Source organism: Peromyscus californicus, unplaced genomic scaffold, assembly GCF_007827085.1.
Source record: "Peromyscus californicus insignis strain IS unplaced genomic scaffold, ASM782708v3 Scaffold_5__1_contigs__length_169319896, whole genome shotgun sequence".
Classification (NCBI taxonomy): domain Eukaryota; kingdom Metazoa; phylum Chordata; class Mammalia; order Rodentia; family Cricetidae; genus Peromyscus; species Peromyscus californicus.
This window is the reverse complement of record NW_026294573.1, coordinates 131,577,526-132,144,566: the sequence shown is the minus strand read 5'-3', so window position 1 is coordinate 132,144,566 and position 567,041 is coordinate 131,577,526. Positions and strand designations below refer to the sequence as shown.

Genomic DNA, 567,041 nt, shown 5'->3' with positions numbered 1-567,041 from the left:
TTCTAATTACTTGGGTGGCTCCTGATCACACAGGGAGCAACAAGTGAAAAGGAAAGACGCAGCTGAAAAGTAAGCCATGCTTAGCCAGGTGTGGTAACTCACACCCGTAATTCTGGCCCTTTGGAAACCGAGGCAGGAGAATCACCTTGACCTAAGGCCAAAGAAAAGAAAAATGGGCAAGGTGTCTCCACAGGCTGATATGAGTGAGCAGTCAACTTTGCTAATGTGGAGGTGGACCTGTCTCAAGTAGGCGATCATAGCCCACCCATATTGAGCCTTACGCATTTAAAACGGTATCACTGTGTCTGCCCCACTACAGAAGGGACCGAAGTTGAGAGATGAGGATGGTGGGCAGTCACATGCCTCTGAGAGATAAAGTCTGCCCCTCCAAAGACCAAACTCCTAGCAAACCACGAATCCACTGCTGGGCCCTGCTAAGGGGGCCTTTCCCTATTAACCACCCCCTCATCCCTTTGCAACCACAAACTTAACATTAATACTCATACAGCCAGTCTGAGACCAGAACAAGCAAGGTGGATGTGTCCCCTGGACAACCCTAACCACCAGGGATGTGTCCTACCCCTCCTCAGAGGTCTATTGACTGCCTGGGCACTAGCTCTACCTCTACCCATGACACACGCCCATCAGTGCAGCAAATCCAATATGGAGCAGATGTCGTTGGAGAGGGCTCCCAGCTGTAGTGCTGCCCCCTGAGCAATAGATGTCTCACAGGTGAACAGCAGTGACGGATTTTCCTCCGGGGAATTCTTGGCTGCCTTGACTAGGGCTGAGTAATTGACCCTAATGGGAATGTGCCCCGTTGTTTTCATTCATGTTAATTAACTCAGAACAATGGTCTTTTGAGAAGGTCCTGGAGTCATCATGTAATTAAGCAGCCTTCCTTGACTGCTAGCTCCAAATATACTGCTTGAAACATTTTCTTACTGTTTAGGGGTTTGAACATTATTTTTAAATCAAACTAAGACAACTCAATGGGTCTTCATTGAATAAATCAAATGAGGGATTTTGTTTTTTGAACTTGAATAGCAACAAAGGAGTTTATTTTTGTGTCGTTTCTAATTGCTGTCACTGTGTACCAAACGTACTGGGTTATATGATAACGCATCCCACACTAACTGGGTATTTTAGGGACCATTTCTTTCAGTCTGGCTTCTCCGTGAAGTTTTTGGTTGGGGACGTAGTCAGTTTCTTGAGTTGATTACCTCAAACGCTTAGGTCTGCCTCTTCAGAAGGTAGACTTCACTCACTTATTCTGATGGTGAGTTGAGCCAGCTAATAGCAATGAAAAGACTAAGAACAGAAAACAAAAGCATCTCACAGAAAATAGAATTTAAAAAGTCAATGGAGTTACAACTGTGAGCAAATGCAGTTCCAGCAGCTTCACAATAGAGACTTTAGAGACGGGCAAACCTACACTGTCCACCGACTCCTCAGTGTATAGTGCGGGTCAAGGAGTTTCATGTCTGAGGCTTAATGTCTTCCCCTATAATATTATGCAGTAATTATGTCATCAAATATTAGAAGACTTAAACGATAGTGTATGTATGCTGGATTATATTTGGTAAAGTTTTCCCTTAAGCCTGTTGAAAGCAAAAGAAAGACAATTATATAAATTGTATTGATGATACAGATTTTATTAATGATTCTCAAAAGCGTAGTTCCTTGACTATCAACATCGCCTGGGAACTTGTTTAGAATGAGTACTCTCAAAATATATAAATAGAAATAAACGTGTTCTCTTCTAATCAGAAACTCTAGAGATAGACAGAGCAATCTGTGTTGTTTGAGAAGCTCTATTTTGACTCTTCTCAGTTTATAATAAAGCCATGGGTGAAGTTCAGTAGCAAGGTGGCTGAGAAACCACACAGCTACTCATTAGAGGCAAGCATCAGAATGCAGAGTGCCCTTGCTGAGGATTACAGACCACAGGGTTGCTTTGCTGTGGGAGACTCGAGACACATGGCAGTGGAGCCTTCCCTCTCTGGGGTGGAATTGGCAGACAGTGCTACATCAGCTTCTCTGCTCATACTTCTTTTCAGTACCTGAGATAAATATCCGCTCATTCAGTAGAGGCTTTTTGTTTTATTTTAGTATAAAAAAGACATTTGGAACTCTGGAAAAATACAGTTCACAGTAGACTGGCATCCATGATACGATATTAATGGGTCTTTGGGTTATCCTAGAACTTGAATCTGGCAGTTGCAGGGAGCAGAGCTGTCAAAGTAGACAGATGCATGGGACCTCAATGTTCCTACAGTAGGTGTGGTAAGTATTGTGACCTCAACTTAGTCAAAATCCAGGGTGTGTTCTGGAGAACTGTGAGGAACAGCATCACATAGCAGAACCACAAATACTGTCCTAAACCCCCTTTTGATTTAGGAGTCCAGTGTTGGCATGATAGCTTGACATGCTTTTAGAATTGCTTGTGGCATGGTGGCGGGGGGGGGGGGGGGGGGGGGGGGGGGGGGGGGGGGGGGGATAACTGCATTGAACTTTTACAAACTCTACCCAAAGTTTATGGGATTAAACAAAAAACTACGAACAGATGCTAGGGTCTATGCAAAAATTTTGTAAATGATACTGGATATCATATATATTATTAGCATAGAAAAGTTTTGTTGGTATATGAACATCCAGAATTATTTTAAAAGAAAAAGGACCTCCCTTCCTTATTCCTTATAGTGGAATATAAAGTATGAGAATTTCACATAACAAGAGTAGAGATTTCAATATTCAGGAAATATATGGTGTCCCTCTTGCATTTTTTTAGAGAGAGCCTGAAGCTCTCTAGTAATGAGTTATACTAATCTTCAACTTCTGATCCTCCTGCCTCTACCTGCCCTGAGTGCTGAAATCACAGGTGTAGTACCTAGCAGGGTCTACAGGGTCCTGGGAGTCGAACCCAGGGCCTCAAGCATGTCAGGCAAGCAAGACACTAACTGAGCAACATTCCCAGCCCTCCAAGGTAAGAATTGAAGCAAACAGTTTTCACCTTGTTGATTTGTTTGCTTAAAGGAGCTTAAACCAAACAACAGTATTTATTGAGCTACTCAGTCTTAGCCTCTAACACAGTTATAGGGAGACAGCTTTCTAGTTTTGCATATGATATGCCCTCCAAGAAAACACTGTACACTGTCCTTCACTGTAACCTTGTCTGGATTCTTGAGATAAACTGGATGTGTGTGTGTTAATGCTATGCAAAGTCTTTCCAGAGATTTGTAGTTCGTTCTGGATTTCCTTTTAGCATGGTGCTTTGGGTTGAAAGCTCGTTCTGTTGGCACCCCATTTCTGACTTTTACAACTTGCTTGCGTGTTACGTATCCCTCCCGGCTTTCTCGTGTGTTCTGCTTGACAACTGTACATCCTTGTCAGTTATCCTCAAGTGCTAATAAAACACAGAGTAAGACTTTAATGGAGCATGCGATTCTTCACATTCTTCAAAAACTTTCCCCCTCTGTAGTGCATGACTGTGATCCTAGGCCTCAGGGGCTGAGTTCAAGGCTATCCTGGGCTACACACAAATCAAGATCCAGGTCAGAGTAGGCTTTTGAGACTATCTCAAAAAGCATAACCAATTGGGACATGGTGGCTCACATCTATTATTCCGACACTCAAGAGGCAGAGGTAAAATAGTAGCCGTAAATTTGAGGCTAGCCTGGTCTTCGTAAGGAATTCTAGCTACGTAGTGAAATTTTACAAAAAGAAAACTTCACCTTGAGCTTGTTTCCAGCATAGTCAGATGGTGTATTTATAGTTCTTTGTTTGTTTGTTTGTTTTGTTTTTTGAGATAGAGTTTCTCTGTGTAAGAGTCCTGGATGTCCTGGAACTCACTTTGTAGACCAGGCTGGCCTCAAACTCACTGAGATCCACCTGCCTCTGCCTCCCTGCTGAGATAAAAGGAGTGCATCACCACAGCCCAGTATGTCTCAGTTTTAAAATGGAAAATCTTTCTGTTTGCTAGACTGCCCTTGGGCAACCTGTACATGCTAGTGATGACATAAATCTGACCTCTTCCTCCCACTGTTCACAAGCTCATGTCACAAGTTGGCAAGGGGCCATCTAGAGCCAGATCTTAGAATAGGACCCTTGAGCCTAGCAAAGCAGTGACTGTCACTTTCCAATCTCAAAGGTTTCTTTTGACTCACTGCATGTCAGACGCCAGAAGAGAGCATCTCCTGGGACTGAGTTACTGACTACTGTTCATGGCCATGTGGGTGCAGGAATTGAGAGTGAGCCCTGGAAGGACACCAGTGCCCTTAACTGCTGAGCCATCTCTCCAGCCTCCTGGCTACTAACTTTCTAATAATGGGTAGCAAATTGGGCATCCATATTCAGAAAGAAATAAAACCAGCCATTCATTTATCAAGATTTAAACTCTAAAAGAAAGGGCTTGTTCATAAAGGAGCTCTGGGAAGCTGGTCTCATGGCATTCTGCAATTTCAGCACAGACTCCACCAAATTTTGTCAAACCCTGTGGGAGGTGAAGGCCTCAGAATAATAAAATAAAATAATCCAGAATTTGGTTGAGAGACACAGGCCTGTCATCCCAGCATTTGAGGGTTAGAGGTGGTAGTATCAGGACTTCAAAGTCATCCTTGGCTGCAACGAGTTGGAAGCTAGCCTGGACACACGAGATCCTATAGCAAAACAAGAACAAAACCCAAAATAAATAATTTAAATAGTTAGTCAGGAAAGTGTTTTGGGGAGTGGGTCTTGGTGGCTCAAAAAATTTCTATCTAGGAAGGATGGGTTTGGTAAATTTGGCATCAGGAAAATGAGATCACAAAAATGAGAAAAAAAATTAAAACTTTTTTTTTTGGACTAAAAAAGTTATGTGTGTATTTACGCCATGTGTGTGCAGGGGCCCTCAGAGGCCAGATGAGAGTTTCGTTGCACAGGCTGGAGCAGGAGGGAGTGTTGAGGGACTTCTGGGGAGGGCCTTGTGACCCTCTCGCCCCTTCTCCAAGAGGAGATATAAACAGTCCTATTTTCTTAGACCTACCTATCTCTCTGTGGTCCCGGTTTCTTTGTTTTTGTGAGACTGGGGACCAGATCAGTAAAAATACAGCAGAAGCAGGGCCGGGAGCGGGCTGGGAGCGGGGCGGTGGTGGTATTGTTTAACGGGTACAGAGCTGCCATTTTGCAAGATGAAACAGCTATAGGGATGACTGCTTAATGTAATCAAACTATTTAATTAAAAATAGTTTTAAGGGGCTGGAGAGATGGCTCAGGGGTTAAGAGCACTGACTGTTCTTCCAGAGGTCCTGAGTTCAATTCCCAGCAACCACATGGTGGCTCTCAACCATCTGTAATGAGAATATGTATATATAATAAATAGCTAAATCTTTAAAAAAAATAGTTTTAAGATCCGGGCGATGGTTGCGCATGCCTTTAATCCCAACACTCAGGAGGCAGAGGTAGGCAGATCTCTGTGAGTTCAAGGCCAGCCTGGGCTACAGAGTGAGTTCCAGGACAGGCACCAAAACTACACAGAGAAACCCTGTCTCAAAAAACCAAAACCAAAACCAAACAAAATAAAACCAAACCAAATAGTGTAAAAAGGGCAGGGTGTGGCCGCTCACGCCTTTAATCCCAGCACTTGGGAGGCAGAGACAGGTAGATCTCCGTGATTTCAAGGAGGCCTGGTTTACGGAGTGAGTTCCACACAGCCAGGGCTGGCTATGTAAAGACCCTGTCTCAAAACACAAGAAACAAAAACAGAACATAGAAGAAGAGTGTGCGGAGCTCAAAGCAGGTGGATAAAGAGCCCCCAAACGAAGGATCTGGGGCCAGATCTTGGGGACCAGGGTGCATGATGGTTAGGAGTGAAGAATAAACATTCCAAATGGAGTCAGAAGTGACTGCTAACTATGGTTCACTGGACACAAAGGACAAAGCTGCAAGTCTGCTTGAGTATAGGAGTGGGAACTCTAAGTTGTATCTCAAACCATGTGAATAAACAGAATTGTTTTGGGGAGGCGGGAGAGTGTGATGGCTGAAGCCTAATGCAATCCCAGCACTCAGAAGGCAGAGGCAGGAGGATTGCCTGGGCTATCCAGTTAGTTCCAGGTCAGCCAGTAGTACATACGCAGATTATCTCAAGACCACACACACACACACACACACACACACACACACACACACACACCCCAAACAAACCCAACAACAATAAAAACAAACATCAAGTAATGGAGTTATTTCCTTTATAAAACTACTTTATATTGTAAATTGCGTCTAGCCCCGCCCCTTTTTGAGAAAGAGGGTCTCACTAAGTAACCCTGCACCACATTGACCATTTTGTTTGTTAGTTTGGTTGGTTTTGTTTTGCTTTTGTTTTTTTGAAACAGGGTATCTCTGTTGCCCTGGCTGTCCTGGAAATCACCATGTAGACTAGACTAGGCCTTGAACTCACAGAGATCCACCTGCCTCTACCTCCCGAGTGCTGGGATTAAAGGTGTGTGCCAGGGGCTGGAGAGAGCCGGGCGGTGGTGGCGCACGCCTTTAATCCCAGCACTCGGGAGGCAGAGCCAAGCGGATCTCTGTGAGTTCGAGGCGCAAAGCTACACAGAGAAACCCTGTCGCGAAAAAAAAAAAAAAAAAAAGGCGTGTGCCACCACCGGAAGTTGGTAGCTTTTTAAAATTGTATTTATTTACTTCGGGTACATGTGTGCTATGGCACATGTGTGGAAGTCAGTTGACAACATGTGGAAACCAGCTCTTTCTCTCTACCTAGTGGGTCCCAGTAATTGAGTTTAGGTTTCAGCACGTATCTTTACCTGCCAAGCAATCCCACAGGTCAGTGTTTTGATATTCATTTATTGAGATGGGGGGGGGGGGGTTTAGTGTGGCCAGGCCTCCAGCTCACTGTTGAGCTGAGGCTAGCCTTGCACTCCTTAACCTCCTGCCTCACCTCTTTGTTCTGTAATTACAGGTGTGTACACACCTTTTTTAATAGTTTATTTTTATCATTTTAAATTTTGTGTATGTGTGTAGGGGTATGTGTATGCTTGTGATGCAGTGCCCAAGAAGAGGGCCTTGGATCCCCTGGAGCTGGAGTAACACATGGTAACATGATGTGGATGCTGGGAATCAAACTCCGGTCCTTGGCAAGTACAGAAAGAGCTCTTAATGGCCGAGCCATTCCTTTAGCTGTGTGTGTGTGTGTGTGTGTGTGTGTGTGTGTGTGTGTGTGTGCACCTTAAGACTGTTTCTGCTTTTTAAAAAGTAAGACCTGTGTAAACGGTAGGAGTGGACAAAGCAGCTGAATTCCGGGGTCCTAAACAGGGTGCCTAGCTGGATGCCTGTGCTGAGTGGGGTCGGCAGCTTGTCTCCTCCTTCCTAGCTCCTCCTGCCCTGGGGTCCTTCCTGCACTGGCTGCATTCCGGGGGGCTGGGCACTCCCTGGGAAGGAACCTCACTTCTCAGAGTATTTACACCAACCCCTCTCCAAGTGGCTAGCTGTCGGTTTTCATTTCTGCTTTGTCCTTCTTAGAGAACTGCTGACCACCGATGACATAGTACCTGGAATCGATTACCTAAGAGCCACGGAGGTGAAGAGAAAGACTCTTCTGAGGTGGCCCTGGGCTCTTAGCTGAGTGGGATCGTAAACACGCCCATAAAAGGTTTCATTCAATAACCATCTTTGCCAAAGCAAACGGGTCGCAGTCGCCCGCCCACACACCTTATCCAGGACTTGTCATCAGGGCTGTGCGTAGTCAGTCTCCATGTTTGAAGTGGTTCCTTTATTGAAAATCTGCACTCCTCAGGACATAAAACACCCCGGGAAAGGCTATTCATTTGACTATTGTACACATTCATGTATTTATGTCTAATGCTGCCATCAGCATCCCCTGAGTTTAGTGTTAACTCAATTAATAATTGGTTGATAAATGGCTAAGAAGCCGATAGACTGAAATGGGTTTACCCTCTATAATAGAGTTTGTATTTTTCTCATTCCCAACAGATTCAAATTATCCATGTTATGCAGAGCACTTTATATTTACTTAAGAGTGCATAGAGATTTTTTTCCAACTACCTTCTTAGGAACTAAACATCTTATCATTTTCATTACCCCACCCGATAGATAGAAGACTCACACTGTACCTCAGGCTGTCCTAGAACTCATTCTGAGCCAAGACTGACCTTGAATTGATCCTCGTGCCTTGCCTCTGAAGTTCTGCGGATTACAAGTGTGTGCAACTACAACTGGCTGAGTTTCTTTTTTATTGTTTTGAGGCAGGGTCTCACTATGCAATCCTGGCTGGCCTGGAACTTGAACTCATTGTGATTCCCCTGTATCAGCCTCCTGAGTGTTGGGATTAAAGGTGAGTGCCACCATGCCTGCCTGGCTAAGTCTCTTAAAGTAGAGCTTCAAGCCGGGCGGTGGTGGCGCACGCCTTTAATCCCAGCACTCGGGAGGCAGAGCCAGGCGGATCTCTGTGAGTTCGAGGCCAGCCTGGGCTACCAAGTGAGTCCCAGGAAAGGCGCAAAGCTACACAGAGAAACCCTGTCTCGAAAAACCAAAAAAAAAAAAAAAAAAAAAAAAAAAAAAGTAGAGCTTCACCAAACTGTGGGCTCCTCACAAGAAAGGTCAACTGCAGTCTATGTTGGAGAGGATGCGGAGCAAGGGGAACACTCCTCCACTGTTGGTGGGAATGCAAACTTGTACAACCACTTTGGAAATCAGTATGGCAGTTTCTCAGAAAATTGGGAATCGATCTACCTCAAGACCCAGCCATACCACTCTTGGGCATATACCCAAGGAATGCTCAATCATACCACAGAGATACACGTTCAACTATGTTCATAGCAGCACTATTCGTAATAACCAGAACCTGGAAACAACCTAGACGCCCGTCAACTGAAGAATGGATTAAGAAAATGTGGTACATATACACAATAGAGTACTACTCAGCAGAGAAAAACAATGACAGCATGAAATTTGCAGGCAAATGGATGCCTCTTCTCCTCCCTCTGTCCTCTCAAATGATCATATAACATATAATTTGAACTGTCCCAGTCATCTGTGACACACATAGCTGGGCCTGGGTGATTGGCAGGATCAGTTTTGCTGGGGAAAATTTAGGATTTAGGTGGGAATAGTAATTCACAAGACAACTCAGAGAACGGAGGTGTTAGGGCCACTGTTTACTGAGATTTGACTCATTATTTCTGTGTTTCATTCCAGGGAGGATCTGATACCCTCTTCTGGCCACTGAGGGCACTGCATCCAGGTATGCAAGCACACACACACACACACACACACACACACACACACACACACACACACAAATTAAAAATAAAATTCAACTTTTTTAAAGATGAGTGTAGTGGTAAATTTCTTTAATCCCAGCACTTGGGAGGCAGAGGCAGGTGGATCTCTGTGAGCTTGAGGCCAGCCTGCTCTACAGAGTGAGTTCCAGGACTTCCAGGGCTACTTATTGAGACCCTGACCCCCAAACTCCCAAAATACAAGTAAGTAAATAAGTAAAGGTATGGCCCCATGCCACACCCTGTGTCTCCATTGAAATGATAAGGCAGTAGGAAGCTGAGGGGAATGAGAACCTCAAGAAAGGTAGGTGTTTTTGTCTGTTTTTCCTTGTCCCTAGCAGTCTCCAAGCAGACAATTGAGACAGAATTGCAGACTGGGGTGTCTCATTTTGGGGGTGCAGGACAATACATCATGGCTCCCAGGGAATGGCTATGTTAGGAGCTGGCAGTCGACAGCCAGAATACCCTCTCAGAGGCACGTTCCAGGAGCCAGCAGCCATCTTGGGCTCACTTCTCAGTTTTCTGGTCTCCAGTGGGATTCATCTACTGTCCGTCTCAAGAGTGTCCTTCACCTCAAGCTTCAGCCCACAAGTAGAAGCAGCTGCATGACCCTCTCCCACGCTCGATGAGAGCCATGCAAGACTTCTGTCTAAGGGACAGCAAAAGGTCACCATAGAGGAGCCCCCTAGGGACGAAGGGGCCATTTGGAACATTTCAGGCATCACCAGAGCTCTAAGTCAGAGGACATTTAATTGGCCTTGTAGTTTCTGATCGATCCTCGAATTCAACACACTTTAGAGCACACAAGCCTTTGAGTCCGAGGACAGCCTGGAGGGGGACAGATGCCAACGGACCAGCTGTGCTTCTTGGAGGTGAAAGGAACAGCTCTCTCCCTGGTTGGTTGCTTTTTCCCCCTCCCTGGGTGTTTTTGAGACAGTTCTCCAGCCCCCTTTGCTTTCGAGAGGATTCAGTGGGTTTCTGAGGTGTGTCTAGAAGTTCATATGTAACCCAGGCTAGCTTGGAACTTTTTCGGATCCTCTTGTCTTAGTCTCCTGAGCGCTGGCTGGAATTAAAGGTGTGTGTCTCCATATCTGGTTGTAGTTCTTTTTTATTTTATTTCATAATTTTTATTTGCATTCTTTTAAAGTCAGAATTGTAAAAGTTCTCCATGTTTGGGGTGACCATTTTCTGTGAATTTTCCCTCCTCATTTCTCCCCCCATCCATTGGATTGTTTATGTTGCCCAGGCTGGCCTGGAACTTGTAAACTCAGTTCATCTTCTCCCCCCAGCCTAACAAATAGAGAAGATTAGAGACACGACATGTTGGTAGGTGGTTCTTCGTTAGTATTCTCCCCATAAAATCCCTTTGATGTGTCCATTACATTTCATGTACAGTATGACTGCGATTTAAAATCAACTGCCTGCTAGTCACGTTGGAAGCTTCCAGTTTTCAATGTTACAAACAGCTGTGTTAAACACCCATGTAGGAAACATTTGCCTACAGCCTGATGGCTTTTCATTCCAGTACATTCATTCCCTGATCATAAATGTAACTAGCACAAGTCAGAATGAAAGATGTGAGCCCAGCAGCGTGTAGATGGAGCCCCGGTGCTCAGCTCAGTGTCTCCATATCTGGTTCTAGTTCTTTTTTATTTTATTTCATAATTTTTATTTGCATTCTTTTAAAGCCAGAATTGTAAAAGTTCTCCACGTTTGGGGTGACCATTTTCTGTGAATTTTCCCTCCTCATTTCTCCCCCCATCCATTGGATTGTTTATGTTGCCAGAGTCAATGGTGACTGTTTCCTACTTTCCCTTCCCAATTCTCTCCTGCTCCCCTGAAGATTATGGATAGCCTCCTGAGTCAAGTGGGTGCTGATTCTTTAAAAAAAAAAAAAAAAAAAGCTGCACTTTGAGTGTTTTCTGCGGTAGGAAACGTTAGCCCACAAGAGCTGGTGAGACGAGGGAGGCAGAAAGGTCCCAGAGGGACTCATGGAGTTATGCATGGGTGCTGCTCCCAGGTGATACCCAGGCCAAACCACTCCACACCCCACGAATGGTGTGGCTAGAGATTTGCCCCAGACAGTGAAGGCAGGTGACACTCTTCCAAATCTCCCTTTTGCTTCCTTCTTTTACTTACTTGAGAATGGTAGCTCCCCACTTCTGGTGAGCTTGGGGTGTAGACCTCACCACGTCACCTGCAGCTCACTGGGCAGCTCAATCCCAGAGGCTCTGCTCCTTCCCTCTGTTTACAGGCATCAGGAACCACCCAGGCTTGCTCTGAACCATAGCCCACCCGCCCCCCACCCCCCATCCCCCTCCCCACCCCCCACTCCTGTGCCACTCAGTAGGCAGTCCAGCTCTGTCCAACCTCTGTAAGCACTGAGGATACAGGTAGGGATTGGCCCTTTGAGGACCTGTCGACATGCCTGGACAGTGAACTGGAATGTTTGGGTGGGGCTTGTTTCCCAGGAATGAGGGCAGCCATCAGAGTGGAGCTCCTGGGAACAAGTGTGGCAGGATTGCCCCATCGGCCTGAGTTACTGGAGCACGGTGATGCGGACACTTACCGGCAGCGTTTTGACATGGGTTCTAGTTTTCCTTTTCCCTTTCGCTCTTTCCTTTTGCCTCCTAAGATAGGACCACTGTCCTTGGCTGGCCTGCAACTAGCAGTTGCCTCAGCCTCTGAGTTTATAGGCATGGGCCACCACATTGGCTTGGTGATGGTTTTTGTTACCACTTTCCCTAAACCTAATTCTCTGGTAGCTATCCTTCACCACTGCGTGAGCTTCTTGAATGCAAAAACTTGCTCTTGATCATATGTCCCTGCTATGGAGTACATGGCTGTATGTTTATAGATAAAATATATAACGTGGGGTTGGAGACATGGCTTAGCCATTAAGAGTGCACACTGCCCTTGCACAGGACCTGAATTTTGTCCCAAGCTAGGCTTGGTGGCTACAGAGGAACAGTGTGACTAGAGCACGTGTCCAGCCCTGGGTTCCATCCCTAGTCTGGACATTGAGTGACATGTGTACATGGATAATTATGCTCACAAGCAGCCCGTTTGAACCTTGCTTTTTGTTGGCTTTTCGTGGTACTGTTGATCAAACCTAGGACCTGGAGCACGTTGGTGCTTGAAAGCTGAACTATGATCTTCATCCCCCACTTCCCAGCAACTTATTTGAAAACAGAGTAAAAAAAAATTCTGTTGTTCTGGGACTATAACTCAGTGGTAGAATGTTGGTCCTACATGAGTGGAAAAAAATTAAAGTATTACAAAATTTGCACTGAAGGGATGGCTCCAGGGTGGTTACAAGCACTCCTTGCTCTGGCAGAGGACCTGGATTTGGTTCCCAGCATCCACATGCTGCTCACAATGGTCTGTAACTCTAGTTCCAGGGGCTCCAGAATACTTTCAGATCTCCTCAGCACTAGCTATGCACATATGCAGACTTATATGTAGGTAAACACGCATTTCCAAAAAATAAAAATAAATCTTAAAAAAAAAAAAACATGCCCAGCCGGGTGGTGGTGGCGCACGCCTTTAATCCCAGCACTTGGGAGGCAGAGGCAGGCGGATCTCTGTGAGTTCGAGGCCAGCCTGGTCTCCAAAGCGAGTTCCAGGAAAGGCACAAAGCGACACAGAGAAACCCTGTCTCGAAAAAAACCAAAAAAAAAAAAAAAAAAAAAAAAAAAAAACCACGCCCAAATCTATTCATACTTATTAGTTCAAGCTATACGTAAGGATAAAACCATCTACACACTTCTGAGTTATATCGGTATTTATTTCTTTTTATTATTGCTATTATTTGGGGCACAGGGTCTCATGCAGCTCAGGCTGGCCTCAACTTCTCCCTCTATCAGAGGAGGATGGCCTTGAACTTCTGATCTTCTTCTGTCCCCTGAGTGCTGGGATTATAGACATATGTTACCACTCCCAGTTTACAGGGTTCTGGAGTTCAAACCCAAGGGTCCTGGAATGCTAGGCAAGTAAGTACTCTACCACTAAGCTCCACTCCCAGCCCATATTTATTTCTACTGTTCAGACTGACTCACCTCTCTTAGTCTAGTTATCATGCTCCCACATTGCTGGGGCTGGGGATGGAGCTCAGTGTGGAGCCTTTCCCGAGCATCTGGGAGGCCCTTTCTATGATTTACTGTGCACTGTTTTCACCATATTTAGTTAGTTTTTTCAGATAGGGTCTTGTAGTTGGAGGTTTTCCTGTGTCCTGCCCAGTCTGCAGCTTCCCAGACCCAAATAAACACACAGAGGCTTATATTAATTATGAACTGTATGGCCATTAGCTCAGGCTTATTACTGACTAGCTCTTACTAAGCCATAATTCTTATCTATGCATAGCCACGAGGCTTGGTACCTTTTCTCAGTTCTGCCTTGTTATCTTACTTCCTCTGTGTCTGGCTGGTGACTCCTGACTCAGCCTTCCTCTTCCCAGAATTCTCCTTGTCTGCTTGCCCTGCCTATACTTCCTGCCTGGCTACTGGTCAATCAGCGTTTTATTTATCAACCAAATCAGAGCAACACATATTCACAGCATACAGAATGATATCCCACAGCAGGGTCTCTCTATATAATCCTGGCTCTCCTAGAACTATATAAACCAGGCTGGCCTTGAATGCACAACAAATCTGCATGCCTCTGAACTGCAAGTGCTAGGGTTAAAGGTGTTTCCACTATGCCTGGCTTTACCATATTCAAATTCCAAGTGATATTTTTCTCGTTTATTTTCCCTTTTATTTTAGACATTTCCCTTGTCCCTTCTTTAAAATCACAACTAACTTCAGCCTTACTGATTAATTCATTTCTCTAGGCCAAACACATAGGAATAATTTACTTAAACAGAAAACAAAAAAGAATTTTCTATGGAAAAGCAGTTGATTTCTTGATTTCTTTCCTTCCTTCTCTTTCTTTCTTTCTTTCTTTCTTTCTTTCTTTCTTTCTTTCTTTCTTTCTTTCTCTCTCTCTTTCTTCCTTCCTTCCTTCCTTCCTTCCTTTCTTCTTTCTTTCTTTCTTTCTTTCTTTCTTTCTTTCTTTCTTTCATTCATTCATTCATTCTTTCGATAGAATCCCAAGGTCCTTACTGTCCTGGCTGGCCTAGAGCTTACTATGTAACCCAGGCTGGTCTCTCACTTTGCAATCCTTATCTATCAGCCTCTGCTGTGCTGATAAAGACGTGAGCCACCTTTCCCTGGCTTAGAGATTTGATGGTACAAAACAGTTTGGTAGAGATGCTAATTTTGTTTTGTTTTGTTCTTTGAGACAGGGTTTCTCTGTGTAACTGCCCTGGAACTCACTGTGTAGACCAGGCTGGCCTCAAACTCACTGAGATCTACCTGCCTCTGCTTCCCTGAGTGCTGGGATTAAAGGCCTGCCCCACCAGCGCCTGGTGCAATGCTAATTTTTAAATTTTGATTTGGGGCCTAAATTCTGAAAGGACATGCTACTTTAACTTGTTTTTTAAAAATAACTTATTTAATTTTTTTTATTCCATGTGCATTAGGGTGTTGGATCCCCTGGAACTGGAGTCATAGACAGTTGTGAGCTGCTATGTGGGTGCTGGGAATTGAACCCCAGTCCTCTGGAAGAGAAGATAGTTTACCTAACTGATGAGTCAGTTCTTCAGCCCCTAACCTTTTTTTTTTTTTTTTTTTAAATAAAAGAAAGAGCCGGGCGATGGTGGCACATGCCTTTAATCTCAGCACTTGGGATGCAGAGGCAGGCAGATCTTTGTTAGTTCAAGGCCAGCCTGGGCTACAGAGCGAGATCCAGGACAGGCACTAAAACTACACAGAGAAACCCTGTTTCAAAAAACAAACAAAAAAAAAAAAAAAGAAAAGAAAGAAAAAGGAAAGAAAGAAAGAAAAAGAAAGACATTAATACTTTAACTTTCTAGTTTTCTGAACAGACCCTGGGTACTGACTGAGAACTTGCACTAGCTCCTGCAAAAGGCTTCTTACTAGAAATTGATTTGTTGCTTTTCAAAATGCCTCTTAGGATCAAAATTCCCACTCCATTCATATTGGAAAAAGAAGTGATATGAGTAATGGCATCATCAGAATGTCTGTGTACGGCACACACACACAGCTTTATGCAGTCATCATATTGAACTGCCTCATCTTCAGAGAATGACCTTGAAGTGTCATTGCGTTAGAAAACACGGACTGGTAGGAGCATCCATTATGTCCTAAAACAAATGCTGCAGCAGACTCCCCAGGGGCCAAGAGGATTTTACTGGTCCTTGGGCACAGGAATCCATTTGTTGACGCATAAGCTGAGTGTGATGAGCTGTAAAATGAAGCCGATTTCTGTTCCCAGCCAAACTCGGAGAAAGACTGGCTTCCTACCTCTCTCGAGGAACAATACCTGCCGTTTTTCAAATACTGTCACACATATGTTCTGTTCACTTGATGAAACCACAGAGAACCATATAAGCTGGAGGCAAATTAGATGGTCAAAGCTGAAGCCACTCCCAAAGTGACAGAGATACAGTTGACATTAAGTCCTATCTATGTTGACAGAGGAGATAAGATATTCTCACAAGTCTCCTGAGCTAGGGAAGATAAGGCTGAAGTTAGTGTAGGTGTAGAGGTACTATATGCAGAAGTTCTAAGAAAGGCTAGGTCTCTTGCATAACCTTAGCCAGCAGTATCAGAGACCCTGGGAGTGAGGCCCGGGGATTCAGATAAACCTCAAAGAGTTGGAGCCCTGAACACCAGCTACCTGGCTAGTACGGTAGCCACTAACTAAATGGCGTCATCCCGTTCAGAAATGTGGCTAGTCATAATTTAGATGAGCTGAAAATGTAAAATATATACCCCATTTCCAAGCTTTAGTGTAGGAAAAGGAAGCACACTAGCTCATGCTCATTACTCATTTTATTTAGGTTGCATATTACAATGATAATATTTTTGATAGGTCATTTGTGATTATATAGATATACTATTTAAGTTCACTTTACTTGATAACAATAATAAGAAGTAATAATTATTAAAATATTAAATATGGCCGGGCAGTGGTGGCGCACGCCTTTAATCCCAGCACTCGGGAGGCAGAGCCAGGCGGATCTCTGTGAGTTCGAGGCCAGCCTGGACTACCAAGTGAGTTCCAGGAAAGGCGCAAAGCTACACAGAGAAACCCTGTCTTGAAAAACCAAAAAAAAAAATATTAAATATATTAAAATATATGATGATGATGATGATTGTGCTGGGGATTCAACCCAGGGTCTTATGCATGCTAGGCAAGTATTCTACTGCTTAGCTACGCCTCCAGCCTAAGCTTTAATTTTAAAATGTGACTATTAGAGGCTAGAGAGCTAACTCAATGGTTAAGAGCACTTGCTACTCTATGCAGAGGACACAGGTTCAGTTTCCAGCATCCATATGGTGGCTCACAACTGTCTGTGACTCCAGTTTCAGGGACACCAACACCCCCTTCTAGCCTCCACAGACAGGCACTGCTCACACATAGTGCATCTGCATATATAGGAGCAAGTACTCATATCGATAAAATAAAACTTTAAAAAATAAAGTATGACTATAAGCCAGGCATGATGGTACTCATTTGTAATCCTATAATGTTGGAAGTAGAGACAGGAAAATCACAAGACCAAGATTCAGGGTCAATCTGAGCTACAGGAGACTCTATCTCAAGAAACAAGCAACGGGTGGTGGTGACGCACACCTTTAATCCCAGCACTCAGGAGGCTGAGGCAGGAGGATTTCTGTGAGTTTGAGGCCAGCCTGGTCTACAGAGTGAGATCCAGGACAGGCACCAAAGCAACACAGAAAAACCCTGTCTCAAAGAAAAACAAACAAACAAAAAACCAAAAAAAGAAACAAACAAACAATAAAAATTACCATTAGAATTTATTTACTTATATTAGACAAGGTTTCAGCTACTCCAGGCTGGCCTTGAACAACTTGCTATGTAGTCAAGGATCATTTTCAATCCCTGCTCTTTCTGCCCCCACTTCCTGGTTGCTGGGGTTATAGGCATACATCAGCATGTCCCAGCTTTATTCATTTTGAGACAGGATCTCACTGTGTAGCACTGGCTGGCCTAGAACTTGTTATGTAGACCAAGCTGGCCTCAAAGAGATACACCTGCCTGTGCCTAGCTTTGAATTTTTTAGGCAGTTCCGTTGGAGAAGACTGGTCTAGAATATCCAATATGGAAATAGTCTCTCGATGTTGGAGAACTTCATTCTGGGGTATAAACAAATAGGGGACTATTAGAATATGTTTATTTATTTGATTGGAAGGCTCAGCTGGCCTTCAACAACTTGCTGTTATGTGTTTTGTTTATCACAGACAGTCCTCCTCATCCTCATCACCTATCTTTATATAAGAGAAAATTAAGCCGGGCGGCAGTGGTGCACGCCTTCAATCCCAGCACTCGGGAGGCAGAGCCGGGCGGATCTCTGTGAGTTCAAGGCCAGCCTGGTCTACAGAGCAAGAGCCAGCACAGGCACCAAAGCTACACAGAGAAACCCTGTCTCAAAAAACACAAACAAACAAAACAGAGAAAATTGACCCTGATTCATATTATGAAGTAAAACAGTTTTGGTAAGAGAAGCAGCCGTCAAGGAGAGAGTGTGCCACCCTCACAGGATGACCTTGGCCTCACCTCACTGAATGCAGTGGACGTTGAACAGGAAGATAAAGAAAAGACAATTTTACAAACATCGAGGGACTCTGTCTTGAAATAAAATTGCCTCCTTAGTTTGTCCTTGCCCAGCTTAGCACCAGTGCCTTATTGATCAGAATTAGGAAGTTAATAAGGTTTGGGCTAATTAATCAGATGGGTAGGGACTGGAACTGCAAGGCTTAATCAAGCCATCAAAGCTCTCAAGCCATGAAGAAGGTAATTAAAGGGAAGGATGCCTGTTATATAGTATCGGGAGCCTGGGAGAGGTCCGAGAACATAGAGAACCTCCATTTTCCTTCCTGTACTTTCCTTGTATAAATCAGCCTCAATGACCACAGAGCATCGCTCAGCTTCCTATCAGAGAATTAGGCTGAATGAATTAATAAATCACTGCATTGGATCATTTACCTGCCCTAGACTAACTGTCAATGAAACTGTACTTGTGGATAACAAATACAGTCCTTGCCAGGTGCCGCAGAAATGAGTTCCTTAGGATAACCTGCAGCTGTTGTTAAGGGCTACAGCAATTTTGACATACATGCAATAAATAATTCAGTAGTTGGTCACTCAGTGGGGTCTCAGCATCCTGCTTCCAGACTCATGCTGCACGCTGTGACTTCACAAACAGTGGGTATTTATTCAGATATGTCGTAATATAAGGCAAATGTGGTGCTGGTGTGCCCACATACCGCCTCTTCTCGAGGGACTTCATTGTACCCTCTGACACTCATGGGGGAAAGGGATGGGGACAGTGTGAAGGGGAAGGAGCTTGGAGTCCAAGCAGAGGCTAGCGTGTTATATGTGAAGTAGGTAGCTGGGACTTGAGAGACACACTTACAGAGGGGTGTGGCCATTGGGACTGTTCTGATCTTACAGTAATAGCCATCAACAAGAAAGCGTGCTACGGTGGGGGCTGTCCATAGGACCCTAAGGAAACAGTCCACTGATTCCAGGGGCCAAACACAGAATCCTTGTTCTGAACATTCCAGTGTTGGGGGGGTAGCAGAATCCAGGTAGCAGGGGTGGTGGTGGAGGATGCCTTTCTTTTTTGTTTCCCCTTTCTTTTTTTTTCTGTTTGTTTGATTTTTTTTTTTTTTGTTTTGTTTTTTGAGACAGGGTTTCTCTGTGTAGCACTGTCTGGCCTTGAACTCAGAGATCCTTCTGCCTTTGCCTCCTGAGTGCTGGGATAAAAGGTATAAGCCACCACTACCTGGCTATCTCCCTGTTTCTTTAAAGTCTTTCCTTTCTCCTTCCATCTCTTCTAGCGCAGTGTCTGTGTGAACCCATGAAATGATTAAACATCAGAATTCTCATCTTTTTCTGTTTCAATAACTCTGTGATTGCCTGAGTACCTTTAGAATTTACCAAATCTTACTAAATTGAGAATTGGGAATTATTTGTCAATTTAAGAATCTTTTTTTTTTTTTTTTTGGTTTTTCGAGACAAGGCTTCTCTGTGTAGCTTTGCACCTTTCCTGGATCTCGCCCTAGACCAGGCTGGCCTCGAATTTACAAAGATCTGCCTGCCTTTGCCTCCCGAGTGCTGGGATTAAAGGCGTGCACCACCACCACCCGGCAAAAGATTCATTTTCTTCTTCTTGTCCACTGGCCAATCTGATAGAGGCAGTTCCTCAATTGAGGTTTCCTTTTCCCAGGGGACTCTCGTTTGCGTCAACTTGACCATAACTAACCAGCCCAGGGACTATCTTGTCCAGATCCATAGCCTTAAACATTATTAATAATTATTAAATGAAAAAAAGAAATAATTACAGAGAAACCCTATCTCAAAAAAATTAAAAAATAAATAAATAAAAGAAAAAAAAGGAAAGGATGTGACTGCTCCTAGGTATGGTGGAGAAGGTTTATTGTAGATAAAAGGAAGAGCATAGCCAGAGGCAGAGATATCTGGGAGAGTCCAGAGTGGATAAGACCCTGAGCCTTGTGGAGATGGGGGAGGGGAAGGAAGAGGGGAGAGAGAGGAATCAGGTGGGTGGGTAAGCAAAATATCTAGATTATATAGGGAAGAGCTTATGGGGGAAGGACAGCCCAGCTCTTGGGCTGGAGAGTTCATGGTAGAGGGCGAGGTGTGCTAATCATACTCTGTACTGAGTAGGGACTGAGGCATCCCTCTTACTCCCGAGCGCTGGGATTAAATGCGTGTTCCAGGGCCACCAGACTTCTGCTTCAGATTTCAAGAGAGGGTTTTATTAGGAACTGCCCAGTTTCCAGGTTCCTTCCCCCTTCAATGACTCCGTGTCAACAAATATCATCACTAAAGGCCAATGTGACATATCACCACCAATGCGACATGTGTTCACCATCACATAGACACATGCTCTGATTCCATTATAAAGTACACACCATCATGGCCTGCTCTCTCTCTCCTTTCCCTGCCGAGGTGGCCTTTCACATCCATCCTCCCCAGTAAATCTCTTGTGTGAGGTATGTTGTGCGGTATGCTCTTTGCTGCATTTCTTGGCCCTCCGATTGCTACGAAACCCTAACAGGTTTCCTAAGTTGCCCCCAGCCTGCCTTGAACTCTGTAGCCTAGGCTGGTGATCCTTCTTGCTGCACCACCCGGAAGGGATGGCCTTACAGGACTGTACTGCCAGGTCCAACTTGTATTTAAATATTTCATTTTAGGGGTTTGGGGATTTAGCTCAGTGGTAGAGTGCTTGCCTAGCAAGCACAAGGCCCTGGGTTCGGTCCTCAGCTCTGGGGGGAAAAAAAATTCATTCTAGATCTTCCAGCTCCATCAATGAGCACCACCATCCTCTCCACTGTGTAGAGCCTGGGACACCTGGGACTCTACCCTCTCCTCCTTCTAAGCCAGTCAGCCTCCAAGAGCAGTCAGTCATCTGACCTCTCTGTCTCCCTGAATCGCTCTTTCAATTGTCAAGTCTTTCTTACTCTGCTATTAATTCCGTGGTGTGAGCTGTCACTTCTAGCTGGTTCTCTTGCTTCTAGTTTTGTGTCCTTTCATCCAGTCGTTCCTCTGCTAGCTGGCTAAGGGTCCCTCTTAAAAAGCAAATCCTGGGGCTGGAGAGGTGGCTTAGTGGTCAAGAGCACTGACTGCCCCTTCTGACTTCAATTCCCACCAACCACATGGTGGCTCCCAACCGTCTATAATGGGATCTTTTGCCCTCTTCTGTCAGGCAGGCATACATGCAAATAGAATAATCACATACATAAATAAATAAATCTTTTAAAAAAGCAAATCCTGTCTGGGTGTGATGGTACATGCCTTTATTTAATCACGGCACGCAGGAGGCAGAGGTGGGCAGATCTCTGAGTCTGGGGGCAGCCTGGTCTACAGTTCCAGGATAGCCAAAACAGCAGAGAGCTCCTGTTTTACATCAGCAACAACAAAATCGTAAATCTTGCTGGATCTGCAGCCCTGAAATCCCAAATAGCCTTCCTAGTGAGACCCCATCTCAAGAAACAAAGTAAAGCTGGCTGTAGTTGGCGCATACCTTCAAACCCAGGGCAGATGCATCTCTGTGAGTTTGAGCCCAGCCTGGTCTACATATTATTGAGTTCTAGGCCAGCCAGAGTTACACAGTGAGACCCTGTCTTAAAGGAAAACAAAAAACCACCCTTCCCAAAAAACTAAACAAAACCAGGTGCCATGAATACCAGAATCCCTTGCCTGGGAATGTTCCCGTTTGATAGGTTGTTGTTGTCTTGTTTTTTGTTTTTGTTTTTTTTTTTTGAGACAAAGTCTCATCCATAGCCCAAAGCAGCCTCACACTTGCCTTCCAGCCTCAGTCTCTGTGGTGCTGGGATCACCAGCCTGGCCTGCTCCACCACGCCTGTCTCCAACAAAGTTTCTTGAGTAGGAGGAATGAGACGACTGAAGCTGCCCAAAGCATGGATCTGAGCAGCAGGGTGCTCACAACTAGGACATCCACATGTTGACCCCAAAGATGGGAGGAGGGAGACCACCGGCCCAAATCACCACAGCCAAATTATTAGTTAAAGCAAGTGGGTTTTTTTGTTTTTGTTTGTTTGTTTGTTTTTAATTGTATAGATAGGCTGTCTCCCCCTAAGGCAGGGTTTGAAATGTTAGCATCAGATGTGAGGAAGACGAGGCTTTTATAAATCAGGGATAGGGAGTTTCCAAATGGATTTGACAGGCAAAAAAGGCTGGTTTACCAGGAGCAGAACATAAACATAACAAGTTAGTCTCTCCTGAAACAAAGACATGGTTACGAGGTGGGCAAAACAAAGTGATCATAACACGTCATCATATAACCTTTTGAAAAAAAGATGGTTATAAATAATTTTTTGAATCAAAGACATGATTGCCATTCCTGGAACAGGTGGTACAGAACCAGGAATAGTTAAGATTACCGGAGGGGTATGGCCCAATCCTTGAAAAACATGTTTAATCATAAACAGGAACAAACCTAGTTTGTCTTTCCTATAAGATGGCTTTTATGCTTTTGATGGAGACAGGCTGGTTTCTCACACACAAGACTTTCGAATAGATTCGGTTTATTCACATAAACATTCTTTATAATTTCATGCTGATATAAAAGTTAAGCAGACATCTCACCAAGCATAAAACAGCTATTTGGGTAGAAATGCAGCTGCAGGGTTCCATGGGGGGAATCTTCCCCACTGAGGATGCTTCTGAAGCTTGCAAGCTCGACCTACCTCCCCATGAAATCCTTTAGCTGTTCCAGACTCAGAGGAGGTCCCTATGTGAACCCAGTGACGGTGATGCAAGTCACCGAAGCCAGGGTCAAGCACAGAGTCTCAAATCCTCTTGCGGATGGGTATCAACAAGGGCTAAAGAAGCCCTGTCTTGAGAGCCCAGCGGTGCAGTCCTAGAGACCATTCCCAAAGTTCTGATTTGTGTATCATTTCATTGAGCGATAGCCTTGTGCTATCAGTTTTTACAGTGGGCCTTGTGGTTAGTTCATTAGCATATCAAGGCCTGTTCTGGGCTAGCCTCTCTCTGAGCTGCTGCATGGCCTGGGTGAGGTTTGCTTCTGAGCCCTAGCTCTTCCTGCTCTCTATCAAATTCATGGTCTCTTTTTTTCTTTAACTGTTGTTATATGCGTGTGTGTGTGTGTGTGTGTGTGTGTGTGTGTGTGTGTGTGTAGTTATACATTCCTAAATGCGTCCTGCTCAGTCTGCATCATGTTACTTGTATGTATGTTTCCAGGGCTGACCTTTTGGTACTGGATAACCAACTGATGTGCTTGCTCTTCCCTGAGGAAGACTATTTCTCTCTCTCTCAGCATCCTTAGGTGCCTGTAGTTCTTTGTGTAGGGTTGAGGCCTTGTGAAATTTCTCCTGTTCCCACTGACATGTCTATGGTCCTGTTCAGCTCATATTTAGGCAGTTGTGTTGATGAAACTTTCCAGGTGTAGCTTCTGACATTTCCTAGGAGACCCTCCTCCATCCTGACTCTTACAAAACACTTTGTGTGTGTGTGTGTGTGTGTGTGTGTGTGTGTGTGTGTGTGTGTGTGTGTGTGTGAGAGAGAGAGAGAGAGAGAGAGAGAGAGAAGGGCCTCCTGTAGTCCAGGCTGTACTTGAATTCACTATGTAGCCAAGGCTGAGCTTGAACTCTTCATCCTCCTTCCTGCACTTCCCAAATGCTGGGATTACAAGTATAAGTAACTGTGCCTTCTTTCCATGAAAATCTTTATCAGTTGATGAGAAGTTTTGATGATGGAGCTTCGGTGACTAGGAAAATTCATCCATATGTTATTTCCTTACAGCTTGAGTACAAAGACCCATTCCTCTTAAGCTTTAATTATCAGAAAATTGATCAGGTGTCAAAGAGTGGCAGATGAATTGCACCAGAGATCCAAATGTGTAAGAGGCTGACTGGCTTCTGTACGGCAAACGGCGCCTCCATGTTTGGCTCAGGGTTCATAAACACGGGTTCTGTTGGCTTTTGTGTTTTATAGATTTAACTTATTTTTATTTTGTTTTCATTGATGTTTTGCCTGCATGTATGTCTCTGTGAGGATGTTAGAAGCCCTGGAACTGGAGACAAGTGTGAGCTGCCATTGCATGATGGGAACTGAGCCCAGGTCCTCTGGAGGAGCAGCCAGTGCTCTTAACTACTGAGCCATCTCTCCAGCCCCAATTGGGCTGGCTTTTTAATAGTTGTCATGTTCCTCAGGATGGGATGGCAACAGATCGGCAGCCCAGGACTAGGGATATAGCGGGCATGCCTTTGCTTGGTGTGTTCAATTCGCAATGCTGAAGTAAGGGTAAAGACAGAGGGGGAAATAGAGTAGACATCACAGGTGGACAGGGTGGCTGAGGTGGGGGTCTGAATGGGGGTTGGTATGGGAACAGGAGGGATAGGTGGGGGGAGGATGGAGGGAGAGAGTACTGGGAGAGACAACTGGAATCAGGGACACCTCTGGGATGTCCTAGAGCAATGGAAACTCCCAGCAATCTACGAAGGTGACCCTAGCTAAGACTCCTAGCAATCAGAGATACAGAGCCTGGACCGACCATCTCCTGTAACCAGGCAAGACTTCCAGTGGAGGGGTTGGAACCCCAACCCAGCCACAAAACCTCTGACCTACAATTCGCTCTGCCTACAAGATATGCTGGGACAAAGGTGACGTAGAAATTATGGGAGTGGCCAACCAATGATTGGTCCAGCTTGAGACTAATTATGAGAGGCAGCCCACCCCTGACACTGCCTGAAGGGCCAGGACCCAGGACCCAAAGGCTGGATAGCTCAGAAACCTAGAATAGAACCAAACAGGACTGGAAAAAAAAAGTCAATGAAATAATTCCCAATGATATTCTTCTATACTCATAGATCAGTGCCTAGCCCAACTATAGTCAGAGAGCCTTCACCCAGCAACTGGTGTAAACAGATGCAGAGACCCACAACCAAACATTAGGGGGACCTTGGAGTGGGATTATGGGAGTGAGAGGGGCCAAGGACACCACAAGAAAACCCACAGACTCAACTAACCTGGGCTTATAAGGAGCTCACAGAGACTGAACTGACAACCAGGAGCCTGCATGGGACTGACGTAGGCACACACACACACACACACACACACACACACACACACACACACACACACACATATATATATATATATATATATATATATATATATATATATATATTACAGCTGTGTAGCTTGGGCTTCTTGTGGGACTCCTAACAGTGGGAACAGGAGCTGTCTCTGACTCTTTTTATAGGCTTTTGGGACCCTACTCCTCATACTGGGTCACCTCACCCAGCCTTAATAGGAGAGAAGGTGTCTATCAAGTCTGCAACTTGATATGCCATGGCTGGCTGATACACGTGGGAGGCTTGCCCTTTTCTGAAGAGAAAGGAGAAGTGGATGGGGGGGGGATGGGGACATGTCCAAGGACTAGGAGGAGAGGAGGAAGGGAGGGAAACTGTGATCAGGCTGGGAAATAATTAATTAACTAACTTGAAAAAGGCTAAAAAAAGAATAAAGACAGAAAAGCCCAAGGATATATGAAAAACAAACAAATAAAAAACCAAAAACCCTTATGGAAACCTACTGCCTTGTATGCTAATTAAAATACAATTTTAAAAAAGGAAGTTTGAGCACAGGAACCCTGCATGGACGGACAATGCTTCCCCAAGAAAAGATGCGTTATTAAATGAATATCTCAGTGTCAGACCAGTTGTCGGTCAAGGCAGCCCTGGAGGCCTCTCCAAAACAACATAGGCTGTTGCCAACGGTCTCACTTGCCACCATAAATAAATTGAAGGTGGCTGGCATCAGCGTCCTGGATAACAAAAATCTCTTTTTTAAAATAACAATCACTATTTGTGTGTTTCTGAACATGCACATGTCCATGAATGCTACACATGCATGTAGAGTTGGGGGACAACTTTGGGGAGGCAGTTCTATCCTTCTACCAACCATGTAGACTGAGGATCAAAGTCAGGCTATCATTGTCTCTCCAAGCTATCTTGTCTCCCCAAGAATCTTTCATTTGGCCTCTCCCTAAAGGAAGAACCATCTTGCTTATGAGAATGTCACCATGGCCACTTGTGAGTACTAGCTTAAGATGAGTGAGGGCAGGGTGTGTGGCCTCAGAAGGGAAAGAGAACGGAGATGGCTGGGAGCATGAATTAAAAAGCATTACCTACCTTTAATCCCAACAGAGGCAGGCGGACCTCTGTGAGTTTGAGGCCAGCCTGGTTTATATTGCAAGTTCCAGGCCAGCCAGGCACACATAGTGAAACCATGTCTTACCAAACCAAACCAAACCACAACAAAAAAACTAAGTGTAATGGCTTGAGGATTGCTTCTCCTTTGAGGCCAACCTGGGCTACTCAGTGAGTTCTAGGTCAGCCTAGGCTACAAAATTAGATACTGTCTCAAACAAACCAAAGAAACGGCAAACAATAAGAGCAACAGTGTTGATAGCTTACCCTCTCTAACCCCAACACTTGGGAGGTGGAGACAAGAGAATCAAGAGATCGAGGTCGGGGCTGGTGAGATGGCTCAGTGGTTAAGAGCACTGGCTGTTCTTCCAGAGGACCTGGGTTCAATTCCCAGCACCCATATGGCAGTTCCTAACTGTCTGTAACTCCAGTTCCAGGGGATCTGACATATTCAGACAGACATACATGCAAGCAAAACACCAATGCACACAAAATAAGAATAAATAAATCATTTTAAAAAAAGATGCTGCCTTAAAAAAAAAGAGATTGAGGTCAGTGCTCGATTCTGTAGCACATAGTCTAAAATTGGAACGATAGAAAGAAGATTAGCATGGCCCTTGCACAAGGATGACAGGTACATTCGTGACGTGTGTCATATTTTAAAGTTACCATAACAGGGCGCCTGTACTAGGCTTTTTCTTTTGGGCCACCAACCAACTCCCATGACATGGAGCCTTCTTATTAGTTGTGGATATTTAACCTAGCTTAGGCTCGTTTCTAGCTAGTTTTTTTTTTTTTTTTTTTTTTTTTTTTTTTTTTTTTTTTGGTTTTTCGAGACAGGGTTTCTCTGTGTAGCTTTGCGCCTTTTCCTGGAACTCACTTGGTAGCCCAGGCTGGCCTCGAACTCACAGAGATCCGCCTGGCTCTGCCTCCCGAGTGCTGGGATTAAAGGCGTGCGCCACCACCGCCCGGCTAGTTTTTTTTTTTTTTTTAACTTAAATCTCTTTACCTTTTGCCTTGGGGCTTTTTACTTTTCTTTTCCTTCTATATCTCTTACTTTCACTGCTTCTCATCCTGGCTGACTGGCGGCTGCCTGGCTTTCTGCCCTGGGTGTGTCCCTCTCTTTCTCCTCAGTCTCCTCTTTCTTCTTTTTTTTCTCCTTCTTCTCTTGAGCCTAGATTTCTCCTCCTACTTTGTATACGGAAGTTTCTCTGGTCCTGCTTTGCTCAGCGGCTGCTCTGTCCCAAGTAAACACACAGAGGCTTATATTAATTACAAACTAAATTATTAACTAGTTCTTACAACTTAACTCAACCCATTTCTATGAATCTATATGTTGCCATGTGGCTGTGGCGTTACTGGTCTGCTGGCATCTTGTTGCTCCTTGAGCGATGGTCTGGCATCTCTCCTCCCGCCTGTCTCTTTCCTGTGTCTCTGCTTGGATTTCCCACCTGCCTCTAAGCTGCCTTCCTATAGGCCAAAGCAGCTTATTTATTAACCAATGGGAACAACATATATTCACATCCCACAGCACTACTTATTCGCTCTGCCTGCCAGCCCCGCCTACCTTTCTCTTGCCTAACTATTGACTGTTCAGCTGTTTATTAGACCAATCGGCTGCCTTAGGCAGGCAAGGTGAAACAAATGCAACACATCTTTACATAGTTAAACACACATCCTTACATTGTTAAACAAATGTAGCATAAACAAATGTAACACACCTTTATACCATTAAATACTCCACAGCATAAACAAATGTAACACATCTTTGCCTATTTAAAATAATATTCCACAACAGGCCCCCAAAACTTAATAGGCCCCCAGACCTTAGTACAACTGACTCCATGATAGAAATATCATTTAGGTTGTAAAACTCAGCACACAGACAGCACCACCTGCCAAAAGTAAAACGAAGATTTAATCCATCAAAGTTCATAGTTCTGGGAAAGTCTCTAAATGTGCTAACCTTGCTTTCTGGCTTTTGTAGTTTGCTTTTGGCTAACTGTTCTTGTTAACTGAAGTATGTCAACCCAGATCATGGATTTTGTGCTTAAAAGCTCACCCTGAGAAAAGCTCAGAGCTACATTGTGCTCCCGAACACCCAGTGCAGTTGCCTGCTGGCTAACAAAGACTTTCTGTTGGCACAAACCCACGTCTGATCAGTCTTCTCTGGTGGATAACCTACATTACACTTGGTCAAAAAAGGGCTATTAGTGGTGGAAACTATAAAGGCCATGTGGACACCTTGGCATCTCCGCTCAAGAGTTGGCCACCCCTAAAGAGGAAGAACAGTCATCTTTCCTGCACCTTGGCTACCTTCCTAGACAGAACCTTCTGCTTCCATGTAGACAAAATAGGTTTGGAATGACAGTCTGTATAGTCCTACCTCTAAAACAGAGGCCCTGCTTCCAACAGCACTATTTATAGTAACTAAACTTATTACTGCTAACTCTTGTACATCAGGAAACATGAAGCTTAGGAATTCTTCATAAAATGCAGCCTAATGAAATTAAATTCCACAACTATTAAAAAAAAAAGAAAGAAAGAAAAGAGTTCAAAATCGTCCTTGGCTACTCAGCTACGCAGCTACATAGCAAGACAGACAGACAGACAGACAGACAGACAGACAGGAGATAGCTTGCCCTTCCCTGGGAACTGCCTTCAATGGTCACAAGTTAGCACTTTCAGCACAGTTGAAAGAACTGCAGGCAACTCCTAACAACCCTGCCCTGGCTTCCCTGAAATTCACATCTTGAAGCCTAGGTACAAAGATCAAAGGCAGGTCGTTAAATTGGAAACAGTGCTGCATTCTTTTACAAATGCAGAAACCTAGACCTTATAGACATGGGGATTGAGCAACCTGCTCAAGGGCATGCAACCACTCGCCACTGAAAGCCCCAGAACCTTCAAAACACAAGTACTTATTCCTGTAGATCAGCGGTTCTCACCTTCCTAACGCAGCCACCCTTTAACACAGTTCCTCTGCTGTGGGGACCCCGACCATACAATTACTTTTGTTGTGACGTCTTAACTGTGACGAATCGTAATGTAAACATCTGTGTATTCTGATGGTCTTAGGCAACCCCTGTGAAAGGGTCATTAGACCCCAAAGGGGTCGTGACCCACAGGTTAAGAACCACTGTTGTAGAGTGCCAGTTAGGTGCGAAGCACTCTACTGTGGTCCCGGACCAGGGATGTGCAGGAGAGCTGGATCCTGGGCCATCTGCTACTGCCAGAAACAACAGGAAGTGGACCAGGGATGTGCAGGAGAGCTGGATCCTGGGCCATCTGCTACTGCCAGAAACAACAGGAAGTGGAGGAGAAGTTCACTGACACTTCTTTTTCTCTTCTCTCTCTCTCTCTCTCTCTCTCTCTCTCTCTCTCTCTCTCTCTCTCTCTCTCTCTCTCTGTCTCTCTCTCTCTCTCATTTTGGACTGCTTTGTAGTAGCATATGCATGTAATACTAGCACTGATTCGGAAGGCTAAAGGCATAAGGATCCCATCAGTTCAAGGCCAGCTTGGTCTACAGTGTGAGTTCTAGACCACCAAAGCTACATAGTGAGATCTGTCATTAAAAATAAAAAAGCACACGCCATGCTCTGTTGTTTGTTCACATCCATGAGAGGCTTGCCCCTTTCAGAAGAGAAACAGAGGAGGAGTGAATTGGAGGGTAAAGGGGGAGGGAATGGAAGGAGAGGTGGGAGGGAAAACAGGTCCGGATGTAAAATAAATGAATAAAATTAATTAATTAAAAAGAGAAAGAAGAAAAGAAAAAGAATATCTGATCATAAGTGGGGCTTAATCACAGCACTAAGGCCAAGGCAGGCAGATCTCTCTAGGTTTGAAGCCAGCCTGGTCTACACAGTAAACTCCATGCCAGCCAAGGCTACATAGCAAGACTTTGTCTTCATTTTTTTTTTCTGAGTTTGAAAACTATTGTCCTATGCCAGATGTGGTGGCCCACACCCTTAACCCCAGTACTTGGTAGGCAGAGGCAGCCTACTCTACAAAGTGAGTTCCAGGACAGCCAAGGCTGTTACACAGAGAAACCTTGGGGGTGGGGGTGGGGGAAGAGAAAAAGAAGAAAACAATTATTGTACTGCTAATCAACTATCCCCACTCTAGAAAGGCCGAGAAATTAAAGAGAATTATTAAATACAATAGAGAACAGCCCTACTTTCCGAATGGACCCATGACTAAATTTTGGATGGACTGGTATGAGTGAGAAAACTTGTTTTTTTTTTTTGAGACGAGGTTTCTCTGTGTAACCCTATTGAACTGAAAGAGATCTGCCTGTCTCTGACTCACAAGTGCTGGGACTAAAGGTGTGCACTACCAGGCCCAGCAAGAAAAACGTTTTTTTTTTTTGGTTTTTCAAGACAGGGTTTCTCTGTGTAGCTTTGCGCCTTTCCTGGATCTCGCGCTGTAGACCAGGCTGGCCTCGAACTCACAGAGATCCGCCTGCCTCTGCCTCCCGAGTGCTGGGATTAAAGGCGTGCGCCACCACCGCCCGGCAAGAAAAACGTTTTTAAAAGGTATTCCTCCCTGTGATTGGAGATAAGGCTTGTGACAGGCAATATGGCTCCAAGTCAGATGTCTCTATTTCCTGCTTCCTGTTTAAGGGCACATACAGATTTGCAAAAATACCAAGAGGGCATTACTGAAAGCAAATTAATAGTACAGATTAGAGGTACACACTGTCAGGATGGACAGCCAGCCACACCACTGACACCTGATTATTCTGTAGGCTTTCTTGAATGGGGCTCTAGAGCGGGAGGAGTTGGGTTAATAAGAGATAGCGCAGGTGGTTCTGCGTTTTGATTGATTGGACTGTATAATCATTTTTCTGCTGTGCATGTTCCTTCCCATAATACTTATGATTATTTAACACATCTAATTAAAGCATAAGTGGGCAAATAGAGGATTCTTCCTCCAAGCTTACTTGAGGACATAGCTTCTCTTGTTTATATACTCCAGACCAGTTCAGACCTGATTGGTCTGTCTCTGCTCTACCCTTGGACTAAGGTGTATTGAGAATACATTTGAATAGAAACATCCAAGTATGATGGTCTTTAAAGGGAGGGGGAACTTACCCATTGTTCAGAGACGGGTGTGTGTACAGGGAGCCGGGTGTTTTGTTCAGGGAAAGAAGTGTGTGTAGAGCACCTGCAGGTGCAGGAAATGAGTTGCTAAGTACCTTATTAGAATTTGGAGTGGGTGTATGCCTAACACAAACCCCAGTCCCAGCCTACTAAACTGTTACCTCCGTTTTCTTGCCTTACCATAGAGTGCATAAGCAAAATTAAGGAACTGTGTACAAATTAAGAAGCTGCTTGGGGAACTGGCAAGATGGCTCAGTGGCTAAGAGCTTTGGATGCTGTTGCAGAGGACCCGGGTTCAATTCCCAGCACCTACATGGTGGTTCATAACCACCTGCAATTCCAGTTCCAGGGAGCCCTCTTATGACCTCCACAGGCACCAGACACACATATGGCAAACAGATATACACGCAAACAAAATATTCATACACAAAAAAATAAATAAAAATAGACCCCTGCCCCAGGCCATGCAGCTGGGGCCAGTGGAACTCAAAGGATCGCAGCCCAGTCTTTCTAGCCCAGGCTTTCTAGCCCAGGCTCGTGATAGCTCTCCAGCCATGACCCTCTACGTCTAAGCCTCTGAGCGGGACAAGGAGATCCACAGGAGCGCCTGAGGTGGGCCTCCCCAGACTCCGGGGAGAAAATGGTTCGTGTCCTGTGGACAGAGGCATATCTGAAGAGGCCAAAGAGATGAAGAGACAGAGGACATGAGGAGCCGGCTGAGGTGGGTGGCTCCATTGCCACTCAGGGCCGTGGTGATGTCTGGGCCTGGGCTGCTGCTGAAGACCATGTCTGGGTTCATGGCTCTGATGCAGCCACGGTCTCTGTTGATGTCTGTAGCTCCCGAGAGCACCAACGGCAGAGAGGATAGGGCTGTACAGAGTTGGCCCCGCCCCTCACTGGCTGTTATCTTTCACGGCAAGGCACAGTCTGAAAACCAGTATTTTACACAATGTGGAGTAACTTAGAGCAGGGCACAGCTTGATCTCAACAGAGGTGCTAGAGGATGGCGTGTGTAGCTCGGTGGGAGAGTACTTGCCCAGCGTGTGGGGAAGTCATGGTGCTTCATCTCCCGTCTAAGGATAGAGGGAAAATGTCAGAGAAGTATAAAATGATGCTTTGGGGCTGGGGTGTAGCTCAGTAGATAAGGAGCTTGCCTCGCATGTCAGAAGTCCTAGGTTCAGTCCTTAGTACCACATGACCTACGTGTGGTGGTGCACACCTGTAATGTGGGAAGAACAGATGTTCGCAGTCATCTTTGGTTTCATGTTGTAGATCAGTCCGGACTACAGGAGCCAATCTCTTCAAAGACAGGAAGAAAGAAAAAAGAAGAAGGAGAAAGAAAATGAAAGGAGGCTTTGTCATCAGTGATTGCTTCAGCGGCAGGATATTAAAACTGGAAAGACAGAGAAGATCAGCACGGCCTCTTTGCAAGGACGGCACGTGAATTCATCAAGAGTTAGCTATTTTTTTTTTTTTTTTTTTTTTTTTTGGTTTTTTCGAGACAGGGTTTCTCTGTGTAGCTTTGCGCCTTTACCTGGAACTCACTTGGTAGCCCAGGCTGGCCTCGAACTCACAGAGATCCGCCTGGCTCTGCCTCCCGAGTGCTGGGATTAAAGGCGTGCGCCACCACCGCCCGGCTGAGTTAGCTATTTTTATTCCCATGGTTGAAGAGGGGAGATCTTGAGAGGTCCTAAAATTGCATCTAGTGTTTTGAATTTTATAATAAAAAATACCATTGAAAGGTTTACAACATGCCCCCATGGTCGGGCGTGTTCGCATATGCCCAACAGACACTTCCACCTAGCCAGTTCCAGGTCAGGATAGCCATTTCCGGGTCAGGGCATCTCGCGTGACCAAGATCCGTGACGTTCCATTGGCTACGTAGGCGCGCAACGTGGCCATGTGATCTACGCGCTTGCGTGTAGTAGTGACGCTGATCTGTCCACGCCCAGCCTTTAAAATCCAGCGCCATGTTCCAGGTTCCTTCTTCTTCTTCTTCTTCCTCCTTCTTCTCCACACACGTGTTTCCTGCAGGCCTGTTCACTCTCTGTCCCTTTACCTTTAATAAAACTCTTGTTAGTGGATTCTGTCGTGTTTCGCGGCATTTCCTTGCAGGGTAAGAACACAACGCAGCTGAAAAACTAACAACCATAACAATAAAAAGCTTATCATCATTGACGTTTGGCTATCATTGCTTATTCCCGTTTTAGTTGACTTTGCCTTTTTCTAAAAATAATAACAAAGAAGCCAGAAGATCTAAGTTAGTGTATTCAAGGCAAACCCTAGTTTCTCTGTGCTGTGTAGAACAATGGACCTGGACTTTTGTTGTGTTTTGTTGCCTTTTTGTTTGCTTGTTTGTTTGTTTTCAAGACAGGGTTTCTTATGTAACAGCACCAGCTGTCCTGGAACTTGCTCTGTAGATCAGGCTGGCCTCCAACTCAGAGATCCACCTGCCTCTGCCTCCTAAGTGCTGGATTAAAGGCCTGTGCCACCACTGTCTGGCCAAGAAATACATGTATATTTAAAAGATGCAGTCAGAGATTAGAATATTTTTACTTTTTTTTTTTTTTTGAAACATATTGACATATAGCCCAGGCTAGCCTCAGAATTCATTATGTAGCTGAGGCTGTCCTTGAGTTCCTGATTGTCCTGCTTCTGCCTCCCAAGTACTGAGATTGTAGCTGTGTGCCACTCGGGCTCAAATAGATTGGAGTTTTGAAACCCGAGCCAAAGAATGTCAGGAGCTATGAAAAGCTGGAAAGGGCAAAGTCTTCTCTCTGAGAGTCCCACCAGGACTGCTTCCCTGCCTTGTTTTCAGGGTTCTGGATTCAAGAACCATACAAGCATGGGTGTCCCTTACTTGAAGTCATTTGGTTTTAAGAGTTGGAAAGGGTAGCACTAGGAAGTGACCGTTGGCACCATCCTGCGTAGAACAAGGCAGGTGAATCTCAGGGTTTGGAAGATCTCGTTAACAGGATTTATTTACCTTGTTACTGATGAAGTGACATGTCAGCACTGTCCAGTGACTCCTGTATCTTGCCACCAGTGGTACATGATAATCTTAATGTCCTTCCCCACTTTGTTTTTTATTCCTGGACCACAGAACTGAGTAGGATACACACAAGGAATACCCACGGTGACTCATTAGCAAGACAATACCTCAATTTAGTATCCCAATGTCAGAAAGCACAAAGCTAATGAAGGGTGATTTTTGGCCCCAAATGATGCCAGGAAGGTAATTAATTACCACTGAGATTTTGGGGTAGGTGAAGGCTCACATGTTCTCTCTTGAGGTGTTACTTCTCTGTATTAGTAGAGTGATATGTAGGTTTAGAATATCTTTTTAGGACAGTAAAATAGTCTTTCTCCAACAGCTACTAGCCATATGTTTCTTCATATTCTTTTTGACTTACGAAAAAAAAAAAACATCAGTAGCTAGGCATGTTACTCAGTTAGTAGAATGCTTTCCCAGCATGCACAAAGCCCAGAGTTCAATCCGTAACAACACGTAAATTGGGCATGGTGGTGCACACCTGTAATCTCAGCACTGGGGAAACAGAGGCAGAAGGATCAGAAGCTCTAGGACACCTTCTGCTTCATCTTGAGTTCAAGGTCAGGCTGGGCTGTGTAAGACCCTGTCTGTAAAATAAAAGGAAATGCAGGGAATGTATATTATGTACATAAATGTATATTATGTACGTGTGTGTGGGTTTCTCACAGGTGAGATGCCCCATATCACCACACATCCATTATAGTGTATAGATGCTTGTTTTTACTCTTTACTCTTTGGGTGGGCCTATAGCGAGAAATGCACTGGAGTCTGCCTAAAGGGTAAAGGAATTTATTAGGAAAGAAAACTCACTAAACAGGATAGGGGAATTGTCTGAGGGTCCTGAAAGCTGAGGTCCTGTCCTTCACTGCTTTGGCCACCTGAGTCAGTCTGCACCATCCAAGCCCATGAGGAAGAGAAGAGACCAGCATACCTGGTCTCAAGTCTTAAGGGTGGCCCTAAGGCCACACCCCAGGGGCAGATACTTCAAGGTTATAGGTAGAGCAGATACCCACTACATCTCTAGGGGCTGTGCTTCAAGGTCATAGGTAGACAGATATCCACTACATCAGTGCCGTGGGGTGTCTTTCTGTACTCTGTGAATATATGTTGTTCCCACTGGTTAATAAATAAACTGCTTTGGCCTATGGCAAGGCAGCTTAGAGGCAGGCAGGAAATCCAAGCAGAGATACAGGAAAGAGACAGGCGGGAGGAGGAGACACCAACTCACTGCCCAAGGAGCAACAAGATGCCAGCAGACCAGTAATGCCATGGACATGTGGAAACGTATAGATTAATAGAAATGGGTTAATTTAAGATGAAAGAACTGGTTAGCAAGAAGTCTGTGCTATAGACTATACAGTTTGTAAATAATATAAGCCTCTGTGTGTTTACTTGGGACCCAGTGGCTGCAGGACCAGGTGGGACACAGGACACTTCCATCTACAGAGGCCTGCCACCCAGCTCCCAAGTAAATCACACAGAATCTTATTCTTTCCTATGAATGCCTGGCCTTAGCTTGCCTTGTTTCTAGCCAGCTTTTCTTTTCTCTTTCTTTCTTTCTTTCTTTCTTTCTTTCTTTCTTTCTTTCTTCTTCTTCCTTCCTTCCTTCCTTCCTTTCTTTCTTTCTTTCTTCTTCTTGGTTTTCTGAGACAAGATTTCTCTATATAACATCCTATCTATCCTAGAACTCATTTTTTTGTAGACCAGGCTGGCCTTGAACTCACAGAGATGCACCTGCCTCTGCCTCCTGAGTGCTGGGATTAAAGGCATGCACTGCCACCACCCAGCTAGCCAACTTCTCTTACATCATCCCATCTATCTTCTGCCTCTAGGCTTTTATCTGTCTCTATTCTATATATCTCTCTACTTCTTACTCCGGGGCTGGCTGTGTAGCTGGGTGGCTGGCCCCTGGTATCCTCCCTCCTTCTCCTTCTTTCTCCTTGATATTCTCTTCCCAGATTTCTCCTTCTATATATCTTCTCTACCTGCCAGTCCCACCTACCCTCTCTCCTGCCCTACTATTGGCCATTTAGCTCTTTATTAGACCAATCAGGTGTTTTAGACAGGCAAAGTATCACAGAGTTAGACCAATGCAATATAACTGAATGCAACACATCTTTGCATCATTAAACAAATGTTCCATAGCATAAATGAATGCAACACATCTTCAACTAATATTCCATAACAATAATAGCTAAAAATAAAGGAAGTCAAATAATAGATGGGTGGTGGCAGCACAGGCCTTTAATCCCAGCACTCGGGAGGCAGAAGCAAGCAGCTTTGTAAGTTGGAGGCCAGCCTGGTCTATAAAGTGAGTTCCAGGACAGTTAGGACTGTTACACAGAGAAACTCTGTCTTGAAAAAATGTGGGGGGAAGAAAGAGACAGACAACCAAGAGTCTCCGGGCAGAGCAGCAGGAATGCTCATCCAAGGTGGATGGTGGGTAGTAACCACTGCAGTGGTTTTGAAAACCAGCAGTTTCTAACCAAGTTCAACTTTCACCTGCCCAGCCGTGCTCTTCCTAGGTTTATTCCCAAATGAGTAAGCTAATTTACACTCACAGAAAGATTTAGGCCCGAGTGTTCGTAGCAGCTGTCTTCACAGTTGTCTGAAACTAGAATCAGCACAAACCTCCACTCTCAAAAGAGAAGTGGCAGGATTTCCGTATGTTATAGTGCCTTGGGGCAACAAGCAATCTGAGAGAGAATGTGGGGCTGGAGAGACAGTGAAGTGGTTAAGAGAACTGGCTCCTTTTTCAGAGGACCCAGGTTCAATTCCTAGCACCCACGTGGCAACTAACAACTGCAACTCCAGTCCCAAGGACTCTGATGCCCTCTTCTGGACTCTGTGGGTATTGCAAGTCATACATTTAGGTAAACACTCATACATATAAACATAAATACAAAGAAAAGAGAGAGAAAAAATGCTATAAAACTTAATGTAAAATGGTTGGGTAGTAGGCATTGGTGGCACACGCCTTTAATCCCAACACTTGGGAGGCAGAGCCAGGCATATCTCTGTGAGTTCGAGGCCAGCCTGGTCTACAAAGCGAGATCCAGGAAAGGTGCAAAGCTACACAGAGAAACTCTGTCTCGAAAAACCATTAAAAAAATGGTTGGGTAGTGATGGCACATGTCTTTAATCCCAGCACTGGGAGGCAGAGGCAGGCAGATCTCTGAGTTTGAGGCCAGCCTGCTCTACAGAGTGTGCTCCAGAACAGCCAGGGCTGCATAGAGAAGCCCTGTCTCAAAAACAAAATGAAACAAAAAGAATAAACATAAAAATGCTAGAAGAAGCCAGTTGTAAAAGAATATATACATGTAAGAGTCTACATGGGCCAGCAGGATGGCTCCTTGTGTAAAGATGCTTCTTTCTAAGCCTGATGACCAAAGTTCCATCATGGATCCCACATGGTGGAGAGAAAGAACTAAGTCAGAAAAGTTGTCTTCTGACTCCCCCTACACATACACTGTGTCACTACAACCCACCCCTACTAAATAATAATAAAAAAGTAGTAGCAGTAATAATAATAAAGAATATATGTAAGTCTAGTTGATGGCACATGCCTGTAATACTATCACTTGGGAAATACGTATAAATATGTGTGTGTGTGTGTGTGTGTGTGTACATATATACATATATTTCCTGAATATATACAATTGTATGTATATAGTATATATATAACACAAAGTATATATACTATATGATTTCATTCACATAAAGTTCAAGAAAGGTACATTAAATCCATATAGTTCATAATACACCTATGCATAATTGTACATTAAACTATTTTTCCCTGGCACATAAGCATGTACATTCTATCAATTATCTAGGTCTTACACATATCTCAACATAATAATACATACAAATCAATTATATCAATAAATAATTCATTCACTATGGATATATCTGTTATTAAGCACACATAATTTTAGTCAAATAATTTCTCTTCCGTATGATTATCCTGTTCCCCGTTTGATCTGTTCATCTGCCATAGTCTGTGAAACCAACAACCTGCCCACTCACGCTCCTTTTCTCACTCCACTTTAACTTGGGGGTTACTAGCCCGGATCTTTACCTGGCATCTTACTTAGGGGCCATTAAGTGCATTACTGTCCATACGTTCCCCTTAAATAATACATTTTGATTGACTGGTCTCTCCCCTCTCTCTTTCTCTCTTGCTTTTTTCAAGACAGGGTTTCTCTGTGTTAACAGGTCTGGCTGTCCAGGAACTTGCTCTCTAGACTAGGCTGGCCTGGAACTCAGAGAGATCCACCTGCCTCTGCCTCCCAAGTGCTGGGATCAAAGGTGTGCGCCACCACCGCCTGGTGGTATTTTTTAACCTTTAGGATGCTGGGAGTCCACGTGTCAGTCAAGGTGCTGTGTGGGTAAACACACCGGCTGCCACACCTCAAAACCTGAGTACTATCCTGAAACCTACGGCCGAGAACAGAACCAACTTCCACACGTCCCCTCACTGTGACAAGTGGGTACACACTGTGCCTGTATACACACGTTCACTGAACTAACCTAAGCTTTGTAAACCTTGCTGTAAGTGAATTGTATGTTCTTAAGAGAAGCCGGTTATGTTGACTTAGTTATAGGATACATGGCATTGGGCTGGAGGGATGGCTCTGTGGTTAAGAAGTGTTGATTTGGAGAGGATCTAGGTTCAGTTTCCAGCACCCACATAGGGTGGCTCACAACCGCCATTAAGTCTGCTTCCAGAGGACTCAATGCCCTTGTCTGGCCTCCAAAAGCACTGCATGCACACAGTGCACATACATACACTCAGGCCCACACACATACACAAAATAAAAATCAGAGAATAGGGCCTGGAGGGATGGCTCAGCAACTAAAAGCACTGGCTCCTTTCCCCAGAGAATCCAGATTCAGCTCTAGTGCTCACAGGGCAGCCCACCACTGTCTGTAACTCCAGTTCCAAGTGATCCAAGGCTCTCATCTGCCCAGGGCACCAGGCACATATGTGGTGCACAGACATACATGCAGGCAAAACACCCATTCACATAAGACATATGTTTTTTTTTAAAAAAAAGGGTTTTAAAAACAAAAAAGTTTGCCGGGCGGTGGTGGCGCACGCCTTTAATCCCAGCACTTGGAAGGCAGAGGCAGGTGGATCTCTGTGAGTTCGAGGCCAGCCTGGGTTACCAAGTGAGTTCCAGGAAAGGCGCAAAGCTGCACAGAGAAACCCTGTCTTGAAAAACAAACAAACAAACAAGCAAAAAAGTTAATCTTTAAAGATAAATAAAATATTTAAAATGTTTGTGACATAGTGATATATTGGCTTTATTTATTTGTGTGTGTGTGTGTGTGTGTGTGTGTGTGTGTGTGTGTATGTGTGTTTCACATGTGTTCAAGTCATGGAGAATGTGTGAGGTCAGAGAACAACTTCAAGCGTCATTTTTGTCATCCCCCCCCCCCCCCCCCCCCCCCCCCCCCCCCCCCCCCCCCCCCCCCCCCCCCCCCCCGCTTGGGTCCTGGGGACTACGCCCAGGCTGTCAGTCTTGGCAGCAGATGCATTCACTCACCGGCCATCTCAATGCCCTCCCTCTGCTTTGTGTTTTGAGACAAGGACTTGCCATGCAGCCCAGTCTAACTTCAAACACAGAGTGAGGGCCTGTCTCCAAAATAAAATAAAAATGAACGAATAAATAAACTGCAATCTGATGTTGGTAATGTGTGTGTGTTAAAAATGTTCCTGTTCCTTTTCCAATAAATTAATTGACAAAAAGCCAATGGGCTCTTGAATTGCGTAGACTATACTTTTTTAGTTGGTTTTGATTTACTTTTTGTCTTTCAGTGCTAAATACACCATCAGGTGCGTCGGTAAGATGAACGATGTGGTTGCTCGTTCTGAAGGGAAGGGTTTCCCCTCTGGGATTTAAGCTTATTAACCTTGGTCTAATTGTGGTCTTGAGCTGTCACTCATTTATTATTTATCCTCATACCCTCTAACCTGGTTCTCTATCCATTTTAACCCAACAAGACAGCACTAAAAGCTCCCTTCAGCCACGTCACAGGCAGCATCTTCTATTTAGCAGAGTCTGGAGGTCTGCTCCTTGGAAACAGTGGGTGGGGAGCTGGGCTACAGCGGCATGGGGAGTGCCTGTCCAGCATGTGCAAGGCCCTGCACTCTATCTCAAGCTCCGCAACACAGAACAAGGGGTTGGACATTACCGAATCAGGAGCAGAATTCTCTAGATAAACTAACCTCTGTTTAGGCTTCATTTCCCCCTCTTTCCCATCACTTCTTTCTTTCATATTCTGTCTCAAAGTATCACAGGTTGCCTGGAACAATATGTAGCTGAGAATTATCTTGAACTCCTGGTCCTTTTGCCCGTACATACCTCCCAGGGATTACATGTAAGGACCATCATATCTGGCTTCTGGGGTGCTGGGCATCGAGCCCAAGACTTTTTTTTTAAAGTTAGGCAAGCACTCTAGTTACTAACTGTACCTCCTCCCTAGTCCCTGGAATCATCTTTTCTTTCTTTCTCTTCTTTCTTTCTCTTCTTTCTTTCTCTTCTTTCTTTCTTTCTTCTTTCTTTTTCTTTCTTTCTTTCTTTCTTTCTTTCTTTCTTTCTTTCTTTCTTTCTTTCTTTCTTTCTTTTTTTTTCTTCAATCCTTCTGCTTTAGACTCCTGAGTGCTGGATTACAGGATTGTGTCACCATGCTTGGCTCAGTTTTTGTAATCTTTAAGGAATTGAAGATTATAAAGCTTTTGGGAGAAGATTACAGGGGTGCAATCTCAGGCAGCTCTCAGCAAAGGCCCCGGGACCCTCAGAATGTGTCGCCTTGCCTGGACATCAGGGTGAAGCCCTCATCACTGGCACTGTTTCAATACAGAAATCAATTGAATGCCAATAAAGTAATAGAAACTGGGTGTGGCGGTGCCTGCTGTGATTCAGGTGGACGGAAGAAGGTCAGGAAGGAGTTCAAGGTCAGCCTGGGATGCATGAGACCCTGGCTCAGCTGGTTATGGTGCTTATGGTCAAGGCTGATGACCTGACTTAGATTTCCAGATATGGTATGATATGTGTGATAGAAGGAGAGAACTGGCAACCTCAAGTTGTCCTCTGAATCCCAGGGGTATACTGAAGCATAGGTGAGCCCACCTATACTCACACCCACACAAAATAAATAAATGTAAAAAAACCCCAAAACTGCCAAGGGGCGGTGGTGTCGCACGTCTTTAATCCCAGCACTTGGGAGGCAGGGACTGGCGGATCTCTGAGTTGGAGGTCAGCCTGGTCTACAGAGTTCCAGGAACCATTTATTTAGTTTTGGGGCAGGGTTTCAATGGCCCCAATTAGCTGCAAGATGTTCTGCTTTCACACAGGGTCTCCAGCACATATTAACTCTTTACCAGATCACTTATAATACAAAGTAATGTAGATGATATGCAAATACCTTTGGACTCTGCCCAACACAGCAATGAATAAGTGCTGGGGGATTAAACTCATTTTTTTACCTTACCTATGAGCTCTGCCACGAACTACAATCCTCAGCCCCAACAAAACAAATTTTATTTTTATTTAATTATTATATTTATTTGTTTATTTATTTCAAGACAGGGGTTTTGTGTGTAACAGCTCTGGCTGTCCTGGAACTAGCTCTGTAGACCAGGCTCAAATTCACAGACATCCGCCTGCCTTTGCTTCCAGGAGTGCTGGGATTAAAGGTGTGCGCCACTACCCGCCCACTGAGGAAGGTATTCTATGATATGCAAATACTATATTATTTAGGGGAATAAAAGTTGGGCATTGTGGCACACACCTTGAATCCCAGGCAGATTCAAGGGCTACATAGAGACACCCAGTCTCAAAACAAAACAAAACTAACAAAAACAAAACAAAACAACTCAAACCAACCAACCCTGCCTGTCCTGTACAGACTTCATGTGGATGGCAGTATTTTCTACCTGAGCTCCATTGCACCTTTGGAGGGAACAGCCGCTGGGACACGGAGCCACCTGATTGAAGAATAGTCTGTCCAGGTCAAAGGTAAAGGTGAATGGTGCTGGAGGCCACTTTTGTGCTAAAGTCTGCCTTCCTCCATCCTGTTGTTCCCGCTCAGCCCCCCCCCTAAAAAAAACAAAAACAAAATCAAAACCTGCCCCCCACAGGACTGGGCCTGCCACAGGGACTCTTCTGTCTTTGCTGAAGACGGTGGCGTCCTGGCCAGTCGAAACACAATCTCTTCACCTGTCCTTCCTTGCACACTTGGAAGGAAGGTTTCTTCTGGATCTCATTCAACCTCACCTTTGTTCTCTCTGTTTTCAAAATCAGCAGACTATGAGGAGCCAGACACAGAAGAGATAAAGGAGAACCGGCTCCCTAGACTCACCCCAGGAGAAGAGACCCTAGGCTGCTGAGTGAACTGCAGTCCTTTATTTTACAGCCAAGGTGCCACAGGCCTTTAATCCCAGCACTCAGGGGAAGGGAAAGGTGTTCTCTGTGAGTTCAAGCCCATGGAGCAAGTAACAGGCCAGCCTGGAACGCATAGTGAGACCCTGTCTCGAACAGAAACAACTCCCACCTCGCCCATCTTTCAAAGCACACACCTCTGTTAAGATTCAAACCCGGGACAATGGCAGTGGTGCCTATTCAACCTATCAAAGCAGATCTCGCTCCCAGGTTCTCCCGGCACCCCTCAGTTCCTACCTGTCACTGGGTATGGCACCCCGCCCTCCACCCTCACTCTCCTGCCCAGGGGCTGGGCTGCCCTCCCCCAGAGGCTCTTCCCTGTGTAATCCAGACGTTTTGGTCACCCTCCCCTCTTGTACTTTGGCCTTCTGGCTGCTGCACCTGGTTCTCCCTCTTCTCTCTCCCTTCCCTTCCCTCTCTTCCTTCCCCTCCTTCTCTCCCACATGGCCCAGCTCCCCCTCGTCATGCTCTCCCATGTATCTACAATAAACCTTCTCCTCCATCATATCTAGGAGCAGTCATGTCCTTCCCTTTCTATTTTTTTTTCATTCACCCTCCCCTCCCCTGGTGACTCCCAGAACCCATCTTTTGAATATTGAATTTCTATCATGGTCCCAGGTTATTATTATTATTATTATCTTACCACCTGTTGTTCCCCCATCCTTGGAGTTTTATTCAGCCTGAGGTAGATCCTGAATTTGATTTTTCAGCCAGATTCTAGGCTGCTACTGTGAGGACCCTCCAGAGCCACTGCGGGTCTAGTCCTGTGGTGTCTTGGTAAAGTTAGTTAACCTGCGGGGTGAAGGGTGACAGATAAAATAACAAACTGTCACATCGGGTCAATTAAGCCGAACTCCACAGTTAAGTACAGTGATGAGGTTTTTGTGCAATTCTAGCATGGAGAGGCTGAGGCAGGAGGTGTGGGTTAAGTGGCGGCGCTCGTGGCTGGCTGTGTTGGCCGTGCCGACGAGGAGAGTGCTGGATGTATCGGTGACAGAAGAGTCACGAGCCATGATTACCTTTCTAGAGCTTTATTGGGAGAGAGAGAGAGAGGGAGAGAGAGAGAGAGAGAGAGAGAGAGAGAGAGAGAGAGAGAGAGAGAGAGCACGCGGAGGGGGGAGAATACGGAAGGAGAGAGTGCACAAAAAGAGAGCACAGAGAGGGCACGCCCGCTTTTTAGGCTGGGACCCTGTTGCAGGCTGGTGACATAATTAAGGACATAATCATTACGGGAGGATTGGGAGTTTTGATGCCGGCTTGGACTACGTGGCGAGACCCTGTCTTAAACAAATAAGCATACACGCTGTCAGTGTGCTTAGGGAGTGTTCAGGAAAGACTGGCGCCTCCAGCCTCCTGACACAGTCCAGGGAGTCTCTAAGTCTGCTTTTCTTTCTTTCTTTCTTTCTTTCTTTCTTTCTTTCTTTCTTTTGATTTTTTCTTCTTTTTTTCATGATACAAATGATAAATTATATTTATACAGTAAATAAGTATCAACAGTCAACACAAATCCAGACCCAACCACCAGCCCTGGGACTGAGAAACAGCTGGATGACTTCCCTAGGGTGTCCGTCAGGAGGGCATGGTGGCATGTGCGCAGCACACACGGCCGTGGCCAGTGCCTTCAGGATCAGTGCAGTGGGCAACAGGGATGTGCGCTGGGTGGCTGTGGGAGGAGGGACTCGGTGACTACTGGGGCGGGGCCTCAGTCGGAAGGGCCCTCATCTTCTGCAGCACAATCACTGGCCTCGGTTTTTTTTCGAGACAGGGTTTCTCTGTTTAGCCATTGCTGTCCTGGAACTCACTCTGTAGACCAGCCTGACCTCAAACTCAGAGACCCACCTACCTCTGCCTCTGAAGTGCTGAGATCAAAGGTGTGCGCCACCACTGATCAACATTTTTTCCCCAATTTTAAAAAAAGTTTTTTTAGAATATAGTAATTACACATAATAATGGGTATAGCATTTTTTTAACCTTTATTCTTTATTTTATGTGTGTGAGTGTTTTACCTTCGTGTGTCTGTGCACCACATGCATGCAGTGCCTGAGGAGGCCAGAAGAGGGTGCCAGACCCCCTGGGATTGGAGTTACAGATAGTTGTGAGCCACCGTGTATGTGTGTGTGTGTGTGTGTGTGTGTGTGTGTGTGTGTGTGTGTGTGTAATAAAACACACTGAGAATAAAACCAGTCTCTAAAAGAGCCACTGAGTCATTGCTCCAGCCCCAGGTCTGCTTTTCTTAAGCAATGAAATTAACAATAAATCAACTTTTCAGTGCCAGGAACTTAACTCATTTTCTTACCTCACCGTGAGCTCTGCCATGGAGCTACATTCCTCAGCCCCAACAAAAGAATTTTCCTGTAGAAAAAGGCATTCCAGTTCTGCACAAATGCTCTCTGCAAACACTCGGAAGAGATCTTGCCCATCCCAGGATAGTACCCTGTGAGCTCCCTGGATTCCTCACAGACTGGAAAACTAACCTCTGGCTCGAGGCTGAGAACTTGGGCCTGAGGCTGATCAATCAGGCATCACTGTGCAGGCTCCTGAGAACAACTCACTGGGGAGGGACTAAAAGGGATCCAACCCAGTGAGGCTGGACTCCTCTGCAGGTGTGATGAGTTAATTAAACCTTATTACCTTTCAGCTGCTTGGCTTCCTTCCGGCCAGGGACAAAATATTAATTTAGTCTGGCCACACACAATCCTGTGTGTGCATGCATGTACATGCATGTGCACATATACACAAAGTAATTTTTGTGAAAAACAATAGAGGTAATGGTTAGAAGTGGTTATCATTTGTGGAATCCTGCAGTCTCAGTTGATGGTGATGACACTTTCTTGGACCTCTGCTTTTTGAAATATAAATGTCAAGAGAACTTAAAGTAGCTTGGCAGTGTGGGACACAGCTGTAACCCCAGCACTTGGGAGGTAGAGGCAGGAGGATGGCTGCAAGTTTGAGGTTGGTCTATATAGTGAGCTCTAGTCAGACAGGGCTACACAGAGAGAATTTTTTTTGTCTCAAAAGAACAAGAAAATAAAACACACAGAGAGAATTTGAAAGGACCAAGTAGATGCCATAACAGGCTGCTCAGTCTTCTCTCAGAGATCAGGCCTCAATTTCAGTTTCCTGAGACTTGAGCAAGCAGTTTCTGGGAGGGCCATGAACAAAAGACTGCTCAAAGTTTAGCCAGATGTTTACTTTCTGGGGCCCCTCACCAACTTAGAGTTATGTGCAGTACGTGCTTGACCAGCCAGCCCCCATGGTGGCTCAAGGACAAAGCCTGGGACTTGTGCTGGACTGCCCCCAAAGTAATAAATTGTAACCACCAACCAGTAAACTCAAAGGTTACATACCCTCACCCAATTAAAAGAGAACAGAGATAAAGATAAACCAATCCGAGTTGCACCCGTGCAAAACTCCCCCAACCCCCCTGAAGGGCTTGTGGATTTTGCCTTTAAAAAGCTAGCCACACAAAGAAAAAGCAAGTTCCTCCTGGCCTCACGACTACGAGTGAGTGCTTTGGATCGAGCTTCCCTGTCTGCGGCTTGTAAACAGAAATAAACCATGCTAATTGCATTCTGAACCTAAGGTCTGTGGTGGTTTGTCTTTGGGGGTCCCAATCTGGGCATAACAAATTCATATAATTGCGCTCTCATTTAGAGATAAACAGATCTGTGAGCAACACTGTAGTTGAAGGCCCAGCTGGTATGTAAGGGGAAACAGGAATATTAATGAAGCTGTTAATTGTGAAATGAAGGATACAAACCTCACCTAAAGAAAAACTGGCAAAAAAGAAAGACAAATGCTCACTTAGGACTGCATCTTTAGGAAGAAAAGTCAAGTTCATAACAGAGAAAAATAAATATTGGCGATTTTACCTGTTGGAGATTGAGAGCATAAACTGAGCTCAAGCACTGGCTCATCACCCTACCCCTCAGGCTGAGGAATCCCCCTGCCTCAACCCTTCCTCTCATTCCACTGCAGCTAGAGGAATGTGCCACTTATTCTGGTCCTGGGTTGTCGTGTGTGTGTGTGTGTGTGTGTGTGTGTGTGTGTGTGTGTGTGTGCCTTTCTGCTTTTCTTTTTTGAAACACTTCACACAGCCTAGGTTGGCCTCGAACTCACTCCGCACCTGAGGCCGGTTTTGAGTTGCCATGCCCAGTGTCTGGTTGCTTTTAATACTTTATAGTAGGTCTTCATGACAATATAGTGAATGACACACACAAAAGAAAATGTGTATGCAAATTGGACTTGTAAGAACTAAGCAATGAGACACTACTCTAACTCTTGGTCTGTAAACCCAGCCCCAGGTGTGCTAAGAAAAGGTGGACCCTTGTCAGCTCAAAGCAGCTCCAGCACAGTGGGACTCTGTCTCAAAAGCAAGCAAGCAAGCAAGCAAGCAAGCAAGCAAGCAAGCAAGCGAAGAACAAACCAAAGGAAATCAGACTTTAAAAAATCCATTAAAAACAGAGGTCCTGCAAGGTGGTGTAGCCAGGTGGGAGAGTGTGTTTAGCACTTGCGAGCCCTAGTGTCCAACCACAGGACCCCCCAAAATACATAGACTGAGGCAGAAACCCCAACTCTGCAAAGCTGTTCCACCCTCTCAGAAACTCAGGAGCTGCTTTGTGCTTGAGGCTGGAGAAAGGAATCTAAGAGGCAGCTTTGACGGTGGGGCAGGAAAAGAGCTGGAGCTCTGCCTGCGCGCAGGTGTGGGAGAAATAAAGATCAAGGGGGCGTGATCAGGCCAAGCTGAAGCAGGGGGATTAAGAGTTTAAGGTCAGCTTCAGCAACAGAGTGAGTTTCAGGACGGCCAGGTCTCAAAAACCAAACATGAAAGGAAGGTAGAGAGTGGGTAAGGAGGAAAGGAAGCAAAGAGGGCCATTGATCAGGATTCTGGGAAGCTGTGGCTCCAGGAAATGGTGTTAAGAGCAGCAGTGGTGACTGAGAACTTGCCCAAATACGGGTGTTAAAAGATAGCCCGAGGTAGCACCTTGAATGCCTAAGGTCTTGGATTCCACCTGCAGAGCACATGGACAGAGAGGAGAGACAGGAGGAAGGGAAGCAGGAGAGGATGACAGAGGGAGGGAGGGAGGAAGGGAGGGAGGGAGAGAGAGAGGGAGGGAGGGAGGGAGGGGAGAAGGGCGGGAGGGAGAGAGTAATTGAGAATCATGGTCACTGAATCTTGAGCTTCTGCCAGCTTTCCCCAGGCATTCTCTGTGGACTAATAAAAATGTTTATTTTATAATTACTGTACTAAGCTGCATCAGTTTAAGAATAAAATCGGATGTTGGGTTTTGACATTCAATAGACTCTGTCAGTTAATCATTCCTTTAGAGGAGAAATTACTGCCCACAAATACCTCTCTTTTCCTTTGAGGCCCAATTAATCCATTCATCGACTATCATGTCATGAAAAAGGAAAAAGGTCAGATGAGTTTTCGGGGCGTGTATAGAACCACTTAGTTAATAACCCACAGACCAGGCATCTTGGTTGTTGATTTAGGAAAGGCCAGACCAACACCTGAAGAACTAACAAACCTAATTAGTTGCTGTTAAAATACCGGTAGTTTCCTCGAAAAGATTAGACTAGCTGAATGTAGACTAGTTGATTGGAGGGTCTGGTTTGGAAAACCTCAGGGGCTTTTCAGAGGTCTAGGTCTAATTGTACTTGCCTGAAGGTGCTGCTGGGACCCTGGCCGACAGGCTCTCTGTGGGGATCTACTCAGTTTAACGTGAAACACCCTGCCCACCTCCGAAACAAAGAAAACCATCCACTTCTAACAGCTCCACCCCTCTGAGCTATTGTCTGCTTGCAAATTTATTTTCTCAGCTTTGTTCTCAAGACAGAACCAGGTGACTAAGAAGTTTTTGTGAAGTAAATTTGCAGATAACTCTACAATAAAAGAAGAAAAATTTGTTTTGTTTTTTTTAAGTTTGCTTAACCCTGGGTAGCTTGGAACCTCCACTCCTGTTTTTCTTTCTCCTGGGATCACAGCAAAGAAAGGTCACCGTACCTGGAAAAAAGGAGCTGTTAAAACATTTTAAATTTAATATCCCTAGCCATTCAATAGAAGACTAATCAAGGGGAAAAGGCAGAAACATTACGGAGTTGGTAATGCTAGGTTTCTATCCTAACAGGTAGAGATGGGAATTACTGCTGTCTTTTATCTGTAGAGATAAAACTGGCCCGAAGTCCCACACAAGGGCAGCATTGGGACAGGCTGGCAGGTCTTTCTTACTCTATGGCCGGCCGAGCGAAGGAGCGCACATGGCTGCTGTGTTGTTAGCTACAGAGCCAGGAGGAGGCGGGAGGTCCTTAATTAGTAGAGAAGTGCGCATGTCTCCGGACAGTGAGATTCCGTTTGCTTTGGTTTATTCCTCTGTAGTCCTGAAGGCTTGTACTTGCAAATGTAAACCAGGCCTGACCATGAACTTGCTGCAGTTCAGGCGTGTGTTGCCCCTTCCACGTTGGTGCAGTGCTGGAATCGGACCCTGAGGCTACATACTGCTAAATAAAACACTTCAGCCCTGGAGTTGAGTCCAACCAAACCCAAGGAACTCTTTTTCCTTTCCTCTTTTCTTTTCTTTTTCTTTTCTTTTTCTTTTCTTTTCTTTTCTTTTCTTCTTTCTCTTTTCTTTTCTTTTTCTTTTCTTTTCTTTTTCTTTTCCTTCTTCTTTCCTTCCTTCCTTCTTCTCTCCTTCTCTCTCTCTCTCTCTCTCTCTCTCTCTCTCTCTCTCCTCATCTCATCCTCTCTCTCCCTCCCTCCCTCCCTCCTCCCTCCCTCCCTCCCTTCCTTTCTTTCTTTTAAACTTCTTGGCTATGACTGGGGTGTGTCAGAAATAGTACTGCCACTCACAATTTATCATTTTGATTTTTTGTATTAAGCGGTGTTAGGATTGGGGACAGCGGATGCTTCAGGTGGCTTGACAGGCACATCTCAAAGACGTTTGGTTGAACCTGCTTTGTGGACCTAAGGCTGGCCTCAAACTCACAGAGATCTGCAAGGTGTGTGCCCAACCACCACCTGGCCCCTTTCATTCTCTTAATGCGCGGTCTGACTTTGGACTAGCTGCTCAACCAGTCAGTTTCAGTCTCCTCCACAGAGCAGAGACAGCAGCCGTCAGACAGCAAACCTCGACTGAGGGAAATGATGAGTGGGTTGAAGAGACTGAGGCAAAATATTCAGCATTATGTGCTGCTGCTATTGTGCTGAACAGAGGCTGTGTGTTACTACTGTGACGTATATCTTATATATGAAGGTTACATCCAAATACTAAAGAACTCATGTGACCCTAGAGGCATTTTCCCAATAGAGATAAAACGTCAGCCTTGAGAGAGGAAACTGCCCAAGGTCCCAGGCCATGGCAGCCCTGGGGCGGGCTGCCAGGTCTATCTGGCTCCGTGGCTGGGCATGTGCTTGCTGTGGGATGTCACCACTGACCTGGTCCTCAACCTTTTTCTCTGTTATACCTTAGCAAATCCCCCCCACCCCAGACACTGTAAGCATCTCCACTGTGTAGCCTGACCACGAACTCTCTTCTTTCTGCCATAGCTTCCGGAGTAGATTGGATTGTCTGCAAATGTCCAAGTGTCCAGCCACTGCTGCTCATTTCTGTGTACACCCCCTGCCACTGATGACTCTGTACTTACCTTCGAGTTTTTTCTGAAATTTGGACCTAGTATTTCCAAATGCAACCTCTTCACACACACACACACACACACACACACACACACACACACACACACACACACACGAGATGTAATTTTTCTGTGTAGACTAATCCAGCCTTGAACTCCTGAAGGTCCAGCCTCTACTTCCCAAGTGCACCACCATATATGGTTCTCTATCTTAAATTGAACCCCTTCCTGGTTAACTGCCCCCACCTAATTACGCTGTTACTTAATGGCTTCACCAGAGACTCGGGAGAGACCCAGTATCTGGACCCTGAACACCCCTCTCCCCCTCTATTTGTTTTTTTGAGGCAGGGTTTCTTTGTGTAGCCCTGGCTGTCCTAGAACTTGCTCTGCAGACCAGGCTGGCCTCGAACTCACAGAGATCTTCCTACCTCTGCTTCCCTAGTGCTGGAATTAAAGGCGTGTGCCACCACTGCACTGCCCAGCAGGGCCCCCCTTTTCAAAAACAGTTTATCCCCCATATATATTGGTCATCCGGTTCCCCGCACCCAACTATACACGATCTGTCCCTTCCATCTGATGTTCATTACTAAAGTAGGGTTTCCTGAGCATTTTTCCAAAATGCATTTGGTGAGGTTCACCCCACCTCATGTGTGCTAGGCAGGAGCTGTGCCCCAGCTCTATGGTAAGATAGCTTTCTGGAACTCCACACTGCTTTCAGAATAGAATTTGTCTGCTCAGCCTTGCACATTTAAAACTCTGCAGTGAGACTCCTAACACGCCTCATCTTCTATGCCAAGTAGTCTACGCAGATGAGTCCTTTGATTCCTGGTTTCCGGGTTGGAGTTGGGCTCCTCCAACCCTGTGTGTGTGTGTGTGCATGTGTGTATGTGAGCGCACGTGTGTGCGTTCAAGAGATATAAGCCTATTAATATATGCATCTGTCTTTTCTCTAGCTAGTGGATATATCATAAAACCATGACTAAGACTCCAGCCATGATCATACACATTATTTGATGGCTCTAGGACAGACTGTACACTGTTTTAAAGAAGGTACGTTTGCAGGCGAGGGATGGTAGAGTGCCTATGTAGATACATAAACAAGACCCTGACACTCCTTACTCCCAACAGCCAACATCTTAAAAAGAAGACACATTTGGGGCTGGGCAGTGTGGCGCATGCCTTTAATCCCAGCACTCAGGAAACAGAGGCAGGAGGATCTCTGTGAGTTTGAGGCCAGCCTGCTCTACAGAGTGAGTTCCAGGGCAGCCAAAGCTGTTTGGTTTTTTCGAGATGGGGTTTCTCTGTAACCTGCGATTCCTTTGATCATAAGAGCAATAACTGACTTAAGCTAGAATTTATTATAAGAACACAGTCAAGTCTTTTTGACACTGAAGACCCTAAACCAGAGTCAAGGACTTGAATACAGTCAGATGTATTGACAGGTTCCAGATCCATAAAGTGAAAACATTAAGAAACTCTCATGTGTGGTGGTGCACACCTTTAAGCCCAGTGCTTGGGAGACAGAGGCAGGCAAATCTCTATGAGTTGGAGTTCAAGGCCAGCCTGGTCTACGAAGCAAATTCCAGGACAGCCAGGCCTACACAGAAAAATCCTGTCATGAAAAACAAACAAACAAACAAAAAACAAACAAACAAAAACCTAGAAAAACAAACAAAAAAAATAACAAAGAAAGAAAGAAAAAAATTGAATGTGCCCAGGTGGCACACACCTTTAATCCCAGAACTTGGAAGGCAAAAGCATGCAGATTTCTAGGAGTTCAAGTCCATCCTGGTCTACAAAGCGAGTTCCAGGACAGGCAAGGCTACACAAAGAAACCTTATCTTGAAAAACCAAAAAATAAAATAAAAGAAAAAAAAGGAAATCACATGTGTGCTCATATACACAGGTTTTTTTTTTCTTGTCATCATGAAAAGTCTAAATTTCTTCCATTTTACAACCAGATCTAGGTTTCAGTTTTTTTAAGAGCAAACAATTTTTTTTTTCCAACAAAGGGCCCTTACTCAACACCGCCCCTGACATCAGAGAGGAGGAGGGAAGCCCGTAAGAGACCTGAGCCAGCCCCACAGCCCAGTAAAAGTATACTAGTATAACTGCTGCCTGCTTGACCAATTATGTTTCAGATAACCTAACTGTTCCTGACATCCCCCAGCTGTGCTCAAAAGGAGTCTGCACGCTCTTCTCAGGGTCGGCACCATTTTGTACAGGTGAACGACCTCGAATATGCTGGCAAATAAACAAATAAATGTTCTTTGCCTTTCATACTATTTGAGTCTGGGGTCTTCCTTCAGCATTTTCTTGGACCACTAAAATCATCCCCTCAGCAATATATTCTAACAACTATTAACATAGAATGTGTGCTAGATCATATTAGTAATCTAGAGAGGGTTTCTTTTTCTCCGTGTTTTTTGAATTTCTCTGTGTAGCCCTGGCTGTCCTGAAACTTGCCTTGTAGACTGGCCTTGAATTCAGAGATCCATCTGCCTCTGTCTCCCGAGTGCTGGGATTAAAGGTGTGCACCACCAGCACCCAGCCTACCCCAGCACATCTTAAGGAGGAAAAGATTCTGATCGCCACCTCCACCCGGGTTCCCAAAGGGACTAATCAGCCATGACTTCTTGGTCTCAGGTCCCAAACTTTCACTATAAGCAAGATTCTAGAAATCACTTTCACAAGAAAGTGGACCATTTGACAAACAGTTTAATTAAAGAGTTCATAGCTTATTAGAATGGTTTTTTTAAAGTTAAATTTTATTATGTTTTAAAGATTTATCTTTGCTAGTTTTGTTTAAGTATATGTGTATGCAATGTATGTGCAAATGCCCTTAGAGACCAGAAGAGGGCGTTGGCTCCCTTGAAGCTGGCAGTATGTGTGGTTGTGAGCTGCCAGAAGGGGGCACTTGAAACTGACTTCTGGTCCTCTGGAAGAGCAGCAAGATCCCTAACCATTGCGCTATCTGTCCAGCCATCAAGGATTCTAAAATGTCATTGACCCAAAATGCCTAATGTGATTTGTTTTTGTTTGTTTGTTTTGGTGTTTCTAGTTCTGTTTTGCAGTCCTGGGCGCCAAACCTGGAACCTCTAAGTAATCTATGCATACATATATGAATTTAATGAAATAAATGAGTATGTGGCCACATATTGCACAGAAAATGCCAACCAATCCCTTATTGGTCATTGTTATTATTTTGAGACAGGTCCTGCTATGTAGCCCAGGCTGGTCCAGAACTCATGATTCTCCAGCTTCTACCTTCTGGATCCTGGGACTGCAAGAGTATCCTGCCACACTTGGCTTTTCTTTACAAAGAGCAATGGGGATTGTGTCCATCTTCATACCACAGAAAATTTACAAATACATTGTTCTGCTTCCTAGAAAAATACTGACAAAGTATTAACAAACAGAAAAAAAAGGTTCAAGAGAATGTATGAAAAGGTATAGGTGATGGTTACGATAAACGGCCCTGGTGGCAGCACTGGTTACTGGTGGAAAAGTCACAGGACCACAGCCACGACTACCAGAGTTACAAAGAGCTTTATTAGAAAGGAGGAGGGGATAGGAGGGGGGAGAGCCAGGCCTGGAGAGAAAGAAAGACGGCAGGAGCAGAGCAGAGCAGGGAGCAGAGAGGGAGCTGAGAGAGAGCAGAGAGAGAGGGTGGGGGTCCACGTCTGGATTTTTAAGGCATAGATTGCATGACCACTTAGTCATCAGTGCCTTCTGATGACTAAGATGCAAGACCCTGAGCTGCACATGTGCAGGATCCTAACAATAGGTATGTATGTATGTATGTATATATATGTATGAAAGAATATTAAGAGCTGATCACTTTGGCACATCCTTGTCTCCCTGCACTTGGAGGTTGAGGCAAGATTGTCTTAAATTTTTTTTAAAGATTTATTTATTTATTTATTTATTTATTTATTTATTCATTCATTCATTCATTCATTCATTCATTCATTTATATAGGTACTTTGTCAGCATGTACATCTGCATACCAGAGGAGGGCATCAGGCAGTTGTGAGTTGCCATGTGGGTGCTGGGAATTGAACTCAGGACCTTTGGAACAGCAGAGTGCTCATAACCACTGAGCCATCTCCCCAGTACCGATTGCCTCAAATTTAATGCTAGCCCATTCTACATAGTGAGTATCAGGCCAGCCAGGGCTACATAACAAGATCATCTGTGTCAAGAAGCCAAAAAGGGCCATCAAGAGGGCTCAGAGGGCTGTAGTGCTCACACTGAGACACATGATCCAAGTTTCATCTCTGGTACCCACATGATGGTAGGAGAAAACTGAGTCCTGTAGGTTGTCCATTGACCTTCACATGCATGCTAACACACATAGCCATGAAATAAAATAAGTAAAATAAGTATAAAAGAAAACAAAGAAAAAGAACACTCCGTCTTAGTTAGGGTTTCTATTGCAACGAAACACCATGACCAAAAAAAAAGCAAGTCGGGGTGTTGGTTAAGCGGCGGCCATGCCAACCGAGGAGAGTGCTGGATGTATTGGTGATGGAAGAGTCACGAGCCATGGTTACCTTTCTAGAGCTTTATTGGGAGAGAAAGGGAGGGAGGGAGGGAGGGAGGGAGAGAGAGAGAGAGAGAGAGAGAGAGAGCCTGTGGGGAGGAGGGAGAATATGGAAGGAAAGACAATACGGAAAGAGAGAGCACAGAGAGAGCATGCCCGCTTTTTAGGCTGGGATGCCAGTGACGGATGCAAGGACATAATCCTTACATCCCAGACTTTCGCTTATTATAAAAAAAGCAGGTAGATGGGAATAGGGGCGTCGATTCTCTCAAAAGCTGCTTCCAGCTGACTATTGGACGTCGGTTGGCTCTTGGGGGAATGGGGAAACGGAGTCTTCCAAGGTAGACAGGTGTTGTGGGATGCTGTCTGCCATCCGTTGTTCTGAAGACATGTATTGTAGATGTATCCAACCTTCCCATCAAACAATAAACACAGAACCAATGCAAAGAAGAAAGCCAAGAGGTCAGAGCTAAGAGCCAAAACCTTACCCTTCCTCCTGCAGTGGTCCTACCTCTCCGAACCAGAGCTACCCCTGTGTTAAAGTCTTTATATAGAGTTCCTGTCCTGCCTTCTCATTGGTTGTAAACCCAACCACATGACCGCCTCCTCACAGCCTGTCTGTATAGGCCTCCAGGTTTTCCATGATTGGTATTAAGATTAAAGGCATGTGTATCCAATAATGGCTGTATCCCTGAACACACAGAGACTTACCCAGCTCTGCCTACTAAGTGCTGGAATTACAAGCGTACGCTACCACTGCCCTGCTTTCCTATGGCTTGCTAATAGCTCTGACCCCCGGGCAACTTTATTTATTAACATACAAATAACATTTTAATACAAATAAAATATCACCATATTTCCCCTTTTCTATTTTAATAAAAAGGAAAAAAAGAAAAAAGCTTATAACTAATATAAGAAAAACTATATACAAAAGGATAATAACTATATACAATATATACAAGTAATAAATACCTAAACAATGTCTAGTCCATTTGTATTTGACAAATTCAGAGAAAATAATTTCATTATCTATCCTATTTTGGTAAGTCCAAAATGTATCCTAATTAATCTTCAACTATAACTAACTAACCTTCAACTATAACTAACTAATCTTCAACTCCCTCAGAGACCCAAGAAGGAAATAATATTAACTAACAAAAATAAAAACAGGAAGTGCACATAAGCAACCTCCAAAAAATTTGTGAGTTGACAGAAACAGACAGCTGTCTGGACAGTCACCTGAGGTTTCTCCGAAGTGCTGGGGCATCATCTTCAGCCTATAGGCCCAGCAATGTATCCCTCTTGGCTGTGGCTGGGAACCTTCTGTTTGACAAGATGCTGGTGACACATACACACACACACACAAAAAAAAACTTAGAGAGAAAAGAATCATTATTATTTTATGTTGGTAGATCGGCCTGTCCAAATGGATTTTGAAACATGTTAAGCTTTATCAGAGACAGATTATTTTAAAGCACCTGTTTCCTTTACTAGTTTGGCATCCAGGAGACAGGTGATCAATTATTAAAAGCATCTTACATGGGGAGGAAAGGCTTTATTTGGCTTACGCTTCACCATTGCTATTTGTCACAGAAGGGAATCAACAGGAACTCAAACAGGGCAGGATCCTGGAAGCAGGAGCTGATCCAGAGGCCATGGAGGGATGCTGCTTACTGGTTTGCTTCCCATGGCTTGCTCAGCCTGCTTTCTTATAGAAACTGGGACCACCGGCCCAGAGGTGACACCACCCACAATAGACTGGGTCCTCCCTCATTGATTACTAGATTACTAACTAAGAAAATGCCTTACAGCCGGATCTCATGGAGGCATTTTCTCAACTGAGGATCCCTCCTTTCAGATAACTCTAGTTTGTGTGTCAAGTTGACATAAGACTAGCCAGTACCACCCCACCTCCATATTAGTTATTTACCTACTCCTGGGATAAAACACCATGGCCAAAGCAGCTTGCAGAAGGGAGGGGTGGTCTGGGGTTTAGGGTTCCACTGTAGCAGGCAGGCACTGTGAGTGGAGCAGCAAGCTGAGAGCTCATGTCTTACACCCACAGGCAGTAAACAGAGAGAGCAGATTGGGAGGTGAGAGTCTTTGAATTTTCAAAGTCAGTCCCAGATCTAATCTACTTCCTCCAACAAGGCCACACCACATAGTGCTGTCAGCTGGGGGCCAAGTATTCGAATGCCTGAGAATAAGGGGGACATCTCTTTTAAACTACCACACATACACAACACACCCAAGCCAGAATAGGGCTATGATACAACTCTCTTGGCAGGGTGCTTGCCTAGGATATATGAACTCTTGTCCTTGTTTCTCTCATTTTGTATAGTTCATAAAGTCCTGTATGTTTATATTAAATGCAAGTAGAAGTGAGGCCTGGAGAAACAAAGACTAATGGAGAGGGGGAGGGGTGGGAACAGGAAAGGGGGAGGGGCGGGAACAGGAAAGGGGAGGGGCGGTGACAGGAAAGGGGAGGGGCAGGAACCGGAAAGGGGAGGGGCAGGAAAGGGGAGGGCAGGAACAGGAAAGGGGAGGGGCAGGAACAGGAAAGGAGCATAGGAAATAGTGGAATGCACTCAAGCTACAGTGGATACTTGTAAGAAAAAGGCTTTTATTTTTTATTTTTATTTTTATTTTTTTGGTTTTTTTCGAGATAGGGCTTCTCTATGTAGTTTTGCGCCTTTCCTGGAACTCCCTCTGTAGTCCAGGCTGGCCTCGAACTCACAGAGATCCATCTGCCTCTGCCTCCCAAGTGCTGGGATTAAAGGAGTGCACCACCACTGCCCGGCGAAAAAGGTTTTTTTTTTTCTTTTCTGGAGCTGAGGACTGAACCCAGGGCCTTGTGCTTGTTAGGCAAGCGCTCTACCACTGAGCTAAATCCCCAACCCCGAAAAAGGTTTTTAATATTATTTTATTTTTGAATTTATGTAAGTGTATGTGTCTGTGTGTGTATATATACCACATGTGTGTGGGTATCCAAGGAAGCCAGAAGAGGGTATTGGATTTCCTGGAGATGGAGTTATAGGTGAGTGTGAGCTGCCTGATATGTGTGCTGGGAAACACACTAGGCTTCTCTGGAAGAGCAGCGAGTACTCTTAACCACTGAATAGTCTCTCCACCCCAAGATGACAAGAGGATGACTTAGTTCTTTAAATAACGTTATTTCCAGTTACATCCATGTTCCCGGAAATGACATGACTTTTTTCTTTTTTATGTGCATACCTGCTGCGTTTTCTCCATCCATCCACTGTGATGGATTCCCAGGCTAGTTCCATATCTTACCTGTTGTGAATGGTGCTACAATAAACACAGATGTGTTAAGTGTCTGTGATAGCTGATTCAAACAAACTGGAGGTGAAGGTTGCTCCCTGTTCCTCTGCTTGGGACAGCCCCTCCAGTGGTAAAAAAGGACTCCATATAACTTCTTTGGGAGTTTTCTCTTTAGGTACCCCATAACAGAGTCCTTTGGGTAAATGCCAAGGAGTGGTGGAGCTGTGTCCTGTGGTTGGCTGTTTCCAGCTTTTTGAGAAGCTTCCAGATGGCTCTCCACAGAGGTTGGAGCAGTTTACATTTCCACCAGCAAGGGTAAGGGTCGCTTTTGTCCACACCTGACTAGTATGTGTTATGCCATGATATATCATACCTGGAGAGCCAGAGGAAACTTTGGGGAGTTGGATCTTTTCTTTAATCTTTGGTTTTGAGGACTGAACCCAAGTCCTTAGGGTTGACCAGAAAGCCCGTTTAGTCACTGACTATTCTACTGGCCCTGTTGTTTTCTTTATGACTGACACTCTGTAGAAACTGATTCTCATAGTAGGTTTGATTTGTATTCATCTGATGGCTAGTGAGGTTGAGCATTCCCCCCATAGTTATTGATTACAAATAATTTATCTTTGCCAACTGTCTGTTTATTTCACTAGTCCTAAAGTGGTAACTTTCATGTGACATATATTTATCACAAGAATGATTGTTTAAAACAGCTATACTGTTTTTCCTGGTGATGGAAAGAACGGACTGACCAGTGATGGTCTCAAACTTGCTTGAGATGGCTGCAAGGTATCCTGTGGTAATCAAAGGTTAGAGGATCTGGTGTTTTGGCCCACACCTTTAATTCCAGCAGTTGGGAGGTGGAAGTAAGAGGATCTCTGTGAGTTCAAGGCCAGCCTGATCTATGAAGCAAGTTTCAGGCCAGTCAGAGCTATGAAGTGAGACCTTATTTAAAAAAAAAGTCAGAGGGAGCCAAGCATGGTGGCACATACCTGTAATTCCAGTACTTGGGAGGCAGAAGGATTCATATTTTAGGCCAGCCTGAACTGCACAGTGAGATCCAGGTCTAACCCAGACCAGGGTTAGAGTGCTTATCTAACATGCCCAACACTGAGTTACAGTGAGGGAGGAAGAAACGAACAGGATGGAAGGTGATTTCATGATTTGATGGTGCGTTTTGTGTTGTCTCTTCTGAGGGCTCTGAATTTTGATGGAGATGTCTTCTTTTGTGTGCTTAACCTCTTCTCGAGAGAGAATGAAGAATGACATTCCTTTCTCCTGGGCACTCTCAAGCTGACTTTGGAGAGGTGTAAGTGCTCATTCTGATCTGAGATAGAAAACTGATCCACCCTCCATTCTTTACTTAAATAGAGACCCTTGCAGAGGGGTGGGCACTGGAAATGTGAGCTTTGGGGGATTTCTCTCTCTCTCTCTCTCTCGCTTTTTTTTTTTTTTTTTTTGGTTTTTTGATACAGGGTTTCTCTGTGTAGTTTTGGTCCCTGTCCTGGAACTCACTCTGTAGCTCAGGCTGGCCTCGAACTCACAGAGATCTGCCTGCCTCTGCCTACCGAGTGCTGGGATTAAAGACGTGCAACCACCACCGCCCGGGAAGCTTTGGGGAATTTCATTTACTCCTTGAATAGGTTTTAAAGGTACCCCTAAACATTGCCCTACCCTTGTTTTGTTTTATGTATTGTTAGTGTGTGTATGATGGGGGCGGGGATGCCACAGCATTTCTGTCAGGACAACTCTGCGGAGCTGGGTGTCCCCACCTTTGTGTGGGTTCTGAGGGCTGGTTCAGGTCCTGACACTCGTGCTGGCAAGCCCCCTTTCTCACTGAGTCATTTTACTGCCTCTGCTTCTTGAATCTTAAAAAGCAGAACGCATCCTCTGTTTTTCTAAACTAAACCATCATTCCACAATATTCCTTTAGGTTGAGAATTTGCAACTAAAACCGAGATTCATTTGAGGGAAGAAAGTGGGAGTCCCACTCACAAGTAAATGCAAACTAGACCGTGGCACTTTCTGATTCTAGTCAGGGCTGAGCTCTTAGCGACAGCTTGGTATCACCTGCTGTCCAGCTCACTCTATCATGATCTCTGTGGGTTGTCAAGCTGAAATGGTAAATGACCCTTCAGCCTTTGCTGAGAAACATCTACTCAATTAATGGCCCATAAAATGATGTGAGTAAAAGACAAGACCGCAATTTCTCCTTCCAGAGGAGAAAGAAGATACCGTCTAACTTATTTTAAAAGGCTTTAGGAGATGTGAAGCGGCCTCGCAGATGCCACAGTGAAAACTAGGAGCCAAAAGGAGCAGAACTGTGTGTATGCCAGGAAGAGCATCAACCTCTAACTCCTCTCCACGTGTGAGCGTGCCTCCCTCATGTCCTTCTGTGAGGGAGCATTCATTTAATTACAGCCAGTGTTGATATAGAGCGAGGGACTGCTACCCCAGCCCCTGGAAGGCTGAGGTAAAAAACATGAGCAGTAGTTCAAGGCTAGCCTGGGGTACAGAGCATGATAAAAATCTCGTGGCAGAGCTGGGCGGTGGTGGATCATACCTTTTATCTCAGCACTCAGGAGGCAGAGGCAGGCGGATCTCTGTGAGTTTGAGGCTAGCCTGGTCTACAGAGCGAGATCCAGGACAGGCACCAAAGCTACACAGAAAAACAACAAAACAAAACAAGACAAATCTCGTGGCAGGGAGAATGTGCTGCACCTTCAGCACCTGGACTGGATGAGAACGGCGTTCTAGAGGGGGTACTTATTCCTGACATCAGAGTCTTTGTAGACATTTTCAATAATTGAGGGTGCTGGGTCACAGCTAACAGGCAGACCAGAGGGTGCCAGGGACTCCAGTGGTGGTAGCTGTGGATCCAGCAGAGAAAGGTATGTTGGGCAGCTAGTCCCCGCCAGGGGGCCCTGCTCTCCTCTCCCTTTGTCTCCCATACCTCAGCAGCCAGGACTAGGCACAGGCTTGAACCCAAGAGCCTTCTTCCTGCTTGTGACATCTACCTTCCTCTCTCCCCCAGATATACCTAGGCTCTTACCTATAACCCCAGCACTGAAGCAGGAGGGCTGCTGAGAGTTCAAGGCTGGGCTGGGCTACAATGTGAGGCCCTTTTCGGAAAGAAAAAAAAAGTAAATTTCAATAACCTATACCCCATGAAATTGTCAATTTTATCAATACCTGAAAAGGTTCTTTTATTCTGATTATTTGTTTGTTTTTGAGAGAGTGTCTTATGTAGCCTAGGCTAGTCTTTAACTAGATTTGTAGTTGAGGCTGACCCTGAACATACAGTTCCGCCTGCTTTCAATTTCCGAGTTCTGGGCTTTTCAGTGTGTGCCACCCTGGCCAAGGAAGCTCTTAATTAAGGCCTTTGTAATAATATCAACAAGGTTAGTGAGAATAGTTCTTGCCTCAGTTGGCCAGACCAGTTTCTTTTTTTTTTTTTCCAGACCAGTTTCTTGAAGCATGAGAGGACAAACTCCGTACCCTAGAATATGGCTTTGGCATGGAGCTCAGCTCCTCAGGAGAGCGTCGCTCTCTGCTGGGCACCAGACACAAATATCTCCATTCCAGATCCCCATGGCTGCATCAATTCTCTTCTGGTTCCTCTCTGTGGCTCCATGATGATTGGCATCAGATGCCACAGTGGCACATAGTTGCTGCAGATGCCCAGGTCTGAAGAGTTTAAGCATGCTGGTTTTGGAAGTCCTCACCTGATCTCAGGAGGATTATCTGCTTCCATTCTATAGTTGCTTCCCTCCCACTGGAATCCATCCATAGCATGGGCTAAGAGTGGGAGCACCACTCAGCTTTTAGACAGAGCCTGGCACCTTCCAGTTTGAAATGCATCAGAAAACCCTTCCATAGCTAGAAGGATGAACTTTGGGATCTGTTCAGTCATCATTGCCTCATCCATCCATCAATCCATCCATCCACCCACTCATCTACCCATCCATCCTGTAAGGATTATGTCCTTAATTACGTCACTAGCCTGCGATGGTGTCCCAGCCTAAAAAGCAGGTATGCCCTCTATGCGTTCTCTTCTCTTTCCGCTCTCTTTCCTTCCATCTGTCCTCTCTCTCCCTCTCTCCCTCTCTCTCCCAATAAAGCTCTAAAAAGGTAACTATGGCTCGTGATTCTTCTGTGGCCAGCCACAAGCGCCAGTGCATAACCAACACATCCATCCATTCATCCATATTGGGGAACTTATTAAGGCAACTCCATGTAGTTAAAAAGGAGGTTTATTTTGGGGTAACTTATAGCCAGTAAAGGGGTTGGTTACAGGATCTGGGAGAGGTGGAGTGCAGTTCAGCGGTGTTCTCTGGAGAACTCTGCTCAGTCTACCATCCAGTATCTAGGATCATAAGGAACCAAGAGACCTGGCACATCCGGATTTCCATTCTTAAGGGCTCCTGTCTTGGCCCCGCCCCAGGGGCATGTCATAGGTAGGCATGACAGTTACAGAAAGCCTCACTGGGGCAGTACTTCCAGGTCAAAGCTGAAACAACTACCTGTTGGTTGAAATATTAAGGCGGAGCCGGGCAGTGGTGGCACACGCCTTTAATCCCAGCACTCGGGAGGCAGAGGCACATGAATCTCTGTGAGTTCGAGGCCAGCCTGGGCTACAGAGAGAGTTCCATGAAAGGTGCAAAGCTACACAGAGAATCCTGTCTCGAAAAACCAAAAAAAAAAAAAAAAAAAAAAAATTAAGGCAACTCCACGTAGTTAAAAGGGAGGTTTATTTTGTGGGGTAACTTACAAGTGAAGGGATAGGTTACAGGATCTGGGAAAGGTGAAGTGCAGCCCAGCTGTGTTCTCTGGAGAACTCTGCTCGGTCTACCTCCAGCGTCCAGGGTCCAGGAACCAAGAGAACCCGCACATCCGGATCTCCGGTCTTCAGCACTTCTGTCTCGGCCTCGCCTCGTAGGTGTGACAGTTACCAGAAGCCTCAATGGCGGTAGTACTTCCAGGACAAAGCTGGAACTACAACTCCCCACTACACATCCATCCATCCATCCATCCATCCATCCATCCATCATCTATCCATCCATTCATTCATTCCTCTTTCTCTTTTTTCCCCCATTCAGTCTTCCTTTCCCCTTTCTAGTAGCCCAACACTGTCAAAGCTACACATTTGTTCACATTATTTTCTGGCGCAGTCTCCCCATTAGAATAAAGCCTTTAGTTCGTCCTTTATGCAATTTTCTTTTCTTGTGGTTAAAGGCGTGTGCCAACACTGCCCGGCTGTTCATGCCATTTTCATGGTTGTTTATTGCATGCTCTGTGCTCTGTGCAGGATCAATTTTTGACATTTGTGTGGATCAGTGAAGCAAATGCCTGAGAGCCCTGTGCATTTTTGCAGGGGGAGAGAGTAAAAATAAATACGACTCAAAGGTAAATGACAAAGTTTGTAAAAGGTGACCTGGCACTGTGAAATGAGGAAGCAGTAACTAGCAGATGCTTCCTAGGTCAGGCCTGAATGGCTTATATCCAAGCCAGCTGGCTTCTCTACACTAACTCCTAAGCTCTCTCTCTGCCTCAGGGCCTTTGCAATTCTTGCTCCTGGGCATACGCACAGTTTCCTTTTCTTTTAGTTCTCCACCGAGTGCCTTGGCATCTGAGATCTCCCTCACTTAGCTAAAATGCTTACCTTGGGTGCATCCTCAGTCCTCATCACGCTACTCTTCCTAATGCTTGGTTGGACCCTTGTGCCACACTTGTCTTGGTTTATTCTGTCTCATCTCTGGCTCTCTCTCCACTGGCACACAAGCACTACGAGATCAGGGCTTTTGTACAGTATTTTAAAAATGAATTTGTGTGTGTTTTCTCTCCTCCCACGGCGGGTTCCTGGTTCGGAACTCGGTCAGGTCAAACCCAGGTCATCACGCAGCAAGCGCTCTTGCTGCTGAGCCACCTCACCAGCCCTTTCCTACAGCGTCTTTGCTTTCTCACTGCCCACACCTAGTATTTATGTTTCTGCTTTTGATTTGCTGCTGCTGCTGCTGCTGAAGGGGAAGGTGGAACTGATGAGATTCATAGAAGTCCTCATCCAGGAGCTTCCGATTATTGAATATTTCCTTTGGGCACAGACCCGGGGCATTCTTGGTCTACTGCTCCAAGTGGGTGTTATGTTAATCAGGGCCCTGATTCTGCGCTGACAGTAAAGTGGACTTTGGAAAGCTTCCTCCAGATGGTACTGGTTCTCTCTCTCTCTCTCTCTCTCTCTCTCTCTCTCTCTCTCTCTCTCTCTCTCTCGTGTGTGTTTCTGAGACAGGGTTTCTCTGTGTAGCTCTGACCGCCCTAGAACTCCCACTGTAGACCAGGCTGGCTTTGAACTCAGAGATTCGTCTCTGCCTGCTGAGTGCTGGGATTAAAGGTGTGTGCCACCACTTCCTGGCAAATGGTACGGCTTTTTATGTGCCTCAGATCTTCATCAGCAATACTTGGTTGTACCTAGTTCAAGAACATAGCCATTTTGAAAGACAAGCAGCTGACTTCTGACTTTCCACATCCCCAGCCCCTTTCCTGTGCCCACGTAGGCACTTGGTTCTATTTAAAGAATCACAGAGGCAACTATTGTATTTATGGAAAAGAGTGTCACGGGGCCTCTTAGAGGTAAGAACAGCCCACCTAGTGGGTCCCTAAGACCCTTCTGTTGGAATTCCTGGCTACTCCCCCAGCTACATGACCACACATGCGCTGTCCAGTAGTCAAGCAAGAGGCTTAGTCATCCCAGGGCCTTACGTCCTACATAATCTGTGAGCTGCGTGGTCACGTAATCTACGCACATGTGTGGTGTAGCTACATAAGCCCATATGTGCATGTGCAGGGGAATCCATAAAAACCCGGTCACAGACTCTTCCCCCTTCTTCCTCTCTCTCCATGCCCAATCTTCCATAAGCCTAAGCATATTCCCCTCTGTTCCTTCTCTTAATAAAGTCTTATAGTGGTTTTTGTTATGCCTTGTGGCTTTTCTCGCACAGTAAATAGGGCCGCTTAATGAATAACACAGCGCTGCACAATGATAACTAACACCTTCCCTTCTCTGTGGTCACTACACTGGCCATCTAGGGCCTTTTCTGCTCACATACCTACCACGTTACTGACCGGCTAGCACGCAGGGTTCTGCTCCTCTGCGGAGGTGGGAGGACAGCAGGGTGGGGGTTTGACCTCCTCCTGAGGGTTATCGGGTCTGACCTAACACTACACAACATCTATTTGGACTTCGTTTTCATTTCACCAAAGAGGTGGGGTTTTCCAGAGTGACACAAAATCGTTAGCCTCCTAGTTGGATTGGAAAATGGATCTCTCTCCCTGCAGCTCCGGTGCTCAGCCACTTCATCACCCTGCTGTCTTGGGTCATTTCAATTAGAGAGTAGACTGCCTAGCACATCCTCAGGAACATGGTGGCTGGAGGAAGGACAGGGAGAGGTGAAAGGGTTGTTTTACCTGCTCGCCATATCTGTTTCTTTGGTGGAATGCCCCCGTGTAAGGTAAGCCAGGCTGCTCAGAGACCCGTTCTGTGCTATGGACTCTAACCTTCTGTGACAGTCAAATACCAGTGTTGTGCTGGGCATTTGGAAATCCTCCTGTGTAGACTCTAGGATGCCCTTACACTGTCCCAATGCCTTGAGACTCAAGGGATAGCCCTTGCTTGTGAGCTAAACACACACGGGGTGTGGGGGGTGGGGGGGGACAGACACTAAATCTTAGTAGTTCATGTGACTAAGGATTCAGATCTTCTGCTCTGGCTGAACTTTCCAAGTCTACTCCCACATTTTTCCTTCTCTCTCTCTCTCTCTCTCTCTCTCTCTCTCTCTCTCTCTCTCTCTCTGGAAAAGGGTCTCACTCTGTCACCCGGGGTCTTGAATGCACAGGTGTCTTCCGGCTTTACCTTTTCTACTATAACAGGGATTCTGTGTGTGCTCCCCCACACCCAGCCATGGCTTCTGCTACAATAGCTCCTGTGTCCTCTTCTTCCTCCTCCTTTCTGTCCTCCATCTGTTCCTTTTTGAAGAAAAATTGAGGACTTATTTTATTTTTAATTATGTGTATGTATCTGTGGATGGGTATGTGCTGTAGGTACCTGAGGACTACAGAAAGTGTCTGATCCCCTTGATCTGGGATTACAGGGGGTGGTAAACTGCCTGATGTCAGTGCTGGGACCTTTGCAGGCACATCAAATGCTTTTAAAAGCTGAGCCATCTGTCTGCCCCTCTACCTTCATTTGAGGTAACAGATGAGCCTCCTCACAAGCCCTTTTCCAGTTCCTGGGACCCTTTGTATACTGGCCAAGTGATCTCCTATGGGAGGTATAATCCAGTTTCCTTCTTAGGAGACTCAGGTATGAATAGCCTGAGCTATGCCTGGAACTCACTATGTAGCTCAGGTTGGCCTTGGAACTGACAGAGATCCTCCTGCCTCTGCCTCCCAAGTGCTGGGACTGCAGATATGAGCCATATATCCTGCCTCCTTCTTTTCCTGATTTACTGAAACAGAATGACAAACAATTGTGTACATTTGTTTGCATTCAACTGGATTGGGGGGGTGCTGGGGGTCAAGGCCAGAGCCTTTGAGTGCCAAGCACATAGCCTACTGCTGAACTCGGCCATGCTGTCTTGATGAAGGCATACAGTTGCCCTGACAGTTATGATCGAAAGGCTCAACATAGCAGCAGCTTCTTTTGTTCTTCACAGTGAGAATGTTATCAGAAATTTAGAGGAGTCTTGGTGGAGTTGCTGCATGTTATCAGCAAAGTTGGGGTCTTTGTCTTGGCTTCTTGATCTTGCTAATAAGAAAATTTACAAATGGACTGAAAAGAAAGCTTGAGGATACTTTCATTGGAGTTTAAAAGAAACCCCTTAGTGGAGGTGAGCTGTAAGCCTCAGCAGCTGCTCAGAGGAGGAGAAGGAGACAGGAAAGAAAAAGCCATCTTGTTGAGCTAAGTCAGCATGGAGGTCAGGCACATGGTCGACAGTCATGTTGCGGGGAAGGGACTTTGAAGAGTGAAAAAGGCCCAAACACCAAATGAGACATATCTCATGCTCTGGCCAGCATCCGGAAGAAAGAGACAGAGAAAAAAAAGGAAAACTTGTGCCCTTCTCAGTCAGGGTTTAGAGAGGCAGCAGACTCAACAGCCTCATGGTAGGCCTCGAGCACTTGCGCTAGCTGCAGGAATTCTGGGGAGAAGTCCATTCTCCTCCCCCCACCCCAGAGCTGAGGACCGAACCCAGGGCTTTGCACTTGCTAGGCAAGCACTCTACCACTAAGCTAAATCCCCAACCCCGAGAAGTCCATTCTTATTAAACAGATGACAGACCCATTTTCCCGAGGGGTAGTCCTTTAGGCAGGTGACTGACAGGCACAACTGGAGTGTTAGGTCTCCATCCAGGCCAGAGATTCCATTCTTTGGACCAGAAAGAAACACAACAGGTGTCATTAACGAGTCTTCACCGGTCCTCTAACAGGAACACTGAAGAAACACGTTCCTCGCCACGTTTTCAGTATATGACCCAGCGCTGTCTTCTATGACAGTGAAAATGAGCCAAGAAGGCTGGGGTGCAGTTCAGTCTGGCCAGCACAAAGCCTTGAACTTGCTCCCTAGCATCACATAAACCCATACTCATAGAGGCGGGAGCTCAAGATCACCTTTGGCTACATGTCAAGTTCAAGGCCAGCATGGACCACATGAACTCCTGCCTCAAAAATAAGAAGAAGCAAAAAGAGGAGGAGGAGGAGGAGGAGGAGGAGGAGGAGGAGGAGAGAGAGAGAGACAGAGAGACAGAGACAGAGAGAGAGAAAGGAATCCAGAATGCGGTAGCTGGAGGTGAGTCCTATTGATCTGGCAAGATTCACAAGAGTCATTGAGATCAGGCCAGTTTAACAGAAGGAACAGATTCTATATTGTTTAACCCACTTTGGTGGTTGGAATGGATGGGAATGGCCTCCATAGGCTTGGTCACCAGGGAGTGGCACTATTTGAAATAATTAGGTGTTGTTGGAGGAAGTGTGTCACTGGGGGTGGGCTTTGAGGTTTCAGAAGCCCAAGCTAAGCCCAGAGTCTTTTTCTCCCCCCTGCTGCTTGGGGATCCAGATGTAGAACTCTCAGTTCCTTCTCCAGCACATGTCTGCATGTGTGCCCCATGCTCTCCAACATGCTAATCATGGACTAAACCTCCGAAACTGTAAGCAAGCTCCAGTTAATGCTTTCCTTTATAAGAGTTGCCGTGGTCATGGTGCCTCCTCACAGCAACAGAACACTGACTAAGACACCCACTGAAAATAGCAAGGGTCTTACACAGTTTTCAGAACATAATGATGGTTACTGGTTTGTACCCCACAGATCCTCCATCAAAGTTTATGACTGAGAGCTGGGTGTGGTCGTCCATGCCTGTCATCCCAGCACTCGGTGAAGGCAGAAGAATCAGGAGTTCAAGATCAGTCTCGGATGCATGAGACACTGCCCTAAATAAAACAAAACAATAAAAACAGCTGGTTTGGGGGTTTTATTTATTTATTTTTTGTTCTTGTTTTCTTCCTAGACAGGGTCTCATTATGTAGCTTTGGCTGGCTTGGAACTCACTATGGCAGAACTCAGAGAGATCCCCCTGCCTCTGCCTCCCGAGGGCTTTGTGGAGAGGCCTTTTTCTCTCTGTATGTTTTGCTGTGCATGTATCTCCTCAGCCCTAATAGAAGCCTTTCTGGACTGACATTCTGTCTGCTCCTGTTCCTGTGTCTGAGAGGTCTCCTGCTGTGGTCACTCACTTTTCTTGCCTTGTAATTCTTTTCTTTTTGTTTGAGACAGGGTTTCTTGTGTAGCCCTGGCTGTCCTGGGACTCGCTCTGTAGACCAGGCTGGCCTCGAACTCACAGAGATCCACCTGCTGCTGCCTCCTGAGTGCTGGGATTAAAGGTGTGCGCCACCACCGCCTGGCGCCTTTTAATTCTTTAATTGGCAGAGAAAACAAACCCCATGAAGACCCCTAGATGGTAGCAAATGGAAAGGCGCAGGGTGTGCGTGCCTAGGAATAAAACATAGACTGTAGGGTTTGCCACCATCTGTAGCCTCACTGCCAGAGTCTTAGAATACAGGACCTGCGGGGAATGTTGTTACCAACAGTGGTCTGCACATACATAGAACAAAGGTGAGGGATGACTGAGATAAGTTACTTTGTTAAACAAACTGAGACCCAGTGTGGTTATCCCAAAACAAGAGGGGTTGAGATGGGAGAATCAGGAGCTGGTAGCCAGTCTTGGGTACCAGTGAGCTCACAGTCAGACTGCTGAAAGCCTGTCTCAAAAAAAAAAAAAAAAAAAAAAAAAAAAATCAAAACAAACCAGGCAAACAGAAAACATCTCCGAAAGAAATACGCAGACAAGGATGTATGTCAATTGGTGGAGCGCTTACCTTGCAGTCATGGAGCCCTGGGTTCGATTGCTAACACTGTTGGATGCTCAGCCATAAATGGGATCACAACCCCCCCAGCCCCAAAGGCTCAGGAACATTGAGGAAGAGGGGGCGGAAGGAACGTAAGAGCCAGATGGTCAGGAAGAGTGCTGCGAGACACCGTCTTGTGGACAGTGGACAGGATGTGGCCGTCGACACATGAACTCACAGCACCTGTGCTTAGCTGCCCAAGATCAGCCTGTCAGCACTACAGCGTGGATGGGCAAGTGGGACATGAACCCTCCCTCACCCCTGGCTGAGGAGTTATTGGCAGTTACTAGCGGCTGGAGGAGGGGGAGGGGGGGAAGAGGAGGAGGAGGAGGAGGAGGAGCAGTCCTTTTCTTCAGGGTTGTAGCCGCTGGTTGTAGCCATCACTGTCCATGATGAAGTAAATAAAACCCACAGCCATGTGTATGCAAGCAACCCTAAGTAAACTCCATGGATTGTATAAAAGGACAAGAAGGCAGCGGGGCAGGTGTTGGGAGATAGGGTTTGTGTGTGAGAACGACCAAACTCTATTATATATATATGTATGACACTGTCAAAGGATAAACAGCATTAAAAAGTAAATAAGTGAAAAGAAGGAATAAAAGAAAAGAAGGAGTAATGGTAAAGAAGTCAGTGGACTCGGAAGAGAGATGCCCAACAGTGGCTTGAAATTACAAGGAAGCTGACCTGAAGTCAGATGTGGTGGCTTATGCCTGTAACCTCAGTACTGCTGTTGGTGTGTGTGTGTGTGTGTGTGTGTGTGTGTGTGTGTGTGTGTGTGTGTATGTGTACACAATGTTACTGTGGCAAAGGGTCTGACTCTGGAGTGTTTGATTGCCTGGATGTGGTGGGTGGAGATTAGGGACTAGAGCGGACACAGCTGGCTGCTGTGGAGTCTTGAGTCCACCAGATTTGGGGTGCAGGTTGCATGTTACTGTGGCTAAAACTGGGGGACTTCTGGAGTCAGTCCTGGGGGGCAGGCTAGGAGGGGACAAACTGAAGTCACCTGACACCTTGTCTGTGAGCACTGTCCCTGAACATGGACTTCTGTCACGTCTCAGAGTCCTCCTTGGCGATATCACTAAGTGAAGGAATCGGCCCCTGAGCGACCTTCAACTGACGCCATTTTCTCTCTGTGGGTATATGTGGAAGAGCACTCTCGAAGGGAGGTGGTGTGAAAAGATGGGAAGGCTTGGGAAGGTGGGTGGGGGTGATTGTGGCAGGCACATTGCCTTGAGTTCAAGTCACCTTGGACTCCACAGGACAGCTTCAGCTATGGAGTAAGAGACCCTGTCCTAAACAAACACTGTTCCTTCCCCACCGGAAAGGCCGATTTCTACTTATTACAAGGAAGGGGGTCCTTAGAGACCAGGTGTTTTGCAAATGTGGCATGTTCTCATGACATAGTGAGCCCTCTGCTGGTGTGTTTTAGCCAATGCTAGAGAGTAGAATTAATTGATTTTGCTTAGGCACTGTAGAATAATCTAGAATTTACATTGAAAGGATGTCCAAGGCTCCTCCAAGTTTAGGCATCCATAACTTTAAGATGAGAGAATCTTTTTTTTTTCTTTTTTGGTTTTTCGAGACAGGGTTTCTCTGTGTAGCTTTGCACCTGTCCTGGATCTCGCTCTGTAGACCAGGCTGGCCTCAAACTCACAAAGATCCGCCTGCCTCTGCCTCCCAAGTGCTGGGATTAAAGGCGTGCACCACCACCGCCCGGCTAAGATGAGAGAATCTTAAGAGTTGAGAGCTAAAGGTAAATGCAGGCTCAGGCTGAATGTACATCCAAGCTGCTTGACGCCATGGTGCAAGCTCGCTCGCCTAAGGCCTTGGCCCTTACCTTTCCAGCCGCTCTGGCCCCTGCACTTCTCACACTATTGTCTGAAAGCCCCCCTTCTCAGGACAGAGTCTAGTTCTCTCAGCTGATGGTTGGTTTTAGTCTCATTAGATGCCCCCAAAGTGTAGCTAGATAGTCTTGCCCATCCCCCGAGTCCCCTTGTCCATCCCCCGAATCCCCATCGCCCTTGGCTCTCACTTGGTATATGTGTGTATTCTAGTTTGCTTCTCTGTTATGGTGGGACTGAAAGGAACTTGGGGTTTTGGCTTACAGGTCATCACAGGAAGCCAGGGCAGGAGCTCAAGGCAGAGACCTGAGGCCGGAACTGAAGCAGGGACCATAGAGGACCACTGCTTAGTGACTAGCTTCCCGTGGCTTGCCCAGCCTGCCTTCTCATACAACCCAGGGCCACTTGTATAGGGCCCAGTGGGCTGCCTCCCACATCAGTCATTGATCAAGAAAGTGCCCCCCAAATTCTTCAACTGATGGTCCTTCTCCCAGGTGACTCTAGTTTGTGTCAATTTGGCAACCTCCCCTCAGACATCCTAACCAGCACTTCTGCAGTAGATGAGCAGCTCAAGGGAATGCAAAAGAAAGAAAATAAAGGTTGCTTATTATTGTAACTATTTAGCTTGGGGTGAAGGAGGTCCATCCAAAGTAACGCTTATTAATTATTGGATTGTCTCTAAAAGTGGTCACTATTAATGTCTTTAGTCAATTTGTCAATTTTTTTTTTTTCCGAGACAGGGTTTCTCTGTGTAGTTTTGGTGCCTGTCCTGGATCTCGCTCTGTAGACTAAGCTGGCCTCGAACTCACAGAGATCTGTCTGGCTCTGCCTCCCGAGTGCTGGGATTAAAGGCATGCGCCATCACCACCCGGCAATTTGTCAATATTTTAATCAAAGACTTGAATGAGCATAAATGAAGTTTGTTTCTTAGAGTTGTGGGTTACCTGAAATTGAAGGAGGTTACAAGTATATGACACTATATAAAAGGTCATATCACCTAGCCAGACCAAGTCAAGTTCAGGGATCAGTGAACAGCTGGTTCTAGAGTGGGCAGATGTGTGTGAAAAAGCCTCCCAGATTGGTTCATTCTGGATAATTTGAAACAGGCTGATCTCATTGAGACAGAATACACACAGGCAGAAGACTGAAAATGAGAGGCCAACCTGGGCTACATAAAACAAAACAAAGCAACCAGGTGTACAGTAAGCTTCATGCGTAATTTTACAGCAGAACCGCGGGAAGTAGAGGCAGGTGAAGCGGGCTGTGACGAACAGGTTTTCACCGAATTCAAATCTAATGCCGTATCATTGCAACATGCAGTTGATAGAAAGTTATGGAAATATATAGTGTTTATTGGTTTTGAGACATGTCTTGCTATGCAACCTAAGATAATCTTGAACTCACTATGTGGCTCAGGTTGGCCTCAGATATATGACAATCCTCCTGCTTCATCTACTGAGTTCTGAGGCCACAAGAACGAACCACCAACTCTTCTGGGTCTTAACATTTGTTATGGAGTCTTTCAAATTGAGTCGGTATTGTTTATAGCACATCATAACTCAGGTCCTGAATTTTCTCTTCTTTTTTTCAAGACAGGGTTTCTCTGTGTAACAGCCTTGGCTGTCCTGGAACTCGGTTTGCAGACCAGGCTGGCCTCAAACTCACAGAGATCCACCTGCCTCTGCTTCCCAAGTGCTGGGATTAAAGGCGTGCGCTGCTAATCAGCTCTTTTCTTCTCTTGTTTTTTTTTTTTACATTTATTTATTTATTTAGAGAGTGTGTGTGTGTGTGTGTGTGTGTGTGTGTGTGTGTGTGTGTGTACCTGAACATGTTTGGAGGTTAGAGGACCACAACTCATGAGAGTTGGTTGTCTCCCTCCATCACGTGGGCTGTGGGTTCCAAGGACAGAACTCAGGTCTGGTTGCTGGCTTGGCAGCAAGTGCCCTCATCCTCTGAGCTATCCTACCCTCACTGACCCTTTTGCTTTTAGAGACAGAGCATCACGTGATTGGCCTTGCACGTGCTGTGCAGCACAGCTGGCTTTGAACTTCTGGAGTCCTTCCAGCCTCTGCTGTCCACGCCCTGAGGTTGGTATGCCCCACCATGCCTGGCCAGAAGCTGCATTTTTTGTTGTTGTTGTTTTGGTTTTTCGAGACAGGGTTTCTCTGTGTAGCTTTGGTGCCTTTCCTGAAACTCACTCTGTAGCCCAGGCTGGCCTCGAACTCCCGAGTGCTGGGATTAAAGGTGTGGGCCACCACAGCCTGGCCAGAAGCTACATTTTCACTGAAGATCATTGATCTATATTCAGCTTTTGGAAAATTTATAGTTGAAAAAATCGATCTGAATAACCAAGTTGTTTAAAATACACTTGAAATAGTTCTCATAACTTGAATGAGCATTTGTTTTCCCATAGTTTAAATTATGTACATTTAAAAATCCAATAAAATATGTAGCCAGAGTCTTTAGTTGCCAGGAGTTGTTTAGGATTCTACAGTGACGGAGCTGTCAATAATTCCAAGTTAAAGACAGGGAAGTCAACTGCTCTGCTCTGTACACTGTAGTTAGATTTTTCTGCTTTGCCCTGTACACTTTAGTTAGATTTACCTAGAGCATTTCGTTCATTCATAGGTAGCAGGGGACAAAGACAGAGGATGTGATTGTCAACCTACATTGTCAACTTGATTGAATTTAGAATCACCATTTAGTCTAGATGGGTGTGGTGGCTCTCACTTGTAATCTCAGCCCCATGAGGCCAAAGGATTGCCAGGTGTTGCAAAAAGGAGTTCTAGGCCAACCTCGGCTACATAGTGATTTCTAGGCCTGGGATATACAGAGCAAGACCCTGTTTCAAAAATCAAAAGCAACCAGAGTCACCACGGAACACACCTCTGGGTTTGTCTATGAAGATGTTCCTAGAAAGGTCTATCTGCGGAAGGCAGACCACCCTGAGTGTGGGTAACACATCCTCTGAGGTGGAGTCTGAGGATTAGTGAACTGCAGCTGAGAACCAGTTCTCACCAGCCTTTCTCTTGGGTGGATGTGATGTGACCCACTGCCTCACTGTTCCAGCCACAATGGCATTCCCCCATGATGGATGTACCCTCAAACTGTAATCTCTGCATTTGGGAACGGAGGCAGGTGGAGCTTGGTGAATTTGAGGCCAACCTGGTCTACATAAGGACTTCCAGGCCAGCCAGGAGGTACACAGTGAGATCCTATCTCCAAATAAACCAACCAACAAACACCAGTGATCCCAAATGAATCCTTGCTCCCTTAAATCGCTTATGCGGGCTATTTCGCGAGTGCAAGGAGCCAAGCCATTAATATGCTGAGCGTGTGTCCCAGGCTGTAAAGCAGGGGGCAGGGTTTTTGGTTCCTGAAAATTGATAAGTTGGCCTCTGGAGGAGGAGTGAGGTTCATCTTCAAGTGAAGGATTAGGACCAACATGTTGAAGTTCCATATTAGGAGCTTTGGAGAAGTCTTCTGGGTTGTTTTGTGAGGTGATGAGCTGGTGACTCTTTGTCTCAAATGATGATGATGATGATGATAATTCCAGGGCAAGACTAGCCTTTGTGTTTGGTCAATAATAATACATTTTGATTCCATTTAGGATTCTTGTTTTTATGTAGGGGGCAAATAAAATTCACAAGCCAGAAGGGAACCTTAGTGTTCCCCTAGACCACACTTGCTGCTTTCTAGAGAAAACGTGGATCTTAAGGTTAGGTGGTGGCTCAAGGTCGCTCAAGGAAGCCCTTAGAGAGGAGCACCGAGGGGGAGCACTTCCCCTTCGCAGTCAGCTGTCTCTTCTCCAGGGAGAACGGCATTGTTGGAAGGGGCATCACAGGCGCTGCTGGTGATGTTTGCGTTCCCCGTAGAACGAACACACCAGAGTCGAGAGCGTTCCTATCATCCTTGCACTTGGGAGGTAGAGACAGAAAGATGGCGACTTTCAGACCAGACTTAGCTAAACAGCAAATTCTATGCTCTCCTAGGTTACGTGAGACCCACAGCGCACATCTGGGTAAACGCAGTTCACAGAAAAGTCAAAGCTGGGATCCCTCAGTTGAAACTGGCGTGTGGGCGCCACCTACAGGACTCTCCGAGGAGAAACACAGCGCTTTCCTTTCCCACGTGCTTTTCATATTCACCATTCTGATGCCATCGGGAAATGTACTATTTCTTTAAATCCCAAAGTGGGTGATAGCTACTTGTTTTTGTAAAGGAAAGCCCTAGGCGGGACAGAGAGGACACCATGCTTCCAGGAGAGCATGTCAGGACCAACTTAACAAACGTTCCACTTTCTGTCTCTAAAGATCCATTGAACAAGCTTTTGACTCTTTTAGATCATGTTCTAGCCTGCTATCTATTGCTGTGATAAACACTGTGACCAAGGGGCTAGAAAGAGGACTCAGCAGTTAAGAGCGCTGGCTGCTCTTCCAGAAGGCCAGAGTTTGATTCCCAGCACACACGGCAGCTCACAACTGTCTGTAACTTCAGTTCCAGGGGATCTTCAGTTCTTTCCTGGAATCACTGGGCACCAGTCTACATGAAGGTGGTGTACACTTGCAAGCAAAACACCGGTACATATAAAATAAAATAAAGCAACCACAATAATAAAAACTACCGTGACCAAGAGTAAATTGGGGAGGAAAGTTTATCTGGCTTCCAGAGTACAGTGCATCACTGAGGGAAAGCCGAGGCAGGAGCTCAGGGCAGAAGGGAGGAGAAAAGGAAACAGAGCCTACAGAGGGGTGCTGCTCTCTGGCTTGCTCCCCATGGCTTGCTCAGCCTGCTTTCTTGTACCACCCAGGACCACCAGGCCAGGGATGGCGCCACTTATAATGGCTGTGCTCTCCTGCATTAACCATCAATTAAGAAAATTCCCCACAGACATGCTCACAAGCAATCCCAGGCGGGCAAGCCCCCAGTTAAGGTTCCCTCATCCCAGATAGCTGTAGCTGTGACAAGATGACAGAAAACTAATCGGCACCAATCATAAATAGTTTCCCCTTTTGAAACGCTGTTTTTCCATGACTCAGTAGGCAGAGGCAGGGGGATTGTCGCTAGTTTGATGCCAACCTGCTGATCTACATATAAAACGGATGACAGAAAAGAAGAAAGAATGGAACGCAACACTGTCTTTCAGAAAAATGAAATTTCTAGGATGTACGGAGTACTTCATTTGAGAGTGACATAACGGGGTGCATAATGAGAACAGCGCAGGTTGCCCTCCTTCCCTCCCTCCCTCCCTCCTTCCCTCCCGCCCCTACAGGCAGGGGTCTCGCTCTGTAGCCCAGGTTGGCCAAAACTCGGGTTAGCCACCTCGTTATGCTTCAGGATCATTACAAACGATGGCTCCGATTTGCCCACGCAGCCTCACTCATCGTCCACTTCAAAAGGAAACATCCTTGACTTTATTTTGGTTTTCGCAGGCCTTGCCACTCTTTCATACACTTCCTGGAAACCCTGTTGGCTATCATTTTAAGTCTGCGTCCGGAAATTGGACGGCTTCTCTGTTCTGGCTATCGGCACCGGAGCGCCCTCTGCTGGAAATGTCTAGATATAGTGACCACAAATTGATTTCCAGAGCTGGACGCTGAAGACAGCGACTCAGCCAGTTGGGAGACTGAGGCAGAAGCACCGCTTAAGCCTAGGATTTCGATGACAGTTCGGGCAACAAAGTGAGATTCCCGAGGGAGGAAAACAAGCCTCCCGGAATTGGCACTTTTTTCCTCTTGAGCAGGAAAGATGGCTCCTTTCCATCAAAAGATAAGCATTCCCACTTCCTGCTTGCGACCCCCCCCCCCCCCCCCCTCGCGTGGAGACGGAGTTCCCCCGTGAAGCTGGCGTTTCTGGTCGAGGGTGGCTCTGTGCCGGAAAGTCAGGCTCGTTCTGTCCTGCGGCTGAGAGCGTCCTGTAGGCGGCGGAGTGACCTGGTTCAGGCAGAAGCGATGTCTGGAGACTCACACCCTCATTCCCAAAAAGGTGGAATCGTCAAGAGTAGGGCGGGAGTTCAGGATCCTCGACTCCCGGTCTCTGCAGAAGGGGAGCGAGCAGGAAGGAGCTATGAGGCAGACAGAAACGTGGGGGAGGAAGAGTGAAGGTCACTCGGGGTCACCAGGCTGTGGAAACATGAGCTCAGGGCATCGGACTCGCTGGTTAGCCAGGGCTTGACCCCACACCCTGCTTTGGCGGAACAGTAAAGCGGAGGGCCAACTCACCGGTCACCTTTCAGCTGGTGGAAAGGCAGAGATGAGGTTTGCCAGGGATTCCAGTCACTGCTCAGAACTGGCCTCACGTATAGACCGATGGGGAAAGAGGAGAGAAACAGAAAGAAAAGACCGGTGTTGTAGCCGGGCAAACACCAGTGAAACCGAAGATGCATTCACAGAGGTGTTCGTGTTGTTCTGAGATAAGGTCTCGTTGGCCCTGGCAGGCCTCACACTTCTGAGTTCTGGGGTTACAGGTGCGTGTAATCCCACCTGGGTTATGCGGTGCTGGGATTCTAGACCCCAGAATCGGGTGTACTGGGCAAGTAGGCAAGCACTCTATCAACGGAACTGCAGCCCCAGCTCTCTCCTCCTTTCTTTTGAAACAGGGTCTCAAGCAGTCCTAAGCAAGCCTTGAGCTCCTGATCCCCTGCCTTCACCTCAGGAGGGATTATAAGCACGTCTGACTTCTCCAGTCTTTTACAGGGCAGCATCTTATGTCATGCCGAATATGCTGAACAGCACTCTTGCAGTAAAGATGAATGTCCTAGGATTATTCCTTTTAACTTTGCCTCCTTTTTTGGGCTGAAGTCATGTGACTAAACCATAGTTCACTAGAAACTTTGAGTGTGGGCTGTGTTTGGTAGATAAGAAGCATGTGGGCCCAAAACACACCAGTGGAGGAATGTTATGGCACAGTGAAAAGTCACGGGGCATTTCCCCGAGTGTATTTTCTTCCATGGCAAACTTTCCGAGCTGGCTGAGGATACTGTTTTCAGCAATGGATTTTCCTCTGTCCAGGTTGATAAATGATCATTTACAAGTTCTTAATGCTCAGCTGTGACCCACCCACCCACCCCAAAGGATGTAGAGTCTTTCTGACCTTGAGGAGAAAATTAAATTATTTGAATGAAAATGTAGAAGCTTGAAAAAAATGTCTAATCTTCCAATGTAGTGGAAAGCTGTGACTGCACTCTGCTGTGTGGCCTCCTTTGCAGACCTCATCGGTAGATAAGTTCCCTCCAGCCTTTGAAGTGGTGGTTCTCAACCTTCCTGATGCTGTGACCCTTTAATACATTTCCTCATGTTGTGGTGACCCCTAACCATAAAAATATGTTTTTGTTACTACTTCATAACTGTAATTTTGCTAGTATGAATCATAATGTAATTCTGTTTTGGAGATAGAGGTTTGACAAAGGGGTTGAATCCCAGAGGTTGAGAACCGCTGCTTCGGAGGAAGAATCATCTTGTGTTAACTCAGATCACTTGTCCAGGCCATGTTCTCAAAAATAACCAGTAACAATTTGTTCTTCTTTAGAAGTGGAGGGGGGGCACAAGCCTGTAATCCCAGCCCATTGGGGCGGCTGAGGAAGGGGATATTGGGTTTGAGATAAGCCTGGTTATTTAGTGAGACTCTGCTAGAAAAACAAAAGGGCAAAACAAACAAAACAAAGAGTGGTGGAAAAATGTGATCAGCATCTCGCCTCAGTTTACATGTGTGTTCATGATGATTAAATCGTTTACAGGGCTGTCCCTCCTCGTCCTCGTCCCCCTCCTCCAGGCAGGGTCTTACTCTAGTCCAGGCTCATCATCTGGAAATCACCGTGCACCTCAGGCTCGCCTACAAATCTCAGAATTCTCCACTTTCAGGGTTCCAGGCATGCACGGGCCACCACATCTGGAAAACCACTTGCTGCTCCTCCCAGGACCAGGGTTCAATTCCTGGCACTCACGTCAGATGGCTCATGACCACCTGCAACTCCAGCTCTGGGGGTCCGATGACACCTCCGCTTCCGCTGCCACCCACACACATGTGCGAGCACCCGCCGCCAGGGACCCCCGTCACATAATTAAAAATAAAATAAACGTTGAATATATATTCAATAAATGACAAACGACCAATGTAAAACTTATTTTCTACGTGCATGAAAGAGGATTAGCAAGATTAACATTCAGAGTGTTCATAAATCACTATGAGAACTTACTTGTTTTTATTTTGTGTTTATTTATTTATTTTCATGTCTGTGGGTATGCACATGCCATGGCACTCCTGTGGAGGCCAGAGGGCAACGTTCAGGAATCAGCTTTTTCTTTCCACCATGTGCATCCTGGGGAATCGATTTCAGGTTGTCAGTCTCAGTGGCAAGCGCCTTTACCCCCTGAGATGTTCAGCCAGGTCAGGTAGACAGATGAAGAAAAAACATGAGTGAACTTTGACCAAAAAGAAATGTAATTAGAGTGGGTGTAGTGGCGGCTCACATCTGTAATCTCAGCACTCTGGAAGCTGAGGCAGGAGGATCACTGGTTCTAGGACACCCTGGGACACACACACACACACACACACCCTGAGAATGTCTGCTGCCAGTGACAATGTGAAAACATGAGCTGTCATCCACTGTCCTTGGCAGAAAAATCAAAGCTCTAACACATTAGTGAAGAGAATATTCACTTCTGGGGGAGGGGGGGTTTGTATGGCAGGCCAGGGTTGGGGGTGCGGCTCAGTGGTATAGTACTTGCTGACATGCTTGAGGCCCCGGGTTTATCTCAGCATCCAGGAATGAAAAAACATTACACAAAATATATGCACAGGTCTTTCCACATAATAAATCCACTTTCCAGGGGTTTTCTTCTTCCTCCTCTACCCTTCCTTATTTAAGAAAAAAAATATTTATTTGTTTCTGTACTGACTCATTTTTATTTATTTAATGTGTATGGGTGTTTTGTCTGTATTTATTTGTTTCTGTACTGACTCATTTTTATTTATTTAATGTGTATGGGTGTTTTGTCTGTATTTATGCGCATACCTGGTACCCACCAAGGCCAGAAGAGGCTGTCTATCCTCTGTGGCTGGAGTTACAGCCAGTAAGTTGCAGATGGTTGCGAGTCACCGTATGGTGCCAGAACCTGAGTCCCCTGAAGAGCACCCAGTGTCTCTAACCTCTGAGCCATCTCTCCAGCTCCTTGGATTGCCTGCTCTAGGTTGGCCTTAACAGTTTCATGGGGTCAGCGCCTTCTATTGGGCACCAGTGGCCGCCTAATCCAAATAAGGGCAAAGGGACATAAAACATATCTCTTGGTCACATTATACAAAGGCAAGATGGGAGCCATCACTGGAGCTATCTTGGAAAATTTCACCTTTATTTTTTTTGTAACTGCAAAAAAAGGGTAACTGATAGGCATAAGTTAATTCATTTTTTTTTTTTTTAAGAAGTGGGAAAGGGTTTTGGTATGGTGCCCAGGCTAGCTCCGATTTCCTGGACTTAGTTTTTCTGATTCAGTCTCCTAAGCAGCTGGACCTACAGACTGATCCAATTTTTGCCCTCCCCCACCAAACCAAACCAAACCAAACCAAACCAAACCAAACCAAACCAAACCAAACCAAAAACATAACAAAAAAACAAAAAAGGTTGAGAAGATAAATCAGCCAGTAAACTGCTTACTGTACAGCATGGGGACCTGAGTGTGATCCCTAGAGCCCGTGTCAAGAAGCCGAGGGTGGTGGTATGCACCGGTAATCCCATGATGGAAAAGCAGGGAGACGGGAACATGAATTGCTAAACGGTCTTATTAATAAAAAACCTGGAGCCAGAAACTGGGGTAAAAAGTCAGCCTGAGAGATCAGAGGAGTAGGAAAAGCCACAGACAACCTCACCTCACCGATACCTCAATCTCCAAAGAGACCTACTTCCTGTATACCCATGCCTACAAGCCTTTCTGTTCTGCCATCTCATTTCCTCTCTCTGCCCAGCTACATCACTTCCTGTCTGTCTGTATAGACCTCCAGACCTCTATGGTTAGTGCTGGGATTAAAGGCATGTGCTGCCATTGCCTGACTTCTGTGATGTTTAATGCAGTGGCTGACTTTTTCCTCCGATCCTCAGATAAACTTTATTGGGGGACACAATATTTGGGGACACAATACATCACCACAGGAGAGAGACAGCGAGATCTCTGGACTCAATGGCCATCCAGTCTAGCCTCATTCCCATGGTTGAGTCTGACCTCCACATACGCAAACACACACACAAGGACATCCACCTCCCCACACCCACACGTGCACAGGAATGCTTAAATAGGTTCCATTCCTCTACCCTTCCTCCTTCTCCAACGACAGCCAGAATACCAAGAAGCCTAATTCTTTGAGGAAAGGAGTGGGGGACCATCTTACACATCACATTTGGGGGCACCTTCCCACATCGTGGAAGGGAAAGCATCTGTGTGTGACTTCCATGTCCTGGGTGAGTTTCCTGTCCTTTATGTGTTCAAATCTGTGGGTACTGGTGTAGAAATGGGCATGGGTGGACTGCTAGATACAAGGAAGGGCACTCAGTTAATTTGGGTGTGGGGTAATCAATCAATATATGACTGATATGCCAGGTATGGTGACGCGTGTCTTTAATTCCAGTGTCTTGGAGGCAGAGGCAGGTGGATCCCTGTGAGTCTGAGGCCAACCCAGTCTACATGAGTGTTCCAGGCCAGTCAGGGCTCCGTAGTGAGACTGTCTTAATAACAACAACAACAACCCCCCTAAACTTAACCTAAACAAAACCCCCCAAACCTCCACCCCAATCAAGAAATATATGGTTAATATATGCACGTCCCAAATATTGCATGGGCTGTATTTCTACTAAGTAACCAGTTTTGTTTACCAGAGCTCCAGCTTTAACTAGATGTCTTGTAGAATTCATGGTGAATTTGGAAGTGGTAATTTGGGGGTTTCTGCAGAGAAGCCTATCCCCTATTGCTACCTACCTGCAATGCTCCCTCTGCCCGGCAGTGAAGGGCAGAGCCTCTGGCTACAGTGGAGGAGATTCTATTTTCAGTGGCGGCATTTGTACAGTGTGGTAATAGAACAGTGTGAGCAACGATCAGGAAGGAATGTTTCCCAACACGTGGGGCTGACGGAGCCAGCTGGAGGGGGTGGAAACCCGGCCTTAGTTCCTGAACTTGTTGAGAACTCAGGTTGACCTTGGACAAGGGATAAACCCCTTTGTGGTCAGGCTTCTTGTCTGAATCATACTAACCTAATAAAAGTTGTCAGAGGGATCCACAGGAAGCCAATACAGTTCTGTTGCTCTCACAAAGGACTGCATTGAGGACATGTATTACTGTGGTTACTAACTTTTAAATGAGGCCTTTCTATGTAGCCCAGGCTACCCTTGAATTCATGGTGGTCCTCTGTATTAGCCAGCCTCCCAGGTGCTGAGGTTACAAGCATGAACAGATACACTTGTCTAGAAAGTGTTTAAAGCTGGTGTTAGCTCCCTGTCACTTTGAGGTATGTTAAAACATTGAGCTCCTTTCCCACAAGTTCTCAGTGATGAGCTCATGTTGCTTTAGAGCAAAATATGAAGGAAAGGAATTTTAAAAATTTATTATTTTATATGTACAGGAGTTTTCTCTGTATGCATGTCTGGGCACCAAGTTTATGCAATACCCACAGAACCCAGAAGAAGGTGCCAGATCTCCTGGAACTGGCGTTGCAGATGATTGTGAGCCTCCATGTAGGTGCTGGGATGTGAATCTGGGTCCTCTGGAGGAGTAGTCAGTGCTCGTAACCTCTGAGCCACCTCTTCAGCCCTGACATTGCTTTCAAAAGCCCTTGTCCTGTGTTAAGGTTCAGGTATCAGCACAATTGCAGATATCTCTGAGTTAAAATGCTAAGTGTGTCCTGAGGGTGCTGCCTTTCTTCCTTTCTTATTTGTCTGTCATAACCCTTCAGTGAAACTCAGTCATTAGATGCATAAAGACCTCTAGAAGGTGACATTCTTGGGCTGGGAATGTAGCTCAAGATGATAGAGTGCTTGCCTACTGTGCTCAAAGCCCTGGGTTTAATCCCCAGAACTGGGTAAACCCTGGGGCTGGCACCCCAAACTTGTGGGATGTGTTGGCATCTTGAGAGGTCAAGGTGTAAGGATCAGAAATTCAATATAGCTGAGGTCATCCTCAGCTATATAGCCAGCTGAAAGCTAGCCTGGGCTACATGAGAGCCTATCTCAAAAAAAAAAAAAGTACATTCTTTCCCATCTCTGTGCTAAAATGCAGAGCCAGTAGCTAAAATTAAGACCAGTGTCTTCATGCCTGTTGCCAAATAGCTAAATAGAGACCTACCAATGACAAAAAGCTTTTTCCAGTGTTTATCGGTTGCTAGGTAGAAAAGGATCCTGCGGAACTGCAATCTGGCATCTATCTTCACTGTTGGGAGGAAGGTAGATTTTTGCAATTATGAGGAAATTTTTTTATATTATTCTCATAAACATACATGGAACAATCAATTATAAAAATTGTTTGTGTTTTCTGATATAATTTAACTTACAGCAAACTCCTGTTAACTAGGAAATTGTTACCTAGAATCTTCAAATTTGTTCCTGTCTTAGTTAGGGTTTCTATTGCTGTGAAGAGACACCATGACCATGGCAACTCTTTTTTTTTCTTTTTTTTTTTTTGGTTTTTCGAGACAGGGTTTCTCTGTGTAGCTTTGCGCCTTTCCTGGAACTCACTTGGTAGTCCAGGCTGGCCTCGAACTCACAGAGATCCGCCTGGCTCTGCCTCCCGAGTGCTGGGATTAAAGGCGTGCGCCACCACCGCCCGGCAACCATGGCAACTCTTATAAAGGAAAACATTTAATTGAGGTGGTGGGTTATAGTTTCAGAAGTGTAGTCAATTATCATCAAGGTAGGACATGGTGGCATGCCGGCCAACATGGTGCTGGAGAGGTAGCTGAGAGTTCTACATCTTGATCAGAAGGCAACAGAAAGTGCTCTGAGATACTGGGCATGGCTTGAGCATATATGAGATCTCAAAGCCCACCTCCACAGTGGCATATGTCCTTCAGCAGGCCATACCTACTCCAGCAAGGCCACTCCTCCTAATAGTGATACTCCCTATGAGCTTATGGGGGCCAATTACATTCAAACTACTGTAGTTCCCAACTCCAAGCTTACTTTTTTAGCACTTAGTGTGTTAGCAAATACTCAAATATTTGCTGAATATTTTTTTAGTAAATATATTCTATGGTTGTTTAAATGAGAACGGCTCGCACAGGTTCATATATTTGAAGGCTTGGTCCCTAGTTTAACCAGTCTTTCTCTGTCTGCCTGTCAGCTCCCAAATAACCACATGAAGACTTCTTATTAAGTATGAACCCTCAGACTTAGCTTAGGCTTGTTCCTAAGTAGTTCTTATAACTTAAACCAACCCATATTTTTTAATCTATGTTCTTTTACGTGGCTCACTTACCTTTACTCTGTACTGCCCATTCTGCTTCCTCTGCACCTGGCTGGCAACTCCTCCTTTCTTCTTCCCTGAGACATCTTTGTCTCTGTCATCTCTAACCTCTTCCTGTCTTCCTATTGACTGTTCAACACTTTATTAAAACAATTACAGTGACACATCTTCACACAGTATAAAGGAGCATTCCTCAACACCCTAGTTATTGGAACTGTTTGGGAAGGATTAGTAGGTGTGGCCTTGTTGGAGGAGATGTGCTACTGGGGTGGACTTTGAGGTTTCAAAAGCCCATGCCAAGTCCAGTCTCTTTCTCTGCCTCCAACTTGAGAATAAAATGTAAGCTCTCAGCTACTTCTCTGGCACCAGGCCAGCCTGCTTACTATCATGCTCCTTCCATGATGGCCATGAACTCACCTTCTGAACTGTAAGCAAGTCCCCAGTTAAATACTGTCTTTTTTGTTTTGTTTTTCAAGACAGGGTTTTTCTGTGTAGCTTTGTGCCTTTCCTGGATCTCGCTCTGTAGACCAGGCTGGCCTTGAACTCACAAAGATTCGCCTGCCTCTACTTCCCAAGTGCTGGGATTAAAGGCATGAGCCACCACTGCCTGGCTAAATACTGTCTCTTATAAGTTGCCTTGGTCATGGTGTCTCTTCACAGCAAATGAAAAGTAACTCAGACAAAAGCGCTCTTAAAAAATTGATGAATTAATTTTGAGTATGCCTGTGAATGGGGCATGTGTGTTGAGGTCAGAAGATACTTAGGAGTAGCTTCTCTCCTTTCACCATATAGGCTCCAGGGATCAAACTCAGGTGCCAGACTTGGCAGCAAGTGCCCTCGCCTGCTAAGCCAATTCTTTTTAATACTTTTTTGTTTTATGAGTAAGACTGTTTTGCTGGCATATGAGTATGTGCACTCTGTGCATGCAGTGCCCACAGGGACCAGAAGAGGGCATTGGATGCTCCTGGAACTGGTGTGACAGACAGTTATGCTAGGAACTGAATCTGCATCTTCTGCAAGAGCAGCAAGTGCTCTTAACTACTGAGCTGTCTCTCCAGTCCCCATCTTGAAGTCTTGACCCTTGTGACTTAACCCTCTATACACTACAATATCTTTTTGTTTTTGAGACCGGATTTATCTGCATAGCTTTGGCACCTGTCCTGGAACACCCTCTGTAAACCAGGCTGGCCTTGAACTCACAAAGATCTGCCTGCCTCTGCCTCCAGAGTGCTGGGATTAAAGGCGTGTGCCACCACCGCCCAGCACACTATAATATCTTTTTCTTTTTGGTTTTTCGAGACGCTGTAATACCTTAACAATAATCTTGCTCATGTAGTTGGCAAGATTTTGTCATTTTGTCTGTTGCTGGAGAGAGTGTGACAATGTGAGGAGAGGTCATACACTGCTGTAAATCGTTTATGTGAATTTGCATCAATCTTGGCTAATTTCTGCTCAGATATTGGCAAGGGCCTGGCCTTGGCTAGGATTACTTGATGTCACTCAATATGGCTTCTCATCTCCAGCTAGCTGCCTGACTTGTGGGTTGTTGTTGTTGGGTTTTTTGTTTTGTTTTGTTTTTGAGACATGGTTTCTTTGTGTTATAGCCCTGGCTGTCCTAGAATTCACTCTGTAGACCAGGCTGTCCTTGAAATCACAGAGATCCACCTGTCTCTGCTTCCTGAGTGCTGGGATTAAAGCTGTGTGCCACCACTGCTGGGCTGTGGGTTGTTCTTTTGATAGAGCAAAGACCTAGGACACAGCACAGAAGCATAAAAGGAATTTTTGAGACAAGACCTCACTGTGTGGCCCAGGATGGCTTCCAAATGTTAATCTTATGTCATTCTCTTTAATGCTGGGATTAGAAGTATGTGCTACCATGCCTAGCTACATTAGGTATTTTATTTTTATTTTTTGAAATAAATTTTTAAAAACAATTCAAAGGATGTTTTGAGGTGGCTATGCATTCAGCTGTTTCTTATTTTTGTGTTTTCTATTTCTGGAGTATTAATCAATAGCATTGAAAATGGAGAATGCACACTGAGCTTTTTCTTTGGGATTAGAGCTGGAGCTTGGCAAAACCCTGTAATCAAAAGGTATATTTAGGGCTAGAGCAGTGGTTCTCAACCTTTGTAATGCTGTGACCCTTCCTGCTGACAAATTTCTAAATTGCTGTGATCTTTGAATATGGTTCCTTGTGTTGAGGTGATCCACAACCATAAAATTATTTAGTTGTTACTTCATAACTGTAATTTTACTACTGTTACAAATCATAATGTAACATCTGATATGTAGATACCTGATATGGGACTCCTAGAGGAGTTTTGACTCACAGGTTGAGAACCTCTGGATGAGAGGGATGACTCAGTGGTTAAGAGCACCTGCTACTCTTGTTGGAGGAGCTTGGTTCAGTTCTCACATGGCAGCTACAACTCCTCCTCCTGCTCCTCCTCCTCCTCTTCCTCCTCTTCTTCTTCCTGCTTTCCCTTTCCTTCCCTCCTCCTCTTCTTCTTGAGACAGGGTTCATTCTTTAGTCTCAAATTCATGGCTATTTTCCTTTCTCAGCCTCCTGAATGCTTGGATTTAAAATTTTTTTTACATGTATGAGCCATCATACTGAATCAATTGTTATGTTTAATGGTCATATTAAATTATATTCATCCATCTATATATACACACATGTGCATATGTGTGTGAGCATATATAATTGTCCCTCAGTGTACTCAGGGAATTGCTTCCATGACCCTCCTGCAGATGTTGAAAATTAGAAATGTTTAAGTCTCATGTGCTATGGTGTAGCAACGCATATGACCTATGTACATCCTCCTGAAGACTTTGAACCTTCCCTGGAATACTTAAATTGCCCAGTGCAATGGAAACACTATGACAATAGTTGTACTGTATTGTTTAGGATGTAATGACGTGAAAAACTCTGTGTATGCTCAGATCACACAAACTGTTATCAGATGCTTTCAATCAACAGTGGAAGCTGAGGATATAGAGCACAATCTCTCTTTCCCCTCTCTCTCTCTGCATGTGTGCTGTGTGTCCAGTTAGTGTCTTAGAACTCAGATGGATCTCATGAGATTCGGATGCTCGTGGGAGGTTGAAGGAAGGAGCTGGGGTTTGGAAGGGGCCTTGGGGGAGGATAGGATTTCAGTAGGTAACAGGGAATGGAATATTTCACAGGATAGAATAAGAGACATGAGGTGAGGATGTGGGAACAGGCAACAACCGTACAGAAGTAAGAGATGAACAACAACAGCAACAACATAGGCTTCAGAAAGGCTTTGTAGCCAATTTGCTGTTTTGTTTTCATTCGTGTATACCAGTGTTTTACAATTGTCAGTAAGAATAGCATAGCTAGAGTTTGCAGCAATGTGTTATCAATAATTATAGTACGCACAACTCTTGAAGGTGTTCTGCAGCCAGGTTTAGTGGTGCAGGCCTGTAATCCCAGACTTTAGGAGGCTGAGACAGGAGGATCATCAGTTTAGCCAAGATAGGCTGTGTAATGAGACTCTGTCTCAGGAGAAGTTTGGGACTGGGCTGTAGCTCAGTCGGTGGAATGCTTGTTTAACATGCACAAAGCTCTGGGTTTTATTCCCAGTGTACATCTGTCCCCTCAACACTCAGGAGGTGGAAGGGAGAGGATCAGAAGTTCAAGACCATCCTCAGCTATGTAGTGAGTAGAGTTCATAGCTCACTTGGATTATTTTGAGACTCTGCCTCAAAAATAAAACTGTTCTGCATAATCAAAGATTTTAAATATGGCCGGGCGGTGGTGGCGCACGCCTTTAATCCCAGCACTCGGGAGGCAGAGCCAGGCGGATCTCTGTGAGTTCGAGGCCAGCCTGGGCTACCAAGTGAGTTCCAGGAAAAGGCGCAAAGCTACACAGAGAAACCCTGTCTCGAAAAACCAAAAAAAAAAAAAAAAAAAAAAAAAAAAAAAAAAAAAAAAAAAAGAAAGGGGGTTTGATTGTTGATTTAGAATTACCCCAAGACTTTTATATAGAGTCAACATTTTGAGGCTGACCTTCAGTGACAGATACCTTCCGAGCCAGGCCTGATAAAGTGTTCCCATAGTCCTAGCAACCCAGCTGCCACACGGGCACTCTTTGTTAGCAGTGAGTGTACTTTACCACTGAGACATCCCTCCAGCTCCAGATCTCTTAAAAATTGTATGTGTTATTTCCTCCACTTTCAAGCGTGCACAGTACCATGGCAGTATGCATGCCCTCACTCGGCTGCAGCCCTTACCACTAGCCATTTATTTAAATTTGCAGCTCATCTCGGAAAAAAAAAACCAGAGAGGCTTAAAAACTGCTTACCAGATCCTCAAGAAGGAAAAGCCAGACAGTAATTCGAAGCCAGCCTGCAGCATCCCTTGGATCAAGAACGTGTTCTATAAAAGGAATTCATTTCTTGGCTCTCCATGCCAACACATTAACGCTGGCCATTATGAAATTGATCTCAGATCTGGCAGGTTCAGCATGTGCTCAGAGACCAGACCATGGCCTCTGCTCCTCCATATCATTAAGATAATGGGGCTGTTGTCCTATGTTCAGTGGCTGTGGACTTGTCCTGAGCTTTTGAAGCTTGTGAACGAGGGTCTCTGGATGGTACTTGGACCAAAGGAGAATGTCTCTTTCACATTTTGTGTGTGTGTGTGTGTGTGTGTGTGTGTGTGTGTGTGTGTGTGTGTGTGAGAGAGAGAGAGAGAGAGAGAGAGAGAGAGAGAGAGAGAGACAGAGGAGATGGGGCATGGAATCCAAGCCTCCAGTATTCTAGACAAATGCTCTCTCATTGAGCTATGTCTCCAGTCATCTTTCCCACTTCTCCTCACTCCCCATATTTATCCATAGTTTATTATCTTTATATTTTGGTTAAGTAAATGAAAACTTATCCTTTAGGTATTGTTTGTTCATAGTTCATTCAATAAACAAGTGTATAACATAGCGTTATGTTCTTTTCTTTTTTTTTTTTTTTTTTTTGGTTTTTCGAGACAGGGTTTCTCTGTGTAGCTTTGCGCCTTTCCTGGGACTCACTTGGTAGTCCAGGCTGGCCTCGAACTCACAGAGATCCACCTGGCTCTGCCTCCCGAGTGCTGAGATTAAAGGCGTGTGCCACTACCACCCGGCATGTCATTTTCAATATATGTTATGTCTATACCTAAAGGGAATGGAAGTCAATAGAGGACTCTTCAGACTTTAACTCTGTGCAAATACATAGAAAAATTTATTTATGCAATTAGGCAGTTAATTGTGTTGAAAATACAAATTCAAAAAATAAAAATAAAATATAATGTATCATTTAATCTAGAAACTTCTTTTTTGTGTATGTATGTGTGTGTTGTGTGCACACATGTGTGCATATGTGTTTGCATATGTGTGGGTACACGTGTGTGTACATGAATGTGGAGGCTGAGACTGATTGCTCTTTGCTTTATATAATGAGGTAGGATCTCTTGCTTAATCTGGAGCTTGATGTTCTGTTAGTCTGGCTAGCTAGCTTGCTCCAGGAGTTCTCTGACTTCATTTCCCTGTGCTGGGATTACAGGAGGGCAATGGTGCTGTGTGGTTTGAATAAGAATGGCCCCCACAGACTCTGTTTGAATGCTATGGAGTGGCATAAGGATGTGTAGCCTTGCTGGAATAGGTGTGGCCTTGTTGGAGAAGTGTGTTGCTGGGGATGTGCTTTGGGGAATTAAATGCTCAAGTCAGGCCCAGTGTCTCAGTTCACTTCCTGTTGCCTGCTGATGTAGAACTCTTTGCTCCTTCTCCAGCATCCATGTCTGCCTGCACACTCTCATGCTCACCACCACAATGATAATGGACTAAACCTCTGAAACTGTAAGCTGCCACCCCAATGAAATGTTTTCCTTTATAAGAGCTGCATGGTCATGGTGTCTCTTCACAGCAATAGAAACCCTAACTGAGACAGGTGCCCACCAGCTGGCTGTTAAAGAGATTCTGGGGATCCAAACAACTGTGTAGTTATTCCCTGGAAGAATTCCCGGCCCCTCTGCCCGTTGGCGAGGGTGCTGTGCAGCAGCTGGTTGCGATCATGGAGGAGAAGGGCTTGTCTGTTTTCCTGTTGCTACTGCAGCAGTTTCGAGCATCCTTGTAGGCTCCGCTTTGCTTCACAAAAGCTAAACATCGCCATGCATTATGGAAAATGATGAGGCGTTACAGATTATCTGCATTACTGGAATTAATCATTGTGTGAGAACGGAGTGAAGACGGCCTTCTCTCTGCGGTCTCCACCATGTTGAGAGGCTGGAAAGAAATACATCAAAGAGCACTGATCCGACCAAAGGCCAGAGACAGCTTGAGATCCGCCATGACCTGACATGAAACTGGCATGTTAGTCAGGGTTCTCCAGAGCAGCAGAACTTATAGAATGACTTTTGTGTGTGTGTGTGTGTGGTGGTGGTGGGGGTTTAGAGACAGGGTTTCTCTGGCTGTAGTGTGCATGCACATACACATATACAAAACAAAAACAAATAATAAATCTTAAAAACCAAAGGAAGGCAGTTTATTCGGGCTCAAAGTTTTGTATGTTTCACTGCATAATCAGTTGGCTCTGTCGCCTTTGGGCCTGTGTTGAGTGGCACATGCTAGCGGAGAAGACGGCAGTGAAAGCCTTCTCACTTCATGGCTGATATGAGAAAGAGCAGCATCCCACCATCTTCCTTGGGAACACCCACAGTGCTCTAACTTCCTCCCAGGAGACTCTACCTCTTAAAAGTTTTAGGTGAACCAATGGTGCTTCAGCTGGGGACCGTGCCCTTAACACAAGGGGCTCTGGGGACATTTCAGAACCACACTGTACCAAGCTCCTGGTACTTCCAGGTCCTACCCCCGAGCTCTGCAGACACACAGTGGGAAACTGACTCAGGTGTCAGTCTTCCAAGTGTCTGAAGATGCCAGTCACATCTGCCTTCTCAAAAGCCATACATCTCTAAGTCTTTACTCGAGAGACCCTCGTGTGACACAGACAAGGGAGGCTGTGAGTGACCGTGGCTCCTCAGACACACAGTGGACACTCCACGGAGGCTCAGCATCTATTCTTCTGCCTAATCTCTCACCCAGGAAGGAGGAATGGGGGAAAACAGCAACAACTCCCCCTCCCCGCCGCCACCATGTCCCTTACACAGATTTAAAGGCTAGCTGTCTGGACGTCTATTACAGAATTGAAACAGGACAAAGAGTTTAAATGCTCTCCCCTGCTCTGGATCCCACAACCCTCCCATGCATTAACACCATTTGTTTAAGAGAGACGTGGATTTGGAGAACAGAGTAATTCATGCTCAGAGCTTTAAAAAGCCTTTTCAAAAGCTTGCCCTGTTCAATGTGGTTAATGTCAGAGAGACTATTTCTGACTTTATGGTCATGTAATTTAGAAATAATATTTGTGGAAGCACCCGTTGCAGCACGTGGTGGTTCACTGACTCCTTCTTTCCTTACCTTCCTCCTTGCCTGACCTTTCACCCCTCACCTCTTTCTTCCTCTTCCTAGTTCAGTGGAATATTGTTTGAGTTGCTGTATGATTTTATCCACATCAAAGCTCAAACAGAACTGGTAGATAGTGGCTTTCAATTTGACTCCTTTGCATCGGTATACTTTGTGTGGTTTTGGTCTTTTGAAACAAGGATTTTTAAAAAATTAATTTAATTTTATTTGATGTCCATTGTTTTGTTTGCATTCATGTCTGTGTGAGGGTGTTGGATCCCCGGGAACTGTAGTTACAGATAGTTGTGAGCGGCCCTGTGGGTGCTGGGAATTGAACCTGGGTCCTCTGGAAGAGCCACAAGTGCTCTTAACCACTGAGTCATCTCTCTAGCCCTACATGACTTCAAAGTGGTAATCCTAGGACCCCTGCCTCTGGAGCGCTAGGATTTGAGGTTAGTGTTACGCTGACCTTCATATACTTAAGGACAAAAATATTTCACAGCCAGGCGGCGGTGGCGCACGCCTTTAATCCCAGCACTCGGGAGGCAGAGGCAGGTGGATCTTTGTGAGTTCGAGACCAGCCTGGTCTACAGAGCGAGATCCAGGAAAGGCGCAAAGCTACACAGAGAAACCCTGTCTTAAAAAACCAAAAAAAAAAAAAAAAAATTCACATGAAGCTGATCCTCTGTGAGTGTTGCTTTCTAGTTTTTGCACACATTGGACATCTGGAATCCTAAATATAGTTTTCTTAATTAAAAACTTCCCAACCATGAGACAAGGATAGCTCTCTTGTCTCTCCTAAGGTAGAAGGGTGTGTCTTAACTTTCCTTTCCTTTCTTTTTTTTTGGGGGGGGGGGTTGGGGTGAGGTCCAAGACAATGTTTCTCTGTGTAGCCCTGGCTCTCCTGGAACTCTGTAGATTAGGCTGGCCTCAAACTCAGACATCTGCCTGCCTCTTCCTCCCGAGTACTGGGATATAAAAGTGCGCATCATTACCACCTGGTTTCCTTTCTGTTCTGTTTTCTTTCTCTGTCTCTGTCTCTTTGTCTCTCTTTCTCTCTCTGTGTGGTGTTGGGATTGAATAGAGAACACTGCACTTATTCAGCAAGCTCTTTACCACTGAGTGACACCTACAGCTTTCTGGAAGATTCCACAATCCTTCTAGTGACACTTTCTCTTTAGGGATGGCACTATGAATTATTGAAAGGCATATGATGACAACCATATGGAGAAAGTGCATCAAATGCTTACATCCCATTTTGGCTACCTCTTTCCTTGTTGGTAGTGACCTGGCTCCCCAGTCTCCAGTGTTACCGTTGGCAGGGGGCTGTTTAGATAATGGAGAAGAGGTGGCCTTGGGCTAGACACAATGGCCAGCCCCAAAGACCATTCTTCTAGGAAAACTTTCCTGTCTATGACTCAATTTCCTCTTCAGCCACAGAACACCCTTTGTTCTGTTGACACTCTGTCATCTGGCTGCTTTGTGAGCGAATTTATGTAACTCTGGACACCCTGTTTCCATCCGAGTTTCCAGCCCCTGATGACAGATTTTGTATAAAGAGCACAGAAGCTTGTGTTCCACACTGGATCACAACACTCTGAACTTTCATGTTTCCTCTGGAGACTCTGTCAACGTCTCAGAGCACACCCCCACCCGTAAGGAATTTGCCATTATGGTTGATTCATGATATCCCTGGGAAATTGGTTCAAGGATCTTCTGCGGATGCCAAAAGCCATGGATTGGCTAGTCTCTTATGTAAAATGATGTACTATCTGCATCTGACCTATGTACATTGTTCTCCCATATACTTTCCCTCCCTTGAGACAGGATATTTCTCTGTAGCTCAGGTTGGCCATTCTCCTGCCTGGGCTCCTTAAGTGCTGAGATGAAAACATGTGCCACCAGGCCCAGCTCTCTTCTGAATTTAGTTCAATTTTTTTGTTTAAAGACTGATTCTAACTATGAAGCCTTGGGTGGCCTTGAACTTGATCTGTAGACCTGACTGGCCTCAAACTCCAAGAGATCCATCTGCCTGTCTCTGTCTCTCAAATGCTGGGATTATCCATCTGCCTGTCTCTGTCTCTCAAATGCTGGGATTATCCATCTGCCTGTCTCTGTCTCTCAAATGCTGGGATTAAAGGCTTGCACTACTGCACCTGGCCAGACGCATGACTTTTGTCTTTGTGACCCATTTATTTTAACCAGGGCCAGCTGTGTGAACACTGGATTGGAAGTGTCCATTGGAGCCCAGTGGAGTCATCAGTAGGCACAGAGCTGAAGACAATGATTTCTTCTCACTCTGAATCTATCCGTAGCAAACAGTTTAGCAGTGAGGGTTAGGTCCCATGATCTTCCTCCACTGTGCCTTGCTATTGACAAGCTTATTCCAGTGCAGACCCAGGGTAGGCGTCCAGGACTGCTATGAGTCAGTGATGGCAATGGCTGCGTGGTTTTGCCTTTCTATTGCTTCTTAGTCCCCTTTTCTACTATGAACACATACTCACAGGTAATAAAAGAGTTTTAAAAGATTTTCCAGGTATCCTGAAGCTTTGCCAGAGCACACCAATGTATTAATGATTTGTGTGAACTAGAAACACATAGTTTACAGAAAACCTGGAGGACAAGTCTAAATTGTCTAAATGGAACATAAACTGTTTAGAGAGCATAACCGTGTGCTTGGCAGTTCTAGGACTCTGGAGCTGGACATGGTTCTGATTGGAGAGGTCATGGAGGGTACCGGAAGCCAAGATGATGCTGTTGCAGTTAGTCACAGACCACATCTCTAAAACGCAACATCGCAGGGAAATAGCCAGTGCCAGACACAAAAAGCAACATCTCAGTATTAATTTGAAACAAGGAGTACTGAACATTGTGTACTCCTTGATTGATGTGGGGTTACATCCCAATAGCACTACTTTAAGTAAAACAAAACAAAAAAAAGACAAATAAACAAAAATGGATTTAATACTCCCATCATCATAAGTTAAATCTTTCTCAGTTGGGACCTTTTGTGTGTTTGTGTCAATCTTGGTGCTGGGGCTTGAACACGGGGTCTTGTGCCAGTCAAGCATGCACTTGACGCCTGCACCCAAACCAGGTTTTTTTTTGTTTGTTTGTTTTTGTCTTTGTTTTTTTGCTATGGTGTTGGTGATAGACTCCAGTGTTGTGGAATAGAATATGTGTTTAACTATGTAAAGATGTGCTACTTTTGTTTATGTTGCAGAATAATTGTTTAACTATGTAAAGATGTGCTGCATTTGTTAAACTATGTAAAGATGTATTGCTGTTTCACCTTGCCTGCCTAAGGCACCTGATTGGTCTAATTAAAAAGCTGTATGGCCAATAGCTAGACTGAGGGGGGATAGGCGGGTCTGGCAGGCAGAGAGAAAAGGGGAGTCAGCCAGTTTCTCAGTGTAACAGCCCTGGTTGTCCTAGAACTTGCTCTGTAGAACATGCTGGCCTCGAACTCACAGAGATAGGCCTGTCTCTGTCTCCCGAGTGCTGGAATTAAAGGCATGCGCCACCATGCCCAGCTAGGCCTGAACTTTTGATTGCATTGCCTCAGCTCCTGTGTGCTGGAATTAAAGATGTGCATCACAGTGTTCATCTAACACATAAACTGTTTATCTCTAGAAGTTTCTATTTAATATTTTTGGATCAAGATTGATTGAGGTAGTCAGAAATTAAATTATGCCTTTAATTCCAGCATTCAGGAGGCAAAAGCAGGTGGATCTCTGAGTTCAAGGCCAGCCTGGGTCTCCAGAGTGAGTTCCAGGTTAGCCAGGGTTACATGATGAGATCTGTCTCGGAAAACAGACAGACAGACAGATAAAGATTAATGGAGAGTTACTGAAATCTTAGAAAGTAAAACTACAGGTAAGGGGCCAGTTTCTCAGTGTAACAGCCCTGGTTGTCCTAGAACTTGCTCTGTAGAACATGCTGGCTTCGAACTCACAGAGATCGTCCTGCCTCTGTCCCGAGTGCTGGGATTAAAGGTATGCGCTTTTAATGTTAGTTAAAACTAAAACAAAATAGCTTCCATATAATGTCTAATAACATCATCTGTTTAAAATGCTACCCCCCCAAGTATGCATCTTATACCTCTCTAAATCTCTCAGTTGAAGCCATTTCTTTCACAAATTTTTTTTGGGGGAGACATACCAGTGAATAATAAAATGGTCCTGCTCTTCCCCATGATGCTGGGTTGGCACCACCTGCTCTCCTGTATCTCTGCTTAGATGGTGTCCTAGGTTTTTATATTTTGGTGGTGGTGTTATGGCAGAAGAGTGACCAAAACCAGCTTTGAGGAGCAAAGGGTTCATTTGGCTTGCAGATTACAGACTGTCATCAAGTGAAACGAACGTCGGAACTCAAGAAAGGAACCCAAGGGCAAGAACCGAAGCAGAGAGCACAGAGAAACATTGCTCAGTGGCCTGCCTCTCCTAGCTTGCTCTGCTACCTTTCTTATATGGCTCAGTCCCACCTGCCTAGGGATGGCACTATCCACAGTGGGCTGAACCCCCTTACATCAATCAGCAATCAAGAAAATGCCCCCCAGACATGTCCATAAGCTAATCTGATGGTGGCAATTCCTCAGTTGAGGTTTGCCAGGAGTGTCGACTTGACATCCGGGATCGGGTATCACAGACAGCGTTGTGATAGATGGAGGGATCGAATCAGTTCTGCTCTGGACTTTACTCTCCAGCACCCGAGGAAAGGGAGTGGTAATTCACTTTGGCAACAGGGATCCCTTTTATTTTCAATCAACTTCTACCACAGAGTAACTACTACTTCTACCGTTGTCCTTGTATAGTCTTCTGAAATGCCCTGTGTTAGTTCAAGGTGCCCTAACAAAGGACCACAGGCTAGATATCTCTAAGTTCAAGACCAGGGTCCTGCAGGGTTTGGTTTCTGAGGAAGATCTGCTTCTTAATTTATAGAATATTGGAGGGAAAGAAAGGGAGAGAGACATGAGGGAAGAAAGAGAATGCTCTGGTGGTTTTTTGAGCAAGGGTGCTGCCATAGTTAGCTTTAATTGTTAATTTGGCACAACCTACCTTCACTTGAGAAAGAGTCTCAGCTGGAGTGCTCAGACTGGCCAGTGGACATGTCTATGGGAACTGTCTTGTTAATTGATGGAGGAGGCCCAGTGCCCTGTGAGCAATCCTGTTTCCCTGGGCTGTATAGGAACTAGCTGAGCGAGCCCCTTCCTCCTAGTGAGCCAGCAAGCACAGTTCCTTCATGGTTTCGGCTTTACTTCCCACCCTGGTTCCCCTCAGTGTTGGACTGTAATACGTGAAAAACAAAAACAAAAACAAAAACATTTCCTCTCCAAGTTTCTTTTGATCAGTGGGCTTTGTTTTTGTTTGTTTTTGAGACAGAATTTCTCTGAGAGAAATCTTGTCTTGAAAAACCAAACCAAACCAAAAACCCTAACCAACCAACAAAACAAAGAAACAAACAAACAAAAAACCCAACAACAAACCCAAAAAAATCAATCAAACAAAAGAGAGTGACATCTGTGATTTTGGTGTAGCATGAATTATGTCTTAGGAACATTACTAACATATACACTGTAAAATAAAACATATTCTGCCAGGGAGTAGTGGTGCACGCCTTTAATCCCAGCACTGGGAGGCAGAGGCAGGCGGATCTCTGTGAGTTTGAGGCTAGCCTGGGCTACAGAGTGAGTTCCAGGAAAGGCTCCAAAGCTACACAAAGAAATCCTGTCTCGAAAAAAATCAAACCAAACCAAACCAAACCAAATCAAACAAAACAAAACAAACAAAGAAACAAAAAAACCAGAACAAAAACCATATTCCACTCAAAACTGACATTCTATTTCAGGAGTAAACCCATGACAGAGGTTCTTGAACCTCCCCAGTTATCACATGATGACGTTTAACATTATTTCAAAGTATTTATGTGCAGAAGTTGAAAAAGTAAATTACGCTTTACTGTTAAATAGCTGTAATTAAGACATGTGCACTGGGCTGGTGGGATGGTTCGTCACCTTGACCAGCCTTTGCCACCAAGCCCTGGTAGCCTGAGTAGTTTGATACCTTGGACCCACACGGTGGAAAGAGAACCTGCTTCTGTACATTGCTCTCTGACCTCCATATGCATGCTTTGGCACGTGAGGTAACCACCTCCCCCACAAATAAATGGAATGAAAACACCTTTGAAAACAACGCAATAGGACGAGTGCACCGTGGGTTCTGCATTGGAATAGACTGCACACTGGCGCCCTCGTTCCCAGTTCTGTGCTCATTTTTATGTAGCTTTGCTTTTTATAAAAGGAACTGCCAACAACCTAGGTGTGCAGAGACATGGCACTTTCAGAGAGGAATGCAGCTATTAATGTTGAAACTGTGAACTGTTTCGAGTTAGCAGTTTCTCTGGTGTCTGACAGGTAGCAAGTGTCTAGGAATTTTAAAGTCTGTTGAGAGTCGACTGTGGTGCCTTGAAAAGATTATTCATTTTTGGAATTTGAGACAGGACCCCACGATTGAGCCCAGGCTGGCCTCTAAAGCTCAGTCACCCAAATTCCAGGCACGAGCACTGTACTCAGCTTGTAGTACTTCCTGATAGCTCTAAGAAAAATCAATCATATATAAAAAGAATGTAACGAAAAAGGAAGATAAGGTATAGGGGCGGGGATAAGATGGGCAGGAGTGAAGGCTGAAGGAACTGATTCACTGGAGAGAACTGGGTATGGTGATACGTGTGCAATCCTAGCACTTGAGAGGCTCAGGAGTTCAAGGTCAACCTTGACCCCAGACAGTGTTTGAAGTTAGCCTGGGCTACATGAGGCTGTGCCTCAAAATAAGAAAAAAAGAAAAAAATTATTATTATTATTTTTAAAAGAAGACTGCAATCAAGGAGTGATCATTTAAGACAAGTGAAAAAGCAAGATGTTTAAAACTTAGAATGTCTTCCAAGATTTGCAGTAAAAACATATGAAAATCTAGAACCACTGAAATAAAAAGGGAAGCCCAAATGTGAGACTATAAAAGGTTTAAAATAAAGTGAGGGAGTCGAGAATGAAACAAGTTCATTTTAAAAAGTGTCAAAATGAAGAAGAAACTTAAATATGTTTTCAAAAGAGCAAAAGAATGCAGGTGGCACAGACCTAGTGTTTGGCTTTTGGGAGGAAGAGGCTGGAGGGTCAAGGTCATCTTTAGCTACAGAGTAAGTCTGAGGTCAGCCTGGGCTACATGAGACTCTGTCTCACAAACAAAGACAAACAAATCACCCTCCACAAAATTTGACACATTAATAATCCAAGTATAACTGCTTTGTGACTACTTCTTTCTTTCTTTAAAAAAAAAATTTTCTTTTCTGTTTTTTGAGACAGGGTTTCTCTGTGCAGCTTTGGAGCCTGTTTTGGAACTCACTTTGTAGACCAGACTGGCCTTGGATTCACAGGGATCCACATGCCTCTGCCTCCCAAGTGCTGGGATTAAAGGAGTGCACCACCACCACCAGCAGACAAAAAGACATATTACTTGTTTTATGTATGAGTGCTCTATCTGCATGTACGACTCTTGCCGGAAGAGGGCATCAGATCCCACTATAGACGGTAGTGAGCCACCATGTGGTTGCTGGGAATCGAACTCAGGACCTCTGGAAGAGCCGACAGTGCTCTTAATCATTGAGCCATCTCTCCAACCCTTGTGACAATTTCTTGATGTGTAGAGAGGGTAACAATCATGAGTTTTCAGTGACACGCAAATATATAATTACAGAAATAAAACAAAAATATTTTTAACTGATGTATAGTAAAATGTCTTTTAGGCCTTTGAGGCAGCCTTGCCACCAACCCTGACAACCCAAGTTCAGTTTCTAAAACTCAAAGGGTAGAAGGAGAGAACTGACTTGAACAAGTTGTCCTCTGACCTCCACAGACATGTGCACACATATGTAAATAAGTAAATACAAAAATTATTTTATTAGATTATTCATGTGGTTTTCTTTTTTAGAATACTTAAAATTATTAATTTTTTATGTGTATACAGTTGATTTGTCTGCAAGCATAACTGTACCACATGCACAGGGGGTGCCCACAGTGGCCAGAAGTGTTGGATCCCCCGGAACTGGAGTTAGAGATGATTATGAACAGTCACGTGGGTGCTGGGAATTGAACCCAGGTCCTCCGCAAGAGTAGCCAGTGCTCTTAACTGCTAAGCCATCTCTCCAGCCTCCCTCTCTTCTAAAGACAAGGTCTCACTGTGTAGCTCTGAATGCACTAGAACTTGATCTGTAGACCAATCTGTCCTCAAACTCACAGAGATCCACCTGCTTCTGCCTCCTGGGTGCTGGGATTAAAGGTGTGCACCATCATGCCTGGCAGGAACACTTTTTAATATGTAATTGGTAAATGTGAGATTTTTGTTAAAGCTGTGATACTTACAAAATCATGAATGGGTTATTTTGATAACTGTGTACGTTGTTTCTGTTTTATGATAGGATTACAGAAGACGCCAGCACCTACAAGCAGTGACATTCAAGGTCTGGGTAAGCCTTTATAGTTCTCTATATTGGGCAAAAGGACGATATTATTAGATCTCACCAAGAAGAGAGCTTTCTTTTGGGCCACAAGGCTGCTTAGCAGGTGAGGGCACTTGCTGCCAAGCCTAAAGACCTGAGTTTAATCCTCAAGATACACATGACAGAGGGAGAGAACAGACTCTTGCCAGTTGTCCTGACTTCTACATGCACACTGTGTCAACATGTGCACCCACACATATACCAATCCAATCCACAATAAATAAAATGAAAAAATTTAAAGGTTAAATTAAATTATTAAAATACTCTTTGTGGTAGTTTGAATGTAAATGCCCCCAAAAGCTCATAGGGAGTGGCACTATTAGGAGGTGTGGCTTTACTACAGGAAGTGTGTCACTGTGGGGGCAGGCTTTGAGGTTTTCTATGCTGAAGATATCACCCAGTGTCACAGACCACTTCCTGTTGCCTTCTGATCAAGATGTAGTCAGCACCATATCTGCCTGCATGCCGCCATGCTCCCCACCGTGATGACAATGGACTAAACCTTGAAACTGTAAGTGAGCCACCTCAGTTAAATGTTTTCCTTTGTAAGAGTTGCCATGGTCATGGTATCTCTTCACAGCAATAGAAACCCTAACTAAGACAGTCTTATTAAATACTCAGAAAGCTTCTCAGCTGCTTTTTGCTAGACTAATTTAAAATATGAATTTAAGAGCTAAAAGACAAAACATCTAAAAACTTATCCAGTGTGTGAAGACAACTTTCTCACAGCTACTGGACTTTGACTCATATGAAATATATATTATATATTTTTAAATGAAATTTATATTATATATTTTATATAATTTTAAATGAAATTTACACTATATATTTTATAATTATAAAATTATTTCTTCAAAACACTACGATTGTCCATAAAAAATTGACATTAGATTTAGAGTCTCTATGCTCATTAGATGTTGGACTAAATCTTTATGTTTGAAATAGAAAATATGTTTATAATGTGTGTAATACAGTGTAGCATGTCTACTATAGATATTCTACAAAATGGTGCTGTGCAAGTGAGTCTGGCAGATGCAACACGATGGAAAAGTTATTAGAAGTTCTGTTAATTTTTTTTGATAGTTTATGATATGTGTGAGCCAGTGCACATAATTCCTTACATGAAAAAAATGTCCTTGTTGCCAAACAGCACTAGGTAAAAAGATGTGGAAACAAAAAGCATTTGACTTTCACACTCCAGAAGTTATATTTTCAATTAATATACATTGTTTGCATCAGCAAACTATATCCATAATCTGTGTGGACTATAGACAAAATCATATGAGGTTTGCATTAAATTTAGGCATGAACTAAACTTGTGAAGGTTTTATGCTTAATTGTTATTTGAAAAATAATATCAGAATTATTATTTTGAAAGGGTCTCATTTACTTGATTTTTCTTTTCCCTTTCCCAAGCAAAAGAGTTTGAAAAACAAACAAACCAACCCAAACAGATGATTTAGTAGACACTGGAACTGGGGCTGGTGGTGAATACCTGTAGTACCAGCACTCAGGAGGCAGAGGCAGGAGGATGGCTGGTAGCTTCCAGGCTAAATTGGTCCACACAGAGAGTTATAAGATAGCTAGGACTACATACTGAGACTCTGCCTCAAAACTATGACACTAAAAACAACCAATAAACCAACCAAACAAACCAATAAATAAACAAGAAAATACCACTATAGCATGAATATAAAATCACATTACGGCAACCTGAGGATTATATTAAAAGATCTGGATAAGTTGCAAAAATTTTATAAAGCTAAAAGAGGATTGATTATAGGGAATAAATTTTGTAAGAAAAGATTTACATACAGTTGTGTTGGTCATAGTTAAAATGTTTATAGGGTTTTCTAATGCTTTATACTTAAACTGATGGACTTTTGCATTAGTTAAGTGTTGTTGCTGTGATAAAATACCATGGCCAATACCAACTTGTGGAAGAAAAAGTTTATTTTGGTTCATGGCTCCTGAGGAAGAGTCCACAGTGGTAGGTGAGGCAAGACAGCAGACGGCAGACAGCCAAAACTGAATGCTTAGAGATGGTATCTCAATTGAAAACAGAAAGCAGAAAAAGAGAATTGAAAGTAGGGAGAGGCTACGCACTTTAAAAGCTGGCCTCTGTGACATACTTCCTCCAGCAAGGCTCCTCCTCCTGCGGAAAGTCGGTGTTTCCCAGATCCCCACCATCCCCCCAGCTCCCCACCATCCCTCCAGCTCCCCACCATCCCCCAGCTCCCCACCATCCCCCCCAGCTCCCCACCATCCCTCCAGCTCTCACCTTCTTTTTGTCCCCTTCTTCCAAGATGTTTCCTGAGCCTGGAATACAGATGCCCTTTGATGTCTGGGTGCTCAATAATTATCTATTCTCAGTACTTTGATCAGCTGTGAGTCTCTGTAGACATGGCTGACTTGTGCAAAAAGGAGCTTCTTTGACCGACCGTGACCACAGCACTACTCTATGGACACAAACAGTTATTCCGAAGGCAGATTGATGGGCACATCTTGTTCATTTAGGAAAACAACAGCAATAGCTTCCTTAGTAGGGCCTAAGACCTCCCTGGCCGTGGACTTACCGCTTGTTTTACAGTCCCAGATGTGAATCTGCCCCACCCCCATGAATGTGCACCAAACTCAACCAGGAAGTGGTTGGCTAGTCTCCCACAGACTTGCCATTGTGGCACCAGTTGGCTGATCTTGTCCAGCTGGTCAGTTTTCTTGCACTAGTGTCCACAGCTGAGCAATACCATGGCTGACAATTCTCTAGCAGCCTGTGTAGCATTTTCTGAGTGTATGAAGATTAGCACCAGGGAGAAAGCTTTCACAGGTTCCAGTGAGATTCCATGCCCTGCAATCAAGGCATTCGACATCTTCAGCAATAGGGTCTTACCATCTAGATCTGGTAGGGGACCAATATCAGTGCCAACTTCATATACTGTTTTGAGGATTTCAAATACCACCCCAAACAACAGTTTTTGCATGGGATTTTGGTTTATTAACCTACAGTTTCTGGAAGAGGCTTTCCCCACACATATGTACCTCTCTGTTCAGGCTCTAGTTTATTTTATTGTTGATCAGCTTATCAAGTATTGGATTTCCTTAGGTGTTTTTTCATACATTGTTAGTTTTGGTTTACCCGCCGCCCCAAATCTCCTTTCCCCTATGTTCCTGACTTACTTTCCCATTCAAAGCTTTCTTCTCTCAGTAACTTCCCCTACTTTCACATCATGTGCGTTCTGTTATTCTTCCCTTCCTAGCTGCCCTATCATGGGCCTCTCTTTAGTTTACTAGGACCGACCTATAAACATTCACTCCCACATAAATCCACGTATGTGAGAACATGTGCTGTTTGTTTTTCTGAGCCCAAGTTACTACACTTATTATGATATTTTCCAGATCCTTCCATTTTTATAAATTTTTTTTTTTTTTTTTTTTTTTTTTTTTTTTTTTTTTTGGTTTTTCGAGACAGGGTTTCTCTGTGTAGCTTTGCGCCTTTCCTGGAACTCGCTTTGGAGACCAGGCTGGCCTCGAACTCACAGAGATCCGCCTGGCTCTGCCTCCCGAGTGCTGGGATTAAAGGCGTGCGCCACCACCGCCCGGCTTTATAAATTTTTATTTCTGTATGTTTGAATAAAACTCCATTGGAATATGTACCACACTTCATTATCAGTTCATCAGTTGACAGATGACTAGACTCGTTCTACCCTGGCCATTGTGAATAAAGTAACAATAAACGCGGATGCACAAGCGTACCTGTGGTAAGACAGGTCGGCCTTTGGTGCATGTGCAGGAGCGACACAGCTGGGCCGTGTAGAAGTTTTGTATTTAGATGTTGAGAACCCTCTGCACCGATTTCCACAGTGGCCGCACCAGTTTGCACTCTAACAACAGTGGGAAGGGTTCTCTTTGTGCCACAGCCTTGCCAGCATTTGTAATCACTTCTTTTTTTTTTTTTTTGGAGCTGAGGATCGAACCCAGGGCCTTGTGCTTGCTAGGCAAGCGCTTTACCACTGAGCTAAATCCCCAACCCCCCACTTCTTTTCTTGATGATAATCATTGTGACTTGGGTAAAATGGAGTCTCAGTGTTGTCCTGATTTTCATTTGCCTCTGTTTTTTTTTTATTATTACTGTTCCATTGATAATACTTTAAAACTCTTTATTGGACATTTGTGTTTCTTCTTTTGAGAACCCTAGGTTCTTAGCCCCGCCCACCTTTTTTGGATCAAGTTGTTTCCGTGTTTGCATTTTTCAGTTCTTTGTGTATTCTGGACTTGGACCTTTTTGTCAAGTGTATAGTTGGCAGAGATTTTCTCCTGTTTTACATGCTGTCTCTTCATGTGATTAGCGGTTTCCTTGCTTTACAGAAGCATTTTAACTTCATAAAGTCTCATCTGTCAGCTGTTACCCTTATTTCCTGAGCGATTGGGGTCCTGAACAGAAGTCTCTGATCTTTCTGATATCTCAAACTGTTCTCTCTACTTCCCTTACGTAGTAGCAAAGGTTGATTAAGATCTTTGATTCACTTGGGGTTAATATTTGTTCAGGGTAAGAGATAAGAGTCTATGTTTATTCTTCCGTGTGTAGACACTCACTTTCCCTGGACCATTTGTTGAAGCGGCTGTCTTTTCTCCAGTGCATACTTTTGGTTTCTTTGTCAGGTTACTGTGGTTGTGGGGCTTGTCTCTGGGCCCTCTCTTCTAGCCGTTTGGTCTATGAGTCCATTTTTGTGTCAGCACCAGGCTGTTTTTATTACAACGGCTCCTTAGGAAGACTTGAAATCAGTATGGTGAGACCTCTGTTCAGACTTGCTTTGGCTGTCCTGGATCTTTTCTGCTTCCCTATGAACACTGAGATTATTTTTCTAATTCTGGGAAGAATGGTTTTGGAATCTTGTTGGGGATTAAATTGAATAAGTAGATTGCCTTGGGTAGGACAGCCATCTAGAAATATTAATTCTTAAAATGAGACATTCTTCTGGTTTGATTAAACTGTAAGTTCATTTTTCTCCACCAATTTCTGTTTCCTAATTTCTTCCTCCTCCTCCTTCTCCTTGTCATCGTGTTCTTCTTCTCCTTCTCCTTCTCCTTCTCCTTCTCCTTCTCCTTCTCCTTCTCCTTCTCCTTCTCCTTCTCCTTCTCCTTCTCCTTCTCCTTCTCCTTCTCCTTCTCCTTCTCCTTCTCCTTCTCCTTCTCCTTCTCCTTCTCCTTCTTCTTCTTCTTCTTCTTCTTCTTCTTCTTCTTCTTCTTCTTCCTCCTTTCTATTTTTTTGAGACAGGGTCTCACTATTTAGCCTTGGCAGGCCTAGAACTTGCCATGTGGACCAGGGTGGCTTGGAACTCATGTAGATCTACCTGCCTCTGCCTCCCAAGTACTAGAGTTAAAGACATGTGTCATCATGCTGGGCCTCAATATCTTTTGAAATACAGGAAACCTAAGGTGATGAGTTCATGCACTTGCTACCTGAAGAGGTTGAAAGAAGTCAGCTAAGCGCATAGGAGGGAAGTGATTAATAATAACACTTAGGGCTTGATTCAGTTATAAATCAAGCCCCTTGGCCCCATATTTCAGCAACTCATGGAAAACAGAAAGTTATTTATGTGTTGTCCCCCCTTGGATTATCGTGAACCCTGTGGCCGGGAATTCAGGCTCTATCCCTCTCACGTCTCCGATAGAGGCTGCTTTTATTCCTGGTAACTTGTCCTTGTACAAGATGTTGGTTCAGTCCTAGCCTTTCCGTTTTCATTACATCTAGTAAGAAGGAGGAAACAGTGAAGAACTCGGAGGATGGTACTTCTGCTTTATGTCATCAGTCAGAACTTCCTGACATGGTCACATCTAGTCTAATCAAAGTGGGCTTGGGAAATACAGTCTTGGTTCTGTGAATCGTTCTCTTCAACTGAAACTTGGATAGCTAGTGCTATGAGAGGGGCAGGGGCTTGTGGACCTTTTTACCGTAGCAAGCATCACTCATTTATTTATTTCTTCAGCTTCCTACCACGGGCCAGGCAACTTGTTAAACGTCGGTCACACAAACTGCATACACTATATACATTTCCCAGAAGAATTTAAAGTCTGGAAACTTCTTCTAATTTTTTTGAAGTCTCTTAAATGTTTTTTTCCCAGCTATTCAGTTCCTTTTTGGTGGACATTTGGGTTGTTTCCAAACCTTTGCTATTACAAACCATCCTGAATGACTAATCTTGTATATTGTTCGGTGTTTACCTAGCTACAGGGTGGATTCCTGGAAGTAAGATCACAGGGTTCACAGTAAACTCATCTGTCATTTATCCCCATCAGACTGCAGAAGAGGGAGCCAGCCACCCCAGCCTCACCATGTCAGTGAACTGGAAAGCTTTGGGATTTTGCCTATTTTTGAAATTATATCTCAGTGCATTTTAATGTCCACTTCTGCTATTATGAATTGAGATAACCATCCTTTTCACATATTACCGAGTAAATGGCTCTTTACTGACAATTTTTTCCCCTAAGTTTTAAAGAGATTATTTTATTTATTTTATTTTTATGTGTATGGGTGTATGAGTACACACACAAACATACACACACACACACACACACACACACACACACACACACACACACTATATGAATATACCACACGTATGCAATACCCACAGAGGTCAGAAGAGGGCATCAGATTCCCTGGCACTGGAGTTACAGGTGGTTGTGAGACACCTTGTGGTTGATAGGAGCTCAACCTAGGTCTTTTGCAAGAGGATCAAGCACTCTTAACCACTGAGCCATCCATCTCTCTAGCCCTGGGTTTTTTTTGGTTTTTTGAGACAGGGTTTCTCTGTGTAGCTTTGTGCCTTTCCTGGAACTCGCTTTGTAGACCAGGCTGGCCTCGAACTCACAGAGATCCGCCTGCCTCTGCCTCCCAAGTGCTGGGATTAAAGGCGTGCGCCACCACCGCCCCGGGATTTTTTTGTAGTTTGCTTGTTTTGAGACGTTTCTTGTAGCCCAGACTGACCTCAAACTCTAGATACAATTGACGTTGGCTTTGAACCCTTGACCTACTTGTCTCACTTCTCATATACTGGGATTACAGGTTTATGCCATCATACTCATTTTTGCTTATAGTTTAAAAACTTTTTTCTTTTAAATGCTTCCCTTGATTTATTTTTATAGTTTTTGTTAATGGTTATTTTATTTTTATGTATATGTATGCGTGTGTGTCTGTTTATGACACTTGCAGAAGTTAGATGAGGATGTCAGATCCTCTGAAGCTGTAGTTATAGGTTGTTGTAAGCTGCTTGGTGTGGATTCTGGTGATTCACCTTAGGTCTGCTGGAAGAGCAGCAAGCACTCTTAACCACTGAGCCTCTCATCTCAATTTCTTACTCATTCTTTTTTTTTTTTTTTTGGTCATGGGTTCATGCCCAGGCTGTGCTTGAACTCCTGGGATCATGTGATCCTCCTGCCTCAACCTCCTGTAGTGTTGGGACTACAGGCATATGGGACTTTGCTTAACTTTTCTAAAATGTTAAGCACTTTTTGGGTCTGTAAGGTATTGGTGAAATTATTAAGGCCACTCCACGTAGTTAAAAGGGAGGTTTATTTTGTAGGGTAACTTACAAGTGAAGGGATAGGTTACAGGGTCTGGGAAAGACGCAGCGTAGTCTGGCTGTGTTCTCTGGAGAACTCTGCTCGGTCTACCTCCAGCGTCCAGGGTCCAGGAATCAAGAGAGCCGGCACATCCGAATCTTGGGTCTTCAGGGTCCTCTCTCAGCCCCGCCTTGTAGGCGTGACCGTTACCGAAGCCTCAATGGGGGTTGGAACTTCCAGATTAAAGCTGGAATGGCTATCCACTACAGTGAGGTGCCTTAGTAAAGGCACTTGCCTTGCCTCCAAATCTGATGACTTGAGTTCAGTCCTCAGAACCTACAAGGTGGAAGGAGGGAACCAGCTTCTGAAACTTGTCCTCTGACCTCCTCATGCACACCGTGGCAGCACAAGCCAACATACACACACACACACACACACACACACACACAGTAATAAATAAACGTCATTAAAAAAAGTTAAGAACTTTTTGTATATATATATTTTTGAGACAGGGTTTCTCTGTGTAGCTTTGAGCCTTTCCTGGAACTCACTCTGTAGCCCAGGCTGACCTCGAACTCACAGAGATCTACCTGGCTCTGTCTCCCGAGTGCTGGGACTAAAGGCGTGCGCCACCACCACCCGGCTGCTTTTTGCATATTATAATATATGTTCTTTTTGTTTGTTTGTTTTTTGTTTTAGTTTTGTTTTTCAATACAAGGTTTCTCTGTGTGGCTTGTCCTGGAACTGGCTTTGTAGACTAGGCTGGCCTTGAACTCACAGAGATCCACCTGCTTCTGCCTCCCAGAAGCTGGGATTAAAGATGCGCACCACCACCGCCCTGTGTAATATATGTCCTTAACGTTTTCTCACAGGTCACCATTGCTATCTTGATTTTTTTCTTATTGCCTTTCAGTGGGTAACAATAGCATAGCAACTGAAAGTAAAATGTCCTATTGTTCTGTGTCTCTGTAACTTTTTATTTTGCAGATTCTCTACTGCACAGGTTTATATTCATGTTTAAGTATAGTCATTTCCAATTACTGGTAACATCTCTTGAGTTATGTTTGTTTTGTTTTTAGGTGTGGTGGTGGTGTATGTGTGTATGTGTAGTAAGTGTGCATGTGTGTGTGTATGGTCACATGTGTATGGGTGCATGTGTGTGTGCCAGTCCATGTGTGTGTATGTGCAGACACTTGCATCCGACACTGGTCTTTCTGGATCACTCTCTACCTCATTCACTGAGGCAGGGTCTCTCATTTGAACTCAGAGCTCACTGATTAGCTATTTATGTAGACAGCTTGCTCCAGGGACCCCCTGTCACCTCCTTCTTCAGTGGTGGGATTACACGTGGAGGGTCATACCTGCTCAGCATCAGCACAGGTCCTGGGATCATAACTCCATCCTCACATTTGCATGGTAAGAGCTTTACCAGATGAGCTGCCTCTCCAGCCTTGCGTCCTGCCTTTTTCAGTTAAGATGGAGACCATTTACTTGGAGGTCGTGTACTAAGGACTTAATTGTTGCTGCACAGCAGTTTCCCAAGATGAGTCTGCTCAGTGTCTGGGGTCCACTCCCTTCCACACATTCCAGAATCACTAGAAATTGTTTGCAGGCAGGAACCGAGTTCTCTCCAGTATTTGGAAGACCAGGTCAGTGCTGCAGCCAACGGCAACTGTTTGGAGTTTTGAGGCTAGTAAACTCTGGCTTTAATGTTTGTCCTCAGTCACTACTTACAAGTTGAGCGGTTAGAAGAACATGACCCCTCCTGTCTCATTCCAGTGTGCTGGCGCCTCGGACGTGTGCGCACAGCGACCTCTCTCCCTTCTCTTTCTCCACTCCGCTAAGCCATGATGTTTATAATGAACATCACACTTACAGCTGTTAACAGGGTAGAGATAATTTACTAAATGTTTGAATCTCTTTACTATAATTTTTCTCCTGGGGCTTGTGGGGACTAGATGTCTCTTGCCTTCTTCTGACTCCTTGAGTCTTGCTTGCTTCAAATATTTATTGTTATTTTTACTTTTGTGTGTATGAATGTATGTGCACATATGTTCTTGAGTGAACTTGTCCACGTGTACATGTACGTGTAGAAATCAAAGACTGACATCATGTATCTTCTATTGTTCTCTACCTTATTATTTGAAAATTATTTAATTTTATGTATATGAATGTTTTGTCTGCATGTATGTATGTATACCGTGTATGGCTGTGATGGTCAGAAGAGGGCAACAGATCCTCTAGAACTGGAGTTCAGATGGTTGTGAGCCATCATGTGGATGCTGAGATGTTGTGTGATATTTTGTTTGTGTTCTGACAGATAAAGCTTGCCTGGAGATCAGAGGGCAGAGCTAGCCACTAGTTAACCATAGAAGCCAGGTGGTGGTGACTCACACCTTTATTCTCAGCGCTTGGGAGGTGGAGAGAGGAAGTAATAAGGCAGGGCAGAGACAGGATCTTGGCTGTTTTGGTTGGAGGATCTGGAGAGGTAAGAAGTCACTGGTGGCTGCTCCTCTGCTTCTCATCTTTCCCCATATCCGACTCCTGATTTTTGTTGATAAGACTAATTAGGTTCATACTTCACTGGGAAATGAATCTACATCTTCTGTAAGAGCAACAAGTGCTCTAAACCACTGAACTCTTCAACCCTCTGTATTATTATTATTATTTTACCTTATTGTTTTGAGAAAGGGTTTCTCACTGAACTCGGAGCTTGCTGTTTTGGTTAGACTGGGTGGCCGTTGGGATCCTAGGGTCCTTTTGTTTCTCCTTTCTCAGTGCTGGGGTTATAGGCACAAGTTGCTGTGCTCAGCTTTTATGAGGGCCTGGGGATCTGAACTTAGGTTCTCATGCTTACACAGCGGGGACCTTACCCACTCAGCCATCTCCTTAGCTCTTCAAATTCTTTGACAAGTGTAAGGTGGTTGGATTCATAATTCTGAATAAATAGAAGCATGATTTCATGTTTTTTCTTAAAGCATAAACTATTTTTGATGTGACATTAATACCTTGAGCATCTAAATAGTCTGCAGAAAATAACTGATCTTATTTTTCCTTTTCTTTTTTTTTAAAGTAACAGCTAAAATGATTCCAACATTTTGAGTGCATGTCTTAATTAGTTTTTATTATCAACCTGATACAACCTAGAGTCACTTTAGAGAAGGAGCCTCAGTTTGAAGAATTGCCTTTATCAGATTGGTCAATGACTGGGTCTGTGAGAGATTTTCTTGATTGGTGATTAATTCGGAGAGCCTACTGTGGGTGGCATCATCCCTAGACAGGAGGGCCTGGGCTGTATAAGAAAGTAAGCTGAGTATGAGCCAGAGAAAGGCAGAGAGAGAGAGAGAGAGAGAGAGAGAGAGAGAGAGAGAGAGAGAGATTCCTTCATGGTTTCTACTTCAGTTCTTGCTTGAGTTCCTGCCCTGACTTCCTGACTTCCCTCGATGATGGACTGTGACTGGAAGTATAAACTGGAAGAAGCCCATTCCTCCCCCAAGATACTTTTGGTCAGGGTGTTTTACACGGCATCAGAATGAAACTAAGAAGAGTGAGTTTCTCATGCTCACTTTTCCTACTTGTTGAAAAGAAGATAACATAATCAAAATATGATAGTTATTTACATGTGATATACAAATATAATAGTTATTTGTATAGTCTATGGTGGTTTTATATTACTATGTCCATCACTATATAAAATACAGTTGTTATTTAAAGATGACAGTATAGGCTACATTTCTTTTCCTTGTGTAGACTTTTCATCTAATCTCAGGATTACAAAGAATTTCTAAAACACTGGGACTTAGGTCCACACAGCACATGTTTATCCCAAATGCTTTTGTGTCTACATTGTTTGTTGGACTTCAGTCAGTTATTTCTTTGGCAGCTTGATTAACAGAATTTGTCAAAAATTTTAAGATTTTATATACTCTTTTCTTTTCAGAGCATGTAAATCTTCTAGTGTGTGTGTGTGTGTGTGTGTGTGTGTGTGTGTGTGTGTGTGTATGACAGAGCTTCCCTGTGTAGCCCTGGCTGTCCTAGAAATTGCTCTGTAGACCAGGCTGGCCTCAAACTCAGAGATCTACCTGCCTCTGCCTCCCAAGTGCTGGGATTAACGGTGTGTGCCATCACCACCTGGCCTAATCTGTGTTTGTAAAAATTACATTTTGTGTGTGTGTGTGTGTGTGTGTGTGTGTGTGTGTGTGTGTGTGTACCCATGCACTGCAGTGCACATGTAGAGGTCAGAGGACAACTTGCCAGACTTGGTTCTTGCCAGGGTCCCAAGGATTGAACTAAGATTGCCAGGCTTGGTGGGAGGCATCTTTATCTAAGCTATGTCTCCACCTCAAAAATTTAAAACTAGATAATTTGTCTTTGTAGCCAGGTGTGGTGGTGCACACTTTTAATCCCAGTACCCAGGAGGCAGAAGCAGCCAGATCTTTGTGAGTTCGAGGCCAGCCTGGTCTACAGAGTGAGTTCCAGAACAGCCAGGGCAACACAGAGAAAAACAAAACAAAAACAAAACTAAACTAAACAAAACAACAACAACAACGAAAAGAATTTGTCTTGATGAAGAACTTGCACTCTGCTTTCTCTTAACTTGCCTTTCTGTTTGCGGTGCTGTGACAACACTATTGTTGTCCCCAAAGTCCGATGTCCCCAAAGACCACCAAGAGACTGATCTGAGTGCAGAAGCAAAGAGTCTTTAATTCTTGAGTTTAAACCTGGGCCCCTCTGTGGTGGTATTGTGTTCCCCAAAATATTGTGCACACTAATAAACTTATCTGGGGTCAGAGAACAGGACAGTCACAATATTAAACATAGAGGATAGGCAGTGGTAGCACATGCCTTTAATCCTTGTGTTCCAGAGGCAGAAATCCACGAGTTCAAGAATACAGCCAAGCATGGTGACTCACGCCTTTAATCCCAGAAAGTGAGCCTTTAATCCCAGGGAGTGAGGCAGAAAGCAGAAAGATAATATAAAGTGTGAGGACCAGAAACTAGAAGCATTTAGCTGGTTAAGCTTTTAGGCTTCTAGCAGCAGTTCAGCTGAGATTCATTCTGGATGAGGAGTCAAAGGCTTCCAGTCTGAGGAAACAAGACCAGGTGAGGAACTGGTGAGGTGAGGTAGCTGTGGCTTGTTCTGATTCTCTGATCTTCCAGCATTCACCCCAATAACGGGCCTCAGGTTTGATTTTATTAATAAGACCTTTTAAGATTCTTGCAACACTCTTCATCCATCCATCACAGTGGTGGAGTGAGAGGGACACCGAGCAGTAACAGGATGGGATTTTTATAGTGGTTAGGGTCAGGGTCTAGGGGAATTCCAACTCTATATGGTTACAGGCTCAGGATTGGTGCTTACTTCAGGTTAGAGGCGCTTGGTTTGAAATGACTGGAGAGTTGCAACTGCAAGAAAATTGCCATATCCTCCAGCAGTTTATGTCATTGCATCTATGTAATCAGCAGACCATTTCCTCTGATAGTTAGACATCCCATTTTTATCTGCAGGAAACTCATTCCCTCCGACAGTGATGGTATACAATCTATAACAGCAGAAAACATCCCACAGGACATATCTGGTGCTCTGTTTCTTATGCCAGTTATGTTATAGCATATCCTTTAGGTTATGGCGGGAAATGTCTGGAACTCGTTTTGTGTAACTCCTAATTGTCTGGGTCTAGGGGCAGAGGGACAGCACATCCTCTAGTGGATTTTTTAGAGTAATTTGTCCAAGGGCCTGCTGCCCCTTGTCTGAACCTTCTCTAAGATGGCGGCAAACCTGCTCTGGTGATTGGATGGCCGAACACCCTGGCTGTCATGATAGAACTCTCATCCAGTGACTGATGGAAGCAGATGCAGAGATCCATGGCCAAGCCCCAGGTGGAGCTCCAGGAGTCCAATCGATGAGAGAGAGAGAGGAGGGATTATATGAACAAGAGATATCGAGACCATGATTGGAAAAAGCACAGGGACAAATAGCCAAACTAGTGAAAACACATGAACTATGAACCAATAGCTGAGGAGCCCCCATGGAACTGGATCAGGCCCTCTGGATAAGTGAGACAGTTGATCAGCTTGAACTGTTTAGGAGGTCCCCAAGCAGTGGGACCAAGACCTGTCCTTCGTGCATGAGCTGGCTTTTTGGAACCTGGGGCCTATGCTGAGACACTTTGCTCAGCCTTGGTGCAGGGAGGAGGGGACTGGACCTGCCTCAACTGAATCTACCAGTCTGAGCTGACTCCCCAGGGGAGACCTTGCCTTAAAGGAGATGGGAATGGGGGGTGGATTGCGGGGGAAGGCTAGGGGGTGGGAGGAGGGAGGACAGGGGAATCCATGGCGGATATGTAAAATGACTGGCAAATCTTATGTAAAATAAAAAATAAAAATAAAAAGCCTCTTTGCTTCTGCATTCCGATCGGTCTCTTGGTGGTCTTTGGGGACATCGGGCTTTGGGTGCAACATTAGTGTGTGTGTAGATCTGCAGCTCTCCCATCTATTCCCAGCCGCAGGTATCCAGGAACCATGTCATACCTGCACCTAAGAATCTGCAGAGTTTCAGCCGGGCGGTGGTGGCCCACGCCTTTAATCCCAGCACTCGGGAGGCAGAGGCAGGTGGATCTCTGTGAGTTCGAGGCCAGCCTGGGCTACCAAGTGAGTTCCAAGAAAGGTGCAAAGCTACACAGAGAAACCTTGTCTTGAAAAACCAAAAAAAAAAAAAAATTATCTGCAGAGTTTCTTCCAAATTTTGCTTTTCACTATTTCAGCTGTGTCTTGGGAGATGGTTACAGCCATAATCACTATCCTGGCAAATGAAGACAGCAGAGGGTAAAAGCACTTGCTACCAAGCCTAATGACCTGAGTTCGTGCCCTAAGCCCCGTATAGTGTAAGCATTTAACAGACTCCAGCAAGTTGTCCTCTGACCTCCATGTGTGTGACATGGTGTGAGTGGGTACACTCACTTGTGCACCCCCATGCCCACATCAACAGACTTAAAAAAAAGTGAAGACTTCTCTTAATTTGCTTACAGTGCTCTTTAATTAAAACGAAGAACAAACGACACTCATTAATGCTGTTGAAAGACTTTGCTTTTAATATGGTCAGGCCTGCTTGTCAGTTTGTAGCTATGGTTTTATTTTTACTGATGCTGTGCAAACTGTGACTGTGGTTTTTATAATCTGAATGGAATGCACTTTTCCATTGATGTGTTTGCCCGAGGCATTCCCTTCCTTGTTCTGACCAGCATTGCAACAGCATCCTATTTTTACCCTGGAGGATTGGAGTAAGAGTAGATGAAGAATGGAAAAACAGGTCTCCTTTGTGAGGCTGCCTAGCAGTTATCGGAGTGGATAATTTCTGGAGCTGGACAGGGCCAAAGGGTATGCTTACCCTTTCAGAGATGGCGGAGAGCTGCTTTTTCTTTCTTTTGTGGCTTGGTTGTTAATGTGGGGTCTTGACAGTCACTCCTCACCAGACTCAAAGGCAGATCTTCACAGCTGCATGGACCCTCCACCTGCCACAGAAAGTGCTTTGGGGACAGTATGTGACGTGGCTGCTCATTGTGCAGTGTCCCCAGGCTCTGGATTTTCCCTGATAATGAGTGTTAACTGAGATTCTCTGGGGTCCAGTTAGGCAACCCACTCGGCCTTTGTCTCCCTCACATCTCTTCTGAGCACACTTCGAGAGAACGTGCATGCGGAATGAAGCACGCTTTCATCTCTTTCATCTCCCCTGCCCTCACGCTGGACAAATTTAAAGCATCTTTTTTTTTTTTTTCATGTTTTCCCTGACTCATTTAAAAATAAAGTGTGAGTTTCTTCCAGACGTTTCCTTTCCTCTACTCTGATCCTTTAGGACTTCTAATAAACTAATTTCCATGTTCTACTCCTGGCGGCTACGGCATCAGTTTGATCCAAGTCCCTTAGTCAGCACTGAGTGGTTGAAAGTCCCAGGGGCTCTTCAATCTCCCTGCTATTCTGCAGGAGCTTCGACAAGAGGATCTGTTACTGTAGATTAAGGAGAGTCTACAGCAACCAAATCTGCTTGCCCGCTTTTATCTCCCATTTTATGTGCCTCCTGGCTTGGGAAGAGCTCATCTTGCCTCCCCGGAGACCTCCAGGCTAGTCCCCAGTAGTCCAGGCTTTGAGCTGTGGTGTCCCATGCAGAGCTCCCCAGGCTCTTCTTTGTGCCCAAAAATCCACTTCCAAAAGTTAAAGTCTTTCTTCTCATCACATCCAATTTCCCTGGTGTCTTTCTTTCTTTCTTTCTTTGTTTCTTTCTTTCTTCCTCTCTTTCTCTCTTTCTCTCTCTCTCTCTCTCTTTCTTTCTTTCTTTCTTTCTTTCTTTCTTTCTTTCTTTCTTTCTTTCTTTCTTTCTTTCTTTCTTTTTCTCTTCCCTTTCTTTCCTTCTTTCTTTCTCTCTTTCTTTCTTTCTGCACCACCATTGCCCCAACAATCTTTCTTACAGTCAGGAAAGATTATAGGTCAAAGGTTTTGTGGTTGGGTTGATGTCCCAGTCCTGCTGCATTGCCTGGTTAGAGAAGATGGTCAGTTTGGCTCCATATCCCCCATTAATAGGAGACAGCACTAGGTTTCTACATCACCCTTCAAATGCCCCCCAGTTCCAGTTGTCTCTCCCAGTACTCTCTAGCTCCTTCTCCCTTGCCCTCCAGATTCCTCTTTTAACCATTCCCACCTGTCCCCAGTCTACCTGGAAAATCTATTCTATTTTCCAGGGAGACCCACAATTCTCTCCTTGAGTCCTCCTGTTACTTAGCCTCTCTTGGTCTGTGGATATTAGCATGATTGACCTTTACAGCTAATATCTACTTATGAGTGAGTAATTACCTTATTTATCTTTCTGGGTCTGTGTTACTTCACTCAGGATGATTTTTTTTCTAGTTCCATTCATCCTTCTGCAAATTTCATAATACCATTGTTTTTAACAGTTGAGTAATACTCCACTGTGTAAATGTACCACATTTTCTTTATCCATTCTTTAGTTGAGGGTCATCTAGGTTGTTTTCAGTTTCTGGATATTATGAATAAAGCTATTGTGAACATAGTTGAGCAAGTGTCCTTGTGGTATAGTTGAATGTCCCTTGGGTATATACCACTCCACCAGGGCCAGCTCTGCCTCACTGCCCAGGTGAGGTTGGGGCCCTGTTCTGAGAAAGAGACTCTTTCTTTTGGCCTCAGTTTCCGAGGTTTTGGTCCATGGTCATTTGGATTCACTGCTTTTTAGACTGAATGGGCAAAATCACCTTATCGGGAAGCACATGAAGCATCAAAGGTGCTTCATGATAACCAGGGAGCAGAGTGAACGACAAGAAGAGTTCAAGGACAAGACATACCCTTCTTCAAAGACAGGCTCCAGTGACCTACCTCCATAACCTCCAATCATGCCACCAAATGCATCCATCAATCAATTTGTCAATTGATTAGGTTAGAGCCTTCAAGTTCCAAACACCTCTCAATCAATAGATCCACCAGTTGGGGGGACCAAGGCTTCAACAGTGTATCCTGGAAACACTCTTCTGGGAATATTGAGGGACAGCTGTATATTAAAGAATTCTTATAAAAGGAACTGGGGGGCTGGGTGATGGTGGCCAGAGTGAGCCTGCTGTGCCGACCTGCTGAACCCAGTGTGATCGGAACCTGGAACCCACACTAACACCCAGATGTGGTAGCCTGCATCTGTGATCACATACTCCTTTGGGGAGAAGGAGGTAGAGACGAGAGAACTGCCCAGAAGCTCACTGCTCAGCTAGCCTGGGGTCCACAGTGCAGCAAGAGGAACAAGAAGAGACCCCCTGCCTCAGCGCGGTGGAAGGTGCGGACTGACTTCAGAACTTGTTTTCTGACTGTCACATGTGCACTATGGCATGCGTGTGTCTGCACGCTCCCACCTCTCTCTCTCTCTCTCTCCAGAAAATAAAAAAAATTTTAAATTAGAAAAAATTTTTTAAGGGACTCAGTGGTAGAGCACTTGCTTAGTATGTGCAAGACCTTGGGCAACCCACACCCCCCACTACAGATGATTTCTAGCCGTGAGAATCCAAAGAAAGAGACTTCTTATTTGAGCCTTTAAGCAGAAAGTGAAGTTTTAGGAAGAGCTTTGAGAAGAGTCGGCTTTAGGAATAAATGTGGGACATACTTTACATAAAGCTATGGAAACAGAATGGACTATTTTACCCAAAATAGAACAGCTATATTTAGAAGCTTTTAGTCTAGCTTGACCTTGACATTTAAGTCAACACAGTCATTTTCTTAGGCTGGTTATAAACCCTCACGTTCTCCCTTTTGTCTAAACCACTCCATAGGCTTAACTGCTCTGCCACAGCAGAATGAAAATTGGATATAAATAGTGTATTTTCTATACTAGAATTTTAAAGCATGCATCTTTGGTCAACAACTCTTTGAGTGTGAGTTAGTAGTAATTACTGTATACATTAGTTACTTTTCTCATTGCTGCGAAAAACGCCTGACAGAAGCAATTTAAGGAAGGAGGTTTGCTTGGGCTCTTGGCTGGAGGGATACAGTCCATCATGATGGGGTTACCATGGCAGTGTGGACATGAGGCAGTGGCTGGAGGGATATGGTCCATCATGATGAGGTTACTATGGCAGTGTGGACATGAGGCAGTGGCTGGAGAGATACAGTCCATCATGATGGGGTTACCATGGCAGTGTGGACATGAGGCATATAGTTCTGTTTCACACATTTCCAGGATGCTGAGAGAGGTGAATGTTGGTTCTCAGCTTGCTTTCTTCATTTTTCATTTTTAACTTTTTTTAAAACTTATTTTATGTGTGTGGGTGTTTTGCCTGCATATATGTCTATGAACAATTTGTGTGCCTGGTGCTTATGGAGGCCAGAAGAGGGTGTTGGAGCTGGAGGGACAGACGGTTGTGAACCTGGATCTTCTGGAACAGCAGCAGCCAGCGCTCTTCGTCACTGATGTGTCTGCAGTACCACCCATTCTCCCTCTTTCCTTTAGTCCAGGCCCTCAACCCATATGATGGGGCCACTCATGCCAGGGTGGGTCTTCCCTCTAATTTAAGCTTCTCTGGAAACACCAGAGGCGTGCCCTTTGGGTGATGCACTGAGTGTCACGATGAAGATCATTCCCCACACTATGCTATGTGCATCTAGCCCCAAGATTCCATGAGCAAAGGACCATCATTGCTTCTTTCCCGAGCTTGGAAGATTTGTAATGTAAAGTCATTCTGCCACTTAATATCAAACTCACAGTTGCAAAATGGCCTCTAAATTATTTAAAGTCGGATGATTAAAATGGTCCCCATTCTTTCCAATTTCTTCCTAAATATAAATCTGATACTTCCTACAAGAATGAATAAATAGAGCAGAAGAGAACGTACCTTGGTGGTAGGAGCACTTACCCAGCATGCTTCAGGCCCTGGGTGCAATCTTTAGTACTGAAAACAAAAGTTCTCACGTAGGGCAAAGTCTAACGTTAATTCTCTCCCATCTGTAAGTAGAGGTCCATATTCTTTTTTTTTTAGATTTATTTATTTTATATATATGGTGTTCTATCTGCGTGCCAGAAGAGGGTATCAGATTCCATTATAGATGGCTGTAAGCCACTATGTGGTTGCTGGGAATTGAACTCAGGACCTCTGGAAGAGCTGCCAATGCTCTTAACTGCTAAGCCATCTCTCCAGTCCCCGAGTTCCATATTCTGAAGGGAGAACTGTGCCTGAACTTGACTTATGTTGTGGATTTTGTCCAGTTTTTTCTTGGCAAGAAAAACTGTACAAGCTCCAAACATTGTCTAAGAATATGCAATGCAGTTTATAAATTAAAACTTGATTTTTAGATCATTAGAATTTCAGAAACAAGCCAATTAAGCCAAAGAAGGAAATGGTAAATGGTTCAGGTTATATGATTTTTTTTAGATAAGATCTCACTGTATAACCTTAGCTGACTTGGAAGTCTGTATAGAATAAGCTGACCTCAAACTCACAGAGATCTGTTTGCCTCGGTCTCCTGGGTACTGGCAAGAAGGTCTTTTCAATGCATGCTTGTTTTATGAGAAGTCCCCCTCTAGGCAGGGAGCCCTTGTGTTTTCGAGATCCATCACCTAGAGCCCTCTTAGGAAAGGCTGCTGGTTGGAAGAACTGCAGTAGGATCCAAAATGGTGGTATGGTCATGTGTTTTGCTCACCACTAGATGTTCTGACTTTTTCTGGGAGGAAGCTGGAGACTGACGTTAATGCTACCTAGTAAGCGGGACATAGTGGTCTATGCCTGTAAACTCAGCACTTAGGAAGGCAGAGTTAGGAGGGTCCCAAGTTCAAGGCCAATCTGGGCTACATAATAATGGCTCCATTTCAGGAACTGAAAGACAAAACAGCAGTGTAACTAAGCAAAGCCTGTTATTCTCTGTTATTTTACTCTTTTTTGGGGGGCCGCCACCCAGCTCTCAAATAAATCACACATGAAGGCTTATTCTTAATTGTGAATGCCCAGCCTTAGCTTGGCTTATTTCTTGCCAGCTTTCCTTAATTTTAAATTATTCTGTCTACCTTTTGCTTCTGGGTTTTTCCAGTTTTCTTACTTCTGTAAATCTTACTCTTACTCTGTGGCTTGCTGTATAGCTGGGTGGCTGGTCCCTGGAGTCCTCCTCCTCCCAGACTTCTTATATTTATGTTCTCTGCCTGCCAGTCCCACCTATCCTTTCTCCTGCTTTGCTATTGGCTGTTCAGTTCTTTATTAGGCCATCAGGTGTTTTCCACAGGCACAGTATCACAGCTTCACAGAGTTAAACAAATACAACATAAACAAAAGTAACACACCTTAAAATAATATTCTACAATGAAAGCCTCTGTCATTTGTTCGACACAAGAAGATCAATTAAAAGCAGGCATTTCTTTGTTCTTGGTTTAGCCTTATTGTTGGATGTATTAATGCCATTAATTTTTAAGAAGATATTTTCTAGGACTAGTAAAAACAGTTATCTAAGCTCCAGATCTTTCTTTCTAGAACTATGTATTTATATTTTTTTGAGTGAAGAAGCCGGGCATGGTGACGTATGATTATAATCCCTAGCACTAGGAAGGCTGAGGCAGGAGAATTCCTGTGAGTTTGAGGCTGGCTTGGATTGTATAGGGAGTACCAAGTCAACCAGAGCTACTTGAAAAGACCCCTGATAAACAAAAATCCAAGCAAACAAGGGAAGAAGCAGGCACGGAGCATGGGGCAAAGGGTTTGTGTCCTTTTACTTCTCCCTGGAGTACTTTTCAGACTGTGCCCCAGGTCTAGTCCACGTTAGGTCTTCTATGAGCCGACTCTCACAATGGCTCTTTTTGGTTTGGAAATCCCAGTTTTCTCTGGGGGTGGAATCTGACTTAAGCTGCCAAGTAAAGGAAGGGCAGCAGATCTCTCTGAGCAAGTGCGGGATTTCTGCTTGTTAACAGATGCATACATCCCCAGGCGTCTCTCTGCATCTCTCAGCTCAGTCAAGCTTGGCTTGGACGTTAGCAGCTCCAGTGTCCACAGAGGGAATGGGGTGTGACAACTCATTTATTATTTACATCCTGTTATTTGATGATGACCAGCCTTGCTGTTCCTAAACAGGGCATGTTGATTACTGTGCATTGTTCCCTGCATTTCCATGGGGTTGTTGTTGTTGGAAGAATTGTCTTATATGGTGTTTGTGATTCAGGACCTCAGGAAGCCACGATTGATTTCAGTTCTCTTTTACAAGACTGGCTCTCAGGGGATAAGGTCAGGTTTCCCCTTTCCTCAGGATGACTAGTAAGTTCTCAGCTCATGGGAGAGGCTGGCTGGAATAGCCATGCTCTAGGGGATGGGCTTCATCACATATTTGTTTTAGAAGGCTCTGGCAGTCTCTTGCTCCCCATTTAGGAAGATATGCAAGGAGGCTTGGGTATGTAAGAAGGACACCACACCTGGAGACTTGTTTTGTCTTAACCAATGGGCATTTCTAAGATTAAAGCGAAGTTGGGAGTATTCAGAGTGAGGTCGCCAGTTCTGCAGTGGGCAGATCTCCTTTTGGATCTCTCTCTACACCTTTCGTGCTGTGTGAATTAGTCACCTCTCACTCTCAGCTCCATCCTTTGTAAAAGGATTGAGTCAACTTGGGGTGACTGTTCAGGAACCTGTCATCTCAGCCTTCAGGAGGCTGAACCAGGAAGAGTATGCATGAGAGGTAGGCCAGGGTTCCAAAGTAAGTCACATGGAGGGGGTGTGCTTGTGGTCCAAGCACTTAAGAAGGAGATACAGGAAAATCAAAGTCATCCCTCGCTACACAGTGAGGTAGAGACCAGCCTGGCCTATGTGAGAGCCTGTCTCATGATAATAAAAGCCCAAACGGACAAGCAAACAAATAAATAAAAACAAAAGAAGGAAGAAGAGGAGCAGGAAGAGGAAGGGGAGGAAGAGGAACAAAAGAGGAGGAGGAGGAGGAGCAGGAGGAGAAGCACGAGGAAGAGCAGAAAGAGGAGGAGCAAAAGGAGGAGGAGGAGCAGGAGGAGGAGGAGCAGGAGGAGGAGGAGCAAAAGGAGGAGGAGGAGCAGGAGGAGGAGGAGGAGCAGAGGGAGGAGCAGCAGGAGAGGAGCAGGAGGAGCAGAGGGAGGAGGAGGAGCAGGAAGTGTCTACCTGGTCATGAAGAGGACTGACGTGTGTGAAGCCTGTACTGATGATCTGACAAGTGGGAGAGATGCGTCCTGCTTACTTTGAGCGGTAGTTCATTAAAGACAAGAAAGATTCCCGTGGCTGATAAGTAAAATCCATGCCAAACAAACAACTGAATTCTGGACCCCAAAGGATATTTTATCAATCTGATAGTCTTTTTGGCAAGAGCTAGTCCGAGAAGTGATGACCTACCTAAAACATACAGGCCTCCTGCCCTCCAAAAATCAGGGACCAGATACAGAACTGAGAAACACAAAATACACCTCCCAGCTATGATGATGACTAACATTCACAGAGCATCTATGCCGTCCAGATCCTATTCTGTATGTACTGTGCATGTGGTAACTCATTGGATGCCTTCAACAGTGTTACAACATTGGTACTAGAAATAAACCCAACTTGAAAAATGAGGCAGAGAGCGTTAATGAATTGCCCAAGGCCACACAGCTATAAATGGCGGCACTGAGATTCAGAGCAGGCAGTTTGGAAACACGGTCCTCCTTTTCTCTTTAATCACTAAGTGACACTGTAGTGACACCAGGAACATTTTTCCTTCTTGGTGGGACCCGTGTTGGCACTGGGGCAGCTTCCTCTTAATGAACAATGCTGTAGATGGCACAGTGCTCTCCCCTAGAGTGTTAGAGCAGTGCTAAGTGGTTTGTCCCAGAACCCTGATTCCTAACCACTCTGTTTTGACCCACAAATGAAGCAGAACTTCTGGACTGGAGCAGAGACATAGTTGGTAATCACAGGATCACAGCTATGTGTTTCAGATGGCCAGGGCGTCATTCTTATGAATAAATACTAGGAAATAGTAGTCTTCAGGTGTCCCATCTGCTCTGAAGGGATCATTAGTGTGCACTACCTGGATGGTGTCACTTTCTAGCTTCATGGTTCATTATTTTATGCCCTGGTTATTGAACTGATGGTCAGTTCACCCCTGAAATGTGACTCTTTCCTGTTATCTAGGGAGGAAGCATGTGCTCTGGCAATGGCAAGTCAGAAGATAGGCTGGACAGAGAAATCCCAGTTGTCCCTGGGCCTTGCTTTGTGAATGTAGATTTAGAATCTCCAACAGGAGGGTCTGGTGGTTCTGAGGTAGGTCCTGAGAAAGAACTCTAAAGGCTGTGCTACAGACAGGGAAGCTAAGTGTTGGGCAGAGAGGCCTCAAGCTGCAGGTGAGACATCGTTGACTAGCCAGTTGCCCAGTGTTTTGATCTTTCTAGAAACCACCTTCCATTTTTAGATGGAAAGAGAATCACAAAATGTCCAAAAGGGCCTGACAAATGTTGTCTAGGAAGGACTGTTAGAATACACAGGTGTCCTGCCAGAGAAACTGGTACCTCTTCCACTGCCTAGAGGGTGGGGAGCGAGAGGCCCTCACAGGACTTTCTGCTGCAGCCTGATCCAGACATCAGAAGTGGTTAATGCTGTGTTGGGCTCTCCACACTGAGAAGCCAGACTGGACTATGGGATGCTGAAGCAGGAAAGAACCACATCTTCATAAGGCGCTTGCTGCCAGGAGACATCTGAAAATGTGGCAATGGCTCATCTTACCTCCCAACACTCACCAAGTGCCTCGTTTTTTTAGACAGAGCCTCATCTACATGTGGGTCTGGGGGTTGGTGATTTTTTTTTGCTTCCTTGATGCTTGCTTGTTTTTTGTTTTGATTTGTTGAAGCTAGCTTTCCATACACTGCTGTTTTAGGAAACAAACAAACAAAAAACAAAAAGAATCCAGGGAATGTATGCTGAATGCCCACTGAGAAGAGATTTGTTTCAGATCCCAGGCCTTGAACCAGCTTGAACTTAGGGTTTGGTAGAGTGTGTTCTATTGAGCAGTGCTTTTTAAGAATGGTCTAGGGTCCGGAGCTTGACCCCGTGGATAAGTGGGTAAGTTCATCCTGGGTACTGGGGAGATGATTCCAGCATCAAGAGACCCTAAGTCCCATGGAGTGATGTAAAGAGTCCATTACCCATACTTGTGTACACAGCACAAGGAGGAAGACTGCTCTTTGGTAATGGACTAGCAAGTCTTGGTCAGCCCTCAAGATTCTTGGCATCAAATATGCTTGAGAAATGGCCTGGACAAAGAGCACTCAGGCCTATATACTCTTTGTATATACCAAAAGAGTGTGCAGAGACCCTTAGGGCCCATGGGTGACTGTCTCCCAATCTCTTTCCTAACTCCTTCTGCTTGCTCTGCCTTTGTCCTTTCCAGGCCTGGAGGGAATGGTGGTAACTAGAAAACACTTTGTTTTTCATTTAAAGCCAGGATCTCATGTAGCCCAGGCTGGCTTCTAACTTGCTATGCAGCTGAGGATGAGTGTGATCGGCTGACCCTCCAACCACAACACCCAGCTTCTGGAACACTTTTCAAGGGAACACAAAGCTTTGGGGGCAATTTCTCTTCTTCATAGGCAAGCCATTCTCATGACAAATCTTGGAGTGTTGGGCATAATTTTAGTAAGAGGGATTGAGTAGATTCTTTAAGGTCCTGACTGATGAGACCTTTCGTTCTTCAGGCTGACCATCTGCATGGCTCCTCTGTAGGGCTGTGGCAGCAGTTTCTTAGGGTTTAGGGCTCATAACACCAAAGCGGACATGTGTGACTTCCTACTTCGTTCGCACTTGTAGGCTCCTCCAACCATTTCCTGTGGGACCGCAGGCTCAGATCTGTTTCTCTTTTGATTTATCCAGCTTGAAATTTATTTCTAAGTATGAGCACAGATGCCAAATTTAGTTAAGTGCCTTCCTGAAAGACACGTTTCCCCCCTCATAAACCACCAGTACTCAGTGCGATGACAATATCAAGTGTACTAGCCGCTTTTTTCTTGTTGTGAGCTAATGTGATGAGTGGTGACCTAAGGGTTTATTTTAGCTCAGGGTTTGAGGGGACACAGTCCATCATGGCGGGGAAGTCATGGCCACCCAAGTGTGAGGCAGCTGGTGACGCAGCATCTGCTGTCAGGAAGCAGAGAGACGAAGGCTGGTGTTCTGCCCTCCTTTTGGTTTTTCTATCCACAATTCCAGGGTGGTGCAGCCTGTGCTCATGGCAGGTCCTCCCTCTTCAGGTTAAATGTCTCTGGAAATGCTGCCCCCCGACACACTCAGAGGCATGTTTCTTGGGTGTGTCTGGATCTCATCAAGTTAACTATGAAGATTAGCCATTACTTTCAAGTTCTATTTTAAGCCCAGAAGCTCTTCTTGAGTAAAACTCAGTTCTTGTGTCTGGGGAGTCTCCTGAAAGCAGCCCTGAGTGGCAGGAAGGAAAGAGAGATGTGTAATGGAGCCACCACCCCCACCTTCCTCACCCTCCTGTGTTGAATGGCCAAATTATTATAGTCTTGGTTGTTCCCAAGTGACTTCGAAGAAACCAAGCAAACTAGAAATTTTGAAGAGAGTTTCTGGTCACAGGCTTCCTGTTCCAATATATCAAACAAGGCAACCACATACAGAATGAAAGAAGCCATAGGTAGCAGAACTCTATAATCTGACTCCATCTCTTTCTGTTAAGCTTAAGATTGGGGTCAATAGGGTTGGGGATTTAGCTCAGTGGTAGAGTGCTTGCCTAGCAAGCACAAGGCTCTGGGTTTGATCCTCAGCTCAAAAAAAAAAATGGGGTCAATAAAGGCAGACTTGATGTCATGGTTCTGATATGAAATTCTCATAAAAGGCTCATATACTGGAGGATTGGTTCCCAGCCTGTGAGGTGGTTGAATCGTGACAACTCTGACTTAAGCAATTCTTATTTGATGGCAGTATCTACAGGTGACAGAAGATAGGTAGCATTGGGGGCTGTGCTACAGAAAGGTATATCTTGTCCTAAGGGTCTTCTCTCTCCCCCTTTCTCCTCCTGTCCTCCATCTTTCTCTCTGCTCTTTACTGTTCTCCACGAGGTAAGCCATGCTTCCCCTCACATACTCCTCACCATAATGTCTGCCACACATGAGCTATCAGAGAAACAGTAAAGGAAACATTTCATCCTGAGTGTTTCTTATGGGAAACATTCAGCTAATTGAGCCATTTAAATTCTGTCTATAAATTATGACCCTTTATGTGTGTGATGAAACAATAACACGATCCTGTAGGCTATTAGAGTCATTTCTAGTTCGAGTATGGTAATTGACCATGACTAAACAGAGGGTTCCAGGAACAGGCCTGTTTAGCTTTCAGTAGGGAAGCCCTGGCACCTGATGTAAGAGATCAGATTTGCTACAGAACAGCTGATGTCTGGAAACAAGGCTGAAATGAGAGAACAGGGAGAAAGTGCTTAGAGGGAGCTAGGACAATGTAGATCAATTCTTTGGATCCAGAATAAGCTCCAAAAAATAGTTAGGTACAGAAAGCACCACATATTTTTCTTTACTTTATCAGCAGAGGGAACTACAGTCTAATAATCGGTAGCACTTAGGGTGAGTCTCTCTGCTGGGGATAAATGACCACAGGCTTGAGTGGACAGTGACAGAGGGAATAGTGATCAATCAGTCTGCCCACTGCCACGTAAGTGCTGTCTCTGTGTGGCTGCAGGGACACGTGGACTCTTCTTAGGTGTCCCCTGGTCTCACATGTTCTTTACAGATCGTCTGGAGACATGGCAGTTGTCTAGCTGAAGTGGGGTGCTCAAGAGCTCAAGTCAAGATACCACTCAGCCAGAGGGAGGGGAGTAGAAAGTGACGGCCACAAGGATTGGTTTTTAAAAAATAATTAATTTTTATGTGTACAATTGTTTTGCCTGCATGTATGTTCCATGTGCATGCAGTGCTTATGGAGACGTGTCAGGTCCTCTGAGACCAGACCTATAGATGACTGTAACCCACCATATGGGTTTTGGGAATCAAATCTAGGTCCTTTGGAGTGAGCCACCGCTCCAGTCTCCAGATTTTTTTTTCTTTTGGAGACAAAGTCTTGCTAAGTGACCCCCAAGCTAGCCTTGAGATTTCAACCCTCCTGTCTCAGCCTTCCAACTGCTTGGATTACAGACACATGCACTGTGCCTGGCTAAGGCCGTGGAACTTTGGACCACAGCACATATACCACATCTATAAAGTGAGATGGTACTTTCATAGGGACAGCCAGGAGCCATCAAGTAGGTCTGGCATGGCACCGTAGCCAGCACAGCATTGGTACTGTCAGTCAGCAGGGCCTTCTCAGTCTGTTGTCCTTTTTAATCGGCCTCCTTAGGCCTCAGTGACACCCATACTTGTCTACTTCTTTGTGCTTCTCTGGTTCTGACTTCTAGTCTTTTTTCTTAACTTTCTTCCTCTCAGATCTTAATGTTCTCAGTGCCCCATCTTTAGCCTATATCTCTTCTCAGTTTGGAATCCGCCCTACTTACTTATCCTTTCTCATGTCGTCTTTGTAGGGTTAATTACTATAATCTACATGCTTAGTCCAAACCTCCTGAGCATCTTATACCCTGTAGCTTATGGGGTATGTGCACTTAGATGTTCTAATGGCATTTCAAACTCAACCCTTATAAAACGAGAACAGCCAGTACGTTTCTCCTCTCATGTTTTGATTAAACTTTATTCACTCAAGTTTTAAATCAGGAGTCCCCTTGTGTTGGCCTAACTAGGCTAGCCACATCTACCTTGTCAGCTTGCTTTCTATTTCCCTGGCCCCTACCTCATCACATGTGGGTATTTCCACCTTACTTGCCTCTGCACTCACAGTAGTCTACCCATCGCGGACGAAGCTATTTCTGGTAAGAAAGGCAGAAAGTCATGGGACCTCGGAACTGACAGTACACAAGTCATGAGACCCCTTGTGTCCTGTTCTCTGCCACCAGGACAGTGCAGTCCTCTGCCCCATCTCTCCAAACTCCCAGCAGGGAGTCTACTGGTTTACTTGGCTCGCCATGACCCTGTGCCTTTGCAGCGCCCTCCCTGCTCTGGAAAGGAAGGCTAACGGGTGTCTGGTTCTGCGGTAGCAAACTGTATAGAACGTACCGCATGGGTTCAAGCCATTAACGCAGACATTTTCTTGACAAGACAAGTTTCCCTACATCAGGGATCTTGTTCCACTTGGTCCCCTGAAATCTGCTACAGTAGAAAAGACACGATGCGATGCGTGGTGAACTTGGTGGAAACGAACCGAAATACTTTACATATAATGGTTCTCGGCCCCAGTCGGTGACTTTTTAAGACACGCGCTTCCTTGGGGGGCTTCGGTGAGGGTCGTCTTCCCTCCGAGCAGGTGAAGGGCAGCGGGGTGGCTCGTTGCCCACGGGCTGGGCTGGGTGGCTGCCCGCGCGCCTGCGCCCTCTGCCGCTCCAGTCCCGGTGCGTCTCTGTGCGCGTGTGTCTGTCTGGAGAGAAGAGGCTTGGGTGACAGGCCAGGGGTTGGGGGAAGAGTTAGGCAGCCCGAGTCGCAGTCTCACTCCCCGATTTCTCGGCGGCAGGACCGAGACCGCCTCCGCAGGAGGCTGGCCCATCTGCAAGGCACCTCCGCTGTCCTACTGCGGCCGCTCCTCTCCCAACCCGGCAGACTGGTCGTCACCCTCGCTAGTGAGTTGTGAAGGCTGGTGAACCCGGCAGAGCGGCGAGCGGACCCGGCGGCTCTGTCCTCCCACGGGCTGCGTGTGTGTGAGTGCGTGCGCGCGCAGGGGGTGTCCCTGGGATTCCGCATCTGTTCCCTGAGCTCCGGGCGGGGATCCGGGTGTTCATCCCATCCGAGTCTGCGCCGCGATGCGGCTGCTCCCCCAGGCAGGGGCTCCGATGCCGGGATTCCCCAGCTCGGCGCGCAGCCACGGGTGGAGTTCCCCGGGAAGGTGCAAGGGTGAGCGGGCGGAGCCCAAGACCCGGCTTGCGAGCCACTGGCAGGCCGGGAATCTGAGGGTGAGCCCCGTCCGGAACAGTCCAGGGAGATGCGGTGGTTGCCACCCCTCGGCCAGCTTCTCCGCCTTTCTCTCCTACCCCTTTTCCCCCGTAGCAGCACCACGAAAGCTCAGAATGAAACCCAACGCAGCGGAGCCCCAGTCCCTCCCACCTGGTGCACATCGCGGCGCGGCGAGAGTGGTGTAGGGTTCTCCAGGATTAGGGATGGGGCTTACACCGGGGCACACCGATGTTGGTGCTTGCTGAATTCAAGCCGAGTGCTGGATTGCACAACAGTTTCACCCTGTACTCTCTGGTGTGTGTGTGTGTGTGTGTGTGTGTGTGTGTGTGTGTGTGTGCATGTGTGTGTGCGCAGGCGCGCACACACCCCAGAGCCCACGTTCTCGGGGTGCGCTCGGTAAATTGCACACCGCCCCGCCAGCCCGCCGGTGCTGAGCCGCTTCGGTGGGCTCCTCGTGCACGCTGTGCCAGCGTCTCTTTGTTTGGTTGTGGCTTCACCCAGCCATCTGCAAAGCAAATTGATTTTCGGTTTCGCTCAACCTTGCGCTCTGGGACTTAACGTGGGCCACAGCCTTGAATGCCCTCGTTACTTGTAATTGAATAGTTCTTTCCGGCAAGGGGCTATTTTTAGTGCAAAGAATAACCAGACAAGCATGCTGACCTTTTTTTTTTTCTTTTCTCCGGCTGCCTTTGGCTTTGAATAAGTAGGTGTCTAATGGAACAGGCGAATTCACATCTAATCGCACACACGTGCCAGCGTACAAGTGTGCAAACACATTTCTACACGTAGTTTTCTGTCTATCGCTTAAAAATGCATTTTAAAAATTGAGACCGGGAAGGCACTGTGTGTTTGTAAAAGAAGAAAAAAAAACTTTCCTTTGTTCTTTTGGGAATCTTCTATTTTGAGTCATAGAGTAGGAGTAACAAAAGGCTGCAATTAGTTCACTTGAATAAAAGACACTGCCTCTGAGTCAGAGCTGCTAGGTTGATAATTATTAACATATAAAAGCAAACGCACTGTTTAAGGCAAAAGGGGCGGGGCGGGGGCAGGCCCGCAGCAGACAATGAGGGAGAGTCTCGGCGGACCGCCTGCTGCTCATTGTTCCGGGACTTGAGGCTACAGCCTCTGCGGGCTCTTCCTGCCGCGTTCAGCTAGTGCCTGGCACCTCGGCCCCTCCAGGGACCACCGGGTTACCTAGCTCTAGCCCCCGGCGCCGGGACGCCAGCCCCAACTACAGCCATCCTTCCCTGACGATCCATTCTCTGCTTTGCAGGTTGGCAGCTTCACCCCGGAGTGTGTCACAAGCCCTGCGGTGGGCACCGAACACCCCGGGGAGTACCAAGTAGGATGCCGTTCGGACAGTCGCGCTAAGTGACACCACACTGGGCACAGAGCGCTCTAGCTCCTGGCCACCGTCTGAGAGGCGGCGGCGGAGGGGGATGAGCACCGGACGCGCAAAGCGCCTACCGCGAGCTATCCCCGGGAGGTGGACGCCGAACAGGGCTCCTCGCAGGACCGTGCGGATCTTTACCTCCCCTGGCACGAGGTGGAGAAACCTCCCCGCTGCGCCTCCGGTCAGGATGCTCTGGGCATCTCCCTGCTGCTGAGATGTTCAGTTACGCGGTTCTGACGTCCGCAGCCCGGGTCTCAGGTGGGCACAACTGAGTGTGGGCCCGGTTTCGGCCCCTCGTGCAGGTGGATGAAAAGTGCCGGAGACCTTGTATGGGATCAGCGATCAGATTTTAAGAGCCATGGACGAAGGGGCTGTGCAGTCCCGGGCCCAAGAGCAGCTGGAGGCACCTGCCGAGGTAGGAGCTGTCCAAGAGAAGTGCGAGTCAGAGACCTTCAGGTCTAAGAGTTTACCAGCCCTGCACAGCGCCTCCTGCCGGCCGAATCTCAGTGCTGGGAATGCAGATGGCGAACTGGCCTCGGGCTGCACTGAATCTTCGGGTCACCAGGAGATGCATGGAGGAGGGAACCTGATCGTCCCTAGTCCCTCTGCCCCATCCACTTCGGCAGGGACTACAGCGGAAGTCGTGGACTGTAACCACAGGATGGACCCCAGCAAAACTATGTCAGTGTCTTCTACTCTGGCCACACTCCAGGAGAGAAGGTGTCTCTATGTGGTCCTTACGGATTCTCGCTGCTTCCTAGTGTGCATGTGTTTTCTGACCTTCATCCAGGCGTTAATGGTCTCTGGGTACCTGAGCAGTGTCATCACGACCATTGAAAGGCGCTATAGCCTGAAGAGTTCCGAGTCCGGGCTGCTGGTCAGCTGCTTTGACATAGGGAACCTGGTAGTGGTGGTGTTCGTCAGCTACTTCGGCGGCCGTGGGCGAAGGCCTCTATGGCTGGCGGTGGGTGGACTTCTTATCGCTGTCGGGGCTGCGCTCTTCGCCTTACCTCACTTCATCTCACCTCCCTACCAAATCCAAGAGTTGAACACGTCGGTCTCCAACGATGGCCTTTGTCAGAATGGCAACTCCACGGCCACCTTGGAGCCTCTTCCCTGCCCCAAGGACTCGGGAGGAAATAATCACTGGGTGTATGTAGCTTTATTCGTTTGTGCACAGGTTCTCATTGGAATGGGCTCCACACCGATTTACACCCTGGGACCAACCTATTTAGATGACAACGTCAAGAAAGACAACGCATCCTTGTACCTAGGTAAGACTTGCAATTCTCTGGGGTGTACTTGGCTCACAGAGACATTCCTTATGTTCCCCAAATACAAAGGAACATGATCTTTCATATTTTCAGATGTAGTAAGTATTGTGGTTCACTCCTTTTAAGTTCTATTTTTGGTGTGACATGTTTTGCAGTTTAGGGTAAAGAGTACTTTGAACTAGTTTTCAGACACGCTTCACATCTGTCTTTTCCCACCCAATACAAACTGTCAACAATAGGACAGGATAGGCCCCCTTTCTCCTGCTGTCCACCTTTGGGAAATCTCTAATTCATCAACTTTGTCTTCTGAGAGCTGTCCTTCCTAGAAGAGACCAGAAAGGAAAAGCGCTCACCAGCAGTTGTGAGTTACTGCTTTCCTCCGCCAGCCGCCAGCCACTTCTCTTTCTCACCTCCCACAGCAGATAATGGGGTAGCCAGACCACATCTACTGTACCACTCCCATCCCTGGATCACGCCACCTGCATCTCACCCAAACACCAGCAAAGCCCGAAAAACAGCAGATGAGTGAGTTATGTCTGTCCATGAAGAGGCAGCACCCCAGGCTAGCAGATTTACTGGAATTGGTAAGAGTTCGGTACTGTCTTCCAGAGAACACAGGCTCTGCGGTTTGGTTCCTTGGCTTGTGTTTGAGAGCATCAGTGGACAGAGGTGTTTGGGCTAAGTTCAGAGTGCCCATGAGAGGCCAGGCAGGTAGGGACATGGCTAATTGATTTCCTAGAATCAGGTTTGATGGTTGTGAGCAGCTCTCTGTAGTAACTGCGCCTTTAAGAGTGCACTGAAAGATGAACTTGAACCCCTGGAAAGGATCAGTGTCACACTAGCTGAGTGCTCTGTTTTTCCCGTTTCTCTACTGGATTCCACCTAAAACACCTAAAGGCTGTATGTGTGTATGTGGAGAGCTGTGTGTAGGCCACAGGACAACCTTGGGTGCTGTGTCTTGGGTCTTTTTTTTTTTTTTTTTTTTTTTTTTGAGACTAGGTTCCCTGGCCTAGAACCCCCCAAGTGGCTAGGCTAGCTGGCCAGCATAAACATTCTTATTTTATAAAAATATTGAACAGTAAATCATCAAACTCTAGGCATATTTAGTAACTTTCTAGTTATGTGCTGATAGGACTTTTGATGTGTGAATAAGGTTTTCAAAGAGAGTGGAAAAGACAGTCAATGTAGGAGGGCTATACTTTGTCTTCAGTCTACCCACTGTCCTTGGAGGGCCTCTGAGTTGTCTCCAGTAACTGTCCCAATGCAGCGTTTATAACTTAATTTTGTTATTAAGTGTAAGCACAGATGTTATTAAATGTAAGTACAGTAACTAGTCTCCTGTGCACAGAGGAGACTAGTTACTGTACCATTGTGTCTTCTAACATGTAATGTGGAAAGTTTAAACAACAGTGTAATACATGTCAATATACCGCTCACCAGATTTAATAATTGCCCTTTTTTATCAGCTGAGTATGGTGGCCCACACCTGTAATTCCAGCACTTGGGAGGTGGAGGTGACAGGATTGTTGGGTCACCCTGGGCTACACGGTGAGTACTAGGCCAACCAGGGTTACCCAGTGAGATACTGTCTCATACAACAGCAAACATTCATTTTGTCGTGTTTATCTGCACCCCACCCCATGTGTGTATGTTTGGATGTGGAGAGCTAAGCTATTTGGAAGTCACTGTAGGCCTGTAGGCACTACTAAGCCTCAGCCTGCCTCTTCTAGAAAAAAGGGTATTCTAGGATGGAGTGTAGCTCAAAGGTAGAGTACTTGTCTCATGGAAGATGTCATGGATTTGCTCTTCAGCACTACCAATACATAAAGAAACAAACAGAAACAAATAAATGTATTTTTCCCATATAGGCAGATGCACGTACATGCTAAGAAAGTTAAGAACTGTTACCTAATATCATCAAACACCTTTCCAAATTCAAATTTCAATTGCCACCCAAATTCCTTTATCATTTCTAATGTTAAAACTAGGATTTCCCCAAAGCTCACTTATTAGTATAATTACATTTGGCTATTTGCCGCTGTAGCTTTCAGAATGCAGAGAAACCTTTTTTTGTGTGTTTGACACAGACTTTTTGGGGGGACAAGGCTAGTTGACATGTAGAATGTTCACATTCTCGTCTTGTCTGATCATTTCCCTGTGGTGACTGTAAACGCAGACAAACCACTGGATGTGAGAGTGCTTTGTATTACAACATCTGGCTGTTCACTGGTGATGTTTAGCTTAAACGCTTGATTGAGTGGATGATTAGCAAATGTTTTTACTGGAGAGATTGTTTCTTCTTTTTGAAAACAATATGTAATTTTCAGAGTGATGTCTTGTATCCCTGTGATTATCCCAGTGTCTTTCCATATTTCTACACTTTACTTCCATTTACGTGGGGAATTCGTATCCCTTCTATCCTGCTATAGGTACACCCTGCAGTGGACACAGACTTTCTCCATCGGAATCACAGGCCTCGTGTAAAGGGAAAATGTCTCTGGTCCGAACGCTGAGAGTGGATATTTCCAAAGAAAATAGCAATTGCACATTAAATACATATTCATACATAGCCTGGGCTGGGTGCTGTGCTGAGGGTGGGGCCTAGGGCTTTGAGCATGCTCCATGAGTGCTCTACCACTGAGCTCTATGCTCTTTTGAGGAGACCAAACGAATCACAATTTTTGAGGAGTTTTCAGGACAGGTGTGAAGTAACACATACTTTTTTTTTCTTTTTCAGAAAAGGCGCTGACAGGATTGGTTTTGTTTTTCATTTTTTATTTGTTTGTTTGTTTTTTGGAGTAATTGTAAATTGATGACCGCCTTAGGGTGCATTCTTAAGGAAACCCAAGATAATTTTGCTTTACATGAAATGAATTTTAGTAATCAAAAGAAGATTTTTTTGGGGGGAGGGGCATTGGGGGGAGCGGACAGAGGCTCACAGTGTAGTCCAGGCTGGCCAGGATTCATTATGTAGTCCAGGCTGGCTTTAAATCTGCAGTCCCTCTGCCTCAGCCCCTTAAGTGCTAGGATTACAGGCGCATACTGACACATCTGGTCCCAAACCCTCAGAAATAGGCTTTATAAGCTTCTTCTGTAAAAATTAAGATCAGAAGACTTCTGTTTTCCCAGAATGCAAGCCGTGTTAACCGGTCAGAAGGTGGGATTCCTTTTCTAGTGAGTAACAATGGTAAAACACAGTGTGTAATTTCCTCACAAAGGCTCTTCTGTATCACCCATCTCCCTCTTCTCCTCTTTGGCCTTCTTAGTCAGTCTTTCCACCAAACGGCAACAACAAACCCAATGCCAGGTAGCCTGTTAGGAGTTGTGGGCAGGAACAAATATCTGAAGTAACATTAGAACTATTCAAGGTGGATATAACTGTGTATCTTCATCCTGGCAAGACTCTGTTAGCATTCTGGTAGTTTTAAGTGCAGCAGAAGAAGTGAGGACATATCTTCGATAATAGGGCTTCTATCTGTTAACCTCCCTGACTCTGCTGTGAAGAGAGAGCCTTGGTGTTGGCTTTGAGTAAAGAGAAAGCTTTGTCAGTATTAGTAATAAGTTCGGTGGCAACTAGACCATGATTTGTAAGTATATCTCAGAGAGGGGTATATGTGTGTGTGATCCTTTGTTGGTTAAAAAAAATAATAATTACCAACCACAGGGAAGGGAGTAAAAGCAGATGACCAATGGATATAAGAAAGAATGAATTTCTAGAACAAAGATTCACTGGTGGGGCTGACAAGGTGGCTCAGTGGTTAAAGACACTTGCTGCCAAGTCTGATGACCTGGGTTTGATCCCTGGGATGCATGTTGTAGAAGGAGAAGTTGCTCCTGCAAATTCTCACCTGACTTCCACACACATGTTATGTCACATGCACAAAAGAAACGAAGTGCAGTAAAGCCCCTTTAAACGCTACTGGTCCACTTGGATGGCATTCACGACAAATGGTCATCGGAATGGCCTGGCCGACTGTCACAGACACCAGCTTCGCTGTATCCCTGGTCCTGCCATTTAATCATCAGTCCTGACTCACACCTCAGGAAGGAATGCAGTTGGTCAGAACAAAAGACAAAATAGGAGGCAGTGGACCATATTCTCTCCTGCTGACTGCTCTGAGACACTTTCACAAACCCTTCACTTCTTCCATCTTCTCTTTTCAATGGGGATTATGACAGTTTCCCGCCTGTAGTATTTTGAAGATCAAGTGGGATTTCATGTGTGTAAGTATTCTGTAAATAATATGGGTGGCACTTCATTGTCAAATCAGAATCCAAGCTCATCCTAGACCATGGGCAGGAAGGGAGGGAGTGATGGTTTAGTACTGTATGCATCTTCTTTTTTTCATAATCTGAAGAAGGAAAGAAATAGTGTCCAAGAAGTCAAAGGATTGTATAGGAAATCACTCCCTCAAAACAGGACACAGGAAAAGTCTTGCTCAGCATTTCAATAATGCTATTTCCTAATTACATTTTATGAGGACTCAAGGTCCTGCCATCAGAAGATTCTGCATGACTATCTTTCTTTAATGTACATCATCAAGTGCATTTACGGCTTGTGCAAACACAATAAAGCTCTTTTTAAGTGTGAGGGGTGTGTGGCCCGGCTTTCCCACTCTGCATCTTTGTTCCTATGGATACACTGGAGCAAATGGGTGTTCCAATAGCGACAGAATTCAACAGACGTGCCCCTCAACGCCAGGCAGCTTGCCGCAACCTGGGAACCAGGAAGGAGCCTGGCCGATAGTTTACTTCCTGGGTGTGTCCGCATTCCCAACAAGCACGAGGAGGCACATTAATGTCCCTGTCTGTCTTGAAGAGGGGCAGGAGAAGCCATGGGTGGGGAAGGCAAGAAGGGGTGTATCAGAGTAGGAATGTACTTTCCCTGGAGACTTTTGAGTCATTTTAAAATTCTGCTTTAAATTTGTGTGTCCGCTTTACAATGCGCTCATCTTTTTAAGCTGTCTAAAATCCTTCTGGAAGTAGGCTGTGTATAAATCTTGAGTAAATAAAAAAAAAAAATCTCCACTGAAAATGAACGAGAGAGAGAATGAATAGTAGGGAATTTCAGGAAACAAATTCAGGCTCTTGGAGAAAAATCCACTGGAACAGCATGGGACACTCAGGGACAGGTGACAGGCAGGAGCCCCTCGGGAGGGTCCGAAAGAGCTCCCCACATACTTGGGACAGCTAACCTGTATTAGATCATGTGTGTCTTCTGTATGTCTAGCAGGAGCTGGATGTCTTGTCTGCTGTGCTGGCATGTTGTGTGTTGTTGGTTTGGGCCTCTAAGGCAAGTTATCAGTCCAACGAGGCTGAGAAGTCAATGACTTCAGGGTCCATTTGAACACCATACGTGTCTGATCTTAGTGGAGGAGTCAGCAGGTTGGGTGCATGCTGATTTTTTTAGCCCACCTGCTGGTGAAGAGAGCAGTCTCTTTAGATTCTCTATTTCTGCTAGGCACTTGAAGTTGGTCTGTTTGAGCACGTAGGAGCAACAGCCCAAAGATCCATGACTCGGTTGGGAAGTTTCGTTTAGAGCTTGGGGTTGGAGTCACCACAGTAAAACTCACCACTGTTTGGAGTTCTTTGATATCCAGAAGAACAGCTCTGTTTCTTCCCATGGTCCCAAAAGCAATATGTCAGTTTGACACATTTGCTGTGTTTTGGAGACTTCTCAGAATGACATAGTTGTGTGATAGCATGGCAACAGAGGGTTTATTTAGAGAAGCAACCTTGAACAAATGGTGTCCTTCTTTACATTTTTTAATTTTTGAGATTACATCCTTTGCTTCTGTAATTACATCCTTTCTCCTTTCCCTCCCCCACCACCCAAACTCTCCCATGTACCATCCCCTTGCTCTTTCAAATTCATGGAATTTTAAAATTGTTGTTACATATGTGTGTGTGTTCCTAAATACATAAATACAACCTGCCCAGTCCATATAATGTTACTTGTATTTCAGAACTGAGCCAAGTAGCACTTCCTCTCCGCTCCTCACCAGAGGCTCTGTGCACAGTTGCATTTCCCTCTGTGGGTGGGACCCTTGGGGTGAGCAGCCAGGCAGGCTGTGCAGCTGCACGGGGGGGGGGGGGGGTGGTGGTGGGGTGGGGGGGGAATACCAACACACCCATAACTCATTTCGGCTTTTATTTGTTTTAAGTTTTTGGAGACAAGGTTTTCTGTGGCTAAGGCTGGTCTCAAACTCCTGATCCTTCTGCTGCTGCTGTAAGTGCTGGGTTACAGATATAATCTGTCTGTCTGGGTCGCTTCTTTCTTTCTTGATAATCTAGAAACAATAACAATGCACTGAGAGTGTGGAGCTGACACACTGAGGTCTGTATTACACGAGGTTTTGAGCAATGAGGGACAAAGACCACTCATAAAGAAAGGGGAATGTGTTGTCCCCATGCATACATTCTTGTCAGCACAATAGGATTGAAGCCAAGATGTGACTTAGGGTTCCTACTATTCAGTCCCATTTGTAAAAAAAAAATGTAAAAAAAAAATATCCAATGGTCAAAGAAACCAAGCTCCTGAAAGATTAAAATAACAGTGTGGTGTTTCCTCAACACCATCCAACAACCCCACTTCTGGTATATATTTAAGACAAAAAAAATTGAAAGCAAGGTTTTGAAATACTTGCACATTCTTGTTTACAGCAGCCGTATTCACAGTAGTCTAGAGTTGGAAATCAGCTAGGGAGATGCTAAACAAAATGTGGTACCTACAGACAATGGAATAGCCTTCAACCATCAAAAAGGAGGGAATCCAGATACCTAGCACAACATAGACAGCTTCAAAGTCTTTATGATGAGTGAAATCAGTCAGTCACACAAAGCTCCAAACTGCTTGATTCCATTTATATACTGTGTAAACACTAGTTACTTCCTAGAAACAACAATCAGTGGTTGCTAGGGGCTAAGAAGAAAGGCAACTGGGGAATTAGTTGTTCATGGCCAGAAAGTTTCAGTTTTGCAAGGTGAAACCATTCTGGAGATTGATTGCACAATGATGTTGAATATACACTTGATACTAGTGATTGTGTGCTTAAAAGCACTTAAGACAACTAAACATGATTTAGGTATTACATCACAGTGGCTTTGCATCTGATGTATGGATTATAAACCCTCATGTCTTTTCAAAAGTCATTAGTACCTTTTTTTTTTTTTTTCGAGACAGGCTTTCTCTGTGTAGCTTTGGCGCCTTTCCTGGATCTCACTCTGTAGCCCAGGCTGGCCTCGAACTCACAGAGATCTGCCTGCCTCTCCCTCCCGAGTGCTGGGATTAGAGGCATGTGCCACCGCTGCCCGGCCCATTAGTACTGTTTAAGTAGAAATTCTGAAAAGCCCCAGTCCTGGGATGGTGGACTCATCTCCCAGCCCATGCATCCTCCTCGTCCATGTTGGTTAAAGCACGTCTCTATTTCAGCTCTGAGATTTTTTTAAGTGTGTAAAAGTTTTGCATTCCTTCTGGGCATAATTTTAAGAAGAATGAGTAGGGTTTGTAAAAAGGAGGAAAAGTGGATTTTAGAGCAGATGTATTTTAGGGGAAGTATTCTGGGAGGAAACGTGTGGCAACATGAGGGACCTAGGGTTGTTCCAAAGGGTCTTTCTGGGACGGTGGAGACTGGCGTCAGGAGGTGCTGCTGTGGCCCTTACTCCTGCAGTAGTCTGTGCCGGGAGCCTGTGTTTTCAGTTTCCCACTGCCAGAAAAAAGCAGTCAGGGGATTCCACTGCTGCCCCATCCTTCTGGAAAACCACAGGCCGTTTTGGAACTGCCAGGCATTGCCGGTTCTGAAGCTCTGATCCTACGGAAACTACAGAGGTTTTATCTCATTCCAGATCAGTGGTTCTCAATCAGGGTGTGACTTCACCCAATCTCCAGGGGACATGTGTATAGGTGGTGTTTTTCTCTTTTTGGGGGCCACTACGCAGCTCCCAAATAATGACATGGAAACTTCTTATTCTTTGTTACAAATGTCCAGCCTCTGCTTAGGCCTGTTTCTAGCCAGCTTTTCTAACTTAAATTATCCTGTTTTTTTAAAAATCTGTGTTTTGCCTTGCGACTTTACCTTTCTTCCCTTCTTTCTGTATGTCTTACTGTACTGCTTCCTCTGTGGGTGGCTGGTGGCTTAGTGTCTGGTCCCTGGCGTTCCTTTCTCCTCTCCTTCTTGAGCCTACATTTTTCCTCCTATTTATTCTCTCTTCCTGCCAGCCCCGCCTACCCTTTCTCCTGCCTAGCTATTGGCCGTTTAGCTCTCTATTAGACCAATCAGGTACCTTAGATAGACAAGGTGAAACAAATGCAACGCATCACATAATGAAACACACATCCTTACATCATTAAACAAATGCAGCATAATCAAAAGTAACGCACCTTTACACAGTTAAAGTAATATTCTGGAGAATAAGCAAATGCAACACATCTTTGCCTAGTTAAAATAATATTCCACAACATATGTGGAAATGTTGGGAGTCACTTTTGATTGTCACAACATGGAGGAGGCCCACTGGCATTTAGTGTTTAGGTCACAGATGCTGCTAAATATTCTACAATGCCTAGAAGGGACTTACTTCAGTGGATTAGCCAACAGAGAATTGTCAATAGTGAATTTTTTTTTGTTTTTGTTTTTAAATTTTCAGGTTACCTATGATTTCCTGAGTTCCTAGGAACTCTGTGTCACAGTCGTAAAAATCTCTAGGTCATAGGCTCAGAAAAGGATGAACTTGTTGAATGGAAGAACAAGAAAGTGTGTAAACAGGAAGGTCTTCTAGCAAGGGAGAGTGGAAGCAGAAATTATTTGCATTATTCACTGCTGCATGTAGGTTCTATACTGTATTGTGCTAGTAAGAGACAGTGTGAAATAGTGGATTATTTTTAAAGATCTATCTGTCTACCTACCTATCTATCCATCCATCCATCCATCATCTATCTATCTATTTATCTATCTATCATCTATCTATCCATGTATGTATGTATGTATGTATGTATGTATGTATGTATGTATCTATCTATCTATCTATCTATCTATCTATCTATCTATTTAGTTTTTTGAGACAGGATTTCTCTGTGTAACAGTCCTAGATGTCCTGGAACTCACTTTGTAGACCAGGCTGGCCTCTGTCTCCTAAGTGCTGGGATTAAAGGCATGCACCACTGCCTAGTTTAAAGATTTATTTTATTATTATTTTATTTATTCTTTGAGAATTTCATATAACATATTTTAGCACATTCTTTTTCATCTTCTAGCTCCTTCCATATCTTCCTCTTCTCCCTCTCTACATAACTTCATGTTCTTTTTTTTTTTCTAAAAACAAAACAAAAAGAAAAACTCAACTAAAAACTATGGAGATTGTTTGGGGTTGGCCAACTATTCCTGAGCATGGGTCCTGCCCTGGAGTGTGGTATAAGTATTCAGTGTCACTAAATTGAATAAAAACAACCTGATTTTTTCCCTTTTCCTTCCAGCAGCTACCATTTGTGAATAGTTTATTTTGCTGGGAATGGGACTTCATGCCCATTTTCTTCCTCTGTGCTGGGATTTTTGTCTGGCTGGAGTTTGTGCCGGTCTTGTCGAGTGCTGTCACAGTCTGTGTGAGCTCATATGTGCATCTGTCATGTTGTTTCCGGATAATACTGTGTCATTAAAATTGTCCACTACTTCTGGTTCTTATAACCTTTGTGCCCCCTCTTTCACACGGATCCCTGCGCATTGACGGGAGGGGTGTGAGAAAGACATCCCAGTTAGGGTTGAGCGCTACAAAGTCTCTCACTCTCTGTACGTTGTTCAGTTGTGGATCTCTGGGTTAATTACAGTCAACTTCAAGAAGCTTCTCTGATGAGGGTTGAGTTGAAGCTTCTCTGCAGAAGCTCTATAGGTATAGTAAGTAATACGTCATCAGAAGCCATTCTATTGTGAGGCTCATTTAGCAGAATAATAGTACCAGGTTTTTCCTCTAGAAACCATGGAATACCTAGTCTTAGACCCTTGGCTTCATTGACAATACTAGGTATGGGCTCCATCTCAAGGAGTGACCATCAAATCTAAAAAAGAAAGTCACTGGTTACTCCTCTAATGTTTGGGCCACTATTGTACTGGTGGGCATATCTTGCAGGCACGTAGTTACTATAGCTTGCGGGGTTCACAGCTTGATAAGTGCTTTTTTCTCTGGTGGTGTCTGTACCACCTTTCAGCATTATGAATGCTAGCTAGTAGGGGGTGAAACTTCCAGGTGAGCCCCAGCTTTCTCCATGTTCTATGCCACGAGTATGTAGTGTCTTCATCAGTAGGGTCTTACTGTGAAGTTGTAGCATTGGGAATAGCATTGGGATAGCCTGTAGTGTTTGGGGGTGGTGGTCTATGGGAGGGACCCCTTTGGCCAATGATGCAAAAAGATGTAACCTACTCCTGGTACTAGGGGTTTTCTTTGATAACATATGGTGTTAATTGAGGTATTACACTCCCCCCCCCCCCCCCCCGTTATATGTGACTTCATTTAAATTCATTTTATATATGTATGCATTTTAGGAAGCTTCCATAATAGTGTATTTCCATATGGCTTTTAAAAAGGTCTTTAGCATTAGTTAGCCTTCTCCATATTCCCACCACTGCCCTGTCCTCCCACCCCAGCCCTTTAATTCTGTTTCAGTTTCCCATTTATCCCTTTATAACACTATATTCTACTTCTTCTTCCTTGGAAGATCCCCTCCTTCCCCCTGGTCCCTTACTATTACTTAATTAACCTCTGTGGGTATTCTGAATGAGACACACATATCTAAAGCACAAAACCTTTAAAAAGTTAAAAGATTTCTTCTTCTTATCTTCTTCTCATTGTTGTTGTTATTATTATTATTATTATTATTATTATTATTATCTTGTTATTATTTGAGGTATGGTCTCATTTTGTATCCCTGGCTGGCCTTGAATCTGATATGTAGACCAGGTTGGCCTCCAACAAGGACGTTGTGAACTACCTGATATGAGTGCTGGAATTGAACTCAAGTCCTCTGCAAAAGCAGTGAGCTCTTAACTGCTGAGCCATCTCTCCAGTCCCTGTAGTGGATTATAGTTAGTGGATGCAAAAATATTGAGGTGTTCATCATTTCTATGGTGGCTTTAGACTTTCTGGACCATATTCCTGGAGTAGGGAATACTGTAATCTTGATGTGTGTGTGTGTGTGTGTGTGTGTGTGTGTGTGTGTCTAATAAAGAAAGTGGGGAATCATTCTCCATCTCCAAGCTCTCTTTTAGAGATAGTGACTTCAATTAAAGAAACTATCCAGGCAAAATTATAAAGCAACTAATCAGCATTCTAGAGAGCTCACCCCCCAAATAATTGGACTCTCAGAGGAGATGTAGGATTTAATGAGGGGTAAGAGACCCACTTTCTCTTAAAAATAACTGAATACTTAGTTTATTATGAAACAAAGCAAAAACAGCAACAACAACAAAAACCAAGCAAAATGAACACCACCAAAAAATAACTTGGATGTAGTCTCAAATGGGGAAGCCGACCAAGGGCTGTTTTCAGAGCAAGCACTTCTGGAGTTTAAAACATGCCATCATTGTGCATACGTTACCATTAAGTTTTGACCATAGAAGAGCTCTGGCCAACAGCTACCCAACCCATAGCCCATTTAATAGTCAAAGAAATCAAGGTCAGTAATGTGTTCAAAGTCACCCAAATATATCAAACTCTGGACTCAAAGGCTTCATGCAAAGCTGCAGAGGCTGTAACCACTGACCTCAGAGAGAGGAAACAGTTTAATAACTTCAGGTGATTCACTTTTCACACTTGCAAAGGAGGAAGCCAGAATAATGTCCTTTGATTCATATTGCCCCTTAAATGCAGCCTCAAGTCTGAAGGACTCCGAGGCAGCCTGCGTTTCCTTGAGTCTTCTTAAGCCTGTCCCTTGAGGACTTTCTTCACCCTTGGCGACTTGAGCCGCACCACACACAGTTGCCGAGTGACAGCTGTCCTCTGGGAACCAGACATTCCTTTTGGTTCTTTTTCCAGCAGCTGTGTATCACCTGATGGCAAATTCAGACTATTTCCCCTCCTGGGAGTTGTGATTTCTTGTGAAACCGTCACCCTGCAAAAACACGAATCTCTGTTACTAAATATAACTTAGAAAGGCAGGTGCATGTTATTCTCTCTGAAAAGTAAAGAGCACGCTTGTGTAGTTAATATTTACAGCAGGATGAAGTTAAATAATCTGCAAGTGATTGAAATAGAATTGTACTGTCCCTGGCATCCTTGCATGTGAGAATATTTAGCTACAGTGCGTTGATGATGATAACAGCAGGTTTTGGTCTTATTAGGTATTTTCTAATGTTTTCAGACTTGAATTTTGGTGACAGTCAGAGATGTTTTAAGATGCCTCTGTTTGAGTAAGAAAAGGGGAGGAGTTTGAATGGACAAGATCGTGTGGAGTGAATCCCAGACCTTGAACGCGCTGGCTGTTAACCAACTTACAATCTCTTTTGTATAGCGACAGACCATCAGTCTCCATATGGAAAGTGTCTTTGTATTATTAGGCAAAAGATATTTGCCTAGAAATATGATTATACCTCATATGTTTAATTTCTTGTGCATTTGAATTGCATTTTAATGGCTTCCCTTATATGATGGAGGACCACAGCGGGTGTTAGATAGATGTGAAACTTTCAGAGAGAAGTCTGAGAAGTTACCTATGGGAAAGACTGAAAAAAGGAAAAGGGAAAAAAATCAAAAGAAAAAGAAGAATCAGAATAATTGTTCTGAAATTTGTTTTCTCTCTCTAGTTTTTTTTTTTCCATTTTGTGAAGCATTCAAAGAGAACTGATTTTGATTTCTTTAATTAGAACTGGTAAAGGGCCGTGGTAACTGAATGCAAGGTACAGTAGTGACAGGGCTGTGGTAACTGAATGTAAGGTACGGCAGTGACAGGGCCGTGGTAACTGAATGTAAGGTACGGCAGTGACAGGGCCGGGGCGGTAGCTCGGTAGGTAAAGTATCTTGCAAGCATGAGCACAATCTCAGAGCCTTGCTTAAAAAACAAAACAAAACAAAAAGCAGCACCTGGTGATGAATGCGCGTAATCCCGACACCACTGAGGCAGAGACACGGCGGAATCCCTGCTGCCTGTGGGCCAGCTACCTTAACTTAATTGGTGCATTCCAGGCCAATGAGAGACATGAGAAATAACACCTGAGGTGAGTCTCTGGCGTACTCGTGCATACACATGCACGTGAACACCCACGACAACACTTTCATGAATCACTGGCCTCAGGGTTCTTGGCGTGGGATGTTCTTTGCTGGTAGCCTTAGAGTGAGAGTTGCCAGAGAGAGGCCCTCAGGACCCTCACAAGAATTCTGGTGGGACACACACACACACACACACACACACACACACACACACACACACACACGTGCGTACACAACACCTTGGAAATGGTTTATTCAGGACTTGACCTTCATTGATCATTCAGTTCAGTAGCAACAGTCAGCTATAGAGAGGTGACTGGCTTGTAATTTGACAGAAACTCAACTGTATTCAGTGCCACGAGTGACCAAATCACGTAACCTTTTCGGGAGTTTGGTTTCCCTTTCTGCCAAGTGAGTTGTCTTGATGCCTTCTAATCTAATCTGTGGTTTTGTAGAGTCTGAGTCGGGCTTGGAACAATGGGCAGTACTGTGTGCTGCTTCTAAAATTAACTCCGAGATGAGTTCCTGATCCCTGAGAAATTTACAATCTAGTCTGATGATGTCTTTGGCACCATTAACTGGATGAGTGAGATGATTGTCAGCTGTGTGGACTCCAGCAAGTCACGTGATATATTGGGTTTTGGTGTGGGCCTTTGTAAATGGGTAGAACTGAAGTCGAGGAAGAACTCTCTATTTCTCCCACACCTCCCGTGCTGTAGATCCCGGTGAAGCAGGAGTAAGGCAGTTGTCGCTTGTGATTGCTGCTGAACTTGGCTGCTGGGCTTTGAAGTAACCCCAGCTCTGTCCTGGCCAGGGATTTAACTGGGGATGGATGCCACAGTCTCTCTGGCCCATTAATACATGGATGGTAGCCTGCCCTTGTATGTTTACGTGTGTGAAGCTTTTAAGACAAGGCTAGACTTGGCAAGGGAGTCAACAGGCAAAGAAAAGAAAACCAGAGCCAGCAAGACGGCTCTGCTGGTGAGGTTGCTTGGCGCCAAGCCTGATGGCCTGAGTTCCATCTCTGGAACCCAGGTAGTGGAAGAAGAGCAGGACTTTCTGCAAGTTGTCCTCTGATCTCCACACACATATCCGAATTTCCCTTACACACACACACACACACACACACACACACACACACACACACACTTTACAAAGGACTGAACAAGAAACTTACTTCTGTTTGGGAGGACAGTGGTGGGAGGACAGTGGTGTGAGCTTGCGTTGTAGCTGGCAGGGAACGACTGGTTTCTTTGAACTGGTTGCTTGCCTCACAGTGTGTGCATCAGTGTTGACTGCACTTGTTTGGGTTACTGTGTTCCGGACTGACACCGGGTCAGAAGGGATCAGGCCTGTGGTTTCTGTCCCTCAGGGTGTTTTCTGCAGGGCAGCTGCCCTTCTGCAGGCATCCATCACACAACCCCCAGCAATGTCTGGAATCTGCTACCCCGTGTCTGGGTGATTGCTGATATCTTCTCTATAAAGACAAAGCTTTTGGGTTGTAAATAGCCTCCCAGTGAGAGATGCCCTTGCTATGGGCTTTTGATAATTACATGCGAGCTTTGGCTATAATCAAGTTTAATTGCTAAGGAGCACAGGGAGGCGTCCCTAAAACCCAAACCTCACAGGCTCTCCTCATCCCTTTTCTATTTTATATACATTGGACTCTCTCTGATTGGGTCTCCAGTCAGTGTTTGTGGTTCCTGGGATGGGCCTTTGACCGCACGGGTCGTCCACTGGATGATGCATTGACTCATGAGCTTTGTTGTAAGTGGTAAGGTGGGGCGGACAGTCCAAAGCAGCAGATTAGGGTCCTGGAGCCAGGCATGAGCCTTGTTTCACTGCCTTTACACAGGCACGTGTCTGTGTGTGTAAGCATGTGAGTGTCGGTGAGCGTCAGCGTTGAGGGCACAAAGGCAAAAAACTAGAGGGGCAATGGCTCCAGAACACTTTCTGGGTTGCTTCAAGCCGTCTTTCTCCAGGGTGAATTTATAGCCGACTGATACTGTCAAAGCCTCTCCTGCCTCCTTCTCTGTCTGTGTTACTGAGTTTACCACGTCTTGCTATTCCATTCAGAGTCTACATGGGCAAATCAGGAGAATCGAGGCCAGATTGCTTGATTTTCCGACTGAAGTCCTCTCCTAAGATAGAGCGAAAGTGTGGAGAATGCTGTCTGAGATGGGGCTCCCCAGTGGTCCAGGTGATCTGTGCTGGGAAAACTCCTGACCATCTGATTCCTAGTGATGGTTACACTTCCTTTTGTCTTGTCTCATCCAGAACAGCTCTGGCCTGTCCACATCTGACCACAGAGACACCTTTTGGCTGTCTCCGAGGCTGTCTTCTACTTCCTACCCCAGATTTTCCACCAATACGCTCTGCACAAGCGCTTCTCACCGTCTGCTCATTGCCCAGGGCTTCAGTTCTTGTGCTCAGCTTGGTCCCTCTGGACTCTGGCAGACGGTTTCCTCAGCTCTAATTAGTGACCTTTCCGGGCTGCTGACTTTAGTCTCTATTATTACCATTGCCTACAGCTTGGCCAGCACCACTGGTGGGGCCTCTTCAAGTTCTTTAACCTCTCTGGGTCTCTGGCTCTGGCACACCCTTGCCTGGTATGTAGTTTAGACAGGAAAAGCACACACACAGGTATGGGCAGCTGTAATCCTCAGTTTGGGTTGTCTTGTGCCAGTGGCTGGTGAACTCACTGGATCAGGCAGAGCAGGTGTAAATGAGGTTTGTGAGCCAAGGCCTGACTCCCTCTGAGTAAGTACCCACACTGTCCTGCACTGGCCTTGTCCTGTCAACTTATGGATGTTGTTTCTTTTCTTCTGGAGGCAGGGAAGAAGAGTCAGGCTCACTCATTATGCTGCAAAGACAAAACCCAAACCCAGATGCAAGACTGCACTGCATTCCCCTGTACCCAGCCTGGTCAGTGGCTGTATCTCAGTACATGGAAGATAACATAAGAATAATAATAATTAACTTGGCATTATACTGGTAATGGTAATTACACTGTCATCTTGTAAGTGGCCCTAGGGACTCAGGGCTTTTAAATATTCTGCCCAGACTGGTTTTAAATGACTCAGGTGAGTCTACGTCTTTTTTATATTTTGCTTGGCAAATTTGTCTACATTTGGCTTAGATTGCTTGTCTTTCTTCATGTTTTAAATTTCACATGTAAGTTCTGGGCATGATGGTCCATTCCTTTACTTCTAGCCCTCAGGAAACTGAGACAGGACCATGAATTCAAGGCCAGCCCAGGGTACATAATGAGGCACTATCTCAGAAAACCAAAAACAAGCAAAAATTTCTATACCAAACAACACTGTCATATTTGCTTTGGTGGCACATGTTTTAGGTTAAAGAAAGAGATTCAAATATTCCTTTTCTCTTTAGTATTGATATACTTACAGACACTTTTAAATAATGAATTGTCAATTCACCTGAATTTTTAAAAATACAAGATGATTAGCACATTTTCTTTAAACATTTGATTTTAGAGTATACTGGCTCATTTTCGGGCTTAAAGCCATATTTGCCTGGTTTTGAGAAAAACCAGACGGTGGATGGGAGTGATGGTGCACACCTGTAAGCTTTTAATTGCAGCACTCGGGAGGCAGAGGCAGAGGCAGAGGCAGAAGGATTTCTGTAAGTTCCAGGCCAGCCTGGTCTACAGAGAAAGTTCCAGGACAGCTGGAGCTACACAGGAGACCCCTGTCTCCAAAAACAAAAAAACAAACATAGAAAAATCGATAGATGAAAAAATAGAAACTTAAAATACATAGTATTTTCAGATAGAAAGGTGAACTTCTTATAAATTAAATAATAACTTAAACATAAATAACTATATGGACTATGAATTAGGTTCCTTGCTTTGGTGTGGATTCCTTTAGCTAAGGCAATCCACACTCATACTTTCTGTATGACTTCCAGGAATGTCTCCAATGTGTATGTTCAATCTCAGGGTTTATTTCTTACCAATCACAAAATCTGGCCAACAAATGACCCTTTCATGTTTGAGTTTCCTCCTTTTCTTCATCTTCTGGGATATTAATTTGAGGGCTATTAATCCTCTAATCAAAACCACAGAGCAATCTTACAGCTGAATCTATGGGCTCCCGCGGGGATCTCCAGTGCCTCCTCGGACATTATTGGTGGGTTTATACCCTTTGCTTTAATTCACTCCTACTGATTTAGAGTCTTGAGTGCTCTAATGTGAGTTAATCTGAATTAATGTTTCGGAGTGTGCCCTAGGAGGCCACTGCCAATGGCGCTCTCAGGTGACTGTGTCTGCTAATGTTGCTACTAAATAAAAAACCCATTTCCCCCTAGAAGTTTTATTGCCGACTTTATCACCCCATTTGCTATGATCTTTTGTCTCTAATGCGCTGTCCTTTTGTTGGGAATTTTCATTAGATATATACTCTTTAGCATCGATATCATTGAAAAGTTCCCTCGTTTCTTTAAAACGCATTAATTTGCAGTGTGCTGAGAGGCTTAGCAATGGCTTTCTCTTGTGCTTTCCTACAACTTGTACTTGCTGTTGGGACTCGATAGGATTGCTCCACATGCAGAGCAGTCGTGTCAAAGGCATGTTTCAGAACATGTCAAACAGTTCACAGTGTATCACTGCTCCTTAATGGATGCATTTCCAATCTTTTTTTTTTTTTTTTTTTTTTTTTTGGTTTTTCGAGACAGGGTTTCTCTGTGTAGCTTTGCGCCTTTCCTGGGACTCACTTGGTAGCCCAGGCTGGCCTCGAACTCACAGAGATCCGCCTGGCTCTGCCTCCCAAGTGCTGGGATTAAAGGCATGCGCCACCACCGCCCGGCTGCATTTCCAATCTTATTATGGGTAAAATAAGAAATAAAATATTTTTTGAGACAGGGTCTTGCCTGCTTTAGGAAGCAGGCAGGCAGGCTGGCTTGATGTCTCAGTTACTTTTCTGTTGCTGTGAGAAGATACCGTGACCAAGGCAATGGATAGAATAAAGAGTTTGATGGAGCTCAGGGCTCCAGATGGTGGGTCCATTTCACAGCCGGGCAGGGAGCATGGCAGCAGGCAGGGTACTGGTGTAACAACTGAGTGCCCACATCCTTATCTGGAAGTAGGACACACACACACACACACACACACACACACACACACACACACACACACACAGCACTAATTAGGAAGACAGTGGGCTTTTAAAATCCCAAAGTCCAGCCCCAGTGACATACCTCCTCCAACAAGGCCACACTTCCTAATTCTTCCCAAACAGCTCCAACATCCAGGCTGACCTCAAATTCTCTATGTAGCCGAGTATGACCTTGAATTTCTGATTCTCCTGCCTCTGCCACTGAGTGCTGGGATTAGAAATATGGACTAACATACTAATTTATGTGGTGCTGATATCCAATCTGGTCATATGTTAGGCAAGCACATGACTAGTTGAGCAACATCATCAACAGTAGGATGATTCTTTTTTTTTTAATTTAAGCATAATTCTTTATTGATACTTTGGAAATTTCACATCATGCACCCCAATCCTGCTCACTTCCCAGTCCCTCCACATCTGCCCCTCACCCCTGCAGTGTGCCCCCCAATTAATTAAAAACAAAAGAAAACCAATAAACCTACCTCGCTCCTCCCATCTCTCCAACACCTCTTCATTCACCCTAGTGGCATCAGGAGCTGTGGTGTGTCATGCACCCTTTTGTCCAATCAGCTCCACTCAAAAAATGTTCATTTCAGTGAGTTGTTGGTCTGGCTCAAGGCCTCTGGTTTCTGGCACACCACCATCACTGGGCCCTTATCAAAAGTCCTCTTGGATATCCTGTTGTTGCCTTGAGTCATGGAGATCCTACGGCTATCATTCTGCATGACCAGTTCCTTCAAGCACTCCAGCAGGTCAAAGATGGGGCAGCTGTTAGGGTGGGTCAACCCAAGGCCCAGGATGTGGGTCTGGGTGTAGTTAAACTGCTCAGTTCAGGCCAGTGGGATCACCTCCTCAGATGAGCAGCAGAGCCAGCTCTCCCTCTCCCACGACTGTGGTGAGGGTTAGGGCTTTCTCTCCCATGACTGTGGTGTGGGATGGGGCCATCTCTCCCAAGTGCTGGGTCGGCTCCCCCATGGGGGCATGCTAGCTCTCTTGCTACAGTGACCAGTGAGAGGCAGGGCCAGCTACCCTGGAGCCAGTGAGGGACAGGGCTGGCTCAGCATGGTCCTTGGATTTCAACACGCATGGTTCTCATGAACCCCAGCGGTAACACGAGCCATGGATATCAGCCCAGACCCTGGCTGCTGGAGGGCCACAGACTGTGGGGCATTTACCCACCAACCCCACAGTTCCCCAGAGTTTTCTTGAGTTGGAGCAGCAGGAATTATTAGATAGAAAAATTTAGATTGTGGAGATAAACAGATAGAAAATAAAGGTTGTCCGTGAGAGGGCCTGGAACCTATTCCAAGGAGACCTGACTGTCTCTGCCCCAGGGTATTTATAGAGATGCCAAGGGGTGGAGCAAAAGACTTCCTCCCCCAGCACAGCCAAGTGCAGATCATCTCAGACACTTGCATTCAGGCCCGTGGTTCTAATCATCCTTTCTGTGCAGACCTGCTGGGTAAAGCCATGAGGAACCTGAAAACAGGCTCCTACAACGGACCCAGACATGGCCCATGGCAGCAGCCTGGGCCTGGTCCCATGTGTCTGCACAGGCCACACAGATTGGCATGACCCTCATGGTAGCAAGGGCCTCGAACACCAACATGGTTACAGGTGGTGGCCCAGACGCCTGGCATCAGCATTGCCTTCAGTGGTACCAGGAATCACAGACATCAACACAGACCTTGGCTGCTGTAGGGCCATGAACCCAGACATGGCTCTCGGCAGCAGCCCTGACCTAGACGACACCAAGGCTCCAGTAGCAGTATGGCCCTTGGACACCAACGTGGCCACAGGATGCAGCCTAGACCCTAGGCATCTGTGTAGCCTTTGGTGGCATCATGGGCCATGGAACATCACAGACCCTGATTGTGACAGGACTAGGGACCTAGACATGGTCCCATGCAGCAGCCTGGGCTCGGATGTCACCATGGTCCCAGGCAGTGCAGCCCACCCAGATCAGCACAGCCCCCACAGCAGAGTGGCCCTTGGATACCTACATGGCCCCAGGTGGCAGCCCAGGTCCCTGGCATCAGCATGGCCTTTGATGGTATCAGGAGCCATGGGCATCAACTCAGACCTATCTTGGCTGCTGTAGGGCCACAGATCCAGACATGGCCCTTCGACTCAGTTTAGGCTCAGATGTCACCATGGTGCCGGGTGATAGCACAGGCCATCCAGATTAGCATAGCTCCAGTGGAAGCATGGCCCTCGTAGACTAACATGGACTCAGGTGTTTGACCAGACCCTGGTCATCCTCATGGCCTTCAGTGGTTACTGAAGCCTTGGACATCAACACAGACCCTGGCGCCCAATATTAAGGCAACTCCACATAGTTAAAAGGGAGCTTTATTTTGTGGGGTAACTTACAAGTAAAGGGATAGGTTACAGGGTCTTGGAAAGGTGAAGTGCAGTCTAGCGGTGTTCTCTGGAGAACTCTGCTCGGTCTACCTCCAGCGTCCAGGATCCAGAAACCAAGAGAGCCGGCCCATCCGAATCTCGGGTCTTCAGGGGTCCTCTCTCGGTCCGCCTTGTAGGCTTGACAGTTACTGAAGCCTCAATGGGGGTAGTACTTCCAGGTCAAAGCTGGAACAGCTACCTACTACAGACCCTGGCTGTTGAAGACCCAGATATGGCTATAGGCAGCAACCCTGGTTCCCAGTGGCAAGCAGACCACCAACATCAACTCATACCTCACAGCCCTTACTTCTTCAGAACTGCCTCTTACCACAGCACACGGACCATTCTGCCTCCCTTTCTTTCTGATTTCACCACCATATACTTGTTCATCATATTGACACACAACAGCCTAGCACCTTGTGGTGCCTGGTAGGCATGTAGGTGTTTCAGGCAGGCTGGACCATAAGGTCCCAGGCTGTCCCATGGGTGTCTTTCACTTGCCTGAGCTGCATGGTATCGGGGGCCTGTGGATGCTTCAGGCAACCTGGACCATGAGGACCCATAGAAGGATTCTTAAATGTGTGTGAACATCATAATTACTTGAGAAATATCCTTCAAAAATGTAGACTTTTGCCCCTTGTCCCTGCCAAACTCTAATTTAGTAGGGATACACTCCCACTGAAAATATAATGTGTCCTTTACGAGAGCTTCCCAGATGATGAAAACCACCACCCTACAAGACAAAGTCAGAAAAAACTCCCTTCAAAGGAATGCATATGGCTTTGTCTCTAAGTCTGCTTTCACCTGTCACAGAGGTTTACATGGCAGCTTCCGAGAATGCCTGACGCTCACGTGACGAGGAGCCCTGGGTCTCCCACTACTGCTACGGACCAGGCTTTAAGTCCCCAGCAGCTGCTGCATGATGGGAAGCCACTGTGCACTATTTGGATGATGGGAAGGCACTTTAGTTCTGGTGCAGGCCTTGGGAGTTTTTGGCTTTTAATGCTGCTACAGTGATCATTGTGAGCTGGTCTGGGAATCAAAGGACATTATGATTAATAATCAAAGGATATTTCTCAAGTAATTATGATGTTCACACACATTTAAGAATCCTTCTATGGGTCCTCATGGTCCAGGTTGCCTGAAGCATCCACAGGCCCCTGATACTATGCAGCTCAGGTAAGTGAAAGACACCCATGGGACAGCCTGGGACCTTATGGTCCAGCCTGCCTGAAACACCATTAAAGTTCTCTCTGTCTCTCTGTCTCTGTCTCTCTGTCTCTGTGTGTGTGTGGGGGGGTGGGGGCATGTGCTCATTTGTGGGCATGTGGAATCCAGAGGAGGATGCTGGGCACCCTGTTCTACCACTCCCTGCCGTATTTCCTTGAGGCGTTGTCTCTCATGGAAACTACAGCTGGGTTGGCGGCCAGCACATCCCACTGGCCCCCCATCTCTGCCCACCACCATGTTGGGGTTAAAGGTGCAGAAGTGGTCATGCCTGGTTTTTAAGCAGGAGCTGGGGATTTGAACTCGGATCCCCATGCCTGCACAGTGCACTCTGACTCATCTCCCCAGCCCCCACTGCTGAGCTTGGTGTTTACGGGGCCCGACATTCAAGGAAAGCAGGTGTGCAGCTGCGCTTCTGCCTTCTTTCTAGTTTTAATTTATTTTGCAAATATTTAGTAAAACCGAGTGGTTTAAGGTATGATAACAGCAAAAGCTTTTCCCTTGGGACCTCGGGGCTTAGGAAAGCCCCAATGTGAGCACCCTGGGGACAGGGAACCAGGAGTGCTTCATCTTGTCCCTTCCTCCTGGGGCTTCTAGGAAGCTGGAAGCAGTACATTGGTAAATAGAGACCAGCTCCTGGGACTTTCCCATGAGAGGTTTTTTTTTTTTCTTTTTCGTTTCCTTTTTTTTTTGGTGAGTGTGCTTCTGTGTGTATTTCAGCAAACCTCTCTTGTTTCAAGTTGTATTTTAAAAGAAAAATTGGTTGCTAGCAGTCTAGTAGTGGGAAGGTGTGGCTAGACACCAGTCATCTTCTGAAACTCAACTTGTGCTTTAGGGGACAATGGTCTGCGCAGGCGTTGCGGTCCCATTTTTTCCATGTGAGACGGGGAACGCACTGATGTGCTAACGAGGACTGTGGGAGGCACCTCTCCCGCGGCAATGTGAAAACCCAGTCATCATCAGACTTAGGATCCTCGAGAGGATTCTGAGCAATGGTTCTCAGGACTCTCCGGCACTCACAGGCACCTCCTCCTATTTGGGTGGTGCTGGAGCTGGAAGTGAGGGACCTCCGTATGATGGGCAAGCACTCTACCACCGAGCTACACAACAAGCCCCTCAAGTCACCTTTTACGCCAAAGGCTGCCTCAAAGGGCGACCAAAGCTTGAGTGACAGCTGGTGAGAAGCAGTCAACGCCTGCCTTTTGACATTATATATTTATTTCTCTCTATGTGTGTCTATTTACTCATGTACGTATGCTGCAGGTTTGTGTGTGTACACATGTGTGTGCATTCATGTGTAGGTCAGAGGTCAACTTCAGGTGTCATTCTCAGGAGCTGTCTACTTTGTTTTTTTTTTTTTTTTTTTTTTTTTTTTTTTGGTTTTTCGAGACAGGGTTTCTCTGTGTAGCTTTGCGCCTTTCCTGGGACTCACTTGGTAGCCCAGGCTGGCCTCGAACTCACAGAGATCCGCCTGGCTCTACCTCCCAAGTGCTGGGATTAAAGGCGTGCGCCACCACCGCCCGGCTCTACTTTGTTTTTTGAGATAGGGTTTCTCACGGAGTCTATGGACTTGCCAATTAAGGCTGGCTGGCCAATGAGTCCCAGAGACCAACATGCCCTCAACTTCCAATGCTGGGATTATAGTCATGTGCCATCACAGCTGTTTATTATTATTATTATTTTTTATTTTTTGGTTTTTCAAGATAAGATTTCTCTGTGTAGTTTTGGTGCCTGTCCTGGATCTCACTCTGTAGACCAGGCTGGCCTCGAACTCACAGAGATCCGCCTGGCTCTGCCTTCCAAGTGCTGGGATTAAAGGCGTGCGCCACCGCCGCCTGGCTTATTATTATCATTTTATGTGGGTGCTGGGGATCAATCAGATCCTTGCACTCGTGTGGTAAGCACTTGGCCAACTGAGCTGCGTTCCCAGCCCGCTGGCTACATTTAGTCTATGCAGCTCCAGGCGACTAAGGACTTAGGACCTGTAACTCGGGTCTGGAAGTGTGGTCTCCCGTAGTGGATGTGTGTTTGAGTGAGGCGAGGACCTTAGGCTGAGGGCTCTGGCAGGGGCTCACTCTCCAGCTGTGGGTAATGTTTCACTTGTACTGTAGCTTGGCCACCTTGCTCCTCCTTGAGGTTGAGAGAAGCCTCTTGCCCAGAGTACCAATAACCATGAAACAAGTAACTTTCTTTCTCTGGTTTTTCTTTTCCTTTTTTGACACTGAACCACCTGTTCCTTGAGAAAGTCATTTACAGACACGAAGAGAGAACATCAGGGGACACATTCATAAATTACAAGCAAGTCCACTACTTGTTGATTTTTAAGGTATGGGTCATAGGGCCTAATGAAAATGCCTTGCTTCTTGGCCTTGGTTGTATCGTGTACTTTCTTGGGAATGCTATTGTCTAAACTCAGAGATCCAGAGTACCACAAAAGGCACATGGAAACCTGGGCAATGTTAACACCCATCTGGTATGTGACCTGCTTCCACAAGGAAGATGCTAGTGTGTCTTCTGACCACCATCCCCCTCCTCCCCCATCTCCCACCTTCCAATATTCCTTCATGGCAAGGTCCCCCTCAAACTGCTCACTCCCGATTCTTCCTCTTCAGCTAAGTGTGAGAACACAGCCTGCAATCCCAGCACTTGGGGAGCTGAGACAGGAGGATCAATATCATGAGGAAGCCTGAGCTGAATAGTGGGACCTCATCATGAGTGTGTGTGTGTGTGTGTGTGTGTGTGTGTGTGTACCTCCTACACACACACACAAACACAGATTGCCGTATTACCCCATCTTAGCTGATTTCTTGTCACTTGTCACTTGATAAGAAGTCACTTAAGAAAGAAGGGTTGCTTTTGAAAAGATGATGGCAGCCATCAACACCCACCTTGGAGCTCCCAGGAGTCTGAGAGACTCATGGAGGCCCTGAAGGGAAACATCACAGCAGAAAAAGGGTCTGCAGAGCCCACAATAGCTCTGGAACAACTAAGAAGAAAAAAAAAGGCAAGCCTTATGGGAAGATGCTTTTGAGAAGTGGACTCACAAAACTGGAAGGAAAGACGGAATAGAAGGACACACATGGAGAATGACCAATCTGTGCCCTTGGTCACCGCGACTCAGTCAGCAGGCTGCAAGTACAAAGGTCATGCCTGATGAGCCCGGGGCTGCCAGCACCAACAACAGAGAGATGAGATGTATGGAGGCCTGTGGCTCCCTCAGAAACTGGTCATTACTGAATAGGGCCGGCCCCAGGCCCTAGGCCAGCTGACCCCCAACATGGAGCTGCCAAGGTTACAATCTGTGCTGTTTGCCCTGCTGGGAGCAGGAGATCTTGGGGTAGTGGTGCTGCCCGAAGCCTATGAGCTCAACATCGTGCCTTGCCTGGTGAGCCCCAGGGTGGCTGGCACTGGGGACAGGGTGGTGTGCAGCAGCCTGGAGCTCCCTCAGAAATGTGTCATTACTGAATAGGGCCAGTCATAGCCCAGCGGCTGGTTGGCCCCCAACATGGAGCAGCTTGAGCTGCAGCCCATATTGCCTGCCCACCTGCAGGCTACAAGCACACAGATGGAGCCTGGGGGCCTTGGGGAGGCAGTTACTGAGGGCGAGGAGGTGTGCAGGAGCCAGGAGCTCACACAGAACCTACCCCTGATGCCCTGCCTAGTCTTTATATCACTTTGACTCTGGGCAACAGCAGAATACCCAAGTTGAGTCTCGGTAATGGTCCAGTATATATGGTCCTTCAGAAAATAGAAACCTTGAACCAGACCAATGACTCACTGCAATGAATATTTTGCTGTTTAGGCAAAAACATATACTGTGTGACACACTGCAGTTTCCGATGCCACTACAACAAAGGAACATGTGATGGAGAAGTGGGGAAGATGGAGGAACAGAGTGGTTGAGTGCGCGGTGGACAGAGGCAGAACTCATACTCCGTAGTGGAGACCATGTGGATGTCCATGGTCCATGCCGTTGCCAGAAACCATGTGGAAGTCCATGATCTTTGCCCCACTGACTGTAAAGGGGAAGAGAGCTACTTTTTGCCATGGTATCGATAACTGCAGGCCCACAATTGAGAAAGAGGGGCATAGGAGACTCTGTGAGTACCCTCCCCCCCAAAAGTAACAGTCTAGACAGAAAGGCATCAAAGAGAACTCTTCAAAACTGTGATAAGGATGCTGAAGTGTAGTTTTCCACAAATGACGGCTTCTGGCAGGGGTGGGGTGGAGAAGGACTCAGTTTTCTTTAGGGGGCTGGCCACCCGGAGTTTGACTGTGCTCCAGTGAGTATATGGGCAATGCAAATTGAACTTTGCCCCCTCTTTTTCTTCTTTTTTGGTGGGCGCAGGAGGTCCCAAGTTTGGAGAGGCAGACCTAGAAGGACAGGGAGGTGGGTGTGATCAGTGTGTATTATGTGAAACTCCTGAATAATCAATACAAATATTTTGTAAAATAAAAAAGAAGAAAGGGGCTGGGTGGTGGTGGCACATGCCTTTAATCCTAGCACTTGGAAGGCAGAGCCAGGTAGATCTCTGTGAGTTCGAGGCCAGCCTGGTCTACAGAGAGAGATCCAGGACAGGCACCAAAACTACACAGAGAAACCCTGTCTAAAAAAACCGAAGAAGAAGAAGAAGAAGAAGAAGAAGAAGAAGAAGAAGAAGAAGAAGAAGAAGAAGAAGAAGAAGAAGAAGAAGAAGAAGAAGAAGTTTATTTTGCCTCACAGTTTGAGGGTGGACTCTGTCCTGGTGGAGAAGGCATGACAACAGGACTGTGAGGTGCCTGGTCACCTGGTGTCCATAATCAGGGAGCAGAAAGAGACGGAGCTGGTCCTCAGCTTGCTTTCTCCTTCCTATTTAGTTCAGGACCTCAGCCATAGGATGGTGCCAGCCACATTCATGATGAGTCTTCCTTTGTCTGGTAATCCTTTTTAGACACTCTCACAAAGTCCCAGAGGTTTGTTTCATGTTTTGGAAAAGCTGGAGGGAGAAGATGAAGAAGGGTCTAAGTCCCACTACCCTTTCTTTGAAATTAGAGATTGCCTGAGGAGAAAAGGTACAGAGGGTGGAGGACCATGCAGTGCAGAGGGTGGAGGACCATGCAGTGCAGAGGGTGGAGGACCATGCAGTGCAGAGGGTGGAGGACCATGCAGTGCAGAGGGTGGAGGACCATGCAGTGCAGAGGGTGGAGGACCATGCAATGCAGAGGGTGGAGGACCATACAGTGCAGAGGGTGGAGGACCATACAGTGCAGAGGGTGGGTGACCATGCAGTGCAGAGGGTGGAGGACCATGCAGTGCAGAGGGTGGAGGACCATACAGTGCAGAGGGTGGAGGACTGTGCCATGCAGAGGGTGGAGGATTGTGCCATGCAGAGGGTGGAGGACCATGCCATGCAGGGCTGCTCCATAGCTGGTGGCCAGGCCTGCTGCTGGAGGCTATGGAACCTCCAAGAGGGAAGGAGCCTTGTAGCCCAGGATGGCAGTTGTTGCTCCTGAGGTCCACCTAGATTGAGGAGTGGGACCAGGCCAGAAAAGGAGAGGGTCATGTGATGGGAAGGGGGAGAAGGGCTGAGAAGCAGGACTTATTGGGCATGTTTGACCCTGTACTCCTGTCAGGATGTTGAATGCCCTAGAAGGCATTTTGATTCGTACGCAATATTCATGACATTTATTTGGTGTCGTCCATTAAAAAATAAATAAATAAAAAATGTCGTCCATTGCCAACTTGCAGTTGATGGGAAATGAAAATAAGTAAATGTGACCATACATTATTCTCCTGAGTGTTTCTCTATATTAAAACTAACCAAGTTTTCTATATTATCATTGGGAATATAACCAAATGATTGGCTTGTGATGAGAAGGAATTTTTTTTTTGTTATGGCAGATGGTAAACTGGCCCTCGAGTGTTTGGTGGTAGCTGATAAGCTGATTAATTCTCAGTGGGACATTGTGTCCTAATTAAAGCATTATTTCTATTGGCGGGGAAAGCAATGTGTTGCTATACATGATAATCCTAGGAATAACGAAACTAGAAATTTGCTCATTTCTCCGTCAGATGCTCTGAGTAGCAGAAGGGATTGCTCACAAACAACGAAATTTTAGAGTTCTGTGGCTGCTTTATCCTGAAGATGTCTTAGGACAGGAGCTCTGACATCAGCAAACATCGGGGTCCCTGGGGTTTCCGACAGCAGCTCTAGGGTGGGGCCTGAGAAGCTGCATTCCCAGTGAGAGAGCAAGAGGCACAGAGGCCAGAGCATGACAACAGCATCCAGTCTTTATAGTCAGCAATGACAGAGTAAGTCCTGTTACTGAGAGTGTTTAAGTAGCTGGGATACAGTGACACACGGCCAGGGCTCCTGTCCCCAGGAACCGACTTTAGTGCAGTTGGCAGATGGTAAAAATGTGTGTGTGAGGTTATGGAGAACCTAGTCAAAAGGCTGAATTTTAAAGGGGTTTTCTAGGAAATGGGGTTTGTTTTATTCTGCCTTTTTTCTTATATGCACTAAAACTCACAAAATGAGACTAGGCACACCATGCCATGTTCTGCAGGGATGCGGGTTATGACGGAAAGAAAAACAAGGGGACACTTTGCCGTAGAGCATTGGCCAGGGAAGGCCTCATGGGGGAAGTGAGCCTCTTGACAAGCAAGGGCTTGGTCTGAGAGCCTAAGAGGCATTGGGTGTGTTCAAACTCAGCAGAAAGGAGTCTAGTCTTGAAGCAGTAAATGGCAGGAGCGGGGACAGAGAAGGCAACAGAAGAATCAGACTTATCCTTGAAAACAGTCTCTAACCAAAAAGTTCATCAACTGCTGGTTTCATCAATGTTAAGCCTCAAACCCTGGCACAAATGGCTGAGGTGCCTATTTAACATATCAAAGCTGCCCTGGCTACCAGATTCTCCCAGCATCCCTCAGTCTCTACTTGTTAATAGGTTATGGCTGGCATATCCCGCCCTATACACTAAACTTTTCCAGACCAGGGACTGGGCTGCCCTTCTCCAAGAGGCTCTTCCCTGTATAATCCAGACATTTTGGTTTCCCTCCTCTTTTGTACCTTTGCTCTCCTGGCTGCTGCACCTGGCCCCCTCTCTCCCCTCAACTTCCCCCTCTCCCCACAAGGCCCAGCTCAGTCTGGTCATGTTTATTCTGGGATCTCCCAGATGTCTCTGCCTCTGGCTATGCTTGCCCATGTATCTATAATAAACTCCACGATCACCCTCCAAAAGAGGAAGGGAATGGGGAAAAAGAAAGTCTGCCATACCCACAGAGGAAAGAGATAAATGTCACAGCCGTGAGCAACTGCTTATATTCAAGTCAGAGATGGATGCTTGTCCTCAGTTCACTTTCTCCTTCTTTAGTTCAGGACCTCAGCCATAGGATGGTGCCAGCCACATTCATGATGAGTCTTCCCCTGTCTGGTAATCCTTTTTAGACACTCTCACAAAGTCCCAGAGGTTTGTTTCATGTTTTGGAAAAGCTGGAGGGAGAAGATGAAGAAGGGTCTAAGTCCCACTACCCTTTCTTTGAAATTAGAGGTTGCCTGAGGAGGCAAGGTGCAGAGGGTGGAGGACCATGCCATGCAGAGGGTGGGGGACCATGCAGTGCAGGGGGTGGAGGACCATGCAGTGCAGAGGGTGGAGGACCATGCCGTGCAGTGGGTGGGGGACCATGCCGTGCAGAGGTTGGAGGACCATGCTGTGCAAAGGTTGGAGGACCATGCAGTGCAGAGGGTGGGGGACCATACAGTGCAGAGATTGGGGGACCATGCAGTGCAGAGGGTGGGAGATCATGCAGTGCAGAGATTGGGGGACCATGCAGTGCAGAAGGTGGGGGACCATGCAGTGCAGAGATTGGGGGACCATGCAGTGCAGAGGGACCTAGGAGCAGTCATGTCCTCTCCTTTCCTTTTAATTTCTTTCCTCTTCTCATCCAACCTCCTGTTTTTATTCATCCCTTTGTATTAAGTCTATTAAAAATTGCTGTCATAAAATACTCAAAGCTGGATAATTTATAAAGATGACAATTTTTCAATTTAACTGACAGTTTTAGCAGCTGAAAGTCCATGCAGCATGGCTCAGACTCTGGCAAAGGCCACCTTGGCTTGTCACCCCATGGTGGATAGAGTCACTCGGAGTGCATGTGAGGAAGAGATCTCATGGTGAGCCAGAAGACCAGAAGGAGACTGCAGTCCCACAAGAGCCGTGTGAATCCCTTCTGAGGACAATGTCTCACATGACTTAAAAACGTTCCACTTCTACCTCAAAACTGTCCCAACACTTTGTTTGTTTATTTTGTTTTTTTGAGACAGGGTTTCTCTGAGTAACAGCTCTGGCTGTCCTGGAACTCACTTTGTAGATGAGGCTGGCTTCAAACCCATGAAAAGCCAACTGCCTCTGCCTCCTAAATGCCGGCATTAAAGATGTGTGCATGAAGAGCCAACTGCCTCTGCCTCCTAAGTGCTGGGATTAAAGACGTGTGCCATCCAGCTCCAACACTTTTTAAAATAAGATTTAGTTATCTATGTATTTTATGTATATGAGTGCTCTATCTGTATATACACCTGTATGCTGGAAGAGGGCATTGGATCCCATTGTAGATGGTTGTGAGCCACCATGTGGGTGCTGGGAACTGAACTCAGGACCTCTGTAAGAGCAGCCAGTGCTCTTAACTGCTGAGCCATCTCTCCAACTCCCAACACTTCTTAAGATCACCACACTGGGGACCTGACTTCCATTACAGGGAACTGTGGTGACATCCCGTGTCTAAACCACAGCATCTTTGATGACTAAGATACAAAATTACATGACCATGAAACTTTTAGTCCCACAACCACCTCAGAGGCTGGTGCTCTTGGAAACCCACTTGGGAAATCTTGATCTAGTTGGATGTGCCTTTTAAGGGACTCGGGTGACAGAGATGAATAACAAGGACCTGGGTTTGTAGGACTAGGTTTTGGGCTGTGCTCTGATGTCTTGCTAATATGTACCTGAGGCTCACATACTCCCTGCTCCTTGGGGGCCCTCAGGGAACTATGAACAATGACTACTGACCACCCCCCCCCAAATCTCTTTGTGGCTTTGAGTAAGCTAGGCTAGAGAGGAAATCCTGGAAGAGACACATAAAAACGAACTCATCAGATGCTTCCATGGAGATTATCTGTAGCTTGCAAATGAATTCTTTCCAGACAAGTAATTAAAATAAAATCTGTCTGGGGGTATGGAACTCTAAATCATAAGAATGTTGGTGAAGAAGATGAGAAATGTATAAAGACTAAGTTCTGTGGTAATGTACTATGTGGGAAAAACGTAACATTGTCAGAAGCTCATGGCTGACTTGAATATAAGCAGTCGCTCACGGCTGTGACATTTATCTCTTTCCTCTGTGGGTATGGCGGACTTTCTTTTTCCCCATTCCCTTTCTCTTTTGGGGGGTGGTCGTGGTGGGCTTACGGTATCATGCAGCCAAGGCTGGCCTCAAGCTTATTGTGTAGCTAAGGATAACCTGGAACACCCGATCTTTCTGCTTCCACCTCACCTGTGCTGGGGTCATACCTGGTGATATCTGAGGAATTTTTTAGAAGCATAAAAACAATATAAAATAAAAAAGTAAAACTCTTGGATTAACATCCAAGTTGGTTAGTGCTTTACCAGCTGGAGTTACTTTAAATGGGTATTTTCTGGCCTCATCTGCTTCAACTCCAGGGGCTGGGTGGGAAAGACGCAGGGGTATTTGTTAATGATTTAAACTGAAAGCAGCTGTATTTGAGTCTGCACCTTGGGATGTTGTCAATAGAATCTCATTCAAAGTGTGGTCGGGACCGGAGGGGGCCAGGGGCAGCCTACACAGGCGACCTGAATCAGTATGGCTCTCAGGCCTGAGTTCTTCCTGTCATTTTGATTAGCTTGAGAAGTGTCGGCAAGTTAAGTAAAAACCACCCAAGAGGGTTCTCTAAACAGGAAAGATCTGACCAGAACAAGGCCGGCACCACTGCAGAGGGGAGAAAGGAGAAAGGCTGGCACACTGGCATTCCCTCTCTCCTTGTTCACCATGGCGCACCTGCCCTGTCCTTCCCACTACCCTGGCTGGAGACATCTGTGAGCAAGAGCGCATCGAGCTGATCAGAGAGTGCTGGGTTCAGTGACAACCCGTCTCAAAAAGTAAGGCGAATGGCCAGGCGGTGGTGCACACCTCTAATTCCAGCACTCGGGAGACACGGGCAGGTGGGTCTCTGTGAGTTCAAGGCCAGCCTGGTCTACACAGTGAGTTCTAGGACAGCCAGGGCTACACAGAGAAACCCTGTCTTGAAAAAGAAAAGAAAAAAAGGTGAAGAATGATAAGGAAGATGCTCAAAGTGAGCTTCATTCCTCCACAAGCACACACACACACACACACACACACACACACACACATACACACATACACACAAACACACACATAAACACACACACACACACACACACACACACACACACACACACACACACACACATACACACACACACACTCTGGACCCTGAGGAACAATATCTGGACCTATCCTCTGGCCTCCACAAGTACACACACATATACATGGACAAAAACAAGATTTAGGATGGAGGTGGAAAAAATATTGGGCAGTCTGTGTGTGTGTGTTTGTGTGTTACTCTAGTTAAAGAACATAAAGAAAAAACAAAAAGATAATAGAGATGGGTCATGTGATCTCTCGGTCCCATCACTTACAGTTTTCCATTTTCTTTCTTCTAAATGTCTCTCTCACACCCGTCCACCATCCCAGCTTAGCTCTGATCACACCACCTCACACCCGGGCTGCTGGACTCTCCTGCCCTTTGTTTTCCTTTCTATACATACATATTTTTAATTTTCTTAGAAATTAAAATAAATTGCATCATCACGCTTTCCCTTTCCTCCCCTCCCCCACACCTTCCATGTATCTTCTCCTAGCCCATTTTCTTCCTCTCAGATCCATGGGTTCTTGTTCTTTGTTATTATTGCATATATGTGTAAACGCATGGACACATAACTATGTAGCCTGCTGAGTCCATTTAGTGTTGCTTCCATGTGTTTGATTTCAGGGCTGTCCCACTTGATACTAGATAATGCATTAGGGGGCTCATCCTTGGGGAGTACCAAGTCTCCCTCTTTCAGCAGGTGTTATTTGCCTGGAGTTCTTTGTCTAGGGGCGAAGTTCCCTATTCAACATTAGCTATTTGTGCTGTCATTGTTCAGGTCCTGTTTGGGCAGCCATATTGTTGAAGTATCATGGGTAAAACTTATCATTTCTAGGAGACACAATCTCACAACAGACTTCCTGGTCTTCTGGCTCTTTCAGTCTTCCGCCCCCTCTTCCGAGGTGTCTCTGGAGCCTGAGATGCAAGAGTTATGTTCCGGGTGTATCCATTGGTTCTGGGGATTGATTCCATAGTCCGTTCTATATTTTGACCAGTTGTGGTGTTTTGTAAAAGTCTTCATCTGTTGCAAAGAGTGACAGCTACACTTACTTGTGGGTATAAGGATAAGTATTAAGAATGCAGTGAGGCGGGGCTGGAGAGATGGCTTAGAGGTTAAGAGCACTGCCTGTTCTTCCAGAGGTCCTGAATCCCAAGCAACCACATGGTGGCTCACAACCATCTATAATGAGATCTGGTGCCCTCTTCTGGCATGCAGGCATGCATGCAGATAGAAGAACACTGTATACATAAATAAATAAATAAATAAATAAATAAATAAATAAATAAATAAATAAATACTGCAACGAGGAAGTATTCGGCTTTAGTAAAGTGGTGGTAGAAAGTTCTCCTCTAAGACCCATGACCTCACCAGCCCTGGGTACTTGGGTATCTTTCCAGTACCAGGCATGATTTCCTTCTGTTGAGTGAGCCTTGAGTTCAATTAGACAGCTGTTGATTACCACCAGGCTATAAATGCCACTATCGCACCTTTAGGGATATCTTGCCATGCTGGTCATTGTTGTGGTTCACAGGCATCACAGCTGGGTAGGACTATTGGTTGCTTCCCTCCTTGGCAGCTTGGGTAGTGCCTTCTAGTACCTTCTGGTGCTCTGAAAGCTAGTCCTCAGCAGGGATAGACTTTCAGGTCAGACCTGTCTCTGATAGTCCAAGTCACATGTCTGAAGTATATGATATCTTTAACAATACTTACCGTCAACCTCTGGGAGGCAACCCAGGCAGTAGCAGTAGCCTATATTGTTTTGGGAATCTCTTTGAGTCCCCGATACATAACTCAAAAGGGTTTTCTTCATGCTTAGTACTGAGGTTTTTGTTAGATAGTCAGTGGTTCTTGTGGATAGCATTGTTGACCCGAATGGCATAACCTCATTTACACACACACACACACACACACACACACACACACACACACACGCCCACACATGTATAATGATCTCCTGTGGCCTTTTCAAACACCCGTAGTGTGATTATTTTCCTTCTTCCCCCCTCCCTTCAGTATTGCCCTCCTTCCCTTCTTCCTAGGGAACCCTTCATCTCACCGGCAGCCTGCTGTTCTTGATTTCCTTTTAATAATTACAACTTGAAACCAGACAAGTATTCTTAAAATCTCATTTTGGACTTTTTTTTCTTAAACCTTTTCTGGGCACTCTTTGGGCACTGTGGGTAAAATTCAGTTTCCTGCTTTGCTTTGAAGGCTCCCACATTCTCTCTGCACTATCCCAAGCAGTCCTCTCTCTATTTTCTGTCTTTTCCTACTGTATTTTTGTACAACTGTCTTTGCTTTCCTAACACTTTGTGTCCAAATCTTACTCATCTTTCAAGATCTTGCTTAGGAGTGTGCTTGTTGAAATCTTCATAGTTTTTCTTCCTTGGCAAATTGCAGAAGCGTTGATCTGTTTCAGTCAGCCATTAGGCTCATGAAAGCTTGTGATTTTTCTGGCAGCTAAATGATACTATTCCATGCCTTTTAATATTTTGTATGCCTGCCTCCTTCCCTTAACTAAATCACAGTGTTTCTGGTGCGGCTTTTCTTTACTGACACCCAAATGCCTTGTGGATGGAGACAGACCATCAATGGGATGTTTGATAAAAATAGCCTAACCAAACTTCCTCTATTCTGTTTTAAAAAATGTGAAAATCTTTCTTTAGATACTTTTCTCCTTGATTTTATTTTTGACTTCTCTATGTTGTTGTTTATCCTGACAATCTGGACTTTTTTTAATAGCCAGATCAATGATCAATATTTGCATGAATATCCCCCCAAAGCAAGCCTTTGGAAATTCACTTATTAGAGAAGGTCATCAAAGTGTTGAGTGCTGGATTTTTTTTTTTTTTTTTTTTTAGTCAGGGTTTCTTTGTGGAGCCCTGGCTATCCTGAAACTCACTCTGTAGACCAGCCTGGCTTGGAACTCACAGAGATCCACCTGCTTCTACCTCCTGAGTGCTGGGATTAGAGGCGTGCACCACCACTGCCCAGCTTGAGTGTTGGATTTTTTAAAGTGTAGTAAACTCCAGTTAGGAAGTTTTCAGTGACAGGGCTTCTGTGTTAATGACCTGTTAATGTCCTGCTAGGCATGAGCTCCTGTGGGAAGCTGCTGTTTCTTATGTCACCCATGTCCCTAACAGTCTGGGTACAAGGTGAGTGCTTACCACTTGTCAGATGAGGATGAGCAGAGTGGCAGTGTAGGCATGAAAAGAGACAGACACTTCAGCGCAGCTGTTTAATGTATTGAATATGTAGCCTGAGTGAAATATTTTTTGTTCTAAGTAAGCAAAGCACAATAAATAGCACCTGTAATTTAACAACTCAGTATTTCCGAAATCTGTCATCTCTGACTCAACTCATGCATGTGTTGAACTTCTGGAGTTTACACATGGGAAACTGCTCCGGTTCTGGTTTTATGGGGGTTTCATGCTTTCGTTTTTTGTCTCTGTTCCTGTGACAGATCATGCTCCACTGGCTATGGGTGTGTCCTTGTCACACTTCACTTCTGCTTCCTTCACGTTTACCTTGAAACACTCAAGACTGGCCCTTTCTGGGAGACGGCTGGTGACAGAGTCCGGGCAAGTGGGGAGGGGGAAAGCACCGGATGTGATCAGAGAACCTTGGTGTTCGGACGGGAGGAGCTGATACAGGAAGCTGCCTTTGATGGTCAGGGGAACAGGGAAGGCCCAGCCTTTCTTCCCTCTTATGAGATGTAGGGGAAGTTGGCAGGGAACACTGTTGTATAGTGGCAGACTTGTGAACAGCTTTCTGATCTCTTCAGATACACTGAAGTCATACCTGGTCTCAGCCTTTGTTCCTCATGGTTCCGTTCATACAGTTGCTGGCTCAGCCTTTCTGAGTTACAGGCTCAAGTAGGACATCCTCAGAATGTCAAGGGGCTTCCTTCTCCAATCCTGAAGGCCTGCTGATCTTTACCCTCAGCATTCCTGACTCATTCCGTAATGACATCAAAGAGATCTTATGTACCTTTCCACTTCTAGACTGATTCTCCCAGGATTTGGGGGGTGAGTGAGGTGTGTTGCTTGTCTAACACCACTTCTTACACATCCGGTTTTGAGCAATCTGGGTCGAAACTGTTCACAGAACGCAAAATGAATGGGCAGAAGAGAAGCCAGCCATATGCAGATGTATTAATTACCTTTTCTGCTGCTATGGCAAGCACCTGACAAGAGGGATTTGTTTCAGCTCATGACTTGAAGGTCTAGTCCATCATGGTGGGTACGGCATAGTGGCGGAATTGCTTGAGGGTTCAGAAGGAGCTGGAGGCTGCTTGCTCATATCTGGGTAGATCAGGAAGTAGAGATTGGACAGGAATTGGGGCTAGGCTAGAAGTCTCAAGGCCTACTCCCAGTTAGGGGGTGGGGTATCTCCACAAACATCAGGGCCATCAGAGTGTTGATCCCCATGAGGCAAGAAAGAAATCTGGTTCAACACTCAGTAGCTGGTATTGGTTCAAACTTCCAGAGTCTGACCCTGGGCAGTTTATTTTAGGCATATTTAAGCACAGCACAATTTTGGGAAAAAAGTTTTCTGGTGATAATGAACTCAATCCTGTGTGTACAACCAAGCTGAAGACATGATTACACTGAAACTCATTTCAAAGGACACGTGACTTCTTCTGTAAAGATGGGGTCTATTGGCTGAGAAACAATGTTCAAGATAAGGGCTGAGGACAGTGGTTCTCAACCTGTGGGTCATGACCCCTTGAGTTGAACAACATTTTTACAGCAGTCGCATATCAGATATCCTGCATTGCAGATGTTTACATTTTGATTCATAACGGTAGGAAAACTATACTTATGAAGTGGTAATGACAATAATTTTTTGGTTGAGGGTCATAGAAACATGTGGAACTGTATTAAAGGGTTGCAGCATTAGGAAGGTTGAGAACCATCGGTCTAGGAAGAATGACTGAGATAAATGTAAGAGTCTGGAGGAGCCAGATGCAGTCTGGCCCTACAGATAGCACAGAGGTCACCAGGCTATTAACCGTATCCATTCCCAGCCTTCTGGGTAGAAAACAGGTTACATATCTCTTCCATTGAAGAGACAACACTGTGGGTCTAACACTCCTGGTTCTCCAGTGTTTATCTGTGCACACAAGTAACCCCCTTCTCCAGCAAGGCTTTATCTTCTAAAGCCTCTACAACCTTCCAAACGCTGAAGTGGCTGGGTCCAAGTTCAAACATGTGATCATATTTCACATCCAAATTCATAGCATAGGTATACTCCATAGACAGGCTGAGGGTGATTGTGCTGTGTGGTGACTGAGATGTGGCCAAGAAAGGCCTCTTTGATGAAAGGGCCTGTGTATTGTGCGTTAGGCCTTGACCCATTTCTCCTGTAGCAGAATAATTGCGTTTCTTTGAGATGAATATCTGCACAAAGTTCTAAAGTCTATCAAGTATGTGCAAGTAAATAAACATTTTGGGGCTTAGAGAGGAAACATTTGGGTGCATCAACACTGGGTGGAGAATCCCTAAAGACAGGAGTACATAGTCTACAATCCTCTCAAACTATCTGCTCTCAAATCCTGACTTAGCATCTAGCATCTCAGGATCATACCTTGAGACACTTGCTACAGCCAAGACATTCATTCTTGTGGGGAGATAAGCTTAGATTATACTAAAGCTATGAATTTGGTTGAAGTACTTCCCTTGTTTTACAGTTAAGATATATAGTGGGAGAGCATCTTACTTATAGAATAAAATGCTCAGATATGATGTTGTTATAGTATCTGATTCATTATTAGAACTAAATTAATATCATGGTGTGATAATCAGTTTATATCAAGATAATTAGGAAGAATTATTCACAAGAGATACAAGGTGTTATTATCACATCATTCAGTCTCACATGTTATAATAGTTGGGTCTCTTCTAGTCATGTTTATGACAAACACCAGGAGATAAAATCCAGGCTGGTAGGTTTCAAGCTGAGCTGGCATGGTGTCTTAGTTTCTTTTCCTGCCATCATGGTAAAATACTCTGACAAAAGCAACTTAAGGGAGAAAGGGTTTATTTTGATAAACAGTGCAAGGGTACAGTCCATCATGGCTGGGAACTCAAAGTGTCAAGAACCTGAAGCACCTTATCATATCTACAACCAGGAAGTAGAGAGAGATGATCGCATGCTGCTGCTCAGTTCTCTTTCTCCATTTATAGTCCAGATCCAAGCCCAGGCACTGGTGTTACTCACAGTGGGTGGGTTTTCCCATCTATCATAGCTTCTTTGTAGGGACTCTGACCTGCCATACGCTGCCCACTCTCAGCTGCTCTCTAACACTGTGGTGCAAGACTCACAGCCCTCTCAATCTTGCATCTTTCATGCCTGGAAAACCAGTACCACTGGATAACTGCCAAGTTCTGCTGCCAGATTGACATGTAGCCTGGACCCCTTGGACCACAGCTGTGTGCTGACTGGGGAAACACTTCTGCAGGTAGCTACCTTTGAAGAGCTGAGAACCTCTTCTGTATCAGTTTAGGCTCTCTCCCTTTGAATGAGTTTGGGTCTTCAGTGGTTCTGATCTTTAACAATTATAGCTGCTTTCTCAGCATCAGCCTGAATTCTCTCCTGTCTTGAAATTTCCTCTGCCAAACAAGTTAGTCCACTATCTTTAAATTCGACTTCATTTAGGTCCTCAGGACATGGGCAAAATGAAGCCAGACTCTTGGACAAAATATCACATAAATGATCCCAAGCCAAGTTCCTGATGGAGTTTTTGTTTTCCTCTGAATTCTCATGAACTTGGCCTCCATTGTCTACATTTCTTTCAGCATTCTTGTCTTCCAAGCTCCCACCAGGATGGCTCATTAAATTGTTACACTTGTAAAAGGGGGAAAATTGAACTCCAGGACACATTTTGTTCTAAGGTTTTAGGCTAAAGGACTGTAGACATGACTTCATGTTATGTAGCTTAAGCAGTCTTGTTAATTATGGTGGTGTATAAGCACATGTACATATTGAAGGCCATCTGTGGTTTCTCTCAAGGTCAGTGGCTGAGTACAACTCAGTCAAAAGGGTCATGGTTAGGGTCTTCAATGCCTTCCCAAGGCCTTGTGCTGAAGGTCACCAGCCTATGGCATTGTTGGGAGATGGTGGACCTTTTAGGAGGTAGAACTGAGTGGAGGAAGTTAGGTCGTTGTAGGTGTGCCCTTTAGGAGCCACTCCACCTCCTCCTCCTTTCTCTTCTTTCTCCTCTCCTACTGCTTACGAGCTGCCATAAGATTGATCGGCTTGCTTCCCACCCACTCCTCACCATCATATTTTGCTTCACTACAGCCTCAAAAGCAATGGAGCCAACTAACCATAAACTGAGACCTCTGAAGTTGTGAGGCAAGATAACTCTGTTCTCTTTCAGCCACTGATGGACACTTAGGCTGAATCCATGTCTTGTCTCATGAATGATGCTGCAATGAGCATGCTAATTCACCTGTCATAGTGATCTTAAATCCTTTGGATATATAGCCAGTATTGTGATTACTAAGTGTGGTGGTCTGAAATAAAATGGCCCCCAAGGGGAGTGGCACTATTAGGAGATGTGGATTTGTTGGAGTAGGTATAGCCTTGTTCGAGGAAGTGTGTCACTGTGGAGGTGGACTCTGAGATTTCATATATGCTCAAGCCATGTTCAGTGAGACAGTTCACTTCCTGTTACCTTTGGATCAAGACGTAGAATTCTCCCAGCACCGTGTCTGCCTGCATGCCACCCTACTCTCAGCCACCATGCTCCCTGCCATGAAGATAATGGACTAAACCTCTCAACTGTAAGCCACCACCTCAATGAAATGTTTTCCTTTGTAAGAGTTGCCGTGGCCGGGCGGTGGTGGCTCAGCCGGGCGGTGGTGGCTCACGCCTTTAATCCCAGCACTCGGGAGGCAGAGGCAGGTGGATCTCTGTGAGTTTGAGGCCAGCCTGGACTGCCAAGTGAGTTCCAGGAAAGGAGCAAAGCTACACAGAGAAACCCTGTCTTGAAAAACCAAAAAAAAAAAAAAAAAAAAAAAAAAAAGAGTTGCCGTGGACATGGTGTCTCTTCACAGCAGTAGAAACCCTAAGACACCAAGTCGTATAGTTATTCTGTTTGGGTTTGCTCAGGAATCTATGCACTGTTTTTCATAATAGCTATATTAATTTCAATTCTTACCAACGTTCACAAGGACTCCCTCTTCTCCACAAGCCTTGTGGGTATTTTTTCCTGCTGTTGTGTGTGTCTGTGTACTTGATAGCTTATGAAAAGGTCATTTGATTTAAACAAAATTTTGTTGCATTTATTTAACTATTTGTGTACATTTTTATGTATTGTAAGTGTATAAGTGTATATGTCAGAGGACAGCCTGAGGGAGCCGGGTGTCTCCCCTGTGTGGGGCTGGGGAATTGAATTCAGGTCACCAGGCTTGACTAAGTGCCTTTAGCTGTTGAGCCCTCCCATTGGCCCACTTTCTTAATTTTTTGTTTTCTTATGTTTATTTATGTGGTGGATCTATGCACATGTGTTGGTATGTGAGTTTGTGTATGTCACCATGCATGCACGTGGAGGTCAGAGGACAGCTTGTGGAGTCAGTTCTTGACTTCCATCATGTGAATTTTGGGTATTAAACTCAGGTCGTTGGGCATGGCAGTATCTTGAACCATCTTGTTGTCCCAAGGCTATCTTTCGGGAATATGAATAATTGGTTGTTTCCAGAATTCCTTTCTGGTGAGTACATTACTAAAACTCCTTTCATTGAGCTGTGATGACACGTGGCAGTTATAAAGAGTTGTTGCAGACATTAGTTAAATATTGTTTTTAAGCACCAAAGCCCGCCATGTACAGTGTGACACGGGCTCTCACTGTGTAGCCCTGGCTGTCCTGGAACTCACTATGTAGACCAGGCTGGCCTCGAATCCACAGAGATCTGCCAGTCCCTGCCTCCCACCATGCCCAGCTTAGAATGATTTTTTTAAGTCCTCATAGTGCATTCTGTCCCCTTTGGTCCCGTATTTGTCATTGATGAGATTTTTTCTATAGTATTATAGCTGGAGGAAATTGTCTGGTTTGTGGAGTTAATAAAATAGGGATTGTCTGTGTGCTGAGAATGGATTAAAATGGGTAGAGGGTCTACCTTGGACAACGATGTCACTTGATTCAGGACATTCTTGGTGCTTCTCCCAAAGAGCAAATTCCGGTGCTCACAGTTGACATTTTTACATGCTAGCTCCTTAGGTACTTTTAGAACTGTTAAATTCCCATTTTGAACTGTTAAATATTACATGACAGCTCTGTTCGCTCTAGCCAGTTCTCAGAATTAATGCTTTGTCAAGTGAGACTATTCTAGAAGTGTCCCTGAGAGCTTGATAAAGCATATGAGTAAACTGGAAAATGTAACATCACAAGTTCACGGGAACACCCTAAAATGACTTTGCCGTGAAGATTTTATCTGCTTCTGTGGTAATTCAGGATTTTCTGTATAAAAACCAATGGCTTAGTGTTGAGATTCCTTGTGTGTTATTTGCCCATTGTACAGACTGCTGTCTTCCTATTGGGAGAACACTAATGGGATGTTGACTGTTTTTTATGATTTGACTTTGATATTTGTTGGGTTTAAGGTTTTATCTCACTCATGGATTTATTCATATCACACAGAAGGTTACATGGTGAAGTGTGAATGCTTTGACTTAGACAGACACTGGGTTATATGCATGCCTTATTAATCTTGGGAGTTGGGTACATATTCCTTAGCATTTCAAAGGTCAGATTTCTTTACAAAGTAATAACCAATTCAACTCCCCTTTTAAGTACTATGGCAGGATTGGCTGTTGCGTTTATATACGTGTGTGTGTGTGTGTGTGTGTGTGTGTGTGTGTGTGTGTGTGTGCGTGTGTCTGTGTGTGTGTTTATAGAGGGCCAGCATGATGGCTCATGGGGGAAAATGATTGATCCCCAGGACTCACATGGTGAAAGAAAGAACTGGCTCTTAAAGCTGTCTTCTGTCTTCCATACATTCATGTTGGTACGTGTGTAACTACACACACACACACACACACACACACACACACACACACACACACTGAATAAATAAATGTGATATAAAAACATTTATAAAAATAAAAGAAATAGAAACCTCAGTGAAGGCACTTACTAAGTGTTCACTGTTGCCCTGCCTTTCCCTCTGTCTTTCAGTCTGCCTTTGGTCATTATGAGAGCCAGTATTTGGCAATGACCACAAGGCACCTTCTGCTGTCAGCTGGCCAATATGTCAGTTGTTTTTCTTGTTGCTCTGAGAAAAATAAGGAAGTCACAGTTTATTTTGGGTCACAATTTGAGGGTTTGAGGTCACCATGGTGGGAAAGGCTTGGGTGAGACTCTGAAGTGGCTGGTCATGTTGCACCTGTAGTTAAGAAGCCGAGAGATGGGGGCTGGAGAGATGGTTCAACAGTTAGAGCATTGGCTCCTCTTCCAGAGGACCAGGGTTCAATTTCCAGCACCCACATGGTGGCTCACAACCGTCTGTAACTCCAGTTCCAGAGGATCCGACACAGACATACATGCAGGCAAGACACCAATGCACATAAAATAAAAATAAATCTTAGAAAAAAAAAAGAAGCAGAGAGAGCTGCCGGTGCTCAGCCCACAGTATCCTCTTCTCTTCGTTATTAAGTCTGGGATCCCATTCCTTGGGATAACACCACCCTCATTTAGCCTGAGACTTCCCTTCTCATTTAAACCCCTCTGGAAACGTTCCCAGAGATGTCTCTCCCAGGAGATTTCAAATCCTATCAAACTGATAATAAAGATTAACTATTCCAAGTCAACCAGAGGAGCTAGAAATATGGCTCAGTGGTTAAGACCACTGACTGCTCTTCCAGATGACCCAGGTTCAATTCCTAGCACCCACATGGCTGCTCAGGATCAAGTTCCAGGGTATCTGATGCCCTCTTCTGGCCTCAGCTAGCCCTGTGCACATGGTTACACAGATATCCACACAGGCAAAATACCCCATACACAAAATAATACAATTAAAAGGAAAAGGAAAATCTAAAGGGAACCCAAATATGCCAAAATATATTATTTTTAACTGTGAAATTTGATCGCTGGTCCTCAAATGTTCATCATGGCTATCTCTTAATGCAAAATTCATTTAGTCACCTATAAGAGCCCTACCCCACCCCCACCCCCACCACCTGCCACTTTAACAGTTCTAAAAAATATTTTAAAGCCCCAAATCCAAAGTCTTTTCTGAGACCAAAGGCAACTTATTAGCCATGAACCCTTGTTTTAGTTTTAGCCATTACGGTGACAGTAGGTTGGTGTGTGTGTGTGTGTGTGTGTGTGTGTGTGTGTGTGTGTGTGTGTGTAACTAAATCTAGGCAAGTATATTACCAGTGAGCTAAATCATTAAGTCCCAAAAAAACAAACAAACATCAACATCAAAAAAAACCAGGTCCTGTACTTCTAATATACATTGGTACGGAACAAACATTCTCAGTAAAACAGGATGCATGAGAGGATAGCAAAGACTGGACCAAAGCAATATCAAAACCCAGCAGGCAAAATACCAAATCCTCTAACTCCATCTCCATCATCTGGGACTGTGGCATCACATGAGCTCCAATAGACTTGGGTAACCCTGTTTCTCCTATTCTACTGCTTACAGCACACTGAGCCTCTCTGTTGAGTTGGTTCCAATCTGTGCCTGCAGTTCCCTCAGTGACTAGCCTATGGTCCTGGCATGTCCAACATCCCATGGTTTCCACTGCAATTTAGGTTCCCCCTTCACAGCTTTATGCAATGACTGCTAGGGCTTCCCTGCAGGGAATCCAACCCTGCTGCACATTGCCTGACTTCAACAGCTTTCTGGAACCCAGTGTAAATCTCCATGACATTGTAACTCTTGACTTTGTATGTCGTAAAATTACACGGACGACAGAGTCCTACTGCCAGCTAGGTCCGCTGCCTTCCACCACGGCTGTGTGCGTTACGTTCAAACAGGGAACCCCTCCCGTGGCATTCCCAGTCTGGGTTCTCTCATCTTTTTTTTTTCCTGAAAATTTGCATTTTCAGAAATTGCAGCTTGAGCTGGGTGGTGGTGGCAGCAGCACATGCCTTTAATCCCGACCCTCTGGAGGCAGAGGCAGGTGGATCTCTGAGTTTAAGTCCAGTCTGGTCTACAGAGTGAGTTCGAGGACAGCCAGGGCTGTTGCACAGAGAAACCCTGCTCTTGAAAAAGCAGGGAGAGATTGAGAGAGAGACAGAGAGAGAGAGAGAGACAGAGACAGAGACAGAGACAGAGAGAGACAGAGAGGCAGAGAGACAGCGAGAGACAGAGAGGCAGAGAGACAGCGAGAGACACAGAGACAGAGAGACAGTGAGAGACACAGAGACAGAGACAGACAGAGAGAGACAGAGAGGTTGCAGCCTTCATTGGATGGGGTCTTGCTCTCAGGCCATCTTTCCTATTGTCTCAGTGAAGAGCAGATTCCTCTTAACAGCGCTGATTTCTTTAACAGTTACAGCTGCTTTGGCACATCTGCCTTGTCTACCTCTTTAAGCTTGCTGGCACCCCTTTCCCTGACAAGCCGCACATTTTCATCTCTTCTTCCTCTGAATTCTCTTACTAACTTCAGTAATGCTGTGAACAATAATCATGCCACAGCCCAGATACTGTGATGTTTGGACATCTCTCCTGCCAAACCACTTAGAGCATTGCTTTTGACTTCAGCTTCACTCAGATTTGCAGAGCACAAGAACACGGCCACCACTCTCTTTGCCGGAACGTAGCGTGAGTGGCTTCCAGCTCAGCTCAGAAGAGTCCCTGTCGCCTTCTGAAGCCTCAGAGCTGGTCTTCCTCTGTCTGAGTTTCTCCAGACTTCCACACGCCCACCAGAATAGGCAGTGAAACTCTGTTCACAGCATTCTAGGGCTTTTCTAGCCCCAAATTTCAAAAGCTCTGCCAGAATACTCCCACAAACGGGCTCTGAAGACGCAGGAAATCCAGAGTCAGGCCGGTTACAGAGGTAGCCTCACTCCTCAGGAACAGTAGTTGCTTGTCTTGTTGCTGGGACAAAACACCCGACCAAAACTACTTAAGAGAGTTTATTTGGCTCCATAATGACAAGGAGAGCTTAGAAGGAGTGTGAGGTCACACTGTGTTCACAGTGGGGGAGCAGATAAGGTGGGCTCCTCCACTGTGCTTAGCTTAGTCACTCTTTCTTTTTCATTTTATTCAGTATGGGACCCCAGTCCATGAGATGACACCCCCAACATTAGGGATAGGCCTCACCATTACAATAACCAGGAAAAGCCACAAACTGTACCCTGTGGGAGACTAATTAGAATTGAGACAAACAAGTACTGGATGCTCCGAGACATAAAGGATAGCTTACATCACTATATAGTGCTTGACAAGATTTCTGTTACTTCACTCCTGTTCAATCAGAAGTTCCCCTACACCCCATCCTTTACTTCTTAAAAACTCTGCCATAACTAAGCTCAATGCTCTCCCTGATCCAACTGCTGTGTCAGAACAGACAGAGAGCCCAACTTTGAGTTTGCAATAAAGGTTCTTTGCTTTTGCATATGAACTCGGACTCCAGATGATCTCTGGGGGGGCTCATGACTTGGGCATAACATTACCTCTCTAGAAATGTCCTCATAGACATGCACAGCAGTGTGTCTCCTAGGTGATTTCAAATCCAGTTGACAGTGAGGATTAACCATTGCATCATACTTTTTGCATCGATGTGATGTAGTGAGGTGTAATTTGGCTGGTAGGCAGTGGCACTCGCCTTTAATTCCAGCACTCGGGGAGGCAGAGCCAGGCAGATCTCTGTGAGCTTGAGGCCAGCCTGGTCTACAGAGTAAGTTCCAGGACAGGCTCCAAAACTACAGAGAAACCCTGTCTCAAAAAGTAAAAACAAAAACAAAAAAAATTTTTTTTCACTATATAGTAGGGTCTATCAGCTTTAAGGATAGAATTTGTGTGTGTTTTGATGTTTACAGTTAACATGTAGTTAACATTACCATTAGAATACAGGAAGCTTCTATCACGCCCGGAGTTTGCTTGAGTCATCTGCAACGTCTTTCCTCTACTGCCCCTGACAACCACTTGAGAGACTCTCTATCACTAGTTGCTTCAACATATGTGTTAATTCCTCCTGGGTAGCTTAAGGTGGAATTGCCAGCTTTTAGATGGCAAGTGTGTATTTATCTTTAATAAATTCACCATGCTTTCCCCCCATGTGGCTGTACCGCTTTGTATCCAGCAGCAACATGTGAAAGTTTCAGGGTATAGTCAATCATTTTAATTTTAGTCATTAAGGTGACAGTAGGTGTGTGTGTGTGTGTGTGTGTGTGTGTGTGTGTGTGTGTGTGTGTGTGTAACCAAACCAAAACATGTATATTATACTGAGCTAAATCCTTAACCCACAAGTTGTAAGAACTGTATTATATGTATCATGGGTATAAATCTTTTGCCAAACATATGTTTTACATATATTTTCTCCTAAACCATGGCCCAGTGTTTAAAAAAATGATTTTGGCACTGGAGTTAAGAGTTCAGCAGTTAAGAGTATGTAATCCTTTTGCAGAGGATTCAAAATTAACAATAAATCTTAAAAATAATTAAAAGAGGTTTTAAAAAAGAGTTTTAAATTCACGCAAAGTTGGGAGAAGGACACAGAGATCTCCCACATTCCAAATACAGCTCTCTCCCCATCACCACCTTCCACCAGAGTGGAAGATTTGTTATAATGGATGAGCCCATGTAGTATATCCTTAGCACTGTGAAGTGCAACCGGAAGATACCAGCAGTTGTCTGTCCATATTCCGGCGTCAGCTGTCTGTCACAGAAACCCCCTGGAACGAGGTTCATTAGAATGAGAGAGCCTCAAAGGCCATGATTGGACCTCAAAGGTAGGAGGAGAGCAGTAGACAGAAACAACAGTGTATGGAGATCGAAGCAAGATGGGCTCTTAAAGAAAAGGAGTGTCTTCCCTTTAAAGCCTGGGGGAGGAGCTTCATTAAGAATGATAATGAGGGGATGGAGAGGTTGCTCAGTGGTCAAGATCACTGGCCATTCTTCCAGAGGACCTAGACTCGATTTTCAGCACTAATATGACAGTTTGCAACCATCTATAATCCCAGTTCCAGGGGATCCAGGCTTTCTTTTGGCCCCTACAGGCATACATATGGGATGCAGACATACACGCACATGAAAAACTTTTAAACATAAAATAAGATTAAAAAACTTAATGAAGAGTGAGAATGAGAAGAATGAGAATGTTGGGGTGTCGGGGAGAGAAACTGAGGTAGATACCCTGCAATGAGAGAGATGAGAGCTGGGCTAGGCCACAGGAGCCTCTTCAATGAGCAGCCTTCATTTCTGGACCAAATCCCCAAGAGGTCTCCCCTGAAGAATTTCAGATGGATCTCCAAAACACAGGGAAATGTAGTTTGTTTGTTTTTTTTTAATTTTATTCATAGTTTAGTTATTTTTATTTTTTTCTATAACCTTTTAGGGATGTTGGAAAGTTTCTTTAACTCAGCATAATATATGTGACAAGGAGCATAGGGTAGCCAGGTACCATAAATTGAGATGTTGTAGGAGCCCACAGAGGTTTCCTAGTGAGACCTGATCTTGCTTTACCCAGCAGGGCTGCGTATGGGGATGGACTGACCAAGCTGTTACCAGGTACTTGAAAGGGTCTGCACTTGGCTGTGCTAGGGGGAGGTCTTTTGCTCCACCTCTTGGCATTCCTTTAGAAATCCCTTTAGAAGATACAGAAAGGGCCAGTGGATAATGATCTAGGCCCTCCCGAGGCTATCCTGTGTTTCTGTCTATTTTTACTCTATATTTCTATCTAAATCTCTTATCCCTCACTCCTCGGGAGTACTCTGGGTAAAAAGGTGGGGGCAGGTCCCCCACAACTTGTTAAGTCACAGCATAGACTGCTTGTTGTCTCTCTGTCCCAGAGAGGGCTGCAAGGAGGCATGGCATGATGCAGGCCGTGGGAGCATGCCCAGAGCTATAGGGCCATGTTTTAACAATCATCCAGTGTACACAGTTTATAATAATGTTCCCCTGATGACGTTCATTTCGATGTGTGTTGGGCGTTTGTGTGTGTGTGTGTGTGTGTGTGTGTGTGTGTGTGTGTGTGTTGTAGAGAGCCCAGAGGTTGATCATCGGTCTCTTCTTCAACTGCTTCTCCAATTTACATTTTTGAGATAGGCTCTCTCAGGGAACCCAAGATTCACCAGCTGACTAGTCTGGCTGGCCAACAAGTTCCAAGGATCCCCCTGTCCCTGCCTCCCCAGTGCTGAGATTACAAGCACATTTCACCATACTTGATTTTTTTGTGTGTGGGTCCTGGGGATCTGAACTCAGATCCTCATACTTGAATGGTAAACACTTTACAGACTGAACCAACTCCCCAGGCTCAGCTGACATACATTTTATGAGTGTAATAATAGATCACACATTCTTTTTTAGGAAAAAGCACGGCATTTTTTTATTAAGAAAATTTTTATTCATTTCACATACCAACCACAGATCCCCCTCTCTTCCCTCCTTCCACCCCCCCCCCCCAACTTCCCCCCCATTCCCTCCTCCAACAAGGTTAGGTCTCCCATGGGGAGTCAGTAGAGCCTGGTCCCTTCAGTTGAGGCAGGTCCAAACCCTTCCCCCTGCCTCAGGGCTGAAGCGCGGCTCTTTTTATCATGCACAATGTTAAAGAGTGTTGCATTAACATTTCCTGGTGAGACACAGGCAAAGTCCCGGTCACCCTAGATGGGCACAAACAACAGAACAAAATAAAATCTCCCCAAATTTCTTGGTGAGTTTTTTTGGGTTTCTCACATATCATGAGTGAGAGATTACTTACAGGAACACGGTGACCCCCAGTTATATCACTGTTCCACCCCTCTAGAGACTGTGATTGCGTGAAAACCGCCTCCTGCAATCCAGCTTTTAATCAACCTTTTACCTGCATTTCCCAGGATCGCTTGTAGTGGGGTGGGGGGGAGTAATAGCTAGAATTCTAGGCAGGGTCTTCTAACTCTCCCTTGGGAGAGTCTATAGCTCTATTACCATTATTAAAGACCTGGCTACTACTATGGTAGCCCTGTCCAGTTGCCATGGCAACAGGAGCAAAGTCCAAGAACGGCATCTTGTTACAACCAGAACAAAAAGCTCCACACAAAGCATCAGTATGTTGTGTAACTACTGGTTGATTAATGATTAGGGAAGAAGGTGTTTTGAATAATTGGAAATTCTGGTTATTAGAAAATCAGCTATGGAATTTCCACATTCATAGACTTTGGTAATGATGAAATAACCCTGTAGATGCTATCATTTATTGTCATCATTCTTTGGTGGCTCTGAGAGCACTCTAAAGTCTTTTACAGGCCTAGACTATAACCGTGAAGTTAGGGATGATAATAGAAGTCATAATAATAACAATTATTGTTACAATTGACATTGACTGAACCCCTAGCGAATGTTCAGGTCTTTCTCTGCATTATCTCATTTTCTTCTCTCAGTAACCCTTGGAAGTGTGAAAAATGGTCTTGTCTTTTAAATGTAAGGTTAGCCCAACTAACTCGTTTCTCCCCAGCCTTTCCCTTTGCACCAATTAGCCAATAACATTAGATTGTGAAGTCAGCCTTCCACCAACGGGACGAGACCCAGTTCACCACCAACATCAAGAATAAACGATGGGCACTATGTTGACCAAGAGGCATTGCTAGCCCAGTGTGAGTTCTAGCATACCTTTTTTTTTTTAAAAAAAAACAAAAAGAATCTCCTTGCCAGGCCTCTGATGCTTTGTTCGTGTGTTCCTTTGTGTGACACAGAACTTACTCTTTGTTTCTGTTGGAAATGACACGTGCATAAGGAGAAGAGAAGCCGGGAATATGGCGCCGGCTTATAAAGGCTGGGTCACGCATGCGTACACAGGCTCATGTGGTTACTCCATGCATGCGTGTAGATCACATGGTTGTGCTGCATGCTTTGCGCAACCATGCAAAGCCACGGGGACCTGGTCACCCGAGGCGTTTTGACCGGGAAATGGCTATTTTGACCTGGAACTGGCTATTTTGACCCGGAACTGGCTAGGCGGAAGTGTCTAGGTCCACCGGGCATGCCCAACTGTGGGATCATGTTGTGAATCTATCAATGATCTCTTATTAATAGACAAAGAGGGACATCAGTGAGATTAATTTTTCTGGGGTCACAGAGCTAGTCCCCCAACGAGACCTACATGGTCATCTTAGACATACATGAAGGTCTGACACAGTAGTGTGAGTTCTCATGAGTCACTTGAATATTGGGTTGAGTGGTCATTGACCTAGAATACTAAACACTATTTTAATCACAGTTTTTTTTGAGACATGTATCCCAGGCTGGCTGTGAATTGACTGTGTGTTCAAGGATGAACTTGGGGATTGAACTCAGAGCTTTGCACATGATAGGCAAGCATTTGTTCTATCAACTAAGCTATCTCCTTACCTTTTTTTTTTTTAATTTAAAAACAAAATCCCAGGAATTATTTTGGTCATTTGCTGCATTTCCTTTACTGTATCACTAGGAAATTCTTAAAAAACTATGTGTATTAGCCTAAGTAAATCCATATTTAAAAATTATCTTTCTTATTATTAGATAACTAACAAAGTGAAGTTTTCACAAAAGAAAATGCTTTAAATTGGAATAATTAAAGCACTGTTCACATATGTTGTTCTGAAGATTAATTGAGAAGATACATTTGAAGTCATTAGTGTAGTATCTTCTAGTAATAAGAGTCCAGCATTATCTTATAGAATTATATTGCCATCCTTTCAATAACTGTGGACTTTGACTAAGGACAGTCTGTAGCAACATTTGCATATGTTATCACTCCACTTGTGCCTTGGTGTTACCATGGAGATGGTGCTTCCTCAAGTGCCTGAGGAGATGGCTGTGTCACTCTGTGCCTGTTTACCTGGAAGGTGCTTCCTGGCAGTGACTTAATCTTCCCAAGAGATAAATTAAACAGCTGGTGTGTGCTGCTGAGCTTTCCCTGTACTTACTGGAGAAAATGTCATGCAGCATACTTTCAATGTGTTTTTCAGATAATGTGTCTTTTCCTGCCATCCCGTGGCAGCCAATTAGTGATAAAACTGGAGATGGAAATCTCAATGAGCTTCCTTTTCATCGAGGATGCTCTTATGATTTCTTCCGCTCACAGTTCCAAAAAATATTTACAAAGTTTCAGCTCGTATTTTCTTGAGTTGTAGTTGGTCAATGATAAGTATGCTACTTATCATTAAGTTCTCATCACGTTTTTGTAGTTTTTGTAGTTCCAAGGCACACAATTCTAAATGGAACATGGGCAGGCTTTGGCCAAGTTCTAAAGCTGTACCACCTACTAAATGCTATCTTCTCAACATCCCCAGGACTTGGCACCCCATGCTGGCTATGGATATGAGGTTGGCCTTGAACTTCTGATCTTGTAGCCCCTACGTCCTGAGTGCTGGGATTTCAGGCGCACACCACCCTACCCAGTTTATGCGGTGCTGGGGGGTGGAACCCAGGACTTCCGTGTGCTAGGCAAGCACTCTAGCAACTGAACCACATCCTCAGATAGGGGCTGATCTTTTAAATCTCTAAATTGGGAAAAATAGCTTCTTTCCATAAAATTGTTAGTGTTGGATGGCATAAATGATGTGTGTAGTACAGTTTCTGAAGACAATAATTAAATAATAGTTATGTTATCATGTTACTCCTACATGAATTATAGTTCTACTAAAATATTGCTTGAACTTTATACCCTTATAAATTGAATGTTTGAGACATTGCTGTCCCTGTAAATTTGACTTGACAAATGAAATTTCTTTTTCTATAAATTGTCTTTCATTTTTACCTTTATAACTTCTTTTGGAGGCAGGGTACTATGCAGCCTAGGCTGGCCATGTATTCTGTGTAGCTGCCCTTCCTGAGTGTAGGGATTACAGATGTACACCATCATGCCTGGCCACACAAATCAATTTTTATTCTACATGAGCTTGCCTGTTAAAAATATAACATGTAAGCTAGGTATGGGGGGGCACAAGCCTTTAACCCCAGTATTCTGGAGGCTGAGGCAAGTGGATCTCTGTGAGTTTAAGGCCAGTCTGATTTACATTGAAATTTAGGCTTGCCAGGGCTATATGTAGTAAGACTTTGTCTAAAAATATTTTTTAAATAGCAAAGTGGCTTTTTGAGAAATGCATGTAATGGAAGTTCACTCAAACCTCTGTGAGTTATAACTACAACTTACAACTCTATTGGCAGCAAAATTTAAAAGACACAGTGTGGAAGCACAGCTAATATCTAGAATACAGCAAACATCAATGACCGTCATTCTTCTTTATAAAGGGCTGCATGTGCTTTCTATAAATGGTCTGACAGTAACTATTTTAGGCTTTGTAGGCTACCCCATATCTGTCACAACTACCAATTCTGCTGTTGTGGTAGGAAAACGGGACCCCAGTAGGCAAATGAATTTGTATCGCTGCCTTCCAATCCAACGCTCTTTACTGAATCTGTCTGGTAGTTTGCCAACCCTGATTCAGTGCGATAGCTTGGCCTCTGAGAAGGCACTGTGACTCTTAGGTAGACAGGGAAACTTGGAGGATTGCTTTCCAAGTGCTGTCTGCTCATTTCCCAGGGGTTTGCTCATGCCACGGTGTGTCAGGGGCCTCTGTAGGAGGCTGCCGGTAGAGGGACAGGTTAAGCAAGGCCACCAAGCGGACCGGCTTCATGTGCACAGAAGCAATTCGTGGCTGAAAGAATAAAATGTTAATTCCAAAAAAATGCTTTTGCTTTTCTTAATTGAAAAAAGTGAAAAAATGAAAAATAATAAAAGACACCCCCTGCCCCCCAAATCCCATTACGGTTGTTCTACCTATGAGTGAGAATTCCTGGAAAGAAGCTGTCTGTATAGGCTGATCAGCCAATTAGAACTGCAGTGATGTGGAGAGGTTGGGATGGTGCAAGTCCAGAGCCTAAATACAATTGATCCTGGGCCATCTCCCACCCTGTGTTGGACATAATATCCTGTTAAACATTCTGACCAAGAGATTTTATAAAAAACCTTTTGGAATGTATTAACTTAACAGAATCCCACTAATCAAAGGGTTAGAGTTCGATCAGACAGCATCTGAGGCCAACAGCAGAGATTTCTGCGTCTTGCTATCAACCCCCTTACCTGGTGTATACAGCAGTATATTTGAAAGTGTCTTGATTCATGGATTTCTTTGTTCTGTTACCGTAAACCAATGAAACTGCTTCCATGTTGGAACACGGAACCTGGGGTAACCTAGATCCATGATCACTTACTTACATTTGGCTTCGGAATAACCCGTCTCTTAATCCCTCTGAAGTGAGAGCTGTGTTTTTGCGTTGACATACCCTAGCTATTAAATTTGAACAAATGAGTGTATTCCATCTAGTTTCAAAATTATTTTACATACCAGAAAATTCATCCCACCCTGTGTACATAATTCAGTGATTTTTGTGTGGGGGGAGGGGTGTGAATTTATAAAATTGTGCAATCTTTGCCAGAATCTACTTTTAGAACACTCATTTTAGTCCCTCTAAAGTAAAATTGACATAAAGTAGGGAGGACTCAATAGTTGAGAGCATTGGCTGCTCTTCCAGAGGACCCATGTTTCATACCTAGCACCCACATGGTGGCTCACAACTCTCTATAACTCTAGTTCCAGGAAATCTGATGCCCTTTTCTGGTCTCCTCAGGCACTGTACCCATGTGGTGTACAGACATACTTACTGGTAAAACACCCACACATAGAATAAAATGAAAGAAAAGAGGAAAAAAAGTTTTAAAAATTGACATAGAATGAGCTGTATGTAAATTCATATACAGTTTGGAAGGATTTGGCACTCTCCCAACTCACTGGAATTGTCTGTGAACACATCCAGCATCATGAAAAGCTTCCTTATGTATCTTTGTAACACAGTCCCCAGGCAACAGCAGATTTGCCTTTATTACTAGGGACTGGTTTGCATTATCTAGAATTTCCTAAGGTAAATCACGTAGCTTGTGTTTTTCAAATGTCTTTCTTTCACTTACTTTGGAATTCATCCAGGTTTTAGTGTATATCATTAATTCATTCCTTGTGTTGAAAACCAGCATTGTGGTGTAAAAAAATATGCAATTTTCCTGCTCCCTTTGAGGTAGATAACTTGGCTGTTTCTAGTTTTAGAATCTACTACAGATCAAGTGTGACTATTCTGCCTTTGTATGTGCATACGCTTTCATTTCTTGTGTGAAAACACCTACATTATCATATCATACATTAGGTGTGTGTTTAGTTCATTGGGACTTGGCCAAAATGTTTTCCAAAACAACTGTATTATTTTATATTCCAACCAGCAGTATGTGAGAGTTCTAGTTCCTTTACTACCTTGGGAATTAACCATCTGAAAGGTATTTGGTAGTATTTAATTATAGTTTTAATGTGTTGTACTGTTTGAACAAGAAATGTCCCCTATAGGCTTATGTAGGAACACTTGGTCGAGGAATATTAGTGATCTCTGGGGAAGTTCAGAGGGTGGAGGCTTTTAGAGGAAGTGTCACACAGGGCTTTGAGGGTTTACAGCCTCACCCCACTTCCACTTCATTCTCTCCGCTTTGTTCTTGTGGTTGAAGACGTGAGCTCTGAGCTTCCTGCTCGGCCCTAACATCACCGTGCCTCCCCTGGGATGGACTTTCTCTTTGGGACCCTAAGTGGGTCCTTCCATAATTGCCTTAGTTATGGTATTTTATTGCAGCAACAGAAAAGTGAATAACACTCGTGTGTTTTCCTGACTGAAGATTCTGAAGTTTCGCGGGCTGATTTGCCACCCACGCGTCTTCTTTGGTCCAGTGTCTGTTCAAATATATCTTCCCCAGTTGCTAGCTTCTTCTAGACATAGGACATTGTAGGCTTCACAATTAGCTCTATGATCTGTCTTGGTGTTATGTGTGGAGATCTACTGGTTCAGCATGGCTTCTTGAGAATATTGTGCCTTTCCCAGGGTATTGTGTTTGTGCCTTGGTCAAAAGCCAGTTGTATACGTGTTTATGTTCATCTGTCCCTAGGTTTCATTTTCCATTTCCTTGCTTAATCTGTCTGGGTGTGGGTCAGTGTCACACTGGTACAAGGGTGACAGCTAGAAGTCTTGGCATTACGTTGTCTATGTTCTCCACCCGAATTGTTGGACATTCTTTGTCCTTTGTATTTGATACAAATTTTAGAATGAGTTTGTCAGTTTTTGCAAAAGCCCTGTTGGAATTTTGACTGGAATCACATTGCATGCATATACCAATTTGGGGAGATTTGATAGCTTAACAAGCTTAACAACATTGAACGTCCCAAGCCATGAATAAGGTGTGCCTCTTTTCTACTTTATTGAATCTTTAAATTCTCTCAAAAGTGTTTTTACATATTTAACAAAAAGCGTTGCACATTTTGTCTGATTTATCTCTACATTATATATGTTTATATTTACATATTTCTGAAGTTTAAATTTTTATTTATTATTATTATTGTGAGTGTTTATATATGATGTGTGTGTGTTGGTGTGGGTACATGGATGCAGTGTGTGCATGTGGAGGTCAGAGGAGTTGTTTCTCTCCTTCCACCTTGGTTTTGAGCAGGATTTCGCTGGTTTCTGCCTTGCTGTGTAATTCAGGTCAGGTCAGGTCACAAGGTTCCAGGCTTCTGCCTCTGTTTCTCACCTCACTGTAGAGTGCTGGGATTACAAAAGCATGCTACTGCATCTGACCTTTTTATGTGGGTTCCAGGGATTGAACTCAGGTCATCAGGCTTGTGTAGAATGCAGTTTTACCCATGGAACCATCTCAATGTCCCCTCCATGTATGTGTATATACATGTAACATATATATGATACATATGCACCAATATACCTTGTACCTTTATATTTTTGATGCCTTTGCAAATAGTATTGTTTTGAGCTCCTGATCATTGTGTATATATAGAAATACAGTTGATTTTAATATTCATCTTTCATCTTTCACACTTTCAAACTTGCTTATTAGCTCTATAAACTTTTATTAAACATACAGTTTTTTTAAATTTAAACTTAGGTTTTTGACAAAAATACGATCACACTGTCAATGTATTTTATATTCTTTGTTTTCCCTGAAACTTTAGAGACAAGTATATTCTCAAGGCACAAAACTTTCATAAATATTAAAATTAATGGCCATACTACGTCTTTATACTTAGTCTTTCTGGCACTACTGCTATCTCTATTTTCCTTCTGTGTGGAATGCACCGATACATGTTGTCTCTGGGCATGGATCTCAGTTGGGAGAGTGCTTGTCTAGCATGTATGAAACCCTGGCTTCAATCCCCAGCTCTGCAGGAAGCAGGCAGGAGGATTAGGACTGCAAAGCTATCTTCAACTCTCCAATGAGTTGAAAGCCAGCTTGGAATGCGTGAGATATGTCTCCAAAACACAATATATATATATATGCCTATGTGTAGAAATATATTAAAAGCTTGACTGTGCAAATCTGCCCCAGTAACCTGTAAGAATGGCCAGTCTACTGATGTTTTTAAGCTGCCTCAATACTGCCTCAGTATTCCACTCTTTGCTGGCTACCGACAAGCTTCACACTTTATTGTTCACATTTTCTATTTCTTTGGTAACTTGTGAAGGTCCATGCTTTTCACTGGTGTTTTGATTAGCTTCGTGTATTTTCTGTTCGAATTATTGCAGGAATTATTCTTAACTTTTTATAAAACTTGAGGCCGGGTGATGGTGGCACACGCCTTTAATCCCAGCACTTGGGAGGCAGAGCCAGGCGGATCTCTGTGAGTTCGAGGTCAGCCTGGTCTACAGAGTGAGTTCCAGGAAAGGCATAAAGCTACACAGAGAAACCCTGTCTCAAAAAACCAAAAAACAAACAAACAAAAAAAAACTTGAATTATTTCCTTCTTCCTTCCTTCCTTTTTTCTTAACTAACAAAAGAAAACTGTAAGTATTTTGAAAGGATAAAATGGGCTAATATTTCTTGAGCTTCCTGACAGCTGAAGTCTGTCCTGAGGCACTGATAGTGCACACTCACACATGGCCATCATGACACTTTGAAGTTACAGCACATCCAACAGCCTCCTTCTAGGCCCCAGATATTAATTAAGGGCAGATGGATTCTTCTGTATACACTTATACATTCTCTCTGAGGGGACAAGTTATACCCTAAATAATTTTCAGACTTCTTTGAGACTGTTTCTGTAAGGTGGTTCTCAGTATGAATCAGTGGTTGCTGCTAGGAGGAAAGGCAAGGAATCTATTTAAGGCCTTTGCCTCTCTCCTTCATGGCCCAAGATGCTCCCTTGATGCCTCGGCAAGTGATAGACTGAGCCCTGACTGCTGTGGCAGCCAGTCTTCTGCTGTCAGGTCTATGTCAAAGTAATTGAATCTTTTAAAAGAAAAAAAAAATCACTTCTCAAAATAACTGAGACTAAAGGGCCCTTATCCCTGTGCTGGTGAGTGGAAGGAATGAGAGGAGGGATATTTTCTTTAAGTCTGGTGCTCTGGTACAATGAAGGATGTTGGCAGTCTTCCAAGAACTTGCTTGCAACTGGAGTGAGAGTTGGTATCCCTGCCGCGGTACTTCAGTGAAGTGGGGGCTGCTTTTCATGTCTCTTATCTTCAGTAGCCGTGTCACCAAGGGAGTACAAGAGGTGGCCTCCCGTCACTGGGTCCCATGCTGGCTTCACTAGGCACAGAGGACTGCAGGCATGTACGTAGAACACAAGCCTGCAGACATGTGCGAGAACACAAGGTTCCAGGCGCAAGCTCAGATTCCGAGTCTGGACCTAAGTCACCTTTACAGCTAATCCACTGTCTGAACTGGCTCTTGAGGTTAGAGATGGGGCTGCCGAGAATGTACCTCCTGGTCCAGTGGGAACAGAGGGAGCTGTACACAAAGAGCAATGAAAAACTGGAGGCAGGGAGCAATTTAAAAGCAGAAGCTGATAAATAAAATATCAGGTTCAGACAATGCTGCAGCAATCCAGTCCCATTACAAGAAGGCTGTGAGACCCCAAGAAAACCCCAACAAGGGAAGGGAGTGAACCGTAGGGGAACATGGTAAAGGCAAAAGTGAGGCCTCTGTGGCTGTAGCCTTCAGTGACCAACCGGTAAGTCACAGACTTAGGCGTGGGAGGAGGGATAAAAGGCTCACGAGGATAGACAGGGTTCCCCCGGGAGCCAGTACATGACTGTTCAGATTCCGTTCTAAGGTTGAGGCTTCAGTTGCTTTAGTGTGTTCACTCAAGGTACACAGCTCCTGTCTTCATCTTGTCTCTGTTCAACAAATCTTTATCGGTTTACCGTCAGCGCTCCTCAGCCATTGATAAGGAGGCAGTAAAGACTGGTTCTTGGTCCCACAGAACTGATGCTACCACGAGAGAGGTTAGCACGTGCATACCGCATGTGGTGGTATGAGTACTGATGGAAACTCCAACAGTCAGGACAAGACGGGGTGATGGCAGTTGTTGGACTATAGATCATGGGGAGCCATGGCTGCTCTGGGAAGTAGTGTCTGAGCAGAGTTCTGGAAGAAGTCTGGAACTGGGCCACATGGACACAGAGGAATCATGTGGAGAGAAGAGCATCTGGCTGGCCTGATTTGTCACCTGCTACCAGTGAATCATGCAGGACAAGGTCCAATGGAGAACAGGCCGTGAAGACTGAATGGACCAGCAGGGAGTGGATGCCAAGAGAAAATGGGATGGCTTTGACCAGAAGAAGAGGATGTAGAGATTCAAGTAGCAGAAAGAAAAGATGTCCACCCTACTGGAGGGTAGTGGTTCTTTCAATGAATTCTGCCCATAAACAAGCAGAATACATGGGGAGGGGAACTTGAGTACCCAAGACCTGGGCACAGCAGGAATGAGGTGGACAGAGAGATCTCTGGCAGCCACATGGTACTCTGGATTTTCAGAATTCCACTGAATGCATCGGAAGGAGAGACACAGCAAAACAGGAAACAGACATGGAGACACCCTGGACTATGCCTGCCTACCGATCCTAGGTGTTGGCTTCTGCCCTCCATTGCCCAGAGGAAGTGACTTACCCCTTCACAGTCAAATGGGACCGGTTTTTCCACAGGACACTGCCTTTTGGGAGAAGTTAGCACTGCCACCAGCCGGCCTGACTGTCCTCAGGGAAGCAGAGCAGGCAGCTTGTGCTCATACAGTTGCCTGTGCACTGAGGTCTACGGGTGGGACCAGGGTATAGGCCGGTAGTGCTCACTCTCCTCCATCTTGCATTTGAGATTTTGAAATGTTTCCATGTTTTAGCATCTATTGTTAACGCATTCTTTAAGACTGATAAGAGATGTTCTAATGTATGGACTTATCACCGTTGTTAGTCCATTTACTACCAGATCTTTTAGTTGTTTCCAGCTTTAGCTACTACAAATAAAGTACTACGGATACTCGTAGCTTCTTAAACACACTTCTAGACATCTGTGCCTTTGCCCAGATGGCTCTGCCCACATCCAGAGAGGGTTATGCCAGAAGTCATCTTTCCCACAAAACCTCCACCCTTCTCCCTTGACTAATTACAACAGATCCTTCCTTCCCTTCACTCTGCAACATATTGTTGATGTCCCATCTAGTTATTGCCTCTTGAATCATAGTTTTATGCGTTCTTCACTGGGGGACCCTTTGTCAGTCATATTGACCTTTGCAATGGCCCTGACTTGCTCCAGTGCCTTGTCACAGAGTGGATGAAGGAGTGACTTCCTTAGCACCTAGGGTATGAAGCCAGAAAGGCAGTAACTCTGTATGTAGGCTGTCATGATACTGGAATCTTCGTTGACTGTGCTAGGGCTACTCAGTTTCCCACACCCTATGAGGCTATGGCTGGCCTGCCAACTGCTGTAAAGAATTCTGGGATCACTTCCTGTGATTCAGGACTGGACATAGAGGCTGGTTGAAGAATCCACCGGGGATAATAAAATTAAAAAAGGTATGCCATAGAGTTGGAATCAACTCACCAGAACAACCATGTCTGTGACCCTCTCCAATGCAGCATGGTTAGGCTTTTGTGATGAAGAAGGAACATTTCTAAATTCTTCTTGAAATGGGGGTGGCAGCTTGATAGGGACTAAGGAAATGCAGGAGGGTGTGGCCTCAGGTGACTTTACTTCCTCCCTCTAGTCTCCACTGAGGTCGCTGGGGCCACTTGGGAGCAGATGAACCAGTGTCCTGGCTGTCTAGTGCAGTGGTTCCTCTTCAGAGACCTTGGGTTTACAAATTACCTGTCCCCCTACTGGGGTGATATGAGAGAGAATCATCACCCCAGTTAACCAGGTATGCCATGTGTGAAGTCAACTGCTGAGACATTGCTCTGCGTCCCCCAGAGGAGATTTTAAGACAACATAACATCCAGGCTTTGCCATGGTGATATTGCTTTAATCCAAATTTACAGTGAACAGGAAGATGAGCAGAAAGATTGTGAAAAACTTAATTTGACCAAGAAAGAAGCATGAGCTGATTTAAAGTTGGCAGGTAGCTGAGGACAAAATAAAGATAATTGCTAAAAAAGATTTGCACAATTAACGAGAAACCTTGCCTTATTTTTCCCTGGGACAGTAGGAAAAGTACCTGGGGGTGGGGAGAAGACCTCACTTGTGGAAACCTCCAGAATGTAACAACATATACTCATTTGGAAAAGCTTCATATAGGAAGAAAGTGCTTAAAAGCAGAGGCCTAAATAGGTAGAGTAGTTGTGTCCCAACACGACCACCTACAGCAATGTTTTCTCAGGTCCAGCCGCCCAGACACTCAAAGGCTATTGCAGTTATGGTGAAGAGGGGCCAGGTTACATCTTGTGTTCGTTGTAGAATTTGCTGTCATCACCAGCATAGTTTTTGGTTTGAAGTAATTGAGAATGCAAATGTTATAGGGTTATGGGAACTGGCACCAAGGTTTCAGAAAGGCACTGAAGTTAGGAAATGTGTGACAGGGTCAGATTTCCTGTGGTCAAGGAGGCCCTGAAGGGCATTGCACAACATTGTGAAGATGAAGCCTGAGTTGCAACGGAGATCCTATGATGTTGAAGATGCCAGGACAGTGGGCCATCTCCCAAGGAAAGCTAAAGTTCTTAAATGTTGCCAGCCTACGAGAGAGCCCACATGTGCTCTAGGCAACAGGGATTGTAGGGACTGCTACCTGAGACTCTTAAACTCAGATGATTCCACTGTGGACCTCAGATGTTAGACACAGAGCTAGAGGATGCTGTTGGAACTGTAGGACTGTGGGACTTTTAAAGTTAGGCTGGATGCATTTTGCACTATGAGATGGCCATGAGTCTAGGGAAACAGGGGTGGAATGATATGATTTGAATGTAAAATGACCCCCACAGACTTGTGTGTTTAAACATTTGCTCTCCAGCTACTGATGCTACTTTGAGAAGTTTCTGAAACGGGAGATGGAGCCTACCCAGAGGAAATGGGTTACAAGAGGGTGATAATGAATGACTGTCTCTCAGTACCCTTTTGGATCTGAGTTCTCTTTGCTTCCTGATCTATGTGTGTAGTCATAGTTACACATTTTCACTGCTACAAACGTCTTTGTGATAGACTGTACCCACTCAACCCACAAACCAAGTTCAATCCTTCTTGTCTGTCAGGCATTTGATCGTGACAGCTCACGAAACGTAATGAAGGCAAAAAGTAAAAGAGGAGAGATTGCAATCAAGGCTAAATCTATACAGGAGAGAGTAAAATATGGAATGGTTGGTAAGTGAGCTTCAGAGAAGCAGTTCATATGATATGATGTAAAAAAGCATAAATGATCCAGGACATCCAAGACTACTCAGAGAATCCCTGTCTCGAAAAAACAACAACAAAAAAAAAAAACACCAAAAAACAAAACAAACAAAAAAGCAGAAATGAAAATAAGTTAGGGTGAAAAATAATTTAAGAAGAAGACAAAACTGGAAAGTCTGAAGGTAAAGGAACATGGGGACACAGACAAGTGACAGAAACATGGGCAAGAAGCAGGCAGTGGGACAATTAGGGAGTTTTTGTTGAGTCCAGCTTCCTCTTGTCCTTACTCAACCAACTCTAAAGTCCAAGATGGAGGCTGGTTGAGAGCTTGGCAGCTGAGGGTGACCTTTTCAGCCCTTCCCAGCACCACTGGTTTCTTCCTATGGAGGGTTTTGAATATAGTTGGGAGCTGGAGGTCATGATTTTGTTTGTTGGGGTTTCAGTCTGTGCTCCACACATATGATAAAGCTTCAAATAGGCATCTACCATCTTCAAAGGAACAACTGTAACTACACATTTGTGAATCAAAAGAGTACCCATGAGGGATTATTAAATGAAATGTGGTACAACTGTATGATGACACCAGTTAGCTATATCAATGTTATTGACAGGACATGTGAGATATTTATTTGAAAAAAATGAATAGTAGGCACAATATAAATCTGATTTTAAAATGTAAAAGCATATGAATAGTGCAAAGTATGTGTTTTTAATCCCTTTAAGGCTTTAGGGTCCCTTATCTGAATTATTAGGACCAAATATGTTTTGGATTTTGGATCAGTTTGGATTTAGGAATTTTAGGTTAAGAATACTCAATCTATATAACTATTACTGTTACTTTCTGGGTGGTAGAGCTTGTGGGTGATTTCTAGAGAATCTGTATTTTGTCCTCTTGGGATTTTCTCTGAATGAACTCATGATAATACAATACAATACAATACAATACAATACAATACAATACAATACAATACAATACAATACAGTACAATACAATACAATATAATACAATATGGCATGGACGAACCCCTCTGATTTATTTGAACAGAATAACAACTGAGCTGAAGAGAAGACCCAATGGTTCAGGGCATTTGTTCTTGTAGAAGACCCAGGTCTGGTCCCTTGCACCCACGTAATGGCTCACAACCATCTGTAACTCTAGTTCCAGGGCATCTAAAAACCTCTTCTAACTTCTGCAGGCACCAGGCACAGAGATCTGCCTGTCTTTGCCCACATCCACGCTGTAGTGACAGATGCTTGCCACTCTGTCTGGTTTTCACATAGGTGCTGGAGACCTAAACTGAGTTCCTCATGCCCGTGCGATAGGCAGTTTATCAAGTGAACCATCTACCCAGTTGCACAAGTAATATTTAATGCCGGGTGTTGTGGCTCACGTGTATCATCTCAGCAATCAGGTGACTGAAGCAAGATGGGTGTCCTGAATGAGACCAGCCTGGGCTACAGGTCTTGTCTTCCCCACCCCAAATTAACATTTAACAATATTAGAAAGTACATAGGTAAAGAATACAACTTTGTATATCTTAGCTGTGTTGCTCAAATCTTAAACTGTTCTTACAATAAAAAAAACCTGGTACCAGATATTGGGGCAAATGTTGAAAGATCAGAGAGACAAAGGAACAAGCCACCTCTTACCTCTAGGACTCCTCAGCCTGAAAAGGCCTCAGTTCCTGTCTCCTCATGCCTTATATACCTTTCTCCACCCAGCCATCACTTCCTTCCCAGTGCTGGGATTAAAGGCGTGTGATTCCCAAGTACTAGGATTAAAGGTGTGTGCCACCACTGCCTGGCTCTGTTTCTCTCCTAGACTGAGTCAGTCTTATGTAGTCCAGGGTGGCTTTGAACTCACAGAGATCCAGATGGATCTCTGCCTCCAGGGTGCTAGGATTAAAGGCATGTGCCACCACTGCCTGGCTTCTATGTTTAGTCTAGTGGCTTACTCTGTACTCTGACCTTCAGGCAAATTTTATTAGGGTTCACAATATATCACCACAGATATGCATTATGTGCAAGTGTTTGATGTACGGAATTATACTATCATGGGTAGAGATTAAATAACTTGCCATTGTGTAGATGTGGGGTTTGGGGCTAAACTGAGGCAGTTTGGCTCTGTCTTTGCTCATAGTTTCTCCTTTTATTATTTTTTGGATTGTTTTTTTTGAGACAGGGTTTCTCTGTGTAACAACCCTGGCTGTCCTGAAACTCATTCTGCAGACCAGGCTGGCCTTGAACTCACAGGGATCTACCTGACTCTGCCTCCTAAGTGCTGGGATTAAAGGTGTGCGCCATCACCACACCCAGCTCCTCATTGTCTCTTTACTATAGTTGCTACAGTGCTTCATCTGTCAGTCATTCTGTTTTAAGTTAGGGGGAAATTCAGAAAAGCATGGTTCATGTTTCCTTCTTTAAGATGTATTTGAATAAATTAAGAAAACAGATGATGAATTGTGTGTAGCACCTGACTGTATGATTGTATGAAATACTACGCATATGACAATGCTGTGCACACCTTGTTTATAAAGAAAAGTACATACAGTAGGGATAAGTACATAAAGCCTTTTACTGATAGGTCTGCTTGTTGAAGTGTGGGAGCTACTGGAACAGACAGTATGTAGTCTACAGGGACTCTTTGGGAAGAGGGGTCCTCACAGAGGACTTGGGCCTGAAAGAGTGCATAGAATACAGATTGGTAGAACAGCCCAGGGAGGGTGTGGATCATCCAAGGAACAATGATGTGTCAGCAACTCTGGGAGTATCACCTCCAAATTTAGGCATCAGATCTTATGACTTTAAGACTGGAGTTATACAAATGTTAAGGTACAAGATTTTTCTGATTGTATTTAAGGCCTACTCCACAAAGGGAAACACATGCCAAATACTGTAAACCTGGCCAGGAAACCATGGGTGGGAAGTTCATAGTCCCAGGGGTGACCCTACAGCTACTATTCTACTATATGGGTACAGTATCAAACTGTCCTCTAAATTCCCCTCTCTCTACTCATAGATTACTGAGAGTATCAGATCCCACCAGAGAAGTTTCTCTGGGCAATGGGCAGCGGCTACTACAGAAACCAATGCAGAGAGCGTCAGTGGAGTGCTCAGGCACAAACCGAATGTGTACATCACCCTCCCCTGAAGACCCAGGGACCACTGTAGAAGAGGGTCGGAAAGCTGTAAGAGCCAGAGGTTGGAGCCAGATTGTGTCTTCTGGGTCTGACAGGACCACTGCACTCAGGGATTCACAGCAGCTGTGGCTGCTTGCACAAGACCCACACAAGATCAAGCCTATCAACATTCCAGCTTAGAACCCAGGGAAATGGTTCAGGAGGCCCAATTCTTTTTTTTTTTAAATAAAGACAGGGTTTCTCTGTGTAACAGCCCTGGCTGTCCTGGAACTCATTTTGTAGACCAGCCTGGCCTTGAACTCAGAGATCCACCTGCCTCTGCCTCCAGAGTGCTGGGATTAAAGGTATGTGCCACAACCCTGACCCTACAAGGCCCAACTCTTAACTGAGGAACTATTGACAGTTGATTGCTCCTGGGTGAGACAGAGTCAGTTTCTTTAAGGGGTAGTGAATGACCTTACACTCAGGAATATGTGAGCAGTACAAATGGCCCTCAATATGTTATTTTTTTAAAAAAATGACAGGAAGTCAGGGGGTAGGGAGGTGGGAAGTGTTTCTGTGAGGAGTCAGGGAGAGTGGTGGCGGTGAGTATGATCAAATTACATTGTATGAAATTCTCAAAGAATTAATAAAAATACGTTTAAAAGAAAAGATTAGAGTGATAGCCGGAGGCCAGAGTCTGTTCCACCTTGGGACTCCAGAGGGAGCACTTCCGATGTGTCTGTGAACATCAGTGGGGAGGGTGTGGAGGTTTTGGGTGGGAGGGTGAGTGGTGTAAGTTTGCTTCAACAGTTTGTTTCCTTGACAGCCAGTTAGTCAATGAATAAGTGAACTCACTGAACAGGAATGACTAGCGGCTTCTCCAAGAATAACTGATTTGCTAAATGGAGCTGAATTAAGAGAATGTGTATATATTGAGGAAAGGACAAGGTGTAATTCAGTGGTAGGGTGCTTGCGCAACATGTGGAAGGCCTTAGGTTGGGTATTCATCATGGCAAGCAAGCAAACAAAACAGGCCTGAAGAAACGTGTGTGTGTGTGTGTGTGTGTGTGTGTGTGTGTGTGTGTGTGTGAGAGAGAGAGAGAGAGAGAGAGAGAGAGAGAGAGAGAGAGAGAGAGAGAGAGAGAGACAAACACCTTGGTAATTTCTCAGTCTACAGCCTCCACTGCACTCAGGGATTCACAGCAGCTGTGGCTGCTTGCACAAGACCCACACAAGATCAAGCCTATCAACATTCCAGCTTAGATGCTTGGGCTTCATATGCTTGCTATATAATAAAAGCAAATGTTTCTTATTGCATTATTGAATTTTAAAAGCTTTATAAAGCAGCTGAGGTTTTTCTGGTGTCGTCTGACAGATTCTCCATCTACTGGATAATTGTGTGGACTTGCTGTACATGATCCTCTTCTTCTTGTGTCCATGCTATTGTGCTCAGTGGCAAACAGCAGGGCAGCCATTCCCCTTCCAGGTCTGTGTGTGCAAGATGGCCTCTTTCATGCCAGAAGAACTGTTTGGGGAAGATGACTTGTGTCCTACTTTGGCCTCAAAGTCTTAGGTTCTAAGTGGGTCTGACTTGCTCAGAGATGTAAACATTAATTTTACCTTCCTGTGCATACAGGAATACTTGTATCTTGAAAAAGTGCTTTATATTTTTGAGTGACAGTGGAGGCTGTAGACTGAGAAATTACCAAGGTGTTTGTCAAAATCCCAACTTTGTATACGAAGAACACGCTTCTGGAAGGGTGCTGTTTATTTGAGGCTTGCTTCTGTTCTCTATTTCCAGATGGACAATGGAAGCACCATTAATGGAAGTCTTGTTGTTATGTGGATGATTCTGTGAAATGAGCGCTGTGATTTATATTTGTAATGGTGTGAAAGGTGAGAGAATGTATTAAACTACTGTCTTGGTCTTGTCTGTGATTTTATGTAAGAGTGACAAGGTCAAAGTTTCTTCAGGCATGAATAATGAAGTAGAGTGAAGCCATCCTGATCATTTTCTGGTAAAGACATGCTGTTTAAAGGCTGTATATTTAAACATCTCTATTTGGTGGTTACAAATGGTCAACAATGCTAGAAATGAGAAATGCCTAACTCCAGTATTGGTTATTCGTGCCTTGAGTGCAGCAGAGACTTGAAGAAAGTGTCTATGGATTTGTCTCCAAGCATGGAGTTCCAGTAGGGGAAATGGGGGAGGAGTGCATTGAGTGTCTTCAATGACTTCAAGGAATTCCATATCCCACCTCCAGATTTCCAACTTGGCATTTTAGAATTTTAAATTATAGAAGTGGAAATAGAAATATGGAAAAATGAAGCAGAGGCAGGAATAGGGAGGAGCAGGCACCTGTAGCTCCATAACCTGGAGGCTAATGCGGCACGAGGAGCCCAAATTTAGGGCTAGCCTGGGGTAGCTCCCTGTCTCAAAAAAACCAGAAAAATAATGCTAATAATGTTTTTCCCCTACAAATCCATTTGACAGCAAAAGTGTTTTGAATCCAGTGACTGCCTTTCTGACCTGTGTACATTGGGACATCCTCACCAAGCTCTTTAGACAGGTTTTAACAAACTATTTTCTGGTCAATCTGTGGCTGATGCCTTCCACTTATACTTCATGAAGGATGCCATTTATGGATATTTATTCTTTTTAAAGTGAGGTTCCTCAATTAGCAATGAACCAAAGGCATTCTAAAATCTTATTTGATTCTAAAATTAACAAAAATGCTAGTAGGCGGTGGACACTTGAGCAGTGTCTGCTAGTTCAACTGAATCCAGTCTTCAGGACAACCCTGCCCTCCAGATTCATCATCTCGCTAGAATCTTCCAGCTGTGACAAATGACACCCTCTGTTTATCTCCTTGGAGAATCTTTCCTTCCTTCAATGTCTCTTTGTTAGCCAATGATGGCCTTATTAACCAGCCCAGGTCTTTACTCTCAAAAATGGAATTTAAATCTTTCTTACCCAAGACCCTGGAGGCAACCCTGATGAAAATGATTAAGTCATAAAAAAAGCACACGAAGCTAGAGGGGGACTAGGTGGGAAGAGGAGGGGGATCGGTATGAAGGGAACAGGAGGAGGTAAGGGGTGTGAATATGATAAAAATACATTGTATGTATGGAAACGTCACAATGAAACCCGTTATCATACCCAATCAAAAATATGCTAATAAAAAGAAATTTGAATTTAGTAGTTCTAGGGAGTGGCCTGGATACTCATATTAGAAGTCAGAACAGAAGCAACCACAAAACTTGCTAAGTCACTCTGATGCTGTAAGAAGGCCACAGGGGACAGTGCAATAAAGGGTCAAGTTTGAAGCCCTGTGTCAGCATGAACATTTCAGAAGATGGCCACAGAACGTAGCTGTGACATATTTGGTGTGACAATAAGGTCAGAGAACTTTAGCTCTTGTGTAACGCTGTCTGTCTGTTGTCTTTCCCTTCTGTCTCCTCAGCCATCATGTACGTCATGGGAGCACTTGGCCCTGCAGTAGGATATTTACTAGGTGGCCTACTCATTGGTTTTTATGTCGATCCCAGAAATCCTGTTCTCCTTGATCAGAACGACCCTCGTTTCATCGGAAACTGGTGAGTGGTTTCTACATTTTGCATTTCACTTACCAAGATGGTCTACTTTGCAGTTACAATTTCCCCAGTGGTGAGGGGAAAATGTAGCCAGGCATTACCTGTATTAGATGGTAGATAGGGTAATCTCCTCCACAGTGGCCATTTCCTTACCCCCAGAGCTTATGAATATGGGACCTTCTGTGGTGAGGGGACTTTGCAGAGAGGATCAAATTGAGGATTTTGAGAAGGGGGAGTGTCTTAGACGAGGAGAGGAGGGAGATAGATTCAGAGATCTGCTGATTTCAGCTGAGGTCATGGCAGGACACTCTAAAGATGGAGGAAGGGCTGGGAACGAAAGAATGCAGGCTGCGGGCGGTGTTTCTAGAAGCTAGAAAGGAAAGATGGGCTCCTCTCTAGCTAGGACTTTCAGATGGGATGTGCAGATGCCTGAGGCCCAGAATTAGGAGCTAAGTTGATGTGTTGTTGGAGCTGATGAACTTGTGTTATACGAGTCACTCCGTGTGTATAATAACTTGTTATAGCAGCAACAGAAAACTAACACAGAGGCGTTTGGGGTCACTGTGTCTAAGCAGAGTTCAGGAAGAGGGCTTCTGTGCCCCTGAGGGGACTTTCCTGAAAGGTTGCTTTAACCCTATCTTCCATTATCTTTTCTGTGCTTTAGAGAAAAAAAAATACTTTCTGTCCTACTTAGGTTTCTATTGCTGTGGTAAAACACCGACCCAAACTAACTTGTGGGAACAAAGTGTTTATGTCAGTTTACAGAGTACGGTCCATGATTGGGGGGAGCTAAGGAAGAAACGTAAGATGGGAGCTTGAAGCAGAAATCCCAGGGGAATGCTGCTTGCTGACATGCTCTTCATGGCTTGCTCAGCTGTGGGTCCTTACATACCTCAGGGCCACCTGCCCAGGGAGGAACCACCCACAGTGGGCTGGGTCCTCTCATATCACGTCATTAATGGAGAAAATGCCCACAGATTTGCCCACACCAGTCCGATGGAGGGAATTTCCCAGTTGAGATTCCTTCCTTCCTGGTGAGCCTAGCTGGTGTGACATTGACAAAAACTTAGAAGCACATGTCCCCTCTGGCTCAGATCTCCAGCCCTCCTTTTCCATTGCTCCACTCTGGGCAGATCTTTTCTCTTTGGACATAATCTGCTTCCCCAGCATGCTGTACATTTCATTGTTCTCTCACTTGCTAGACTTTAAGGGTCCTGCCACAGCAGTGATGCTCAGAACTCCGAGGAATTCCAACAGTAGGTGGGATAGTATTTATCTGCTTGCCAGGCTAGTGTTTAGTTCTTCACAGTCCTCAGTTGGCACAAAACAAGCTATGTCTTCATGACAGCAAAGCCACTAACTGAAAATATTGGTGTCCTGAGTTCATGTTGCTGGATCAGCAGCAGGTATATACTGATAGATTTCCATTTTATGGTAAGACAGTATTTTAGTATTAGAAATTACACGTGCCACACAATTACTTTTTGAAGAGGGGTTTGGAATGCTTTATTTTATTTTATTATAGGATAAGAGGCCCATAACTCTGTGGTTGGTGGGAAATATGCTTAACACAAACTTCTAAGCAGTTAACATGTTGTTTGACAGTTCTGATTTTTATCGTGACCCTCACTGAAGTTAGACAGGCTAACACCCACATGAACTTGGCCTGTAAAGTGAGTCATACACAAAGGAGTGCCCTTGTCAGTGACAGGGGAATAACATAGGGTTTTGAGTTCTTGACTGATAGTGAAAATTTTGATCTCAGCTGTTTTCCTTGCAGTTCTGGAATGAGTCAGACGAGAAATTGTTGTTCATCATTAGAAAACAGATTCCTAAAATGTGCTTATGAATGCCCAGTGCATTCCCTGTGACCTACTTAGATATCCTGAGATGAGTGTGGGAGGAAGGGAACGCAGGGAGGGGAAGACAAGCACCAATGGAAGGGCAAGGGGTAGGAAGGACGGCAGAAACTTTCACCTGACTAAGGACAGGCACTCACTCAAACGGTGGCTGAGTGGCTCGATGTGGAGCACGGACCGTAAAGTCATGCTCCTCCAGTGTGCTCCTCGTAGCTGTGTGGACTTGGGGAAATGACTTCCCTGTGCCTTGGCTGTAGGCCTGTGGCGAGGAATGAGGAGACTGTGACGAGCTCTCAGCTTGTCCTGTTTTACCTCTCCAGTATGTCCTAGCTTTCAGTCGTCTTTGTGCAGTTCAATAGGGGTTCAACGAAGGCTCTTGCACATGGCGAGCAAGTGCTCCATCTCTGTGATACATGTCCAGCCTTCCTGTTTAGCTTTTTATTTATTTAAATTATTTAGTTTAGCTCACCAAGTTGCTCAGGCTGGCCTTGAACTCACTTGTAGCCAAGGCTGGCCTTGACCTTGCAGTCCTCCTGCCTCAGCCTCCTGAGTAGTCGGGATTATGGACCACTTGACCAAGGCATTTGAATTTTACCCATAGTTAGATAATTTTGTCTCTCCCCTTGATGACTTAATCTTAATTCTATAAATGATTGTGAGTTTAGAACTATCTGAGTCTGTTTACAGAGGAATTTGAATTTTTTTTTCTGTTCAGTAGTGTTGCTGGTGATAGGTTTCTCATTGAGTGCAAGCCCTAGCAGCAAAGAAGAGTTCTCGTTAAATGGAGGCTGAAAGAGTGAAGGGTGAAATGGTGCTCACATTCGTCAGACATTTAATGTGTGTCAAGCACTGTACCAAGAGCTTTACACACACACTCACTTAAGCCTTTTAACAATCAAATGCAGCCTTTAACATCGTGCCCATTTTACAGGTTGGGAAATTAATACTTCGGGAATTGAATTACTTGCATAAAACCTCTGTGTGGCATTATGGGTTAAGGAACTGATGGGTGGGGCTATTTGTCAGTCTACTGCCCATCTTATGACTGGTTCATGAAAGAGATTTAGATACCTGGGCCTTTCAGTGTTAACAGTTATTGGGGTGGCTTTTTCTAACACATCGATGCACATTCTCCTGTCATGGCTTCTCTCAGAGTCCTCTTCAGCAGTGGCTCGGTAGCTGTCATTATCTTATGTTTCATACGGTTAGTTCTTGAAGCTATTGAGGAATATGAGCTGGTTTGCTTCGCTTTGGATTGTCCCCACACTGTCCCGTTTTTATTTGCTTGCTGTAATTCTTCCCTTCTTCTGGGCTGTTAGGGTGTATCTCGAGGGTTGGAAAAATAGCTCAGTGGGTAAGGGTGCTTGCTTTGCGAGTCTGGTTACGCAACTTCATGCCCCAGAACCCATATAAAGGCTGAGGGAGAGAACCGATTCCACAAAGTTGTCCTCTGACCTCCACACATGGAATGTGGCAAATGCGTTCATTACCCCCATATCAAAACATACTTATATTAAATAAACATCTTAAAGTCTAACAAAGAGTGTACCTTGAATGATGGCATGAAATTCTACATCATCATGGGCTAGGTCAAGGTTGAAAATCTAGTCTGAGTGCAGATCTATGTTAAACACAAAACCAAAGTAGCTACTGCACGTTAGCTGCTGATTTGGAGTGGGTGTTTCATTAGGTCTGTTATAAGCATTCTCTTCTTTAAATTTGAGGATTCTCAGAAGCATTTTTTCACCCCCTTTCCAGATGAGAAATTCAATTAGGAAAAGTGAAATCATTCCCCAAGATCTCACAGTTAGTAAGTGGTGGAGACAGGATCCAAACCCAGATGTGTCTAAACCACAGCTCATGAATCTCCTGATTCCACTGCCTGCCCTCTCAAGGAGGGAGGATGTGGGGCTTAGATAGCAAAGCAGCTTGGAGACTCTTAATTCCAGAGGGTAATGGAGGATGATTGCTGAGGGCCCGTACGCATCCAGGTTCTGAAGGAGCCATGCTGATCTATCTATGTTCCCCAAGACTGATACCTGCCACCCATCTTAAATCTATTTCTTCCAATGTATGTATTGGGCAAAATTTTTGAATACCTACCCTGTCCCAAGCACTAGATTGGTGACAATACACCCCTAGGAAGCTTTCTGGAACATAAACTGCAAAATAAGATTCACAGTCAGCTGTCTACCTTCTTATACTTCTTGGAGTTTGTTTCTTAAATCTTTGGCTTACAGTAGTTATAAGTTCTTCATGACAAAGATCAACTCCGAGTGTCTTGATGTCCATCATTTTTGTTAAATACTGTGAGGCCTGGATAAGTGAGGGTGAGCAATACATTCTTAAGTACTTGCAAAAATATTTAAGCCTCATCAGCAATCAGAAATCCACTGGACATAAAGTTAGGGTATAGCTTTGATCTCTATCACAAAATAACAGACCAATAAAATACATTTGACCAGAGCTGCTTGCTTTCTTTTAAGCATATTCTTCCTTAAAGCATGTGAGGCAGTCTATTGTTTTTCTAATAAATTTATGGTAGCCAGGTATGGGGGTGGCTCATGCCTGTCATCCTGGCATTGGGAGGGAGAGGAAGGAAGGTCAGATAGGCAAGGTCACCCTGAAATAATAATCAATTGAGGCCAGTTTGGGCTACATGAGACTCAGGCTCAAAAAAACAAAATAAAACAAAAACTGTTATGAAATGTACACTATAGCAGAACTAACCATGTTAGCAGAACTAATCCAGATTCAGATTTCTTGAATGGCATTCTAATCAAGTTGCTGAATATAATCATCACTATAATCTTAGTATAATTATGAATTTTTCCATTCATGACACAAGAAGGCAAATTACCTTTATTTTTTCAGTTTGTTCAATTTTCTTCTGCCTTATACTTGATGAAGGTAAAATGATTTCTTTGCAGTTTGATTATGACAAATCTATTTTTATGATTTGTTCTTACTCCCAAACTGAAGCCATAAATACTACTCACATTTCCCAATTTTTTAGGTGGAGTGGATTCCTCCTTTGTGCCATTGCAATGTTTCTTGTGATATTCCCAATGTTTACTTTTCCAAAAAAGCTTCCACCTCGACACAAGAAAAAGAAAAAGAAAAAATTTTCTGCTGATGTCGCTAGTGACGATGACGTCATCAAGGAGAAATCAAACACAAGTGAACAAGTGAACAAAAAAGTGTCTTCAATGGGCTTTGGAAAGAATGTCAGAGGTAAAGTATGTCTCTTCAATAAATACATGCATGGTATTTAGGCCAGTACTCTGCCAAGCGTGGGTCCAAAGAGGTATGTATGGCTCAGTGGTAGAGGGCAGTGCTGGGGCCTTGAGTTGGATGCTCAACAGGTCTCTGAAAGAGGAACTGTGTGGCCATACACCAGTGTCCCTCACAGATGTTTGCTGATAGCTGAGCAGACTTGAGAGAAATGATGCACAAGCCACTTTAGAAATGTGAGAGAATGGCCTCTTTGAGAGGAGGTGGGGGACAGTGACACAGAGTGGCAGTCAAAAAGAGGGACAAATGAGAACCAAGCAAAATGGCATATATGTATAAAAAAAAGCTACAATGAAACCCATTACTTTGTAAGCTAATTTTAAAAAGGAAACTTAAGGGAATAATCTTATCTGTTGAATTTGACAATAGTAATATAAGTTAGGCTTATATTTTTCAAAGCTTTAAAGAATGGATAGGCTGAAGACCAGAGTTCTGTTTCTGGATCCCATGGTGGAAGAAGAGAAGCACTCCCAAGGAATGTCCTCTGACTTCAACACACATGTGGTGACACAAGCCTGACATTCATGCACATACATCTCACACACTTATACACACTAGTAGTGAAAAAACAAAAACGAAACTCTAAAACAAACAAACAAATTTCTAAAAATTCATTTGAGTGTGTTCTGCAAAGTTACTAGTAGATAACAGATTAAATAATATAAGGAATGTCCCACCCTGCAGGAAGTTTGAGAATCATTGCTTTAGGTCATGAAGATACCCATATCTAGATGTAGCATTTGTTGCAATTACTGATGCCTGATTTCTAACACTGTGATTGCGTTGTGTAAAGGATGGTTTGTTTTAGGGGAGCAGTATGATATTATGGGGAGATCCTTATGTAAGTATGAAAATCCACTAGAAGAAAATATTATTCCTTAGTAGCTGCATCAATTCTCCCTGTGTGGCTGTCCTGAAGAAGGGTGTCTGTGGGATGGACTACCCTGTTTTTTCATTTTTATTTCTCTTAAAAATAATGAGTTTAGCACACTTTTAATCTCAGCACTTGGGAGGCTAGGGCAGGGCTAGGGTCAGATTTCTGTGAGGCAGAGACAGAGGCAGACAGATTTCTCTGAATTTGAGGCTAGTATGGTGTACATAGGGAGTTCCAGGCCAACCAGAGCTAAATGGTGTAACCCTGTCTCAAAAATGAAATGCTGATGGTAGAAATAATATAATAATAATAGTAGTCATTAAAGATAGATTAAACATTCTAAAATCTAAGTAACTTAAATTGCTTCTAAGTAGGCAATCTTTGACCTATTAAGGTCAAATAAGTCCTCTTGTTTTAGGGACCTGAAGTGACTCCCACTCGTTATTTCCAGTCTCATTTCCTGAATTCCCTGAGTTAATTTTTATAGAAACTGTAGAGCATGATGCTTACCAAACACTTGTGATAAAATAGCTGTGGCATTTTGACTATGCGTACAGTGAGACAGAGGGAGGAGATGAAATGACTAATATGTCATAGAGCTGTCATTACAGCCCAAGAAGGATGATAGATGGAACATTGCTAAAGACCACTTGTTAAAAGCTAGTGTCAGTATTTTGAAAACACTATTTCTTTTCATTTAAGTTGTAGATATGGTCTCCTTCCTCCTCATGACTTTGTGACAATGTGTTCTTTTGTAACTGCTAGAATGACTCCTGTTACTGCAGTAATACAGAGGAATTTTCTGGATGCTCATGTGGTCTGAGCTCTTCCCATGTGGATCAGCCCATCATTTTCACAGCTGTATTATGGACCACTGTGATGATGATGATGATGATGATGATGATGATGGTGGTGGTGGTAATGATGATGGTGTATGTGTGTGTGTGTGTGTGTGTGTGTGTGTGTGTGTGTGTGTGTGTGTGTCTCACCTTTATGGGTACAGGTAACTTTGGTGTCCAGAAGAGGGCACTGGTCTCCTGGAGTTCAAGTTACAAGTGATTGTGAGAGTTCAAGTTACAAGTGATTGTGAGATGCCTGATGGGGGTGCTGGGAACTGAACTTGGGATCTCTACAAGATAAGTACACACTCTTAACCACTGAGCTGCCCCCAGTTGGTTTTACAACTGAATTGAGATGAAGACAGTGTTAAATAGTTTAAGATATACAAATATATTTAGGATTTTAATTTGGGGGAATACAAAGTAGACTCAAGGGAGGAGACGAAGGCATGGTTAGAGGTATTTATACTTTGTAAATTAGGACTTCACAGTGAAATATATTAATAGAACAGTAGAGGGGGTATTGACATCAAGTCTCTACAACTGCTGATGTTCTTTCTAAAGATCTATTCATTATAGTTTATGTGTATGAATGTTTGCCTACATGCATGTCTGCACATCACTGCATGCCTGGTGCCTACAGAGGCCAGAAGAGGGCACCAGATCCCCTGGGGCCGAAATAATAGGTTATTGTGAGCTGCTGTGTGGGTCCTGGGAAGCAAACCCAGGTCCTCTGCAGGAGCAGAAAGTGCTCTTAATGACTGAGCCTTTTCTCCAGTCTCCACGGCTCTTTCCAGATACTTCAGCTGCCCTTTCTTTTCATGGATTTCTGCCATGTTCTTTGCCCAGTGCTTCTCACAACGTCCAGTGCTTTTTCCAAGGTGTTCTACCTTCATTCAAAATGAGAAGAATCCATTCCGGAATTTTAGACTTACTTATGGAAATTTACATGCTACTTCTTTAGTTTCTTGTACTGCAAGGGATTGTGGGTTTCTGACTTTCCACATAGGTGTGAATCACCTGGTATATATATATATATATATATATATATATATATATATACACATATGAAGGGATGAACAAGAGGAGTCTGAACATGTATAGTTTGTTCATGAAATCAATTTCCAGCTGATTTTCTTGCCCCTGTAATTCTGGCAAATTCTCCTTTTCACTTCCTTCGTGGATTGTGATGAATGATCCTACTTTGGTGTAAATCTAGATGGGACACACGGCTAATTCATTACTTGTGCTAAATGGATTCTCCAGCTGGTTGTAGATTGGAAGTTCAAGATGGAGTCTCAGGTAGCCTATGCTGGCCTTATACTAATTAGATAGTTAAAACTGGCCTTGGACTGCTCATCCTCTTGCCTCAACCTTTGAGTGTTCAGATTCTGGGCACATACTACCACACCCAACATAGTTTATCTTACTAAACAGAAATACTGTTTGAATGGGATATACTGAAAATCTCCTGCTAAAAACGTTTTCAACCATACTGTTGATATTGGAATACTATTCAATTAGGGAACTTAAATCAATTAATTTATTTGTACACATTAATATTCCTTAGAGTATTTGTGACAAAGCAACTGTTGGAAGTGACATTCTAACATTTAATCCAGATTTCAGAAGGACAAAGGAAACCTCTGGGTATGAACTCAGGCTTGGCATGATTTACATTACAGAGCCAAGGTGAAGGTCTTGCATTACAGAATGGTTTAGATTTCATTCTGAGTCAAATCTGTGTTTGAGTCCCATACTCTCTTTCCTTTTGTTTTCTGGAGCAGGGTTTCTTTTTGTCTTTATTTTTTGTTTCCGTCAAAACCAGCTCCTTTAAAGAGGAGATAGATAGCTTAGCTATCAATTTGTACTCTCTTAAAAAGAAAACAATGTGTGCTTTACAGAATGGTACCTTTTTTGTTTTTGTATTTGTAGACAGGGTCTTGCTGAGTCACCCAAGCGGGCTTTGAACCACTGGGTTCAAGTGACCCTCTTGCTTGAGCCTCCCAGGTACCTGGGACTCCAAGGGCATGCCACCACGCCTGCAGCACGGTGCCCTTTTAGAAGCTCTCTTGCTGAGGATGCTAGAAGAAAATCCACTGTACTTTCTACTTCCTGCTTCCCCGTTTTGATACAGATATTGGGAAAATCTGACTCATGTTTCTAGAGTCTTATAAATTATGTAGAATGAGGCTGTTGGAAAAGACCACAAAGAGGAAAGTCAAAACTTCAGTGTGTCTGCATTGCCTTTCCACAAAGAGATTAACATTGATTCCATCAAAATCTTAACAAAAATAAACACTTAAAATATTTAAGTGGATAAATTTTCCTGTGGTTGGAGGCCTAGAATTTTAAAGCCTTCCCCATTTAGCCCAACATTGTTCTGTATAGGAAAAAAAATGGTGGCAATTTATTTTCCTTTATGTCACTTTTAGTCTGAATTGTTTGGCTTTGTTAATTTAATATAAAATAGAAGTTCTTTTAGCTAGAATTTTGTCTGTGTTAGTGTGCAATATGTTTGTAAACATAACCAAACAGCCAAGTTATTTTGAGGTGATGAGCTGATTTTAAAAGAATCATTGAAAGTTACAGATTATTACTGTTATTATTATTAATAATTTCAGTCATTAGAGGATAATGTTAGGGTCTGGAGAGATGCCTCATTCAGTAAAGTGCCTGCTTCATGAGCATGAGGACCTGAGTTGGATCCCCAGAATCTGTACAGTTCAAGTGTGGCAGTGCACACTCAGAACCCTCGTGCTGAGGGTGTGGGGTGGGGTTGGGATGAGGCCAGGCAGGTCCCATAGAAGGCTTCAGACTTGGTTGTGGCCTCTGTGAAATGAGTGTGCTGTGTTCTGCAGAGGTCTCTGTGGGAGACTGGAGAAGCACAAAGGGGGTACATTGTGAACCACCAGAAGGCTAGGATGAGCCCCAGAAGTGGGATGTCTACCTAGCATACACAGGCTCTGGATTTCATCCCCAGCACCACAAAAGAACCATAAAGAGAGGACAGACTGACTGAGGGCAGGAGACTGAGCATTTCATGGAAGAATCAGGAAGGCCCAGAGCAGGTCACCTGAACCCTGTGGAGGTGGGAGCAACCCAGGTGGAGAGTGCAGAGGACAGGCGTGCTTGGAAATGCCGAACAGGTTTCTTGTACTTGGCACATTGAGCTTCTGTGGTAGACACCTGGGTGGTAAGGCTTGGGAGGGGTGTGTGTGTGTGTGTGTGTGTGTGTGTATGTGTTGCTGAGAATGGAACCCAGGGCCTTGAATATGTTAAGCAAGCATTCTACTACTGAGCTACCTTCTCAGCCCTGAAAACACAATTCCATCCTACGACCCCAGACTAGAACGAGCCCTCGATTATCGGTGGCTTTATGAAGCAGAGTTAAAAACAAACACGGAAAGTGTGAGAGTAGCCCTGGGCTTATTTAGTCTGAATCACTTGTTGCTAATGATGAACTTGGTGACCGTGTGAAGGTTCCCTCATATTTTACTGTCTCCTTACCATCTAAATAGCCAGGGCTTTTGGGAACTACACAAGGTCATTTAAATTATGTGTTGATGTATTATAAGAAATGATAGAGATCCATTTTGATGAGTCCGAATGTTTTCAGACCTTAAAATAAATGCTAAGTCGACCAATAATTCATTCATTAAATATTTATGGAGTTCCACTTGGTGGAATTAACTCAGCAATGTATGTGGTGGGGGAGGGGTGAATCTTGCCTTGGGGTTAGCTTTCTCACTGGGGAGACAGCCAAGTAAAGATACAAGGAAGTTCCACTTATCCCTGAATCTATGATCTCAACAAACCACAGACCAGAAATAACAAAAAATTCCATCTGCCCTGAGCTTGTGGGGACTTTTCTTGTCACAGTTCATCAACAAAGCAAAACAGCCTATTAACATGGCCTTTATGTTGTGAAGAGTGTTATCAGGAATGCAGACATGACTGAAAGTCTGTACAAGGGTGTCAAAATGTATGTGCAAACACTGTGCCTTTTTACGTAAGAGTCTTGAGTGCTCCTGGAGCCCATCCTCCACAGTTACCAAAGGATACTTGCGCATCACGGGTTAGTGCTAAGAGCTGAACCTATCAAGGAGGGTGGGAGCTCAGAGCAGTAAAAGAGAGGTTGGAGAATTTTTTAAAAGCAGACTAAGGAAGGCCTCACTGAGGAACACACTGAAGCAAATGAGGGGCTGTGGGGAGCAGCATTCCTAGAACAGGAACAACAGCTGCTAAGGCCCCAGGGTCAGCATGCACCTGGACCAGCAATGAGCCTGATGTGGTTGAAGCGTGATTTGTAAATGAAAGGAGATAGGATGGAAGAGGTAGCCACGGATTAGATATGCGAAGTTCTCTGGGGCAGGTGGCTTTCTCATGTGTGTGACAGGAGAGGACAGAAGCTGCTAGCTAAGGAGTTACCTTTACCAGGTTCCTCTAAGGAGTTACCTTCACCAGGTTCCTCTAAGGAGTTATTTTCACCAGGTTCCTCTAAGGAGTTACCTTCACCAGGTTCCTCAGCAGCTGAGCGAAAAGCATCTAAGCAGCAGGGGAGAGGCAGGGGCCAATGGACCAGGCTGTCTTTTCCTTGTGTTCTGGGCAAACCTCACCTGGGCTCTGTCCACAGCTTTCTCCTTGGGCCCCCTCCTTCCATCCCATTCTTTTACCTACCTGGCCTCACACACACTTTTACAAGAACCCTCTGCACACTTAAACAAGTGAATCGTTGAAGGAGAGAAAGGAAGGTCATTTCTGTAGGATGTGACAGCCGACATGGGACTACATGTGGTAGTTATTCTTCTCATTGCTGTGACCCAATACCTGACAAGGAGCAACTTGAAGGAAAAAAAGGGCTTAATTTTGACTCATAGTTGGAGGGCTGCCATCTGTTACGGTGGGAAAAGCAGGGCAGCAGGAGCGTGGGGCAGCTGGTCACATGACCTCTGTAGTCAGGAAGCAGAGAGATGAATGCAGAATCAGACTGTACTGACCTTTGCTTCCCCCGCCCCAGCCCCTCCCTGTTTCTGTCTCTGTCTCTCTCTCCCCAGCCCATGGCATGGTCCTTCCCTTGTTGGGGAATATTATTGTAAGGTGTGTTACTTTTGTTTATGTTGCTTTTGTTTAACTCTGTGAAGCTGTGTTACTGTGCCTGTGTAAAACACCTGATGGTCTAAAAAAGAGCTGAATGGCCAATAGTGAGGCAGGAGAGAGAAATAGGCAGGGCTGGCAGGCAGAGAGCAGAAAAAGGAGAAATCTGGGAGAAGAGAGAAGTAGCCAGAGAAGGAGGAGGACCCAGGGTCCAGTCACCCAGCTATGTAGCAAGCCACGGAGTAAGAAACAAAGAAAGGTGTACAGGAATAGAAAAGGAAAAGCCCAGAGGCAAAAGATAGATGGGATAATTTAAAGTTAAGAAAAGCTGGCTAGAAACAAGCCTAGCTAAAGCCGGGCATTTATAATTAAGAATAAGCCTTTGAGTGTGATTTATATGGGAGCTGGGTGGTAGGCCCCCAAAAGAGCAAAAACAAACACCACCACTCCCTTATTCAGGATGGGTCTTCTCAGATCAGTTAAACCTCTGCGGAAAGAGAATCGAAGACAAGCTTTAGGTGTGTCTTCTAGGTTAAGGCTAAATCAATTGTGCTGATAGTGACAGCTGACCGCTATAGATAGGCAGGGAGATGTATTAAGGTCTCAAGCTCAGATAACAGGCACAAGAATTAGTGGAGGGAGGCAGGAAGGCAAAATCGAATTGGAGTTTCCAGATGCTACCCAGCTGTACTGTGTGTGGCCTTTGCTATGTGTTGCAAAGAAAGTAGAGTGTTAGAATGTCAAGCCAAGGTTTCAGTTGTGATGCTCTTATGTGTGAGCTTCACTGGGCTGCACAATAGTTTTAGGTTCTGCACCTTTAACTGAAGGTCACTACTGGGTTCCCAATACTTGCCCAAGGATGATTCCTCAGTGCCCTTTTCATAAGCCCTTCTTCAGCACCACAGCACTCAAATTTAGCCTCCGTTAGCATCCCCAGGAAAGCTCCAGGATTTTGATTTAGGAGATCTGGACCTTAACATCTTAAACAACCATTCAGGTCTCGCTGATGCTGAGGGCTGAGGGACTACACAAAGACCCACTGCTTCCTACTGTACAATAATGGAAAAGCTTTGTTTTCCACAAAGAAATCAGAGTGTTGTTGTTGATGTTGATGATGATGATGATGATGATGATGATGATGATGGTGTTGATGGAGAACTTTTTACCTGGCTGACCAGGAGACTCACACTTATGGCCATGTTTAATTCCCTTCCCCACTTTTCATGCTCTGCTCTCAGTTTTCTTCATTTCTAATTCTTTCCTTCATTTCTAATTTACCTTCATTTCCTTGAACCTTTGTTTTCTTGTGGCAGGCCACCCCTTTTTTATTTGCATGTGTAGATGATGAGCTGAAAGGCAGGTGGCAAGAGACCCGGTAAAATGTCCCTAGGAATGAGAACTCTACAGTTTATACCCGGTGCAAACTGACGATGGAGTTACTCACTGGAAGAGTCTCCATTCAGAAAGATGGATGACAATGCTCATTAGTGCTAAATCTAAGCAAGCAAGGGCATGACAGGCCTGTTGGTTCTTACTGATGCCTTTTGGGCCTGGCATTTCCATTTCTGTCCACTTGTCTGTAGTTGAGTGGCTCAGGGATCCTACAGCTAGGCTGGAAGATGATTTCAATGGAAAGCATGAGATGCTGTGCACAGTACCTTGTGGGAGTTCAGGATTTAGAATACTTTTATGGGGTCTTATTTGGGGGATCCCAAGGGATCATTGGTTTCAAGGATAGTGTGTAGGAAGTGGGGATGATACTTAACTCCTACTGCAAGGTAACTCTGACTGTGATACTGGCTGGCGTCTCCACCAGTTTTTTGACTCATCAGTGGATTTAAAAGTATATTAATGATGAGTGAATTTGAAATAAGGGGAAAGTATCATACATCTGGTACTTGTCAAAGAGGGAACCAGGAGATTTAATGATGAGATAGTCAACAAAGCTGCTCTAAAGTGACTTTAATGTACAGAGATACCCAATGATGGCATAGAGGCCAATGCCATGGAACACGTGGGCTGTCACACCTTGCAGAGCCCTTAGGCATGGAAGGCAGTGGGTTTGGCCAGAAGGCAGAAACAGGAGTGAGGCCAGAAGCTGGATCAGAGCTGTTATTGAGATTTCTTTGGGAAAGTGAAATTTTAAAAAAGATATGGAAAGAATAAAATTGATGGGTTGTATTTACTTTTAGAAAAACGTGATAGAGAAATGTTGACCGGGAGGCTGAATGTCAGCAGGAAGAAACAAACATACAAGCAGATCATAGGGAACAAATTTTTATGCCACAACAAAACAAGCAAACAAACAAAACCACCAGAATGTGAAGGGAAGGTTAAAATATCCTGGAACTTGCATCAAGTAATTAGCATTCATACTCATGAATTCGAATCTTGAAGAAAATGTAAATTAAATTTTGGATTGTCTAGTGATTCTGACTAGCATATCAAAATCCCAGGACTGCTGCTTGAAGAGGCAATTGCTCAGTTACTTACAGCTGAAGCCTACAAAGACCCCTCCCCATTTATGTGCTGTATAAACAAAATACTGTATTCATGAATACTGTATTCTCTTAATAGCATTTTAACTATTTGTTAATGGACTTTTTAATTGTAATCTTATCTAAATCTGCTAGGGATTTTTATGCCTTTCTTCCAACTTTTTAAAATTAATCTTGTAGGTTAGTTTAGGAAGTGTTGGGTTTCATTAGCTTTAAAGATCTGTCATTCAGATGATAATGAACCCATCCGTCTTAGTTCTCAGTACTTTCCATGTGTCTGTACCACAGACCCCCTTCACCTTACCACTCATGCGCTCTGAACTGACCTATTCTCTATAAGGAAATGGTGCACCCATGGCATCCATTTCATTTTCTCATACACAAATATTACTTTTAGTATATATTGCTGTTGTGATGTAATAAAGAATACTAATGAATAAATACATTCTAAGGATGTTTTAGTGCTTCCAGTAGGCACATAGTAAAAACGACTGCGGCTTCAGTAGGAGTAGTGACTGTGAGAGATCCTTAGTGCAACACATGCTCATAGTTCTCGACAAAAGGATCTATTTCTCATTAAAATAAACTCTCAGTAAGTACCTCTCCTTTCCCCTTGAAAAGATGGCTGTACCTTTTTTCTTTGCCGAATATGACTGTCATTTGAAGTTTGGTGCTTTCAACATTAGTCAGAGAGATGCTTCAGACCATGGTCTTACTTAAAACACTCATATGTGCTGGAGCATGCTTGCCTACTGGTTGGGTCATGACGAGCATGCCAATATCTGTTGGCTACAAGGCTTCAGAGAAGAACCAGTGCTGGGACTGATCAGAACCAGCTGTGGTCTCACCTGCATTAGGACTGATCAGAACCAGCTGTGGTCCCACCTGCCCTAGGACTGACCAGAACCAGCTGTGGTCCCACCTGCCCTGGGACTGATCAGAACCAGCTGTGGTCCCACCTGCCCTGGGACTGATCAGAACCAGCTGTGGTCCCACCTGCCCTGGGACTGATCAGAACCAGCTGTGGTCCCACCTGCCCTGGGACTGATCAGAACCAGCTGTGGTCCCACCTGCCCTGGGACTGATCAGAACCAGCTGTGGTCCCACCTGCATTAGGACTGATCAGAACCAGCTGTGGTCCCACCTGCCCTGGGACTGATCAGTCTCTCATAAATAATGTCCCTTATCAATTTCCATAAGAAACCCCTCATACCACAGATCTCAGATTTCCTAAAACTTTGACTAAAGATTTGCAAGGCCATTGAGGAGAACCTCAGCTGATTCATTGCAGCACATCCTTTTTGTGGGTAGAATGAAATTGATCTATTTGTCTAGATTTGTGTGATGTCGGGGCCACCGGAACTACTATTGGCATCTGTCTGGAAGGAGCAAAGGACCCGCCAACACCATTAATATGTCTTTTACAGCTGTTTTCTTTTTTCTCTTCTTTCTTTCTTTCTTTTTTTTTTTCCCCCCCGAGACAGGGTTTCTCTTTGTAGCTTTGTGCCTTTCCTGGAACTCGCTTTGTAGACCAGGCTGGCCTTGAACTCACAGAGATCCACCTGGCTCTGCCTCCGAGGTGCTGGGATTAAAGGCGTGGGCCACCACTGCCCGGCCCTTTCTTTCTTTTTAAAACAGAAAACAAAAAACAAAAACAAAAACAAAAAACCAGAGTCTCACTATATAGCCCTGACTGACCTGGAACTCAATTTGTAGATCAGGCTGACCTCAGATTCACAGAGACCCACCCATCTCTATCCCCTGAATGCTAGGATTCAAGGCATAGACCACCAGGCATGGCCACAAGTGTTTATTAAGTATTGTCCACTTCATATTACATTCGCTTGAGTTTTGCATTGCATTTTTCTTCCGACGTTACTTCTATGTAACAGAAGGCATCTCCTGATTTTAGTGTTGGCTTCTTCTTAACACTGAATTTGGCTTGGTGGTACACACCTTTCTCTACCTGCTGGGTTGTCTTGTCAGCCCTGAACTTGAAAATTTTCTTAGTATCAAATGATGAAATGCCAGATCATCATTATCATTCCTCAGTACTCTCTCTCTCATGGTCTTCATGGCATCTTTGATTGTACAATAACACATTATACATGACACTAAGAAATGGATCTAAAATACATTCTGTAGCATTAAAAATGAATTAGATACTGGGCTGCAAATCCATAGATTGAGCAATTTCTTGTCCAATTTACTTATTAAGCTATGCTTTTGAAAATAGTTTTGCGTATATATAAAGGCTGCAGGAAGGTACACAGAGTCCTGGTTACTTGGTGCCCCGTATTGAGTCTCTAATAATTGCCATTCCCTGGAAGTCAAAGACATGCTTGACCACTCCTCATACTCCCCTGTGTTTTTCCTAAGTTCAAGGACACTGCCCTGCACGCCCACTGGGCATCCAACAAAACTCAGAAATATGCAGTGAGCTGTTTCCACTGTCGAAGACAGGCCTGTCTTCCTAAAGATGCCCTTTATGTTCAAGGTCCAATCCAGAATCACATGTATTTAGTTTTGGGGTCTCCTCCAGTCTTGGGCAGATCCTCATCTTCCTGATCTTGACCTTTTCTCAAAAGCATAGGTAAAAGTTATCTTCATAGACTATTCCTTAGTTGATGCTGTCTTCTGATTTATGTACTTTTTAAGGCTTAGCACAAAGATGATACTATGTTCAGTACACCCTAACTAGGTAGATTGTATTAATTTGCCCAATAATCTGGTAGGTTAACCATTTGATCCCTGGATGAGTTTGCATTTTCTAGGTTTACTTCATCCAAAAGTTAATTAGTCAAGTGCAATAAAATCAATAAATAATGTACAAGTGCCTTATAGGGGAATATTTTGAGGTTACATAAGATCAATGAACTCCCGTTCTTCACTGCCATTTTGCTTTGTGACGTCACCATGACCACCAAATCAATATGGAAGTACTGTTTCTAGAGGTTACATGGGGTTGGTTCTGTCACAGTGTGTTCACCAGCTCATCTGTACCTGACTTCATTTTATGTTTAAACACCTGGCTGCTGTTGATTCATTAACTTGGAAGTCATGTCAAATGCCTGTAATGCATGCCTGGTGTGAGCATCTCCGATGTGTGTATTTTTCTCCCAAGCTCATTCATTACAGTCACCTGTAGCTAGTGGCACCACAGGAAACCCCCTGGGGGTTTCTTATTTCACCCTTTATGCTTTGGAGGAAAAGTCTTGCTGTATAGACAAGGTTGGCCCTCAACTAGTGGTTCTTGGATCTTTGCCTCCTAAGTATCGGGATTACAGACGTGTGCCACCATGCCTGATATTAGGAACCTTTTCAAACAAGCAAAATCGCCAACAAACAACATAATGAGAAAACTGCAACAAACTATTGTGACAAAGACCCACTTTTACCATGTCAGAGCTGCAAGAAGAAGGCAGAATATGTTTTCCACCTTTGACAGGAGGGGAGAGCATGGATGACTCAAGTTCTTGCTGCTCTGAGTGGTCGTGAGAGTGCTTCAAATATTAATTTTAGGCTTACAGATACATTTCAGCAAGTAGCTAAATTGGCCAGTACAAAATCTACAAATGATGAGGATTGGATGAATATTGTTTCTGTTTGATTTCCCAATACTTCTTTTAGCCTCCATCAAGCTCAAACTTGGGGGAATCGCCCATTGGAGTGATTTTTCACTCTCTTCTTCAATGAGATTTTCTGAGCTCATTTTGTATCTTCTGTCTTCCAATACTGAAGTCAGACATTTTTCTGTTCCTTTCAGTAGAAAATGACTTTTAGCCAGGCGGTGGTGGTGCACGCCTTTAATTCCAGCACTCGGGAGGCAGAGCCAGGCGGTTCTCTGTGAGTTTGAGGCCAGCCTGGGCTACCAAGTGAGTTCCAGGAAAGGTGCAAAGCTACACAGAGAAACCCTGTCTCGAAAAAAACCAAAAAAAAAAAAAAAAGGAAAAAGAAAAAAAGAAAATGACTTTTAGAAACTAAGAACTGTGCTGGATAGGCTCATTCCTACTGGGGTATCATTATGTCAAAGTTCTGTTTTCGACAATGCTAGGAAATAACATGTATACACCCAAACACATGCATACACTTGTATATATGTATGCATCTATCTGCTACCTGTCAGCCAACCTATCATATCTTTATCTATCTGTTATATATCACCTGCCAGTCAATTTGTTCTATTGTATCTATCTGTCATCCATCTAGAATATCCATATCTATCTATCTATCCATCATCATCATCATCATCCAATGTATCTCTCATTTTCCTATGTATTTGTTCATCTAATTGGTTCATATGAGTACCTTCAGTTCTAATCTAGTACCTATCTGGTCCTTCTTTCCATACTTCTGACTCCTTTTCTGGCAGTTAGTGATCTGATTTCCATCACTCTTCAGTGTAATTATTAGCTAAGTCCCTACATATAAAAAATACACAGTGGCACCAGCCCAAAATTTAGCTCTAAATTTCTTTGGCTTCTTCGGGGCATTTGGGCAGAAAACTAAGCCCCAGTCAGCGGATATGGAGGGTGAAAGATTTATTGGAAGTCTTATCTTGGTTGATTTTTTTAAATAACAACCAACTTTGGTTTTATTTACTTATTTAATAACTTTTTTAATGAGATGAGAGAACATTCATATACTTTTTTTCTTAGCCTTGATGCTAAAAGACCATTTTACCAAACCAAATGTCTCTAAAAGAAAAACTGATGTAGGGGCTGGAGAGAGGGCTCAGTGGGTCTCGAGCATCTACAGCTCTTGCAGAGGACCAAGCCTAAGGTTCCCAGCATCTGTGCTGACAAATGCCTGTAACTCCAGCTCCGAGGGATCCTGATACCTCTGGTTTCCAAGGGCATTTGTACTCATGTGTGTGTACCTATACATAGATATGCACACATATACATAATTAAGAATATATTGTAAAAAGAAAAACCAATTTGAGATGTTGACTATGACTTCAAATATTCATGTGATACAAATATTATCATCTTGTGTTTTAGATTTTTCCTCTTTTCCCAGATGTTTTAGATTCAATACTTTGCCTTTTAATATGCTAGCTAAACTTAATTAAATCTTTGAATGTTGAGAATCTCAACTTATCTACTTTGAAATTTTGGATATGACATTTTAATTTAACATTCACAGGAAAAAATTATGAAATGGTTTGGTTGTTTTTCTCTGGTGTGTTTATCCACATTAAAGGTCAAGTCTGCATATTAGCTTTCCCCTTAAAGTCTTAAAGCTCACAAGGTTAAAGAAGACCTAGAACATTACATTTAATTACATTTTGAAGTGATATGAGCAAATACTCTCTATTTCCTAAGTTTTAGATTCTGGTAAGTGGGAGGCTATGAATCATAGTGTCAATAAAAGTTGGCTAATTATAACGAAATGACTTTACTATGTTGTAACATAAAACATAGATGTTTTCCAAGATGAACTTTTCCATGGAGTCACAACAATTATGCAAATGTGCATCCATCCGTTCTATAAAAATGAAAAATACAGAAGTTGATAGGATACAGAATTTCCATTTATTCCCCTCTCAACCTTTGTCTTAGTTGCACAACTTAAGCCCTTAAGAATTTGGTATTAGTGTATTAAGAACTCATCATTTCATCTCCTATGAATGCATTGTTTTGGCTTGTTTTATTTTTACTCAAATATGACGGTATACACATATTTATGTGTGTTTCTATAGCTTGCTTTACTTGTCAATATAACACTTTTTATAATTCTTTTGTGCTAGCACATACAGCTGTTTCATTTTTAACGACCATCTCATATTCAATTATATGGCTGTATCATAATTAGATTAAGCATTGCCCATTGATGGCCATTTAGCCATCCCACATTTTATATTATAAATGATGCTGTATCTGTAGCACATTCTGTTAAGTAAATAGTTAGACCTAAGGATGAGATCTTTCTCCCTGAGATGCTGCCCAGTGGGTACTGAGCCTTATCTCTGGGATAGCATCATCATCTTAGGATATCATGGCTTTTGTTCTTCAATCTAAAGTACCTGGGAGTGCCTGACCCAATGTTCTCATCCCTTTAGCTAGGATTATTTCTTGTTTCATAAACAAGGCTGAAAGATCAGATGTACAACATCGTCTACCTGTTGCTCTGCTTTGGGCATCTGCAGTGTGGGACCAAAGACAGGCCAACTCTGAAATGCATCTTAGACTTAAGAGATGGCTCAGCTTTAGGAGTACCTGCTGTTTTCCTTAGGACCCAAGTTCAGTTCCCAGCTCTCATTTGGGGTGACTCACAATCACCAGGAACTCCAGGTGCAGGGGATCTATTACCCTTTTCTAGCACCCGCATATCTTTTTGCATACACGAACTCTCTTACATACACACACACACACACACACACACACACACACACACACACACACACACACACAAAGTAAATAATAAATTGAATTTTAAAAAAGAGAAGTACATCTTTTCAGGATAGTCTTAGCTGGGTGAACTGGAAATTATGATGTAGGATTAGACCACAGGTCATTTTCATATTAAAGAATCTTTAGGATCTTAACAGAAAATGTATTTTAATTAATGAAAAATGCAAACAATTTCATTGGCTGGATGCTCTTTATGAAGACACTTGTGTCTGGGTATGATTTTAGCTGCTATTTCCTTCATTTTCCTGGTTGAGAATTAAGGGACCAGAAGAACAGGAGTGGTTTCAGGTGTCTTCAGAAGTGGGCTCTGCTGGCGCACGCCTTTAATCCCAGCACTCAGGAGGCAGAGGCAGGCGGATTTCTGAGTTCAAGCCCAGCCTGTTCTTCAGAGTGAATTCAGGACAGCCAGGGCTACACAGAGAAACCCTGTCTCAAAAAAAAATACAGAAAACAAAGGGAAAAAGAAGCATCATCAGAGCTTTTCATCTGTTGCCCAAGGACTATTTTCAGTTCATAAGAAAAAAAAAAAAGTTCAGTTTTCTTTTGTTTTCCATCCATTGTTTATAACATGCATGTATCATTTCTGTCATTTTGTAGACCTACCAAGAGCAGCTGTCAGGATCTTAAGCAACATGACATTCCTTTTTGTGAGTCTGTCGTACACAGCTGAGAGTGCCATTGTCACCGCTTTCATTACCTTCATCCCCAAGTTCATCGAGTCACAGTTTGGTATCCCAGCTTCCAATGCCAGCATCTACACTGGTAAGGCACTGCCACAGGGCTAACACGGTCACTGTGTCCACAGACTGCAATGGAGTGAGTGGGGAGGAAGGCCAGGCTCACACCGAGTGCTCACCAAGTGCACTGCCAGCTCCAGCTGCCCCCGAGGTGGCGAGGAAGGCCAGGGATGTGCTTTCTGAGATTCCGATTCTATTCGTGTGATATTTTCAAAACTGTGTTTTGACAAGGTAGAATATTGCGTAGTTATGCTTTTTGTGGAGTCCAGTTGAAAAAATAAAATAAGCAACGAGATTCACATTTAGATTAATGTTGATCTTGTGGATTAACACGGACCTTAAAATGTTAAGTGAAGTTGATGTTGTAAAATCCAGCTTAGTTCCATGGTATCAGGATTTTCTATTCATAAACCTGAGTAGATTTCAATAGAATTACTGGAGATGCATGACATGTAAAGAGATGTTTCATGTACTTTATTTTAGATGTTTTATGTCTAATCGAGCCGACTTTTGGAAAGTCTTTGGTATGTGTTCTTGTAGGACTTGGCACTCAAACCTTATTTGGTAATGCGGGAAAACTAATTCTCAGCTATTAGGGGAATTACAGTGTTATGTAATATTCTAAATAATTCCTTAGTGATATTCATCAATTGACCAATGACTCTATCTGCAGAAAGCTTAATTTTTCAGCAAAGTATAATTAAATATTTTTGAATAACAGTAGATTTTCACATAGCTTGGTTTCCTACCATATCCTGTTTCTACATTTAAACCCAGTAAGCTTGAACTACCTAAAGATGAAGAGAAAAAAATATCACTGTAAAAGAGAAGCTGATTTGAAATATCTGTCTGCTTGTCTGGTAAGCACTCTGCTTCACCTTGTATATAGAAAGGCATAAAAATTGGTTGTGTCCATGGTTGTAAATTGTTTAATACATAATATACAGCTGTGGTCTGCTGTAATTTGTGAGTTAAAATGTGTTTTGCTCTCTCTTGCTTTCAAAACTGCTTTTCTGGGTCGATGTGACATCCAGAGATCATGTTTCAGCTTGGCTAACAGGAAATGGAAGCCCCTCGTTCTTAGTTTAACTCTTACATCGGCCTTCGCTGATGGGCAGGGAACCCAGAGCACCTGGGACAAGATTCAAAGTGAAGAGACTTTCACATTCCCTAAGCTAAGTTTCAGTATGAAAAGGTGTGATTAGGAAGAAGGTTCTAGAAAATCTGGGGCTTGCTGTGTTAAAGGAAGTGCTACAGGGTTCTCCCTGCACCCCTTCTTTTTCAACCTCCTTCCCTATCTCAGCACGCACCGTAAGACCCCCAGAGGGACATACAGACCATGTTTTTCTCCAGGCTTATTTGACTATGAAACTCAACCTTTATTTACTCATCATGATAGGGTATCATTGTTATTTATTTGTGTGTATATGTGTATGTGTGAGACATTGTCTCAGTATTTTACTTCATTTATTCTGAAACTGATCTCATTGTGCAGCTTAGGATAGCCCGGAACTCATGATCCCACTGCCTCAGCCTCTATGTACGGAGATTATCTATGTGAGCCGTCATGTCTCACAGAAACCTATCTTTCCAATGAACAGTTTTCCTGTGGTAAAATGCAGCAATTCAATCATGTGTGTCCCTATTCCAGCCACACTATAAAGTCCGGAGCTGTCTAGGTCATCCCAAGGCCCTCCACATGTACAGTTTTCACTTCAGCGCTCCAGGGCAGATTGCAGGTGAAGTGAATTAGATGTGGACTGATGAGGCCATCTCTTTAGTCCAGGTAGAGAAGAGACTAGCTAGACAATTCTTTGAGGAAAACTGGAGGAAGTTCAGTAGGATCTGGAGGGTTGGGTGTGGAGCAGTTCGTGGGAAGGTTAAACAGAGGAGCCAGGCAGGCAGATACGGGGTGATCTCTGGCATTGGGGCCTGGACGTTTTCTCAGGCAGCATCAGCACTACTTAACTTCACAGGACTCCTGTGTCCTGGTGGAGATGATGACTTCAGTCCCTGATGAGGATGTCAGCACAACACTGCACTCAGTCTGTACCAATCCTGTGTGGCTATCCAGCCAGTCTGAGCCTCAGGCCCACTTTCTATGTACTCAGTCTCTTTGCTAACCCAATTAGAGCACATGGTTTGAATAAAATATTATGAAGTTGATATTTTGGTGAGAAGAGTCATGAAGTATCAGTTGGACAGTGTGACCTTGAGTCCTGTCATTACTGGTCTCTGGCTGTGTGGCCTTGGGCAGACCTCCCATCGGATCAGAAAGATCTCTCTTGTATCGAGAATATTAAGTGAAGTACTGAAGCTCTGCGCAGCTAGGTAACTTCAAACAGGTTCACAAACATCAGTAGAATGTTTATAGTATAGGAAAGCAAATGACCACTTGCTGACTGCCTCTTACACTTCAAGGTCTGAGATGGAAAATAGGCAACAATGATTACGAAATCTTTGTTGACATCTATTGATTTTTTCCCCTTGTAAAAGAATTTAGCATAAAAAGTAATGGGTTCTGTTGTGGCATTTTCATATATATATATATATATATATATATGTCGTCATGCTTGGTTCTGATTTGCCGTTCTCCCCCACTACTATCCCCAAGCGCTTCCCCATCCTCCTGGGTCCTCCTTTTGCTGGTGACTTTCCTCTTAATACTCTCCTCGTTTCCTGGTCCTGACTTGAGAGTTCTTCCTTCTCTCTTGAAAAGTTTCTGCACCCTGATAAGCCTCTCCACTGATGCAGCAATTCAAATCAGACCAAATCAATCCAAATTACAAAAAGCCCCGGTTTAATGGGTAAAGTGTTCCCAGGTGATTCTCCAGCCCCCTAGAGAGGACACAGGGATGAGGGGCCGAAACACCACATGTCTGTTTTCTGAGGTGCAGTTTAAATACCTTGTGGGAGTGGTCTTGAGCATCTTTGGGGGAGGAGCCATGTTTGGCAGGACTTTCTGAGTGAGGGGCAGGGTCTGGACAGAGAGGTGGGCCTTCCACCAGAACATTCCAAACTCTTTGGGTATATGGATGCCAGGGTGCCAGGGCCTGAGGTGGAGCTTCCACCAGAAGATCTCTCATGTTCTCCCTTCTCATTTCATGACTTAGACATGACACTATTGCTTACAAAGTATGAGACACTAAGCATTTTCATATGAATGGCATCATTTAGTCCACGTAATTAAAGCCTATTCTGTAGGTATCGTTAATTATGCCCATTTTTCCAAAGGAGGAGACAACATCTGGGAGGTTTAACTAACCCCCTTCAAGGCAAATAAATGCTGGAGTGTTTCTTGGAGACTATAGTTATCATTCCATTGTCTTAACTGAAGCAGTATGAGAGGCACATGTTATTGTCGTTGAGCTCATCCAGTTTTTCACTATTCTGACGTGTTCTGTTGGTGTTCCGCTTCTGTCCCATTCTGCAGGAGCCCTGGCTGCTGAACTGGTCAGTGGCATTTGTTTTGTGACCTTTCTGTGTCATCTTTGCCTGGGACTCTGCCCTTTAGGTGTACAGAGTGACAGAAAGTTAGACAAAAATGTATGTTACACAGAGCCTTGCAGAATTGTTTTGTCTGTTCAGTCTAGAATAATCAAATCCTCTTCTGTGGGAAGAGGCTTAGGTTAGGATGTGTGTGTGTGTGTTTTTTTCCTTAGCTATGCATCTTAGTTACTGAATTGCAGTTTTGTGGCTGAAATGTAAGGGAGTGTCCCAGAGGTAAGAGCATGGCTTTTGACAATTGTCACATCTTAGAGGCAGGGTCAGTGTGAACCTGGTTTGACTTGTATCCTTCTGTGTGCAATTGCAGTTTTTCTAAAACCAAACCAGTTCTTCCATACTATAAAGATAGTTAAAAATTCAGTTTTGCAGTAGTTTTATAAACATTGGCAGAGAATAGATATTCGTTTTAACGCTGTTGTTACGTTTTAAAGACAAATAGAGTGTATATGGCTCCAGAATCCTTCCCGTTTCCAAGGTTAGGCGATGGCGTCGAGCTCCTTGCTGGTCCCACGCAGGAACCCCTGCATGCAACAAGAGAAGGAAGAGACAGTATTCACAAAACAGCTTTCTGTAGCAGCTGCTGGAGTCTGCGCACTGAGAACACTTTAGTCTGTCTTGAAAAGAATATGGGCTGTCAGAAACCATAAAGGACAGTTTTAGGCTCTCCATCTTTTGAGTAGAGAGATGTTCATGACATCAAGATGTATTTGTTTATCTTTAGTGCTCAAGAAAAAAATTTAATTTAAATTTTGTTATTATTCGTGTGTGTGTGTGTGTGTGTGTGTGTGTGTGTGTGTGTGTGTGTGACTATGGATGTGTGCATATCACAATTTGTGTGTGGAAGTTATCAACGTTTTGGAGTTGGTTCTTTCCTTCCATCTTTATGTGAGTTTTGGGGCCTTGAACTCAGGCCGATCCTGAGTTAGGCTTGCTTACCAAGCGCTTCTACCCACTGGGTCAACTCACTGGCTTCAGGAGGGTTTTTGTAAAAGGTCGTAGTGGAAAATACTAAGATACTCATTCTCTTCACTGTCTCAGGAGTCAGGTAATTGAGGAAATGTTTGGATGCTTACCACATGGCAGGTCATGGGACAGGCCATGTGGCAGACACTTAGCTGGTGCACAAAGGATGGCAGTTAAACAGGTATTGTTTGCTAGACCTGACTCAGCAGACCCGAGAGGTGTGCAGACATGGTCATGTTGACTGGAGGGAAGGATGGGGACAGTGGTAAGGAATGTGCCCCTGGCAGCCCCTCCTGCTGCACAATAAAAGACTGTTTCCACTTTCTCACATTAAGCACCATTGACATCTGCATGGAACATCTGGCAACCACAGAGTCCAAAGTGGTATCTTGACTGAAGTATCCTATATTTTTAAAATACTCATTGAATTCCGAAATATTTTAAATTTCTATATTTTGTTGGTCCCCCAGGGCCCTTCTGTACAATAAACTTCAACAACAGAGCTCTTCAGGGATCTTAGGAAGTCCGGGCTCATTTTTTACTAGTATAAAGCGTTGTCAAACTAGTATAAATTGTGTGAAAATTCATCAGACCCGTGACCATACAGCCAGCCTGTGGGAGGCAGTGTTGCGTTTCACTGGCCAGGTAGCAAACAGAAACAGTAAAGGAACAGGGTCCCAATGTCCCCTTGAAGGGCACACTCCCCTGCTCTGCCTTCCTTCTACTGGGGCTCCATATCTTTAAAGTTCTGTCACCTCTCACTATCACCACAGATTGGGAACCATGTCTTCAATATGTGAATATCTGGACAATATTCAAGACACAAACCACAGCAGACATGCTGACCTGCCTGGACTAGGAGCCCATTCCCACCGAGTCTATTTTATAGAAAACAATAGCATGAGCTGGGATGAACTCTATAATTTTTTTCTTTTAAAATTTTAGGTGAAATAATTTTCCTAAAGCCACCAGATAAACAATTTGTGTACTATATGGCATTTACTCACACATTTCTCAGAAAGTTATATTGCTAACTTACAGGGTAATTTATTAACTGATTCATCACTCTGGCCTTGATGGTAACATCACTACCCATACGCTGTGGCTGTGACTAGCTGTCCTTTGCTGTGGGTGTTCCCATGCCATCCAGAGACCCCATCTGGATCCTGTTAAACACTCCCATTGTAAAAAAGTGGGTTTCACTCCCCGGGATTTCTGTAATGATACGTAAGATCATCTTATTCTCACATATTTGGTATATAATATATGCTCAGCAAAACTATTTTTCTTCTAGTTCTATTCTGCCATTTTTATTATATTTAAATTTCCTTTAGAAGGCATCATTGGATTTTCTAATTTCAAACAATGGTACTAGTTTTTGACACAAGGTCTCACTATGTAGGCTTGGATAGCTTGGTACTTCTATGGTCCAAGCTAGTGTCACACTGAGGGCAATCCTCTTGCCTCAACTTCCTGAGTACCATAGTATCTGGCCTTTGTAGACTTTTTAAAAATCTTACCCCAGCCCAGTAGGAAGATGCACATGCAAGTTAAGCTGGAAAAGGAAGTGCTTTAATCTTTGTACACATGCCAGGGAGTGATTTCAGTCCTTTGCCTAAAGATGACTGAAATCTTTCTTAAAAAGATTTTTAAATTTTTTTTTTATGTTTATGGGTGTTTTGGATGCTTGTATGACTATGCACCATGTGAACCTGGTGTCCATGGAGGTCAGAAGAGGCATCTCATCCCCTGAAACTGGAGTTACAAAAGATTATGAACCACCGAGTGAGTGCTGGGAACTGAACCCAGGTTCTCTGGAAGAGCAGCTGGTGCTCTTAACTGCGAGTCAGCTCTCCAGCTTTTATTTGTTTTTAGATCTTGGTCTTCAGAGTGGAACAGCAGACACTATCAATGGTGGGAGACAGCAAGGAATTTGTGGAGGGATGCTCATGCTTACGGTGAATCATGCTTCTCTCTGTGTGTCTCTCTGATTGCTCTCTGTTAGGTCATCAGGGCAGCATCCTGGGTGGCCAGAGTATCAAATTACCAATTTAGTGTGTGTGTGTGTGTGTGTGTGTGTGTGTGTGGACACTCCTTTCTCTTTATTACTAAATGTTGGAGTCAAAGCTTACACTCCTTGCAAATTCATGCAGTGACCAGGAAATTAAAATACCATGGCTGTGGAAGCCCATGGCTTTCCGTGTTTGATGTGTTCTGATCAGGCTGTAGCTGCTCCTCTTTCTATGTCTCCAGCTGTCTAACCACTGGGCACCAAGCATTCCTTCTGCAACCCCAGTGCCCTTCACAGTCTCTGGCGTGACAAAGATGGCATTTGTCTTGTGTATTTCAAGCCTAAATCTGGGGTCTGTTAGGTGACTTCAAGGAATCTTGGTCCCCTTTAAAGAAAGTGGTATTTGGAAACCATCATCTATCTGGACAGGAAGTCTGCTCCTTGCTACAAGGTTGTTATTATTTCTATTTATTTTATATATACATACATACATATATATATGTATATATATACATATATATATATATATATATAAAAGCAAAGAGAAAACAGCTGGGGATGTGGCTCAGATTCGAGAGTGCTTTCTCTGGATTTGATCCCCAGTATTGTATAAACTGGGCGTGGTGGCCCATGCTTGTCATACTGTGCCTTAGATTTCACAATGACAGCACAGGAATCAGAAGTTTAAGGTCAGCGTGGGATATACGAAACCCTATCTCTAAACAACAGCAGAAAAGAAGAGACGGAATCATGATATTTGCCTGTCTACTTTGAGGTTATTGATGGTTATTCATTGACTTCTTTGATACCCATGATGGTTAATGCTGTCAACTCAAAGGATCCAGAATCAGGCAGGAGATAAACCTCTGGGCAGACTTGTGAGGGGTTCTTGAAATTAGAGTCATTGGGGGAGGAGGGCCCACCGTAATTAACTTGGGCCGCACCATTCCTTGTTTCTAGTTTTGAAAGATGACATTCTTTTCATGTTTTAAATTGCAGAAAATATTGAATGATTTAAAAATTCAAGCCATGCAATGAAGTCCATTCTGAGATGCTTCAGGTCCATCCTGGTTCCCTTCAATTCTTTCCTCCCTCAGAAGCGGTTTTTACTGGGTTAGCCTTCTTTTGTTTCTGCTTGAATACACAGATTTACCTATATATTATTAATAAACATACATAAATGTACTACAATACATACATCATTTTTATTTACTTTTAATTTTCAAAAAAATTTTTGAGACAGGGTTTCTCTGTGTAGCTCTGGCTGTCCTGGAACCTGCTTTGTAGACCAGGCTGATACTGAACTCACAGAAATCCACCTGCCTCTGCCTCCCAAGTGCTGGAATTAAAGGTGTGTGCCACCAACACCAGGCTACTTTTTAATTTTTGAGATTATAATATAATTACATTATTTCCCCTTTTCTTTTCCTCACTCCAAAAGCTCTCCCCTCCTCCCCTCCTTGCTCTCTTTCAAATTCATGGCCTATTTATTCACTAATTGTTGTTATAAGCATATATATATTTATATACACTCCTAAATATAAACTGTTCAGTCTGTACAATATTACGCATATGTATGTTTTTAGGCCTGACCATTTGTTAGTGAATAATTGACAGGTGTACTCTTCCCTGGGAAAGACTGCTCCTTCCACTCTCAGCATTCCTCAGCTGCCCATAGCTCTTTGTGACCTTTTGAGCTTTCCCTGTCCACTTTGGCATGCCTACTGGTGTCATCCTGGTTCAGTTTAGGTTTAGGCAGCCATGCTAGTGAGACTTTATGGGCACAGCTTAGGACATTACTAGGAGGTACAATCTCACAGCAAACTCCCCAGGTCTTTCTGCCTCTTCTTCCACAATGTTGCCCGAAGTCCAGGAGTTGTTTTGTAGATGTTTCAGTTGGGATTGTGCTCCACAACTCTGCATTTTGATTGGTTGTGGTTTTATGTAGTGGTATCTATTGCAAAGAGGAGTTTCCTTTATGAGACGGAGGACTACACTTATCTGGGGTTATAAGAACAACTATTTAGAATGTAGTTAGGAATTATGTTGTTTTAGTGATGTGGTAGATGTAGGGTCTCCTCTAAGACCCATTACTTCAGTAGCTCTGGGTAGTTGGCTAGGTTTCCGGTACCAGGGATGGTTTCCTTCTTGTGATGCAAGCCTAGAATCCAAGCAGAGAGTTGTTGGTTACTGCCGAAGTATGCATGCCACCCTTGCACCTTGGAGTTGTGCCATGCTGGTCCTTGGTGTGGATCATAGGGGTCATAGCTGTGTGGGACTGTTGGTTGCTTCCCTCCTTTGGAAGCTTGAACATGCATCATTTTTTGATATTTATATTAGCATATGAAGTACTGGGTTTCACTAGGACATTTTCATACATTCATTATTTTACTTTGTTTACACCCTGTCCACATTCCCCTTTCCCATCCCCTCTGTCCCCATCTTTATGGTCCCCCCAAATGTCCTCCCCTTCCAATTCTCTGTTTTTCCTCTTTCCCTTCCCTTAGGGTCTCTTTCCCTCTTCTCATGGTCCACTTTCTGTTTTTATCAAGCACACACAGAAGAGTAAAGTGAGAGAGGAGGTAGAGGATAGAGTGTAACACCCCAGTTAGAGGCAAGTAAAAAAGGAATCAGGAGCTCAGTTAAACATTCATAGCCTACAAAGTGCCAGCCTTCCAGCCCGTTCCACCATCTCTCATTTCCTCAGAAGTGATTGCTGCTAACACATAAAAGTCACATCCAAAGCTCATGAATACCTTGGCTCTTAAGTGTAGACAAGAAATGCTTATTACCACACAGACAGGAAATACCTTACTCTTTTTATATAAATAATAAAACACATAATAAGCCATTATTAGAAGGTGAAGCAAAGTACTTTTGTAAGCTGAACCATCATAGGGTGGACCACAGAAAAATCTCTGCTGGCAGGCTCAGTTTCTGCTCAGGGTGTTTTTTCCATCAGCCAGAGGCAAAGTGTAGCTATGCTGCTGTTAGAACAATTAGGTTTCAGCCTAACGGATTCTTCAAGTCATTGTACTGAAAGTCCTCTCATACTCTATTTGCAGAAAGATGGATATTATTTGTGTTTTGACATAAGTGACTTTTAGAAGCATTATAGGTGTAGATTTCTCTTGCAGGGCACTTAGTATATATTTGTTTTATATAGAGTAGGAGCAACATCTTTTTAAAAATTATTAAAAATATAAACTATGTAAATACCAAATTCTTTAGGGGAACAAAAAAGTTGACTAGATACTGCTGTGGCATGGATTTTTTTCTTAACGAGATAGCTTCTCATTGTGTAGCCCTGGCTGACCTGGAACTTCCTATGTACCATCACCCACAGCGATGATATAAACATATTTAACCTTTTTATCACAGCATTTATTTTTCCATAAATAACTACATGATTGAAAATAGTAACTTGTAAGTTTTGAAAGGAATTTTTAGTGATAGGTGGAAAATTAGTCTAAAATTCTTTTGTTTTTGAGATAAATAGAATTTAGAAGACTTGATTGTGCATCAAGTTTCTATAGATAAAATTATTTTTCTCTCACTAATAAAACTGAGTACTTATTCTTAGAGAAAACAACAGCTTAAATGCTTGGAAAATATCATCAACAGAATGAACAAAACTTCATAATATAAATAGGTGGTAATGTAAGTATAAGCCTCCTGGGATGCAGAAAACATACTGGATTTACAGTCGTAACCCTGGAAAGTCAGATGTGTAGCCTGTAATCTTAGCACCTGGGAAGTTGAGGCAGGAGGCTCCCAAACTTTAGGTCAGTCTGGGCTGACACAGATCCTGTCCCCTCACCCCTCAGAACACTCGAGAGTCTAGCTGTGGTATTAATGAGCTATTGATGGAAGAGTGCAGTGCCCTGTTCAGTCTGCTGCATGTTTTTTCTGAAGCAAACTTTATCAGTATGCAGTTCTGCCCCATACACACATGCCCATCACTATTTTAGCTCTACAGGAGCAGAGACAGGTAGCAAAGCACACATCTGGCTTCCTGGGTCCTGCTCTAGAAGCAAAAAGAATAGTTCTCAGACAGGAAATGATCTTTCCCATAGTTTCCTTCCACATTCTATGATAAAAACAAACAAACCTATCAACAAACAAACAAGTAAGATGAGCTGGAGAGATGGCTCCACAGTTAAGAGCACTGGCTGCTCTTCCAAAGGACCTGCGTTTGATTCTAAGCACCTACATGGTGGCTCACAGCTATCTGTAACTCCAGGTCCATGGGGTCCTATGCCCTCTTCTGGCCTCTGAGGGCAACACATGCACATGGTTCACAGGTATTCATGCAGGCAAAGCATCCAAATAATAGTAATAATAATAATAATATATGAAAAATAAGAACCAATAGTCAACAAATTAAAAGAATAAAAAATTCCCGAGCCAGTTCCTCTGATGTGGCTCTGTCTTGTTTGGTCCAAGAGGTGGAAAAAACCTGAGCTGTCTCTGAAAATCACCTTCTCTTTGTTCTGTCCACGTTTCCATCATTCAGGCTCGGTGCAGTTATCAGAGATGTCAGTAACTCACCTGTCGCTTCAGTTATAGAAACAGTGTATCTGCCATGTGCCCTGCATCCTTCATTTCGGTCCAAATGAAGATGTGTAAAGATTCAAGGCTCGCTTTGGTCCTTCTGAAGGTCCCTCCCTGAGTATGGCATCTGGGGTTGTTGGTGAACAGTCGCTGTCACACTGTGAGGCCAGACTCCGGTGTTTAGTTGGGGCACAATCACACCAACCATCTCGACACTGTGGTTTCTTCCTTTGTTGCTTCCCATGTGTCTCTGGGATGAAATGTAACGTCTTTATTGCATTTACTTTTTTTGTTATTCAAGCTGAATTTTCATATTCCACAGAGAAGGTATGTCTGAAAAATATATGATCTTTACTATTCAAAATTCAGGATAGACAAAGTCTGAACAATAACGGAAGGAGACCACTTGGCAATTAGCAGAGATTACGGATGAGTCCATTAGACAGGATACCTGGCAACCATGTTCTGATGCTTTCTGCCCAATGGTTACTTTCTGTAACATGACTAATTCATAGTACACAGATGCTCAGACCATTACGTTACTAGAGTAAGTTTCTGTTCTGAATCAGCTTTATTATAAGGAATCTTTAGGTAGCTTTCATTATCTGATGGAATTATGCATAACTCAAACAAAACTACATCTTCAAATAACAGTCCAGCCAGGGGGTGTTGGTGCATGCCTTTAATCCAGCACTCAGGAGTCAGAGGCAGGCAAATCTCTGAGTTCAAGGCCAGCCTGGACTACAGAGCGAGATCCAGGTCAGTGAGGGCCACACAGAGAAATCCTGTTTCAAACCAACCAACCAACACCCCTCCTCCCCAATAAACCAGAACCAAACAGCACAGTGTGTAGCCACTGGGTCTGATTTTCTTCCCATCCGTTACTGCCTTGCTCAGAATTCTTATGTTTTCTGGTTTAGATTGTTTCATTAGAACAAAGAAAGATGAACATTTTTTGAGGTTCCTTTAAGTTATAAAATTTTCTGAGTTTTGGTACCTCTGGGTTCTATTCATGGATAGATAAGATCAGTATATATGTGAGGTTAATCCTCATGAACACTGAAGTAAGATCAGTGTGTAAGTGTTATATAAGTGTGGAATTGAGGAGTGACTTAATCCTCATGAACACTGAGGTAAGATCAGTGTGTAAGTGTATAAGTGTGTAAGTGAGGAGTGACTTAATCTTCATGAATGGTGAGATATGATCAGTGTATATGTGTATAAGTGTGAAAGTGAGGAGAGACTTAATCCTCGTGAACACTGCCCTCCCTTAGTTCCTGAGATCAAATGGCCTTTGTCAGTAAGAATTTACCCTGTTTAAGAATGCCGCTGCTCCACACTCTGTACTTCTCTTACTATGCCGAGAATAATTTACACTGTAATTCTTTTCACCTTCCATCATTTGGGATAATTTGCCTAGTTATTAATTTATTGTTTTGTCACATTAGACTGTAAAGTCAACATGGGCAAGAATTCTTGCTGATTTTATTCACTATGTGTCTCCAGTTTAAATTAGTTCCTGTTACATAGTTTGATAAAGGATTTCTAGTAAATATTTGAATTTTAAATGATTTATCAAATTTATTAAGTGACTAAATTAAAAATTACATTCCTATAAGTTTCCCAAAAGTTATACTTAACAATATTCTTACAAACAATGCACAAATATTTTTTTGGTAAAGTTATGCTTAGATAGTTTAGAGATTAAAGACAGACGGTGATAAAGGGATCCTGTGGAAGAACACAGCTAGCCTGTCTTGTCATAACTGATGGACACCTTCCTCCTAAGGTCAGGACAGACAGATAAATACGTGCCTGCTACTTTCCTATTGAAGAAGAGATCCTAGTGAGGCCACTGTGTAGGAGAAGGAAATAAAGGCCATGCAGATCAGGTGGGGAGAACGCAAAGGGCCTCTCTTCACAGGTTACGTGTTTTTCATAGAGAAAATCCCAAGACATCCATTAGAAAAACTACTCTAATTGTGCGACTGAGTGTGCTTGGTGGGATTGCAAGGTAGAAGATAAATATACCACAACCAACTGTAATTTTATACATCCACAACGATCCCAAAACAAACTAAGGAAATGGTTCTTAGAAACAATATTCAACAAATTTGTGCAAAGCTTGTATTGGGAAAGCTATAAAATATTGTTTAGGAAAGTGCTTGTCAGAGGAAAGATTTCACCTAGGTAGAGAAGTAGCTAAAAAGGATTGTCATGCAAAATGATGACTACTGTCCACCATAGTTATAACAATACATCAGATTCTGAAAGTTGTGGGGTAGACCTTGTGTTCTTACCACAAAATGGTAGATGTTGAATAATGCATGTTAATTAGCTTAATTTAGAACAGAATATACGTATTTCAAGATAACATACTATTCATGACAACTTAGTCAGCAAGATGATTAATGATTGTTTAAGAATGAAAGAAACTACAACTCAGGAGAAATATACTTTAAATTCAAGGACTGGAAGAATTGGTATTGTTCAGGTGTCAATACTCCTGAAATTGACTGATAGATTGAATGCAAACTACATCAAGTTTCCTAATACTCAAAATGGTATGGTAGTACTGGCTTAGAGAAGACAGACACATTAAGGGAATAGAATTGAGAACCCAGAAATAAACTCACATACTTATGATCAGTAGATTTCTTCCATGTGTGTTCACGTGTGTTCACATGTGCGTGGGTGCACCTGCTTATGTGTACATGTGCGTGTCGGCTAGAGGTCGATTTTTTTTCTGTGTGTTTTCCTTGATCATTCTCCACTTTATTTACTAAGGCAAAGTCTCCTGCTGAACCTAGAGCTTGCTGATTGGATAGTCTAGCTCAGCGGTTCTCACCCTTCCTAATGCTGCAACCCTTTAACACAGTTCCTCATGTGGTGGTGACCCCCAACCATACAATTTTTCCATTGCTACTTCATAACTACAATTCTGCTACTGTTATGAGTCACAGTGTAAACTATTTTTGGAGATAGAGGTTTGCCAAGGGGTATTGACCCACAGGTTGAGAACCACTGGTCTAAGGGTCAGCTTTCCCTGGGGACCTCATGTCTCCTGAACACTGGGATTACAGGTGGGCTGCCATGCTTGCCTATCTTCTATATGGCTGTGGGAGATCTGAACTCCAGCCCTTGGGTTTGTATGCCAAGTAATTTATTCACTGAGTTATTTGATCAACCCTGACTGATCAGGGCATCAAGGCTATTCAATGGGAAGAATGAACAGTCTTTTTTACAAGGGACTCTGCGACAAGCAGGTTGGTACATGAGAAAGAATGAAACTTACCCCTCACACCATATTAAATAAATGCAATGTGAATCAAAGTATAAGAGACTTAGAATATTCCCAGAAATCAGCAGGCACACAAATCATTGTGGTCTTAGACTAAGCAATGTAGGCAATGGGGAAAAACAAATAAATTGGGTTTCATCAGTACTAAAAACTTCTGTGTCAAAGGACAACATCAAGGAAGTAAAATAGATACCATAGGATAGGGAAAATATTTGCAAATCATATATCTGCTATGGCAGCTGTGTCTAGAATAGTTAAAAACTTATAGATAAATAATAAAAAGAAAAGTATGCCAACTTTAAGAAATGGGGGAAAGATGAATAGACATTTCTCCAGAGAAGGTATACAAGCGGCCAAAACAAGCACAGGAAAAGACAGCTGATGTAATCAGTTACTAGAGAAATGCAGATCAAAGCCACAATGAGTTGTTATGAAACATTACGTCACACCCTCTTGTTTGGCCACAATCAAATATTGCCTTTTAAAACTGTTGGTAAAAATGTGGAGGAATGGACTCCTTATGCACTGTTGATGGGAACATCAAATGATGTAGCCGCTTTGGAGAATAGTTCAATCTATCTTCAAACACATGATCTGAAAATTCCATTTCTAGGCTTGCTTCCACAAGAAATGCAACTTATGGCCACATTAAGATATTATATATGAATTCTCATGACAGCATTATTCACAATATCCCCAATGTGGACATAACCCCAGAAGTCCATCACCTGATGCATGAATAAAGAACAAGATGCAATACAGTTTGGCCCTAAGCAGAAATAAAGAAGGAAGCCATGCTCTAACATGGACAAGACTTGAAAACATGCAAAATGGCAGGAGACTGGGGCGTGTATTGTGTGACTCCATTTAGACAAATTAGGGAAACCCATGGAGCCATTTAGATCAGCAATTTTCAGAGGTGTAGGGAAAGTTGGGAGGAAATCGCCATAATAGTTGATGGATCCCTGGCTTCTTTGTGGCGTGAAGTGAAAATGTGACAAGAAGGTGGTGTTGCATATCTTTGTGGGTATGTTGTGCATGTGCTGGGCTGAGACTACGTCCCCAGAGCTCAGTGGTCAAGTGCTTGCCTAGCTAGCATTTGTGAGGCCTTGTGTTCAGGTTCCATCACCCTCCCAAATGCTAGCTAGGTGTGATTTAGGTGTGTCAAAGTTTTTTTTTTTTTTTTTTTTAAACTTCTTCCTGTATAGATGAACAGTTTTTAAATCCTGCTTACTTTTCCCAGGGGAAGGAAGACCTTGTCAGCCTTTACAGCTGAGTCTCTAGGGGGCGGAGCAATGGTCAGCCTTCTTTGTGAGAAAGCTCTGGGAGCTGCAGGATTTGGACAACAATGAACAGAGAACCTTTGAAAATTGCTGACAGAAAGTAGATCTTGCCTGAAGGGCCACCAGGGAGGGCTTTGCATTTGGCACAGGCCCAAATCTGTGCCATGAACAGGAACCGAGTGTGGAAACCTGACGCTGACTTCTTCGCTTGCAGCTTATTTTTGGTAACTGAAAACGTTAATGAGGTCCTATCACTGTCCCGTGAAGTTTCCTTTACAAAAGGCCAGCCCCCACCTCTGTGATAATTTGCTGAAGGCTCTTTCCCCAGAGCTGGAAGATGAAGTAGAGCCCTAAGCATTTTCCCATTGAGCTCCGTGGCTCTACGGTGTCGATGCAGACACCTCTGCTAGATTTGTAAGCCACAGAAGATGAAACTTTATTCAGTTTGATTTTGGAGTCCCTGTCACGACACACCTGGGCATTGGTGCTCATGAATCGTTTCAGCTGAATCGGTCAGAAACTTGAAATGAAAAGCGTGGTTGTTCTCTCTGAATGTTCCTTTTTATCACCTTTTCTCTAGTGCCCTAGGGTGAGGCTTCTTGCATTTCTCTCCTACTGTACAAGTCTCCCTGGGTTGGTATAGCTGAGACTATGTGACAGGCTTGTAAGATCCGTTGAGCCTATGAGGAGTAATGGATGGGCTACATCAGGGATCTTCAACAAGAAGGCAGCATAGAGCTCAGCTTTTGAGAGCCTTTATTAATCATTTCAGCAAGGTCATGCTAGAATTCCAGAGCCTTCTCTATTGCCTTGATTCAGTGGTCCCATCTGAGCTATGCAGTAGCGGTCTCACAGCAGAAAGTGGAGACCCATGGGGATTCCTTCAAATACTGTCTTCTTGGGCTAAAAGTTCTAGAAGGGGAAACTGAGTCAGTTGCTTGGCAGCAGCCATGTGCCAAGCTCCTGCTCTGCCAGGAAAAGTCTCAGGGAAGTCTCTAAAAGTTCCTGTGTGGCCCCACTCTACCTACAGGCCTCTCTTCCAATACCGGAACCTTGGACCATGCCAGTTACACACACACACACACACACACACACACACACACACACACACACCTTCTTAGTCTGAAGCCAATGACGTTTGAAGTTATGTCATGGAATATGATAGGTGGAAAGAAATATTTCATTCTTTGTCTTAAAACAATCACATAATTTGAAGGGAAGGAATTCCATTAATTAATTCTAGTGCCACACCCAGCTATTTGCCTTTGAAGGGGCTCCTGGAAGATGAGGCATTCAAAAACAAAAGAGCTATGCGTATCTTACACTGTTGTTCTTGTAGACTGATGTACAGTTTGCACTTCCTGTGTTTTCTATCCTTGGACCATTTAATATTGGCCAGCATTGAGGTTTGGATTTTGAAAACAATCTCTGTAGTTGTTCTCCTCTGAGGGGAATGGATGCTTACTCTCTAAAAGAAAATCTTTTTAAGAGATGGTGGTGACCTTAAAAATAATTTTTGTACTATTAAATTAGAAGCATAGGCTTTTTTTTTTTATAAAGTTAAGTAAAGGCTTTTTATAAGTAAAGTTAAGCTAGTTTTGTCTGCTGTACCATTCCAAGTGTGGTTATGGAGACAATACTCTATCCCTCCCCATCTACGACCCCATGGACAGAGGGATGCTGCATTAGTTATTTCTGATGCTGTGTTAAAACACTATGGGCAAAGCAGCCTAAGGAAGAGAGAGTTTGTTTTGGCTTATGGTTCCAAAGGGTAAGAGTCCGTGATATCAAAGTGGAAGCATGGCAAGAAGCTGGAGGCATGGAGGCAGGTGCAGAGAGCTTAGAGTTCACATCTCAGTCATGAGCATGAAGCAGAGAGAGCACAGAGGGAATGGTGTGAGGCTTTAAACTCTCAAAGCTCGTTTCCAGTGACATACATCCTTTAACAAGTCCACACCTCCTAAACCTCCCCAAACAGTGCTACCCACTGGGGACCAAGTATTCAAATGCCCGAGACTGTGGGGGACATTCTCATTCAAACTAACAACAGATGCCCATGGATTGGAGCCACTGAGAGAGAAAACCACTTCTAATCAAACTGAGCCCTGAACAAGAGTTTCTTCTCTTTATGAGACCTACTCTGATTCTAGACTATTGAAATCCATAAAAAGTTTAGAGGAAAATTAATTACTATAGAAAAGGTAGTTATCTTAATGCCTGACAGGTAGTCAGCATCTGTGTGTGTGTGTGTGTGTGTGTGTGTGTGTGTGTGTGTGTGTGTGCATGTATGAGCGTGAGTGTGTGAATGTGTATGAGTGTGTGTGAGAGTGTGCATATGAATGTGTCTATTTGAGTGTGTATGTAAACATGTGAGTGTGTGTGTGTGTGTGTGTGTGTGTGTGTGTGTGTGTGTGTGTGTGTTTAGGAACCTGCCAGAAAGACAGGAACAAACACAACAGGCAGTGGGCAGTGTGATGTTGGGACTAGTGCCAGGTGCTGTATATGCCCACCATAGTGTGTGTGTGTGTGTGTTGTGTGTGTGTGTGTGTGTGTGTGTGTGTGTGTGTGTGTGTGTGTGGTGCATCAATCTGTGCCAAAGAACATCTCTAGCATGCTTGCAGGAGAGTGAAAAGTGACCGAATGGGGGGGGGGGGTGATGGTGCAGAAGGAAAATGCTGTTTGCTCCCAGCCCAGGATCCAAGGACATATGTCCTGCACGGGGCAGGGCAGGGTTTTGTCTTATCTGGAATTCTCAGACTCCAGCAACTGCATGGGTCTTCGCCTCCAGAACTTAGGCCTTTGGGTCCTGGGCTGGTGTCAGGCAGAGGCTACCCCTGGGGCATTGTGGGATAGGGTGTTGGCTCTTTGGGGCCTGGGGTCTCAGGAAAGGGAAGGAGGATACCAAGAAAGAAGATATTAAGTTCAGACAGAGGTGATAGCAGCACAGTAACTTCAGCCTGGAGGATCGACTTTTGTATTTCTCCTCACAAAGGGAGTGGAACTATTACAGAGACCGAGATGGTGGTGTGGTGGTGATGGAGAAACTGGACCACTAGCCCCAAGATAGTGCAGAACCACATCTACTTAGAAGTCCATGGGAACCATTCTCACATGCAATGTGGACACCCTCTTGTTCATGATTTCCTGGTTACTTCCAGTCCCTTTAAAACACTGCTCTCCCCTGGCTTCCCTCTCACCTCTGTCTGGTTTTCAGCTTCATTTACAGGCTCACCTCTTTGTCAGAACCCATTAACACTGGCTCTCTTCAGACGGCTTCCTCCTTTTCTCACGGTATCATCTGAGAACATCTCACCTCTCAGGTTCAACTATAACATAAATCTCTCAACATGCTCTGCTCACAGCCCCAGTGCCCCAGAGTGCCCCAGAGTGCTCCAGAGTGCCCCAGAGTGCTCCAGAGTGCCCCAGAGTGCCCCAGTGTGCCCTGTGTGCCCCAGTGCCCCTCACACTCCTGTCTACAGCAGAGATCGCTAAGCTGCTGTCTACACATCGTCCTTCTGTTCGTATCCCTGTTCTCTGAATACCACACACTAGCTTTCTTGCTCTCCCCAGTCTCCTTAGTTAATTTATTGTGCTCTGAGTACAGTGCTTTCCTGTGGCTCACCTGGACCCTTGCAATTACCCATCTGACCACTGCAGACTCAAGTTCTCACTCCATCAATGCTATCTTGTATCTTACTTCAGCAATGGCCTTCATAGCATGTAACTCTCATCTGACCCCGCGCAGAATTCTCCAGCAGCCTCTCATTGCTCAGATACATAAGCTAAGTTTCTTCCCTGGGCTCTTATGCTCTCCTTTTTCCCAACTTCTCTTCCTGCACCCCATCACCTCCCACCATCTTGCATTGCACACTCTCGGTATTTTGAAGCGCCATAAATACCCACAGCTATGACCTCGTGCCTTCACGTGTATTTCCTTTTTCAGAATGGTCTCTCTGTGTCCGTCCATTGGAGACATTCTATTGAATGGCAGCTGAAAACTGCCGCTGTGAGAGTTCTCCCTGATCTCCCCCAGAGAAGACTCAGCTCACCCCTCCCTGTGTTTCCCTAGCACCTTGTAGAACTGTTTTACTGAGATTTTCTATTAGTCTGTATGTCTCTCGTTTAGTTTGTAAAGTTTTTGGGGGGTTATCCTGTGCCTTTATTCTTCATTTTTTAAAATAAAGATTTATTTTATTACTAGTTTTTAATTGTGTTCATTCACACATGTGAACACAGATGCCAATAAAGGTCCGAAGGGCCAGGTCTCCCTGGGCTAGAGTTACAGGTGGTTGTGGGCTGCCCATTGTAAGTGCTGGGGATTGAACTTGGGTCCTCTGCAAGAAGAGTACATGCTTTTAACCACTGAGCCGTCTCTCCAACCTCATGTCTTTATTTTTCTGCAATGCAATATAACACATCCAGTAGTTCAGTGGTCAAAATATAGAGATAAGGAGTAAGTATAAGACTGGCTTAGTCTATTCAGGCTGATGTAACAATATTACCATGCATGGAGTGGTTCATGAGCGTGAGGGTTTGGTTTCTAACAGTTATAGCAGCAAGCACCAAAATCCCGGTATTGGCGGATTTGCTGTCTGGTGAAGGTCTGTTTCTCATAGATGGGGCATTTTCACTATGCCCTTATATGATGGAGAGAACAGGGGATGATCAGGTCTTTTTAATTAGGGCACTAATCCTACTCATGAGGTTTTCCCTCTTCTACTGCCAACACTTGGGGAGGTAGGATTTTAACATGAATTCAGGAAGACATAAGCGTTCAGGCTGTGGCGGTGACTATGACCCACTTTATGGAATAGAGCATTACCAGTGCTGCAGGAGCCCCTCATCCCGCACCACTCATTGCCCAGCTATCTTGGCTTTCATGGTAACTACCTTTCCTTTATATTCATACTACCTGTGTGCGCATCCCAGAGCATTACGGTTGAATTCACCTGGTTCTTCAACTTGATGCAGGTGTGAACATGTGCACATTTTGTTGCAGGTTTTTTCTTGGGTCACCTTTGTGAGAGTCATCCCCTTTATGTGTGGTTGGTTGCACGTCTTCCTTTGTGTTGCTATCTACCAGTGCTTTGTGTATCTGTTATGGGAATTTGGTTTATTTTCAGTTGGGGTCTATTAAGATGGTTGGTGTACATGAGTTTCTTTGGGGGATAAATCTGGGATGGGACTGCCTGTTGCAGGGTATGTTTACCTTCATTTCTACCAGGTGATGGAAAACTGCTTTTCAAAGTTGGTCCTGCTGTTTCTGGTCCTCCACTGCTGAGAGTTTCCAGCACTTTTATCTTGACCAACACGTGGCATTACCAAACTTTAAAATGTTTACCTTCTGACTGGTATGTGGTGGAATTTCACTGTGGTTGTAACCTGTGTTTCTTCCTAAGTAATGAGGGGGTACCTTTTCATTTGCTTAGGACATTCGGATTTTCTCTTTAATGAAGAGTCAATTTAAATTTTGTTCACTTTTCTCATGAATTATTTGTCTTTGTATTATTACATTGTAAAAGTATTTTTTGTATCTTCTGGATTTGAATCCTTTGTCAATGTGCATTGAAAGTAGTGTACTGTAAAGTCACACACTGAATATTTATGGATTAGAGTAATCCTTATTCTTTACCTTCGTGTTAATGCACAAACAGAACAGTTAGAGGAGACAAATGACAGTGGACACCAGTGCACATTAACGCCCTCTTCCTCCTCTTCCCAGGTGTCATCATTGTCCCCAGTGCTGGTGTTGGCATCGTCCTGGGAGGCTACATCATAAAAAAATTGAAGCTTGGTGCAAGAGAGTCCGCCAAACTGGCAATGATCTGCAGTGGGGTGTCTTTGCTCTGCTTCTCAACCCTGTTTATTGTTGGCTGTGAAAGCATCAATCTAGGCGGCATAAACATCCCTTACACCACAGGGTAAGTACCTCTGAGAAGCCATCCTGCACCAGCAGGCATGCAGTGCCAAGGTCTGTGTGGTTCCACATCTGGCCCACACCTGGCCCACACCTGTGCCACACTGTGTCTCCTTCCCATCTGCTTTACGTGCTTTGTCTCTGCAACTGCAGCTCATGCCCCTGTTGGGTGGAGGCCACAGGGTGTCACTTTTATCTGTGTCTCTTTTGATCCCAAGGAGTGACCTCCATGGCATTTTAATTAGAGAAGATGAGGGGATACTTATTGCATTAATTAAATTTTTTCTTTAAGTGAGTTGTTCTTAATGGCTGGAGAGGTAGCTCAGCAAAGTGTGAGGAACTAAGTTTGACCTCTGGAACCCATGTAAAAACTCCAGATGTGGTGGTACATACCTGTAGTCCCTGTGCCGGGGAGGTGGATGTGAGCTGATGCCTGTGACCGGCCAGCGAGTCCTCTCTACTTGGTGGGTCCCAGGCTAATGAGAGACCATTTCAAAAATCCAGATGGAAAGTTCCTGAGGAGGAGCAGCACCTGAACATGCGTGCACACACAGGAACCTGCACCCCCACCAAAACCCCATCAAATTTATGAACTACCATCCACTATGAAGTCTTGCTTTCACCTGAGTCCTCCAGCCACCCACTTCTTCTCACTTCTCCAAACTAAAGCAGCTATGTAGTATTTTTTCTTTTATTGCATTTGTTTTCTCATAGAATACATTTCCACTATGTTTCCCCTCCCCCAACCCCCCAGATCCTCCCCACCCTCCCTTCTCTCCCAACTTCATGTTCTTTCTTTCTTAAAAAAAAACATAGCAAACAAAACATAAGACAAAAATGCCAGAACAAACCAAAAACTCCATAAAAATAAAAACCATGGAAGCCAGTTTATGTTGTCCAACTACCGGGCATGGGCTTTTTGTTGATATATATATATTGATATATATATCAATTGATATAGCCAGTGGGACTTCCCTGGGGGAAAATGATTTCTTTTTCCCAGGAGGTAGCAATTGCAAATAATTTCTTGGTTTGGGATGGACCTTTGTGTCCACTTCCTCTTCTCGGTGCTGGGAGTTTATCTGTTTTGTGCCTGCTGTAACAGTTTCTGTGAGTTCATACGTGTGTAATCCCTGTTGTGTTGGAAGGGTGCTATTTATTTAGAGTAATCCATCAACTTCTGGATCTTAAAATCTTCCTGCCTCCTCTTCCACGTAGCCTTCCCATCCCTTCTCTTCCATGAGCCTTGAGGGGAGTGTTTGAGGAAGACATTTCATTTAGGACTGAGTGCTCCAAAGTCTCACTCTCTGCGTACTGTTCAGTTGTGAGTCTCTGTGTTAGCTCTCATCTACTGCAAGAAGGAGCTTCTCTGCTGAGGGTTGAGCAATACCCTGATCTATGGGTATAGCAGTATGTCATTTGGAGTCATTTTATTGCTATTTTCCTTTAGTAGAACAATAGTAGTTAGTTTTCCCTTAGGCCCATGGCCTATCTAGTGTCAGGTTCTTGGGCACTTTAGCGGTGTCGGGAATGGGTTCCTTCTCATGGAGTGGGCCTTACAGTTCAACTTTAAAAAGGTTCCTCCCATGACACTGATGTCACTGCTGCACCAATGCAGGCAGATTGCTGCTTTAGGTCACAGGGTTTATTGATGATCACTTTTCATCTCTGGTAACATGCAGAGTACCTTCCAGCACCATGAGTGCTAGTCAGTAGTTGGGCACCAGCTAGACCTCTCCATGTTCAATGCATAAGTAAGTGGTGTCTTTAGCAACAGGGCCTTACCATCAGATTGTGGAGAACAACCAATAGCCTTGACAAGAGCCTGTGATGTTTGGGGGAGGGTGTCTATGGGACTTGTTTGGCCAGTAACTCAATAAGGTACAACTGTTTAACTGGAGGTGTTATTGGGTGGCATAAAGTGTTTAGTTGGGGCATCGTCTTCCCCATTATATGGCGATTTCATTTAAATTCTTTCATATATGTATAGATTTTAGGAAGCTTCTACAATCGGAGCTTCTGATGTTCTTTTCAACAGGCCTTTGGTGTTAGTTGCTCCTCCTCATATTTCCTCTTTTGCTTGTCCTTCCATCCCCCTTGTGGTGGTTTGAAAGGAAATGGCCCCCATAGGCCCATAGAGAGTGGCACTATTAGGAGGTGTATCCTTGTTGAAAGAAGTGTGGCTTTGTTGGAGGAAGTGTGTCACTGCGGGTGGGCTTTGAGGTTTTTAGATGCTTGAGCTAGGCCTGGTGTGTTTCATTCTCTTCTTGCTGCCTGTGGATCCAGATGTAGAACTCTCAGCTCCTTTTCAAACACAGTGTCTGCCTGCATGCCACCATGTTTCCCATCATGATGACAATGAACTAAACCTCTGAACTGTAAGCCAGCCCCAATTAAGTGTTTTCCTTTATAAGAGTTGCCATGGTCATGGTGTCTCTTCATAGCAACAGAAACCCTAAGATACCACTCATCATTTAATCCTCCTAATTTTAGTTTCTTCTTTATCTTTTTATAATCTATATTCTGTTTCCTTCCTTCCTTCCTTCCTTCCTTCCTTCCTTCCTTCCTTCTTTCTTTCTTTCTTTCTTTCTTTCTTTCTTTCTTTCTTTCTTTCTTTCTCTTTCTTCTTCCTTCTCCCCCCTCACCATCCCTGCTTCTTTTTCTTCTTGAGACAAGGCCTCACTATGTAGCCCTGGCTGGCCTGAAACTCATATGTAAATGAGGCTGACCTCAAATTCACAGAGACCCTCTCTCTGCTTCTGCCTCCCAAGTACTGGATTATAGATGTGTGTAACCACACTTGATCAATATTTTCATTTGGTTTTATGTATCCTTCCAAAATTTATTTATATATAACACTAAGAACATGTGCTTTGTTTTGTTTGTTTGTTTATACTGTTTTATACTTAAAACATCACATTTGACAATTGATTTTCTGAGCTTTGTTATTATGTGCCAATATGTTTGGACATTTCTATACTGTTAGTACAAATACGAAGCTCTCACCCTGAAACATACCAAGCATTCTTCTGTGTCTCTTACATACCCTACTAATTTAGGAGAACTCACAATACTGTCAGGCAGGTACTATTATCCTGAATTTATAGGTGACAAAGCTGAAATGCAGACCAAACTGATTCTTTGTTTAGTTTTTGGCCATGTCACCTCCTCACCAAGACGTCTCTCTCTTCACTTTGGTCACATGATTCCTCCTCTGTCAAAGACTATTGGGGTCCAGTCCCTTGATAGTCTTCTCCCAGAGTTCCAGAAGAGATGCAACCAGTGTCGGATTGATTAATCTGAGAGATACTCGAATAAATCTATGTACATGAAACTCTTTAGTCCGTTCACTTTGTTCTTCTGAGTCATTTCTCTCTCTACACAGCTTCTATTCTGTTCATGCCTAGCTCCTTTCTTGCCTGATTTCTCTCTACATTTTTCTGCTGTTCCCTCTAAGTGCTATCTTAATTCTCTCATCTTAGTTCTGCCCCATCTAGGTTTTCATCCATCTAATTCTTTCCCATCTCAGCTCCTCTCCCATCTCCTTTCTCATCTTGTTCTTCCCCACCTGGCTCTTCCTCATCTTCCATCTCATTCTTCTAGTTTCCTCTTATAGTTCTCCTCCAATCTAGTTCTCCTCAAGTCTCTGAGATTTACAGTTTATACTCATTCAGTAGCAATGCTCTGGCTAAGGAAAGGTCACCAGGCTTGAATTTCCTCAAGGTCAAAAGGAGGGGCAATAAGATCCACACAAAAGAGCAATAATTGTCAGCCATCATCTACAACCCAAAAGGGAAGTGACTAATGGGGAAATGAATCAACTAAGGGCTAAATTTGGTTAATATCTAAGCAAAGGGGATTTTATGTGCTCAAACTATATTCTTAGAAGTGGTTAGTTAAAATGTTAAGAATCTATAAGTCACTAAGTCATGGGTGAAAATAAAACTACCTTCTTTTTCCCTTTGACCCCTTATCTGTCCAAGCTATCTCTGCTGCCATTTTCTGGCAGGGCGGGGGAAGTGTAGCTAGGTAACCTGTGTCCCAGCTTGATGTACCTGTAAGTAGAAACTCTTTAGTTCTGAGTTAATTGTTAAGGGTAGATCTAAAACTAGAAATAAGATTTGGAAAGGGAAAGATTAAGCTTAATTAGCACATCTGCCAGGCCTTCTCAAACTTAAGTCTGTTCTTAGATGCTTAAGTCTGTTCTTAGAAAGTCTAGGAGGTATCTCAGATAAGATACTTTCATCCAGAGAAGGTCCTGGCCAGAAGTTGCTAATGACAATAATTACAGAAAGGCCTGAAATTAGGAATCTTGACTGTGTCTGTTGTTAGCACAGTTGGAGAAAGTTATACAAATACTTTAATTGTATAGGAGAAATTGCGTCCAATGAATGATCAAACATACTGTTTTTAGGAATGGAAAAGCTGCAATAGCACATAAGAAATTCATAGCAGGAAATGGCTAATATTCAAAAGCCAATATCACCAAGACTCCTTAAGCCTTGGCTTTATCCTTTGGAAAGGCTCCTGGCTTCTTAAAGGTATAACTTTGTCATAGCTAGCCAAATTCCTACTTCATATTTCTGTGGCCCACAGCACTCCTCATTTCCCTATAGCATTCAGCAATCTAAAACCATCTTGCACTTACCTTCTTGTTCTAAGTCCTTGAGACAAGCTCTGTTGTCATCTATATAATAGTTGTGTCTCTCATATTTAAAACAATGCATGATGTTTTGTTGCATGTGTGTATATATGTATGTATGTATGTATAGATGAGTGAATGGATGAGTTGTTGGGTGGATTGATGGGGGTGTATGGTGGGTGAGTGGAGTGATGTGGATTAGATGGTAAGGGGATGGCTGGCTGCATATCTCCAAAGCATTTTGTTTATTCATTATGCTGCCCACTTAATGAACCCTTTTAGTTAAACATGTCTTCTCCCCACCACCAAACTTAAAGAAAATTTCTCCTACTATGCGTTTATCCATTTTTGACATTGTCTTAGTCACTTTTCTATTGCTGTGAAGAGATAACATGACCAAGGCAACTATTGTAAGATAAAGCATTTAATTGGGGCTTGCTTACAGTTTCAGAGGTTTAGTCCATTATTATTGTGGCAGGAAACCTGGTGACATGCAGGCAGGTGCTGGAACAGTAGCTGAGAACTATATCCTGATTCATAGGCAGGGAGAGACTCTGGGCTTGGCATGGGCTCTTGAAAACTCAAAGCCTACCCTCAGTGACACACTTCCTCCAACCAAACCATGCCTATTAATCCTTGTAATTCTTTCCAATGGTTCTGCTTCCCAGTGACTAAGCATTCATGTATATAAGCTTATGGGGGCCATTCTTATTCAAACCACCACATTCCACTCCATGGCCCCCCCAGGCTTGTAGCCATATCATAATTCAAACATGCGTTCAGTCTAACATAAAAAGTCTCCATGGTCTATCACAGCCTCAACATGGTTTAAAAATCCAGAGTTCAAAGTCTCTTCTGAGATTCATGTAATCTCTAAACTGTAATCCCTTGTAAGGTCAAAATAAAAAAGCAGAACACGTACTTCCAACATATAATGGCACAGGATATACATTATCATTTCAAAAGGAAGGAAAAGAAGCAAAATGAGAAAATATTGGACCAAAGCAAGACCAAAAACCAGCAGGGAAAGCTCCAAATTCTACATCTCCATGTCTGATGTCAAAGCATTCTTCAGATTTCCAACTCCATGCAGCTTTGTTGACTCAATATATTTTTCCCTCTTGGGTTGGTTCCACACCCAGTTTGCAGCTTTCTTTTGCAGGTATCACACAACTCTGACATCTCCAACATCTTGGGATCTTCAACACAATCCAGGCTTCACTTTCACAGCTTCATACAATGGCCTCTCTGGGCCTCCATGCAAGACACCCCTGACACATCCCTGGCCTCAGCAGGTTTTCTTAGCCATGAAGGGAGATTCCACAACTCCTTTCTTGTATCCTTGACTCTAAAGCCAGAACCATGTGGCTGAAGCTGTCAAGTTATGCTGCTTGATGGGGCTGGAATTTGGCCTCATTGTTCAATTACATTTGCATCAGTTTTCTGTTATTGATGGTTTTATTCACCACTTAAGCATTTCTTTAATTCCTTCTCACAAATTGGAAGCTTAGATGGGTAGGGTCTTGCTCTGAAGTCCCCACTCCATTTATTCCATTTAACATCGAACTTTTCTTTAAACTTTTATCTCCTTGAGCACTGGAAGTCTGTCTTCTACATTACATTTCCTGGTACTCCTTTGCTTCTCAAACTGTGTATTTTCCTTGCTAAGCTTGTTCCTTTTTGTTGTAGATCTGCATAAGAGTGACCACTAATAACCACAAGACAGGGTCAATACTAGGCTCTCTTGAAATCTCCTTTGCCAATGCCATTAATCCCAAACTCTCCAATTTAGCTTCAGACAGATATTTTTTTGGGGTGTGTGTGAAGAGAACAAGGGCAAAAAGCAGACACATTTTTCTACAAAATATCCCAAGAGCAGCCGTCTCTAGGTTATTTACTAATATTTTCCCCCTCTTCAGTCAGGCCATTATAATCTACAGCACTCTCAGCACCACTGTCTTCTATGCTCCTACTGGGATGGCACAGAAAACTCTGCTTAAATGTTCAACTGCTTTTCTAGTCCAAAGGCTTCCATTTTCCTACAATAAATAACATAGTGAAGCCTGTCACAGCCATATCCCACTCCCTGGTACCAACTTCTATCTTTTGTTTTGTTTTGTTTTTTTCAAGACAGGATTTCTCTGTGTAGTTTTGGTGCCTCTCCTGGATCTTGCTCTGTAGACCAGGCTGGCCTCGAACTCAAAGAGATCCACCTGGCTCTGCCTCCCGAGTGCTGGGATTAAAGGTGTGCGCCACCGCCACCTGGCTCTACCAACTTCTATCTTAGTCATCGTTCTGTTGCTGTGAAGAGACACCACTTGTAAGCAACTAAGATAGAGAAAACATTTAATTGGAGGATTACTTAAAGTTTCAGAGTTTTAGTACTTTATTATGGTAGCGGCATGCAGGCAGACATTGGAGTAGTAGCTGAGAACTACATCCTGATCCAGAGAGAGAGAGAGAGAGAGAGAGAGAGAGAGACAGGGCTTGGCATGGGCTTTAGAAACTTCAAAGCCAAAGACCACCCCCAGTGCCACATTTCTCCAATGAGACCACACCTCTTAATCCTTCTAATCCTTTCAAATAGTGCAGATTCCCAGTGACTAAACGTTCAAATGAATGAGCCTAAGGGTGGTGTTCTTACTCAAACCTCCTCAGGCTCCTTATTTCTCCTGTGATTTCCTAAGACACTTGTTATTCTTCAGTTGGAACGTCTAAACTGGTTTTCTGTGAGTTAACTTATCATGTCATATTTCATAAGTTTGTATGTTTTACTCTTTTCCAAAAGCCTTGTTTTCTATTCTTCATATAATTTTTAAAAAATTTTTGAGGATAACTTTTTAAAAATTTATTTGTATTTCATGTGCTTTGATGTTTTGCCTGCATATATGTCTGTGTGAGGGTGTTGGATTCCTGGAAGTGGAGTTATAGGCAGTTGTGAGCTGCCATGTGGATTCTGGGAATTGAATCCAGGTCCTCTGGAAGAGCAGTCAGTGCTTTTAACTGCTGAGCCATCTCTCCAGCCCCAAGGGTAACTTTTTTCTTGTTGAATTTTGATTGCCCCCTTTCTTGGCATCCTGGTGTTTTAGGGAGTAAGGTCTTCTTAGTCTCTTTGTACGTATGATTAGAATTTTTTCTTCACTGTGGTGCCTCACTTATTTTCATTTGGTTTTAAATGCTGCTCCACCCCCTGCCCATTTACTTACAATGAGCTTTCCAGACTGACTGCACTCAGGCTGACATCACTCAGGGCATGTCTATTTCCTCTGCCAGCCTCAATGCAAGAAAGAAAGGGTTAGTCTGAGTGGCCAACATCTAGAAGTTTAGTTTCTTGAATTTCTTACCATTTTCTTCAGAGAAAAGCTTTCTGATGATTTTCTGGGCTCGGAATTGGAGCTGGTGATAAGAATCCAGTTGAGAGTCCATTCATGGCTTATTTCCCTGGCTGGGGGCCCCATTGTATTCCTCTCTGCAGATCATTTGTGCTCCCAGCATGTCTGATGACTTTGAACTTAGAGTCTTGCAAAAATTCCTTTAGATTAAGAGCCAGCCTGTCTGAAGGGATTTCTGCAAGACTCATGGCTCTAAGTCCAGCACACTCACAGCTGTCCGTTTGCAATCTTCGTGAAGCTGGTATCACTCTTTCTATGTCTTCAACACTGCATGGCTCTACTCCTTTCAACTCTAGTCCGTTTTTATTTTAAATGTATTTTTAGAGGTCTGGAGGCCAGACTCTGTATCTTACCTGCTTTGGAACTAACAGTCCCCTCAAGTCTTCTAAAGCCCTTGCTTAATACCGCCCTGTCCTGCCAACCCCGAATCAACTGCCTCTAGTCCCCTAGCATCGCCAGGAGGAGTTACATAATTGTGCTGATTGGCTCCATAACAAATTTATGAGTTCCAGCCTTAGCAGGCCCTCATCTTTGCTGAACAATCCATTTTCTTAGTCACCGTCAGCTTCCTTCTCCAAACTCCTAATGATGCTTCCTTTTTAATCCCTTTCCTCAAGTCTTTTTATTATCTGTGTTTTGTTTTTCTTGGTGGGCAACCAGCTCCATGTTAGGGAGGAAATGAGGTTTCTACCCCGCTTTCCACACAAGCTGTCTTATCTCAAACAGCATTATTTTCAAAGTCAGCAATAGCTTCACTGTTGTCTGTCTGTGCGACACCCCCCACCAACACACACACACACACACACACACACACACACACACACACACACACACACACACACCGTCCAATATTGTTGGATCTTTGCTTCCTCCTGAGGAAAATTGATGAAAATGCCAATCTCAGCATGTTGAAAACTTAAAATAAAGCAGAAGGGAGAAAGTGGGATGGGATGTCACCTACTCCCATTCCCAGCCTCCATTTTAGAGTATTCAGCTATTGTTAAACAAAGGCTCATAGTTTTTATGATGAGGATGATTTGAGACTCACGTTCCTTACAGAGAGTCAAGCACTTAGTGTGTTTCTTTCTTGTTTCTGTTCTCTTTCCTTGAGATCATGGAAAGCAAGTCCATTTACTTTTCTGGAAGGCAAGTGGACACCAGGTCTCTGCCTGTGTGCAGGAATGCTACTCCGTGTTGCTGAATCTAGCAAGAACTCCATATAAATACACATTTTAGTTTTCTCAATCCATGGTTTTTGGTACCCCTCATCTGACTGTGATCATTCAAGAATGGTTGTCCTATTCAGGAGCTTTGGGCATTGGAGAGGGACTCAGGTATACAAGCATTTTGCATAATTATTTCAGTGACATTTGTGAATTAGCGAAAGAGACCCACAGTTTTCATGGAGAATTTTCGGCGCTTTCCAGCTGTTTCTGGGAAGATACTCCGAGAATGGATGAGTGTGCACAGTTTTGAGTGACAGGGCCTCTCTGGCATGCTGCTTACCAAGTGAGTGTAGGGAAAGTGAGAGCCTTATTGACTTCAGTGGTTTTCTTCCTCCGTGTACAACCCACTCAATGGTATGTGGCTGGCTACCTTAGTAACTTTAGCTTTTTATCTGTTATTTAGACTTACACATCTTTCTCTTTTTTAAAAATGTTATTTATTTATTTTATATCCCAGACCACAGTCTCCCTCCCTCCTCTCTTCCTATTCCCTCCCCCCTCCCCTCTGCCCTTCCCTCAATTCACTCCTCCTCTGTTTCTGTTCAGAAAGGGCCTCCCATGGCACATCGTTCTCTTTTAAAGATGGAGTCTCTTTGTGTAGCCCTGGCTTGTCTGGAACATGCTATGGAGACCAGGCTGACCCTGAACTCACGGAGATCCGCTCACCTCTGCCTGCCCAGTGCTAGGATTAAAGGGGTGTGCCATTGTGCCCCGCCCACATTGTAAGTTTTATTCCATAAAGTAAGTAAAGAGATAAAGGAGAGGACACTTAAAATTTTAAGTGATGCGCTGAGGGTCTGGTCCAGTAGACCATCCATTTAGTATGTCCGATAACCAGCGCCCCTCAAACATCCTTTTAATATGTCCAATAACCAGTGCCCCTCAAGTCCAGGGGTTAGATCTAACATTAAAGTGTTCTAACCATAATAAAGTAAAAGGAAAATGTAAAAGGAACTTCAGATTTAAGAAGTTGATGTGCTTTCCCTATGAAAGATCCCAGGAACTTTAGCTGATATCCTGATCTATTCCCAGTTCAAGATCACGTTCCCTGCAGATTAATTAAGTGACGTGTTTGGCTTGCCCACTGTGGCTAGTGATGTGTATTCTTTATAGGTATGTCTTATTCATCCTATGGTCCAAAGAGTTGGCATTTATTATGAGAATCATGGCTTAAGACTTTAGATAAACCCATTGCATAGTGAGACTGACCACCTTCCCCTACTCTACCTTCAAACAATTTCTAAAAGTTGATTTAAATCTGATGGTGAGCTACATTTCCAACCAGTACTGTCTTTTGAGACATTACTCAGTGGCTCCAGCTTTATTATCTTTCATCTCTCAGGTGTCATCTCTTTGAGCTTGCAGTCAAACCTATTACATCATCTTCAAGTCTTCTTCTGATCTTGTGACCTTAGTGACTGGCTGAAACTCTTTCCAGTGGTGGTTTCTTGAGCCACCAAGTGTCCAAAAAGGGCAGGTTTCTGTTTGTGGCAGTAACTATTGGACAGGACAGCCATGTAACAGGGATATTTCAATCTCGGTTTAGCAGCTACAACATCCAAAGTTCACAGTGTTTGTGAATTTGAAGCTGTAATTAAGTGCGGATCTTTCTAATTTTAGTACTAGAATTTCTGGAAGCTGAGAGCCATTGGAAGCTGTATTAGATCTTTCTTTAGGAAGTAGACTCATGCTCAAAGAAGCACACCCATGGAAGTTACACAGAGCGGACCTGCTAGTATGGAGGTGTAGGGGACACAGTGGAGATAAAACTGGACTGAAATCCATTCCTAGCTCCTACTGTCTGTGTTACCTTCTCAGACTTTTGTTTTTCTTGTGTAAAAAGCAATAGTAAGTACAAGTCTTATCAATAACAAATGAGTAACATACACAGATCTTTTGCTGTGGGATGTTCTCTATGCTGTGAATGTATTGCTATGATTGATTGATAAATAAAACACTGATTGGCCAGTAGTCAGGCAGGAAGTTTAGGCAGGACTAACAGTGAGGAGAATTGGGGGAACAGGAAGGTGAGTCAGAGAGATGCAGCCAGCCACCATGAGGAGAAGCATGATGTAAGACACCAGTAAGCTACAAGTCATGTGGCAAGGTATAGATTTATGGAAATGGGTTAATTTAAGATATAAGAACAGATAGCAAGAAGCCTGCCACGGACATACAGTTTATAAGTAATGTAAGTCTTAGTGTGTTTACTTGGGGGATGATAGTGGGAGAGATTTGTCCCAACTGCTGGCAGGACAGGACACAGGAAAACTCCAGCTACAATCTTTTATAACTTTTATGACTTATATAGATCTTTTACTGAAAGTACATGGAGAAAAGCAGAACTCTGCTAATGTTGATTTTAAATGATGAGATGACAGACGAGAATTTTCATTTAGCAGTTGTATAGCTTTAATAACCCCAAATGGATTTTATTATGAAGCCAAAAAAATTAAGTGGAACTGAAGGAAATATTCTGACTGAAGTTTTCTAGAGGACTAAGACAAATCAAAGAGATGAGGCAGTTAAGAGACACAGAGAAAGACAGAGAGAAAGAGACAGAGAGACAGAGAGGCGGGGAAGAGAGAGACTGAGACAGAGAGACAGGGAGACAGAGAGAGACAGAAACAGAAAGAGACAGAGACAGGAGAAGAAGACAGAGACAGAGAGAACATTTTCCTTACTTTTTTACTGTGCTAATCATACTCCTTTAATTCATGTGATTTGAATACAATATACTTAGATTCCTAATTTTATATTTTAATGGGGATAAACCTAAGGCAAAAGAAGCTTTAGGATCTCCTCTTTGAATTATAGACTGTGAGGTGCCTATTAGATAAGGAAGGCCTAGTGGTCTTCAGATCTTGAGGTAGTGCTGATGAGATAGAGTGCTGGTGTGTGTGTGCTCTGTTGAGTCTAACAGCATTCTTACACACCCACCTGTAATGGCCCTATTGAGTCTAACAGCATTCTTACACACACACCTGTAATGGCCTTATTGAATCTAACTGTTCTTACACATCCACCTGTAATGACCCTATGGCAGAGATTTGCTTTTAATTCATGTTACACAACAATATGCTTTGTTGTTATATATAACTTTAAATAAACGATTGTTCCTTAGCCATTGATTGATAAAGATTAGCCACTGTGGTTATTTTTATTTTATTTATGTTTATTTTGTTGTTGACTCTCTAGGGCTGCTTTTCCTAAGGACAATCTTTGTATTTCAGGGTAGATCATTATATCTCACATAGTTTCCTAGTATTTAAAGCTAGCAACATTGCTAGATAATCTTGGAGACCCCTTCCACTTTTCTAGCTCATGCTAGCAGTTTGGAGTTGTAAAATATTTGATATTAATGTCCTGTGCCTCACTTGAAGTTAGTTTACATTGACTCACTGGGCACAGGGACCATTCACCTACTATTCAGTTCTTGGGAGGTGGATACAGGAGGATCAGGAGTTCAGGGTGTCATCCTCAGCTACATGGTGAGGTCAAGACCTGGGCTACATGAGACTCAATCTCAAAGACAACAAAAGGTCCTCCTCCATTGACCCATGAGTTAACAGGAGCATCTCATTTAGAAGGCTGTCTTGCCTGAGAAGGCAAGAAAGATGGTACCTGGTCCCTTTGTGCCAATAAGTGCAATGGACCCTAAGTGGTCCTTGTGCGTCTTCTATTCCCGTTATGGCTTCACTCCTGACAAGTGAGGGATTTCTTAGTGCTTTGAGATTAGTCCATGCACTTTTGAGAACACAGTGTGGGATCCAGCCATACCTTGCTGAACACGCCCCGTTTGATCTCATCTTAGAAGAGAAGCAGAATGGCGCCTTGTGTGAGAGTAACAGTCCATGTTCTGATGAGTTACTGACAATCAAGCAAGACATTCTTCTTACAAATGATTCTTTTTTATTTTTATTTCATCTCTCTCTGTCTCTGTCTGTCTCTGTCTCTGTCTCTCTCTCTCTCCACCATACAGGCCCTTTGGGTATATACTATGGCTTCCAGTTTAGTGTTTTTGTGGGACTCCTAAACATGTGAACAAGTGGGTGTAGCTAAAGTTTTCCTGCCTTGCCCACAGTCAGGACAAATCTCTCTCACCTGCCAGCCCCACAGCCCCTCAGACCCAACCAAGTAAACACAGAGACTTATATTGGTTACAAACTGTATGGCCGTGGCAGGCTTCTTGCTAACTGTTCTTACAGCTTAAATTAATCCATTTCCATTAATCTATACCTTGCCACGTGGCTCGTGGCTTACAGGCATCTTCACATTCTGTTTGTCATGGCGGCGGCTGGCAGTGTCTCTCTGACTCAGCTTTCCACTTCCCAGCTTTATTCTCCTCCTTGTCCCACCTACACTTCCTGCCTAGCCACTGGCCAATCAGTGATTTATTTATTGACCAATCAGCAACACACTTGACATACAGACCATCCCACAGCAAGTGGGTGTGTTTCTTGCACCTTTTCTCAGGCTCTTTTCCTTCTGCTTATTTGTTTCGTCCCATTCGGATGTGTTAGATTTTTGTTTTGTTTCATTTCATTTTATAATTCTCCTTTAGAAGCCTGTTTATTTTCTAATGAGAGACAGAAAGAGGGTGGATCCAGATGGGAGGGGAGGTGGGGAGGAACTTGGAGGGGTAGAGAATCCAAAATCAGGATTATGTATGTGAGAAAAAAATGTCTATTTTCAGTAAGAAAAAACAAAGATTCTTTGCAAATCAGCCCAGTGCAGAGGCTTGAGCCCTGTTGGCTCCCTTCTCTTTCATTCCATGGCGACCTTTCCTCTTAATGACTCTTTCATGAATACCTGCTTCTTTTCATGACAATTCTATTTGTTGTCTTAATTTATTTTCTTTTTAAAAGTATTTTTGTTATTGTTGTTACTATTATTGCTGTTGTTATTTGAGACATGATTTCACTATGTTGTCCTAGTTGGCCTGGAAATTGTTATGTAGACCAGGTTGGTGTTGAACTCACCACCTCTGTCTCCTGGGTGCTAGCATTCAAAAGATTTATTTTCACTTATGTGTATGTGTGTGTGTGTCTATGTGAGTACATGTCACATATATGGTGTGTCTACAGAGGCCAGAAGGTGGTGTTGTTTGTTTTTACTTTTTCAAGGGGCCCTATACTCTTTTTATTTTGTTATTGTTCAGCTTTCTCAGACTCTAGATGGATATTCAAGCCCCAAATTGGTACGCCAATTTGTTGTTGGTTGTTCTGGCACTTTTAGGGGGGCCCACACCCAGCTTCCAAATAAATCACATATAGAGGCTTATTCTTAATTATGAATGCCCGGCCTTAGCTTGGCTTAGTTTCTTGCCAGCTTTTCTTAACTTTAAATTATCCCACTTATCTTTTGCCTCTGGGCTTTTCCTTTTCTATTCCTGTACATCTTTCTTTGTTTCTTACTCCATAGCTTGCTGCATAGCTGGGTGGCTGGACCCTGGAGTCCTCCTCCTTCTCTGGCTCCTTCTTTCTCTCCTCCTGGATTTCTCCCTCTATTTATTCTCTCTGCCTGCCAGCCCTGCCTATCCTTTCTCCTGCCTTGCTATTGGCCGTTCAGTTCTTTATTAGACCATCAGGTGTTTTAGACAGGCACAATAATACAGCTTCACGGAGTCAAACAAATGCAACATAAACAAAAGTAATACACCTTAAAATAATATTCTACAACAAGAAGGCATCTTATTACTTGGTAAGAGTTAGAGGTGGTTGTTAGCTGCCTGGTGTGGGTCCTGAGAACTTAACTTGGGTCCTTTGGAAGAGCAGCAAGTGCTCTTAACTTCTGAGCCACCTCCAGGCCCCTAAATTCAATATTTTCTTAGAGCTTATACTATTGTATTATTTCTCTGAAATAGAGACCAGGATAAAAACAGACATAACCAACAAGACAGGTCTGAGAGGAAAGGTCTTGTCTATATGTTTAAAGCATATGCTGATGTTGGCTTAAGGCTATTCCTCCTGAGTGGACATTCTCTTAAGTGACAGACTTTGTTCACCTTTGTTGTTGTTGTTTTTTATTTTGTTTTTCAAGACAGGGTTTCTCTATGCAGCCTTGGCTGTCCTGGAACTTGCTTTGTAGACCAGGAGGCCTTAAACTCACAGAGATCCACCTGCCTCTGCCTCCAAAGTTCTGGGACTAAAGGTGTGCACCACCACTGCTGGGCTTTTGACAGGCCTTTGTAAGGTGTGGCTGTTACACATGAAGGCAGAGCAGACTGTCAGGAGGAAAATGCCAAGCAACTGCTAACCAGCAGCAATAGCAGCTGTTGGTCTGGTATGGACGTCTGTCAGTTTTAGACTAAGCACACAGATTGGAAAAGCTCTTCTATCTTGTCGTGGCTTGCAGTTTAGTTCTTGAAGTGTTGGTGAGGTGAATCTACACTGTCCTGCATACTTCCACTGAATGTAGGTAACATGGCACTGGGTTTCTAAAGCCTCACTTCATCATCTGCAGAATGTGCTTATTGGTCTGAAGTCTTGTCTGCAGTGCCATTGACATTTGGGCTAGGTTGTCCTTTTTGTGGATGGGGGAAGCTATCTGGAGCATTGTACTGTGTTTGGAGGTGTCCTTGTATAACACTAACAGATGTCCACAGCACCCCTTAGTTAGGACAAGCAAAACTGTCTCCCAACATTGCCAAATGTCCCCTGGGTGGGAGAACAAGATTGTCCCTGTTATGAATCACTCATTTAGAATTACTTTGGGGTATTTTCAAATATTAAAATGTCTTGAGACTAAGAGTTTATAAATATAATGATTATGTCTTGAGCTAAATTTCTTCTGTGGAGTGTCAAGATGGGAGGACAGAATTTATTTGACTTTTGCTTTGTCAGGGAGCTTTTTTGATACAACTGTAGTATTGGTTTGAATTTGGTTCTTCATCCAATTTGAATTATCACAGCATGAGAAGCCATAGAATAAAGAATATACATGCTAAGCGTGTAGAGCAATGCATTTGGGTGGGTGGGCTGTGCTACTAGATAAGTTATACTAACATATTCACTGAAGATAAGTCCTGACACATACCAGACATTCCCAAATATTTGTTGAATGGATGGACAATGGATAAAGGGACAGATGCATGAAACATCTGCTCTTGCTGACCTAGTTAGCTTTAGGAACAGTATTTTACCACTACTGCATGAGAATGGTTACAACGTGTCAAGTAATACTGCCTTGCTTTTGAACTTTTTAGAGTCAATCTTGTTCTTCTGTGCCCCCCGGAACCTGCCTGCCGCTCTTTCACTGCCATTTTACACCCTCTCTCCACCTTTGTGCCTTTATATGTTGTATTTCTCCCTTTATCCTTATGGTTTGAATGGATTTTCCTTGAATGTATTTTTCTTGAACTTTCATAGTGCATATTTCTTTGTATCCAGCACAGTGACTTCATGGGGAAACATGCCCATCATGTTTGACTGTGAGTTGCATCTGGGCATTTCTAGTGATTTCTGCTTAATCTTTCTTCTTTGGTTATTTCTGTCAAACTAGTGACAGGGTTCTTAACCAGTCACCTTTGCAAATCATTTCCTCTTGGTTTTCTATAATTATTGTATTCCTTTGGTAAATTATTCTAGAACAAGTCAAGTCTTTGATAAACGAAACTTACACTGGTAACTGTGGCTAGTGGATGGATTTCATGTCTATGTGCTCACAATGATTTTAAAGAATCAGTAATGAAACATATTTTCTCTATTTTATAGTTCAAAAACTCAATCAATTTTGAGATGAAAGATATGACAATTAATCTGACTGGATCATTATGTAATGTATATGTGTATTGAAATAGCACATATACCTCACAAATTTGTATACGTATTTTATATATATAAGTAAACTAAGGTGGGTATGTAGCTCAGTGCTAGAGTTCAGGCTTTGTATGCCTGAATTGTTGGGTTTAATCCCCAGCAGGTCCAAAATAAAATAAAATGAAATAAATCATGACTCCTATTTGTTAAGACACAGAACCAAGTGTTTCCCAGTGAGGAGTTCTATGAGGGTCGAAATCACTAACTCAGACATAAGGTCAGTCTGTTGAATCAAAGTGGACAGTGAGATTGAGGCAGGCAGATAGTTTGATTTTAAATCAATTTCATCTATTCTAATGAAGACAGAAATATTTTCTTTACATTTTGTTGCAAGTTTATGGAAATGAAATTGCTGTAGAGGGCGACTACTTCATGGTACCATAAGTTCCATTCATGGGAATATTGTCTCTAAAGTAAATTCACTGGCTACCAAGAATATTCTTTTTAGTTTCATTCTCAGCCTTGCTTGATTTTTTCATTCTCTCTCTCTCTCTCTCTCTCTCTCTCTCTCTCTCTCTCTCTCTCTCTCTCTCTCTCAGGCCTTCTCTCACCATGCCCCATAGGAATCTGACAGGAAGCTGCAATGTTAATTGCGGTTGTAAAATACATGAATATGAGCCAGTCTGCGGATCAGATGGAATCACATACTTCAACCCGTGCCTGGCTGGCTGTGTCAATAGTGGCAATCTTAGCACCGGGGTGAGTATACTCCAGAAGTCTCTCTTCTAATTAATTCAACACCATGAGACAAGGATGTGATGGGACTCACATGCACCCATGATGACTTCAGGTTCCCTTGTTCATGAGACTCCAAAGAGCCTTTGAAGTGACTCTGAAAAACACCTCATAAGAGGCAAATTGTGCAGGGCTGTCACTGTTGTCAGGGGTGTTGGGAGAATCTGGGTGTACAGTTCTGGTCCTCATCAGCTGATTCCTACTTGACATTCCGTGCCAACTCAGGGAAACTTGATAAGGTTGGATTCCGGGCTTCCCATTTGGTCCTCTGACAGGGTCTTTGTAACAGATTTGAAGGTCAAGGTGACTAGAGTTGGTGCTGAAAAAAGAGACTAGAGACTGTGGGGGCTGGTCCTCTAACTGGTGTCTGTGAAGATGGGTGATACCCATTTTTCATAAGACTATATGTCAGTTCACTCCCCCTCCACCCCCTTAACTTGCAGAGTAAAGATATTTCTGTCAGCTGAAGAATAGTCTATTTTGAGAATTCTCTTCCCTGAGAATTATAAATGGGTTTTAATACTGTGGGAGAAGGTTTTTATATTCTACTCTATTCTTTACTGAGCCCAATTTGGCTGTTGGCATGAGAACGGATTGGCGGCGATTGCCCTAATTTAAAGATTAAAATGCATTTGCCCATTCTGTGCAGATTTCAGAGACTATACCATTGGCCTGGAGTTTGGGGGTACCACTTTTGTTTTCTGAGTTTGGAACCAGAGGATAAATTGGAAATGACTGTTGCACATAACATTGTTATTGGGCTCTGGAGTGTGACACTATTGAGCTCCTGAGATTGTTTCTTGGCAGTGATCCCTGTGGTGTTTAATGGGAAGTCCTTCCTGCTTAAATGGCCAAACCCCTGGCAACCTGTTCTTACTACTGTTTTCAGCAGTCACCATGAGAACTAGTTCAGCTAATTTTCATTTAGTCAAAAGTAAGATACTAGGCAAAGAAATAATTGAGCACGTTAATATTTGTTTGCTTGTTTCGTACTGAGTACTCATCACCAAGAGTTCCATTTTCATCATTGTGTCTGTGTTCAGAAGAACTTGGAAAAGTTACTGGAGAAGATTTAGTCTCCTTTGCTCCTCTGTCTTCAGTGCCCTCTAATGGCATATCATACATCAACAGGGACTCATGGATATGTGTGGGGGGGAAAAGGAACAAGTGATGTTGGGCATAGCAGGGGTTTTTAGACAGCTGGAGTCCGTCAGAGTCCAGAGCACTACAGAGCCGAGGCTACTGTACAGACTGGAGTGATGAATTCTCCATTCGTACTCGTGGAGGTCACTAGCCTGTTGAAGGGACTGAGAGTGTTTATACTGGAATAGCCAAAGGCAAGTTCATTGTCATTGGTGCTGAAGCCATCATTCCGAGGCCACATCACTTGGCATGTTTGAAGCAATCACACTTGTGTTAGGAGTTTAACCCATGTTTATTTTAGGTTTCATTGTGTGCTCACACTTATGCTAGGCACTCTGGTGAGCACAAATAAAAATCAAACTGGCTCCTGTTTTAGGGGCTTCCCTAACTGGAAAGTCTACAAGTTCAACAGTGATCAAAGCCATGTGTATTTATGACCCCAAATGAGCACATGGCATGTAAATGTCACAGAATTCAGTGTTTAAAGCTTGGAGAAGTTTAGGTTTAAACCGTCTGACCAGCAGGTTTTGATATCATTAAGGCAAACTTTGACCCTTTATTGCTGTTAAGAAACCAAGTGTTTTGTGTACAATATTGTGCATTTAAAAATCTTACAGTTATTTTTTTAACACTTTGACTTTGTCAGCGTTCCGCCTCCACGTTTTATTTTTGATGGGCACACCATTAATCTTCGTTTGCTACTCAGGTTCGGAATTACACAGAGTGCGCCTGCGTCCAGAGCCGACAAGTGATCACCCCGCCCACGGTGGGTCAGCGCAGCCAGCTCCGCGTGGTCATTGTGAAAACCTATCTCAACGAGAACGGCTACGCTGTGTCTGGGAAGTGCAAACGCACCTGCAATACCCTCATCCCCTTCTTGGTTTTCCTTTTCATAGTTACCTTCATCACAGCCTGTGCCCAGCCGTCCGCCATTATAGTAACACTCAGGTAAGGACAGCACCCAGCAGATGCTGCGGAGCGCACCGTAGGATGAGTGAAGCGAAGCAAACTGGGGGATAGTAAGAGTAGCTCGCAGGAGGGCGCCCCACATTTCCTGCCGGTTTAAGGGAGAGCTTTAAACCAGAGAGAAAAAGATGGCTGAACCATGTTCTAGAAGTTTCTTTTTTTTTTCAGCTGGGCTCTATTTCTATTATTTACCAAGCTTTCTTTCCAGTGCTTTTAGTGTCTGAAGTCTTTGTGCTATGAGGTTAGACATCATGAGTTGAAGGCCATCTCTGGGTTGGCTCCAAGAAGCCAGACCCTCGAGGTGGGTGGAAATAGTTTGGCAAAGTGGCTAGATCGTGAATATTGCAAAGGGTATCACCTCCAGCCTCAAGAATGGTTAATACTGCACCTCTGGGATCAATGAGGGATTATGCTGGGTTTGCATTTCAAAATGCTGAGTTCATTAATTTTCCTATTGTATAAAGTCCTGGAGCTGAATCAAGGACAGGATAGACTTGGAAATGTGAGCTGCCAGTCAGGCTGCGATTTCATTGCTGTATTGCAGATCTGTTTTTTTTTTCCCCCTCTAGGAGAGGACATAGAAGCTACTTTGGTTCTGTACATTCAGATCTATTTGTTATAGGCTGTGGTGGGCAGAGGTAGGGGGGGTTACTGTGGTAAAGCCGGAAGAGTGACCCTGTGGGCTAGAGGGGAGCAGGGATGTGGCTCAATGACACAGGAGGAAGAGAGTCAGTTCTTGCTCTTCTTCCTGGTTTTTCCAAGGTCATAATGCTGGCTACCTGGCCAGAAGTACCGTGCTCACTGAGAGTGAGTAGCCTGTACCCCTCACACACTCTGGTTTCTTTCTCGTTGGACGCTGAGAGAGACATTTCCTGAATGGATAGAAAACAGGGCATAGAAGGCCTACAGGCTTATTCATGATCAGGAGATGCTGATGGAGTAACCATGTATGCAGAGCTGGCAAACTGCTATGAAACAATTGGAATATGAGGAAAAGACAGTAAGGGCCCTGGGCCTGGAAGTATTTCCTATCCCACACCTAGATCCTCTGTGGATGAGATAAAAAGCATAAAGTACTCCATCATGTGGAAACTGTGTGGCCCGTTAGTAAATTGATTTATCTGAAGCATCTCACTCTTTTCCACTGTAATTCTATAAAAAGTGTTAAGTAGATTATATAAGGGCTGCCTCACTTTACAAATGTTCCGAAGTGTTCAAGCATGGCAATTTATGAGTTGGCCTCTAACAGCAAATCTCTGAAGAAGGGTCTTTTAATCTCTGCTAATTGCAAAATCAATAGGTTCCAATCTTCCTCTTACATGAGAATTATTTAGAACATCAATTTTAGGTGAGGGGGAATATGGCTTGAATAAGCTTATTTCTCTGGCTCTTCATTTATGTGTGTGTACATGTGTATGTGCATGAGAGTATGCCTGTAATTTCTGCTTTTACTTTGTCTTAGTTGGGATTTCTATTGCAGTGATGGAATGCCATGACCAAAAACAAGTTGGGGAGGAAAGGCTTTATTTGGCTTACACTTCTACATTATACCCCATCATTGGAGGAAGTCAGGACAGGAACTCAAACAGGGCAAGAACCTGGAGGCAGGAGCTGATGCAGAGGCCATGGAGGGGTGCTGCTTACTGGCTTGTTCATCATGGTTTCCTCACCCAGGACCACCAGCCCAGGGATGGCACCATCCACAATGGGCTGGGCCCTCTCGTATCAACCATTAATTAAGAAAATGCCCTACAGCCAGATCTTATGGAAGCATTTTCTTAATTGAGGTTCCCTCCTTTGAGATTCTAGCTTGTATCAAGCTGATATAAATTAGCTAGGACATACACCGCCCCCCATCTTGTAAGAATTATGAAAATGATTTTCATTGGATACACCTTCAATTCTGGAACATTGAGACAGGCAGAGAAAGAGAATAAGAGACTACAATGGTTAGGATAAATGTTTACAATTTTTTCTTAGTAGAAGGGATTTGGGGTGCTCATTTAGAGGAGCCCCTATCTCTTCAGCCAAGAGCCTTGCTCCTTCTCCATTATTCACACAGAAACAGAATTAATCAGCCTCTGGTGGAGACATGTCTCATCTGTGATTTACTCAGGGAGTCTCGGTTGGTGACTGTTACTACATTCTAGTGGATTAAATATTTTGAGAAAACATCCTAGTATATGGCTCTGCCTAAGGCAGGCTCGATTTTACTGGCATTTTCTTGGAGCCACTGTTTTAAAAACCACTGTTTCCTTCTCCTTCCTCTAGGTCTGTGGAAGATGAAGAAAGGCCCTTCGCACTGGGAATGCAGTTTGTTTTGTTGCGAACACTTGGTATGTCCCCCAAATTCCCAATTGTTCCCTTAATTCCTCTTTGCAGTAGGCAAATGCTACGGTCCTTTAAAAATGCAAACTGAGTCACTTGGTGTCATTGTGGGTAGAATTAGACAGGTTTGCGGTTGAGAGGACGCTTACACTTCCTCATTATTTGATTTGAACTAGAAGTTGACAAGGTCATTGCATAAAACAATAGAAAATGGATTTTAGGTTAGTTTCTTTTTGACTCTGAATACAAACTAGTACAAAACTCCCCTAGAGTTTTATACAGTAAGAAATAAGAAATCAAGAAATTTGTAATGACTTTGTTACCTGGCTTTTTGGTCTCTTGATGCCTTTTGACACCAATGTGAAAGAAACCAGGGTGTATATTACTTGTGACCCTTTCCGTTTCTTACTGCTTTAGGGTAATTTTATTGGGTTGGTTGAAGTGTACACCTGTAGAGTTTTCTGAGGAAAATATCTTAAAAAGCAAAAAAGAACGGTCACAAAAGTACAGAGAGGCTTCACACCCCAACAAGGAAAGCCTTGTGGGTGTCAGTGTGAACAGAGCAGGAAGGTAACGCATCACTCCTTGAAGTCTTGGGACCCTAAGTGGGAAATGGACCTGGAAGCTGCCCTGCCTCATCTGTTTGACAATCAGTTGACTTCTTCCTCAAGCTTAGTTCCCCTTAAGTGGAGTCTGTCATTTTCTTCAGCTGGTGTTTCCCTGGACTAATCAGTACCATTGTTCATGGGACAAGGGGAAAAAAAACTGGTTTGTTTTTAATTCGCATTTCCGTTTTGAAAGGTGAAATATCTTCAAATGGCACCTTGCTCTCCTTTGAAGCATTCACACTCCCTGGAATTCTGTGTGCAGTGAGTCAGGGTTGATGGCCTTAAGGCCAAAGCCGAGTCCAATAACCTGCAGCAGAAAAAGTCCCCTGGTGTGGTTTGCAGTTTGGTGCTAATAGGACTTTGAAGGTTTTTGAAACTTCTGCTGTTAAAATATGTTGGTTACAGAGGATTCAATACAATTGCACATTGTTAAGAATTATGCCTCGTGCTTTTTGCCCTAAGCTAAAAAGTGCTGCTTTTGTTGTTATTTCGGGGTTTTGCATTTATTTATCTCTTTTTGTCTGGGTCTTGCTATGTGTATAGCCCTAGGTGGCCTGGAATTTCCTACGTACACTTCATACTCACGGTGATTTCCAACCTCCTCCTCCTCCTCCCAAATGTTGAGATTACAGTTGTGCACCACATGCCTGGTTAAAAAGGATATTTTCAAAGACAGAAATTTGTCAATCAAAGTGATGATTGAGTTGAAAAAGAGAAAAAACATCCTTATTTTGGCTCTGCTCCTCTCTGACAGGAGTTGGGTTATTTGACATGAATTTGGGGTAAAGGAGAGTCACCTGCAGAACCATTAATAAGCCAGGAAAGCACACCACCTGGCACTTGTTACCCAGCTCAATTCTGTCTTCATTTATATTGGGTGTGCAGAAGTGTAGTTAAGCTAACCACCCAAATTTGATTTTCTCCAAATTTCAAAGCCAAACACTCCTTAGTCCTCTTAAGAAAGTTACCATTTAATCTTACCAGTAGGCTTCATTTTAAAGATTTATTTTATTATTTTTAACTATGTGCCTTTATGTGTGTCTGTGTAGGTGTGTGCATGGGAGTACAGATGCCAGACACAGGAGGCCAGAGTCATTGGATACCCCGAGTTGGAGTGAGGGTGGTTGTGAGCTACCTATGTGGGTACTGGGAACCAACCTCTAACTCTGGAAAATCAGTCAACTCTCTTAATTGCTGAGCAGTCGATCTCTCCAGCCCTTAGACCTCATTTTCAATAAGTAGAAATGACTTTAAAATGTCCCATTCACAGACTCATGAGCTGTTAGGTGTCCCTTTTCTTTTCTTTTCTTTTTTCTTTTCTTTTCTTCTCTTTTCTTTTCTTGTCTTTTCTTTTCTTTCCTTCCTCCCTCCCTCCCTCCCTCCCTCCCTCCCTCCCTCCCTCCCTTCCTTCCTTTCTTCCTACAGGGTTTCTCTGTGTAGCCCTTGCCCTAGAAGACCTCTGTAGACCACCAGGCTGGCTGTGGGCTCGCAGAGATCCACCTGCCTCTGCCTCCTGAGTGCTGGGACTAAAGGCGTGCACCACCACCCAGCCCTAGATATCCTTTTCCATTTCATCCTGCTTTCTCTTCTTTCCTTCTTCCTTCCCTGCTTCAACCTATCCAGGTCTTACCTCTATGCACTGAGCAGTCATGGACTGTCACACAAGTTCTTAGGATGCCAAGCACAAAAAGGAACAGGCTCTGTATCAAGGGATTTATGGGGTGTCGAATGGCAGAGGCTTTAAGTAAATGCTCTTTGGTAGTTGATAAAGTGGAGGTCTACACAAGACATAGTGGCAGCAGAGTGCTGTCCATGTGGTCCAGGAATTGAAAGGAGAAATGGCATTAGCCAGATGGGTGAGTTAGAGTGGGGGCACATTTTTTGGCAAAGGGTGTGGTGGAATTCTATCTAGTTAAGCTTGCCTTCTTGTGGAATTGAAAGAGGTGCCTGTTACACACAGCCCAGACAACAGAGCTTCTATTCCTCCTAGATCTTTGAGGAGCTTCAAAGATGGATTGTAGGCCACAGTTCTCTCCATACACCAAATATTTTTGTGAAGTTACCGTTTGAAGTGGGGCTTGCCGGCTGCAGCGGGTCTGAGTGGAAGGTGCGACCCTATCCTTTAGCAGCCTGCCAAGCTTGCTCCGTCAGGGACCCCCACTCAGGAGAGGTGGGGTTCTCCACTGAGCTACAGAGAAGCATGTCAGGGTGAGACAGTAGGAAGTTCAGTAGAGTTTACTAAGTAGACACTCGATCATACTTGAGCATACACGCGCCCATGCTAGTGGGAGGCACTTAGGACAAAGACAGTATGTACCCGCGGGTGGTCCTGCGCTTCTCAGGAGAGTGTTGCAAACCAGTGTCTTACCAGTAGCCATATATCCAATTTTGGTGGCTTCTGAACTTACTCTGTTTAAAGAGCTTCTAAGAAACTTTTTTAAAAAATGTTTTTTTTTTCGGTAAATGAGATCAGAGGGTGGGTTTTGAAGTGAATTGGATGGGACTGTAGGCTGATAAGACAAAACTGTAAGTCACAGGGTTGTGTTGAAACCCCTCATTAGACTGGATCACCATGGAGTTAAGATGGGTTTTGACTATAAACAAGGTCATTGAGATCTTGTCTGTGATATTCTCAGACAAACTAACAAAAACATGTGTACAGCTGAGAAAGGTTCTTACCATGCGGGCTTTTGCATGCTTTATTGCTATCTTAACATTTTTTTTTTTGAAATACCTCTATAAAAAGGAATATTGTCTTTATGGAGACAATCTTTACAGTTTATTTTGTTAATTGTGCTGAACTTCTGTGTGTGTGTGTGTTGCTGGCAGGGGTGTAAGACTTTTGTTGAGGCCAGGGGTTGACATCTGGACATCTTCCTCAATTGTTTCTCTACTTTATTATTTATATATGTATTTATTGTCACAAGGCCTCACTACATAGTCCTGACTGGCCTGAAACTTACTATGTAGACCAGGCTGGTTTTGAGTTCACAGAGACCTTCCTGCCAGCTCTGGGGTTACAGACACACGCTGCCACGCCCAGCTTTTTATTTTTTCCATGTGGGTACTAGAGATCTGAATTCCTGTCCTTGAGGATACACATCAAGAACTTTACCCATGGAGCCACCTCCCTTTGTGCTAAAATTCTTGACTCTCGGCTTCAACAGACTTCAGGCGGACTCCAGGGTGAAGGGCCTCTTTCCATTTCCATGTCCCCTTGACATTCCCTGTCTTTCTGTCCTGCTCCAACCTGGCATAAAGGGGACAAGAACTTTGAGTTTGAAAGGATTTTGTGTTGGCGTTTTTGGCAATAGACAATTCTTTCGACTCTACTGAGGTCTCACTGTTAAAACTCTATAAAAAGTGTCCAGTGTAAGAACCTGGGAACCATGGAAAGCAGTAGCTACTTTTATCAACCTAATCAGCACAGAGATAGCCTGAGTTGTAAAGCGAAAGATGCTAAGTATTTGATGTTTATTTTCATAAGTAAATTGCAATTAGATGAACATGTCTTTAAGAAAATTCAATTAAACAAAAATCCTTCTCTTGGCATTGGACAAGCTTTGTTGTTAATGACAGATCTGTTTTCTCTTATGGGATGTGCTATACCTTTGTGTTTCTCTTTCTCCCCATGACTGCAGCATACATTCCTACTCCAATTTACTTTGGAGCCGTGATTGACACCACCTGTATGCTCTGGCAGCAGGAATGTGGCGTGCAGGGGTCTTGCTGGGAGTACAACGTGACGTCGTTTCGTTTTGTCTACTTCGGTTTGGCGGCTGGCCTCAAATTCGTTGGCTTTATTTTTATTTTCCTGGCCTGGTACTCTATCAAATACAAAGAGGAGGAACTGCAGAGGCGGAGGTGCAGAGAATTCCCGCTGAGCACTGTGAGTGAGCTAGTGGGTCAGCCCAACAAAGCTGAGAAATATGCCCGGACTACATCATGCCCAGCCTTCAGCACCCAGGGGGAATTCCACGAAGAAACTGGTCTGCAGAAGGGATTCCCATGCACTACACAGACCTATCCTGGGCCTTTCTCAGAAGCAATAAGTTCCTCTGCAGACCCTGGGCAGGATGAGAGTCCCAATTCTGTTCTGTAGAAGTCCCTGCTGAAGCCTGGAAAAGGAAGACATGTTTTGTTGGTTGAGTTGAATATGGCGAGTTGAGAAACACCTGTGCCTTCTTACTTTCTTTTCTTAAACCTCTACAGACACAATCCTCAAACCAACAAAACTCAGTATACACAGCCACTACTGATTGAGGGCTGGATACCTCAACAAGACTGGAAGCCTTTCCCCTCTTTTTTTTCCAGGGAGGAGCTTAGATACATCTGTTACCACTTCTGCTGGGTTCATTTAATGCTCTCGCTCCTGTTTGGCACAAGCCTGCTGTCCATGGTTAGCCATGGGAAAGGCTATGACCACGCATATCATTAGCATACACTCCAGAGAAAGGTGAGCTCTACCAAGACTTTGCATTTGCAAGTCAGAGTTCTTTAGATTTGAACACCTACTGTGAGTTCTGCTTCAAAGCACAATAGAATTTGCCTCAACTATGCAACTGGATTGGAAGAATAGAAGTGTGCCATGCTTCTTCGGCTTTCAGAGAGCAAACCAGATGTGTTTTTGATGAGTGGAAGCTGAATGCTCCCTAAAGCACTGTTAATAGCATCTTAAGCCATAGCAGACCTATCAATCAGGTAGAAAAATTCCAAATGCTTCAAAGAACTGTATACTGCATTGTAATGAACGATAACAGGATTTCCTAAGATATATTTTTCTCTTAGTCTGTTTACTCCATCATAAGGTAGATCAAGTGGCTGCTGAATCATACATCTGATAGCTTGACTATTTAAACTACAGTATTCTTTCATAAGGGGCTTTAAAACTAGTGTGCTAAACAATCTGGCTAGAAACTGTAATTTGAGATGCTTAATAAGGAAGAAAATGATGGCTTTCTTATCTGAGGAAATGGCTGTAAAAATTCACCTCCTCAGGGCCCACTAAAAGTAGCTAAGAGTTACTACTACCTTGACATTCAAAGTAGTTGATAAAGAAATTCCCAGGGTAAGACTGAGTCCTCACTGGGGATTTCACTTATACCCTCAACATACTGGCAATTCTCTACTGATTTTTTTCTGTATAGGAAATGCCATGGCTGCTTCAGAAAATGAATAGTTCAGTCGGGAAAGCTATAGGATAGGAAAATCACTGCAGAGGAGATGGGAGATTTGTCAGCCTCACACAGAATATGGTCCTCCATTAGGTCAGGAGTTAGCATGGTAAAGCAAATGACTCTACCATCCTGAATCCCGCTTTCTCAGAGCTAGCAACATCATTTCACAGTGCCCTTTGATCTCTGTACTCATATCCCTCCTGCAGTGATTCTGAGAGAAGACATTGCCCTTCCTAAAGACATCTTGGGTTCGTTGACAGGCATTCATTGACAGCACTATCGCTTGTCTTAGGCACTACTTGGGAGGCTTTGTGTCTGGGTCTCAAGATTGAGGGCTCTTGACAGTCTTCCTGCATGAGATGGTAACTCATGGGATCTGGCTGCAAGGGACCAAAAGGCTCAACGTGTCATAACGTTGAGACCTCTCTGTTGAGCAACTCATGTCATGTAAGGTGAACTCGGGAAGTGTTTCCTCGTCTGGAAGAGAGGTGGCTGGCAGACCGGCTGTGACCCAGACTTTGTACCTACATTCTTGGAAGGTCACTCAAGTAGAACTGTGGAAATGTTCCTAGGTACAGGATTGATTTCCTGCCCATGGAGCAAGGCCACCAGTCAAGTGGTTTTCTGGAGACATGGAGTTTGTGGAGGAGCATTCACTATTTTACTGAATAATGTCTATACATAATAGAGCTAGTAGTGCCCAGGTGAAAAGGACTTTGCTTGGACTCCTGGGCTTGGCTGTCGTGGAGGTGGGCAGTGATGCTCAGCTAAGGCTATCACTGCTGTGTGCCAGACTTTGTCCAGTGTAACAAACATGAAAGCTTTTCATAAAATAGTGCAGATTAGCTGAGGGTGTACTTTGGGGACTCAGCGTCCCTCTTTGCCATCTGTGGATGATCTTAAGCCTTTAGAAGGGACAGTTTTCTTTGGTGTTGATGCTAAGATATGTAGGTTATGGAGAGGCTGTGCTTTCTTAATTTTTATGTGATAATTTAGACATTATATTAAGAGACTTCTGGTGGAATTGGTCCTGGTTTGGTATTAAGGTGGATGGATTCACCAGGGGTAATTAGAAAGGCCCTGATGCCTTTCTTCCTTAAATTCAGTTCAGCAATTGCTGCCAGGGTACCAGTTATGTGTTGATCCCATTTGCTGCTCTATGAAATCCTTTGAGATGCTGAGGCCAGAACTCAAAGACATTCACATGGGATGTGCACTACCATATGTGACTAGAGTTCCTGGTACTATGAATAGCAGATGTGTTATCAATGTGCTGTTGGTGAATGTAGAATAAGTGGTGAAAGGCAGGAGGGAATGAAGTTCTGGATTAGGTACCAAGTCAGGATTGCTCCCCAAATGTTTTAGGCTCTGGCAGCAGCGTCAGACTATTACATAGCCAGTGAGTTGACTATTTTATAGTTAGTACCACCCAGCTGTACATATGGAAGAGGTCTTCTGTGTTTCTAGTAACCTGGTTGCGTTACTTGTAGTCACAGCTCCTAACAGAGATTTTAATTGCTGCTTTCTGTTCATAGGCTTTGAATTACTTGTTTTGACAAAAGGACACCTTGTTCTGCCTTCAGCTCTATAAATTAATGTGTTGTTTGGCTTTAATATGCAAATATAATATCCAGCTCATTGATTTAGAAACTCTCAAGGGCTGAGGGAGGAGGGTGTTGAAGAACATATTTTAATAATTTTTCTTCGTGTGTTGTCTTGTTCCTTGGAGGTGGAGTTAATTTTTTTTTTTCTTAAACAAACCGGTCAAAAGTCATTCTGCACGCTGTGGGGGATGGGGAGAAATGGAAGCGAGGAGACAGATTAGCATTCGGTGTGGTGACTGTTTGCGGAGTAGTTTCCCAACATCCAACACCCATGGCATTTCTCTCTTTAGGAACATGCAAACACGTTCTTCTTCAGCGGTGCTGGATCAAGCTCAGGACCTTGCATATGCTAAGTACAGGCTCTCTCTGGAGCAGTACCCCAGCCTTCTTGGGAGTAGATTTTTGTATGCTTGTTTGTTTTTAACAGATTTGAATCCGAGGCTCAGAAAGTCAGTCATTTAGGATGGTGCAGAGCGGCAGCGACAGGGGCTGAGACGGCTCTCTCTGACTAAATTGTTCGCTTGTAATATTTAATACAGTTCAGTGTAAACAAAGGCCAGCTGTCCACTGTAAAGCAGGTTAGCACGTGTCACTTTTTGATGTAGTATTGTTTTGGAAGAATAGAGACATTCTTCAAAACAGAGACATTTCCTTTTATAAATAGAAAAAAAAGCATAGCACACACCTGTGGGAGCCATCCACACTCAATGTTTAGCTAGATTTTTTTGGAGTAAATTTCTTTATGTAGCCAAGTATGATATTAAAAATCATTTGTTATAACTTACCTCAAATGCTTATTTATAGGTTGTGTTTAACTGAGAACACATCCGGTTTAGGTATTAATTGGGACCTTAGCAGAATTTCCTGAAATGAATTTTTATGAAAACAAAGGTTAGTTCTGATTGATTGCATCTGAGCTTTGGGGATTATTTATGTTTTTCTCTCGTGAGTAGATTAACATTTCTGCTTGTAGACAACTATGAGTTTTCACATTCTTAATGAAGACTTAAAAAGAACATAGAAAATACACACCAAGCCACCGACCCCATCTGTTACCTCAAGTGACTGTCTCATTAAAATGCATCCGTGCACTCAGGGAAGCCAGTGCCCGCAGAAGTTTCTAGAGGAGGGCTCCCGAGGGTCTCAGAAATCCTACGTTTCACCAACCATCCAAAATTTCTTGTTTGGTCCACAATTCCAGTCTTTAGTGAACTTACAGCCAGGAAGTGTCTTTTTTCTTTTGTCTTTTTGAGGCTGTTTTTTAGAACCCTGTATGCACCAAGGAACAGCAGCACAGTGTGAAGGGACACAGCACAGTGTGAAGGGACCCAAAGGCCCTGTGGGAACTCTCCCGTGAGCCCCAAAAGCAAGTGCTTGCCTAGGGTGCATGACTGTGTGTGTATGTGCGAGTGTGCACGTGTGTGCGTGTCCTAGAGGCATAGAACGTGAAGATAACTATTGCTGCAAAGGTACATGCTGAGTATTCTAAGTAGCAGATAGAAACCCCGAATACTGTAACCCCAGAAATTGCCTGGAAGCTAGCCTCGCTAATTCTGTTCTCCAGACTTGTGACTAATCTTCTCATGTCTCTGCTTTCTCTTCCACTAAGGGCGGGGGTGGGGGTGGGGCCGCTGGCAGGAGAGGCTAGGCTGGTACTCGGGTGCACTTTATCATTTCAGTCTCACCTTTCCTGACAGCTGTAGAGTACTGTAGCGCCAGAAGCGAAGTCCTCCTGCTGCATTGCAACCAGATTTGTGTTTGTTGGAAGAGGTTTGATTTTAAGCACTTCATTTTTACTCAGCCTTAAGAAGGATCAAAGGTGACCAGAAGCTCACCTTATCGCTGTTGGCTTTGGCGACATTAAAAATAAAATGCCTTGGTGCTAAAGTGTTTATAGCTGCATGTTCCTCTCTGAATTCAGTGTTTCAATGACAAGGGGCTGCATGTGCTGTGTGTTTGGAAACCTGGGCATTTTCCCAGAGAACAAGCCCCCTTGGCTCTCATTTTCACAGTTGATGAACTCTACACCGTAAACATGACAAGTGTAAGGGAGAATCCTTTCCTACGGAAAAGTCAGTGCTTTTGGTATTTAGTTTAGCAAGAAAAAACAGATGCTGAAAGTAATTTCAGAGAGATAAAAACCTATTTAGATAACCTTCTATCTTCTCCAGGAAGCTTCGAGCCCTGTGAGCTGTTCGTTCATTTGTTTGGTTTTGGTTTTAGCATTGGGGTCTGATGCTGTGATCTTTTACTGGTCGTCTACTATACATGTCAAAAGTGATGAAGCGAATGTTATTGACAACTGAAGTAATGGTAAGGGTGTATTAAAGGAAACTGAAGGGTAAGATGTGACAGAGGGCATTTTTCTTATGATATATACCTCTACCCCAAACCCAAATGTTAATCTAGAAGCATGAAGCCCAAGTCAGCCTTTGACTTTGTAGTATAAGGAAACGTGAAGCTGTGTCAAATGCGTTAGGACATCCGCAGAGTGTAGCGTGTGTGTGTGTGTGTGTGTGTGTGTGTGTGTGTGTGTGTGTGTGTGTCTGTCTGTCTGTCTGTCTGTCTGTGTTACTTTGTAGAGGCATGTTGGTGATGAAAGGCTGCTTTGAGTTATTATGTAGTGTTTGATTGTGTGGTTTTTAGAACAAATATTTATTTGGAGACCTGTTATGCCAATGCAAAGGGGTGTATGACTTATTTCCTTATGTTTAATGAAACTGACTGTCAAAGGACTAATAAACCTGGGTTTACAACACCATGAATACTTGATCACTGAAAATTAAGGAAAAAAAAACGTTGAAAAAAAATAAAGTGTGTTGGATTGAAATGAATTTGTCTCTCAATTTCTTGTTGCTTAAAGTGAAGTGATGGCTCCTGAGTAACCCACAAGTCAGTTACTGGATACAGTCAGCCTGGTTACTGACGGGACCCGGAGGCAGAGCGTTCCATGTAGAAACTATTACGACTGTAGTCTAAGGCGCCCACTGTAGCACACTTTTCGTGAACTTCCAAAGGGAATAATTTTAGGTAGCTCATCACTTATTCCAATTCCAAACAGACCTTTAGATGGAGGGACTCGATCCTCGAACATGGCTTGATAAAGGATGCTTCCCCACTCACCTCAGCAGCCTCCACACTGCACATCCAGTCGGGGATGGAGGGGCAGAGGCCTCACCTTGAACCCACACCACGAGGGACTTTTTAATGGCTGATCTTAGTTGCCGAGTGGAGGCACAAAGAGTCCAAAGAACGGTTCGTCTGGAGGTAACACACATCACTGGCTTGTGTCACTGGCCCAAGGTAGTCCCATGGGTTTGTCTAACTTCCTGGGCTCCAGAAAAGAATGTGGGAGCAAAGGTGAGCATTTGCCGGGTATTGTTACTGCAGAGTGGGCTGTGCCCAGTGGTCCTCAAAGGCGCCCAGCTTGTTCTTTTACAGATTTGCAAATACAGGGAACACTTACAGCACGGAAAGGAAGGACTTCCCAAGGTGAGATTATCAAATCTTTGCCAACAAGTTAGTTAGGACACCCCACCCCCACCCCATCCCGTCGCTTCCAGATGACAAACCCACCCTTTGTTGCAAAAATAGCCTGGAGCCGATCTCTGGCACAGAAGCTGTGCTCAGACTCTACCTGGCTGGAACTTAAAAAAATAATGTATGTGTGTGTTGAAAATTTTCATCCCCTGTGGTGTGACCGGCTACTTCTGGGAGGCCCCTGGAATGAAGGGCTGTAACCTGGAATTGTCAGTAGAATGATTCCTGTCACCCCTAAATTGCATTTTTGTCAGTATATTTTATCATCACAGAAATAAAAGTAGAATGGAAAAAAATTCTGTTCATCCCCACGTGGTCATCGGAGCAGAGTTATGGGGCCCAGTACAATGTTTCAATACACATACACAATGTGAAATGATCAAACCAAAGTAATTGGCATGTCCATTGACTCCAACACTATTTCTTTTTTTTTTTTTTTTGGTTTTTCGAGACAGGGTTTCTCTGTGTAGCTTTGCGCCTTTCCTGGAACTCACTTGGTAGTCCAGGCTGGCCTCGAACTCAGAGATCCGCCTGGCTCTGCCTCCCAAGTGCTGGGATTAAAGGCGTGCGCCACCACCGCCCGGCCCAACACTATTTCTTTATGGTGGGAACACTCAAACTCATCTCTACCAGGTATTTGAAATATACAGTTCAGTGTCCAATAGTTACCCTGCCTCATTACAGAATGTTAGAGGCTGTTCCTGGAACTCATGAAGCACCCCCCCCCTCCATCCTCCCCTGCCTCACACCCCTCCCAGCCTCTGCTCATCCCTATGTAGTGCTCTATGTTTTACCAGATCAAAAATTCCAGCTTCCGCATATGAGTGGGAGCATGTGCGTGCTAGTTGTCTCCCTGTGTCTGACACATGATTACACTTAACATACTGTCCTCCAAGTCCAGCCAAACTCCCGGTTTGGATGTCTCTCCTGACTGGAGAGAGTTTTCCGAAGGCATTGGCATCTGAAACTTCTGGGTGAGAGGCGGAAGGAGGTGAAAGAGACGTCGAAATAGCATCATGAGTCACGGGCTGAAGCCCGTGGATATATTTAGTCTGCTTTGAGCACTCTTACTGGAAGAAGAGGATTGTTCCATTTTGCATTCTCCCTACACACCTCATGGCACACTGAAAGGGTCAGAATGGTCCAAAGTACGTGAGTGGCTGGTGTATGAGTGCGTATGTGTGCTTACCGGGAGATTTCTTCCTGCTTGCCATAGCACATTCATCGAGAAAACCACTCACACAAAAGTGGATGATGATGCCTCTCCCTTAAGCTAGTAAATATGAACTATGACCAGAAATGTTGCCATCTACTGGGCTTCCTCACCCCCAATACCAGGGAACGGCCCAAACTCTCAGGCTCGGAATCTGTACCCTCGCTCCCCTCCCCCACTCCACAGACCCAACAAAGCAGGTTCAAGGATTGAGTGGAACCGGTTCAACTCTAGCAGCTTTTGGCAGCTGTTGAAAATAGACATGGTGTGTGCAGAGTGAGGCAACAGGAGTTCTCTTCCAATTGCTTAAATGTCCTGTAACCTGAACATACACACACACCCCCACACACCACACACACACACACACACACACACACACACACACACACACACACCCACACACACACACACATCCCTACACACATACACGCTTGGCATTAAGAAATGAGCAGTAGGGAGGGTTAGAGGGTTATAGACTTTGGTCACTTCATTTCCTTGCTTTAACCCAGACTCAGAGTTTTAAGAGCAGTTGATAAAGCATCCAGTGTTTTTTTGTTTTTGTTTTTGTGTTGTTGTTGTAAAATTGTCAGTGAACCAGAGATGGTATCCATGGCTTCAGCACATACGAGCCAAAGAAACACTTTCAATTGCACAAAGTCATAGCAAAGCTAGGAGATCACATTCCCTGCTCACCTTTGATTTTAAATGCCAGCATTTGACACAGTTCCAGTTTATGATGCCAGCACCAAACAGTGGAGAGCTGGAACTGTACTTTGGGCTACTGGAAGACTGAGAGCGTAGGCACCGAAGAAAGGGCAAACTTGCCGCGGATCAAGACATGTTCTTGTCTCATCCTCATACATAATAGTAAGCACAGTTACCTTAGAAATCACTATAAATGGTCGTTTTGCGCTGGATGCTGTACTCCGGTGCCATCTAGTGTTTGTTATGAAAAGCACATGCTCTGCTTTTCTGCTCCTGAGAGGATGGTGGGCCCCACAGGCAAGTCCTTTCTTCTGCTCCTGAAAGCTACTAGAATTGAACTGGTGCCACTCAGTCCTTGAACTTGCTTTATTGGGCTTGTGGGGTCGGGGAGGGGAGGGAGGATACAGATTCCAAGTCTGAGAGTTTGGGACGTTCCCTGGTATTGAGGCTAAGAAACTCAGTAGATGGCAATATTTTTGGTCACATTTACTACCTTAAGAGTGAGGCATCAATCAGCTTGAAAGACCTCAGCATGCTGTCTCTTCGTGATGTTTCTACCCCCTAACAACAGCAGGAAGCGTCTGAATTTTAAAGGCCAGTCTCTGCGTGTTTTGTACAGCTTTGCACATGTCGTGAAGGCCCACGACACTGTGTGCTGGCAAAGTCTTCAGTTTAGAGAAAGACTAGCTCACTGCGCCACGGAATGACACCACATTAGGGCATTTCTTGAGTGTGGGATGAGCTGGTAGTGGGGGAAAGCCACAGGTGGCCTCAGGAAACCACTGCAGCTCTTAACAGCAGTTTTGTGGGTCACGGAAGCCCGCCAAGACCCAGCACTTGAAGCTTTGTTTGGGAATCTTGCTTGTCATCCAAAGATATGCTGTCTTCTAAAATAGTCTTTGGAAATACCCAACAAAATTCGACTCCAGTGGGAAATTGAACAGTGGCCACACCCCCAGCCCAGCCCACTCCTGGTTTTCGGGAAGATCAAGAGCAGCCTCAGGTATAGTTTAAGTGTGGTGATGGGTTTTTTTTGACTCAGATGTCAACACCTGCCGTGTTGACAGTGGGCAGGGGAAGCAGCATCTGGGATGGGACTTCCAAGGCCACAGATGCTCAGTGTAGAGTCCCAATATCTCCCCTGGACAGTCTGGGAAAAAGAAAGCACATAGACTGAGTAGTTGCCATTGTTAGTCCAAAGCCCTTGCTTATTTCTGCAAACAGTTATCTTAGAGAGGTGTATGGGGCTTTCCTGAGCTCACAAAAATCCTAAGCGTTAGCGTTCAAAATGAAGTTAGGGTGGCAGGATCCCTCAAACTCACTATGAAGTTGAGGATGACCTTGCACTGCTGCCCTTCCTGCCTCTACCTCCAAGTGCTTGGATTGCAGGTGCCATGCCTTTTGTGAAACACCAGAGACCCACCCCAGGTTTGTGCATGCTTACCCTGCACTCTGCCACCTAGCTATACACCCCCCACCTCAGCCCCAGAGCGGTTTAGGAGTCCTTGAATGTCTTGATCACTCCTTGTCTTACCAAATAGGGCTTTATCAAATGGGGTCCTACTGCAGTTTTTCTCTTCCCTGATGGTGTGTATTTGTGCTGTGAATGCATGTATGATGCACACGTGTCTGTTAAAATGGAAGAAGAAGAGAGCAGCTGACTTTCTTTCTTCATCTTCTGAGTCCATGGCAAGCGGGGAACGGACCACAGAGGTCCGCTCAGTCCTTCTTGCTGCCGCCTTGGTCACAGATCAAAAGACACCCTCAGGCAGCCACCCGCTAAGGGTCCTTCTATCTCTTGAACTGGGTTCGGAACATAGCTCTGGAGACATACGGCCTTTTTGCATGGTGTAGACTGCATAGATATTCACTGAATTGTACCCAGGCAGAGTTTTTTTGGGGGATGTCAACACATGGCCTGGGCACATTTTATAGAAGGGCACACACTGCAGGTTCTGTCACATGTGGAAACTTAAAAAATGATTGGCAGGAAAGTAGAATGATAATTACTGATGACTGGGAGGGTCTCTTAGGATGAGGTAGGCAGAAAGGAGATCTGACCAGGGCACACACGAGTGGAAACAGCACACCGAATCTTTTTCGTATACACCAACTTGAGTTATTTAAAAAAGAAGCATGGAACAAAGATGAATTTCCAGACACTATGCCCTCCAAACTTGTTAGATCTTTTTGATGTTATGTATGGATTCCTCAAGGACCGATGGGCAAGTCTTAGAATGCTTTGCTACACCCCTCCTTTATTTCTTTTAACCTCTAATCTGGACATTCACAGATTTTTAATTTCTTATCTGAAGGCCATTCCAAGAGACTTTCCACACACGGATTTGGGATTTGTCCGTATCAAACATGTAAGGTCTTGGTGGGCAGTTAGGTTTACCTCAAAGCTCATGGCTCCCTCCAAACTCTAAAGCGCTGTTCATGGGTGAGCCTTCTTGTTTTTAGAGAACTCCATCTGTGACACCCAGGACCAGTGAGGGGGTTCACAAGGCCTCAAGGAGGATTATCAATATGGGGTCACTTGCCCAAAAGTTAATCAGTATTTTTATATGGTGAAGACGGAGCTCTGGGCCCTGGCCCTGGAGCTCTGGGCCCTGGCCCTGTACAGAGCTGTTCTGCCTCATCCTTCTGGACTCCAAGGAGGCAAATCCGCAAAGGTACTAACCCGAGAATGGTCTATAATACATGGATTTGGGGTACTTTGACAAGTATAGCTAACACTTAGTCATGTAAGGTAAGAACCAGACTCAAGCTAACATGTAGGGAACATGTGGGCCACAAAAGCTGGCTTAAGTTTACTTCTCTGAAACGGGTAAAATGTTTCAACACCTTTTATTTCAAGAAATATCGCTTCTAGGCTTTCCTGAAGCCAGAATTGTTCTATCAGAGTATCACAGAGCATTACATAGGATTAAAAAAACATAGTATGCTTCCTAATATCTTGAAATCTCTTTACAAAGCACATCATTCAAGACCATAAATACGTTTATTCCGTCAGTCAGCAGCTGCCAGCCACATCTGATCAACGGCTACTTAGCGTATGTACAGGCTCTATGGTAAAGACTTACGATTACCAAGGATTCAACCATACCACATTAGATTTCCTTGAAAAGTGTTTACCTTAAACACTTAACAAAAACACAACTTATCCACATGTTTGAATTATCTAAAAGTCAAAAGAAAACCACCAACCAGCTAAACAATAGCGAGAAGACCTTGGGAAGGAAGAGGATAATGGAAATTCTTAGTGAGGTAATCCTTTGAGTGGTCTCTAAAAGTCCAGGAGAAACAGGGTGACATCAAGAATACAGATTTTCAAAAGCAGTTTTGAACTATGTCTTTTAGAAAAATCAGAGCGTGGTGATAGTTTTAAAAATATTCACATACCAGCCGGGCGGTGGTGGCGCACGCCTTTAATCCCAGCACTCGGGAGGCAGAGCCAGGCGGATCTCTGTGAGTTCGAGGCCAGCCTGGACTACCGTGTGAGTTCCAGGAAAGGCGCAAAGCTACACAGAGAGACCCTGTCTCGAAAAAAAAAAAAATATTCACATACCACAATGTTTATAAAGCAAATACTGGTGTGTTTAAATTTTACAGCATTCATGATTTTAGTTTATTAAAATTGTCTTGTAGAAAGCCAAAACTATACATATTTTCCCCATATTTAAGCTTATTAACCAAACCAAGAAAAAAAAAGATTAAAATAAAATGGCCTTTGTCCTGTCCCTTTTTCAAGAAGGTAACCAAAATTTAGCAGTACTGAGCATATATTAAGGACAGAGAGAGCAGGTAATTTTTGTTTTGTTTATTACTTATTAACTCATTTTCTTTTTTTACCACCAACATTGTGAGCCATGCCTTTCTGCTAATCAATTTTAGCACGTCGAGGTATAAAATACATGCAATGTTTTCTGGGAAAAGCATACATTAAACAATATGTGATCCATACTGTGCGTCATTGCTGGGGGGATCTATTCTTTTGTCCTGCCTGGGACAAACAGTGTGTCTCTGATAAGACTTTTAAAAAATAATAACACTACCAACCAAGCAGACACAGTATTCCAAACTCAAAGTGCAAAATCATTGAACCAAATATGAAGATGTCGAAAAATTCCAGTGGTTAGAAATGAATCCGAACTTCAGGATGCAGGCAGGGAAGATGTGTTGACGGAGTCATCATGGGTGTCAAGCGTTTAAAACTTACAAAGGCACAATTCTAGCCATTTTGACTGGATTGACTTTATATATGCATGTCCCTACAATATCCAGAAGATAATACTGTTTTAGTACCGAAAACAAAGCAACAAAATGTCCCCCACCTTTCTCTTCTTGGGAAAACAGTGAACTACAATGAGTCCACGTGTGAGCATCACCTGCACATGTGTGAGCGAGCATCACCTGCACGTGTATGAGCATCACCTGCACATATGTGAGCACACGAGTGAGTTTCTACTGCACAAACGTATCCAGAGGAGCTCAGAATGCTGGCAGTTACACTCACCACCACTAGTTTACTAATAAAAACTTAGAAGAATTCAGGCAACATTTCATCTAATCAGAGGTTAGTGGAGAGGAGGCACTGCCCTCTAGATTCGGTACCCACTCTTTTATGCCACTCTTCTGCATCTTGGCCAATAGTCTCTCTGTGGAGCTGGAATGAATAGGCTGCTCCACACCAGACACATTGAACACTCGATGAACAGAAGTTCTGTCAGAATGAACATGAGGATGCAATTGCTCTTCAAAAGCATCCTCTTCTGGCTCTGCATCCTGGGGGCATTCTCGTTGATGCTGGCTGATGGGCTGCAGCCTGCGATGAGACTGGAGTCCCAGCTCTGTCATGCCATTGCCACTGATGTCACCGTCAAGATGGCGGATCTCCTCCCACCCCATCTGTTTTTCAGTTTTACTTTTTCTCCAGTGTTCAGAATTCAAATGATTCACTTCTGGAATGTTGTTATTCCATTCAAGTCTTCTCTCTGGACTTAATGTGGGTCTGTTCGAAGGCAGGGTTTGGAGGTTGGCTGGCAAGGTCAAGGGAGGTGTTTCCCCAACCACGTGCCTTGGGTCTTCTCCCGACTCTGCAGAGGCCATCTCTGTTGACATCGAGAGCTCAGCAGAGGCGACTGGGAAGCCACCGCTTGGAGCAGCTGGAGTCCCATTTGCTTTGTTTTGCTCAGAGTGACTGTTTAGCAGTGCAAATGTTCTATCTACAGCCTTCAGGTAGCTAGTCCAGGACTCCAGACTCAGTCTAGGGTTATATCTGTACTCTTCGGTGTCGTCGTTCATACTGGATAACTCCTCCAGGCCTTGCCAGTTGGTGTCGGAAACGACGTTGGACTGACTAACCTTCCCATCCATCCCATAATTGTCCTCTGTGAAAAGAGAAACCAAGGGACCTCATTAGTGCAACAAAATGTTTTGACTCAACTTGATGAGCAATGTAATTATTTTGTAAGTTAATTTGAAATGTAATAATGAAAAGTACTCTCTCCTAGTATTGGGCTGTTGAGGAGGGATCTTTGCATACAAAGGTGACCGAATGATAGTAAGAATTGGAAAAGGAGGAGCCTGGGAATGTAAGTCAGTTGGTAAAGTGTTACGGAGCATGCTCAAATCCTGGGTTTGATCCCTAGACCACATAAAACCAGATACATGCCTGTAATCACAGCACTCAAGAGGTGGGCACAGGAGAATGAGAATTTCAAGGCCATTCTTGGCTACACAGAGAGTTTGAGGTCAGCCTCGATACATGAAATATTGTCTTTAAAATAAAAACTGGAAAAACTATCCAGCAGGTGAAAACCTCTGTGGAGTAAGCATGGCTGGTATGGAAAGGACACTGTTCTGCAGGATGAAGGGTCAGAGCCTGCTCACCTGGGTCCCTCAGCTGTCCAATGTGAGAACGGTTATAGGACAAAGCCATTTATACTCATTGGCTTCCAGGAAATTAACTACAAGATATTTTAATGTAGGAGGCAAATGCTTAGTGCAATATTTGTATTTTATAGTCCTTGGTCCTCAGTACAAAATCAAATTTGAGTGCAAATGCAATTGAGCTCTTCAAGTGATCCACCCAGAAATGTCTCTTCATATACATGATTCTTCATAGATGTATGCTTCCAGGAAGCCTCTATGTGAGTGGGTCTTACATGTACACATAGCATACCAGCTTTCTTCCTGAGAGTACACCACTGTGCTCAGATAAAATTTAGAAAAAGGCACCCCCAGACTAGTTAAATGAATTCCTCACAGCTTTGCAGCAACAAGAAAAGTCAGAAGGCCACACAAAACCCACACCTTCGATGGACCCATAAGAGAGATGGCTGTGATCTTCAGGTCACCTGTGAGCTGGAAAAAATGAATGAATTCCAAAGAATGAATATCAATCCCTGTCCCCAGAGTTGTGAGCCACACTTTGGCACCAGCCTTGGTGGAAACAAAGGGACAGAACTCAAGGTTGATTTGAAGTTGCCTGAAAGGAGATGTCACCCCCATGTGTAGACACCCTCAAGAGTCCAGGTGAGTCTTGGCCCTGACGGTGAGGGAGGCCGCTGGAAGGGATTCAAGTTGGCAGTCTCTGCAAAGCATGCTCCACAGAGAAAGGAGACAGGAAAGGGTGCTTCCATGAAGCAGGTGGCAGAGGAAGAGGGAGGCAAAAGGGAAGACATTTCAGGTCCATCAGAGGTCACGTGACTTCCCCACCCCCAGCCCCTAGTAGTTAAATGGTAAGAATATAGTATATTGGGTTATACCAGCAGGAAGGATCTCCTTTAAATCAGAAATCGTGTAAATTCTCCAAATTAATGAAGTAAAAGCAAACTAAATCTACACAAAATTACTCTAAAAGAAAACATGAAGCAGAATAAAACACAGGATCCCGAGGAAAACGTCCCTGCCCACGTCAGCCGCGAAGTGAGGAAGGCCACACTGCAGTTGTGCTGGGCAGTCGAGCGTCCGAGGGTGTGGAAACCGTCTTGGGTGAGGAAGTAGTTTGTACCAAGAATCTTATAGCCAGCCAAGCTCTCCTTCAGGCCTCAAGGCTGTAGGAAAACAGTTTGACACCACAAGAAAGCAAGGGCAACTGACTGAAAGGAATGTAACTCTTGCTAAATTTCAAAGGGGGAAAAACCGCGATTATCTTCATGAGGAAGAAATGACGGATGATGAAAGGTAAAATACACGGGCACGTGATCAAAGAAGCTCCCCCCACCAGATGGATCAGAGGGACTGGAGTAAGCAAGAGAACTTCCTGGAACACCCGTGGAGCCACTTCAGTGTGCCTCCATGAGGTACTAGCTATGTGTATGACCCGAGTGGACAGGGTTCGGGCTGCAGCAATGTGGAGGATGTTCTTACACCTCTTCAGTCATGCAATGCTGACAAGAGCTGTTCTATTGGCCCACAGGAAAGGGTGCCAAGGGGAAATTTCCCCAGGGGAAGGCCTTGTGCACAGCTGGACTACACAGGGCTCAAGATGTTTCCTGGGTCTGGACAGGAACAGACTCTCAGGACTGGGCTCTGTAGTCCTGGTGGTAGATGAAATGTTCAAGAACATCATTAAAGGTTTGAAACAGAAGATATGGACCAATTCGAACTGCTAAGTTACATATTTTCACATCCATAGAAACTTTCTGCTTCTTAGACCAAGCAGCAACTATTTCACATTTCTTGTTCTTTTTCCTCCTCTCCTTCTCCTCTTCCTCCTCCTCCTTTTTCTTCTTCTTTTGGTTTTTGAAGACAGAGTTTCTCTGTATAGCCCTGGCTGTCCTGGAACTCGCTCTGTAGACTAGGCTGGCCTTGAACTCATAGAGATCCACCTGTCTCTGCCTCCCAAGTGCTGGGATTAAAGGCCCGGGCCACCACATTATAAATGGATACATTGTATTAAATGGACACTGTTGCTAGAGTTTTCCTGCCTGGCCCACAGTCAGGACAAATCTCTCTCACCTGCCAGTCCCAAGCCGCTCAAACCCGACCAAGTAATCACAGAGACTTATATTGGTTACAAACTGTATGGCCGTGACAGGCTTCTTGCTAACTGTTCTTACAGCTTAAATTAATCCATTTCTATTAATCTATACCTTGCCACGTGGCTTGTGGCTTACCGGTACTTTACATCTTCCTTGTCCTGATGGCAGTTGGCAGTGTCTCCCTCTCTCAGCCTTCCACTTCCCAGCTCTATTCTCCTCCTTGTCCCGCCTATACTTCCTGCCTGGCCACGGGCCAATCAGTGATTTATTTATTGACCAGTCAACAATACATTTGACATACAGACCATCCCACAGTAGGACACAGAGTGCTGCATAGAATATTGGGAGTCCTAGTTCCCTAGGGAATTGATCGAGGAGTTGATGCATCTGCTGTGTGAATGAGGAGATAATGGCTCCAGCAAGGGAGGCTGAACGAGGATCGAGGATCGCCACTGGGTGGGTTTCAAGCTGTATAAAGAAGCGTGACTAGGGGACTATGCTGGTGAAACTGCATTTCTTCCTGTCACCTCAATTTCCTCTTCTCCCAGGTCCTCCAGATGCAAAGCCTTAATAACTGCTCAGGAAGCAGCTTGCTGATCTAGCAGAGACAGAAGCTGAAACCGAGCAGTTTCCAACAAAGAAGAGGTTATTAGGAACCACTCAGTAAAGAAGCACTGGGTCCATATGGTTTCTCGGGGAAGGTGTTGCCCCCCCTAGAGCCCTGATGCCATATACCTGTTCTAGAAAACAGAAAGGAAGAGAAAACATCAGGACACATTTGGTGAAGCAAGCCTAACACCGAGGGGAGAGAGCGGCAGAACAATGGCCCCCTTTGCCTGACTCAGAGATGTCCACATCCAACTCCTCAGAAGCTGTGGGCATCACTTTAGGAGGCAAAAGGGATCTTGCAAGTGTGACAAAGTTATGGGTCTTGATGGGGCAATGTTCAGGTGAAGTCAAGATGACCACCAGGGACCTTGGGGAGATGGTAATGTAGAGAAGCAGGAGAATCAGAGGAGCCCTGACTGGAACGCACAGGAAAGGGCTGGGGGCAGAGAGGAACAGTAGATGCTTATGCTGCTGTCTTCAAAGATGAGGCCATGGACAAGGGAGAGACAGTCACTTAAGAAACCAGAAAGGACAAAGAAACAGAGTTCTCTGAAGCCCTGACGTGAATGCAAGTCTACTGATACCTTTAGGCTGGGAAGAGTCATTTTAGACTTCTTGCCCCTAGAAACATAAAGGAATAAGTGCATGCTGTTTGGAGACATGGCAGCAAATTGCTACAGTGACCGTAAGAAACTAAGATCGTATTTGAATAGTAGTGCTAGCACCAAGAAAAAGGAGATTATAGGCAGATATTGCTAGTAAATATGATATAAGCTCCTAATAACCACTAGTGGGAAGAATTCAATAGTCTATTAAGAAAAGCATGCACAGCAACCCAAAATAATTTAGCCCAGGAGTGAAAAGTTTATTTTTCTTAGCAGATATATTAATATAATGTAACTTACTCATAAATCTAAAGAGAAAAAAATTATCTGAGCAGCTCATAGATGCTGGAAATCAGCTTGACAAATTCAGTTCTCACTGATGGCGAAAGCACTGATAGGAAAATTCATGGCTGTTTCCTAGCATGACGACAGTATCCACAACTTGGTTCCAAAGTCTCTCTCTCTCTCTCCTGGTGGGGATATCCTAAAAGCACCCTCATTAGGATCAAGGACAAGGCGAGGTCACACTGGAAGACTTAGTTCACTTCTGAGACGTTTCTGCACAGGGAAAGGGTAGATGTGGATGCACAGACACAGGGAAAGGGTGGATGTGGATGCACAGACACAGGGAAAGGGTGGACGTGGATGCACAGACACAGGGAGAGGATGGACACGGATGCACAGACACAGGGAGAGGATGGACACGGATGCACAGACACAGGGAAATAAAGGGTGGACATGGATACACAGACACAGGGAGAGGGTGGATGTGGATGCACAGACACAGGGAAAGGGTGAATGTGGATGCACAGACACAGGGAAAGGATGGACATGGATGCACAGACACAGGGAAAGGGTGGATGCGGATGCACAGACACAGGGAAAGGGTGGACACGGATGCACAGACACAGGGAAATAAAGGGTGGACATGGATGCACAGACACAGGGAGAGGGTGGATGCGGATGCACAGACACTTCAGCGGCAGTGGTGCACATCAAGTCCATGTCTGGTGTCCACTTCCCAGACCTCCCAATGGGAATTGGTACCCAGAAATTGCTGCTTCTAGATGCTGGGTGGCAAAAATATAAGCTGATCCTGGACATATTTCAGGGCATCAAGCAAGTATTCAAGAACAATAGGGAACTTTCCAGAATCACACAGAGGACTTAAAGGGAAATTCCTGGGACACATTGGGCATTACAATAAGGACAGGAAAAGAATTTCCCGAGGAAAATGTAAAGCTTTGCACCAGCCTTACACAAATGATGGCTGAAATGGGAAGTTACTTGTTCATGGTAGAACATATTGAGAGCCCAAGAAGGAATAATGGGGCTGGAAAAAATCCATTTGCAGCCATCACATTAATAATGACTAACTCCAGGCTGGAGCAGGGCTCAGTGATAGAGTGCGTGCTCCAACACCAGACAAAAATCAAACAAACACAGTGAAGGACCAGGCCAAAAAAAAAGTCACAACTGCCAACAAAAGTGAGTAGACTGACTGTTCGTGAAAGAGAAAGACAAGCAATTACATGATGGACGAGCCTGGCAAACAATACATCAGCCAAATAACAAGCACCCAGAGAAGAATCCCCAGGGCCCAGCGCTGTTTTTAATAATAGTCCTGCCCCACATAGACAACTCCCATCTCTAGACAAACGTCATGTTGGGGGGGGGCATTTTATAAAGCAACTGGCTGGTGGCCTACGAAATGTCATCACCACAACGAAAAGTGGAGAAACTGCTCTAGTATGGATGACACTTAGGAAAGATGACAGTTTTATATGACATATGATTCTGGACTGAATCCTGGACCAGAAACCAAAGACTACAAACATGGCCTTATTGGAACATGTGGCCAGATGTGGCCACGGAATGCAGATTAGATAATGGTGCTTGGTTCGTGTTGATGGCCTGATTTTCGCTAGGGTACAACGGTCATGTGCAAAAATGTCCTTGGAAACTACATAGTAAAACATTTCTACACAGAGGGATATGATGCCTGCAAAGGGCTCAGAGTTGATGTAGAAAGTGTGTTTGTAGGAGGAGAGAGAGGAGATGAAGCAAGCGGGGCAAAATTTCTTAGCTCTGTCCCAACAGCCTTTCTGTAAATGCCAGGTTATATGAAAATAGAACAGCAAAAATTATTAGATATTAGGGTGGGGATATAGCCCATTTGGTGGAGTGCTTGCCTAGCATACATAGAGCTCCAGGTTCAATCCCCAGCATGATATAAACTGGATGTGGTGGTGCATGCTCATAATCTTAGCACTTAGAAGAAGGGAGAAGAGGATCAGAAACTCAAGGCCAGCTTGGACTAGGGACGCTAAAACATCTGTGTCCTGTCTCGGCCGTTGACACTTCTCAGTTCACAAAACCATACTTTTCTTTGGGCTCTTATGAAACTCTTTATTCAGAGAGCAAACACTTGACTGACTTTGTTCTGAAAAGCAAACCTTTAGGATAAATGATTTCAAGTTACAGATAAATCTCATACCACAGTGGAAACAGGAAGGTCACAAAACCACTAAAGGAAATTCCAGAATACACCTCGGTTTCAAGCTGAGCCATCAACCTTTCTGGATGGCACTTGTAAAATATACTAACTTATGTTTGAGAATGAATACTACATGCTGTTCCCCTTCACACACTGCTTCATTCATTCAGGTTGCTTTGTGTCCCATATTCTGTTCGCCACCACTCCCTGGAGCTTGTTACACAGCAAGTATGAACACAAGAAGACTGGGATTAGAACCATAGGCAGCCTGGCAGTGCCGTGGGGATGACCAACTATGCTGCCCACAGCCATCTTCAGTAATTAACTGTTACTCTGGGGGAAGAGGGACCAGTCCCAATTGCTGTGGCATAATCCTCTTATACACTGTGAAGATTTGTCACTTGAATTGGTTTAATAAAATGCTGATTGGCCAGTAGCAAGACAGGAAGTATAGACGAGGTGACCAAACTAAGGATGATGGGAAGGAGAAGGGTGGAGTCAGGAGTTGCTAGTCAGACACAGAGGGATCAGGAGATGAATATGCCATGTTAATAAAGGTATTGTCACGTGTCAAAGCATAAATAGAAATATGGGTTAACTTAAAATGTAAAAGCTAGTTAGTAATAAGCCTGGGCTATTGCCCGAGCATTTATAATTCATATTCAGCCTCTGAGTCAGTTATTTGGGACCAGGCAGTTGGGACATGGAAACATCCATCTACACCCTATGTGGACAGAGGCTAGTTGCCAAAGGTGGATCTCACTGTAGTCTGCAGCCTAGAGGATTCAGTATATAAGATCAGGTAGGTAGCCAATCTACAGAACAAAGCTGCCATGAACTGCCCAGCAACTCCCCCCAGCCACTGGGCCCTTAGCCACACTGTCAGGACTTCTTCTTGGACATCACAGCTTAGCAGCAGAAGTGACGCTTGTGTACAAAGGGAAAAATAAACGTCCACTAGACCTGTTGACCCTCATTCCACATTGCATCACAGAGTTTATGTCTCTGACACAAGGTAGAAATTCCAGAGTCCTGGGTGCCGTTTCCTGTGCTAGGCCATAGTTCTCAGTTGCTTCTAGCTGAAAAAGGGACATGTGACAAGAAAAACATTTTACTTGTCCCCACCCCAGGTGCTGACAACAGAGGGCAAGGAGGGGTGTGCAGGGGAAATGACTGATCTCTGAAGATCCTCTACAAAGGTCTGAATATTCCTTACAGTTATGTAGTTTGTTTTGGACAGGATGGACTTTCTGCAGTGCCGTGTATGCTGAGATTTCCAGTTCCTAATTGTTGACAGCTGACTGTTACACATTTTCTTTTCTTCCTTCCTTCCTTCCTTCCTTCCTTCCTTCCTTCCTTCCTTCCTTCCTTCCTTCCTTTCTTTTTCTTTCTTTCTTTCTTTCTTTCTTTCTTTCTTTCTTTCTTTCTTTCTTTCTTTCTTTGAGCTGGGATTACAGATATAGGCCATCACATCCAATTTTATGGAGGATTGTGAAGAGAACAAGGTCTTCTTAAATGTCAGACAAGCCCTCTACCAACTGAGCTACATCCCTGGCCCAGGCTGTCACCATTTCTAATGAAGTCTGACCTCACTGAACTTTACCATTAATGTTGTTGGTGGGGGTGGGGGGAGAAGATGGCTCATCAGGCAGAGGCACTTGCCACCAAGTCTCATGACTTGATTTCACCCCTGAGAACCCACATAGTGGAAGGAGAGAACTGACTCCCACAAGTTGTCCTTGAACCTCCACAGGCACACCGTGACACTTGCTCCTTCTGCACGCAAAGTGACTGGGTAACTGAGTAACTACGACATTTTACAAGTGATCTTAGTTTGTTGTCTAAAACTATCAAAACCTTAAGGAATGAAAGTTTGCCAAGACACCCTGAGGTGGTGCCATCAATGGAGTTATTTGTAAGGGTAAACACTGTTGGAAGCCTGTAGCATTTGAAATAGATCTGCTCATACAGAGACTTCTTTTGTCCATGTTCTCTTGAATCCAACAAGACATGTGAGAGAGGAAACCCACACCCAAGCCTGCACTGGGGATTGGTGAGGCCCCAGGTGTGATGAGACGGTGATCTCTTAGTAACTAAGATCGCCATGAGCAATACAGACATTCATAGGAAGACCATTGGCCTCCATGGTTCTGAGATGGTGGGGTCAGACAGTTTGGCAGTTTGAATGAGAACGGCCCTCATAGGCTTATCCACTTGAACACCTAGTCCCCAGGTGGTGGAACTGTTTGGGAAGATTAAGCGTGGCCTTGTTGGGGTGGATGTGTCAGTGGGGGTGGGCTTTGAGCTTTATATTCTTGCAATTTTCTTTTGCCTCCTGCTTGTGGATCAGGATGTAAGCTCTCAGCTATTGCTGCAATGCCATGCCTGCCTGCCTGCTGCCATGATCCCCACCATGATGGCCATCTAACCCTCTGAAACGGTAAGCCTCAAATAAACTCTTCTATAAGTTGCCTGGGTCGTAGTGTCTTATCACAGAAATAGAAAAGTAACTTACAGATGGTGACAGCGATTTTGACTTATAAAATATCAGTTAGACTGGCCATTGGTGAGGAGTTAGAACAAAACCAAAAGAGGAACTGGAGACATTGTGCCATCCTGCAAGCACCTTTTTGTAGCAGAAGTTGCCAAGGCTGTGCCAAAATGGACTTACAAATTAGGGGTTATCGAACCTTTGATTGGAGGTGGCAGGCACCAGGGAAGCTGAGAGTCTCAGATGTCCCTCACTTGATTACACCCTCAGTGAAGTCAAATGCTCTCTTCACTGTCATCTAGGATGACTTCATTTTGCCGTGGGGAGTAACTGTGACTGAGTTCTGGCCAGGCACATGCCTTGACTAACCTGTCAACATTCTCTAACCTCTTTCATGACACAAGCAATAGACAGGAGACTGAATATCCCTGAGCGTAAATTGGAATTATCATAAAGTAACTGTAATGTCTGTATTTAATGTTAGGTCCATTTATAATGTTATACTTTGGAAATGTCTTAACACATTGGGAAGCAGGTGACATATTTCAGGTGTAGAGAGCAGTTCCTTGTCAGCCCATCCTTGGGAAAGCTAGCTTAAGAGTAGGCTTGACTCTGTCTTATTAATATCTCTTGGGGATGGTGGGGGTTTGGTGCAGGAGCAGATGGAGGATGGAGAAACAACCAGAAGATGCCCCCAATACCCCAGCTTTCTTTGCTTTCTGCCTTTTGTGGTGTCATTTAGCTTCTCTGGAGCAATGAGCTGCCTCTAAAGGGAAGCATGCAGACCCTGCTCAGGAAGTTCGTGGGCGATATCATCAGGGAGCTTTGGATGGCAATCTTCTCCAGTTTCTCTGAAGTGGTATCAGTGTGGTGGTGCCAACTAATGCCTCCTGCTTTGGTAGACAGTTGCTACGTAAGCGAGTGCATTGCCTAGAGTTTGGACACACCAAAACCTCAGTGTCCTTTAGCACCGATGGTAAGGGTTGCCCACACGTCCCCACAGTGGCACATTTCAGATAAATCCTCCAAAGCTGGCTCAGGGTAGAAAATCAGCAATGGCTGACATTTCTGGATGATTGGTGAGTAAGCTCCCAGGTGTATGGCCTCCATGTAGGAGAGGAGGATGTGGGTTAAGGGGGGTGGTGGCATATCAAGGTGAGGGCTAGTTATGAAGTTTCCTATGTCAGGACTGTTGTTGCTGTGCATGTTGAGAACTTGCTGTTTGATCCTGAACACCTTGTCCCCGACCCCTGGCACCTTCTCTTCATCCCCCTCCACCCTGCAGAACCATTTCAGTTCTCCCCATGCCTATGCCACCAACGTTAATTAATGACTGCTCACAAGGAAATTCTGTGTTTCTTCTGACTTCAGCTTCAGAGTGTTCTCACAATTTCCCTTAGTCCTTTTTAAAAAATTATTAGCAGTATTCTTAAATGAAAAAAAAAAAAAAAACAAAAACAAAACCTCTCAGTCCCATGCAGCCTCTCCACTCAGTTGTGGAAACGAAACACAGGAAATCAATCACCCTGCTCTCTCAGAGGCCATTCTCCATTCTCTGGTCCCAGCATTCCTTGCTTCAAAGTCTCATTCAACAAGCAAACAGGCATGGCATGCACAGCAGAAGGTAAATGCTCAGAGGGGCATCTCATGGGGGCGGTAGAACTGATTTAAAAGCAGAATGACGGGCCTGGAGTCAGGGACTCAGTGGGAATGAGGATGGCGTTAGGACCCACATGCACCACAACCTATGCTCTGTGCGAGATGGTAAGAAACAGGAACTAGTTGAAATGACGGATCATGCAATTACGGGGAAGAAGCTGTTGAGAACAAGGAAGTGTGAATACCTGTGTAGGTCGTAGCTTCCTCCATCTTTAGTTCCTGATATAGGAAAATAGAAAAGGAATCGGTTAGCTTTAGATCTCACAGAACCTTTCACTATGCAGTGTCCACGACTACATCTAAATCCTAGAAAGAAACACACTGCGTTAAATACAGGCAGCATTGACATCCAACGGAGAGAGTCTATTAATTAGTCTCAAAAGGACGGAGTGCTAAGAATAAAAAGGCTTAAAGAAAAAAAAAAAGTAAAAAGACAAATCTGGGTGAGAACAAGAGGGCAGTGTGAAAAATGTTTCCAGAAGTTCATGTAATTTTGAGTAAACTGAATTTTTGGGGGGTAGGGGGTGGCGCTTGAAAAGGGAGGCCAAGAGTTATCTCCCACAGGAACAGTCCAGACGCTGGAGAGGTCTACTTCAAGCGCACAGCAACAGCCAGGCTCCACCGGGCTTGTTATTTCACTGTTAAGGACTCTATCAGTTCCTCACAGTGGAGCTGATAAGTCATCACTGATGACTTAGGGTGCTCTATTCTTTTGGGGGGTGACAGCTGCATGTAATATTTCTAGTCCCTCTAAGAGTTTGGCTTGGATTCCAGGCCTTCTCAGGTTGGCTTTTCCCCTTTTTCACTCCTATTTTTCTTTCCTTGTCTTCTTTCTTTGATTTCTGGAAAAGGTCAGTATATAAGCAGGTTTTTCCCAAGCTTTCACCTGAGTGAAGTGAGCAGCCCAAAGACCCGCTTTGCAGGCCTGGTTCTTGCTTGGGTGATGTTCCCTAGGTGTTGATGGGGAACTGAGCTACCATACGTCATGGGACTTTGCTGTACCTTACCCATGGCTGGATCTAGGACCCTACAGTGGTGGAAATAACAAGCCAGTGGGTTGATCATTTTGGGAGACTCTCATTTCTCCCTTCAAGTCTGTGGTCCCCCATCAGTTCAGATGTTTGAATGCTGAGTTGGAGGAGCTTTTGGGGGGCGGTTACAGAACCTTGGCATGGTGGAGCCTTGCTGGAGAAAGTCTGTCACTGGTGGTGGGCTTTGAGTGTTTAGAGTGTCGCCTCACCTGCTGTTCTGTCTCTGTTTCATTTGTGGTTCAGGTTCCTGCTCCAACCACCTCGCCTACCACTTGCTACCGTGTTTCCCTACCACGATGGACTCTTCTCCCTCTGGAACTATAAACCAAAAAAACCTCTTTCTTCCGTAAGGGGCTTTTTATCATGGTGTTTTATCACAGCAACAAAGAAACAACTACCACAAAGTGACATGACCAGACAGCTGTCATTTTCATCGCTAGGGATGCTGGCTCTATACCGGACCTACAAATCACAGGTTGAGACTTGGTTGCATTAAATATGCTCCACCTGGGATGGAAAAAGATAGCTCACTGGTTAAGAGCATATAGTGCTCTTCCAGAGTTTGGTGTCCAGCACCACGTCAGGTGGCTTGCAATTGCCCATAACTCTCTATTCAGGCCTCTTGTGGTATTGCACTCATGTGCACAAACCCATAATGAGTGCACAAACCCATATCCAGACACAGACATGTGCACATAATCAAAACGAGAGAGAGAGAGAGAGAGAGAGAGAGAGAGAGAGAGAGAGAGAGAGAGGAAGAGAGAGAGAGAGAGAGAGAGAGAGAGAGAGAGAGAGAGAGAGAGAGAGAGGGAGGGAGGGAGGGAGGGAGGGAGGGAGGGAGAGAGAGAGAGCTTGCAAGTCGGGCATTGTGACTTATACCTATATTCCCAGCATTTAGGAGACCGGCCATACTGGGCCACACAGTAAGCTGGAGGTCAGCCCAGCTATGCATGCTAAGAACTTGTCTCACAGAGGGTGTGGGAGCTCCTGCAACTGCTTTCCAAAGCCAGTGACTTCAGTTTGTCACTCTGCAGGGATGTCAGGGTCTCTCCAGTTCTTTCTCTTCCCTTCTGTGAATAGCTGACATTTACATTTCTACAGAAATGGTATAGACAATGACTTTTCTAGTTGGTGGGCACAGGCTGAGCCAATAGTGCAAAGAGCCACATCTACATAAGCCAAAAAGAGAAAAAAAAAATCAGACGCACACATCAGGACAGGACAGGAATCTTCCCAGCACCATTTCAGATTCCAAGTTAATGAGCTTCCTAAATATTTCTGTTTTCAAATGGGAGATGGTGGTAAAAGAAATGGAATTCCCTTGTTTTGGGACACGGATTTGGATAGGGGTGGGTGGTTCCAGATGATAACAAGGAAACGCAAGGCACTGTGTGACTCTACCAAGCGACTATAACAAGAGCTTCTGGTTTACTTAGGACTGTTAAGGGCAACCATAAGAAATCCTCAAAGCCTTAATCTCATCTTCCCATAGATGCTTCTGTCAGAAATTGAGGTTTTCTGATACAGAGGACATGTGCAAGTCGTTGGAGGTATACCCACACTCAATCTTTCAGTAAACTCAGCTTCCTGTCACTATACTCAGAGTGAGAGACTTAGAGACCAAATTATGTTTAGAACTGTTTACAAAGTTGCTCCTGTTAAGTACCATAAACTATATGCTTATATATGGAAATGTGTCAAAAGAAGAAGTCTTGATAATACAAAGAATTTTCTAAGTACGATAGAAAGAAGTAATGCTTTTTTCTTACCAATGTCAAGGCTCTTGGGTCTTGGGTTGCACTGCTTGTACCCTTGACAGCTGCGGAGCTCCATTAGCTGTATGTGTAGCTGATTCAAAATGCCCCGTTCTACGGTGTGTACCGTGTTTGTGAGCTGTGGACAAATGGGCAGGACAGTGGACATAAGCTCGTGTCTGGTTATCCTGTTTCCAACCACGCTTGTCAAATGAAAGCAGAGTGTCTTACCTGATAAGGATCCGTATTCATGTCAAAATACTCCAGGAAGCCAGTAGCAAACTCACAAAAGAGAAAATTGTGCGTCTCATTAACTGTACGCAAACACCAGTATGTGTTGTTGTTAGAACTCGTGCATGCGCAGAACGACCCCACTGCCGGAAAAGAGAGAAAAACACCACAACAAGAAGAATGAGACACCGTCACAAACTGGCCATGTCAATATTAAATCCCTTACAAGCTTCATGGATGCTTTCTTATAAATACTGTGATTGGCTGTCCAAGATGACTACATCCTTTCCTCCACGCAACCTGGGACACTGCAGGGGGCTCATACAGGCTGAAGACCAAGGTCAAGTTGCAGGCCACTAAGTTAGCTGCCCCCCCCCTTAACTCTGGAAGGTGGCGGCCTCCAAAATGGGGTGAGTGGTTGGAGTTTTGGAAGAAGAGTGGTAGAGCTTCTGTTTATGGCTATTTTGATCTTTTCTGAAAGGAAGACATGGCTGTTTCTGCAAACAACAGAACTGGTGCTTTCACTGTGTCTCAGGTCACACAGTCAGTGTCACAACTATGATGGAGTCTCAGATGAGCATGGAACCTAGCTTGATGGATTCGCAGGTGATGTCATTTGCAGTTACAAAAGGGCCTTTACAGCACTGACTGTGTGTGCACAGGAGCATGCAGGCACACACGTGTGTGAGCGTACACATGTGCATACAGGTAGAGGACCGAGGACAACTTTGAGTGTCCTTCCTCAGGTGATACTCACCTTGCTTTTGGGACAGGATCTCTCTTTGGTCTAGAACTCCCTAAAGCAGTCTACACTGGCTGGCCACAAGCCCCAGGGAGCTGCCTATATCTCTCTCCCCAGCAATGAGATTGCAACCATGGTTACCAAGCCTGGCTTATATCGGTCCTGGGGAATGCACTTAGGTCTTCCTGTTACATGCCAAGCACTTTACTGGTTGAGTTACCCCAAGACCTCTCTATAATATTTTAATATGCAATGAGATTTGACCGTTAACATCTTTTGTACATAGAGAGGCTCCCTGGCTAACTTGTAGAAAGTATTTAAGAGACATCAAATTTTAAAATCAGCCATCCATTCTTCTTCTTGTACAAATGGAAGGGGTGATGATGGGGTTTCAGAAATGTGCTTTCTAGCAAGTATTTCTTAAAACATTTAAGATAGGCACAGTCAATGGGAGGCACTGCTGATGTAAGATGTTTGAGTAGCTTAGCTCATTCAGTTCTCAAAGAACCGTTAGACACATTATTGTGCCCATACCCACTTATAGATGGGAAAACTAAGCCCCAGCATCACGCGGCCGACAGCTGGCCACAGGGGAGTCTGGTGAGAAGGCTGACATTCAGCTGGGAGACTACTGCCCTTTGCAATATTGAACACACTGGATCTGGCCCTGCAAGCAAAAGGGGATCTTTTAAACAGTGAATGGGAGGGCATTATGTTTTCAAATATTTTAGCAGACCAGAGTTTGGGGGCAGTTTAAAAACTGAAGGGAAGCTGCATCATGCTCCATAACCTACCACTGTGGTCTGCAGCCTCCCCACTGCGGACACCCCTCAACAGGGCTTACCTGCTTCAGCTGGTCAATCTACACACACTACTCTTGCTACTGCCCAGTTTATGGGTTTGGACCAGGTAGCCCAGGCTTGCCTCAGTCTCATACTCCTTCTGCCTCCGCCTCCTGTGGACCAGGTCAGCCATGATGGCATACAGATTTGGGTCTTGTTGATCTAAACTCCCCTGTGTTCTGTGTTCTGTACATTCAGCTCCCTTTCACCCCAGAAACATTTTTACAAAGGCATATCTAGAAAATGGAGTATATTTTCATCCACTTAATTTTTTTTAAAGAAAGTGCTCTCAGTATGTCATTCATAGTTTATATTCTTTTTATGTGAACATTTAGTTCACACATACGTTTTAAAATCCAGGCGGCTAGAATTTTCTAATTTATGTAGAAAATTTCCAAATCAATCGTTTAAATGCTTTGTGAACATGTTTCATAAAATATAAAAGTATAAAACATCTGAGCCCTGCTCCCAGGCCCACTCTGCTGGGATGCTAATCTCTTCCACTTGGACCTCTTTACTACATACAACTCCTTAGGTCTAAGCTTAGTCGTCACCTTTTTAAAGGCCCATTGCTGCTGTCTGGATACTGACTGCCCCTCAAGGCCCCAGAGCAGCATTATTGGTAAGTATCAAACCTTTAGGAGCTGGGACCTAATGGGAGGTCTGACATCACTGGGACATAAGCTTGATGAGGACTGTGGGACCCGCCTCCTTTCTCTCTTTGCTTCCTAGCTACTATGGCATGGATAGATCCCTCTACCACATGCTCCCATGTGACTCCCCATCACGGATAGATCCCTCTACCACATGCTCCCATGTGACTCCCCATCACGGATAGATCCCTCTATCGTGTGCTCCCATGTGACTCCCCACCACGGATAGATTCTTCTGTCATGTGCTCCCATGTGACTCCTCACCATGGATAGATCCCTCTATCGCGTGCTCCCATGTGACTCCCCACCACAGATAGATTCCTCTGTCACGTGCTCCCATGTGACTCCCCACCACAGATAGATTCCTCTGTCACGTGCTCCCATGTGACTCCTCACCACAGATAGATTCCTCTGTCACGTGCTCCCATGTGACTCCTCACCACAGATAGATTCCTCTGTCACGTGCTCCCATGTGACTCCTCACCATGGATAGATCCCTCTACCACATGCTCCCATGTGACTCCCCACCACAGATAGATCCTTCTGTCACGTGCTCCCATGTGACTCCCCACCACAAACCCCAAAGTAAGAAGGCTGATCAAGCAAACTGAACCGCTAAGACTCTGGGCTGGAATGAATGTTTTCTTCTTTTGAGTTGACGGTCTCATGTATTTTGTCACAGTAGTGGAAAGATGATTACCACACACACTATCTTCATCATCTCTAAAGGGTCCCCCTCAAAAGCCTCAATCACTGTTGCCTTCATTTGATGGCTACAAAGTGTAATTATTTTACATAGCTCACTTGCTTGCCTGTCTTCCCCTCCCCACTAGAATCATGGTGTGACGAGGACACACTCCCCGCTGTGGCAATCTGAATAGCCCACAGGGACTCCCTAAAACTCCATTTCAAGAGCCACATTAAAAGCTGAATGCCGTGACGAAGAGTCACGTGACCTCACTGTGATTGTGAACACATGTGCAGAGACAGACACAACTTAAACAGGGGCAGGAGCTGCCCAGAGCGGGGGTGGGGGGGTGGGGGGGTGGGGGTGGGGGCGGCCACCATCTCCTACAGAATGACCTGGAGGAACTGCACATGCCAGTTTGAGAATCCGCCTGGCTGCCCTCCACTGACCCTTGGAAGGTTGGGGTTTTAGCTGTGCTCCTGGGAAGCCTCCAGTCCAGTGATGTGTCACTGGAGCCTGGGACACGATTCCTCTATGGCTTAGTGAACACCGTGAGAACAGAGAAGACAAGCGCGCTCTTCAAAAGTGTGCCATTATTCCATATCCTCTGCCATTCAAGAAAAAATGGAAAGCATTTGTGGACCCCAGGGTCTTCCACCAAAGGGGCACAGGATAAGGAGGGTGTGGGTCCTGTGTTTACAGTATCTTTACCATGTTTTTATTCCCTTTAAGACACATGCATTAGAATTAAAGCAGAAACCAATCTATTTGGGGAAAAATCTATTTGCTGCTGACCTGAGCAGGTTTATTGGGAACTGCCTCAGTCAGCCTCTGTGTGAAACCTCAAGGAGAGACTTGGTGTCTTTATCTATCTATCTATCTATCTATCTATCTATCTATCTATCTATCTATCTATCTATCTACCTATCTACCTACCTACCTACCTATCTACCTATCTATCTATCTATCTATCTATCTATCTATCTATCTATCTATCTATCTATCTATCTATCTATCTATTGTTTTTCGAGACAGGGTTTACCAGGCTGGCCTCAAACTCACAGAGATCCACCTGGCTCTGCCTCCCGAGTGCTGGGATTAAAGGTGTGCGCCACCACTGCCTGGCCTGACTTGATGTCTTTAAACAGAAACACCAAACAGTTCTAGGAATAGAAGCCAGTGCACCTGTAATCCTAGCATGAGAGAGACTGAGCCAAGAGGACTGCAAATAGACCAACCTGACCTATACAGTTCTAGGCCAGCTTAGAGTACATAGTAAGACTATATCTTTAAAAATCAGAGCAAAAATTAACACCAACTAAAACAGAAAAACCAAACCACAGTTCCTAAAGGAAAAGTAATTTCTTCTAGCAAAATGATTTGAGTGCAGAACAATATGGCATTTTCCCTTTGGGTCCCCCTGGGCTGCTGTGTTTTATCTGAGGGATTCTTAGCCTTCGTTAGTGCGGTAGGAGAGGTGTTCTCTGCACTCCGGTAGCATGTGCCACGGGGGGACTTACGGTTCCAGAACGGGGCAGTCTGCCAGTGGTTGTTGTCATGTGTGAAGCAGGTGAGGCCAGGCAGGCTGCACGCCTCCCCTTTCCGCTGGCGTTTCTTCTCCTTCCTCGCCTTCTTCCTCCGACGATTCTCCTTGAAGAGCTGCAGCTTGCTGTCTACCTCCTGGGCTGCAGCCTCCCTGGACCGAGACAAGGAACTGTTTTGATGACCAGCAAGGACATTATGAAAAGGAGGATTGTTGTTCTGCGCCTTGCACAAATGTGTATGTGGAAGACAAACAGCCCCACGAGCTCCGGTGACCTCTGTTTCTCATCGACGGCTTCAAATATAGCCAGTGTCCTGGAGGCAAACTCACTCAGTGACGGTTCTCCTAGAACTTTAGTAAGCCTGTCAGTTACTAGTGCTTAAGCATGGATGTAAATAAACGTTGGCATGAGTCCCAGTACATCAACCCTTGGACAATAACGTGACCTCCCGGAAGCTCAGTACCTATCAGGCAGCCACTGAGTCAATAAATGGTTAGTTGGATGGGCCGGCTTACACTAGGTGGATTAAAAACCATTTGGCAAATTATACACAATAAATTTTTAAATAAATAATTAGCATGTTTCTTCTTTAAAATATTTATTCTTTGAGAATTCCAAATTTCATCCACGTATATGAGATACGATCATATCCGCCCCCAGCTTGTGCTACACACCCCCAGACCTCCCTTCACTCATCCTCTTCCCAACTTCCTCTCTCTCTCTCTCTCTCTCTCTCTCTCTCTCTCTCTCTCTCTCTCAATAGCCCAGCGAGTCTAATTAGTGCTGCCCATATGTACAGGGGTGGGGGCTGTCTACTAGAGCATGGGCAACCATGATCACACCCAGTGTGACCACACCAGTAGTCACACCCCTAAGGCAGAATGCTTCTCCCTCCTCCAGCAGCTGTCAGCTGCTCATAGCTCCTCAGAGGTGGGCCTCATCCATGCTGGCACTTTGGTTAACTTGATGGCATGCCTGTAATCACCACTGCTGGGAGTCCATGAGTACCATAGCAATGCCACATTCAAAAGACAGTACTTCACAACGCTCTTCCTCATCTTCCATCTCATATATTCTTTTTACTTCCCTGAGCCTTGGCAAGCGTTTTTTTTTTTCTCACATAGTTTAAATTTTGTCAACATTCAAATACAAAATCTCTTGCACATATGACTTTGGCTATTGTTTAAATGTCCACGCGCTTGCTTACATTTTGAGAGGTCAACACTGTTACAGGTGACTCTGCTGAACACCCTCATTGAGTCAAGGGTCTGCTAACTGTCCGTCGATCCCCACAGAGGACCACACACGGAGGAGAATCCCCTGTGGAACATAGGGATCCCTCTGGTCACTGAGGACAGTCCCTGACCACTAGTAAACATGACCAACGTGAAGTTACTCACTTGAAAGGGTGAAGATGGTTTTTTAACTTCTCTTGCCTTTTTACTCCTTTCTCTTTGTTGTAATAGCTGCAGGTCAGAAGATTAAAAAGTGAGTCATATGTATATATGTATACATACATATGGCATACTTTCGTTTGATTAAATGGCTCATCACACACACACACACACACACACACACACACACACACACACACACACACACGACAGGAAGTGAGTCTTCTGTCACTATTTCAGTTTAGTGGGACTTGCGTGTGTCTTTTGCTTAAGTGGATGACGTATTTAATTTGACTCAAGTGAGCGAGAACAATATGCCTCGTGGTGATGGATTCATATACAGCATTGAGAGAGAAGCCAGCCTCAGGCTAATCACCCTGGGTCGTTTGTGTCAGGAAATGACTGTGGGACGCATGCTCACCTCTGCTTACCACAGCTACATTCCTCCGGCTTCCTTTTCTTCAGGTGTCCCCTTACTTCTCTTAAGTTCTTGATTTTATCTTGCAGAACTTCAATCTGGAAAACACACGTTCACACAATCAGGATTTTTCTTTGCAAAATATCTCCCACCTTGTTTGCTGACTTTCATAATTCTAACTATTCCAGAGAACAGACGGGACACACAGAACATAGAACACACAGTTATAGAACACATCTATATCCCATCTACATTCCAATCAGTGTGCCACAGAAACATTAACAGATACTCCTCCATAACTGGATAATTTTCTCAAACATATGCAAAACACTATTGGGTTCATCCCTGTTTTCCCCACGCTTGCTTTCAGTAGGACTACCACTATGTCATTGGAGGAAGATAAATACCTTGGTGGAGTTCTCAGTTTTTAGGCAATTACAAAAAGGAGGATATGTACACATGGAATGTCCCATCCATCACGGCAGGCTAGGCAGCTGAGCACACAGCCACGCTGATCGCTTTCTGCTTGCTTGCATGTTTGCGGTGCTGGGATGGAACTAAGGTCCTTGCTTACGACAATCAAGCTCCCTATCACCAAGCTCCACCGCAGCCCTAACACTGACCTCTTTATCGATGTAGGCCTTATGGTCCTTCCACGCTCTGGCTGATTGGTACAGCTCTCTCTCGCAATGGATTGTATCATTCGGAAGAATAAAGCATCTGGAAATCAAACAGGACCAAGAGAAACAGGCGTAGGGTCAAATATCAGAAAACACCAGAGGCAGCAGAGAGCTCAGCACCTTCAACCTCTTTGTGTAGATAAAAGCATCGAGCTTAGGGCTGATTCCTACACACGGGTAAATGAGAATGCGTCCTGGCTAGTGGCTGGATGAGGGACAGGGTCATTGCCTGTTACTAGATCATCCCTAAGAACATCTTATCAAAGCTTTTCACATATGTCTTCCTTGGAATAGACGCCACTCCCCAACTCAAGTTTTTACTGTGTGTGTGTGTGTGTGTGTGTGTGTGTGTGTGTAGATTTTCAGTCACAATGAAAAATGGCTTCTTGGAAGAAACATATCATTCCATTATTTTGCCTTTAAAGAAATACCTCAAGCACTCCACTTACACTCTGATGTTTTCCTTTCCCTGTTCGGCCGTGCTGGGGCTCTAATCTGGGGTCTCTGGCTGGACAATCACTTTGCACTGGACTGAACTAGACCCCCAGTTTCTCCATTCAGGGTCTTTTCTTGTTTTCTTCCCTCCCTCCCTCCCTCCCTCCCTCCCTCCCTCCCTTCCTTCCTTCCTTCCTTTTTGATTTTTTTTGTTGTTTTGTCTTTTTTTTTTTTCCCAGAGCTGAGGACCAAACCCAGGGCCTTGCACTTGCTAGGCAAGCACTCTACCACTGAGCTAAATCCCCAACCCCTCTTTTTGATTTTTTGAGACAGGGTTTCTGTCCTGGATCTCACTCTGTAGCCCAGACTGGCCTCGAACTCACGGAGATCTGCCTGGTTCTGCCTCCCGAGTGCTGGGATTAAGGCATGTGCCCCTGCTGCCTGGCAAGGGGTCTTTTCTTTAAAGACAGTTTCATGTATCCCAGGCTAGACTTGAACTTCCAATCCTGCTGAAGCCCTGAGGGCTGGATCATAGGTGCAGTCCTTCATGCCTAGTTTGTGTGGTGCTGTGGGATCAACTGTCCATTTATTTTTATTTGTAGAGGTGTGTTGTCTGCATGTACATCTGTGGACCAGGAGCACGCAGTGCCTGAGGAAGCCAGAAGCAGGTGTTGGGTCCCCTGACACTGGGGTTACAGACAGTTGTGAACCTCTGTGTGGATGCTGGGACTTGAACCCAGGTCTTCCAGAAAAGTAGCCAGTGTCCTTAAGCTCTGAGCCAACTCGACAGCCCCAAGTCTGGGGCTTCTGGCAAACGAGGCAAACATTCTGTCCACTGAGCTATGTCCCTAGTCCCAGCCGCCCATTAAGTTTCGAAACAGTAACAACCCAGGGGTAGGAATGGGTGGGTACGGGGTGTGACTCTAACATCTAAATTCTGGTGAACTCATCCCACTCCATGATACTCCATGGCGATGATACTGAGGATAAAATGAAGGTCTAATAAATTAGAAAGAGAGTACTTATCAAAAGAGTAGGTAGATTTGGGGAGGAATTGAAGAGTTGTGTGAGTTTAGTAAGCTATGGAAATAGTGTTTGTTTCTTGTCAGCAGGACTTCTAACCCTTTCTGTCTGTTCTCATGAGGCAAGTCAGGATTTTCTGTATCTTACATACTCATTCCTAGCCTACAACCATTTTCTAGAAACTTCTCCGGGACCCACCATCCTTCTTCATGGTATGTTTCAATTCTGAGGCCTGATTCTGTAATGCTCGAAGTCTGGGGGACCACAGACCATGGAAGAGTCCCCAGAACTGTTTCCATCTATTTCCAGACACTTCTGTAGGTAATGACTTGGGGATAGAAACTTCGTCCATGCCTGCTAAGTTAAGATATGAAAGAATTGCCCTGGCTGGGTTCCCGGCCAATTAGCCATAATATGAACCCGAAGGGCATGTTGAGGTCACTGCTGGCTCTGGCTCCTTGTGTCCCTGTGCCCTTTGCTGTGCAGGCAAGCCTTTGGGCACTGTGTTGCTGAGTGACAACCGCTTTTCGTAAAGCCCAAATGGTGATTGCGTGGGGTGTAAGGTACTATTGACCTCCACCCTGGGAACTACAAAAGCAGACTCACTTGTGTGTCACACGGACAGTGGTGGGTAGCCCGACTGCATTATTACTGTCTGCCAGCATCTCATTCCTGAGGTCACCAACAGCAGCCTGGTGGCCTCCCACCCCATGGTGGCCCTCATCGTGGCGCTTAGCAATGCTCCTCGATGGTAACACTTGCAACTCTTCTTCTTCCAGATTTATGTCGTATATTTCACCTTCGAATTCAACAGACAGGGAACGAGTCTGCCGGGTGTGCACAAACCTGGGCTTATACTCTGGAATGAGAGGAAAACTCATTACTACAGATGAGCTGGTGCGTGTGTGCGGAGAACGATAGCACCTGTCGCCTTGGGACCTTAGAGAGGGACAGGCAGTGCAGGCGGAATGGCTACAGGGCATCTTGGTACCTGGGGTAGCTCCTGAAACCACACAGGCAAAAGCAGGCTCTTCACTGGCTGTGTCCTGTGACAGATGTCACACCTCTCTGGCCGCAGGCCCTTCCTCCGTCAAGGGGGTTAGCAGACTGTGAGCTTTCACATTTAGTTGTTTTCAACATGAATGGCTCTATACCATGGCAGTTAACATAGAACTGTATAATCCCTGCTTGTTATTTATAATGTTTATCTTTTCCTTAGCTTTAGTTGCCCTTTGTATACTGTATATCTATCTTGAATCCATGATCATGAAATGTGGAATTGTCATAATGGTCCTTACATTAAAAAAAAAAAAAAAAAAAAAAGCAAACTGGAGAGATAGCTCAGAGGTTAGGAGCACTGGCTATTCTTCCAGAGGACCTGAGTTCAATTCCCAGCAACCACATGGTGGTTCACAACCATCTGTAATGAAATCTAGTGCCCTCTTCTGGTGTGTAGACATAAAGGCAAACAGAACTCTGTACACATAACAAATAAATTAAAAAAAAAACTTATGAGATAGCAAACACGAATCGGTGCTATCATCCACATTTCAGATGAGGGAACCAAAGCCTTGAGTTTTGCATGCCTTTCCATGGGTTCTAGAGCCGGGATGTGCTGTCTGGGCTTACAGCCTCACCCCTGCCTTGGGCCTTTTCAAAAAGAAGAGCACTTTAAACATCTCATGTTTACACAAATAAAGGGGAACACTCTAAAAATATTACATTTCTGACTGCTTGCATTGGCCATGTAACATTTAAACACACAAGGTGCAGAGTAAGGCCATCGTGCATCATAACTATGGGATGTTGCCTAGTGCTTACTACCCCTCTGGTCTTTTCTGAGTAAGAAAGAAGCCCGGCAGAGATGTGGGAATTGGAATTGTCAGTCCCCCTCCAGGGGAGACTGCTCCCTACAGGACCCCTTAGTTTCCAGGTGCGGGAGTGGCCCCCATGGCAGAGGATGAGTTGCATCACTGTCATTTTAGGAAAAGAGGAAATCCACTGCTGTTCCAGGACACATGAGAGTCACAGTGAAAAGTGGAAGGGGGGTGTTCCTGCTAAGTGGGGTGTTTGTATCAGGGTGGGTGTATCAGCCATGATTTCCCTGTGTAGTTTATATGTCATCAGTTTCCTTCCAGGAAGAAAGACAATTCCTTAGCTCAGTGGGTTTTTTGGAGGGCAGGGAGGGGGATGGGTTTCAAGACAGGGTTTCTCTGTATAGCCCTGGCTGTCTTATAACTTGCTCTGTAGACCAAGCTGGCCTCAAACTCACAGAGATACACCTGCCTCTTGAGTGCTGGGATTAAACGTGTGTGCCACGACTACCCAGAAACTCAGTGGTTTCTTAACTTTTCTGGTTGTGAACCACTTTATGAATTTGTGGGGAAAAGAATTTGTGGAAAGTGAATAGTAGTCAATTTTGGATACAAATCATGTGTTCATGATTCTAAAGTCCATTCTGTTCAGGACAAACAATGTCCTATGATTTTCTTGAACGATTTGTGTACAATTCTTGGACACGGGTTTAAAGAGAACTTACTTGATTGCTAACACAGAAAAGTTACCACAGAGTTGAGCCACTTCTCACACTTGCCACTAGGTGGCACCAGACTCTCACTCTTCAGTGGATGGTTGCCCCATTTTTGTTGTTGTTTGTTTTTTTTTCTGTAAGTCTATAACCTCAACGTGTCAATCAGTTACCTGAGAGTTTTCATGAAGGAAATTGTCTGCAGTATGCCATGCTAAGTTCAACTAATTTGATCCTTCTAGTCAGCATGATACAACCGTTTGACAACATTTAAAGAGATATACAGTCTAAAACATGAAAAAGAGGCCTTTAAAAAGTGTTCATGCCTTCCTTTTCAGGCTGAATACACATGGAATTGATACCTGAAGTTTAAAACAACTTAAGGCAGACGGACAAAGCAGGGCATCACCATGAAGGTAAAGTAAAATGGACCTAAACCACCCACACCGGTTCCCGCAGAATATCCCCCGACGCTCTCATGTGTGCTGATGCTCTGTGCCCGAAAGTGGAGTTTCACTCTATGCTAAGGGAAAACATTGGCAACGTAAAATGTCTAACCCATCTTTGCTATCTTACTTTAAACTGAACAATGATTTTGCTTTTATTCTGACATCTAGGCACCATTAACATGTAAATCGTGTCGGGGTGGGGCGCGGGGGGTTGTCTCAACAGAGCATTCGCCTGCCCCAAGGTCCGGCTTACTTGGTGTTCCTTGGTTCCTCAGGAACTGCCTTTGACTCTTCCTCTGGCTTCTGCTGGATCGATAACCAGACTCCCTACACTGGCACTCTTTGTCTTTGTCGTGCACGCCGCGAGAGTAGAGGTCGCGTGTGCTCTGACGGACGGTGAGCAGGTCGCTGGGTCCTTTACACTTGTGGATGCGGAGCTTCCCGGATGTGTCCTCAATGCACTGCCACTTCTGCAAAAGCCAGCGGGAAGCGGTGGGTGACTCTGAGCCAGGTGGAATTTGTTAGGTTCTCTAGCACTAGTTATTTTCCCTCTCGCTCACTGGCAATACCATTAAGGAATGAATGAAAAGGGACATGTTTTCAAGTGACCCTGCAGTCACTCCCCTCAGCTCTATTTCTTCTGTGGCAGGCACATACAGATGATAATGAAATCGCTGGAAATCAGAACTGCCTCCATGACACTAGCGCTGAACGCTGATAAATGAATCCTCCGCACCCAGACTAAACAGTCTTGAATGAAACATGTTAAAGCCCTTAGTGTCCCAAGACCCAGAGCCAGCTGTCAGTGCTGTTTCCACCAGGACCCCGAACCGCCCCATTTGTTCTGGAAAAACAAACTTGCCTGCTTTGTTCTCTGCCTCTACTCTAGGTTTCTAAAGTGATCCTGAGCAGAGTGGCACATGAGGAAGACAGAGAGGCATTTAATTTGAGGCCATTACAGGCGGAGCCGACTGGGGGGCTCCCAAACCTTGGCAAACTAGTCGGGCTTTCTTTTGGTATTCCTTATTCTTCTACAAGCCCTGCACACCCACATGCCGTGCACCCCAGGGTGATGGAGTGCACTTTCCCAGGAAACGCAAACAGGGAGTCATGCCCGCAGCATGCCGTGCACCCCAGCGCGATGGAGTCCATCTTCCCAGGTCACACTGGGGCTCCTAGCTCCTGTTTTGTACAGAGCTGTGGGAATGTCACAAGTTTACACTTCTGAAGCACCATTCTGGTTCTACTAATCTCTTCACTCTGAGAGGCCCCTCAGGAGCTCCTCTCCATGTGAAAGCCCCAATAATGTCTTTACTTTCCATTTTCTCTCGTTCAACCCCTAAAGTACTCATTGGTTAGTAGGGAGAATATTGGCCTTGTAGGGAGAATATTGGCCGTCATTTAAAGTTGATCCCAACAGTTCAACAGTGAGTACTGATAGACATCAGTAACATTAAGTGTATACATACAGGTATGTGTGTGTGTGTGTATATATATATATATATATATATATATACACACACATATATATGTATATATATGTGTGTGTATATATACAAGTACTGCCTGTGTGCTATTATGTATATTTCAACACACAGGTTTCTAAGCTGTGGCCAGTGCCATATACTTGTGCTTTAAGAACCACTATGGCTGTGTCACACACTGTCAAATGTCTTAAAATAAGCTGTGTCTAAAAAGGATGCCCATTCCAGCACCATCTATGAGAATCTTGTATCGTTCACTCGCCTCTGGTAAGCCAATACCTTTGGGAGGTGTCTCAGAAGCAAAATCTCAAACATAAAGAAGTAAAGCTTGGTCAAGGGACTTGACGGGCTTGTCAACAGATAAATGACGCGTTTCTAAAATGGTACACAAGCCTCCACAGTGAACAAGGGCTTCACAGTCACCTTCATCTCCACCAAGGGAGTCACATGTCTTTGGTACATGTTTCATTATTAGAGCTGCACTGAGGTGTCTACCCCAAGCCCCAAGTGTCTAGAGCACATTCGGTGGGTCCACGTTAGCCCTCTACACTCCTGGTGTTACCAGATGATTATTTCAAGCCGTGTTAGGTTTGTCTACTTTCAGGGCTTGCCTGGAATGCCTTGAAGATTCAATATCTTCACCCAGAAAAGGAGGTCGCCTAAGAGAATGCAACTACTTACCAAGTAAGCCACAGGGAGGCAACACAAACCACCACAATGAACGGACTAAGCTGCTAAGGACTTGACTTCACTCATGTGAAGTGGGGGCTGGAGCGATGGCCCTGTGACTGAGAGCACACCCTGCTCTTCTGGAGGCCCGGGCTCAGTTCCCGGCATCCATACCAGGCAGCTCACTTCCACCAATAGCTCCAGTTCCAGGGAATCCACCACTCCCTGTCCTCCTGAAGCACCAGGCACACATGTGGTGCATACAAACACACATAGGCACCATACATACACAAACATAAACCAACAGGTCTTAAAAGAAAAATGAAGTCAGCTGATCCTGGTGGCTCATGCCCATAATGGCAGCACTCAAGAAGTGGAGGCAGGAGGATTGCAGGTCTGGGGCGGCCTGGATTGTAAGACTCTGTCTCAAACAAACAAACATACAAAAATGTGACATTGATTTGTTTGGGTCCAAAGGAGCCATGTCGCATGAGTGAGTCTACGCTTTGGCTGGATACTGCCACCTGCAACAGCTCCCCAGTGACTCTCATGTGTCATTCTCGGACCTTTATGTAGCTGGAATCCTTGCGGGAGGCAGGGGGGAACTATTTAAGTCTCAACAACACAGGTGCTTGAGCTTTGAGAAGGATCTGAATATTTGGGTTGTGTTGTGTGCAAGGAAGGTGTGTCTAAAAAATGTGTGGATGTAATTATCTCAGAAATGATTCCAGCAGGACAAAAACTGTGACCAGTATGTCTGTGAGTCAGGATTTGTACTTGTTTAAAAGTAACCAGCTGTCCTCACTCCCTCTCCATCGCGTGGACTAAAGATTGAATTTTGGCTTCAGAGTCTGCTCCAAGTAAAGTGGAACCCACCATTTTCCAGGTAAGGTTCTAAAGCACTCAGAGGATGACCACTGAACTTGAGAAAGTGTTGTAAGACAGATACCCAAATGAAGTTCTGAGAGAGGCCCCAAAAAATTCTGTGAGAGACCCAAAAGAAGTTCTCAGAAGCTGATAGACATTTTCACTAAGAACTAACTGTACACCATATAGAATTCTTGTTGTTGATAAGTACTGCCGAAAGAGGTAACATTTCATAGTTTGAGAAATTGGGGGTGGTGATTCAGTGTGTCTGTATATGTCTGTTTCTGTCTTAAATTCAAATGGCATAAGATGCAGCCACCCACCTGGATAATCTCCACAGTCAGCATTTGCAATGCCTAAGGCGGTTTATAGCCAAGCATAAGCCTGAAAAGCGCTCCAGCACCAGCCACACACAAAAAATTGGGGCTGATGATTTCATTCTTAAAAATCGAGGTCTGTCTGTGGTTCCAGTTCACACCATCTCTGGTACAAACAACAATCACTTCTGAGACTTGGCCTCAGCTCCTGGGTTCAAGTGAGCCTCCTGCCTCAGCCTCTTGTAACTGGGGCTGTCAGTGTGTACCACCATGCCTGGCCAAATAGTTACCGCTGACCCCAGGACCATGGTGCAAACTTTCTGAATGTTCTCAGCCACGGCACATTAAAGATTTTCTGCCTTTTCTTTTTCTTTGTGGTGCAGAGGAGCTGATGGGACAAGTAGAGTCTTGTAGAACACAAAGGTGTGTGTAGGATTTTCAGTGACCGCCTATTTGGAATCTAACCCATTTTACCACCAGCCAAATTCCTCATGGATTTCCTGTGAAAGGGGGAATGGGAGTTCCTTCCAGAGCGGTGAGTTTAAGAACCTTAGTGTCTGGTGCTGTCTCTGGAACAGACAATGCTTCACACAAGACCACACACACACACACACACACACACACACACACACACACACACACACACACACACACCACAGCTACTTACATGCATCTACACACACATTTGGATAAGGCAATATCCACTAACAATTATCTCAATTATCTTCTCCACCATGGACCTGCAGAAGTCACAGACCCCTCTACATAGCGTAATTAGCTGGAGGCTTAGGCAATCTTCCCAAGGCAAGCATATCAGGAATTTCAATGAAACGAAATTACCACTTCAGTGCCTCTTACCATGACAATTTTTATGACTGTGCAATAAAATCTTGGAACAGCTGCTACCAAAATGGCGGCTTCACTGGGCGAGTTTATACGTGGAAACAGAGACAGGGAACTTCTAAAAGAATTATTCTGAAATTAAAACTGCAAGCTGTTCAGTAGTCGAAATAAGAGAAGGCATTTGCCTCTCAGCTATTTGGTGAGGTTCAGCTTGAACTTGGCTGAGGCACCTGCTGATGGAAAGTGGAGTTGGCTGTGTCTGTTCAGCAAGCACCCTGCAGAAACATGGCCATCCTTTTCTATCTTTGATCTAATCCTGAGGCTTCTGAATAAATCAGTTCATCACTCTGTCCACCTGTCAGCCATGTGGCAGTCATTCACTCCTCCCACAGGTCTCTCCCCTGCTTTCTGGAATGATATCATTTCAATTCTCATCCTGCTTTCTGCCTGATAAGTTCGTGTCCATAGTTTTTCCTATGTTCTTCCTCAAAGGGTTCTAGACACAGTCAGCAAGGTGCTGGATGAAATTATTTGTTGAGTCTCTTCAGTTGTTATTTCAGCCTTTCCCACTACACTGACTTGGAATGGGGGGGCAAGACCATGTGTCCCCCAAATGGTCCCCCAAAGCTATCTCAGTGGAGTAGCGCTGAGTTTGGTAGTCACGTGTCCAGGTTGTTGGTTGTTTCCATCTGCCTGTGTGTAAATAGTACCCATGAAGAAGACAGGGCTGGTGATTTTCTTGTGCACAGGCACACCAATACCACGTGCAGCTAGACTCGTGTAGAATCAAATCAAATGAGAAAAACGTCCCATACCTTTTGAAAACATGTTCCTCATTACCATCTTTACTTCCACCATCAACGCTGCTGAATGCTTGTTTGACGTTCAGAGCTGGTGACGTGAATTAATTCCTGCAATCCTTACAGCTACCCAGTGGGCTGCCAGTCACATTCACGGAGCCAGTAAATGTTACTCATAGTCTGTCCTGGACTTAGAGTAGTTGACGGAAAGTTCAAGTTCCGCCTTATAAGTTAGAGAAGTTGGGAGTTACATAGTATCTACTTCCCAGTTGTCTGCAGCCCTGATCAAGGCTGCTATGTGAGGGAGCTGGGCTGGGTCAGGAGTGTGAGTGGAAACAGCAACTCACGAGAGCTCCCTGTGGAAAGTGCTCCACTCAGCTAATGCTGTAGTTACTACATCTTTTCACGCACACTGATGCACTGTTCTTAACAGAATTGGAAGTTGTGGGAACTTGGTATGTAGTAGCCATTTTTAACACAGGCAAATTTTGGGTTGGGTGTCTGAAAACCTCAACTTTAATTGTCTTTTGCGCCTAACTCTAGGACTTTGAGCAAACAACAGAACCTCAGTTTTCTACCAGACTCTGCATCTGGTAAAATAATACCTGGCTCTCTTAGCCCTAAAGATGTGTTATAAAAATTATTGAGTGCTTTGAGTTCTAAAGAGAAGATGTGGTATGTAAACCCAGGCCAGTGCTATGGAAACTGATTTTTAAAAGTGCTTATCTAGTCACAGGACAACTTATTTTCTGGGTATAAATTCTAGAATAGAGCAATTATTATTTAATAGCTGTAACTATTTTTTTCAGTTTTAATTTGTTTAATGTGTGTGTATATACATACCAGTGCTCATGTGGAGGTTAGCGGACCAGTTGCTGTAGTGTGTGTATGTGTGTGCGTGTGTACACATACCGTGGAACTTGTGTGGAGGTCAGAGGCTAACTTGTAGGAGTTAATGCTCCCCTTCTACCACATGGGTTTCCGGGACTGAACTCAGGTTGTCAGTCAGGGTAGCAAGTATTTTTACTCACTGAGTCATTTCACTGGCACATGTATGTTTTTAAAAGACATGACTTTACTGTGCACCCCAGTGTGGCAGTATGAATGTAATTGGTCCCCATAAGCTCATAGGGGGTGGCACTATTAGGAGGTGTGGCTTTGTTGGAGGAAGTGTGTCACTGTGGAGGCAGCTCATATGTGCTCAAGATACCATCCCATGTCTAAGACCACTTCCTGTTGCTTGTGCAAGCTGTAGAACTCTCAGCTACCTCTCCAGCACCATGTCTGCGTGCATGCTGCCATGTCCCAACATGATGATAATGGACAGAAACTCTGAACTGTAAGTGAACTATCCAATGAAATGTTTTCCTTTATAAGCGTTGCTGTGATCATGGTGTCTCTTCACAGCAATATTTACCCGAGAATAGTCTTCAATTTCTGGACTCAAGTGCGTGATCCTCCTAAATCAGGCTCCCAAAGGCTGGTGCTATGTGGGGGTGGGCTATCAGACCAGAGGGGTCTATGGCTTTGATTCACATGCACATTTGGGTTTGAACTTAGACTTCCAGTTCTGCTTTGGTCCATTGACTTTTCCTTCTGAGCCTCAGTCTCTTGGTATGTAACTTAGGCATGGGATGCCTACCACAATACTTGGCAACATTATGACTCTGGTTACTTCTTTCTGGATAACCCCTAGGTAATCATCAGGGTTCCTATGTTTTGGACTGCGTACATCCCTCAGGTTGCATATGGATGTTGTGATTTACACCTAGTATATACTTGCCTGATTAAGAAGCAAACAGAAAATGAGCCCCAGTTTCTTTTTTCAAATGTCAACTGTTGTCCAGGGACTAGATAAAAGCTGAGTTTTATATACACAAGCTAATTCTCCAAAGTGTGTCTTCTTATGTGCCATAATATAGGTCAAATCATGTTCTCAGAAATGTAATCACTGCGCAGTAGTTTTGTGATGACCTGATTAACTTTTATGCTGGTGTCAGCATCCTAAACCCAGCTACCTGGAGGAGGCCGTGTGATGACATTTCAAACTCCATGTTGGGAATAGAAGGACCATATAAATGTCTCCATCCAAACCATGACTCAGCTCAAGCCGCTGTAAAACTTTCTCACCAACGGGAACTAGAGTTTTGCCAAGGAAATTTAGCTCCTGTTTTCTCGAGATGAAATGGGATGGATGGAGGAAGGGAAGAGGTAGGAAGGAAGGAGAAACAGAAAAGAGAAATTTCAGTGTGGACAACATCTGCATAAGGCAATGCTGATGTGGGGAATGGTATGGTTCCGGCACTTCATGTCAAACAGGACAGTGGACAGACCAACAGCGGAAGGCATTTGTGAAGAGCTTGTTGTGGGCTAATGCATCAATCCCGGGTTCTGATTACACATAAACCCACATGACCTTTACGGTAAGCTCTATGGCCGGCACTGCTGTGTCCATACAAAAGATGAAGAAACTGAGACAGTACGGGTAAGTAACTTGTCCAAGGGCGTGTAATCCCAAGGTTCCTGGAGCATGACTGTGAGAAGCATATTGGCAGGCTGGAGAGATGGCTCAGAGGTTAAGAGAACACTGGTTGTTCTTTTAACACTGGTTGTTCTTTTAAGGGTCCTGAGTTCAATTCCCAGTAACCACATGGTGGCTCACAACCATCTATAATGAGATCTGGTGCCCTCTTCTGGTGTACAGGTGTACATGCAGACAGAACACTATATACATAATTAATCGATCACTCAATCAATAAATCAATCAATAAATAAATAGAAGGAGAAGAAGGAGGAGGAGGAAAAGAAGAAGAAGAAGAAGAAGAAGAAGAAGAAGAAGAAGAAGAAGAAGAAGAAGAAGAAGAAAAAGCAGCAGCAAAAGCTGCAGCAGCAACAGCAGCAGCATATTGGCCTGGTTCAGGGTATGAAACTTCGGGTGGGCCTCAGGTGAAAGGGAAGCATTTGGGAAGGCAGAGGTAACAACCTACATGTAGTTGAGAAAGAGGGGTGAGCAGGGTTGGAAGCCAGAGGACGCTGACAAGGGTAGGCTCTCAGGGTGTGATGGGATGTGACAGATAAAGTATAAGTTAACTATGGTACAATCCTGCCATGAATTTAACCAGGTCCAGGGGCTTCCTGGAAAGAAGCTGTTCATGTCTGGCAAACTAACAAAGCCAGCCAAATCTTATTGGGAAATGTCCTTTTATTCATGCTCAACAGGTGGCCACAGTGTGAGAGGGACAGGCAGTCAGAAGAGGAAGCATTTGGTGAGAACATTGACTTCAGAGCAGAGAAGTCAGGTACTCAGCAGACTCCACCCCAGTTCTGTGACTATCCTGGCAGCTGTCTGGATGTGGGGCCTCGGAGTGTTTTTAGTACATCCCTGACTTCATATACATGGAACAGCGAGAAGGAAAATTGGACTGGGAAGATGCTGGGATCCAACAATTCAATGAAAGGACATGAGATTTGATCTATTATAATGACACCAAGCTGCTTTTTCTCCCCATGTGAAATGTCAGAGGAAAATGTAAAAAGTGTTTCAGGAGTGGATAACCAGAGAGTTTCTCCTTCACGTGGCTCCCTTTTTAAGGAATCCATATCTCTACCACGAGGGACGAAGAAGAAAACAACTGTCCAAGAGTGCGCACCTGACATTTGGGCTCCTCGACTTTGCCTGCTCAGAAGACTCTTCCAGAAGTTTGAAAGAGAGCTGACAACTATCTCTTCCCCAGAAGTTTGGAGTGAATTTGTCTGGGTGGACTTGTGCATCGGCTTTAGATGTCACAGCACAGTCAGGGCTGAGAGCCGTGGCCCTCAGTGGAGTTGTCAAGGGCAAGTCTACTGTCTCAGGCTGTTGTACAGACAAGAGTTACCAGAGAGGAGCACAAGACTGGAAGTGAAGAGACGTTAAGCTGGCTTAAGTTTTCTAGATCAAAATTTCCCTGGTCAGAAAATTCTATCATTCAACTAGGGTTTCTAAGACTCCTCCAGCTTTGGCAGGGTCTGATCCTAGGCTTGATGTTCTTACCACTGGTTAAATAAAAACCAATGGCACAAATGCTGAGGGGAGGGAATGATGGTGTACATTTGTAATGGGGACCCTTGGGATGCTGAGGTAGAAGAACGGCGAGTTCAAGGTTAGCCTGAGCTGCATATGGAGACCTTGTCTCAAAGAACAAACAGAAGCAAACAAAACAAAACACAAGCCCTAAACAGACAAGAGAAACAGAAAACCCCCAGATGCCTCCTGCCACCCACATACATCTGATCTGGCTGCTCTGTGGGCAGAAGGCACATTGATAGTTTCTGAAACTCTCCCAGGTGAGAGCCACGTGCAGCAGGAACTCAGCATCACCTTTAGATTTTGCACAAGAGCGTGAGTGTGTTTATGTGGTAGCATGATGTGTGCACACAAATGTGCTTGGGGCAGAATTCCTAGCTGAGAGGGTGGCGGGAATTCACACTTTGTCTTGGATTAATGCAGAAACATGGAAGCAATGCAAACACATATGTCCATGTTGTCATAATTAATCCCTGCTGGTGGTTCTGTGTGCACAGTCAAGGAGCCACGCCAAGCGTCTGGGACTCCAGCCCGGTTTGACTCCCCGAGGCTTCGTAGAAATACAAACAACAGGTAAGAGTGCCTGGAAGAACAGTTTCACCGGGGAGAAATTACTCTCAGTCACTCCTCACGTGTTATGCATATGAGAGCACTTGTTCCTCACCATTCTGAGGTTGGCTTTCTCTATTCTAGAGACAGAAAAGCTGAGGCCTGGGACAATTTAAAAGACTTGTTCAGGACACACACCTAGGAAACAGCGGTTCCTATAGCCAGCCAGACCCTCTTAAGCTCCCTTCTATTTTCTTTGAATTAAGCTGCTTCATGTACTGGTCATAACTACCTAGGTGACCAGGTAAGGAAGGGCGTGGGGTGGGAGATATGAATGCTCTCTGGCGGCTGGGAATGATGAGAATAGAGCTAACATTGCTGGGTTTTCTTCAGCACCCCACAAATTGTCAGACATGAGGATGAAGGCTGTTAACCTTGGCAAGAGGAGGGCATGGCCCAAATGCGAAGCCAAGGACCGAGGGTGGATGGCGGGTTGGAGAAAAAGCTGGGTTGATGGCGTATGCTCCTGGCATGTGTGAAGCCCTGGGCTCAGTACTAGAAATAAATGAAGGATTCAGACTAGTCAGCTCTTCTCCTGGGCTGTCACTCTGGTCCCCAAGCAACACGACCTTATTATTTGGATTCTTTTTCTTTTAGGTCAGTGATACTGTCTGCAAAAAGATAATCTTCAATGTAGCTAGACAGAAAGGCAAATGCGTAGGAGATCGAGGACTCTATAGAACATGAAGCCAACACCAGAGCTGATCTCTGCTTCTAAAACTTTCTTGACACTTCCAGATTCTCCCCAGCAGGCACTGGAAGACTTGTCCACAGAAACTGCTAGGCTCCGTGGTACCTAATCAGTGGGCTGGGGTAGAGAATTTACGTTTTGACAAGCCCCACGGTCAGATTGATCTTGCTGGTCCAGGGGCCATACTCAAGGAACCATAAGATCATAGTCACTCTTCCCTAGTGCCACTGGGCCACCAATGCTTGAGGCAGCCACTTCCCCTCACGTCCCTTCTCCTAAACCCATCTTCTGCCCAATTTAAAGAATTTCTATAGGAAAAAAAGCTCACCATCGAGGCATAGCCTAATTCTTTGTTCATCAATTGGGGTGCTTCTAAGAGAGGCAAGCTCTGACATTCTCAAATACCCATGTGAGGAAGAAAATTTAAGTTCAGACTGTTCCACATGGAAAGAAAGTAACAGAGGAGGTACATTCTAGAGAGACAGCCATAAAAGCATCTCACCGGAGCAAATTAAGTTTAGAAAACTATGAAAAAAAAAAACAAAATTAGGTTTTTAATATAGTTACCGCGCAGCATGCAAGTGTGAGGCTTTTGCCAAAATGACATGATTGCGTTTATGCTCCATTTGCCCTCTAGGACGTAGACTTAAGTTTCAGCACAAGCCATAATGAGAAATTTGCAGAATGGTCTGCTGAAAAATGGATAAGCGGCATGCCTCATTCCCAAATCCATATCTTGCTCGCCACGGAGAGGGCTCAGATCCTAACAAGATTAGCAATTTGCAGACATTAAACATTAAACAGTGAGCATTTCCAACTCCTGAATAAAGTGCATTAACCTGTTGAGGCTGGTTCCTACAAACTATCTGGGAGCTTCAGAAGAACCCTGAGGTTGCCTTCATAATAATACTTAAGAGTGTCCATGTGAGATATTAAAGACTTGGAGTTAAAATATGATGAATAGGTCTAAGCTTTTCTGTGAATCACTTGAAAACTAAGGCTGGTTAGAATTATACGCAAGTATGATTTTATGCCTTGAGCTCCTCTTTCTACCCAACCTTTTATACTTCAAAGTAACTCTGCAAACAAGAAATCGAGAGGCAAGAGACTTGGGATCACATTGTTGACCATGACATATTTAGCACACTGGAGAACTTACCATAAGAGCACAATGGACGAGGCCATTAGATAATAGCTAGGTGGCCCATTCCTCATGCCTAGTATCTTCAGACAACTACGTGGATATCTAAGGCTCAGAGACATGTGTAATAAAAAGAAATTCCCCATAGGACTTCCCAGCACTCGGGAGGCAGAGGGAGGTGGATCTCTGTGAATTTGAAGCCAGCCTAGTCTACAGAGTGAGATAACGGATAGCTAGGGCTGTTAAACGGAGAAAGCCAGTCTCGAAAAACCAAAACCAAAACCAAACCAAAAACAAAAATAAGAAAACCCTCTTTCTTTAGTTAAGGTAACTTATCTCGGAGGGCAGCAAGTGCCCTTTGTTTATTTGTTTAGGTTTATTTTTGTTATTTTTAATTGTGTGCATATATGTGAGTCTATGTGTGGGTATGTGCACCTGAGTGCCAGTGCCTTACTTAGGAGGCTAGAAGCATCAGATCCCTTGGAACTGCCCAACGTGAGTGCTGGGAACTGAACTTGGATTTTCTGAGAGAACAGTTTGAACTCTTAATAGCCAAGCCATCTCTCCAAATCCTAGTCTGTGCTTTCTTAATTAAACAACTCCTGCTTCGATTCTAGATTTTTCATCCAACTAGCCATCTGTTTGTAGGATGGGGATTCCCATGGCTACAAACAAAAAAGACATACAGGTTACAGTCAGCAGGCAGACACAAATCGTACACACTGAGCCTTGCATGTGACAGAAGTCTAACTAACAGACGGGTCCGTTTTTCCCTCCTACCACCATTTATTTATTTATTTATTCATTTATTTATTTGTTTGTTTATTTCTTTGTTCATTTGTTTGTTTGTTTCTCCCTCCTCTCCCTCCTCTCCCTCCCTCTCTCCCTCTCCCCCTCCCTCCCTCCATTCCTTCCTTCCTTTTCTTTTTCTTTTTCCATTCCGTTGGGACATGGAATTTTCCTTTAGTCTGTATAGATTTCTTTTTATTTGGCACAGTTTCCAACAAAAGAGTTTTTAAAATTGTTGGTGGCCACATGCCCCTACTTTTTTGCTTTCTTTTTTTCCCCTTTCTCTGTTTTTTGTTTTTGAGACAAGGTCTTACCATGTAGCCTTGGCTGGCCTGGACCTCATGTAGACCAGGTTGGGCTGGAACTCACAGAGACCCACCTGGGTGTCTCCAGGTTGATGAGATTACAGGTGTGTACCACCATGCCCAGCCCAAATTTCTTTTAGGTGGTGTTAATTTGTTGGATAGTGTTTTCTATACTCACTGATGACAGCTGATGTCCTAGCCAAGCCTCAATTTCATAATCACAGCTGATATCAAAAAGTTTGTGAGCTAGAAGTGAACATACAGGCTGTTTTGTCCTTCCCAGCTCTGGTATAGATCCCACCATACACCCTGTTTAGACCTGTCCCTTCTGATTGGAACGGAAAGTCCCACCAGGTTCAGCAGCCATCTACATCCTGAGTACATGATCTGTAGAACACATCTAGATGACCCAATCTGATGGAACCAGTGCCCTTTGGCATGGAAATCCCTCTGAGAGCCATCTTTGTTCACAAGAGGGAGCCTGGGTAGTGACGGGAAGGCAGGCTTGGACAGGTCGACCGTTCTGGAGGTGAGGAGCTGTCACTGAGATTACCCTCATCCCCCATGGAAATCTTTGGGATACACACATGTCTGAATTGTTTAACTGAGTGGTGGAGAGCACGGGAGGGTGGGGGAGAACAGCGCTGCACTCACCTGCCCGGGCTGCTCGCAGGCTGTCTGGTATCGGGACTGCTGGCACAGCTCTTTGACCCTTTCATACTTGGGCAGGTGGTTTGACTGCTGGACATTCTTGCTGGATTCCTCCTTCTTCCGTAAAAATTTCCTTTGACGGAAAGGGGAAAGCTTCTTACTGGAGAACCACCTGATCACCTTCCCAATTCCCGCACACCCTCCTTTCCCATCACAGACACCCCACATCCTTCAGACAGGATGGCTCAGTTGCCACTGCTATCTGCAGGAGTTCAGTGCAGGCTGGGTCCTTTGTGAGCACTGTGAGTGGGGTCCTGGGAAGATGCAGAATCGGCAGAGGAGCAATCATTGTTCCTGGAAAGCACTGTTTCCAACACTCAGCTCTGTATAAATACTCAGGGTTTGCCAGGCGGTAGTGGCATACACCTTTAATCCCAGTACTCACACTGGGGAGGCAGAGGCAGGCGGATCTCTTTGAGTTTGAGGCCAGCCTGGTCTACAGAGAGAGTTCCAGGACAGCCAGTGCTACACAGAGAAACCCTATCTCAAAAAACCAAAACAACCAACCAAAACCATCCAACCGAGCAAAAACCTTCCAGGTTCTTTTTGTAAATAAACAATTGCATTAATCTCTCTCTCTCTCTCTCTCTCTCTCTCTCTCTCTCTCTCTCTCTCTCTCTCTCTCTCTTTACATAAAGAGAAAAAACAAAGCAATGCACACCACAAACCAGACATTCCAGAAGTGACTATGGAAAGAATTACAATGGCATTCATGTATATAAGTTAATAGAAATGTATATAAGTCAATAGTTACTTATAGAGAGAACATAAGGAAAAAGACAGATTGAGCCGCTGGGTACAGGCAAGGCTGGGTGGGGACGGCTTTCAGGACTTGGGAGGGATGGAAGAGAAAGGCAGTTGACTTGCTAAGAGACAAGGCTGAGAAGTGCCACAGTGAATCTATACCCACAGAGAGGCTCCAGTCCCATCTTACGACAACTTACTCTCTAGAGTTCTACTGTAGTAATAATGACTGCTAATTGGCAGGGAATAGGCAATCAGCTATTCAAACTGTGGGGCCAGGGAGATGGCTCAGCAGGTACATGCTTGTTGAGCACACCTGACAGCTGAGTTTGATCTCCAGAACCTACGACAGGAGAGAACTGACTCCTGAAACTCATCCTTTCATCTTCAAGTGTGTGCCATGCACACGCACACGAGTGCACACACTCACTTATAAAAAAAAATAAAGTAAAATAGTAAAGCCAAACTTGAAACTGGGCTTGTGAAATCTGCATGCTTAGTAAACCAAAATAAGAAGGGGAAAAAAATACCCAGCAGGAAGAGCTGCCCACGAGGAGCAGTTCCCAGAAGCACCCCAGGAACCGATAATTACCCTCTTTCCACTAGGAACGTATCACGCCAAATTTTGGCCTTCTTGTTTGTTCGAAACCTGAAATCAAAACAATAATATTTACTGTTAGCATCTGGATGTTTTCCCAAATGGATCTGTGCTAACAGTTTATTTAAAGAAATACCTCCCACTTCCCACAGGCCATGGCTGCCTCGCAATCAATGCGCAATTCACAAACAGCCGAGAAAGGCTGCGTTTGTAGGAATCCTCCCAGGGAAAACTTATTTTACCTCCACGGTTTTCAGCACTGGCTGGCTCTGGGTACCAGTGAGGGCTTGGTGTGCTTGGGGGCTGGCTGAGAGAAGCCATGTTGACACACCTGTTACCTGGCTTTTCCAGGTCTAGAAGTTTGAGGACAGACTTGCCATCCACATCAGGAGGGGTGTCGAGCCCTGCAATATCCAGGATGGTAGGGGCTAGATCGATGTTCAGAACAATCTGTGGGACTCTGTAAAGAGACAGATGGTTCCAGGCTAGACCTAAAGCAGGTAGCAGAGGGCAACAGAGATGCTTTTTTCACAGCCATGACTCATTGGCCTTCAAGTCTCACCCCCATCTTTTCCCCCTAGGGAGGAGTGAGTGGTAGACCGCAATGACATTGCTGATTTTCAAGGGGGTGAGGGCAGGAGAGATGCTCCTTAATCACTGTGTCTTGAGCGCACAGTCAGGCAAGATGTCTATTGGTACCTGGTGCTATTTTTCATTATTGTTTTTAATTATGTGTACGTGTAAGGGGGTGCATGTGGGTGTGTGCGTATGTTTGTGTGTGCATGTGTGTGTGTTTGCATGTGGGTGCGTGCATGTGAGATGCCTACAGAGGCCAGAAGTGTTGATTCCCTGGAGCTGGAGTCACAGGCAGTTATGGGCTATCTGATGTGGGTGCTGGAAACTGAAGTGGGCTTCTCTACAAGAACAGTAAATGCTTTTAACCATGGAGCCATCTCTCCAGCCCCATGGTTTTTTTTGTGTGTGTGTGTGTTATGCTTCTTTTAAAATGTGATGTTCCAGAACTCCTCTTGAATTAAGCTGTAAATAAATATTGTAAGAAACCATACAGTTTTTAGTTTGTCTTATAACTAAGACTTCAGTGTATAAAACTAACTACAGATGACTATACCCAGACAATTTCCAATGAATTTTCAAAACTAATTTTAAGTTAGCATACAAGGAAATGAGTCTCATTGACATTTCATATTGTCCTCCTGGTTTCCCTACCCTAACCCCCTTCTGCTCTCTTAACTGGCATTCAAAGAGTCTCCTGATTGCTTTCATGTAACATATGTTCTATTTCCCCTTTCCCTGCTGTAATCTTAATAGACACAGAACCTTCTTCAAATAACCCGTCTTCCTCCCATCATCTTATCCCAGCAGCAGGTAAGATCCTATACACGAAATTTAGAATCCTGGGCTCTGGGTTCCAATGATGCTACTTCCAGCATCAAGAATTCGCAGAGACCCACAACCAAACACTAGGCAGAGTCAGGGGAACCATGCAGAAGAGAGGCAGGAAGGATTGTAGGAGCCAGAGGGGTCAGGACACCAGGAGAACACGGCCCACAGAATAAACTAAGCAGGGCTCATGGGGGCTCACAGAGACTGGAGTTACAAATATGGAGCCTGTATGTGTCTGAGCTTGGTCTTCTACGTATACCTATGGTTCTGTAGCTGAGTGTTCTTGTGGGACTCCTAAAGTGGGAGTGTATGTGGAGGGGGTGTCTCTGACTGGTTTTTTTGGCCTGTTCTTGGGACCCTTTCCCTCCTACTGGATTGTCTCATGCAACCTTGACATGAGGGTTTGTGCCTAATCTTATTGCATCTTGTTACGCCGTGTTTGGCTGATGTCTCTTGCAGGCCTGCTCTTTCTGAAGGGGAATGGAGAAGCAGTTAATCTGGGGGATGCTGGGAGGAGTTGGGGGAGGAGAAACTTCGGTCAGGATGTATTATATAAGAAGAGAATAAATAGATAGAAATAAAGATGGGGGGGAGCGGAGAGAAAGAATTCTCAGACAGGTTCCCATTCTGCCTCTACGACTTCTTGGTTTTGCCTGAGTCTACAGTAGACACTGTTTGGAATTCTGCTCCCAATCTTGTCTTTTATTATTTTCATAATTCTCTACACACATGATCTCAGTTCACTACAAAGCAAGTTAATATGGTAGGCAAAGGCCATGGACACCTGTGTCTGTGATGAGGGTATCAGTGGAGAAAGGGACACAGGACCAGTCTCAGTGACAGAAACAACTCACTTAAGTGTCTTTTCTCTTAAAAGAAAACCAGGCATTGTAACCCATAACTAAAAGCTAAAATGACTTTGGGCTTTGTAAAATGTGACAGTGGACCTTTGATTCAGAGAGGGGTGGTAGTCTCCAAAAGCAAGTTCTGGCCATGTACACAGGGCAAGAAGCAAATGGACTCTTCTCAGTTTGAGAGAACCAGTCACTGATACTTTAAACAAAATAGTTTGGTTACTAGGTGACAGGAAAGGTCAATTACCAACCTGTCTTTTTTTTTTTTTTTTTTTTTTTTTTAAGTTCTGGATGGAAAGAAGCCAGATACTGAGATTAGGATCTGAATTATCTTAGATGTTGCATCACGGAGCTGTGACAGCTCCATGCTACAGAGAAATACATACATCGATCCTGGTTCTATGCTTGGACCACGAATAAAGAAAGGCACACGGATGTCAAAGTCATATGGCATGGATTTCCCCTTGACCAGTCCGAACTGTCCAATGTGGTATCCATGGTCGGCAGTGTAGATGATGTAAGTGTTGTCCAGCTCGCCTGTCTCCACAAGCATGTTGTACAGCTGTAACAGAGCACAGGACAAGTCAGAGCCAAGTGTGACATGGGAGGTGACCTGCCAGAGCCTTGCCCCAAAGGACTTCCCCCAAAGGACCTGGCTGGCCTAGAACTCACAGTGCTCCATCTGCCTCTGCCTCCCAAGTGCTGAGGTTAAAGATGTGCCCATCATGCCTGAATCTCATCGTTTTTTTCAAAAGCCAAGAGTGACTTTCATAAGGCTGGCAAACAGGGACATCATCCACATTTTAAAATTCTTGCTGATCCTGGTGGGGGAAATATGCCGCACTACAGTCAAAATGTAGCTTCTTCTTCTTTTTTTTTTAATCTAGTACATTCTGCTTACAGGATTTGTTTCCTGTTTGCTAAACAAGCAAACAACAAAACAAGTCATGAAACTGCCTCTCCCAGCGAACTCTCTAGATTTCACTTTGAAAAATTTCATTTCATCACTTTTTTATTTAATTACAAGTGTAAAGGAGACCCAGTCCGGGTAGAACCAGTCTTCTTTCAAAAGCCAGACAACACGATCATCCTTGGTTTCCGTTTTTACACTGCAAAGATGAAGTGGAGTTGCTGTTTGCGTTAGGTAGGCTCCTTCCTTAACGCTACCTCCTCCACAATTCTTCCCGGTCCCTAGTGCGTTGTATTAAATCTGCTTTAGTCACTGACATGATTTGCTCAATTTCTGAAAGCATTTGAGAGTATGGACCCTGATTTGAGATACTTTGATTTTTCTGTCCTTTGTCCTTAAGAATCAAACTCGAAGAAACAGGGTAAGGGGACAGGGATGAGGGTCACTGACCACACTTGCTTCTCTCTTAACACAATAATGGGAAACAAAAACTGGATCGACTGGAATGGATCTATGGAAGGACGTTAGATGAAAACATGCCACCAAGAGGGGAGGTGGCCTTACCCTCTCTACGGAGTCATCAACTGACATCAGAGTCTGGAGCCGTTTGCGCTGGAGGACATTGGTGAACTCCATGTGGATGGGCAGCATGGGACCCGTGTACTGCATGATCCAGTGTTTGTCCATGTTTGGTGCGTAGTTATAGCTTGGAGTTCTGAAAACATGCATAAAGCAGTCTTATCATAAATACATTTTTAAAAAAACTTGGTCCTTTGGGGGAAACATTTCAAGTTAAAGGCTGTGAAATAATCTTTCCTGAGAGATAATGTGGTCACTGCCGAAGTGTTTTTCCTCTCAAGCTTCTTGAGATCTCTTTGGGTTTTGAGACTGTCTGCGGTCTCCACCACCCCAAACAGTATATATCCTCTGTAGGTGTGTAAATTCACACTGATAATACTCGGACTGAACACATAATTGATTCAAGTTCATCTGGGCTCCATGAATAAAATGTGTAAGCAGCACATGATGATGAGATTTACAGTTAAAATGGAAATGCAGAAAGGAATGTTCTCGGGATGATGTTAGCTCATGAACTGTTTATTGCTAATGAGCCTAATAAATAAAGATACCAGCATGCTATGTGGGTTGATGATGACTCACAATCTCAACACATTAATCTCTTTAGATAATCTTATCGATCACTGGTACATCTTCATGAGATTTGCTCGTTCTTCATGTTGTATATTAAAACCATTAATTCAATTATATTTGCTAAAACTATAACCAAGACTATGTCTGCAATTTACACATTTACCCATGAAATGCTTGCTTCATAGAGAAATTAATAGGGGTAGAAGACAAGGGTTTTATAGAGAAGCGGGCCCTTTTGCTGTAGAATAGGCTCATTTACGCCTACATTTAATGGGTTGCAGAGATCAGTGCCATCAGCTACACAGCCCTAGGGACTTAAATGCCTATGTTAAAGTCTTCCCTGATTACCATAGATGCTACCATCATGTGTTTCTGAAGTGCAGGCCTATGTTAGCAAGATTCTTTTGTGTTTGTTTGTTTTGTTCTGTTGTTGTTGTTTTCCAAGATAGGGTTTCTCTGTGTAGCCCTGCCTGTCCTGGAACCCATTTTGTAAACCAGACTGGCCTCGAACTCAGAGATCTGCTGCTCTGCCTTCCTAGTGCTGGGATTAAAGTAGTGTACTGCCACTGCCTAGCATTAGCAAGATTCTTATACCGAGTCACTGTTACTCATTCATTCAAACCTTCTCTTCACAAGCTATGAAAAGCTCACAGAAGGTGTATTTACTGTAAAGTATTATGCAACTTACTGTATGTATTTTAACTAATTTGATTGTCTCAGCTCTTTTGGTGAACAGTTTTATCATCCCTAATCACCTACTATTATTTTATAGATGAGGAAACCAAGGCAGGTAAATAACTTGCAGCTCACATACTTTCATAACATGAACAGAGGGACAAGCAAGGGATGCTTCCTCTATGTGACAACACTTTTAATAGAAACCACAGATTTACAACACAGCTGGTCTCCCAGAGAAAGCCACCATCTGTATTGAGTGAGGAATCTTTTACCTGTCTCTCTTTGGGGGTAGAAGTCTGTAGTTGAAAGACTGTAGGCAGGAAGTCTTAAAGGGGGGCGGGTTCTGGAAATGGTCCCTGTGAGCCAGGTAATTCCAGGAGACCTTGGCAGGCACCACACTGATTCTCTAACACTGTGAACTTCCCATACAATGTTTGCCTGGTTGTACTTGGGGATGTTCTTGTGCACACTGAGCATAAAAATGGCACCTGTTTTTCACATTTTCTCCTGCCAGGAGGGTTGCGGAGCCCATTCATACATAGAAAGTCCTAAGTGGCAGCAAGCATCATCTTGTTACCCGGTAACTGTCATGATCATTAATTAAGCTCTGAAGACACCATTCCCAAGTGATGCTCGGTAGAGTACAGGAGTTCCCACTAAAGGGACAGCCTGAGAGTGAAAAGGGAACACTCAATTTGCACATCTGTGAGTGGGTTCAAGGCACTCCTCTAAGACTCTCAAACAGAGCTGAGGAGTTTCCTCCACAAGCCAGTAAGCAAATTCTTTTCATGCAAATATCTAGGTTGAAACAATCCCGTAATATTAAACTGCAGATTCTTTGAGTAACATCTGCCATTCTTTTCAAGGGAAAATTCCTTTCCCTTCTTTCTTTTCCCCTTTTGAGACTATGTCAAACAGAAACTTTCAGCATTGATGTTTGCCGCCCACCAGATAAATGATTCTGGAACCAACTGGTCCAGATTTTTGACCTGGAAGGATTCCTCCTTTCTAGAAGCCGGCCACAGTGGGCAGGGGCCACTGGCTAGGACTGGAGTCTGCCTTCCTCATTGTCTATGCAGCACGCCCCGTTACAAACAGGATTAGATTTAGAAGCTGAGAAGGGCAGAAGGGTTTAAAAATCCCCATGCAAGGGTTTTGCACCCATGGGGGGCGGGTGTGAGGTCAGAGAAAGACAGCACATTGGTCATGAAAGGTCTCCTAGCCATTTACCAATTGTGGCCCGAAAGGGGATACAGCTGTAAGAGATTACAACAAGGGTTTCTGTATAATACCCATCCTCCCCTCCTGCCTTTGAAGTTAGGTCGGCTTAATTTAAAAATAAATCTAGTTGACTTTTTTAAAACCACAAAACCTCAACGCAAATAAAAATTACAATAGGGAACCGACGCGCAGGCTCACAGTGGGCAAATTACATCTTCCACCAGCTACCTTGATGTGCTCGGTGCAGCCCCACCTCACTTTGAGGAGCCCCGGGGAGCTTGCAGCAAATTACAAGCCTCCAATTGGACTCCTGGATTTACCGAATGACATATGTTAAATCTGGCTTATATTAAAAGGGAGAGTTCAGGGCCTGTTGTCAAAGCTGTCCACCCCCTCCCCTGGTAGTTTTCTGACTTTCTCAATATGGGAGATGACCTCTAGCTTGGAGGATGCCATTCCAGGTGGGATCCCAGCGGGTAGCAGGGATCTGGGGCATGCATTTGCTTTTTAAAGGAAGGCCGACTGCCACTGCTTCCCCCACCCCTAAGAACAACAGCTGTTCGGGGACCTGCAGGTGGAGGGTCCATGGTTGCTGGGATTGACAACCTCGTTGAAAAGTGATCGGTTGCCAAAGACTGTGGTTGCCTCCTGCTGAGCTCTGCCAAATTCCTTAAAGATGCAGCCTTCTGTCCCCTAGTGATAATTAAGGCTTGCTTGCCTCAGGACTGACTTCAACTTACTCAAGAGGGCTTGGAACTGTCATAGGGACAGCTTCACTGAGAGAAGTGGAGAACTCCTTAAAACGGGAATACTGTATTTTTAGTTGTCTGGAATGCTTGGGAGTCTGATCTAATTATTTGTACCAGTTCTGTGATGTGCTACTATATGATTGTGGACAGTTCTTTTCTGTGTGTGTGGGGTGATGCCTCAGTTTCTTCATCTATACAATGAGAATAATGACTTTGCAGAACTTCTTGTGGGGGTTGAGAGATTTTTGTGACTCTTGAACACTGCTCTGGGGTTCCATTCTACTCTGGTTTACAGGCAGCCAGGCTAGCTCACTAAGGTGTCTCACTCCCCTTGGGCAAAGGAGAAAGCCAGCTGTTCCCTCTGTGATGTCCCACTGACCCAAGCTGTGGAGCACAGAGGTCCCCAAACTCCAGCTGTTATGACCACAGGCTAGCAAAGCTTTCCCTATCAAAAGGGAACCCTTCCATCTTCAGCCTTTTACCCCATGTAAAGTATTCTGTTTCCTGCTCCCACCCGTTGCTGAATATCAATTTAAGCTGCAAATACAGGGTCTGGCCCTAGGAAGCCCACTGGATGCGCCACAGAAAAGTGCTTAATGCTGATTACTACTTTAAAATCGAGACACCAAAGGATCAGAGCACCACTTTCGAGTTTCTGTTCCTTTAAAACAAGACAAAACAACAACAACAACAACAAAAAACCCAAGCCCAGAATCTATTTCAGAGGTGTCACTGTCTCAGAGGGCCAGACTGGTAAAAAAAATTTCTGCCTGCAAAATGAACGTTCTAAGTAGATCTGTGCATTGCCACAGGTTATTCCCGGGCTGTGTTTGCCTGAAGAGCCTGCAGACTGCTTTCCCCTAGTCTTGCTTTTCTGGGTTTCTTGCTCGGGACAGCACCACACCCTTGGCCGCACACGAGTTCAGTCTTCAACAGTATGCCAGTTTTCTGTGGGGTTTGAGTCTCTCTCCAGTGTTACTTGTTGACAAAAGTAGGGACAAAAGATTCTGAGGAATCGACAGTGCCACCTTTCTCTTTGGTGGGTAGATATTTTCAGAAGAATGATTCTTAGTAGCCAAGAAATAGCTTCAAGAAATGCATGTGTTGTATATTAAATCCATATTGGGGAATTGTGAACTTCATGGTTCCTTTTGAATATTGATGGCCTTTGCTGTCATTCCGGTGATAATATATTTCTTTTGTTGATGTGCTGAACATCTGTTTTTTTTTTTTAATTTGTTTTTTAGTTGCAAACACCAACAAAAAAAAAAAAGACAGTGAAAGAAACACCACCCAGTGAGTGGAAAGGCAGGTCTCTGCTCAGCACAAGCCCAATCTACAGGCTTAGGACTCACTGGCAGAGCATTACACTGGAAACTCTATACCCACTCTCCTAAGCCATGCCATCTTCAATTTCACTAAAATTGAATTTACTTAATTGACTTTCTGGAGATATGCCCCACCTGACTTCAAATATCTTTAGGCAGATAACATTTGAACACACGCAGAGTTAAGACCAAATGATCTTGATTATAGGCATACAATAAAAATGGAGAATTGTTTAATGATGCTGGAAATGCCAATTGGAATTATGCAAATACGTAAGAGCCACTCCGATATTCACTGTGGCTGTGACGTGAACTGAGACGTGGCCTGGTATAGTGGGAAGAGCAACGGGGACAAGGAGAAGTGACACCTGATTCCAGCTTTGCTCCCAACTACTCCTGAGTCCTGAACGAAGCCATTTATGCTTTCCTTAAAGCAAACAAATGGGACCTTTTTTTTTTAATTTAAAAATTATGGAACCAAGCGAATTGCTGATTGCTCTTTGATCTCTTAAAACATATTCTGGAAGAATCCTAGTGCTATCTTAAAAAATGTTTTCATGTCAGCTAGCTGGTGAGGTCAACATTATTCACTTGGTAAACAGAATTTTACAACTAAATGAGGAACCAGACTCCTCAGCCCAGGCTCCTCAACAGGTGCTTTTGTCTCTGTCTTGGGTCAAAGTTGCTAGGACAGGGTTCATAGGGTGTCCCATGTGACTGTGCTCCTCTGGAGTCCTGCCGCTAAGCTCAGGAATTTGGGTACATAGGGGTTCATCATAAAGTGGAAAGAATGGAGTAGGTTTATAGAAAAAGGAATAATTCTGCCCAAATTGGACATTCATATGACGTATTTAAAAATTTCATCTTCAGAAGTGTAACTTTAAATATTTTTTTGTGAAAGGGATGAAAATACAAATTCTTGTTAAGCCCAGAAATTTTATAAAGATTGATTGTGTTTTTAAATTATGTATGTGTGTCCGTGTGGGTTATGTGCACGTGAGTACAGGTGCCTTCAGAGGCCAGGAGGTAAATTAATTGCCCTGGAGCTGGAGTTACAGGCAGTTAGGAGTTGCTTGATGTGGGTGCTGGGTCCTCTGGGAAAAGCAATAGGGTCGCTTAACTGCTGAGCCTTTCTGTAGCCCCCAGAGAGGATGTTTCTTTACAGCTTCAATTAGCAGCTCCACCCCACCCCTGCCCCCTCTCTGTGTCTTGGGTGTGTGTGTGTGTGTGTGTGTGTGTAGTATGAAAGAAACAACCACTGAAACAAAACAATTAAAAACCATCTCCAGAGTTGATGGGGTACAGTGGGTGGCAGAGGCTTACTATCGAAGTGGGTAGAGAGTGAAAGGCTGGACCTATTCCGTGAAAGTTTAGTAGGGGCTCCACCATAGTGAAACGCTTCATGATAAGAGTTTTATGTGGATTTCCTTGTTGGAGCTTTTCTTGGATTTCTTGGAAGCCAAGACAGGACGAGCTACTGTCTGATTAAACAGGCCTCCCATGTGAACAAGGGAGCGATAATCCGCTGCTTTTCTTAGTTGGGCGGCATAACCTCTCCCCTCAGTTTGTAAAGCCAGTGTGCCGATTTTGAATGGGCCTCTCTCTTTGTCAGAGAAGCAAACACCATGGAAACTTGATCCACTCTCCCCAGTCTAAGAGGGTCAGATAGCCACAGCCCAGGGCTGGATGAAAGGGAGCGGGTGATGTTTGGCCACCTAGGAAGACCTGAAGCAAAATGTCCACATGACTAGCTTCCCGCACCCGAGGAGCGCCTACAGCTCCATGCTGTTTCCACAGGGCCTGCCAAATATTTCTGCAGAGCACTTCACTGCTTACATCCCATTGCTTGACTGCATCGCTAATGTTTTCACTAAGGAGGCCAGCCATTCAGTAGCTCCATGCATCACAATCTGCAGCTTGTCTCCAATTTGTCTTGCTCCTTTTGTTGAAGGACTGAACTCTGAACCTGGGCACTCATTCCCTCCCTTCCTCTATCAGCAGCCAGGGAGATCTTTGCAAGAAGGTGGCCAGGAACTCAAGGCTTCGAGGGGCTGTATGTGTATCTCTCTCTACATGCTGGGGGCACAAAACCCAAGGATCAGCAGCAAAGAAGTCGAATCTCTCACTGCATGCTCATTTCCCGTGACTGGCAATGTTCTCTCATGTGGCATTTGCCCAGAGCAAAACTGCACATGTAGAAAAAAATGACAGCCCAGATCTATTCTTTTTAGAATAGCCAGGTGTGAGAGGTCCATTGCAGCGAAGTCTTAACTTGTCAAGGGATTTACCCTGTCACCAGGGGCAAGTGTGGGCTTATTTCTCTATCAGCTCTCTTTGAACCTTGAGTTAGACAGAATGAAATTATACTATTTGTGGGTCAATCATATTGACATTTGCATATGGTTGATCTTAATAGAGAGGGGTCAATAAGAATAAACACCAACAGGACAGCTTCTGTGTCCCTATGTGGGAATGTTACCTCTGCTATATCTCTAATGTCTGGCTCATGACATCACATCAAGGTGACTCATGTATTTGTACTTATGGATGATCTCATGGAAGCTCTGAGGTCAAACAAACTGCCTGTGGCCTTAACAGGGACAGGTAGACAGACCTGAATACTTTCACTCTGCCAGGCAAAGGTTTTGCTTCATTGGGGCAATGCTAAGGGCCCAGCTGGCTTGTTAGAAGTATAAAGGAATAGCCCAACCCTTTCCCATGTGGAAGTGATCAAGTCAGCTCATATTCCTTATTACCCTACTCATATACAAACTCACTGAGGTTCCTAATATTTTGCAACCATTTCCCCTTTAAGCTTTATTTCTTATTACTTTATTTGTACCCCATTCTTCAGCTTCTAAGTCATGTATTAGATCAGTGCTTCTCAACTTTCCTAATGATACAATCCTTTAATACAGTTCCTCATGTATTGGTGACCTCCCCCAACCATATAATTACTTTCATTGCTACTTCATAAGTGTAATTTTGCTACTGTTATGAACCGTAATGCAAATATTCTTTAGAGATAACAGTTTGACAAGGGAGTCATGACCCACAGGTTGAGAACCATTGTCTTTGATGATTTCATGTGCATAATGAACCTTGTCTGCGCTACACTCTGTCCCTGAAATCATCTACCTTCATGGCTGTAGCATCTCCTGCAAACATTTTCCCCATCCTTCCAGGTCCCCTCTGAATGCCTGTTAATCCATTTCTCACAAAGATGCAAACGCTTTCCCCCATTGCTCTGTGGTGCTGTGACTGTTGCTCTGTGCCTGACACTTCTGGCCCTCTAGTGTTATGACTATCTGGGCACTTACCCATCTTCTCCGTAAAACTTGGGTCTGGGCAAATTTACTATAAATCTTCTAAGTTTTACAGACCATGTACAGCTCCACTTGGCTGGTGGATCTCAAATATAGCTGCATCGTATACATAATGAATGAGTGTGGCTGTGCTTCAGTAAAACGTTATGAATATAAGCTGGATTTGGGACCCCCCATCCAAGTTTATTAGTGTTTAAGGGGTACCCATTGGGCCTTCCTTAACTAAGATTAACTTCCTTAATCTGTGCTGAATGATAACCTTATATGTATAATTTCCAGTGTTAGAGTCCAAGGTGCACTCTTCGGAGCTACCACCCCCAAACCTCCTTGACCTCCCCTCCCCACCCTGGACTCCTCTCCACCTTTAGTTACTGTCTGTACATGCGACCTAGCTGTCAGGATCACTTGAGTAGCTGGATTTCATATAGGCTTAGGATCTAGCCTTGAAGCTTCAAAGGCAGGCTGACCTCTAAAGAACCATGAAATGCCACATTTAGCAACCCCTTCTCAGCAAACGCTGAGAAATGCCCTTGAGGTATAAAGGCTGTAGAAAGTCATCTTAGGCTGGGATGGTGCTAATGCAACAAAGGGAGCTATACAATGTGATTTCCGGTCAAAAGAGAGGGAGAAGGTGAGCTTCAAGGTACTATTGAAGAAGCCTGAAGGATGTTTTCCTCCCAGTGCACCTGCTGCTTGTTGAATTTGTAACTGAGCTGCAACAAGGAGCCACCTGCTGAGAGGCTCCATTCATAAATCCATCTGCAGAGTCAGGAACAAGGGAAGGATTCTGTCCACACAGTTGAGTTCAACTCCCCCGTTGCTGGAGCAACTGTCTTGTGTGTCTCCATCTTTCATGCAATAAACATTTGCATCCTCCTGGGCACAGTAGGTGACCCACTTTGCTTCTTATTTATTGTTAGTTTCTGTTTAAGTGAGCTCTGACCTCTTTCCTGTTAGTCTTGGTCATGTGACCGAGAAAGGATAGTTACAGAAAGATACTAAGAATAGAAAGAAAACTTCCTCCCGGGAGCCTAATGCCTGGCAATTCCATCAGTAGTCTCTTCTGTATCCCTAAGGTTCTTTCTGCCTGGGATCTTGTTTAGAAGAGCCAGGAGGGGCAGTATTTAAGCACACCGAGATCACGAACCAGTTTCAGAGGTTTGTGATAAAGGTGCCTTCTGAATGGATGTGTTTCAGCAGACCTGGTCCCCGCTGCTCTGTGTGGAAGGCTGCATTTTGGGCTTACAGGTTGGGAGAAACTGTTGACAGAGTCAACAACAAAATTGTGTTCTTTGCTGCCAAGGCACCTAGACTTTTCCACCCCTGGCCAGTGAGGATTATCAGCACACTGTGCCTCTCTTCCCTCCCTCCGCTCCTCTCAGCCACCGGGGCCTCCCCTGAGCCTCCCCACAGATGAAACATCAGGTTATTTTAAAGCCGTGACCTGAGAGGGCCTCCCAGGCAAGCTACCCAGTTGCCTTCTGCAAAAGCCTAATTGCACATCTGCAGCCAAGCTGCTCCTGTGTTCCCCGGGAAAGAAAATAAAGCCACGTTTCTGCAGCCCAAGCAGAGAGGGGCCCCACCGCAGCTATGAAAAGCAAAGCATTTCCACCCCATTAGTACTATTAGGTCATATTCCAAAACATCATTGACGACACTGAAAGGAACTTTAGGTGAGAACTGCCCCCATTTTCCTGACGTGAGCCTCTTCATTTAGTTACTGGCGGACACTGGAAATGCGATTCCCAATCAGAACCCCAGCACACACTACTGCAAGCCTGACGGCTCTGCCTACCCTGCGCTGTACACCTCGGTTTTCACATCCTGACACCAACACCGTGGAGCTGGCATTTCTGCCTTGGGGCTATGTAGCATGGAAGGAAATAGGGTAAAGAGGAGGATACGTTGGGGAGCACAAGAAAGGGCCATGTTCGGCAAGGATGCATTGTTGCTTTTGTTACTCACATGTGTTGGGAGGCATTGGGGTACAGTTTTGAAAACTGTGGGGCTGAGTCTTCAGGGCCGTGGGGCGCTGCGTGGCTGATCACCATCATAATGGGCCTATGGGGATACATTCTCTTAGACATTTTGAAGTAATTAATGCTCTCGTTAGTGATTAAGTCTGTGAAGTAGTCCTGAAACATACATTTGACACAAAACAAAAATTACAAAAGGTGACATTCAAGATCACACCTGAACACCCTTTCCTCAGAATCTACCCACTGAGTACAGAGGCAAGGTCTAAGCGTGAGAGGGACAACAGCCTCCCAAGGAGCCAACCACCTTCAAGAACAGAAATATCTGTGGCTGTTCATTTTTAGGGTAACCGGCTTAGCAACAAGGGGGGAAAAAGACATACAATTTAGCAATTAGGGAAGGAAAGAGGTAAGTTGTGTTTGCCTAAGATAATGATTAAAACTGGCAATACCAATTCAAGAACATATGAAACACCGGATACGTATCTCATTCTCAGGTTTCATTGATAGTAATTCGTTGGCGAAACATTTAATTACTCCAAGGGCAGGAAACGCCCACACCCACTTGACATTCACAACTTCAGAACACATACTCAGAGGGAGGCACACACACAAACGCACAAACCCAGGAAACGCTTTAGTCATTTAATCCACCTGTAAGAATAATACCACCATCAAATCGAAGGCCTTGTCAAAAGGGACAAATGGCAACATTTTACCAAGTCGTTCCCTTGGAACACTCAAAGGTGGGAGCATTTGATTTCCTGCAGCTTATACTGTGCGAACTGTAGGAAGAAAGCGGTCCAGCTGCTGGGATCTGAGTCTGACTTGCTAATAAAATGACTTAGCACACAGTGTAGGGGGTGGGGCATGATGCAAGTTTGGAAGTGGGCAGGGAGGAATGAGGAGGACCGAGAAGATGAGAACTTTAATTAAGCCACCTGCTTCTCTGTGCGTACCGTTGGCCTAAAGCTGTAGTGTAAACTTTTGTCAGAAACCCCTCGGCAATGGTCACAATGTCAAAGACTTCCAGGCACAGCTGGTCACATGGTGTGGGTTTAAGGACCAGAGCAGCTGCAAGAACAGTGCTGGGGGCAGAAATCTGTGTCACAGCCTTGTTAGGACAAGTCCAAAGGCTGTCCCTGCCCCCTTTCCATGTGGGAGTCTTTTTAAATTTCTTTACAAGCACACACACACATAAACACACACGCACTCACGTGGGCATGCATATGCGCACACATGCACACATATACACTCCTTTCCAATACAGTTGTCTTTGACACCTAATCAGCCGTGATAATGAGCAGGTTGCGCTGATTTAGTATTTGGAGAGAACCGTGATTACTTTGTTCTCCTTAGGACAACAGGGAATAAAAGGTTAATAGCTTGAACAAGGAGCATGAAAAGCATCCCTGCAGATCGAAAGTGATAGCAATGACAATTAGTGTGCATGGCATGCATCCTTTGCCTGCAAAGATTTTTGTCCCCAGCCAGGGAAATGACCCAGGATACATGAGTGGTTGAACCACTCCAAGCTGAGTTTCCTTGTCTTTTACAATGAGGACGTGGATCAAATTTGCCTTCAAGGTCCCTGCTGACACGACTCTCAACTTTGATGTCTAGAAGCCTATCAGCAGTGTTAGTGAGTTCGTTTGTATTCATTATTTTCAGGACGGCAGGAAGAGCCAGCATTATACCTCATGTCTCTCCAAGTCCATTGTTCTCTCATCAAGGCCAGGCACAAAGACAACAGCATGCCTGAAATGCTACCCAGTCCCCACTCTCTTTCTACCAAATGCCTGAACCTGTTGAAACAGGTTGCTAGAGCCAGCTGAATTTTGGCATTTTTAGGAAAATAAAATGGATATGTCCAGAAGGAAAGAGACTATTTTAGAAAAATTATCAAGCTGAATTTAAAGATATTCTTCTCTTCACTTTTATGGTCTCAATTTTTTATTAATTTAAGTTAGTAATCTTGGGAAAATTTTTGTGATTGTGGTTTTGTGCCAACTCCTGGTTGGCTTGCATTCACTATGTAGCCCAAACTGGCTCAAACTCTCCATCCATCTGTCCAAGCCACCTAAGTGCTGGGATCATAGACACACATCACCGTGTCTGACTTACTTTTGTAAACTTTAAAATCTAGGATCTGCTTGTTTGGGAACCATGGGCCGTTTCTATAGACTGATTTGGACAACCTAAGACTGACAGCCGGAGACTGTTGTGAACTCTCACTGCCATAGGGCAGATGTCCTGGTCACAAACACGGCTTGGTCAGATGGGAGTAAAAGCAAATAACAGTGTCCCAAAGTTCCTGGTGGCACCAGTCTGTTCTTAGTTCCATGTGGAAGGCTGAAAGCACCAACAAAATACACTTTCAACCGCTGAAAAGCAAACAGTCCAAGATGCACATTTGATTATGCGGACTAGCTCTCGAGAGAGAAAGAGAGAGAGAGAGGGAGAGAGGGAGAAACAAAACTTATCACACAATGAGAAGAGGACGTCTGATTTTCTGGATGGTACTTTCATCAAAGGCTGATTGCCTTTCATCCTGATGAGAGGGAAGGAAAAAAAGGCTCACTAGACAAAAGCACTGGGCCTTTAGAGTCTTTTTGTCTGGAGTTGGAAATTGCCTTAAAATTTCTCATCCAAACACTGTGAGAACACAGAAAGCCCATCTTGTGGATAGTTTAAGTCCCTGGAAATGCCGTCCCCCTCCCCATTATGCGCAAAAGCAAATTGATGCAGTTTTACACTGGAAATTACCTTTGCATAATCAAATCCATGCTTTTCTTTGATGCCGTTGCGACAAACAGTGTAATTATAGAAACGAGAATTCTTGATTAATCCAAGCCATTCTCGCCACCCAGGAGGGATGTAGCTGCCATTATATTCATTGAGGTATTTTCCAAAAAAGGCTGCAATGGGAAATGAAAGATTATTTTTCTCATGTGAGATGATTAATCCTAAGCAAATGCAGTGATATGAAATTAGGACTTGAAAAGTGATGGTGAAGTGAAAATTCATCGGAAAGAGCACCGCCAGAGTACTCCTCTGCACATTTCTTCAGGCCCTGTCCAAGTGACATTCACTCACTTTATTCTTCAATAGATGTAAGCAGAACTGAAATACATAACACTTTTGGGGATCTGCTTCTTCAGGCCAGCCTGGAATAAATGCAGAATATATTCTTTTGTTCAGTTGACAGGCAGTGTGAGATCTGGTGTGTGGCTGCTGTGTGAGGACCAGAACACCGAGGGCTAGTCTCTGTGACCAAATTAACTTTTCTTGCTTTTTATTTGGGTGAGGAATCACAAAAACTTCACTGAGAAGCTCACCTTGCTTTGCACATAGCCACAGAGTAAAACTTTTCCTAGCCTTTCAAGCCCTTCCTCACCAAGTGTGGCACCTCAGCTGGCACTCTGGTTTCCACCAGTCTTCCGTGCCCACATCTGGTCTTGAATCAAGGCCAGAGAAGCTCGTGGTTCACTCGAATGCTAGTCTCGAACCCACAGTTCCATATCTCATAGTTCTAATGCACCTTCCCTTCCTTCCAGTCAGGTTCTTCAGTAAGCTTGGTCCCTTCTGACAGAAGCTCTCTACTTCATGTTGTTTTTATTTTTTGTTATTTATTTATTTACTCATTTATATATGCATGTATTTAGTTTTTTGAGGCAGGGTCTGGCTATGTGGCTTAGGCTGGCCTTGAACCATCGATCTTCCTGCTTTTGTCTCTGTGTCTACCTCCCAAGTGCTAAGATTCTAAGATTATAGCCATGAATCTCCATGTGCACCTTTGCCTCACCCTGTGGCCTGCCCACCATCCTTGCACAGTACAAAGTTCTGCCAATATTTCTTACACTGAGCCTAATGAACCTGGTGTATTCCAGAGAGTTTACAAGTTCTGGAATTAAAAAAAATGCATTTCACTTTAATTGCAAATTTTAAAATTTGATTTGTTCTTCTAACATATGTCTGTAGAATATAGTTTTTTTAAGGTGTCTTAAATTTATATAACTCCTCAAATTATTTTCTTTGAAAACAATCTGGACTGGAGTCTGAGAAACAATGCATTCTGGGGTTGGAGAGATGGCTCAATGGTTAAGGGCACTGACTGCTCTTCCAGAGGACTTGAGTTCAATTCCCAGCATCTACATAGCAGATCACAACTGTCTATAACTCCAGTTCCAGGGGACCCAACACCCTTACACAGACATACATGAGGCAAAACACCAATGCACAAAAATAATATAGAAAAATAAATAAGAAAGAAAGAAATACAGCACTCTAGTTTCTTTGCTGGAGGGATGCTTTCTTGTGGATCCTATAAATGAGTGAACCATCCATAGCCCACTTATCCATTGCCTGGTGCTTGAGGATCCTGCCCAGTTTCCAGGCAGGTTGATGAGTGTAGGACAAGGTGTAAGGGATTTGCATGCATGGTGCTTCTGGCTTCCTCCGTGGGCTAGCATCGCAAAGGGATTTTCCTTTGCTAACGAAATGCAGTATAACTTGGTGTCAGAAGAAGCAGGCCAGAGCCTTGCTCCTGCCCATTCTCAGTTCAGAAAGGGACTGTTCTTGGAGCTTGTGCCTAATAAGCCTGGACCCTCCTCTCTCTGACTGCCTCCTCTTCTCTAGGGGCTTACCCTACTTTTCTGTCCTTTGTTTTTGAAGAGTTTTGTAGAAGAGCATAGCAGTCGGAGTGTGTAGCTGAGAGCAAACTCCCCAGGCATCTGCAGGCTAGCTCACCTCTCCCTTCCTGTACTGCCCTGGAGAACCTGCTCAGAAGAGGCACAGTGACTGACAGGGGTGTTGTGTGGGCCAAAGAGGCCGATCCAGGGTAAAGCACTTAAACAGGGTTTGACAAGTACAGGGGACTTCTCACATGATGCCTATAATCACCACGATTTCTTATTTTAAGGGGTTGGAGGACACCTTGATCTATGGTTCTGCTTTGTTACAGGTTTTTTTTTTTTTTTTTGGTTTCTGGTTTTTGGTTTTTGTCCCCCAATATGACTTATTTTGTAGAAACCAATTCTCTCCCATGTGGTTTCCATTTTCCTTAATTAAGTTGAAAACTTTTCCTGCTACTTTTAGTGCTCCCCACCTCTAGGGAAGCCATGCCCAGTCATGCCTGCCCTTCCCTCATGGCTGGACTTTTTAGGTCACTTTGTACCATTTCTGGCCATTACCATGGCGATTGCCCTGTGCCTTAATCCTTCCCTTATAAACGACTCCTTCAAGTCTGTTAATAGTTCTTGCTACTGCCTTCAGAACTGCCTCCAGGTTTTCAGTGTCTTTGTGTTAATGGAGTGTGAAAAATGTACTCAGGATTCCAGATGTGGGGTCGCCCACCACATCTGCTGCAGGAGAGCCCAGGCCCAGGAGTGACAGCATCCAGAAGTGGCAGCTCCCAGAAGTGACAGCTCAAGCTCCTCTGATCTTTTGGGAGCTTCCTGTCACCGAGATCATCTCTACCCATCCCTGGTTTCTTTGGACATTCCGTTTCGTGGCTGTGCTCTACCACTGATGGTCTGGGTTTCCAGTCATTCTCTTCCACATGTACTATTCATCTGTGCCTTTCTCTAAAGTGAGCTCGATTTTCATTCCATTTCCATATTACCATGCCAATGGCTTGGCTGTAAGCCCTGAATTTCCTCCCTCCTTTTTGATGGCAATTCAGCTCAGCTGGTGCTATCTGAGCTACCCCACATCCACCCGACCTTCTGGACCATTCTTTTCTCTTATCACATCATCGCTTGCCTTCACAGCTGTTTAGGGAGGTGGTTGGAGTTGGAAGATGGGTAGAGAGATAAGAAAGATTGGATTATGGATTACAACTATTAGTGTGTGTGTGTGTGTGTGTGTGTGTGTGTGTGTGTGTGTGTGGTTATCTTCCTACTCTCCTCTGGGACCACGGGCTGCATAACACTTAGAAACATGTCTATTAACTGCCGGAAAAGGAGACTTTTCTTTTTATATCAGTAATAGTAACTATAAAATGATCTGATGCTTAGAGAAATCAAATCTTCTTTAGTATAGTGAACGATGTATTCATGGCCATTTTAATGTCTGTGGCAGGATTTCATTGTAGTTACTAAAGATATAATTGAGAACTGAGCTAAATTGTGATTTATGCATTTGTTTATATGAATTTGGTTTACTCAAATGGAGTGCAAGCATCGTGAGGGCAGGACTGTCACTTTCTGTCTCTTTATATCCCAGGGTCCAGTGTATTCCCAATATCCTGTGATTCAATAAACATATGTAACATTTCATGTTTACGTGCCTAACAAAAATCCATGGCATCATAATCCAAACACGTGAGAATATTAGTTTGTCTTACCTTAGAAGACCCCACATTTAATTAAATCCTTTACTAGCGAATAAATAAATAAGCTTGCTACAAGTAAAATAAATCTTATGTAAAAAGATAGAATTTATGTAAAAAGACAGAAGATTAGAGAATAGGTAACCTTATATAAATTAATTTATTACAGAAAAAAGGCACAGCAAGGCAAGAATAGCGCCATGCATGTGTACTGGAGGCAGAGAGAGGAGAATAGCTTGAGAATGGCGGCTGAAGACCAGTCTAGGCAGCACAGTAAGATACCAGCCCACAGTTAATTAGTTAAACATTTCATTGCAGATTCCAACCAAATATTGCCTCTTCCACTTGCGGCATGGAATAGAATGGGTGTGTCTAATATTCAGCTCGTGTGATTAGGTAATTTTAGCGAGCATAGCAGAACTGCAGCGTAATTTTGGACAGGCAAGAAAACTGTATGTTGGAAAACTGGCCTGAGTCCTTCGAAAAGATTAAGGGCAGAGTAGGCTGTGACCACAGCCTCACTTTTGGCTTCTCTGTCTCCCATCCAACGCCGCAGATGATTTCTTTTTAACCTTACAGTTTTGGGCTAAGTTTTATATTAACATCTGTCCCGTCATAATTTGTAGCAGACTTCAGGCAGCACACTCATTTTTTTGTGATAGATAATCCGTGGCCTTTCTCACTTCACTACTCAGGACAAAGTGCAACAGACGCAGTGTTGTGTTTCTTCCTTCTTGGCCGTTTAAGCTCTGGTCGACTCACATTTTCCATGAGTAAAGTTAGAAACATTTAAGTTACAGCCAGTCCAAAAATATGCCTGAGTTCCAAAAGAGGAAAATCATGTCATACAAGGGTAAATATAATATTGATCAATTCATTTCATTTAAATCCGTGTATTCTGGATGCCTCCCAAAATAAGCCTCTTAGTAATTTGTCTTCTTGGAGTTGTTTTTCATAAAACTTATTGGGCTTTGCGTTTCTCTTAGATGGATATTTGTGTGTCATATTATTTTAGTCTCCTCCATTATTTTTCTTAAGTCTACAGTTAAATAGTCCAAGTAATATGCTCATAATTAGGAAAGCAGCAACTGATTAGACATCGTCTTTTTTTCTCACTAGTTTGGTGTCTTGTAATCTTCTTCCCCATGCCCTTAATTTTGCAGCCACTATTTGTGGTTAGATCATTAGCTATTGTTATGATGATGGTCATATTTCCTAACTTCCTGAGATCCTTTTGTCTTTCTCAGCAGAGAAAACTTTAAATTACACAGATCTCTAACATCATTGTGATGCTGAACTTAAACCTAGGATCTCATGCATGCTGGACAAACCCTCTTCCACTGACCTACATCCCAGCCACCTGAGTGAATGTTATACTTTTTCTACCCTATGTGTTTGGAAGGGTCCTTGCTTCCCTGAAAGAATTCCTTATACACGGGAGGACGATCCCTCACTATGAATTCTGTCATTACCTATGTGTCTCAATTTTGGAAAGATATTGGCTTTAGAATCAGCCTTTGTTTCTAGAAGCGAATATGATGTCCCTGGAGAAAATCCCAAGCTAAAGCAGGATTGCTGGGCTGCAGAGAATAACACACAGTCTTTATTGGGGTGCCTTATGGTTGGTGCTCACAGCTTTATCCCAGACCCAACTCTACAAGTGAAGTAACATTTCAAGCTGAGCCCTGCTCCCATAAGCACTGGTGCCAACTCTGTCACTAAGAACACCCCTCTCTTGTAGGTATAAATTTGTGGCTGAGAAAATAAGGGATTAGAGTCAGTGATGGCCAGATATGATGGCACATGCCTATAATGCCAGCATTCAGAGCCTGAGAGGTTAGAGGTCAGCCTATGCTATAAAACAAACAAACAAAACTCTTAAAATAAATGATCTCTAGTTTTAGCCAACCCAACACAGGGTGAGTGTGACGTGATACAACAAAAACAAATACGAGAGTACACTCTACCACCTACAAGCAGATGATTGACCTCCATGCTGGTGACGTAGTGAACTCCACAAGGGATTCTTTCCAATGTTGCTTTTGCTATCAGGAAGCATACTTTCTTCACACAGCCTTTCCCCGTGACTCCACAGCATGTACTTCATGGGCCAAACTTCACCATAACTTTAGGTAGGCATTATCATTTGTTTCTGCAGGCCACAGTACTTACTGTTCTACATCCTACTGTGCTCTATGCATCTGTAAGGCACTTTGGAACAAGGCAGGAGAAAATAACATGCCTATAACATCCAGAAAATAACATCCAGGCACAGCAGCACATGCCTATAATCCCAGCACTCTGGAGGTAGAGGAAGGAGGATCAAAAGTTCAAAGTGATGAGTTCCAGGTGAGCTCAGACTATAGGAGACCCTGTCTTAAAAGACAGACAAACAAAAGGATCCTGGGCACTGTACAGTCAGATATTCTGGGCTCCATCCACCATTGACGGATGGATTTTATCATTTGACAATGAGTCCTTGTGAGTCTTGATTTCTTCATTGGTAGTCTCCCTCCATGCTGTCTTATAAGAAGTAGGCAAGATAACTAAAGTGCCCAGGACAGAGTGGGCAAGCTGTCGAAGCCCATTCCCTTCTTCTTCCCCTTTCCTGGATTATCTTGGAAACAAATCAACACACCCTGGTGCTGCTCTAAACTCCAGCCTGCAGCTCCATCCCTGAGCACAAATACCATCCAGATACTCTCGATGTTCTGAGAGTCTCAGTCTTCCCAGACGCATGCTCTCCACTAGGGACTAAATTACAGGGAGCCTGGGAACGTCAAAGGCACTGGATTCACACACTTCTCATGAGCAGAACACATTTGGTGGTTAGAGTAGGGACCCAGGCACTAGAGGACTGTTTTAAACTTGCTTCAGAGCTGGTTACACAGTATCTGAAGCCCCACTCCAGTTATAAAACACAGCCAAGCACATCTGCCATCTTGGAACCCTGCAGGGATGTTTGGTGGATTTGCTAATTGCTTGAGAGTCCTGGGATAAAAGGCGCCATAAATTTAAATCACTAATATGAGAAGACACACCAGGAGCAGGTGCCCTCTGAAGCCCCCTCTCTAGCCCAGTCCCCCTCCTCATCGAAATCAAACACCCTTGGATAGCAGAGGGATCCTCTGTGAATAGGGATCTTCAGACGCCTGTGTGTGCTGGAGCTAGCATATGCACAATCAATAATTTCATCCATAAATAACGAGAATTAAGTGCCCATGGGGCTTGCTTCGAAAAAGCGAATGACAACATATTTCCTGATCCCATTGGGAAAGATTAAAAGAGAGTCAAGAGAATATTTATCTGCAATTCCTTAAAACTTTGGGAACAGATTATCTATAGGCCTGAAAATAATTTCCAATAAACCTTTTTGATGACACCTTCTTACGAATAAATCTAAATGATTTTTGGGGTGGGGGATCCATACCCTACTTTTTACCATGCAAGCTTGCCATGTGCAACCTACTTCCTTCTGTGAAGAAACTCTGAGAAAACTGGGAAGCGACATCCAGTGCTGGAGAATAAGGGCTTTGAGGATAATGGTCCCAGGAGGTCTTTCCTCTTAGTCCTTGCCCACAGTGAGATACTCAGATCCCCGCCCCCCCTGCGCAGAGAGTCCAGTTTTCAAAACCCCAGCTAAGCATGAGGCTCCTTTTGCTGTGTGCGGGCTCAGGGTCGGCAGCTGGTGCAGTAAAGATGGCTTCCTTTCCTGGAAGAAATGGTCAATGTTTGATGACTGTGACTTCCGCTAAAGTAACTGCTGGAGTCCCATTAATTCCGTATAAATGAATAAATGAATCAGGAAGGTCCACAAGGCTGGCTTATTAATTCACTCAAGAAGTCATTTGGCTCATCTGCTGGGTCTGAGGCTCTGGAGCAGGCACTGAGCACTTCAGAACAACACTTAGTAATTTCCCCTGAACCATCAGCAGGCATTATCCACATCTAAGCAAGCCCCCAAGTTCTTCACGATCCACTGAGATTTGTGAATGGAACGAAACCTCATTCATGGCGTGTTACCTTGGACTGCTTCACCTGCTGGGGGCCTTTGCAGGAACAATATTTTCCTATTACATCCACTGAGAATACTGAATGTTCTAGAAGGGATTTCGCACTGGGATATTCTCTGGAGTAAAAGTACTTCTTACTCTGGTGTTAATGTAGCTTGTCTTCTTTAAAATTTGAGTGTTTCGATACCTAATTCGGTTGCTAAGAGGGACTCAGTGCCTTTCCCAGGAGTGGATGTTGCCTGTGAAGCAGGTTGTTAGAAAGTGAGGCCACCTTGTGTTTGTCTGTCTGCCGAGGGCACTTAACCTGTCCTTTCACTCTTCTGTGGTCGAGAATAACAGCTTTGCTGGAAGCTGCCAGCATGTTCTTGCGCTTCCAACTCCCTGAACTGCGAGATCCTTGGACATCTTCCTTCAACAAGTTACCCTGTCTCGTGGGTTCTGTCATAGCGACAGAGCAGGGACCACGGCAGAGATGAGAGAAGGTAGACTCTTCCTTTTTGAGTCTCCTGGAACTTCGCAGACATCGTTCCACCCTGTGCAGTTGCCCTCAGCTAAGACTTCGGAAGAGGAAACAACAGCATTCCTTACCTGTTCTGTAGCCAGTGTTGTTGAGATACACGGCAAAGGTCCGTGGCTCGTGCATTGCCTGCCAGGAGGGAGAAGAGCAGTTCTCATTGTTGGTGTAGACGTTGTGGTTGTGCACATATTTCCCCGTGAGCATGGATGACCGTGACGGGCAGCACATGGGTGTGGTCACAAAGGCGTTGGTGAAGGTGGCCCCGCCGTGTTCCATGATCCTTCTCGTTTTGTTCATGACTTGCAGAGAACCTGAAAGGCACAGTTCTGACACTGGTTAGCGAAGTGCATCTTGAGGGTGCTCACTTCCACCCTGTAGCTCAAGCATCTCTGTTCCCTCCGCTTAATAGTTTCCCTTCCCTTGTGTGAAGGAATCTATAATCTGGTCAGGTCTCATTTCTAGAACAAAACAGACCATTTGGGATCTGAAACATCTCAGACATTCTGTAGAATAATCACCCCGTTCCAGTCTCCCTCCTGTTTAACCACAGAGGGAAAAGCATGCAGACTAATCATGTAATTAAAGCCAGACTTTTAGATATGAGGAAGATTCCGATGTCAGGAGCTTTTGAAGATCATTAGAGAACAATGGCTTGTTACAGCACATCAAAACCCTGGCAAAACACAGGGAAGGTCTAGTAATACCAGAGTTTAGCAGATACAGCATTTTCATTTTAATCCTATGGCAGAAGAAAAAAACAGAACAAGCCCCCTACTAAGCAAAAGATCCTCCAAAATATATGTAATCAGAGATGGAGGAGTGTAAGGAGGAGGGGGAGAGGGGAGGAGGAGGTGTCTTCGAAGTAACTTGGCATTCTTTAGCAAGCTAATCAATGTCTGCCCGTGTTTCTATCTGGATAAGACTATTTATTGTCTTGTGCCTTGGCCAATTTACACATCATTTTTAAGGTTAAGTTGTCCTCTTGCTCAAAAACATGTGCACAATTGTAAAATAGTCTATTATAACTTTAAGAATGATATAGTAAGACAAGATTTCTAAAGAAAGAAAAAAAAATCTGTCTTAATCAGTTTATTGCATCTGAAACAGGTCTAGTCCCTGCCGAAGGACACGGGCCGAATTCAATAGTCTTTTCAGGACTTCTCAAGAAAGGTTCTGCGGGGTGCTATGGCCAAGTCCGTTGCATTTGAATCCCAGAGTCTCAGTTTTCTAACAGGCTCCACTCCATCCATTCTAGGAAAAGGAGGAAAGTCTATGGTTTCCAACAAGGAAGAAAAATGGAGTCTCACAGAGGCAAATAAAGAGAAGCTGCGGTTAGCCTGAGTCCTTCACCTTAGCATTTTTTGTTCACATGATGCATAGGGCATAGAGGGGGAGCGGGGCTTCTAACTGGGTCTCATTAGAACTTGAATATGCCTTTGTTGGGGGTGCCGCTGACTGCTCCTTCTCTCTGGTTATCTTCCGGTGATCAAGCACCCTTTTGTAATCAGTCCATGACGTACAGTGCACACCCACTTTGTGCTGAACATTTTAGCAGCCTCAGCTCTCTATACTGACTCCCCTGTAGCATGGGGATGGGAAAGAAAGGAAAATTCTCTGCCTCTGGTGTCCAGTACATACTCTACGGAAGAGAACTGACAGGTAGAAGTTGCTTGTGGGTATTTGCAAAACCCTCCCCTTCCCCCGCCACACACATATTAATGTGAACATAGCAGTAGCAAGAATGTAAGTCAAGCTGGGCGGTGGTGGCACACGCCTTTAATCCCAGCACTCAGGAGGCAGAGCCAGGTGGATCTCCGTGAGTTCGAGGCCAGCCTGGTCTACAGAGTGAGATCCAGGACAGGCACCAAAACTACACAGAGAAACCCTGTCTCGAAAAAAAAAAAAAAAAAAAAAAGAGGAGATTGGAGTGAATGCTTAATACGAGACCTGAGATGAAGTATGGCAGGAAAGGAGGAAGGAACTATCAGGTGGGGAGGGCACAGTGCATTGTTGGGGACAAAGGAAGGATAGCATGGGTGACGTTCTCTGGTGACCGGAAGACCAGTAGAGCTCTGTGAATGGCTCACTGATTTCCTGGCATGGAAAGGAATCTGGAGTGTTTTCTTAATGAAATGTGATCTGAGAAGTATGTAAACAGCTTGGATCTGATCAGAGCCACGAAATAAAGGCAGAGTAGAGTCTGATGAGCAAAGGGCATGGTGAGCAAAGTTTTGAGAGACGTTGTTGCAGTTGTGATGGTGTGTGGGTGGAAGACTACAGCCAAAGGCTGCTGAAGCCATCCTGCCCTGCTGTGATAAGGACATCCTATTCCCTTGGCAGACAGGATCCAAGAAGCAGATTCAAGGCAAGCTGTAATTCACGGCAGAGGGCTGACTAACGGCACAGATTTTCAGCACAAGAAGAAATCTGGAAAGGGAATGGTTTCATTGATGGTGAAGAAGTAACCGAAAAGAATGTGCCTCACAAAAGATCAAAGAGAAACGCATTTCAGAAGGGTTGCCTTTTACATTTGTGTTGGGTGATCATAGAGAGGAAATGTCCCAAACATGAATTGATGAATAGAGATGAGAAAGCTGAAAGGCCTCTGAAGGTGTCCACCAGCCTCCTCTTTAGGTCTATGTGTGTTTATTCACAGGAGCATCTTGATTTTTGGAAAAAAACAGCAAACACTGCCTAATAGTCTAAAGAACCAGCTCTTGGAGTTTCCTTTATGGGCCTTTGTTAAATTCAAATAAAAGGAATGCAGCCGGAGGCCATCATCCAAGGTCCTGCATCCCCAGTGGCCACCTCCCGCTTCCAGACGCATTTGGACTGCAAATGTGGGTTGGAGGTGGGAATCCGATTGAAAGTCAAAATAATACAAAAACTGAGGTTAAATTTTCGTTAGCCTGGTTCATAGTGACAGGAATTGCTCAGCCAGGACCCTCTCTCTTCTCATCCCCACTGTCACCTTGTTGTTAATATCTGAGCTAACTGTGTTGTGATCCTAACAAATTCCTCAAAAACAGACGAACAAACAACACCCAGATGTTGGCCCAGATTGGCCCGAGCAGCTCCCGGAACCTCTTTGGGTTTGTATTTCTCATCTATAAAGGGGAGCGCTTCTCACTCATTCCCAGGGCTGTCCAGAAGCAAATCTCCTGATGCTATGATGAGCTCCCTTGATGCAGGAATGTTGTTGCTAGGGCCGCACAGTTGGCACTCCATGTCTGTGGTTCCCTATTGGGGCTTTCAAACCAACTGCAGATTGAAAGTACTCAAAAATATTAAAAGGATCCAAAAAATTCAGTAGACAAAAGAAAATGTCCTGAACATCTGAAGATACTTTTTTGGGGGTCATCATTATTCAAACTAAATATAGCACAAATATAAACAAAGTATTTACATGGTATGGGGGATTATGAATACTCCAGGGTAAACGGCAGAATATGTGTCCCATTTTATATGTGGGATTTGAGTATCCAATATGCTTGATATTTGTTGGAGTCCTATATTAGTTATTTTTCTGTTGCTGAGATACAACGACATGACCAAGACAACTCATAGAAGGGTTTATTTAGTCTTATGGTTCCAGGGGGCTAAGAGCCTAGCATGGTGGAGAAGCCACAGGCATGGCAGCTGGAACAGGATGCTGAGGGCTCATATCCAGTCTCCTATGGATATCCATTGCCCTCTGCTCACCTCAGCCCAAGCACATGCTTGTCAATGTCAGAGTTTTTTTGATTAAGTAACATTCATACTAAATATTTAGGTTGTCTATTTAATGCAGCACAATTTCTCATGCTAACCATTATCACTTCTGTGGCAAAGAATGGGCTATTCAATGATAATATTTCCCATATTAAACATGAATGTATTGGTATAGTAAATATTTTAATCTAAAAATACAAGAAAAAAATCATAAAGCAGTATATTTTTCTGCCAAAACTATTCAGTGTTGGGGGTGGGCACAAGATGTTTTCATAAAACTGAGAGGGAAAAACAAGTTGGAGAAGGAGGGAAAGAAGAAAGATAATAAATCTGTCTAGAAAGTTTCCAGCTCACTAAAACTCATGACTCCCTTCCCCCACCCAAGAAAAGTGAAAGGCCCTTAGGTGCTGAGACCTGTGGGGACAGAAGGCATGTCTGCACGGCTTCACAGACACAGCTCACAAGCGAAGATGCAGATGTGAGACACTCACCTGGCCTTGGTCTCTTCAAATGTCACACTCACTAGAGATGTAGGTTTAAGAACACTTTTCTGACTGTTCAACACAGCAGTGTAGCAATATCGATAAGCGGCAGGCTCTGGGTACGGGTGTTGGGAGGCAAGAGGGGACCTGGCTGTCCTGGGGAGTCACACCCCACCAAAGAGGGTGGCTAAAATACCTCTTGGGAGGTGGAGGCGCTAGTCTATGGCTGTCTCTGGGAAACACAATTCTTACTCTTCAGAATTTTTTAAAAAGTCAAGAAGACAAAGAAGAAGATGAAGATGAAGAAGAAGAAAGAAGAAAGAAAGAAAGAGGAGGAGGGGGAGGAAGAGGAGGAGGAGAAGGAGGAGGAGGAGGAGGAGGAGGAGGAGGAGGAGGAGGAGGAGGAGGAGGAGGAAAGATGACAACCAGTATTTTAAAGTCTTGGTCTTTTATCAAGACAGCATCTGACTATGCAGCCCTGGCTAGCCTGGGACTTACATAGTCTAGGCTGGCCTCAAGTTCACAGAAATCACCTTGCCTCTGCCTCCTGAATGCTGGAATTAAATTCATGTGCCACTATGCCTGGCTTTTTCTTTGTTTTTTTCTTTTCTTTTTAAATTGCAATGAGCAAATAACACACACCTGTAGGCTAACCCCCACAGTGCTCTGCTCTGAATAGGCAAAGTATCTCCACATGCTTACAGCTTAATTCCACTTGTGATGTAGGGAAGGGAACCAGAAGGACAGGGTCACTGCAAGTCCAATGCCCTGCTGAGTCAAAGCATGATCCAATCCACAGTGTTTTGTTTCTCAAAATGGAACCATTTAGAAGAGAATGAGCATCTATTCTCCATCTTGCTAATTCTAGTTGAAGAAAGTTAAGAGTTTCTCAAGTATTTCAAAATTTCTTTCTTTTGATGTGTAAAATATTTGAAAAGTGTGGGCAAGAGCAGGACAAATCACACATCTATTAAATCTAACAAAGCCACAGTCCCCTCAGACACACACACAGACACACACATGGACTCACACAGAAACACACATACATATACACAGACACATACACACACAGACACACACATAGACACACACAGGCAGACAGGCAGACAGACACATACACACATGGACTCACACACAGAAACACACACATATATACACAGACACACACACACACATACACAGACAGACAGACAGACACACACACACACACACACACACACTACTGCTCGAGTAAAAAGAAAACACGAATGTTGTGAACGCTCTCGGTGACTTCTCTCCTCAGAAGCAGCCGCTATCCTGAACTTGGCGCTGATCATTTCCATGCTTTCAGAATGGTACAGAAGGGTGTGTTGACAGAGACAGCAGGAAGAGACGGGAGGTGGGGACAGAGTACCAGAATCCATTGTATGAATCTCACATGACAGACAATTTGTCAGTTAAAAAATTGTTTTTCTAAACGTCTTTTACTCCTTCTCCTATACACCTGCATCGTTAGAAGTCATGGCCAAATCGGGGGTTCCCCGAATTCTGGAAGAAGCAGGTGTCAGTCAGACGATGCTGAGTTGAGTCGTGACTTCTCCCTATGGTCGTTTCCTCCTGGGATGCTGATCGCTGTCCATCCCGCCCACTTGAGTGGGATGACACGATTCATTCACAGCCGTGTAGACCGGTATTCTCTGGCACCACATGTAAGGGTCCAGCAGTTTCATTAATGAGTTCCTCGTGTGTCTTCTGCGCTTTACAGAGTACTAGTTTATTTATTTGCCCTGATAGTTGAGGACAAACTGAATGCGTGCCTTGCCCTCCCAGCTTTGTTTTTAAACTGTAATCAGAGCCCTGCTCAGTCGTTGTCTTTCCAGACAGGCTCAGAATGGTTTCATTCTTTCCAAATAAGAAAAATGTTTTATTAAAAATGTCATAATTTTTCTTAAAAGTGTTTTCTAAGTGTGTAACAGCTTTCTGGAGGTGCAGCAGCCAACTGCTTGGAGCCTCCAGGAGAAAAAAAGTTTTCCCAAAGCGATCACCTCTCAGAGCACTTGACATACTCACACGAAAAAGTAAAAACCATAAACCGCAACTCGTCCACATCACGACGAGATGCCGCCTTGCACACTGGACAAACAAACACAAGGACAGACAAACAGAAGCATGACATGCGTTGACAAGGATCTGGAGGAATTTTACTCTGGTACACAGTTGGAAGGAATGTAAAACGGTGCAGTTGCTACGGAGAACACTGTTATTTCCCACAACATTAAAAATGAAACTAAATTATGATTCAGCAATGGATCCCACTCCCCGGTAGGACTTCTCCTTTGCAAAGGAATTAAAGGCCAGGTCTTAAAGATGCTTACACACGCGTGTTCGTAGCAGTAATAGTCACTTGCACTAAAAGAAGGAAACAGCTCAAATTCCCAACAGTAAGCATACAGCTAAAACAAGTGTGATTCATGGGGTATAATTGGATGGAATATTATACAGCCCTAGAAAGGAAGTTCTCACACATGCTACAGTATGGATGGACCAGAGGACGCTAAGCTGTGTGAATTGAAGGCAGTCATAAAATTTCAGATATATGATTCTATTCATAAGCTATCTAGAGGAGGAAAATTTGGAGACACAAAGTATAATGGTGGCTGGCAGGGCTGAGAGGAAGCTCAAACAGGGAGTTGTTCCGTGGTGGAACATTCCAGTTTGGGTTGTGAAAGTGTTCTGGGGATTTCTTTCACAGCAATATGGGTGTACTTAACAGACCGAACTGGTTAAAAATGGTGATGGTGTAAAAACAAAGAACAGCTATAATGGTGAGGTTCGGAAGATCTACGTGTGTCACCCAGGACCAAGCAGTAACCACCACCAAAGTCACAGCTTCTTTGCTGAGAAGGGTCTCCTTTGAACACCTCATCCATGCTTGGCTGTGCTCCCTAATCACCGGGGACACAGTGGGGAGACAGGACCCCGCTTCTGAGTCTGTGTGTCTCTCTCCCAGAGCACTACTGGGAATCGACAGGTTGGTTTTCGGAAGGTCTTAGTGAATGTCCATTTATGGGACAACAGATGGGAGGTGGTGGCTCAGCCTGCAGGTGACAACCTAAGACAGGTCCCAGTTTCAGCGTCTACTGGCCACAACTTCTCTAAACCATCTCTTTTGCTGTGCACAAACTAGGGGAGTGAGAGCAGTGCCTTTCAAGGATTGCTGGGAAAACTAAATGGGTGAATGCTTGCCATGTCATCTGGCTAGGAAAATGAAGAAAGGGGGTGAGGGCAAGTCTGAAGTTGCAGTTTACACCTGGACCTTGACTGGGTCGGGTTTACCACTGTATCTTTTTTTTTTTTTTTAAAGATATACTGCATAAGCCAGGCGGTGGTGGTGCACGCCTTTAATCCCAGCACTCGGGAGGCAGAGCCAGGTGGATCTCTGTGAGTTCAAGGCCAGCATGGGCTACCAAGTGAGTCCAGGACAGGCTCCAAAACTATACAGAGAAACCCTGTCTCGAAAAGCCAAAAAAAAAAAAAAAAAAAAAAAGATATACTACATGCCAGAAGAGGGCACCAGATCTCATTGCAGATGGTTGTGAGCCACCATGTGGTTGCTGGGAATTGAACTCAGGACCTCTGGAAGAGCAGTCAGTGCTCTTAAGCTCTGAGTCATCTCTCCAGACCCGCCACTGTATTTTTTTTTTAACCCAGGAGAATTCAGTACTCAGCAATTACTCTGTAAATATTCACTAGAGAACTATTGTAGGACAAGGCAGAAAACTTAAATTTGATTTTAAAATAAGAGTAGCAGATAATTCTTTCTTAATTTATTTTTAAGCCAGGACTGTAGTGTTGAAGAGAAAGGACATGATGGACACCTTCATTCCTTTCTGGGAGTTAGGTTATCTATGTCAGAACCGATGTGTATCTATCCAAAGTTTGCTGTACACCTGCTATAGTCTAGACTGTAAATAAAGAAAACAGCCCTCACCTCTGGGTGTGTGGGAGGGACAGGCTTAGAAAGGTATCCTGGAGACATGGCAAAGTGTGTGCAAAGGGAAACATCCTCTGATGGGTGGGGTGGTGGTGGTTTGGGGTGGAACATCAAACTCAAGTGTGGGGCACCTGAGCTGCTCATGAACAAGTAATGTTTCACCAGGTAGGTATAGGGGAGAAGTAGAGGCAGTAAGACTCAGCAAAACATGGGATGGGAGAAGGAGATGGGGACCAACACATGCTTAAGTAAGCAAAAGTTGTTTCTTGATACACTGAGGGAGGCGTTAGGGGAATGGAAGAACCCTTGAGAGTCACTGGGGCTGGGAGGCCTCAGCTAACCTGCTTACAGAGAAAACAGGAAGAATGTCTGTCACTCAAGGGTTTTAACCAAAGAGTGCCCGGATATGATAGTTCAAAGGCAACTCTAGCCATGGGATGTAGACTGAGCATGGAGGGTCCGAGAAACTGGAGAAACAAGGAGGGAGGGTCTAGAGATCTCAGGTGCATGAGGGATGCGAGGCGTGTGTGAAGGAAGATGAAGACAGGGAGGAGTCCTGCACTTTCTTGCCCTGTAAGTGAATGAAGACATTTAAATACCCAGAGGCATACACCCTAAAGCTGTGCGTGCATGACCTTTCATGGAAAAAAAACCCTGAAAATCAATATACCTTTTCCTTTTTGTTAAATGTGAAACGAGAGAGCAGACTCAGTGACGGTTACCCCTACCGGCCTTTGGTACACCAACTCCCAGTTGAAACCCAGCAATTAACTTTGTTGTGATTCCATGGTCTGATCCTCAAGACCAAACCTTGGGAGTTCCCCCTCAAATCCTCCCCAGGTTCAAGTTGAACAGCACAGGTAGGTGCATTTGATCAATGCCCTGGGGCAAGGAATGGGGCTACAGGAGGGGTAATGGGGAGTGGAGATGACAGCCTGTAGGAAAAACTTTGCATCTGTTTTAGGGAATGCTGGAAGATCCTGGCTGAGAGCTTACAGAGAAGACTCCAGGGCTAGGCTGTTAAGAAAGCAAGAGGTCAGAGATGAGACAACGCCACTAAAGCCGAGCACACTTCATTTGAGTGCTCTTGAATGAACTCAGGAGAGACACTTCCCAAAGCACAAACCCAGGCATGGTGAGTCACCACAAGGATACACAGCACACTGTTAAGTTTCAACTATGTACATTAGGTCCAGGCATGGTGGTATACACCTTTAATTCCAGCACCCAGAAGGCAGGGGTAGGCAGATCTCTGTGAGTTTGAGGCCAGCCTAGTCAACATAAGGAGTCCCAGGCCAGCTGGAACTATACCTTGAGACTATCTCAAAAGAAAGAAAGAAAATTCTTTTTATATCAATCTTTTATACACATTCAGAGAAAGTCACACTCTCATGAACTTTGACACACTCCTATTTCATAAATTAACGTTTTCCCCCACCTTTTTCTCTTTTCTTTTTGATACAGGGTCTTATGCTTCTTGGGCTGGCTCCAACTTACTATGTTGTTAATTAAGAATGACCTTGAACTCTTGATTCTCCCATCTCTACTTTCCAAGCACTAAGATTATAGGAGTGAGCTACCATGCTGTGGGTCCTGCATTTATAAAGTAAAAGATCAAGCCCTTGACCTCTGTGGTTTCCCAGGCTTACCCTCATCCTCCATCTTCTCCTGGATCCTTTTTAAAAATCTGTTTTAAAATTGTAATACCAGAAAAGTAACTTTGAAATCAATCTAATGGTTTATGGTCAGTACAAGTTCGCTGTGTAAACTAAATGATTGTTAGAGACAGCCAGCGAAGCATCAATCCCCTAAAGTACCTCTGATACAATCGAGGCTCTGAAAAGCATCTAAATCAAAAAAGATTGACAAGTCAAAGAAAAATCGAGGGTCTCACCCAGCTCCACGTCCTGGTCATCGGTGAGCACAAGAATAATGTTGGGTCGGATGTTCTTCCGTTCCTGCTGTATCCTTCCTCTGAACCTCTGGGACCGCACGGTGGAACCCAAGCTCCCCAGCAACTCTGTGCCCAGAAGAGCCAGCAGCAGAGCCCAGCAAGAATGCTTCATTGTACTTGGTCCAATGTTGCAAAGCTGATAATACGTCTGTCTTCTGAGTTCCGGTGGTTGGGGGGTAGGGAATGGGGGAGGTGTCAAGAGAGAAAGGGAAAGGGGGGGAATGAAAATGAAATCCAAACCCAAAACACAGTTGTAGCAAAAGGGCTACAAACAAGCCAGAGCTGAAACTCAGGCTGCCAGCACAGGGCTGCTTGTGAGTCAGAAGGAGCAAACCTCACTCGCACAGGGGAGGTTTCTAAGGACTTGATTATTTTGCAAAATCTCCTTTGTCCTTTATTCTCCGTCCAACTTTCCCTGTTTCCGTCCACTGCCCAAGTGTCATTTGCAGCACCGAGCTCAAATGTAAAAGCTTTCTGACAAGAGCTAATACCTTGAATTAGGTATCCTGGTTGAATAATCAATTTCTAGACTCAGAGATTTTCAGAACATCTGCAGATGGAGTCCTAGAAAGGAGAGAGGGAAAAATACAAAGGCAGCATCAGTCAAGGGTTTCAAAACAGACTTTTGATGTGAGTTCATGTTTTCAAGTAGCACGTTGCATGTTGACGCTTTTTCCTCCTCCTGCAAAAGGCAGAGAGGGCAGCGCACAGGACTGCTGATCAATGACTTGGAAAGCATCTCCACATCCTAAGTGGCTGGACAAACCGTGGCTAGTGCATCGTCTCTTCTCTTTAAAAATCCCCAACTAGACTAAAGGATGAGAGAAGCCAACGCTGGGAAAGTGCACCTGCGTGTGCAGAGTGGCTGGTGCAGGGCAGCCTAGGGAAGCCTTAATCACCTGCATCTCTTACTATCTACCAAGCAGCATAAAATGCAAAGCTGTCATATATCATCTGCATTATGTCACTCACTGCCCAGGAGGGTCATCTGCCCACAAAGACTTTTTAATGAGTAAGTGGCAGAACCACCTTTTCCAGCCACTGAGAAGCTCCTAACTGTCCCCATCGATCACCAGAGGCAAAGCACTTTTTGACAGCAAGGCTGGTCCTTCTGTTCAGTCCTTGGCTCTCACAGTGGTGCCTTAGATGACAGAGTCCCCTCCAGCCGTCAGTCAGTCGCCAGTCTGACTGTTGTCAGGACAGGGTTCAGAGTGGCCAGCACAGGCATTGGCTTTGCTGCTATGGACCTAAGCCTGCAGAATGAGATGCCTGATTGGCTCTGAGGCTGGAGGTGAGTGGCTGCCCTTCCACATTAGAAAATAAATAAATGAAATCCGGAGGGGAGCAAAGCAGAAATCTTTGCAAAGCTGCGCAGGAGGAGACTTCTGAAAGGGCTGGAAAAAAATGTCCCTCCACTTTGGAACACTAATCTGCAGAAAGCTCATCTCTCAGACTTCTGGAAGGCAGCGAGGGCCTCTTTTATTTCCCTTGCTTCTGTGATGCTACAAAAGAAGCTTTTCATGAAACTAATTAGATAGCAGCCCACTTCATCAGCCACTCCATCCCCACACCTGAGGGTCTGTATTTTGATGTGCAACAATAAGCTGGCATAGGATAAATGAGCAGGACTGCTTAGACGCAGGCATCACAGAGCAGAGGAGGGTTTCCTCCCGCACACCCATGCTCTAAATTCTGGAGGTGGACACGAGTCAGCAAAAGAAGAAAGAATGTGTTCATCCCATCATCCACATTGTTTGTTTTGTGCAAACATATGCACATTCGTGCCCCTGTTATTTTAAAACTTTATAAACTGTTTTGTACACAATTCCAATGTCTCCCACTCTGCAGCCTATAATTACCCCGTGTGTTCATGTGTTTGTGCGTGTGGGGGTGCTGAATGCTCAACAAGCCATAGATTTTTGAATAAAAACTTAATGCCTGCACTGAGTCTCTCCTAGGTAGCTGATTGTCTGCAGGGCATATGCAAGGCAACTCCAACTGATCCTGTGCTCTGGGAAGTCAATAAGTAGAATTCTTTGCTTCTCCCCCCTTAACTCAGGGTTATTCCAGCAATTGCAGAGCATGCTAACAACCCCAAACCTGCAATTATTTTGCTCTGGCTGCCTGGTTTCTGTGCACTTGCTTTAAATCACTAGAAACCTGATCCAAGCACGACAGAAGAGGGGGGGAAGGAAAAGAAGCCAGACAGCAAAGAGCAGCTTTGTGCTCTGAACTACGGTTCAGGCTTAGCTCTTTAATACAGCCCTTCCCTACAGGGTTGGCCCTGTAAGCAGCGTGGCTTTTCTCACCTCCCAGAGGCTGCAAGGGTATATGAAGAGAGAGTGAGCTGGAGTTTGGCTCTTGCTTTGGCGGCAGTGTGACCCACCCTCTGCTAACAGGGGGTGATGTGGAAATAGAGCTCCTGGCAGTGACAGCAGTGAGCACACATGGAACGGAAGACTCCTGACAATTATGATGCTGATAACTTTCTCTGGAACCCGGTCAACATGGCTAGGTATTCTTTTCTTTATCTTGTTTCCTTTACCTCTTCCTTCAGGAAACCGACACTCAGCACCTAGCACAAACTGCCTTTAGAAACCACGCTGTAATAAAGAACAGTGGGAACAAAGCAATGTTCCTAGCTCCTACCTAATACATGACCTTCCTTGAGCTAAAGGTGCAAAAGAAATCTACATGGAGAGGGCTCGGTGGACAAGGGTGCTTGCTACCAACCCTGAGGACCTGAGTTTGATCCCTGGAACCCATGCGGTGAGGGAAGTGACTTGAACAAGTTGTCTGCTGCCCTCCATACTCTCACTATGACACATAGACACTCCCCACGCCCAAATAAATAAATGTACAAGAAAGTATTATCTTTAGTTGACTACTAATTGTATAACTGTGTGGGGTATAATGTGATGCTTTGGCATATGTGTGCATTGTGGAACAATTATATGAAGCTAGCTAATGCATCCATATTATCTTTTTTTAGTGAGAACAGTTGGCTTCAGCAATTTTTGAAATATACAATAAATTTATTATTGGTATTTCTGACAACTAGCTCAGCTTCATGATGAACCTGCCTGGAGTGGCGGGAGAATGAAGAAAGGTAGAAATGGACCGGAAGGTGGGACTAAGCGATCTGAGTTCTTGATTGGAGAAGCCACAGCATCCCGAAAGCTCACTATATATGTTTACAATATACAGATAAACAAGGAGGCAGGTTTTATGGCATATAGCTGGGTCAAGTTGACAGGCTTAGCTAATCTCAACTGGAGCAGTCTCTGAAGGGGAACAGTTTTCTGGCCATAAATATCCAGGAGTGAAGAGAGAACACTATGGTGGACATTTTCTGCACACACTATCAACACCCCCACACTGAGGTCCTGGAGCAAAGCTGAATATTTCTTGGAGATTCACCTTGGGTCTTTGCCATTCTCCCAAGGGTCTAAGGCTTTGGAGTCCTTGACATGGTTGTGCCCATGTCAACGGCACACACTCACTCAGGACTTTTTTTGCACCCTACAAAATCTATCAGATTTGGCTTTGATTTTACATATTTATATAGCCAATTTGTATTTTATTTATTTATTGAAAGATTTTTACGTGTGTGTGTGTGTGTGTGTGTGTGTGTGTGTGTGTGTGTGTGTGCATTATGTCTGGAGGCCAGAAGAGGGCACTAGAGTCCTTGGAACTAGAGTTACAGGAGGTAGCAAGCTGCCCAATATAGGTTCTGGAAAACTAACTAGGATCCTCCAGAAAGGCATCAAACACTCTGCTGACCCACATCTCCAGTCCCTCTATTTGCATTCTAGTATCAAAATGTTTAGCATTAGTTAGAAGAGTTTGTTTTGGTAACAAATAAGCTGCAAATATCAATGGCTTTCTATAATAAAAGAGTAAGCGCCTCTCAAACTACAGGTCCCATGCAGAGGTAGCTGTGCTCTGCCCCGCCAGTCTCTCATAGGTGTGTGTGGACCGAGAGGGAGGGAAGGAAAAAAACCCTAAAGAATCTTCAGTGCTGTTCACGCTTTCAACCTGGAAGGCACTTAGGACATTTGAAAACCTTTCACTGGCTGTCCCCAGCTAGAGGTGTGGCCCTACCCTTTGCAGGGGCACTGGGAAGTCTGGTGAGGGAGGGACTTTTGCTGGGCACAGCTGCTGTTCCACATATGAATAAGTCCACTAATACTTCACACTTAACCTTTGCGTGTGTGTTTATGCGTGTATACAGTGACACGTGCATGCTTAAGATTTGTGTATATGTCTATTTACACACAGACACGTAGCATCTAAAGTAATGAAGAAATGTATTTACACACAGATTCATGATATCAAGTAATGGAAAAATATAATCACTTCTTAAAATTTAAGCATCCCGCAGCACTAAAAACATGCTTTTTAAAGACTGGGGGTAGCTCAGTTGTGGAGTGCATGTTTCACATGCTTTAAGGACCTGAGATCAAACTCTGGTCCCTCCAGAAGAGACAGGCAATATATGATGCTGCAGATTTGGCTTTTCTGAGACAAGGCCTCACTATGTAGCACAGATTGCCTCAAAATGTGCTATGTAGCCCAGGTTAGCCTTGAACTTGTGTAACTAATTTCATTCAGTCCCTGGGATTATAGCACATGCCATCACACTCAGCTCAGATTTGGGGGATTTTTAGGCATGTTGTATTTTGGTCCGATTCTGTAATGTACACAAATCTAGCCCAATACAAATTTATTTTGTGGTTTTATGATGCTCATGGTACACTTGTTGAAAGAAATACCTATTTTCCAAAGAACTAGACGGCACACCTCTATTTCAAGAGCATGTCTCCACATACTTATCTCCTAGTCAAACTGTGTGTAGGAGACAGGAATGCCTGCCTTCACTGTAAGAGATCAAGCTACAGCTGAGTGAATTCCGCTGACCTACTTTCTACGGCATCAAGGTCCCCACAGGTGTTCCTGCTCTCCGAGGTTAAAAAGTGGCAGAGTGGAGATTCAAGCTCATTGCTGGGCTCACACTGGGTGGTGACCAAGAAAGAGATCTCAAGGAATGGCTAGCATTTCAAAAGAGGCAGAAGGAATCTAGTCCATAGCCTCATCGGATTCTCTCTAGCTCCTAGCCCAGGGCAGATCACGGAAATTAGTTTCATTTCCCCCAACATTCACTATTTATAGAATAACTTAAAAAAAATCCAGTGACCATATTAAAGTCAAAGCTTTTGCTCTGAGACGTTTTTTCAAGTAAGCCTAAAATTCAGGTCAGTTGTCTACAGCTAGTTCAAAAAGCCCGCTTCACGACTCATACCAGGAAATACTATTTTCAGATCTTCTCTCCCATTTGTTCAATGGATCATTCCAAGTCTTTTCACAGCAAGATCCTCGTGCTTGTCACCCTGTGGCTGTGTACTTGCCCCCCAGTGACTAAGAAGCATAGCTGCACATGTGCTGGGCAAATAGTGCAAACCTGGCCTGATGTCACGGAACATGCCATCCCAGCGGGACAGATGAGCAGTGAGTGGCAGGCCACCAGGAAGATCAAGTCATTAATCATAGCCGTAAAGCACATCAGGAATGCAAATTGTCTGCCTGCTTTTATCGACACCTGCCTGACTTACAGTATCCTCGTCCAACCTTCTTCATCGATCGACCTCAGATCACTGTCTCAACGCAGGGATAGAAATAGATTACTGCCAAGAGGCTCCAGTAGGGCAGGGGTTTAGAACCAGCACTTTGCTGACATTTACAGGTTCACGGGACCTGCAGTGACTTGAAACTTACCATATGACTGTCTGGGTTTACTGTCTGAGCAGAAGATGGGAACTGTTTTAGCAAGTGGAAAGATTTTATTTGTACGATCACCTAAAGTTGTTACCTGTTCTATTTGTAACACAAGTGTTCCTGGGCTTTGGCTGTGATTATGATCTCTGCTCATGGATGTTTGAACAAATTGTCTATTATCCCTGGAGTATTTACAAATAGATGCTTACTGGGGGAGCGGGCCTAACATTCATCCAGACTTCTCAACTCCCCACACCTAGTGGCGCTCCACCCCTAGAATTTATTTTCTCACTAAGGACTCCACTTGGTTTCCAACTTTCACTTTTCAGCACACAACAAGAGCAGTGCTTGTCACACAAAGGAGCTGATGTAATTAAACCAGATGATGTGGCCCACAAGTAAAACCAGCCATTCATGAAAGCTGGTCACCAGGGGCCATTCTGAACAATGCCTATTTCAAAGCTGTCCAAAGCAATCTCTTCTCTCTACTGATTCGGTTCCATGAAGACTTAAGCATGTGTGAACCACGAAAGGGAGGGATTATTAAAACATGATGTGATATTGATATTAGAGATTATAATGCATCAGGATTGGACTGATTGTAGTGTCCAAGCTTTCAAAACACAGGGCAGCTTTCAGAGATATTTGAAAGCTTACAGACACACAGAAGGTGATGCTTTCTTGTTAATAGAGAGGAACAAAACTAAACAAGCCCCCCTGTGATTTAGATTGGGTCTCCAAATACGATTTGCATGTAAAAATGAGCAGAAAGCAAAATAGCTTTCACTGATGAGCATATGAGCACAATTTGGAAAACCAGGAGCTATGAATAGTGAGGAGCTTGAACCACTAAGAAAAAAGAAAAAGTAAAGTTTGAATCCCAAGCACATAATTCTGCTGGCCCACTACAGTCAAATACTATGAAGCAAATGTGCCAAATAACATCTGACCAGTTCAAAATGCTCAGGGTCATTATTAGCCAAAGGGGACTCTTAGCTACAGTGTTTTCCAAGGTCCCAGCATTTGTTATCATTTCTAGTTCTGACGGATCTCAGGATGTTTGTTTATGTTTCCTGTGAACCATCTGTTTCTTGATCGTATTTACTCCCAATTAAGGATAAAAGTATACAGGATCGTATTTGGTAAATTTCTGGATGGAAGGTCAAGCTACTGTAAATCAAATCTTCCAAAATCATGGAAGAAAATTTCCGTATTTGCCATTATTTTTGTGTTGATCCAAATTCGGAATCTTGGAGAATCTGCATGCTTCCATTGCTAGCTCATTTTCTTGGAGAGTGGAACCAGACAGGAACTCTGAAGATCCAGACTGCAGTCATAATCTAAGTGCTGGCTTTAATTTTTCACTCCCTGGCAGCTAAGCCCTTGACTTCTCTCCAGCTCCTAGGCCGTGAGGAAGCTTGCCTTCCTGGAAGAAACATCTCTAACCATACTTGGCTCCTAGTTTCAGAGCAGGGACACCACAGTGGAGCTGTTCAAGAGATCAACCATTCCACCATAAAACAAGGACCACGAGGTCAAGTGCATAATTCAAGAAGCACAGCAGGGGCTCCTGGCAGTCACCTGGAACTTCAGTTAATTCCTTTAGTTCTACTGATTGCACAGTGAGTCTAGAAAGGCCCAAGGTGATGCTGGTAGTGCTGGTTGACAGCATGGATGTGAGTCTCCAGCACTGCACGAGCAGATCAAGGCAAGCGCCTCCATAGTTTTTCATGAGGTTGGATTATTTCTAATACTTAAACACTAGTCAAGGCAGTTGGATGATCACAAGGTAGGATACTCCTGATACAACTGGTGATGTCATAACTGACAGGGATGTTTGGGAAGATCACATTTTGCGGAGTTGTTGAGAGGGCGAGCATTTTGGCACTTTCCATCTTCAGAACAAACATAAATGAAATTTCCTACTGGAAAACACTAAATTTGCCCCAGCAAATATCAACTCATCTTTGAAGGGCTTTCAACATGTCTGACATCTCTTCTACAGATTTCCTTTCAGCAGGTAAGGAAGACAGTTTTTTAAATACTTGATGTAGGTGGTGTCTTAGTTTGGGTTTCTATTGCTATGTAAAGACACCATGACCATGGCAAGTCTTATAAAGAAAATATTTAATTGGGTGGCTTACAGTTCAAAGGTTTAGTCTATTAGCATCATGATAGGGAACGTGGCAATGCACAGGCAGATGTATTGCTGAGGCTGAGAGTGCTACATCCTGTAGGCAACAGGAAGCCGACTGACAGTCACACCGAGGGAAGCTTGAACAAAAAAGACCTCAAAGCCTGCCCCCAGAGTGACACACTTCCTCCAACAAGGCCACACCTCCCAATAGTGCCACTCCCTTTGGGGGCCATCTTCTTTCACACTACCACAGGTGGACCAACAGAATCTGATGGCGGCCCAAAAATAAGGTAAAATTGTTTAAGTTTATTAAGTAACTGTTGTACACCGTGATCTCTTTGGTTTAAATAGCGTTAGAGGTAAGAGGCAGAATGGGTGACTTGTTTGTTAATGTCATTCCCTTCTCAGCTTTCTTCCCCTGCCTTCCTGCCTCTCTCCCTCCTACCCTCCCTCTCCCTTTCTCCTTCTCTTACTTCCTTTTTTTTTTTCAAAGATAGCATTTTGCTATGCAGCTCTAGCTAGTCTGGAGCTCACTACGTAACCCAGGCTGGCCTCAGCTACTTTCTTGCCTTAGCCTTGATAACACTGGGATTATTGGAATGAGCCACTGCACAGGTCCCTGTTCAGCTTGCTTGCTTCTTTCTTTTCTTCTTCTCTCTCTCTCTCTTTTTCTTTCTTTCTTTCTTTCTTTCTTTCTTTCTTTCTTTCTTTCTCTTTCTTTCTTTCTTTCTTTCTTTCTTTCTTTCTTCCTTCCTTCCTTCCTTCCTTCCTTCCTTCCTTCCTTCCTTTCTTTCTTAATAATTTACTTATTTTATTTTATGTACATTGCTGTTTTGCCTGCATGTTTATCTGTAGGAGGGTGTTGGATTCTCTGGAACTGGAGTTACAGACAGGTATGAGCTGCCATGTGGTTGCTGGGAATTGAACCAGGTCCTCTGGAAGAGCAGCCAGTGCTCCTAACTGCTGAGTCATCTCTCCAGCCGCCTGTTCAGTTTTCTGATCCTGTCCAATTGTCTCTGCCAATCATTCCTTCTGTACTCCTTCCTCCCCTCAACCACACCCTCCTCTGTGAGAGGCTGTCCAATGAATACAGTTGCATTAGAAAACATGCTCTGAAATCAGTTAAACACACCAACTCATGGTGGCATGCAAGGCACCATTAGCGATCTGGGGCACTCTGACCTGAGTTCTCATCACATTGTGGAAGACTAGGGCAAAGATGAGGACATACAGAGGGAGCTGAACAGACACCAAGTCCAACGGCTGAGTCAAGCCAAAGTCAAGCTTGCAAGCTTACAAGCTGCATTGTCTATTCCAACTCCTGTGGCGGCGGCATCTTCTAGAGCCACAGGTTAGATGTGTGACCAGATCCCACTGGAAAAGAAGGAATAATTCGAAGCCTGAATTTTCCTGGTACCCGACTCAGGGAGGAGCTTCCAGCACAGTGTGGGTAAGGGCTCGGGCTGTGCACAGCCACAGAGTGACCATGTCTTCTCTCTTTGCTTCTCTCCCTTGCTCACTGAAGCCCATCCCACATGTGACACCTGCTTCTCCTTCACGCCTCACCTCTGCTGCCCCCAGCCTGCCCCTTTGACTTCTAACAGTCCCTTTCTCCTGCTGCCTTTGACTCTCCAGAGTTCCACCACATCCAGCATGGCCACACTACTCCATCCTTTACCCACAAACATTTTTCACTAATAGCGAGAGCAAGGCCATGCCTTTCACAGTCAGGACTTCAGCCACACACCTATGAGGTAGACATTAGATTCGAGGAACCTCAGGGCTCTTGTCCAAAACTACGTAGGTTAGTGGCAGAAACTGGATAGTCCCACGGTAGACTCCTTGATTCTAACTGTTCGATTTTGTGTTTTCTCTTGACGTGCATCTTTACTTTCAAGATCTTGTGTTTCTAAAGATGTGAAATAAGTGGGAAGAGACTTTTGAGTCTGCACCTCAGGTGTTAGAGGTATTTCCAGGCGTCTGTACTGGGCTTTTCAGAATCTCTGAAGGACGTGAAACAGGGCATCAGTATGGAAGCCACACACCAACACCAACCCCCACTTCACCTTGCAAACAGAAAGGGACCCCTCTGAGCTCTGTAAAACGAAGCATGGTTGCTGGGAGAGGGTGTGGACTGGCATGGTTAAACATGAATATTCAAGACCACGAGTCACAACTCCATGAATCTGAGGGTGTCCGGTATTTGTATTTAGTGTTAAGGAGTCGAGGGACAACTTGCCATGATTAATTAATCCTTGGTGCTGAGGCAGGAGGTGAAATAATTTGTGCATAGTCACGAAGCCAGCCATTCTCAGGCTCTGGTTAGTACAGGAGTGCTTCACTTTCCAGAGACAGAGAGAAGAAAGAACCTGACTTTCCCTTTTGTGTCTGAGATTCTAGTGATACGCCCTCCTCACTCTACAGTCCCTGAAATTGTCTAAGATGAGGCAGGTGGCTGCCAGCTGTCCTTACCTCATACCCTAATGACATCATCTTCAATATCTCGAGTCCATGGAAATTCCGTCCATTGACATTCTCCTTTCAACAGTTTCCCTGTAGGACTTGTTCCTCCAACCCAAGCAGGGACACCCATGGGAGCCCTCCTGAGGCTTGGCTTCCTGTTGCAGGGTGGAGGCGGCTCAATCTAGTTAGGATATTATACTTGGCTGTTTGCATCTGTTTTTCCACCATCTCTAGTGAGATTTTTACCGAGGCTGTTTTCAGTAAAGCCTCAGTTGTCTATCACAGCAGGGGGAAGAAGGAGCTTCATACACACAAGTTCCCATGATTCCTTCTGTTCCCTCTTTAAAGGGTCCAACTCAGAACAAACTAAAAGGAACCATTTTCAGAGAGGAACCGTTTTTTCAAGCAGAATTTGTGCGACAAAGAATGACTCCTTACTTAGTTCCGTGGAGACTGTCAGGTGTAGTAACTATCCTGGTTCAGGACACCTCACTTCTATCACATCCTCTCACTGAGTGATTCAAGAGGAGGCGGCAGACTGCAGGTGAAAAGTGCCTTTCTCACAGTGCTGCTGTGACAAGAGCCCCATAGAAACTGGAAATGCTGCTACGGGTATCTGCTGGGCTGTGCATCCAACACTCCTGCTCACTTGCCATTGGTCCAGCGTTCAAGTCGGTTGGGGAGAAATTCTGTTTCCCTGGGTGGGAACATTGTTCGGGTGGAGGAGGATCAGGGCTAATTGTAGACACTGATATACTTGACCATGCCTCCTTTAAATTAATTATGTATTTCCTAGTCTTCACGGAACACTGCAGATGGTATCACTACTTTGTGGATCTAGTCGTCTTTGTTAGCATCATTACTGGAATAATTCGAGCTTTCCTTAAGGGCACTAGGAAATAGATGCCAAGCGAAGACACCGAATCAACTGAAATTCTTTCTAGAATCTTCCCATGGCATTGTCTTGTCTGCTTTGCTGTCTATGATCACGTCTTCTTATTGTTAGTATATTTGCTTGTCATCATTGTCCTCTACCTCCCTTCCAACATGCTTGAGAGATACAGAAAGATAATAGGTTTGGCATCGTGAGACCTGTGCTTCAAGCCAGGAAAAGACATGGACAGCTCTCTCAAGCACGGCCTGTTGGAAGGTTAACAGCACGATGTCAGGAGAGATGTTTGGACCCTTCATGGGTTTTCCAGACTCCTCTATGGTTTTCCTCATGTTTGCCTACTTTTTTACTAGCCTATTGAAAGTGTTAAATACATGAAGTTAGGAAAGACTCTTGGATTCCTACATTTCATGAAGTTAGAAAAGACTCTTGGATTCCTACATTCCTGCATCGAAATTTTCCACGTTTAGCAGAAGCCCCCACCCCAGACATCGGGCTAAGCAGTCCCACTACCTGCTATTTCTTGTTCAATTCCATTTATTCTAATTTCCATAAACATTTTAATTGAGCAACTGTTGGTTGAACACCTGTGTGAGGCACTTCATTAGGCACTAGGGAGATAATGGGTGATTGAGAAAAGTGCTTCCTTTGAGTGGATACTTACGGACAACACTGGGTATAACACAGTTTCAAAGTGTGCAGGTGGCTGCTTCCATCCTAATGGATGGGCGGGCTCACACTTTGAGCAGGAGCAAGGTGCCCTTGAATTGTCCATGACTTGATCCAGGTTAATAGCTCTCTGAACACCACAGTGGAGACTGGCATCTATCTTTTAAAGCTAAAAAACATGCTTGCCCATCAAGTCAGATGAGAGTTCGATATGGTTCCTGTACACCTATGTCTTAGCACTCCACTATACTGTCCCTCCAGGTAGCTTCTGAAAGCCTAACTTCATGTTGATGACAACTGAGCAGATTTGTGAAATGCTGAGTGATTCCTTATATCTTACACTCCAATGCAACATACATTTATTCTTGACACAGAGAAAACAACTTTCATGTTCACAACGTATCACAGGTCCTTGGCATAGTTAATCAACTTTATTCTTTCAACTCAGCTGGGGAGGAAAGTATTATTATCCCTCCCCTTCTCTCCCCGTCTCTTCTGTCGGAGACAGAGAGAGCTGACTTGGGGGCTGGTGGCTATTTCTCTGACCCATTAGTTTCTTTTCATTTTAGGATGCTATTGTAAATAATTACCAACACAATCATTCAGACATGGAAGTTGAAAAATGCACAACCTAATCTCATACGAGGCAAATAATAAAAGCAAAGAGACGATATGCTTTGCCCTAGTTTTCAGTCTTTCCATTGGCACTGTTGACTATAAGTCAATCAAATGTTGGTTTCAGGCTTACTTACTTGTCTACATAAATAATCCAGTGAAAACACAGACAAAGAAATAGAAAAAGGGACATAGAAAAAGGGACAGTGACCTCTCTTGAAATGACAATCTGCTGAATTAGGGTGGGACTGCTGCTTCTAATGATTTTTACCTTTAACAGAATCTCACGGTTATGAAAGGCACATGAAAAACAACTTCCAGGGGAAATATGTCTATAAAATAAATGAGATTTAATAACTAGGAGAAAGCTTCAGGAGTATGCTACTTTTTTAAAATTTAAAACAGTGCTTTAACAAAAGTAATTAGGGAAGTTTGATTACCCTACTGAAGCCTGCACATTTATAAGACATGGAAAATCAAATTTTAAATAGGAAAGGAATGATTTCTGGCAAGTTTGGACAGAAATTGGAAAATGTAATTTTTCGAGGTTAGAAGCATGGAGGAGAAGGCAGTGAGAACTGCCATTTTTTTTCTCGAAAATTTTCCTGACCTTGCATCACTGTTTTGCCTGACCTGGGAGCAAGACCACAGAACACAAAACTGTACTTGACAGAGCGACCACGAAGGACTTTTCGTATTTAGTATAATGGTGGCATCTATTTCCCTCTGAACTCTAAGCACTTTCTACTTCTGTTCCCATTTGCTAAAGAAAACATGTTTTCCTGTTGAACTACAGTAGTTCTAGATTATACAATACCGACTGCTGATAGAATATCTTATCATTCATTATCTTCTCCATTCATAAAAGGAACCCAATTTAATTTGTAGTGGTAACATGCCCACTTTCAGGTGACATTTCTCAGCTTCCCTGGTAGTGACAGATCTTTGCATGTCTGAATGCCTTCCGATGAGATGTAATGAAGAGAGGTTGTCTGGGGCCACTGGGCGGGTTCCATGAGAGAGAAGGCGCTGTTTAGCAAAAACCATGGCTTGGCTTTAGGGGCCATCTTGGGCCACGAAGTGCTCTCACAGGTGAAAAGCTGTGCCATGCTGTAGACAGAGAAAGGAAGCCTGGCTCCGTCGTGACTGATGTTTCAACTGTGCTTTCATGTTTGGGTCAGACTCCTGACTTCCATTATGTCAGGAGCACTCTTGATTTCTTTTATGTGTAGTCAAAATCTCATTGACATTTCCTAACTAACAGTAATGTTTTTCTTTCCTCCACTCTGCAACCACTCTAGGTTTAAAATGTTAGGAAAACATTTGTTTCTTTAAACCAAAACTGAGGCATTTGGTTTATATTTGGAGTTGGACAAATAACAGCCTGTGTTTAGTGAACGATCTGAAGAAATAAAGAATTAGATCCTTGAGTGATAGCTCAGGAGTTAAGAGCAATGGCTGCTTTCCTAGAGGTCCTGGGTTCAATTTTTAGCACCCACATGATGGCTCACAACCATGTGTAGCTCCAGTTCCAGGGGATCCAACATCCTCGTCTGGCCTCTGTGAGTATTAGGCATGCAAGTGGTCACAGACGTACATGTAGACAAAATACCAAAATAAAATAAAATAAATAAACAGAGAAGTACACAAAGTATAATTACAACTTAGGGACGAGTGGGACAAAACCTCTCTCAGCAGGTAGTAAGCTCCTAACTACGTTTAACTAACATTTAAGGTAGTTTCAGGTCTCTAGGTCAATCAAAGAGTGTTAGCAGTCACACACAAGTCCTGGAAATGACAAAGAGGCAGGAACTCTTTAAAACCCCCCATATTCAAGTGGATTTTTATCATGGTATAAATAGCTCCTTAGCCTCCGTGTAAAATGGACACAGTGACAGGACAAGAGTGAAAGGCAGAAGCGCTTCTTGAGTTTCCTTTCCAGAGGTTCACGGTCATGTTCTACAGCCAGAGATGTGGAAATGCTCAATACAAAGAATCCAAAAGCCAGTATTTTCAAAAAATACTCATACTGTTTTCTTACTTAAAGGCAAAAATCTTAATGTTGAACACAAAGTCAGTAACACAAAGAGCTTCTATGCAGAGATCGTGACACATTTTTACTCATTTTATAAAATTTCATTATATTACATTTTATTTGTAGGAAAAAACTTACCAGCACTCAGAAGGTTGAGGTAGGACGACTGTGAGTTCTAGGACAACGTGCACTACAGAGTAAGAATCTGTCTCCATTAAAAACAAATGATAATAAACAAAACATTTAAAAGAGATCATTCTCATCTGCAGGAATTTTTTCTTTTTCCTTTTTTACTCCTATAAATCTTATCTGATTTAATTTTATGTTGCAAATTAGAACATTGCCTTTATTTGAATTGCAAGATTGTTTTGTTTTTCTTTTTGTTTTTTAATTCAATCTCGGGCAGGAGCATCACATTTTCTATATAGGAGTTAAGAATGTGTTTTGCATGTCTCTAGTGTGCCTCCAATTAAGATTTTATAACTCCAATGAATATGCAATTGGCATTCTTTTCTTAGATATGTGAAACAGAATCCATTGCCAATTACTAAAGTCCAAAGTAATCATTGATAAGCTAGCAAAATTTAGGAGGAAAAGCACATGAATCCACAAGCCAAAATACTTCACTTAATTGGATTTATGTTTATTTAACCACTGTGAAATGGAAATCATTTGGTAACTTTTACTAGTCTAGACCATGATTCTCAAAAACCATTTCATGTGGTTTCATAGACAACAATGATACTGGCGAGATGCAGTTCCTTGGGCTAAGCAGACATGGCTACTGAGGACCCAAAGACCCTCCGGCTATCCTAGCCATACACAGCCCTCCGGAGGCAGACAGGAGAGATCTAGACCCACCCATGGTGTGTAGCTTGACACACCTCCATCTATTTGAGCCCCACAGTCAACAGAGTGGCTGCTGGGATGCTGTGGTCCAGAGTCAAATGGGCTGTAAGGATTTCTAAGTACTGTGCAATTATTTGCAAATATAATACAAAAATATTAAAAGTAGAAGATTTTCTTAAAGGGCTTACTTGTTATATTTTCAATTTTTTTTTTTTTTTTGGTACTGGCCATCTAACATAGGGCCTTGGAAATAAGACAAGTACACCTCCACTCAGCTACATCTTCATCTTCACTCAGCTTTTTTTTTAAGGTAAAACGATAATGGTGTGATTGGGCAACAAGGATCAATAGGTTGATCACTGAAATCTCTGCCTCATGGAATGAAAGACTCAGAGGACACAGAGGCTGGAATAGACTAAGTAATAGTTGTTTTCACCCCATTTTAAAACTGAAGTGGTTCAGGACTTGAGTAAGCATTGTACACGTTAAAGACATTCTACCACTGGGCTTTGTTCCACAGTCCTTCGTCTGGGACTTTACACAGAATGCACCATCATAATCATAATGATGATATGTCTTACACTTAATTCAAAGCAACAACCTTCTGTATTTATTTATTTTTATTACTTTTAATTTTCCCTAACGCCTGTTCTGTATCCAATGGAGGGACTTAGTCAAATGAACAAGTTTCATTTCTCTGGTGAAGAAATGTCTTTGACTCTGTCACACACACACACCCTAACTTTGACACACCCTTCCCAACCTTCTACAGTGTGTGCAGAACCCCTGGCCTTTTAAAGTAGTGACTTCTAGAAGACACGACATCAATAAGGTAGGAGAGAAAAAGACGAAGGCATTTGACTGTGGGTCTTCAGCAAAGGTCAGGTGGCGTCAAGAATCCTGTCAGGCTACTACTCCATTCAACGGATGACCACAGAGTCAAGAGAGTGCCCAACTCTAGGTGCCTCTGCCCCATAAGAAGGGACACTTCCTTCTCACACTCTCTCTGCTCCTTCCATCCATCTCTCCTTATCGTCAGTGTGGTAGACTGAGAGGGATCAAGAAATAATGGGTACTTGAGAGTTTTGGTTGATCTACAAGCTGGTGGGCCCACAGTTCTCATCATAAAGTATTTGTGTCTCTATGCTTTTGTGTTTAATTAAAAAGTAAACATTAGTGCTGGCAAGATGGCTCAGAGGAGAAATGCACTGTCTGTGCGAACGTGATGACCCAAGTTTAATTCCCAGAACCTAAATAAAAGTAGACAGAGAGAATAAACTCCACACACCTGTGCTGTGACCTACACATATATGCAATCACACACACACACACACACACACACACACACACCACAAAAATTTAAATATTAAAAGCCCCTAAACAGTAGGTACTGTACTTTCTGCTGTGGACTGCAGACATCATAATGGATATACACAGACCCTCACCATTCTTGCATGCTTTATCAAATGGCTTGCTCTTCCTATCACATGTCCAGAAGCAAAGACATTCTTTGCAAGTTCATCTTCCTCTGAAATCTCTGGGGTTTGGTTTTCAAGTACATGTTCGGGAATGATCATCCCTGCTTTAACTGTTAAAATGCTCTCTTTCCTTTCTTCATCCTCTTCCTTCCTTCCCATGTGTGACATACTCACTACATCTGATTGAAAAAAAAAATGCCCTCACTAAGGCCACGTCTATATTTCCATTTTCTCATGGGAGGAATAACAGGCAATCTTGATTGGTGTGTTAACGTAATCTGATGGTATAGAAGGGGAAGCGCCTCCCTTACTTGTACAGCTCTGGCTTCTCTGGGGGAAAAGACAGATCTAGTTAGCTGTCATGCTTGTCAATGGAAATGCCAGGTTCTTCCCTGAGACTAGCTCAGCGCTAGTGGGATTTTACCTTCATACTTGTGTGGACGTAGATGGCAGCTATTGACATTGCTGCACTCGGTAGAAATTAACCCACACACCTGCAACTTTTCCCTTTCCCGACGACCCTGCCCCCACCTCTGCTTCCTACTCAGCCAGTCTCCATTTCTCTCTTCTGATCTGTTTCCTCCTTTCACTTTCTCCCAAACTCCTCTTTGTAAGAATTCGTTAGCCATGTCATATAGGAAACATTAGGAGCTTTTTGGGTTAGAGACTTAGAGGAATCACAGATAACTTGGATTCATGCTAATCTGGCTAAATCAGGAGTGACCATGCCTTGTGTGATGCACACATCTTTATCCCAGAATTCAGAAGAGTTTTTAAGACTATCAGGTCCTCATAGTGAGACTTTGTCTCAAATCAAACAGACAGACAGACAGACAGATAGGCAAACAAACAAGTATCCCTAATGATGGTATATGCCCAGTATCAGTTTAGGACTTGAATGTCTCCCATAGGTGTTGACATTTTGATCACTAGCTGTCACACTTTGAGAAATAAGGGACTCTTTCAGAGACAAAGCCTGGTGAGAGGACGGCAGGTCACTGCCACCATGACCTTGAACCCAGTGCCTTGGGATCCCAACCCCTTAGGTTTCTGCTGCCATGAGGCAAACAGTCCTGTTCTTGCCATGACAAACTGTGACAACACAGGCCTGAGGCAGCAGGTAGATCCTGAAATGACAAGCCCAGATAACATTCTTCCTAGAGGCTGGGGTGCAGCTCAGAGCACAGTGCACACAGCATAAGAGAGGACCCGGATTCAATCTGTAGCATTAAAAAAAAAGGCAAAAGAAAACAAGTAATGTTTTGTTCATTCAGGCACTCTTCAGTGCCAACCTAACCATGTCTTTGCCCTGTTGAAAGTTCAATGCTTTCTCAACCTTGGCTCTCATATTAGAACCTTTATGGTTTAACGAATTTCCTGATATTTGGCTAATCAATTTCACCTCCACTTAAAAAGGTGGGTCCTTTTTCGTGTGCTCAGAAAGTCCAGACTCCAGCAAAGCTTTCTTTAACTTCTTTCTGTCTCTTATTCATCGACCTCACTTCCCTAGGAACTCTGTGTCCCTTCCCTGGACTCTCTAGGGACTGTGCATTCCTCTGTCACTGGACAACCATTTCCTCTCTAAAGGTCACTTGGAATCCGGACGCTAGCTTAGTGGGCACTTTTGGAAGAAAACAATGGCCTGTGCGGTAATGTACCATCTTTTAAGGCTATTTTCTCAACCTTATTGTAACATTTGAAAAAGTGAGTTGACTATTGAGCTGAGGGTGGAATCCAGTGGCAGAGGACTTGCTTAGCATTTGAAGGGCCCTGAGTTCAGTCTCCAGCATCAGAAAGGACAAAGTGAATGGACCACCTCAGCCTTTCACATGTTTGACTGTATTTAAACTCCTGAGGACAAGATCTTTTCATATTTGCATATCATTGTAGGCTGTGAGAAGATTGGGACAGTTAAATACTTTTTCAAATAGCATGAGATCTTTCATCTTTAGAAGCCTGCCTTTCTTTTTTCACTAAGCCTCAATTTCAAGACTATTTCAGTCAGTAGACAAAAAAAAAAAAAAAAGAAAAGAAATAACAAGTTGGGTTTTATTCTCAATCTTTCAGAAAGCCATTTTGTGACTTTTAAGCTGTTCTCTCCCTGAGCAATGGCTAAGGTATTTTGATTTAGAAGCAGTCCACAGCCTTCCAGACAGTAGGGTGTCAGCTGAGAGTGTAGTGTCGGGGACAGAAGGAAGAATTCACTGACAGATGTATCACTGTTGTCTTTTCAAGACAGCCCTGGACACTGTGAGGTATCCAGCAGCAGGGTGAACCTGGTTATTGTCCTCTGTTTTGGAAAAAAAATCAGGCTCACAAAGAGAAAGACCAATATTGGGGCCTTCTACCTGATTGGAGTTCTGCTCTCATCAACGCATGCTTCCCACAGACACCATGCCTCAGTATCTCTCCCCGCTTCCCTCCTAGAAGGGTGCTTGCAGAACTCACTCAACACTCTGTCTAGCTGCAGTAGATTCTTGAATGAGACATCTTCAGAAAGGGTTCTAGCCTGGGTATATTAGCAGTCTAAAGCTGGGGTTCTTCAGCCTTCTCTAGAGTCATGGATGGTGGGACAGTTCGCAAACCTGCTGGAGGGTTTTGTTCTTGGGCATCCTGTTAGAGGATGAGAGAGAAGCCCCCGTGACTGCGCCCACAGCTGGAGGAGTCCAAAGGAAAACAGAGGCAAGAGTAAACTCAAAACAAATAAGCCAGCAAACCAAACAAGAGTAGGCTCACAGGCTGACTAACGTTTTTCTTTATTAAAAAAAGACCAGAGAAATAGCTCAGCCAGTAAAGTGCTTCAAGAGCTTGCCATTCAGGTCTGCGGACCTGAGTTCAATCCCCCTGCACCCATAAACGGAGCATAGAGGGCATTCCTTTAATCCCAGCACTCTGGGAGGCAGAGGCAGCAGATATGTGAATTCAAGGCCAGCCTGGTCTACAGAGTGAGTTTCAGGACAGCCAGGGCTACACAGAGAAACTGTGTTGAGAGAGAGAGAGAGAGAGAGAGAGAGAGAGAGAGAGAGAGAGAGAGAGAGAGAGAGAGAGAGAGGTTATTTTTAACATCAGGGATTGGATTACCACAAGGGAGAGCCTTCTGGAATGATTCACACTCCTAAAGTACTCCTAAGAAGCTCACATACATACTGAGAGGGAAGAACTAAGTTTTTTTTTTTATATCTATTTAGCATGACAGACAGCAGAGGCTGTATCAAGAATCACACATATTGAACGACAATTTTTGCCAATGGAACTCCATTGCAAAGGACACTAGGATGATATTAAGAAGAATGTGATGTATGCAACTACAGAGCTATTGCTGCCATGGAGATAAAAAGCACCTTTCTGCTAGGGTGCTGGCACTCATCCAACAGACCTCGAGGGAGCCTTGCTATGTGTACCAAATGCTGCAGGGAATGCACAGACATCAGGGCTCCATACCTGCTTTGGGGGCTAACAGCCTTCTTTCTGCAGAGGAACACTTAGAAGGTGGACTTGATTGCTTTGTTCATCCCCTCCTTTCTCAGATGCAGTTAAAGATGGACCCCGTCAGTGTGAAGCAGAGACGTGAACGATAAGAGCTGGTGTGACCTGGCACATAGCATTAGCTGAAAGGGTAGGACTGTTTCCCCTGTGCTTTGCCTGGAGGAGCTGAAGTTGAAGAGGATGAGTAGTTTTCCCAAGGTGGTCCATATGGCAAGTAGCAGGGCAAAGGGGGAGTGGGGGGGGAAGAGCAGGAGGTAGGACTAGCAGTCAATTCAGGTAGTCACATGCTGGGAAGCCTCCCTGCCGTGGTGGAGCATTGGACTGGGCAGGAGGGGAGTTTCTACTATCCCCCTGGCTTTCCAGCTAAGACCTTTCTTGTTTCTGTGGCTTGTGAGTCTGACATTCGGATTTAAAGGATGGAAACTTCACTTCCGTTTTGATCTAAGAGAATAGAAGTTGGTGAATCACATGCAAGAACTCCTAGAAAAATATCTGTGAAGTTCTTTATTTTGGATGTCCATTTTGTTTAAAAAAATGTTTTAGAGGCAAAGGCTCAGTGTGGAGCCAAGGCCGGCCCCAAACTTGTAGTTCTCCGAAGTGCCGGAATGACAGGGGTGTACCACCATGCTGGGGTTCATCTTCAGCCATTTCGTGTTTGCCAAATAATTATCTTACAACGCAGCCACTTCAGGGCAGGTTAGTAAGTTATACCTTGCCATTCACCTCACAACCAAATGAACCCAGAATGCACAGTGTCCTGCTAATCACAGACAATAAACACAGAAAGGCTATCTTTCTCTCCTGATGTTCACTACTAATCAATGACAGGACACTCCAGAGTTTATACATGGTATAGCAAAGAAATTCCCATCACACATTTAATGGAAGGGACCCACAGCTGCTCCTCTACCTCTATAAATTGTTTGACTATGCAGGGTAAATTTGTGCTCGCAGGTGGGTGCCTGAGGCTGGATCACACACACACACACACACACACACACACACACACACACACACACACAGAGAGAGAGAGAGAGAGAGAGAGAGAGTTTGGAGACTGTACCAAATAGACCATGGGTGGGAAGGTGGTGAGTCCCAAATAGCATGGGGATTAGTGAGGTGCTGTGTGGGCATGGATGCTATGAGAATCAAGATGCTATGAGACCAAATTAAGCTAGTCAAAGTTTCTAGTAAGAAGTTACGCTGATCGTCAGGACAGTGAGGTGCTGGCATGAGAACAGGGACCTAAGATTTATCCTTGGATGAGGGTGGGTGTGCTGTTCCCTGACAGTTGTACACACAGCCTAGTATAGAGTCCCCCATGGCTCTTTAGTTAGAATCATCATAGTAGCTAAGCCACCCTCCTAGGTTTTGTATTTGTAGGGATATGGGGCTAACATCTTACTTTAAACATGGCAATGCAAAAGAGGCTATTCGTTTTCTCCTGTTCATGGGCTATAACCCACTGTAGTTGTCTCTGATTATTTTTGTTTGTTGGGGGACGGCAGTGCATGCAGCTATGTAGCCCAGGCTGGCCCAGAATCTCCCTGTCTCTGGCCCCCAGGGGTGTGTGCCCCCGTGCCTGGCTTTCAGATTTTGTTTTATGAGGATCATTTGCTTCCCTTTGATATCTGATGTTCTAGAAACACACACACACACACACACACACACACACACACACACACACACACACACACACACTCACACACACCCATATGGAACATGATTCAGAGCAAATTCTCCTTCAATTCCTCCAGCAGAAGTGACAGCGTCAAAGATTGACCAATGACCAGAGCTGGATCACTCAGGACCAGTGGGACTTACTCTGGAGACTTCTCTGTCTGTGTTGGGGAGCAAGCCAACGCTCTGTTTGCTATTGATCTAAAGCTGGGAGGAAGTGAGGCTGGCGGTGCAGTAGCCACATGTAAACACAGGCACATAAACTTGGGGTTTTCCAGGGCAGACAGCCAGGGGATTTGGAGACCACAGAGCAGGTGCCTTCGCTGAGTCCCAGCACAGACCCCATGGGAAGTGCAGCTTCTTCCCTGGGATTCTCATCTGTAAACCCAAACATGCTCTGTGGCCTATGGTGATGTGGGCTAAGTTTTCTCACACTAATGAATTCTAATATATATTATACACCCATTTATGCATACAAATGTGTTATATTGACTACATGAACTTAGTTTTAAAATTTTGTTTTGTGGTTGAAACAATCCATGAAGTATAACATCACCTTTTTCCTAATCTTTACGCTCCCAAATGAATGATTTAAAAAGTTTTCACTTATATACTAACCATGAATTGATGCGTTCTCTTAGGGCAACTGTAAAATGCAATCCTCTTAAAATGTGTGTGGCATTGATTGTTACTGATGTAACACACTCATTTCATAGGCCTGAGAAATGCATCGTCTTATCAACTCTTCAAATTGCCTTAACATACTGCTCTCTTGACTCATTTCCCCGAGCCTCATATGGATGGGGAAATGCAGTTTTAAAATCAGTCATTTGTCAAAGAAGTGCATTTTGTTACACTTGTGAGATCAGACTGACTTTACCAATATTTCAGTCTGAATTGGTAAGAAAATGGTAGAAGTAATGGAATGCAACATCCCTACCTTCCTAGAAGGAATATTAAGTATTATAAAACTGTATGCCTGGTTATGTTTCCAGAGGTACATCCCCATTCTTTATTGTTGGCATCTCCAGATGCACTAAGATTCATTTCTTATGACATATATATAATTCCTTGAAGCCGGAGCTGATCCAAGGTCACTCAGAAAAAAAAAACAAAACACTGACTCAGAACCATTTAATACTCTTAAAATAATTTCTCGAACAGCTATTCGACTCTGAGGATGTAATAGTATATTAAAGACATTTACGCATATCACTTATAAGTGTTCCTGGGTATTCCTGTTTTCATTCGGGCCTTGGAGATTGCCTATTTAATTAGCAGCTGCTTCCTGCAGGAATTGCAGGCAGGCAAACCTCAGCGCCCATTAATGTGAGATGTGTATTAGGAAGTGCTCGGCCTCCACTTGAACTTCCATCACGGAGCCCTCAATGACGGCATCAGCACAGATTGCCCCATCCATCGTGTCCCTCCTCACTCTCATTCCACGGTTATTGTCATTATCATAACTGCTCAGAATAAAACTCCTGCAAAGGCAGGAAAAACATAAAGTCAACCTTGCCGATATTTTCTCCGAGCCTGTGGTTTGCCTTTTAAACGGTGTCTTTTTTTGTGGGGGTGGGGGTTGGGGCTGTTGATAACAAGCCTTTGATTTTAATATTATAGAAGAGACAAACTGATAGTAGACAAATAGATAAACACATTCTTGTCAACTTGTTCGGTTTTGGAAAAAGTAACCTAAAGGTCTTCAGAGCTGGATGCTACCATTCTCCACTGCCTACAGCCTCTGGCCAGGCTGGGACTAAGGTTCCGGCGGTCAATATTTCAAGAACTTTTCTACAAAAGGGAACGCATAGAAGAATGTATCATAGAAAATAACGGCCGAGTAAGTGTTCTTAAGTGCTCCAACCTAGGCTCTAATTCATAATGATGTTATTATTATTATTATTATTAATACTTCCTGAGTCATCAGTTTGCATCTGTGAATCTTATCTGTATTCAAAATTATCCCAATTAGAAATAAACCTGTGATAGCCACAGGGCAAGGGGGCGGGTAGCTGTTTGTATGTTTCCCTTCCATCTGTTGGCTGGCTCATGGTGCTGGGGATTGAACCTTGGGCCTTGCATATATCAGGCAAGAGTCTTACCACTGAGCTATAGTCCCAGCCTGTATTAGTTTTTTCTTATATTCCTTTTTCTTTCTTAACTGCAGAGTGCATGTAAGGCTCGCACCATGCATTTCTGAGGGTAACTGTTCCTTCTTGTCTAAGAGCACATTTTCACAACAGTTAATAGAACCAGAGAGGATTTGTTGTTTGAGGAGGGGCTAGTGACCTGTCCTTCACAATCCAACAGACCTATGGTTTGCCTGTCACTGACAAGGTTTTTAGTATGTGTGACGGCCCTGCCTTTTTTTTCCCCCACACCTCCTTTTTTTTAAGAATTGAAGAAATTTCCCCTCTAAGTATTAAAAAGTCTTTTAAGAGCCAGTAAAGATTAAAGTTTTCTCATGTGCCTATTTGTTTAGAAGTCATCATTGAAGACACGCTCAAGCAATGCAGAAACCAGTTTTAATGAAGTGATTTAAAGTATGAGGTTATATGAAAGACTTTAAGCGTAATTTCATATGTTTTAAAAGATATGCAGGGGGGCAGGCTGGAGAGATGGCTCAGAGATTAAGAGCACTGATTCCTCCTCCAGAGGACCCGGGTTCAATTCCCATTGTCCACATAGCAGCTCACAACTGTCTGTAACTCCAAGATCTGACACCCTCACTCCGATGTACATTCATCGATGTACACCGATGCACATAAAATAAAAATAAATTATTTAAAAAAGATATGTTAGGGGGCTGGAGAGATGGCTCAGAGGTTAAGAGCACTGGATGCTCTTGCAGAGGACCTGGTTTCAATTCCCAGCACCCACATGGTGGCTCACAGATACCTATAATTCCTGTTCCATGAGATCTGATGCCCTCTTTAGAACTTCACAGGGACCAGACACATACATGGTGAATACATATACATCCTGGCAAAACATTCATACAATAAAAATAAAGACATAAAGTTCTAAAATAAAAAAGGGTATACTACTTTAATGAAAAGGGGTGTGATGGGGATTGCTCCTCAACATTTTTGAATCAAAGCAATGTGCTCTTTCTCATTCTTGCTTCCTACCACTCTTTGCCCTTGGAGTCTCACTGAAGCTGATAATGGTCCCATCAAAGCCCATCAGCTAGCAACGGGGAGCTGTCACTTCTGGTGAGGATGTGAACAACTGGCCCCTGTGGCCTCAGTTTAGGACAGGCTCTCTATCCTGTTGTGGTCCTGAGCTATGGAGTCATTACATAAACAGGAGTGAAGAGAGGAAAGGTCTTTGTGGCAATTATGGTGAAAGATAAAGAGAAAGAAAGGGCTGTGATTATAACGTGCCTACATTATAATCATTTATGAAATGATTCCAAGGTAAAAACAAAAAATCAAAAATATCCCTCTGACTAAATGAAGATGTAGTATCCCCAGGGAGGCTTCTCTCACTGGTAATAACACTAACTTTTCAGCTTCCATATTAACTACTGTAATCACAACTCCGAAGCAGACAAATGTAGTGACTAGGAAGGACGCTGGGGGAGAGCAGTATGCACAATACGGTTTGTTCTTGCAGAGGACCTGGGTTTGGTTCCCAGTACCCAACCCACATGGTAGCCCACAATCATCCATAACTATAGTGCTAGAGAATCTGATGCCTTCTTCTTATCTCCGTGTACACTAGGCATACACATGGTACACACACATGCACAGAGGAAAAACCCTCATACACATAAAATAAAAAAGTTTAAGAATTTTTGAAATAATTTTAATTATCTGTAAGACTCATAGTAGCAAGATCCTCTGTGAATAGCAGAGAGACCTTCCCAACAGCCCACTATGAGTGAGATTTTGTGCAGCTAGTGCTCTGCTTATCAATATGTTTTCGAGAAGTATTTGTCAAATAAATGAGTATAGACAACAGTCATAAGCATGTCTATTTTGTTTGCTGAAAGTACACGGTGGTTAAATGTCTTTCTGAGCCTGCACCCACAGGCAAACCTTGCATTTGACATCACAGTCACCATAGGGCAAGAAGATGGCTGAGTTTGGGAATTTACCAGGGTTCTTCAACTGTAGCTTCCTTGGGACAGACACTGAGGCCAACTGTCTGCTGTAATTATTACTGAATATAATATAGCAAATGTCTCATGTCTCTGTTGAATTTGCAGTAAAGCAGAAAATCATTCCAATTCATGAATAGAACCACTTATGAAATGAAGGTATGGTATCTAGCCCCCAATGTGGTCCCCAGTGACCACTGCTTTATACAGCTTCATATGACACTGACCATGGCTGGGCTATTGAAGAAAGGGTCCATGGTAGTTTTGGAAGGTTAGTCCTAACAAACTGTGCAGGTCTTATTCTCTTGGGTCATCCACTCTGGAGGATATCATGTTTTGAGGCACTGAGGTGGCCCGGTGGAGAAGTTCAGACAGCAAGGAATTGTAAACAGTCAGCACCAACTTACCAGCTGCTGGAACGACACATCTTGGTTCTGGATTTTTGTTTCTTTGAGACAGGGTCTTGCTATGTAGCCCAGGCCAGCCTCAAACTTGAAATCTCCTGACAGACTCTCAAGTACTAAGATCACAAGTGTATGCCATCAAGTCCAGCTTTGGGTAAATGATCTTGGAGGAGGGTCTTCCTAGTCAAGCAACTCTCCAGACCTGGTCTATCTTCTCAAAGACCCTGAACTAGAAACATCTATCTGAGCTATTTTCAAATTCTTGATTTGTACAAAGGCTACCAGATAATCAAGATTTATTGTTATTTTTAAGCTACTTCGTGGTTATGTTACAGATAATACTATGAGCCTCTGACAAATGTCAATTTCATGAATATCTAAAGTTATCTTTGAAGTTTTTAGTTACTTACAGAGCTGTTGCTAGTCTGTGAAGTTAGGGACAGGGTTCTTAAAACTCAGCATTGTTTCAGGGACAGCACGAAGGAATTTCTTAATGATCCCCTCAGCCTCCATGCCTCTCTCCTCACATCCAAGATAACCATTAGCACCGAGCACGGTGGTTTATGATCCTCAGGGTTTGGGGAGTTCTGACAGCCTGGGCTCTGATGTGGGCTTAGCCACTTGCTGGCAACTAAGAGATTTTGGATGAGTTAATGTTTCTGAATCCCAGTTTTGTTAGTAGTAAAGTTGGGTAATAGTGCCTACTTCATGGGTTTTGTGAGCTTTCAATGACCTAACATATGCAAAGTGTTAGGCGAGCAGCTGGCACATGGAATGTCCCCTCGGAGTATTATTTTTATTACTAATTTATTTTCACAACCTCACTATTTTAACTCTGTTGTGGTTTCTTTATTTGTGTTTTGATGGTCCCTGAATGCATGTGCTCTTCATCCAGCCAGCTCACACATCATCCAACTTGACTTTGAAACTTGAAGCAGACAAGAAGGAACAAGCTGGGAGACCCACTGTGGTTCCTCAGCTGTCTTGCCTGTTTGTTTCTGTTTCTCCATCTGTGGTTATGTCACACCAGGGTGGAGAGCTCAGAAGCCATGCACTGGTGGCCTCACTTCTTCCTCACAACTGCATACCACCCTGCTTTGTTTGGGACACAGGACTAACCAGGACTCTCTTTATTCTATGAGTTATAGTCACAATGTTGGATTTTTTTTGAAAGCCAAATTTTGTGTAGTCAGATATTCTGGTTTTCTTACAAGTATACAATTAAAAAAAATCAAATTTCATGGGGACAAATCAAGAGCCATTCTTACTGAAAAGCACAGTAGTGAGTTTTTAGGAGTTTGGCCTTCATTTCTCTCTTCCTTTATGAGAGAACAAATCAGAATCCACAATCTCTCATTCCCATCCCTAGCTGTTCAGAGGAGGGAGAATGGGAAGCTCCCACCCATCCTCCCAGCCGTCCCACGTCAGGATGGCTGAGCTGGGGGGTCCTAGTACGCCTATAGCCTCTTTGTTCTCGCTGGGTCTAGTGGTGAGGGAAACCGGAATCCAATGGTAGGGGTTTTGTCAAACTCCCCCCAGAGTTCTGAACGATGCACTTTTAAGGTCAGGAGGCAGGGCACTAAAGGTCATGGAAGGGCAAAGGTCAAGAGGATTGAAAATGATTAGAGGACTATGGAGGCAGTGGGCAGAAAAGAGCTGCTGGGAAAGCAAGAAGTGGCTAGATACTACACGCTTCAAATTTTTCATAAAATCCTTGAAAAGCTGTATTTCCTTTAGTCTGAGGAAAGTGAAGGAGAAAAATTTAATCACACTCCCAACAAATTGCCTATCATCTCCTCCATCTTTTTTCTTTCTCTGCTTCCCCTGGTGACAGACACAGAAACTTGTTAATTAACTAACTGGTTTATTTACTGGTTTGCTTAATTATTGTGGTGCTGAACAGAACCTAGGGCCCTGCACATGCAAAGCAAATGTTATTCCACTGAGCAACATCCCTAGTTCCAGAATTTTGTAGTCAAGCATCGTTTTCCCCTGAAATTCTAAAGGAAAATGCACGCATGTGCACACACACATTCTCACACACGTGCGCTCACACTAAACGGAAAGAAACCACCCAATGCAATTCTCATTCATTGTTAAGCCTGTAGTTCAGTGTGAATAATGACTGTTTAATTTCCATGGACTCTGTCTGTTGATTTCCTGCCTGCTCATTTTTCCACTTAGCCATTTTTTTACTATAAAGGACCAGGTGGAGAAATGCTCACTGAGGAGACACCACAAGTCCTGGGTTCTGCATACCTGGTATTTGAAGTAAAGTAAAGCTGGTGCCTGCTTAGTCCCTAAGCTACACAGAAGTCCCCTGCTGACTCCCTGACTCTGGCCGGCCTGCATCTTTGAGCCTAGAGGTGGAATTTTCAATCCCTTTGCAGAGCTTTGGTGCTTGGTGACCCCTACTTCTTCCCTCTGCATTCACTGGCCACTAGCCTTATTTTTCCTAGTTGTCTCTCAACAACATGAGATCATGCAGGTTTTTTTGGTAATCTTTTGTTTTCTACCGCAAGGCTTTCGATGACCCAATCTTTTAGGTAGAACTCTGTTTTCCTGTTATAATATTTTCTTTGCAACCTTTTTGTTTATACACAATTTGCAAGTTGATAATATGATTGTGATTTTTTTATTCTTCTTTTATATATTACATCCTCAGCATAGCCTCTTCTCCCTCCACTCCTCCCAGTTCCTCCCTTCACCTCCCATCTCCCCCATATCCACTCCTCCTCCATTTCCCCTCAGAAAAAAAAGCAGGTCTCCCAGGGCTGTCAACCAAACACAGCATAACAAGGTGCAATAAGACTAGCCTCATATCAAGGCTGAACGAGGCAACCCAGTAGGAAGAAAGGGGTCCCAAAAGCAGGCAAAAGAGTCAGAGACACCCCCACTCCCACTATTAGGAGTCTCATACTAACACAAGCTACACAACCGTAACATATATGCAGAGGACCTAGCTCAGACCCATACAGGCTCTGGGATTGTCATTTCAGTCTCTGTGAGCCCTTATGAGCCTTGCTTAGTTGATTCTGTGGACTGTTCTTTCAGTGTCCTCAATGACCCCTCTGGCTCTTATAATCCTCCTCCTCTTCCCCAGGGTTCCCCAGGCTCTACCTAATGTCTGGCTGTGGGTCTCAGCATCTGTTCCTATCAGTTGCTGGATGAACCTTCTCTGATGATGATTATGCTAGACTCCAGTCTGAGTATAGCAGAATATCACTAGGAATAATTTCATTGACTTTTTTGGAGGGTGGGGCAGTTGTGCTTGGTTCTGTCCTAGGTTTCTGGGCTATCCAGGCTCTGGTTCGATGGTTTCTGAACAGAAACCACTTTGGAGTTCATGATGCCTACGCTATGGCACCTCTGTAGGCCCAGCCTGGGATGTACAATAAGGACAGTTTCCAGCAAACATGGAGGGAAGGTAAGGACATGGGGATGCTAGCAGCTGACAAACAAGAATTCTTCACACAAATCTCTCTCTGCTTAAACTATCTTGAGTTACTCTCCTTTAGACACAAGAATCGGTTGTAACTTTTTCACTAGCTTTCTTGTGAACCTAATCTAATAACTGGAGTGAAATTCAGGTAGTCTCTATGGGCTACTTGAAACAAATACTTTGTAATGGAAGCATAAAAATTTTGTCAGCTGTGAACTCTATGAACTAAAATACCAACCTGCCAAGCAAGATGTGTCCACTGGGGCAACAGTGGCATTATTGTTAGGGGTTAAATTTGATTTCTGCTCCACAGGGGAAGTTATACCTACTACTGTAAACCTGTTCAAAAACCCCTGGCTGGGGAGGTCAGAGACCCTCGGGAATCCTGTACAAGAGTTGTTTAGGTGAATTGATAGAGCGGGCCAGCAAGCCGCCTGAGCTGGTGAGGAGCTTGCAGCTGACTAACCCTGACAACCTGGGTTCAGTCCTGGGAACCACACGGTGGAAGCTGTCCTCTAAATAGAATGCACTATATGCATGCATGAGATTTTCACAGGACAAATTTAACTAATTAAAAATAATAAAACAGCCAACCAACAAATTGGATAATGAAGAAATAAAAACCAAGCAAAGAGAGCTTCATCTTTGTGAGCACAAGTCCATAAATCTACTAGGTTTTCTGATATGTGTCTTATGACATAGTCCAGGCTGGTTTCAAACTCTGGATCATCCTGCCTCAGTCTTCTCAGGAAATGGGATTATAGGTGACTGGTTCCACAAATTTAAATATTCCTTTATATCTAAACATGGTCAACAGCCTTGGGAAGGAAATTCTCTTTCTTTCAAGAGTGGACATTGTATATCCTGAACTCAGCTACCCAAAGAGTACTATATTTATAAGCCTTGGCTGGCGAGGTTTACAGGACTGACTGCTACTATTGGAAGCCTCCAAAGCTAGAGGCAACTGCAGAAGTCAAGTATCAATTGTCCTTTCAGACTCTCCAGTTCTGGGAGAAAATCTTACTAATTTTTTACACTAATATCTAATGACGTTTCTGAAGTATACGCAAACAAGCAATAGGATTCTTCAGGAAACTTCCAGAACTTCAGGAAACTTGTGACAAGTGCTCAGAGCTCTTTATCTTCACCTCACCCACCCTAAAACAGTCACAGTCCTAGCAATCACACCAAGGGCTTCCAAGCCTTTCCTGTGCAGTGATAACTTTAAGTGACACCATAGCAACAACACAGTCATTTTAGGATGTCAGCCCCCGAGCCTGTAGAACATGGTTTACCCAAGGCCTCAGGACCCAGGTCAATGTCTAGTACATGAAAGCATAGACTGAAGGTGTGTCTGTGATCTCAGCACTTGGGAAGCTGAGACTGGAGGATTCATGTGAACCCAAGGCCAACTAGGCTATGTGATGAGACCCTATCTCAAAAAATACACCAAAGAAACAAGAACAGCAAAAAGCATGCATTGTGTGGTGGCTAATATCATCTACTGGACAGGCTCCAGAATCACCAAGAAGACAAGTGTCTGGGCAAGTATATGAGGGATTATCTATCTTAAGTTAAGGGAAGCGGGAATACTCCCATTAACTGTGGGCAACACCATTCCCTGGGCTATGGAAAGAAACTAATGCACATGGACATCTGTAGACTGAAGGAATGAGTTGTCATGTGACATGAAGTCCACCAAAGCTATTGTGCATGTCTTCTACCTGTAAAGTCTATGCAGTTTTTATAATATTGCCATTTGTAAGAAAGTACAAAGCAGGATTCTACGTCAGTAAATTCTCAACTTAACATCCTTTCCCTATTCAAGTATTTTTTTTCCCCTCCCTACCTGCTTTGCTGGAACAAGAAAGGCTTTCTCTGTATTAGTGCTTTCTAAAAAGAGCCACCTGCTGTCATCTTGGCCTCTGCTCACCACAGGCAAGGATGTAACTCAGAAACATGAAAAGAAAAATTACTCCAGGGATCCCTACCTGGCTGCCTTTCTCCATTTGACTCCAGATGAAAACACACTTCTTTGCCACTAAGAAATTGAACTTGAAGGCTGAGTCCCATTGACCACTTTCTGGGTGTCCACAGGTTCTGACCGGTGCAGAACCTGCCCACGGTACTGTTGCTGATTTCCAGACAATTAAACAAAAATTCTTTGGCATCAAGAGTGGAATATGACACAACTACACAACTACAAAGGTGTGGTTATATCCTCTGAGCAGTCACAGGATAAATACCATGAATGGCTTTTGTGGGAATAAAGCCTGTGTAGGGATCATTGAAAGAAGGCCTGTCCTGAATGATCTTTTGTTAAAGCAAAGAGACAAGCCACATAAGAGTAATCAAACCACTGCTCTGCATAGAAATCACCGTCTCCAGCATCGCTCAGAGAGCTTGGCTTTCTCCCAGGGAAGATCTTGCTTTATTGTTGCCATAAAACAAGCCTATCCCTCCCATACCTGAACTGGATTCCTTCTGTGCTGCCACTTAGCATCTTTCAAAGTCTTTTATTGTTTCTTTCACTGCATACTTAAAAGAATTAGTTACTGGGCATCTCAATAATTCTGGGTTAGGAAAGGGGAAAGAATTTGACTTAAGCGAACTGTGGCTTTATATACAATGCACTGATTGATCTAGATCTATATTGAACTCTACTATCTTTAAATGATGTAACACTTTAACACTACTGTCTTTAAATAATCTAGAAAATTGGATGCAAAGTTGGGTGGATCAGTGCCGTGCTAATCAACTATTTCTTCAAGTTTGCTAGTCTGCCCCCCTCCTCTCTCCATTTCTCTCATCACTTTCTTAGAGTCTATTGCCTTTCTTATTTCTCATCTTACAAGAAAATCCTATCAGGTTCCATAGCCTACCACTTCCGGTCATCAGCTGACCCCAGGAAGTGCTCCTCAGGTGTACGTTGACAATCTCACTTCACTCCCTCCAGCATGGTCCAAGCCCGAGTGCTCCCGATTTTAAACTGGCTGTGAGATCAGCAGCACCCCTGACTCTTCTAGACCCCTTCTCTCCTCAGCTTCTCCAAGGGGCCCTTAGCTTGTATCTGGACCACAACTGCTGTCTCTTCTCATCCTTTCAGTTTCATGCCCTCTGTTCTCTGATCACTCCTTGTGTGTGTGTGTGTGGGGGGGGGTGTGGGTGTGCAAGTGTGTGTGGGTGTGTGTGTGCGTGCATGTGCATGTGGGTGTGTAGGCACACATGTGGAGGCTAACAGTTGAAGTTGGGTTTCCTCCTTGGTGGCTCCTCATTTTGTGGGACACCATTTCTCAGCAAACCCAAACATCCTTGACTCAGCTACACAGTGGCTGGGCACTGAACTCTGGGATCTCTAGTCTCTGCCCTGGGCTTACAGATACATACCTGCATGGTAAGCATCTTGCTTATGTGCTGAGGATCAGAATTCAGTTCCAGGCCTCCTCTGATTACTACTTTTTTTTTTTAAAAGATTTATTTATTATGTATACAGCATGTATGACCAGAAGAGGGCGCCAGATCTCATTAGGTGGTTGTGAGCCACCATGTGGTTGCTGGGAATTGAACTCAGGACCTCTGGAAGAGCTGTCAGTGCTCTTAACCGCTGAGCCATCTCTCCAGCCCTGATTACTACTTTTAATAGTCAACTCCAAGTCACCTGCCCTGCTGTGGTTCCTTGGACATTTTTACCCTTCCTTCTCAGATTAAACATTGGTTAGAAATTATACACAGACCTATGAAACACCCTCGGTTCCCTTCCTTCTCTGCGTCCTTGCTCTCTGTGGTTGGTACTCTTCCAACTGCCTTGCTGTTCTCACTTGTTATTGCCCAACCAGAGTCAGTCCAACTCCCTGCCTAGTCTGTTGGCACACTGGTGTAGTGCACACCTGGAGAAAAGTCACAAACTCACCCTGAATGTTCTCAGGTCATACTCAGTGACATGGACCTTAATAACCCCCCATATTGCTGGGTAACTGTCCTTATTTCTCCATTCTGATTATTCCTTCATTCCCTCCGTTATCTACTTCACACTCACTTCTTTCTCTCCATGTTGTTTCCTGATCTTCAACATAACCTTGCTTCACACTTTACTGAGTAAACAGAACTGCAGAAGACCCCCATAGCCTTGAGCCCCACAACTGCCCGTCTCCCACCACCTAAGGCACCCCACCCTTCTCATCTCTGTGAGTTTCTGAACTAACTGCACTCTCACATTCTCAAGCAGGTTCTCCTATCTGTGGACTGGGTTTCACATCTCTTGATGTATTCACATTCTCAGCTCCACAACACTCCCTTCTTCTCTAAAACACTGCACTCCCCCCTCAAAACAGTGCCAGTGCCATCCCTGTATAAACATGCTGTTGTTTCTCTAATTAGTTTATTTCTTTTTAAAGATTTATTTTTACGATGGGATCTTAACTAGTGTTCTCTGGAAGAGCAGCAGGGACTCTGAACTGCTGAACCCCCTCTCTAGTCCCACCCCCTTTTAAAAACTCATTTTTATTTGAAAATACTAACTATCCTGTCCCATTTCTCTTCTTCACTGTCAGCATTTGTTTGTTTGTTTTGAGACAGGGTTTCTCTGTGTAGGTTTGGTGCCTGTCCTGGATCTCGCTCTGTAGACCAGGCTGGTCTCGAACTCACAGAGATCCGCCTGGCTCTGCCTCCTGAGTGCTGGGATAAAAGGCGTGCATCACCACCGCCCAGCAGCAGCAAGATTCTTGTGAGAGCCGCCATGCTTTTGTCTTTGCTTTTTCTTTCTTTTACCCTACACTTCCAGCAGGCTCTCCCAAGGCTGCCAGCGCTGTGCTCATATGCACCGTCCATGCTGCATGTGCCACCCATGAGCTACGGGTAGAAAATCCAGTGGTGATTGCTCAGTCTTAGTCAGACAGGACTTGTCAGAATCGATGCTGCCTTCTTAAGGTACTGTGTTCCTTTATCCAAGGAACAGCTTGTTCGTCTTCCTCCTACTTCCTCCGAGTTCTTTTTAATATTTTCCCCTGGCTGTTGTTTTTATTTCTCATTGGATTTATTCAGTTTGTTTTGAGTCAAGAGCTCACGGCAGCCCGGGGTATCTTTGGACTCGTGATGTCCTGCCTCAGCCTCCTCAGCACTGAGAACGCAGTTATTTCTCCACCGCCCCTGGCTTCATCTTTCTTCTCTTCTACCTCTGAATGCCAGATAGTACAGGGAGAGGACTGGATACTCTGGGCAGAGGACTGCGGCTCTTTTCTCTATCTAAACCCATACCACCACAGACATCATGATAATGATTTCCAAATGCAACCATCCTTTCCAAACTCGTAAATCTAAATGCCGAATGGTATTTCCACTAAGAGGACTAACAGACATCTCCAGTTCAATTACTGAAACCACTAAACTCCTGAGGTAAGTCCCTCCCTTTCCTCCTCCCTCTCCCCCTTCCCTCCCTCTCTCATCCCTCCTCTAGTGTTTCTCACGTATGATATCCAATTGACTGGGCGATACTGTTGGCTCCTTCTTTATAAATAGTCCATATCTATTTTTGCTGCTTCTATTATTATCAGTTAAGTGTGAAGTTCTCTCATCTATTTCAATGGCCCCATAGTAAGTCTCTTCTTGTTGCTGTTGTTCATCTACCGTCTGCTTCCAGCATGGCAGAGAGAGCTGTTGGAAAGATAAGTCAGATGCGCCATTCCTTTGTATGAAATTCAATAGTCATTTCCCTTTTATCTAGAAAAATAGCCCCAATCTTCCCATGGCCTATGGGTCATATGTTGGCCTGTGGTGACTCTGACATCATTTCCTGCCAGTGCCCTGAGCACTGATTCCGGATAGCTGGCACAGTCTTTCTGTGGTTCCCATAATGCATTGCTCCACTTCTTTCAGTGAGGTTGCCACTTTAGTTTCTGTTTCTCTCTGGAGTGCTTTCTTTTTTAAAGATTAATTTTTATTATTCTTAATTATGTATGTGCACATGAACACCGATCCCCTGGAGTCCTAGTGGTTGTCAGCGCCAACAAGAGTACTGGGAACCAAATTTGGTTCTTCTTTGAGAGCAGTATGTGCTCTTAACCACTGAGCCATCCCTCCAGCTCCCAGAATATTCTTTAAGATAATTGGTTGCAGCCTGGCATGGTGGTACGCCTTTAATCCTAATACTTGGTCTACACAGTGAGTTCCAGGACAGGCAGAACTACACAGAGAAACATCTGTCTCAGAGAGAGAGAGAAAGAGAGAGAGAGAGAGAGAGAGAGAGAGAGAGAGAGAGAGAGAGAGAGAGAGCCTTGGTTGTGAGTTTTCTACCTCCTTTAAGTGCAAATCCTTTCCTCCTTACCTTCTTGCTGAGTCCTTTTTAGCACTGCAATCTACCTTCTTGTTTATTTTGTTCTCTGTTCTAATCGACGATGTATATATTTGGTAGGTACAATTAGATGATCATCTTTCTCCCCTTGCTAGAATGTGATAGCCACAGAGTCCTGGATCTAAATATTTTGCTTACTGATACATTTCAAATTCTTAGAACAAGGCTTGGCATATTCTATAGTTTAGTTCTTTTTCTGTTTTTGTTTGTTTGTTATACTTTTTGTTTTTTAGGTAGAGTCTTATTATGTAGCCCAGGCTGGCCTTGAACTTGTGATGCTCCTGTCCTGCCCTCTGGGGAACTGAAATTATGGGCATGCACCAACCTGACTGGTTCAATAGTTTGATTCTTAGATGTCACCCAAAAGCCTTACGTGGGAGTCTTTGTTGATCATTTCTGCTGTTCCCCGAAGGCAGTGGAACATTCAGGTGGCCAAGTCTAGTGGAAGGGAGTTAGGACATTGGTGGCTTGTCTTTGAAGAGAATATTGGGATCCTTGTCTCTTCCATGAAATGAGCAGCCTTCTCTGCCATGTGCTTCTGTCTTGAAGCACTCTCCTGAGACAGGCCCCAACACAGGACCATTAGCTCAGAAAAAAACAGAGAAAAGAGTTTATTTTCTCAAGTATTCTGTCCCAGTGATAGGCATTTTAAACACACCTTGCATGTAGTAATGCTCAATGAATACCATCAGTTGCATTGATGAATGCTTAAGGAAGAAACAAAGCCAAAAAAATGAATTAAATGGGTCTCTGAGCTATTTACTTGAAAATCCTTTTGTTGAGACATCAAAAGAATTTCTTTCCTCCAAATGCTTTGTCTGACACCAGAGCCTCTATTTCCCAGCCTGTCTGGTTTTCCAATTAGAGTGAATGCCAAGTGACTGAAAAATTCTCCCCCCATTACACTATAAAGTGTCGTTACACCTCACCCTGAGGAATGATTCTACACACTCTGGGGACATTACAATGGCAGCCTTTGAAAGGTGGGACTAGATGAGTGGCCTCATTTTGGGGTCTGATATAAAATCAAAACTTCGAGCAGGTTCATCTTAAGGCTTGGCCAAGTTTCTCGTAAGCCTGGCCCACCCTGAAAGGGAACCCCAGCTGGTAGATCATTTCAAATGGAAACTATGCAAAATGCAGTGGCTTCATGTGGCTTCAACCTCAAACCAGGTGGAACCTGAGGCTTTGGCAAAGGCCTTCTTTTAAATTCTTAACTGGGCAATGTAAACCAAGGGGGGAATGTTTGGGGAAAAAAAAACAACAAAAAAACAAAGTGAAATGAAACCCTTAGTTTTAAACAGTTTTGCAACCACAAGCTTAAATCTCTGTTCTCTGAATGTCATTTCACCTTGACCTGAAACAGAACAAGCATTCCACTGAAATGCTTGCCACAATAATGCACTAGGTTTTTGTTCTATGGTTAGAATTGCCGGGGTCCTTAAAAACATGCATGCAGAGGCCAAATTATTATTTCCACCTGGAAGGTTGTGTAATCAAAGGACAGAGTTAAGCGAGTGACTTGCCAAAGACAACTGGAAGAAAAAACCAAGAGAGCGGACATCGCACTCGGGGCAGACTTCCTTGACATAAAATCCTGCTATTGAATTGAAAGAGCCAGAAATACAGTGGAGGAAAGGACAGAGGATTTTTAAGAAGCCTGTAGACCAGCTGTTCTCAGCTCGTGGGTCAGGATCCCATAGGAGTCACATATCAGATATCCTGCATATCAGATATTTACATTATGATCCATAATAGTAGCGAAATTACAGTTACAAAGTAGCAATGAAACAATTTTATGGTTGGAGGTCACCACAAGATGAGGAACTGTATTAAATAAAGGACTGCAGCATTAGGAAGGTTGAGAACCAGTGCTCTAGACATAAAGGGAGATTAAATATTAGAAGACTGTGTAATATTGATAATAACAATGTTGTGAAAACTAGATTTTTACTACAAAGTAGGTGGTGCGTGTACGTTGTACAGTTGGAATACTTCATAATTTAGGGACCTTTCAGTAATGAATTAAAGCTATGATAAGGAAAGATGTACATATATTTAGAGATTTTTTTTTTGCATCACCGATTTTTAAGAGACTTCTATGAATCCTATATTTTTTTTCGGTTATGGATATTATTTCATATGAAATCTGCTTATACTAAGATTTTAGAGGGCTGGAGAGATGCCTCAGAGCTTAAGAACATTTGCTGCTTTTGCAGAGGACCTGGCTTCAGTTCCCAGCACCCACACGGTGGCATACAATGATCATAACTTTAGTTCCAGGGCATCTGGTGCCCTAGTCTGACCTCCAAGGGCACAAGGCACACATGGGGTGCATATACATATATGCAGGGAAACACTCGTACACACAAACTAAAAACAAGCAAATCTTTTAAAAAGATTTTAGAAAAAAACTTGGAACGTGAAAATGGAGGCTTTCTCCTTCCCATTCCCTGTCATTCTTGGCAATTAGACTAACTTTTCCTTTGAGTTGACTTTTTGACATAGGAAGGCATCAAGATAGACAGTCAAAAGGCCAACCAAGTTTAACTCAGAAAGCTACCAGAGTCCTTTGGAAGACTCTAGAAGTTATAATCCTGCTCTTCATGCTTAGAGACAGAAACCCCTGAGGGCAGACACTCTACTTGCCAGCTTCCTGTCATCGCTGTCCTACCGTCCCTGGAAAGCTGACTTTTTTCTTCTGGGTGCAATCCTAGAGTTACGAAGAATATTCAGTAAGCTTAGTACAGAACTAGTTCAGCCCCAGCACTGATTTCTAGCTTATATGGCTTTGGTGGCTCAATTGACTTCTCTGTTGTTGAAACAAGCATCTATTACAAAACACATAGGCGTTTAGATCTGTCTCCCCTAATACACAGACCTTAAACATTATGGAGAGAGCATTAACAACAGTCATCCAGTCCTTCATTCAATATTATCTGTAATGTGTGCAATGTGCTAAACATTCCGTTTCCTATTGGGAATGCAGAGCTCAGTGAGATCCCATCATTACCTGTAAGGATCTCAGTCCCCAATGGGGTCAAAACAAAAATCATAGTGAGGGCTGTATGTAGATCAGTTGGTGGAGTCAATAGAAATGTGAAATAAAGAAGCTGGGGCGACCTCTAACCCCGGCTACTCTAAAGGAGGAAGCAGGAGAACCTGAGGATGAAGTCTAGCCTGAGCCATGCAGGGAGACCTTGTCTTACAAAGAAATTAAAAGGATCAGGAAAGCCAGGGATATAGCTCAATGGTGAAGTACTGTGAACATGTGTTGAGGCCCTGGTTTCAAGCCCCAGCACCCCAGGGAAGAAAAAAAAGAAGGTTTAGGATCTAACTTGGGGGTGGGGGTGGGGGTAGAGTGTTTCCTGGCAGGAAAACTCTAGTTTGGGAAAAATGGATAGAAAAGATGGAATTAGTCAGTGAGAGGACTTTACCATGTTATAAGTACAAGCTGCATATCTATTCAGGAATTTTAAGGAAGCTGGGCATGGTCTTCAATCCCAGCACCTGGGAGGCAGAGGCAGGCAAATCTCTGGGAGTTTGAGGCCAGCCAGGGATACACATAGTGAGACCCTATCTCAAATTTGATAAATTAAAATTGAGAATCTTCAACTTTTAGCACCCACACTGCATGACAAGCAGAAACCTAACCCATGATGTTATGGACAAAGTTCTCAAAAAATATTATAGGAAATTACCATCAGGCTGTGTGTTCAAGGTTTACACGAAATACAAATGCATTTTGTGTTTAGACTTGAGTCTCACCTCTAAGATCTCACGATGTGTGTAACTATTCTAAAACTTAGAAAAAATCTGAAATCTAAAGTATTTGTAGACAAGCATTTTGGATAACTCCTTGATAGAGAACCTTCCTTCTTTAAATTTTCTGTTTCTTTTTCTTTGCCCTGTACACATGCCTGGAACACTCAGCAACCTTGCTCTTCGACCAGAACCAAGATGACTGGAGCCTCTAGCATCGCGAGAAAAGGAGAGACAAGCTGACAGGGAAAGCACGGGGTGGAAATGGCGACTCTTTGTGTTCACTGCCTCATCCACTGGATTTGCTTTCCCTTCTACTACAATTTCATAATGAATTTAATCAGAGGTCCAAGGGTCTCCTATCCTTGGTCTCACTGAATTTCTTCTGTCAAAGCATCCATCTGTCTATCTCTTCAGCCCTTTGTGGTCACTTAGACCCCGTTCTTCTTTCTCCACCTTTGAATCTTCCTTTAGTCCCTGTTTAGTCCCTGTTTAGTCCCTGTTCAGTCCCTGTTCAGTCCCTGTTCAGTCCCTGTTTAGTCCCTGTTCAGTCCCTGTTCAGTCCCTGTTTAGTCCCTGTTCAGTCCCTGTTTAGTCCCTGTTTAGTCCCTGTTTAGTCCCTGTTTAGTCCCTGTTCAGTCCCTGTTTAGTCCCTGTTCAGTCCCTGTTTAGTCCCCGAGACAAGCAACTTAGAAAAGGAAGATTATGGCACAGGGGCCAGCAGCTTCCGTTAGTTCCTGGTCACCTGGTGCCAGTGCTTTCAGGCCAGGACAAGGCAGGAGCAGGGTGGTGGGGGAAAGTCTCTCAGCCCAGGCCACCCAGGAAGCAGGTCAAGAGTGACGATGAGAGACTGAGGGAGAGACGGTGAGAAAGAGGAAGGGATAGATCAGGGATGATGTCTACCCTTCAAGGGCACACTCCTAGTGACCTTGTTCCTCCAGCCAAGATCCTCTTAGTTCCCACCACCTTCAGAAGCTGTCATTGGATTATGAATCCACTAATGGGCTAATCCATGGATGAGGGCAGATTCCTCATGATCCCATCACTTCCTAAAGGCCCACCTCTGAGCGTCACACTGAGGATGTGATTGAGACTTTCAGCAAATAAGGTTTTGGAACACATTCCCATCTTACCCAACACAACAAAACGAAGCCACAATTAGAAAATAGCAATGCGGGGATTCGAACCCAGGCAGCAATATGTATCCCTAATTTCTGTTCATTTTTCTCACAGGTCATTATAAAGTAGGGATAAAAGAGAAGGATTTGAATTTCAGGGAAGACATCTTTGCAGGTGGGAACTCCTGCAACTCTCCTGAAGTCTCCCTAAAGTATGAAGGGCTCTTTATACGCCACTTCTGTGGGCATCATTGTATATATTTTTAGATAGCCACAAAAGCCAATATCTTAGTCTAATTATGACTGGGTCAGTTGCAAGAGTCTACTGCCTATGAGTTGCTGCTTAACAAAAGCCCAATGTTTTGATAGTCAGAATTATTGTTTGTCACTTTGAGGGAGGGGCTAATTGTTGCTAGAATGGATGCTCATACTTGTATACACAAGTCATGTCATACGATCTCTGTCTTAATATTTTCACACCCGGGAGGGGGGAATTCATTAAACTGGATGGACTTCCAAATGAGAATGTAAACTACATTCCTCTCTTTTCACCTGGAAGGGACATTTCAGCACTACTAAGCTGAGATTCTGGATGCGACAAATTTGAAAGAAGTTCTATGAATCAATGCTTGAGGATAGGAAAGGCTAACACAAAAACTGAACATCTCCCTGGGAGAAAGCAGTCCATGACAGACACCTCGAGCTTGCTGTAGGAAATCTTTTTTTTTTTTTTTTGAGTTGGGGGGAGGGGTGTCCCTGGCTTCTGTCAGAGGATCCTGATAAAGAAGGTCTTTCAACCATTTTTAGTGCATGGCAGGAGCCGATCAACAAGACGTTAAAAGCAGCAGAACCCCTCCCCTGGGAGCTGATCTTACCATAGTCTTCTTCCTAATTGTCTGATGTTTCAGAGCCAATCCTTAGCTGAACTTCAACAACTATGACCACATTTATGTCCTTACCAATTCTCTTTGCTTCTAATGCTCAAGCGCATAAATAGTCTTTATTCTATTTTGATTGACTTAGAATTCTCTAGTACTGAACATGGAGTTAGAACCCTGGGGATTCCACAGCTTCTCTTCTTTGCAAAATAGTTTTGAATGTGTGCCAACCATCAGAAACACACACTGGGATTAGTTTACTAGCAGATAGACATCGAACTAAAAGAATAATGAGGGAGAAATAAGGTACTGGGAACAACACATTATGATGGGAACTAATGATCACCACACAGCACCTTAGTCTTTTCACATTACAGCAGCCGGAAGTTATGTTTGAGTGGCTTCCCACGGCTGTTTCCCCCGAAAGTGCTTTTGCGCTCTTTATTTACAACATCCCAGTGAGGGGAAATGAGAAGAGTACATTCTAATTCCCTAGAAAGTAGGAGGCTGAATGCCTAACACCAGATCCAGCAGAAGTTCTTGGTTCTCAGTTCCATGTTGTTATCTTCAGGAGACAAAATCCCTGTAATCCATACAGCACAGCACTGGCCACTCAGAATGGTAACTGGCCATGGTAGTGCCAAACACCATCACACATGCACCTCTGGCTGGACTAGGTGCCTATGAATTGTAGGATGTGGATGGATTAGTTAAATTAATTAAATACCTGGGCCATTTAGGCTTTCTTCTTCCCCCCACCCCCTCTCTCCTCCTTCTCAGCATACAAATATCCATCAACTCCCTTATTGCTAAAAAATGTAAAAGCTAATAGCTCTTAAAATTAATTTGATTGTGAACCTCATTAAAAGATGTCAGTACTAAATTACTTAGTTTGTCAATAGATTCGCTTAAAGAGCTCTGTGCAGTTTAAATGCTGGTGTACGCTGACAGTAGACAAGGGACTTAGATGTCATGCAAGAACAAATGGGAAGGAAATGGGAAGTGGAAATTTGGGAGCTTATGATACTGCTGACAATGTGTTCAGAAATATTTATTTACTTTTAAATTTAAAATAATTACCCTGGGGCTGAAGAGATGGTTCAGCAATGAAGGGTATTTACTGCTCATGCAGAGGACCTGAGTTCAGATTCCAGCACCAATATCAGAAGGCTCACAGCCACCTGTAACTCTAGCTCCAGGGAATCCACTTTCCCTTTCTGGCCTCCCTGAGCACCTGAACACACATGCATTATGCACACACATACACATTAATAATAACAAAATTAATCTTTTAAAAATTATCCTTTCCCAAACATCCTACAGTCAATCTCCAAATATAGGGGGTAGAAATTAATGTTTACTTTAGAATCTGCCCCTAGATACAAGACTATCTATATGATCCTCTTGCATTTTGGTAGCAATAGTCAAAAGGACTTTCAAACTCATTTGTCACATGTAGATCACAATGTCTCCAATACCTTAGCGAACAAGGTAAGACTCCTGAGTAATTCAAGAAGAAAATCACAAAATGAAAATGAATTCCCAGGTCATTATTTTTCTTTTACATTTTCACTTAACTCTGACAAAGACAAGAACCAAATACATTCATGTCCTTGAAGGCCACTGGTTTTACTCAGCATGAGCATTTTCTACAAGTCTTCAAGCTACACATTTCTGTAAAGCACCCACAAAAAGTATTTCCATTTTACTATTAAAACCAAGTAGAAGAATGCTTGACCAATGGCTAATTTCTCCAAAACTCTACTAATGCAGTGACAACAGATTTGACCTTTCTGTCTAATTATTCTGAGGATGGCTTCTTTAAAAGTCTACCCTTCACTTGTAATTATCATGCACTCTTGTGAAATGTAAGCAGATAAATGAGGTCAAATTAGGATATTCCTGAGAGAAGAAATATAAAATTGAATATGTTTGTCACTGAAACTAGGAACATAGGATCAACTGACACAGACCAAATGGTTCTCTGTAAGCTGAATTAATAAACCCTAAAAAAGTGCTCTAAAGGGCACAGGGCAGTGCCTCCTTTCAGAAAGTGACTTCCTGAAACAGAGGAGTAACATTCCTTCTTGACTAGAGTGTGCCAGTCAGAATTCTACAAGGAACACTGACGAAAAACATTGATCTGGTCCCAAGCTCTGTGACGGTATTGTTTCCCTACAGAAAACGTGTTGCAAGAACCAGGACAGTTTTTTTTTTTTTTAATAGTAAATTGTGACATTGTCATCTTAAACAAGTGATCAGACCCCAGTGTGGGTCATTTCTACATCAGATGGAAAGATTCTGCTTCTTTAGTTTGCCTTCAGGGTTTAGGGGGAGACATGATCACGTGAGTAGCGGTCCTGAGATCCTTTCTGAGAAACACCACAGCATAGGCCTCTGTTCTAACAACTCCTGACTCCAAGCACAGAACAAGACTATTGTTGTGTGACCTGATTTCATTTCAGTGATTGTCCTGGCAAAGAGTGACATCATCCCATTCTTTTTCTCTAGATGGTCACTTGGGTCTCGCAGCCCCAACCCTCAACATAATTGGACGACATTCTCTCAACAGGGAAATAGTGCTCTTCCTGTTAACTTCTTGTCAGAATGTATCGTTATGGCAAGGGCAGAGAGGCTTTCCTCAACCAGGCGTTGTCCCTGTAGCTGGCTTCCTCCTTCTGTGAAACAAAGCACTTCTCTATTGGTAGCCAGAGCTGCTGAGCCGTAGCCTTGTTGAATGCTGGGAAAGGTCATGACTAAATGAGAATAGAGGTTGTGCCAGCTAGAGACGGTACAACCCAACAGACCTGTGCTTCTCAACCCATTGGTATTTACTGTCTTCTTTGAATGCAAACTCACCAGGCTTCGAATGGAGTCCAGAGTAGAGAAATCCACCTTCAGATGGTCACATCCTCAGCACCACAAACAAAACCCAACAAACCCCACAAGCTCACTGCATTTGAGGATGTGCTGTCTAAAGGGACCTGCTCAACTATGGACACATAGGTATACAAACGTGTTACTTTTCCTCTCTTACATTTTTATTGAAGACACATGTCAAAGTCTTTTAGACTCAAAAGGGTAAAGGGACAATGCAGAGGACGTGTTTAAAAAGCAGCACTGGAATGCAGCCACATAGACTTCCTACCCACTCTGCTTCTGGAATGCTGTGTCTTGTGGGGGAAAAGCAAAACCAACTTATGTGTCCCAGTCCATGTAAGAGAGAGTTATACAAGTCAAAGAGAGCTAAGAAGGCAATGCACAAACTATAAGCTGTTTGTTACCAAGAGAAGGACAGCCAGAATAAAATCCTCTATCTTCCATGTGTGCGGTTCTAGGAGACACTAAACACTACTATGTAGAATTGCTGCTCTTGGAGAGAGCTGAAGTGCTTGGGCAGGATTTAATGCCCAGCATGGTAACATCTAAAAACAAGGAATTAAAACCTAAAAGCAGCCACACAGCAGCAATTTTCTATTATTATACCAAATGTGTATTCACACAGAAAAGACTGATGCATTTGAGTTGTGTGCATTTTTTTTGTTTTCTTTTAATGCTTTTTAAAATTTCACAGGAGGCAGCTATTATGCTGTCGTACAATTAATGCATTCTTTTAAATAATATTAGCATTCTGCTGCCTTCTTTAATTAGAAATGCTCAGAGAAAGTCTTCATAAAATAATAGTCTACGGTATACACTGAAATGAATTTGGGAAAGCATTAAATGCTAGTTGGATACCAAGATGAATGAATTTAACAGTGTTTAGGGTCTGCATCAAATTCAGACTCTTGGAAGGTGTAAGCAGGAGGATCAGAAATGCAAGGCCGTCCTTGGCTGCACAGTAAGTTTGGTGCCAGCCTGCAGTATGGGAGACCCTATCTCAAAACAAAACCAAGCAGCCATCAACAGGACGACACAAGGTCTTACAAACCTTGTGTATTTGTAAAAAACTTGGGGCATTTCCTCACAAACAATGAAGACTTCTTTATAAATTAGCCCACTTAAGTGCACCAAACCTTGTCCAACAGTGCCATATCAGAGCCCAGAAGGGACAATACCAACAATCTCTATTTGGACAGGCGTATTTCTAGCTGGACACTGTGATCACTGCAAGTTAATAATCTGTTCCCATGTGTAAATATTTTTTATGTGAATATTGAAAAGTTCCCAAATGTCCTGAGACAGAGTTTTCAGTGTTCTTTTGGTGACTTTCATGTTACAACCTATCTGTCCTTAGAACAAGGATCAGCTTTCAGGGGCTGGAAAGATACACCCACATGGTGCCCATAAACACCCTCTGGTCCCCCCCTCTCTCTCACACACACACACACACAAATAATAAACATTTTGAAAAAAATTTCTAATTTTTCCAGGATGGCTCAGCACTTAAGGGCTGCCTGTGCAGAGGACCTGGATCTTATTCTCAGCTCACAAGTGGTGGCTAAAAATTGCCTGCAGCTCCAGCTTTAGGCAACATAACACCCTCTTCTGGTCTCTCTGGGCACCAGGCATGCAGGCAAAATACTCATATACATAAAATAAAAACAAATGAATTTTGTTTTAAAAAGTCCATTTTCTGGCAATCCAACTGTAATGGTTTAAATGTGAAATGACCTTCACAGGCCCATGTGTTTGAACACTCGAACCTCATCTACTGATACTGTCTGGGAGAAGGTCCACCAGTTGACACAGGCCACTAGGGGTAGCCCCTGGAAGGTGACATCTGCTTCTGCTTTCACACAAACTCTCTTCCTGAACTGACAAGATGTGAACAAGTTATTCTGTGAGCTCTCGCCCCACAGATGATGGAGCTGCTGCAGCCACTGTGCCCTGCCATGATAGCCATGCAACTGTGAGTCAAGACAACTCGCTTCCCTTAGGTCATTCCTGTCAAGAATGCTACTGCACGGCAAGCAAAATAACTAATACACCAAATCCACAGATGCTTGGGGTTTGCCTACAGTATCTCCTGGTTCAGTTGTTTGAGTTACAGATTTTGGAGGAAATGCCAACCTCTAAAATTAGAGAAGCAGATTTATTTAGTTAGTGATTTTGGAGAATAAACCGGGGCCTTGGCCTTGTTCATGCTAGGAATGTGCTCGTGTGTGTGTGTGTGTGTGTGTGTGTGTGTGTGTGTGTGTGTGTGTGTTTGTGTGTATGCGTGTTTGTATGTACACATGTATTTAATCTTATTAGTATTAGGTGCATGAACATGCTTCAGGTGTGGGACAACTTTGTGGAATGGCCTCTTTCCATTCACATTTACATGATTTGGCATGGGGAATCAAGCTCAGGTATGAGGTTTCAGAAGCAAACGCTTTGATAGGCTGAGACACCTCCCTATTCTCCACAGGGAGATCTTGACACAGAGGAATAGGAAACAAAAGCTCACCATCCACTGATAGAGAGGCAAAGAAAATGGCACAGGCCACAATTCTGCGGCCACACTATCAGTAAAATGGTCCCAACTGTCCAGACCCATTCAAAAAGGACCCATTTCTTTCTATGAAACTCCCTGGACAGGACAATCAAGGCGATGTGAATACAGATGTGATTAAGGAGGTATAGCCAGTCAGCCCTGAAATTTGAATTTTCCAGTCCACATATGAAAAAAGGAGATTGAAACCAGGTCTACTGGGAGCCTGCAGGTTGTTAAGAAATAAGTGTCCTGCACGTTAAAGTTGAACAAAGACTGTGATCCGGTAACACAGAAAACAATCTACTTCCTCATAAAAAGAATATGCTGAAAACTGAAAAGAAGGTGAGAATTTCTCGTTAAAAAGAGGAAAGTGTGAAGTGAAAAATGACTGGTCAGCTAAACAGCAGAACTGAATTCCAGAGGAGTGGCCATTTCCTAACACGGACAACCGAAGAAGATGCTGGGGGACAGCTGGCTTCAGTAGCCCCTTGGAAAGCAAGGGGTAATGTTGAGGTTTCCAAATTCATTTCTGTGATTCTGAAAATTTCTGTAGTTAATTTTCAATGGCGTCATACTCGAGGCCAACCTTGGTCCCAGAGAAATGCCAAAGCACTGGCCTTGAGGTTCACAAAGAGATGTTTGGTAAACTGACTGAAGAAGTAGAGAACTCTAGAGAGGTTCCGATTTCATTTCCAGGACTTTCTCCTAGGTGTATATCTTGTTTTTCCGTTTGGGAATGTTTTCTCCCCTGTTTGCAGGGGCGTTTGTTTTGCTTGATAAGGAAGGCTCCTTTTCAACATCTCCCCTTTCTATTGATTCCACGTGCAGATGACAAAAGGTCTAACTTGACCGTCATAGGGATATCCTGCCCCATCTGCGAAGCTCCTAGACAGAGAAAAACTGCTCGGGAGTGTCTAGGATTGAATACTGCGACACTCGTCACCCTGAGTGCCCAGACACTCAGGTCATTCCCCTCTTCACTTGTCATGCATAGGGAGACTGAATAAAACACCCTCAGAAGACAGACCTGAAACCCAGACAGAGCACGAAGAGATTTCACTTCATTTCCCTGTGTGAGATTCATGAACTTCCTGGTGACTAGAGAACTGTTTCTAAGACAACCTGGGCCAACAAAAGTCTTTGAAGGAAAATCAAGGAAAGGGAGAAGGATGTTGAAGAGGAGAAATCAGAAACTTGATTTCAAGTATAAGCTTGAACTGGGCTTGAACTGGACACTTGAGGAACAATTCCTTGGAGTGAATCCAACTCCCGAGCGTGCTCTTGGGACCAATGTCTACTCACTGTGGTTGGTTGCCACAGTTTTTCCCACTCCCATGACATTCTAGGTGCTAACCTTATCTTCTTGTGGAGGCCCACAATGGTTTCCTAGTGAGATCTGAGCTTGCTTTACCCAGCAGAGCTTCATTAGAGGATTACTTGACCACGTGCATTGTTTCTAGGTGATTGGAAGGGTCTACACTTGGCCATGCTAGGGGGAGGTCTTTTGATCCACCCCGTGGCATTCCTATAAACAGCCCTTTAGAAGAGACAGAAGGGGCCGGTGGATAAGGATCCAGGCCCTCTCGAGGCTATCCTGTGTTTCTATCCGTTTCTCTCCCCTCTATCCTTTTATCTAAGTCTCTTATCCTTCACTCCTCAAGAGTACCCTGGGTAAAATGTGGGAGCTGGTCTCCCAGCGGGCCTCCCACATCTTCTTAGGCAAGAAAGTGTGAAGACAAGCTATGAACAAGGTGGGTGACATTTGTGCACATTGCAGTACACTGGGATGACCGAGGTGGCTGACCTGCCATTCATTTCTTGACTCTTGCGAGGCAGAACTCTACCTAGTTTTTGAGCAGCATATCACGTTAAGTCATGTGACTTTTTAGAGTCTTGTTTATTATGTGCCATTTCTGGCATTCCTGAGGACTGATGTCATGACGTGACTGTCACACTCAAGGCCTCTTTTACTCCCTCCACCAAGATGGACAAGGACATAGGAAGGGGTGGGACCATGGACTCTGGTTCCTGTTAGCTCTTACACTTTTCCATCCACTAGCCAAAGTGGCGCACAGTGCTCAGGTGGTTACAGTTCAATTAGTTAAGAGAGAAAACTTTGATGAGTACCTTTGAAGCTTCCCTGCGATGATTCTGCCGTGAAGAACCTTCATGTCATTTGCCAAATTCACCTTCTCCAGCTGATGGCGGCTGGCCCTCAGCACCTGTGGTGGAGAACAAAGGTGTTATCAATTGTATTTTTGTCAGCAATTTCTCTCATCTCTCAGATGATCACCCTTTTACAGCCTCAAAAGGAAGAGTATCATTAGGCATAATCTTCTGACGACCCACATTAATTCTTTGAAGCATACCGGGTAATTCAGGCCTCTTTTAGAAGCTTCCACTCTGCCTTTTCTTTAAGGGAATGGCTTCCCATTCGTACCATTTCATATTATTCTTTGCTTGGATTTCATAGCTCCAATAAATGAGAGTTCCCCTTTTTAAAGATTTACAGTGTGTCTCACATTTAAAAGTTGAGGGACATCTAATTTCAGGTTGTGGGATCTATTTTTAAGGGAAACGCGCTGAATCATAGAATCTTCCCAACGCTGTTATTTGATGAGTAGTAGCAAAGGAAGCCTTTACAAGAGGTTCGGTTTGTTTGTTCTGCATTTCCAACAGGTGAAAATATGTCCAAAGCAAATGGCGACACTTCTCATTAGACGCAGCCCTCATTCCAATACCTCATTTCATGAAGCCTCTCACATCACATTTTAACATGTACACGGTCCGGGTAAATGTAGAATGTGTAAGTCAGACAAGGAAATACTAGGATAGAATAGAAAAATGCCAGGCAGTAACTGACTGTCACCATAACATGCAGCCAGGCAGGCAGGATCTGAATTGCATATTGATCCTTGGTTTGTCTTAGAGTTTGTTCTAATTTGATTTGAAAGATATCTAATTTTAATGGCATTAAAAACTATAAAATTAGTGGCTGGAGAGATGGCTCAGTAGTTAGGAGCACTGGCTGCTTTTCCAGAGGACCTGGGTTCAATTCCCAGCAGCCACACGGTGGCTCACAACTCTATCATTGTAGTTCTAGGGGATCCACTGTTCTTTCTTGGGCTTCATCATCACTGCACACAGATGGTGCATGTATATACATGCAGGCAAAAACCTCATACACATAAAATAGAGACAAACCCATCTTTGGAAAAGATGTAAAATTAAGAATGAATTCTTGGCCCACAGTGAAACTAGACCAGGAAGTGGGTAGTCTTACTCTGAGTCATTTGCCCCTTTCTCTTTCCCAAGCTAGACAATTTCTGTAAGCAGTAGCTTGGCACAAGACTCAGAAGTGTTGTGTGAGGCTTGTGTGTGTGTATGTGTGTGTGTGTGTGTGTGTGTGTGTGTGTGTGTGTGTGTGTGTGTGTTCATGAGTCTGTTTTTCTGTTCCTAGGATGAGGCAATAAGGAGGATTGGAAGACCTCTGAAATCTTGGTCCCAAAGTCTGTAAGATTTGAGCACATAAGCTTGTTCATTAGAAATTGCCATTTACCCATGAGAGCAGGACTTTCACCTGTTGGTAATCTTCAGGGAAGTAGAACTCCGTTTCCTAGCTGTACCTCCCAAGCTTGGGTCAGCTTTTTGTGCTACCATGTTTCTGCATTTGGTGCTTATGAGTCCCTGCTACAGAACTAGCTGAAGGAACCCTGCTCTTTTCTTGCCCCATGTCTCAGATGTTCAGAAACAGAGCTGCATTTCCTGGCTTTCCAACTTCACCAAGTCATCAGGTTTTGCTGCAGAGGAATGTCATTAAAACCTCGGCCTTGGTGGGAAACGTTAGCACTGTTCACGGTTAGTGAAATGCTGTGATGGTGACAGTTTTTTTTTTAAACTGTGTCTTTGAAGTATTTTTCTCTGCACACTGCACAGAAACAATCAGAAACATGAGTAGGGCAGCCTGGAGAGATGGCTCAGTGGTTAAGAACACTGGCTGCTCTTCCAGAGGTCCTGAGTTCAATTCCCAGCACCCACATGGTGCTCACAATCATCTGTTATAGGATTTGATGCCCTCTTCTGGCATGCAGGTGTACATGCAGAACACTCATACATAAAATATAAATAAAAAAGCAAAACCCACATAGGGTTATGTGGTGGTATTTTATTTGTACTGAAATGTGATTTTAATTGTATGTTAATAAATAAAGTTGCCTGGGGGTCAGAGCTATTAGAGCCATAGCAAGTGCGTGGCGGTGGCGCATGCCTTTAAGGACCTGGAGGGCGGTACATACAGGCAGTGACGAGGCAGTCACGTGTTTGGGTTTACAACCAATGAGAAGGCAGAACAGCTAGACTATATAAAGACATACACACAGGAAGTAGGCCCCTTTTTGGAGAGCTCTCTTGACTGAAGAGGATCGCTGAAGCAGGAAGGGTGAGGCTCTTAGCTCTGACCTCTTGACTTTCTTCTCTGAATCGGCTCTGTGTTTCTTATTTAATAAGATGGTTGGTTACATCTACAGGGTTAAGTGGTGATTCTTGTACAGACATAAGTCCTTGAGTTGTCCCCTTTAGTCTTGCTGCTGAAGCACATTCTGCCTTGGCTCCTTTGGCCCTGAAAGTAGTTCCAAACTGCTTTCCCTAAAGGATGCTCAAATGGTCCAAAATGTCCTCATTAGACAGTTGCACCAAGCCACACAAATCCTGGCATGGGGAACGGTGCATGCATGTGAGATTATTAGTTCATATGCAATAACACGAGACCAGAAAATATGAGAAGTTCAGAAGCCAAACCCAAGAGAGAGCCAGGGACCTTCCAGCTTTCCATGGAAGCCTAGAAGTAAGGGAAACCCAGTACCCTCTGCACTCAGGTGTCTGACCATCTACTCCTCAGATGCTGTGGAGACAAGCAGCCTGGATGGAGGAAGCTCTTGTCAGCATACCCAGGGAAATCACAGAGGGTGCAGCAGTAGTTTAGGAAGTCCCTGCTGCCCGGTCCACATGGCCTCTATGTGGAATGGCCGGCACCATACACAAACCTGCGTTTTCCTCCCACTCTAGTTGAGCTTTTGGCCATCTCCAACATTCTCTCTCCCTCTTTCCTGCCTCTTCATTCCTTTCCCCTCCCTCTTTTCTTTGTAGGAAGAGGTAACACAGGGTCTTAATCCATAGCCCAGACTCACCTGGAATTTACTATGCAGTCCAGAATGGCCCTGAACTCACAGAAACTCGCCTGCCTCAACCTTCCAAGTGCTGGAATCAGTTATAGATCACCACACCCAGCTTCTTTCTCTCTCCTCTTCTCCATGCCTCCTTCCTACTTTTCTTTATTTCAGGAGTATGTGGGGTGGTTTCATTCCGTAGCCCAGGCTGGCCTGGGATTCACTATTTAAACTCATGGCAATCTTCTTGTCTTTCTCTTCCCCACCTTCCCTTCCTCCTATCCCCTCTCTGCCCACCGCCCCGCCCCTGCCTTCTCCTTTCTTCATTTTGTAGATATGAACTTGCTGTATAGTCCAGGTTGGTCCAATAATTTCTACTTAGCCCAGGCTGGCCGGGAGCCCACAATCCTCCTACTTCAGCCTCCCAAGTACTGGAATTACAGGTGTGTATCGTGTCTGCCTCATGCTTGTTCATTACTTTTTTATTTTTAATTAGATTTTTATTTACTCTGTGTGTGTGTGTGTGTGTGTGTGTGTGTGTGTGTGTGTGTATGTGTGCATGTGTGCGCACATGCCCAGGTGTGCATACACACATGCATATAACACAGCTGTGTATAGAGGTCAAAAGGTTAGCTTCACCCACACTGGGCAAACGCTCTTCCATAGCCACATGCCCACCCCTAGAGTCTTCTCCCCCACCACCCAATGACAAGTCATTTTGGCAAAAACAGGAATATTTTCATCACATCAAAAACCAGAGGGGCTTGAAATATAACTTCATGGTGGAGTGCTTGCCAAACATCTGTGAAGTTTGTGTTCAATCCCAGCCCCCCACTTCCCAAAAAACTCAAAGATAATTTCCAAAGTTTTAGTAATTGGGGGTAGGGTGGGGAGGGGGATGAGCCATCAGAGGGCTAGTGGAGTTTAGATTATAATCAAATACTATCTACGACATGATTTTTAAAATTTTACGTTAGAGGTAGAAATCACTTTTTAAATCTGTGCTTAAATATAGTTCCCCCACCGAGAGGAAATATTATACAAGTTTCCAAGCCGAGCCACAATGTCTGGGGCTGAGTCTCTTTCATAATCAATGGCATTTACTCTGTGGTGTTCAGGTGGGGTAGGAGCTCAGAAATCCGGGAAATCCGAGATGCTTTGGCATAGAAGATTAAGTGCTGAGCTTAGAAGGGGTGAAAGGGTTTGAGAAACCCAAAGCTATCGAGTAATCAGACCCCAAGATTGAAAAAGTCACAGCTTCCTGTCTGTTAAGCAGGTTTTTCTGTTGGCTTAAAATGTTAAAATTTATTCCCAATTGCCAGAGCTGGAAGGATGGCTTAGTGGTTAAGCCTATATTACTCTTACAGAGGACCAGAGTTCTGTTCTCAGCTCCCACATCAGCAGCTCACAATCACCCTGTAACTCCACTCCAGGGGGTCCAGAAACTCATCACAGGTGCACAAACACACATAATTATTCTTAAAATAATAAGACTAAGTCTTTAAAGAAATAAATTATAAAGGTCATCAACCCCTCCTCTGTATTCCCACACTATACTAGAGAATGGCAGGAACTTGCTGGTGGCATTTAGGAGAAATGGTTTCAGACTTCTTCTAGGCCAGGTAAGGAGATAGAAGCTTTGTCTTAGCCTTGGGGTGGAGCCCCTACCTAAGTGAAGTGAAAACTGCCTAAGGAAAAGCCTTCTTTCCGATGGGATGGGCAGAGAGGACTGCTGTTTGAGTGTGTGGCACCCCAGGGAGCTCCCCACTTCACTGTTGATGGCTTGGTGAAAGTAAACATTCATCTCCTCACAGGCACGCTAAGATCATGGCCTTCCTCTTGTGCAGTTAATGAGGATACAACCCATCAGACAGACAGCAGGGACCAAGAGTGACGCATGAAGTCAGTCTGGACACAGACGTTTCTTGGGAACATTAAGACGTAAGACGGTTAGTCTTCTCATTTCCACTCAAAATTACATAGAGAGGAAAAGCTGTCAATTTTGTACTCTTAAAAATCTGTCCTTGAGATGTGGCAGGGGGGACAGCTCAGTCAACAAAGCTCTTTGCTGATGTGAGGGGAAAAATCCCCAGGTTCCACATGAAAACGTCACCCCAGAGGTGGGGTGAGCCTGTAGTCCCAGTACTGGGAGGACCCCTGGAGCTGACTGGCCAGCCAGCCTAGTCTGACTGGTGAGTCCCCGGTCCCAGTGAGAAACCCTGTCTCAAAACCAAAACCAGCCGGGCGGTGGTGGCACACACCTTTAATCCCAGCACTCGGGAGGCAGAGCCAGGCGGATCTCTGTGAGTTCGAGGCCAGCCTGGGCTACCAAGTGAGTTCCAGGAAAAGGCGCAAAGCTACACAGAGAAACCCTGTCTCGAAAAACCAAAAAAAAAAAAAAAAAAAAAAAAACCAAACAAGGTGCAAGCAGTGCCTGAGGGGAAGGCCCAAGTCAAGAATGTTCTACCTTCTAAATACATCTGGAATCTTAGTCCATCGTCCACCTTCATAGCTCAGGCCTCAGCATTTCTCATTTCTACACAGTAATCTCTCCACTGTTCTCCTAGTTTGTCAGTTTCTACTCACTGGCCTTTGAACAATCCATACTTCATATAGTCGCTAGGAGACCTATGTAAGATCTTTCTAGGGCTTGGAGTGTAGCTCTGGGATAGAACTTGTCTAGCATTTAGAAGGTCCTAAACTTCATCCCCTGTACTGCAAATCCAAATAATCAAAACTATTTCTAAAATAGCAATCACATTTGCTTTCCATTTCTCAGCTCTACACAAAATTTTGTTTTGTCTCTCCTTTGAGTGAAAAATCAGACCCCAAAAATGGTGGACACAGAGGAGTAGGAGCTGTGGGTTACAGATGCCTTCATCACTGACCTGGGTTTGCTGCAAATACAGCAGCCCAAGGAAGTAACACTGTCTATAGAACCAATGTCTTTGTGATGTAATAAATTAACATTGGTCCACACTCATCTTGATAGAACTAGAAACAAGTTGGATCAGAAGCTGCTCTGTGGGTGTGTGTTTCATTAGAATTACTAGGATGCACCATTGTACTGAAATGACTCTCTTGGATTTAATACTCAGTTCCTTTTCAGAGACTTGCCTACCCTCCTGTTCTGTGAGCAGTGCTCTTCCCTTCTGGAAAGTTCTTCTGCATCAGCTGCTTATTCTTTGAAACCCAGCTCATCACCATCACCTTGTGAAAAGTTGCTGACTTCATGAGGCAGAAGTACCACCCTGATTTGGTACTCTCAATTGGTCTCTCAATCCTGAACATCCTTCTTTTGCAGGTATGGAATTATCTGTTCTGGTCTGAACCTCGGATCAACAACTCTTCCAAGACAAGACATTTTACCTACCTGTGTGTTGCTACTACTTAACACAGCATGCCATCCATCCATAGAAGATGCTCACTTGTAAGGTAAAAAACAAAAGCAGGGGCTAGAGAGATGGCTCAGCAGTTAGGAAGTACCACTTACTGCTCTTCCAAAGAATCCAAAGGACCCAAGTTCAAATCCCTGCATTCACCTCAGGTGGCTCATAATCACATGTAACTCTAGCTCCAGGAGATCCAGTGGCTTTTTCTGGCCTCCATGGGCACCCATGAAACCGTGGCAGGCACACATAGAAATAAAAAGAAATCTTTTTTTTTTTTTTTTTTTTTTTGAGACAGGGTTTCTCTGTGTAACAGTTCTGGCTGACTGGCTTTGTAAACCAGGCTGGCCTCAAATTCATAGAGATCCACCAACCTCTGCCTCCCAAGTGCTGGGATTAAAGGCGTGTGCCACCACCACCCAGCTAATAAAAATAAATCTTAAAAAAAGATGAAAACAAGAATAAATGGGAAAGCTCCAAAATGTACTGAAACATTGCTATGTTCAGACTGTCTGCTAGATACTTTTCCTGTATTAGTTCCTGTGCTAGATATTTTTCCTATATTACTTCCTGTGCTAGATACTTTTCCTATACTACTTCCTGTGCTAGATACTTTTCCTGTATTAGTTCCTGTGCTAGATGCTTTTCCTACATTATTTTCTGTGCTAGATACTTTTCCTGTATTACTTCCTGTGCTAGATACAATTTTCCCACATTACTTCCTGTGCTAGATACTTTTCCTACATTACTACCTGTCCTAGATACTTTCCTTACATTACTTCCTTTCAGTCTTTTCGACATTCTTCTCTTGGGGAGGAGCTTTGGTTTCATTTCACAGAGGTCTTGCTGCTGGTCCTCAGGTGACGGCAGTACAAACACAGATCTGGATCTTATCTGTCTGTATCCCTTCTGCTGTGATTGAGGATAAGATCGAGATGATGGGCAGTCTAACATTCAGAGTTGATGGATCCCATTCAAATTTAGAGGTAAAAGAACTAGGGCTCAGCTTTAATTATATGTTAGAATTTCTTAAGAGTCACAGATAATTTGAAGTACAAATAGCATTTAAATAAGTTTTTCTGTTTTTGTTTTTTTCTGTGACAGGATCTACCTTTGTATCCTGGTCTGGCCTTGAACTCACGATCCTCCTGGCTCAGCTGAATGCTAGGATTACAGGCATAGACCACCACATCTGACTTAAAGAAAGTCTTTAAAACAGACACAATTCCTTTATATTTTCAATGTTTACTAAATAGAGAATAACTACCACAATGTGAAACTTAAGAAATTTCTCCATTTGGTTCCATTTTGCATATCGTACTATCATGCTAAGTAGATGCAACAGATAGGCACACATGAGCACAGGAGCACACACACACACACACACACACACACACACACACACACACACACACCTTTCTCACACAGGGTATATGTCTGTATAAAGTAAGAACAGCCCAGTGGATTAATCACAGTGCTTAGAGCATTCGAAGATAGGCATTCTTGCATATTTCTTAGTTTTCTTCCCCAAAACAGTACTGAGCAATAATACCTTTCCATTGCCCACGATGAGATACAGTCATGGTTTTATAAATGCAAATCGTAGAGCTACCTCCAACAGAACTTTATTTCCTGGGCTTGTTCAATTAACAGTAACAGTTCTACCTGTTCAAAGCTTGCATCTTTCTTCTCTTGCTCCACAGGGTTGCAGAGAAGTGACGTCTAAAAGCCACAGACTTTACCCCTGAGCTGAATATTTCATGAATGCAGCATTCTTTATGGAAACCAAGTTTACTAATCTGGCTTTAGGCTTTGCCAGGGCTTAAGAAGCTCTTGTCCATGTTCCTTTAATATTAAAACCCTTTGGTCTCTCAGTGGAAAAAAAAATTAATAAAAACGAACACGCCCACTGAAGTCACGGTGTTTGTTACAGTTTGTGGAGCCAGTACAAGTTTCAAGCCTCCTGTGAAAGTTGGCCTTTACTTCATAGTGTGAAAAGAAACGTCTAACAATTATATTTACCTGAAATTAGGGGTAGTCAAGACAGAGAAACTGAAAATCCAAACACTCACAATGTCTGCACTGCCTAACAAGTGAATAGCCAAGGCTCCTTCCTGTGAGGGCTGGGTGCAGGCATCACGCAGCTAGAGTAGGCTACACTAGAATGCCCCAAGACAGGTCATCTAAGCACCCCTTCTGGATGTTGTTTTGTCAAGTGAACTATCAGCTGAAACCTTTTTCCCTCTTATTATCCGTAGGAGACACCAAACTGGGAGGGTGGAGACCTCATCTAAGCATCCCAAGTAGGGGCAAGATCATAAAAACACAACTGTACAAGAGGCAGGAAGGGAAGCCCGTCTTCTCCCTGAGGAAAAGTAGATCACCATACTTACAAAAGCCGCCTTGAAAGTCTTCTCTAGAGATAAGGCTCTGGGAGCAGGGAGGAGGCAGAGGAGCAGAGATTAGGTGGCAGCGGGACTTCCTTCCTCCTCCAGAATGTTCCTTATCGCCCTGACCTCTGAGGGGCTCCAGGAGCCAGGGAGGCCTGGCCTCTGATCCCTGCCGCCCTCCCTCCTGGCCTCTGGGCCTCGGATTTCCAACTTGCAGATAAAGCTGCCCGGCCTGACACCAGTTCCAAGATTCATTAGGGACTGTCTGCGAAGTGCTTGCAAGATGCAGTTATATAAGCCCGCGTACTATTATCATCACACACCCCCATAGACCCAGCTCTGCCAGACAAACAAAAGGCAGTTCCAAGAAGAGGAGGAGCGGAGGCAGAAGTTCCACTGGGGGTGAATTTCGGGACACTGTTGAACTGACTGGAAAAAAAAAAAAGAAAAAGAAAAAGAAAAAAGGCAACCCAATACGAGTATGCAAACCTCGGCAAACAAACTCCACTGCAGCTGGCCGGCTGGGAGGGGAGGGGGCGGGAAGGGAGTCAGGGTTTCCAGGCATGCGGTTCTGGCGCCTGGAGCACCCGGTACAGTAGCTGCCTGTGACACGATGGAATGGATGAGGAAGATGTGGGCTTTGGAAAGCCAAGCAGGCGTTCCAGAGGCCAAGCACTTAGTAAACACCGATCTTTCTTAGACCCGGACCCGGTGCTCTGTTCTCTTTATTCCTGGTTTCCTTTTCCTAATGGTGGTTTGCAGGGAATCTCTCCTGTGCTCTGGGGAGTCCTCTGAAACCAGCCTGGGTCTCTCTCTGTTCTTTTCTCTGTGAGAGCAACCACCCAGTCAGGGTCATCTGAGAAAGTTCCCTGCCACAGTCCTCATCTCAGCTTGCTGCTGTATCTTCTTTAGATTATTGTTATCCATCCGGTGGCACTCACTCCTTCTTCTGGTGGGAAGACTCCTATCCTGGCGTTCAAAGCCCACAATTTTTGTCTGCGCACTAATTTCTTGCTTCCAGCGCCACACTCCAGTATCACCACCCGGCAGCCTTTTAGAATGTGAATCACCCTCAAAAGGTGGATTTAACAGTCCTTGCATTTCCGGCCTCACTCACACCACATCCCCCCTCCTCAGTTCAAATCTCTGGTCCCCTGAAAAAACTCACCCAGTTTCTCTTGTTTTACTGTTGACAATGCTTTTTGTTACTGTTGCTCACCGGCTTTCCCAAACCTACCTTTTCACAGGCTTGGGAACCCATCTTGTTCGTGTTGGTGGCCTGAGTCAGAGCCTCAAGAAGAGCAGTAGCTTGATGAGTTCACTGAATTGGTTTGAGATCAGGTCTCCTTACATAGCCACGGCTATGGAACTCAGAGACCCGCCTTCCTTTGCCTCTACTTTCCCAGTGCTAGGATTAAGGGTGTGAGCCACCAAGCCTGGCAAGCACCAAATTATCTTATGACTGACTGAATCTTCCCTGTGCCTTCTGAGTTTTCTAAGAGCCTCCCCGTGAATAGAGACATTGGCTGTTGGGGATGTAATAGATTCATGAGGGTTGGTGGTACCCCTCACGTGTTTGAATGATTGAAAGTGTTCATATGGTTAGAAGGGAGAGGCTGAGACATGACTTAGTGCTAGGAAGAATCCTTGCCTACCCGGCTTGAGACCCTGGGTTCCATCCTTGCACTGGCAAAAACAGGCATTTGAACATTAAGGGGAACATCTTAATTTGAGTTGTCATTCTTCAGGACATAAGTCTGCAGAGAAGCAGGACAGCTAGCATCTGCGAAGCCTCTGCTACCCACGGAAGATGTCCTGTAAAGCACAATTTATGGGCCAGTGAGATGACAGTAAAAGCACTTGCTGCTAAACCTTGCAACCCGAGTTCGATCCCTGGTACCCACTGTGGAAGGAGAGAAATTATTCCAGCAAGCTGCCCTCTGACTTCTGCAACACCTCCGACATACATAAACAAATCAGTGTAATTAAGAAGAAATAAAGTACAGCTGATTTCATATAATCCGCTGAAATTGGGGTTTTTCAGCACTAAAACACACTTGGGGATGCTTTTTATGGAAACAGTGTGGGCCCTTATAAATAAGCAATTGCTCTCTGGTTTATGACATGGGGTGAATACAACCTTCTTGAGGCTTTTTATTAACATGTTCTTGGTGACATTTCCTCTGTTATTCTTTGACCAAAGCAACATGCTTTAAATTCCACGTCTGGTGGCTGGAACCTCCATCCTGTCATTTAAGAGGCTAGAGCTGTTTCTACGAGGCACATGCTCTCCAGGGCATACAGAATGTTCAGTGAATTAGAAGAATTCCCCCGCCTCCTCTAATTTGGAACAATCAAAACCAATTCAGGTTCTAAAGAACTTCACTGTCAACTTGAGTGCCTCGGTTTTAGGGCTAGATGTGCTTATGTGTTCTTGTTTTGTATTTTAGGGAGATCGGGGACCCAAGACCTCACTGGGGGTAACACAGCCACAGCCCTAATGAGCACCCTTGATAAAACCTTCTTTTATCATTTGATTATTTTGTATGGATGGGTGTTTCTCCTACATGTATGTCAGTGCCCCATATGAGTGCAGCATTCTCGGGAGCCAGAAGAGACCATTGGATCCCTGGGACTAGAGTTACTGATAGTTGTGAGCCACCATGCGGGTGCTGGGGTTAGAATTCAGGTTCTGTGAGAGTGAACTCTTAACCACTGAGCCATCACTCCTGCTCCCTAATGAACATTCCTAACCTACCAATATCCTGAAGTACAACCATTTTAATCTTTATTTTACCAGTGGGAAAAGCACGTTGGGCTGTGGTGGCCCATTTCCCATGTGTGACACAGACCTTGAGAGAAGTGACTTTTAAGGAGGGAAGATTCATGACGGGATCATGGGTTCACAGATTCCCACCCATGCTGGGTTGGTTCTGTTGTTTGGAGAAAGCCTGTGACTGGGCCAGAACATCACGGCATGGTGGAACAAAGCATCCTACCTAAAGACACCCAGAAGCAAAAAGAGCAAATGAGAAAGTTACTAGGGTCCAAGTACCAGCTTGAAGAGCATGACCCCAGTGACCTGATGTCCTTCACTAGGCTCCATACTTGAAGGTTCAAGCACCTCCTAAGAGATTCACAGGCCAATCATCAAGCCTTTAGCACTGAAGCCTTTGGGTGGTGTTGCAGATCCAGGCCACAACATTAATCACACAGCTAAGAGTGTGAACAAGCCAGAATTTGAACGCTCATCGGTATGACTTCACGGACTCCAGCCCTTCCAAATCTGTAAGAAACCTTACTTTAAAAGTATGGCATCCTCTAGTTATAAAACTGGGTTTCAAGGAGCCTGAGACTTTCAGCCTATGTATGCTTTAGGTGCTTGAAGCCAGGCTAGCTCAGTAGCCATGATTCAGATTCAAAGAAGCATCATTTTGATCTGGATGTGGCTGGAGTGTGTGTGTGTGTGTGTGTGTGTGTGTGTGTGTATGTGTGTGTTGTTCATTTGTTTGGCTTTTAATAATATTTATTTTTAGGTGTATGAATGTTTTTGCCTGCATGTATGCCTGTGCACAACACATGTACAGTGCCCACAGAGATCAGAGAAGAACATCAGAGCCCCAGGACTGCAGTTACACATGTTGTGAACTGTCACGTGGGTGCTGGGAACTGAATCTGGGTCCTCTGGAAGAGCAGCCAAAGCTTTTAACTCCATAGTCATCTCTCCAGCAGTTTGGTTGGTTTTATGAAACAGGATCTCACTCTACCAGTAACATGGACCTGGAACTCACTGTGTAGCTCAAACTGACCTCAAACTCCCATGACCTTTCTGCCTTACCTTCTGAATGCTGAGTGAGCCATCACCAAACCATGCTGGTTCTGTTTTATAGTGACTGTAGATTTTGTTGAAAATAGTTTTGCTACTCAAAAAAAAAAAAAAACCATTTTATTTAGGTTGGACACATTGACATCCACTTATAGTCCCAGCTACAAGTGAAGGCAGAGGCAGAAAGATCACTCAAGGCAGCCTGGACAACCAGGAGACCATGCTGATAAATACTTAAATTATGAAACTTGAATGGGCTGGAGATGTGACTCAATTGATAAAGTGCCTGCCTGGCATTCAGGAGGCCCTACACATATACAGCACACAGGAAGTGGAGAAGGAGTCGGGAGTTCAAGGTCATCCTGAGCTATAATAGTGAGTTTAGTCAAGGAAAGACTGGAATGAGACGCTGTGTCAAAATAAAACATAAATTTTGTGAAACTTGGGATTCAGAGAGGGAGAAAGTGCCTTGTCTAAGATTTTATCAGTGGCAGCCTAGCTACCCACTTTAGCTAGCTAGTCTGTCCCTGAGACTACTCCACCTTGTCCTGTTAGCTCGCCATTTGGTAATCACAGAGACATCTGAGCTCTCTGATGTGACAGAGTCTTGACAGTATTATCCTTGAAAAATGGAAGGCAGGAACACCTTCACATTGGCAAGCTTATTTATTTTTTTAGCCCATTGACTATACATCTAAGGTCAATCAACATGTACCTTGTGACTAATTACAATGAAGAAAGAGCTAAAATGGAATTTGGATGATTCAGAGTCCTTTTGCACTCACATCAAAGTGAGCACTGAAGGAGATTTTTTTTTTCCCCAGACAGGGTTTCTCTGTGTAGCTTTGCGCCTTTCCTGGAACTCTCTTGGTAGCCCAGGCTGGCCTCGAACTCACAGAGATCCGCCTGGCTCTGCCTCCGGAGTGCTGGGATTAAAGGCGTGCGCCACCGCCTGGCTTGAAGGAGATTTTGAAAAGCCTAGCTAATGCATGGCTGGAGTCTGAGAGTTCCGGCTAGAACACCTGCTTAAGCTGTATTTCTCAATCCAGTCAAAAGTGACTATTCATGGGGGACACAGTAGGCGCAGGCAAGGCGTTATTCATAGACAGTAGGTATGGCCAGGGAAAGTGGGCGTCATTCCAGCTGGTGTTGCTGGTACAGGTGACTAGGCTTATAAGCCTTGGGTTTCACATGCTGCTGTGATATCTTGGGGCCTCATTGGGCTCTTCTAAGGCCCAAACCCATAAGTTCTTCTGTGTTTTTTTTTTTTTTTTTTTTCCTCAATTTGCTGCCTCACTAGTAGGAAAGGCTCTCCACCTAGCTTGGTTCCCTGGTTCCCTGTCAATGAAACCAGCCATGCTTCATCCGGTCTTCAACCCAACTCAATTTTCTGGGCTTCAGCTCACTCCGGGCCCATGAAATTTGTCAAAGGAGCTAATCCTGCCCTCCCTTGCCAGCCCTCCCCTGCTAGACACAGACACCCAATGCTGGCTACAATCAAGGCAGCCTCCCCCAGTCTTGCGGTTCACTGTGTTCCCAGTCCCAGAGTGTACTCTGCCTACAGCCTTGAGTCTCCCTCCCAGGGTGGTGACTAATAACTCCTGTGAATTGTCTCTGTTCACCATCGGGTGCTGTGAGCTCCAATGTCCCCAGAGCTCTAGGGTGGGACCCCCTCCTTCACCACCCTGGTGAAGAGAACAAAACAATGACCAGACATTAGTACTAATACTAAAAGGAATTTATTACACAGACCTATTGCCAAACAGACCATGTTTGGACTTTTGTTAAGCATCATGCTACTTGCAAATAGAAATGAATTTTAGCTCAAATAATGCCAACCAGAGCTGATCTTTATTCATTTAAATACCCCATGAGCTTTGCCATCTGTTGTTTTTAATTTTTATTTTACTCACCTAGAGGTTTTGGGGTCAGTAGCATGTTCCCTTTCTCAAGAGAGCTTTAACTACAGTCCTGCCTGGAGGCAAAGGATAAAAAGATGACCCCTTCCATGTCTGTCATTTAAATCCACTAACTACATTCTTTCAGAAAAATGCAGCAGAAAGAATTTTTTCTCATCTCCATAGATGGCAGAGTATAATAAACAGTTTTTTTCCATCTGAGACATCCTATCATTAATATATTTCCGAATTCTCAGCCCCAGAAAGAAAGCTCCCAGGGTAATTTCTTTCCTGTTTGCAAGATTTACAATAGAAAGGTCATGTTTGCACTAGACTTTGGTTTGAAATGAATCTTCTTCTCTCCTTGTATTTCTGTAGCATCCAGGCACTTCATTATTTAGTCATTTCCAAATATGAAATGCTTGTCATTCTTGAACAACGACCTAATCTTCCCTTTGTGGGTGGAGAAAGCAAGCCATTGCCAGCCAACAGATCACTCGGAGGGTTCTGAGGGCCCTGAAGGGCTTTCCTCCATGTCTCAGCCAATCTACAAGGTAAAGATGTCAATTGTTCCATCTGTGGCATGTACAATAGCCTCCAGGCATGGGAAGGTGTTCGTGCAAAGCCCATCTGCATCCGGGCTTGGGGCACTCAAGGTGCAATGGCAGGCGGACTGTAAACTTGGGTTAGGCAGGGCTAGGAAGTGAGTTCTTGCTTTGTTTTTATTTATTTAACTTAATTTAAAAGCGCTTTAGTAAGTGTAGGAAATACTGGGTTTCTTTGTGCCATTTTCATATGTCATTGTGTTTTGCTCATATTTATCCCGTCACTGTTCCTCACCCTGCCCTCTACTCCCAACGGCCAGCCTGGGCTATGTAGCCAGTCTCCTCAAAAAACCCCACAAACAAAGTTCACTTGGATTCTGTTGTACGAAATCAACAGACGCCTTCAGACCTCCCAAGTGACTTCAATATTGAGGCTCTGACTTCACCATTCCCCTTGGCTTTCAGAGGCTGTGCCCTACATATGAACATACAATATTAGAACAGGGATTCATTTAAACCACATCCACTGCTCATCAAACCTCTATTTTAGGGGGTAGGGACTAGCTCTCAGTACATTTGATCACATTTTATCGCTGTACATACAGTATGAGCTTTTACATGATTCTAGAAGCCAGACGAAACCCTGCCCACCCCTCACTTCAAAGGATTCCTCACTTGACTAATTCTAAAGAGTAAATTGATTTTCTCATTGTTTGCTGCGTTTGACAATAGGAAGGCTGACGGGGCAACATTGCTAAAAGGACAGCTCCCTTCCACCCAAGGGGAAAGAATGCGTGTTAATATCTTTAATGACGGGCATCTTTATGAGAAATGTGAAATCATTTATCCTCAGCAATAACCTGCCGAGGATTAAAAAGTACTTGGGGCTTAGAACGGAAGTAATCTGTCAGGAGAAATTATTTAGACTGATATGAAGTAACCGAATAAATTGGCTTCTGGTAGCTTCCTAAGGACCCAAGGACATGTAGATTCAAGTTGGTTAAAAGTCAGCATGAGCTGCTGAAGAATCTGGAAACAAACTGCCATTCTATAGGAGGAAAACATAACACATTTATTGGATAAATTCCTTTTGCGAAAAGATAGCACATTTACTTGATAAATTCTTTTTCATCTACTAGGAACTGGAAGTGATTTCAGAAGGACACGGTTATCAAAGGGACATGTGGAGTAAGCAGGAGGATGCCTTGCCTACGCAGAACAACAGTGAGACCTCACCCAGCCACCTCCTTGTGAGGCCCTGATTCTAAACAACAGTAGTACTTTCCTTTGGGCACTGGCCTACGCCTCTCAAGGCTGGCTTGGGCATGAGCCTGGGGGAGAAGCGTTGCTCTGGAGCCTGCCAACATGCAGCAATGTGCAGGCAGGCTTGGGTCCTGCAGGAGCGCCTCCTTCCACTCTTAATGGCCTCCGAGTTGCACATCAGTTACCAAGTTTTTATCAAAATCTCACTCTTCTCTTTCTCGACAGCTTCAGAGTAAACTCTTTTTCACCTCTTCACGCAGAAAGCCTGGTAAATTATAGGAAGAAGCACTGTAGCTGCGTGGGAAGTTTAATTGGTCTAGGAAAAAAAGGTGTAAATTGTTGGAAAATGTAAACTACATCCATGTAATTGATGCCTAAAATTTACCGTTTAAAGAAGAGAATTCTAGAGTCTGAGTGTCCCCGCAGGCACCAGTTCAATAGTACCTCTTCTAGGGAATGGAAACACATTCTGAGAGGGGTCCCGGCAGCTGCTTGGGTTTATACATGTAAACATAAAAACAGAAAGGCATGGGTTGGTGGTATAGCTCTGTGACGGAGCATTGGCTCAGCAGGAGCCAAGCCCGGTCCACTACCCAGTACCCCCCACCCCACCTCAACTGTGCTATGAATAAAAGAAACCAGTAAGAAACCAGTTAAAAAGATGGTGATAGATAATAACCTAGATGTTACTGTGACTTTAGACTAAGGGATAAACAGTCCTTTGATGATCTAAGAAATGAAAAGTTTTCTGAGAGTTTGTGTGTGTGTGTGTGTGTGTGTGTGTGTGTGTGTGCGTGTGCGTGTAGATGCCAGAGGTCAACTTCCTCTGACACACCTCAGATGCCTTCCACCTTGATTGGAAGAGATAAGCATCTCTCATTGGCCTGGCCATCCATCCTGCCACCCATCTTCCACCTGTCACTGCCTCTCCAGCCCTGGGATTAAAAGTACACCTAAATTTCTATCATTTCTTGGCTTGTAGTCAAGGTCTCAGGTACTTTCCTGACTGAACTGTTTCCTGAGTTCCCAATTCAACATTTTGATATTAAAATTTTAAGCTCTAACTCTTTAGAAATGGTGCATTGTGGGAGGGTTGACTGACAGAAAGAAACAGAAGACATTCAGTATAAAATGAATCAGGTTTGTCACAGGGTCTTTGTGTAAGCAAGCAGAAGTACAGATTGCAAATGCAGTGCTATGCACACCCATGAGCAGGTGTTGAGGGGAGGCAAGAACAGAATGGGGAAGGCCGAAGAGGAAGCAGGAGGTGTAAGAGACTGGACTCGGGATGCCATCCCATGCAGAGGTTGCAGACTGAGAGATACTGATAAGGATGTGCTGGAACTCAAGAGAAAAATAACCCTCAGCAAGCAGAACCTGCAAGAACACTGTGTCTGGGTCTGAAAGCTGCCCATGTCATTACAAAGCTGAGGCTAAGGCTTGAGCCAGGGATAAGAGTGACAGGCAGGCAAAGGAGTGATGAGGGACAGGCAGACATCTGCAAGGAATCCTTTAAGGCTTTATACCAGGCCCAGCTGAATAACCTGACTCCAGCGGGTGCAGATTTTACCCACAGTTCCCTCACATCACAGTAAAGTCCGGGTGTGCGCCTACAGTGTCTGTGTGCTGTACTGGAAGCCCTAGACTAAGACAAAGGTGGCTTTTCAGAAGTGGAACTGGGTGAATGTAGGGCTCTGTGCTCACCTAACTGTCTTACTTGGGGGGCAGTGGCGGGGGAGGGGGAGAGTATCTGAATGATTGGCATGTGAGATTTCAGAGTGAAAAGATACTGCAGAACAGACCATTCCAAGTACGCTTTCAGAAGGGTGGGGGTGGGGAGTGTGGCATTCAGGAGGCAGAGGCAGGCAGAGCTCTGTGATTTCAAGATAGCCTGGTCTACATAGCAAGTTCCGGAACAGCCTGGGCTGCATAATAAGGCTCTGTTTTTCTTTTTCTTTTTTCTTTTTTTTTTTTTTTTAGGAAGGAAAAAAAAAAAGAGGGAAGGTGGAAAGGTCCCCGTCTTGCCTCTGACTAGTTTCTTCCTGGGTCATTACTTGGTGAGTAGCCATGAGGGGCACCTGGGAAAGTGCCTGTGTCTCTAGAGGTGGGTGTTGCGCTGATCTCTCTGCTCTCTGCCAAACTTTTGGATTCTTTATCTAACTGGTTAGAGCAAAAGGAAAGGGAAAAATCACGAGCTCTAACCAGCAGTGTGCCAGGATTTTTTGCCCTTTACTTTTGTCAAGCAGACAAGTGACTCTAATCTAAACAAAGTTATCCAGTCAAAGACCACACCTTTCAGATTATCAAGAGGGCTGACCTTCCAAGGGCTGACTTAATTGTTTAAAAGTGAAATTTGTTCTCTCTCTCTTTTTCTGGCTTTAAAACTGTGCTTTGCTATAAAACTGAGGTTTGGTGAACTGAGCCAGCTTAATTTTTAGGTCTTGTGTTTAAGTATTTAGACCATAATGTCTTAAAAGCTTTTTAATAGAGAACTCTAAACATCATCCATTCATTAAACAAGCAATTACTGAATGTTTAGAGTGTGCCAGGAACTGCTGTGGATTCAGATAAGATTTTTCAACCTGCCTTTTAAAACAAATATATGTCCTTACATGCTATGTTCTTAAAAAGGAATTTTTCAGGGTTAAAAAAATTAACAAATATCAGGAAAAGAAGGTGATGAAACTCTCAACTAGGCTTAAAAGGAAAAGAGGAGAGCAGGAAAGGCACCCAGGAGCAAAAGTCTTGCTCAGTATTGGGTGAATCCTGGGTTCGATCCTCAGCACAGCAAAGAATAAACACACACACACACACACACACACACACACACACACACACACACACGTCAGTGAGATGGCTCAGTGGGTAAAGGCACCTGTTGCCAAGACTGACAACCTGAGTTCGATCTCTGGGACCCACATGGTGGAAGGAGAAACCAACTCCTGAAACTTGTCCTCTGACCTTCATACACCTGCCATGGCATGGACAAATGAAAAAAATGTAATACAAGTTTTAATAAATAAATGCATAAAGGGACTATTCAGGGAATGATAGGAAGTGTAGTATCTGGTTTCTTGGGATCACTTCCTGCTTTGGTGTACATAAGTCCACAGCATTGCTGCAGGGGCTCAAACTCCAGAGCTCAGCTCCTCATACAGAAGATGAGGAGAAACAAAAGAGAGAGAAGGTGAGAAAGAGAAAATGTGTTCGCTCTCCCAATTGTAGCGGAAGTCATCTGTACACATCATGGTACTGTATTGCTAAATGTTAATATTTCAATGTGGTTTACCTAAGAATACAAAATATTACACAATGCATGACTTAGTTCCAATGCTTTCCCTAAGAATACAAAATATAGCATAATGTATGAGTTTGTCTTTCATAAATCTCAGCTTATTATATATAAAATGTAGACATTCTTGGTTGATTTTTAAGTGAATGTTTTCTTTGTATTAGCAAATATAACACAAATCTAGAAGTTTCAGATATGGGCATTTGGTGAAAGGCATTAGGGATTGAACCAGGACCTTGCACATACTAGACAGATGTCCTACCGACCTATATATACCCCAGCCCCTGAAAAGCACTGTGATGTTAGCAGGATTTATTGGATGCCTGGGTGTAGCTCAGTGGTAGAATATCTGATTATAGGATGCACAAGGCCCTGGGTTCAATTCCAAATATGAAAATTCTCCATCACAGCTAAATAAAAAACCTACTAGAGAGAGTTCTGATTATAGACGTCAGGAAACAGGTCTTTAAACATTACCAAGTATTGGCCATGGGCAAGAAACCTACGTAGCCTACTCCTTATATTTCTTAATCCATAAAATGAATTCAGTAACACTCATTTTATCTAGTCCTCATCTAAGCCATCATGAAGATCAAATTTAAAAAGGGCCCACAAAGATGATTTGCAATGGTGGTATGATGTCTAAACAATGGTAACTTTTATATACACAATGGTAATAGTCCCAGTTCATCTAATGGCAGAGGCAGGATTGTTAGAATCTGATTCAAGGTTTAACCTGGGCAACATAATGAGATTCATATCTCAAAAAAGTCTAAAATTAAATTATGAACTGTCCTTGATCAGTGCTACTGAGTATTGGTGACTGGTTGGTAGACAGGACAGTGTGACCCTGGTTTGTGAAAGCTTTTAAGTGCAAGTTAACTTTCCATTTTATACAAATAGATTACAGAAAGTGTAGAGAAATAGATCTAGATCTTAGGTCTTCCTTCCATTGCTCGCCAGCTCTGTTGTGTGTACAATGGCTTAACTTTCTGTGTTTGCATTTCTTTATTAAAACGTGAAGAGCTAAAAGGAGTTTCGAATTTAATGGAAAATTATAAGACAAGTAGGAATCAGTTTAATCAGACTAATCTGTAGTTGATAAACTGTCTTAATTGTCTTGCTTTATAAAAAACCATCCTCATGTACATGTATCCCTCAACTAATGATGGGGTTACAGCCCATCAAGATGTTAAAAACTAAAAATACCATCAATTGAAGATGTATCTAATCCATGTATCCTATCAAACATCATTGCCTAACATGCTCAGAACACTTACATACATCAGTCTACAGTTAGGAAAAACGCCTAAGCAAAGTCAATTTTACAATAAATATCTATCTTAGGTAAATCATTGAATACTATACTAAAAATCGAAAATTGAACACTAAAAATCGAAAATCGAACAGTTCTATGGGTATTCCTTAAGAGCATTGTGAAGTCAGTCATTAAGCTGAATTACTCTGTCAGGGCAGGACTCTCTCTGTGTATGTCCCCAACTCATGTATGTGTGTTTGTGTGTGTGTATGTGTTTGTTTGTGTGTGTGTGTGTGTGTGTGTGTGTGTGTGTGTGTGTGTGTGTGTGTAGATTGAAAAGGATAGAAACCTAAGAAAAAGAGGAACTATGGTTGCTCTCTTAAAAATATTGACAATAGGCCGGGAGGTGGTGGCGCACGCCTTTAATCCTAGCACTCGGGAGGCAGAGCCAGGCGGATCTCTGTGAGTTCAAGGCCAGCCTGGGTTACCAAGTGAGTTCCAGGAGAGGCGCAAAGCTACACAGAGAAACCCTGTCTCGAAAAACCAAAAAAAAAAAAAAAATATTGACAATAATATTTATAGATTATGGTCTTGTTGGCTAGACATTAATATGTTGGTGTATATTATCTACAAATGTGACAGTTTCCTATCCTTAAAAATGGGCACAGGTATTTCATTATATGACATTCTCTATAAGGTTGTCAAAACCAAATACAATATTTAAAAGTGCTTTACAAAGTCTTAAGTGTCCGCTGTTATTTGTTTGGCATTTTAACGTGTATATTTGGGGTCAGAGAGATGAGTCAGTGGATTGAAGTACTGGCCAGCAAGCCTGACAACTTGAGTTTAGTTCCCAGAACCTACATGGTGGCAGGAGAGAACCAACTCCCCAAGTTGTCTTCTGATCTCCACATGTGTGTTGTGGCATGCCTCCTTCTAAAGAAATGCACAAATGGAATTGTAAAAAACTAAAAATGTACATTTCATAAACTATGGAGAAAAATCAAATTATGCTTAGAGGGCTCACAACTTGTAGTAGAATCCAGACAAGATTCCCACTCTCTTAAAACAAGCTGATGTCTGGGGCCAAATTTGCCTCTTTGGTGGGAGAACAAGAGAACGATGCCGTCATGACCGTATTGGTCAACATTTTGAGTTGTCCTTCTAAGAGACCTTTTTAGGTTCAGTCTTTCACTTGAGCAGTGTGCCATTTCATGTGTGTTTTGGGATGGTGGTCATTGAACATGGTTGAGAAAAGACAGTAGGAATACAGAACTGAGATGGCAGGGCAAGAGAGCTTCGAGGAGCGTAGCAACGGCACAGTGTGGTTTCTAGTGCTAGCCATGGTCAGAGACGCCAGCAACGTCCTTCACTCTGCATAACTGAGCTATGACTAGGAAGCACATGGAGAGTGATGAAGGTGTGGAGAAGCACATGTAGAGAAGATGGGGCTTACTTAGAGAAGGTGTGAGCATCTCATGTAGACAGAAGGTGGAACTGCTGAGATTCATCTTCTAACACTCACTGTAGGGCACTTCCAAAAATGGGTTATCACTCTGCTATATTGCCTTCACTTTCCCAACAAAATTCACCCGCCAGAAGCTGGAATCTAGGTTAGCCCACACTTGGGCTTATTGTATAATTATAGCCAGACTTGCCATCACATTTTCCAGTGAATTAAAACATGACCAATAGCCCAAATATACCAACAAAACCACTCTTTTCCTATGACATATTTCCTTCACTGCTCTGAAAATCATAATGGTTTCATTTAGATACATACAACAACGAAGAGGAAATATGGAACATTAAAAAAAACACAACTTTCAAAAAGTTAAAAAAAAAACACTTGCTCCTTGTGAAGAAATCTTTTTATTTCAGATTAGTAAGTTGTTTTCTTATGGTGCAAAATGAAAAATGTAAGGTAAAGAGTATAACATATGTTTGTAAACTAATAGTGATTAATTTTGTTTTCTTTGCAAATAGATCAGTTTTAAACATAATCTATATGATGCATAATTGTATCTATACTCCTGTAGTTTATTACAGCACAGAGAAGTTAGCTCTCCTATTTCTTTTGGAAAAGATCCATTACCTAATGAAATTTCTCAAATGTTCTTTTCCTAATGACGTTTTATTACTGAGTGGATAGTTCACCTGCTTGCACTCAGTAAGTTTGTCCACTAATGACAAATTTTAAATACAGGAACAGAGAAGTAGGAGTCGGAAGTCATGAGTTCTATGGGTAGAGATAGAACAGCATGTGTGGATATTTATTAAAAAAAAAGAATGCTGTTATAAAGAGTATGGTGGCATTCTCCTGTTATCTGAGTACTTGGGAAGTGGGCAGGGGCGAGAGGCAGGAGGCAGGAGGATTCTGGTAAGTTTGAGTCCAACCTAGAATACATAGCCAGACTGTTTCCCAAACAACCCCACAAAAACCAAAAACCACATACATGCACGCACGCACGCACGCACGCACGCACGCACGTGCACACACACAGACACACAAAACAAATCAATAGAAAAGCAAAATTCTTTAGTGTTAAGGTACACACATTCTCCATAGCAATGCCGCTGGTTATTTGCTTTGGAGTGGATTTTTCACCAGAAATATACTTAAAAAAGAGATTCCACCCCACCTCCACCCCTATAATTCTTTGCATCGATCAGTTTCTCACCTGGGAACTTAGCAAGAGAATCCATGGTTGAGGAAGAAATGAAGTTCATGCCCTTGTGTCTTAACATGAAACTGAACGTGAACTCACATCAGTCCCAGTAGTAATCCAGAGATTTTGATTTTTTTTTTTTTAGTTTTATTTGTTTTGTTCTATGTGTATGAGTGTAAATAAGTATGTGCACTGCAATATCCATGCAGGCCAGAAGAGGGCGTCTCATCCCCTTGGGAAAGGAGTTGTAACTGGTTGTGAGCCGGTGCCGGCTCCTCTTCAATAGCCAGTGCTCTGAGCCACCACTCCGGCCTTAATCTGAACTTTTAAAGAAGACCTGGGTTGTGTAATTCTCTCTGATAGAACTCTCTCTGTGAGCTAGGGATCCAACTCAGTGGTAGAATGCTTACCTGGCATGTAAGGCTCTGAGTTTGATCCCATCACAAGAAAGAAGGAAGGATGGAGCACACCTTTAATTCCAGCACTTGAGAGGCTGAGGCAGGTGGATCTCTGAGTTTAAGGCCAGCCTGGTCTACAGAGCTAGTTCCAGGATAGCCAGGGCTACACAGAGAAACCCTGTCTTGAAAAATAAAACAATCTAGTCAACAAACAAAAAACAAAAACAACAAACAAAAAAAAAGGGAAAGAAGAATTTTTTGATTTCTGGCAGGTCTCTCTACAAATTCACCTTATCTTTCTTCAGATACGGAAATTCCTTAGATGTTATCCAACATATACATACTTCCAATACCATATGTTTTCATAATTTCCTAGAACCCCCAATTTTAAATTATTTGAGATACACCAGCACACAAGATTCACTATCTTTGACAGATTATGTCAATCATATCTTCTCATGTGGCTTGCTAACTGTCTTACAAGGATTTCCATTCCTAGGCAAATAAATTTTATAATCCAACCCCATTGTCACAGAGAGACAGAGAGAGACTGATTTTCCACAGGGTTTATGGCTATTTCCACTCATGGTGAGCAGCAGATAGAAGATGGGTCTCCCTCTCTAGCACCTTCCCTCACAATCTGGTCTGGCTCTAATTTTACAGGTCCTCAAAACCATGATTGTCACAATCTCCTCAGTTCAGCTCTCAAGAGAAATTAATTGATAACATAGAGTTCCAAGTGGCTGGCATGTGAATGACACCCAGCTCTACAATTTCACATCTAATCAGGAAAGATGGGGATCAGGGTCGGCCTATTGTCTCTCTGAGTCTGTTTCTGGCTGGACGCCAGCTGGCTCTAAGGCAGCCCTGGAGAGTGATGTGGGCAGAAGATGGAAAAATATTCGAGCCAGACAATCAGTGACTGTGATGGTGTCTTCCACATTGTCAGACGATGCCTGGGCTAGCAGTGGATTCGCAGCTGATTAGTGTCCTGAAATTCTCAATGACCGAAGTATAATTTCTAGCCCAGTCATCTTTGACCACTCTAACTGTGGCTGTAATGAGGGTCTGTAGCGTGTAAGGATATGTGATATCCAAGCCATGCTTGACAGACACAGGACTAAAACCTCAACTTCTGCCTCAGTGAGGCTAATAATCCAAGGATAAGGAAGCAAAATCTATGAGGAATGGCAATAAATGCAAATTTGTACATAACCAAGGGCTAAAATGATGAGAAAGTTCTAAGTGGAAAGAGATCAGACAGAAAAGGAAACTATTGATGTCTGGAAGAGTTGGAGAAAGAAAGTTCCATTGAGGTAATGGGGCTGGATCTTTCGCTTCAAACTAAGATGGGTGAGCTTTGGCATTCAGAACCATTTTGGAAGCTAAGTGCAGCCGAGAACGCAGTAGGAGCAAGTGGTGTATAACAGAAGTAAGGTGTAACTTCAGGATGCCTGAGACCAGTTTAGTCAAGAGCAGCAAAGCACATGGAGGGAGGGAGTCGTAGGGTGATGTGGAAAGTGTGTGGACATTCATAAGCGGAAGCTGTAAAAACTGCTAAGAAGCTGCTTTATAGTAGATGAACAACAAGAAAAACTAGTTCCATTCACCAGAGGTCTGTAAGATCAGTGGAGATAGAGAGATGGCAGAACTTAATTTAGAAACATAAAGGGCTGTTGGCTATTTCAGCCCTACCACCACTGCTTTAGTTTTAAGGACATCTTTGTTTGCACCATATAGTCTTATCTGGCCTGGAACTTGCAATGTAGACCAGGCAGGCCTTGAACTTTCAAAGTTGTCTTACAGCCTTTGCCTCCCAAGTGTGAGACTGCAGACATAGGCCACTATACCTGCTTGAAAGAGGAGAGTAATGTGATCTAGATGAAAGGAATGGTAAAACAAAGGTAAAGGAACAACATCATGTTCCTGAAAAATAGTCAGTTTGCTGCTAACCATGCTGCTGGCAGCAGCCGGACACTGGGCTCCGGGCTCTCGGTGTTTCTGCTGTGCCCCCTTGTACTGCCTGCTAGGTTGTCCTTGCGGTAACCACCCCCGTTGTTCAGCACACTGTCTTCATTGCCACTGGAGCCTTGAACAGTCATCAAGGAAACTGCAATGTGCGTTTTAGTTCATTATCTGCTCTGTGTGAAATACAGTTCACATGAAACCAAAGAGGTGGCCGAGGGTCCAGAAATACCTACAGTTCTATGCTTCTACACCTGATTTAGTTGTAGGCTGAACTGGACTGGTAGATTTATAGATATTCTTGGAGCAAAATGGCTAATCAGAGTAATAGTTGCTAAACATGAATGTTTTCTTGCGCTCTCTCTCTCTCTCTCTCTCTCTCTCTCTCTCTCTCTGTGTATGTGTGTGTATGTGTGTGTGTGTGTGTGTGTGTGTGTGTGTGTGTGTGTGTGTGTGTGTTTATTGAAAGGTTTGCAAACACATGTGAAAGCCACATTACAATCTTGGGTGACATTCCTCAGATACCATCCACCTTATTTTTTGATACAGGGTCTCCCATTGGCCGGGAACTCACCAAATAGGCTAGGCTAGTTGGCCCAGCCAATGAGCCCTAAGGATATAACTGTTTCCACTTCTCTGGTTTAAAACACATGCTGCCACCCCACGGGACTTTTTTTTTTTTTTTTTTTTCTTTTTGGTGACTTCTGGGGGTTGAGCTTTATATTTGGCATAGCGAACACTTACAGCTGAGCTATCTCCCCAGGCTAACATGAAAGCTTTCATGCTTCTTTTTTCTTCGTTTTCTGTCCTTATGTGTTAGCAAATCCATGACAGAATGTTTTAACTGCATGGGTATTATTTTTCCTTTCTTTGTTAGTTTTTTTTTTTTTTTTTTATTAAGAACTCTGAACTTCTCTAATTCAAGAAACCTCTGTAACCCAAATAGACAGGTCAAGATGCTCAACCTGTACAACTCAGAATTGGAATTTGAAATTAAGCTATTCAGAGCCATGGATGAGCTTGTGTACACCTGTAATCCCAGCACTTCTGGGATGCGGGCAGGAGGATCTAAAGTTCAAGGTCATCCTTGGCAGTACTGTGAGGTCGAGGTCACCCTGAGTTACGTAAGACCCTATTTCCATACAAATCCCTAAATAGGCAGATCCTATTCCGTGACCTCATCATGTAGCCTCCCTTCTGGTCTGTCTGCCCATTGAGCCAAGTGGGTGCTGGAGGATTCGTGAGGGTGTGCAGCCAAGCCCTGTGCGCTTGCTGCATGTGATGGTTATCGAGCTGACTTTGGCGCTTATGGATTAGGTCTTCCGCCCTTGAGCTGGATGTCTCATCAGTTTGGTTGCCAGCCATTAATGGCTTTCAACTATAAACTGGCTCATGTCAATTATGCCCCCATGCCCGGCAACTCTGAGTGAGAAATAGATTACAGGTACTGAGACTCTGGCTGGCGTTTCTCCCAGGAGAACCAAAGTAGTTAGTTCAGTGCACTCAGTTGAGTAACATAACCCAGGCCAAAGTCTTCATTAAGAACTTGACTGGAACCCAAGTCCCTTTTGAGGAACCAAAATGCTGTCAAGTCTCCATGGTCGTTGCTATTTCCACACATTTTCATGAACAGGAAAATACACCTCAAGGGCTGGAGAGATGGTTCAGCAGTTAAGAGCACATACTGCTTTTGCAGAGGACCTGAGTTCAATTCATAGCACAGCATATGGCTCATAATCACCTGTAAATGGTTCACAGTCACCTCTAACTCTTTCTCCAGGGACTCTGGTGCCCTCTTCTGGCCTCCATGGGTACATACAAACATGTGTGTGCTTGTACAAGTATACACACATACACATATACACATAATTAAAAATGAAGTAATTTTTTAAAGAAATATATTTCAATCGCAAATCATGCTGGTTCAAGTTCTACGTTCCTTTGGTCACAGTGCCCCAGGACACAATGCAAGCTTATGAAATGAATAACACAATTGTTCTCTTTAAAGAAAACCATAGCTAACCCTGGGGTCCCTCTACTGCATTAGGTTGGTGCCTGACAAGAAATGGGTCTTCTGTTTTAAAGAGGTAATTACAGGGTTAAACAAAATGAATGAAAAGAGGAAGCGGGAGTTTTGAGGAGGTAGAGATGGGAGACTAAGGAATTCAAGGCCAGTCTTGGCTATACAGCAACTTCTAGCCCAGCTTGGAAGCTTTTCCCAAATCTTCAAACTCGGAACTATGCCGTATGCTAATCACCTTGATTTGATCATTGCCTACTGTACCGGTGTCAAATGTCCCACTCGACTCCACGAATCTGTACAATTACCATGCACCAATTAGCATTTTGTAAAGAATGATTTGTTTTGTGGGCAAGAAAGGAGGCTGTGAGTCGGTATATCATTTGTAAAATGTGTCATTTGTCCATTCTGTGAGAGGCTGTCAATCACGCTCTTCCATGGGAAAACCTGAAGGTTTACGAGCAGAGGCAACTTAAAGATTTCATCTCTTTTTGCCTCTGGACTCTCTTTAAATTTTACACCCCCTTCTACCAGCATTATCTTAGTTGAAAGAATTATGTGTTTTGCAGAAGGAGTTTGGTGTTCTTACTTGAAAATTCATTACTTTCCCAAACTTAGGAATACCAGAATTTTAGTTGGCCAATCAATAATCACCTTCTCTTCCTCCCGTCACCCATCACCCTCCTTTCTTCCTCCCCCCACTCCTGCCATCACCCTCCCCCCTTTCTCCTTGCCCCTCTTCTTTGTAATCGGAGAGAAGATTCTTTTTAATCTAAGGAGAAATGTCTTAGTTCTGTAAACATAGGTTGTGTTCTTTTCTTGTCTCAATCAACCATCAGAATTGAAGTTTATCTGTTTGAACTCTATTATTAAGCATTTACATTCACATATTTTAAATAATTATTTATTTTTGTATATGAAAATGCTTTGTCTGCACAAATGCAAATGTACCACATACACACAGTGCCCAAGAAAGCCAAATGAGGGCATTGGATGCCCTGGAACCTGGAGTTGCAGACAGTTGTAAACTGCCATGTAGGTGCTGGGAACTGAATCTGAGTCCTTCACAAGAGACGCAAGTATGGTGTGTGTGTGTGTGTGTGTGCGCGTGCGTGCGTGCGTGCGTGTGTGTGTGTGTGTGTGTGTGTGTGTGTGTGTGCATGCACAGGCACACACGCAATTACTAAGCCATCTCTCAGGTCCTATGTTCATAGATTTTACCCATATTTGCATTATAAAGTTATTCCAGAAACAAACCTACTACATAACAGCCTCTGTCACTTTGGAAATCAGAGGTGCTGCACAATGGCATTCCACTTTAGTACTGCTGTTTTCTTAAGTAGAGCCGCCACCCCTGGGCCTTCATAACTCAGTGTCATCTTTGTCCTTTGGTTATTGTTTTTTTACTTTTATTTTATTTTGAGATAGATTTTGCTGAGATGCCCAAGCTGACCATGAACTTGCTATCCTCTTACATGCGGCTCCTGCGTATGTGCTAGGGTTATAAGAACAGGCCACAAAGCCAGATGCTACTGCTAATTCTTTAATAATGACTCTTCACACATTCTTCCTCACTGCCATTGTGTTATCAATAGGAATAGAACTCTTCACAATGGAGAGCTTCATGGTTGTCAGGTGCTCTCTCTTTCTCCTTTTATATTTTTAATTATTTTACATGTTATGGGAGTTTTACCTGCATGCATGTCTGTATGTCTGTGTACCACATTTATGCCTGGTACCTGCAGAGGAAAGAAGAGGCGTGGATCTGCTAGATCTGGAGTTACAGATGGTTATGAGCCACCATGTGAGTGTCAGGGATCCAACCCCAGGCCCCAGAAGAGCAGCAAGTGCTCTTAACTGCTAGGCCATCTCCTCCCCCTCCTTTTAAAACCCATTTTATTATGAGTGTGTGTGTGTTTGTGCTTACATGTGCACACTTGAGTCACAGCACCCCGGAGAAGGTGAGGCCAAGCTTCCCAAGTAGTTCTCTTCTTCTACCTTGTGGGCTCCAATGACGGAACTCAGATTGCCAGGCCCACGCAGCAAATGCCAGTGCCTGCTGAGTCACCTCACCTGACCCCTCTCTCCTGTTTAAGGTTTTGGCTTATCTGGCAACACCAACTTCCCTAACTGAGGTATTCAGACAGTCTGGAATCTGGCTTGGTTTAAACAGGACCCGGCACACAATGGACAAGCGCAGAGCGGTAGCAAGGGCCAGCCACAGTCCTGCTCTTCTCTTTCCTCTCTTCCTTTCTCTGCCCCTTCCTTTCCTTTCTTTCCCTTTCTCTCTGACAAGCAGATTCCCTTCCAACACAAACAAATGTGCAAACACAAGTACTGAAAAGCAAGCATTGGCCAAGCAGTTCTCTCCCATCCCTCAGGGAGGAGAGGTTTGCAGGCCCTTGTGCACCTGCAGTGTACACCATGTGTGATGATCATTTCATGTTGTCAAGACAAGGAAACTGAGTAAAAGAGAAGGTAAGAAAATGGTCCCCAAACACAGCAGCTCAGACGTCCTGGTGTTGAATCACACGCTGACCCATCTGCACAGGGACCTTGAACCATTTTCAGCCAACCTCAGGTTCTAACTCCTTCAACAGGGGGCTTTGTTGGCATTTCTTTTATTTAATTAGTACTAATAACTGACCTTTTATCACAAAATTCTCTACCCTACTATGGTGTGTGTGTGTGTGTGTGTGTGTGTGTGTGTGTGTGTGTGCATGCTTCCCCACATAGATAACCTAGATATCCCTTCAGAGAAAGCAGGGTGCCCTATGGCATTTTGTGCTTCTCTCCATCCACAGGATACAGATGTGCACACAGGAGGTTCTCGGCCGAGGTGATGCTTTCTTACCCATATTCCTTTTGGGCTCTGGTTCTATTTAGGATGCTCAGCACAGCTCTTTCTTAGAACATGGACACCACTGCTAGGAAGTGGATTCTGCTCTGTTCCATGCTGCGCTCACTCCCAAATCCCTTTATTGAATGCAGAGATACAGAGAAAAGAATTGGTATTTCTTGGGAAGCCTGAAGTGTGCCAAATAGAAAATATTACATATCCTAGGATTTTACTTTCTGTCGTGTTCAAAACACCTTCTTTGCTTTTACCAGCATGAAGTTCTCAGGAGGGAAATGCAGAACAGGATTTGTGGGGGCCTCTCCTTCTGGGATGTGCTTCCTGTAAGATAAAAGCTAAAAGCTGAACTTTCCCAAATCCCCGGGTGCTGCCAAGCCCATCTGTCCACCAGGACATTCTTTCTCCTCACTAGATGATTGCTTCTTGGCAGGTGAAGGCGTAGGAGAAGGCTCTGTGTGGGCAGGAAGTCTATCTGGGGAGCTTGTTATGTTCTAGACAGGTGAATGGGTGCTAAGCCATATTTGTAATGTGAGTGTGGAAGATGTGCAGGCTCACACTTGTAAAGAATCATCAGTAAGTACACACTCCCAATGCTATTAATCATCCTCCTGCCCCATGTGATTCTGCTGTAGCTCGTACCTTAGGACAGTACTTGAAATTAGCATAGCAGATTATGTTGCTTGAGCTAGAACATTCTACCATGGGAGTGGAGATCTGATGAGCTCTCATTCACACTCCACTTTGCTTTGTAGGGGTCTGCTATCACTGTCCAGAAAAATGGGTAGACACATGAATTGGATGGTACTGGAACTGTTTTCATCAAGGGAATTAAGGATTTTCCCAAATTCTTGAAACATTCTATACTCTCTGAAGTGGAACACAACACGGTATGGAGGAAGAGTAATAAAAAACCACTAGTTTGGCTAATTGCAACCAGAGAACCAGTGTCTCACAATTGCAATTTGTAAATCAGGTGAAGACTGGGACCAGGGCAACCTGAAAATGGGTTAAATCTGAAAACAGGAACAATAAAACAAAAGCAAAACCATACGGAAGGAGAGAAAACTCCCCGGCCAATTTCTCTCTCTTATTTATTTGTGATTCATCATCCTGAGGGTTGAGATTGCAGGGATGAACCACCATGCCTAGCTACAGCCAATTTTTTAGAAACAGAAATTTCAAACTATATACTTGTAAAAAGATACATATTCTTTTTAATTATGTGTATATGAGTATGTCTTAGTCCATACTTGCAGTGCCCATAGAGGCCAGAAGGGGGCATTAGCTCCCCTGGAACAGGAGCTATAGACAGCTGTGAACTGTCCTCTGGGTGCTGGGAACTGGACCCAGGCCTTCTGTAAGAGCAGGAAAGGCCCTTAACCACTGAGTCGTCTCCACAGCCCTCAAATTATACTAAATAATGTGCTTAAATGTTGAGTCTCCATCTTACAACACACACTCAGGCTGGACTCAGCTTCCCAGGCTCGTGTGGCAAGTGCTCTTACCCACTGAGCTTCCCCAGAACTTTCTTCATTTCAATCAGAGCCGCTTGGCTCTTGGCAGTTCCCAGATTCTCCCTGATTCTAACTCGTAACCTAATGTTGGAATTTGTACAACAGGAATTTCCAGAATGACGATAAAGACATCTCGCCCTGAATCACAATGTCTGAACCAACCTCAGCCACTGCAGTTAAACAGATGTATGTGTCTTTGTCCCTTAGATTCACTGTTTAGAAATTTGGAAATTGTTTCTTACATTTGTACCTGTGTTGTAAAAAAAAAAAAAAAAAAAAAAAAAAAAAAAAAAAAAAAAAAAAGCACAAGAAAAGGTATTAAGGTGGGTGTGACAGTGTAAGTCTGTATGTACATGTCATCCCAGAACTTGGGAGGCTGAGGCGGGAAGATCATGGGTTTGAGAGCAGCCTGGGCTGGTAGTAAGGTCTCGTCAAGACCAAACCAAACAAGGCAAGGTTTTAATACTGAAAATAGAGCACTGCCTTTTATGAATTAGTAAAACGTCAGTACATTATTCATGGGAACACAGGAGCCACATATTTTAGGCAAAGTAGAATAGCTTGTCTGCTACAGCTGAAGACAGAGTCCAGCCGGTAAGTGTCAACTCTGTTTCCAAGTTCTACAGACAAGTCTGCAGGGGAAAGTGAGGCACAGAGGCACAGCCTCTCGGTTTCTGTGAGGATGGGGTGGGGGTGATGTTTCTAGTTTCTTCCCATTTCCCGGCCCACTGTAGTGGCAGCCCAGGTGATTGGAGTGAAAAGAAGGCCCTTTGACCTTTCCAGGGTCCTGAAAACCAGTTAAATGACCAGTGTACATGAGTACATTTTACCAAGCAGAAGACAAAGCTTATGTGAGAGAATTTCCTGGCCAGTTGCACTTCCAGGAAAAAGGTATCAATGGAAGAGTCCACCTTTCCTGGTAGGTACGAGTTTGGGAAGTAGGCTGATGGCATTTGGCTTTGTGTTAAATTTACTTTGGAGGTGATGATCCCTTGCCTTGCCTAGATGCTGTCTTTCTTAACCAATTCTTTCTGGAAGCCTAACCTAAACTGTTTGTTGGGTCTGGTTTGGTGTACGTGAGTGTGTGTGTGTGTGTGTGTGTGTGTGTGTGTGTGTGTGTGTGTGTGTGGTCTGCATGTATGTTTGTGAATCATTTGCTCACCTGATGCCTGAGGAAGCTGGAATAGAGCATTGGATTCCCTGAAACTGGAGTTACAGATGGTGTGAGCCACCACGTAGATACTGGAAATTGAACCCAGATCCTCTCAAAGAGCAGCCGGCTGTCTCTTCAGCCCTGTTGTTTTCTCTCTAGATTGTGTGCCAGAAGGAAGAGAAAGGATCTTGCAGGACGGTCCACTTTGGTTAGCCTTGTTCTTTATTTTCCTTAGTGCTGAACTGTAGTGGGTAGCCATTCCAGCTTTGATCTGGAAATTCCAACCACCATTGAGACTTTGGCAACTGTCAGGTCTATAAGGCAGGGCCAAGGGAGGCGCCTGGAGACCTGAGATCTGGATGGGCTGCGCTCTCACTCGGTTCCGGGACCCTGGACGGTGGAGGTGGGCCAAGCAGAGCTCCAGAGAACACCGCTGGACTGCAATACACCTTCCCCAGACCCCGCGACCTACCTATCCCTTAATTTGTAAGTTACGCCATTAAATAAATCTCCTTTTAACTACATGGAGTGGCCTTAATAATTCCACCAATCCTGAACTTGGGATCTTGCTCTTCAAACAGCATGTGCTGGCTCTCACTGTGAACACAGTTGCTTCAAATCCCTCATTGCCAAAATGACTTGCTTCCTTCTTTCTAGCCCCCCTTCTTTACTTTTCCCTGCGTTGGGAAATGCTAAATGAGTAGACCAAATGACTAGATAGAAGGAATGATTGGCATGACAAAGATGAGCTCATTCCTACACTCTAGACCTAGAGCCATGAGTGCACCTGCCAACTTCCCATGGTTACTAATTTCATATTAGACACGCAGTGATATACATACATGGGGTATTTTGTTTACAGCACTCTAAGGTGAGTACCCCAATATCCATCTTACAGACACTCAACTCACCATTGCTCATTCCCCTGTTCAATGCCACATAGATAAGTAGTATCTTCTCCGGATCAAACACAGCCTTGGGCTATCCAGACCTACGGCCATCACTGGCATTTGAAGTGATGGAGGGGCAACTCACAGGTGTAAGTCCTATCAGAGTCATCAAGCAATGTTGAAGTAGATGGGAATTTTTCATCTACCACTCAGTCTTGATTTGGGATAATAATTTCACACTTTGACTAAAAGTGGGGCTTCCCCTAAGGGTTTGTAAAATCAAACCAATGGAATTCCATCCCTGTTCCTCTTTGGTTATGGATAAATGAGGAGGAAGCACAAAGAGCTGATTAATTAGGGTGACAGTGGCACAACCCTCAATCCCAGCACTCGGGAGGCAGAGGCAAGCGAATTTCTCTGAGTTCAAGGCCAGCCTGGTCTACACAGCAAGTTCCAGGACATCCAGGGCTACATAGAGAAGCCCTAATATGAAAAACAAAATAAAGAAAAAAAAAGTTGATTAAAGGCTCTGAAAGGGGTTACTAAAAAGTGCCTTCCATGTTTGAGTATCTCTGTGAGTTACTGAACACACATTTCTTTACGTCCTCTGTGGAGATGAACGTAAAAGAGGCTAGTCTCTGTCACCTTACCTGTGTCGTCAACATGTTAAAATAAACAAATCACAAAGCAGGATGTAAAATAGAGCCATTATGCTAGGCAAAATCATAACTAGCTAGCTGAGGAGCAGCATCTAGAGAAGGCTGCCATCAGTGTGAGAGGCTGGGGAGCCTGTGGGAGAATTTAGAGATCAAGCTAAAACTCTGAAGGATGAGTAAACAGATGAAGATGAGTGAAATGATCCTTTTCACACACAGGCTTATGAATGGAGAATCAGAAAGAACCCTGTGGGCTTGGGATATAGCTCAGTGGAGAACACTTGCTTAGGACATAGAGGTCCCCAAATGAACAGCATACATGCTATGAACTCACTTCCCATTCAACGAGCTAGAAGAATGAGTCATGAGAGACTTAGAAGGTGGGGACACTGACCTGACCACTTAGTTGGAGGCAAGATACAGCTTTTGATCTTGTAGGATAGGAGGGGAATATGGCTGGAAAACCTGAGGCTAAATACCAGTGGGCAGCCTGTGTGGGTTAGGTCAGTGAAGAGCCCGTATGGCTTTCTGTGCAGGAGATCTTCGCTTCAGTCTCCAGTACATTCACAAAAAGAGGGAAATGGAGACAAAGGGGGCCAGTCAGGAGACTGTCGCAACAGCCCATGTGGTAGAGAATCACTGCACTGGCGCGGTAGCTGCAGGCCAGATGTGGAAGACATTTTCAAGGAAGGACTCACAGGATTTGATGACAGATTGGCTGTAGGGGGAGGGAGATATTGGGGATGGGGGGAAAGGCTGAGGGGAAGTTCACAGGCTTTTCCCCTTCCTCCCCAACATAGTGAGACTGAATTGAAAATATTTTTAAACAGGAAACATATTTTCAGGGATTTTTTTTTTTTGTCCTGCAAAATACCTTCTTTCATTTTTTTTTTTTTTTTTTTTGCATGAGCCTAACATAACATAGGTGAGTTCATCATACGGCCTCATACTTAATTTTACACATGAGCCTCTTTGTCCCAATGCCAATAATGATAAAAATATGAATATTTAGAGCGGCTTATAAAACTGAAATCCCCTTAAATTCACTCTGTGCTCTGCACAGTTTTGCTTGCAGAAAAAAAGAGCCATATGTCCTGACTGGACCCATAAGCTGGCCTGATTCACATAGCGAAGAAGGTTGGGGAGATCTAATATGATAGATACACAGCTCCATCCGAGAAAATACTGCTTTGTGGGCTGAGAGGGCAGGGAGGTTTTGAATCCCAAATGTTATTCTATACAAGGGAGTTAGGGAAGGAAAAGTGTCACACTTGCCACTTGGCTACAGCATGACAATGGAGATGGCTACAACAATTTGTCTGATGGCCCATCAAGTTCCCCCAAAGGAAACAGAATACAGATAACCCCTTTTAGCATCTTGATGAAGGCCTCTATTCAACCTGCCATGTACCCTGTCAAGACCCTGATTCATGTTGTATCAGTAATCCCTTCTGTCATAAATATACATTTTGATACTTTCATGAATCCAGCTTTCCCGTCACCTCTCGGAAACGTCCTCTTAATTCAAATCTAAATGGAAGGACACAGCTCCAGGACACACAGAACCCCACCCATCTCAGGTCGTTTGTCACATCCCCGAGAGGGACCCCTATGTGTTCAAACACTTTCGCAGCTGTTAGAGCACTGATGGGAACTTCATGTGTTGGTAGCATAGTGCCGTCAGGAAGAAACTGCATGTCAAGCTGAGCCATGTAGAAGTTACCACAAATAAGTCTCTCAGTGTTTGCCATCTGGAACGGATAGATCCCGATTGTGACAAGAAACTGGGATTGCCCCTTGGGCACTGTCTTTTAAGTCAGTGCTTTCAGTTGCCTGGGTTATTTTACATTACTTTGTTAGGGGGATGAAGACACAAGTTTGTGTCTTCAAGGTGTGAATTTACCATGCCCTAACTCTCAATGTCTTCTTGGCACCCCATGCACTGCGTGGGTGCTTCTTTGGAGACTAGGTGTCTCCCAGGCTGTCTGCCTCCTGACCAGGCAACTTTGTGACCAGTCTCCAGCACAGCACCAGGGACATAGGCTGCTGGGGCTCCTGTGGGCCTCCATTCATAAGCAGACCCTTGTCCTTGCCTTTGGTGGAATACCACGGTACGGTGGCACATCTCCTTGGATGAAACCCAGGGAGTCAACAGGACTTTATGCTGTCCTGAAATAATGCTACAGAGGTACCAGAATAGCCTGGCCAGTTAGCTCCTTACCTGCTCCATGCTATAAGGGGCTCCGATCCTGATATGATGGGAGACATTCGTCTCCCTTTCTCTCTTCACTTTTTGAAACCTTAGTTCCACGGCAAAACCAACATTGAATGAATGGAATTCCAAGCGACTTCAGCTGATGAACTAAGTCCCATTTCACTTCAGTTATGTAATATTGGGACTCCGATAACGCTCAGAATCACTGGTGAGAGAATGTTGTTTTCACTGCCAAGGTTCAAACCTTGGCTACAGGACATTCTGAAAAACACTTCAGCCCCATACTGGGATATCATTTTAGTCTTAACTTTTTTTTTTTAAGATGATTTTTTTTCAAGTTCACACTATGGCTACAAAAATACAAAAATGCAACTTGAAACAGAATGTTAGAGACCTTAACGCAGCTGAATTATCAAATCAGAGTCCCATGCATTCAACCTGTTTTTCTGCCTACTACCCAGCTTCTACTTTTGAACAGTCCAGATGCAGTGTTGTGTACCAAAACCTTTCACCTGCAAAGGGTAAGGACCATGTTGGGTTTCTCTCCCTGTAGACACAGGCTCCCCCAAAGCACTGGTACATAATTTCCCAGAAAGCAAATCAGTCTTTCAGTTCAGTAAAAGAAGTAACCCAGACTCACTCGTCTTTTTTGAAAAGTAAAAATACCATTTTAATCCCTCAAATAAGAAAGCACTAGTTTGAAACTTTTTTGAATGCCGTAAGACGTAGCATCGAACATCCCTTGTTATATTCCATTCAATTAAATCCTGGTGGGTGATTCTGGCAGAGCCGTTAGCCACACATCAGATGACAGCTCAGTTACTGTTGCTCGGCACCCGGATGACCATTAATTTCCAATGACTAATTTGTAATTAAAACCTTTTTGTTTATTTGTTTATAGCCAAGGCTGAACATCTATTTACATTTAATTAACACTGTGTAACGCCTATAAATGTAGTGACTTTAATGATCCATCCCAGATACGCTACTTTAGTTTTTCCTGACTTGTAAAACTCACACACAGATCTGCAAGTGAATTACCTCCATCTGCTCCCCCTGCAGCTGCAACTGGGCTATGTTAAAGAGCTATTTCCTTCTACCTCCCCTTTTTGCTTTTCTTCCAGCTCTAAGCATTTTTGTTTCAGAGCCGACCTAAAGGCTGCACCGAGGGTAGCCAGTTCTTTCTTTCCCAAGGAGTTCCCAGACTTTAGCCAGTCTCCAAAAATGATTAAAAACCACCCTTGCCCTATCACAAATCGACCCGATCTACCTTGCACAAATCGGTTAACAAAGCGTTTCCGACTCTGCCAGCAAGCCAGCCATCGAGCCTTAAAAGAACCTTTACATATCGAGTAGGAGAACGCAACAGCTTCAAAGTGAATTCTTAACGGTGAAAACTAAAACAAATGCCTTCTTGGCCTTGTCCATCCTTGGCGAGCAATTTGCACCTACTGTTCCGCGCCTATATCGGGGATCTCAAGGGCACCCGGGCTCCCAAAGGCAGTTTCTTCGCTACACCTTCAAATGCCACGCTCGAGAAGCGTTAGCGCTACAAAGCTGGAGCTATGTGCACTGTTATCTGTCAGCCGTACAATAGCGGCATTGATGGAACGGCGAGCACCGGCTTTGACAAGTGTGCTGGGTTAGCATTACATTCCAAACTATGGCGAGAGAGAGGGAGAGAGGGAGAGAGGGAGAGAGGGAGAGAGGGGGAGAGGGGGGAGAGGGGGAGAGGGGGAGAGAGAGAGAGAGAGAGAGAGAGAGAGAGAGAGAGAGAGAGAGAGATTGAGATTTGATTTGGTGTCTTTTACTTTACCTGGAAATACTGCTTTTCTTGTGACCGCTGCACATGAATTCCTTCTCTTCTTCCCCAAAGCCAAGTACTTGGATTTGCCTGCAACTCTCACTTGGAGAAGACCACACAGCTCCAGCAGGGCAGCCTTCCTTCTCTTAATCCCCACTCGAATGTGATGACACACACTAACCCCAACCATCTGTTGAAACACGTCCTCAAGCACTCAGCACAGTGCTGTGTCAAGACAGGCTGCCCAATCCAATTGCTGGGGCTGAGCGTCTCTTACGGATTGGAGGCTGAGGGCTGGGCAGGGACGGGAGGTCTGAGAACTCCCCAGTCAAAGTAACCTGAGATTTTCGGAGAGAAAGGACTGCCACAAAAAGGAGGAGTGGGAGGTGCGGCAGGGAAGGTAGAGCGAATGAATTATTCTGGTGGCCAGTTGTGCGTTACTTTTCACAAGTCTCTGTGCTCCTGGGGGGATGGGGGTGGGGTGGAGGGGGACTCTCGGTGGGATGCCCAGAAACACTAAAAATCTTTTACAGCCCATCAATTGAGGGCAATCTCCTCAGCAAGCCCCTCTCCCCATCACCCCACGGGAGATAAAAGATTCGTCTTGTCGTGCTGATAAAGTGTTAAATGTGGGAGTAGTTTGCACTGAAATGTGACATCTACATTTTGAAATCTAAACTCCTACCTCCTTTTGATTCGGGGGCGGCTGGGCTGCCTCTAACATTCTTGGAAGGACTGGGGAGGGGGACGGTGGGGATGCGGGAGGGGGGTGTCTTAGCTTTGAGCCGAAACTTCTCCTTTCTCACTGGACTCTTGTCTCCCATGCTAAACCAGAGACGGTCAATGAAAGTCATTTCGTTTTTACTTCTGTAAAACAGCACACACTTTCCTAGATAAAGGTGGCTTTTAATCACTTCCCACATTCACAGACATCGCTGGATTGCAGCTCTTGGTTCTAGAAGGCTACACTCTGCCAGCGATTATTTTTATTGGTTTCTAGTTAATTGCGCTTATAAACATCCACATAGCTCAAGCATCTCATTAACAATTTTGCTTTGAAATGTTTTCAATTTGGAATTGTTTTAAAATATTCTTCTTAGCTGCTTTTTTTTAAAGGTTATCTGAACTGTTTTTGTAAAAGTAATTACACTGATAACCTGAGTCAGAAAAGGGGTTACATTTGTTATGTATAAGAAGATATTGAGAAATAAATTCATCACTTAAAAAAAATCTTATCCTTTCAAAAATTCCATCAGACATCTAAGGAATTTGGATAATCTTAAAGAGTAAAGAAGAATCTTAAATACCATCCACTTCCTAACGGTGCCTGTTGGAAGCTAACATTTAAATATTACACTTTTTGAGGTTTTGAAGATGATCACTTATGGGAGTGAGAAAGGGGCTTAAACTTCCCCAAACCCTTAAAATCCAGATTCCAAATAAGCAGCTAATACTTAGCATACCAATATCAAAAAAATTATTTCAATAGCAAGCGACATGGATCAGACTGGCTTGTTTATTTCGGGTGTTTGTGGGATATTATATTAAGTTGCTCACAGTGACTTCTGATACAAGTTTCTGAAGCCCAGATAAGGGGAGTGGTATTGTCACACAGAGTCAAGTCTTCCCTTACTGGGTTGCCAGGAGAACGAAAGGGGAGGGGGAAGGGGAGGTGGGAGTCCTGATTTCATTTGCTTATTATCTTCCCAGAAGTGATTATAAGGTGCTTTACAGTATATCACAAATTCACTAAACTACTGACTCCCACGCACCCATATCCAGATAAATAACCAACACAGACATTGTCAACAATACCATTGGTAGGACAGGCCTAACACTTCCCTGGGGCACCATAAAATTTTAATAGTGCCAATTACTGTAGGGCAATTTTATTCCCTCTTGTTTTTGGAGGAGGGGGTAATAGTTAATCCAGCCAGACCTCAGTCTGGAAATCTGGACTGCCTCAACTGTGTATATGTGGAAGACCCCGGAGACATTATTAAGCCAGTTTGCAATCTCTTAAACTGTAAATTGAGTTACAAAAGTAAAACTTAAGAAACTGTAAAGGTGTTAAATCAATATGTTTCATCCACCTTGAGCTTGTAAACCCCCTTCTATGAGATGTTTCCCAAGTGGCCCTGTCTCTGACTTACATTATTGTTTGAAATGCTTTTTAATGCAAACATTTCATTCTATTCTCCACTGTAGACCTTTTCATTACATCTCAGTCATTACTTCTTTTTTATTGATCATGTCAACTATTCATCCTGTTTAATACTTGTTTTAAAATAAGAAGTACAAGGGTGCCATAGATCCTGGCCCTTGCTTGTTCTGCATTCTTCGCAGTGGCTGGGTGTCCTACCTTTCAGGTGGATGGTAAAATGAGTCCACAAAGACACATTTTTCCTTGTTCTAAAATGCTTTTGTTAGGTACTGGAAGCTAAGGTCCCCGCTCCCATTATCCCTGAAGTCTGCCTCCCTGCTCCGTGGAGTGTCAGTTTTAGAAGTTAAGAATTTTCCATTACTTCCCTTGCTTTCTCCTTGCCATCTGCAAACAGTTTATTTTTTTAAGGAAAAAAAAAAGTGAAATTGATTCTGTCTTGAAAGATCTAAACTCAAAATACATCGCATTTCAAAAGGTGAGATCCAGCATTTTAAAGTCAGCAGCAACAGGAGGAAGCTCTGTGCAGAATGAATTGCTTCATTCTAGAAACTGAGGCAGGACACTCCTAAAATGAAAGATTAATAGGTAACGGTGATATTGAAGAATGGGCCCTCCTATTCTGTTCCCACAGTTAAAATGTCCCTTTACTTATTAGCTCCAATTAGTTTCCATGGTAACCGACCAGCCCTTGTAAACCCCGGCACTCTGAGCTTCACTCATCTTTGTCTAGACTGGGCTCTCCACCCTTCTTCCTCCACAGATGGTAGTTTAGCTGAGTCTGTATCTATAGCCATATCTCTCGCACATGCAGAACTGCCCACACTCACTTTTTCGCTAGCACAATGGCGGCCAGGGGAGAAGGGAAGTGGCGTTTAATCCCCCAGCTCCAGCGAATGCATCTGCTGCTGCATTAATGTTTGCCTCTTTTGGTTATTGTTTCTTCCAGTCTTGTTCTATTATCAGCTGTTTGCTGCTCATAATTTCTTTTCAGGGAAACCAATACAGTAGAATAAAAACCTCATTAAGCAGAAACACCTCTCAGCCCCTGAGAAAGCCCTAAACTACCTTTTTTGTTGAAAGAACCATAAAGGGAAAAAGAAAAACCACTTGTTTGTCATGCTTGAGAAAAAGAGAACAAAGCCAACATCAAGGTTTACCAGGGGGGAGGGCCGGGGGAGGAGGCTGATATGAAGAATTAGTGCAGTCAAAGCATCGTGTGTCTTTTTCCCCTGATGATGCCAGTTGGCCAAAGAAACCAATCCAGTAATCAGGGAGGCAGAGAGAGCTGGCCTGGGTGCAGAGGGAGGGCCAGAACTGCACAGCAACTCAGCTATGAGCCACGGTGCTGCAGGTGAGCCATGCGGCTGGAGTCTGGAAAATCGGGTTGTGTGACCAGGGAGGGATCAGACAGGGAGAAAGAAAGGACTTTTCAAAAATGCTTCTGACTATGAGAGCTCGGCAAACCAGGGATAGTCCTAATTTATGCTCTCTTGACTTCTTTGAACCCAACTCAGCTTAAAAAAAAAAGTTTAACTTTATTTTAAGGGGGCTGGAGAGATGGCTCAGCAGTTAAAAGCACTCTGTTGCTCTTGCAGAAGTCCTGAGTTCAATTCCTATCACCCACACAGTGCCTTTCAAGTGCCCGAAACTCCAGTTTCAGGGGATCTGATGCCCCCTCCTGGCCTCCACCAGCACCAGGCACACATATGGTGCACTTATACACATACAGGCAAATCATTTACAGACACAAAATAAAAATTAATGAATCTTTAAAAAGATCCAATATTTTATTCATTCCTCAGAGTGTGACGGTCAGAGGGCCACTGTGTCCTTCCACTTCTAGGGATCAGACTTGGGTCATCAGCATGCGCAGCAAGTGCCTCACCTGCTCTTGCTAGCTTCAATTTCAATGCAGTGCTTTTCCAAGGTGAGCTGCCCCTTCGGTTAGAGAAACTGCTTAGCAGCCAGGCTTTCATGTCAGCCATCTTTAATACTTGTAAAGATCAGAATGGAAGCATTGTACTTCTCCCTATCCCATGCCTCTGTTGTCACCATTTTTCTGACACTGGTTTTGACATGGAAGAATGATCGGAATGTGGCTTGGGGAGATGTCTCAGTGGGTAAGGCACTTGGTATGCAAGCTTGAGAACCTGCTGTGGTGGTTTGAATGAAATGGCCCCCATAAACTCATATGTTTGACTCTCTGGTCCCCATTTGATTGAACTGTTTGGGAAGGATTAGGAGGTGTGGCCTCGTTGGAGGAGGTGTATCCCTAGGGGAGGTCTTTGAGGTTTTAAAAGACCATTCTCAGTGTCTCTCTCTGCCTCCTACTCATGGATCAAGATAAAGGCTCTCAGCTGTTCCTACCATGCCTTTGCTCTGCCATTGCGGCTTGGACTCTGAAACACTAAGCCACAAATTAAAGTCATCTCATCTTTTTATAAGTTGCCTTGTCATCTTTTTATAATTTTGTTCTTTTTCTTTTTTTGGTTTTTCAAGATAGGGTTTCTCTGTGTAGCTTTGCGCCTTTCCTGGAACTCGCTTTGTAGACCAGGCTGGCCTCGAACTCACAGAGATGCACCTGCCTCTGCCTCCCGAGTGCTGGGATTAAAGGCGTGCACCACCACCGCCCGGCTTATAATCTTTTTTCATTGTTTAATTTTTATTTTTAAGTTATTAAGGTAACACATCAGTATAAACATTACTGATGTATAATATAAACATTTTAAGTACAAGGCATAAATACAGTTAAAAATGATTGTATTCCCCACTGAGCACATAAATACCACTTTATTCTAAGGAAATCTCTATTAAAGTACTGTTATTTGTTTTCCATGGCACTTTTCTATGCATTTGTATCCATATGCAGAGTTACTATGTGTTTTCCATGAAAGTGCTGGAAATTACAAGTTGCTTTGCAACTTCGTTTTTCTTTTGTGTTGATTAATATGGCTTGGAAAATTGTTCACCTCAATACATGCACAATTGCTGTATATTTTTAATTGTTTATAAGTTTTATAACCCATCTTTTTCTAAGTTGTCATGATGTTATATTATAGTCATTGAAAAGTAACTAAGACACTTGGGTGTGATTCTCCAGAATCCACACAAAAATAGCTGGACCCAGTAGCAAATGCTTGTAATCCCAGCACTGGGGAGAGACTGCAGGGGGATCCCTGGGACTCACTGATGAGTAAATCTAACAAAACTGGTGAGCTCCTGCTACAGCAAGAGGCCTGTCCTCAAGATAAGGTGGAAAGCAATTGAGGAAGACATCCAGTGTCAGTTTCCGGTCCCTATATGCACAGGCCCACACATGAAGAATCAGGAGGAAAACACCCCCAAATCTGATGCAGTCGGTCTCTTCTCTCCTCCTTCTCTTCTACCCTCTGCCCCTTCTTATCATTCTGGGCATCAAACCCAGGTCTCAATATTCTGGGAAAGTGGTCCAACACTGAAATAGACCCCCAAATATTACATCTGGGGACTGGGACAAGGTAAGTCTGGACTACATACAAATTCCAGGGCAGTCTGGTCTATATAGTGAGGTCCTGTTTCAAAATAAAAACAAAACAGTGTCTGAGATTGGCTTCTGAAATCAGAAATAGAAAAACAGTGCTGATCACCAGAGCATCTGCTAAGACATGAATACCTGAGATGTTCCTTATACTGCTGAATTCTTTCCTTCTCAAAATTTGTGTGTCCAGCAAATGGCAAAAGCCATGAAAAGTCCTCCATGTTACACATATAAAGAAACATGTGCCGGGCGGTGGTGGCACACGCCTTTAATCCCAGCACTCGGGAGGCAGAGCCAGGCGGATCTCTGTGAGTTCGAGGCCAGCCTGGGCTACCAAGTGAGTTCCAGGAAAAGGCGCAAAGCTACACAGAGAAACCCTGTCTCGAAAAACCAAAAAAAAAAAAAAAAAAAAAAGAAACATGTATAACAAGTAGCCCACTGCCATTCATATCCTAATGTGTCCACAGATGTACTATAAGTCTTATAATTGGCACAGCCTACAATTCTAAATCAAGCAAGACTACACAGCCTCTGGCATTTTATTATTCTCCTTCCACTAAAGTTTACTGCCTTTTCCACATTAAACTATGTCCTTCTCAAAAAGAGAGAGGAAGTGATTGCATGAATTCATGTTCTACGAGACCGGCACTGGACTCAGATTCACAGTGGCTGTATGATTTACTCTGTGGGAGATCACCCTCAAGCCAGTGAGAACTGTCATATCAAACAGCGAGGGGTTTGTTTTTGAAGATGTACTTGTGCTTATGGGCATTTATTTATTTTTGCCTGCATGTATGCCTCTGCAAGAGTGCCAGATTCTCTGAAACTGGAATTGTGGACAGTTATGAGCTGCCATGTGTGTGCTGGGAACTGAACTTGGATCCTCTGGAAGAGCAGCTGGTGCTCTTAACCACTGAGCCATCTCTCTAGCCACTTGTTTTTAAGACACAGTCTTTCTATGTAGTCTTGGCTGGTTTAGAACTTGCTATGTAGACCAGGCTGTCCTCGAAATCACAGACCTACCTGCTTCTGCTGGGATTCAAGGCGTACACTACTGCCTGGGTACAGAGAACGTTTTTATCAGTGAATCTAATCTTCTCCAGCAAGCACAGCTTAAAGCAGACTGAAAAGTGTTTATAGATGAACTTTAAATTGTCTGAGGAGGATGAGGTGGGGTGCTGGATGACTTAGGAAAGAGTGACCCACACATGGGATAATTTAACACAAAATGTTGGGTTCCATGGAATTATGGCAATACAATCCTAAATGTCTTAGAAATCAATTCTAAATCCATATTTGTAGAAAGCAGTGTTGGGGCATTGGGCTTTAGACCCCATTTAAGCAGAAAATTAAATGTGTAAAAGGTAATAACGGGATTTCAGCAATAGGATCTTGAGGTTTGATTAGATAGACTTGCAGTAGGGTTGTGGGTAATTGGGATAGAATAAACCCTAAGTCTGGATAGTCAAGTTGTAATCTTTGCTTTGTAATATATATTTCCCAGTCAATGTAGTAAAGTGGATGAAAGTAGAAAATGGGGGCCATGGATTTGACTCAGTGTTGAGCACTGCCCAGCACATGTGAGTTGCCAGATTCCATTCCACTAAGTGGGGTCGGTAGGAACCTAGATGTAGCCACCGGCATTACGCAATGTCTAGAATACAGTAGGAGATTATTTTGTTTTTTGTTTTGGAAGAAATAGTAAACAAAACCACAACCCAGGAAGGCATAAGGGTAATATCTGAGCCATGGGCAGAACACTAATAAGTTCCAAGAATTAATCTATTATTTGATCTATTTTTCTCTAAAAAACAATATATAATTTTCTTTAGAGAGAAAATCCAGAGCTGCAAACATTCTCTTAGAGTGATTATGTTTTACTCTGGCTGTATTACATGATTGAAAGAGCCGCTGTGAATTCAGACGCACAAAATATTTTCAGTTATATGTATTTCTTCTTTAAGCTATCAGAGCGATTGAAATGTGCGGAGATTGTTAGGTTGGTAAGGACAAGAGAGTTTTGTTTCATCATTACTGGACAAAGTGTTATTTCTTATGGCCACGCTTTACTGTAAAAAAAAAAATGGGACAGAGCCCAAGAGACCTCACCTTCTTGTCTACTTTCTTGTACCCTTTTCACATTTGGGACTAGAGGTTTGGGGACATATCAGGGAGATAAATGCAACATAGATGGGTTTTGAAGCAATAGATGTCAGACCCTGGACTGTAACTTTTCCTTCTCTGGGTCATATGGCAGCTTGAATGTAGGGCAAGAATGTATGCCCCAGTTTCTTGCTTAGTGGCTAGGAAATTAACAAAGGTTTGCAGTTTTTCACCCAGTACCACATTTTAAAAAGTAAAGAGTTCACAGCTTTTCAGATGATTGAAAATTTTAAAATATGAAGCACAGCTTCATATGAATAGAAGAATAAGAAATGATGGGTCAACCAATAAGCACGCAAGACATACAGCCGAAGGGAAAAAAGAACTGGGCATGCAAGGCAGAGAGAATTAAATCGGGCACTTGTGACCCTGACACATGGGAAATGGAGGCAGGAGGATCTGGAAGTTGAGATCAGAGCAGGAAATGTCCTTTTCATAGGTCTCCAAACCAATCCATTTCCAAATCGTAACAGGTTGGGGAACAGATACTTCTTTGCCCTTTGTATCTCTTCTTTTCAAACTCAGCACATGTGTTGGCATGGTAAGTCACTTTGTATGTGGTGAGAGAGAGATAGGTGGGGGGAGGGAGGGAGGAAGGAGGGAGGGAAGGAAGAAGGGAAGGAGGAGGGAGGGAGGGAGGAGGGAGGGAGGAGGGAGGGAGGGAGGAGGGAGTTTTGAGAGAGTTTGAGGCAGCATCTCCTGTAGCTCTCCAGTCTTTATGTACTGGAGAGTAACCTTGAACTCCTTATTCTCCTGGCTCTACCTCTCAGGTGCTGGGATGGCAAGAATGTGCTACCACTGGGCTGAAATGGTCAAGTCTTTATTCTTGTAGAGCATTTGGTTATAGCACAGGCAGACGCCACTTCTAGAATGAGAGCACAGCCCCATTTGCCTGAGATTAAGTAGCTTTGGAAATCACTCCCTCCCGAGGACACTGAGCTGTGCGGACACTCTTCCAAAGCAGAGGTGGTTCTTTGACATACTCTCCTCTCTCACTCCAAGAGTGGAAATCTGGGAGCTGGGACTTCTGGCTCAGCGATTTGCCTATGTATGAAGGCTACAGCAATGAAGACCTGGAATCCCAACACTTGGGAGGTGGAGGCAGGAGGATCAAAATTCAAAGTTATCTTCTGCCACATAGCAAGTTGAAGAGCAGCATTGGCTCCGGCAGACCCTGTTTAAAAATGAAAACTTAAAAAATACATATGAAAGGAAAACCATCCGTGTGTTGCACTCACCAGGGTTGGGAAGTAAGTACTCCAGAAGTCTGTGAGAAACAGATGGAAAACAGCTGCCCCCACAAACTCGCTGTTATGACAGTCTTCACCAAGAAGCCAAGCTTACAGATGGGAAAAATTGCCCTTGACCATGAATATTTAGTGGTTCTGAATTTTCTTTATTATTGTTATATTTTCACTCGTTCCTTTAAACAAGCAACAATGTTGGGTTGTTTTGTGGATCCTATGTGAACTCCACAGGCTAAATAAAAACTTAGATTTTTCTTAGATTCTTTTGAAAAGATATTCAACAAATCACTGTTATTAACTTACCCATATGAAAGTCATCCTTAGTCATTCACAATAGGCCATGCAAAAAAAAAAAACCCTGTAAAATAATAGAAAATGGATTATTTTCCTCTTGATAGTTAGACAATGTAGTTTGCTTATTATTTTGACAACCACAACTTCTTTCCCATCGGCTAAGTTCCCTGGTGAATCTGCAGAAAGGACAGTCATGATATTTTTGCATTTAAAGGAATAATTGTCAAGTATTTTCCAACAAATCTCTCTTAAAAAAATCAGGACACTCCTACTCTGGCATTAACTCTTTCTTATGCTAAGCAGTTCCCTCTGGTGTAACTTAACAAAAGCTTTGATGTCAAGTAAATATGTCAGCAGCTAACGCTGAAGTAGCTTCTTTGCTTTGAACCAATACAGATTTCTAATTAATGGTTTAATTACTTCTAATACCATCCATTACAATATTAAAGGCAAAGCTCCAAAGATAATACACTTGCAAGGTTCATTACCTTGGCCCTTCTTTATTTTGAAAACAAAATTAGTTATCACAATCTTTCTCCCAAAAGACTTTTTGGGATTTTATTTTTTTATTTCAATTTTCTCCTGTTAAGGAGAGCCCTGCAAAAACTGACATATTTTAATAAGTTATGAAGATAACTCCTTTGGCTTTAGCCCCCCCCCAATCAATCACAAAATAGCAGAGTTTGTTTTTCCAAGTTTTTAATAAACTAAAATAACTAATAATTTTGGAACGCCAGGCTTTTGGATGATATTTTAAGCATCACAAAACAGTGATGAGGAAGGTCCTAATTTTAGCTCTAGTTTACAGACGAGAGGAGAGAATTGAGGTTTAAAAATACTAAGAGCGATGGACAAACTGAAACATCTAGTAAGAAGGAGGGTCTAACATGAATTCCTACTTCCAGAATTTATATCACTAATGAATGTGTCCTTTGTTCAACACTTTGCATCCTATTTGTGAGAATTTTAAGGGTGAATTTTAAGGCCTTTCATCTGAAGACTCCTTTATCCTCCTATGGCCTACCTGCCCTCCTGTTATATAGAAAAGGTTTCTGTAACTGTAGAAATAATTCCCTGTTTTTACACTGAAATGAGACTCAGATGAATCCTCAAGCCATGGCCTGTGGTAGGCAGAGCCCTGTGAATTCTTTGTCAGCCTGGTATATGTAGTGAATTACAAGCCAGCCAAGGATGTATAGCAAGACCCTGTCTCAAAAAACCAGCCAACAAAACAGAACAACAACAGTATCAACACCACCAACAAACCCAAAAATAAAAAAGAAAGGAGAGGAAAAGAAAGAAAGAAAGAAAGAGAAAGAAATCTCTAGGATGATCTGTGTCTTGCATTCAGGAGAAGGGATTGCATTCCCTCATCAGCCAACGGGAACATCGAATGGCAGGGAAACCAGTATATCTGTCTATTTACACCCACAGCAACCTGGGAGCCTCTCATTTCTCCCAGCCTCTACATCTTCTGTGGGGCCTAATAGCCACATGTATTTGATTTTTAAAAATAAGGTAAATATCCCCGTGGCAGTCATTAAGTAGCATTCCTAATCAGTCATTTCCAACTCCCTTAATTGGCCCCAGGGGAATTTAAATTGGCATGCCTTATTTTCTCAGGACAACACCAAGCATGCTTTCCTGATGCTTCATTTGAACCAGAAGTGAGTTCTAATAGCCAAAAGATGTCTGATAACAGTTTAAACCACTGAGAACTCAATTATGGGATTAGGAATTAGATTTAAAGGAAGCCAAAGGGGGAATATAAAGTATTTTAGCATAAAAAAAAGTTATGGGTTTCCCCCATCCATCCCCCCCAGAAAGACTTTTTAAATGATTTTCCAAAATAAGTTCAAGAAAATTTGATGTGTACTGTAATACCACTTTTATTACCTGACGATCTATATTTCTTAGAAAATGTGTTAAGTTTATTTCTTGGTAACGAAGCTCTCCTAAGGAAAATACTTCAGTAATCATACAAAAACAAAATTCCCAAGAGAAAATATACATGGGAAATTCTTTTCTAAGTATCTCACTGAGCCGAAGAAGGTCCGCACTTGACCATGAGGTTATGAAGATATTTTCTGAAGAGTCACTTGATTGAATTCAGGATTTGGGGGGCAGGAGAGAAGAAACTTAAAATCAGCAAGGGAAATGATTTGAATCCAAGGGAGACCGTTTTTGGAGATGGGTCCCTAAAGCGTCAGCTGGTAGAAAGTTCCTCGTATCTCGTGTCTGGAAAGCCAGCAAGTGACAAGCTTTTGTACTTCGCTGTTCTGGGACAACTTAAAGGATCACATTGTTCCTTGAAATTCCATTCCCTGCTGTTCATTATATCATGTGAGCATCAGACACCGAGCCCAGGGACGACGAGTATCTTCTCCATCGCTGCCCATTGGGCAATCTGAAAATACACAAATACACGGAAAAACTCATCAAGCTCTCTTCAGGCTGTGTGACTCTCACTAAAAATGAATTTAATATAATATCAAAGTCAAAACAGGAGTCCAGGTTTGGTAGTGTAGCTCTGTGGAAGAGCACTTACCCAGCACCACCAGGGCCCTGGTTCTTCTAGCCCCATCACTGCCAAATAAGTGATGAAGTAAAATAAAGCAGAGGAAGTTCAGGCTCCAGGGCCAGGAAAAGCTATCTTCTCAGGGACATTCAGTGTCTAAAGCACACCTGACCCTTGCCTTTGTTTGTGCTGTAAGACTCCTAATTTGGAATAGATTTGAGAATCAATGTGAAAACCTTGGAATTATACATAACCTGAGTTATCATTAAACAGAATTTTAGGGAACACAGTTCCTAACAGAAAGCTCTGAGCCTTGTCTAGAAATCTGGTCATTTGTAATTTCTCTGTTGGAAATTTATCTGATTTCGTAGTAAGTTTTTATTTGTTTGTTTTTGTTGTTGTTTGGCTTTTTTTTTTTTTTTGAGACAAAGCCTCCCTATGTAGCTTTATATGGTCTGGAAGGAACATAATAAATCCAAACTCGCCTTGATTCCCTTTCCCAATGTTTGGAATTAGAGGTGTGCATTGCCACACCAGAGAATAGAATACTTGGTTGTCGTTTCCATTTTGATGGCATCTCTTTGTTTTTGTTTTTGAGACTAGGTCTCATGTAATCCAGACTTTCTTCAAACTAGCTATGGAGAGGCTGACCTTACACTCTTGATTTTCTTGCCTCACTTACCAAGTCCTAAGGTTAGAGGGTTGAACCACCACTCCCAGCAAGAGTCATTTTATAAACAAACAACAACAAAATGCCTGCCCTTCTTTTCTCTAGTGGGAGTGTATGAGCTGATTCTGAGGGCATGGGGTTTTCATGGAAAGGTTGTAAGGAGTTGGTCAAGGAAGACCAAGAGATAAACGGAAGGATAAGCAATATAATCTCCCCCTGCTCCTGACTAGAACTGACTGGCTCAAGCAAACAGTCCCCTGCTCAGTGACGCAGAGCTGCACGGTCTAGTTACACAATAGGTCAATGAGGCTTTGGACACGTATCTAAAAGGTAACCCCATCTAGCATGGCACCATCATGAACAGGCTTTTAGTTTTCAGATATCAGAAGTCCAAAAAAAATGAGCCTAGCATATTAACTATTATTGCTGATAGATGATTTTAAAACATAAAATTAACCTAAAGCTAAGTTATCAATGTATTTAATTCATAAAAAATTTGCAGTCCCTACATCCTCCTGTACAACTTCAGTATGCACTCCCATCTCAAAGTCCTTCTTTCACTCATCTCTGAAGTGGCATTTGGGTACCAAGTTGTGGGGCATCTCTACTAGTGATAGCAGTATAAAGCAGGAAGATAGGCATGTGGAGTTTCTGGCACATTAAAAGATGAAATGAAATGGCCATAGCTGGACATATCCCTGTCATATATGCTGTGTTTACAATTGGAAATTTAGAGATGTATCCTATAAAAACGTAATGCGATATAAAGAATGAATGAAATGGGGACATGACCTCTCCAAGGTATGGTTGGGGAAAAGGATTTTATTGTAGATATGAGGCAAAGAACAACCAGATGCACCTGGAACAGTCCAGACTGAAAGGGGTCCAAGCCATGAGAGAAGAGAGAAGGGGAGAGAGCGAGAGAGGAAGAGAAGAGAGCCAGGGCAGGAGGGCAGAGGCCAACCACGCGAGCCAAGAAAGGAGCCAAGAAGCATGTGTGGCTGAACTGCAGGTTTAGATGGGAGAGAGAAGCTGGGGGAAGGGAAACAGAGTCGACTGGAGAGCTTTAGAGTAGGGGGTGGGGTGAGAAGTGCTGAGAGGAGCCAGAGGTACTGAGTGAGCCTACACCCCCCACCCCCACCCCCGCCCAGCAGACAGATATGCTAACAGGGACTACAGTTAGCCATTTGTCCTGCATTTCCTTGGTACCTGACAGACATGTCACTCACACTAAAATGATAAGGTCTATCAAAACTAGTAATTCTTGGTGCATACCACAGCCATGGTTACAAATAGAGCAAGTATTTAAGATGAATGATGAATACCTGTTTTCAATTCTTTTGGAAGACTTTGGGTCAGTTAATGCAATCGAATTTGGAGATACACTTATCTTCAGTGGCTGCTAGAATTGTTTCTAGGATACCCATGGACAATAAACTCTGTGCATGCGGCAATCAGATGATGTTACATTTGCCTATGACCTGTACATATTGACCAATATTACTTTATTTCTGGATTTCCTGTATACTTAGTGTCTCAGTTACTTTTCTATTACTGTGATAAAATGCCTTGACCAAGGCTACTTATAGAATGAAGTGTTTATTTGGAGTATATGGTTCCAGAGAGAGGAGGCCATCACTGTCTCAGTGAAGAAACATGGCAACATGCAGGTATGGTGGCTTGAGCAACAAGCTGAGAGCCCACACCTCGGCCCACAAGTAGCAAGCACAGAAAGTACACTGGGCATGGCACGAGGCTTTTGAAACCTCAAAGCCATCTCCCGTGACATACTTTCTGCAGCAAGGCCACATCTCCTAAACCTACCCCAACAGCTCTATCAACTGGGGCCAGGTATCCAAACATCTGATTCTGTGGGGAACATTCCATTCAAACCACCACACCTATTACAACTTAAGTGATGTGCATGCCACACTGTTTAGGAAAAAACAATGAATAAAGTCTATATATTTTTCTTTGGAATATATCCATTTTGCAGTTAATTGAATCTGCCTATACAGGATCTATCCATGAAGAGAGACCACTGCACTACAAAAGTCCAAATGTGGGTCTCTTTGTAGATGGGAAAGCCTGGGTCTGTTGCAGAACAAGACCATATACAGAGAAGGACCTATGGGATGAAGTCAGCATGGGAAGATAGGCATAGTGAGTAGATTCATCAGGCCTCTGGAGTAGGCAGGATAAAGGATGGGGGCTGAGGTACCGTCAACTGGAAATGGTTTAGAGTTCAGTTGGACTGGGAGAAGCCAGATAGTATCATGATCTAGAACTTTTGCCTGGTTGAGAGGAAGATAGTATACAGGTTTGGGTAGGTTTTATGGGATTGTGATGATTGGAGAAAAAAAAAATCACAGAATGGAGTAGAGATGCAGGCCTTTCCTAGCTAGCATGTGACAATGGTCGAGATGGGCTCTTTTCTCATCCACAATTTAAAACACGTTTTAAATAGAAGTGGCAATAAGTGCCCAAAGGGTCAGGAATTTTTGTCTAGAGTAATGAAGCTCCGTATTGTGAGGTCCTGGTTGGAGCTATCACAACAGAGCAATGAGAGCTGTTCTCTAGCATTTACGGGGCTTGCTGTTACGACGACCTGTGCCCAAGAAGCCAGGTTCAGCCAACCATCCTCAGTTAGCCAATTAAAGGAGACTAATAGTGAAAAAGCAGACTAAGGGAATTTTTTCAGTGTGGCCATGCTGTGAAGAGGGGTAAAGAGATCGTGTGTGCACTTCCTCCAGTCCATCTTTTTTGTTCTGATCTGAGGGTAAGACTTACGTAGAGGGCAAGAGATACGTCTGATTAACTATGCAACCTGCAAGAGTGTGGTCCCATGATCGTCTCACCCAAGCTTCTCCTGGAAAGCCATCTGACAAGCTGTAAGTCTCTCTCCTGGAGACAAGTTTCTCCTGTGGCTGACACCCATCCCCCATCCCTCAGCTTCAGACTTTCCTTCTTCACCAGAAGATTCTTCCTTACATCCCTACCACAGCCTCCCCTTCCCCCTCTCCTCCCAATCCCTCACTGCTTCCCTACCTCAATCCACCCCTCCTCTGTATTTACTCAGAAAGGAGCAGACCTCCCATGGGCATCAGCAAAGCATGGCATATCAAGCTGCCCTAAGACTAGGCACCTCCCCTGTATTCAGACTGGGCAAGACAATCCAGCAGGAGGAATAGGTTCCCAAGAGCCAGCCGAAGCACCAGGGACAGCCCTGCTCCCATTGCCAGGAGTCCCACAAACAGACTCAGCTGCACAACTGTCACATATACATATATATATATAGAGAGAGGGCCCAGGTTGGTCCCATGCGGGCTGCCTGGTTGTTGGTTCAGACTCTGAGTTCCCATGAGCCAGGCTAGCCCTTTCCGGCTGTTTTCTTGCGATGTCTCTGACCCCCTGGCTCCTGCAGTTCCTCCTCTCTTTCCTGTCATCGCTCTCAGCATGCTCCGCCTCAACCCACCCCCAACCTGATCCCTCAATTTCCCGTTATCGCCCCCCCCAATCTACCCAGCCGATCACCTCTATTTCCCCTTCCCAGGGAGATCCATGTGTGCCCCCTTGGGCCCTCCTTGTTACCTTGCCTCTCTGGGTCTGTGGATTGTAGCCTGGTTATTCTTTACAGTTAATATCCACTTATGAGTGAGTACATACCATGTTTGTCTTCTGGGTCTGGGTTACCTCACTCATGATGATTTTTTTCTCATTCCATCCAATTGCCTACCAGAAGATTCTTGGGGAAGACCTAATTTCTTGGGGATTGTTGTTTTACTAGTCTGATAGTTAAAGGGAGGGGCACAAGTGTTCCTTTAGAATGCATTCTTTCCTCCTGGGAAGGCCAGTTACTACATCCTGGATTCTAGGTGCTGTGGGATGCCCAGTGTTCAGATGATGGTGGTGCAATGGTGCATATCCACCTCACCATCTACCTGCAGAACTTCCATTTGGTCCCCCCGGTTCTCCATTCAGATGTCACCTACAAGAATATTTTCTAGGGGGCTGGAGAGATGGCTCAGTGATTAAGAACACTGACTGCTCCTCCAGAGGTCCTGAGTTCAATTCCCAGCAACCACATGGTAACTCACAACCATCTCTAGTGGGATCTGATGCCACTCTTCTGGCATGAATGCCGACAGAGCACTTATACATAAAATAAATAAATAAAATAGAAAAAGACTATTTTCTCTGCTCACAGAGAGACAGCCATGTTCTCTTTAACTGCTTTCCTACTTCAATCAAGCCTTCATCATGTCACTGCTGACAGCAAAATGGTCAAGAGCCGGGATGCTATTATCCCCTCTCCTGAGACAAGGCACTTACTGAGGGCCACACTGGGCATCGCTGTTTTAGGTTCAGTAGTTTGTAAGACAATGGATATCCACGGCATCCACATGTGGGGGAGTTGTGAGGATCATGAGGCCAGAGGACAGTTATCTCATCCTCGGCAGGACTCAGAGTGCTAAGGGTGATTCTGTTCCTTCCAAAAGTTTCAAATGTTACTCTACAGAGAGCATTGCACTACTTAGGAGAGGTGGGTGTGAGACCCGTGGGAGGGAGGAGAGCATTCCCTGGGAAACTGCTCATCTTAGCTTTATTTCTGTTCTTAGTCATTAAGTGATCCTCAGTGAGTTACTTCGCACATCTGAGATTTGTTTTCCTGACATCGAATGTTTCCCATCCACTTCACACTCTGGCTATTCTCCTCAGCTCTCAAAGGCCCCCTCCCCCACTGGGTAGCCACTTATTATCAAAGTTTATCTTCCAACTTCACCAGGAATGAGCCCAGGGAGACTCCAGCTTGAGGGGAATGTTTTCCTTTGTTGGATGTCACACGGAGTAAGGTAAAGAGGAAGACATTGTTGGGCTCTTAAAACTCCAACTCCAGCTACATGTGATGGTATGTACTCTCAGTACCCAGGAGGCAGGAGGTTTGCAAGCTCAAGACCTAGGCTACAGAGTAAGATACACAGAGGTATAAGTATGGATGGATGGTACTTCAGCTGTGAGTTATATTTGAGTTACCTGTAGTGATGCTGAGATTCAGTGAGTTATATTTATGTTTGGTCTTTGTGCCATGAGAATGGCCCTCCTCACAACCTGTGAGGGTGGCCATGATTACATCCAAATTTACCCCTTACTTTATCATATCTTTAACTTTTTAATTTAAAAATTTATTTATGTATGTGAGTGTCTGCCTGAATGTATGTAGGTGCACCATATGCATGCCTTATGCCTGCCCATGGATGCCAGAGGGCTACAGAATCTCTGGAACTAGAATTTCATTTATAAATTGCTATGTGGGTACTGGGAGTTGAATCCAGATCCTCTGAAAGAGTAGCCAGTGCTCTTAACTGGTGAGCCATCTCAGCAGCCCTGATTACCATGTCTTGGCAATCAAGGGAGCTGCAGCCAGTAGGCAGAGGTTTCTGTCGGCTCTCACATCCTCTCTATTTCAGACAACACAGTTGATGACCTTCCAAACTCTGTCAGCATAGATGTGCTGCAGCTTCAGGACAGCTAAGGTGAGCACGCTGTGCACGATGGGTCTAGAGAGACCGCTGCCACATGCACTGAGTGTTTCAGGTGCTGAAAACCTGAATCCAGGGCTTGATACTGGGGATGGAAGGGTGTGAATGGGCACAGAGACCATTTGGGACTGACCAAGGATGGGAATTGGGGAGGATACACTCAAATTGTTCTACACAGTTGTGTGAAAATGCCTTTATGTGACCTAGTTCAATAGAATATAAAACATTTAACTTTTTTTAAACTAAGAAGGCAAAGGGATATGAGAAAAGTCCATTTGTGAGTCCAGGAGCAGATAAAAGCTGTGTGTTGGATGATCATGCAGTAAATCAGCGGTCTGGGAGGAAGGATCAGCAGTGGGACTTTGCTCAGGAGTAATTCTGGGAAGCACACTTCTTTTGGGCATGAGAAACTTAGAAAAGTTTTAGAAGCCACAATGTCAAGAATGACAAGTATGCTGATGACTGAGCATCACGTGAGCACCAGTTTTCCTAGACTCTTTTATCAGTCTCCTTAGTTCTATTTGTGACTTCTCTTCTGTTGTTCTATTTTAGCATTTAGTTTGTTTTTAATTGTGTGTGTGAGTGAGAGAGAGAGAGAGAGAGAGAGAGAGAGAGAGAGAGAGAGAGAGAGAGAGAGAGAGAGAGAGAGAACAGGGGTGTAAATGCCTTTAGAGGCCCTAGATTCCTCTGGTGCTGGGAAATGAACTGGGGTCCTGTACAGCTCTTAACAGTTAGCCATCTCTACAGCCCTTCTTTCTTTCTCATTTTGTCATAATAATGTGTTATGACATTAGAGTCTTTTAGAGTTAGAGTCTGTTGCTATAACAAAACACTAGAGATAATCAAATTATAGACAGTAAGGATTTAAACTAGGTATGGTGACACACAACTTTAATCTCAAGACTTGGAATGCAGAGGCAGGAAGATTGTTACAAATTCCAGGCCAGTCAGGACTGGGTATAAAAAAAGGCTGGGCATGTGGCTTCCTTGGTAGAATGCTTGCTCAGCATGCATGAAGCCCTGGACTGGATCCCCAGTGCCTCATCCACTAGGCATGGTGGCACATGCTTATAATCCCAGCGCTTGGCAGATGGAGGGAAAAAAATCAGAAATTCAGGTCATCCTTGGTCAGCCTTGGACACATGAGAGCTGCCTTAAAAGAATTCAGTAATCGATAGAAAACATACCTGTGGTATTTGTCTCTATTTTACTGAACACCATCAGTTCTATTCATTTCCTGAAAATAGTATGTTTCTTCTTTACAGCTGAGGAATACTCCATTGAGTATGTAAGCTGTATTTTCCTTAATGCAGTCGAGCTTGATAGGCACGGAGCCTGATCCTAAGACTGTGGAATAATGCTGCAATGGCCTTAGGTAAGCAGGGATCCCTGTGTATGTAACTGAGGTTGGTACAGTCACCCCGACGGTAGCTGCAGTTGTAATTAAACATTTAAACAATTATGTAACAAACAAACATAATCATTCACACATGTGTAAGGTCGGATGACAACTTGTGGGACTTGGTTGTCTCCTGTCATTTGTGTCCCCGGGATCGAACTTAAGTTATCAGATTTGGCAGCAAGTGCCTCCAATAATTGTGCCATCCCATCGGCCCTAGTTTTAATTTGTTTCAGGAGCTTCCACATTGATTTTCATGGTGAGCTGACTAATTTATGTTCCTTGTTCCCTGTGCCTTGAGCAGCATTTGTGTGCCATTTAATGCTTTCTTGGTAATAATCTATTCTGCATGGAGGGATTTCACTGGAGTTGCTGTTGCTGTTGCCCTGATGGCTGAAGATGTTGAACATTTTTTTAAAATGTATTTCTTGACCATTTGAACTTTATTTGAAACGTGCTTGTTCAATTTATTTGCTAACTAATTGTTTAAAGTATATACTATTATTTTTGTTTTTTAAGGTTTTGATATCTTCGTAAATTCTGTATATTGTCAAATGAATAGCTGGCATTTCCCCCTGCCGTTCTGCAGGCTGTTGATTCATTCTGCTGTTTCTTTTGTTGTGTAAAAGCCTTTGATTTGATGCAATCACATCTCTGAACTCTTACTATTACTTTCTAAGCAACCAGGGGCCTGCCTATTCAGAAAGTCTTTGCCTGCACCTATATCTTGGACTTTTCCTGGCTTCAAAGTTTTATATTCTTTATTAAGGCCTTTGATCCACTCTAAATTGATTATTTTTTTTTTCATAGTGAGAGATAGGGATCTAGTTGATTTCTGGGAGAGGATATCCTGTTTTCCTAACCCCATCTGTAGAGAGATTTTTATCCAGTGTATGTCTCTGACCTTCTCTGTCTAGAACAAGATGACTGTAGCCATGTGATTCTATTGATAGGCCCCATATTGGTTCCATTTTTCGATGTGATTTCTTGTGCCAGTATCACACTGTTTTGTTACTATGGTTTAGTAGCAGAGTAGGAACTGTGGGTCTGGCATTGTTCTTTTGACTTAGGATTGCTTTGTCTACTAGAGGATTTTTGGGGATTCATATGAATTTAGGATTTTTTTCTCATTCATTCCTGTGAAGAATGTTATTAGAACTTCTACAGGAATTGCAATGAATCTGGAGATTATTTTTCCTAATGTGGCCTTCTAGCAATATTAATTCTCCACATGTATGGGAGGCACGTTTCCTAATAACTTCAGTGTTTTACAATTTTTATTGTAGAATTTTTTTAAAAAATTTTCTTGGGTTAGGTTTATTTCTATATATTTATTCTTTTTGAGCTTATTGAGAATAGAACTGCTTTGTGACTCTTTTCTCGACAAGTCTATTGCTGGAGTATCTCTTAATTTAGTTTCTTTCTGATGTGATAAACAATGAAGGCACAATGGAGCTATGTTGCAGTGTCTCCCAGGTGCAATGCTCTCCATTTTTTCTACCCTCTTTCTATGCTGTTGCTCTAAGGAAGGGCTGCCTGGAGCCAGCCACCAGACTCTGGCTGACTTCACCTACTTGCACCCTGGATCTTGACTGGGATTTTGTTTCCCCTGACCAAAAATTTACATATTATTAAGCAAAAATGCAAAACCCAAAAGGATATATACAAATTGGCTTCCAGCTTATAAAACAATGTGTGTGAGAAGAGAGATGTATCTATCTATTGCTAAAACGTTCTTAAGAGATAGTTTATATTTCTTTATATTTTTTCTGTATCATTAAAACATGATTCTCACTGATACTTTGTTTAGAATGCTTTCCAAATAAAAGCTGGCATTGCCAATGCAATCAAGGGCCTGGAGATTTCTAGGTGTGAATCTTGAATAAATCTCGACAGAACAGCAGCTCTAATACAGTAAGTAGGAACCCGGTTGAGTTAATTTCCTGGCCTCTCTGACAGTACCAGGCTGCTGCTGGTTGTCAATTTCACACATACAATTTCTCTCTATTCAGAGCTGACAGCTTGGATTTCCCCTTCCATTGTGAGGGCTGTTCTGGTTTCTGGCTTCCTCAGGCTTGCATTTGGTAACCTTTGCCCTCTTATTTGGTACAAGCCAAAATGCCATCTTTGGAAAACTAATGTACCAGAGAAAATGGTAGCACGAAGCCACATAACCTACTGCTCTTTTCCTTTCTGCCCGTGAAGGTTATTATTAGAACTCATTTTAGTGAATTTCAAATCCATTCAAAGTATCATGGCTTTAAATTTCTCTAATGGAAGCAAAGCTTTTGATGTTTGGGCTTTAGAAGCCTTTCTGGCTTCTTTAGAGCTCAAATTTTTATACATTGGCACAATTGATCAAAGCTTGTTTTTAGACAGAGGGAAAAGGCAATTTACTTTACCTATGGTTGTTTTGTGATCTTCACATTATTATTATACTTTTTATTCCTGAACCCTCTTTCTGTTTGAAGATCTACTTTTCCACTCACATACACTGGCCTCATCTTCTTTTTGATCAGTCTGAGAAACCATCTGGAAAGAATTGAGAGTGACGTCACAAATCCAGCATTATGATTTCGATGTTGTCTAAAAGAAGAAGAGAAGGGACAAATGAAAGAGACAGGAAGGTGGATTCAACCTTTAAGCACAAATATCAAATTACTGATGGGCATCGAAGCAAGTAAGGGTTTACCTTGGGATCTGACTTGGTAACTGTGCTAACCCTCATTACTATTAGTTATGGAAAAAAGAGCATAGTCCAGGGATAAGGCTGAACCTTGATGCCAAAGCTCAAAAGGCTTTGTGGTATTGGGTTTGGCAGAGTGTCCTGAAGCCAAACAACAGGAGACTAGGAAAAGTCTTCAACTGGGGCTAAAGGTCATAGACAAGGACAATAGGCTCAGAATTTGGAAGAATTCATACTCCACTGAAGAATTCCCAGACCACTCATGAAAATAACAGGTTGCCTAACTCATCAGAGAACACTAAACCCAAACTAAGCTCTCCACTGGAGAGAAAGAAAATGGTTAGAAGAGGGGAATCCCAGCCGAGAGGGTGAGAACCTAGAATTTCTATGTGAATGGCCCTGAAATTAACTCAAGAAGTGATTTCTCCTTGCTTCTAGAAGCATTTTGCTCCTAAAACCAGCTCATTCTGGAGTAAAATGTCTGTTTCTTTTTGGCTTGAACAGTCCATCTCTGCCTCTGAATTTCAGCCAGAAGCTCCAGGAGGTGCACAGATTCCAGGGCATTCTAGGGGTCTGGCAGAGCTGTAAGGACTTTGCTGTGGGGAAATCAGAGAGCAGCAATTGTAGACATCTTTGCCTGCTCTTTAAATCAGCAGTCCCCCATTTTCTGGGATCCTTCCCAAATATAATGTACTATAATTATATATCTCTTTAGCAAAGGTGATTCATATTAAAATGCCTTAAATGCTCCTTAATTTTAAGATCTTTGCAAAATACCTTTCTACCAATAAATTTAGCCATTCCCTTAAAAAATTATTATGGGATCATATGTTAGAATTTCAACCTGGAAAATATGGTCAAAATACTAGTTCACGAACTTCCTTTGGCCACCCAGCTGTAGCCAAAGCGGCCTCTCTCTGTGACAGCTACTCTTCTTACTGGCCGCCATTGAATTCAAGTGTGCTATTGACATCACTCTTATCTGATACAAAGTAAACATTTCCAGCCCTTGATCTTCTGTTGACTCTCCTTATTTAACTACAACATATACTAAATGAGACAATAAAGGCTTCTGTTTTATGGTTAAAAAAAATCCTAGTTATCATGGGGCTGGGGTGATGTCTCGCTGAGTAAGGGTTCCCGGCACAAGCATGAGGACTTGGGCTAGGATCTTCAGCACTCAATAAAACAAAGGAAAGAGAGGATGAGGGGAGCGGAAAGGGAGAGAGGGGGAGGGAGGGAGGGAGGGAGGCAGAAAGAGAGAGGCACAATACCATGTAATCCTAACACTGGGAAGACAGAGAGAAGAGAATCCCTGGGGCTTGCTGGCCAGTCAGGGTAGCCAAACTGTGCTTCAGTTTCAGGGAAAGACCCTGCCTCAAAATATAAGGTGGAGAGCAACTGAGGAAAACATGCAATGTTGACCTCTGTCCTACACACACACACACACACACACACACACACACACACACACACACACACACACATACACACACACACACACACACACGTGCACAAAAGTGGTCATGTCTATGGGAAAATAACCTTCAGAGGAGGTGCACATATAACCACATTCTACTGCCTTTAATTTGATGAGGGAATTTTGAAAAACATTTAGGGAAGACTGTGTATGAGCCTGGTTCAGCCTTCCATTTTTTTCTCAACACAGTACACCTTAACTGCTAACAGTTGCCAGTAATTGACTTCAGAAGGCATTTCCCTATGTGGATTTAGAGGGAAAAAAAAATCACTTGATTTGGTAAAATTTGGAGAAAAATATATAATATTTTATTTAGAAATGGATCTACTTCTTATTTTCATGTAATGTCATTATAAATTCATAGGTAAGATGTTCCTAGTTTACAAATATTGCACTTGGAGGTCGTTAGAAACTTATAATCTCTCTTGTTGCTGCAGGCTGCATTGGGTGAGCTGGTGGAGGCAGCGCTGGAGAGCTCTTGGGCTGGAAAACTAGCAGACTGACCAACCCAGCTGCCACCTGGGCTCAGAACCAGGGCTGTGAGTTGGCCCATCCCAACATCCACTACATCTATGAACTGTTGGATCACATGAAGGGGACAAACCTACAGATCCAAACCAGCAGGATCTCCATGACACAGGACAACAACAGGGTACCCAAGAGGAGCCCCAGTGAGAGCCTATTGTTGGTGAAAGCAGTAGCAGAAACCAAAGGCCTTGAGCCAGACTAATGATTCGTGGCAAAGAACACTTTCAAGTAAAGGTGAATGAACTTAAGGGTAAACTGTGTGTCTTAATGGGCCACACTACAGCTTCCACAATAAGATTCTTCTTTTTTTTTTTTTTCTGGTTTGGTTTTGCTTTGTTTTATTCTGTTTCTTTCTTTCCTTTTTAAATTTGGTTTTGATTTGGTAGGAGGTTGCAAGGGCAGAGGGGAGAGAAGTGGGATTGAAATGCATGATGTGAAATCCACGAAGAACCAATAAAAGTTTTAAAAATTTCAGCAGCTTACAACCTATGGAAAGAACAGTTTGGAGTAGAACAGGGAGAATGGGCAGAATAGGTTTCCTCAACTTCTAACAGTAGAGCAAACCCCCTAAGAAGCTTTGGGTAGAATGAGACATTTCAGGCTTCTAGTTTCTTCTTCATTATGTATAAAATGATGTAATCCTTAAAAAAAACTTGTTTCCTCATTTGTAAAGTGAGATTATTTTTAAAATTAAATATGGTACTTAGGTAATGCATTCCACTTAGCACATGGAGAAGGAGACGATGGCTGGATAAACAGGAAGAGGTATTTGTGCTCCTGGGTAAATAAAATCTCAGCTTGTCCCAAACTTAAACAAATAGAAAAGGAAGGAAGCAAGCAGGTGATCTCTAATTCTCCTCTCTCCTCCAAAGCGAATCCCCCAGTCTCATCCTCAGCTCTGTAGCAGACCACCTGCTGTTGTTGCTCCACTCCTTCTCTGCTCCCACTACCAGGGGACTAAGCAGCTCCTGATGGCACACCATCCTTTCCTCCCTCCTGTAGACCCCTTCTAGCTCATCACCATCCTTAGGTGTCACCTCCAATACCAAGAAAATCATTTCTTTTCAGAATGCCTAGAGGCCACAGATGGCAGGATCTAAGAAGCATTCCCTACCAGATGACCCAGGCTACCACACTCTCCCCTGCCAGAAGGGCAACAGAAACCAAGAAAGAAAACACCCACTCAATAAAGACAAGACCATATTTTACTACCCAGAATCACAATCATCCCAAACCCATATGCCTAGACATTAGTTTAAAAACACAATCAGTAACAACCAGGACAATATGACTCCACTAAAGCCCCGTAGCCCTCCTACATTAGTAGAATCCAAGAAAGGCAAATATAGCTGAAGCACAAGACAAGGACTTCAAAATAGCTGTTATGAATATGTTAGAGGTTCTTACAGAGGAAATGAATAAATCCATTAAAGAAATCTATGAAAACACAAACAGAGGAAGGAAATGAAGAAAGCAATTTAAGACATGAAAGTAGAAATAGAATCAACAACAACAACAAAAAAACCAAACTGAAGGAAATCTGGAAATGAAAAATTTAGAAACTCAAACAGGAACCTCATAAGCATGCCTCACCAACAGAATACAAGAGATGGAAAAGAGAATCTCAGTCATTGAAGACATGATAGAAGAAATGGGTACCCCAGTTAAAGAAAATGTTAAATCTAAAAAAAAAATTAGGCAAAAGACTTCCAAGAAATCTGGGACACTATGAAAAGACCACAAATCTAAGAATAATAGGGATAGTGGAAGAAGAGGAAACCTAGGTCAAAGGCACAGAAAATATTTTCAACAAGATCATAGAAGAAAATCTTTCTAACCTCAAGAAGGAGATGCCTATTAAGGTACAAGAAACATACAGAACACCATGTAGACTGGATCATAAAAGAAACTCTTGACACATAATAATCAAAACACTAAATGTATAAAACAAGAAAGAACACTAAAAGTTGAAAGGTAAAAAAATCAAACAACATATAAAGGCAGACCTAGTAGAATAACTATTCAATGGAGACTTTAAAATCTTGAAGGTCACAGACAGATGTTTTATAGACTCTAAGAGACCACAGATGTCAGTCCATACTGTTATACCCAGCAAAACTTTCAATCACAATAGATGAAGAACAAAAGACATTCCATGACAAAAACAAATTCAAGCAGCATCTATTTATAGATCCCATCATATAGAAGGCATTGAAGGAAAACTTCAACCTGAAGAGGCTAACTATATGCAAAAAAATACAAGGAGTAAATATTATTAGACCAGCAATCAACAGAATAAGGGAGAAAAAAACACCACATTGCCACAACAAAATAATGAGAATTAACAAGCACTGCTCAACAATAACTCTCAACTTTTATGGTCTTAATTACCCAATAAAAAGACACAGATTAACAGAATGTTTTAAAAACTATACTCATCCTTCTGCTTCATCCACAAAACACACCTTAACTTCAAGGATAGACATCACCTCAGGGTAGAGAGATGGAAAAAGGTGTTTTAAGTAAATGGCCATTAAGAAGCAAGCCAGTGTAGCTGTTTTAATATCTGACAAAACAGACTACAAAGCAAAACTAATCAGAAAGGTAAAGAAGGACACTACACACTCATCAAAGGAAAAATCTACCAAGAGGACATTGCAATTCTTAACATCTATGCACCGAATACAAGGAAGCCCAACTTCATAAAAGTAATGCTACTTCATAAAAATCACACATTGATTCTCACACAGTGACAGTGGGTGACTTCAATAACCCACTCTCACCAATAGACAGGGCATCCAGACAAAAACTAAGTAGAAATGCTGGAGCTAACAGACTTAATAAAACAAATGGACCTAACAAGTATTTACAGAACATTTCACCCAAACACAAAAGAATGTATCTTCTTCTCAGCACTTCTCCATATTGACCACATACTGGGACATATGGTAAACTCAACAGATGGAAGAAAATTGAATTAACTACCTGCATACTATCTGACTACCATGGATTAAAGTTGGACATCAACAACAACAGAAATCTTATATAAAGTCATGGAAATTGAACAACTCTCCACTGAATGAAAAATGGGTCAAGACAGAAATTAGATTTTCTAGAATTTAATCAAAATGACTACATAACATACCCGAACTTATGGGACACAATGAAGGCTGCTCTAAGGGGCAAGTTCGTAACACTAAGTACCTACATAAAAAAATTGGGCCAGGCAGTGGTGGTGCATACCTTTGATCCCAGCACCTGGGAGGCAGAGGCAGGTGAATCTCTGAGTTTGAGGCCAGCCTGGTCTATAGAGTGAGTTCCAAGAGAACCAGAGCCACACAAAGAAACTGTCTCAAAAAACCAATAAAGAAAAAAAAGGAGAGATCTCATACCAGTAACTAATTCCAGCATTTAGTAACTAATCTCAGCACACCTGAAAGCTCTAGAACAAAAAGAAAAATCACACCCGAAAGGAATAGATAGCAAGAAATAATAAAAAAAAGAAATAATCAAACTCTTGACTAAAATGAATAACGTAGAAACAAACAGACAAACAAAAATAATACAAAGAATCAATGAAACAGAGTTGGATCTTGAGAAAGTCAGTAAGATTGACAAACCCTTATTCAAATTTACTGAAAGAGTGAAAGAATATCCAAATTGACAAAATTAGAAATGAAGATAGGACATAACAATAGACTAAGGAAATCCAGAGAATCATAAAGACATACTTCAAAAAATTGAACTCAACCACTAAGTTGGAAAACTGAAAAGAAATGGATAATTTTTTTGATATATACCACCTAGCAAAGTTAAGATCTGAGAGGCAATTTAAACAAACCTTTAACCCCTAGTGAAATAGGAACTGTAATTGAAAGTGCCCAACAACAAAACAAAACAAAAAAGTCCAGGGCCAGACAGTTTTAGCCCAGAATTTTGCCAGACTTTCAAAGAGGAGTTAATGCCAATACCCCTCAAATTATTCCATAAAATAGAAACAGATCAAACATCACCTGATTCTTTTAATGAGGCTAAAGTTACTACTCTGATACCAAACCACATGAAGACTCAACAAAGAAAGAGAATTATAGACCAATTTCCCTTATGATCACAGATGCAAAAATTCTCAATACAATGCTTGAAAACTGAATCTGAGAACACATTACAAAGATCATTCACCATCATCAAGTAGGATTCATCCCAGAGATGCAGGGATGGTTCAGTATAATGAGTGTAATCCACCCCACAAACAAACTGAAACGGAAAAAACCCACATCATTGTTTTATTAGATGTAGAAAAGGTCTTTGACATAGCCCAACATCCCTACATGATAAGAGTCCTGGAGAGATTAGGGATATAAGGGACATAGCTCAACATAATAATGGAAGTTTCCAACAAGCCTATAGCCAACATCTTCTTAAATGGAGAGAATCTCAAAGCAATTCCACTAAAAATCAGGAACAGAACAAGGTTGCCTGCTCTCTCCATACATATTCAAAATAGTACTTGAAGTCCTAGCTAGAGAAATAAGACAACTGAAGGAGATCAAGGGGATACAAATAGGAAAGGAAGAAATCAAAGTATCATTATTTACAGATAATATGATAGTATACATAAGTGACACTAAAACCCCCCAGGAAAGTCTTACAGTTGGTAAACACTTCCAACAAAGTAGCTGGATACAAAATTAACTCACGAAAATCAGCCTTCCCATATACAAATGACAAATGTACCAAGAAGGAAATATGAAAACACCACTTTTCACAATAGCCTCAAAAAATATGTCTTGAGGTAACTCTAACCTAGTAAGTGAAAGATTTGTATGATAAAAATTTAAGACACTGAAGAAAGAAATTGGAGAAGATATTAGAAGATAGAAAGCTCTCCCATGCTCACGGATCAATAAGATTAACATAGTAAAAATGGCCATTCTACTAAAAGCAATTTACAGATTCAATGCAATTCCCCTAAAAATTCCATCATAATTCTTCACAGATCTTGAAAAGACAATTTTCAGCTTCATACAGAATCACAAAAAACCCAGGATAGTTAAAAAACAATCCAAAATAGTAGAAGATCTGCTGGAGGTCTCAACATCCCTAATCTCAATTTGTGCTACAGAGATATAGTAATAAGATAGCAGAGCCCTGGCATAAAACCTGACCTGCTGATAAGTGGAATCTAACTGAAGACCCAGCATAAATTCACACATCTATGGACACTTAATCTTTTTAAAATAAAAAATCCAGAAATATACACTGGAAAAAAAGAAAGAATCTTCAATAAATGGTGTTGGTCAAACTCTATGGTCGCATGTAGAAGAATCCAAATAGATCCATACTTATCACCTTGCACAAAACTCAGCTCCAAATGGATCAAAGACCTCACTCAACATAAAACCTGATACACTGAACCTGACAGAGGAGAAGGTGGGGAATACCTTTGAACTCATTGTCACAGTAGACAACTTCCTGAACAGACCAGTGATAACACTGGCACTAAGATCCTGGAGTGGCTCCAATGTGCTTCCTGAGAACATACCTCAATTGATCCAGAAGCTCCAGCAGCCAGAGGGCTATCAATACTGCCTATGTGATTTTGTCGGGTCCAGGTAGTCACAGAAGTTACGAAACCTGGAGGGGTTTGAAGGGATGACTAGGTCACAACTACTAGAAAAAGCAAGAGCCTTTAACAATAGAGACACTGAAAGAAAGAGACACAGGGGACAAGAGAATAGTAAAAACAATGGTGGCTGCTTTCAGGGACCGGGACCTTTGAGGTCCAAGGACAGTCCAAACAGCCTAGAAATCATGAAAAAGGCATATACAGAGGACGGCACCCCACAGGGAACATATGTGAGCACAGTAAGTGACCCTCCCTCCAGACACGTTCCCAGAATTAGAGGCATTCAGACAAATACACAACTGCATAAACCATCCAGTCCTCAATCTGGGAAGCTATTGTTGGCCTTGTTCAGATCCAAGGTTTTGGTCTGGTGGTCTTTCTTGGAAGTCTCGAACTCTGCAACACCAGCAGCAGTTGGCCAACACAAAACAAACTCTGTGGCATCTTTGGAGCTTCTATGTCTCATAGTATTAAGTCAGTTTTTTGCTTGTTTGTTTGTTTGTTTTAACCTTACAGGTCCTTTGCATATATGTTCTAGCTTCTGACTTCATGTTTTTATGGGATTCCTGTGTGTGTGTGCACAGAAGTGTGTGTCTCTGCATCTACATATGTTTCTTGTGTTTTTCTTTGGTTCTTTTTCTTGGATGGTTGTTTTGTCTTATTATAATTAGTTTGTTTTCATCTTCTCTTATTATATGTTATTTTATTTTATTATTATTCCTCAAATGTCTGTGTTTGTTTTCTAATGCTAGACAGAAAGGGTATGGTTCAAGTTGGGAGGGCAATGAGGAGGAACTAGGGATGGGGGAGCGGAAATCAGAATATATTGTATTAAAAAAAATCTATGTTCAATAAAATAAAGGATTATTAACATTTGAAATTTTTCTAAATAGATGCATCTGAATATTAGAGTATATCAGTTCAATACTGATTATTTAAAAGGGTATATATTACGAATTAGAAGTGTTGGTTTTAAAGTCTTCGTAATTCTCAACAATTTGTTGAGCGATTTTCTTTCTTTGGGTTCTCAGTTGCTCATATGTAAAGTGATGATGCTAAGATCTTCTTATAGTAGATGGTGGTCTGTTTTTCATTCTATTGCTGTGATAAACACCGTGACCAAAAACAAACTAGGGGAGGACAGGTTTCTTTTAGCTCGTAGGTTACAGTCCATCATTAAGGGAAGTCAGAGCAGGAACTCAAGCAGGAACTTGAAGGCAGAAGCTGCAGCTGCTTGCTCACCCCAAACTTAACACTAAGCAAGCTCCAATCTACAGTCCAAGATAACTGCCCAGGGAAGAGTCTCACTCATACCCACAGTGGACTGGGCACTCCTACAGCAATTGACAAGCAAGAGCATCCCCCCCAGATGTGTCCACAGGCCTGTCCGATCTAGGCAAGCTATCAATTGCTACTCCCTTCTCTCAGATGATCCTAGCCTATATCAAGTCAGCAACTAAATCTAACTACAGTAGATCATTTTATAGGAGGAGGATTTATACACTGGAAAATGAGTGAACTAAATTCCACCCACTTACTCTCTCATCCCTCCTTGGATTCCTTCTCAGCCCCCTTTCCAAGCATTTGCTGCATACACTCAGAGCATCCAGAATATTCACATTCAAATCTAATCTGTATTAATGTGAAATTTACATGTGAATCCAAGAGAAATGAAAACATTTGTCCACAAAAAGACTTGCAAATAAATGTTCATTCAAATGTTAAGGCTGCTGTAATTTGGATCTGACTGTTCCCACAAAGTCCATGTCATACAACTTGGTCCTCAGCTTGGCACCATGGGGCAGTGGTAGAACTTTCTAGAGGCACGGTCTCCTAGAGTGAAGTTAGGTTATTGAGAGTGTGACCTTGATGTGACATTGGGATCCCAAGCCTTTCCAGTCTTTCTCTTTACCTCCCAGCTGCCGTGATATGAGCAGTTTCCCTTACTGCTTACTACCTCAATGCACTGATGTAATAGTCCAAAAGCTTGTGGACATGGGATCACAGAGTGAAACCACTGAAATTGTGAGCTAAAATTGTTCCTCTAGACATTTTTTTTTTCAGACAAAGTCTCAGTATATAGGCCTGGCAGGCCTGGAACTCAGTATGTAGACCAGACTGGCCTCAAACCCACAGAAACACAGAAACCCACCTGCCTGCTCCTCTTTAGTACTGGGATTAAAGGCATGTGCTACCACACCCTTCCCACCTACACCTTGTCTGTCTCTAGTATTTTGTCACAGTACTGGAAATCTGGATAATACAATAACCAAAAGATGGAAACAACCCAAATGCCTATTAACTGTTGAATGGATAAAAAAAATAGCATATCCCCACAATGAAATATTAATTAGCCATAAAGGGAATGGAGAACTGATACATGCTATAACATAGCTGAGCCTTGAAAACACTCTGCTGAGAGAGAGAAGACAGACACAAAAGGGTGAATATTGCATGATTCCATTTATACAAAATATCCAGAATAAGTAACTCCTTGGAGACAGAAAGTAGATTAGGAGCTGCAATGAGCTGTCTGGAAGGGAGGCAGGAGTGACTGCTAATGGACGTGGGTTTCTCTTGGGGTTGATGAAGACGGTCTAGAATTGATTGAAATGATGTTTACACAACTCTGCGAACACACTAGATACTTTTATGGTGCACATTTTAAATGGGAAATTACGTAGTCTGTGGATTGTATCTCAATACAGCAGCTATTTTAGGAATCTATTTTGAAAGATGCAGAGGACAGAATTGTGACTCATTCAGCTTCTAGGTGAGTCTCAGAAGAACTTGTCATATAAAATAAACACATCTAAAAATGTCTATAAGTCAACAATGAGTCAGGGAATATATTTCTGGAATGCTCTATTAAGGACAAAAGAAATTATTTAAGAGGGAATGAAATGGAGAGTATGGTGCCAAGGTTTGGTGATGGGGGCAAATTAAATCTTTCCCTGTAAAAGTTAAGGGGGATAGCCAAACAGCTATGCATCAAGTATTATTAGGGGTGCAAGAAAATGAATCTGTTTCCAGAATTCTATATGCCTTTGTTTCACACAAAATTTAAAACTTCAAACTATTTGCTTGTAAATCTTGGAATTTTTTCTCTTAATTAAACAATATTTATTTTATTGTTTTCATGTGTGTGTGTGTGTGTGTGTGTGTGTGTGTGTGTGTGTGTGTGTGTGTGTATGTGTGTGTGTGTGTGTGTGTACATGTAAGTACTTGTGCTTCCAGAAGCCAACAGAAGGTGATGGATCCCCTAGAGCTGGAGTTGCAGATGGTTGTAAGCCACTAAATAGTGCTGGGAACTGAATCTGGTCCTCTGCAAGAGCAATAAGTGCTTTCAGGCACTAATTTTCTTCTTCTTCTTCTTCTTCTTCTTCTTCTTCTTCTTCTTCTTCTTCTTCTTCTTCTTCTTCTTCTTCTTCTTCAAAATTCTGTATTATTGGGTGAGCAAGAGGGTGCAGCAGATAAAGTGCCTTTTCATGGAAGCCGACAACCCTAGTTCCATCCTTGGGACCCTTATAAAGGCAGAAAGAGAGAACCAATTCCACAAAGTTGTCCTCTGCCACACACACAGTAATAATGATGATAATAATAATAATAATTTAGAATTTCTCTATTATTAAGACCACCCTGAGCAATCTGTGAATTTGGAAGGCAGTGGTTAGTAAATTACCTTGTCTCTGCTTAGAGATACACTGTCATCAAATGCTGGCATCACTGACTTCTGGTTTAGCATGTATTTTTTATTTTGCACACCTACCTTAGAGACTCACTATAATGACATTTTATTTATATGGTTGCAGCTAGCAACTGAGAATCACCTATTTATTAATTTCCAAAAGATCTACCAACTCTTTTCTAATTATTAGGTCCCTCACTGGATGAAAAAACAAGCTCTTATGAAATCTGAAACCAAAGTTCCGTCCAACCACCATGTAAGGGCAAATACTGAGATATTGGGAGTTCTACTATCAGTCTCATCAAGAAAACTAGGCAGAGGCAGAGTTGTGTGGAGTCTGAAGTCCAGGTGGCAGCTTTGAATGACTAAGCTAACCTGGACCTCTTTCTTCCCCTTCCTTAGCAACCGAGAAGGAACCATTTATCCTTAGGATTCTTGACGATCTTAAACCTTAGGGCAGAGAGTCCTGTGGGTGACTTCATCCTTCCAAGGTCAAAGCTGAGAATACTAGAGATCCAAACACACACACACACACACACACACACACACACACACACACACACACACACACACACAGCATACGTCACAGAGACTGACATTAGGACAGAGGTCTTTATACCTGGGAGCCATTTTAATAGAAACTGTGGAGGCATTCAAGAGTGAAAACAAGGAGCAATACAGCAGGCTTGGATGGATGTTGGAATTTTGTGCAGAGGATTCAGACACAGTGAGCTTTGCTGTTGGTTCTACTGATTAAGACACATTCCTCCTATGGTTTCTAGTAAAGTGTTAGTGCTACCCAGAGCTAAGGGTCTGCAGAGGAACTCACAGACTTGAAAGGGAAGGTAGGTGCCTGGCAGCAGAGAGACAATGGGAACAAGGCAATGAGACTCTGACAGATACAAAAGCAAGCGAGTGAGCTGTTTGCTTCCATCTATTATGACAAAATATAAAAAAATACACTTACTGAAAAACTTTTTATTTTATGTGTATGGGTGTTTTGCGCCAAATGTATACAGTACTCACAGAGACCAGAAGAGGGCATTGGATAACTTAGAATTGGAGTTACAGGTTGTTATGAACCACCACGTGGGTACTAGGAACTGAATTCAGGTCTTCTAGAAGAGCACTCAATGCTCTTAACCCCAGAGCCATCTCTCTAGTCCCTAAAACACATTTTAATTAAGATATAATTGCATCACTTTCCCCCTTCCTTTTCCTCCCTCCGGCTCCTGCTATGTTCCCTCCTTCCAAGCCCTCCCATGCCCTTCTAACTTTCTTTGATTAATACTGTTACACACATGTATGTACACATATACCAAGTTAGCCTGCTGAGTCTGCTATTGTTATTTATGTCTATGTGGTTTTTCTAGGCTGACCACTCTGTACTGGATAACAAACTAGGGGCCTTATCCCTTGGAAAGGTTATTCTCCCTCTCCCAGCAGTGGCCTAGGGGTGGGAGCCTGTGAGACTTCTCCCTTTTGCATTAGCATGTCTATTCATGCTGTCATTGTTCGAGTCTGGTTTGGTATTGTCTCTTCCAGTCTTCCTGCACCCCCCACCTCTTCTGCAGTAGTACCCAAGTCACAGATCCAGGAGCTATGAAGTGGATGTATCCATCGGTACTGGGGTCAATGCTTTGATCTCTGCACTGTCTCCAGCTGTGGTTTTCTGTGATTCTTTCCATTTGCTGTAAAGAGAAGCTTCTTTGATGAGGATTATAACTATACTTATCTATGGGTATAAGGAAAATATTTAGAACATAATTAAAAATTGTGCTGGTCTAGCGAAGAGGTGATAATAGATTGTCTTCTAAGATTTGATCTCAGCAGCACAGGATCCCTAGCTGGCTTCGTTTGCAGTACAGGAAGTATTTCCCTCCCGTTGAGTGGGCCTCAATTAGACAGCTGTTGTTACTACTAACTTGTGAGCATCTCTTACTGTATCTTTAGAGATATCTTTCTTTGCTGGTCATAGTGGTTCGTGAGCATCACAACTGGGTAGGACTATCGACTGCTTCCCTCCCTTGGCAGCTTGCTTAGTACTTTCTGATACTATGGAAGCTAGACTGTGAGCAGGCTTTCAGGTTAGGTCAAGCTCAAATCATCCTAAAACAATTTTAATCCTTTTAAAGTATACAGTTCAATGGTACTAAGCTGTTCATAATGTTGTACGGTTCATCTAGTTTCAGAAAATTTCCCATCATCCTAAAGGGATACCTTGTACTAAGCAAGTACTCAGTCCCCTCTGCCCCTCTACCTCAGCCCTGGCAACCTCACATCTGCTTTCTGTCTCCAGGAACCTCAGACACAGATGGCCATAGCAGCATTGTTCACATGTTCTGCCAAAAGGTGGAATCAACGTGCATGTCAATGAAATGTGGTATGTCGGGGAAGGGAGTATTACTCAGCCGCAAAGACAGTGAGGTCCTGAGACACACGGCAGCACAATGAAACCCCCAAGCCCTGAGCTATTGCCTTCCTGACACTAGAAAGGAGTGTGGGATGGCACACCAGGACCCTCTGATTGGACACTGCAAAGTTTCTTTTCTACTCCTGGGCACACATGAGGTCATTTTTTTCACAGCATGTAAGGTGTCAGCCCCTTCAACTCTAAAACTGGGGCACTCAACTCCTGCTGCCTCTGTTATTTTAAAAATTTGCATTTGAGTGGTTTTCCGAAGTGTTTAAAACAGGCGGCAATTTAGTAATTCACAGAGCCCCAGGGGCAAAAATGTCACGCAGTGGGTGCTGTCAGTTAAGCCTTCTGACTTCCGTGTTTAGAAGTCATTTTCTCTTGTTACCTGTCATAGCTAGCAGAGGAAACCTCAGCTGAAGGATTGCCTCAATCTGATTGGTCTGTGGCCATTTCTGTGTGGCATCTACCAATTGGCAATTGATGTAGGAGGGCGCAGCCCACTGTGGGCAGCGCCATCCCTGAGGCAGATGGCCCTGGTTGTTTAAGAATCTGAGCAATCCAGATTGAACAAGTAAGCCACTGAGCACCATTCTTCCATGAATTCTTTAAGTCCCTGAGCTCCCAGTGTTCCTGCCCTGTCCCAGTTCCTGCTGTGACTTTCCTCAAACGTGGACTGTGCTGTGTTTTTGATCATGTTGTTTTTCATCATGGTGTTTATCATAGCAAGGAAACTAGAACACCTCTTTTCTTCCCCATTCCTGCTCTGCATGTACGCTCTCCCTGACACCAACCAGGCTGCCCCCTTCTCTGCTCTTTGAACATTTTTTTTGTTACTGCTTTCTTTGCCTTTGCTCGGGTACATCTCATATACCCTCTCCTTAGCCCAGTCAGTGTCTGTTTTCTTGAAGTTTTCAGTGGATGGCAACTGAGTCAGTTGGAACAGATAGACACAGAAACAGGTCCCACCTCTTGAACTAGACTCTCCTCCCCCAACGTCAGGTCCTCGCCTAGGACAATCTGCTCATGCTTCTGAATTTTCCTGTCAGTGTTTATCCCACGCCATTTTATCTTTTGTGCCCTCTGGGAGAAAAGATGGCCTCCTCATTCTCTTTTTCGATTCCTGGAGCTGCTGGCAGTGATCTATAGAAAAATGTCCTCCATTGTTCATTTCACTTAATTACTTAGGGAATTTACAAAATAAAACCCTATATAATCTACCCTTTCAGTGCTACGTGAAGTACCCCTGAGGACATTTCAAAGACATTCACTGGTCACTGTTTTACTGATCTGTCCTCTCCTAGCACTTTTACATTCTTGTAAGGCAGTCAAGCACTTTTGGGTTAATGTCCCCTAGAAGTACAGCGAGATCCTTTAAATCAGGGATGCCTTGGTATCTACTGATTGCGTAAACGAATGAGTGAATTGTGCTAATGTCAATTTTGCATTCATGAAGACAGGACAGTCTCCACCAGTAACGGAAGGATTTTGTAACAACGAAAATCGTGGAGCTAAACTTGAAGAAATGTCCTTCAGTTTACTCGGGAAATCAGAATTTTGAAGTGTATTTCAAAAATCATATTGTCATAACAATTATCTGAATTTCATGTTACCATGAACACAGTTCATGTACATACGTAAAGAACTTGTCCATGAGCTAGATGACAAAAAATAGAAGTGCATTCTGTCCCCACCCAGCCTTTCTTCTCAGAGACAAGCATGTCTAATTCTTTTAGTGCCTTTCAAATTGTCTTGATTCTGGGGTTTTCTTGCTCGTTCTGTGCCTTGGTTTGTTACTGTATCATCTTCCACAGATGATTTGGGTCATCTTTCAATCTACCCTTGCCATTACATATCTTCTGCATTTTTTCATCTCCAGACATTTCCATACTACAGCATGGATGGCAACAGTATTTGGTGTTCCCATTATCATAATGTATAAATTTAAATGTGATTCACAGCTGAGTCACGTGTTCCGAGATTCCCGCTTTCCCCATACGCTTTCTTTGAAGAAAATGATTGTTTTATTTTGATCTGCATTTCCTTTGTCTTTATCCTCAACTTCCCTTCAGTACTAAACATTTGTCTAAATGTCATGTTGAGAGAAATTAATGAATCCAATGTCTAGAAGAGTCAGTGGTGCAAGGAACAGCATGAGGGTCTGAAGCACACTTAGAAAGGCTCCCAACAGGCCCACTCTTTCCTTATTGACGTCTTCCAGGTGAAATCTTTAGCAGAGCCTTCTGAGTTTACTTGGGAAATAAGCTCACCTTCCCTTCCTCAATTATGAGTTGGGTCTGCGCTGCCGTCCTGCCCCCCTTTATCCTCCTGCCAGTCTCTTTACTTTCTGTACCCGGTTTCTTCCTTTTCCTGCGTGATTCCTTTGTTTTTATGGGTGCACCCTTCAGTCATTTTCAGAGAAAGGGAGCATGCAAGCCAGTGTTATTTTCTCTGAAAATGTCCCTCTTAGGCCAGGTTTGTTTATGGAGAGAGTCTTGTGTATCCCAGCTAGCCTCAAACTTGCTATTTTATTGAGGAAGACCTTGCACTTCTGATTCTTCTGCCTCTGCCTCCCACGTGCTGGGATTACAGCAGTGCACCACCTTTCCCAGTGTGTATGGTACTGAACATCAAACTCAGGATCTAGTGTATACTGCCAACTAAGCAACATCTCCAGCCCTCTTGGCATATGTTTATGCTGGTACTCTTTATGCTACTCATTTAGTGTCGCTTTCTGGACCTCTCAGACTAATACATATATATATATATATATATATATATATATATATATATATATATATATATATATATATATATACACACACACATATACATCTCTATATATAAATGTGCGCGTGTGTGTGTGTGTGTGTGTGTGTGTGTGTGTGTGTGTGTAACTCTACATGGCCGATATATTCCTGTAACTATACATAAGTCCACATATACCTGAACCTGTATGTAGTCCATGTATACCTGCCTTTATCCACACTGTATATGATTTCCATCTCCTTCAACTTCTTTCTTTGAGACCTGTCTTCCTTTTCTTCTGTGAATATGTATTTTATATTTGCAGACATATTTTAATTTATAAGAGACTGAGAACTGTGGGAGGCCAGCTCCCACCTTTTCAAGGGTTCTCATGAGGAGGAGAGAGGGATAAGAAAATATTAGATAGAAAGATAGTGAAGAGGAGAAAGACAGAAACACAGGATAGCTTCAGGGGGACCTGGATCAATACCCAACAACCTCAAGACTTTATTCGAAAGTGTCTTTATAACATGTCAAGGGGAGAGGCAAAAGACCTCCCCCTTACAAGATCAAACACACCGTACAGCCAACTGTAGACCCTTCCAAACACCCGGTAAACATGCCTGTGGTCAAATCATCTTGTTATGCAACCCTGCTGGGTAAAGCAAGTTCAGATTCTCTGACCCTGAGTAATTTGGGCCTCCACAGAGAACATTATTTTGTGTTTCCAAAATTCCTCTGAAAAGAATTCTTTTATTGTTACACAGTTATGAATGAAATTTTATGTGATTTTATTGAAAATATCAAGTGTAGGGCTGATGTGGTAGTACACACTTTTAATTCCTATATTTGGGAGGCAGAGGCAGGCAGATCTCTGTGAGTTCAAAGCCAGCCTGACCTATACAATAACTTTTAGGTGAGCTAAGGCTACATAGTGAGATTCATTCTCTCTCTCTCTCTCTCTCTCTCTCTCTCTCTCTCTCTCTCTCTCTCTCTTTTCAAGACAGGGTTTCTTTGTATATCCTTGGCTGTCCTGGAACTTGCTCTGTAGATCAGGCTAGCCTCAAACTCAGAGATCCATCTACCTCTGCCACCTGAGTGCTAGGATTAAAGGAGTGCTCCTGGCCAAAAAAAAATTTTTTTTTGAAAGAAAGTATCAAGTATAATTTTTTAAAAACAAATTTCCGTTTACATGGTATCTGTTTTCACATTGTCCTTTTGCCTGTTTGGTCTTATGGCATCACTGGTCCTCAAATGTCACATGTTCCATGCTGCCTATTACATATTGGATGGTGGGTGGTACAAGCTTGGAGTCTGGGGAGATTTGGCAATCGTCATCACCCTTGGTGGTCTGGCCAGGCTCTTTTTGTGTGTGAGTAGTTGTAATATAAAAATCTCAATGTCCTTGTGCTACTCAGAGTCTAGGAGATGACTTCCAGATCCCTGCTGTGGTTTGAGGGCCTAAAGAGAGTAGAAGATAGGAAGTCTGGTCTTCTAGCTTCTCCTCCAACTGTCTGGGCCTGCTGACCTTGTCCCGGGGACCTTCTGAAGAGCCTGGCTCCAGTCTCCAGCCACAGGGGTGTGGGGGTCATTGGTTGTGGGGTGTGGGAGAACACATGTGGTTGAGCTTCCTTCCAGGCTTTCAACTGTCTTTACTTAAGTTGTGTCCATTTCCACCCATCCCACTTCCGGAAGTCTCTGGTGTCACCGCATTCAGAGCCCAGAGGGGAATCTTACGATGTAAAGTGGGTCACCCTCCAGCCTTCCCCTCAGGGGTCATACGTTTTGTGTTTCAGGAGGCCGCTGCAGCTCTCTCATCTGCTTTTTCTCCAGGTTTTTTTTGTTGGTTTTGTTTTCTTTGCTGCTGTTTTGTTTTTTTCAAGGCAAGTTTCTCTGTGTAGCCCTGGCTGTCCTGGAACTTGCTCTGTAGACCAGGCTGGTCTCAAACTCAGGAGATCTGCTTCTGCCTCCCCAGTGCTGGGATTTCCACCACGCCTGGGCCACCACGCCTGGCTTTTCTCCAGATTTTAAACCTTTGGTATTCTTGTTTTCTTTTCTGTCCTTTATAATTTTGCTGGTTTGTATGTTAAAGAAAATCTCTTCATTCTTACTGAAGGACAGTTTTGGGAGGGACCAAAGTAGACTCAGATGTTTAAATCACCTTCTTTTTCATAACGTGGTTTGTGCATGCTCTATAAAGTACCCAGCACAATTCTATCACAGAAATATGTACAAATTTAAGTTGTGACAAAAATGTAAGCTTGTAACATTGAGAATTTATATTATTATTATTATTATATTTGGGACAGAACTTTGTCATTTAGTCCTTGTTGGCCTGGAACTCATAATCCCCTTGCCTCTGCCTCTTAAATACTTTAACATCATGAGCTGCTTACATCTGGCTTAAAATTAAGAATTCTAACTTTCTGGCCAGGGAAACAGGTAGGCAAACTGCAGACCATCATCAATCTCTCTTCTCCTCCAAATCCGATCCCCCAGTCTCATCTTCACTCTGCAGCAGACCACCTTCTGTGTCCTCTGTTCTTCCCCTGCCCCATCTCCAGTAGATCACACAGGTCCCTTCCTAACATCCCTCTGCCCACTCATTGCTTTATCCAGCCCCCACCTCCAGCAGGCACTTCCTGGGAACCCGCAGGCCACTCCACCAGCAAAACAGGGAGGCTGACTACTGATCTTCATCTCTCGCTGCCATTGCTCCAAGTCCAGTCCCCTGTCTCACCCCCATCTCTGTAGCAGACCACTTGCTGCAGACTCACCTCACTCTCTACCTCCATTCCTAGGACACTCAGCAGATTCTGGAGGAGCACCCTCCTTCCCGCCTTCCTGTGGGCACCTCACCACCCACTCCTAGACCATCCCATTCATAAATGTCAGCTCCCAATGCCTAGAAACACATTTTACCTGGAAACCCCAGTGGTCACACCTACAGGATGCCAAATAATTTCCAACTAGTCAACACACAGCCACCACACTCTCCTAAGAACCAGAGAGGGCAACAGGAACCAAGGAACAGAGCACTCACCCAACTAAGACAAGACCAAATATCAGCACCTAGATTTATAATCTTCCCAAACCCAGATGCCTAGGAGTCAGAGGAGAAAATACAATCAATAACAGCCAGGACAATATGTCTCCACTAGAGCCCAGCAATCCTACCACAGCAGGCCCTGAGTAGTGCAGCATAACTGAAGCACAAGTCAAAGTCCTTAAAATAGTCTTTGTGAATATGTTAGAGGTCATTAAAGAGGAAACGAATAAATCCTTTAAAGAAATCTATGTAAACACTAACAAAAAGTGGAAGGAAATGAATAAAACCATCCACGACATGAAAGTAGAAACAGAATCAATAAGAAAAATTCAAACTGAGGGAAATCTGGAGATGAAAAATTTAGGAACTTGAACAGGGCCCCAAGAGGCAAGCTCCATCAAGAGAATACAAGAAATGTAAGAGATATTCTTAGTCATTGAAGACACAGTAGAAAAAAATGGGTACCTCAAAGAAAATATTAAATAATAATAATAAAAAAATCCAGGCATAAAACTTCCAGGAAATCTGGGCCAATATGAAAGGACCAAATCCAAGAATAATAGGGAGAGAGGAAGTAGAAGAATTTCAGCTCAAAGGCACAGAAAATATTTTCAATAAATATCATAGAAGAAAATTTCCCTAACCTCAAGAAAAAGATATCAAAGATCAAGAATCATGCAGAATACCAAATAGACTGGACAAGAAAGTTCCTCAGCACATAATAATCAAAATACTAAATGTACAGAAAAACAAAAGAATATTAAAAATTGAAGAACAAATAACATGTCAAGGCAGACCTATTAGAATAACCTGACTTCTCAGAAAAGATTCTAAAGGCCAGAAGAGTCTAGGAAGATGTGGTGCCAATTCTAAGAGACCATCAATATCAGCCCAGACTACAATAACCAGCAAAACTTTCAATCACAATAGATGGAGACCAAAAGACATTTCACAATAAAATAAAATTTAAATAATAACTTGTATCTGGAGTTTTCCTGTGTTCACCTGGCTCCTGCAGCCACTCAGACCCAAGTAAACACACAGAGACTTATATTACTTATAAGCTGTATGGCCATGGCAGGCTTCTTGCTATCTAGTTCTTATACCTTAAATTAACCCATTTCTATAAATCTATACCTTGCCATGTGGCTCGTGGCTTACTGGTCTCTTTACATCTTAGTTCTCATGGCAGTAGCAGCTGGCAGCATCTACTGACTCAGTCTTCCACCTCCCAGAATTCTCCTCACTGCTTAACCTGCCTATACTATACTTCCTGCCTGGCTACTGACCAATCAGGATTTTATTTATCAATCAATCAATCAGAGTAACCCATTCATAGCATACAGAAAGACATTCCCAGCAATAACTATCTATAAATCCAGCCCTACAGCTTAAGAAGGTAACTACATTCAAGAAAAGAGAGGGAATGAATAATCCCAGACAAGCAAATCAAAAGAGGGAGGTGTGTTGTTATTCATTCTTTTAACTCTTTCTGTCTCTTTGGGGGCCCACCACCCAGCATCCAAATAAATCACACACACAGAGGCTTATTCTTAATTATGAATGCCTGGTCTTAGTTTGGCTTGTTTCTTGCCAGCTTTTCTTAACTTAGCTTTTGCCTCTGGCCTTTCCCATTCTCTTACTTCTTTCTGTAAATCTTACTCTTACTCCATGGCTTGCTGTGTAGCTGGGTGGCTGACCCCTGGAGTCCTCCTCCTTCCCTGGCTATTTCTCTTTCCCTCCCAGATTTCTCCTTCTATATATTCTCTCTGCCTGCTAGCCCTGGCTATCCTTTTTACCTCCTTGCTATTGGCCATTTAGTTCTTTATTAGATCATCAGGTGTTTTAGACAGGCAAAGTAACACAGCTTCACAGAACTAAACAAATGCAACATAAACAAAAGTAACACACCTTAAAATAATATTCTGCAACAGAGGTGTGTGTATGTATGTACATAAACACACACCACAACAAAATAACAGGAATCAAACAACACTACTCATTGATATCTTTCACCATCAATGTTTTTAATTCCCCAATAAAAACACACAGCCTAACAGAATGGATGTGAAAACAGGATCCATTCTTCTGCTGCATCCAAGAAACACACCTTAACATCAAGGATAGACATCACCTTAGGGTTAAAGGATGGAAAAATATATTACAATTAAATAGACCTAAGAAAGCTGTTGTAGCTATTTTAATATCTGAAAAAAATGGACTTCAAACCAAAACTAATCAGAAGAGATAGAGAAGGATATTTTGTATTTACCTATGAACAAAATCACCAAAAGGACATTGTAAGTCATAGCATCTATGCCCAAAGAGAAAGGCACCTAAGTTCATAAAAGAAACACTATTACAGCTAAAAATCACACATGGGTCCTCGTCCTCACACAGTGGTAGCAAGTGATTTTAATAGCACACCCACACCAATAAACAGGTCATCAAGACAAAAATTCAACAAATGCTGGAGCTAAGAGATATTTACAGAACATTTCACCCAAACATAAAAAAATATACCTTCTTTTCAGTACCCGTGGAGCTTTCTCCAAAACTAACCACATACTTGGATATAAAGCAAATCTCATCAGATACAAAAAGCCTGAAATGACTCCCTGCATCCAATTTGACCACCGCGGATTAAAGCTGGTTATCAACAAAAACGAAAAGAACAGATAGCTTACAAACTCATGGAAATCGAACAATTCACTACTGAATGAAAAAATGGATCAAGACTGAAATTAAGAAAGAAATTAAAAAGTTTCTAGAATTTAATGAAAATGAATAGACAACATACCCAAACTTAGGGAACACAATGACGAGAATTTTCAGAGGCAAGATCATAGCACCAAGTGCCTACATTGAAAACTTGGAGAAATCTCATAGGAGTAACTTAACAGCACACCCAAAAGCTCTAGAACAAACAGAAGTCACACCCAAAAGGAGTAGACAGCAAGAATAATCAAATTGGGGGGGCTGAAATCAATAAAATAGAAGCAAAAAAATAATACAAAGAATCAATGAAATGAAGAGTTGGTTCTTTGAGAAAATCAGTAAGATCTACAAACCTTTATCCAAATTAAGTAAACAATGATGACAGAGTATCCAAATTAAGAAATTAGAAAGGTAAAGGGGAACATAACAACAGACATGAAGGACATCCAGAGAATCATAAGAACATATTTTGAAAACCTGTATTTCACCAAATTGGAAAATCTAAAGGAAATGGATAATTTTCTCCATAGGTACCACTTACCAAAGATAAGTTAAGATCAGATGAGCAAATTAAATAGACCTGTAACCCTAATGAAATAGAAACAGCCATTAAAATTCTTCAAACTAAAGAGCCCAGAGCCAGATGATTTTAGCACAGATTTCTACCAGACTTTCAAAGAACAGTTAATGCCAATTCTCCTCAAATTATCCCACAAAATACAAGCCAAAAGAATATTGTCCAAAACATTTTACAGTTACCTGGATACCAAAAACACATAAAGATTCAACAAAGAAAAAGAATTACAGACCCATTTCCCTTATGAACATAGATGTAAAAGTTCTCAATAAAATATTTGCAAATTGAATCCAGGAAAACATCAAAAAGTTCATGACCATGATCAAACAGGCTTCATCCCAGAGATATAGGGATGGCTGAATATACGAAAGTCAGTAAGTGTAATCTACCATATAAACAGGCTTAAAGACAAAAACCACATCACCTTCTCATTAGCTGCAGAAAAAGTCTTTGACAAAATCCAACCCCTCTTTATGATAAAACTCCTAGAGACATTAGGGGTACAAGGGACATACCTCAGCACAATAAAGGCAGTTTACAGCAAACCTATAGTCAAAATACTCTTAAATGAAGAGACCCTCAAAGAATTTCTACTAAAATCCGAAACAAAACAAGGTGATCCACCCTGTCTTTACCTATTCAATATAGTACTTGAAGTCTTAGCTAGAGCAATAAGGCAACTGAAGGAGAATAAGGGGATAGGTATTAGAAGAATACCAAGATACCTTTATTTGCAAATGATATGATAATGTACATAAATGACCCTAAAAATTCTGCCAGGAAATTCCAACAGCTGATAAACATTTTTAGCAAAGTGGAAGGGTACAAAGTTAGCCCATAAATGTCAGTAGCCCTCTTATATACAGATGACAGACTGAGAAAGAAGTCAGGGAAGCAACTCCTTTCATAGTATTCTCAAATAATATATAATACCTTGGGGTAACCCTAACCAAGCAAGTGAAGTACTTGCATGGTAAAAACTTTTAAGACATTAAAGAAAAAAACTGCAGAAGATATCAGAAGATGGACAGATCTCCCACTCTCATAGATAGGTAGGATTAATATAGTAAAAATGGCCATCCTACAAAAAGCAATCTACAGTTTCAATGCTTTTAATCCCCATCAAAATTCCAACACAATTCTTCAGAGAACTTGAAAGGGCTATTTTCAGCTTTATATGGAATCATAAAAAACCCAGGATAGCTAAAATAATCCTGAATAATAAAAGAACTGACACTATTGAAGGTGTCACCATCCCAAATTTCAATTTATACTACAGAGCTATAGTAATCAAAGCAACAAAAAACTGACACTAATCAATGGAATCAAAGTGAAGACCCAGACATAGACATAGAGTCAAAAAAGAAAGGTTTTTCTACAAATGGTGCTGGTCAAACTGGATGGCTGCATGTAGAAGAATCCAAATAGGTCCACACTTATTACCCTACATAAAACTCAACTCCAAATGGATCAAGGACTTCAACATAAAACCAGATACATTGAATCTGATAGAAGAGAAAATGGAGAATAGCCTTGAACTCATTGGCACAAAAGAAGACTTTGTGCACAGAACACTATTAGCACAGGCACTAAGATCAACAAATAATGAAAAGGCCATCTTGAAACTGAAAAGCTGAAAAGGACACCATCATTTGGACAAAGCAGCAGCCTACAGAATGGGAAAAGATTTTTACCAAGTATGCATTTGATAGAGGGCTAATATCCAAAATACATAACTAACTTGAAAAACTAGATATAAAGAAAACAAATAGGGGCTGGAGAGATGGCTCAGTGGTTAAGAACACTGACTGCTCTCCAGAGATCCTGAGTTCAATTTCCAGCAACCACATGGTGGCTCACAACCATCTATAATGAGATCTGGTGCCCTCTTCTGACCTGCAGGGACACTGTATACATAATAAATAAATAAATCTTTATTCAAAAAAGAAAACAAGTACCTTAATTAAAGAGGGATACTTGTTGTGGAATATTTAACTATGTAAAGATGCATTACATTTGTTTATGCCGAGAGATATTACTTTAACTATGTAAAGGTATGTTACATTTGTTTCTGTTGCATTTGTTTGGTGATGTATGGATGTGTTACATTTGTTTATGCTGCATTTGTTTAATTATGAAAAGATGTGTTGCTGTTTCACCTTGCCTGTCTAAGGCACCTGATTGGTCTAATAAAAAGCTAAATGGCCAATAGCTAGGCAGAAGATGGATAGGCAGTGCTGGCAGGCAGAGAGACTAAATAGGAGGAGAAATCTAGGCTTAGAAAGAATGAGAGGAAAAAAGGAGGAGAAGAGAATGAGGGAGAAAGAAAAGGAAACCCCTGGGCCCAAAGCCAGGCAGCCGCCAGCCAGACATGGAGAGGCAGTAAGAGTAAGATTTACAAAAGAAAAGAAAGGCATAAAGCCCTGAGGCAAAATGAAAATAAAGAGAAACATATTAAAATAAGAACTAGGCTAAGGCCAAGCATTCAAAACTAATGTTGTGTCTCTGTGTCATGATTTGAGAGTTGGCTGATAGGCCAAAAGAGAAGGCCTGATACATTTGGTGTTCCAACATTGGGCCCAAATTTCCACACAGGGCCTGAGAAAGCTGAAAAAAGAAAAAAAATACGATATGGCTCCTTTAAGAAGCTCTGCCATACAGCAAAGCACTTAAACAGCTGGCATGTTGAGTAGAAACAAAAAACTAAGTAAAAATGCCTGCCACAGAGTGAACCCACTTCCTAGATTTGGGGCAGTTGAATGCAGTTCCTGGTCAAATGCACCTCCAGATTGGGCCTGTGAACTTGAGGCTTGGCTCTCACAGACTTGAGGAGGGAGTTAAGCCAGCTGCCAAAGTGGTGGTGGAAGACCAAGCAATAGCTTAGCAGTTTAAAGTTTTGCTCATGTAGACCGAAAAGGTTAGAGATACACAATAAAGCAGGCTCAGATGGTAAAAAACCTCTAAACAGGTATCAGTGTATTTAAAACTGTGTATAGGCTTAAGAAAGAAAATAAAATGGGTATAGACAGAAAAATAATAAGTAGTTAAAAAATAATAAAGTCTTTAAAGCAAGAATAAAGTAATATAAAGGAAAAAAGCCATGTAAAGATGAAAAATACACAGGGAGTCTGGATCCTATATGGTGTTGTATTGCCTTTGAATTTTTTGAATGCTGATGAAAGAATATAAGGGGCTGAGAGACATGGGATTGTAACAGGGACTGCTGAATTAAACAAGCCTAGTTACTTTAGGGATTCCTTAGCTTTAAAATGGAAGTCAGAAAATGTATTACATTGGGGAAGAGGTTATGCTTTTGTTTCCATAAGAAACAAAAAACTGTGGATTCCTTCAAGGTTGATAGAGATCAGGTTTTATCAGGGAAGGCCCCCTGAAAATACTGGCTACAGATATAAAGAAATAAACCTAGAAAAACTACAAGACAGGTAACATATATTTAACCTGCTCAAACATAAAAATATTCATCTTTGGCTGACTGTGTACAATGCACAGTCCATACTTATATTAATGCAGATATGTATGTTACCTTTGAAAGTTTGTGTATTTTCAGAGCAAGGGGACCAGACACCAATGAAAACAGGTGGCTCAGGTGATCCAGCCTCTCAGAGTGCCTCTGTTATAGTTTCCTCAAAGTTTTACATCCAGACCAGCTTCAAGGCTGCTGGCTGAGACAGTTCAGCCTCACAGACTACTCTGGTCAGGAATACAGACAAGCCTTGTGCTTTCCCATTGCACTGAAACTGGACAACAAATATTACAACTAGTTTTCCCAGGACTTGATCATTATCTCAATTTTTCTCAGGTTCCATAAAGATGCCATCACCCCCAGACAATAGGAAGCAGTCTAGAGAACACAATGCCCACATCCCTAAGAGGTAGGATGGATGGTTTTTGGTCATTTGGTAGGTTATGGATATTTGCCATCATCTAAGGGGGGATATAGGGTAAAAAGACAACTATTAACCTCAAATATTTTACATCAATAATGATTTTAGTATATTTTTGTTATACTGTATGTATGTTTCTACTCTTGGTTGGGGTATTATGCTTATGCAGTTCATTTAAAATGTAATGTATAATTATGAAATACAGTTTAGTAGTTATCCATCTATAATAATCAAACTTGTAGTCGTGTTAGGTATGTTTTCAAGGTTAAACAGATATATTTAGATAGACATATGGTCTTCAAACACTTTAAAGACCTACAGAATATGACATTTAAAATGTTTAATAACCTAAGACTTTTCATGACAGTGAGACACATCTGCTTCTGGCAGCACCAACCTACTTTAAAGAAGATGATGAGCATTGTAGAAACTATATATATATATAGTTTGCTTTTATTGTGGCAAGGTTAGCCACTGGGCAAAGAAACTGCTCTTGCCTTGACTGCTGACAGAATGCGATACAAACTGGAAAAGCAGGACACAAAGGAAAAACATTACCAAACTTTGCCAAAATAAGGCAATACAGTCCTTCAAACTTCCCTGCTTCATAGAAAAGTCTGCCAGATATTGTAGGCCTGTAGGCCAAAGACATTTGCCCCAATGTTGCAGAGGAACCTTAGGTATGGTCCAGGCAAGCCAGATGTCTGTCATTTCTAAAATTATGGAAGTGGATTGCACTGTACTTCCTGTTTACTCAGGTAATGTTATATCTTTGTGGAGTGTTGGATGAAGTTGAAGACTAGCTATAGTTATAGTTTTCCTTAGTTATGATAGAAGGTAAATTAGGTACAGAGCTCTGGATTCTCCAAGATAGGATAAATGATGGAGTATTTTCTCTGAACTTGCCAAATACAAATGGACTCGATATGTAAATATAATCCTTGTATGATAAGGATTATGCCTGGGGCCAGAAGCCAGGCAGCCACCAGCCAGACATGGAGAAGCAGTAAAAGTAAGATATATAGAAGGAAAGAAAGGTAAAAAGCCCTGAGGCAAAACACAAATAAAGAGAAACTGATTAAAATAAGAACTAGGCTAAGGCCTAGCATTCAAAACTAATAATAAGTCTCTGTGTTATGATTTGGGAGATGGTTGGTGGCCCAAAAGAGAAAGCCTAGTATAGGTACAGATTTAAACAGAACATTCTCAAAAGTAGAAACTCAAATGGCTGAGAAACACTTAAAGAAAAGTTCAGTAACCTTAGACATCAGGGGAATACAAATAAATAAAAATTTCTTTGAGATTCCATCTTATACCTGTCAGAACAGCTGAATAAAATAAGTGACAGCTATTGCTGGTGAGGATGTGGCACAGGGAGAACATTCATTCGTTGCTGGTGGAAGTGTAAACTTGTACAACCACTATGGAAATCAGTGTGGCAGTTCCTCAGAAAGATGGGAATTGATCTACCTCAAGATCTATCTATGCCACTCCTGGTCATAGACCTAAGAAACACATCATCCTATCGCAGAGACGTTTGCTGAACCATGTTCAATGCTGCTCTATTCATAATAGTCACAATTTGGAAACAACCTATAAGTTGGTCAGTGGATGAATGAATATAGAAAATGTGATACATTTACACAATGACGTATTACTTAGTCTTAAAAAATGAAATCATAAAATTTGCAGGTAAATGGATGGAACTAGAAAAAAATCATCCTGAGGTGAGGTATCCCAGATCCAGAAAGACAAATGTATTCACTTATATGTGGACATTAGCTGTTAAGTCAGTGATAAGCTACAATCAATAGAACTACATAGGTTAGGTATAAAGTAAAGAACTATGGACAGATACAGATCTCATTAGGAAAGGAGAATCAAATAGATAGTTATGGATGAATGGGGGAGGGCCTAGAACAGGAAGATCAAGTGGGAGGGAAAGGAAGAGGAGGGCCAGGGAATACAGGGAGTGACAGCAAAAATTAAGGGCCATTTGAGGAGTAATATGGTAACCGAACACAGTAGAAGCTTCCTAAAAAATATACATATATGAAGGTCATCTAAATGAAATTGCCAAATATTGGGGGAGACATAGGACCAACTGGCCATCCCTTGTCATAAAACCAAGTTTCCAGTACTGGGACTGGGTTACATCTAATTATTGTTGTCCAAAAGGATCTCATGGGAATTCCCAAACAACCAAGGTTCTTGCCAAGACTTTAAGTTGCTCTCCACAAGTTGACAGCAATGTTCCATTGCTGAAGATGCCTACACAACTCATTGAACATGAAGAAGTTTAGCTGATGCCTTTACCTCTAGTCTTTGGTTCCAGAAGTTATTCTGCAGGCTACTAAAAGAGAAATGTAAACAGCCACGGACCCTTTGATCTACAGTGCTGTCCTGTCTTCAAGATATGATAGGACAATGGAGGAATTTAGCTTGTAGAAGTAACTAGCCTATATCTGATTTTACTTAAGGCCCACTCCACAAGATGGAACCCATACCTCACACTGTTTGGATGACTAAAAACCTGAGACTAGATATCCCAGAGACCTAGGGTAAACCCAAATACTACTGTTCTAAGAAAAAAAAAATGTAGCAATAAATGACATTTTGCTATACCCGTAGATCAGTGCCTTGCTCAGGTGTGATCAGAGAAGCTTCCTCCTGCAGCTGATGGGAACAAAAACAGAGATGCACAGCCAGGCAATGTGCAGAGAGTGAGAGACCTTGGAACACACAACCCTAAAGAGGATGTCGCCACTAAATCCCTCCCCTGAGGACTCAGGCAACCTTGTGGAAGAGGAGGGAGGAAGAGTGTAAGAGTTAGAAGGTATGGAGGACACCAAGAAAGCAAAATCAACATGATCAAAGCATGTGTGAGTCCACAGAGACAGAAGCAGCATGCACAGGGCCTGCATGGGTCTGCACCAGGTCCTCTGTACACATTATGGCTCCCAGGTTAGTGTTTCTATGGGATTCCTGAGTGTGCAAATTAGTGGGTCTCTGAATCTTGTCCCTTCTTTTGAGCTCTTTTCCTTCTGTTTCTTTGTTTTGTACAATTCTAATTTTTTCTTTTATTGTGTCTTATTTTATTATTATTATCCCTTAGAAGCCTGTTTGTTTTCTAATGACAGACAGAAAGGGAGTGGATGTGGATGGGAGGGGAGGAGAGAAGGAACTGGGAGGAATAGAGGTAGGGGAAACTCTAATCAGGAAATAGTATGTGAGGAAAAAATATCTGTTTTCATTCCTTTTTTTATCAATTAAATTTATTTATTTATTTTTCAACACAACCAGAGTTTCCCCTCCTTCCTCTCCTCCCATTCTCTACCCCCACCTTCCCTCTGCCCCACCTTCCAATCCACTCCTCCTCTGTTTCTGTTTAGAAAAGGGCAGCCTTTCTAGGAATATCAACAAAACAGAGTACATCAAGTTCCTCCCCTTGTTTTAAGGCTGAACAAGGAGACTCAGTATGAGATATAGGTTCCCAAAAGCTAACCAAAGCCTTAGGGACAGCCCTGCTCTCATTGTTAGGAGTCTCACATGAAGACCAAGCTACATAACTGTAATATATATGCAGAGGGCCTAGGTCAGTCCCATGCGGGCTCCCTGGTTGTCAGTTCAGACCCTGTGAGCCCCTCTGAGCCCAGGTTAGTGGGTTTTCTTGTGATGTCCTTGGCCCCTCTGACTCTTAAAATCCTTCCTCCCTCTCTTCAGCAGGATTCCCCAAGCTCACCTAACATTTGGTTGTGGGTCTCTGCATCTGTTTCCATCAGTTACTGGATGAAGCCTCTAGGCTAGGCAGCAATCTATGAGTATAGCAGAGTATCATTAGGCATCATTACATTGATGTTCCCCCCCTCAGTTGTATTTGGTTCTATCCTGGATGTCTGGGCCATCCAGCCTTTGGATCCTGGCCCTCCAGGCAGTGTCAGGGGTGGGTTCATTCTCATGGCATGGATCTCAGGCTGGGCTAGTCATTGGTTGGATACTCTCACAATCTCTGCACCATCCTTACCCCAGCACATCTCATAAGCAGGGCAGATTGTAGGTCAAAGGTTATGTGTGGTTGGGTTGGTGTCCCAATCCCTTCACTGGAAGTCTTGCCTGGTGACAGGAGAAGGCCAGTTCAGGCTATGTATCCATAACTATTTCTAGGAGTCTTAGCTGGGGTCATATTTGTAGATTCCTGGAAGTTTTCCTTGCACAAGGTTTCTACCTGACCCCAAGATGTCTCCCTTTCAAGACATCTCTTTCAGTACTCTCCCCTTCCATCCACCTCATGATCTGATCCCTCATGTTCCCATCCCCACCTATGAGATCTCTTCCCTTTCCTCTTCCCTGAGAGATCCAAGTGTCTCCCCTTGAGCCCTCCTTGTTACTTAGCCTCCCTGGGTCTGTGGATTATCCTTTACTTTACTTTACAGCTAATATCCACTTATAAGTGAGTACATACCAGCTTTGTCTTTCTGGGTCTGGGTAACCTCCCTCAGGATGATCTTTTTCTAGTTCCATCCATTTGCCTTTAAATTTCCTGATGTCATTGTTTTTTAACAGCTAAGTAATACTCCATTGTGTAAATTTACCACATTTTTTTTTAATCCATTCTTCAGTTGAGGGGCATCTAGGTGGTTTCCAGGTTCTGGCTATTACGAATAAAGCTGCTGTGAACACAGTTGAGCAATTGTTATTGTGGTATGATTGAACATCCTTTGGGTATATGTCCAAGAGTGGTATACTGGGTCTTGGGGAAGATCAATTCCCAATTTTCTGACAAGTCACCATATTGATTTCCAGAGTGGCTGTACAAGTTTGTACTCCTGCCAGCAGTGGGGTTGTGTTCCTCTTGCTCCACATTCTTTCCACCATAAGCTGTTCTTTGTATTTTTGATCTTAGCCATTCTGACCAATGTAAGATAGAATCTCAGAGTCATTTTGATTTGCATTTCCCTGATGGCTAAGGATGATGAACATTTTTTAAAGTGTTTCTCGGCTATTTGAGATTCTTCTGTTGAGAATTCTCTGTTTAGATCTGTAGCCCATTTTTTGATTGGATTATTTTGTTTTTTGATGTCTAGCTTCTTGAGTTCTTTATGTATTTTGGAAATCAGCCCCCTGTCCGGTATGAGGTTGGTGAAGATCTCTTCCCATTCCGTAGGCTGTTGTTTTGTCCTATTGATGGTGTCCTTTGCCTTACAGAAGCTTTTCAGTTTCATGAAGTCCCATTTATTCATTGATGATCTTAGTGTCTTTGCTAATGGTATAAAAAGAACCTTGATGTTGTATTTACATATCTATATTTCTATAAAATGATGATTATAAATGTTTGTTTAAAATGGAGAAGTACAAATGTGAATTTAAGAAGAAGTTGTAGATTTTCAACACTGTACACAAACTCCTTTGTTACAAATAAATATTTATGCTTCTTAAAAAAAGAAAAAGACCTTTTAAGATTCTTGCTCTATCTGGTACCCAACTTGTTGGGTACGAATTTGGGAAAAGCCACTTGCCTGTGGCCTTGTGGGCCCCAACTCAGGCCCCATCTTTATGAGGCCGTTTGTGGTGGTGCATGCTGGTAGGATTTGCTAAAGGAGACAGAAGCAGGAGGATCCTGAGTTCGAGGCCAGCTTGAGAGGCTTGCTTAGAAGAAGCTGCGGCTGAGTCTGGGACACAAACAGTGGCGACAGGGCCATGGAGGTGGTGGCTTCTGCTCTGAGCTACAAGCTGCTTCTCATCGTGTTGGTGACTGCGGTGATGCTGCTACCTGGGACAAAGGGTTTATTGCTGCTTGTTCAGAGAAGAATTGCCAGGACCATCATGTTAAAAGAAAGCATTGGCAAAGGTCAGTTTGGAAAAGTTTGGCAAGACAAATGGTGGGGAGAAATTGCTGTGAAGATTTTCTCTTCTAGGAAAGAACATTCATGGTTCCAAGAGGCAGACATTTATCAGACTGTGATTGCTCCAAACCACAGAGGAGGCACACTTACAAAAAAAAGTCTGCAGGGAACCATGACCACGCCTAATAGCAACTTTGAAATCTTCAAAAGGATGACGGGACCCCACAAAGATGATTCTACATGGACTATGATAAAAACCATTAAGCTGATTAACACTACCCAAAGTTCAGCTTTGGACTACAAACTACTCAGGACAATTTTGAGATGGCTAGCTAAGATGATCCAAATTCACAGACTACTCGAGCATGGACTTGAGACAAATGCCCTGCATTTTCCCATTACACTGAGACTGGACAACACATGATACCGCTAACTCTTCCAGGACTTGACAAGTAGCTCAAAAATTCTCTTTTCAGGATCTCCTAAAGATGTCTTTGCCCTCAGAAAGCAGGAAGTAATTTTAAGAAAACGACACTGCCATTCCCAAGAGATGGGATGGGTGGTTTTTGGTCGTTCATTGGCTTATGGATATTTTCAATAAAAGAATAAAAGAAGAATTTTAATGTTGGAGGAAAGCACAAGAGTAAGAATATACAAAGAGCATGCTGCAGTGAAAACAGTACTACTTAACACTCAATGTTCATTACATCCCAGGTGCTTCCAGAAGCATTCTGTACTTGCTTAGATAGTCTCAAAAGCTCTCTGAAGTAACTGCTACACTGATTCCCATTTCACAGATGAGCAAACTGAGACATTGGTTAATATAGTGATTTGCCTCAGGTCATACAGATAGGACAACTAGCAGAATGGCATTTATATGTGCCCAAGAAAGAAGGACAAAGGAGGGTGTGTGTAAAGCCCTTACATTTATACTGCAAGTCCCAACTTATGCTTGAGGAGTTAATACAGCTTTTTATTTCAATACAGAGTCTTGCTATGCAGCTCAGACTAGCCTCCAACTTGCAGTCTTTGATGGGACTACAGTGTAGTCGAAATGCTAAATGGTCTTATTAATAAAAACCTGGAGCCAGATATTGGGGTTAAAACCTGAGAGATCAGAGGAATAAGAAAAGTCACAGCTAACCTTACCTCACCACCTCCCCAGCTTCCCAAAAGAGACCTACTTCCTGTATACCCATGCCTACATGCCTTTCTGTTCTGCCAACTCATTTTCTCTCTCTGCCTAGCTACATACTTCCTCTTCCTGGCCAGCTCTGTCACTTCCTGTCTGTCTGTACAGACCTCCAGACCTTTATGGTTGTGCTAGAATTAAATGTATGTACTGTAGATGTAACCAACCATCTTATTAAATAAGAAACACAGAGCCGATTCAGAGAAGAAAGCCAAGAGGTCAGAACTAAGAGCCTTACCCTTCCTGCTTCAGCCAAGAGAACTCTCTGAAAGGGGGCTACTTCCTGTGTGTTTGTCTTTATAAAGACTTTTGGTTCTGCCTTCTCACTGGTTGTAAACCCATGCCTCGTCACTGCCTGTCTGTAAAGACTTCCAGGTCTTCTATGGTTGGGATTGAGATTAAAGGCATGTGTCTCCAATGCTGGCTGTATCTTTTTACACATAGAGATCTACCTAGCTCTGTCTACCAAGTGCTGGGATTAAAGGCGTGCGCCACCACTGCCATGCTCTTGCTATGGCTCTAATAGCTCTGACCCCCAGGCAACTTTATTTATTAACATACAATTAAAATTACATTTCAGTACAAATAAAATACCACCATAATGTACCACCACACCTGGCTTGGTTCCCAGTGTGATCTTGAACTCACAGAGATCCAGACAGATCTCTGCCTTCTGAGTGATAGGATTAAAGGAGTGTGCTACCACTGCCTGACCTCTATGCTTACTATAGTGGCTGGCTTTTTCCTCTGAAACTCAGATAAACTTTATTGGGGGACACAGATAAAATATTACCATACTACAGGTCTGTGTTGTACCACTACATCAACTACACCAATGTCTGACTTCGTCGACTGCATATACTTTATAAATAGTGTTCAGTGTCTAACCACCTTCAGTTTGTGTATGCTATACCAAGGTTCTAATCTCCAAGCTACATTTCTAGTTCTCATATCTCTTCTTTTTTAAAGACTGTTCATGGAATAAATTATAGTATCATTTATAGAAAGAAGAAATAACAATTAGGAAAGTTAGGTGTCTGGCTTTCCAGATGAAATCCAGTTTTTATTCATTGCTTGGGTTTGACTGGGCAGAGTTGGGTTTTAATCTTGCCCTACACCAGTTATGCTCTAAAGAGAATGAGAGAGAGATCAATGGCTGAAACACAGCTATGGATTTGTATGGGAACTCCATGGAGTTGGAGAAGACTTTCGGAATCAACCAGAGTGCAGTTGGCACAGAAGAAAGGGAGGTTGGTTGTTGAGCAGGGAAATGATGTCTGTCCCAAAAACAAATGAGAATTCATCCAAGAATGTGGACTTAAATTTAGAGCTATTCTTTTTAACAGTTTAACAGAATTAAAAGCAAACCACTTCAGAAAAGTCTGGGGTGAAGATCTCCTGTTACATCTGAGTCATGACACATTTTATATAATCATAGAACAAAATTCAGTGTTTAAGAATTTCTAGGATCCAAAGCTCAAGTGGAACAATGACTGATTGTTGAAGTGATGGAAAACACTGTGGAAATAATCATTTTTTGGTGGTGGTGGTGTTTTGTTTGTTTTTTGTTTTTGCTTTTTGTTTTGTTTTGTTTGGATAGGATCTGATCTCATTTAGCTCAGGATGATCTCAAATTCACTATGTAGTCAAGGCTGGCCTCAAACTCCTGACTCTCCTTCCTCTGCTGCCGAAGTGCTCGGCACATATTGTCACCCTCAGCCTACTAGGTGATTTCTAAAACACAGAAACTTGGGCCAAGGAGATTGCTAAGGGTGAAAGCTCTCATCAAACAGCCCAACAATCTGAGCTTATTCTCCAGGATCTACAGTGGCAGAAGAGAACTGACTCCTGAAAGTTATTCTCTGACCTTTACATGAGCATTGTGGCACATATACACAAAAATACACATACATAAACATACTTAAATAAATAACCAACTAAATATACTTAAACAAATAGACATAGAAACCACTACTTTTATAAAGAAGGAGATCCACTTAAAGACAGAGAACAAGGGCTTGGGTTACTGGTCACGCTAGAGTGTTAGCCTGGCATCTGCAGGATGCTGGTTCCATCCCTTGGACTGCACACCCACATGGAGCAGCTGTAAACCTAGTGTTGTTCTCCAGCGGTCTTCACTGGTGACAGTGTCTGTCTCTATCCCACCATGGAGCACACACACTGTGTAGTGGGGTGTGGAAACTACATTGGTGTTAAGAACAGAGCCTCAGTGTAGAATAGTGTTAGAGAAGATGAACTTCTTCTCAGGTTAAACTTCTTTTGTCTTGAGTTTAAGTTGTCCTTCACATATTGTATTAGTTATTATCTTCACATCACTGACCACAGTCCCTGAAAAAAATCTGATTAAAGGAGAAAGATTTATTTTTGCTCCTGACTTCAGAGAGTTGCAGTCTACTGTGGCACAGGAAGTACAAATGGGCCGTCCTTTTCATGCCAGGAGTTGTATATGGAAGAGGTTGCTCAGACCAGGGTAGCCTAGAAGCAGAGAGCTAGGATGAAGCCTGGGTTGGCCTACAACCTTTGATATACAACATTAGCGCACTGTTTCTGCCAGCTGACCATCATTTACCAAAAGATTCCACAGTTTCCCAAAATACAGTTGAGGAACACATATGTGGCTGTGCGGCCCCACCAGAACTTGAAGGTACCACACACTCTGAGGATACCACACACTCTGGTCACAGGACACAGAGGAATCATTGATATTGACCAGGAAGCTTCCCCCTTGCTGGCTAGCTTTCATAGTACTAGAAGGTGATATGTAGGTTGCTGGGGGAGAAGGGGGAGGGAGACATCAACAGCCTTACACAGCTATGAACCCTGGGAACCAAGTTAACACCTGCCATGGCAAGATAGTCCAATGGGTACAATAGTTATCTGATTGGTATGGAGGCAGCTGTTTCCTTGTTGGATTTAGGACCTGTTCTACAGGAACTAGTACAGTAAATCTGCCTATGAACTTGTAATTGCGGTGCCCACAGGACCAGAGCACAACAGTGTCTTCTGGACATGACTGGACTGCTACACTCAAGAACTCAACCCTGCCCCAAATCATGCCAGTCAAAGTTTCAGCATTGAGGGCTCGTGAGCCCCACCCCTAAATGAGGCTCTATTGACAGCTGGTAGCTTCTGGGGAAGAGAGAGCCTTTAAGGGAATGGCCCCTGGTGGGTCAACTAGTGGATGGCACCATACCCATGAATAGATGGGCAGCACACAATTCAAAATACATTGTATGTATGTATAAAATTCACAAAAATTAATAAAAGTGTTATATTAAAATGAACCTGTGGGGCCATAAGACATTTGAAAAAAATATTCCCTAGCCTTTAAGGTCTAGGGATAATGGCAAAGATGGTAACAATGTAAATTATCACTCTTTGTAATGTTTTGACTCCTCTCCCTCCCTCCCTCCCTCCCTCCCTCCCTCCCTCCCTCCCTCCCTCCCTCCCTCCCTTCTTTCCTCCCTCCCTCCCTCCTTTCTTTTCTTTTCCTTCCTTCCTTTCTCCCCCCTCTCTTTCTCTCTCACTCTTTCACATGGAGATTTTTCAGTATTGATTGTCAGCCTGAGAGGATCAGAAAGCAGCTAAAAGGTAAGGTTTAGGGAGCTTCTATGAGGGATTTTCGTGATTAGAATAGCTGAAGTGGGAAGCCCCACCATAAATGAGGGCAGCACCTTCTGGTGAGAGCTGAGATAAGAGATGGAGGAAGGAAGAACTGCTTTTGCCTACTTGCCTTCACTCTCACTAGCAAGTTCATCTACCCTTTTGCTGCTACTGATGCATTCCTTTGCTGATATTAAGACCTGGCTTTGGGTTTCAAACATGGACTTAAGACTAGCAGCTCCCCAGGAAACCTCTTGGCCTTCAGTTCTACACTGAGACTGTTGAAACGTCAAGCCTCACATACTGACTAACTACTGGGTTCCCAGCCTCTCTAGTATAAAACAGCCATTGTTGGCATCTCCCCAAACCCTCTCATATAAGCCAACATAGTAAGTCCCTTTTTAGGAGATATTCGTTCCATTGGTTCTGCTGCTCTAGAGAACCCTGACTAATACAGAACTGAACTCAGGGCCTCACTCAAATTAGGCAACGGCTTTATCACCAAGATACATACCCAGCCCCAATTTTCTATAAAAACATGCCATTTATCTAGCAATCCCACAATTGGTAATATTTGATAGAAACCCACCATTCTAAATGGCATTTCCCATGAAAGATGAATCAAGATCTTTAGTCAAATGAATGGTTTCATACCTGTTATAGGTAACATATAACTCCATGGTGGATTAAGACTGGGTTAAAAACACTACGTTAGTGAAATACGATTGACATGTGAAAAGCAGTGCATAATTAACACATGCTACTTGATGATTCTGGAGATGAGTAAACAGCCATAAAACCATCATTATGGCCATGAACAAATCCTTCACCAACTTTCTTCTTGACACCTGTATTTTGGCTGTCACTATTTTTTGGCATGTGGCGACAAGAGTATGCATTCTCATCATAAACCCCAGTATTGTATGCAGTTATCCAGAGGTGCTACGCTGTGTAGAAGACTCCCAGAACTTGTCTTCTTAGACTACTTCAGCATGAAGTTTGTCTGTTTCTTCCATGTGGAGTAATTACTATGCTACTTGTTGTGTCTACAGAGTTGATGATTCAAAACTCTTTCATGGGAAATGGCATTCAGAATGACATTTTCTATTAAACATTGCCAGTTGTGGGATTTCTAGACAGATGGTATATATGTGTATGTTTTTATGAAAAAGCAGGGCTTGGGATGTAGCTCGGTGGTAATGCAGTTGCCTAACGTGAGCGAGGCCCCGAGTCCAGTTCTGTATAAGTCAGTGTTCTCAAAAGAAAAAGAACCGATTGAATTTTAAGTGAAATTTTATGGCATGTCTTTCTTATTACATTTAGCAGAGTGTCTTCTAGGAATACTCAACATTGTTACAAGCATTAAGATATTCTTTTCTAATGCTAAAAACATTTCATTGTATACTCATACATTTTCTTTTCCTTTCTTCCTCCCCCCACCTTTCTCTTCTTCTTTTGGGGGTACTGAGAATTGAACTTAGGGCCTGATCCATGCTAGGCAAATTTTCTACCACTTTGCTGTGTTTCCAGCCCACAGCATGTTTCTTTTTATCCGTTTGTCTATCAGTGGAAATTTAGGCTGTTCTGTGTCTTGGCTATGCTGCCATGAATTTGGGAATGCATCATCTGTCAAGATCTGACAAGTTCCTACACATAAATTTCCAGGAGATATAAAAATATTCTCTCTTTGTGTGTGTGTGTGTATGTGTTTGTGTGTGTGAACATTTTCACATGTATGTATGGAGGCCAAAGGTCAGTCAATGGTAGGTATTTCCTTTCCTTTCCCTCTCTCTCTCCTTCCCTCCTTCTTCTTTCTCTCTGTCTCTGTCTTTTTCTCCCTCCTTGCCCCCCTTCTCTCTGTCTTTCTTTTTTGTCAAGACAGACTCTCACTGTAAGCTTTTGGCTGTCCTGGAACTCACTCTGCAGACTATGCCGGCCTCAAGCTTGCTCTCTAATCTCTGACACAGGGTCTCTCACTGAACTCAGAGCTCACCAGTTTGGCTCAACTGGCTGACCAGCAAGCTCCTGGGATTCTCCCGCCTCTGCCTCCCCGTTCCTGGGATTACAGGCGTGTGGTTTCTGAGAACAGAATTCAGGTCCTAATGCTTGCACAGCAAACGCTATGCCATTTGAGCTGTCTCTTCTACTCTCCAAATATTTTTCTTTGTTTTTTGTTTTTTGTTTCTCTGTGTAATTTTGGTACCTGTCCTGGATCTCACTCTGTAGACCAGACTGGTCTCGAATCTCACAGAGATCCACCTGGTTCTGCCTTCTGAGTGCTGGGATTAAAGGCATGAGCCACCACTGCCTGGCCCAAATATTGTCCTTCAGTTGACTATTTCTAAGGTGATTCATGAGTATATTGGGGATTTACTGGATAAGTTTCTGTACTTTTTTGCATGTTTTAAAGTTTTGGTAATGGAAAATTAAAATCCATAATTGAAATCCTCTGTGAATTTCCATGACATTTTCAAGATAAAAAGAACAATTGGCAAAAAAACAAAAACAAAAACAAAAATTAATGACATCCCCCCCCCAAAAGCTATTATCTCAAATCTCCTTATAGATGCCCATGTAGCTTTTTGTTTTGTTTTGTTTTAGATAGGGTCTCATTATTATAGCTGGGCTGAAATCACTACGAAAACTAGGCTGGCCTCGGATTAACAGAGATCAGCCTGCCCCTGCCTCTGCCTCTTCCTGGAGTGTGTGGATTTAAGGCATATACCATTATGCTGGTTTGGTTTTGAGATTTTAAACTTGAATGTATTTATTGAGTTATTATTATGCTCAATATTAATTTAAAAATATTAAAAAGTTATTAAACACCTATAATTTATTTCAAATGCAATGTTTTCAGAGCAAAGTCATATCTACAAACTGTGTTTTAAAATTTTATTTATTTTTGTTTTGACTGCTTGAGACAAGGTCTCCTTTGTATGTAGCTTTGGCTTACCTGGAACTCACTATATAGACCAGGGTGGCTGCAGACTCCTGCCTCTGCTTCCAGAGTACTGGGATTAAAGGTGTGAGTCACCCCACCTGGCAGCAAACTAAATTTTAAGTTAAAAAGAACACGCAGCCATATTTGTCATGAACTCTAGAACAAAAGACAGAGAAAAATACAACCAAGGTTTCAAGTAACAGTAATACATTTAGCACCGGACATACCATGCCACAGATTCTGACAGCTCTTCTTCGAGACGTTACTTTAACAAATAAAAGGTTACCATTTTCTCTAGTTTACTCATTCCATTGGTGGAAATCTGATGATGGCATTTTTCTTTAATGAGAGTGACAAGCAGGAAGGACAGGCCTGGCCCAGCAGCCACAAATGACTTTGAGTTCCTTTTGGTTTAAACACACCTCCTTCGGTCACAAAGGCACTAGAAGGAGGGAGAGTTTGGTCTTAGCCTAAGCTGTGTTGCAGAAAGATTTCGTTTCCTGCTGATTTCAGAGTCTGTCAGTCCCCTGCTGTGAGAAGTCTTTATTTAAAAGAAGGGAGAAGGAAGAAGAAAGAAGCCTTAACAGACAAAGACTGAAACCTAAGGGGGGGGGTCTATTGAATTTTCAAGCCTTTTTTCCTTACTTCAGGGGTATTTATGTCAATGTCTTAATAATGGAGGCAAAACAGTTTATAGCCTGGCACATGTGCACTCTGACCAGAAAACCTAGGTGTAGCAGGGAAGGCCAGCCCTACTTTCGACCAGTGCTGGTCACATAGTCAGGGTCTCTTCTGGCAAAGACCACTTTGCAGAAGGCAGGTTGAATGTTGCTGCTGAGGCTGGAAGAAAAACATCTTCGAAGAAACATTCATTTACCACTTACTCCCACCATGAATCCTGAATTCATTGTATACAAATATTGAAAATAATTCCACCCAAAGTCAATTAAATCCTATTTTTGTAATGTTGAAATGACCTTGCACTGTAATTGCAAAGTCATTTCTGTAACCCAGAGTGCTTTCCTGCTGGGAACACTGCTGCTATGTTTCAATTTTGACAGTCATTAATTATTTCTATAGATGAATGAATAAATCAACAACTTAGTGCCATTTGTGCTTTGATAACCATAAAAGCAAACGAAGAGCTGAGAGCTGGTAGTTTGATTTTGTAAATGTTCTATTGGCAGCAGAATATTGTGCAACACAAGTTGTGCCATAGAGAGAGCTCAGGGGATAAAAAGCCATGAGGAGCCAGGTTCAAGCTCCAGAACCTAAGTTAAGAAGTGGGGCATATACCGTGGGCTTATAGTCACAGCCCTGAAGAGGCAAAGACAGGTGGAACCCTGGGGCTCACTAGCCAGGCAGCATAATCTAGCTGGTGAGTTTCAGGCCAGTGAGAAATCCTGCTTCAAGTCCCAAGGCAGGCAAACCTGAGGAATAGCACTGGAAGTTGACCTCTGATCTTCCCATGCATGTACACAAACACACCTGCACACCAGGGAACAGCAGGTTTCATGGTTACAAGCATCCAGTACCATTCGTGTCTCACACTTTGGCAAGCATTGCTCTCCTTGTGAAACATCCTTTTTCTTGGTCTACTTACATTGTGCCGAGGCAGCATTTAGAGTTTACTTTGTATTTTACCTTCTGGGTGAAGAATTATCCGGGTCATTTCTTTTAGTCACTCCAAAAACATGTTGCATGAATACTTTCAGATTGCTATGCCACTGCACTTGTAATAACATCATTATTAATGTCTGTCCTGTGACTTGATTATGGATCTGTTGAAGGCCTGTGATGTGCCTTCTCTACTGCAGCTATACAGAATCTAATGCAGAAACTGGTATATAATAGTCTCTTATAAAACATACTTAGCAGACAAGGTAAGTTACACATGAAAAAAGTTGCAGGTTAAAATTCCTTTGAAAAGTCAGGGAGTTTTTTTTTTTTTAGATTTTAAAATAAATGTATAGACTTTACCATTTGAACATCCCTAGTCTGACAATCTGAACTCTCAAATGTTCTGAAGAACCTTCCCGTGTTCTGGGTTTCAGAGTTTTGGACTAGGAACTCCATCCGTGTTTGTGTAACACATATATGATAATCAACTTATATCCAAAATATATGAAAAGTCAACAACAAAAAACTTAATAAGAAATGAGCATACAGTGTGAACAGACACCTCACTAAAGAAAATATACAAGTGATCAACATGCATGTAAAAGATGCTCTGTTATATGTCATCAGAGAAATGCAAATTAAAGCAATAATATGATCCCACTATAGGCAAGGCTGACAATCATTTTTAGCAATTCAAGCACCTAAGTAGCACTTTCAGAATGTGAATCCCAGTGTTTGTTTTTTTCCTAATGTGCTTTGCACACCCCAGTTCAGTTTGTATTCAAATTAATTCCCCAATTCTCTGGTTCTTACAATCTTCCCATCCCCTCTTCTGGAATATTCCCTGAACCTTAGGTGCAGGAGTGTGTTTGCAAATGTATCTATTGGGATTTGGCTTCACCATTCGACATTTTGATTGGTTGTGGTTTTCTGTTAGGGTCTTTGTCTGTTGCCAAGTGAGATTTCCTCAATGAGGGTTTAAGGACAAATGTTTAGATTGTAAGTATTAATTATGCTGGTTTAGTCAAGTAGTGGTTGTAGATTCTCCTCCAGGAGCCGTGACTTCACCAGCATTGAGTAGTTGTCTAGCTTTCCAGGACCAGGTATGGGTTCCCTCTTGAGTGGGCTCAAAGTCTAATGAGAGAACTTTTGGTGGCCATCAAAGCATGTGAGCCACTACTGCACCCTGACAGTCCTTGTCCCCTGCTGGTCTTGAGTTCCACAGTCCCCACAGCTGGGTAGGACTGCTGGTTGGTTCTCTCCTTTGGAAGATTTCGTGGCAATTCCAGGCTTTGGTTTTTGGTCTTAGAGAACATAGAGACGCTTAATTTTAGAAAAGTAAAAGCATAATTCTTTTTGACTCTTTAAGCTCCAACGTATTTCCAAATCATGACAGTATATATTAGAATATAAACCTCAGATTTGGAATGGAAAAAAAATGTTCTCATGTGCCTCTGATTATCAAATATGTGGGAAACTTAACAGTAAAAATAAAATCAAAGAGTAAAGTTAAAAGAAAACACTAACAGAAAAAAAGATAAAACCAAAGGAGGAAAAAGAACAAATGGATTATCTAATAGAAATGGAAGGTGAGCAGCCCTGTTTCCCCAGTTGTGCCAATCTTCCTGTCTCCATTCACATGGTCTTTACAGTGTTCCTCTGAACCCCAGCCTTCTGCCCAGGCTCTTGTTCTCGCTCCTGTGCCCTAAGTTCTTGGTGGTGTATCTTCAATGCCAAGTGCACACTATCAAGGGAACTTTGTTTCACTTGCCACCAAGGCGTGACTAGTCACAACCCTCATGCACCAGGTTCTTTTATGCCAATGAACTTATTATAGTTCATCGCTATTATTATGCAGAGCTGGAGTTTGAAATAAGGGCCTTCAACGTGTTCTATAAATGCTCTGCCAATAAACTGCACCTATTCATTATTAATTTTAGTTAGAGTACTAGTTGATTAATACTTTTCTCTATGCAATACTGTAAGTACCAAGAGAAGGGGGAAATGGCTTCATTATGATAAACACTGTATGTATTTTCCCCTTTGTTTGCATGTAGGGCCTCTCTGTATAGCTCAAGTTAGCCGTGAACTCACATACCTCCTGTCTCCACATCAGAGTGCTGGGATCATAAACATGCACCCCCACACTTATACACAAAACACTATTTTCTTGAGGCTCAGTATGGTCTCTGGCAGCAAGAAGGTAAGGAAAAGATTAGCAACAGAAGAAAAAAGTAAGAAAAACAAAAAGGAAGGAAATGAGATATAAGGAGAGGAAGTAATAAAAGATGAAAATTTTCTGGTTTAGAAAATATTTTAAAAATACTTGTTTTCAGTTTTTATTTATATGTATATGTATGTCTTGGTGTGTATGATACATGTGTGTAGGTGCTGCAGAGGCCAGAAGAGGGTGCCCTATCTCTTGGAGCTCAAGCTGCAGATGACTGAGAGTTGCCTGATGTAAGTGCTGGGAACTGAACTCAGGTCCCCTGAAACAAGAGCAAGGGCTCTCAACTGCGGAGCTGTCTATCTAGACCCCAGGTTTAGGAAACTTTTCTTTGTTTGTTTATTGTGGTTTAATGTATGGAATCTGTGGTACACATGGGGATAGGATTAGGAACACCTTTGGGGAAGTGAATTGCTAGAATGAGTGAGACAGAGAATGAACTGACCCTCTAATTGCTAAATTCACTTCCACATCAAAATCATCTGAAATCCAACATAATATAGTTGAGTATATGATTGGTTCTAAACTTTCACTCCTGTCTCAACCCCTCCACCACCACCTCTTTAAAAAATGATGTGTTTATTTAGCCTAACTTTTTTTTTTTTTTTGGTTTTTCGAGACAGGGTTTCTCTGTGTAGCTTTGCGCCTTTCCTGGAACTCACTTGGGAGTCCAGGCTGGCCTCGAACTCACAGAGATCCGCCTGGCTCTGCCTTCCGAGTGCTGGGATTAAAGGCGTGCGCCACCACCGCCCGGCTAGCCTAACTTTTTATGTATGAGTGTTTTGTCTATGTACTGACTAGTTTCATGTTAACATGACACAAGCTTGAGCCATTTTGGAAGATGGAACCTCCATTGAGAAAATGTTCTCCATATTAGTCAGGGCTCTCGGGAGGACTAGAACTTACAGAATGAATACATATTTAATGAAATATATTCTGTGTATTCATTATATATATTTATACACACAGATTTATGAGGATGGTTTACAGCCTGTGGCCCATCTAGTTCGCCAATGGTTGTCTACTGACAGACGGTCCAAGAATCCAGTAACTGTTCAGTTCATGGGGCTGGATGTCTCAGCTGGTCTTCAGTTTACGCTGGAATCCTGAAGAAGTAAGCTCTAAGGCCAGTGAAGGAATGAACTTGCCAGTGAGAGCAAGCGGGCAAAGAGAGCAAGTTTCTTTCTTCCATGTTTTTTATATAGGCTGCTAGCAGGTGTGGCCCAGATTAAATGTAGATCTTCCCACCTCAGAATACCTGGATTCAAAGCAGGTCTTCCCACTTCAAATGAATTAATTAAGGAAAAAGCAATCCCTCACAGGTGTACCCAGCTAGGGGGGTTAATTCCAGATGTAGTCAAGCTGACAACCGAGAACAACGATCACACCCTCAGCGGATTGGCCTGTAGGTAAACCTGTGGTGCATTTTCTTGACTGATGATTAATGGGGGAGGGCCTAGTAGACTGCGGTCAGTACCGCCCATGGGCTGGTGGTCCTGGGTGCTATAAGAAAGCAGACTGAGCAAGAGATGTGCAGCAAGCCAGTAAGTAGCATTTCTCTGTGGCTTCTGCTTCAGCTCCTGTCTCGAGGTTCCTATTCTGAGTTGCTTTCAGACTTCCTTTGATAATGGACTGTCATGTGTAAGTGAAAGCCAAATAAATGCTTTCCTCCCATGTTGATTTTGCTTATGGTATTTCATTACAGCAATAGAAACATCAACGAAGATAGCCTGTGTTTATGTATGTTCACAGTGTGCCCACAGAGACCAGAAGAGGGTGTCAGATCCTTTGAAACTGTAGTTCTAGATGGTTCTAATCCTCTACCTGGGATCTGGGAACCAGACCTGAGTCTTGTGCAAGAGCAGCAAATGCCTGTAACCTCTGAACCCTTTTTAGACTCCTGTCCTCTTTATCTATCTCAGTAACTATCACCACTGCATCCAAATGCAGATAACTCTCTTTGATAGAGTCACAGTACAGAGGTGATGAGTGATGTGGGCAGTGTCCCACCATAGATATGGGACCCACAGTGGTGTCAGGCTTCGAGAGACATTATTATTATGTTGAAATGGTGATGTATTTCTCATAACTTTTTGGATAAGATTAACAGATAGAACCAAAAGTAGCGAAGGAGTTACTAACTTTGGAATGTACGGCCACTCTTAGTAGAAATTGATTTTGCCAGAGAATTGATACTCTTTGTCATGAAACAATTTCCAAGCCAAATTAAAATAGCCAAATGATATGGTTTATTAAACTATTTAAAAGCAGATGATAAGAATGCCAGGGATGAGATGTGGGAGAGACTGACTCCCCTGGAATGGGCTGCAAGCAGGGCAGAAGGGCACAGGGCCTGATTTCTGATTATTTTTCTCTCTGAATCATAATTCCTTTCAATTGAAGATCTGACTATTAAAAAATCCCATCTGATGGAATTTTATCCAATGTCGACACACCCACTTGCTGAACCCAAGAGATGCATTTAATATGCCTGCTGCTAGCTTGGAGAATGGCATCAGGCTTTCTTGGAATTTCTTGAGCCAAGCATAAGCTGGGCTAGAATAAGAACATGGCAGGTGTTGCTAAAATGGCAAAGGGTGGCCAAGACTGTAGCTTTTGGAATTCGGGCAACACGATCTGGGATTTGATCCTAGCCCTTTCCATCCCTTCCCATCTAAGCACTGTTCTTATTTGTTCCAGCATAGATTGTATTTATTTTACTATGTTCCACATGTCTTAGAAGTAACTAAATTACTCTATGTTTAAGGATTCTTGTGTTATTATGCCTGGATTTCAGGAACTGCTTGCCTACTCATTATGTATAATTAGTACATCTTGCAAGTTTTCTCAGTGTTTAGAAGTTGCTTGCTTAATTACTATGTGTGCTTAATCAACCTTGTGAGTTTCACTCATCCCGTTTATTTTTTTCTGGCTTTCTACAACAGAATTAAATATTCTTATGTGATATGCCAAAAATGGATTACATTGGCATTTGGATATTATATGGAGGTTGAAGGATCTTAAATATATATATATATATATTTAATATTTCAGTATATTTTAATGTGCATATATTCATACATGTGCACAACATATGTGTATAGAAAATGAGGCCAGGGCTTCCTTCTGAACATACTGTACCACTGAGGATCATCTCTAGATTCAAATCTACATTTCTTTAACAGAAAAACCTCAAGAATATGACCAAGTATCTGAAAGTATCAGCCTACTTTCAGCTTGCTATTCTTAAATCCACTAGTTTATAAATTATGGGTTCGTTAGAAAGCACTGTAATTGCTACTAAATAATTTGTTTAAACCTCTGGCATTCATTTTGAGATTTTTTTTCACTAGACTTTGCACCTGACTTTGTTTCTGCAAAGGCCAACTTGGTGAGTCAATGTGAAGGGACTCTGTCCAGCTTGAGCATGGTGAACATGGCTCTGGCAGGCCTTTCCCTTCTTTCCCATGATCTCTGCCTTGCTAAACACACCTAGATCACATTCCCAAAGCTAGCCAGCAAGGTCTAGTCCCTTATTTGGCCACTTCCTCATCTTGAGGTTGACTACCAAGGTCCAGCTATATACTGAAATCCAGCAATCAAAGGCCCCCTTTGGCTCATCTAATTAACATGCTCAATTAAAATTAAACACCTATCCTAACATGGAGTTTCCCTTTGTACCTTTATAAACTGCCATTTTCCTATGTGCCACTGTGTCTTCTCTATCCAGAGGCAGTCCTTTGTCCTCTGGGACAAACATACCCGCCCCCTCCCTTGTTCTCATCCCTTCTCCCTCACTCCCTGTTTGCTGTGTTTGTCTCTTATCCCTCTGTCCCTCTGGAGCAAATACATCTCCTTCATGCTGAGAACTTGGCCTTTGGGGTCCTGAGCTGATACTTTTTCTTTCACATGAGTCTTACTGTGGTTCCTTATAGGAATGTGGGAGAGGGGTTACATACAGGAGCAGAAATGACTTAAAAATTGTATGACCAAAGCCCACCCCAGCACGGTGACAGCTCACAAAGCTGGGAGCCTGGAGCACACTGCACAGCCTGCAGGCAGATCAACAGGCTGTGGAGTGTCCTTTCCAGGTGGTACAGTGGGCCTAAACCTCTTGAAGGTTAGCTTTCCTAGTTTCTGCTTCTCAAGAGTTTTCTCTTGCAGCCTGTCTTGTCTGAGAGCGCCTCTTAGCTTTATATTGCTTACTCTGGCCAGGCCTAGTGAATCTGGTCAATTTCAGGGACTTCCTGAAACTATTTTGAGTTGTTTACCTCCCTGGTTAAAGAGCTTCCCTGCAGGGTGGAATGTTTTAATCTCCGAGGAAACTGGTATACAACGGAAGTAAACTAGGACAACTGGCCTACAAATGTGTCATGGAATGAAGAAAAATTCTCACAGGATTTCTAAGTTGAATTTTCATTCAAAAATTCATTTTATAGTCTGCTCTGTTGAAGGGGCCTAAAGCAAGAATGGCCAAGAAGAGATGAGCACTTTCAGCAAAGATATCTTAGTCTCTAACACCCTTCCTGGTGGAGGCTCCCCTCCCCCAAGGCTCCAAGGACAAAACAGAAGCTGCTTCCAGGTCCTAAACAAAGATGATAAGGTGAGCCTAGCACATCTTGTGCTATTAAGAAAGAGCCAAAAGAAAAATGAGGAATGTTGAAGGGAAACAGAATAAGTTTTCAGGAGTGCTTGCACTGACCAAAGCTGTACCAATTCAACATCCAAGTGAGTGGATGTTGTCAGTCAGTTCATGTGAACCTGTCCATCAACGATACTCCAACAACAAAGGTGGAGGGATAAGAAAAGGATGCAAAACTCTTCTGAAAAATCCTAGCTAATTAAGTGTGGACTAGAATAAGGAAATTGTTGTTTACAACCACAAGTGTATCAGTTGGTTCAAACAATGATAAGCAATTGAAGCTAAAACTACTTATTAATTACAAAGAAGTAAGTGCCTTCAAATGGCGGAGCTGACAGAAGCTACGTTAACCAAAATTGTTGAGTTGGTGTGAAGGTCAGGTGTTTTCTTGTCCGATTTTTATAGCTTTTCTTTAGGTCAGAAGTCTAGCAATGTAAGTTGCTGGGCAGGAGTAAAGAAAGAGAAAAATTTTGGTAGAAGGAGGTCATGTATATTTGTTGGTTTAAACAAATCTGAAAGCCTGAATTATGAACTCATAACTTCTGCATTAAAATTAGTGTTGAGATTTAACACCAAACTGACCTTAGTCAAATCACTAAGGCCGTGACTTCTAAGTTTCTACTACTATGAGGGGACACATTTGGGACCTGATTTAGTCTCCTCTTCTGTGCCCAGGAGTGCTAGTAAAACAGGAAGTGCAGGTAATGGCTGAATTGTTGATTGTTATTGTAAGAGACAGAATTTTAAAGGTAGGGGTAAAAAGGAACTAGACCCCTGGGAATTCTGGAATTTGTTTAGAGCCATTTCTTTCATTAATGTGTAGATGAAAATACACATCAATGTAGAAAATTGAGTTTCTATTTTGATCAGTTTTCAGACTTTAAAAACTTACATTTAGGAATTGGCCCAAACACATTACTGTGTATGTATAGTTGTGAGTGACAAGACATTCTGAAGTAGTTGCATAGGAAGGGGCATTTACCAGAGGGTAAAATCACAAGGTTGATGAAGATACAGCTTGTTTTAGGAGCAATTCGAACTAGAGATCTGAACACTGACAGAGTCTTCCATTCTCTTTCCTGCCTTCTTGCCTTTTCATTTTTTTTTCAAATTAGTTTTAGGCTCAGATGTTCCACTATTGAGAAACATCTTATTCCTCTATGGAGCAAGGAACAAGCTCACTAAAAACCAAGTAATGGTGGGGTTTATCACTGTGTTGCATCTACTACTAGAGAAAGACCAATCCCCAACACTGGATTCAAGTAAAAAATGCCCATGCAAGGAATCTGAGGTCAGATGTCTCCTTCTGGGCCAATCAACCATGAGTATGTATCAGTGAATGCTGGCTTATCTCTATAGTCCGTAAAGCTCTTGTGGACCCAGAAGTTGGAACTGTGGAACAATTGGAGAGTGGGATGCTGGTGAAGTAGCACTGTGAGTGTCTGTCATGTCTGAGTTCCAGGTTTTAAGTTTACCATAAGTTTGATCACAGAAAAAAATACAAAAGGATAAAATTCTATAAGAATGTATAAACAAGTCCAATATTTGTGCATGCTCTTGTGGAGAAAAAAAAAATTTAGGGACCCTGAAGAGCTCATTGCATTTCCGGAGAAAAACTTAAAAACAGGGACATTAAGTTGGTATAAACCTGAGCAAACTAATCTGCTTTTTACAAGTGAGCTGTATCATGAATCCTTCTAGGGTGGAGTGTGAAAGCACTATGGTTTAATTTTGCATGTGGGTTTGTGAATTTAGAGTGAAAATACATGGTGAGATCATTATGACTAAGAAAATTGCAAGTCATACAGAAGGAAGATGTTTGGAGGGGTTACACAGATTTGCCCATTAACACTGTCCCTTTAAAGGCCAGCAAACTCATATCCGCAGCCACAGGGTTAGTTTTTGAACTGTAGCTGACACCTACAACTGAATATCTTTAACTCCCATATGCCTGGAATTTTATCAAAAACACTAGGAATCCTTTCCACATTCTAGACATTCTTAACCAGTTAACTCATCTACTACACAAAAGGGAAAAAATATTTTCCCTCCAAAGCTTTCCATAAACTGTTGAACACTCTCCAAATCTCTCATCCTTTGGACGACAAGCAGCAGCAAGAATCATGTCTCACAATGTGATGAATGGCATATGTTACTTTAAAGAACAAACTTGGGTGATTTTCCAGTTACTGGGGTGTGACATTATGGGTAGCAAAAGGAGCCAAAATTGTTTGGTCTGAGTGGAAGATGTTAAGAACATTAGTTACTGTGTGCTGAGGTATAGTTTTTCCAGTTATGGACCCGAGTACCAGGAACATGGGTGTCCTAGGGTGATGCTAAGATAACTATTAGTGCTGGAGACTTTTTTTTTTGGGGGGGAGGGTGTTGTGTGTGGTCTGGGGAATGGTCTATAATAGTCATTTTTAAAAATTATGAATGAGTTTATTAAGCACATATAAAGAAAAAGAACAAATGACAGATAGATAGAAACAGCAGGTAGAAGTAAGACGTCATCGAATCACAACTGGACAACATCCAACAGAGACAACTGCAGTAACTTGATTGGGAGATCGAGCAGTGGGAATAGCATCAAATCAGGGGCTCACAACATCAAGCAGCAATGGACTGGGCAAGTTGAGACAGTCAGCTGGAGTTCCCCATCAGAGCTACCTTTCTGTGGGTGAGCCTCCCACTTCCTGTTCCCACCACAGAAGTTTTTATTCCACAGGACAAACAATAGTAACCTCTGCTGGAAATATTTTACATTTTAGCTGTACTCAAGGACACAGTGTTTCTAATACCCTTAGCTGCTTCCTGCTTTTTCCTCTCCTGCTTACAGAGCCAGGAGGCCCTCCTGATTAGAGAGAGAACACTGGAGTCCTTGGAGAGCACTGATAGAAACATGCTATGGTCTGAAATGGGGGTGATGGTGGTTCTATACTATTTCCGGAGTCAGATTCTCATGTGTTGTGCAGGGGTGTGTGTGTGTGTGTGTGTGTGTGTGTGTGTGTGTGTGTGTGTGTGTGTGTACAGTGTGTGAGTGTGTTGGGAAATGATAGAACCTAGGGACCCACGAATATTAAGTACTTGCTGTGTATTGAGCTATATCCCAGAGCCCTATTTGTGCTCTGGGATAAACAACTCTTGATAAAGTGAAGATTCACTCTTACTCTCTTAAATGTGGTTTCCAGTAAGAGAATAAGGAGGTATAGAAGAATATGTGCCAATGAAAGAAAAAAGTCTAAAAAGTCTTTTGTTTTGTTTTTCCCCATAAACTGACCCAAAAGGGGTGGGAATAGAAGATTAAAAACAATGTCTGAAAGCCTTATGTTAGGCTTTGGACATGGTTGAATGTGTCCTTCCAAGGTTCCTACACTAACAGCTTGATCCCTACCTAGCATAGCCATGTCGAGGTGATGTAACCTTTAACAGGAAATGCTTTGTGGAAAGTAATTCTGTCCAGGGGGCATCCCTCAGAAGGACTCACTGGTGGCCTCATGAAGTGAACTAGTTTTCTGGAGAGCAGGTATGGTAATTTGAATGACAGCAGTCCCCCATCGGCTCTTATGTTCAAACCCAAGGTCCTCTGGTTAGTGGTGCTGTTTGGGGTGGAGCCTTCCTGCAGGAAGCATGCCAGTGGGGGCGGGGTTAAGAGTTTATAGCTTCTCCCACTTCCTGCTTGCAGATAGGAATGTCTGTGGCCCACTTCCTCCTCAGGCCTTCCACTTCTTCGCCTTCCCCATCGTTATAGACCATCCCTCTGGACCGTGAGCCAAAACAGACTCTTCTATGGTTGCCTCTGATCATGCTGTCCTCTCACAGCCACAGAAAACAGCTGATACAGCAGGTTACTAAAGAGCAAGGGCACATTATGTGCTGGGTCACTCCAACGGTGTTCTTTCTCCTCCACCATGCAGTGACCTAGTCAGAGGGATCCTCAAACCTGTTCATGAACCTCAGAAATGAGAGTTAAATAAATGTATTTTTTTATGTCTTTACCGATAAAAGGATTTTTTTTTTTTTACAACAACCCAAACAGACTAGTACAGTGTGCCCAGGAAACTGCTTTCATTACATAATTTATGGTCTGCAACAATTAAATATGAGTATTGCATGATAGTGAACAGGAGAGCTGAGGTTTAGGTGTCCCTTAGCTAATGAATGTTTACTTATATGCGACCCTCACATTATTGTGTAAAGGAAGCCAGAATTTAGGACACAGAAATACGGCAAGCATATATTCTTGTGGAACGGAAAACTGAAAAACATTATCTTGTTTGTCAGAAGTAGTCAGTTTAGAAGGCTAAGGCCAAACGTGGAGCTGGGTGTGGTGGGGCACACCTTCAAGGTCAGCACTCTGGAGGTAGACACCAGCTGGACTCTGTGAGTTTGAGGCCAGCCACGGCTACAAAATGAGACCAGTCCATAAACAAACAAACAACAGGTGTAGAGATTGAAGGACTGGAAAGATGGTCCAATGGCTGAGAGCATGTACTTGGAGCAGACCAAAGTTTGGTTCCCAGTACTCACAATCACCTGTAACTCCAACTCCAGGGGATCTGTTACTCACTTAGGGCCTTGGGTGCCTGCACTCACATGCATATTACCACTGCCCCTCCCCCTCTACTTAAAATGTTCTTTTTAAGTAAAGAAAAGAAAAAGAGTGAATATTGAAAGTAATTGGTAATTGCTAATTTCTGTCCTGGAAACCAATATTGTGTTTGAAAAATGTGTTTAATCTTAAAAAGGGAAAAAAAGAAAAATGCCTTGGGCAAAATTTTGAATCATTCATGACTCAGATTTTTAGGTGTGTGAAAATTGTAGATACTCAAACCATAACCACAACTGATTCAAGCAAATTAGATAGTCACAACATAGATATTTGATTCAATAATAGATGTTTCATGACTTACACATAAATCCTAGCATGGTCCCTTACAAAGGGGCATTATACAGAAAATTCCCAAAGCCAGTTTTAGCTGAGAAAGGGCCTAAAAGTTAGAGATTGGGGATGGTTCCCCCATCTCTAGGGGTGGGAGCAACAGATCGCAATCTATATCTGATGTTGACTACTGGGTGTTTATGTTCAGTGACCACAAAATTTTGATTTACTTTCCCTTCAGAAAGAATCCATGACAGACAGCTAGACCTCCTCCAAGAATATAGAAAGCATTCAGTATCATGTAAAACCCCGTAACAATGCAGGATTTTTTCTTTTGTTCTTTCTCTGTTGTAGAATATTATTTTAAGGTGTGTTACTTTTGTTTATGTTGCATTTGTTTAACCCTGTGAAGCTGTGATACTGTGTCTGTCTAATAAAGAGCTGAATGGCCAATAAAAAAAGAAAGAAAAAGAAAGGTGGTGAAACCGACTTCCAACAAAGAGGAATAGCTCCCCACTGCAAAAGAGAAAGGAATTTCAAAATAATAGTTACGGAACTACAGCCCAAAGCTAGGTGATGCCTCCTAAGCAGGACGGGAGTCAGTGGCTTTCATAGCTTTCTCTGTTTTTTCCCCCCTCAACATTGTTTCTAAGTAAAAATGCTTTCTGAATCCATGACACAGCAGGAGACTTTTAAAAATATTGATTCTTCTTTTAGGCCTTGGTTGACTTCTCCTAGCTTAGAAAAATTTCAAAAAGAAACATGGAACCAGAAAATTCTGTAACATCAGTTTCTTATTTATTCTTTTAAAAAAGAAACTTTACAAGTAACGTATAAAGTTGTTTAAACAGGGTTACTTTAAAATACAATATACATACATATGATAATTTTATGAGCAAACTGATTTCTACATAGAATAATTAATATTTATAAAGGACCAAGGTTATCTTAGATTTAGAAAATATGCTTGGCTATTTGCATGGTTTCGATATTCCCACTAGATTTCTTTCTTTCTTTTTTTCCTTCCCTTGGAGGAGGAGAACAAAGAGATGGAAATATTTTTCCCCTATGGCTTCAAAATTTCCAGAAATGCTCAATCTCTTTTTAAGATGTTGCTGGTGTGGGATGCAATCATCTATAAGACCTGGCATTTTCCTATACTAATGAAAACTTGGCAAAGTGGTGAATTCTGAGATGCTAAGTGAAAAGATTTGTACTCAGTTAAAGTAGAATGTCGTGCCTGGTTTACAACTGGTTAGCTTATTCATACTGAAGCATCTATTTTTAACTCCCTTTTTCCTTAACAGCACTGAGTTTTGGAAGACAGTCACTGAGGCCAGCATCCCAGAGCCACCTCCGTGCCTTGCACAGTCTCCATCTGTGACTCTGGTGTCCAGACAGCCTTTGGAAACTTGCATAGTAATGAAAACTAGTGTGCTAAAACACTTTGGCCTCTAATAGGGGAATCAAAGCTCTGTCCTGCTTTTCATTAGTACCGTGTCATATCAAGAACTCCTGTAAATAGTTATTTCATTGTCTCCTATAAAATGTGTGCCGCATTGGCGGTTGCAAACACAGGGGTGTGCTCCGGGAGGTGCGGAGAAATAAAACACGACTCTGTAAGTCTGTGTCAGTGAACACAAGGAGAGCAGCAGAAAAGAAATGAAGAATGCACTAGTACGACACATAGTTGAGGAAGAAAGTTTCAAGTGGAGTACGTAAGCTGCTGAGGGAGCAGTATATAACACTTTGAATTAACGCTTCATCTTTCCACTGCAAAATATTCGAAAGGGTGATTTTTTTTCATATTTGGGGCCAAGAAGTACAACCAAAGGGACTACATTCTACATCATTTTGAAATAAAGAGAAAATAATGGGGAAGCACCCACTGGCTGCAATGCGGAAACAGGAAGGTATAATTACAAGTTCATAATCACAGTGACTGTTACCCTTCTCAATGGGCTCCTCTTGAGGAGGCTTCTGCACCTGGCACTTCAGGCAATAGCAGCAGCTGAGAGAGGACACAGAGGCCTGGCTACAATGGTCTGTGCTGAGCCCTCGGAGTAGGTCACCATTTCAATAGCTGCAGATGTTTGGAAAGAATGCTCATTGCTAGGTACCCTCCTTAATGCTAATCCCAGTGCCCTTGTAGCCAGCAGCCTGAGCTCTTGAACAGAAAGGCCAGGCCTGAATGAAGGCCCTTCAGAAAGCCTTGATAGGCTTGGCCTTAGGTGTTCTAAACAGACTGAGAGCATAATTTACAATAAAGGACTAGGATAATTTAAATATTTTTGTCACATTATAATACCCTGCTTCTGGTTTTTATATAAACTCATGAGTTTGTCTGATGGCATCTTCTGAGTTTTGACCATACACACATAAGCTGCTTAGGTTATAGCCAGTTTTTATTAAACTATTAGAATGGAATACTAAAATGGGACTTTCATTCAGGTGCATCCAATAAAACTCTGTTTGAGTTGGCACAGAGGTGGTGGCATATGTTTTCTGGCTGAGCTGCTGCTGGAAGTTAATCACCTGTATTACCTATGGTTGAATGTAATGCCGCTTCAATCAAAGCCCAGTTTACAATTTCTATTAGTGACTGTCATCTTGGCTGATGAATTAACCTGATGTTAATAGGCAAGTGATATACCCATTAGAGTCATTGTACTTAATAGGGATCTATGCGCTTTGATTAGCCACGGCTATCAGAAGATGGGCGAGGAGTTCAAAGAGGACTCCTCAGGGTAGCAGACGCCCCACTTAAGTTAATAGGTTCAATGTGTGCGTTATCTTATGGTTGTTGTCCAACTGAGGGAAGAAACATTCCTTAGTAAAGAAGGCAATGAACGTACTATTTTAGGGCTGGATTATTGTTTTCACCGTCTGATTCTAAGGGAAAGGAAATGTTTTCTTCATCTCTCATGGAGTATTTTTTGAAATTTTGGTTAAGCTAGAATCAGAACCCTTTTTAATTTGCCTTACCATGTCATCAGCCTTCCTCTGGGAAACACTTGCCCTCCTGCTGGGAATTTGTTAACACTGTTTAGATTGGCCCAAGGAGTTGCCCAAGAGGCAAACTGGGCTGTATCGGAGGTCAGAATCCAAAGAATGGGGTCATGGTTCCCTCAACACACATATTCAGCCCCCTGGGCCCACCCAATAGCAATTGCCCTGCGTTGTTTTTTAGGTATACCACAGGTCCATTTAGAAACTAGTTATTTTGTGTGGTATGTGGAGTGTGTATGTATGTGTGTGTGTGTGTGTGTGTGTGTGTGTGTGTGTATGTGTGTGCGTTTGTTCATGAATGTATGTGATGTGGAATCATCCTCTTGTACAATGTAAAGATTTGTCACTCAAATTGGTTTAATAAAATGCTGATTGGCCAGTAGCCAGGCAGGAAGTATAGGAAGGGCTACCAAACTAAGAATGCTGGGAAGAGGAAGGGCAGAGTCAGGAGTCTCCAGCCAGACACAGAGGAAACAAAATGAGAATGTCATCCTGAGAAAAGGTACTGAGCCACGTGGCTAAGCATAGATAGGAATTGTGGGTTAATTTAAGTGTAAGAGCTAGTTAGTAATAAGCCCAAACTACTGGCTGATCATTTATAAGTAATATTAAGCCTTTGAGTCAATTATTTGGAAAGTGGCTGCTGGGTATTTGGGAGTTGCTGGTGGGACAGAAACTTCTGTTACATGTATGTGTGTACATGCACACATGTATACATTTGTGTGGCGGCCAGGAGTCTTCCTTAGTGGCTCTCTACCTTAGCTTTTAGAGACAAGTCACAAACTGAACTTTTAACTGGCCCATTCAAGGAGGTAGGTTAGCTTAACAAGCCCCAGAGATCTGCATGTCTTCCTCTTTCCCCACAGTACTGGGGTGCCACCACCCCTGGCTTTTTACACAGGTGTTGGGATCAAAATTCAGGTCCTCATGCTGAATGCCAGGCAGGCACTCAGCCATCTCCTCAGCTCCTCAGGTACATTTTAAATAATTTAATGTTGTTTTGATTCTAGTTAGGGTATACATACTCATTTTCTGGAGAGACTATTTATCCAAATCCAATGCTTTCTTAACTAATGATGGTATCTTGATGTACTTGAAAATTCTATTTAGGAAATCACTCCTGGTCACTGTGTGTGTGTGTGTGTGTGTGTGTGTGTGTGTGTGTGTGTGTGTGTGTTGCAGGGAATCGCATGCAGGACCTTCCACATGCCAGCAAACACTCTACCATTGAATTACATCTTCAGCTTAGTAAACTCCATTGTGAAAAATCAACCATTATCACGTATCTGCACTTTGCAGAGAGGTTTTAGCTGTGATGCTGTCTGCTGTGGAGTGACAGTGCTGTCACAAGGTACCACCTGACACACATTCCTCAATTTCATCTCTGAAATAAGGAAATTAAACCAGATCTTGGAATTACGCTCATTATTTAGGAAAGCTTGTTATGAGGTTTAATTAGAAGCTGTGCCCTCTGGGAGTTTAACAGCTATAAATTTCCCCATGCACATGGTTTTTATTATAATGTCAGTGAACCACTAACTTTTATGTGATTCCCATCACCCACCTCTCCCTCTACCTCCTGTGAACTGAAGTTATGGTGCAGCCTAATGGGGTTCTTGAAAAAGATGTGCACATTTATGGATTTCCGGAAGCAAGAGTCCTTCTGTTTAAGAAATAAGCTAGTGGTGCTAGAGAGATGCCTCAGCCCTTGGGAGTGCTTGCTACCCAGCTCTCATGTCACTCTTACAACCACCTGTCACTCCAGCTCCAAGGGGATTGGACGCCCTCTTCTGGCTGTTGTAGGCACCCACACACATGTGATGTACACACACACACACACACACACACACACACACACACACACACACACACACATATACATATAAATAAAGTAAAAATAAATCTTAAAAGAAAGGAGCCAGAATTATCACAGAAAAAAAGATGAATTTTCTGAATTATGTGTCATGTGTAGGAAAGCATGAGTTATCTGAAACTAAGATTGCAGCATAATGTTTTGTTTTGTGCTTTTCTTTTGACAGAGTCTTGCACTGTAGCTAAGGCTGGTCTGAAATTCAAGGTCTTCCTGTCCTTGCTTCCTGAGCGTTGGCAGCACAGGGGGATGCCACCACAACATGGCTATTTTTCAAGTGAATAATTTATGTGAAGAATATCTTGAAATACTGCTTTAGAATTAGAGTTAGTAAGTAAATCAACCTAACAAATAAAACTGGGGGCTGTAGAGATAACTCAGTTGTTGAGAGCACTTGTTGTTCTTGCAAAGGATCTCCGTTCAGATTCCACCACCCAAATGGTGGTTCTTAATCATGCATAACTCCAGCTCCAAGGGATCCAGTGCCCTCTTTTGACCTCCGTTGGAATCAGGCACACACATGGTGTACAGGCATACATGGAGGATAAAAAAATTCCTACACATAAAAGAAAATAAATAAATCTAAAAAATAAGATAAATAAATCTTGCTAAAATTACTGTGTATGAATTCAGTAGTGCTTTTAAATAAATTGATATTTACGATGTTTTTTAAAAATAATATATTTAATTCTATTTTATGTGCATTGGTGTGAAGGTGTCAGATCCTTTGGAACTCAAGTTCTAGACAGTTGTGAGCTGCCATGTGGGTGCTGGGGATTGAACCTGGGTCCTCTGGAAGAGCAGCCAGTGCTCTTAACAGTTGAGCCATCTCTCCAACCTTGATGGTTTATTTTTTATTTTAAAACTGGATTTCACTTGTGTGTCTATGCACACATTTGCCCATGCCTGCCCATGTGTGAATACACGCGTATGCCACAGTGTGTGTTTAGACATGAAAGCATGCCTTGTGGCAATTGGTTCTCTCCTTCCAGTGTCCGTCTTCCTGGCATGGAACTGGGGTCATTCCGGCAGCGCTGGTGAGGAGTGCCTTTGCTTTCTCAGCCACACTGCCATCCCGGGGTAGTTTCTATATGCATGAGTGAGACAATAGAAACAAAGCATGCAGTACATCATTCAGCTTAAAAACCTGCATGAACCTATGTGTTCAAGCGCACTTCTTGACTTCTGCGAATCACAGTTAAAACCTGGTTTTAAATTAATTCAAAGAATACATGGTACAGTCCTAACCATGACAGACAGCAGCAACAGCAAACACAAAACCATCACTTCCTTCTAGACCTAATGTGTCTTCATCCTTACAGGAGAAATAACATCCAAAGAAGTCAAAATCCGATTTTTGAAAGTGTTCCGGACTTTCATACTGCAAAACGACAGTATTTGAAGGATCATCATAGCACTGAAGACAATAGTGAAGATATTGTTCAATGTGTAGTTTCCTGCAAACGTGTCTGAAGATCCTTTTGGCTAAAACGTCACCCAGTTTGAACACCAGCCATAGACTATGATAATCATTTTGGCTCTGGGAAATGGATTTTCGACTTAGGACATTTCTCAGACTACAAACAAGGATGGAGCAGAATATCCAGGGGGAACCCAAGACTTGGTGATGAAGAGGAAGGGTCAAGGAAAATTATTACACACTGAGTACCCACAGTGTTCTGGCCTGGTCTCTCAGAATAACCGTATAATAAGGTTGTAACTATTTCTGTCTGTAGCTGAAGGAGGGCCATCCGACGGAACTGCCAAGGAGAGCGAAAGCTGCACAAATAAACTCCTGGGAGGAGAACCTCACCATCTGGACCAAATGGCAATGGGAGTCTTGGCTTAGGCACTGACTTAGAATAATAGGTGGAGATCGCAGCAGCCCCAGAGGGTGGACCCGGCCTTAGCAACCACACAGCTCTTGTGCTGCAGATAAACAACACATAATACAGGGAGGGCTGGGCCGAGGGAAAGGCTTTCTGAGGAGAGCCAAAAAGGGAGTTAGAGAGTGAGAGGCGGCTACAAGTCCTGTGAAGGTCAGGAGGAGACGACTGCAGATTTCAACAGGAAAACTCAATAGAGCAGAGGCTAAAAATTCAAATCTATGGCGCTCGTATATTTGGAACTCAATATGCCTTTTAAAACATTAAAGATGAGTGGTTATTCTAATAATTACTGCTTTGTTATAGACTTCCCTAAAACTTAGTGCCACATAATAATTTTTTTACTGTGTGAGAATTGTGAGATTGTGAGAATTGGGAATTTGGACAGGCTACAGTGGGGATGACAAAGGCTTTGTGACTCAAAAGTGTAGAGCCCAAATCATCAGCATTCACGGAAATGGCTGTTGGCTGGGACCTCACTGGGGTCCTGTCCACTGGAAAGACATCCTGGCCTCTCCGAGTGAATCTCTCTGCCTGAGCCACCATGTGCTGCACCACAGCCTGAGTTTGAAGAGCAAGAAACCCACAGGACTCCTGCCTGGAGCAGGGTCACCTTGTTGGACCCAGATGCTGAAGTTGCACGGAACACTTCCACCCTTCTCTCTGGCTGAAGATGAGGATACTCAGGCTATCCTGGGCAAAATATTAGGATGACATGTAGAATGAGACGTAGTGTTGCTTGCCATTGTTGAAAAGTGGCATTCTGTCCCAGTGACGGTCACTGCTGCTGCTGGTGAGGTGTGAGGCAAGTGTCTTGTATAATTGGTGTGAGAAGACCTGAAGCCCAGGGTCTTTGGAGGAAGGGACAAATGCACCATCTTTAACCCGCTTCTCACTGCTGGTCTTTACATCAGTGCTGGTTCAGCTGCATGCCAGCTAGAGAGGGGTCTGTGCAGCTTAGGCCCATTGAGACTCCTTGCGGCCCAGCTGGTGAATGAAGTTTCAGAAATTAGGACTGGAGATGTAGCTCAGTGATAGAGCCCTTACCTAGTCACATATGAGATGGCTGAATTTGATCTCCAGCACCATAGAAAATAATAAGAGATACAGTTTCAGAACTTAGAGAATAGGGCGACAATAATGTCAACTTTCTGTAGAATTTTTACTTCCCCGTGATGTTAAGGCACACTCTTTTATAAATTATTTTTTATTATTTTTTGATTTTTATTTTTAGGGGAATTTATTATGATGTACAACAGGCTCCAGAGCTACATTCTAGTGACAGGGGGCACAGGTGTAATGGTTGGAAATCCAGATGTTTCAGAGGAATGGAAGAGTGTCACTATTGTGTCAGACACAAGGACAACTGGCTTTTGCCAAGTTTGTTAATTCCACCTGTGTACAGGGAACCTCCCCATGACCTTGGCTTTCACTCTGAGTTCCTTCTGATCCTCTCTGCTGCTTCTTAAAACTGTATCTTCTTCGTTCATCTACTCAGCCAGCTGCTTGGGCTGTTTCAAGAGCTTCTTGTCACCTTCATGGCCAGACATGGCCCCCGTGGTCCTTTCTCAGGCACTGATCCTAAACTAGCACACTAATCTCTGAAAAATAAATGTTCGCTTTTGAGAATAGCAAAACAGCAAAGTTGAAGACAAACAAACAACAAAACAAAACACAAAACAAAAATAAACAACAAAAAACCAAACCATAACAAAACCCTCTGAAGCTTGGAGGTTCTGTCGAACCGCCTTCTGATTAGTCACGTCAGCAAATACTTGGCTGACACCCAGGTGCAATCATGGGAGGGGGTAGACGCCGGTGGCCAAGGTGGAAAGGACTGACAAACAGCTGAATCCCAGAGGTCTTCAGGAGGCTGAGGAGTGGTCAGGACTTCACAGAGGAAGGGGCCCGGAGGCTTGAGCCCTGCACTTCCCTTCTCCATAGTCTCCTCAAACAACTAGCCAGGGTCCACAGCAAAGCCAAGACATACAGACCCCCTATTTGGTGAAGGTGATTTTGGCTAGAACTCAAATTAGCTCTGGTGCAGACAGTTAAAACTCAATACCGAGATTCAAAATAGAATGCTCCCTCGTGTCTTTTGGTCTCACACATTTATGTTTTCCTCTTTTCTCCCACTTTCTCCAGTGGTTTTTTTTTTTGGTTTTTCGAGACAGGGTTTCTCTGTGTAGCTTTGCGCCTTTCCTGGAACTCACTTGGTAGACCAGGCTGGCCTCGAACTCACAGAGATCCGCCGGCCTCTGCCTCCCGAGTGCTGGGATTAAAGGCGTGCGCCACCACCGCCCGGCTCTCCAGTGGTTTTTAAGACAGGGTCTTTCTATGTAGTCCTGGCTGGCCTTGAACTTGCGGGGCTCCCTCTGCCTCTGAATGCTGGGCTCGTAAGTGTGCACGCCTGGGCTGGGCCCCCTCTGTATTCTTAACTATTTTATTGTGGGTGTAAAGGCTGTATTATGGAAGCAGTCAGTCAGTGTTCTGCTTTTTTTTTTTCTTGGCTGATAATGAATAACCTAAGTAATTTGTTTTCTTTCCTGACAGCTGCCTTCCTTGAAGTTTTTACTGTGTTTTGGTGCACTGTGGGAAGAAACACGCAGGAGCCAAACTCTGAGCACGTGGCCACTTATTTCATCTCCACAAAGTGCTGAGAGAAAGGACAGTACAAATGGTGAGCAAATAATCACCCCACTTATCTAAGGTTTCTAGTTATCTGCTTCTAGCTCTCCACGCACATTAACAAGATTATATTGTACGGGGTGTAAATTTACAAATTGTATCTTTTACATAGGATTTCCCAGTTGAGATGCTCCAACCTCCTTCCAGCCTGTCTCAAGCTGCGATTTCTGGGTGTCATATTAACTTGTCAGAGGATCAAATAATTCCTGTGTGTGTGTGTGTGTGTGTGTGTGTGTGTGTGTGTGTGTGCATGTGTATGATCATCCCTGTGGAGGTCAGAGTTCAGAAGTCTTCCTCAGTAACTCTCCACCTTATTTCTTGAGACAGGCTCTCTCACTGATTGGCTGGCCTGGCTGCTAAGAGACCACTACAGATCCTCCTGTCTTGGCCTCCCCGGTACTGGGATTACAGACCTGTGTGTGCCACAATGTTTGGCTTTTAATATGGGGCTGAGGATCCAACCCTGGACCCCCAGACTTGCACTGTAAGCACTTTATCAGCTGATCCGTACCCCAGCCCCTCAGATAATTCTTTGGAAGTTGGGAACAAGGCAGGGCATCCATCTCCATTATTTCTCTCTTATGTGGTGGCCACCGCTGGGGTGGCACTGACTGGTGACTTCTTGGCTGTGGCGTTCTTGGTGTTGTGTCACGGTTTCTCAGTCTTTCAGGTAGCTTCTGATTGTCAAGCATGTCTTTGCTTTTGGTGGCATAATTTTGAAGAATGTGTGTCTACGTTCTTTTTTCTTTCCCCATGTTTTTCTTTCCCAAATATTCAGTATGCCATTTCATAACGCTTGATCAGTCTTTCAATAAGATTTCAGTGAACTAGGTCGTGTCACTTTTGCCCTCTGAAACTGTCCCTTGCCTAAACTAGGCAGGAAGCTTGGCTAGCTTAGCAAGGAAGTCAGTCTCCTGGTTTGTTGTAGATACGCAAGAGTCTTAGTTTAGGGCTACTCCTGACACCCAAAAAAGTGGATTTTAACACTAGTGTTGTAGAAAAAAATCCTATCCATCAATCTACAGAGACTTGTGTCCCATTTAAATCTGTCGTGGGCTGAAGCCAGTATCTGGCCTCTTCCAAAGCGAAAGAAACCTGACTCATGTGGCTTATTGTCTCAGTCTTTCTCTAAACTTTAAAAAACACATTCATTCATTCATTCATTCATTCTCTCTCTCTCTCTCTCTCTCTGCATCTGTGTCTATGTGCCTGCATATACAATGCAGTGTGTGTGTGGAACTCCAGTGCTAACTTGTGGGAATAGGTTGGTTCTCTCCCTCTGCTGTGTGGTTCTCAGGGATCCAACTCGGATCACCAGGGCTGGCAACCTGTTTTTTTTTTTTTTTTTTTTTTTTTTTTTTTTTTTTTTGTCTACTGAGCTATCTAACTGGTCCACATTTCTCAGTCTCTTATGAAGCTGAGTGTAAATATATGATTAAGTCAAACACAATAAGATTAAGGGTGAAGTTGTTTTCTCTGTTGGGAAAGCATTAAATAAAATAAAAGAAAGGATAAATTTCTATAGAATAGACAGAGCCAACAAGATTTACTAATAGATCAGTATAAAGTATGAGAAAAAGAGGAGAATCTGGGAGAACTTATGGATTTTGGACAGAGCTACTAGAGGGGATAAATAGGTTACTATAACCGGAAATGGGGAATGATGTGCGTGAGGGTCTAGGGAATACATTGGGAGTTTAGTCTTGACCATAGTGAGTAGACCTTTGAGAGCTGTGGTGGTTTGGATGAAAATGGCTCCCATAGGCTCACAGGGAATGACACTATTAGGAGGTGTGGCCTTATTGGAGAAAATGTGTCACGGGGGCAGGCTTTGAGGTTTCAAATGTTCAAGCCAGGCCCAATGTCTCTCTCTCTTCCTGCTGCCTGCTGATGCAGATATAAAACTCTGCTTTTCTTCTCCAGCACTATGTCTGCCTGCATGCTGCCATGCTTCCTGCCAGGATGATAATGGACTAAACCTCTGAACTGTAAGCCAGCCCCAATTAAATGTTTTCCTTTATAAGAGTTGCCATGGTCACGGTGTCTCTTCACAGCAATAGAAACTCTAACTGAGGCAAGAGCCGCGTTGAAGAACGCAAGTAGTAAATCTGTTCAATAGCCCTGGAGTTTAAGAGGGCAGGCTGAACTCAAGCAGTAACTCTATCAAATCTACTTAAGGATAAGAATTCAAATGTGCACGCCTTTACTTCCAGCACTCAGGAGGCAGGGGCAGGTGGATCTCTGTAAGCTCGAGGGCAGCCTGGTCTACAGAGCGAGTTCCAGGACAGGTTCCAAAGCTACACAAAGAAACCCTGTCTCAAAACAGCAACAACAACAACAACAATGGCAATGGCAACAACAGAAGAATTCAAATGAAGTCATTGAGCAATGAGTACGAAGGCAACAGAAGAGACTACAGAATAAACCCCACAGACAACAACATTCAGAGACTGGGAACAAGCAGGGAGAAGTGCCAAGTAGACGCAAGAGGAGAAAACAGTAACACAAGAAGAAAGTGAAGATATCTCTGTGGGATGGTCTGTATGTCAAATGCTCTGATTGGTCAATAAATAAAACACTGATTGGCCAGTGGCCAGGCAGGAAGTATAGGTGGGACTAACAGAGAGGAGAATTGAAAGAACAGGAAGGTGGAAGGAGTCACTGCCAGCCACGGCCATGACAAGCAGCATGTGAAGACACCAGTAAGCCACGAGCCACGTGGCAAGGCATAGATTTATGGAAATGGATTAATTTAAGCTATAAGAACAGTTAGCAAGAAGCCTGCCATGGCCATACAGTTCGTAAGCAATATAAGTCTCTGTGTTTACTTGGTTGGGTCTGAGCGGCTATGGGACTGGCGGGTGACAGAGATTTGTCCTGACTGTGGGCAACGCAGGAAAACTCTAGTTACAAGATATGATACTGTTCTTCAAGGTAAGTAGAAAAGGAAAAAGAGAGTCACCAGGGCTGGAGAGCTGGCTCAGTGGTTAACAGCAATTCTTGCTCTTGCAAAGGATTCTGATTCAGTTCCCAGCACCCCAATCAGGTGGCTTGCAACTGCCTGTATCTCCAACTCTAGGAATTCCAATGCCCTCTTCTGGACTCCTAGGGCACCTGGTACTCACATGTGCACATACCTCCCTCCCCACCCCACATCTTAGAGTTTCTCTTGCTGTGATAAAATACTGTGACCTGGGGAGAATGGGGTTTGTTTCCCTTCTACTTCTGCATCATAGTCCATCATCAGAGGACGTTCTCTCCAGGAACTCAGGGCAGGAACCCAGAGAAAAGAATTTAAGCAGAGGTCATGGATGAACACTGCTTGCTGGCTTGCTCCCTATGGTTTGCTCAACCTGCTTCCTTAGAGCACTCAGGACCACTAGCCTCTGGGTGTCACTACCCACAGTAAACTGGGACCATCCGCAATAATCATCAATCAAGAAAATATACCACAGGCTTGCTTGCCTATAGGCCAGTCTGGGGGGTCATTATCTAAAAATTTTCAATTGAGGTTTCTTCTTCCAAAATGACTCTGACTTGTGTCAAGTTGACATAAAACTAGTCAGCTCCCCCATGCACATATATAAACATAATTAAACATAAAAATAAGTCTTAAGAAAAGAAAAATGAATGTGACCATCTAAGCAGATGTTCCTCATAGGCCAAATAAGGTGCATATTGAGCATGGATCATTTATCCAGCCTGAGAGTGGCAAGACAGTGTTCCTAGAATGGTGGAATGAAGCCTGGTTAGAGTTAGCTTGGTATTATAAAGACCTTACCCTGGCCTCATGGACTCTTCCACTTTTGTAAGTGTGGGAGGAGAGCATGGTCGATAGGCATGGACTCCTCTTATCTTTCTAGTTCTTCCCTCTGTAGGTCTTTCTCCTTTGGTTCTTCTTCTTGGAGATTTTGTTATTGCTCAGGACATTGTGTTTTTGAGAATTTGCTTTCTTTTTGTCAAATCTATTAGGCAAGCATTTTCACTACCTTTAATTAAGATCTCAACCCATATAAAGCAGCTTGTACAAGCATTAAGAACTGCTGAGAGACACTCTCAGATAAGTCAAGCTGCCCAGAAAAGACTCTGATCCGCCAAGCCAAACTGCAGGGAAGAGGCTCCATGAGCTGCCTGCTAGAGACACTCTCCAGCCTGTTGAGCTGTCTGCAGGCTGTGCAGTGTGCTCCAGGCTCCCAGCTTTGGTGACCCATCACCCTTGCTGGGGTGGGCTTTGGTGATGCAGCTCTCTTTTCTGCTTCTGTAAGTGACCCCTTACCCATGTTTTGTAAGTAATGACTATAAATTTAATTGGTTCACCATGTTTGACTTCAGTGATAGCTTTACCTTGTTCTGTCATTAGTTCCCTATCTGGGGTGAGCACACATTTGTTCTCATCTCCCCAGGAATAGTACTACTGAACAATGGAAGTACAGAGATTCCCCATGTGTCCCTTGACATTGTGTGCACAGTTTTTCCATTACCTGAACCCCTCACCAGAGGATGGATTATATACAGTTGATGACCCTATATTGAAATCTCACTGCCACTCAAAGCCCATAGCTTACATTTGACTTCATTCTTGGTGTTGTCCATTCTCTGGCTTTAGGCAGAGATTTAAAAATCCTTCATCTATTTTGGATAATAGCCTGTTATCGGTCTTGTCAACATTTTCTCTCAGTCTTTGGCTTTTCTCCTTATTCTCTTACCAGTGTTGATCACAGAACAGACACTTTTAATTTTCTTGAACTCAAGCTTATCGACCTTTCTTCATGTTTCATGCCATTGGTGTTGTATTTCAAAAGTTATCACAAACCAGGCCTGCTGGCAGGTCTCTTGTCTCAGCTACTAAAAAAGCTGAGATTCCAAGTTCAAGGTCAGACTGGGTACATGGTGAATTCAAGGTCAATCTGGGGCAACTTAGCAAGACTCCATCTCAAAATAAAAAGCAAAGAGAGGATGGAGGATATAACATGCCTTTGTAAGCATGTACACAATCCTAGCTTCCATACCTGTCATTATAAATTTATAATAATAACAACAACATTGTCATCAAACCCAATATTATCTAGATTTTTCCTCTATATGTTTTAAAGTGTTTCATTCAACACTTCGGTCTGTAAAACATTTGAGGTAATTTTTGAGGAGGGTTTAAGATTCTTGTATAGATAATTTTTATTTGTTCATTCGTTTTGGTACATGGATGATGAGCAGCTGTCACAGCACTGTTTGTTGAATAGATGTATCTTTCTTTATTGTTTGGTCTGAGCTCTTTTGTCAAAACTCCATTGACTGCATGTTGGTGTCTATATCTGGCATTCAGCTCCATTGATCTATTTGTGTCTCTTTTTAAACATTCCATGCCATCCTTAGCCTACTAGTAAGTCTGGAAGTCAGGTGCTACTAGTTCTCTATCTTATTCTTCAATATTGAATTGGCTAATTTTTTTCTTGCCTTTCTATATATGATTTAGTTAGGGTGTTAGTACAGACAATAGAACTTGATGGAATTTTGACTGAGATTCTGTCTAATGCGTAGCTGAAGTTAGAAGGAATTTTTATAATATTGACCCTACTTACCCATGAAAATGAAGCATCTGTCAATCTATTTACTTTGATTCTTTCAGCAGAATTTGTTTTTCATCATATAGCCATGTACATGCATATGTATGTATGTATGTGTTCATGTATATATGATCTATCTATCTATCATCTATCTATCTATCATCTATCTATCTATCTATCTATCTATCTATCTGTCTATCTATCTATCTATCTATCTATCTATCTATCTATCTATCATCTATCTAATTTTGGGCTCGAGAAATAGTTCAGTATTTAAGAGCACTTACTGCTCTTGCAGCAGACCTGGATCAGTTCCCAGTGCCTACAAGGAATCTCCCAAATGTCTGTTACTTCAGTTCCAAGGGATCTGACATGCTGTGTTGGCCAGTCTAGGCACTAGGCAAACAAATAATGTGCATACATGCATGCAGGCGAAGTATTCATCCACATAAAATAAGTTTAAAATATTATTTCATTGGGGTGCTATCATGTTTTAAATGGCAACTTCTACTTCTGCATTTTTGGTGAGTTGGAAGACAATTGATTTTCATATATTAACCTTGTGTATTACCACATTCTCATAATTATTTACTAGTTCCTGAACTACTGTGATAATTCTTTCAGATTTTCTCCATAGATAATCATATCTTCCATGGAAAAAGAAGTACTTTCTTTCCTTGTCCTAATCTGTATTTATTTCATCTGTATTAATTCATTATTTTGTCTTATTCTGTTAACTATGGCTTCTAATACAATGTTGAAAAATAGTATCAGAGGGTATATTTTTGCCTTGTCCTTAAGTTTCTCAGTAAATATTTTTTTTAGAATTTCCAAGAATTTTGCCTTTGTATTAAATATTGGCAAGTAGCTATTCTCACATAAAAGAAACACCATTTTCAGCATGTATATTCATGGCATTAAACGGATTTTTCAAAAATGTTTCACATACCTTTCAAAAAGAGCATTTCCAGATGCCATAAAAGCCAAATGTTGGAGCTTTTAGCATAGAAAAACATCTATAGTTCTGAAATGATCATCTTTATCAGAATCTATGAATTAAATAATCTAAAAAATACTAAATTGTAACTGTATACTCTATAAGGTGTATATGCAAAATTAATATAAATATCCTTGTCTTGATTTTCAAATCTTCCTACTTATTGAGTTTTCATATTCCATAAACTATGTGGGGAATTAAAAATTCAAATAAGAATTTTTTTTAAAAAAATTGTGGGAGTATAGTAAGATCTAAATCTTAAAAAAGAAGTTTCATTTGGTAGAAAATCAGGGTGCAGATAGGGAAGGTGGGCTACTATTGTGAAAAGTCTAGATCCCAATTTAATAAACTATATTTCACCACCTTTCAGTAAATATTTTAAATGAAAGAAATTTAATCATTGAAGCTTCATGTGACATAATAAGGGATCTATCTACTTATCTTTCAAATTTTTGCTAGGAAATTTTTAGTTTCTCAGTAAATATTTTAAATGAAAGAAAATTTTAATCATTGAAGCTTCATATAACATAGTAAAGGATAGTTTCCAATTGACCTCCAAGAATATTTTCATCTCCCTACAAATTACTGTGCATATGAAAGGATTAGCCCTATGCACTTCATCCATTTCACTCAATAATGGAAACAAAGCTATTTTGACTTCTAGGAAGAGAATTTAGTTTCCTTCTTGTGTGACTGTGAACAGTGTAAAATCAAACAGATGAACAACACCGATGTGTCCCTGGGGTACTAGGAAGCAGCCGCTTACATTTTAACAATGGCCATGTCAAACGTGAGCACAGCATTCATCAGACCCAGAAGCTGTCCCACATGGGCTGTGTCAGGAGTCCTTCCTGCTGCAGCTGGTAGACACTGACCATGGGAGGGGAAGAAGGGTAATGAAAACGTCCCCGGTTGGTGTATATTACCATTTCAAAGGCTTCTTTCTGTTGTTTCTGATCATTCATAACATTTTTTTTTTCTGAGTAGACAACAGCTGTAGGAAAGGTTTAATGGAAAGACCTGCTTGCTTTGTGAGAGTCCCACTTCAAAAGGGAAGAAAGATTTGGATGAGATCAAGTAATTTAAAGAGCTGTACACTAACTACAATGCCAGAAAACGATCTTTTAGCTGGGTTCAGCTTACCCTTTTTTTGCTATTCCGTGTCATGATTCTGCAAAGAAGATATTCCCAGTTTAGTGATTAATTTTTATGTTTCTAGAGAGGGTCTTACTATGCAGCCTGGAACATGCTGTGTCTGTCTCTGTCTCCTGAGTGGTGGGATTAAAGGCATGGACTACCACATCTGGCTAGTGATTGGTCTTGTAAACACTGGCAGTTGTTAATTTGAGCATGTGCAGGATTGCTCCAGTTCTTAGATAACAGTCCTGCTTTTGTAAAGGCAGGCAGAAATGCAAGCAGGCACAGAGACTTCTGCAACAAATAAAACACCCTCCACATGTGTGGCCCAGAAGATAACACATGTTTCTAGCAACCTACATGTTTGACGTCCCTTAATGCTTACCGTTAAAATGAATGTAAAGTCAGAGCCAATGCAATTTGTGACCATCATTATGAAAGGTGGTCAAAATAAAGACCACTTCTATTTGGATTCACTTTAAATTTATTAACTTAGAACTCAAAGTAGCTAAATGTTGGTTAGATAGCAAAGACTCCTTCAGTTGACTATTCACCAACTTTCTATGATGGCTAAATTCGATGGGACTCCAAAAATATAGCTTATGTAAAAGAAAGTGACATAAAGGATTCTCCAGGCTAATAGGGCAATGAATATACATGAAAACACACAATAGCCGCTTTTGACTCAGTCTCAACCCATCCGTCTATCTCCTCCGAGGAATTTATTCCAATCGGTTTGTCTTCTCCCTTTGCTATCTGTAACCTCTTGCTGGTTGCTTGTACTTCGCCCAAGTACAGGAGCATGCTCAAGGTGTTGACATTGAAAACCGGACGTTCACCATTGTATTTCCTCTAGCTCCAACTCAGTCCTTTCCCCTCCTCTTCGGGGAGGAGGGTTTATTGCAAGAATCATTTTTTCCCAAAGCAATCCGGTTCTAAAATTCAACAAAAATTACTTTGAGAAAGTGTTAACCTGACTGTGGCATTGGCATTCGTAACAAATAATTGTCAGTTGTTGTAGACCAGTATGTTTTGAAATGCTATTCCACAGCTCTATGAGCCTACCTGGCTTCTGCCTCAGATCATCTATTCACAACGCCAGTATTCTATCTTTTTGAATTTTGTGGGCATGATTGCTCATATTTCCCAACATGTTTTTTTGTCATTGTTGTTGTTTTTAGATAATCTGGTTCTTTCTCGTGGTGTGATTCACAATATGCAGTGATTTCTTCTAGAGTCTAAATGCTCAAAGCATTAAAACAGAAGAAAATATTTTAAGTGAATTATCTAGCGACTTCTCTCTCTCTCTCTCTCTCTCTCTCTCTCTCTCTCTCTCTGTGTGTGTGTGTGTGTGTGTGTGTGTGTGTGTGTGTGTGTGTGTGTCTGTCTGTCTGTCTGTCTGTCTGGGTATACATGCACACACAGCATATACTCACACAACTATGCTAGGAGCCAGAGGTTGACTTTAGGTGCCAGTCCTCAGGAGCTGTCCATTCGTCTTTATTGGGACAGGATCTCTCTCTGGGACCTGGGGCTCTCTGATAAGGCAAGGCCGGCTGACCAGCAGTTCCTTATGTTCCTTATGGTTCCTGCCTGTCCTTCAGTCACCAGCGCTGGGATACTGGGATTACAGTGTTGTGCAAATGAGCTCTGCTCCCTGCATGGGTGTGGGGATTGAACTCAGGTCCTCGTCCTTGTACTATTAGCCCTTTACTGAGTCATTTCCCCAGTTCCCTGTTTCTCATTTTTAAACCAGAAGGTATTGTTGTGAAACCATTTCCTCTAGATCAGAACCTTCTCTTGTGGAGGGAGATGAAGGGCTCAAGAGGCATGTGAAACCCACAAGTGTCCCCACGGGGCCTTCTGAGAGGTTGTATAAGTTGTAAGCATTAGCTGAGAAAAGTGAGACTTTTCAGTGGTGTAACTGTCTGTAGATAGCATGGGGGACTCCAGTGACACAGCTTTGGTGAATTGTCATTCATGCCGGGGCGAGCCTTTTGGTGACACAACTGTCCCAAGTTACCCCTCATCCATCTTCTTGCACATAACCCCAATAAACTCATTGGTTCAATGAGCTGGAGTTGAAAAGGATCCTTTCTCTCATCTGTCATTACCCTCTTTATCTAAGAAGACTGGAGATGGTCTCTCTAGGAAAAGTCACCACACACACACACACACACACACACACACACACACACACACACACTCACACACTCACACACACTCACACACACACACACACATAAAAATTGCTGTATAGCCCACAGCCAAGGCTGGCCTTGAGTTCTTGATCCACCCACCTCCACTTTAAAGTGATGGGATCACAAGTGTGAGCCAATATACCTGGTCCATAAACACTTGAGAGATCTGATTACCACGTGATCTGATTGGCCAGCCTGCAACTGGATTGCTGGTAACACCGCTGTGGCTTCCTAATATTATCAAGAGTTGCAGATAAGTATTAACAACCACAGTGCCAAGGAGGTAATCTCATTGGAAGCACAAGTTGTGATAATTTCGTCTTGTCACTAAAACTGACCGCGACACAATTAAAACTGTGTGTATGCTACCTATACTGTAACCATGTGTCTAAGTAACGATGAGAGAATAGGGCGTTGGAATGATGAGACTGCTTTGAGGGTCTATAAGCCATAAAAGCCTGACAGCCTGAGTTTGATTCCAGAATCCAAATGAAAAGTTGGATGTGGTGGTGCACATCTGTGGGAGGTGGAGACAGCAGAATTGCCCAGAAGCTTGTAGGCCAGCTGGCTGGGAGTCCACAGTATGGCAGAAACAACCAGAGATGAACAAGATAAAATGACAAAACTAATTGCTGAACATTTTCCTCTGACCTCCATGTGCTCTGTAGCATGCGTGTATGTACAAACACACATACACACACAATAGTAATAATAATGATAATAATAATAGTAATAATAATAATAATAATGTGTAACATTTGCATCCAAAGATTTGGGGACTGATCCAATGTCCTTTGGTTAGTACTGACATGCTTTTGGAATTTAGGAATTGTAACCATGCTCTACAGGAAGTGATGGCTTTAGTCACTCACGTGGTTGTGGTGGGTGGGGGACAGCATATGGCTATTGTTAGCCTAACACTATCGGTGAACTAGGCCAAGGGATGATTCTCCCAGAAGCCTTTGTGACTGCAACTCTGCAGCTGAGTTGTCTTAGGTTAAGCTAATCTCAACCTTTATATCTTCCTTTGGGATACCAGATCTCTCATTTTTGAAGTAAGATATAATTTCTATATGGTATAATTTACTTCTTTTAGGAATGTGGATTGATGGGTTTCACAGCTTGGCATTCAGCACCGCATTCAACATACAGACTATTCTATGGCTCTAAGGGCTTCTTCCCTACATGCCTCTTTGTGGTCAGTCCCTCTGTCCACCTCGATTCTTAACAACTGCTGGTCTGATTTACATCAAGTATTTCTCTTCCAGAATGTCCCATGTAAATGAAACCATACAGTTTGGAGCCTTTGCGACTGTCTTCTTCCATTTAGCGTCATGCTTTGAGATTTGTCCTTGCTGCAAGTATCGGAATTTCATGGTGGGTAGTATCCTTTGTGCTGACACTTTCTTTGTTCTTTCCCTAGTTGGAAGAACTTTTAGGTGGTTTTAGCTTTGGGTGGTTCTGAGTAAAGCTGTACTTATTTGTTTATTTTCAATAGTACTGTGGTTGAGCCTAGACTCTCACATATGCTGGAGAAATGCAAACCCCCAGCCCTAAACCTTATTTAAGCATTTGTGTGCAGGTCTATTTTTGGACATATGCTCTCATTTCTTTTGGATAAGCAACTATAGAAGAGATTGCTGGATCATACAATAAGCGTGTCCTGAATTTCCTGAGGGAACTCAGACTTAAGCTGGAGAGATGCCTCCGTGGTTCAGTATTTTCTGCTCTTGCAGAGGACCTGGGTTCAGTCCACAGCACCCACACATTGGCTTCCAACTTCTGTAACTATAATTCCAAGGGACCTAACACTGTCTTCTGGCCCCCAAGGGCACTGGGCATGTATGTAGTGGTATACAGACATACACACAGGTAAAGCACTCATACACATAAAATAAAATAAATCAAAAACTCAAACCTGGGGTGGGGTAAAAAAAAAAAAAACCTCAAACCTTTCCAAAGTTATTATACAATTTCTCATTTCCCCCAGACATTATTCCCTTTCCATTCCAAGGTTGAGGGTTTTTCAAAGTTCTGACCATCTCCATAGGTGTATTTTGGCATCACAGAGTATGATTTGCAATTTCCTGATGACTAGTGAAATTATCCTTGTCACAGCTTCTATTGTGTACTTTTCTTCCAGCCTGTTGCTTTTATAATATATTTATTTTCATTGTTGGGGTCTCGTCTTTCTTAAGAGTTCATTAATGTTCTTTGTAGTGTATTGATACAAGTCCTTCAATATGTTTGTGCATTGAAAATATCTCAATCTGTACATTTTCAGCTCAATTTATTAACAATATGTTTATTATTTATTTACTTAGACAGATTTATTTACTTACTTATTTATGCCTCCATTTACTTAGTGAGACAAGCTCTTACTACATAGTCCAGGCGAGGCTAAAACTTACTATGTAGTCCAAACTGGCCTTGAACTCATGATCCTCCTGCCTTCCTACCCTGAATGATGGACTTCTAGGCCTGAGCCACCACCTCTGGATAACAGTGTATTATGATAAGCAGAGGCCTTAAAATTTTTTCATGTTCTTTTGAAATTTTTTCCCTTTGTGGTTTCGAACCCCTGCCCCGTTTCCTAATGACTTGCTATAGCTCACAGGCTGGTATTGGTCCTCTTGCCTCAGCCTCCTGAGGGTCGGGGTCACAGGCATGCATACTGTGCCCAAGAAAATCATTCTTTGTATTCTCTAGACAGTCTTGGCCTGACCTAGTCCATAACTATTTTCCAGCTTTCTTCTGGAGGGTTTTAGTGTTAGGTTTCAGTAAGCTATTTTAAATTTATTTTGTGTGACATTTTGCTGCTTTAAAATTGTGTATATCTAATTAGTCTTGCACATTTATTGAAATAATGACTTTTTTTCATTTACTTTCCTTGATTGAGGAGTGTTGGGAAGAGAAGATAGTAATTAAATGAAAAAAAAAAAGACTTCTCTTGGCATCTTTGTAAAAAAAAAAATCACTTGACCTTGTGTCTGAGTCTACATCTGTACTGCACTCTATCCATTGGTATGTGCTTCTTTGTTTTGTACATGCCTCATTACTTTTATAACATGGTTTCTGATTTGTTTTGTTTTTTGAAACAGTGTTGTGAGACAATCTTTTTGTACACTGTGAATATGTGTTGCTCTCATTGGTTTAATAAAGGGCTAAATGGTCAACAGCTAGGTAGGAAGATGTTAGGTAGGACTTGTGAACAGGAAGAGAGCATGGGGATGAAGAAGGGTAGGATCATCAGGAGACTCAGGGAGAAGCAAAATGAGCATGCTGTGCTAAAAAAAAAGGTACCACCACATGGTAGAGCATAGATAAGAAATATGGGTTAATTTAAGTTGTAAGAGCTAGTTAGTAACAAGCCTAAGCTTTCAGCTGAACATTTACAATTAATAATAAGTCTCTGTATGGTTATTTGGAAGCTGGCTGATGAGACGAAATTCCACCTGTAAGACAGGGTCTCTCTATATAGTCTTAGCTGCCCTGGAGCTTGAAATGTTGACCAGGCTGGCCATGAATTTACAGAAATCCACCTGCCTCTGTCTCCCAGATGCTGAAATTAAAGGTGTGTGACATCATGCCCAGCTTTTTTTGTTTGTTTTAAATATAACACATTTTTAAACTGAGTATTTTGTAAGCTTACTTTTGTACTTTTTCAAAATTTATTTTGGCTACTAGTTTAAAAATGAAACATGTGAAGGAGAAATGGCTGAGCAGGGCCCAGGTTTAGTTCCCAGTGCCTACTCTAGACACTCACAAACATCTGTAACTGCAGATCAGGGCCATCTGACTCCCTCTTCTGGACTCCAAGGGCATCTGTATGCACATGATGCACATAAATACACTCAAGCATATACATAAAATAAAATCTTTGCAAAATATTGACAGACTATTCTCAACCCATGCATGTTGGTTTATGCCTTTAATCCAAGCACTCAGGAAGCTGAGACCTTATGTTTTTGATGGTTTGAATTATCATATAGAAGATAACTATTATTTAACTTATTTTTAAATTTAGATTTCTCTGTAATTAACATTATTTATTGTTCTCAATTGAGATATGTATAGGAGTAGGGAGTGTACTGTTAGGCTTGTAACTATGTGGGCTTTAATCAATACAGGCCATCCATTACTTAATTTTAGGAGTGGCTCTCTGGTGTTCATGAGAATCTAGGTTGAATTTTCTGCACACAGGCATGCTTGCATGCTTTCTCTCTCTCTCTCTCTCTCTCTCTCTCTCACACACACACACACACACACACACACACACACACACACACACACACGGGGGGGGGGGAGAGAGAGAGAGAGAGAGAGAGAGAGAGAGAGAGAGAGAGAGAGAGGAGATCTTTTTGAGACATTCTTCAATGTAGTATATTATTTGAAACACCAAATGTGTCGGAACAATTGTTGTGTACTTGGTGTGATAAGTTACTAATATGAACAAACACGTGAGTTTATAATGCCATGATAAAAGGTTCTGTCAAAGTAACACCATTAGTCATCAGCTAAATTGATGATGATAATTGAGCTAACAGTTCCAAGGACAGAGGTGATCATTAGATTTTCATGGAGGGCGTAGAGCCTGTGCTTGGTGCTCCGAGGGCGGGTGACGTCTGGATAGATTAAAAAGAAGTGACTGTAAAGTGAATAGTCCGTACTATTTTGCCTTTGGAAACTCACACTTCTGGAAACTCTGAGTTTCTCTTCCTTTTTCAGCAATCAAAGTTCAGCTACTGTCATTTCTTTTTGTTGAAACAAGTCCTTGCTGTGTAGCCCTGAGTGGATTTAAACTAGTGAGCTTCCAGATGCCAAGTGCTGAGATTCAGGTAAAGCTGCCACACCTGGCTACAGTGTATGAAGTCCTTGTTAGTATCCTCCATTTCTACTCCACCAGCCAACAGATGCTATGTACATAATTTAAGGTGCTTATTGCATTTAGAAAAGAATATTTCCACTCAGCTATTTCTGTGCCTTGTGACCTCAGTGAGGCAACTAAGCACAGCTTTTCATACCACAGTTTTATGCTCAGAAAACAGAGACTCCTGCTTCTTAGGGTTGGTTGGAATTTAAGTAGTGTGATGTTCACAAAGTAATTTGCATGCATGAGGTACACAGATGAGGACTCAGTGAGTGTTTTCATGTCCTTAACATGAGCAAAAGCATGGAGCAGGGAAGGCAGACAGTTCCATAGAGGAGAGGGAATGAAGCATGTAGGCACAGCTCTGCTGCCAAGCAGACTCTCCCAGGCAGGGGCTGCCCTTCCTCCTGTGGGGAAGGGAGGCATATCTCTAGTTGCTGAAAGTGTACCTTTCTCCTCTCATTTAGTTCAATGGATGACAATAAAGAGTGGAACATCCCACTGATGCTTTGAGTCTTCAATCAGACTCACAATGCTTCTGTTTAGCCATTTAAGTAAGTAAAAAGAAAAAGAAGAGGAAGATCTTGCTAGATTTTTAGGTTGATAGTTGCTACTGAAACTCTACAACTGACTTGAGTTTAGAAGAATCAGGCACCTATTTTCTGAGCAAAGCCTGTACAATTTGGAAGTGTAGTTGAAACATGAAAACTGTAATGGTTTAATAATTCTGAAAACTGAGGAACAAAATTACAGCGTTCAGAAGACTGTTCTGGAATGAAGTCATTGGAAAGGAGCTTATTACTAATTCTGCTCCCCTGGTTTGAAATCATTTTAACTGTAACATTCAAGTCTTCAAACTGTATGCGAGAACACTGTGTCTGGCTGGAGATGATCATGAATGAAAAATAGTAGCAACATTTATGGATATGAAAACCATACCCCAGCATAAGGAATTCTCCGAGTGGGTTGGTAAATGTAGACACTGTTGTGGAGGGGATTTGCAGGAGCAACTGCAGCTTCAGCTGCCTAGAACCCACAGATATCCTGTAGTCAGAAAACAGTCGGTACCTGTTCAGCAACTAGTGTGGACTTGCAGTTTCGACCATGATTTTCCTAAGGAGGAGGGGAAGGAGGAGGAGAGGGAGGAGGAGAGGGAAAGGCGAAGGAGAGAAGAGGGAATAAATAGGCTGTTTTTCTGTTCAAAAGCTATGCCGTCCGTACTCGCTGTCTGCAGAAACAGTGGGTGCCACCTCTTGAGAAGAGCCTGTGGATCCCTGTCTCCAAGCCTCTTAACCAGCCTCTGGAGCAGGAAATCCAGCCTTCTCAGAGATGGAGCTTTGGAGTGATCTATCCTGTGGTCCAGGTCGCATCAGGAAAATAGTGACTGTTCCCATGCTGCTTGTACTGACAGTCTCTTCAGCCGGCCAAAGACAGTCTTGTCATCACAGCAAGAGCCACAGTATCTGAGCATTTGCAGTCCTTGTCGCTAGTGTTGTATAATTCTTAGTTTCCTCTACTGAGAATCCTGTGAAATAATAAGGGAGGTGACTGGCCACAGGGGAACATCTCCGAGGTACTCTGCTCTTGGAAACCTGTTGCTGTCTCACAAAAGGCGGCTCCTGGGGCAGGAGAGTGGTTAAGAGCATTTAATGCTATTCCAGAGGACTTGGTTCAGTTCCCAACATCTACACGGGGTGGCTTACAGCCATCTGTAACTCCACCTTCAGCGTCTCTCATGACTCTGACCTCTGAACCCACATGCAGACACACACATCCACACATAATTAAAAATGATATTCTAAAAAATGCTCCCTGAGAAACCTTAATTATTGCCACACACTTCTTACTATTGAAACCTTAGCCAAAAACAAGCAAGTGGACCATTGTTAATTACTGAGCAACAATAAACCATGGATAAGCAACCAAGTTCAGGAAAATGATAGACATAATATACTGACTCTCTTCCTGAAAGTACTGGTAGCATTGTGAAGGACCAAGCACTCCAAATTGCTTTTTAGACATAAACATGTGTTGTGGTGATATTTGAATTGTGCTGAAATGTGATTTTATTTGTATGTTAATAAATAAAGTTTGCCTGGAGATCAGAGGTCACATAGCGAGATTACACAGCGAGTCATAAGCAGAAGTCCCACGGTGGTAGCCCACGACCTTAATCCGATCACATGGCAGGCAGAGTCTCTATGTGGTCAAGGACACAGCCAAGCTGGTGACAGGAACCTTTAATCCCAGTACCAACCATAGAGACCTGGAGGTTTGTATAGACAGGCAGTGACGAGGAAGTCATGTGGCTGGGTTTAAAGCCAATGAGAAAGCAGAACAGAAAGGCAATAAAAACACAGGTTACACAGGAAGAAGCTCTCTCTGGGGAAGTGATGGCGGCGAGGTGGTAAGATAAGGTAGTCGTGGCTCTTTGATAGTTCTCTGATCTCTTTGGCTATTACCTCTGTATTTGGCTCTGTGTTTCTTAATTAATAACACTGTTTAGAAATTCGTCTACAGTGTGTGAATCACAAAATTCAGAGAATAGAAAAATATCCAAGTGGGTTCAGAAAAGACATCTTTCCCTTAACTCTTTATAGTTTTAATAAGCTTCTAAATGTTAATGAAACAAACAGATCACAAAATACTGCTTCCCACAAAGCATCCTCTATCCATTACAGCATTTTGAACATTATAGTTTTATAAAAAAGGTCATTCTTATCAGCTCAGCACCTTCAATGAGAAAAGCCTTTGTTCAGCAGGGTCTCCTAGACTCAAGCTCAAGGTGGGCTACAGTGAAATGGCCAAGGCATTTTCAGGTACCAGAATATTCCATCCAGCTATGGACTAGATACTTCCCCAACATGGAAATTCCAGAAGACTCAAAACTAGCTTGAAGGCTAAAACACGGTTCTTTGTTGGAAATAATGACGAGATTAATACAGAAAACCCCAGGAAGAAAAAAGCCAGGGTCTAGCTCATTCCCCCAAGGTAGCAGAGGGGAAATTTCTAGGGAGGTTGGGTTTCGTTTTGTGTGTAATTACACACCCCATTGAATTTAATTATCTTGTAGTTAAATTCCTATAAGACAAATGTCTCCTCGTTACATACCTTCATTTTCCTTGTGTAATCACATTTTTCTTTCTTTCTTTTTTTTTCTTCAGGAGAAATCATGCTTTAGGTAATGTTCAAAGTAGGGTATGAAATGAGAGGCTCATTTGCCAAATGTTTTCATGGCCTATTTTCCTGAGCTCATTTTATGTGAAGGACGCAACACAGATCCTGGCTTTGTGTTTCCACGTCACAGGTCACTATTCTCATGTCATCTAGCTTTCAGTAGCTACTGTTGGACTTTTTCCAGTCTGATTATTAGGTCCTTCAAAGGGTCAGCTCCTGCCCAAGCCACCCCACTGTGCTGGCTGTGTACGGGAAAGAAGGTGCAGTTTGGAAAGATTGAATCCAGGGGCACTTGATTGCAACATATCTCAGGACATTCTGGAACTTTTCTCCACGGGAGTTTGACAACTTCATCTGTCTAAGTCAGGTCCCAGCTAGATTGTTGCCAAGTGTGGTCATGGGAAGAATGCTGCTGGGGGACCTGTTTTCTTTCTAGGTGCAACTGTGCCACTAATTTGCTATGTGACATGAACATCCACTTGGCCTTTAGCAGCATGTAGGAGCCCCTCTCCTGTGGAAGACCGATGACATCCTGCTGCTTTTTTTTTTTTTTTTAACGTTGGAAAGAATTTCAGCATAGCAAGCTAAAAACAGGTCTTCAGAACATGTAGAGCTGGCTTTGAGGCTCAGCTTTGTGATTAAAGAGTTGTTCATGTACAATTGCTTGCTGTTTTCAGGTCTCAGTTGCCTTATTTGCAAGATTTATACTTTCCAAATTTGATTGATGTCTGCAGGGTAAGTGAAGGCAAAGAGCCCAGTACAGTGCCTGGCCAGCAGCTGAGCACCCCTGTGTGGTATTGCTGCCGCCTTTGAGGAGAGTCCAGAGACCAGTCCACACTGATTGGAGGATCTGCTTTGACTCCTCTGTCTATTACTTGATGCTTATCTTAAGGTAATTTTACCTTTTCCCACCTGGGCTTCTGTCCCTACTGAGAATGCAAGTCTTTCCTTCCTCAGAGTTCTTTGGTGAATTAATACATGAATGTGACAGATCACCTGTAGCCCTTCTCCTCTCATATTCATATCCCAGCACTAGAAAGAATGTTCTAGAATACAGTTTTGGTGTTACCTTTTGTCAAAGACTCCCCATTTTCTTCAGCAGTTGCAAATCCATTAGCATGAATGTCATGAGCTGTGAACTCCAGTCTTTCTTGGGTTCAGACCACCATCTCAACCCACCTTTCTCTATCGCCAGTTGATTTACAGTACAGCCCCCAACCCCCACCCCTCCATTTGGTTCTAGATAGATCCCAGTGACCTGTTCCTGGTAAGCAAGCACTCTAGCACTGAGCTTACATCCCAGTCCTCCTTTACCCTTTGGCATGTGATTTGCTCTAACTCTCACGAATTCTCTGCAGTCTTGCCTGGATATCCAGTGGTGAGTGAGCTTATCCCTCTCTGCTCTCATATGATAGAACAAATTGTTGATCTCTTCATTTCAGAATTAACAAAAAAACTTGATATGTTTATCATCATATATAATCTTTTAAGAATAGAGTTCTATCCATCTTTGCATCCCAAGAGCCTAGTAAGATATGGTGCTTGGCATGTCTTTGATATTTAATAAGTTACTTTTAGTTCATTTTATTTATTTCATTATTCTGGTACTGGCGATTGAGTCCCTTGAGCATGTAAACTATCTGCTCTATTACTGAGCCATACTCCTAGCCCCATGATGAATTCATTTTAAAAAGAAAGAGGGAAATATGTAAGTTACTATTTTCAAATTTATTTCTGTGTGTGTGTGTGTGTGTGTGTGTGTGTGTGTGTGTGTGTGTGTGTGTGCAGGAATGTATGCAGGTGCTCATATACACACATGTGAGCGTGGGTGGAGGCTAGAGGTCAATGCTGATGTGTTCCTCTACTGCTATCTACCTTATAGCTCTTGGGACAGGGTCTCTCAGTGAGCTTGGAGCTCACAAATTCAACAAGCCTAGCAGGCCAGTGAGCTTCAAGGACCCTCCTGTCTTTTCCTCGCAGCCCTAGGACAGTGGGTAGGTGTGTGCCACCAGGTCTGGCTTTTTACTGTTCCCGTGAGTGCTGGGCACCTGAACTCCGGTCTTCATGCTCGCCCATAGTTATTTGAGCAAAAAAGAGAGAGAAGAAAAGAAAGGTAACGAGAAGGTTCAAGCTTCTGGGAACAGGTTGCTCTACAGCGTTAGTTTAGGATGAGCTGGCACACAGGACAAGAAGGGACCCTCTAAAATAAGTAAATAATAAAATAAATAAGTAAATGAAATAATTAATAATAAATAAATAAATAAGTAAAATAAATGCATTTTGCTTTTTATGAATTGTACCTTCCACATTTATTGACATTAAAATAACGAAGTGGAGAGTTTTTTCTTTCTCCTGGTGTGTGTCAGTAATATGGAGATGTTCCTGAGGAAAAAAATCATTAACTAATTAAAAAATGAATTAAGGACGCCTGGGAAATCAATTTAAGGATTTTTCTTGGTTTGAATCTTAATAGAAAAACCATAACTGATCTTTCTAATGATTTGAAAAGCAACTTTTGTTAGCTGTCATGGAATTTCAACATGTAAATGACTAAAAAAGTAATTACCAACTCTTGATGAATAGGTGATGGATGGGAGGGGAGGGAAGTGGTAGATGAAAAAAAAAAAGAGTCAAAGTTTAGGTCCTTCTACAAGATTAGACCCATGTAAAGTCCAGGGGCCGTCGCCACGCCAGCTCTCTTTCTTATCTTGTCTGTCAGAACCAGCAGCTCGAAATCTTTCTGCTGTTGGTGCTTCAACTTTCTAAGTCTTAACTGGCCAGTGACCCAAGATGACCCACCTCCCTGGGATGTTTTTCCTCTGCATTCTCTTCTGGAGTTTTCATCAGCTCTCCAATAAAGCAAACTGCTAAACAAATCCACCCTAGGGTGCTGTCCTCACAGCAAGTGAACCAGGATGCATTTCTAAGGGGTAGAGTTTCAAAGAATGTGAGGAAGTGAGGCGTGGAATTTCAGGCCTCCTGAAAATAATGCTGTCCTGGCTGCCTTTTCAGGGACCTCTCAACTGCACTTTGTTGCCTCAGGGTTTCTTGTCACTCAGGAAGCAGAGAAAGATGGGGGAAATGTTGCCTGGAGATGGGCTGGGGGAAGACCCAATAGCAAATGGTCACCTGTAAGAGGTAGAAAATGGCTTCCTGCCAGTGAGAAAGTAGCCGGTGCTGTAATGTTAAAGCCACTCCGAGTACGCTCCTAAGCATCTTTCTCAGCAGCTGTAAGATTCCCAGAAGCCCAGTATCAGCACTGCTGATGGACACTTGAAAAATCTGCTGTTTTTACCCTTCCTCATGACAGGCATATTGAAAACACACCTTGAATGTTGACTGTTTTGGGGATCAGCCGTAGATGACATAAGTATAAGGAGGATCCTGTGTGTTTACTAAGCCATTAGCTTTGCTCTTACTGGGGCACTTTGGTTGCCAAGGGTTTTATGAAGGAAGGATGCAAAATCACCGTGAAGAAGCAAGCGCTCCAGGCTAGTGTAAAACCACAGGTGTGAAGTTGCTGGTGCCGGAAGCAATGGGAGGCCCAGATAGAAGCAGTCATTGTCTAGACCCAAGTCATCTTAGTTACCCTCTGACGCTGGATCTCGCTGTCATTGTCTAGATTAATTACCCTCTGACGCTGGATCTCGCTGTTTGTATGACCCTAGTGAGGTCCATTTCTGTAGGCGTAAAAAAAACTGGCAGCTAGAAACAAGTGTCACTAGAGGATATTTTTCTAGTAAAATATCAGACAATTGCACCCCCCAAATGCAGACTTCTAATTGCTTTTGAAAAGGAGGGAGAAAGGGAAAGAGAGACAGAGACAGAGACAGAATTGGTTGATATAGGACTGGATTTTTCACCAGACCATTTTGCTGAGGAAACATGTGCTATCATGGTGGCCACTGTCCCAACCATGACCATTTGTTTTGTCTAGTCCAGTCCTCTTTCTTGTCTCTCATCTGTGAAGGCACCATGTCTGTCTGCATTTTCTAAGTCACACATCCACACACATCAGTCTCATTATCTGTAAAACAGAAAATGAGCAGCATCAAAAAACTAGTTCCCAAATACAGTTCATTAAAAAACAATTTAGAAATTCAATAAATATAATTTTTTTTGTTTCATTCATGTGGACTCAAATCCCTACCCAGCCCCTCAAGCTGGGATTAGAGTCCCATTTATATCATCTTTAAATCCCAGGCTTTAAAGTTCTATCAATTCAACAAACCCTAGATTTTTAGCTTGATAATTCCTTTTCAGGTCAGTGGCTCTCAATGCATTTTTAACTTGTGGTGTAATTATTAAATCCAATTAGTTACTGAGTTAAATTAATTTCAAGCAGACTTGGACTATTTACCATAACATCCCCCAGCTTCCATTCTGAATAGGAACAAAGGAGAGGGGAATGACTAATTCACGTCCAGTCCATCACATCTACATTAAAGTGTCTTATTCACTCAGCAGGTAAATATTCACACAGCCATTGCCTCAGAACTCTCCTAAAGCCAGGCATATGTTTAAAAAGCAGGGGCAAGAAGAAATTCTTACTGATGCACTATTTGAGCTTCAGTAACCGAAAGGGACAAGAAGCTTACTCAGGATCAAGAGCCCTCTGGTAACAGCTGTATTTCACTTGGGCCTTTGAAACCCACATTAAATACAGTTTCTTAGAAATATGAGACAGAAAATACAGGAAGGATTTAAATTTGATGCAGTGGGGTCTTTAAAAATTTGGCACAATTCTTTGTGTTCTTTCGGCTCCCCCTTCAAGGTATCTCAGTATGAGAGAAGGCAGGCGCCTGGCTCCAACTGCCTGACATCACAAAATGCTGCTGCCTGATGCAGGGGACAAGAGGCTTGGGGAGTTGAGCGGTTTCTATGGAGATGGGAATTAGTGAGGAAGTGCCTTCCTTTTTATTATTCTCCATCCTAATAAGGACAATTGCCACCATTTATCTTTTTCTGAAAGAATAAGGACATCTTTGGGAACAACAGCAAGACCCTGATGGAAATTGTTCCTTGTTAAATACCCTGGAACAGGCGCTTCCTGCTTTTTGCAAAGTAAATCATAAGTTCTCCCACCACCTTTTGCCATAGCACTCTGACTTTGAGTTTTGCCAGAGAACTGAATCACAAAATCCACATTAATTTAGTTATATTTTATAATGTTTCACATAACCTAGTAATATTCTAGAGTTGAGACACACCCTAAATACCTGTGACAATACCAACCGGAATTTATATTTAACCTCTGGGCAATGCACGATACTTTTATTTATGTCTAAAAAAAAGAAAAGAGCCGGGCGGTGGTGGCGCACGCCTTTAATCCCAGCACTCGGGAGGCAGAGGCAGGCGGATCTTTGTGAGTTCGAGGCCAGCCTGGGCTACAGAGCGAGATCCAGGAAAGGCGCAAAGCTACACAGGGAAACCCTGTCTTGAAAAACCAAAAAAAAAAAAAAAAAAAAAAAAAAAAAAAAAAAAAAAAAATATCTAACCTCCATTCTCATTTTTTGTTTTTTCTGGTAGAGAAAGACAAGTATACACATTTGTGGTGAGCATATGTGTGAATTCGAGTAATCTTCAAAAAATACAAATTTGCTAACTTACTCTGTTGTATTCCTAGTCTTTTCGTTATTTTAGGCTAATATAGTTAAATTAAAAAGAAACAGGAAAGGCAAAAAAGTAAGAATTATAATAAATTTCCCACTCCAGAGTTAACCACATTGTCATTTTGTTGATATTTATTCAGACTTTTCTTAGCCTGTATGTCTATGCTTGAAGATGGGTGGGTGACTGATCCACTTATATTTCGTAAGAATAAAGGGAACTCTATAGCCATGGCCTTTTGTTGTTGTTTTGGGCAGTGTTTGCTTGGTAATTCATTCATTATGTTACTATGCCATACTTGATTTAATCTTTTTTTATTATTAATTCTGAGTGTTTTGCTTCTCTTCCCTTTCTGCTCCTTCTTTCCCTCACGTTTCTTCTCAAAGAACACTGCTGTAATTAGAAATTTGGTAAGTAACTTAACAAGGACCAGTTTTCATTATAATGAAACTTGTTTGAAGGTTCATTCCCAATACGCTGATAATTCTAATGAGAAAAATTAACATTCTTCTAATAACGACATATAGGGAAAAGCAGTCACTTTGGTTCTTAATGTCTCTTCCTTTGATCATTGCCAAGTTCTTCCACTCAGTTGGCAGATGATTTTAGAATTTTCTGAGTTTGCACATAGAATATTTTGACGATTTCTAAGTGCTGCCAAAATTAAATCATGTGCCCTGGAGGTGTGTCTCAGTCACCAGTGTTATTGCAAGCTCCTTAGGTGAGTCCAGCAAACACGAGAGATTTTGTGCCCACTGCTCAGAAGGAACCCATGCGCACAAGACTTTGCTGCCTGCCAGTGAGACTCATCCTCAATTTACCTTTGGAAATGAGGCATTTTAAAATGCGAAGCCGGTAGTGCTGTGCGGAGATGAACGGACGAGTTCATCCACTCTTCCCGGCCCAGCTGTTGACATCTGGCCTTTATGGTGTCTTTTGCATTTGCAGACCCCTAGCCCCTGGGAATCCAGTGAGACTCACACTGGGCATGCTCCACCGGTGACTGCATGGGCGTGTCCCACCCGTGACTGAGAAGGTAGGGCTGTACTTTCTAGTCAGAACAGAGCTTGCTTCGGAGAAAGAAAGAAGGCAATGATGTCATAACAACTATGGCTGACCAGGGAACCCTATCTGACCTTCGCTTATTCATGTCACCTTCACACGGAGGAGCAAGGCTAGTCCTCTTCTCTTTAACATCCTTAGCTACCCAGAGACTGAAGAGTTCATAAAGCACTGAAATCAAAATATAAAGACAAATAACTTATTTTCAAAAAATTAGAAAAAACTTTATTACTCTTGCGTGCGTGCATGTGTGTATGTGTGTGTGTGTGTGTGCTACATAAAAGGCAAAGAGTGAATGTCTAGAGATCAGAGGATGGTTTTGTGGCTTAAGTTATCTTCTTTGACTCCTTCACAAGCTTGAACACAGGTCTCCTTGGCAAATGCTTCTTTGCTGAGCCATCATCCTGGCCCCCAGACATCTCATTTGGGTTTGTACAGTATTTTCATTTCTCTGAACAAGTTCTAAATGCAAATTGGGTCATTTTTTAGACTGATCAGGAGTTCAATGCTCTGGTTTTTTTTTTTTTTTCTGGCATCGTACAATATGAACATGATAATCATGGTAATTACTTGAGAGTTTAAAATTTCTTTAATGATGTCCTGGAATTAGAACATTATTAGAGAGTAAGTAAACATCCCATTGTTAGCCTGTTGTGGTGGCACACACCTTTAATCCAAGCATGTGGGAGGCAGAGGCAGACAGAGCTCTGTGGGTTCGAGGCCAGGCTGGTCTACCTAATGAGTTCTAGGGCAGCCGGGGCTGCATAGTGAGACTCGGTCTCAAAACAACTACAACACATACCACTGCTAGTCAGAACAGAGAGTGTGGGAGAAGGGAGAAAGAATCATAATGTCCTTTCCTTCTGTGTTTGAACAAGTTGCCCCATGTTCTGCATTCTGCAGTGTCCCCAAAAATTATGTAACCAGCTCCACCAGCTCAGTCACATGGGAGAGGCCCTTCATGTGTCCCTTGGGTCCTAACTGGTCACTGATGCTACAATGAACCCATTTGCTTGTGGTTTAATTTAATCCCCCTTTCTCCCCGCAAAGGTAGAGGCTTGACATCTAGGACTGTGAAGTTGTTATAAGTATGTGGTAGACTCCAAAATAATTTGAATTTATTTATTTAGTTAGTTAGCTAGTTATTATGGGTGAGGACCAAATCCTGGGGCTTATGCAAGGTACCCTACTTCTGAGCTACATTTCTCCAGACTGTATTTTACAATGATTATAGACTATCCTTTACCATTTTAACCAATTATGAACTCATCAAGGACAGAATGGGACCAGTGCCATTTATGGAGCTGATAAGCCATAAAACCTGCTGAACTTCTTAATTCGAAAGTTTGAAAAGATATCTATTTTAAAAACTATTAATTAATTAATCATGGTGAATAGGTCTGTTTGTGCACAGTTTATGCATGTGTCTGTGGGTCAGGGTGTATGTATGGAGGTCAATTAACAACTCTGTGGAGTCGGTTCCCTCCTTCCACCATCGTGGGTTCTGGGGAACGAACTCAGGTTGCCAGGCTTGTTCTGGGTTCCAGTTTGCTTCTCTGTGGCTGGGAGAAAACTCTGATCAAAACCAACCCCTTCCACCAAGGAGGGAAGACAAAGCAGAACCTCAAAGCAAGGGCTGGGAGCAGAGAGGAAGGAGGAACACTGGTTCCTGGCTTGCTTCCCTGGCTTGCTGGCTACCTTTCTTATACAAGCCTGGCCCACCTGCCCAGGCTTGCTGCCACCCACAGGGGTCTGGGCTCACCTATGTCAATTAGCAGTAATCCATGAAGTGCCCAACTGACATGCCCATAGACCAGTCAGATGGAGGTAAGTCCTCGATTTAAAGTCCCCCTTCCCAGTTATGTTTAGATTTGTGCCAAGTTGACAAAAAGTAGCCAACTCTGGCAGAAGGGGCCTTCACTGGCTGCAGCATCTCACCTACCCAGATGTGGAATTTAATATCTATACCGAATCCCTGATGCCTATGTGCATTCACGTGAAATACGAGCCACTGTGTCTTTAACAACTCACTTTTGAATAATCTTTTTTCCCCTTTTTTCATTTTCTGTGTGTTCTTAGCCCTCAGTCTGTGTCTTAGAAGGGTAATGTGTTTTGTTTTTTTTCTTGGTGACCACTCAATGACTTGTGCAATATGTCCTTGTGATCATGCTAGAGCAGGATTGGAGGAATATTTCTAAACAGCAAAGCTTGTTGCTGAGGTAGGAATTTGTGGTGAGCCTGAGAATTCATGGGAGTACAGTTAGAAGAATTCATGGAGCCCTAGAAAGGTGATTCCAGGAAGGAGACTGGGGGCAGGCCTCCTTGTTCCACTTCTACACCTGGAACTGAGGCTGTCGGGAACTCCCCTTTGGTAGATCTGAGTCCCTTACCCCATCCAGTAGACTTGTATCCAGTAAAAACAAAGGCCCTGAAAACACTTGCCCAGAATGCACAATCCTGCTCTTAAGTGAAGGAGCTTGATGAGAAGTGTGAGGTCCTGCAAAATGAAATGGGAGAGTGATTTACAAGAAAACAGTCCAATCTGAATGACTTTCAAAAGTCTCAGGTAGCAAAACTAATTCATTTCTACAAGATTTCCTGGTCTACCTGACCTCAACTATATATTTAGAACCTCCTTCAGGAGACAGAAGCTTGGGTGGGCAAGATGACAGCAGGTAAATATCCTTGCTGCCAAACTGACAGCCTGAACTGGATCCTGGGACCCCTGAAAATTGTCCTTTGACCTTGTATCAACAGCCCCCTACATACAAGCAAATAAACAAATATTTATGGAAGAGCAAGCGATATAGGTGCTTTATTAACTGCCAAATGCTCCTGTAGATCGAGGATACCGCCTGGCTGTGTTCTCAGCTGGTAAAACTTGCGATTTTGCTGTTACATAATCAGATCAAGTGGTACCATTCTCTTAGAAATTAAAGAAACCAGGATTAGATCTAGCTAATTTTCAAAACAGTCTTAGTGAGCATCACAGACACGGATATTAATTTTTTAAATGAAAAGTAGACTGTTTATTGTGCACAAAGGATCATTTGTGCTGCCCAGATCTATGCTAATCTCCATTCCAAATCGCTTAGCAACTGTTACTTGGTTAGAGAGGTTCACATTTCAGGAAAGAAGGGGACTTTCTGAACACATTGCAGCAAGATTTGCATTGGGGATATTAAGTCACCCAAAAGAGAAAATAAGGAGTAATGAAATGACTGTTTGCAGCGAGTTGAATTATTCTGTAAATGACGTGGATTCCTGCTGAGTCTGCTTCTCGAGTCAGATGATTTTAATTCTCACATTGAAAGAAAAGGTAGTATATGATAGACGTTGAAGCATGTACCCAACAGCTTGTGCAGAGAGAGCTAGGAAAATGCCCTGGAGTTTTCTTTCATTCATTTGTTTGCTCAACAAATCATATGAGTGTCTGTCTGTCGCGGGGAGAGGCAGAAAAGTGCAGAATATGGAGCTAGTTTATGTGCTAAGGAGGATTATAATCTGGGAGAATTCAAATGTATATGCTTAGAAGTAGAAGAATTAGAATATTTTTATAGGATGGAAAATTTTATTTCATTCATTTGAAAACTTAACTATGTCTGTCTGTCTGCCTGCCTGACTGCTGGTCTACATATCTGTCTATCTAACTAGACATATGTATCAAAGCATCATATTCATTTTCTGTACCATAACTGTATATCATTTATTTAATCGTTTTTCTTTTGCAGACAAGATCTCATCTGTAATCCTGCCTGGATTGCCAGTTGTCATGGATCTGAGACTGGCCTTGAATTCACGACAATGCTGCCTTAACCTCTAGCTCTTATTTATTAATTAAAAAATTGTATTAAAAAATAAATTATAATTTTACTGTAATGAAGTAAAAACATATCAGATATTCAATAATGAGAATACTTAAATGCAATGTGAAATTTCTAGGAGAAATGTAGTTTGCTAATACTGAACTAAGAAAAAGAAACCCAGTAAATGCATGATATTGTGAGTTAAAAATATAACAGCAGAGGCTTGGGAAACTGTTGCTCGTTGACCAAGAGCTTGTTGCACAAACATGAGATCCAAGTTTAGTCACCAGCACCTGTGTTAAAAAAGGCCAGGCATGGCAGCATAGGCTTAACTTCTGAACTGGTGAGGTGGGAATGTGGAGATCCTGGAGCTGAGTGGTTACTTAGCTTTACCACATTACCAAGCTTTAAGTTCAGTGAGAGATTTTATATCAAAAAGTAAGGTGGCAAGTGATTGAGGAAGACATTTGAAGTGAAACTCAGGCTTCCACCCAGAAGTGCATATTCACACAGGAGCACCCACATATACAGCTGCATGTGTGCACATGTGCACATGTGTGCATACATACACACACTGTATATACAGCAGATATTTCCAGTATGTCATAGCATGTTCCAAGTAAATATTATTTAAATAAACAAATCATTGAATAAGATGAATAAGCAAAGAGGAAATTCTTCTCGTCTCATTTTATGACATAGGAAAGTCTAGAGAGATGGCTCAGCAGTTCAGAGCAGTGCTGACCTTCCAGAGGGCCTGAGTTTGATTCCCAGCAACCACGCTGAGCCCTATAAGTATTTGTAACTACAGTTCCAGGGCATCCGATGATGCCGGCTTCTGGCCTCCGCAGGCACTGTATGCACCTGATGCATAGACATACATGAAGGCAAAATGCCCAGGCATGTAAAATTATAAAATAAAAACCAGGTAGGAATATCACAGAAAAAGAATACTGTGATATAAATATGCTTAAAGAATAGTTATTGGTATTAGATTCATATATGTTTTTTTCTATGTACTTATGTGAATATTATACATACAATGTAGTATAACCATGATGGGTTCAGCACAAAAAATGAAGATGCTTGACATTTACAACTTCTATGTAGTTCCATAAATACACAGTAAATGACACCAAACATTTGATTATCTTCAACAGATGCAGAAAAATCATCTGATAAAATGCTACATTTTCTCACTATGAAAACCCTCAGAAACATTAAAATATCTGATTTTTTCCTTTTCTTTAAATTGTGTTTGCTTATTTATTTATTCATTTATGTGTGTGTGTGTGTGTGTGTGCGCGCGCGCGCGTGCGTGCATGTGTGAGCAGCACACAGTGTCACAGTATAGATGTGGTGGTCAGAAGACAGCTTGCTGGGGTCCGGTCTTCCCTTCTACTCCGTGGGTTTTGGGTGTCTCCCTGTGGGCATCAATCTTGGCAGCAAGCCCCTTACCCGCCAACCCATCTTCACCAGCCTATCAGTGATCTTATTTTTTACTTGATAAAAGTGATTGAGAAAGACTCTAGAGCAAGTCCTGTACTGGTGCTGAGCAGAATTCCCTTTGATGCCAGCCAGGAACAGGAATCAAGAGCTCATCATCATCCTGGAGGTAAAGGTAATTGTGGTAAGACCAGAAAAAAGCTATCTGGATTAAGAGAAGGAACAGCATCAATATGCTATGGTAGCTATAGTTTGCAATGTTCATAAATTTTATATTTAAAAATTTAAAACCCAAGAAATTCTAAGAGAATCCAAGAGACTCATTAGGGCCAATTAGAGAATTTAGTAGAGTCAAAAGTATTCACTATACAAAGGTTTACTGTATTCACAGGCTGTAAAAAAAAGTAGAAAGAATATAATTTGAAAGGTTTTACCCTATAATAGTAACACATATTATACTGTGCTCAGGAATAAATATAATCGAAGATATGGAGTGAGGATTTCAGCCATGAGGAAAAAGACACAAAAAGACACATATTGCAAGAACATCCATTGTTTTCTAAGATGTCTGTAGGAACTTTGAGTCGTTCAGCAATGTCCACAATTGCCTCCACTTTGTACCTTTTCACTCTGCCATCAAGGCTGGCCTTGTGGACATGTGATCTGTAAACTCACACAGAGCTCACACCCAGAAGGACCCAGAGCTTCAATGCTCTGCTGTCACATTTGAAAGTCTTGACGATTTTATTTTCGAACTTGGATTTGGTAAATGTGGTTTGAAGAGATGAAGAAACGTATGTGAGCAAAGGCAGTATGTGTAGTGTGGGTATCCATCATTCCCCACCACTCCATGTACACTGTCTTTGCCATGCCCATGCCCCGTGAGCCCTGAAGTCTGTTGGCCCCGGGAGGCGTGGAGCTAGTGAGACTCAAGGTGAGCATGAGTTTAATGTGGTGCTGCATCTCTTGAGGCTGGAGGTGACAGCCCTGGGAAGCTACACTTTCCATCTGGACCAGAACTTGCTTTGAACAAAGAAAGAAGGCAGTGTCATTCTAAGAAATGTAGACAACTTAGGAAGCATATCACATCCCTTCCTTTTTTTCTTTTTAAAAATTTATTAATTAAAATTTTCATTTATTTTACATCCTGATTGCAGTTTCCCCTCCCTCCTCTGCTTCATTTCCCCCTTCCCCGCCTCCCCTCTACTCCCTCTTCCCCCCATTCGCTCCTCCTCCATCACCATTCAGAAAGGGGCAGGCCTCCCAGGGGCTTGAACAAAGCATGGCTCATCAAGTGGAGGCAGAACCAAGCTCTTCCCCTTACATCAAGGGTGGGCAATCCAGCACCTTGAATAGCTTCCCAAAAGCCAGGGACAGGTCCTGATCCCACTCCTAGGAGCCTCACAAACAGACCAAGCTACACAACTGTCACCCACATGAAGAGGGCCTAGATTTGTCCCATGCAGGCTCCCTGGTTGTTGGTCCAGAGTCTGTGAGCTCCCATGAGGTCAGGTCACCTGTCTCTGTGGGTTCCCCTGTCATGACCTTGAGCCCCCTGGCTCCTACAACCCTTCCTCTCTCTCATCAAACTCCTGGAGTTTGGCCCAGTGCTTGGCTGTGGGTCTCTGCATCTGCTTCCATCAGTTACTGGATGAAGGCTCTCTGATGACAATAGGAGAAGGCCAGTTCAGGCCCCCTCTCCACCACTGCTCCGAGTCTTAGCTGGGGTCATCCTTGTGGATTCCTGAAAGTTTCCCTGGCACCAGGTTTCTCCCTAACCCTGAAGTGCCCCCCATCGAGACATCTCTTTCATTACTCTGCCCCCGCATCCATCCCCCCGTATTTTATTTCATTTATGACAGTCAGTGAAAGCTCCTGTCTTGCAAGTGAAAAGATCTGATTTTGGCCTCTCAGAGTCTTTGTAATCCCAGCACTAGGGAGATAGAGACAGAATTCCGGGGCTTGATGGCCATCTCGTCTAACCTAGTTGTAGAAACATGTCTCTAAGCAGGTGAATGGCCTTACAGAGGAATACCTGAGATTTCCTCTGGCCTCCACAAGTGTGCACACAAGGGCACATGCACCTATTCCTACCCACACCCCCACATTAAAAAATGATGACATGGAGGAAAGGAAGCTCTAGGAAGGTAAAGGGTGTTGGTAGGATGTGTGCTAATCAAAAATGGTGTCAGTGTGGTGCAATATCTCCACAATTTGGTGAGAATGAAATAGGTATGTACACATGAGCAGTGAACTATGAATAATGCAACTTTGATTCTGCGTATTCATCAAACCCTCCTGTACCAGGTTTAGAAGTGGCACCAGGGGCCGGTGAGATGGCTCAGTGGGTAAAGGCATTTCCTGACAGCCCCGATGACTTGATTTGATCCTGGGATCCCATTTGGTGGGAGGAAAGAGCAGACTCAGGCAAATTGTCTTCCGACTTCTACGTGTGTCCTGTGTGCCCACACATACACAAAGCAAAATAAATAAACGTTAGGAAAACACAGTTAAAAAGTTTTTAAAAGCCCAACAGCTTGGCACTGGGGCAGGAGATTTAGCTTAGTGGTAGAATGATGCCTCCCATGCCAACGTCCTGGGTTCCGTCTCCAGTATTGCAAAAACCAAACAACGAATAAAACAAAAACAAACAAACAAACAAACTGGTATTGCTCAACAGAGGGAAAACTGACAAGATTTATGCTAACAATTTGATACCTAAGTTTTCTTTTCTGAAGACCTTACATAGAAAATAAAATACTATGCCATATGAAGAAAGAATCTATAAGAAAAAAAATGAAAAAGGTTTGTATCTTGTTACTTTTAACTAAACTTTTTCCCTCCAGGCCCAACATTTTCATTTTCTTTTTAATTGAGCAATTATATAACTGGCCCAATCTGTCGCCTCAGCTTATTGCTTGTCTTCGAGCCCTGAAATTGCAAGACAGCTCTCTGAACTGGAGGCATCAGGTCTTGTAGCTGAGGCAGGAAAAGAGTGGAAGAATTGGTGACCACGAGCTTTGTTTTTTCACAGCCTTGGCCTTTATGAAGAATTTAACAGCCTTTCCACGAGTACTTCACCATCTCTGGGGCCCACGGACGGTGTCAGCTGAGAAAAAGAATGGAACAGGAAGCATCTGGCAAAGAGAAATAGAACCAACCAGTCCAACATCTGGCAGAAAATACTGTCTGAGCAGCTGGCCAATTTTTCCCTTGGCAGGACCAGGTAGGCTTTGGTGGCTATCTATAGCCAGTGTCGGTTACAAGCAATTTGCTTTGCTGCGGCTATTGAAAGAGGGTACAGACGTGTAAACAAATGAGTAGGGCTGCCCTCCAGTATACACTTGCCTTATAAAAAGAAGAAGTGGGTTAGACATGGCCCGTGTTTGACTGTTAGCTAATTCCTGGGTTAGCTTTTATTTTGCTTTCATTAACAAATATCAGACTAAGGGGAGATGGTACCTAGGTAGCAGCTACTCTCTAAATGCCTACAGTGAAGCCAGTCATGTTTGTTGTCATGGAAGAAAGCAACTTGTTGGGACATCTGATAGCAAATAGGCCACATGGACGAAATCTTGACTACAAAGAAAAAAGGCTACAAGTGCAGAGATGGAAAACCTTAATGGAGAGCTAAAATTTCTCCCAAGTTCTACAAACCCTGTGCAATGAAGTCAAAGTTCCTGTGGACTTTTCTTCTGAGAATTGAGCATATGACCTTGTGACTGACGTGGAACACCACCAAGAGAAAGGAGTGCAAATAGTGTCGACAGTTTTGGAGATGTACAGTGGGTACATT

At 43.5% G+C, this 567,041-nt stretch overlaps 2 protein-coding genes, 2 non-coding genes and 1 pseudogene across 17 annotated transcripts; 3 read left to right on the top strand and 2 right to left on the bottom strand.

Annotated features, from left to right (window-relative positions):
- The first annotated feature begins 26,656 nt into the window (after nucleotides 1-26,656).
- Nucleotides 26,657-26,763, top strand: LOC128097993 (U6 spliceosomal RNA). The gene has a single exon (XR_008214045.1). It is a non-coding gene; the product is annotated as a U6 spliceosomal RNA (small nuclear RNA).
- Nucleotides 26,764-32,572: 5,809 nt separating this feature from the next.
- Nucleotides 32,573-32,671, top strand: LOC128098026 (uncharacterized; annotated as a pseudogene).
- Nucleotides 32,672-128,526: 95,855 nt separating this feature from the next.
- On the top strand, nucleotides 128,527-297,444 carry Slco5a1 (solute carrier organic anion transporter family member 5A1). Of its 5 annotated transcripts, XM_052718376.1 has the most exons (11): nucleotides 128,527-129,709; nucleotides 131,236-132,629; nucleotides 201,447-201,579; nucleotides 206,452-206,669; nucleotides 223,051-223,215; nucleotides 244,532-244,730; nucleotides 262,346-262,505; nucleotides 264,391-264,632; nucleotides 266,922-266,986; nucleotides 293,878-293,967; nucleotides 296,952-297,444. In XM_052718376.1, exons 2-10 carry the CDS (start codon nucleotides 131,714-131,716, stop codon nucleotides 293,961-293,963), a joined length of 2,184 nt encoding a protein of 727 aa, XP_052574336.1. In that variant the 5' UTR covers nucleotides 128,527-129,709; nucleotides 131,236-131,713; the 3' UTR covers nucleotides 293,964-293,967; nucleotides 296,952-297,444. The 5 variants fall into 5 exon arrangements, with proteins under 5 accessions (XP_052574336.1, XP_052574335.1, XP_052574333.1 ...); XM_052718375.1 differs by lacking the exon at nucleotides 296,952-297,444 and having other exon boundaries at nucleotides 293,878-295,353; XM_052718373.1 differs by lacking the exons at nucleotides 293,878-293,967; nucleotides 296,952-297,444 and adding an exon at nucleotides 271,228-277,197 and having other exon boundaries at nucleotides 128,533-129,631.
- Nucleotides 155,463-155,569, bottom strand: LOC128098101 (small nucleolar RNA U13). The gene has a single exon (XR_008214128.1). It is a non-coding gene; the product is annotated as a small nucleolar RNA U13 (small nucleolar RNA).
- On the bottom strand, nucleotides 282,659-448,410 carry Sulf1 (sulfatase 1). 10 transcript variants are annotated; one of them, XM_052718363.1, is made up of 24 exons: nucleotides 448,034-448,408; nucleotides 408,982-409,076; nucleotides 396,051-396,263; nucleotides 359,790-359,862; nucleotides 359,239-359,453; nucleotides 349,250-349,489; nucleotides 341,084-341,235; nucleotides 338,307-338,476; nucleotides 328,452-328,602; nucleotides 327,364-327,539; nucleotides 325,051-325,179; nucleotides 324,714-324,770; nucleotides 323,321-323,450; nucleotides 310,342-310,558; nucleotides 307,719-307,971; nucleotides 305,598-305,694; nucleotides 304,978-305,072; nucleotides 304,563-304,628; nucleotides 303,139-303,314; nucleotides 298,694-298,836; nucleotides 298,478-298,601; nucleotides 295,863-295,896; nucleotides 295,360-295,420; nucleotides 285,009-285,218 (listed from the first exon to the last, which is right to left on the bottom strand). In XM_052718363.1, the coding sequence occupies exons 5-24, from the start codon at nucleotides 359,408-359,410 to the stop codon at nucleotides 285,129-285,131; spliced, it is 2,733 nt and encodes a 910-aa protein (XP_052574323.1). In that variant the 5' UTR covers nucleotides 359,411-359,453; nucleotides 359,790-359,862; nucleotides 396,051-396,263; nucleotides 408,982-409,076; nucleotides 448,034-448,408; the 3' UTR covers nucleotides 285,009-285,128. The 10 variants fall into 10 exon arrangements, with proteins under 10 accessions (XP_052574331.1, XP_052574323.1, XP_052574326.1 ...); XM_052718366.1 differs by having other exon boundaries at nucleotides 359,239-359,450; XM_052718364.1 differs by lacking the exon at nucleotides 448,034-448,408 and adding an exon at nucleotides 417,802-418,058.
- Nucleotides 448,411-567,041: the final 118,631 nt, after the last annotated feature.

Excerpts from the sequence above, each read along its gene's own strand:
- Slco5a1 (XM_052718373.1), top strand. The coding sequence starts at position 131,714 with ATGGACGAAGGGGCTGTGCAGTCCCGGGCCCAAGAGCAGCTGGAGGCA. Across the intron at positions 201,580-206,451 it reads CCTCGTTTCATCGGAAACTG|GTGGAGTGGATTCCTCCTTT; the intron begins GTGAGTGGTTTC and ends CCAATTTTTTAG. Across the intron at positions 262,506-264,390 it reads GTGGCAATCTTAGCACCGGG|GTTCGGAATTACACAGAGTG; the intron begins GTGAGTATACTC and ends TTTGCTACTCAG.
- Sulf1 (XM_052718371.1), bottom strand. The coding sequence starts at position 359,410 with ATGAAGCATTCTTGCTGGGCTCTGCTGCTGGCTCTTCTGGGCACAGAG. Across the intron at positions 324,771-325,050 it reads CTGGAAAAGCCAGGTAACAG|GTTTCGAACAAACAAGAAGG; the intron begins GTGTGTCAACAT and ends TTTTGATTTCAG. Across the intron at positions 305,695-307,718 it reads ACTGTCCGTGTGACACACAA|ATGCTTTATTCTTCCGAATG; the intron begins GTGAGTCTGCTT and ends TTTGATTTCCAG.